The sequence below is a fragment of the Lissotriton helveticus genome, chromosome 6 (assembly GCF_964261635.1).
Source record: "Lissotriton helveticus chromosome 6, aLisHel1.1, whole genome shotgun sequence".
NCBI classification, from domain to species: Eukaryota; Metazoa; Chordata; class Amphibia; order Caudata; family Salamandridae; genus Lissotriton; species Lissotriton helveticus.
Window position 1 is genome coordinate 1203424145 of NC_136067.1, and position 576716 is coordinate 1204000860.

General features: G+C 44.5%; 1 protein-coding gene and 1 non-coding gene across 2 annotated transcripts; both read right to left on the reverse strand.

Annotated features, from left to right (window-relative positions):
• Window positions 1–6415: 6415 nt before the first annotated feature.
• RSPO3 (R-spondin 3) lies at window positions 6416–461142 on the reverse strand. Its single transcript, XM_078648925.1, has 5 exons — window positions 459832–461142; window positions 193644–193835; window positions 180220–180366; window positions 165989–166186; window positions 6416–8512 (listed from the first exon to the last, which is right to left on the reverse strand). The coding sequence occupies exons 1-5, from the start codon at window positions 459926–459928 to the stop codon at window positions 8319–8321; spliced, it is 828 nt and encodes a 275-aa protein (XP_078505051.1). The 5' UTR covers window positions 459929–461142; the 3' UTR covers window positions 6416–8318.
• On the reverse strand, window positions 424550–424631 carry TRNAL-CAA (transfer RNA leucine (anticodon CAA)). Its single transcript has one exon. It is a non-coding gene; the product is annotated as a tRNA-Leu (tRNA).
• Window positions 461143–576716: the final 115574 nt, after the last annotated feature.

Sequence of the window (576716 nt, forward strand, 5' to 3'; positions counted from 1 at the left end):
GGCAACCACATATGGTTGTGCTTCCGGGGGCAAATTTATAGACGGCAATTGACAAGAGACTGCCTTAGGCAAAACAGACCTCACTAGTGATGGTATACTAGTTGTTCCCAAATTTTTACCCTCCTTAGGATGTGGTCTAGGTTTGCCAGTTGGGGCCCCTGTAGACAAAGAGGTATGACCTAGTGTATTAGAGGTTGGAGCGGGGGATGGTACAGGGTTTACTGGCTTAGAGGTAGTTGTTGGAATCCCTAGATTTTTGTTCAACGCTACTGGGATATTAGTCTTGACTGCCTCAGGACAAGGGGCCTTTGAGGACGCACCACCAGATGTAGAGGGTGCTAGCTTACCATGGGGATTTGACTGCGTTGTCCCTACCAGCCTATTGTTTAAAATGGAGGCTATTCTATCCAGTTTCAACACCAGAGGTTTAATGTGGGAAGCAATAGTTTGCTCCAGGCTTGCCTGAAGATCAGCCACCATGTTGGTGACCCAACATGGTATTCCTGGAGATGGATGCAGGGTGTTATCAGACGGGGTCACCAAGTTATGGTTGGCCTGCTTCTTTCTACCCGTATTTTTTGGGAAGTTATCTTTTTTCATCCTAGTGCCTGGCTTACCAGGTTTTGGAGTTGCCACAGGGGGGGGAGAAGTCAGAATAGAAAAGGGGTCCTCTTCGTTTATAGGGGACTCTACTGGAACCTGCACTATTTCAACATCAACTTGGGTCTCAGCTGGCATCTGTGCGCAGGGCAACTCAGCATAAGTAGATGTTAGATAAGAGTCCAAGACCGTAGGGTCAGTTGGAAAAATTGAACAGTCCCCGCCGTGGTCTTGGAAGCATACTGTGGGTGGGAAGGATAGTCTTCTTTCTGTATTTACAATAGCATTAACCACAACCCCTATAGTTTGTTGTAACATTTTATCAATAGCTGTCAATGTTGGTAGGGGCTGTGGCAATGTTGCCTGAAGTCTAGTATTTGGGCGAGATACTGATGGTTTTAATTTCCTACCCTGATTACTCATTTTGCCAAAGAAAAATTAACAACAATGTACCAGAGGAAATATGTGAAAAAAGTCCCGCACAAACCAAATGTGGCACCCTCAGTCCTGTAGAAACCCAATGTATCAAGAAATAATGGCTAGGAGGATATATGTCCAAGTAGCAGTACCTTTGCAATAAACGCCAGTTCCTTGTATGTTTGGACGTCACTGTTAAGGGAGGAGGCCCGTCCCGTCCCCTGAAGTCCCCGGACGGCCACAGACGGCCCACCCTCTGCCCGGGCACAGCCCGGCGTCGCCCGCGCGCGTCCCGCGACACGGGAGGGGCGGCTCGTCCTTATGTGCCTACGGGCGCGGGAAACTGATGCTGCAGGCGGCGTCCCCGAGTCCAGGCAGCGGACGCTGGGAGATGTAGGCAGTATCCAAATGCACGCTCCCCACTCTCGGCACCCGCGGTGATAAGTGCAGCGGCGGAGGAGAGCATAGCAAGAGAGCGTAGTGTCCAGGGGTCCGCACCGGTAAGTAGTGCACCCGCAATGCCCGCAGCAAAGTTACAGCCCCGCTCCCCGGCAGGGGCGGCTCGTCCTTATGCGCCTCCGGGCGCGGGAAACTGACGCTGCAGGCGGCGTCCCCGAGTCCAGGCAGGGGACGCTGGGAGATGTAGGCAGCACCCAAATGCACGCTCCCCCTCTCTGCGACCGCGGTGATAAGTGCGGCGGCAGAGGAGAGCGTAGCAAGAGAGCGTAGTGTCCAGGGGTCCGCACCGGTAAGTAGTGCACCCGCAATGCCCCCAGGAAAGTTACAGCCCCGCCTTAATCAATGCACCTATTCCCCAGCGATGTGCCACCTCTCCCCTGTGCTTTTCAAAGTGAGCATGGGCCACAGCCTTCAGTCTGACCCTTGTGAACTCCTACATTATACTACTGCCGTATGCAGCCATAACTAAACATAAGATCTGGCAAGCAATGGGGCTCGCTGCTTCATTGTCTGCTGCCAAGGAATCCTACATCCCTTTGCAGTCATTACTGGCCATTAGGGGATAGGAGTTGCAACTTATTGGAAAACACATCCCCTCCACCTTGTTTGCAGCTACGTTTCGGTTGCGGTAGTATTTTAAATGTGCACACACATTATGGGGTGAGTCTCCTTGTAGATGCAGAAATATATTTAGCCAGAGTAGCTGAGTAGTCAATGTCATGTGTTTTTTAAAATCACTATAAAAATAACACAACACCAATCCAGAATAATTATTTTACTTTTTAACATGGAGACACCTATCCATTTTTTCTCATTTAGAAGGTTGCAATGGCATACAATCCATTTAAACTATGTTTAGCGTTTGGTTTTAGAACAGTTTATAATTACCCACTAAACCCATGCTGGTGAGACTCAAATCCGTTGTCTAACACAAACTTCGTTACATTTTAGTATTGTGCTGTTAACTTGTTTTTTTAAATGATCACTCCACTGCAAAAAGTAAGTAAAAAATATAGAACCGTACACATTTTGCCATAGACACAAATGGGTAAAACACTTTGATACATCTGGCACATAGTCATTTCCAACTGATTGCATTGCAGATGCTTGTCAGCCTGTGTCACTGGAGTGAGGCCTACCGGTACACTCAACTTTTTAAAGTTTTGCTCCTGTGTGCTTAACTCGCCCTTGGCATACATCAGGTATGTTGCGGAGTGCTTTAGTGTGTTCCTGTGATGGGTATAACTCAATGATAGAGCAGTGCATGTGTGGTTAGGTCATTTACTAGTTGTAGGTCTGCCAAGAGTAATACATTACACGAGACGTAGTGCTGTGCAAGGCATGTGTGCTTGTGTGGAGTCAATATGAAGGGTGAAATGTTCTGCAGCGTGCACCTAGTAATTGTGTGTGCTGGGAAGGTGTATGTTTGTAAAAAGTACATCCTGGTTAAATATAGAAAATGTTCAATGTTGAACAGTGGGGACTGACTGAGGGTGTGTTTTGGATGCATGGGTACATGTACAGGTACAATACATGGATGAACAGTTGTGGACTGAATGTGTGATATGGAAGTACATGGAGTGTGCCTGCAATGGTAAATTGTATAGAGGACCCTGGGATGCATTTTGGGATGCCCAGGCCTGCTTGGTAAAGATGTGAGGTGCAAAATAATCCCCCAGACTTATTTTTTGTACTGCTCCATTCCTGTGAGCTGGATGGGGACAGACTGGATGGAAAAGGAAGAGGTTCCCTTTACATTTCAAAAGACTGGTCTTCGATTTATTGATAGATCACAAGGAAGGATCCTGGACACATCTCAGGAAGGGAGCTGGGGCTGAAAAGAGAAGCATAAAGAGTGGGTCTGGTGGTCTGGGGTTTACCTTTTGATGCACATATCACTGTGGCTGATATCCAGGTGTGAACTCTGGCCTATCCCATGAATTATGTTGTGAATAATCAGCTTCGGAGTCAGGGTCCATTGAGGCAGACCTCTTTCATGATGAAAGATGAAAAGGAGAAGTGCCCACCTCAAAAGAAACAGAACCTCAACATAAAACATTTATAGACCTAGACCCTAAATTACATATGGTGTCTCGAGAAGGACTATAAGAAAAGGAGGATGAATTTCCAAAAATTGTTCATCTGTCAAGCAGCCAGATGGGATGTGTGAGAAGTGGAAGCTCTGCAAGACTTCTGCCTGTGACCACGACTGGGGGCCAAGGTCCTTTAGTCTTCCTACTTGGTGAGGGGGGCATCACCCAGCAAAACCAAGACCACCTGTCTTACCAAAACCAGTGTACCCTGTGAGGAAGAGTAGAGCATTGGAGGGAGCAAGATCCAGTGGGGACTCCTACCAGAGGGACTCCTTGGTGAGGTGTGAGGATTCGACGGTGCACTGATTGGGCTATGGACTGAGTGCAAGACTATTTTTGGGGACACCTGTATGCCAGGAAAGGGTTGCCATAGACATTGGCAGTAATAGAGTGCTGTGTGAAGGGCACCAAGCCCACATGGCCTTGTTGCGGTGTTCTGCATGCCAGAGGGGGCCACCAGTGAAGAAGTTAAGTGACCAGCATGTCATTTCTCATGAACGCCTGAGCAGTGATTCCATATGCCAAGAAGGGCTGCAGTGGTGTGAGTTTCTTCTAGAAAGTGCTCCAGCAACACAGTAGGTCGAGGGGGGCTGCTGGGATCAAATAAAAAAAAATGTGGCCCGCCCACAGGACTGAAGTGAGGGTATGACCAGCGGGACTAGCCGCACCGAAGGATCTGCCCTTAGTGTCCGCCGTGGACCAGGAGGACGCAGATGAGGACAAAGCGCCCTTGTGGGACCCCAATTGGGAGCTGAAGGACTGAATTCCCCCACCAGGGAGACCATGACTTGCTGCATCAATGTGGGCTGTATGCTGCTTTGACTGCTGGGGAGAACAGCTGTGCCACTCCGGAGAGTAAGATTGTACCTGCTTGAAACTGCTGCATATACCGCAAGCAGCCTGACTTCTCCGAGCAGAATCAAATGTCATGAGTGCCCATACTGAGGGCAACCGCTGTAATGCTGAACACTCCTGTGCCACAAGGGCGGGTAAGACTTGAACAAGGGCCTTTGGGGCCCTGGGGATTTACTGATTAAGGTGCTGCGGCACCATGGACACTTTTGTGTGACACCCTAAACTTTGCAGGGTTCCCCAAAGTCAGTCCTGGAGGGCCGGATCCATGCCAGATTTTTTGCATATCCCCATTTAGATAAATGTAGTTATCTTAAAAATCTGGCATGGATCTGGCCCTCCAGGACCGACTTTGGGGAACCCTGCATCAAAAGGGAACAGTCTAATAGTTTGCCTTCCCTGATGCGTCCACCAGTAAATGGTGAACAAACCGGAACACATTACACGAAGGAGAGTGACACAGGGATTCACCTGATCACCACTAGAGCCCCGACCTTAAGGAGGACGGTGTTGCATCTCTTTGTATGTGTAGAGTTAGAAATAAAATACTACTTTTTATATAGAAGCAAGTATTATGCTGGACATTGGTTTATTGATCGTACTGTTTGTATTTTGAGTTATGAGTTGTGTTCACTCACCTGTATCACCACTGAGAGACTTGTGCAGAAGGGGTATTTGGCACATTGAGTTGGATCCACAATAGGTCGGGCAGCGGATCTTCAGAAGTAAAAGGCCTCAACCACCACAGTTGTGCCCAGTAGCCCCTGCGCCCCGTGGACCCCTGAAGGGGTTCTGACAGTGAGGACATTGCAGAAGTCAGGGGTGAGAGAGGAGGGACCCAGGGAGGGTGTGAGAGTCAGAAAGAGTTATGTCAGCGAGAAAGAGGTTGATGTGTAAAGGAAAGGAAGTGTGACAATGTAGAGGCTATGATACATTGGGCAGTAAAAAGAGAGGGGGTGTAGGGTACAAATTAAGACGAGAATAAGAATGGAAACTCAGTGAGATAAGAGAGGGAGAAGAGGCTGAGAAGAGTGAGAAAGGAGGATGAGGGAGAAGAACAAAATGGTAAAGAAGGTGATAGTGAGACTGTAAGTACAAATGTAGAAATGATGAAATTAGTGTGAGAGACAGCAGTGAGTCAGAGGAGGATGTGAAGCTGAGACTACTGTCGGAAGAGGTCAACAGGGCAGGAGGAGGGTATACATGGAGTGAAGTATGGTAAGTGCTGAGTAGTTTAGAGATGAGGATGAGAAGGAAGAAGAGAGAAAGTGAAGACAGGGAGGAGCTGCTATTCAACAGCAAAGAATGATAAGTCTGAAAGGATGGCTAGTAAAAAAGAGAGGATGAAAAGAGTTTGAGAGAACAGGGAGAATAAAGAAAAAAATGTAAGATGATGTAAAAAGGAGATGTGTTCATTTAGGCTGCTAGTTGCAGATGGAGGCCAACAGCACTCTCATTTGAGGACGAGCACTTATTTTTCCTCATCAGACTTTGACCGAGAGTTAGAGAGAAAAAGCACAAAAGGGTAAAGAATATAGGAAGAGAAGGACGAAAAACACTTTCAAAGGGAGACACCTAGGATGAAAAAGAGCCTGCAAGAGTGAGCAAAGGGGCAGTGTGTGTATGGAAGTGGATGAAAGAGGCATGGGGTGGAATCAAGGCAAGCAGCTTGGGTACATGCCAGCACGTCATTCAGTTGTGCCTGCTGTGGCCTTCTGAACAAGGCTCGGGCCCTGGCATTCATTCTTTTACAAAATAAGCATTCTGGGTAAGACAGAGGGAGGAGCAAGAAACAAGCATTGAGGGAGTGCTACATGATTTATCAAAGGCAAGTGATTCTCCAAGCAAAAGAGGGGCTCATTCTAGCACTTTGCTTTGCTTTAAATTTCTCTTGAAAATGACCATGGTCTATATGAATTTGAAACAAATACGAAATGGTCAGAGAAGTCAATTAATTTGTTTTGCACACTGTAATAGACAACAACTTAGAAAGCTTTATCAACAAATATATTTATTGCATTAACTTCTCTCTTGAACAGATGCATACAATTAAAGTAGTAGTATCCCTTTTCCTACATAATCTTCATAAAGCAGATTATTTAAAAATTTTCTTTTTGCCAAGAGGGATGCAGGTCTGTGCAGTAAATGAGGCATTATCATGATCCTCGAGCTCTGCATTTTCAACAGCGTCTGGTGAGTATGATTTGCATGTGATCATTTAAAATACCACAATTCTGAAAAGCTTGAGGCATTCCCATAATCCCATGAGTCTTTTATTCTGTCATTACCTTGGACATGTTAATGATGGGGAAACTTTGTATCACCAGAATCCAATGAGCGTGAATCACCCCAAGGTACTCCCATAATACAGCACACCTACCTTCTTCTTATCTTCACTCCCATCCAGCCCATCCAATGTTCTATAGCTGGGCAACATATCAGGCACTGGATCTCCCAAAATATAAACCTATCCATGCTCCAATTTTTTCAACAAAAAACAAAGCACTGAATGCTAATTTATAGGATCAAACATTTGGCACTAAAACCAAAATAGATGCACAAGCTCTCCTGCCATCAAAACAGCCTGTCATTTTTTTTTATTTTCGGAGACATATAAGCCTTAACAGGTGCATCAATAATAGTCCACAAATCTAACGCAGATCATGAATCCTTATAACTTACCAAATCATGGAGAGAGCTATGTTTATTCAATCAGTGTAAACCTTGATTTTCCATCTGGGGACTACTAAAGCTGGACTTGGACTACTGGTCTCTCAGTGAACTAAGGGAACCTACCAACTCATGGCATGCTTCGTAAACAAATTATCTAGTTTATTTCATGGAAACATTTCTCTCCCCCCCCCCCCCACTCCCCCCCCCCTCCTTGGTCTAATCAAGGATATTTTCGGTGTTCTAATATGATTTAGCTCTCATGGGACCCATTAAAAGATGTGACCTTGAAGTATTCAGCCAGAAGTAGAGATGAGTTGTTGAGCCTCAATTAAATCTGTCCTGTGCAACTTGCAGAAGGGCCTTCAATTTCTTTTGTGCTGCATCACAACTTGTCGCTTTGGGTGAAATTTGCCAAGTGGAGCACACGGATTAAGGGTTTGTGGCTTGCCCTTGGATGCGTACGGTTTGATGTCCAGCTTTGTCAGGACCTGTAGAACCACTAGATTGGTTTGTTCCATTTCTGGCTCGCTGCCAGTATGATTATTGACACTGATCCATATAAAAACCGACTACACACTTTGAGTCATTTCTGATTGAAATCCATGAGTGTGGTGCACATTCTGATTAGCCTAGACCCTCCGGAGAATAATCCAGCCACTGCCACTTCATGTAAGTCTTAAAAACAATCAGACTAGAGGGATAGTTTTTCAAACTCTTGTGACTTTCTGGGCACAGAACGTCCACTTCCCAATGTATGACCATCCCACTTGTCCATTATTTAAAGATATATAGTTGCACAGTTATGTAGGAAAGGAGTCTTTCAGTTAAACGTATATCTTGCTTTTTTTCTTTTACAATACTTTGAAAAATATCTTTCAAAAGGGAAAAAAACTGCTCATCCAGATGTCTTTCAGTATATTGCTTAAAACCCTATAAATTATATACAAAATGTTTTTCTTACGTTTTTTACAGATGCATAAAAGCATATACGTTAACAGTTTGAAAGTTCTCCCCTTCGTAAACGCTCACTTTACTTTGTTCTTGGCTCGCACAAGTCCCTTATAAGAACTACAGGTGCTTGGTGGGTATAGATGCGGCTTGGAATGTTTGTGTACAAATGGTGTGGATGTAGATATTCCATCATGGCTCCAGTGGTGAGGGTGTCTCCTAGAGGGGCTTGGATTGAGATAGCAGCATTATGAATCAAATACATTCATACAGCCTTTAGAGACCGGTGCTGATGGCTGCAGGTTTTGGATGCTTGTTCTGGGATCGTCTTTTCTTTTGCTCTGTCTTCTCTTGGTGTTCCGAATCTTCTCGGCTCTCTTGACGGCTCCTTCTCTCTTTGTTTTCCCGCCCTGTCTCCAGCCTTCCATCTATGCTGAGCTTCTTCTTTTTCCTCTCTCGACCTCGCCTTCCTTCAATGAAAAATTGCATATTTAGGGTTAGGCAAATAAGAATTGTATGACATTCTATATCTCCCAGCCCCAGTACAGATGCACATTATTGTCGATAATCTAGACCCGATGAACAGGAAGAACATTGGCGTGACATTTGATATAAATTTTCTGTTTAAAAATAAATAAAAGATACACTGTGAAATTCCAGAAGAAACTATGCCTTTGTTGACCTTATCTTAGTTTATGCATTGTAGTAGGAGAAAGAGGACACGCTTATTAAACCCAATGTAAACTGTGCAACAGTGGAACACAGGATCAAAAAACGTTTCTACGTTGGGAGATTTACCTCCTTTACCAGTTTCTGATCAAGCTCAATTTTAAAGAAAAATTTAACTGGACATAGCAGGTTATGTGACCCAAAATTAAATTTAGGATACCTCTTTCTAAAACTGAAAACTTCCGAGAGCTCCTCCCTCCCAGAGAGGGGGCTGTAGCCCGCATTGCGACTAGGTTCACAATGCAAGGAGATTACTCTATGATGAAGCATGTCACTCTTGGGCGAGTGAGGGAAACCACCAGCATGCCTCCATTTTTTGTTAGACCCAGGGGCTTTTTTGTGGTTTTGGTTTCTGTAAAGGGGGTCATTCCCTGCTGGTCTTTAAGTCTCCTTAGGCCCTCCTATGTGTTATTTAGTAACACACGCAGCATATAACACATTGTGCAGTGGCCAGGGGCTGGCTTTTGCACTGGTGGTGCCCTATGCGACAATATTTGTTGGCGCCCCCCACGAAATCCTCACTACCACTCTTTTACAGTGCCCCCTAAAGTCCCCATAACAATTCTATCGCTATCAGATATATTTGGTTAGTTATATAGCGCCACCTATACCAGTTTAAGGAGCACTTACATCACACACACATTACACAGAGACAATCAATCATTTGTGTGTAAATCAGTGTAAAGGAAATGTTACATAAGCCAGAAGGCTACAAGGTGAGTCACATGTCATCCATACTGATAGGCAGTACAGTTTAAGAGTGCCTGGTCTGGAGAAGCACAGACTCAGAATTTAAAAAATAACCCCATGGTTGGCGGTTACATTAAATAATAAGGATTTTGTTACCGAAATTAACCCTTTTTGAAATATTAGAATAATGAAAGGTGGAGGAAAAAAATGATAATGCTCTAATCTATACCTTGCAGTTTCCATGCAGCTCTTTGATGACAGGTATTAGTTCACTGTTCCATGTTAGGATTTTAACATGTATACTGCTAGTAACAAAATGATCTCTCTGACAAAAGCACTGATCTATTTAAACTATATGTACAATGTGATCTGCTTGGTACACATTCTTTGCAGCAGGCATATTCACCCTCTGTGCTACCATAAAATGAGTTAAACTTCCACTAGACAAAACTGCTTCTCTCTCCAGGAAGAACATTAATCACTGGAGTTATATTTACGTTGTTATTGTTATATGAAAATTGCTGGAGGCCAGCAATGCAGCAGCACCTGCTTTTAAAATCATAAAATACTTTAAAATATGGCGCCCCCTCGCAAAGTCAGCACCTGGTGCGGTGGCACCGGTCGCACTGCCCTAGACCCGGCCATGGCAGTGGCGTTCGATGCAGGCTGATGGTTGGTCTGGTTTCTGTCTCCCGAACGAGTTGTCCACAAGAGACCCTCTCAGTTATAAGGGTCAAAACATCGACATACATCTCCTTTGGTTCTTTGATTATTGTTGATCTGCATTATGCTATGCTGAGTGCACATACATATCTGTAAAACATGGAATACCAACCAATGATTATTGGTTGTGCCTTTTTGTATATATTTTAATGCTTACACACACACACACACCTAAGCACTCTGTCATCTGCATTTATTCTAAAGACACACGAATATTTACATCTGTAGTTGAGAAGAATATACCACATCAACAAAAATTCCAGTCTGTTTTCTCAACACAAATGAGTACCTTCCATTAGGTTGCCTAATTACACATTTGTTGAAGGTTTCCCCTGATTTATACAAAGAGGATTCCAGTAAATTTCAAAGAGTCCCACTGTGGACTTTGTTGAGATAACACTCCTACTTCTAAACAGAACTTCTTTTCCCAACTTACTCTGGATTACATCACATGCATTAGGTGACATCTTCCTGCACATAGACAATCAATGGCAATTTGCTGTTTCTATCTGTGCAGCACAATTCAGCACACATGGAAACAGCAAAAATGAGGAAAAAATAAAGCATTACTTCTTGTTTTGCCTGTATAAGATCAGGTTTTCCCCAGTCTTAATTTTGGCACTGCCTCCTATTGACTCCACCCTTGTAAATAGGGGGCAGTGTCAAAATCTATGGGTGTTGCGGTGTAACTCCCACCGCAACACCCATTGCCCTTCCCTTTCATGCTAAGTATAGTGTGAAAGGGTGGCTTACTTACAAGGCAGCGTTAAGCCTTGTAAATTAGGCGAAGCTGTAAATCTGTTGTTGTCAGTGAATAACGATTTTTCTTCCAGAAACACATTGCTAGTTAAAAGTTGAAAAGCGAATTCTTTCAAAATTTCAAACTTGAGCTGAATCTCCCACCAACATAGAAAGAACGGGGGCTTAATAACTGGAGAATGAAAGAAAGCTACATCTATCGCCATCTCAGTAACTTGAGCCAGTAACAGAAGAGGAGTGGTACAGGGTCATCTTAGACAATGAAATGCATCAATTTTTCCTTAGGACCTCTCCTAAATTCTGACCTACGAACCACCCTTCAAAAGTAGAAACTAACATTAGAAAATGACAACTCACAGTGTCATCAAAACGCATCATCAAATGGTTTTGGCAACAATGGCCAAAATAAAATGAGTCTTTCTTTTAGAGAACAATGTCTGAGTTCTCAACTTCCGACATAACAAAATTCTTCCAATATGTTCACTCCCAACAGTATACACTTACACTGCACAGAAGCTATCAGGCCTTTCCAATGAGAAAAATAATGCAGCGTCTTATTTCATATTCAACATGCTCTACGTGTGCACTCAAATAGTGCCTTGAACACGGTATAAGAGAAGCAGGCAGTGAAAAGGCATTGGGGATGCAAGTGGTGCAAACAGATGGGTGTCTCAGTCTCTGCTTGAAGTGAGAGAAGCAGGCAGGATGTGAGGCGGGAGAAGCAGGAAAAAACAGAATGGGAGAAGAGAGTTTCTGAGGTGGAAGGAGCAGGAAAGTGTGCATACAATGGTGGACAAGACAGTTAGATTTGAGAAGCAGGGTGGTGCGAGCGTTTACTAGCAGGCACAGTAAAAAGATGGGAGAAACAGGGACGAGGAGCAGGTGGGACTGTGCACGAGATGGGGAGTTTGTAAATGCGGGATGTTGAAGATGCAGAGAGTGCAACAAAGGGGAAAAATAGTGTGCCATTTGTGACGATCAGTGTGCGAAAGATGGAAACACCCACGAATGTATAAAGATGTATACTTCTCAGGAGCCATCAGGCACTTAACACAGTGAGTACCTGCACTTCTATAGTTTCAAGTAAAAAACTGGGAATAGGAGGTGGATCAGATGGATGTCACAAAAGCATGTTTGAGAGTGGGATGTAGGGCGTCCAAGTTGCTATTAGTAAAAGAACAAATAGAGCACCAATTTGCGCTAACTATACGAATATTCCATTAACATGCTCATTTTATTCCTACTTTAGATGTTTTGGGTCCAATTTACAAATGCAATCAACAGCATGTAAATGAGCGCTACGGGAGTATTACAGGAGCATTACTTTAAGAAGTGCAAAATGGCTTTGAGAATTGACCGCAGGGTCTTTAAAGAGATGGCGAATATCGTGCAACTGGTAGAGTTAGGAATTGCATGAGAAGATGGAAGTTCAGCAACAGTCTGCTGCCGAGAGAAGCAGGCGTTTCAGGGGTGGGGTGGAATGGAGGAGGCAGTTATGTGTGGTACCACCAGATGCCAACTTTACCTAAGGCCTTACGTGTGTGCGTCAGGCATCGCAGTCTTCCACGCTCCTCATGCACGTCTGTTTCTCGACGTGCCTAGCTCTAGTCTTGGAGAGCCTGCTTCACCCATCAAGTACACGTGCCCCGGTTGCCCTCAGAGCCCCTGTCTTCTTTAAGGTCCCCGAGAGTCTGCTCCATGTCTCGGGTCTCCCACTGCTGCTCCATGTGCCTGTGCGCTGACTTTTCCTCCTTTCCGGGGACTACTCTTTCCTTGCCTGAGCCACTCTTTTCCAGGTCCCCAGGCTCTGTTGCCTGCGGCTGTTTGGCACGGGACCGCCTCCGGTTGGTAGGAGGGGCAGCCTGTGCAACTAAGAAATGAATCAACAAACCGGCACGAGCCGGCGATGCTCGAGCGCACACCTGAACACACAGCCCAAAGCTGGCCTTCAGTGGACCGGTGCATGCAAATGAAGTGATCCACAATAGGGAGGATTGAAGAGCTGGGCTGGAAAGGGAGACAAGACAAAGGAAGGCTCTTGGGCGGGGTGAGTGCAGACGCTCTATGGCAGGAGTGATGAGGGAAGAGAGGCAGATATGTTTGATGGCAAGAGATGCTGAGGATGTTCACATGAACAGGAAGGCATTACAAGTGCAGCCGTGCTGATGCGAAAAGCACGAAAGTGAAAGATAATAAGACTGCTATCTGTTTCCAATTAACGCAACCGCGAGACAGGCAAATGGAAACAAGCGCGGGCGTGATAATTGGAAACAGATGGTGCCGCTGCTCGCTCCGGCAAGGTGTATGCCGTACATGCACGAGCGGTCATTGGAAACGGTGCAGTACATGCACGAGTTTTCCAAAAAGTACAGACCAATTCCAAGGGGTCACTCCTAAGCAGCGCTTATGCGCTGATTAGGCTCAACCTAAAAAGGACAGTTGAAAGTTAGTTGGAAGTGGGTTGGTGTGCTCCACAGCTCGGAGCTGACTTCAATAAAAGTTACTTGAATCAATCCTTCGTCTCCCGCTGATTTATGGAGAAGCCACAACATCTTTCTTGCGAAGAGTGAACTGCTGCTGGGGACCTGCATGCACCTGATAACATTCCAGGAGGTGTCCACTCCACACGATCAACAGGCAAACGCTGTGGTGGATCTGGAATCTGCTTTGCCTACCCAAGACTTTGAGGACTCCTAGCACTGAAAGCCAGCACATTCAGCTGTTTGGTGTTACCCACCCATTGTGTGTACTGTGTCAACTGCTTCTTTTTTTAGCTGAAGTGCTTTGAATTTCAGTGTTGTCGTAGGTGTGGAACACACATCATGCAATGGTGGGAGAAGTTGGGAATTAGCATTTCATCACTGATGCGAGCGTGCAACGCACATATATGCATGGAGAAGCATGAATCATTGTGAACACGTCTGCATGCATAGAGTTGTGCCCCGTACATCCTATCACATCCGTGATATCAGGGAGAATAACAATGTGCACATTAACATACAACACCACTAAGTGTACATAAAAGGGTATTTCGAGTTCATGCGAATACATTCAACAGCGCATTAATTTCTGGTAAGACAAATATGTTACAATTCTACCAGGAAGATCTTGATGGTTATGTGCACACAAACGCTATTACCTAAGTGAATTGACATTAGCACCTCATTTGTCTGAATATGCTGATGTGCACACCAAGTGTATAATGCTGCAAAAAGAACATATATAGCTTATTTAATGCACAGCGATTATAATAGTGTGGATGGGCTATCTATAATATTGTGTTGAAAACTACAAATCAAAATATACTTTGACATTGATAGTAGTATCAGGACTTAACTATGCAAGCAGTCAATCCACCATCTCACTTTTATGCAAACACTAGGTGATCCCCTTATCGCCTGGAAACAATGGTTTGAAGCTTTCAAGACTTATTTGGGTAGCTTAGGTGCACTACTTTTAAAGGAGAGAGAAAAATAATCATGTTGCTTCACTCTCTTTAGTTGGAGGTAGGTGGAGAAGTGTGGCTCAATGGTGGAGAAGTGTGGCTCAATGGTTAGAGCGGCAGACCCTGATGCAGAGGTCTAACCTGGGACCAGGGTTCAATTCCCCGCCTCGGCGGGTCTTGGGCTCAAAATTCCACGGACCTGATAATTCTCGCCTCGGTGCCTATTCCAATCATGGAGTCCCACTCAGCAACTCTGGGCAATAGCTTGCTTAATCTCCACAACGGCCCCCACAATGCTAAGGATGCCTGGCCTCCACCTTGGGGGTGCCCAGGAGTGGACACCTCACAGGGAAAGCCAGGATGGGTTCCACAACGGTATTCGTACAAGCGCCTTGAGACCCTTGCGGGTGAGTAGTGCGCTATACAAGTATCAATTTACAATTATTTTTTTTAGTTTGATGTTAGAGCTATTCTGAAACAGCTGCCTAGTTTACTGATTGGAGAGGTAAAATATTTGATCAATATTAGGAAACTGGGAAAAGACTTGAAAATAGATTTAAAGTTTAGCCAATTCTGGTGGTTCCTCAACATACATGTTTTAATAGAATACAAAGACCTGGAGAAGATGTTGACTCTTACATCGCTTCCTTAAGGAAATTGGTTGCACACTGTCACTTTGAGAATTTTGCAGATTAGTTGGTAAAATAGCAATGTATCTGTCAGTATAATGATAAGTCAATCAGGCAGATTGTTGTCTATGGGTAATCCATTATCTGGGATGAACATTAAAATAGCTAAATGTTTTGAGCCTTCACAAATTTTTGCTAAAGAGTTGGATAACAAACAATTAGATCTTGCTGGAGTTGTAAAACTTAATACTGAAAAAGTTCTCAAAGGTAGTAAAACAGTGTTTAAAAACACTAAGCGATTTTTTTCACAACACATTTTCACGTGTGGCAATACTTCACAAAGTAAGGGGATGGCAATGTTTAGTAAAGAATGTGATTTGTAGAGTGTGTAAATTTGCTTTGGTAAAATCTATCAAGGTATGAAAGGAAAAAACACTCTTACCAGAAACTGACATTTGAAAATAATATTTATATAGGATATCTTGGAATGTAAAGGAAGGGAGATAGCAGGGAAGATCTATGTAGTGTTTAAAGCCTTAAACACACTAGGATGGTTTCATCAAAGTGTGGCTGGCATGCTGCTCAAGCTGGGTACCAAAGAATAAGTATTAGCAATGTTTTGTAGCAAGGGGATAGAAGAGATAATGAATAGCTATCCTCATATATGTTCTGGTGAGTTGGGTAAGATGAAGCACTTCTCACATGAATCAAGGTCAAGGAGAATGCTCAGCCAGTAACGCACAAGATGACGGGTGTCCCATTTCGCATTCTGAAAGAATTGGAAAATAATTGAATTAATTGACTAAACAAGGAATAATTGAACCTGTAGAATATTCCTTGTGACTTATCTCTTTTGGTGGTTCACACAAGCAGAATGACTCCCCTAATCCAATCACAACACTGTAATGCAGCATTGTGATTGCTCTGACTGCCGTGGTTTGGCGCTCAGCCAGAGAATGGGAGACTGGGCATGTTCTCCACGCAGGCTGCTATGCAGCCTGCGTGGAGAACATGCAAAGGGAGCATGGCGGTTTGGCCACCCCGAGGGGGCTGCCAAAATATTCATGCGCACTTGGAGTGGACAAACCACTCCTCCCCCTGCTCCAATGTCATCGGAGCTGTCCCGTCCAGCCTGCAAACCTGCCACAGCAGGAAAACATAAAATGATAATAAACTCGAGTTATTATCATTTTATGTTTCCTTTATTTCACTGCTGCAAAGCAGGGGGGTGAAGTGCCTCCGCCTTAGAGGAGGAGCCGCTGATGTACATAGTCTGGTTCTTAGGGTTACTTGGTTGACTCCATTAGTTGATAACAATTTATTTGGGTGGCCACACCACATGGGTGGTAGACAGAAGGCTAAGCTCGTTTTAGGCTTGAGGATCAAAGAGATCATTAAGTGGAGCTAGAGCAAGGTGTCTCGCTTGAGCTTGGCTCAAGCCTTCAGTGGCTTACACACCTCTATCACATAATTACAATAAAGATGACAAAGTCAAAGTAAGGATGTGATATGACTATCATCAAACAAGCTAGTGATGCAGTAGTTCCAACACCACAGTGCAAGGCTTTCTCTCTACACAATATTTTAGAGACTGGATGTTCTCGTCCCCTGGGTAAAATAAAGCGAATGTTTGGTTACAGCCCTACTTTCTTATTACATTCTCACTACCAGTGTTTAGTTTGAGTTAATTTTTTCCTATGTCTTTTTAAAAAAGAAGGAGCAGAGAAACATGTTGAGAAAGAGATTACCAAAGAACGCAATATTTGCCACAAGGGGACGCTGAAAGTGAGTAAAAAATATGTCTTCTTGATTCTATAGATTCTATCTTGCTCATTACACAACAACTGAAAGGTAAGTGGCTCTGATGCTGAGGCTCAGGGACTACTCTCACATTGAACCTGCCAAATATCTAGAGGTGGAGTTTGGCTGTTTGAGTCTCTCTACCACAATGAATTGCGCAACTTGAGGGGTCTTTGTCATAAATACTTAATAGCGCTTGCTACCTCAAAAGAGCCTGTTTCTAAGCACTTCTAATGTTTACAGAAAAGAGACTAAAAACATAAGGAGATTGCAAGGCGTATATTCTATTTTATTCATATCCAATAATCAAGTCACTTCTTTGGTGCACTTGACTCGCTAAAGGTAGCGCTACCGAAAAGCAGAGAAAGCTCACCCAGTGTGCCATGGAGGGACAGAGTCTCAAATACAACGTAGAACAATATTGCTATATCAATGAATCTTCTAGAAACTTGTCATTTAAATTAAAGGGCAGCATGGAATGAAGCCCTCAAAATAATTCCACAAATCATTGTCTAAACCATGTGCATGCTTCTCTTTCCCTATCTTCACCTTGCACCACTTTGCCTTCGGGTTTCTACAGTGCTGGCATCAATGTGGCCCTTGGTCACAGCACAGATCATGCTTTTTGGCCCCTGGAAAAATGTTTGCCAGTATCCATGCTCTATGCTGATGCATGTGCAAACTCTGTGCCTCATTACAATGATTGACGCTCCCTGCGTCAAAATTTCTAGCGCTACATCAAGACATGTCATGATGCCATTTATGCATCATATTTAGAATCCAAGGCATGTAAGGCTCCAAGGATGTGTCAAAAATTCTGGTGCATAAGTGGGAAGGCTGCCTCAATGCATCAGCCTAAAAGTGGTGCATTGCAGAAGTTGGCCTTATAACCAATGCACCTTCAGTAATGCATCACAAAACAGAGGCGATGCAAAAGTTCTAACTGGCATAAGTAGCCTAATGTGTGGGGACCAATGTAATGGACTATAAAATGGTGGAAATGTCACATTGTACACCATTACCTAGGTCCTGGATGGAATGCAGATAATTATGAAATATGACAGTGTCACATTAGAGTGGACATAGTCTACTTATGTGTATGTAGAGGCCTAAGTAGGTGTGACATACTGATTTACACTTGAACGTGAGTGGGTACAAGTATATGTTGTAATATAAAGGGGCAAATTGTGCGTTACCTACCTTATGTGTGTACTTACCTGTTGTGCTTTGGAGTATGCTTGGCTGGACTTAGGGACTCATTCCTCCATGGAGATGTGACAATCCTCGACTGTCCCTTACATGAAGTACACAACGCCACAATGCCATGCTGCAGTGGATGATGATATCATAGATGCCATGGTTCAAGGTTGTACAAAAGGGGGTGGTGATGGACGGAGCATCTGAACCAATCAAACACTCACACCCAGTCAAGAGATCTGGGTTTAATCCATCACCGTTCTTTAGCCCACTCTGCCACCCCAGTTCAGACATGGCAATATGCAAATCAGTCTGACCCTGTGCCTCATGGGAACAGTCCAGTCCGAACTACCAAGCCATGCCTTCCCTGGACCGGATTCAAGCTTCCTAGGACCGGTTTCTGGCATTACAGCCGTCTTCAGCCAGGCTTGCTTGAATCCAGTGGCAAAGTAAGCAAGGGACTCACGTCTGAGCATACCCTGCCAACTTATGGCGAATAAAGCGGTTCAAAAGGGGGTGGTGATGGACGGAGCATCTGAACAAATCAAACACTCACACCCAGTCAAGAGATCTGGGTTTTGTCCAAGGTTGGTCAAGGGTCTTACAACATGATTGTCACATGTGTAGACCTACTACTAGTAGAAGGGATGCAATTTAATAACTTGTTCCAGTGTGTAAAGTGACTTTAGTTGGTGAGATTCCAATTGAAAAGTTAATGCGTCAATTCCTATGTCTGGGTTGAAGAGTGTTGGAATTTTTACACATTACAGGAGTAGTTTGACGCATCTCGAAGATGCATCACACATTGAAAAACTTCTAAATATCACTGCATCAGTTCGAGGTGTTTTTTTTCCGAGGGAAAGCCTACCCTGCATACATTATAAACTTTGTGGCGCAGCTGGTTACAGCGTAGGTATGTCTTGATGCTGACCTATAAAAGCTGATGCATTGGGCCTAATGTGTCACATTGTAAATATGGGCCAACATGGAGCAGAGAATATGCAGCCGATGCACCAAAGAAAATGATGCAATAGCAGCGCTTCCTCCTTGTAAATGAGGCCCTTTGTTTGAAATATGGAGGCATGGATCTGCTCAACCGGAAGTTCCTCCTTCTAAAATCCATCAACTTTCTAAATGGGTTAAATCAAAGAGCAGAGATGGAAGACAATAGCCAAGGGCTACAATAAGTAAAATGCAAGAAATTGAAATGAAAACCGTGAGAAAAAGAAGCAAAGCTGCACTCCTATAGAAAACAAAAATTGGAAGCATAAATCATAAAAGAATAAAGAAAAGCTCATGAAAAAAATCCATTTGACAAAGATTTGCTTACATTTGCCTATTCTGTGGCTCTGCGAACATTTTTCTTTGTGTTTTTAGGTCATGGGCTAAAAAACAAACTGGCTACTGTTCTTCTGCATGCCTCAATCTGCCATGGCGAGATTGTAGGACACTGTTGATAAATGGAATATTTATACTATCATAATTGATTATTGAAAGAATTCCATGCAAAGACTACCCATAAGGCTTTAGTGCTTTATATGTATGATGATAGCCTATTTTTGAATCTTGGCTCGTCCACACAAAGTGTGTATTGGAAGTGCTAACTTAAGAAAGATCTGTGACACAGTTTTGGGATGACTGGTATATTAAACTAGTCTAGAGTAGTGATATTAAAGGGCACAACAGAATACAAACCAAAATAAGAAATCAAGACACACTCAACAAGGTACAACACAACAAAATAGTCCAAACAGAATGCAGCACAACAACTGCAGTACAACACAACAATAACACAATGCAATAATTTCGCACAAAACATAAAAAACCAAAACACAACATATATATCAACATCACAACAAAATGCAACACAACAAATATGTAGAATGACTCTTGTCTCTCATTAGAATGTCCACAAGTTTGCTTTCATAGTATTATGGTAAACGACAAGTGTTTGTACCAGTCACAGCCTTTGCGCTCGACCAAGGACATGTAATAGCACCAAATGTATGATGTTATACGCGATCATTTAGATATAGGTATGTTACATCACGGTTATTACAACGCAAGTCATTACAACGACTTGTGCTAGAGGCACTGGACTTAGAAATAGTATGATTTACTATTCTAACTCCAGTGCGTGGAACAGTAGGGAAGGTGTTGGAATTGTAAATCATACTATTCCTTAGTGCAGAGCGCCATCCAGTGCAAGTCGTTGTATCGACTTGCGTTGTAATGACCGCAATGTAAATGTATTGTGGTGTAACGACTGTGTTGTAAAGGTCATTCTCCAATGGCACCAGTTAAAACTGTTTTGTGATCTAGCATATTGTTTGCTACACTGAAATATTAATTTAGAAAAATGTCACATGGTAAACCGGGTGGAAGGGTAACCACTGTAAATGTCTATCTTGCTATCCCACCAACCCCGACCGCTCCTCAAATTCTCCCCCACTCTTACCCCCGGCATTCTTCTTTTTTATTAATATTTATTTCTTTTATGGAGTCCGTGGTGTCTGCAATTTGCTTCTACACCGCTCCTTACTCCGTGATGCACTTTCATGCATATTTTTTTGATTTACCACCATTTAGGAAAAGAAAATTAAAAGTTAAAAAAAATTTCGCCGCATTATGCAAATGTACATTGCAGCTCAGGAGCACGTGCCTGAACTCCATGCCACTCTCTAGAGAAGATCCTTTTCCTAATCTTTGTGATGGGGCACAAGAAGAAAGAAATAGTGTTGCCCATATTTATGTGTAATTTGTAATGGTGCTTGGACCATTCATGGTAAACATATAGCATTCAATATCCAGTCTATATACCAAGAAAAGGGGTTTAGGTGAGCCTTCTTTAGCTATTAGTGTATTTGGCCCAGGACACTTCAAACCTTAGCTAGCAACATTATAGATCACACCTAGGATCACTTGGTCTCACAGGCATACTTGACTGTTAAAGTGTTCTTTTTCACCTTCACTGGGATGCCTGAGGAACTAATTTACATATGAAAAGTATACTCAATAAAGTCAATCACACACTCAATTATTTGTCTCATATAGGCAGTGCATATAGAATTACCTGCTGTGCAAAAGATAAATGGAGTGCATGCTTTTAAGTTACTGGACTGCTCTTCCTTAGTGATTCGTGCAAGGCTTGTTTTGGATAGATTTTGAAGGGAAGACATGCTTTTTTCCCATTTCCAACCTGGACAATATACATCCTGCCTTCCATCAGTGGAAGGGCTCTTGTGAACAAGCCCTGATGAAGCTGCCTTTCATTGGCATATTATCCCCATACTGAGCCTCTGTTATTGTCCCACACTTTTACAATCCTGCAATGTTGTTGAGGGCAAGACTACATTTTATGGACTTTTTACATAGCGATGTTATCATTCTAAATCCACCAGACTTTAATATTCTACTTCCATTTGTCGATGGATTCTTGTGACAACTACCTTGAAATCCAGTCTCCGTTTTGTTGACTATCTGAAGTGGAAAAGATACTCTGTCTTTGGAATGGCATCCAAGTTTCAGGGAAATGGGAGACCCTGGTGACTGGAAGCATTACAATTGATTTCACACACTTGTGAAGAACACATTATCTCCTATCAGACAAGAAAAAAATGAAAACAATTACCACCACCCGAAAAACCACCACCAAAGCCATTACCGCAACCAGCTGCACATTATCACCACCATTGTAACCACCACCTTTACCACTACCACAGTTACCACCACTTTTACAAACCCCTTCCCACCACAACCACCTACACCACCATTGCAATTACCATGTGGACATTGTCACCATCACCAATACCATCCCTACCACTACCACCACCACCATCACCACACTCCTCAACCCAACCACTATAACCAATGTCAACACTATCTTCATTGTTGTCACCACTTCCACCATCACTGCCACTATCAACATTGCTTCTCCATTAGCACTACTAACAACTGACCTATCACAACCATCACCCCCAATGGTACTACTATTTTCACCACTACCAACATTACCTCCATCACCACTTTCACTATTACTAGTACTACCACTAATGTCACCATCACCAGTATTATCACTAACACTAGAAGTACCACCAACACTGCTATGACCATCACTATAACATCACAATCAATATTAAGATATCACCACCATTCTTAACATATTGCCACCACTCATACAACATTTTCCACTACTATCACCATATCTACTATTGTCCCCAACACCATCACTACTGACACTACCACCACTCCTACCACAAGAATCATCATCACTACGATCACTACTACCACTACTTTTGTTTGTGTATGTGAGAACATTGTGTATTTCTCAGTGATGTGTGTGTGTAATAGAAACTTTGAGTGTATGCTGTTAGTGATTAAAAAAGGTCAGAGCTATTTTCTTTGCCAGTGCTTAATAGTTGTATTTTCCCCTTGCAGAAGAATTTTTAATGTTTTGGTCAGAACACAAGTGACAACACCTCAAGTGCACCTCGAACTCTATATTAATGAATGGACTTTAGCCCAATTGCTCAAACCATAAACTATTGAAAGAATTTCGACATCATACTTCGTCAGGAAACCCTAGATTCTGTAACTCTAATAAGATTTAGCAAATTCCATAATCCCGTAAGAACAGTCAAAGTTAAGGGACGTACAGAGGGTAGACTGTTGATCTACATTGCATTAGATACTAAGGCCACAGCGATCATGCTAAACTTACATTTTCAATGGATATTGGGCATAATACTTGATAAATGGCGTGCTAAAATCACCCACCCATTGATTTTATTTTTACCAATCTGGCAAACAGTGAGAAAGGAGACATTGCAAACCAGCTGCAGCCACTTTTGGCGTATCTGAAGACCTGTTATAACTATGTTAAATTAATTCTTGCTAGGGAGTTTAAAATGAATCTCCTAGCCCATTTCACAGATCGAGACCAGTTCGATTCGCAAGACCTGATATGGCAGGTCTTCCCAAAGAACCCACGGAAAGCAACCAATCCCAACAAATTGGGTGAGAGGATCCTGATCGCATGAGTGGCCTTTGTTCGAAGGATCTTAAATGGTTGCTTTTTTACAGGCTTTCCCCTGGCAAACACTCACATTATGGCTAATACGTGCTTGACCATCGGCTTTACCTTGGTCAACTTGAGTGTTCAAAATTAATAAAACATCCTTCAGAATAGACCTGCGCCCTGAAAATGACCACTGTCCTCTTGTAGCATTGTTGTACACAACTTTACAAGAAGCCTAGGGGCATATTACCGAGAAGTGCGTTAGTAAACGCACAACGCACATCCCCATATCGCCGGCTATTGCCGGATTACATCGCCTTTTTATCGCGCAATTATCAATGCGCATCACGTAGGCGAATTGAAATCCGGCGATAGTCGGCGATATGGCACATTAGCGCATGAAAACAAACGTTGTTTTCACGCGCTAATGTGTTCCTTGATAATATGGGGGGGTGGATTCAGCTTTATGATCCACTCCCCCATGTTATCAATGCCCTAACACCTGGTCAGAGCAGGCGTTGGGAGACCTGCAATAAACGAGTTTATCGCAGGTCTCCATCTCCCAACGCATGCCTAGGTAATAGGATGTTCCCACGTCCAACCACATTTTACATGTGGTTGGACGTGGGAACGCCCACTTTGCATGTCATTAGCGACATGCAAAGTGGGCTTGCGCCAGGCTTTAAAATGCCCTTGTTAATCGGGCTCTAGCAGTATCGCTGCTTTCTCGGCACAATTCGCCGAAAAAGCGCCAATACTTGCCCTTGGTAATATGCCCCCTAGTTCCCTGCCAACATCAACCACCATCTAAAATCTTCAAAAAATAAAGTGAAAAGGCCACCTGTCACCTGAGATAAAACAGCAGCGTGAAAGTCTACTCAAGCAGGCCCTGAACACCTCAATAATCGCAGTGGCCATTTGGAAACATTTCACCAAAATCTTGATCTGAACACTGAAGGTTGCAAAGGGTACTCAACAACAAAGAAACCCAGGTACTTTCTGGGAGAGCACCAGCTGGAGCTTTGATCGTTAAAATAAGAGAAAATCAGCATTGAAGATCTTTGAGAAAAAAACAGCAGATCTGGCTATTCAAAGAAAAGTTCAGGTCCATTAGATGCAAATATAAGAAACCGATCTGGACTACAAAGTTGAAGGCATACAATGAGCACTGGGCAAAACTGATCCACGCAGCAGGGCAAAGAATTCCAAGGATTTATGGAAGATAGTCAACACCTTGGAAAGCGGTGCTATTAATGTCATTAACAACTGTATCAGTAAACAAGCAGAGACAGCACATTTTGAGGCGGAAGTCAGAGTACCTGAGGAGCCGACAAGCGGTAAATCCATATTTCCCCTCTTCAGTTCAGCCCTCAGTAGGGCAATTAAATTGTGAAACAATTCTGTTTTCTGAACTGCATCAAATGATCAAAAAGAACAAAACGGGAGGTTATTTGGGTTCTAACAGGCTGCCACAATGTCTCTTTAAGATGGACCCAACTTACTGGGTGGCTGCCATTTCAATGTTCAACTACATTACAACCCAAAACAGGATTCCTGAGTCATGGAGAAGGGCGATCCTGCATCGCATCTTCAAAGGCGATTTCAAATCTGAGCCCTCAAACTATCGGATAATCGCTCTGTTGAACTATAAGGCAAAGTACTATGCCAGCCTCCTATTTCAAGATCTGTGAATTTGGGCAGATGCCCAACACATTATCCTAATTAATCAGATTGGTTTCCGCACTGGCAAGGGCAGATTGACATATCTAGAAGCCCTTGTTATAGTGGTTAAAAAAGCTCACAAAACAAAGTAAACTCTGCATGCCTCCTTTGTTGACTTCAAGGCAGTCTTTGATAGGGTGGACATGTCTCTGCTCTAGCAGAAGTTAGCAAAATGGGTTTGACTAATGACAGGGATGTATGTCACTACAAAGCACACTTTTACAACGCATACCTTTACAACGCACTTTTTACAACGCTACATCCATTACAACGCATTCCATTACAACGCATGCCATTACAACGAAAATTAAAAAACTACATTTACAATGCATTCCATTACAACGCATAATACCTTTACAACGCATACCATTACAACGCATAACATTAAATTGCATGTTTGGTAAGTATTGGATAGTGTAGGGATAAAAATTACTATTCTAACTCCAGGGGGTGCAACAGTAGGGTAAGTGTCAGATAGTGTAGGGGTTAAAATTACTATTCTAACTCCAGGGGGTGCAACAGTAGGGTAAGTGTTGGATAGTGTAGGGGTTAAAATTACTACTCTAACTCCAGGGGGTGCAACAGTAGGGTAAGTGTTAGATCGTAATGTTATGCGTTGTAATGGTATGTGTTGTAATGACTGCGTTGTAAAGACATGCGTTGTAGTGGTGTGCGTTGTAGTGTCATGCGTTGTAATGGTTGCGTTGTAATGGCATGCGTTGTAATGGATGTTGCGTTGTAAAAGTTTCATGGTAATGCGTTGTAAAATTTGCGTTGTAAAGGTTGTTTCCCAATGACAGCAATCCAAATGCTTTGCACAGACTCTTGGACTGGGATCAAACTAGACGGCTGCAATAACATATCCAGGAATGAGAACACAAACATCGGCTTGAAACAAGGCTGCGCGATCGCCCATGCTTTGTTTAATATCTTCATCTCCGATCTCCTGACCACATTTTGGGGTAGATGTACAATCCTCTATCGCCGCGGGAACGTCACTTTTTAGTACATTCCTGTGGCAATAGTGGCTTTACCTTATTTACAAGGCAGTGTTAAGCCACTTAACGTGGCGTAAGGCTGCCTTGTAAATAAGGCCCTCTTTACCACCATGCTTAGCATGAAAGGGGTGGGCAGTGGATAAACCTGTGGGCGTTCCACCGCAACACCCATTGATTTTGACACTGACCCCATTTACAAGGGTGGCGTAAATAGGAGGCAGCTCCAAAATTAAGACCAGGAAAAACTTGGTTGTAAACAGGCGAAACGAGGAGAAATGCTTTATTTCTCCTAGTTTGTGCAGCACATATGGAAATGGCAAAACACCTTTGATTGTTTATGTGTAGGAAGGTATGCCTTCCTGCACATAAACAATTTTAAAAAAAAATACATTTTGTAACTTTCATGTGCGCTTCATTAAGCAGCACACATAGAAATGAAAAAACGGCATTTAAAGATTGTTTAATTGCATGAAGGGACACCTTCCTACATATGAACAATCTTCCCCCAGGGGCGTAAGCTCAAGGGGGCCCCCTCAGCACTGCACTTCGGCCTGAGAGCTCCTTATAGAGTCCAGAGGGGGCACCTCCACGTACCTGGCAGGGGGGCCCCCTCAATTATCGTTACGCCACTGTCTTCCCCTGCACGCTGACACCCTTGAACTATGGTGCAAGGGTGCCTGTATTGGTGGTCGGTCGCTAAGTGTAGCACCAGCACGGAGGAAACGCGAGGCTGCACCATATTTTTGTAAATATCGTGCAGCCTTGCGTTTCTGAAGTGGCAGAGTGTGGCGTTAAGCCATGACGGCTAACTCCTCCCTCCGTCATTTCTTTGTACATATGCCCCTTAATCTGGTTAACGCTCATTCCCAAAACTATTGAGTGAGTCCTTTCCCAGCATACTCTACACAGATGACATTATACTGCTGGATCAGACCAAAGTCAGTTTGCAAAGACTACGGAACACTCAGGGCATTTACACTGCAAACAAATGTACTCAAATCAACTTAAACAAGCATTTGCAATGTAATAGGTCTCGCATTTAAGCGAGTTTGAGCTACTGACATTGCAAATGACAATGCCTTTTATTTTTGTTTTTAAAACATAAATAGAAAGGCATTGTCATTTACAATGCCAATAGAGTAAACGTGCGTAAATGCGAGACCTATTGCATTGCAAATGCTTCTTTCCCTTGTTTGTATCTCTTTGTCAACAGACATGAAAACCAAGGGTGGCTTCTTACTGGCAGCTTTCTTTACATTACAAAAGGGATTGTGGGGCAAGTCAATGATGCCACAGCTGCAAGTGTTGAAGGCCAAACTGTAGCCACATCTCCCATGGGTGCAGCAGTGTGGCGAGAACTTTGGAGTCACTAAATCTCAGGACCTTACAGGCAGTTCTTTTGTTTGCCCCAATGCCTCTCCTGCACACATGTGATTCCAGTTCGGCCTTGTAAACCAATGGCATGGGAGGCAATGTGCAATCGCAAAATTTTGCTTTAAATTAAAAATTGCCAGGTCTTCCTCACTGGACCACCTGATTTGACAAGAAATAATGAATCCAGACCGAAAATCTATTTTTAGAGACTTTCCTACTAATAACTTGAAAGCACTCCAAGTACAACATATTTGGGAGCTGCCTCTCTCTTTCTCAGTGTTTCGAAAACAAATTAAAAACTGCTCGTGCCAGTTATCTGCCTTGGAAGATAAAAACATGTCTGCCAGGAGCCGTCCTGCTTGGACTACGATAAACAGCTATGGGCAGTTCGGTGGGCAATCCATCCTGGACAGTTGCTGCTCAAAACCCACCAGGACTCATCTCTTGACCCAGCTTATGGGGGTTTTTCCAACTTTTGACTACCGGCCAAGGTGTTTCCGAAGACTCCATTGACGTAACATGCAGATGGTGCCGCCATGCACAAGAACCAATACTTCACGTCATTGTTATTTGCATGTGCCTGCACTGTCCTCTGAGAGCAAACTATCAATGTTTCATTTCAATTTAGTGGGAGTGGGCGGTTGCAGACAAGCCGTAACAGAGTATTATAAGGGCACTCACCTGAGGTATAATTCTCAACTGATTACATTTCTAGATTTTGTGGTTAAAAGACTCCCGCCTCCACCGGAGTAGTCAGAAATGAACTGGCCTGTCAGCCGAATGGGGAGGTTTACACTTTGGCACTTTAAGTAGATTTGCACACGGTTTAAATAGCATCAGCAGTTTGTTACTTTGAGTAGAAACTTATGTCTTAAATTAATTCTGTTTTTAACAAACTTTTGTCTCTTTTTACCCCAAATTGGCAGTACATTTTTAAACTTATAATGTGTCATGTTTTCAAAGTTACTGTGAACTCGTTTTTACAAAGGTTTTAATTAACTAAAAAAAATACATTTCACTTTAGGCCAACTAATATGGCCATCTCAATCGCCTGGGTCCTTGCAGCTCTGCACTTTTCTAAGAACTATATCAACTATATTAGACTGCAATAGCAGAAAGATTTTCTGCTGCAGGAAAATACACCTTTAAAACTCTTCTCTAACATTTGTATTTCCCCCAATTGCTTGAAAACTATTCATGCAATTCAACGGTATAGTATTCTACGGCACAAAATGGACACCATTCATATACCACAAATGAGGAGCATTAGTCCTTTGTCACTTTCAGCAGTCCCTACAACACACTAAGGCCAGGCTCTGTCTAAGCAGTAGTTCTTCGTTAGCTTTATGGTTGGCTCAGCTCAGATTTTGCCAGATTCCTACATGTTCAAGATAGCCTCTAGTGAGCTTGTAAATTGAAATTGCCTATCGTTCCAGTCCCCCTGAAAGGAACATAGACTGAGAGCTTAGCAGGATCTGGACGACCTACCTGAAATGCCCTGTTGCACCGGATCACCCTTGGTTAACCCCTTCCACGCTCATGACGAGCTCAGCTCAGCTCATGCTCATGAGGTACGCTCATGAGGTACGCCTGTCGTACGCTCATGACGAGCTGAGCTCGTCATGTAATGCGGTAATTGCGAATCTTCAGCGCAGCGCGGTAAAACGCTTAGCGCGGAAGGTGTTAAGCAGTGCACTGTTCCTGGTCCATTTCCTTTGTCATGATTGCAACTCCATCAATCTCTGGGAAGGTCCATCCTGCTGCCTGAACACAAAGCTTTACAGCTGAATTATCCCCTCTCGTCCCTCTACAGTGAAAACATACCTACAAATATCACCAGTTGTTGGGAGGTCTGACCAAGAGCTGGTGAGGAACACATTTTGCCTTTTGGGGATAATTTTCAAATGCAGACATATATATTAACAGCAACCTGTACAATAACTTCTCAAACAGAATAATTAATGTTCAAGAGTTCTTATTTAATCTACCTGGTAAAAAATTATTCACTTACATAATGTGGGAGTTTAGTTGTAATGTTTTCGCTGTCTTTTAGCAAACTAATTTTAGTCTCATCATGTGATGAGCAGTGGGTAATACATTTGTCATTGTTCAAAGAGGAATTCTGTCTAAGTCTAGTGTCCAGGTTATGACTGCACAGTGCTCGAACTGTGCTTATGAAATTTCTTGTAAACAATAAAAAATAATCTTAAAACGAGTTTTGTGCTGGCCCATTACTTACCATTTCTTACCACTGGTTTGCTCCCATTTCACTCTTGAATTCCCTGCTTCTGATTGGTTAGTGCCTCCTGCTCCTTCCTGCTTCATCATGGTCTCTGATGTGGAGCATGGACCAAGAACAGCTTCCTGTGATCAGTGTACTTTTACTGGCCACAGGCTCCTGCAGGTACTTTATTTTCACTTTTGGATGTCTCTGAATTGCTTGTCCCATCTTCCTCTAGCTCCTGCGCTGTTTTCTCCGCACCATCCACCCTCCTCCCCCTGTCCTCGGTTGATGCTTCCTCTCATCTCTCCCCTACCGCTGTTTGTTGTTGCTCCCCATACCTCCCTCATGTTCATTATTTCTCTCAGTGTTCATTCTTGCTGCACCCGTCCCTCTTCCTGTGCACCTGCCTCATTGGTCTTTGTTTAGTACTCTCTCTGCCCCCCAGCCCATTGCAAAAAAAGCAACCTTTGCCAATGCTTGTTTTTTAATAAAAGGGATTCCATATTGGTCGGGTGCAGACGGTGAGCTGTGCAGCAACTCTCTTATCTCAGCGTGGTGCACTGTAGCTCCATTCCTAGGCATTTACGAGGGGAAATATCCTTTACAACGAAACTTTTACAACGCAGTGCTTTTACAACGCAGGTTTTACAATGAAAACCATTACAACGCATTGCGCTGGGGGCGCTGTAGGATAGGGAATAGATTTAATTTACTATCCAACACCTTCCCTAGTGTCCGCGGGGACTGGAGTTGGAATAGTAAATTAAACTATTCACTATCCAGCACCACAAAGCGCTATGCGTTGTAAAGGTTTGCGTTGTAAAAACTGCGTTGTAACAGCATGCGTGATAAAAGCATGCGTTGTAACGTCATGCATCAATTTACGAGGTACACATGGACTGTACCTGCGCCAGCATACCTTGCAGTACAATGTCTGCGAGACACTGAGGTTACACCCCAATTAATGTCTCAGGGGCTTCATTGAGCAGGTGTACGACAGGGGCAAATGTAGCTTCCTATGTGATAAAGGAGCATGATTGTGTCTGGGAAGTGTGTACAACCCCCAGGATTAGTGAGAAGAAGATTTAAACATAGGAACGAGGAAGTTGCAGACTCTGTGTGGGTGCAGTTTAACAGATCTTCTTTCAAGCTATTATGTATTGTAGAGCCGGATCAGTGTCTTGTCTCTCTTACTAACTATCAGTGTTTTCTGCTTGAAGCAGCAGCCAGAAAAATGTATTTGACTATTGATTTTGATGCTGTAGATTATGCTGTCAAGCAGGCGTTCCCACAACCAGTAGCAGCAATGCTTTCGGCTTTAATAATATTAAGGTAATATGTTGTTAAGTTAATAACATTGAGTTCACAACAATGATTTTAGGTCATATTTCTTTTGAGAAGCCAAGCCTCCGCCTAAAAGCTTTTAAGAAAAGTTTTCTAATTAATGTCACAGCTTCGTCAGATTTGCTTCTTTTAGCCCAGTTATTGCTTTATTGTATTAACCATTACAAGCTGTTGTTCGCAGTTACACAACACCCTAGCCTTAAACATTAGCTATTTGGTTTTGTTTGCTTTTTTAAAGGTGATGCACAGCTACGGAGGCTGCTGTGCAACATGGCTTAAAGTAAACAAAAAGTGCTATGATGCAGTCAACGTTGGTTGCACCATACCACTTTGATTTTATTTACTTTAAGCCACGTTGCCCATCAGCCTGCACTGCGACGCCTTAAAAGCACATTAATAACACCAACAGGTTTTGAAAAGACGAAATATATTGGCTTTACCAATGCTTATTTGCTTCTCTGTTGATACTGCTACCAAGTGACAATACTATAACACAACAAACTATGTGCTCATCCATTATTTCCCTTCACCGTACCCTGCCTTTTCTCCCACACTGCGCCTTCACAGGACCCTTCCACATTGCATCCACTTATGCACTCACCAAGCATTCATTCATTATAAATCTTTATTCCATTTATAAAATCACCATAAAAGATTACAAACAACTTCATTATAAAAACAATTACCGAAATTTAATATTAAAATGGTAATAGTTAATAAAACAGAAAAACACATCTTCTGTAGACACTACATCTATTAGTCAAGTTTCAATCTCCTGGACACCATAGCAGCTCGCAAAAATGTTGAAACAGTAAAAGTAACACATTCACTGAGAAGCATCTGAAGACAAAACAAGGCTGCCCTAACTTTGTTAAAGTTCAGAGACTTCAACAAGGGAAGCTTCCTCTGTCAACTAAAATAAGAGCAACACATTACAAAATGCACTGTCCTGCAGAGACTTATTGTTGTAGCCCACCTAAATGGGGATGACAAAAGATGATGAAGTTGGTTAAACATAAACCTAGCCAATAAAAACCTATCTTTCTGTGAATGGACCTTGGCTAGTTATGGCTCCAACCCCTGCACGGTTCTCAACAGCATATGACCCCGCCCTGATGGTTTCTGTAGCAACAGATGCTCTCTCTCCAAACAGGAATGGTCCAAGAACAACTTTTTAACACACCCCAGCTCACTCATGGACAGGGAAGTCTGACCTACCTAGAGAAGCAAAAGCTGCCTTAACAAAGGCTATCCACAGTATTTTATGTGCCCAGTCAAGGGCCAAACAGTCTGCAAGGATCAACCGAATTAGCTTTAATTTCCCCCTGCTCAAAATCTTAAGCTCTGTACTGGGGTGAATGTATGACATTGTTCTGTATTCTGTCCATCAATTGTTTTTGCATTTGTCACCCCTAATGGGACAGGTATGCCCAGACATGGGTCCCGTGTTCTCCATGCCTCTGGAGTCAAGCTATCCTGGCTGATGAGGGGTGAAATCCCGAAACCGGTCCTAGGTTGCTTGTTTCCAGTGCAGGAAAAACCTGGGTTGGCAGTTCGAGCTGGACTGTTCCCATTGGGGGCAGGGTCAAGACTGATTTGCATATGGCTGGGTTCAAACTGGAATCGCATGGTGAGCAAAACCACTATGGATTTAGTCCCAGCTGTCTGTGCTGGTGTAAATGTATAACATTGTTGTGCATTCTGTCCATCAATTGTTGTTTTTGCATTTGTCACCCTGAGTGGGACGGGTGTGCCCAGACATGGGTCCTGTGTTCTCCATGCCACTGGAGTCAAGCTATCCTGGCTGATGAGGGGTGAAACCCCAAAACCAGTCCTATGATGCTTGTCTCCAGTCCGGGAGTACCTAGCCTGGCATTTCGGGCTGGACTGTTTCCATTGGGTGCAGGGTCAAGGATGATTTGCATATGGCTGGGTTCAAACTGGAATGGCATGAGGTGCAAAAGAATGATGGATTAAGGCCCCGATCTCTGTACTGCGATGAATGTATGACATTGTTCTGCATTCTGTCCACCTGGAGTGGGACCAGTATGCCCAGACGTGGGTCCCGTGATCTCCATGCCACTGGAGTCAAGCTATCCTGGCTGATGAGGGGTAAAAACCTAAAACGGGTCCTAGGATGCTTGTTTCCAGTCCAGGGAGGACCTGGCCTCACAGTTCAGGCCGGATTGTTCCCTTTGTGGCAGGGTGCAGACTGATTTGCATATGGCTGGGATCAAACTGGAATGGCATATGGAGCAAAAAACGATGAATTTAGGCCCATATCTCTGTACTGGGGTGAATGCATGGCATTGTTATGCATTCTGTCCATCAACTGTTGTTTTTGTAAAATTTTAATTCGGCACAATAAGGGGTTTAGTAATGTCAGATCCATCACATGTCCAAGGCCAAGCTCCGCCTGCACTGAAAATGCTGGGGTAGAATGTGGAACCTGTACCATTTGGCACAAAAATGTATTCTCAGCTGATTGAGACCTATCCAATTTTGCAAAACCTCAGACCTCGCTGCTATATCAGAATTGGGATATGTATTTAGTCTAGTAAGTTTTTAAAAGGTCCCTTGGAACATGAGAGCATAACCTGTGAGCAACCTGTAGATCGTTCCCATGGTTTTAATAAGCTTGGATCTTTTGGCCTTCAATTAATGTCTTCCAACAATTTTTGGCCTTAATTAAGACACGCAAGTAAGGGAACACCATGACTTTACCCAGAGGGGAGTTAGCTACCTTAAAGAGCTTGCTGCTTGTAGATTTTGGGACCACTACCAATACATATGACTTTGAAAAATTGACCGACAAATCAAGGTTACCCATAAATGACACATACTTGGCCAAGAGTCAATCCAACCCATGAGCGGTGCATGCCATAAGGACTGCATCATCCACATGAAGGGATTTATCTCCAACCTTGGGGCAATCCGTCAAAACTGATAATAATCCGTCAAAACTGATAATAAAGTAGACTTGAGCCCATTTAAATATAGGGTACAGAAAAAAGGGGTAAGAATGCACTTTTGACAAGTTCCATAGCTGATAGGGAATGAAAAACACTCACCAATCAATATAGCCATCCACTGATCCGCTCATTCACTCATCCATGGATTGATCCATTAATGCTCTCAATCACTTGGTCATGCATGCTTTCCTTATTATATCTATTCACCTGAATTCACCACAGAAATAACAAACTTTTTGCATTTGCCACTGCTTGGGGACTTTCATTTCTGTTTTCGTAGCTGAAGAGGCAAACTATAAAGAAGATATTTAGCCACCCTTCAACGCAAAAACAATGTGTCAGTGGTAAGGCTCTCGCATTTTTTTTAACAGTATGGGCGCCTTTTAAATGTGTACCCTCCATGTTGGTAATGCTATTACCATCAATGTTGAACATCGACAATGTTAAGTGACACATGGAAAGAGTTAGCAACGTAAGCTCAGAGGCATATCTAGGAATACAGGGGCATATTATCAAGGACGGGCGATACATTATCGCCGCTTTTATCGGCAGGAAACTGCCGATAAAACGGCGATAATGGGCTTTATAATATGCTCTATTGAATTCCTATCGAAGCCCATGTTAGATGTCTTCACATCGAACATGGGCTTCGATAGGAATTCCATAGAGCATATTATCAAGCGTATTATCGCCGTTTTATCGGCAGTTTCCTGCCGATAAAAGCGGCGATAATGTATCGCCCGTCCTTGATAATATGCCCCACAAATACATGTCACAATATCACCAGACTATGTGAAATCCTTACATCAATTAATTTGTTAAAAGTCATTGCTTTTTGAGAGCAATTACGATAAAATTTCACTAGGAGGAACAATTAAGACAAGTTACTGACATTTTACTGCCTATAACGTGAATAAATAAATGCTTGCACTTTTTTTAAATGAATCCAGTAGAAGTCTACTGTATAAACATGTAAGCTATTTTGTTTTAATGGCAAAAAAATATTTGCTGTCCTAACTGTAACGCTGCGCAGCCTGAGGAACAGAGGCCTGGCGAGGAGCTGAAAGAAACGGCACCACTACGTTATACACTCGTGGCTGAAGAACCTCGAGCGGTCTCCCTCTTTTTTTCTAATCCCTCGGGGCGGTCCCCGAGGAGTGTTTGCATGTCGATACAAATTATATGAGAGCCCGGATGGCTCTCTACACTAACTGTAATGTTCAAGTACATTGTAACTTTATGTAGACAATTTTTTAGGTTTAAAAACAAATCCACATTTTCAGTTCCTAATTGGTGGCGGTATTTAGAATGATCTGACAACTTCGTGTGGAAGTTGAGGGGTTATCCTTCAGTCTAACTCTTGAAAAAGTCAGCTCAGTGATCACTAAACCTAGCCTAACCTACCCTAAAAAAATATATTTACCTGCCCTGCGACTGAAGGATATCAAGGCCAAAGAATAAAGTTACATGTTGTTGTGTCCATAGTCTGGTGGACAAGGGTAGCTGAACCTATCTAGCACATGCTACAGCAGTTGATCACTTTTACAATCACTGCCTGGATCTCAGCAGTGGCATGGAGTGACCACTGCTGTTGAACAGATACCTTCAGCAAAAGTCTTGATTTCACAAAATTTCACTAAGTCAGACTATTTTTCTAATATACATTTCTGTATCCTGAATAGTCCAAGTCGTTTGATTATACTTTTTTAGTTTTTTCTGTTGTTATTATCTGTTTACTAACATGCATCCTATTTGTACAGCGCTCTGATACCTGAACGGGTCATGTTCAGGCTATAAAAAACTCCTTAACCCCTCCGCTGCGCCTAACGATCCGCGCTGGTGCGGAACGTTCTATTGCGCGGGCGGGGCCGGAACGTTCAGCGGACGTGAGCAGCACTACCGAGGTAGTGCATGCGACGTCCGCTGAACGTGCGCCGCACGGAAGGGGTTATATAAAATGTAGCCCCTTTATTTTATCCTCGGGCTGTGCCCCGCCCTCGGAGTGCATGTAGCAACAAAGTATACTAGAGGCTGGGTGGCACCCTACACGTGTTGAATATATCAATCTACCGCATTGCTCACTCAACACTGTAGCAGTAACAGTGTAAGGTAGGACAAATAGCCAACATGTTTTTCAAATAGGCGTTCACTTTCCAGCACCTCTGACAATCAATGTAGCCATCCATTGGTACACTCGTTCACACATTCATCTAATCAGTCATTCATGCCCTCAATCCAGGGGAATAGCTTGGTCAGTTAGATTAAGGTGGTGTGGTTCAGAGATTTACCAACAATCACTGCCATTAAAATGACAAAATAGATGAAAATAGTCTTATACCTAAAAGTCTTTTCTGTACCACATAATAGCCATCCATTTATTTCTTTATTCTTGGCGCATGTTGTGTCAGAGGGAAGAGCAGGGGTTGGTGTTTGTAATCTCTTCAAAGTTACATAGAGATGGGTGTCTGTGCTATGAGGGCAGCTAATCTGAGTGGAAACCTGACTACAGACATTGCCAGCCCGACTGGGGGCACCAGGACGCAACTAGACCCACCAGAATCCATTTATTAGGAGGGTATCACACCTCACATGATGCCCTGGAGCTGCGCCCTGCCTAGGTTACTTGTTCTTACATGCTCTCGTATTTGTATCATTCTCTACATTTTCTCATCTTTCAATGTCTCAAGGGTTAAATATGTGTGATGAAGATTAGAATACTGGATGTGTTAACAATGGGTTGTAGGACCTGGACCATGAATTTATCCTTGCTGGTCTAAAATCAAGACCAGATACTGATATCATTGAACAGCCTGATCTTCAATTCACAGAAGGGGTACATTATTATTTAGCAGATCAGTGATTTTTACATTTTATATAATAGTTTGCTCATCTTAGTATATTGTAACCAAAATAAAAAATATGAACATGTGGGGGAACAACGGATAACTAATATTCCATAAAGGGGCCTGAGTTTCCAAAGTTTTATTCAAAAATTGTTCAGTAAAAAAGCAGAATAGCAATTTAGAGAGTAAGACCACTTTCTAAATGAATACCCTTATCTTGTAAATCTTCCCCCATTAATTCAACTAGATCAATGTAACTACACTATATTGTATTTAATTCTGAAAAGTGTCCATGCCTTCAATCTCTGATTAAGATTTTTTTTATTATGGACATTAGCCCTACATACGATGCAAATACCTTTAATTGCTGTTTTTAATACAGATTGTCCAGTAACATTTTGAATATAAATTTGGAAACTAAGAACACTTTCTGTATTACTAATCCTAACTTGTACATCATTGCCAATCAATTCAGCAAGATCATTGTAATCAGACATGATTGTCTTTAATTCCAAAACGTGCCAGTGCCTTCCATTTCTGGTTGAGATATGTTTTTTGATTAAGGACTCTAGCCTTCAAAAGTTGTTTGCAATGTTAAAAGGAGTTTGTAAATTAGCAAAGCTTATGAATAGCCCTACAGCAGACCAACAAAGAAATAGATACCTCAGATTCCATAGAGGCATACAATTAGAAAAACCTTAAATATTTACTTTGTTAGTAAATTCTCACAAACTGAGAGCAAAGCCCAGCATAATCCTCGGTTTTCTCTCTTCTAAAGAATTTGAGATGCCAAAATGTGAACAGAATATATACATCCTTAAAAAATAACCTATGAAAATCAGTTGCCCATATAAAGATGGCAAAGTCAAGTCTTTTGGTATTCACATAGGGCATTTACGAGAAGTAAATGCCCTTTGTGGATACTGAAAGTCGTAAAGTTAGACTATTTTCTCAGTTTACCTTTGTGAATCGGGCCCATAATGTCTGAATTAATTGTGTATATGTTCTAATTGCAAATGCAGCCCGATAAAAAGTTGTAAATCCGAGCATTCATTCCCTCTTGTGAGGTCAGAGACATAAACCCTTTATGGATTGACATGCCTTTTTTCGTAACCTAAACAAGCAATGCAAGAAGCAAAATTAGTTGGAACTCTATAATTACTTTGCCTCACCCTCTTTTTTCTTTCGTCCCTTACCTCCCTCATCTCCATTCTCCACATCCTCTATTCCCCATATCTTCTCCAATGATTGAGTTCAGAGTTAGGCCCCAGACAGGGTCTGTGATTTAAAAATGTTGAGCAGGCAGCCTCTAAAATAACTCAATAAGTGAATGGCCGACAGAGCCTTCTCCCAAATCTAGGTCCCAGTGTCACTGCACCAGCTGCACCACTAATAGCTATTGCCCTGGTAACTGAATATGTTGCGTTACAACACCTCATATTACATCACTGTAGCTAACAATGCTGACGTTACATCGTCCGGGTTGTTACCACGCATAGCATTACAACGCAAGTCGTTTCTACGACTTGCACTAGATGGCCGCTGGTCTTAGGAATAGTATAAATTATTATTCCTACTCCAGTTAGCGCAATAGCAGGGAATGTGTTGGACTTAAAATCTAACACATTCCCTGGTGTGCAACGCCATCTAGCGCAAGTCGTTGAAACGACTTGCGATGTAATGCCTTGCGTGGTAACAATACGGACGATGTAACGTCCGCGTTGTTACCAACGTGTGTGGTACTGGCAGCGTTGTAAACGCTGTCTCCCCTGGTAACTCGCCAGGTGTGGATCCCTATGAAATCACTGATGTGACACAGGCACATAGGGGCATATTTACAAAAAAGTCACACAGCATAGCAAGGTGTGTGACAGGCAAAGGTCAGGATTGCACTGTATGTATGAGAATTCAATGTATTCCTGTCCTTGTCCTTGCACAGTCGCCATTTTGGGTGCCTAGTGCCAATGCAGGCACACATGCACCATGGTGCAAGGGTACCTGTGTTGCATGCAGGATTATGTTTGCGCAGGAATGGTCACTTTCCTGCACAAAACCAATCCTGAGAGGCATATTCCTCTTTCTATGCACCAGAGGAAGTAACAAGAACATATAAAGGTATTTCTCTTTGTTACACCTCCTCTGGGAAGATATATCTTTTTGGCACATTCCCAGGTTTGTCAGTTCTGGTAGATCTGGGAATGCTTCAAATACTAAGGGAGTTGCATGGGAACACCCACACAATGCCCATGGAACATCCCAGGGCAGATTAACGCAACACAGTCAGTTGTGTAGCGTTACTCCAGATTTATGAAACTACTAAGTGCCACACAAGGTGGCATTGTGTGGTTTCATAAATCTCGTTTTGGACATGTGTTGTGTTTGCATCACATTGTGTGGTGCAAGAGCAATGCAACTCTTGTCATAAATATGCCCCATAAAATGAACTGCACAGAAAGTCCTCTCAATTGCACTGAACAATATTCTTAAATGTTAAGATTTTGTACTTATTGCTATCGTGCTTTACAAAACCACGATGACCAAGTGAGTGACTCACAATCCTCTAAACCATGCCAAATGTAGATTCTTAGAACACTGCTTTTTTAGAAACTAAAGCTTATTGTTTATTTTACCATCTCAAGCATGTCTTTGGAAAAAAGTAAGTGACAGTCCTAAATCAACTCTCATATATTTATAGAATTAGCAGTTTCGACATAAATGTTTAATTTCATGTCAAGTTGACCAATTTAGAGCTGGCAAATTAGTGACTTGAAAATAAGCAAAAGTCATTCGAGGAATTAGATGTAATAAGCAGAAAAAGGAAGGCTCTGCTGGCAGATGGCAGTAGTGCCTCACTGTAACAGTTCTTGTGTTTTTACCCTTTACCTTGTGTGCCTTCTTCTATTCTATAAAACCATACCACATTTTGCTTGCAGCGAAGCGCGTTGGTAGCAGCCAGGGTTGGATTATGGATCCTGAGCAACTGGGTCAAGTACCCTTTCAGCACTTAACTCTCAGGAGTAAGTAGTCCAAGAAGGCCGAATCTCGGGGGTGGGATAGAAACGGAATGAACAATGGCTCACAACCCAAAATATGTGCAGCAGCAGCATACATTTTTGTTTAGCATGTATCATTATAAAAGTTATGTAATCAATTGGGAGGTATTTGGGGTGTGTCTGGGTGTGGTCAATACAGTCTGTGACGCAGTGCGTTCAGGTAAAGGTTGCAGAAGAATAAAGACTTGTATTCCATTGGCATGCTCGAGTGCTGGGGTGGATGCTACAACTGTGGAGGAGTAGGGGATACATACCACGAAAAAAAAGACTGCTTTCACTGAGTTTGCCGAGGTCCATCCAACTGCATGTGCATGCCACGTGCACCCCAAGATGCAAGCTACAGTTGGCGTATGTGGAGTCAAAGCACGTTCCTAGCTGGCACAAGGCCCATGAAGAAGGTGAAGGCCCTACAGAGGAGCACCGTCAGAAAGCCAGCCAGAAGTCTACTGGTAAGGCCAAAAGAAGAGATAATGCACCATAGCATATCACAGAGCCATTGCCCATACAAAGCAGAAACACTTAAGGCAGCAACAACGAAGTACAAATCTAAAATCAGTAACCAATAAGTATGAGAGATGAAACCATCAGATACCATAAAAAAGAATATGGTGCCTTATGACTTCTGAGCAAGCGTGAGGACCCAAGTACAAGCACATGGCCAGTGATCGCAGGAGGAACCAGCCTGAAAGAACATCTGTCATCACCCGAACAGCATATACTATTGATGCCGATAAGTCCCAACACAAGATATGGTGCAGCTGTATTCCTGAAACCACCACCGCCATTCGATACAGCATATTGGTGCCAGATGGACTGCATGGATGGAAACGTTTGATGACTTCATAGATGCTCTAGAAGAAGTAGATGACAAAAAGATCATCAAATACTCAAAGAATCTTGCAGGTGATGGAGTGAAAGAAGTGAAAAAGAAAGAAACCAAAAGAAAGATTACTGAATCGAATCGAAAAAGAAAATATCCCAAGCTGATGAAATATTGCACCCTCAAGTGAAAGAAAAGTTAGAAGCCAAGTTCAATTTGGTGACAAATGTCAACTATGAAAGGTACATTTTCAATCAGGCATGACAGGTAGTTGGTGAAATGATGGAAGTGTTTTTTGATAGACTTGACAACCTCGTCAAACACTGCAAGTTGAGTGAATTCAATGGTGAAGAAGCCACACATCTCCAAGTCATCAATTGGTGCCTCTCCGACTGATTCAGAAAAGGAATGCTGAAAGGAATAATCAGTATAGAAAAAGTACTCATGGCTGCGAGAGCTGAGGAATGTGTAGATAGACAGGCTGCTGATACGGAAGCTGGAACAACCCAGAACGAATTGCCATTAATCATGAAAAGTAAATAGAAACACAAAGTGGAGGCCTAGAAGATGATGTCTCAAAAGAAAAAGAAATTGTGTTTCCGATGTGAATTCTTCTTCCCACTCAAACTTAATTGTCCCGCCATTGAGCAGATTTGCAAAGGCTGTGGAAAAGAAAACCATTTCATAACCGTCTGCAAGGTGAAAGAGAAACTAAGTGCGTCATGACAAGAAGTTCAAATGGGCACCAGCAAGTTTCAGAAGCATTCTAGCCACACCTACAAGGCCAAAGGCAACATCAACTGCAGCAATTAGAGATTAAACAAAGCCAATTGTCATCAAATTCATCTTCCAAAAGCTCTTCAGTCTCATCATCAAACAACAGTGAAGAAGATGATGTGCAAGGGTGATGTCAACTGCAGAGTGAAATGCACATGTAGGATTGGCTGCTTGAGGGAGATCACCATTTGGCCATTGCCCCATGATCACGCTAAAGGTAAATAGCTGCCCTACAACTTTCATTGAAGACAGTGATGCATTGATCAATATCATGCCAGCAGAATAATACAACAAACTGTCTCCAGTACCACGTCTAATGCCATAGAAACAACAGTATGTATATATGGACTGCTTTAATGCCATTTCAAAGTCAAGGGTCATTTGTAGTGACTATGAGGCATAAGGAAACCATAGTACCGATTCATGTTCTCCAAGGTACGTCATTCAGTGCATGTCTACTCATTTTCAGCTCTATTGCTGACTTGGTACTGATATCCATCAACTACAGCCTCAATGCACATTCTGAAATAGTGAGTCAACTACTGTCATTTCTTGGACTAGGGAAACTCAAGGCAATGAAGGTGCAAATTCACATTAATGAGGACATTTGTCCTGTTGTTCAGCTACACCATTTAATTGCTTTTCACTTACAGGAGGCAGTGGAGAAAGAACTAGAAGCATTATTAAGGCATAAAATTATTAAGCGCTCTACTTGTCCAACGCTATGGGTCTTGCCCATAGTGGTAGTGCACAAAAGGACAGTTTTGGTACAGTGTGCATTTGTGTTGATATGCGCCAGGCCAACAAAGCAATTGAGAGAGAATTACTACTAGGTTCACTCATAGAAGGCATGAAAACACAGCTGAATGGTGTCAAAGTCTCCCATCTGGATTTGAATAAAGGATACCATCAACTTGAGCTGGAAGAGAACTGCAGGTACATCACTACCTTTTCAACTTATGTTGATTTGTTCAGAAACAAAAGACTCAGTTTTGCTGTGTTGTCGACGGCAGAAATCTTTCAGGATGTCATTTGCTGGGAAATCCAACCTGCCTCACATACTTTTAACTAAAAGGGATGATATATTAGTGTTTGTGGACACATGAAAGGAACATGACAAAGCTCTTACACAAGTGTGCCATTAGCTCCCCAATGCAGGTCTCACATTAAATGGAGAAAAATTTGAGTTTCACAAAACCAAACTCAAATTCTTTGGACATATCTTCTCTGAAGGGGGAATGACTCATGACCCTGAAAAAGTACAAGCATTGTACCTCACCTGTCCCCCACACAATGTAATCATGCTTCGATCCTTCTTAGGCATGGCCAGCTATTGTTCCATGGACATTTGTGACTTGGCCATGGTGAGTTTTCTGTTAAGAGTGTTGACAAAGAAGAATGTTCCCATTCAATGGCCCTCTGAATGTGATTGAATTTTCAAACAAATTCAAACACGCAATTGAAAATGCAACTGAAATGGCTTACTTTGATCCAAAGTTATATACTGATATTGTTGTGCTCAGAGACACATTGTGGATTATGCCAGCAGTTATCTATCTCCCACTGAACATGCCTATTTTCAGCCAGATAAAGAGAGCCTGGCTGTAGTGTGGGCTTGTAAACATTTTTTGTGTTTCTGTATGGAAAGCATTTCTCACTTGTTACTGACAACCTGGCGTTGCTCACCATTTTCGGAATTCTGAAAGCCAAGATGATCCCTCGCGTTGGAAGGTGGGGGTTGAGATTGCTAGAGTATGACTACATTGTTCTGCATAAGCCTGGAAGGATCAGAACCCCACAGATTAGTTCTCACGAGTGCTGTTACAGGGTCATTGTGCAACGTCTATAGCAGATGAAGCATACACCAATTTTATAGTAAATTCTGGCACCCCCGCAGCTCTGTCCATTGAGCAGATCAATGATGCTACCAACACAGACCGAGACATGCTCACACTCAAAGATATCATTGCGACACAATCATGGAGAAAGCTTACTTGATCTCCCACCGATGATGTTGAATATCAAAAATTCAAATATGTACAGGGAGAACTTTTAGGCATTGAATTAGGATTGTCATACCTGAGAGTTTGAGATAATGAGTCATTGAACTGGCCCAAGAAGGACATCAAGGGATTGTAGCCACCAATAGAGCCCTCGGAGAGTGAGTGTGGTTTCCTCACCTAAACGAACAATTAAAGAAGGAACTGATGGCATGTCACCTATTTAACTGCTATCTTCCAAAACCACACAGCATCCACTAAGTATGTTGGACCTTCAACAAGCGTGGGAGAGAATTGCGATTGATTTCTCTGAACTCATACACAATGGTCATCATTTAATTGTAGTTATTGATGAGTACTCATGTTTTCCCTTAGTGGAAGATTTATCATCGACCATGCATGACAAAATCATCAAGAACCTGCGTGATATTTTCGCAGCTTGGGGTGTTCTGTCCATTCTTAAGTCTGACAACAGTCCACACTGTAACAGCAAAGAATTGAAGGACTTCCTTAGTTTCTTGAATGTAAAAGTAACAGAAAATGTACACCACTCTGGCCACAGGCAAATGGCATTGTTGAATGATTTATGAGCACCCTGAAGAAAGAGTTTCAACGCACTGTGCTAGAAGGAATTAATCTCTGGTCGGTCTTTTGCCCAGCCCTATGTGCCTATCGATCAACTGGCCATTTCACAAGAGGTGCAAGCCCTGCCACCTTGCTGTTTGGGAGAGCCATTGGGACAAAGCTACCACAATGGACCATAAGCCGAGCAATAGACACTGATAATATTCTTGACACTGACACTTCTCGTAAAAGCAAGATGAAGGTCTATGCAGATAGATGCTGATGCACTTGGGACTCGGTTTTTGAGGAAGGAGACCGGGTCCTAGTCAATAGAAAATGGAAACGCTTAAATTATCGTCATTTTGATGTTGAACCATTGAGAGTTGGGACAAGTAAAGGACATATGGTGACCACTCAATGTCCAGGAAAGTCGATTACAAGCGACTCGCCACATTTCAAGCATCTGCTCTAATTTCTGCTGGCTCCAGACCTTACAAGTGAGACAAGTCCACCTGAGTGCCCAAGTCAAGCATCTGATTCCACACCTGTGATGCCAGATGATAGTGCAACTCCTTCACCTCGTACAACTCGATCTGGAAGATTGGTCGGAGCACCTGGACAACTCATTGAGGAACTATAATGTATTAATGCTGTCCATATTTTTTATTTAACAAAGAGTTAGATGTAATGTTGTGTGATTATGTGAAGTAGGACCCTTGTGGTTCTACGTGGACTCTTTACAAAGTTATCTAATCAGTTGGGAGGTTTTTGGGGTATGTCTGGGTGTATTTGATAAAGCCAATGATGCAGTGTGTTCAGTTAACAGTTGCATGCTGAAGAATAAAGACATGTAATCCAGAGCTCTGTATGTTGTGTAGTCATTGGCGTGCTCCAGAACTGGGGTGGATGCTACACAGCCAAAAACTAATTTTTATGAAAAAAGAAAAGTATTTTATTTTTGTACAGCTATTAACACAAAGGTAAATACGACACTTTCAAACAACTACAGAACCCCCCTGAGGTTGGGTTTCCAGTGTTTTATAGGCAGTTGCCTATGCCCCACTCACTCTAGCGTGGTGATTATTCCTTATTCACTTTATACCAGGGCACGCTTGGCAGTCCTCGTGTTCCTCACACGCAAACATGCAACTGCAGCAAGTGTAGGTTCTTTGTGACTCCTCCTTTGCTGGGTAAGTCTTTTGTCTACGGTGGATGGAAAGTAGTGCGAAGGTCCTGATGTTGACTCCGCTTCCCGGTATAGGTGTGTAGGGGTCCCCCTGGCAGCCTCACTCTTCCAGCGACGCGCCTGATCAGGTCACACTCCTTGTTGGTCCCGGTGACCCCCCTGTCATACGGGGTCACAGTATCTCTACTGCACATCGCCTCCGACCCATTTGGCACAGCAGATTCCTTCCTGGTGGCTCCTCCTCGCAAATTTGGTCACCTGCCCTCCACAATGCAAGGGTTATTGCCCTCTCCGCATGGCAATCTGTCCAAGGCAGCCTCTCCTAGAATATGTGGTCGTTGATCCTTCACTGCCTAAGGACTCTGGCCCGATAAGCACAGTGATGACCACACTTCCAGTCCTTTGCAGCCACCGATTCCTCATTGTGCTTGGGTGATGACCAGCTCAGCACAGCAATATCCATAGCTCACTTTATGCCAGCCGTCCTCTGGCATATGAGGGCTGCTGACTTTTTCTTGCACACGGGCAAGGATGCCATCAGTGCAACAGCCTTCTCTTCACATTTTGCAAAGGGAGTCCACTCGATAGGATTCCACGCTGGACCTTGCTTCATCCAATTCTCTCCTCTGCCTCACAGGACACAGTGGTCTTTAGAAGCAGGAATGCGCTGGTGCTCCTTGACAACTGTTCTTGGATTCCCTGAGTGATGTCCCCTCATCCAGCTGGGCACTAGCACGACTTGGCCTCAGTCCTAGTCACAGTCAGAAGTCTGGCTGCTTGACAGTTGACAATTTTTTAGATCTCAAGCTCCCCTTCTTATAGTCCATTTCAAGACACAAAATGCGATTTAGAGTCTGAGTTTTGAACTTTATGTTGGGGTCTGCTTCCTTTTGAAGTGCCCACTCCTCTGCCCTCTATTCATCTAGAAAGACGTCTGTCACAGCAGGAGTTTATCCAAACTGATAGCTTATGATTCTCTTATCAGATCCATACCTTTCCTTAAATGCACCCAAGCCCCTTCTCTGTGACCTCTCTCTAAATCAAACAGCACGTTTTGAAGGGGGAGCTTGGCACTCCCTTCTCCATTGTGTCCCACACAGCTCACTGGAATGCTGCAATGCATATATCTGTCTGAGACGATTCCTATACCTTCTCTCCTCATGTTTTATGATGCATCCCTGTGCCCACCAATATGGAACTCAGAGTCAGTCATGTATTGTATCCTTTACAAGCACACATACACCCACTGCACAACACTGTATTCTTCATTTATTGTGCCACTCACAGGCACACACACACCCATACATTTAACATGCCCGCACTGCACAGCACTACTGCCTTCATGTACTGTACCATCACAGGCACACATACACCCAGAAAATGCATGCAACATACATGCACACCACAGAACTTCATTATCCCTATATTGTACCCTTCCCAAGCTCACATACACCTAGCGCAGGTACACAACTCTTGTGCAGTGCAGCACAGCACTTCACACCAAACCAGTAGGCCAAGGGTGAGATAAGCACTCAGCAGCAGAACCTTAATTAGTTAGCATGTAGGCCTCACTTGAGTAACACAGGTATAAAGGGCCTGTTCACTCTTACTGATCACTACACAATATGCTGCCACCTCTGCACTCGTGCTGCTTAACTTCTGGTAAAGAACCCTCTGAGGATAGTGTTTTGGGTGCTCCTTGTGGTCCAACAAGACAGCAGTCTGTGAGACACGCCTATGTCATGGTGCACACATATGATCCTTGTTAGCCTATGACAACAAGAATCAGCATTACGATACAGATTTCAGTACAGTTGTGCAGTTAGGGCATGGGTGCACGTCCGTTATCATGCGGAAGACTTTTCCGTCCCAAGAGTCATTCTAGATTTTTGTCACCAACTGCCCTGAATGAGATTATCTCCAGAGTGTTTAAAGGAGCTCTGTCTCAGTTACTTATAATTTGGAGATAGGAAATAGATTTGACCGTTTTTTCTTCATTTACTTTACCCAGTTGTCAAATATGTATTTAAAGGACTCCTTCCTCATTGTGGTGGTTCATGTCCCCTCTGCCACCCTCGTCCACTGGCAGAGATCCTATCAATTTCTGAAATGAGAACCAGAAAACATAAAACCAAACCTTACCTTTTCTTTTTGAGGTCAGTATGCTTCTCTTATTGGTGCCATGTTTGTATTAACTATAATATTTTTAGATGGACTACAGATTTTTCTCTGGCCTTTGATGAAAACTGCAAGCAGGGCCCATGATTCTACGTATATAAATGTGTCCTCATGGGAAAGGGAAAACACGGCATCTACTGCATGTGACAGGTTCTCTTTGTGTTAGCTGCCTCAATAATAATAAAACAAAAATGTCAGACTTGAGTTGAGTCCTGCAGAAGCCTAGGGCATAAGGCCCTTTTGCATCCCTCTCTCCCTTGTGACAGCCATGTCAACTGGAATTTAACAATGTGGGTAAAGAAAATTTATAGCAGGACTGAACCCAGAACCCAAAGAAACCCTGGCAATTGTGTCAGACTGGCCTTGGGGGTCAGGGTTGGTGGGGTTTGGGGGTAGGGTTTTTTTGAATGAATGAATAAATGAAGGAACATTTATAGAGCGCATGGTTACCCAGGAGAATCCCAGCGCTATCAAGCATAAAGCGCTGCTGTTTTTGTTACCAGGGGCTGTTATTGTAGCATTGCTGCAAAACCAGTCCCCAGTAACAAAACAGGCCCCCACCGCTTCAAAACCAGCCCCCACCCTACCAGCCTGCCGGACAAACGTCTGATGTCCACTAGGGCCAGTCCAGCCCTGATTGATAGTCGCATAGGCTGGAATCAGATCAGTTTCTCCAGAAGGTATAGAGTATGTAAGGTAATGGGCTTATGGATTATTAGGTATTCCAAGGAAATGTTTTTTTCCCCTTTTTTGCAGCTTATTTTTAATAGTGAAAACTTGGTCCAAGGGAATTACAACGATTTAACAGAACCAGACTACCTTAAGCATTTCTTTTTAGACACAGTGAGATTAAGTGATTGACCCAGAATCACAGGATGCTGAGCAAAGGCCAGGATTCGAAACAGGGTCACTAAGTCACATCTCCTCCTCTTTTTTTAATTTATTCAACATTGTTGAAATCTTCCCAACCCATTGGTTGATCTAAGTGGACGCTTGGTTGAAACGATTCTTAATGAGGTCGCCCCTCAGTGGAGTTGAGGCATGAGCGACATTCCGAATGCTGGATCATTCATCTCACATTCTTATTCAGTGTGGATGTGTTATTAATTGTATTAAAAAGAAATGCAAAAACAAGCATTTACAATGCAATGGTTTCGCCTTTGGAAAAGTTAGAGCTATTGGCATTGTAAATGACAAAATTTGTATTTATGTGTTGGTTTTGAAAACAGATAAATAAATGGCATTGTCATTTACATTGCCATTAGCTTAATCTCTCGCAAATGTGAGACCTATTGTACCCTACGAACGAGCTCAGAAGACAGCAATTACTACCACACACACACACACAGAGCCACACACACACATACCCAGAGCCACACACACACACCCAGAGCCAGCCACACACACCCAGAGCCAGCCACACACACACACCCAGAGCCACACACACACACACACACACAGAGCCACACACACACACACACCCAGAGCCACACACACACACACACACACCCAGAGCTACACACACACACCCAGAGCCACACACACACACACACACACTCAGAGCCACACACACACACACCCAGAGCCACACACACACACACACACACCCAGAGCCACACACACACACACACACACACACCCGGAGCCACACACACACACACACACACACACACCCAGAGCCACACACACACACACACCCAGAGCCACACACACCCACCCAGAGCCACACACACCCACCCAGAGCCACACACACACTCAGGAGAGCAAGCACAGTGAAGGGGCAGGGAAGCAAGCACAGCGAGGGGGCAGGGAAGCAAGCACAGCGAGGGGGCAGGGAAGGAAGCACAGCGAGGGGGCAGGGAAGCAAGCACAGCGAGGGGGCAGGGAAGCAAGCACAGCGAGGGGGCAGGGAAGCAAGCACAGCGAGGGGGCAAGGAAGCAAGCACAGCCAGGTGGCAGGGAAGCAAGCACAGCCGGGTTGCAGGGGAGCAAGCACAGCCAGGGGAAGGGGAACCAGGGGGCGGGGGAGCAAGCACAGCCAGGGGCGGGGAAGCAAGCACAGCCAGGGGGCAGGGAAGCAAGCACGGGCAGGGAAGCAAGCACAGCCAGGGGGCAGGGAAGCAAGCACAGCCAGGGGGCAGGGAAGCAAGCACAGCCAGGGGGCAGGGAAGCAAGCACAGCCATGTTTCCAGTGCTTGGCTATTCTGAACAAAACATTGGATCCGGCCTGCCACTCAAACGAAAACAACTCCCAGAATACCTTAAATAGCTAAATGAAACCTCAGAAGTAGAAACATTATGTCCTGACTACACGAGAGAGGCTGCAAATGTAACTGCGAGGGACAAATACCACTGAACTGGGAAGAAGACGGCGTACAACTATAGTGGAGGAATAACAACCTCATACACTACTGCATACCACTGTGCTTTGGATCCAGGAACACCACAGGCCCAGGTTTGGACGCTACTTCAGAAATGCCACAGCACAGAAAGAATAACATTACCTAATGTACTTGTGTAATGTAGTTGGTGTTCATGTAAAGCACTCCAATACCTACTTTCGCGTTATTTAAAACTGCCCAAAAATAGAAGCGGGGTTGAAGTCCTGGCAACGTGTTACAAATGCAGTTCATTAAAAAACGTTTTTTCTTGTTATTGAGGCCACAGAAACAGCCAGCCTCGAGGAGCAGCTTCAAGCATGGGGAGTAACTGTGACGGTGAGTAAGCTGTTTTCTGGGCTAGTTCTTTAGATGCTTACCGTGCCGCGAGAGACCATAAAGACTCTGCAATGGACAGAGGCTGGTAATCTATAAGAGCAGCATACGTGGCATTGTGTGAGGAGTTGGGCACGAGGTGACTGACTCGGTGAAGTCCGTGAAGGGAGCAGGACTTTGTGGCCATTTGAGGATCGGAAAATCGAACGCCATAAGTGGACTGCCTGGGGTTGTAATAGAAAGCTTTCGGCGCTACAAAGGGGAACCTACTCAGCGGGGCATTGGGTTAAGGAGAAGTGGACTGTTCTATGAAGAAAGCGGGGTTGGGGAGTAGGTGAGACGAGGTTTTCAGGATGTGGGCTCCCTGGGGCAATTGTTTGACATTATCGTTAGCGAGAGCGGGATGGAGAAGAGCTGCGGGGAGGAGAGCTGCAGGCAGAGGGAAGGGGGGCCACGCACGACAACAAACCGAGACCACAGGACACCCAGATGACAAAAACAAAGACAACAGACACGAAGAACAGTACACAGAGACGACAGGACACGGACAGGACCTACAAAGTAAACAACCAGAAAACAAAGACAAGCCACGGACGTACAAAATGCCGCTTACCTGCTAGCAAATCAAGGAAACTGAAATCGCGCAACCCACCCCTGCAAAACACACGTCCAAAATGGCCAAAACATGGCGAGAAAAAAAAAAATATCCGCCCACTGCCGCATGACGTTCTAAAAGGGGCGGAATGAGAAAAAATCTACGGAACGCCCGCGAATCTGCTCGGAGAATAACGGACAGATCTCTCTTCCAATGGCTAGCCTCCATTTATGGAGCTAGCCAATGGAAGAGACAGGCGGGACAAAGCCCCGTACTGCTAAACAAAAGATTTCGCCTGCGCGAACACTGCTGCGCAGTGGACGCCAGGCGAAACCTAACAAGGAGTCAAGATGAAAAAGACCAGACCTCTCGAGGTTGCGGTGAGTCCTAGTTTGTTCCTTTGCATTTTAGGTCTTGTAGTCCTGCTTATCCCACTGTAAAATTCTCGAATTGCAGAGTGCACTGAAAACCACTGGACTAGATATACCACGATTCATGGACTAGGAAAATGTGAGAGCTCTGGCACACTGGTCATGCACAGAAACAATGCTAGATGTAACTAGTCTTTCTTTCATAATAGTTTTTACCCTTTCTATGTATTGTAAATAGTAGTTTGTTACTAGTAGACGATTTGGTAATACTGTTCTTATTGACGCAGAAGGATGAAAGGTTCAGTTGCCTTTGCTAGGATTCATCCTCTTGACCTGGTGACTTTACTAAAATGTCAGCAGTGAGCGCTTAACTCGCTGAGCCATCTTGAAAACCAGACCATTCTACCAGTGTTAACATTTAGGTTATGTTGATAACACAACTGTTCCCATTTTTTACTGAAACTGTACAAGCATATGCCCCTCATTTATGTTGATATTTTATCACCATATTGATGAGACTACATGCACCCAAACATTGGTTTTTCAGCTAAAACTGGTAATACAAGGTGGTCAAATTGTGCAAAGAATTACAGTTATCATTGCAGCAAGGAAGATTAGGTAGTTCACTGACTATTTGTTTTCGTCCCCCATGACATTATGTGCCCTAAGCTTTCATCTCGACATTCCAGTTGACCAAACTGTGTAATCGTGAGAACCGTATTTCCTCTTCCTGTACCTCAATTCCTACAGGTGCTTGAGCACGGAGTATGAAACTCTTTAAGCGATATAGAAGATGATTATGTATTTGTGTCGATCAGAATTACGCTTTCTCCTAAGTAACATAATTCTGTAGTTATTAGCCTTATTATCAGAGTTCCTGAGGAGCTATATTAGAAAAATCGGGAGTATTGGCGAAAGACTCAAAGCAGGGTTGGGTGGAAAATTAGAACTCTGCTTTTATGTTACAGGTTTGCAACATTCTGAGGCCCAGATTTTCTAATATTTTGTATAGCAGCTATGACGCAACAGATGTAAGTGAAACAAAGTGGTGCAAATGACATCAAGATTTGCTATCAAGTTTTGCGTAGAAAAAATTTTTTGCACTGAAAGCTGACATAAGCACAGTACTGAAACAGGCATTGCATCTCATTGTGCGAAACCACTCATTATTTATGCAAAGTGGGCGCAATGGTCCGAAAATAGAACAAAAAGCTCTAAGGTTTCCCACTCAAAATCAGGTTAACTAAAGATGGTGCAAAGAATGGGCAAATGGTAACTTGTGTGCTATTTCTAAGTGTAATATATGTCATTTTTGCAAAATTACATATGTAACGAGATTTACTCTTGTGCTATTTTCTGCTCAGTGATATTTATGCTGTATGTGTGCCTCGAGTACAAAAGTCAGACACAGACGCCGCTTACTTGCCTTTGAGCCATGGTACAACACTGAAGTGAATTTAGTGTCACACAAAACATTTTAGTACAACAGTGACTGATGTACATGTAGGTCTATACAGGGTTGTATATAGACCCAACCTTCTGGGGTCAGCAACAGGAGTAGTCTCAATGCCCAAAAAAGGGCCTAAGTTAATCCAGCTAGCATGTAAAGCGCTCTGATACCCTACACTGGGTCATGTTCGCGCTATAGAAAACATTTAATAAATACATAAATACATCTAGTAAATGGTGCTCTTCAAAATGCTTAGAAAGCCGAAGAGACATAACTTCTTACCAGTTTTAGTGACTGATGGAAAAATAAAGATGATCCTATTGTTAACCGTACCCTGTGGTCCATGACTAACTTTTTCAAAAGGAGTTTGACCCCTTCCTTTCCTCCACTATTGAAAGTGGCAGATGAAAACAGGTGTTAAGATTATGGTAAAAGCAGGTGTAACAATTGCCAATAAATATTTTAGACTGGAGCTACATCATCTAGGCAATTAGAGCCTACAAATCCACCCCAAATAGAAAAATGGGCAAACTAGGAGTGTTGGGTGGCCCCAAACAGAGACTAATATATTGCAAGCCATGTGCCTTTTTTATATAATCAGGGTTTGGACTGCAAGTCCAAGGTACACTGTTATGCACAATTCGGGTGATATTAAATGTATGTGGTAATTGATGCTACCCTATTTGGGTGATTGCATGGGTAACATAATTAACTTTGTATGAGCTCCCCATCTCATGATGAAGCCCTACATGAGAAATTGCTGTTTGCCAAACTGATTATGACATGTTTTGCATTTATGTTTTAGCATTTTACACAGAAAGATTTCCTGAGGCTTTTTTTGGTGAAATCTGTCAGGGGATGATTGGTAACTGATGAACAACTCAGAATTCTGATCTTTGAGCATGCGTCCATTTGTGCATGGATCGGAATTTAAAACACAACTTTCAATCAAGATCTAAAAAGTCAGAACATTTATAAAAGAGAGGGATCGGATATGTAAATAGAAATGTGCCCAGCTCTGTATTGCCAGTAGTTTGGCATTACAGTGTTGCAAAGTTTGAATATGTTGCCTTGTAGTTGTATTTATACAGTGTTTCATTTAGCTTGCAACTTTGAGGAGTGCCTTAGCTAAAACAGTGTGTTTTTGTCCTACGGCTTATATGGGGAGTTTTCTTTTATGTCATACATCACGGCTAGAGTTACACACTTATTAATTTATGTTGCTATGTTTCTGCATATATTTGAAGAGAACATGAATGAGAGATAGCTTTCTTTTTCAACCATTTAATTTTAATAGCTAGACGGAAGTGTGTGAGTGAAGTGTGGCCTATGATTGAAGTATTTCAGAGTGGGGGTACGGCTGAAACTAGTGAAACTGTGTCATAAATAAACATATAGCTGTGCTCACTCATAGATGTAGGAAAGAACTGTGGGGATGGGATACACACAGCTGCGTGGTCTGTGCATATACAGGTCAAATTACATAGAATACGGGGCTAAGAAAGTACACAGAAAGGAAGCTACCCTTAGGGGATACAAACGCAGAGAGAAGGGTAATGATGGTGCCCAAGAGTGCGTCCAATCAACCCATAACAGGTCTTGTAAAAGGAAAAATCCAGATGAGCGTGACAGAACAATAGAGCCTACAGCACCCACAATATACAAGACAACTACCTGGGTCTGGGAAAGCGGACAGCATTTTGTCGGGCAGGATCATTAATTAGAATCATTGCTAAAAACCTGATGACAGACTACATAATTTCCCCTTTAGGCTTTGCTTATATAATGTCTGATGTTAATAATGGGTTCAAAGTATTAAGAAAATAAAACAGCGCAATGTTTCTGCTAGATATGCACTTTGTGCCTTCTAAGAGTTGGTAAGTGCTACACAAATGACAGTAAAATATAATATCACTTCTCTCTATCACCCTCTGCACTTTTCATCCTCTGTCTTTCGTCAAAGTTACAGTGTGATGAAGTACTCTAGCTGTGTCTTTCTAGATGTGGTTGGATGAGAGAACAGGCCCTTTTATACTTATTGATCAATCTGTTGGCCCTGTGGTCAGCCCACTGTGGCCCCACATACAAGTCACTACGGGGCATATTAACAAGGGCTGTATCTCCGCTTTTTTGTCTTTAAAAGCCAAAGAAGCGGAGATAAAAATATTGCTATCAACAACAGGGTGCTAACATGCAAAATCGCATGTTAGCACCCTTTTTCACTACCCTTCCCTTTACATCTCTGATGAGATGCAAAGTGGGCGTTCCAGGGCAAAATAATAGGAGAAATGTCGCTAAGTGACATTTCTCCTATTATCAAGCTTCACGCTAACCCTGTTAGAGACAAAAAAGCAGTGCTAACCATGGTTAATGCTACTTTTTTACGTCTGCTAATTTTCAGACTTACCGCCTGATTCATCAAGCTAAATTGCAACTGCAAAGGGCAAGATTCTCAGAATCTTGCCTTTTGCGAGTGCAATTTTTGCATTTGGGATTCATCATCCCAAATGCAAAATTCGCTATTTAAGAATTCGCACATTTGCGAAGAATTGAATTTAAGGAATCTCTATTTGAGATTCCTTAAGTGCAATTCATGAAGCATTTTAAAATTGCGAAAATGCAATTTTGGGCCGCTATTTACCGAGAGGTCAGACCTCTCGGTAAATAGCAAAAACTTAGAAAAATGCTTTTAAAAGCTTTTTTCTAAGTTGCATGTTGCACACACACATGTCCTTTGGACATGTGTGTGCGAAACACCTGTTTCAATTTGCATTTAAGGGGTGCTACAGGGGGTCCTTTGGACACCCCTGGCACCCTTTAAATCGCTATCTTATTTGCGATTAGCTAATTGCTAATCGCAAATAAGAATACTCCCGATTCATTCCTATGGGCCTTTTGGCCCATAGGAATGAATGGGGAGTTATTCCTTATTTGCGATTAGCAATTTGCTACTCGCAAATAAGGAATGTGAAGGAATCGCTATTTATTTAGCAATTCCTACATGAATACCGTTTTGCGAGTCCTTAATAGCGATTCGCTATGAATCGCTATTAGGGGCTCGCAAAACGGCCCGTTGATGAATAAGGCTGTATGCCATGTAATCCAATGGGAGTGGATTACATGGCTAAATCCTCCATGGGCTATCAACAAGGATATCCCTATCCTTGTAGTTTTATTGCTGCATTACTAACAATAACCTCCCAAAATGCCGCTATCGCTGGATTTTTTATCGCCCAGGCGATATTATCCCGCGATTGTGGGTGTTAAAAAAATTAACGCTAAGCGCCCTTAGCATTCATTTTCCCTGTTCCTTGTTAAAATGCCCCACAGTGCCTGCATGGTGCGAACTCTGCACCTGTAATTACCAGTACTTTACAGTAAAAACACATCAGTACTGTGTAATTACATGTTAAACCCCACAGAAGGTGGAATTACTGTGCGAAACCAGATTTACCAGGTGGTGTCCCCTTTCCCATTTGGTTCAACACACACTTTACCACCTGCTCTTGGCTGTGGTAAAAGTTTGGAGGGGTTCGTTTTATGCCAGAATTGGAAGGAGGGGGAGAGGTAGGTGAAAGAAGGAGAGGAAAATGTTGGCTGGCAGTAGGGAGCGTGTCATTCTCCCTACCATGCCTTGTCTGAGGCTTGAGCAGGGGTCATGATTTTGGGTTCAGGCTACAATGTAGCCTTTTCCAAAAGTGATCATATCTGCTGGATTTTCCAGTTAATAAATTCGGGTTTGGTCTTCCCACAACTAGTAAATCGGGGTGCAGGACCACTGGACTGCTTATAGTTGGGTGAAACAGAATGTCACACTATAATTCTACTCTGTACAGTTTCCAATCAGGAGGCCTTTTTAAGGGCCCCTCCCATGAGGCATGAAATACAATGAAAAAAAACAATGACTCCTCTCTCTGTAAATGGCTTTTGTATGATCTCAGCGGTTGAAGTGTGTGAGGTCTATTAACCACCTTCCAAATCATTTTACAATAACAGTTCCCATACTTTGTATTGAAAAACTGGGATAATGCAGACATTTGGGTGCCTCTGGGTGAAGAGAAAGGGCTCCTATTCTTTGATGCTGAGGGAGTGGCATTGCTGCCTGAAAGAAATATATGTGTGCAATTGGTTAATTAGCAAATGCTAGGGCTGCAGTATATGGCTTTAATTCATGGAGTCATTTGAGGCTTCATGGTGACTAAAATGTATTCCTTTTGCGAAATAATGTAATGGTTTTATCAGCTGAGCTCTGGAATGTGTTCCGTCTTTTAAAGGAAACATTTAAAAAGAGATTTACACTAGGTACAATATGACTGTTTATTACCAAAATTATATAAATATATATAAGCAATAAATCTCTTTGTGTATTTTGTTGGAGCCTTATACTGTGCCTTATACAATTTTAAAATAATGACTTACATATTCACAGTGCTTTCAGTATTAGCCTGGGATCTCGCTGCACTATAAATGCACATACTTTTTTACCAGTGCACCAGCCAGGATTCTGTTTTGTGACTTGCTACACATGCGTAGACATCAAAGTGAGTATATTTACCAACTGGATTTTTTCATGACATAAAATAATGCATTTCTCACCATTTACTTTAATTTACATGTATCATTCTATTAGTGTATTTACCTGAAGGAGAAATGCCAAGGAAATAGTTGTAGACAATTTTGCTCTTTTTTAGCCAAATCTCTGGCCCCGTTCCCACAGTTCCATTATGCTTTTTATTAGGTCTCGCGACCTATCAATGCGCGCAAGCGCATTGAGCGGAGCGAGAATTCAAGTGCTCGAAATCCTCGTCAAACCAAGGGCTTCTTGGTGCGGTTTTCATTAAGTTCACGTGAATCACGTGACCAAACAAGCACGCGCATTCACGGCCGCACAGCACATCAAAGGGCTTCGCCCAGCGTGCGCTCTGCTGCTTCTCCTCCCCTAACTAATTAATCCTGGCTGGCCGGCCGGCCGTACTTTCAGTTTCCCGGCCGCTCTGCATTATCAGGTACGTGTTGGTGACGCATTATTTCACTTTGTCTCCGTGCGCCGCTCATCTTCTCTGCCATGTGTTGCTGTCTCCTTCGTGTACTTCTTCCTGTGTTGCTGTCTCCCTCGTGCTTTTCCCCCATCACTCGTGTTGCTCTCTCCCTTGTTCAAAGGGTCGTGCTTTATTTACACACATCCTCCAACCCAACACCCTTTTTTAAAATGTCTTGTTTTTTGCTGTGTCTAGTATCGATTATAAGCATGCCCCAGTGCAGAGCTTTTTGAAATACACACATCGAGGCCGACCAAACTTAGCCCCACAACTCGTGCCTATGCCGCCACTGTTGGGTGTTGTCGTCTTGCCATGCTCAAACCGCAATGCACTTTCTTTCCATGCCACCACACATCGAGGCCGACCAAACTTAGCCCCACAACTCGTGCCTATGCCGCCACTGTTGGGTGTTGTCGTCTTGCCGCCATGCTCAAACCGTAATGCGCTTTCTTTCCATGCCACCACCATCAATGTGAAAAAAAGTTTCGAAAAGCATAGCGTAATCGGACAGATATTTGTATAACAATCCCTCCTGCTACTGGCATTCTCACTTCTTTTGTACGGCCATTAACACTTACAAGTCACAAGATGCTCCAAGTGTGCTGTCTCTACTGCCAGTCCTCCGATGATACCCTTTTGGCTTTTAGGACGCCATTATCTAGCTGTGGTTGCAGTTCACATGACCGCCATCTCGAGCTCACGTTGTACGTCCTACACCGAGTGGTAGGACTCATGATGAACACTCTACGTCTATAAACAATGTTCGCCATATTGGAAAGATCGCATTTACTAGATACGAGTAAGGAAACGTGTGCACAAACTCGTGGCGATATTGTTCTATTGGCTCAAAAGTTCATTGAAATCCCGAAATACATGGAGTTTAAACAAATACTGAAAAAAAGGGATTTTTATCTTATTACATGAATCGGCCAAAAATAAAAATATGTTGCATTTTCATTGCACATGTGCGCGCTATTCCATTCTAGTTTAGAGTCAGAATATCGGGTCCTATATCATTTTGCTTGCTTACCAAAGATTATTCATTCAAATGAAAGGTTGTACCAACCTCAGAGTTTATTGCCATTCTATATATTCTAAAAGGCTGCATGTATCAAAAAATAGGAACAAATACTTTTCAGTCTATCTCAGGAGTTGTTTCTTCCATGATATTCAGTCCCAATTGCTTTTTTATGTTCAGTTAATACATGTCAGTGCTCACGGGGTATTAATCTATATTAGAACCAACCCCCACCATCATGCTTGATTTAAGAAGCATGGTAATAGAGACCTAATACATGTATTCCGGGGTGCAAGTAATCACTAGACATTATCTTCTCAGAATGCCCTGTAGTAGGAACCAATGAATGCGTGCGCTTTCCTAGTAGCTATCAATTCAACGCTCATACATTTAAAGAAGACAAACAGGTGAAGAAGAGTTGCTCTATTTTCCTATGATTATAGCTATGTCATTCGTGATGCGAAAGCTGCATGGTTGCAGTGGTACCAGCCATTTAGTCCGTTTTAAGACATGTTCCAATTATATAGTTTGGTGCTGATAATTTTACACATTATAGTTAGTTTTTATGATACATGCAGCCTCACTCAGCCTCACATCCTCACCCTCACACACTCTCACCCTCACACCCCCTCACTCACCCTCACACACTCACACACCCACTTACCCTCACCCTCACACCCCCTCACCCTCACACCCTCACACCACTCAGTGCTACAACACATATGTGTGTGTAGGTGCAAATGCAATGTTCTTGGATTTTCGTCACAATAAAATACACTGAACATCATCTTCACAAAATTTATTTACAAACGTTTAAGCTATTGCCATTATAAATCACAATAACTTTTATTTAAGTATTAATTATTTACAAAATTAAAAGCCATTGTTATTTGTAATATCAATACATCTAAGTCACGTAAATACAACACACATTGCATTACAAATGCTATAGGTGTCACATTTGCGAAAGTTAAAACTATTGACATTGTAACTGACAAAGCTATTAATTTTGCTATTTTCTAAACCAACACATAAATTAAAAAAGTGTCGTTTACAGTCTCATTTACAATACAATACAATACAATACAATAGGTGTCACATTTGCGAAAAGTTAAAACTATTTACATTGTAACTGACAAAGCTATTAATTTTGCTATTTTCAAAACCAACACATAAATTAAAAAAGTGTCATTTACAATACAATACAATACAATACAATACAATACAATAAGAATCGCTCAAACTTTCCTAATGGGAAAAGTTAAAAGTATGGGCATTGTAAATCACAAAACAAAAAAATAAAATGTCATTTTGAAAACCAATAGCTCAAACTTTCCTACTGCGAGACCTATTGGCAACGCCAGTGCTTGTTCACTTAGCCTATGGATGGCCTGTACGAGGCAGTCAGTGAGGCCCCATCTCCAGTACAGCACAGCACTGCACACATCAGCTGAAGTATTGTGTGTCCTGGATGCTGCAGCAGCTGGGCTAAGACACACGATGGGGAGGCGGAAGCTATTTTAACCCAATGGGCATTAAGTTCCTGGGCATGCACGGCAGAGTAAATATGCTGCTGCTCAACATTTTGCATCATACAAATTAAGGAAAATCTAGGCCTAAAACTAATATCACAAAATGAGATTTTTGTAAACTCCCATGGGCCTATTCATAAACAGCATTTTGTAATATGTTAGTAGTACTACAATAGTACTACTCACATACTAAAAAATGCTACTCACCAAGATCCATGCAGAGATCTATGCCTCCACATCGTCTGTTTTTTATGTGCCGAGATCTCCAGTCCAACTGCAGAGATCACGGCACACATATGCCTGTGTTTTCGTAATGGATGTGGAAGAGGTGGTGGGAGTTGCTGTAAAAATTGAGAATACTTGCTACTAAATAGGAGAACTTTATGGAGGAGTAAGAAATGGTTTAGAGAGGAATAGAGAGTGTTCTGGGGACTGACATTAATTTACCCACACATGAATAAACCCAATCCGATCCCCTAACTGCACTTCTAAGACTACTTACTGCTAAAAAGGACCCAAACCACTAGTAAATGTACTCCAGCTCAAACCTGCCGTAAGTCCAGCACCAGACATGGCCACCCACTGGCACTGCAACACACAGAAAATAATGGAGGCAGGGACTTCAAATAAAACCACAGAGGAAATAATGTCATATTACTGTCATATATTACAACTTTTTAAAAATATTTACACATTTAATTTATTGTTAAAAAGTATATAAAATGAATATATTTTATTTTAAAATATTTGAATACACTTTTTAATTAAAAAAAGAATGAATTGTATACATAATATTCAATAATATTTACTACCGAATACTGAAACATTTTACACTAGCAATTTTAATTTTAATTGGTATGTTTAAATGAATTATTTAATAAAAAATTAAGTTAATAGTGCAGTAGCATTTCATTAATGTTCTAAATTTAAAAAATACATAACATTAATTTACATTAATATTTAACATATAAATACTTTTACAATTTCCTTTAAGTTTAATAAACGTTATGTATTTTTTCTATACTTTACTAGAGGGAGATCTTGGCCCTAGTGGCAGAGATCTCCTAAGTATGAAAACTTACGAGTGGTAACTTTATACTTACAAATTTGTCTCCAACCTCTGGTTTCAGAGGGCGGGGACATGTAAGTGTGCACTTTTGAGTAACTTTGCACTTGTAAATGGTGAATATAGTAAAGTTACTAAAAAGTGTAAGGGTAAATGTAGTCGTACTTAAGCAACACGTGTAAAATTACTTTTGTGTGAGTAGGCCCCCGAGTCGACTCAGCAATTATTGTAGTGGATAGTTCTTTGCAAGAAAAAGAAAAAATCTTTAAGCAAACATAAACTTATAATTTTCTCCTATTCTTTCTTCATTTTTTCCTTAGAACTTTCTACCCTGTCTCAAAAAGGCGGTTCTTGGCGTTGAGACCGCTATAGAGCACTCCAAGGCTGAGATTAAGGAGATAGAGGAGTTGGAGAAAGAACTCTTAGGTGGTGACGGTGTAGTGGAAGCCAAGTCACTACTTGAGAAACTTAATAAAACCATAGAAGAATTCAACGTGTTTGAGCTAAAAAAGAAAGCAGACAAGGTCACAAAGGACATTAAGAATTATAGTAAAGAGAGAGCTTTTCCCTACTTAAAGGAGGATTATTTTACCACTTTTCCTAATCAAAATAGACAAAACACTTGGGGTCGATTTAAAAAGAATCAGCCAGTTACATTCTCAGAATCATCAGGTGGCTCCAGTGACTCTGACGGTCAACCAGGCCCAAGTAACTTTAACCATCAAGGCCAACCTTTTTTAGACAGAGGGGGCAAAACCAAGAAAAGAGTCTGGCACCAATACTCAGGCGAACGCCAAACGAGAAACAAGTATTATCAATGGGGACCCCAGCCATATTAGATTCAGTAGATAATATGGAAACAATACCGATTTTTAATTTGTCCAAACACGTGTTGTCATCTTCTGAAACTTCCTTACTAAGTAGAGGTTTGTCATTTGTGCTTACTGAAAAACCAAATTATTTCAATCTAAAATCTGAGCTTTTTCAGTTTTTTAGGAAAATTCGTTTGAAACTCTTTTTTAAAGATCGCGAATTCAACATACAAGAGTCAGTGACAGGGTTAAAATTACCATCAACTTTTTACCCTACTAATAGCATGATGCCCCCTGAATTACTTACGTTTGAAAAAATCGTTCTAGACGAAGTAGACAAGTGGAGAACAAGCAAACAGTTTATACCATACAATATCACTCTCTCAGAACGACAGGCACTCAACAGTTTAAAAACGGATACCTCCATTATATTGAAACCCGCAGACAAGGGTGGGGGAATTGTTATTCAGGAAAGGACTGATTATGATGCTGAGATTAAAAAACAAATCTCAGAGGACAAGCATTATAAAAAACTTGCCCGCAATCCCTTGTGTGAAATCAGAAAGGAGATTGCTTCTATCACCAAGGAAGGACTAGAGGAAGGTTTTCTCACGAAAAAAGAATTTGATTTTTTGAATTCATCTAACCCTAGAACTCCGGTTCTATACACCCTCCCCAAAGTCCATAAAAGTATAACACATCCCCCAGGCAGACCAATCTTGTCTGGTTGTGGTTCTATCTTGGAACCGATTGGTAAATATATTGACTTTTTTATAAGAGACTTTGTTCCCCTTCAACAGAGCTATGTGCGTGACACCATGCACATGATTAATTTAGTTGAAGGTTTATCATACAATAAAGATACTGATTGGCTGGCTACTTTGGACATATCGTCTTTATATACGAACATCCCACAAAAAGATAGTATCTACTGTATAAAAGAGCTTCTTGATACCAGGCCCAGACCCTGGAATGTGCCAACTTCATTTATAATCTCATTATTGGAAGTAGCACTCCAGAGAAATTATTTTGTATCTAATGGACAATTCTATGAACAGTGCTGTGGGACCAGTATGGGCGCAATTTTTGCCCCAAATCTGGCGAATATCTATATGAACCATGTGGAAGGACTATATGTCTTGAACGATCAGAATCCATACTATGCCAGCATTAATGGCTGGCATAGGTATATAGATGATATTTTCCTTATTTGGAGGGGGAATGAAGAAGACTTCACTGGATTTATTCTGTATCTTAATACGGTTCAAACCCATCTCACCTTCACATCTACTTTACATAAAGAGACCATTCCTTTTTTGGATCTGAATATTCTTAATATAGATGGTAAACTAATTACATCTCTTCATAGAAAGCCCACGGAGAAAAATACATTATTATCATATAAGAGCCAACACCCAAGAGCCCTAAGGGATGGATTGCCTTTTGGGCAATTCTTGAGGATTCGTCGTAATTGTGCACGACGAGAAGATTATATGAAGGAGTCAGAAGTCCTAAGAAATAAACTACTAATGAGAGGTTATCCCAACAAATTAGTTAAAAAATCACTAAAACGTGCCTGGTACTGTCCCCGAGAGGAACTATTGGTCATTAGACCAAAAAAAGTAATGGAAAAAATTGTATGTGTCACTACATTTGGAGTCCATACTAATAAGATTCGGAAAACCATCACGAAAAATTGGAACATCATTAGGAGTATTGACCCAGAAATTGAGGTACCCCTATTTGCATATAAGAGAGCTAAAAATCTAAAAGATCATTTAGTCAGATCGTCTACTGAAACAACTGCCCAGAAAAGTGGTACGTTGGAAGCCACTTGGAATCTGCCTCCCATTCTTGGGCATCACCCGTGTGGAAATTGCGTGATTTGCCCATTAACATGCAAAACATCAAATTTTACACATGGCAACTTTGATTATAAACTTGATTTCTTTTCAAATTGCAACACACGGAATGTCGTGTACTGCATTTGGTGTCCTTGCGGCTTACCCTATATTGGACAAACGCAACAACTGGTAAAAGCCAGAATAGGGCAGCATCGTAGTCGCATAAGGAAATCTGTTTTGACTGCACCTCTCGTTGCCCATTTTAAAGAATTGAACCATTCTGCAGACGAAATGAGGTGGCAAGTGGTAGATATTGCAACACTACCAGAAAGGGGTGGCGATATTGCTCAAATATTCAGCGCCGTGAGTGTCACTGGATTGATAAAATCAATTCAATAAATGAAGGGCTCAACACCGCTGATGAATGGAGGGGCTTTGTATCCAATATGACTTAAAACATGTGTTAGACTTCTGTAAATATTGAATATGTCGGCTCGATTTTGTGAATACTGGAATGGCTATATCATGCATTGTATTGAAAATACCATCTGTCTGCACTTTGTGGTAACTGTGTTTTTTATAAAAAACTTTTTTAAAAAAAATGTATATATGTCGGTGAAGGCTTGTAAAAAGACAGGGATACATTATGTTTCTATCGTGGTTGGAATATATGCAATTGAACATCTTGATTATAATTCACTGGGTCTAGATATGTGGTATTCATATAATGTACCTGGTCTTCAGTGATGGTGAAACTGTTGTCCGTAATATGGCTAATACTTCGGACCTGGTAGCGTTATGTCTAAACAACAGACTATAACAAGCACAAACAGGCATTCTGACGATGCTTCTATTTGCAGCCACTTTAGAGTCATTTGCATGGTTTGTCATTATAGAATATTACGAGGACTGACACTCTGTAAACATCCTTTAGTCCTCTTTCTATGCCTATACACGCCGTCTATCACGTTATAATAGTGATGACGTCGCATTGCGCGACACAACCTCGTACCAGACGAATGATCGGAGACAGCCATTGAGCAGCACGACATAAACGCTAAGGTATGGAAAAAGCCTTAAAAAGCTTTAAACACCCACTGAATGTAGCGAAACATTTTCGCCTTACAAGAGCGTTTTTTATATTTTAGACTATCTGTGATACTTGGCGTAGGAACGGCATTGACCGCGAACACTATAAATAGGACACGCTACCAGCTGTGTATACAGTGGTAAGTTGCATGGACACTTTTGTCTCGCTGTTGATGCCTTGGTCGTCATTCGCATGCATTTTATTGACTCATGTTTTTTCCCAATTTCCGACAGTGCCCGGCTGGGTTCACTGTAAGTAAATTTATTTTACATTCTCACGTATGGGCCATCAACACCCTGGTGCAAGGTAAATCCTTTGTGACCCACTACATGAATACTAATTATTCATGGCGACTGCAAATAGGTACAAAAAATCCTTTAATTATTTTTTATTTTTTATAGATGTCCCTCACTGCCCAGTCCTGACGAGACCTTTATTCTAAGGGTCGAAACGCCGTCGACGCACTAGGAAACGAACCAGACCAATACAGTTCCTATAATTATATAGTAGCTGGATAATCATTAGTTGGAATAACTTGTTTAGAGTCCAGTTTCCTGTTTTGTAAATATTCACAGCTGAAACTTGTATAGTTCACCTGTTTATACACGTTTTTGTTTCGCTCACTATTCACTTGGGATACACTGCACTTTGTATAATATTTGTATGTCGCAATTGAACCATATGCATTTCTTGTTATCCAATTTAAATATAAGGTAATATCCTTTATGGTACAGTTGTGTGTCTCTTTTTTTCTGCCACCCTCCCTCTAATGTTTAAATTGCCATTGAGCCTGTTATAATTATTAAGTTTTATAAAAGTAATATGCCATAGGAACCATTGTTTTTCTATATAAACTGTCTCAAAAAGGAGCACGGTCTATTGTATGGTAAAGGTTTTTCTGGCTCATTATGACTTTAAGTGGCAAGAGCGTTCAAAGGAATCAATACTGAGGATCAAGTTTCAAAATGAGGTTTGAATGTCAATTACCATCGCTCAACTGTTGTTTACCATATGCAACAAGCGTCTGCTCAGGGATCATTCCTATCCTATGTACATTTACAATCCAATAGTATGTCTATCATTAACTGAAGGCAGAATATGTTCTCATCGGTCAATAAATGGTCAGCATTAATCAGAAAATAATTGTCCAGAACATCATTACGACAAATCAGGTTGCCTCAGTGTGCCCAATGTCCTTGAGTTTGAATGAATTTGGACATCTGGATACCTGGATCTGGTAGTAGTTAACACTTGACCATTAAATAGTCAATAATCAGGGCAAAACCTGTGCTCTAAGTGGGCATAGGCAAGCCAAGGCAGAACCGTGGGAAAACAAAATAATGGAACATTGAGCTAGGGCCTGTCTGCCTGTCACACACCAGAAATCCATTTGTGACACAGGGATGAAGTGGCACAGTAGGTACAGTTGTTTACCTTTGGTATCCAGGGGAACAGGCTAAAATACCATATCTTGCAATTGAAAAATCTTTTTTTTTTTTGTTGCAGAGTTTTATATAGCGCGAACTAGAACCGAACCGAATCAGTTATCAGAGCGCTTTACATAGCACCAGTTACGTTACATGAGGACACTTTCATTTTTAGGCACGTGTACACATGACTCTCTAAGGCAGGAAGTATTCAAGGCGCCACTTTCATATTTTTTCTTGGTACTTTTTTTTATTGCTTATGGCCCCTAATAATTGTGCTACATAAACTGTTACGTATCCTGTCGCTTGCCGATTTTGAGTTTTCTGTGTTTAATAATTTATCAAGCTCAGGATTCTATAAAGGCAGTTACTCTGCAATGGCAGAGGAGCGTCGCCCAACTGCCTGTCTCAGAGCCAGGAAATGTAAAATAAAACAATGTTCTTGCATCGTAATATTTTACATTTGCCGGCTCTTAACCAGCACTGTAGGGAGGGACGGGCCTAGGCATGAGAGGGGGAAGGAGGAGTGCTACGTGAACTCCACTCCCTAAGTGCTCATGTGTGTTTGGCCGGCCATCTCAGGCCGACCAAAACACACCACATGCACACTTAGGTTTTCTCCAGCCCTGGAGAAACCCCCAGACTCCGTGGTCTGAGCAGGGCATCTTTTGAGCTGGGTAGAGGGCAGAGGCATAGGCCAGCACACGTCCACCATCTCAGGATCTCTTGGGGAGCTGTCAAGGCACCACCAAACAGCCTCGCCTCCTCACCCCTCGTTGTTCTCCAAGCTATTCACTCCACAAACTTGCAACCAGAGCCAGTTGGTGATATTATTACCTGAATCAATGCTAATATTTTCATCAATCTCAAAAGAATTTAAATCTGATTGAATATAGTTTCAGGCCTCTGGTTAAATGATATCGTATAAGCATGCTGTAACATCCTCAGACACTGGGAAAGAATTCTTCGAAGCAGATAGTACCTGAAAATGTGTCAGCCATTCAGGAATGAGTACAACACATAATGACGTAACCGTTTTATGATAAATGATGTCTTAACACTATATTTGTAAATTAATCGGCACCTAGAAGCTGGTTTCTTGTTATGGTGCCAAACAAGATTTCAGATGTCATAATTTAGGCACTACCTACATCAAATACTACACATTTTAAAATGTCAGACATATTAATTGATATTGAAAATATTTGCTGAAATTAACAATGCTTGTCAGAAAGCATGTGCCTATTAATGACCAGAGGGGGTTGTGATGTATAGAAGCTCTGAAACCAGATCTGCAAAGGATTTTAGAGTCCGCGTACGTTCCTAACACCAAATAGCACTGGTATGTATGAATGTTTTGCAACCAGAATGCGGTCTCAAAACATTCATATTTTACCAACTCTGTAAAGGAGGCAGTAACCCATTCACAAACAGGAAGGGGTTCCCACAGGACACCTTCCCTTAGTGAATGTGAGTAAAAACATGTTTAAAAAGCAGGCACTCTTAAAACAATTAAAAGAAATATTTCCTTTTGTTGTAATGCAGCCCACTTTTTGAGGAAAATGGGTTGCATCTGCATTACAAAAACAAATATTGCTTTATTTAAAAAGCAATCACACACAAGACTGCTGACTCCAGCAGGTCACCCTGTGATCGTAGCCATTCTCAATGGGTCACAAATTGCGACTTGCCTCCTGAATATTGATGAGGTAGGTCCATTTGTGACCCTTTGGGAAACGCAAACCATGTCAAGGACACTGTTATACATAGCTGTTTGCGATTTCCTAATTGTGAATCGCAAAAATTCACAATTAGGAAATCGCAAACTGACTTTTTTGTACATCTGGCCCATAGTGATTAGGAAACCTTGCTCCAAATCGCTAAATGAGTTTAGAAATACTCATCGATTAGATATTTGCAAAGTGTATATTTTGAGCATTCCTTCCACATTTTGATTCAATATGCAATGTATCAATGTTTTGCAATCCATTCTCCAAACACTGAAAAGTTACTCACTCTCTCGTTGTAGTAAATCATTTCCAAACAAGAAAGCTAAAAAGGTTTGTTGGGGGCTATGCATTGTCCAAAGGACAACTGCCAACTCGCAAACTCACTTAAAAGTATATTTTTGAACCGAACCTTTTTAACTGACTACATGTAAATTAAAATCTAATTACAGGTGATCACAAACAAGGTGGTCTACTGACCCTAGCAGGCCATAAACCCAGTGATGGCCTCCAATCTAAGTGAGATTTGTGACCTACCATATTAATAGACATGATGTATGATTAAACTACAGTGTAAATGTAATGTAATGTAAATTGATACTTGTATAGCACACTGCTCACCCACAAGGGTCTCAAGGCGCTTGTACGAACACCGCTGTGGAACCCATCCTGGCTTTTCCTGTGAGGTGTCCACTCCCAGGCACCCCCAAGGTGGAGTCCAGGCATCCTTAGCGTTGTGGGGGCCGTTGTGGAGATTAAGCAAGCTAATACCCAGTGGGACTCTATGATTGGAATAGGCACCGAGGCGAGAATTATCAGGTCCGTGGAATTTTTGAGCTCAAGACCCGCCGAGGCGGGGAATTGAACTCTGGTCCCGGGCTAGACCTCTGCATCAGGGTCTGCCGCTCTAACCATTGAGCCACACTTCTCCACAGTGGTGTAGCTAGGCCTTATGCCACCCGGGGTGACCCCTGTGCATGCACGCCGCAGCGGGTGTATGAAAGAGCGGGGGAAGGGGCTGCCAATTCTGGCGACGCCACCCCCAAAACTCATGTCACCCGGGGTGGGCCACCACCCCATTGCTACGCCACTGCTAAACTGCAAACTCCTGCCAATCAGATTTATGAACTGCTCTATTATTACATAGGTCGATTCACAAATTTCTTCACTCCTTGCAAAAAGCCGGTCTCAAATGTCAATTCGATTTTTGCGACCAGTAAATGGTGCATCTGGCCCATGGACCCGTTAGTAGGGTGACCAGAATTTTAAAGCCAAAAACCGGGACATTTCACAAAAATAGAAGAAGGACTACAATTTTACTTCAAGCTGATGAGATTGCTCCTCAGCAGAGAATTACAGAACAGGCAGTAAGAACATACATAAAATGTAATTTTTAAACCCATTAGCTTGCCTGCTAATTACATTGCTTTCTAGAAACAACTGCTAACTATCCCTGCTTTGTAAAACATAAAAAACACCTTGCACCGTTTTCAGTCGACCCTCTCTAAAAACCGGGACCTGAGCAATATTTCTTGGAATTTGCTGGGACAGCAGGTTAAAAACAGGCACCGTCCTGGCCGCAAAATTTCAAAGCTTTTAGATGCTTGAAAATGATGAACGATTCGAGGGCGCTGTCGGGAAAACGGCGCTTGCCACTGATGGTGTGAAGTTGTCCGCTGATGCGGTTTAGGAATGTGACTCGAACTTTGAGATGGCTTGTAGTGCACTCCGCGGATCAAGTGACCGAGTGCTCCACATTAGCCTCTCAGGGGGCTCCAGCGGGTGCCCTTTTCAGAGACGTGTCCCAGCTGATGCGAACTTTTAAAAGCACCAGAAACTGAAGAAAAAAAATGCGATGCTGCATTATGTCAGAGCCTTATGTTTAGTCTGCCGCTTGAGAAATAATCAAGAAAAGTTATACGTGATATGAAACAGATGCTGCCTCCTCGGTATACATTTCTCGTATTATTTTTCCTTTGACAAACGTTAAAATGGTTAAGGAGAATTTAAAATAACCAACTCCGCTGTCGTGACCTCCAGATCAAGAAAGGTGATATTGCAGAATGTGTTGCTAGAAAGAACATCTACAGTTTTTGCTTAGATCAATGTATAGATTTCCACACTGATGTTTCATGGGAGAAGAATATTCCAGAGCAACAAAAAGGTGAACAGAATGCACAGATGTGTTGCAGCAGTGTGGATTCTCTAATGCCCTATTCTGGAAACGCTCTTCCTATCACGCTTTTCTGTCAGTGACTATTGCTCCTTTTCGATATCACTGTCAACACAGGGCGTTTACCTCCTCCTTCATTAGATGGTTCCTTAGTCACAGCCACGCAAGGACCACGTGCTAGGAGTCAGAGCACATGGTTTTAAGCTCTCCTATATCACTTCACATGCAGCAGCATCAGTGTTTATGCTGTCTTCTTATGGAGACTGGTGCCTTCATTGCTAGTTGTCTGGAATCTCCACTACTCCGAATATTACAATAATATCGCTTTCCACAAGTTATTCCCCATTCCATATGGGTTTATAGAGGGATAATTGAAATCCCCTTACCAATATCCCTGTTATGGCTAATGCTTGGGTCGCATGAGGGTTGTGGGATAGGACACACACTGTGGAGGATGAGGGAACTAGGATGTGGTATATCATCAAAAGCAGAATTCATTGAAAAAACAAGGGTAAACTGAAGTTGTGGGTTTTTGGTTTTAATTTGTTTAGCTTCGTTTTTTAAAGTGAATTTCATTGTTTGGTTTTAGATATACGCCAAGTATATTTAAAACCAAACAATGAGATTCACTCAAAAAAATTAAGTTAAACAAATTAAAACCAAACACCCATTGAAAGCCGCAAATTATAGTAAATTTAGTGATCTATCACCGGTACAACAGCCTCGCAAACAATAACTTGCACGCTAAGGGCAAACCTCGTTATCTATTACCAAAGACATAAACTATATGACAGATTAGATTACATATCTCTTTAGCATTTTTTTAGGTCTCGCCTAGCAATCCCATTAGGGATGCTGGCGAGATTATAGTAAGGCTTTCAAAAGTGTACCCAAACTGCGGATCGGGTACAGTTCATGTGAGCCGGGCGCGTGCACATCGCACGCCATTTGGGAGCCTGTGCGCCTCGGCATCAGACTTCCTCTCAGTTCCTCATCAGAACTGATGCAGTGTAACACAACTTGACGAGGGACCTCACACTGCAGCCATCACAGACCCTGCATAGCTTCTCAGAACCAACACAGTGTGACGTAAATCTATGCAGGACCTGCCATAGCTCCTCAGAACCTACGCTGCATGATGCAACACCTTGCATCACGAACATAAGGTACAATTCTCAGAGGAACTAATCTAGTCCTGGTTTCTGGCCAGCGGTCCATTGCAGCCAGTCTGAAATTATAACTTTTTCCCAGTCTGGCATGACCAGATAACCACAGTTGGCATGTTGTGCCTTTAGGAATTATTTTAAATCTAAATCTTCAAACGTACATAACTCAGGTTCTACTATTGGATTTGTGTTGCTTCAATGTCAAATAACGTATTAAATGTTACTCTATTTTTCTAAATTGCTGTGGGTTTTTTCTTGTGTTGTGTTTTCTGCATATATATTTTACACATTGCCTCTAAGTTAAGCTTCACTGGTTTTGTACCAAGCTACCAGAGGGTTAAGCACAGGTTCATTTAATCAAATTGTTTAAGTTCAGCCTGGCAAGGATTGTGGCTGTTGCTTGAGTAGGTTTTCACCCCACTTAACCAACAACCCAATTTTGCACAGGGACCTACCCTGCAGCACCCCTACAAACTCATTTAATATATCGTGTCCCTTTACTTTGAATCACATACAAGGTACAGAAATACGTATAGTTTCTTATCTGTAGCTGTAGTTTTGCTGCTTGAAGAATTTTCTGGATTCACATGCTGTGCATTATTCTGCCATCTGTGGTTCTGAAAATTCTGGACTCGTGTAATCATTCTGGACTCGAGAATTAAACTTCGTCGAAACATGACGAATTTGGTATCAAAAGACCGAGAATGACGAGTACACTATGTACAAACATTTCCAGCATATTCGAGTGACGATTTCACCCCGAGATGGCCATTATCGTCTCCCTGCCCTGGCTTCCGTTTTGTATATGGCAGCCATTTTGTGTGTTGCCCTTTACATAGGCCTTAATCCAGCTAGATTCGATCCCAAAAGGACACGTACACCTTCATCGACTTTTCTATGACCTGTGCAAGTTGAAACCATTGCCCCAGGCCGACCTCGTTAGGTCAGTTCCCCTCCCAGTGGCCGAACAAGATAGCATCAAGGCTCAACAAGCCATAAAACCATTTTCAGCGCACACACCTGCCGTATCTTGCTCGCATCTGTCTCTGCTCTTTTTGCTTCACTTGCTTTATGATGGGGAGGTGCCCGTTTTTATTAGGGGTCCACCGATATCTGATGAAATGTTGGGCCATACCGCGTGATTTGTTAAAGGCAGCACAAAGTGAAATATGGACATGTCATCATGACTCTGCCTTTTCTTTGTACTAGAAATATGTCAATGATCTACTGTAAAACCAAGAATGTTTGCCTGAAGCTTAAAATTCTGTATAAGAAGAGAAGCCTGACTTTGTAAATTGAAGCAGTCTCCTGAGAATATACTTCCCGTGTGTTGTACTTCTAGGACACTTGTTACCTTGGTTGCAGCCAATAAAATCGATCCTTGACTTCACCTAGAAGACTCTGAGTTTCTGTGGTCTGAATCAGGAAGAACCCGAGGTCTCTGGGTGTACCCTGACACCGCTGGGTTGCCGGTTCTGTGCCGGTTCTTAAAAACCCAGTACCTCAGCTGGCGCCCAACGTTTGGGGCGATTCCAGTGGTACCAGCCCAGCCAGAGGTTCGTGAGGAGCTTCGTGTGAAAATTCCGGAGGACGGCCAACCACCTCATCGACCCCTGCATGTCGACGTGGTCCGAAGGTCTTTGCTGCGAGGTTCCCCGCTTCCCAACGGCTACAGAGGACTGCTGCCCTGGCTCTCGCCCTGATTTGGACCCTTGAAGTTTGGTTGAGCGAAACACTAAGACGAGTCTTCTGGTGAGGGCATCGATATCTCAGTTAAGTATAAGTGGAGCGTCTCCCAGTCCTTAGTTGGCTTTGATTTGGAGCTTGCAAGCGCCAAAGCCGAAGGACTCGTGTATTCACGAGAAATATCGTAATCGATAATACTTTGAAGTTTGGAGCTAGACTAGAGAGCGAAGATGCCTAGTCTTAGACTTGGAAATTTGTTTTGTCTTGGTTGTAATAATAGGGACTCCCGATTGGAGGACTCATGTCCGGTTCCTCCGGTTGGGACTCCAACTTACGAGTTATATGTGAAACATGGGGTAGGCCCCATCACATACAATGAAGTGTGGATCAGATACACCAGAAAAGATGGTGTTTTAAAATGGCCCCAATATGGTAGCTTTGATACCGAAATCTTAGACAATCTTGAAACTAAACTGTTCAAAAAGAAAGCCCGGCCGGCAATGTTTGACTCTTTCCGCCTATGGCGTAAGGAGGCCAAACAGAAGGAAATCAAATTAGCTAAGAAAAATAAGAGAGAAGGGGGACTTTCAGTAATGCAAGCTGCTATGCAGTTTCAAGAAAATGAAGAAGAGCAGATGAGTGAGCAGTCGCACAGGCAACGTAAAATGGCAATGGATAAATGCTATCCAGTTTTGCCGTCTCTTCAGCAAGAGGCAGCAAAAGAGCGTGAAAAAGATCCATTAATGTCGCATTTATTAAATTAGTCACCCCCCTATGCGCAAAATGCCACGCCACCTCCGCAACCTTTAGTTGTGCAACCTGTGCCTCCTGTTCCTCCGCAGCACCTACCAGCTGTTCTCCAGCTGACTCCTGTCTCTATGGTGCAGCCTCCTCCAGGCCCACCGATCACATCTGCTTCACCTGTGCTTTCTACGATTTTGCCTAGTGTACTTTCTACTTCTCCTAATGCTCCCTCTACGATTTTGCCTAGTGCTCCTTCTATTTCTCCTGATGCCTCCTCTGCTATTGTCTCTGCCCCTGCCCTATCTCACCCCGTTTTTCCACCTGTTCTTCCTTCAGTTTCACCTTCCGTTCGGCAGAAAATGGCCAGCACTGTTACTAACCTTTTCTCACCTCTTTTCGGGTCGCCTACTACGACCCCTAACATGGGACGCAGACTGTTGCGAAGTCGACTGCCTGACTATCAAGAGAGAGATTCACTGAATCGCTTAGCGCGTAAATGGGTCATGGATACTGTAAAGTATGATGTAGAGTCTGTCATGGAAGTCTTCCATCAATGGGAAGCACCGACGCAGAGATATGTTTTTGAACAGATGTGTATTTTCCTTTGTGAGGATTTGGAAGACAATGATCTGGAATGCAACCTGCAAGAGTTGTGTCGTGTACGGTTCAAGTTTGGAGAGGGCATGATTGTAGGTCCCGATGTGGAGAAAGCGGTTGAAATATTGCTATCATATCGGAGTAAGGGGAGCAGTTCTGGGTCACAATCTGAGCCTGGTGCATCTAGTAGGAAAAAGGCGCGACAATACCCCATGAGAGAAGTTCCCCCACAATGGAGAGAGGGCGACACAACTGTTGACCCCCCTATTCTGCCACACTTTCAGCGTGTATGGGTACATGTCCCATGGAAGCGAGCTGAAGTTTTAGCACTCAAACAGACATTACCTGATCCCCGTAAAAATCCTGCAGGGTATTACAAAGAGTTGTCACAAACTGCTGGATCATGTATAATTAATTTAGCCGATATCGATATGTTATTTGGGAATGTTGTTCCACAGCCTTTATGGGGTAAAATGTGTCATACAGATCATGATCAGGAGTTAGGTGACTCATGGGCTAATATTGCTGCTGCAGATGCCCGACAAGTTGGTGGTGCTAAACCTGAGCCTTTGATAGCAGAACTCCCTGGTAAAATAGTTGATTACATGAAAACGATAATGCCTGCAATACGTGTAAATTGGGATAAGTTGTCTGCATGCAAGCAGAAGAAAGAAGAAACTGTCTCAGATTTCTTCACCAGGTTTGAAGAAACATTTGTCGACCACAGCGGTCAAGATATGACCACAGAAGGTGGTCAGAGATTGTTCGTCGATAAATTCGTGCACAATCTACTTCCAGAATTGTGTAAAAAGTTAAAGGATTCAGAAAGTTCTTGGGCTGTGTCATCTTCAGCCCAGATATTGGCTACTGCACAATATTACAAAAATAGAGACAAGGACGAGAAAGACAGAGCAGAAAAGAAAACTAAGGAGTTGAAAACTAAGGTTTTGTTACAGCAAGCATATCCGCCACGTAGTGGTGGTGGTCAAAACAATGGTGGTCAGAATAACTATCAGAATAATTTTCAGCAGCCTCAACAGTATCAGAGGAACTCGCAAAGAGTCGAGTACACTCAGCCACGTGTCCCTGTAGGCCCCAACCAGTGTTCGTATTGCAGGGAAGAGGGTCATTTCAAGTATAGTTGTCCTATTTTGTTACAGCGTGCAAATGGTGCTTCTGGTGTAAGATGTTGTGGTGTTCAGCAAGCGCCTAGAGGTAGAGGACGTGGAAACGTCCCCCAGATCGCACGTCCCCTTCCACCCCAAAATTCTCTAAATAGGTTCGATCAGCAGAACAACGCATCTGACAGGACAGCACAATACTATGTTGATGATTACTATACAGAAGATGAGTATTTGGAGGGTAATGATTGCTAGGACAGCCATAGACAAAGAGAGGGAGTTGTTTCAGTTCCAGTAGATCAGAGTGGACCTTACGTTGAGGTGATTACATCAGGTGTGTCAGAGCCTTTTCTGTTGGATACTGGTGCTACAAAGAGTTCTATTATGCACTCCAAACTCCCTGGCGCACCTTTGTCTGGCGAAATGAACGTTTCTGTAGGTTTTTCTGGCGCCCCAGTTAGAAATCCGATTTCTGACCCTTTGTCTCTTTCTGTTGGTCCTTGCGAATTCGAAGCACCCCTTATTCTGACAACAGGTTGTGGCGAAAACTTGCTAGGATTGGATTTGTTAAAAAGATTGTATGCGACTTTGTACTGTTCTCCTTCAGGAGTACAGCTTACTTTAGGTAAAAAGGTGGTTTCTCCCATGTATTTGTCGAGGGATAAACTTCCAGCAGAATTGTCGTTTCTTCCAGATATCCTCTGGGCCGCTGGTCCTAATGATGTGGGTCTTTTAGAAATACCACCATATGTTGTAACATTAAAAGCCAATGTTCAAATGCCACGAAATCCCCAATATAGGATATCTAGTGAAGGTGAAAAAGCTTTGCTAGCGATCGTTTACGAATTGATTGAAAAAGATGTGATTGAAGAAACACGAGGCAACGTTTGCAATAGTCCTGTTCTGCCTGTTTTTAAACAAACTGATCCCTCTCAGCCTCCTGTGTACAGATTTGTGATTGATCTTAGAGAGGTGAATAAAATAGTTGTGCCACAATTCCCAGTTGTCCCCGACATTACCACATTATTGACTATGATTCCAGCTTCTGCCACTTGGTTTTCGGTGATTGACCTGAAGAATGCTTTCTTCAGCATTCCGATTGCTGAAGAAAGCAGGGATATTTTTTCCTTCAGTTTAGGAGGTCGCAGCTTCCGCTTTAAACGCGCTCCTCAGGGCTACTGTGAAAGTCCGTCAATATATAGTCAAGCTCTAAAAACACAGCTTGATACGATTATTCTACCTGAAGGTGCTGCCCTTATTCAGTATGTGGATGATTTGCTCATTGCTGCAGACACTGAGGAAATTTGTAAAAAGGCCACGCTGTCATTATTGCGTCATCTGTGTGATTTTCATCACAAGGTGTCACTTTCCAAACTGCAATATTGCCGACAAGAAGTGACCTACTTAGGTCACCTCTTATCGAAGGAGGGAAGGAAACTGACCCCAGAAAGAATTCAGGCAATAGCGAAATTGAGTGTGCGAAGAACACAGAGAGAAGTGCGTGCTTTCTTGGGCATTACATCGTACTGTAGACAGTGGATTCCAAATTTTTCGTTATTGGCCAAACCTTTGGTGGCATTAACATGTAGAGCCACACCCAATCCCATTCCATGGTCTGAAGAGTGTCAGAAAAGTTTTTCTGAATTGCGCACAGCATTATGTTCGGCTCCTGTGTTAGGTACCCCCAACTACAGTAAGCCTTTCACATTGTATGTCCACGAGAAAGAGGGCTGTGCATTGTCAGTGTTGACTCAGTTGTTTGGAGGTAGGCAGCGTCCATGTGCCTATTTTTCGTCGACTTTGGATCTGGTAGCTAGAGCATTGCCAAGTTGTTTAAGAGCCACAGCAGCAGCAGCTGTTTCAATTCGACAGTCTGCTGGTCTAGTAATGAACAATACACTAGTCGTGATGGTCCCACATGCAGTAGACACGTTGTTAAATAGAACCAAGACACAGCACTTAACTAGTGCTCGATTGTCAGGTTACGAATTAACATTGTTAGCGAGTCATGTGCACATAAAAAGGTGCAATACTTTAAACCTAGCCACATTGTTGCCAATTACAGAGGAATCAGGTGTTTCAGAACAGCACAATTGTTTTCTTAGAACAGAGGAAGAGACGAAAGGGAGAGTAGATCTATCCGATACTCCTCTTGCTGAGTGTGATGGTACATTGTGGGTGGATGGTTCATGCTTCAAGCTCCCGAATGGTGACACGACTGCAGCATATGCTGTTACGACTTTGCATACAATTGTTGAGTCTGCACGTGTGCCACATAATTCAGCTCAAGCAGCAGAATTAATTGCACTCACGAGAGCATGTGTGTTGTCTAAAGGAATGAAAGTGACTATCTACATTGATAGTCAGTATGCATTTGGAGTGGCTCATAGTTTTGGACGATTGTGGAGAGAACGTGGGTTCCTGACTTCGCATGGAGCTAAGATTCAGCATGGTCAGTTGGTGAATGAGCTTCTTAAATCACTGACCTTGCCTCTGCAAATGGCGATTGTGAAATGTAGTGCTCACAAGAAGGTGACTGATGATGTTGGTCGTGGAAATGCATTTGCTGATGAGATTGCGAAAGAAACGGCAAGGAATGTAATGAGCCGAATGTATGTTGCAGGCCCTGCAAGATGGACTGGTGATGTTGGAATGTGTGAAGACACGATAGAGAGTGTGAAGTCCATCCAAGCTGAGGCCACAGTGAAAGAGTTGAGCACGTGGAGAGAAAGTACGGGTAGAATGGATGCAAATGGTTGTTGGATTGAATTATCAGAGCATCAGAGATGGTTGTTACCCGATGCATATGTGCTTGCAGTGCTTACAATGGCTCATGGAATGGCTCATATCAGCGTAAAAGGGATTTGCGAGTTGTTGGCTCCAGTATGGCAAAATTCAGGAATTCCCAAGTGTGCAGAGAATGTCGTCAAGAATTGCATGGTATGTCTGAAGCACAATCCTGGTAGGGGAACCCCAACTCCAGCTGGTCATTTTGCACCTCCCACGTATCCGTTCGAAGTTTTGCAGCTAGATTTCATTCACATGGAGAGGTGCAACAATTTAAAATACGTACTTGTTGTTGTTTGTGCCTTCTCAAGATGGGTAGAAGCCTATCCCCTAAAAGACAACACTGCCTTGTCCACAGCAAAAGCCCTTGTGAAAGAGTACTTCCCCAGGTTTGGAATGCCTAGAATGGTCTGGTCTGATAATGGAAGTGAATTTGTGGGTCGTGTGATGAAGAGAGTGTGTGAAGGCCTAGGTATTCGGCAGAAGTTCCACGCTGCAAATCACCCCCAATCAGCTGGATTAGTAGAATGCTACAACGGCACTTTAAAACTTAAACTGGCCAAAATCTAAGCGAGCACAGGTCTTAAATGGCCTGATGCTCTACCCTTAGCACTCCTGTCCACCAGAATGACTGTGCATTCGCGAGTGAAACTTAGCCCTTATGAGATCGTTTTTGGCCGGCCAGCCAACATATGGGGAGTGCCTAGACCCACTAAGTTCAGCGAGCTTGAACACCCTGTTTTGCTTGATTATCTATATGAATTGACGGCTAAATTGCGTGTTTTGCATCAACAGGTTCACGACACCCTGCCTCCGGTCTCTGAGACTCCGGGACATCAGTTTGACCCTGGATCCTGGGTCTTGGTCAAGAATTTTCAGAGAACTAAAAACGACCAGCCCAGGTGGACCAGACCGCACCTCGTCCTTCTTTCCACAAGATCAGCCGTTCGGGTGGAGGGGAAGGCCAACTAGGTCCACGGGATCCATTGTAAAAGAATCCCTTTTCCTCTGCCTTATGACCAGTGGGTCCAGAAGGGTGTCGCTGACCCAGAACCTGAAACCGTGCCCCGTGTCGTATCCTTCAGTGATGCACGAGTAAAAGGAACATTGACTGAACAAGAGAACGATAAACTTTTGGAACCAACTGTATCACCGTCAATTCCATTGGACACTGCAGAACTGAACTCTTGTTCCAAGATAACACTATACCAGGAAAACAACGGTACAATTTGAGACCGAGACCTATGGACTAATAAAATCTTTTTTTTCCTTCCAAGTACTATTTTTTTAAGTGCAGCTCTCCCATCTGAAGAAAACGTGCCTATTTTTGTTTTTCGAACCGCCATCCGGGTTCCGCTGCTAGGGCCGCGATTGCTTAAAGTCTTTTGAGTGCAGCTGACGACATTAGGTCGGCAGTTCTGGTTGGTCTAAGGGAGTTGCCCTGGACTGACAGAAGCATTCCTTAGCAGAATCAACCTCCCGTCGCGGGCAGCACTTTAGAGAGGATGGAGTTTTCCGAGATGGAGAGACCTGCCAAACCAACGAACTTTAAACGCAAATTATGTAAAGTGATGACAAAGAAAAGCTTTTTAATATTGTGCATTTGTGTGTTATTCAGTATGATGATATTTTTAATAAGTTACGCTTTATTCTCTTTTCGTGTAACATTTGCACCCATTACATCACCCATACCTCCTCCTACTGTTTCCTCTCACTCTTTCCACCCTCTTCCTGATCATGAATCCAATAGGAGATTGGAGTTCATTAATAACTCCTTTGTTCAGCTCTTGCACCAACACCAATTTATAATGAACACAACTAACTGTTGGGTGTGCGGTCTTATGCCTCACACAACGGATAAAGGTATCCCTTATCTGGTCCTGCCATTCAGTCACAATGGTTCTGTATGGGCATATAGGACAATGTTCATACATGCACACGAAATCTACCCCCTACGTTCTGTAACAGACAATCCTAGAAAAAGTGCTCTAGTCAAGGGTATAGTAGACATGATTAAGGAAGGTATTTCTTATGAGACTATCCCGAGAGATGAGACACTAGTATACATAGGATGGAACATGACTGGATATGGAGCTACTCTGAGTGAGAAACAGCAAGCTAAGAGATCTTCCCCGATTTGGATTGTACCCCATCAGGGTCATCTGTGTCTGCAAGGTAATGGCACGAATCCCAGGGCTCAGTTAGGGAAGAGTATCTGCACTAAAACGTATGTTTTTGCAGCCCAGACTTCCCCCGCGTTTTTAGCAGCTAAGGGTACTTATTTCATCTGCCATGACAGAGCCTGTACATGGTTGCCCCCTGACTTTTCGGGATCATGTTTTGTTTAATTTCTGTTGCCCCCCACCTACACAGCAGCGGCAGATTACCACAGGACAAGGATAGTTAGGGGTGTCTTGAGTACAGAAGACACTGCAGTTCAAGAATTTGGGGACTTTGCAAAGGGTTTTCTGCCGTTCTGGGGATCCATGACTAACAGCAGGAACATAAGGCAATTGACAAGGGTAGTTGAGTCCACCGTGATTGAAACTGCTGGTGCCCTTAGTAACTTGACTGCTGAGCTCCAGTCGGATCGACTAAAGACCCTTCAGAACAGGGTCGCGTTAGATGTCATACTTGCAGACCGAGGTGGGGTATACAGATTGATCTAATCGAGTTGCTGTGTTTTCATCCCAGATAACGCTCCAACGGTATACCAGGCCATCACCAAACTACATAAGATTTCCGAATCTATTCATGTGGATAAAGGAGATTGGTCGTTAATGGGATGGTTCGGGGAACTGATATCCGCCTGGGGATGGAAAATTCTGATGGTCATTGGGATGGTCTTAGCCATTCTTTTCCTGTTCTGTCTATGCGTGCAGTGTGCTCCTGCAATATGTGGCCTTTGTGTCACATCATGTGTAAGGAAGCCTGTATCAAGAGATGAACTGAGTACTAGAATGATGTTACAGCAACATCTCAATGACTTTAAGAATATAGATCTGGACTCAGATTAACATGAGGATAGATTAATTGCCTATGTAAGGGCAAAAGGAGGGTTTGTGGTTCTGAAAATTCTGGACTCATGTAATCATTCTGGACTCGAGAATTAAACTTCGTCGAAACATGACGAATTTGGTATCAAAAGACCGAGAATGACGAGTACACTATGTACAAACATTTCCAGCATATTCGAGTGACGATTTCACCCCGAAATGGCCATTATCGTCTTCCTGCCCTGGCTTCCATTTTGTATATGGCAGCCATTTTGTGTGTTGCCCTTTACATAGGCATTAATCCAGCTAGATTTGATCCCAAAAGGACACGTACACCTTCATCGACTTTCCTATGACCTGTGCAAGTTGAAACCATTGCCCCAGGCCGAACTCGTTAGGTCAGTTCCCCTCCCAGTGGCCGAACAAGATAGCATCAAGGCTCAACAAGCCATAAAACCATTTTCAGCGCACACACCTGCCGTATCTTGCTCGCATCTGTCTCTGCTCTTTTTGCTTCACTTGCTTTATGATGGGGAGGTGCCCGTTTTTATTAGGGGTCCACCGATATCTGATGAAATGTTGGGCCTTACCGGGTGATTTGTTGTGGGCAACACAAAGTGAAATATGGACATGTCATCATGACTCTGCCTTTTCTTTGTACTAGAAATATGTTAATGATCTACTGTAAAACCAAGAATGTTTGCCTGAAGCTTAAAATTCTGTATAAGAAGAGAAGCCTGACTTTGTAAATTGAAGCAGTCTCCTGAGAATATACTTCCCGTGTGTTGTACTTCTAGGACACTTGTTACCTTGGTTGCAGCCAATAAAATCGATCCTTGACTTCACCTAGAAGACTCTGAGTTTCTGTGGTCTGAATCAGGAAGAACCCGAGGTCTCTGGGTGTACCCTGACACCGCTGGGTTGCCGGTTCTGTGCCGGTTCTTAAAAACCCAGTACCTCACATCTATTGATTAGGTTTGGAATTCTCTCAATTTTTACAGTGCAGTCCTTCTTCTATTTTGTTGTTGCTGGTGTGCGTCGATGGACCCCCCCCACCCAATTTGGTGTCCCTTGTGACTTTGTACTGTTTCCTCCGGATGCTCCCACCTATGGTCGCCACCATAAATTATTATTTTTTGGGATGACTTATTCCTTCCTTCCATCTTCTTGGTAGATATGGGTGGGTCGCTTGTGAACCCAGAACATTCTTCAAGCTGCAAAACTACATCCACAGGTAAGAAACTTTACATTTGGTAGTGTGAATCTTTTCTGTATTGACTTGCTGTGCATAGATTTTATAGCAGTGTGTTAACCTTGTGGTGGTTGAGTTGAAGCTGAGCATTGATTTTTAAACAGATGTTGTAAGACCTTTTGTCCCGTTTGTACTTCCTTGTTCATTTGAATGTCTATACAAAAGTGTTTTGTGAATGTGTGTACAGATGACCACAATGCTGCTATACAAATATCCTGTGGGTGTATTTGCCACAAACGCAATGATTTCTTCCTTCTTCCTTGTAGAATGTGCTCTAGGTGTTACACTCTGTCTTTCTCATATCCATCTTGCAATTGTGTTCTTAGTTCCTGGTCTTCCCAGAAAACTGATTGCAAATTAGACAAATAGTTAGTTTGTCTTTCTGTTTGGTTTTGTCTTTTCGATAAAATACATTACAGTGCATCTTGTGTTCAATGTGTGTAACATTCTTTCTGCGTCTGTTTTGGGGTTTTGGAAAAAACTTGGTATTTGTATAGTTTGATTCATGTGAAAATGTGAGATTACCTTTGGCAAGACCTGTGAGACTGTCCTCATGACAATTCTGTCCTTTTGAACCTGAAATTATAGTTCTTGAGGTGTGAGTGCCTGATATTCACTCACCCTGCTTAGAAATGTAATGGCCATAGAAATACTGTTTTTTAGGATGTGCATTTGTAACAATGTCTTGTGCAATGGTTCGTATTGTGCGTTCATTACTGTGTGAATACCACTTTAGATTCTATGTGGGTATGTTTTCTGGTGGTGCAATTCTCTTTGCCCGTTCTAAGAATCTTTTAATTACTGGGGTTGTGAAGAAACTTCTTTCCATGTGACCTCTTGTGTAGGCCACTACAGCTGCCAAATGTACATTTAATGAGGCATATGTCAACTTACAGTCTATGAGGTGTGTTAGATATCTTAACACTGTTGCTTCTTTTGTCTTCTTCCTTAAAAATCTATTTTTAAGACAACATATGGAGTATCTTTTCCCTTTTGCCATAAAGCACTGTCTTGTAGTAGGCTTTCTTGCTCATCTTAGAATAGTCATTTTGTTTCCTGTTCATAAAGTGGATAGGTTATGTGCCTTCAAAGATCACTTCAATCTCCGGGTTTAAAAGAAATCCCAAAATTCAAGTTTGTGTCATGGAGACATGAGTTGACACGGTCTGTTATTAAAATGTGCACAAAAGAATTATTCGGTTATTCCAATCTTGTCTTTTTTATTTATTCTTTCCTGAGAATGCAAGTAAGAACACAAACAGCCAACATGTGTTAGTCAAGGCTTTTTCAAGGCACACTGGTCATAGTAGATGGTTCATGCTAATTGTCAAAATATTTAGTCCCAGGATAGAATCAGCATCCCTCGACGGGATGTCATGCAAATCATAATGCGGTCTGACACGAGCATGTTTTGTTTCCTGGCAGCTTCAAATGTCCGAATCCTAGGTCTGCAGGAGCCAGGCTGCCAGGCTCAAAGACTCTGGTTCTGGGTGAAGTACCCTTCCTTCTTTCATTGCTAGTAGGTCTTGTAGATCTGTTGTATTGGCATTCTTTGCATGTTTCCCTGTGCCATTTCTATCGGTTCAGAGAACTACGTTTGTCTTGCCCACTGTGGGGAAATTAGTATATGAGTGTCATTTTGCTCTGTCTGCATTTGCTGTTGATTCTGATTATCAGTGGTATCAGGGAAAAAGCATGAGCAAATGTCCCTGACCAGTTTGTAGACAGTGCATTCCCCAGGGATTGGTGGTATGGCTGTCTTGAAGCAAAGCTTTAGCATTTGGCATTCATTGATGTTGCAAATAGATTTATCATTGGGATTTCCACTTCCCAAAGATCTTGTTGAGTACTATCTGATTCAGTCACATTCATGTTAGCATGATGCCTGTCTGCTCAGCCTGTCTACTCAGCCTGTCTGCTCAGCCTGTATGCTTCTGTATTGTCCATTCCCGGGAGATGAACTGCTGTTAGTTCCATCTTCCTCTGTAAGGCCCATGTCCACAGTTCTTGGGCTAATTTTGATACTGCAAGGGATTATGTTCCTCCTTGCTTGTTGATGTAAAACATACTAGTTGTGTTGTCTGTTTGGAACAATATTGATTTTCCTAACAACTCTCTCAAAGGCTTTTAATCCTAAGAACACTGTTTTTTAGCTCCAGGATATTGATGTGTTGTACTGCATCTTGTTTTTTCCAGTCTAATCGCACCTTGAGTGAACCCATGTTGTGAGCTCCCCAGCCAAGATGTGAGGGATCTGTTGTAGTTGTCCCTGTTTGAGTTGGTTGTGTAAAGTTCCTCCCATGTATTATATGTGATCTGTTTCACAATGGCATCTCCTCTTGTACTTTCGGAATGACAACCACTAGACCTTCCCAACTCCCTGTTGCTTGTGACATTGGTTTTTAAGCTATTCCTGGATTGGGCTCATGTGCAGTCTCTCAAATGGGATCAGAGGTATGCATGATAAAATCATCCATAAGGGTTTCCGCACTGTTCTCACTGTCAGAGCTTGCCTCATCTGGTATAGGGTAGTTTCCATCTGTATTTTCTTGTCGCTGGGATACACCTTGTCTTGGATTGAGTTTATCCTTGCTCAAAGAAATATTTTTTCTTGCTCTGGTGTTGATGATGACTTCTCTATGTTTATTGAGAATCACAGAGCAAATAAAGTTCTCATTACTTGTTGAATATGTTCTCTGCACTTGTTGTGCGAGGTTGCTCCTACTAGCCAGTCGTCTTGGCAGCGATAGATATGAATGGCTTGTCATCTTAGGTGTGCTGCTTTTTTTGTGAGACCTTATGTAAACACTGTTGGTGCTGATTTTATCCCAAATACTAGTACTGCGAACTGGTAGTGAGTCTTGTCTACCACAAAAGTGAGATATCTTTTGTCCTTTGTATTCATTGGGCTGTGCAAGAAGGTGTCTTTTAAGTCTATAGTTGCCATGTAATCCCCTTTTTGCAATTGTGGTATGACCTTCTGCAATGTTGTAATTTTTAATATTTGAGTGTTTATAACCTTGTTTATAATTCCGATGTCTATAATTGGTTGTAGAGATCCATCTACCTTTGGAATTAGGAAATATGTTGAGTAATTTTCCTTGTTGATTTCTGCTTTTGGCACTGTCTGAATTTCTTTTTTCTCACACAGTTCCTCTACCTCCTTGAACAGGTGAGATGTTTCTTCTTTTGAATGACCTTCTTCTTTGGTCCCCTTGTTGGAGATTTCTTGAATAATTCTATGCAATATCCATATTGTATTACGTTTAGAATCCATTTACCTGATTTTATCTTCCTCCACTCATGAAGGAAGTTTTTTATTCTGCCGGCCACTGGTGTTGTGTGTAGGAGTTTGAGATTTTTCTGTTTGCCTTTCACTGATGTTGTTTGTGGTAGGTTGTGGACTGTTGGTGGGAGTTGACCCTCCCCTATGCGGCTGTCCTGTGCCCTGTATTCTTCTATGAAAACACTGTTGTCCTTTCTGCTGGTACTCCCAACTCTGCTGGGTTGTAGATGATTGATTGCTTCCCTAGAATGTTTGGTGGGATGTTCCCCACTGGAAGCTGCCTCCACCTGTGGGGCTGCATGGTGGTACCGTTCCCCTTTGCATGCCTCCTCAAAACTGAAATGCTTCCATTGATTTTGCGGTTTCATTATCTTTCTTGAGCTGGTTCAAGATGTCATCCACCGAGCTCCCAAAAAATTGTTCCCTGTTGAAAGAGGTATTCAATATGTTCACCTGTGCTTCAGGCTTGAATGCTGAAAATATCAGACGTGAGTGGTGTCATAGGTTCATCATTTGGCAGCTGGATGTGTCTGCTGCATCCAATACTGACTTGAGGAATGTGTTGGTGATGTTTTTGCCTTTCTCTGCCAGATGTGCAGCTCTCTTCCTGTATTGTTCAGGCAGGCGCTTCATTTATTTGGCTATCAGCTCCCAATGCTGGTAGGCATGACAATTTAGAAAGATATTTGGATTTGCGATGCGTCACTGGTTTGCTGCATTGCGTTTGAATGTTTGGCCCATTAGGTCCATCTTCTTGCTCTCCTTGTCTAGATTTGAGCCAGATGTAGATGGGATGTTGGCCATCTTTCGTGCTGTTGAGGTGATAATCAAATCAGCCGACACCTCACCCTTCATGTAGGATGGGTCCTTGGTTGAGTGCTTGTATTTTTTCTCTGCCTTGGGAGTCACGACTCTACAAGCGGGTTCTTATAAGGCTTCTCTTACCCGGTCTAGTACACTAGGGAGCATTGGCAGGAATTGCCACAGCCTTGTCATTCATCTGGTTATAGACACCAATGTCTTATGGGGATGATGGTCTTGATGGATAGCTGTCAACCCCTCCTCCAGGGAGCCTGTCTCCATGTCTTGCCACCAGGATTCTGTGAAGTCTGATTCCTCAGAGCCTTGGTTCAATCCTACCAGCTGCTCGTCTTCTTCTTCATAAAAGAGAAGAAGAGTTACTCTTCCTGTGGCTCGAGTTAGAGGAGGCTTCATCTCCTTGACTTCTTTTTCACCCTGTTCCTTTGGCGCCAAAGTCTTTGGTGTAATTCGAAAATCCTTTAGACTTTCATTGAAATCCTTCTTCTTTTGTAGGAGGGTGGCCATTTTGGCTTCAAGATGCCTCTTCTAATTATCGATTTTTGCCAACCGTTTTTCAGCATAAAGGTTCGCTGTTGTCTAGAAAGACTTAGAAGAGTCATTCAAAGACGTCTTGGTCATCGAGCTTTGATGTTCTTCTCAAGACCTCCCTTTTTTTTCAACATCGAAACGTCTTTTCCTTCTATGTCCTTAGATGACTGGATTTATATCTGGAGATCTTCCTCCTCCGGTGTCACTTTTGAGGGATACAAAGGCTGCTTTTTGGGGGGCGTGTCTGTGGTTCGCAAGTGTTTCAATGCCAAGGATCTCTTTGCTGGCCTTTAGTCCTACTTTTTGAGACTCAGGTATTTTCTTAAAGGTCGATGACTCTCTTACCGCATGTCTCTTCATCTTCTTGGCTGCCTGGGCTTCGACATCGATGATCTGCTAGTTGGCGCCCGAAGTTTCTTCCTCTGCACATTCGGTGTCATTTTCCTCCTTGTTGTTTGAGAGACCCAGGTCACTTAAGGATGGAGTCGTCTGCTGTCTCTGCATGGTATGATGGGCTTGCCTCTTTCTCTGTCTCTCTAACCTCAGCGTCTTCGATGTGAACAGGAACCCGGCATTGCAGTCATTGCTTCAATTTTCTACGGGCAGAGGTTGCAGACCTGGTGCTTATCCTTCTGCAAGAATTTGAGGAGGCAATTCGAGCAGAACTGGAAAGAGCCTTCTCCACTAGGCCACACAGGAAGTCCCCTGCACAGGCATTCTCAAGACAACATTAAGGAAATTCTTCTCCTTCTCTCTCAGTTCTCCTCTGGTACCTCTTCATTTGTGTTCTTTTCTGAATTTGGTGCACTTTCAGCCAACTTCTCCCGAACATTTCTCAAACCTTCTACCTCGTGTTGGAGAGCATTCAGCCTAGCATCCAGACCAAACTGCAGAAAAAAGAATCTGAAGATGGCGACCAAAGGTGGGAGGTTCCACAGGAAGCAGTACGATGTCAAAAGGGACACCAAATGGAGGGTCCCTCGACGCCCACCACCAACAACAACAATAAAAGATAAAGCACTACAAAAATTGGAAGAAGTCCAGACCCAGCTACAAAATGGCAGGATAATGCACAGCATGTGAATCCAGAAAAGATTCAAGCTGCACAATTCATGAAATTGACCTGCCTGTAAAACGCTAACTGGAGGAAAATTACAAAATATAGGCTACACTCTGCACCCTAAGACACCCTAAATGTCAGTTGTCAGATCCTGTTTAATCGGCCTCAGCGCAAAAAAGGTCTGTGGGCCCTGAAGATGGCGGATCAGAATGTTTGCACTGGTGTCCTGGGGTCTGTCCTACTATGGCTCTGTAGCAGGTCCAAGTAAACCATTTGCACACTTTGCTCTCAGGGTAGCAAATGCGAGCAGTTATAGGTTTCTAAAGAGGTACTGCATGGGGGAGCAAGAGTTTAGAACTCAACACTCAACTAACAGATACAATATAAGTGTTGTCCAGTCCAGTGCTTATCTTAGTGAAAAGAAAGAACTTTATTACAACACTGAAAATGTATATAACACAATGCAATGGGGCTCAATTGCCAGGTCATGAAATCAACTACAATGCCCAGTTGAGTAACCTACATGCTTTTGTGCCCTTACCCCATTCTAAGAGTGACTATCCTGTCTTTAGATCTCATACTCTAACATAGGCATACACATAATCAGGCACAGGTGATGTTCACTAGGTCTCTTCTCACTCGGGATAGGTTTCAGTAAATTTCAATAGTTGGTACAGAAATTAAAGGGATCTCTTAGGCAATAGTGTCTGTTCCCGCTGCTCTCCATGGTGTTCATGACTAGTTCAGCCTTTTGCATGAGGTCCCTTTACCTGCTCATGCTGTTGCAGTTGGATGATGCCCGAAAGGTTCCTCTGTCTCCGACTCTCAGTGGCGAAGGCCCACTTTGTTTCTCCCTTGGTTGTACCTATTAGTAGTTGCAGGCTGCCTTTGCATTTTACAGCCACATATAATACATTTGTTTTGGTGACATGATATTATTTTAGAAATAAGCTGTACATAATATTTGTTATTCAGTGACTTTACTTGGGATTCAGTTTGAACAATCATACAAGGTCGAACAACATGGTGTACTGTTTTCTTGTGCCAGGTCAGCAACATCCCCTAACATTTCTAGACACAACACAGTAGCACAGCTGCAGGTTTATAACACAATAGTTCTCATCATATAAACCGAGTCTCGCCCCTTGGAGAGCAAAGGGGAGAATTCCAGCAGAGAGACTAGTCTTGGAACTGAGGCACAAACCTTTTGTAGAACACATGTTCTTGGTCAAGAAGAACTTCTAACTGGAACAAAGTAATGTAGTTTGGATCCCATTTTTATAGACACTTTCCACACAAGTGATGCAAGCCGCTGCCTAAGGTTTCAGAACCCACGTGGTTTGGTTCCCTTTCAAATGTTACTTCCTAGCTGCTGCTCAGACACACATTTATGCAAGATGTTACCTTTCCTAGCAGTTAGAAGTGGATCTGGATCCAAGGAGGAGTATGTAAAACAAGGACACAATGAACTGTGAGATCTCTGCTCTTGGCTGTCATAGATCAACTGTTAGAGATCATGAACAGTATTCAGTGACATCTAAAGGAAAGGCCATGCCTGGAAACATCCTCCTTTTGAACAACAGAAACTGCAGTATCGTCCCTCGCCACTAGCATCTATGAAATGGTAAAGCTTAAGAAGAATTAATCAGCATTCTTTTGCTAACACATAAAAATGCTAAGGGGAGCCCTGACTCCATCCTCCCTTATTTCATTGTCTCTACCCTGAAGCTACAGAAATGCAGTCTATGCACTTCCACTGTTTGGAGAAGCTTTCCTAGTCCTCCATCTAATTACATGCTAACCCAGAGGTATCCAAATGGATACAACTGGTCACAGAACTTACATTTATCCCACACAGAGTCACTACCATACATGTGCTACACGCTAACAGCACATACATGCACACAACACATGCATGGAATGTAAGTTCAATGTTCTCAGTTTTACATAACAATAGAACTTTACATACACCGCACTCTATCTGACACAGAGGAAAAGGTCTGATCACTCTAAAGCCTCAAGAAATGCAGGACTCTGCCACTACAACTTTATTTGGGCAGTAGTCCATTTCCCACTATGAGGGCTGGCTTGTTGTGTCACTCAAGGTCACAGAAGAGGTTCTGGTTTACTCGTATTACGAGAGATGGACCATGGACTACCACATACACAAGATTAGTGCGCTGCCAGGACAAATGTTAAAAGTCCGGATTTAAGTTGTGCAAGCAGATTGGCACTTTTGACAATGGTACATGCCTTTTTTCTCTGCAGGGGATATTCTTGTTCTGATGCATGTGCTTAATTAGAACTTTGCTACACACTATAATGCTACAGATTGCAATTACTTCACAAGGGCCATTTAACAAATATCAAACTAGCATCTCTTATAAGTACACTCCTCTAAATAATGCACTGAGCACAAGAGGGCTTTGCACCACACACGAGGCAGCATTACATGAATTGTGACCGCTGCTCAAATGGCGTGCCCTATGCAAAAGAGGGAATTCCTTTGCCTCTGCGCCCACACCGTATTACCAACATGGACAGGGAGGCAAAGAAGCTCTCAGGGGGTGCACTCACAGTGCATTCACCGTAATAGGGTGCACTTTCATTGTTTGCGCCAGGAGCATCTTTTAAAAGGTGTGCCTGGCACAAAAAAAGAAAATGCAAATTACGGCACCTGGTGTGTTTTTAAAGTGAACAACCCAAAACAGTGAAAGGTTGCACTGTAGCAATTAAAGAAAAACATAATAGTATTAAACCATTTACCCGAGTAAGGCTCCTGAACCCTGTAGTTTCTAAAGGGGAAACTCTACAGCCTTCACTGGCTTAAACCTTTGCCAAAAATATCTATCAAGGAGCCTTTTTCATGCTATTCGCAAGCCTATTAATTTCGTGATACAAATGAAAATAGATCATCAGTCAGTCTCCTGCAGTCTTGATAAAGCATGTGTGCTCCTGCAACTTTTTTGCAGAAGGGCAAGAAGGAGACAGCTGTGTTTCAGTTCATATTCCCCCAGATTCATCAGTCATGTTTTGCGAGTCCTTAATTACGAATTTTAAGGATTCGCTATTAAAGACTCGCAAAACGGGATGCATGTAGAAATCGCAATATTTTTAGCGATTTCTACTGCTTCCTTATTTGCAATTCGCTAATTGCGAATCGCAAATAAGGAATGGCTTCCCATTCATTCCTATGGGCCTAAAGGCCCATAGGAATGAATGGGGAGTCATTCCTTTTTTGCGATTAGCAATTAGCGAAACGCAAATAAGGAAGCAATTTCAAGGGCGCCAGGGTGTCCAAAGGACACCCTGTTGCACCCCTGAAATGGTAATGTACACTGGTGTAGCGCACACACATGTACCAAGGACATGTGTGTGTGTAACATACAACTTAGAAAAATGCACTTAAGTGCATTTTTCTGAGTATTTGCTATTTACCACGTAGTTAGACTTCGCGGTAAATAGCGGCCCCAGATTGCGAATTCGCAATTTTAAAATGGTTCATGAATTGCATTTAAGGAATCTCAAATTGAGACTCCTTAAATGCAATTAATCGCAATTTAGCGATTTCTAGAATAGCGATTTTTGCATTTGGGATGATGAATCCCCAATGCAAAAATAGCGCTCGCAAAGGGTCTGGCCCTTTGCGAGCCGATTTTAGTTTGATGAATCTGGCTGATTGTTGTTATTCCTCCTAAGTGTTGATTCTAACTTTATTATTTGTAGGTTCAATGACTGCTGAACGTTTCTTTGCATCTGTTTTTTCAACAACAAAAAAACCTTTCTCGTTAATAAAATGAAACAGGTCTTGTTCAGCTATATACATCTGCCATGTGTTAATATTAATTACAAATGGCCATTTACTGTTGCGATCCAAGCTTTGTAGCTGGTCTCTTTCCATATCTGGTCTCCACAGAGTTTGTATAAAATGTATTATACTCTATTCGGTTAAGCCAGCAATAAGTGCAGTTTTTAGAGGATAACATTTCGGCCAGACACTTAAGGAATGAGCATTCGAACATGGAAAAAACACTGCCCTGAGGGGAGGTTTGAAAAGGCGGCCATGACTTTGCATGTTTACATTTCTGATGTAAAGGTGGGCTGATAACAAGGAGAGGCCTTGTTCAGAACCGTTGTGCCATCCGTAAAACATTACTGTAAATTAAAGGTTGCTTCAATGAAAGGTTGTGGGTTTCATGTTCCAGGAATGTTGTAGTGTTTCATGTCAAAACCCTTTTTTTTTCTTTTCTGCTAAGTTTTGTCGATGACTAATGGGAACGAGCATTTTAGAGAGCAAATGTGCAAAGTACATGGAAGCTGAGGAACAAAGCAGAAACATAAATGTGGCAGTAAATCTTCATGAGCTACTGTTTGCAACTTCGACTTTATTTTTTCACTCACTTGGAAGCTTGGCATAAACCCTTTCAAAGCGGTTTACAAGGGCTTCTGTGCTCACTAAAGAAAGGGCAGCTTCACTCCAGGCCTTGCACGCGCTTAAGGTCTGGATAGCAACAGTGAAAACGAGGAAATCAAAAAAATTATTAACGACCAGGCGGTAGGTGTTATGTATTTAAAGTTGTATAAATGTGTGGGTATTTGCAGGGCAGCAGTTTAAGAAATCAGTGACTTGTTTTTTACTTGTACTAAGATTTCCGTTTGGTATAAAAGAAATTAAATACTATAATTTCCTGTAGATGCTAAGTATCACTTATATTCCCTTCATAAATAGATCTCTGTTTGACAATGCCTTTTATGGTAAAATCCACATTTTCTAACAAAAATAGATTTGCGTCCAGTTCGTACACAATGTGGCAGCTAGAAAGATGGATCTGGGTCCTTTTTTTAGAAGCAGCAGTCTTACACTATCCATCTCTAACTTCTCTGGCATCCGCACTGCCATCCAAGTTACCACATGACAAGATGACATGTTACCATTGCCATCAGAAATTCCTATTTAGGAGTTGCACTGATACTGATATCTGCAGAGCCGCATTAGCTGTGAAAGATTAGAATAATTATGTAAAGTGTTCACTGTCATTACCATGTTAATATTTGAAACCCAAAAATGATGATACAAGAGGTCTTTTAGCCCACATGTCTTTATCTTTCTTTGACTTTAATTAATACTGTTGAAAGGATAAACCTTGTCAAAAGCTAACGCGTGTGAACTGGTTGTATGCCTGTAATTAGTACAGCAGCCAAAATAGAAAACCTAGAGAAATCGTTTGGGGGTAGCTGAAAACTGGTTTTGCATAGAGAGTTTGAGGCGAAGACACAATCGAGGAAAGGTAATAGGTATGCTACCAGGGGTACGAAAATAATGGCACAGTGTGACTACGTGAAGAGTATTGTAAACTCATCATTAGTTCTTAGGAAGTAAGAACATGTCAGCGCTCCTTGCACATTGGGAACTTGTTTTACAGATTTTAGGTACTTGAAACAAAATTAGTTTTGGTCGTTGGCGCAGAAAGCAATTCATACTTGATGAATCACTCCAAAACCAGTAGGTCCCACCCTTTAAACGCGACAGGCGAGCTGTGGGCTTTGCCACTGCTTGTTTCCATCACCATGGCCAACATGGGAAAAAAAATTAACATGCCTGGCAGGTCACAATACATATACATGCAAAGGCAGGCACATGTAAATGCTTTTCTCATAAAAAAGCATTAAAAGATAGTTATGAGCTCCCATGGATTATTAAAAGACAAATAATAAAATAGTTTCCTGTTGTCAGCAGTGAAAGGACTCAGGTCATCCAGTAAAAATGGTGATAGAGAAACTATACTCCAGGGCAGGACAAAAACGAGAATATGGATAAAAGTCTTTGAATCACAAGCATAGAAGTGAGATAGACAATAAAGCCACCCAAACATGAGCAACGGGCTGATGTACAGGCCCACTTACTGTATTATTCTCTTGTAAACAGTAGGTCTTCGACCACCCGCAGCTTAAGATGTTTATAGTTAAGACCTAAAAAGCACATGGCATTTTGCTGTTTAAATGTTGGTTTGATCCTAACTGGAATCTGTTTAACACAGCATATGGGGCAGCATATGGGACAAGTGATGCTCCGTATACTGTGCAAGTATCTCATATATGAAGAACCTCAATCGCTAAGTGGTAGAGTCAATGGGCTTGCTATTACCTTTCTAAAGTTGATGCCATATATTAGACCATCCTGGCTTGATTCTTGTATTTGCATGGGGAATTTGTCAGTGGCATGGAGAGGAAGAATTACATGTAGTTGCATGAGAGATATGCCAATGGCATTGAATGGAATTGTGACAGAGGTCTCATATCAATAAAAACGAAGGGAAGAGTAGCTTAATTGCTGAAGATGGTGGATGCCAGAGAGCAGAGCTCCACATGGCAATGTGAGCAATCTCCATTAATCCTGCATGAAATTGGTGACATCAGCTGCTCTCCACCATCCAGCAGCAAAGATTGATCAACTGAGGGCAAACGAGAGGCAGAAATTCGACATTAGACAGACTCTGGAAGCTGGCCAGGCACAACGGGTCCCTTCCCCATCAGCCACAGCACGGCCTCAGCGGTCTGGGTGATTGTTACACCAGTGCCCCAGAGCCAGGAATCGGGTGAAGATAGGCCTACTATTTCACCCACATGACTCCCTTGCTGCTCCCAGGGATCTCAAGACATGGCCCGCTGGGCGAGACAGTCCACCCCTGAGGTACGGGATGTCCCTTCTGGCAAGCGACCTCCTAGTTAGGTGAGGCCCAGAAGGCGCGAAGTTCAACCTGGCCGGATGTGCCCTCCTCACAGTGCCCCAACTGCACCAAAGAGGCCCTGAAACTGGGGCTGCTGAGCTGCGCAACACAGACCGGTGAATCGGAGTGGCCCCTCTGACCAGCAGCCTCTTGATCAAGCAGGGTTCAAGGGCTGTGGTACTTGAGTGCGGCACTGGCATCCCTCCAGCAGCTGGGAGGCCTTCCCCACAATGTATGCGGGAGGCCTACGTGAAGCTGGGGGGGAACTCTATGACTACCCAGGCAGTACAGCTAGGACTCCATACACAAGATTTGAGGGGGGCAGGGCATGCATTTCTCCCCCCCACCAAAACGCCCTCTTAGTGCTCCTACATGCGCCGAACACAGGGCCCCAATCACTAGAAGTGCACAAGGTGATCCTTGCTGAAATAGAGGCAACAAGACGACCCAGAATTGACGAGAGCAGACTCCAGTGCCAAAATAGGCCCTGAGAGGCCCCATCAGAGCCTGTAATAATTGCACTCCATCAGGAAGAAGCCCTGTAAGCCCAGACGTTCTCCCTATATTGCCGCCACTACCACGAGGCACCTGACAGCTGGTTATAGAATGGTCTATGTAGTGTGCTAGCAATCTTTGAATGCCCAACTGGCAGAGAGGCACTAAGTATGTCACCAGTTCCCCTTAATAAGTTGCACCAGACGCCTGGGTGAGACACTGTGGGGTGCCCATAAACTCACCCCACGGCAGCTCAGCAGAGCGCATGCCCTGAGGCCCGCAGGAAACAGAGCCCAATAATCTGCAGGCTCACCTAGGCAAAGGCCGACCTACAAGCTCCCCCTCGTGAAGTTCCACGATCACTTAGACAGGCCCTGCTCCACAGAGGGACACAACGCAGCCCCTGTCTGGCGTGCAGGTTAATGCAGGGGCCCTGAATTAACTCTGATCACCTGGCCCTAAAATTGGTCGAAGTCTATAACGAGGCCATCAATACTGGTACCCTCCCTCCAAGAGTCCCTAATTGCCTCGATACTAAAACCAGACAGGAAACACGCTCACCTAGCTTCCTAAAGGCCCATAGCCTTTCTCGGGGTAGATTATAAAATCCTGACCAAGATACTCACAGATCGATACATTTGGCTACTCCCCAAATCGATTCACCCATATCAATATTGATTAGTTCCAGGCCGCAATACATCTAGCAACATCAGAGTGCCTCTTTCATATCATGGACAAAGGGTTGTTACGCAACCCTCGAGCAGTGGGCCTTTTATTAGATCTTGAATTGACCTTTGACAACCTCTCCTGGGAATACCTATGTGGAGAGGTTGGAATAGGCCAACAATTATTGGCTTATACAAAACTCCTATATATTGTCAAAACTCTCGGATGCGAGTGGGATGCCTAATCTTGGCCTCTTTTACAACAGGCCGGTGTACGCGCTAGGGCCCCTGTTAGAAATAGGGGTCTCTAGTTGGCAAGGTTTTGCACCTTTGTCAAAATAAGGACCCCTCCTTGTAGTCAGGATAAGGGAATTACACTCCTGCTCACCCCTTGGTAGATTGGCAAGAGCAGTCAGGCTTATCTTAGAGGCCAGGTGTAAAGCATTTGCACATAAACAACAGTAATACAGTGAAAACACTACAAAAGGACACCACACCTATTTTATAAAAATGATCCAATATTGTATATGCTTAAAACAAGACCAAAACGATAGAAATCCACCATACAGTACTTAATAAGGAACACTTGGCAAGAATACTTGAAAAAGACAGTTTGTACAAGTCAGTAGCTCCATCCAGGCTACCACAATGCTGAAAACAACAGAGCCTAACAGTTCCAGCCAACCCAGTCGGTACGGGCCAGCGTGAACAGACTTGTTAACATTACCTTTCTTATTGCGGCTGACACAGTGGTGCGAGCCGGTCACGGCAAATGTCGCGGTTGCGTTAAAAAATAAAAGTGGTGCAGGATGCCGTGTCCTCTCGATGCAGTGCAGGCAGCGGCTCGGTGACGATCATCCAGATGGCGTAGGTGAGACCGAGGCTTACAGTGCTGGGTGAGACAGTGCTCGATTAAGTAAGCAGCAGTGACGGTGTTGGTGAGACCAGGCAGGCAAAGTGAAGCGAGGCGATGCAGAGTGAGGTGCCTACAGGTCATAGTGCACGCAGCGGCTCGGTGGTGGCGGCGTCAGTTGTCGCCATTGGTGAAACCAGGGTTACGGTGCAAGATGAGGGTGGTGCGGTCTGCGGTGCCGTCAGGACCAGCGACGGAGTCGGTGATGCAGTCGGTTTTGTTTCCCTTCTCTGTGGCAGCTGAAACAGAGGGTCCAGAAGCGGTACCCAGAGGTTGGTGAAGTCTTTGTAGTGCCTGAGACTTCAGAACAGGAGGCAAGCTCGGTTTCATGCCCATGAGATGCTTAATAAAGAAGTTGCAGAAGGTTCAGTCCAGTCCTTTCACTGCCCAAGACAGAAGAAGCCACTGCAGGCCAACACAGCAAAGCACTCAGCAAAGTGGTAGTTCCTCCTCACAGCTTCTCCAGCTCTTCTTCTTGGCAGTCTTCTTGGTCCAAAAGAGTTCTAAAGTTCTGGGGATAAGCTTTGGGGAAATGTTGACATTCCCTACCAAGAGCTTTGATGCAATTTTTTGTTATTTCTTGTCATTTCTCACCTAGGTGGTATCCTGGAGCGGCTAATATCTAACTAGTTGTTGCAGTTAGACTGCAGGGTACATTGTTACCGTGCTCACCCGGACACCCACTGAGGGTTTTAACCCTTGATTCACTTATCACCCGCACCACACTTTACTTAAATTATTTTCCTGGTCCTGAAGAAGCGCCACGGATCTGTTTGGACCACACAGGCGCGAAACATGTCGACCACTTTAGTTACCTAGGGCCCATTAAGCCTACATAGGTAAACGCTTGACCTACGGGTTTTTTAGTCTGCCAAGGGTGCCCCTCTTCATTAAAAATGTCACTTTGGGTAACCCTTAGACAGTTTTAGACTCACTTTGCATGCACCAATGCACCCTTTTAGAGGACCCACACGACACACCTGCATGCACCATACGGCGTTTTGTCTCAAAAGATCTCCGCTAAAGTGACCCTTCGGGGGACCCGTAGGGCATTGCAGCGCCGGCCCGACGAGGAGCAAAACGCCCAATGATGAAGCAAGACATCCTTCGGGGTGTGAGAGGGCATTAGGAGATAAGACTTGCTCTTTCCTCTCAACCGTGGGGCTCATAAAGCCTAAGACCACCTCTTCCTCTATCTTACTCTTTATCGAGTTGGTGACTATGTGTACCCCTCACCTGGAACAGTGCCCCCTGTTTTGATTAATACGGTTTACCTTAGGAGCACGGGCACTGGACCTTAACTGGCTCCTGGTCCCCCCTCTCTTTGTATAGATACATCACACATGCAGTGCCACTTTTTGCCGCCGATGTCCTCTTATATGTGCGCGACGCTTAGGCAGTCATTGCTGGTCTCTAAGTGAACTGTAGTAAATCCTGTCTTCCCACTTCACCAAAATAAACCTCCACAGGATATCAATCTTGGTGATTTACCACTTGAGTGAAGGGTGGCCACAGACTGCTACCATGGCATCAGGCTCTATCATTCCCAACAGGACATGTTTCAAGGTAATCTTCAGTGGGCATTTCCAGCCCTTAGATTCAAAATGAAATTTTGACAGTGGTTCCCCCTTGCCCTTATGGGCAGAGTCACCCTTTCCAAAAGGACTGTCCTTCCTCGAGTATTGTACTATTTCACTAACGTCCCAGGCTTCCATTTACGGGACCTGAAACAGATGTTGGGAGACCTACTCTGGAGTGTAGGGAAATCACAAGTATCTCACAATAAACTCTAACTACCGACGGATCGGGGAGGCCTTGGAGCATCATCACTTGAGGCCTACTATCTGGTGGCATAACTACAATGGGTGCCCCGAGGGCTGGCACGTAAGAATTCCTACGAGACAAGCACAGGGGAGGGCCCTCTTCCTTATCACATACTACACCTGATCCTCCATCCCAATTTTATACAGCATCGTTCCTGGTCTCTCCATGTTTGGTTTGCTAGAAAGTGTCTGGCCTAACTCAACTGACAAAACATATAACTCCCTACTCTTTCGTGATCCTCCTGCAGGGCCTTCCAGTACCCTTTGGAACCGTCACTGACAGCCAATTGACAATTTGGCATGAACACTGCCTGGATATGGTAGGGGATTTCTTCAAAATGGCTAACTCCCCACATTTGACCAACTGCAACACAACTACAATGTTCCCCCATGTCATTTCCTTCTACATGGTCAATTAGAGGCAACATTCCAGTCACTATGGGGCCTGATAGATACCGAACCATTCACTCATGCAGCAATTCATACCTTGTACACCATGGTGGAAGGACACCACCTAATAACATGGCTCTACAAAGTCATAGGGAAGAACAATAGACATTCACTAATGCAGCTTCGACAACTTTGGGAGGAGGATTTTGACAGGCCCTTGCACAACACAGAATGGTTCAAAGTCCTAGTGTCCCCCCATACATTTCTTGAAATGAATGCTTCAAAAACATTCTACTCATGATATTACAAAGTGCTTACCTTACACCTTCCCATCTGAACTGAATATTCCCAACGGCCAACCTTGCATGCCCCAGATGCCAGACTGAGACAGCTTACCTACAACATTGGCTATTGTCATGTCCTGCTATGATCAGGTACTGGCAATTTGTACACAACTCCCTCAACAAAGTCACTGAATTAACAACTTTAAGCAACTGGGAGGCATCAACTTTATGTCTCTTTCAACAACAAAAGGCCCTGGCCGGCTTTGTCAACCTTGGTCTTTTACTAGCTAAATGCCTGTTAACCTTGCATTAGAGGGTCCAGGAATTCCCGACTCTACCACAATGGCACAGAGAGCTGCTGCATCGGGGTGAGGCGGATAGTTCAACATTGCAATGGGAAGAAGCCCGGCGAATCCGCAAGCTCCCTATTGCAGAGGCCTGGGACACCATTCTTACACAATTTAAGAACCACACCAAAGCTGATGCCTCCCTCTTTCTCCGATCCCAAAGACTCAAGACTACCCAGTGCAGGAGGCACTAGCGAATCCTAGGCACATACCCAGAGATACCCTTTCTACATACCAATGTATTTTGTGTCTTTTTTTCCTGCCATCCACATATCTCCTCCAACCCCTTGAGGGATACCAGCAAAAGATGAGATAACCTGGTGACCATCACCACCCCCTATCATGCCTTTGTCCCCACTGTGCACTCCTGCCCTCGCTGCAGCGCCCTTGTCTGAGGTCCATTGAATGCTTCTGCCTATGCTACTTATCTTCCCTCTGTTATCTCCTTTTCACCACACCTTCTCCCAGTTATATGTTCTCCCCCACGGACATCAGGAGGTTCCCCCTACCCCCTTTGTATTGCTCTATCCTGTCCTAGTGGGACCCTTGAGATATCCATACTCCATTGGGTTATTAGTTCACAACATATGCTGACACATTCATCTGCATGCAGCTTGAGCCGAGCTATGGCTACTTCCGAAAATGTATGTAGGTTGAACTTATATCCTGTTTTTTTCAGTCATAATTCCTTCAGCTTTTATGAATGATTTTCACTGTTATCAGATACAAGACCAACAACTACAAAGGGAATTTCAATGACTGTTTGACTCTCTGTTTTATTTGCTCACCTTTCTACCCGCACGTTATGTAATTCATAAAACCTCAATAAAAATTATTGGAACAAAAAAATCAATAACAACTATGATACAGTCCACCCTTTTTTCAGAAGGTTAATCTCAGTGAGGGTAGAGACGAGTATGGCCAGGGCCAAAGATCAATATTTCATGCTCATTTAGACCACAAATGCACTTTTGCTTATGCAAGTGTGTAATTTATAATATTTTGGTACTGGCAAAAGAGGATAATGATTTAGCTCCAGTGCTAAAGGGTATTACATTTGTCATTAAGTATTACGTATAATAAGTGTATCACGGTTTTATGGAGGGTGATGTCCAGTTTAGTCGCTGCTGGTGGAGTTAAGCGAGTGGAGGGTGCGGGGGAGGGTGGGTAAAGTCGACAGACAATGACAAGGGAAATAAAGAAAACCACTTCACTTTCATAAATATATTTACCTTTGTCGTCGTCTGTCGACTTCATCCTCCATATCTCTCGCCCCGCCCCATGGCTCCTACCTCTTACCTGCACCGGCTGCGACTGGTACTGTTGTACATTTGTGCAGTGTCCTAACTGATTGCTCCAACTGGCATCTGTGATATAACTAAGCTGCCCAATTATTGGTTTGTCTGATTAGTCGACATTACGAGTCTTCAAGTTCAAACCCTAATAAAATCACCCCTTACCATTGCCATTCATTATCAAAGAAAGTGCTAATAACTTAGTTTTGTATGCTTCTTAGAACAATGCCTTTCCCCTAATAAGCAATCAATTTAGTGACCTCAGCAGGAGGAAAGGCTGAGCTGGCCACGACAGGATTCAAACTCATGAAATGCAGGACAGAACTGTTGTCAGCAGTGCGCATTTTCTTTACCATCCCATTTCGCCGCCCTGACATATTCCATTTCCGAGTGTAGCTTTCTTTGATCGCTTCAAGGCTGGTAAACCCTTTCAGGCACATGCATCATTATTGCATTTTGCGATTCCTTAATTGCGAAAAATAAGGAATCGCAATTAAGGAATTGCAAAATGCAATGCATCAAGAAATTGCTACAAAATTTGCGATTTCTTATTATTCCTTAATTGCGACTCGCAATTTGCGAGTCGCAATTAAGGAATACCTCCCCATTCATTCCTATGGGCCTAGAGGCCCATAGGAACGAATGGGAAGAAATTCTCAATTTGCGATTAGCAATTAGCGAATCGCAAATTGAAAATGCGATTTCAAGGGTGCAGGGGTGTCCCTGTTACACCCCTGAAATCAATCTGTGCACATATGTTGTGCCCACACATGCCCTTAGGGCATGTGTGGGCACAACATGAAACTTTGAAAAATACACAAAAGTGCATTTTTCAAAGTTTTCGCAAATTACCATGAGGTTCAACCTCATGGTAATTTGCTCCCCTTAATTGCGAAATCGCAATTTTTTAATGTTTCATGCATTGCATTTAAGGAATCGCAAAATGCGATTCCTTAAATGCAATCGCAATTTGAGAATTCGCAAATATTTGCGAATTCTTAAATTGCGAGGGCCTTGACCCTTCATGCATTCCAAAAGAGGATTTTGCGATCGCAAGCGGCCGATTTTTGCGATTCGCACCGTTTGCGATCGCAAAATCCTTTGATGCATGTGCCTGTTTATTACTGTTGTGGAAGAAACCAGGAGGCCGGAGCTCTGAACAGTCATGCAATAGTTTGCAAACGAAAATATGCTTTCACTCTTCATGACAGGTTAATCAACACTGATAGCAAGTGTCTAGAAGACCACAATGTTCAGGGCATTATATAAAGCAAAATGACAAAACAATGAATCTTTTGGCAGGACCGAGCAGCCTGTAAACAAAAAGACAGATTCCAAAATTGTCGCAGGCAGGATATGTGAGAGGTCAAGTTGAGGCTCAGAAAGCCCATGTTAAATGTAAACATCAGCGTACAGTAATTAGTCTCGATTAAATTCTGGAGGCACAGGAGCTTAGTTCATGAACACAAATCCAGGTCATTAACCACAAGTGGTGTCTTTCACACGAACCACACGCCAGTCTGGCGCACTGGGAAAAGCATTGTCTTGCCAGCATGTTTAGTACACTCCCCGTGACCTCGCTCAACACTTTGAAAACACCATTTGGGAAGCCTTTTCTTTGTTGGTAATGAAAATCATCTTCCTGTGCGGTTCATAATCGAGTTCAAAAAGCTGCCTTCTTCCAAATAGTGGGCTCCTCTTCTCACCTACATAATTCGAATATGCCTGCAATATGATTGGTCCAATATTCGGTTTTGTGTGCAAATTCCTCCTTGAAGCACAAACGGAATCAGGAGTGGGACACAGATTGGCTGGGTGGGTCATGGCAGTCTGCAAAATCTGCCACTATTTTGATTTATTCATGTGACTTGCAGAGCGCCCGAATCACCCCCATCTGGGTACTCCTCGCTGAGACTGCTCCTGACCAGACGAGGGGAAGATTCAGAACAGTGACGTTTTCCGAAGTTTTCTGAAGGCCAGGAAGTTGGTATATAAGCGCAACTGGATGGAGAGTTGGTTCCAGTAGCGAGGGGCAAGATGGGAGAAGACTTTGCCACCCTGCGGGCTAATTTGAAGCGAGGTATGTGGAGGAGCACTAGGTGACTCGACCGCAGGGGCCTGAACGGTGTGTATCTGACCAGCTTTTCTGTCAGATAGCTAGTGGCCCATTTTTTTGAGGGATTTGTACACCATACAACAGACTTTAAACATGCTTCTTTTTTTACTGGAAGCCAGTGAAGTTTCCAAAGTAGCGGAGGAGATGTGGTTCTGGGGGGGGCATTGCTCACCAAGCGGGCTGCGGTGTTCTGGACTATTTGAAGTTTTTTAAGGGACGTTTCCTTTGCAGAAATCAGCAGGGCATTGCCATAGTCCAGGCAGGAGGGGAAGACCCTTCGGATCAGGCCAAGTGTGTGAAAGCATGTCCCGGCAGTAATGTTCACTTGCTCTTTTAATGTTAATTCCTGGTCTACTCACATTCCTAGATTATACACCACCTGCTTAGGGGAAGGGGCTGATCCTAATTCCTCGGGCCACCAGCTGGGGGACCATCTCACTTTTGCTTCTCCGAACAACATAGTTTCAGATTTTTCAGTATTCAGTTGAAGGAAGTTTTCTCTCATCCAATGCGCGATGCCTTTCATCCCTTCCGAGAAGGTGGCTTGTATGTTAGGGTCTGTTTTATCAAAGGAGAGGAGAAGTTGCGTGTCATTGGCGTAAGAGAGGGGAATGAAGGCCAAGTTCTTCAATAGCCCTGCCAAGGGTGTAAGATAGATGTTAAAAAATGTAGGGCTCAGACAAGAGCACATGAGCTGTTTGCACACTTCAGAATGGGGAATAACAGATGCAATTTACCTGTTGCCCTTCATTACTGAGTGAACAAAGCTTAAATGTGCAAATTGCATGACTCCAAATAGTACCCCCTCTGCTAATGCAAATTAGTAGGCGTTTAACTAGCAAACAATTTCCCATCATAATCAAGCACTTGATTGTGTCAAGTGAGATTTGCAGTCCTTGACAAACAACCAAATTTACCAGAACTCCACTTCATATGACGTAATAAAAATAAAACAAGGCCTTAGGAAAATATTCATTCACATATTAAAAGCTGTATGACACAGGTGGCACAAACAAAACAATTGTGTGCGGTGCCTGTGAGATCAATGCGCCCATGAAAACAGGAAGGAGTGACTGCAGCACATGTTTCTGTAGGCAGCAGATTCAGCGTAGCTGTGAGTGAGCTCCTCAAGAATCAAAGTATGATGTTGCCTTTGTCACCAATATTTGTGGGTCTTGTATTAGTGCTGTGGGGACATAGTACGATCACGCCAGCACGCATGATCCTGTTTGAGAGGAATCTTTGAAAAATACAGTAAAAAATGGACTGCTATTAAAACGTGTGTGCCGACTATCCTTCTAAAATGGAATTCTCGTACTAGTAAAAACATATTGATTTTGCTAAAATGACATAAAATGCTTCCTTAAATGGTCTTTCAGCAGACATTTTCATCCATTGGTCTGTTATCGTCATTCATATGTGTTCTTCCTATCATTACATGCAGCACACAACTTGGGTCAATGGTCAGCCCGTTTCTGCCATTGGACAACTTCATTGCGACAGCCTTTTCACATGGAACACATCCATGTACAAAGAAGTTCCCTTCAGTGCCAAGGACTACTGAGGCAATGTGAGCTTTTTGAGGCCCTAAAACTATTTTTACCTTTAGCGGGGTATGCTTTTTTCGGTGTTTATTCTCGGCGAATTACAGGTGGTATTTTTCAGTGTTTTAAAAAATTATGAAAATCAGTGGATATCAGTGTTTATACTTTACGACACCTCAAAAGGTTTCTGGATACAGTTTTTTTCTGTATTTACAAAATAACACCTTTTAATTCAGCGCTTTCCCTGGAGTTACTCTTTCTTCATGGCATCTTCTACTGGTTTCTCCATGAGGCCCCTTTTCTTAGAAATGTAATTTTTCAGAGTCATGGACCTGATGTTGTTCTACTCGCTTAGGCACAAACACTAATAGCCGGGTGCATTGGCCGTCAGAAACTGAGGCAAGGTGGGGGAGATCATTTTCACTGGAAATTATTCCTGTGTCACAATAGAGTAGGGCCACAGAATCAACACTCATCCACATAACTATTCTGGTGCTTGCAATTGAATGTCCTGCCTTGTTGTCACACCGTTGCATTTCCAATAGAAAAGTTTTGTTCATAAATATCTTGCCAATTTTACAAGCAATGGTACCTGTTTCTCACATTTACCTCTACTATTAAACAATGTATCTCCTAGTGTTACTTTAGTGAGAATCTTTCTCTGAAATAATAAATATCAATTTACACTTTTTTATGTGTTTTACTTTTAGTGCACTGTTGTAGTTCAGACAAGAGCAATCATATTCTTCGAATTCTGAACATTCAGCTTTGAAACTAGCCTGAAAAAACGACAGTATACGATTTTATATTTGGTTGGTACATTTATCCTAGTATTTCCTGTTCTCTGGTTACAGATTTGTTCTAGAAATCTGCAGAAATCTGAGCCTGAAAAGATGTTAGCCTCAGAAGGGGAAAAACACCAGGGGCAGATTTATGAAGGCCTTGCGCCGCCGGTGCGTCACTTTTTCCCATGTTAAAAATGACGCACCGGCGGCGCAAGGCCTTCATAAATCTGCCCCCAGCTATTTAATGGACGTTTGCTGAGCATGTGTGCCTAGCAGGGCAGCTGTGATCATTCTGAGTGACAGTCCTTTGACCAGCAGTGCTGCGGCAGGGAATTAGTGTCAGGGGCCTCTTGAACTATCACAGCTAACATCATTCTACATCTCAGAGGTCTCCATGGGGCAGGACGTGCAGGTATCGTATACAGTGGCTGCACTAAAATTTTTTTTTATTTTATTTCTCAATTTTGACATGTAATAGTTTTTTAAACAATAAAAACAATTCCTTCCAAGTAAACGCATGATACAATAGCCTGCAGTGATTTGCCTAGGGGCAAATTATTTTCGGGTCAAATGGGGACGGGGAGACTTGAACCTTAATTCATTGTCTGTTTTTTGTCTGCTCTCACAGACAACAGATTAGCCAGAAAGCCAAATGCTGAGCTCCCATTTAAAGCACACAAAAGGCCAAACGGAACTTAGAATGAACATTTTCCTGACATTTCTCTATGGTGACTATCTGCCAGTAACGTGCTAGAGAATACGTATTTCCTCCCAATCACATCATCCAAGGACTCCCTTGAAGGACAATCACTATTCCTGTATGAGCAGGGAGCAGATGTTTGACGTCAAAAGGAGCACAGCAACCAGCTGTGCTACATGATAGCAACCGAAAAGTGGCAGCCAGAAACACAACTACCCTTTCCATAATGTATCATTATGAGATCTATGGTCAGAAACATAATGCAGCACCTGTGCTGATGGGAGAGGTTTCTATTGTCGGTTCAGCCCAGTAATATGCCACAATGTAGTCAGGCGATTCAGTTGAGGATGGTGACAGAGTAACTGACTCTCCGGAGGCAAGACACCCCGGATTTATAATGTCCTTAAAATATATTTAACGAATGATCGTGCATTCCAAAATATCACCTCTAAGCCAATGTATTCAATGTTAAAGCAGGCAGCCCCACAAGATACTATGAGGCCTATTAGGATGGCGGACGGACCTGAGTCCGTCCGCCACCCCCGAGGTGGCGGGACCGTCCGCAGGGGCAGCGGCGGTCCCTCCGTTGCAATTAGGATGTGACCGCCACCCTGGGGGTCACATCCCGTATCTTTAACCTTGCGGCGGGTGCTGCTTGAAGCAGCACCCGCGCAAGGTTAAAAATGCATGATTTGCATTTACATGCACAACGCAGCAGGCACCGCGCGGTGCCTGCCGTTTTGTGCATGTAAATGTAGGGGGGTACCATAGATACCCCCCATGTGCACCCCCACCCCCTTCACCCTGGAGGCGCGCAAGGGGCCCCCAGAAGCAAAGTTTCACATGCTTTTCCACAGCGGAAAAGCCGCAGCGGAAAATCATGTTTTACCACACATCCTAATTTGGCCTACAGTGTCTTGCAGACAGCGCCACCAAATAGTGCTCATCATCCCGCGGATCAGCGGCGGACGGACCTGCCGTCCGCCGCTGTTCCCAACGCCATCCCAACGCCATCCTGATCTGGCAGTGGGTGTTTTCTGTCACCGCGGCGGTGAATCCGCATCCTCCGGGCCGGCGGTGGCTTCCACCGGCCCAGGGGATGCCGATTCACCGCCATCATAATCGACCCCTAAGTTTTAATGCAGGTGCATCAATGTTGTTTAACTTAAATCCAGTTATACGGATAATATGCAATCATTTAATTGCATGGTGCTCGAGGATTTGCTTGAGGATATATAAGGGGTGCCTGCACCTGCAGTGTCTTGACTCCCTCAAGTATCAAAGTACTGCAACTGCAGGCAACTGAAAAATCAGTGCATATTGGTTAAAACAGAATTGGAAATCTTTAAACAGTAGATTCCTATCTGCCTTTTTCAGTTAAAACCGAATTCCAGACACACTACCTTTGGCCAAAGTTGTTTTAGATTGATGAGGGTCCAGCAGCTTTACCATGACAATACAAACAGGCAGTAACAAAGCAAAAAGTTTGGCAGCCAATGGCAACACTATTGACTTTGCCAGTGCTTGTTTTCTATCACAGCAAGAAGCAGATATTAGTCATGGCCATTTAGAGTCAGACAGGATGGGGAGATATCCCAGGCAATCTTTCAAATAGATGCTGATACAGTCGGATTTCGTGAATATACCCTTTGCTCCCTCGTATTGTGTGTTATCATGCAATGGCCAGAGCTCCAAAAATGCTGGGAAGAAATATATCCGAAAGTGACACATCAAGATTAGAATGGACGCTAATGTTGCTGGAGACAATACAATGCAATGCCAAATAGATTATAATCTTAAATGCTGAATTCTCCTCATATTCACCCGCTCGTGCACATAAAGGTAACTACAAGGGCTGCGGGTCTTTGGAAACAGCAATATCACTGCTGCAAATTAACGAAGATAACGTTGCATTGCTGGTGATGCTAGTCCAAGCCATGCACTTAGAGCAACCAGTCCTTGCATATCTAGAGGTAGTATTTAAGAATGGATTTTTTCATTTCGCCTTGAGTCTTCACAGCAGCCGCATAGATAATTAAAATAATTATATGGAAGCAGTATGGCCGATTGCACATGTGCTCTATTGAGTGTCTTATGAAGTTATAATTGTACATGATCCCGCAAACCATTTAGGGCCAGATGTAGGTAATTCTAATTTACCGATTCTTAAATACCGAATTTTACCGATTCGGTATTTATGAATCGGTAAATTAGAAGGTGGGAGATATAGGTAAATTCTAAATTTGATTTACCGAATCGGAAACAATCGGTATTTACCGATTCGGTAAATACCGAATCGGTATTGCCCATTGATTTCTATGGGCTGTGAAGCCCATAGGAATCAATGGGAAATACCGATTCGGTATTTACCGAATCGGTAAATACTGAATCCTGCAAGGGTGCAGGGGGTGTCACTTTGACACCCTCTAGCACCCCAAATACAGGCATGTGTGACATGTGGCACACATACATGCCCTAAGGGCATGTCTGTGTGTCACATGGCACAGGTGTGCATGCACAGATGTGCATGCACACCTGAATTCAGTATTTTACCACCCAATAGGATTGGGTGGTAAAATACCGACTCTTAAGGGCCTGTGGCACTCTTTGAAGTGCCACCTAGAATCGGTAAATTTACTGATTCGGTATTTTACCGATTCTGTATATTTACCGAATCGGTAAATTTACCGATTCTGTAAATGACATGCCCCCTACATGCCGATTCCTGAATACCGGTCGGTAACGGCCGAAATCGGCCGTTACCGACCGGTATTTTGGCTCCTACATTTGGCTCCTACATCTGGCCCTTAAAGCCTTAGTGAAGTAGTGTGGCTCACTGGTTAGAGGCGGCAGACCCGAGAGCAGAGGACGGCCCGGGACCAGGGTTCGATTCCCGGCGCGGCAGGTTTCTGGACCAGGGTCAGCGGACTCGATAATTCTCTCGCCTCGGTGCCCACTCTGATCAGCGATCACACTCGGCAACTCTGGGCATTAGCTTGCCTCATCTTCACTATCGGCCCCACCAGACCGCCGGGGATGCCTGGTCTCACCCTGGAGATACCCATTAAGGGACCATCTCTCAGGGAAGCCAGGAAGGGTTTCGCAGCGGTCGAAGCGCCTTGGGACCCTACGGGTAAGTAGTGCGCTATATAAATGCCTATACATACATACATACATTAGTGCGTAGCTCTTTCATACAAAAGAGCGAGCAGCATGTTTGCAAACATGAAGAAAGAAAATAAAACCTCTAGTGCAAAATTAAACACATAAAAAAACCTGTTAGATATTTGTTATAAACAGATATTAGAAACAGTTCAATACAAGTCAATTGAAAAAAAAGCTGAAGTAGCTCAGAATGTACAGAAACATTCAGAAGAATTCTAGCTTTTAACTAAGGAGGGCACAAAAGAAACATATTCTTTCTGTTTGTCATAGTAAGCTTTTAAAATAGATCAGAAGAAAGAACAAGTTCAGTTTATTGCTTTTAACAGCTGCTTTAATTGTGCTCCCTGGCCTAGCTGGCATTGTGATGTCAGAATTCGACTGCAATGGCCTTATAAGAGTCGAGTGGTGCGTCACAAGTCGCAGATTATAAACAAATAGTTACTGCTGTTGATACAGGGATTACAGAATCCCATGCATTATAGTGACACAACCATTTGGGGTTGGTCAATGTCTTTAGAAGGAACTAAATTATTAAACAGCAGTAACTATTTGTTGATAATCTGCGACTTGTGACGCACCACTCGACTCTTATAAGGCCATTGCAGTCGAATTCTGACATCACAATGCCAGCTAGGCCAGGGAGCACAATTAAAGCAGCTGCTAAAAGCAATAAACTGAACTTGTTCTTTCTTCTGATCTATTTTAATAGCTTACTCATATACTCATAGAGCGCATCAACAACACCAATGGCATTCTTAATGTCTCCATCTTACTTGTGGGCATGTGGTTTTAATTGTTCATGCTGCTGTAATCCCAGTCCACCCTACATTGGAATAATGTGAAGGTCTTAAGAGTTTTCGTACACACAACATATTGCAGCCCCAAACATGTGCAATAATGAAGTACTGTAGCAAGGTTCATGTTATATGAAAGGGAGATTACTGAGACTAGGTAGAGGAAATTGTAAGCAAGGGGTATAACTAGGCACATCAAGGCCAAATGAAGGATGTATGATGTTACAACGCATACTTTTACAACGCCTACCTCTACATCGCAAGTTTTACAACGCATACCATTACAACGCATAATGCTTTTGGGCGCTGGATAGTGAATAGTTTAATTTACTATTCCAACTCCAGTCCCCGTGGATAGTAGGGAAGGTGTTGGATAGTACATTAAACCTATTCCCTATCCTAGAGCGCCCCCCAGCGCTATGCGTTGTAATAGTTTGCGTTGTAAAAGTTGCGTTGTAATGGTAGTTCGTTGTAAAAGTTTAGTTGTAAAGGCTGTATACCCCAAATGAATTATAAATATATTCCAAATTGTGAGCATGCGATCATAATGCAGACAAAAGACCCAAATCCGTACATATTAATTAGCGTTTCCAAAATGTATAAGAATTCCTTTATTCCTTGGCCCTTATCACATAGAATACATGCTACATGACTCCAAGCATGCCAATAGTGCTAATAATTGTCACTGTTTTATATGGTTTGTGTAAACAATGTTCATTTGAAACATTCTGTTGCTTGCCGTGCAGGCTGAACTAGAATGAATGCTGCAGGACAGGAACAGTGGCTTTATCTATGGATTACTATTTGAAGCAGCATAGCGTTGCACAGCAGCAACGCCGATTTCAGACTAAGCATCTGCTCCTCACTGTAGTCCTACAACACACAGCTTAATTTGTGAATAAAAAGTGCAGGACCCAATCGTTTTAGTTATGGGTCTATTGTGACTACTGAATGCAGTGGTTACTTAATACTAAGTCTACCTAGCCTTGATTCTACCTCTTGAACTCCCTATACTCCCTGTATCTTTATCTTACTCTTTAATAACCTGTAAACACCAGCACAAATTAAGCATTACCTTCCTGGCAACAGTGTTGGAAGAGAACAGAATCTTGATGAATATCTAGTACGGCATGGTAAATGTGCATTATCTCCACTTGTCTGCTTAAAGTACTTTGGAAATCGTTTATTTAGAATGCGGAAAATGGGTCCTGCTGGTGGGAGGAGTGGCAGGCTTTAAGAAGATTCCCTTAATGGAAATATTAACAAATAGTACAAGTCCATCCATCTCACAATTATATCCTCTTTGTAAGACGGGGTCCCGGACAACCTGGACAAGCATGAAGCAAAGTGGCAGGGGAGACTGAGCTGTTGGACTCTGGCCAACAGTGGTCAATTTGGGGGGGGGGGGGGTCAATTTTGTGTTCACCAAAATTAGAAGCATTATAAAACATTATTCGACCTATGTATAACAACAGCAAAAGTTGCCAAATTAGGTGGGGATGTGAGGACCTAATATTTTAGATGCCAGGCTTCCGCTGCAGATCTGGTCCACATGTTTTCCACCTGCCCTAGCCTAGAATCGGTGGCCACGAAATAGCAGGTTTTTTTGGGCGATGCACTTAAAGATAGCATATCCCTGTCACCTCAGCTTATCTTATTGGGGAGAGGCGAACCAGACAACCGGGATGGGGAATGTTTTAATTTTTATTGCTATGTCGGTTTTTTAGGTTATGTGTAGCTTCAGCATGGCTTGACCCCCTACCTCTCTCCTTTCAGAAATGGAAGGGGCGTTTTTTGCATATCTATAATCTACAGATAGCACTCTGTGAACGAAAAGGCAAAAGGGATATGGCTAAAGGGAAAAAGATCTGGGGGGCATTTGCGACCTGGGTATCCTGGTTCAAATAATCCGCTAGGTCTGGGGGGGAATGAATGTGTGGCTGTCTTTTTTTTTTCATTTGATGTCGATCTTTTGAATATGTGTATTTATGTATAACTAAGGACATTTGCCCTCTGTAATGTATTCATGCAACCTGCTGCTACAATTTTACTTTATCATTAAAAGACAAGGAAAATTGGTCCTGCTGTAGTATGGCACTCAGGGGTATATTCACAAGAATGTGTGCTAAACATCACCAAAAAAAGCTAACGCACCTTTTACACATCGCAGCCGATAGTGGGAAAATAACCCAGTGTTAACGTGGAATTCACAACAAGGCGGTAGCATGCGACAGTCTCCCGAAACAGCAGCCAATGTCCGCGATACAACCACCTTGACAGCGATAAAAACACAAACTTCAACACAAAAATATATGCGATGGGCCAAAGCGTGATGAGGAAATGAGCTATAAGCAGCGCCAGGCCTGCAATACACACATGGCAGGTGGGAAAAATCACTGTAAGTGTATATATACTGTAGGAAAAACACCCAAACACAAACCGACCAACACCCAAGCACCATGGAGAGAGCCGGATCAGGCGCAGAGGACAAGCGCAACCCCACAAGCACCCCTGATGACCAGGCTGGGACCTCGGGGACAGGGAAGGGCAAGGACAAGAAGAAGAGGAAAACGAAGTTTAGTCCGCAGGAAAACAAGATCCTGATTACGGAGGTGATGAAACCCCATCAACAACTGTTCGTCACCTCCAACGTGTCATTGGAAACCAAAAATGAAATATGGCGGAACATTGTGGACAAGGTGAATACCGTCAGAGAGCACAGGAGGTCAATGGATGAGGCCAAGAGGCGATGGATTGACATCAAGTGAAAGACCAAGGAGAAACTCGCAGCCAACCAGAAGGCAGCAATGCAGACTCGAGGTGGGAGCCCAGCGCCACAGCTCATGCTGGATAACATGGAGGAGCTGGTGTCGACATTCATCAGTGTGGGGACTGTGGCCGGAGTCGGGGGACTAGACACTGCTCAACAGGACACAACACAAACACAACAAGGTGAGTGACCACCAGGTACTGGGGGGACGGATGGAGAGGCTGTGACTGGTGTCGGGGGGCCCAGACACTGCTCAACAGGACACAACACAACCACAACAAGGTGAGTGACCACCAGGTACTAGGGGAACGGGTGGAGAGGGCCACATTGGCACACATGCACAAACAAGCAGAGCATAGTGCACACCCACAATGACTCTGGGTCATGGCCCTGATCCACACACCGTCACCATGTACAATGCCATGCTGTCTGAATGTCAACATGTACCACAGAGCTACATACATGTGGACACATTATAACACACCATCTCACCTTAACATTGCATGGGCACCGTCAACACCCCTTGAAGAGCAGTCCCAGCCACTCTTCACTGAGGACGAGGAGGACACTGCCAGCATCGACACCCAAACCGTCCAAAACATCATGGACACCATCCGCAACTCACCTCCAGGATCAGGGCAGCCCAGCTACATTGAGGAGACCCCACCCACTACCCAAAGCACCCAGCAGGAGGCACTCACAGCGCCGGAACTCTCCCAAGACCCCCAAGAACAAACTATGTCCTGCCAGCGCCATGTGCTGGAGGGCCAGAGGGAGATATATATAAAATAATGTATATATATATATATATTCACTGAAAAAACCATAGGTTTCACACCAGTTATAGTCAGCTGGAAATTGTACTCGCATAAAACCATTGAAATTCCCACGTTATAGTTAGTTGGACTCACTATAACTTGCGCGTGCAATGCACTGCTGATGACGTCACATATTACATCACTCATGACATGGTCAGTGACATCACTCATGACATCACTGATGACACCATCCAGTGAATGTGTGTCTTTTAAAAAAATAAATATGTGTTATATATGAAAATGTAAAAGTTGATGGAAGAATAAATGTTGAAATAAGTGTTTACATGGATGTTTTTTTATTAAAAAAAAATGATTGGTTAACTGGTTTATTAAGTGTATCTTAGTGAATACATATATTAGAGAGTAATGTTTAAATATTTAAATATATGTATTAGTGTTTCAATTTGTGTATAAGTGGCTGCATGCTTTGGAGAGTACCTACATGTGTATGTATATGGGTTATTAGATGTTTTTCTTAGTATCAGTATGAGTGTTTGTATGGCTTGGTGGGGGTATTACTTAGCACATAGATGCATGAATGACTGACTCTCTCTTTGTATGTGTTTTGAAGACAGCATATGTGCAGGACTGTATGGGTGGATGAGTGTGTATATGTGTTTGTTAGTGAGTGAATGACTGTCTCACTAGTGTATTTATCAGTAACTAAATATGTTTTAATGTAGTATATGTGAATATTGATGTATATAAGTAAGTATATGTGAGAGTGACTTTTGGGTGACCGACGGTGTGTAACAGGATGTATAGGTGTCTCACTACATATGATGAGTGAGTATATGTGTGAGTGAGTTTATTGAACTGTTGGTGAATGAGTGCATGAGTATATAGGTGGTGGAATAATTGAATTGGTTGTTGTAACTGGTATGGCTATCTCCATTTTTTTGAAAATGTTAGTTTTTATTTTTGAATATGTGTTTCAAGGGTTACATTTCAGTGAAAGGAGGTCTGTCACTTTGTCACAAGGATGGTGTCATCAATGATGTCATGAGTGATGTCACTGACCATGTCATGAGTGATGTAATATGAGACGTCATCAGCAGTGCATTGCACGCGCAAGTTATAGTGAGTCCAACTAACTATAACGTGGGAGTTTCAATGATTTTATGCAAGTAAAATTTCCAGCTGACTATAACTGGTGTGAAACCTATGGTTTTTTCAGTGAATTTAATAGGTTTTTTAAATGCTAATTCCTAACTATAACTGGTGTGAAACCTATGGTTTTTTCAGTGAACTTCATAGGTTTTTTAATAGCAAATTTCTTTTGCTATCAAATATAATATTTTTTTTAATGAATCCTATATTGTATATTTATGTAATACTATTTTTTATATGTATATTCTTCATTTTTTTTTTTCCCGGTGCGCTCCCAGGGCACGTACCGGGGAGCGCCCCGGTCAGCGCAATTTTGCGGCGCGCCCCGGTGCGCGTACCGGGGAGCGTCCCGGTAGCGCTATTGCCGCCAACGAAAACATCATCGTAACGTATCACGTAGCCGCGTCCGTGTGATACGCACGGCGTAAGCGCGCCCGGAAGCACCCACGCACATACGAACGCCCTACGTAAGCGCCCCGGGGCGCGCCCCGGGTCGCGTAGCGTAAGCGCGTCGAGTCATGTGACCTGAAAATAACACTTTTCATTGGTTCAGGACAGTTTTGTTTTCCAAATAATGAAAGCCCCACCTATTTTCCTCATTCTCACTTTGTACTTTGAGTGAAGAAGACCTGTTGAAAGACCCCTCTGTATCTTTTTGGACTAAAAATGGCTTCAGTAGCAGCAGCAGCAGGAGCATCCCAACCACCACCACCACCACCACCACCACCACCACAAGGACCACCACAACACCAAAGTGGTGGAGATGAAGAAGAGGAGGAGGAGGAGGAGGAAGAGGAGAGGAGTAGGTTCCTGCCTGAACAAACTACCCCATATAAGCCAAAGGAGCACATTATCTGGGAGTTTTTTTCCATCCCAAAGGACCAGAAGAAAGTCAATGCGCCAAAGGTGACTTGTTTAATCTGTGGCACTCAACTTTCAAGGGGGAACCCTAACAAAAAATACTCTTTTGGCAACAACACCATGATTCGCCACATGCAACGCCGGCACCCTAACAACTATGCTAGGGCAGAGGTCAGGGAACAGGCCAGAAACCTTCCCCAATCATCTCCCAGCACCTCCCAAAGTAAACATCCCACTCCATCGGGTCCAGAGGCAAGGGAGATGATCCCAAGCATTCAACCCAAGTTTGCCGAATTTAAAATCGTTTGCATATTTTGTGGATGGACAATTAGCTATGGTGAGCAAAGCATTAAACTTATAAACCGTGCTGGTGACAACCACAAGTGCCCCAAAAAACCTTAATTTTTTCCTGTATTTTTTTTGCTCCAGTTGAGCCATTTACAGTTCCCTGTTTTTTGTTTGTCCCCATAAAAAATACAAAAAAAATATAAAACTGTTCATAAAAGCCAAAAAAAGTAAAAAATGTTCAAAAAAACAAAAAAAATATAAAACAACAAAAAGAATATAAAAAACAGTTCTTTTTAGAACTACCTCCAATTTATAAAAAAATGCTAAATTTTTAAAAAACTGTCATTCTTTTTTCCCCATGGTACACTCCCGGTACGCTCCCCGGTGCGCGTACCGGACGCTCCCCCCGCGAAAATCGAAAAAAAAATTACATTTTTTTTGCCCCGCGGGGCCCTTTTATGGCCCCCACATCAAACCTACGGGGTCAGGGGGGGTCTACCCTGCCCCCTTTTGATCATTTCCACCTTTGTTTTTGCCACCTCTTGTGTCTCGATCCTACCGAGACACAAGATGGCGGCCGCTCCAGACTGTTTGGAATGTAGACAGACACCCGAGAGCCAATCAGCTTTCCGCTCGCGTACTCGCGTTGCGCGCTGGTACGCGCCCCGGTGCGCGTACCGGGGCGCGCTTATAGATATATATATTTTTTTGAACCTAAATTACTCAAAATCCACTGGAGCACATATCTTGAGACATAGCAAAGGCACATCGGGCTACCAGTCCCTACAATTTTGCCAAGTTTGGTGGAAATCCATTCAGCCGTTCGGGCTAAAAGTGAGTCCAACCACCCTATGGAAATTAACAGGGGGAAAACACGTTTTGGGACCCCCCTTTTATCTCGGCCCCTGCTTGACGAATCCCCCCCAAAGTTTCAGGGAAGGAGCAGAGCGGAGCGGGCCATTTAATTTGAGAAATTCGCAAAAATTCGTCCACCGGCGCCAAAGTTATTCCCAATAGAATGTTGCGGATTTCCTATGGAAACTAGGTCCTAACTATAACTACCTACTGGCGACCGCCAGTAGGTAATATATATATATAATACATATATATACATACATATATATAATATATATATATATATATATATATATCCAATGTGATCTTGTGATTGGTGCTAAATGCGCCAAGATGCCACAACTCAAATTTAGGAAAGCCAAATCAATGAGGGAAGAATTGGTGAACAACGCACCAACCTTGACACCCAAATCAGATTGGCTTAAAGCGCAAGCAGGGTTTTTCAAATGCACAAAGTGCAAAGCTTGCAAGCATGCAGAAAATACCCGCTTCATAACATCAACTCTCAGAAAAAGTCCCCTGAAAATAAAAGGCCACTTCACCTGCAAAACAGACTATGCAGTATATGTTTTGCGCTGCACCTGCAACAAAATCTATGTGGGCAGCACATTACACCCGGTACACGTAAGAGTCTTACAACACCTCAGAGCGATCGCTAATGATGACCCGGCCTACCCGGTAGCGAGACACATAAACAGAGACCATCATGGAAGAGCAGGGGACCTAAGCTATTTGGTAATAGACAGTGTCCTAAAACCCCAGAGGGGGGAAACAGATTATTAACACTGAGGAGACTGGAGTCGAAGTACATAATTCTGCTAAACAGCAGAGCCCCACATGGGCTCAATGCAGACGAAGCTCTTAATGTACATCTCTGACAACTCCCCTTTACTCATTAACACATCAGTCTGACTAAGCATTCATTATCCCGCATTCTGCCAATCCCCCTCCGCCATAACATCTGAAACTCACCACCTTTGTAAATACCCGCACAGCACATGGCAAACACAACCACAAACACCGTAAGTACAGGCACCTAACATGATAGACACTCTTTTTACTAAGTGCTAGACCTCGACTATATACCAGAATTCCGAGCCAACAACTCACAGTTGCCGCTCATCGTGCGCAGTCAATGACAGGCAGAAATCCCACACGCACACATGAGAACGCGAACCACATAGGCGAACTCACGCGGACCCCGGTCTTCCAGCGCTATAAATCCACTAGGAAAGCGACATGCGTAAAGCCCGAGCGAGCTCCCATGTGAGGTGACCAAACAACATTATGCCTTCACTCATGCACACCAGTGCCCCCTGCACATCACGTATAACCTAACCAACACCTTACCTCAAGCACGGCCTCAAACCGTGTCAAGCGCCAAGCGAGTTCACTGCAACACGCGCAGCTCACACATGGGCCGATGCAATCTGAGGTTGAAGTTACAGACTGCGCGCGCAAGCGAGTGTTATTATCCATGAGTTGTCTAAATGCTCGCAATTTCCATCACTCTCTGAATGTACCTTTACACACGGCAATCGGAATAGTATGCTTATCTACCCAATACAATATACAATGCAACATGGAAATAGGGAAAATACACTGTGTGAATTTGTTTCCAATATGAAATGTTATTTTTACCATGACTTGCGTTTTTTGCCGTTTCAACTCACCATGCCTATCGTTAAAGTGCCTGTAACCATGACAATCAAAGGTCTGTTTTCTTATTATTTTCACCTACTAGGAAATCTTTTTTCACTTTAATTGATCACATGGTAATATGTGGCTTGTATAAAACACGTATGCACTTGGAGAGTAGTAGATGTAGTGACCAAGGCGGCTGGGTCCGTCGAAACGCATCTACGGTATGGAAAAAAGAAATAATCCTTGATACTTACCTCACGGTGTCGGTGCCTACTTTGTATGCTGTGGAGAAGGAGTGAAAGAATATATATATATATATATATATATACACATATATTTGTGAGAGTGCGTGAGTGTCTCAGTGGATGTGTGAATTGGTGTGTCAGTGTCTGAGTGGGTAAGGGAGTGGCAGTATAACAGTCTCACTTGGGGGCGTGACTACAGCGCATTGTGAGATGGCTGCCTGCTGAAGGAGCTCCGCAGGCCAGGCTGCAACATCTGGCAAAGACCATTCTTAAAACTCATCTTGCACTTGAGGAAAACATCTGCCCTGATTGCTGGACCTACTCTGCTCAAGAAGTTGCACTTTGCGAAATTGAAACCGATGGAGAGATCCCAAACTGAGCGGTGGCGCAGATCGGCGGAGTTGCCGAGAAAATGGCCGCCGCCATCTGAGCTGACAAGACTGCCTCCAAAAATTTTACTTTGTCACCGCCTCACAGTGATGCTGACTGATACCCAAATCACAATGGTGCCCATTAGGTGTGCTGAGATATTTTACCACCTTGGTTGTTTTGTTCTTGGTTTTAATCTGGATCGTAAAGAGTGATGTCGGGACATGACCAAGGCACGGTATTGTGAGAACTTCATTCATTTTGGTATGACTCTAAGCATCATGGAAGGGATGTTCCATTGTTTGTTATCATATCTGGGTTCCTCGAGAGGGATGATCACACTGTCAATGAAGTCCGGCCACCTTGCAGATCGGTGGGTGTTCGCTGCCGTTCCTCCCCCCTAGAGTGTGATCCCCTATTTGGTTGTTATTCTCAATATAGTTCAGGAAATCATTGGGATGAGGAGTGGTTTGTTTTCTTGGCCTAATTGGGAGGTTGCAGTGGGAGGGGGGTGGGTAGGGGGGCACGGTGTGTTTGAAACTAGCCAATATACCTATGCAGCCTTGACAAAGGAAGTTTTTCGTCATTGTATTGACACCATGCTTGTATCATGTACTGCTTATTCAGTACACGATGACATTCAGATAATCAATGTATATGTGTATTGTACTACCACAAGGACCTATGGGTGAGAACTACAAACTAATAAAGTGGAACATTAGAGGGCTAAACTCCCCGAAGAAATCCTGGCAGGTGCTTGCGTATTTAAATTGCCATGGCACCCAAATCGCAATCTTACAAGAAACACACCTGACCAGGGTCTCAACTGAAAAACTTTGCACGTAATTGGGCAGGGTTCATGTTAGCCTCCTCATAGTCATACACCGGGGGGGTTAGCATACTGATCAAGAAAGGTGTCCCGTTTACGCCTCACCTAACCCACATCGACGAGGAAGGCAGATGCACGATGGTAAGCTGGGAGAATCATTAATTACTCTCATAACCATGTATGGTCCCATAGCAGATGAACCGGAGGTATTCCACCGTATGTACAGCAAACTCAGAAAGCAGCCCGAGGCAGCTATAGTGTGGGGGGGACCTCAACACATACCTGGACCCTGCACTGGATAAGTCCAATCCACAGAGCAACCGCATCCCTAGAGTTTCTTGGAGTGTTAACCAGGCTATGTTGGAATTTGGACTGGTGGATGTCTGGAGACTGCGTAACGCTATAACCAGGGAGGGCACACACGCCACGCCTGCGCACAACAGTTGGTCCAGACTGGACTACTGGCTGGTCAGCGAGAGCGCAGCGGAGTGTGTGACGGAGGTCATCTACCATCCACGAAGGCTTTCTGACCACAATCCTGTACAGCTCACCCTACATATTCCCACTCCCATCCGTCGCCCATTCACATGGCGCTTGCGATCAGAGGCACTCCTTGATCCACTGTATAATGATACCGTCCGCAAGGCAATAGAAAGCTACTTTCTCGAGAACAAGGGCACTGTTGATAGCGCCGCCACATTATGGGAAGTGTTCAAAGTAACGATTTGGGGTGTCTGCATGAGCACTACCACCGGTATATTGGAACTAAGAACACAACTTGACAAGCTAGAAGCCACCCTAAAAAGCCTCAAGAGAGCTTATACAGATAACCCCTCCCTAGATACGTTGTCACGCATCCAAACACTGATTCATAAATACGATACGGCTGCAGACATGAAAATACGATACATTAACTGTAGACACGTGACCAGGCGCTATGGGGAGAGTGGGAGTCCGGGCCACATATTAGCTGGGAAAATCAGAACGCACGAAGACCACTACCATATCAATAAAATAGTTGACTCTCAGGGTAGGGAGCACTACACTCCACTGGACATATTAGAATAGTTTAGAGAGTATTAGGCTGGTATATACACGTCTCGTGGGACAGGACCAGACACCGCATCCGAGGAGTATCTGGAAAATATTGCTTGTGAATGGCTGACTGACCGTCACCGAGAGTATTTGAGCCAACCGATAGACGTAGCGATATGTGCTCTACCGAATGCAAAAGCTCTGGGTCCTGACAGTCTGACCGTGGAATTTTACAAAGCCTACGTGGTCCTCCTGGCTCCATATTTACTAAAGATGTATGCTGAGGTGCCTGATGCCGGTGTGATGCCTCCGTCCCTCCGGCAGGCTCTTATCATTACTCTTCTAAAGAAAGATAAGGCTCCCAATGCCTGTAAATCTTATTGGACTCTCCCTTTGATCAATATTGATGCAAAAATACTAGCTAAGATTCTGGCCACAAAACTTCAGCCATTAATGCCGTGCTTGGTCCTGCCAGACCATTCGGGATTTATACCGGAACGCTCTACTTCTGACATCCTGCAGACTATTTTCGCTATGATGCACGTTCTTGACCCTAACCTGCGCGCTGCGGCTGTCATGCTTGACACAGCCAAGGCGTTTAATTCTATAGAATGGAACTACATGTTTCGCCTACTACAACGTATGGTTTTCCCGCCACTGTTTCTGGGGTGGATCAGGATCATATATGCAGATCAGTCGGCTAGAATACAAATTGGGAGGTTAACATCTGAGGCTTTTTCTATCGAGAGGGGCACCCGCCACGGTTGGCCCCTGTCACCATTGCTTTTTGCCATCGCCATCGCCATCGAGCCACTGGCGTGTGCATTCCGGCAGAGACACAGAGAGACTGCCCTAAATTTCAATCATCTGCCGGTCGGCATTTAGTTCTATGCTGATGATATGGTTTTATTTCGGAGGGAACCCAAGCGATATCTGGCGCAGGTGCTACGGGAGAATACTAGATTCGGATTGATCCCAGACCTTACCTCAATTGGGATAAGTCAATCATCATTCCCCTGACAGCAGTCACCTCAGCACCTCCTATGGAATGCCCAATAATATGGACCATAGATCCAGTTAAGTATTTGGGAATCTGTGTCCACCGTCAACCTGAGATGGTGGTGAGGCAAAACTATGGGCGGGCCTGCACCACGCTGGATCACCATATAGATACATGGATAGCACTGCCGTTGTCCCGGGCGGATCGTATTGCTATCATCAAAATGGTGGTTCTGCCCCGCTTCCTGTATCTTTTCTCTAACATTCCAATAAAATTAACACAGGGTTTTTCACTACGCTACAAACTTCTATTCTTTGGCTGATCTGGGGAGGCAAGAAGGCCCGAGTGGCCTGGGACATTATCACTCTAGACTATGCCAAGGGAGGTTTTGGTGTGCCGGACCCATATATATACTATCTAAGTGTGCAGGCGCAATATGCGTACTATTGGGTACACACACATGACTTCATACCTCATGTGGCAGTTGAGGACGGGGACGCCTCACTGGTCCCTCTCCGCAGCATTATCACTCATACAAGGCGTGACACCCCAAAAACGGAAATAAACACGAGTGACACTATGATGGAAGCTTGGGAAGCTTTAAAAAAACTAAGGCTCTATGCTCCTGCAATGACAATAGAATATCACACGGCACTCTCTGTGACGCAGGAAACTGGCCCTATGCTTTTGCTCAGGGAGGCAGGACTAACTACTATGCAAGACCTCTACCTGGGCGGTACCTTCCTAGCCCATACAGATCTACAGTACATTATTAATCCCAGCTGCTCTTTCGATTTGCCATACACTGCCTGTGGCATGCTATCAGAACGCACTACCCCACATACCCGGCTGAACCACCGACACTCCAATCCCTTCAAATGCTACTGACCACCCCCACATGTAAGAAGTTAATCAAAGGGCTGTACAGGGCAATAAGGGACGAGAAAGTCAGTAAGCCAGAGAGAGAGAGAGTCAGGGAGTTTATCAAGGTGGATGCTGTACTGCCCACACCTCCGACGCTGAAAAACTGGGAGCATGTGTGTAGTCTCACTAGCAAACTCTCCCCTAACGGGAACATCGACATCATAGATTTTAAATATTTACACCAGGCATACCACACACCCCTTCGCCTATACAAATTTGGTTTGAGGGATGATAGCAGATGTAAATGCTGTGGGCAGATGGAAGCTGACTTTATGCATCTCGCCTGGGAGTGTGGGGGGGTGGCTTGCTACTGGGAGCGAGTGGTGCAACATATAAAAGAAATGTCTGGTTTGGATGTGCAGTGTACTTCTCTAGTTTGTCTTCTGAGTACATCCCTCATGTAAAAGGAGTCCTGGGGAAATTCGTACGTATTGCCCTGATCTTGGCTAAGCAGAGAGTTGCCATACAGTACAGGAGCACCAAGCGTTGCGAAATGGATTAGAGACATGGTTAATTGTAAAGAGACGCTGGAACTTTATGCAGAGGAACTGCCGCTTTCCTCTAAGCCCATGGACATTTGGGAGCCACTACGTATGTATCTGCAAGGACAAACCAGTGCAGACACACAGAGTGCAGCGAACTGAACCTCCTGTATACAAGTGTCTTGTCCGACTTGTGGAACATTGATTGTAGAAATCCGATTTGTCATATCTCTTTATTGCGGTGTTGATTAAACATGTGTCCTACTTGGCTGTTTTGATGCAAACGCTAGCTTGTAACAAAGTATTGGTGTTTATTATTTTTGAAATGCAAATAAAAAGATTTTTTATAAAAAGTGTCTCACTTGGTGATTGAGTAGTGTGCGAGTGTCTGAGTGGGTACCTGAATCGATGAGTGAGTCTCTGAGAGGGTATATGAGTGGGTTTCAGAGTGTCTGAGTGAGTGAGTGCTTGAGTGTCTGGGTGGTTCTGTGAGTGTGTGTGTGTGAGTTTCTGAGTGGGTCTGTGAGTGGGTGTGCCATTCTCTGAGTGGGTCTGTAAGCGAGTACATGAGTCTGTGAGTGAGTCTGTGAGTGGATGCATGAGTCTGTGAGTGGGTGCATGAGTGTCTCAGTTGGTCTGTGAGTGACTCTCTGAGTAGGTCTGTGGGTGGTTGTGTGAGTGTTTAGAGTGCCCTCTGTTTTGCCCTCTTCTGCTGTGTTTTGTCTTTTCTGCTTATTTTTCTACCCTCCGTTTTGCCTTTTTTGCCTGTTTTTCTGCTCTCTTTTTGGCTTTTGCTGCTACTTTTTCTGCCCTCTGTTTTGCCTTTCCTGCTTGTTTTTCTGCCATCAGTTTTTCCTGTTCTGCTAGATTTTCTGGCCCCTTTTTCACTCTCTTTTGCAAAGGGGAAGGGAAGCTGTGCCATCCCCTCCCTGGGCCGATTTAGGCGCCAGGTACCCCATCCCCTGGGTCCCAGCTATAATTCAATGGGGGAAAGGGGTGAAGTTCCCCCTTCTCTGGCCAATTTTGGCCAGGGTTCCCCAGTCCCCGGGTCTCGGTCATGTCTTCAAGGGTGCCCTTGGCCTTCTGTTGGAGCTCCAGCATGCAGGGAGCTGCTAAATATGCAGTTCCCAGCAAGCAGGAGCATTCTTTTTATCAGTTTGCCTGCCTGCATTACAGCGGGCATGGAAACAGATGAAAACTCTGTTTCCAGCACATGGGAGCAGTTTCACAGCTCCTGCTTGTTGGAAGCAGAGTTATGTTTGCTTTCACTTTGCGTGAGCTATCACAGTGTCCCCAAGCGAGCGAAAACAGCCATGTCCTAGGGGTGGGCACCCAGGGACATAGGGAGTTGGCACTGAGCGGCAGTGGTCCCCAGGCCCATTTATGGCTCTAGGACGGGGTTCACATGGGTCCTATCTATCTGTTTTCCTCAGGTCAGCCCTGGAAAGAAGGTGGTTCCTCTATCAGTATGTGGTCCGTGAGGAGGTCTTGCAGCCCAATCCCATTTTCTCAGTTCTTGGGCACCCAGGGAAGGTGGCAGCCCCCCTCTTCTTTAATTAAAAAGCCCTGAGGAGGTGGTGGTCCCCAGGGCCATTAAAGACCTAAGGAGGGGGCAATGTGCCCCCTCCTATTATTAATGTTACACCCGGGAAGGTGGCGGTGAATTTGTATTGTTTTGTGTGGGTAAACTAGGAACCTAGGGCCAGATGTAGGTAGCCAAATACCGGTCGGTAACGGCCGATTTCGGCCGTTACCGACCGGTATTTGGCTTTTGAGATGTAGCGGGACAGAAACAGGCTCTTTCGGTATTTTTACCGAATCTGTAAATATACCGGTCGGTAAATTTACCGATCGGTATTTTTACAGATTCGGTAAAATTGAGATGTAGGTGGGACTCTTCTGAGTCCCACAAGCCTTACAGAATCTGTATTTTACGATCAAATTCAATTTGATGGTAAAATACCGATTCCGGTGTGCATGCACATGTGTGCATGCACACCTATGCCATATGACAGGCAGACCTGCCCTTAGGGCAGGTATGCCTGCCAGATGGCACCCGAGCCTCTTTTGGGGGTGCCAGAGGGTGTCAAAGTGACACCCCCTGCACCCTTGTTAAATTCGGTATTTACCGATTCTGTAATTACACAGCCCATAGGAATCAATAGGAAATACCGATTCAGTATTTCCAGATTCCGTAAATTCCGAATCTTAACGATTCGGTATTTCCACATCTGGAAATACCTACATCTCCCCCCTTCATATTTACCACTTCTTAAATACCGAATCGGTAAAATTCGGTATTTAAGAAGTGGTACATCAATCCTACCTACATCTGGCCCTTAATGAATAGTTTCTTACCTGTCTGTGTAGTTTTGCAGCTTGAAGATCTTTCTGGATTCACTATGCTGTGCATTATTCTGCGGTCTAGTGGTTGGGTCCGGAATCATAGTCTTTTCTCTCTTTTTTCTTCTTAGCCCAGGTGGTCGTCAATGTCCCACCTTTTGGTGTCCTTCCTGTGACATCGGCACGCTTCCTGTGGAAGCTCCCACCTTTTGGCACCATCTTCGGATTATTTTTTCTTGTTTTTGTGTTGTGTTTTTGAATCCTTTGGCAATGTTTTCAACTTTTCCCTTAAAGTAAATGAATTTCCACATTGTCTCTTAAGGTGTATATTGTCCTTGTGTTTCCACCTTCTTCTCCTACCTCATCTTTCTGGCGGAGGTGGGTGGGTTCGCTAGTGAATCCAGAAAGATCTTCAAGCTGCAAAACTACACCGACAGGTAAGAAACTATTCATTTTGCAGCGTGAATCTTTCTGGATTCACTATGCTTTCTATAGACTTTGTAGCGGTTTGTTATGTTTGTGGTGGATGGGTGGAAGATGAGCGTTGGTTGTTGAATATATGTTGAAGCACTTTTTGTCCTACTTGTGCTTACTTGTTCATTTGAATGTCAACGCAGTAGTGCTTAGTGAACGTGTGCACTGAAGCCCTTGTCGCCGCCAGGCATTAGTCTTGAATGGGTGTGTTAGCCAGGAAGGCTATTGTTGCTCCTTTTTTACTGGTAGAGTGGGCTTGTGCCCCCTCTGTTAGTTCTTGACCTGCCTGTTTGTGGCAGAATTGTATAATTTGTGCGATCCATCGTGCGATGGTGCCCTTTGTTACTGGTCTTCCCAGGAAGCTGCTTGCGAAGGACACAAAGAACTGCTTTGTTTTCCTGTGCTCTTTTGTTGTATAGCGTTTTAGGACCCTAGTGTAATTTTCCTGATTCATGCCCTTATATAGGTATAATTCACATTACCCTTATATAGGCATAGAAATCATACCCATATTTAGACATATCCCATGCAGTCCAAATACAGGCATGGCTACTTCCACCAGTTCCAAACAGCCGCAACGATTTCTTGGAAAACTCGGCTTCAGCAGTCAGGGACATCCCCTTTCTTGAATATTGATTTGTCCTAGAAATCATGGCATTTTCAAAGAACTACTATTCCCTTGGGGTTCTATGGTGACGTTATTATGTATGACTTCACGTCAAACCAGGCACCTTCAAGGTATAAATATGCCAACACTTGCCCTAGCAAACACACGGTGGTTTGGAGCAGTTCGACTATCTACTTGCCCGACGCAGCTCGCTACAGTAAGTGCCGAAGGAAGCCGACCCTACAGTGACGCACTGACAGAGAAGCGTTCTTTCTCTCGCTGAGAATCCAGCTCCAGTGTTTCCAAGCTCCCCTTGTGAGGTGTTGGGAAATCGAGTCCCGAGGCAGAGATACCAGACCTCCTTCATTCTAAACCAAGGTATGGAGCTGATTAGACCCTATGAGAAATCTTGGATAGATTCTTGGCAAAGAAACTAAACCTATGCTACACCACACTTACTTCTTCCCTCGTACTAGACTTAGTTTAGGTACATCGGGGTAGGCATATTTTAGAAGCACCAGTTGAGTACTTTTAGTCTTGGCCATTTATGTATTTATTTTATGGCTTAGAAACCATACCATGCTTTTACAGTATTATTTTATAATACTCTTCTTACTGTACGCATTATACTTTGCAGCCAGTATTACGATTGTAGGAGTTCATTTCTTCTGCATGAGAAAGAAGACTGTATAATAAATACTTTTATTGAAAACGCCCGTCTCTCTATTTCTCTGCACCTCTGACGGAACCAAGCATGCATGATTGTCTGAGTGAAATATCTATCTATTGTTTCCACGACTCTGAAGATACGTTTTATCTTAGGGAAACAAAGTTGTCATGTTTATGCGGTTGTCAGAAACGAATCCCTTCTTATGTATTCAAGAAAGTTTCTAGTGACCTCTGAGCTAGCTGGCACTCACAATTAAGTCTAATATATTCGATAGAGACCTAGTCGACCTAAGTCCTACGTCACATCTATAGGATATATTATTCCAATGCGCAGAGTCTATTGAGAATATAGGAACTACACTACACTTTAGTTCTTTCCATCTAATGCATTACTGCCCTTCTAGCGTCCAGAGTGTGCAGTGCCCTCTCTGCGCTTGTGGATGGTTTCTGAAAGAAGCTTGGTATCTGTATTGTCTGGTTCATGTGAAACCTTGACACCACCTTTGGCATGAAGTGTGGGTCCGTTCTCATCACCACCCTGTCATTGTGTATTTAGATGTAAGGTTTTTATAGCGTTACTGCTTGCGGTTCGCTTACCCTGCGTAGCGAGGCAATTGCCACTAGAAAGACTGTCTTCATTGTGAGCATTTGTAGTGAGGCTTTATGGATGGGTTCAAAAGGCTCCTTCATAAGCTCTGTTAGGACTAAATTAAGGTTCCATGCTGGTGGCGGCATACTCTTTGGTGGTGCGATCCTTTTAGCCCCTTGCAGGAATCTTTTTACTACTTGTGATGTAAAGAAGCTCTTTCCTGTCTATCCTCTTGTGTAGGCTACTATCGCTGCTAAGTGTACTCTCAGCGAGGTAGAACTTAGATTTGATGCAGGTGTGTTGATTATTTTAGCACCGTTGATTCCTTTGTCATCTTTTTGTGTAGTTTTACCTTGATGCACCATTGTGTGAATCTTTACCATTTTGCCACATAGCACCTTCGTGTGGTAGGTCTCCTTGCCTCCTGTAGCACCCGCAGTTCACTCTCCGGCAGTTTCAGGTGTGCAAACTTAGGGGCCGATTATGATGGTGGACGGACCTGAGTCCGTCCGCCACCATAGAGTAGGGAGGAACGTCCGCATGGGCAGCGGCGTTCCCCCCATGAAGATTAGGATGTGACCGCCAGGGTGGCGGTCACATCCTCTATCCTTAACATTGCGGCGGGTGCAGCTTCAAGCTGTACCCGCCGCAATGTAAAAAATGCATACTTTGCATTTGTATGCAGAAAGCGGCAGGCACCGTGCGGTGCCTGCCGATCTCTGCATACAAATGCAGGGGGGTACCATAGGTACCCCCCATGTGCACCCCCCACCCCCCCTTCACCTAGGGGGCCCGCAACGGGCCCCTGCAGTGAAGTTCCACATGCTTTTCCACGGCGGAAAATCCGCCGCGGAAAAGCATCTTTTCAAGCATTTCCTAATATGGTGGACGGTGTCTGAGAGACACCGCCACCATATTAGAGCTTTTCCGCCGCGGTTGTAAGCCAACCGCGGCGGAATAGCTGCGGACGGAAACCAGGACCCACCAGCCATCCTAATGTGGCGGTGGGTCTCTGGTGGGTCCACTGCGGTTTTTCCGCATCCTCTGGGCCGGCGGTGGCTTCCGCCGGCCCGGAGGATGCGGAAAAACCGCAATCCTAATAGGCCCCTATATGTCTTCAGGAGCCATGCCACTAGGCAGAGGTTCTCTGGCTCTGGGTGGAGTACCTCTCCATTTTGCATTAACAGTAAGTCCTTCTTTTTCCCAAACTTGTGAGATGGTCCCTGCATCAGTTCCACTATTTGTGAGAACCATGACTGTCTGGCCCACGGTGGTGCAACCAGAATCAGCGTCATGTTGCTGGTCCTGCATTTGCTGAGTACCCTGTGCATCAGTGGTATCAGTGGAAAAGCGTAGGCACATTTTTTCGACCAGCTTATCCATAGGGCATTCCCCTGGGATTGCTCCCCTGGTTCCCTGGATGCAAAGTATCGTCATTTTGCTTTCTGGTGTGTTGCAAATAGGTCTATAGTTGGTGTCCCCCACATCTTGAATAGCCTTTGTGTTTCTTGTGCATTGAACTCCCACTCTTGGGATGCTGATGTCTGTCTGCTGAGCCTGTCTGCCTCCACATTGTCCTTTCTTGGTAGGTGTATAGCTAGGTCTATCTTGAGTGGGATGGCCCATCTCCATATGTCCTGTGCTAGGTTGGTTAGTGCGACTGATTGTGTTCATCCCTGTTTGTTGATGTAGAACATCGTTGTGGTGTTGTCGGTTTGTATCAGCACTCTTTGCCCGTACAGTTGTTTCTGGAAGGCTTTTAGTGCGAGGAACACAGTCTTCAGTTACAGGTAGTTGATGTGTTTGATCGCATCTGCTGGGGTCCACAGGCCCGCACCTTGAGTTGGTTCATGTGTGCTCCCCATCCCTTCTGGGATGAGTCTGGGTGATGGTCACTGTTGGGTTTCTGAGGCTTCCCCTTTGTTATGTTCTCCTTGTTCCACCACGCTATCTCCCCCTGCACTGTGTGCGTTACAACCACTAGATCTTCCCAACTCCCTGTAGCTTGTGACCATTGTTGTTGCAGCCATTCCTGGAATGGTCTCATGTGGAGCTGTATATTGGGGATGGAGATGCCATCATCCCCATGAGCTTGCTCTCTGTCTTCACTGTCAGAGCTCGCCTCTTCTGGTACTGAAGTGCATCCTTCAGCAGGGCAAGTGTTCTCTTCTTGCTGGGGAACACTTTGCTCTGTATGGTGTTGATCTGTGTGCCTAGGAAGATCTTCACTTGTTCTGGTTCCATTGAGGATTTCCCCCAGTGTATTGAGAATCCCAGTTCTGTTAGTGTGTCTGTGACCCACTGTGCATGTTCTTTGCAATGTTTGGAGGAACTTGCTTTTATTAGCCAGTTGTCAAGGTAGGGGTATACATGAATCCCTTTTCTCCTTAGGTGCGCTGCCACGGCTGCGGGCACTTGGTGAAGACCCGTAGTGCAGGTTTTAGTCCGAAGGCCAGGGCAGTGAACTGGTAGTGTGCTTTGTCGATGGCAAATCTCAGTAGATGTTTGTGCTGCCTGGTCATGGGAATGTGTAGGTAGGCATCTTTTAGGTCTATGGACATAAAGTCTCCATCTCTTATCTGAGGGATGACTTCTTGAAGAGATGTCATTTTGAATTTTTGTGTTTTTATGTATTGGTTCAGGAATTGTAGGTCCAGGATGGGTCTTAATGTTTTGTCCACCTTTGGTACGAGGAAGTAGTTCGAGTACACTCCTTTGTTTCTTTCTTTGAATGGTACTGTTTCTATGGCCTCTTTGTGGAGGAGTTCTTGTGCTTCCTCTTTGAGTAGCGCTAGTTCTTTTTCTGAGCACGCTTTCTTTTTTGGTTTCCTGTTTGGTGTTTTCTTTTCCAGTTCTATGCAGTATCCGAACTGTATGATGTTCAGTATCCATTTGTCTGTTGTTATTTTCTTCCATTCCTGGAAGAAGTGTTTTAGTCTGCCTCCTACTGGTGTTACATGTTCGTTGATCTTTAGCCCGTGTAACCCTTTTTTCTTGACTTTGTTGTGCCCCTCCCATAGAGGTGTCGTGGGGGTGGCCACGCTTGGTGGTTTCGGAGTCACTTTGAGGTGGGTTGCTGGCCCCCTCTTCTTGTTTACACTCGTCCATTCGCCCTACCGCGAAAGGACTGGCCCTGAGGCTGGTATTGCCAGGTTTGTTTTTACAGGCCCTGCTGTGCTTGACTGTCGCCCTGGTAGTTCTGCTGGAATGTCTGATGGGACATTTCCGGCTGGTCCCCCTCTCTCCCGTTTGGCCTCTGTGCCTCTTTTCATTCCTCTGAATTGCAAGGCCCCCATCGACCTTGCAGTTTCATTTTCTTTTTTCAGTTGGGTGAGCTTCTCATCCACTGGTGCTCCGAACAGGGTTTCTCCATTGAAGGGGGTGTTCAGAATGTTATTCTATACTTCCGGCTTGAAGCCTGAAATCCTCAGCCAGGCATGCCTTCTTTCTGTGACCCCGATCATCATGAGCCTGCTGGATGTGTCTGCCACATCCAGGGCTGATTTTAGGCATGAGTTAGCTATATTCTTACCTTCCTCCACCAGGTGCATTGCTCTTTGTTGGTATTGCTCCGGGAGGTGTTTGAGCAGCTGACCGACCTCGTCCCAATGCTGGTACGTATGTCTGTTGAGTAGGGCATTAGAGTTGGCAATGCGCCAGTGTACTGCTGCAATCCTCTCTATTTTCTTTCCAGTGAGGTCTATCCTCTTACTTTCTTTGTCTGGTGGTGGGCCTGAGTTTGTGGGAACATTGGCCCTCCTTCTGGCTGTTGCTGCAATGATGGAGTCGGCCGTGACGGATCCCTGGATGTAGGGAGGGTCCTTAGAGGAGTGTTTGTATTTCATCTCTGTCCTAGGTGTGACAGACCTGCAGCTTGTTGGTTCCTTGAATGCCTCCCTCCCCTGGTCCAGGATACTTGGTAGCATGGGGAGGAATTGACTCCTGGTTTGACTGGGGAGCAGGGTCTCTAAAAGGAAGCAGACTTTTGATTTTCTTCCTCCAGTTTCACTCCATTAGCTGTTGCCGCGTTCCTGATGACCATGTTGTAGATCCCAATGTCATCTTACGACTAAGGTCCAGAAGGATACGTTTCCACAGGCCTCTTCAGGGCTTTCGGCGTCGAGTTCCTAATGAGGCCTAATGAGGTCAGTTTTTCTCCCAAAACCCACTGAAGGGACACAAGCAAGAAAATGAAATGGATGCAAATAAGGCAGAACCCACAGGAGGGAGAAAAAAAACTAGTGGGAACTTGAAGTTCCAGCATGCCTTTTCAGAATGCACCTGAGCAAACCCACCAGGGGGCCAGAAAAGGCAATTCAAATTAACTGACTGCTCCTGCTCGTGATCCCTGCCTCATTTGTGTGCCAGCCCGTGAACTAGAAGCAATGTGGCTTCGAAATGCGTTGGGGGTTGTAATGGGACTCCTGAAATGCTGACCTGCTGAAATAAAGGAACCTGTTACAATACACAGAAGTCCGGCCTGTCATTGAGTGCGTTCCAAGCAAGTGGCAGCCCTTTTCATTCATATCCATACTAATATAATAAAGAGAGAGCCCAAACCTTTGAGGTGGCTAATCTCAGGAACCACAGCACCAATCACAACACCCAATACAGCGTTGGAAAGGGCAGTTGCAGCAGAAGGACATAGTCTATGCAGACGCCCACCATATACATTTAAAAGGTAAAAGAACCGTGCCAGCAAAGTAGTCCCTTGTGGGCGTGTCTGCGTTGTGGGCGTGTGCTGGGGGCGTGACAAACATTGGGGGCGTGTGGTACGTTCCGCCCTTCATGCCATGTCTCATATCGTGTGCTAAACCCACCCTGCTCCCTTTAAATACCCCTGCACTCCCTTTAAATACCCCTGCACCCCATAATCATAACCCACACTTACTCCTTAAAATACCCCAACACCCTTAAACACTAACCCATCTTAACCCTATAAATATACCCTGTACCCCAAAACCCAAACCTATCCCTAAACCCTAAAAATACCCCTGTACCTCAAAACCCAAACCTACCCCTGAACCCTAAAAATACCCCTGTACCCCAAACCTAGCCCTGAACCCTAAAAATACCCCTGTACCCGACAACCCAAACCTACCACTGAACCCTAAAAATACCCCTGTACCCCAAAACCCAAACCTAGCCCTGAACCCTAAAAATACCCCTGTATCCCAAAACTAAAACCTAGCCCCGAACTCTAAAATACCCCTGTACCCCAAAACCCAAACCTAGCCCTGAACCCTAAAAATACCCCTGTACCCCAAAACCCAAACCTAGCCCTGAACCCTTAAAATACCACTGTACCCCAAAACCCAAACCTACCCCTGAACCCTAAAAATACCCCTGTACCCCAAAACCCAAACCTAGCCATGAACCCTTAAAATACTCCTGTACCCCAAAACCCATACCTATCCCTAAACCCTAAAACTACCCCTGTACCCCATAACCCAAAACTATATCTGAACCCTTAAAATACCCAAACACCCCAAAACATATACCTCAGTACCCCAAAACATATACCCCTATACCCATACTTACCCTATCCAAACATTAAAAAAACATGCTTTTACCATTCATGCATTTACAACGAATTAAAAGTATGCATTGTAAAAGCATATAAAATGTAATGCCATGCGTTAGGATGTATGACATTACAACGCATGCTTTTACCACGCATGCCTTTACAACGCAGTATTTTCAACGCATGCCTTTACAACGCATAGCGCTTTGGGGTGCTGGATAGTGAATAGTTTAATTTACTATTCCAACTCCAGTCCCTGTGGATAGTAGGGAAGGTGTTGGATAGTAAATTAAATCTATTCCCTATCCTAGAGCGCCCCCCAGCGCAATGCGTTGTAATGGTTTGCGTTGTAAAAGTTGCGTCGTAAAGACACTGCGTGGTAAAAGTTGCGTTGTAAAGGATGTTTCCCCATGCGTTATAATGCGGAGTCATGGTACTTTCGTAATGAAAGTATGCGGAGTGATGGTATGCGGAAAGAAAGTTGCGGAGTAATGGGTGTTTACCCTCCCCCGGTAAGTACATTGGTGGCACGGCGGCCCACATCTCCAGCACCATACTCATATTTTTTCACCACCGATTTGAAAAATGCACAGGTCTCTCTCATTGATGGCCAGCACCGACATGCACTTTTAGACACATCTCCCGCCACAAGTTCTAGAATTGCGAACTTTAGAGCTGGGGAGCTACGTTCGAATCTCGGCATCAGCTCAACATCCTGTGATTCCAGGCAAATCACTTTGTCTCCCCGTGCCTACCACAAATTAATGTGTTCTTCTGTAATGTAAATTGTGCTCATGCCATGCTGTTGAGTTAGCGCTGTATAATATTGCAAGGAATGATAAAGTAGGGAAACTCGAGTTCACACACTACTGAACGCACACTCTTAAGTGCATCAGCAGTGCACTGTGAATCAGAGCGTTTCACAGGCCTGTCACAGACAAGAAATGCTATCAAAACGAAATCCTACAAAACAATATACTACTGGCCGGCAGCAATTCATAACCGGACGACGTCGGGACGGGCTGCTAGTATATATATATATATATATTCACTGAAAAAACCATAGGTTATAGACCATATATAGTTAGGAATTAGCATTTACAAAACCTTGAAAATTCACTGAAAAAACCATAGGTTATAGACCATATATAGTTAGGAATTCGCATTTAAAAAACCTTATTTTACTCACACAAAACCATTGAAATTCCATATATAGTTAGTTGCACTAACTATATATCGCGCACCTGCAATCCACTGCTGATCATGTCACATATTACATCATTCATGACATGGTCAGTGACATCACTGATGACATCACTGATGACATCTCAAATGACATCACTGATGACATCACTGATGACAACATCCAGTGACTGTATGTTTCTGTAAAGTTAAAATATGTCTTACATATTGAAGAATGAGTGGATGTATAAGTGTCTGGATGAAGGATTTAGTAGGTGCGTGACTGACTGTATGAGTGAGTGATTAAATGTGTCTCACTGAATGCATGGGTTAGTGACTAAACTGTCTTAATTTGTGCATCATTATGTCTGTTGTTCTGTAAACTGCTGCATGTGTTGATCATTAGCTATACGAGAGGCTATATGTGTTATTAATTGGTTGCCCAAGTATTTCTATGGGAGATTGAGTTTGTGTGGGGGTGGCTGGAAGGTGTGTGACTCTATGCATAGATGTGTGAACAGTTTATTCACTAGGTGTATGAGTTCAAGAGTGCATGTGGAAACAGCTACATGGGCAGTTGACTGTGTGCATGAGTGTATTGATGAGTGAATGGATATCTCAATGCTACATGTCATAGTAAGTACATATGTAAAACACAGTACATGTGAGAGTTGGCATATATAAATAACTGTGCATGAGAGCCACCGAATGAGTGAGTGGTTGTATCGATCATTGTGAACTTGTATCAGGGATTGTATAAGAGAGTAAATATGTGTTAGTATATGTTTCAATAAGTAAGGTGTGTTTAACTGTATAGTTGAAGAAATGGAGATGAGATTGTTTCTTTGCATGACTGACTGGGTGTGTGAGTAACTCCATGGATGAGTGGCAGTGTGTGAGTGTCTGTATACACTGAGTGTATCTAAGGTTATATTAGAGTCTGAAGAGGTTTATCGTATTAGCACAAGAATGATGTCAAATGAGATGTCATCAGTGATGTCATCAGTGATGTCATTTGAGATGTCATCAGTGATGTCATCAGTGATGTCACTGACCATGTCATGAATGATGTAATATGTGACATGATCAGCAGTGGATTGCAGGTGCGCGATATATAGTTAGTGCAACTAACTATATATGGAATTTCAATGGTTTTGTGTGAGTAAAATAAGGTTTTTTAAATGCTAATTCCTAACTATATATGGTCTATAACCTATGGTTTTTTCAGTGAATTTTCAAGGTTTTGTAAATGCTAATTCCTAACTATATATGGTCTATAACCTATGGTTTTTTCAGTGAATTTCAATGGTTTTTTAATAGCAAATATCATAAGCTGTCGAATGTCAAGTACGTGGTAAGTGAAAACATTTTCGTGTTTATGCACACTGATCTGCTTTGAATGGTGCCCCCCCCCCCTCATTTCTATTAGGAGTACTCTCTCTTTGCAGATAGTGAAAGGTAGTTAACGCAGGTCTTTGCCCCCATTGTAATCCGTCGTGCCTGCTTCTCTCTCCATTTGATTGATTGTTATCCAAGTATTTACTGTTTTAGAATTAGTTCTCTTTGGTTCATTCTCTATTTACAAACAAACACAGAGTCGCAATACTCTGTTTAGTCTTTGCAGATAACGAAAAATCGTGTAAAAAAAAAAGAAAAGGAATCGAGCAAAATCAGTAGGCCACTAATGGGATCTCTTTTTGACCTCGCTAAAATAGAAACATTAGGAACAACCCCTCATGACAAATACAAAACTAGTGAGATGAACTGAACTCCACACAATGATGGCTGCAAAACAGCTCGGCTCCGCCACCCACCCCGCCCAAAATAACGATAAAGAACGGCTGCCATGATTGGTTGCGGAATGACCACGACGGAGCTACGAAATGGTGCTGCTCTCATGCTAACCCCAGCTTCAGTCTGAAACATCCAGAAACACTGTAGACTACCAATTCGATCAGTTCCGGTAGCGCCCCAATGTAACCCGGTAGAGAAGAACTAGCTCTTCCCTCTTTGACTGATGGTTCTTGTTGCCTGTCCCTTCTGTTGTCATTTAACAGAACTATTTAGCCTGCTGAAAGGGGTTGTGTTCCGACCGCTGGTTGGTGGAGACATTTTGACTATATTCTGTACCTGCGTTGTCGCGTAATGCGTCATATGACGCGCCGCGTTAGCGCATCCGGAAGTCATCCGGGGCGCGCAGCGCGTAACGTAAGCATAACAAGTCATGTGACTTGTTAATAAAACTTTTCATTGGTTCATTTTACTTTTCTTATTGTAATGATGAAAGGCTTGGTCATATGACCTAAAAATTACGCTTTTCATTACTTCCGAACATTATTTTTTCTTAAATATATGTTATAATGTTCCAGGCTAATGTACTTTCCCGGAAATTTTACAACTGTCCTGCAAGTAAAATATATTCTTTTTTCGAGAAAAAGAGCGTTTCTTCGTCCCATGACGGAGCCGTTGAGCAAAAGAGGGTCGACCTGCTGTCTTAGTCGCCGATACGCCTGAATATGAGATTCTTATCGATCACTTTATGTTGCAGGAATAGAAAACACAACAGCCCTTGACCATTTATCTTTACTGCGTTCCTTCGTATTATACCTTTTACCCTTCATGTAATTGGTCTGCTTTATTTCACTTGCCTTTTAATGATTCTAAAACAGTCACTATTATTAAAAACTTTACCAATGTATATACTACTACCATGTTTTCTTTTAAAAACCTTTATTGTGAAAATTTCATTATACAAATACGAGCCTATAACCACGTGGGCCTGCCACAGAGCAAACTGTAATCGTATATGATGAATAGACATTTACACTGTAGAGGAACGTAACGGGCGGGCCATTAGGTTGCAAGAACTAAGGTGTCTAACAGTTACGGAATCGGTGGACGTACATTTTATAATTAAAATACGACAGGGCCAGTTACAATAAAATTATCTAGATATACATTTGCGGGCAAGTACCATGGGTGACGTTAATTCGAACTTTCAACAGTACAGTAATCAATAACACATCAGAACTTAATATCAATAGGGATGTCGAAATATTCAATCAATTCTCGTCCCCGCCCGCCATGTGCTTCAAAACTGCATACGTATCTCGTGATTTCAAGGTTCTGCAACCAGTACACAACAAGGAGTTACGAGTCCCATTTATTCCGGCGCCATTTTGGGCGAGGACGGGCAGGTCCAGGATATAGTCAAAATGTCTCTACCAACCATCGACTATGATGATGTTCATATGCTGTATTTATTAGAGTAACACTCATCTGTCCACATGAAATTAATTTGCCACAATCTAAACATGTCATTTTAATCTTTCCAAAGTTCTTCTAAATATTTGGGACCGTTTCCCTTGCCTCTGAAGCTCTCAGTGCCACTTCTTTGATGAATGTACTAGCAGGTCAGGGGTTCTCCTCCAAATCTCTCTTTTATGCAGCACTATAATTAATTGGTGCCACCTCTCCATATGACGATGCATGGTATAGTTACCACAACTATATTTTTTTTCGGTTCCTCTGGAGAGTTCATCGTGGCAGATGAAGCGTGTAACGTACCGGGCATTTACCTTTTTTTGCATGTACAGGAAAGGAAAAAAAAATCGAGCGTCCGAGTTCTAAGGTGTCCCAGGGCCATTTTGGTGGACCAGGCCCAAATCCAAAGAACAGCCATCTCACAGGCTAATGGGGCGACCCACGCCGAGTTTCAGCATTGTAGGATGACCACACAAGTACAGCAACTTGCTAGACATCACCTCGGTGCCATCCGGATCTCGGCGCCCCACTGCAGATGAAGTGCCTCTCAACTATGAAACCACCACGGTGCCATCCGGATCTTGGCGCGTTGTGCTGCCTTCGGCCTATTCGCACATCGGTCCGCTACTGACGCCATCTCACAGGCTAATGGGGCGACCCACGCCGAGTTTCAGCATTGTAGGATGACCACACCAGTACAGCAACTTGCTAGACATCACCTCGGTGCCATCCGGATCTCGGCGCACCACTGCAGATGAAGTGCCTCTCAACTATGAAACCACCACGGTGACATCCGGATCTTGGCGCGTTGTGCTGCCTTCGGCCTATTCGCACATCGGTCCGCTACTGACGCCATCTCACAGGCTAATGGGGCGACCCACGCCGAGTTTCAGCATTGTAGGATGACCACACCAACTTGCTAGACATCACCTCAGTGCCATCCGAATCTTGGCATCTCAACGCCTAGTGGTATCTTCCATACAAAAAATATTGTTACGCTGCCTTTGGCCCCATTCGCACATCAGTCCGCAACTTAGACATCACCTCGGTGCCATCCGGATCTTGGCATCTCAGCGCCTTGTGGTGTCAGTCAGAAAATATTGTTGCGCTGCCTTTGGCCCCATTCGCACATCGGTCCGCTACTGACGCCATCTCACAGGCCAACGGGGCGCCCCACGCCGACTTTCAACATTGTAGGATGGCCACAGAAGTGCGACAACTTACTAGACACCACCTCGGTGCCATCCGGATCTTGGCGCGTTGTGCTGCCTTCGGCCTATTCGCACATCGGTCCGCTACTGACGCAAACTCACAGGCCAACGGGGCGCCCCACGCCGACTTTCAGCATTGTAGGATGGCCACACCAGTGCTGCAACTTGCTGGACACCACCTCGGTGCCATCCGGATCTTGGCGCGTTGTATTGCCTTCGGCCTATTCGCACATTGGTCCGCTACTGACGCCGCCTCACGTGCCAACGTATTTTCTCCGCATTTTATACCCTATGCCGCATAACAGGTCATGTGACTTGTTTATAAAACTTTTCATTGGTTCATTTTACTTTTGGTTTCCGAATGATGGAAGGCTTGATCATATGACCTAAAAACAACACTTTTCATTGGATGAAAACTTTTTTTTTCCCCCAAACGATGAAAGCCCCACCTTGTTTCTGGATGTTTCAGACTAAACTGGCGTCAGCATGAGAGCACCACCATCTCGTAGCTCCGTCGTGGTCATTCCGCGAGCAATCATGGCAGCCGCTCCCCACCAGAAGCCTGCAGGAGTCGGGGCCCCCAAAACTTTTGATGAATTCTCAAGGCGGAGGGGACGCTTTCGAGAATGGGGTCCAAGACCTAGCAGACAAGCGTCCGATTTCCAAGGTGTCCCAGGGCCATTTCAGTGGACCACGCCCAAAAAGGAAAGAGCCTGCCGCCATTTTGAGAGTCCTGTGGCAGCCGCCTATCGCTGCACCGCAAGAGTGGGCGCAACTCAGCTGAATGGCGGATTTTGACACAGTGGACCAAAAGCGGACGGAATGGCAACTGAAACGGTAAAGGGGCGCCCCACTAAAACAGATGAGACTCCACCTGGAGAGGCCCGTTCACGCCGCCTCCCCCGGGGCGCTCCACGCCGTTATTCGGAGCAGCATTGTAGGATACCAAAACCAGTGCGGCAACTTACTGGACATCACCTTGGTGCCATCGTTCTGCTGCCTTGGAACTATTCGCACAACAGTTTGCTACTGATGACCCACCCCCCGCGACGCCCCACGCCGTTATTTGCTGGGTGGCAACTTACTAGACATCACTTTCGTGTCATCTAGATTTCGGCGCGTTCTGCTGCCTTGGAACTATTCGCACAACAGTTTGCTACTGATGACCCACCCCCCGCGACGCCCCACGCCGGAAATCTGGACGTTGTGCTGCGTTGGGACTATTCGCACAGCCGACCGCTACTTCGTTGTTTTTCCCTAAAAATGTTTATATGTTATTACTATTTTTGTTTTCTTGTATATATTTATAAATTATTAAAGTTTTATAATCTTACTACTTTGTCGGAGTGCTATATATTTTTAATGTGACACATAATTGTAAAAACTTTGATGTACAAAGAGTCATCCCTGGAATCTTCCGCTTCACGCTCGGTCCCCTCCCCAATCACAATACAGGATGGTTTTCAGATAATAGCAACGCTTCTACTGTGACGGATCTCATCGAGTGTGGGCCTTGATCTACTATAACTCCTTTGAAGAGGGGTGATTCTTTACAGCTGTGGCCATAAACTACATCTGCAGGGCTAGCTGATAGCCTAGGACCGGCCTGGACAATCGGACAACGAGGAAAAGGAGTGTCAGAGGGTGCGGTAGTGAATAGGGCGAAAGGGAGGTGTCGGGCGGGCACAGGGTGTGATTCTCAGGGAAGAGCAGCGCAGATGGGGGGAGGTTTATTACCCATGCATAAGACAGAGAGCGGGGGTGACCACTGCCTGGGTGAGATGCTTGCGAGGGTGGGGAGCCATGCTAAGGATCGACAGCGTGCACAGAGTGGGTCTGGTCAAGGCATCTAAAATGGCTGCCGTGCACGACAAAAGTGTGGCATTTGAAAAAAGACAAGATGGCGCACACAATGTTTTTCAACAATTCCTGATTTCCTTCGAATCGAACGTTAACAGACGTTGGGGCATATTACCAAAGTTAAGCGATATTTATCCCTAACGATGCATTGCAAAGATTTTTTTACCGTCAGAAATTATCGCAGATAAACCTTGCTATTATCAAGGTTTATCGCAAATACGATAAAAAACGAGCGCAATGCATTAATATCCCTGAAAACTCCGCGATATTCATGCATTACCGAGCTAATGCTCTTAGCCATGTTATCCACCTCCCATTGGATAACATGGCTAAGAACTGCTCAGGGCAGCTGTTACTTTTTGGAGATATTCGCGCTTATCTCGAATATTTCCAAAAGTTGATAATAGGAGATAGCGATGTGAGCGACTGTTTCCAGTCGCTAACATCTTGGCATGCCCACTTTGCATGTCATTAGTGATAAATATCACTCACATGCAAAGTGGGACCCAAGATGGTCGCTATCTCCTACTAGCCGTCGCTAACTGGCGTTAGCAACAGCTAGGTAATACAGATATAATTTTATCTCCGCGAAGCGGAGCGCTGTTACAGATATATATCTTGTTTTTGAACGTTAATTTCTCAAAATGCACTGAAGCACATATATTGAGACATAGCAAAGGCACATCGGGCTACCAGTCCCTAATATTTTACCAAGTTTCGTGCAAATCCATTCAGCCGTTCGATTATTATTATTATTTTTTTTTTTTGCCCCGCGGGGCCCTTTTAAAACCTCCACATCAAACCTAGGGGGTCAGCGAGGATCTACTATGCCCCCTTATGGTCATTTGCCCCTTCGCTTTGGCCTCCTCTTGTCTCTCGATCCTACCGAGAGACAAGATGGCGGCCGCTACGTACTGTTTGGAATGTTTACAGACACCGGAGAGCCAATCAGCTTCGCTTCGCAAAGCTCCGTAACGCGAAAAGTACGCGAAGCGGTGCGCTGTTACAGATATATATCTTTTTTTGAACGTTAATTTCTCAAAATCCACTGAAGCACATATATTGAGACCTAGCAAAGGCACATCGGGCTACCAGTCCCTACAATTTTGCCAAGTTTCGTGCAAATCCATTCAGCCGTTCGATTATTATTATTATTATTTTTTTTTGCCCCGCGGGGCCCTTTTAAAACCTCCACATCAAACCTAGGGGGTCAGCGAGGATCTACTATGCCCCCTTATAGTTATTTCCCCCTTTGTTTTGACCTCCTCTTGTCTCTCGATCCTACCGAGAGACAAGATGGCGGCCGCTACGGACTGTTTGGAATGTTGACAGACGCCGGAGAACCAATCAGCTTCGCTTCACAAAGCTCCGTTGCGCGAAAAGTCCGCGAACCAGAGCGCTGCCCGGTCCGCTGTTACAGATATATATCTTTTTTTAAACGTTAATTTCTCAAAATCCACTGGAGCACATATATTGAGACCTACAAAAGGCACATCGGGCTACCAGTCCCTACAATTTTGCCAAGTTTCGTGCAAATCCATTCAGCCGTTCGGGCTAAAAGTGAGGCCAACCGCCCTATGGAAAACTCAATGTTAAAAACACGTTTTGGGACCCCCCTTTTTTCTCGGCCCCCACTGGACGAACCCCCCCCCAAATTTTCAAGGGCTGCTCAGAAACAAAATGTGCCATTTTCCTGAAAATTTCAGCCAATTCCGTCCACAAACGCCAAAGTTATTAGACATAGAATTTTCAAAAAACCCATAGAGAAAAAATCCTAACTATATATACCTACTGGCGACCGCCAGTAGGTAATATATATTACCTACTGGCGGTCGCCAGTAGGTATATATAGTTAGGATTTTTTTCCTATGGGATTTTTGAAAATTCTATGTCTAATAACTTTGGCGTTTGTGGACGGAATTGGCTGAAATTTTCAGGAAAATTGAACATTCTGTTTCTGAGCAGCCACTGAAAATTGGGGGGGGGTTCGTCAAGGGGGGCCGAGAAAAAAGGGGGGTCCCAAAACGCGTTTTTCCCATGTTAATTTCCATAGGGCGGTTGGCCTCACTTTTAGCCCGAACGGCTGAATGGATTTGCACGAAACTTGGCAAAATTGTAGGGACTGTTAGCCCGATGTGCCTTTGCTAGGTCTCAATATATGTGCTCCAGTGGATTTTGAGAAATTAAGGTTCAAAAAAATATATATATCTGTAACAGCGCTCCGGGCAGCGCCCCGGTTCGCGTACTCGACGCGTAACGGAACTTCGCGAAGAGAAGCTGATTGGCTCTCCGGTGTCTGTCAACATTCTAAACAGTCCGGAGCGGCCGCCATCTTGTCTCTCGGTAGGATCGAGAGACAAGAGGAGGCCAAAACAAAGGGGGAAATGACCATAAGGGGGCATAGTAGATCCTCCCTGACCCCCTAGGTTTGATGTGGAGGCTTTAAAAGGGCCCCGCGGGGCAAAAAAAGAAATACATTTTTTTTTGTTTTTTTTGCGTGGGGAGCGCCCGGTTCGCGAACCGGGAAGCGGCCCGGGGAGCGTACTATAAGGAAAAAAGAATGATAGACTTTTCAAATATTGTATGTTAATTGATTGTTTGTTTTGGGCCTTAAAAAACGCTTTTATGTGTCTTAGGCCATTGTAAGTCATTTCCCCTTGAATGTAGATATATCATTGATTTAGATGATGTGTTTAAAAACGATTTTTGAAATCAATTAGTTTACTTGATATGTAGTGCTAGAGTTTCATAGGTTGCTTGGGGTATATTTAAAAGGCATTTGAGTCTCTCTGATGTTATTTTTCTCATTTTAATTAAAGACCTTTCCCCGTGGTGCAAGGTCCTTGTAAATACGCCCCCATCTGTGCTTGGCAAATTTAGATTTTAATTCTTTGACTAACATAGCCATGTTAAAAGTGACCCAAAAATGGTGCAAGGACCTTAAAAAAACGCTTTCATGTGTCTTAGGCCATTTTAAGTCATTTCCCCTTGAATGTAGGTATATCATTGATTTAGATGATGTGTTTAAAAACGATTTCTGAAATCAATTAGGTTTCTTGATATGTACTGCTAGAGTTTCATAGGTTGCTTGTGGTACATTTAAAAGGCATTTTAGTCCCTTTGATGTTATTTCTCCCATTTTAATTAAAGACATTTCCTCGTGGTGGAAGGTCCTTGTAAATACACACCCATGTGTGCTTGGCAAATTTAGATTTTGATTATTTAACTTACATAGCCATGTATGCCTCTTTTGCATCACTGTGCGTCACTTTTGTGACGCAGCGGCGGTGCAAAAGATTTGCTATGTGGCGACATATTTAAAAATTGATGCATCTAGGCAGATGTGTCATGCTGTAAAGTCCCGTGCCACATGAAACCGATGCAGCAGTGATGGAAAAGATGCACCATGTTGCAAGACAGGCCTCATTTCATCTCCAACAAGATAAGAAGCTGAATCTTCTGTAAATGTCAAAATTGTTGTATACAGTGCTCAACTTCTGTGTACTCTTTGATATGCTAGAGTCCATCTGCACTATGAGATACCTAAGCAAAGGAAACACAGGTGATGTGATTGTGAAATGAGGAAAAGAAACTCCACATTTTTCAATTACATCACCTGTGTTTCCTAAGTTTACGAATGACATTGTGCAGATGAGGTTTAGGTCTGTCCACGGACACAGAAGAGGTCTGGCCTTTGTTCAAGAGTGAAGTGGACATGACTTACTTCATTGGTAGGTCTTCACATGTATTATCTCCTCTATACTCTTCAACAAGCGTAAATTTAATCTGCAACCCTGAGTAGGCCTCACCTTAAACAAACCTCTGGATAGGCCACACCTTATCGTCATCCTGAATCAATCATTTAAAATGTTAGGGACAGATTTATGATAGGTGTGTGCCTCTTTTGCATCACTGTGCGTCACTTTTGTGACGCAGCGGCGGTGCAAAAGATTTGCTATGTGGCGACATATTTACAACTTGATGCATCTAGGCAGATGTGTTATGCTGTAAAGTCCCGTACCACATGAAACCGATGCAGCAGTGATGCAAAACATGCACCATGTTGCAAGACAGGCCTCATTTAATCTCCAACAAGATAAGAAGCTGAATCTTCTGTAAATGTCAAAATTGTTGTATACACTGCTCAACTTATGTGTACTCTTTCATATGCTAGAGTCCATCTGCACTATGAGATACCTAAGCAAAGGAAACACAGGTGATGTGATTGTGAAATGAGGAAAAGAAACTCCACATTTTTCAATTACATCACCTGTGTTTCCTAAGTTTATGAATGACATTGTGCAGATGAGGTTTAGGTCTGTCCACGGACACAGAAGAGGTCTGGCCTTTGTTCAAGAGTGAAGTGGACATGACTTACTTCATTGGTAGGTCTTCACATGTATTATCTCCTCTATACTCTTCAACAAGCGTAAATTTAATCTGCAACCCTGAGTAGGCCTCACCTTAAACAAACCTCTGGATAGGCCACACCTTATCGTCATCCTGAATCAATCATTTAACATGTTAGGGACAGATTTATGATAGGTGTGTGCCTCTTTTGCGCCGCTGTGCGTCACTTTTGTGACGCAGCGGCGGTGCAAAAGATTTGCTATGTGGCGACATATTTACAACTTGATGCATCTAGGCAGATGTGTCATGCTGTAAAGTCCCGTGCCACATGAAACCGATGCAGCAGCAGGCCCTGACTGGCCGTTGCAGGCACCGGGCAATCCCCCGGTCGGCCGCATGGGTGGGGGCCGGTTTTGGGCCCCAGAGGGCCGTTTTTGTTACAGGGCCGGTTTTTGCAGCATAGCTGCAAAAACGGCCCTGTAACAAAATCGGCCAAAAACCGGCCCTGGCAAAGAGTGCGGTCGCACCCCCAGGGTAGAGGGGGGGGGCCGGCTGAGCACTTTGCCAGGGCCGATTTCGGATCCCAGTCCGGCCCTGTGCAGCAGTGATGGAAAAGATGCACCATGTTGCAAGACAGGCCTCATTTCATCTCCAACAAGATAAGAAGCTGAATCTTCTGTAAATGTCAAAATTGTTGTATACAGTGCTCAACTTCTGTGTACTCTTTGATATGCTAGAGTCCATCTGCACTATGAGATACCTAAGCAAAGGAAACACAGGTGATGTGATTGTGAAATGAGGAAAAGAAACTCCACATTTTTCAATTACATCACCTGTGTTTCCTAAGTTTACGAATGACATTGTGCAGATGAGGTTTAGGTCTGTCCACGGACACAGAAGAGGTCTGGCCTTTGTTCAAGAGTGAAGTGGATATGACTTACTTCATTGGTAGGCCTTCACATGTATTATCTCCTCTGTACTCTTTAACAAGCGTAAATTTCATCTGCAACCCTGAGTAGGCCTCACCTCAAACAAACCTCTGGATAGGCCACACTTTATCGTAATCTTGAATCCATCATTTAAAATGTTAGGGTCAGCTTTATGATAGGTGTATGTCTCTTTTGCGTCACTGTGCGTCACTTTTGTGACGCAGCGGCGGTGCAAAAGATTTGCTATGTGGCGACATATTTACAACTTGATGCATCTAGGCAGATGTGTCATGCTGTAAAGTCCTGTGCCACATGAAACCTGCGTCAGTTTTCATATAGGTGTTTTGTTGCAAGGTATGCATTAATTTACATGAAAGCCCTGTAAAACTAACATAGTGAAATTTAGAAGATTTCACTGAGTCAGCTTTATAGCATTGCTGAATCAAATCCTTACGCCTGTTTGAAACAGGCATAAGAAGTGATGCACCATGCAATGTGAGGGTTCCTCCTGTGCATTGCAGTAGACATGTCGCGCTTATGATGTGATTCCTGCAATGTGCTGCTTTTGCGGCACAGATGCGTGACGCATCTGTGCTGTTTTTGCTCAATGGTGCTCCACATTGTAAATGCGGCACACTATGGGTGGCAGAGCAGTGGTGCACATTAACTGGTGCATCCGTGGGGATGCGCCACTTAGCATAAATCTGCCCCTGTACATTTAAGTATGAGCAGGGGACACAGAGTCGGTGAGGCTTATCCAAGGTTAAGAAGAGATGAGTCCTGTTCACTGAAAACTTGGACATAGGCCTCACCTCCTCAGCATCGCTGGACATGGCTAAATAATAGCTGCAAAATGTTACTCTTGTTAAACAATTTTACTATTATAATCCCTGAGATTTGTCTCTTATTCTGCAACATCTCATTGTTGTTCTCTTTCTTTAAAGATAACGACAACATCAACCATGAGTGACAATCAGCAATCAGTTGATTTCGACCTTATCATTGAACTTGTAATTGAAACGTCAGTGGAAGTAGATCCCTTGGATGATTTAAATCCTGAGGATGATGAAGAACATGATGAGGATGCCGATTTGTCAGAATTGTATGACATAGGGTGGGAAGCTGACCTGCTTGAGCCTATGGAACTATAAACATTTATTTTTAAAATTTACAATAAATGAAAAGTAAAAATGTAAACCGTTTCATTTAAAATTAAACACACCTTCAAAAACAGGTTATGTGTAGTGTCTTCAATAAAATATTAAAATATGCTCATAAAATTAGATCAGATTCACATATACAACAGCACAGGTAAAATGAAGAAGAATTCCATTTCTTTTCTGCTATTTGTGTATTCTAAATTTGCCAAAGCACTAAAAAATATTCTATGTAAAAATGTCAAGTAGTGTGTTAAGTTTTTGATGACTGTTATTGTTTTACTGTTTGGTAATAGTGGTTAATAAATTTTTTTATTATATTTTACCACAGATTCAACTGCAGATCATTTCAAAATTTGAGGATGCCAACTAAGGATAGAATTAGAAAGGCTGCAAAACGTCAAAGACAGCAGGTCCATCAAATAATGCAGCAGTCCTCTACAAAAAAAACTTGTCAAGTCACCAAGAAAGCACCGGGTAAGACCACGAAAACATTCATAAGAAACATTTGTAGAAAAAAAAGTAGTAGTACAGAAAATGTTTTAGTCCAGAAAAAGAGAAGCAATTTAAACGGAAAGGAAAGGCCAATCAAAAATGTTACTGCTAGAGCAAGAGATAACTCTGTGCATGATAGTAGACGGAAACAACAGTTTAGGGACATTCGTAGACGAATGTTCCGCAACAGGATAATTGGCAATTTGTTAAAAAATATTAAGAAAGGTCAACAGAAAGTGGTTTTTTATAAGAGAAAAAAAAAGTTGAGAAAGTTATTGATCAGGCATTTGAAATAAAGCGAAAGTTATTTATTTTGATAATCAATAGAATTAGGAAGCTAAACAAGGCAATTTATGATTTCAAAAGAAATAGTAGATGGAAGAGAATAGTTAATCGTAGTAATTTTTGTGAAGTTTTTTCCGGAGAATGGATGCATAGTTCAAGTTGTGAGGCATTTTTCAATGAGGAGAGTTATTTCCAGGATAATGATTTGGTGCATGCAGTTGACACCAGTGGTCGAGCTTATGAGGTGAAAGATGGTTGTCCAGTTGAAAAAGAAAAACTTGTGACAACAGAGACAGAAGAGGTGTTAGGTAATGAGGTTTTAGGAAGACGTCCTAAGGGTCCTGTGTACACCTGGAAGTGTAGTAGTATTTGCAGTGTACGACAGGATTCCATCAATTTGCTTTGTGATTTTGTACGGACATTTAATAAGAAAAGTTTGAAGCAGAAAATGATGTTGTTGCAAGAATTAGATCCTTGCAGAGTGAGAGAAGTGACAGGTTTGCATGGTCATTCACTGGCTTGTCTTTCCAGGAGAGTATGCCAGAGTGTTTTTCATCATTTCAGGATGCTAGCAGTGCATCATAATAAAGTGAGGAAATTAGTTAGAATGTTGTATTATGCTAAGAGTCCAGCAATTATGCTTAAACAATTATGCGCTGCTCTTTTGCATGGTTCTGAAATAGATGTGAAGAATATTTGTGAAGAAATTGAGTTTTGTTACTTTGGAAGTAAAGAGGAGAATGTTGAAATTGACCCAGAAGAAGAGGGTAATGTGGAAGACAGTGTACAGGTTTCCAGTACAGATAATTTTCTTAAGGAAATTGCCACGTTTCAGGTTAAATCAAGTGAGAGGCCTAATTTCACTTGTGTGTGTTGTCGACGCACTTATTATAAGAATCAGACTAAGTTAGTGGATTTATATGCAAAAAGTGAAAGGGAAAATAATAGTGAATGGAAGGATTTCGCAACATACTTGATGGTAGAAAATTGTTTTTATTTGGGATCGGATCAACGTGTGTGTACTTATTGTTGTAACAAATTAAATCAAAACCAGATGCCTGCTAGAGCGGTTCATAATAATCTGGAATTGGTTGAGATTCCTTCTGAATTGAAGGATTTAAATACTTATGAATCTATTTTGATTCAAAGTATCCATCCCTTTCAGGCTATTGTAAGAATGGAGCCAAAGACAGGGAAATTGCCTCCATCAGATTTACAGAGAGGATTAAAGGGAAGACTTGTTTATTTGCCTCTAGATTTGAAGAAAAACATTAATACAATTGGAGTAGAAAAAGTGGAAGAGGAACCTCTGGTTATCTTAGTTAATGGGGTTCCGACAAAGAATAAGAAAATATGGCAAGATTTAGTGGATGTTAGGAAAGTCAAAAAGGCAACATTGTATTTGAAAAAAAATAATAAGTACTATAAGAATGTATATGTTGCAGAAGAGGAAGTAAGTGAGGAAGAGGATAGCGATTTGTGTGCTGGTCAAATTGAGAAAGTAGAACCCTCTAAAAGTGAAGAAATATATGAACATTATAGTGTTCATCCTTTGCATTCCAAGGAAGTCATGGGGAATGCTATTGAGTTGTTTCAAATGAAACAAGCCAAAGGGAGTCCCATTAGTGTTTGGGAGGAAAGCTTGGAAGCTCGGTGTTTCCCACAGCTATTTCCAACAGGTCAGGGAGGAAGATATGATGAGCGACCTCATCAAATTCCTGCTTCTGAATACCGGACTTTACGATTGTATGCAGAAGATGCTAGGTTTCGACAATGTATTCCCTATTTGTTTCATCTCCTGTTTGAAAGCGATCTGTCTGGACTGTCATATGCAGTGAACCACATCTTGAAAAGTGGTATACACATGCAAAACATCTCGGCAAGTGACTTTATGGATAAAGTCAATGTCCAAGACAGTATTTTGGATTGTCACCTGATTAATCTCATGGCGTGTCAGCGTGGTACTAATGAGTACTGGTACCGTCGTCATGGTGATTTAAAATGTATGCTGAGGAACTTAGGAACTCCCACATGGTTCCTCACTCTGAGCTGTGCCGAGTATGGCTGGGAAGACTTACTTGAATTTCTACGAGAGGCAAATGGAAACATTGAAAACATCGAATTCAAGACACCCGGAGAACTGTGCTCTTTGGATCCAGTCAATGTATGCAGGTACTTGAATCATAGATTTGAAGCTATGATGTCTTTCATCATGAACAAGAGAAATCCACCTCTTGGAGAGGTGTTGGATTTCTTCTGGAGAAAGGAGTACCAAGCAAGAGGTGCTCCTCATATACATATGCTGCTGTGGATCAAGGATGCACCTAAATTTGGAACGGATCCAGAAGACTTAGTGATGAGTTTCATACAACAGTATTCTACGTGTGCTGTTCCAAACGCAAAGGAGAAGAAAAGCCTAAGAGAAAAAGTTCTACGTTTCCAAAGCCATCGTTGTGGAAAGTACTGTCGTCGTAAATTCAGAAACAAGGACAAGTTCTACACCAAATGTCGTTTCGGCTTTCCACGACCGGTGATTTCTAAAGGAAGAGTAAACAGTTTGATGTCTTCGCTGCGACATAATGTGATGAAGAAATCACCTAAAAACACATACAATTTGAAGAGGAACGAAGAGTCCAAGTACATCAACGACTACAACCCAGTGATTTTGTCCATGTGGAATGCTAACATGGATATACAGTTTGTGGCTGATAACTGTATGGCTGTGGCTCGGTATGTGACATCTTACATCACCAAAAAAGAAAAGACAGAATTGAAGGATATGTGGGAGGACATTTCCCATGAAAAGAGCCTCAGTAAGAAGTTGTACAGTTTCAGTCTGAAGATGTTGTCACATCGAGAAATCGGAGCTTACGAATGTTCTGACCGGTTGTCTTCAGCAACTCTCTATGCCAAATCCAGGAGTATCGTTTGGGCGAGTCTTGGTCTTGCTGCAACGCGTAATCGAGTTCTGAAACCTGTGCGGGAAATTGAGTATTTGGCGGAAAAGGAGCCAAACAGTACCGATATTTTGAAGACCAACATGTTGGATACATATTATCCAAATCGAAGCAGTCACCTCGAGAATGTTTGTCTGTATGAGGTTCTACAAAATTACATATTCAAGAGGAACATCAAAGAAGATATTGAGAAAGGAGTGTATGCTGTAATTGGAAGTGAGGGATGTCTGGTCAAGCAAAGAAAATGCCACTTGGTAAACCATCGAAAATTGAGTGGCGAATCTCCTGAAAAAAAGGAGTTTTTCTATTTAGCACTTTTGCAACTTTTCAAGCCTTGGCGTGCAGAAGAGGAACTGCTTGGAGATTTCCTCTGTTACAAAGACTCTTTCACTGCCGCCAAGGAGACCATAAAATGTCCTGCTTTTCCCAAATATCTAGAAATGTTGAATGCGGAAATCGAGCAGGAAGCAACGATTGCAGCCGAGATTGCCAGAGACAGTTCTCAGGACAGTCAGAGTTCTGTTTCATTGAGTCAGGATCCACTAGGAGGACCTGTTATCGAAAATGAAGCTGCCACTGCCATGAATGAAGTGGAAAGAGCTATGGCACATGCTCAGGAGGATGCGGTTAACTTAGAAGACTCGGAAAGACAACTCAACGTTGAGCAGAGGAAAATATATGAAGAAGTTACCAAGCAAATTGATCATGGATTAAGTCATGAGAAGAAAGAGTGCTCATGTACGTCGTTGAAGCCTGTTCGACTGTACATGAGTGGAGAAGCGGGAACTGGAAAAAGTTTCCTCATTAAAGCAATTTCATGTTATTTGCAGGAAAGGACTGAGTCATGGCTGTCTTGTGTTGTCACCGCTCCAACTGGACTGGCAGCACATAACATTAAAGGTATTACTTTGCATCGTCTACTGATGCTGCCAGTGGAGCATGACAACAAATTACAATACCACAAGTTATCTGGAGATGCTTGTTGTGAAGTTTCAAGAGTCTTGAGGAAAATGAAACTTCTTATCATTGACGAAGTAAGCATGGTTTCCAATGTCATGCTTGCCTTTGTGCATTTGAGAATGCAAGAAGTTCTCAAAACAGAATATGATGTGTTATTTGGTGGCAAACACATCATTGTTTTCGGAGATCTTCTGCAGCTGACACCAGTGAAAGGACAACCTGTGTTCAAAATGCTCACGCATGAAGATACCAGGAAGTGCCTAGGGAGCATTGGCAACGTCAATATATGGTTAAACTTCAATTATGCTGAACTGCATGAAAATATGCGTCAGGCGAAGGATGAAGATTACAAGAATATTCTACAAGATGTTAGAATTGGAAAAGTGACCAAGCATGGGAAAGAAGCTTTACATGCACGATTACTGTCAAATTTATATCCAGAACAAGATGTTGTGCCTGAGAATATTTTTCAGAAAATTACCGAGAAGACATCTGGAATATGTTTGATGCCAACTCTTGCAGAATGTGCCATCTTCAACAACAAAATGTTGCATTTAGAAAACCAAGAGATTGTGAAACTGGAAGCTATTGACAGAGTAGAGCATATGGGATTAACAATTATTTTGTCTGAGAATTTGAAAACAAAATTGGATTCATTAGAGAAGACTATATCTAAAACTGCAGGTTTTGAAAAGACTCTGAATGTGTGCTTAAACTGCCGTATAATTTTAAGAAGAAATTTACATGTTGCAAGAGGTCTGGTAAATGGATCAATGGGTAATGTTGTTGATTTTGTGAAATACAGAAATAGAGATGGAATTGAATTTTTAAAAATTAAATTTGATGGCATTGAGGAAGTACAGCTAATTGGTCGTTGTTCTGCTAGATTTTTGCTTGTAAAAGACTTATATGTTCGCCGTAAGCAGTTTCCTGTTTGCTTGGCATATGCGGTAACAATCCATAAATCGCAAGGTTTAAGTGTAGACAGTGCATTGGTGAATATTGGCAGTTCTGTGTTCAAGGAGGGTATGGCATATGTGGCATTGTCACGAGTTAGAACTTTATCGGGATTGTACTTGATTGAGTGTGATGTCACAAACATTTGTGCGGATCTAGATTGTGTTAAGGAATACAATAGGTTAAGAAGAGAGTATGCGCCACATTTGCCTCAATATCCTTTGTTTGAGAAACGTGTGGTAGGCCGGAAACGAAGAAATGTGACCAATACTAGGGAGTTTGTAGCAAAAAGACGAAAAGTCGATGAACCTGAAATTATAAGCAGAAACAAAAAGGATTCTGTTGAAGATGTTGTTGGTTTTCAATTTGAAAACAGTTCTGGTGTCAACTGCTATGCTAATGTTGTGGTTAATGTTTTGTTTTCTCTAGAAAATGTAAAAGAAGAGATTGTGGTCAATTCTGATCAAAGATTTTGCAGTTTGTTAAATTCTGTGTTAGAGAAATGTAGCACTGATAGAACAAAAATAGAAAGTGTGTCTGAAATTCGAAATCTGTTAGACAGATGTTCAGGTCAAACACAATTCTCTCAAAATATTCAGCAAGATTGTCAGGAGTTTTTAATGTATATGCTTGATGTATTGCATGCTGAAGGTGTAGATGTAGATCACCTGTTTGGGCTTTCTTATCAATGGCAGCATGACTGCGAGAACTGTAGGGTATCAAGTACTACTAGTGTAGACTCAGAAAGATTTATATATTTAACTTTGCCAGACAGTAAATCAGTCTCCTTTAATAAGCTAGTAAAAGCAGCTGATCACAACATGGAGTGTAGCCAATGTAAATCTGAAATGATGTCAACATTATTTATACAAACATATGGCCAGTATGTCATTTTAATGTTCCAACGATGTAGGCCTGATGGAACAAAATTGACAACTTTAATTAAAAATGTTGTTGCTTCGCAGTTGTCAATATCAGGAAGGACTTTTGTAACTGCAGCAATTATATATCATGATGGTCCTTCAATAACATCAGGACATTACACAGCTTATTTAAAGTCTAGAAATGGCTGGTCATTCTGCAACGATTCTGTTTTAATTTTCAAAAAATAATTACCTTTTGACCTTGAAAATTCTTACCTGGTGTTTTTAAAACCAAAATTTTAGAGAAGGAATCTCGGGATTTGCTCTGAGGAATTTCAAGAGGTTCTAATGGCTCCTACACGATTTGGCCTTGAGGATAAGTGTAGTACAGAGTCAAAAGTTATTTTTGAGTTTTAAATAGTTCCTGGAAAAAAAGAAGATTTTCTTATAGAAAGTGTTGGGCAGAGATTAGTTGAAGGACAACAGAGTATTTCCCAAAGCAAACGGTGTTCTTACCATAACACTTGACGTCATGGAAAAATAACTGCACTTTGAATGAGTTCAGAAAAACTGTTTCTTTTTATAAGCTAATTCAAGCAGCCAATCAAGACATGGAGTAGAGGGAATGTAAGTCTGCAATGCTGTCTAGATTATTTGTCCAAACTTTTGATTATAATGTCATTTTAAAAATCCAACTATATAAACCTGATGAAAGTAAGTCTTCAACTTTAATTACAAATGTTGTGGCTACACAGTCGTTGATTTTAGGAAGAACATTTGTAACTGCAGCTATTATATGGCATGATGGTCATTTGACAAGATCCGCTTATCACACAGCTTATTGAAAATGTAAAAAAAGTTGCTGTTTCGGAAATTATTGCCATTTGACTACGATACAATGTTGCCTTTTTACTTAAAAATATTCTTACTTTCTGTTTTCAGAAAAGAGAATTTAGGGTAGGTAACTGTTTCTTTTTATAAGCTAATTGAAGCAGCCAATCAAAACATGGAGTAGAGGGAATGTAAGTCTGCAATGCTGTCTACTGTTTTATATTGCTTTGTGATTAAAAGTGATGTAGAGAATTAAATAATTGTAGTAGTCATAGAGGTAGTGTAAGTCTGCTTCATAGTAAGCAGTATCAGTGTTATAGGAAATGTAGAACATGAGTGAGCAAGAAGGGTAAGATATTACTAGTCCAGGATTGTGAAAGTGATCTTGAACGTTTTCTTTCTGAAAGTTGCGGAAATAGAAAATGACGGGATTTGCTTACAAGAATTCCAAGAGTTATATATGGCTCTTACATGATTTGGCCTTGTGGAAACGTGTGGTAGAGAGCGAGAAGTCATTTATTGTATGTAACATATTTTTCAAAACGATGGAGGTTTTCTTTCAGAAAGTGGCGGGCTGAAAATAAAAACAGCACAACCGAGTGTAAGCTGTTCATAGGACATCCTTCGACGTCATGGAAAGTAAGTTACTTTTGAGGAGTTCTGATTTCTGATTGGTTATGTTATATGGGTTTTTTAAACACAATCATTTTGATTGTGTTTTTTTTTCCCCGCTGTTATATGATGAATACCTTCAAGTCACTGTTTTTAGTGAAATTTGATACATTCTGAGAACAGCAAAAATAAACCATTTAACTTGATAATTAATTCTGTACTGTTTGTATTTATGATGTACATTTAGAACTGTGTAGGAGGCATGGAGAAGGTGAGGCTTCTGTAAGTGTCAAAGTTGTTGCATACAGTGCTCACATTCTACGTAGTCTTTCATATGATAGACTACATTTCCACAATGAGATACCTAAGCAAAGGAAACACAGGTGATGTGATTGTCGAATAAGCAAAAAAATTGCACGTTTTTCAATTATATTACCTGTGTTTCCTAACATTACACATCACATTGTGTAGATGAGGTTTAGGCCTGTTCCAGGAGACAGAGGAGGTCTGACATTTGTTCAAGAGTGCAGTGGACATGACTCACTTCGTTAGTAGGCCTGCACATGTATTATCTCCTCTATACTCAACAAGCCTAAATTTCATCTGCAACCCTTAGTAGGACTTACCTGAAACAAATCTGTGGATAGGTTACACCTTATCAGCATCTAGAAACAATTATTTAAAATGTTAAGGGCAGTTTTATGAAGGCTGTGTGCCTCTTTTACGCCGCTGTTCCATCACTTTTGTGTAAAAGATGCACCATGTTGCAAGATAGGCCTCAGTTCATTTCCAGCAAGATACCGTCAGTTTAAAATGTATATAATTAGGACTGTGTAGGGGGTATGGAGAAGCTGAGGCTTCAGTAAGTGTCAAAGTTGTTGCATGCAGTGCGTACTCTTTCATATGCTGGACTACATCTGCACAATGAGATACCTAACCAAAGGAAACACAGTGATGTCATTGTGAAATGAGCAAAAGAAATTGCACGTTTTTGAAATACATTACCTGTGTTTCCTAACATTACGAATCACATTGTGCAGATGAAGTTTAGGCCTGTCCAGGGAAACAGAGGAAGTCTGAACTTTATTGGTTGGCCTGCACATGTATTATCTCCTCTGTACTCTTGAACAAGCCTAAATTTGATCTGCAACCCTGAGTAGGCCTCACCTGAAACAAACGTCTGGATAGGACACACCTTATTGCCATCCTGAAACAATCATTTAAAATGTTAGGAACAGTTTTATGATGATTGTGCACCTCTTTTGCGCTGCCATTGCGTCACTTTTGTGAGACAACAGCAGTGCAAAAGATGCACCATGTTCCAAGATAGGCCTTACTTCATCTGCATCAAGATACTGTTAGTTTAAAATGTATATCTTTAGGACTGTGTAGGGGGCCTGGAGAAGCAGAAGCTTCTGTAAGTGTCAAAGTTGTTGAAAAACTGTTTGTCCTTCAATCTTTTCCCTTGTCTTTTCTAATTTTTAAATATATGTTTTAATATTTTTCAAATGCTTGTTATCTCTTTCACAGATTGAAAGTATAAAAATAACAAGTGACTAAGTTAACGACAATTATAAGGTAAATGTTTTGTACTCTTTTCGTTTCATTTCTATCTCATTTAACTACTATTAGTTCCACTGCTTCATTTCTTTAACCCTCACTTTCTTGCCTTTGCTACTTCCCTCATTCCTTTCTCTATTATTTACTTACTCTACTCCTTCCACTCCTTTTCTCAGTCTTTCTCTTCTCATAGTTCCTCACTCTTGTTCACTCACTCCGTCTCTATTACTCTTAGTGTCTCTGACTGATCACTGTTTCACTACTTGCTCATTATGCTTTCTCTGTGTAGTTGAAGCACACTAAGGGGCATATTATGAACACAGACAATAAAATTATTGCTGTTTTTATCGGCAGAAAACTGCTGCAAAAGCGGTTTTAGCGGCAGTTTTCTGCCGCAAAAGCAGCTTTAGCGACACATTTTTGCCGATAAAAGCTGCAAAACTTTTATTGCCTATGTTGATAATATGCCCCTATGTTATTTAGATTTCTTTGCTGTTTCAATTATTCTTTTTCTCTTACTTCTTCTTTTCTGCTTTCTGTTTTTTCTCTCTGTTATTCCACATGTTTTAATCTTATTTTGAACATTCACTCATATTCTCTAAGAAACTCTTCTTTGTTATTCTTCTACTGTCCTTTTTTTCTTTCACTTCCTTATCTATTTTGTTTTTCACAATTATACCCTCTTCCATCTTTTCGTCGGTAAATACATCTATTAAACAGTATCTCTGGTTTACTCCCTATAGCTGTCTTTCTTTTAACATTACTCTCTGTTTACTTCCCTTATACTTACTCTTCTTTTAAAAAAAAAAAAAATGTTGGGTTCGCTCCCGGTTCGCGTACCGGGGAGCGAACGGGGAAGCTAACCAAAAGAAATAGAGGTTGCCAGAGTGCTAAACATTCTAGCAATTTTTTTATAAAGGGGAGGTAGTTCTGAAAAGAACTTTTTTTTAATGTTTTTGTTGTTTTATATATATTTTTTTTTTTCTGAACATTTTTTGTTTTTTTTGTATTTTTTGAACAATTTTATGTTTTTTTTTGTTTTTTTGGGGGGGAAACAACAAAAAACAGGCATTGGAAAGGGCTCAAAAGGAGCACATTTTTTTTATTTTTTGGGGCGTTTAGAGCACTTGTGGTTTTCAAATGCTCTGTTTATTAAATTAACACTCATATTGCCACATGAGAGTAAGGTACCGCAATATATACAGACTATTTTCATGTGGACAAAGTTTTCCTGAATGTTTGGCACTGTTTCCCGTGCCTCAGGCCCCGACAGAGATACCTGTGCCGATCTCCTGGCCACAGGAGTTGGTGGGTTGTCCTGGAGGTCACGCATCTCTGCCCGGCTGTAATTTAGTGGATGCCACCTCTGCATGTGACGGTGCATAGTATAGTTGCCGTAACTATACTTCTTATCTGTGCCTCTAGATAAGTCCTCTTTACATATGAGGCACGTCACATACCGAGCATTTACTTTTTTCTGTCCTTCAGGAAAAGAAAAAAACTGCCAAATGAAACTATTTTTATTATGAGATACCCGGGGCTCCTCTTGTAAAAAATGTGTTGCCTGTATTTCCTCTTCCTCTTCTTGATCCTCTTCCTCCTCTGTGTTGGGAAGGAACTGTGGAGGTGGTCCTCTCTTACTATGAGGAGGTGGTGGTGGTGGTGGGGGTCCACCAGCTGCAGCTACTAGTGAAGCCATTTTCCACTCAGCAAAATAGGTCTTCCTTTCACAAAGTTGAAAGTCAGAGTGAGAAAAAAGGTGGGGGCTTTCATCATTTTGGAAAAAAAATAGTTCTAAACCAATGAAAAGTGTTATTTTTAGGTCACCTGACCTAGCCTTACATCATTAGGAAACCAAAAGTGAAATGAACCAATGAAAAGTTTTATTAACAAGTCACATGACCTGTTACGCTTATGTTACGCGCTGCGGAACGCGGCCCGGATCGCTTCCGGTTCGCGCTCCGGAGCACTTCCGGGTGCGCTAACACGGCGCGTCATAAGACGCATTACGCGGCAACGCGATACGTCGCGCTTTCGCGACGCGCCCCGGATCGCTTCCGGGGAGCTGCGCTTCGCGTCTCAGTTCGCGTACCGGAGCACTTCCGGGTGCGCTAACGCGGCGCGTCATAAGACGCATTACGCGACAACGTGATACGTCGCGCTTCCGCGACGCGTCACGATGTTAATTTCTAACGCGGCAGTTGCGCAAACGGAATGTTTATCGGTTCGCGGACAGGGTCGCGGCACCAAATTGAGCTAACGGGAAGCTTCCCGGTTCGCGAACCGGGAGCGAACAAAAAAAATAATAATAAAAAAAATTATTAATAAACATATAAAATATATTTTTTGATTTAAAGAAGAATACATTTTACAGCTTTTGATATTTGCTATTAAAAAACCATTGAAATTCACTGAAAAAACCATAGGTTATAGACCATATATAGTTAGGAATTAGCATTTACAAAACCTTGAAAATTCACTGAAAAAACCATAGGTTATAGACCATATATAGTTAGGAATTAGCATTTACAAAACCTTATTTTACTCACACAAAACCATTGAAATTCCATATATAGTTAGTTGCACTAACTATATATCGCGCACCCGCAATCCACTGCTGATGATGTCACATATTACATCATTCATGACATGGTCAGAGACATCACTGATGACATCACTGATGACATCTCAAATGACATCACTGATGACATCACTGATGACATCTCAAATGACATCACTAATGACATCACTGATGACATCTCAAATGACATCACTGATAACATCTCAAATGACATCACTGATGACATCACTGATGACATCTCAAATGACATCACTAATGACATCACTGATGACATCTCATTTGACATCAATGGTCACATCACTGATGATATCATTCATGTGACAATACAATGCATCTCCTCACACTTTAATATAACCTCTGTTACACCCAGTGTTAAATACAGGATATAATTTTTTAAACCATTGACACACCAATACTAGTTACTACATACGCACTCACTGATTCCTAAGTCTACACACACATTCTCTCATTCACCCATACAATCATTCATACATACAATCACTCATCTTTACAACACTATCATATGCACTCATACACCTATACAGACACTCACACTCTGCCACTCATCCATGGAGTTACTCACACACCTAGTAAGTCCTGTAAAGAATCAATCACACTTCCATTTTCTTGTCTATACAGTTAAACATAGAGCACCTTACATTTTCAAACATATACTAACACATACTTACTCTCTTATACAATCATTGATACAAGAACACATTGATCTGCACAGAGTCACACATCTCCCAGCCAGCCACACACACACTCAGTCTCCCATACAAATACTTGGACAATCAATCAATAACCCATATAGTTACTCATATACCTACTGATCAACACATGCAGCAGTTTACAGAACAACAGACATAATGATGCACAAATTAAGACAGTTTAGTCACTAACCCATGCATTCAGTGAGACACATTTAATCACTCACTCATACAGTCAGTCACGCACCTACTAAATCCTTCATCCAGACACTTCTACATCTACTCATTCTTCAATATGTAAAACATATTTAAACTTTACAGAAACACACAGTCACTGGATGATGTCATCAGTGATGTCATCAGTGATGTCATTTGAGATGTCATCAGTGATGTAATCAGTGATGTCACTGACCATGTCATGAATGATGTAATATGTGACATCATCAGCAGTGGATTGCGGGTGCGCGATATATAGTTAGTGCAACTAACTATATATGGAATTTCAATGGTTTTGTGTGAGTAAAATAAGGTTTTGTAAATGCTAATTCCTAACTATATATGGTCTATAACCTATGGTTTTTTCAGTGAATTTTCAAGGTTTTGTAAATGCTAATTCCTAACTTTATATGGTCTATAACCTATGGTTTTTTCAGTGAATATATATATATATATATATTGCGCTCCAATTCTTACGAAATGTTGAAGAATTACCCACACTCACGGGGTTGCCGTTTTATATAGATATATATAGATAGATATATATAGATCCAAACACAAAGTTTAGCCCCGAAAGGAAGAAGCCAAAAGATCGGTATTTTTTGGATCCATTTTTTTATGAGAGCAGCAGCCAGCAGGAGATGCAGACAAGATTTCACCATCAGAGTTAACAGCCAGACCGGTTTCGGGATTACGATCCCTTCTTCAATGGCATCCTTTTTTTACTGATGATGTAGAGTGCACGCAGTTTTAAAAGAGACTGCCTCAGTGGGCATGGTCGCAAAGTGGCCTTCTGGGTCTTGTAGTGCACGCAAATTAATAATCTCAAGTGAGTTCATCAATAACAAAAAGTAATGAAAAACAAAATTCAAACCCATGTGGGCCGGTGAAAAGTTGCACTGTAATGTCCTGTTGTCATCATTCTGCTGCTTCTGGACAGCCGGTCTCCCGCAGCACGATGACGCCATTTCGGCGCCATCACACGGTCCGCAAAAGCGGCAGGCTTTGCTTCCGCGGCTGGGCTTAGCCGCTCAAAATCCAAACACAAAGTTTAGCCCCGAAAGGAAGAAGCCACAAGATCGGTATTTTTTGGATCCATTTCTTTAGGAGATGCAGACAAGATTTTACCATCAGAGTTAACAGCCAGACCGGCTAGATAGATAGATAGATTGATAGATAGATAGATAGATAGATAGATAGATAGATAGATAGATAGATAGATAGATAGATAGATAGATAGATAGATAGATAGATAGATAGATAGATAGATAGATAGATAGATAGATAGATAATTATAAATAAAGGGGAGGGGGCATGCAGGTTCTCCCCTCTCATGCTTAGAAAGACCCTGGGAACCCCATCATCTGGGGCCAAAATGGGAGTATGGGGAGGGGGGTGCGGACCCCATCCTGAGCCTAAAACAGCCCCAGGACCCCATCCCCAGGAGGAAAAGCATAATTATAGGGGAGGGGTACACAGCACCCTTACCTGAGACCAGCAAAGACCCCAGGAACCCCATCCCCCTGGGCCCTGCTCAATCACTGTGTCCCGGGGACTCACTCCTGGGACACTGTTTCCCTACCAGGAAGAGTGTGTGTAGCTAACACTTGTCTGCTGTCACCTGACAGTAGCTGCAAAAATGCTCCAGCTGGTTGGCAGCACAAATTCAATTCCCTGCCTGTTCTCTTGTGGGCATGGCAACAGAGACTGCTCCCACCTTGTGGGTGGGAGCAATTTCAGCTCCAGCTGCACCCTTAGATGGGGCTCCCCGCGTCCCCCAGTGTTGTGTATTGAGGGCACCAGGAATGAGCACATGGGCACCCACATTAGGCCCAATGGGATGTAAATGCTCAGGGAGGGGGGCCTTGTTCACCTCATCTTTTGAAAAGAAAATACTGCCCTAGAGGATGGGGTCACTGGGCCAGTAAAGGCTATGGGAGAGGTGCACCATGTTACCCTTCCCTTATTAAATGAACACCTTTCCAGAGGATGGAGTCCCTGGGGCCTGTAAAGGCTCAGGGAGAGGGGCTGCATTCCTCCCTCACCAATAATGAAGAAAAGCGTTTTTTTTTTTTAATCATGAATAATAACTGAGGAACTGCTATGTATTGTATTAATGAGTCGAAGAATGCCATCATGACTCCACTGAACTCATTGTCAGAGACCGACTCCTATGGTAGTAGTGATTTTGCTGTGGTATCCCTTGTATTCTTTTGTTTCTGGGGAATTCTGTGCCTTCCTCTGTATTCTTGCTCCTAAAAATATATTTTCCTTTTCCAGTATTGGTGATGATTTTACTATGGTTAGAGATAAACCTAGTCTGTCAAATTTTTCCTCCCCCGTTTTGATGCTGCTTGCACACCTAGAGAATGAATTTGTGTTTACGTGCCAATTGTCTAGGTAGGGGTACCTGTGTATCCCCTTTCTCCTCAAATATGCGGCTGGCAGCTACATATTCTGAAAACACCCAGGGTGCTGATTTTAAAACAATGGGTAGACTCTGAATTGGCAATGTGTTCTGTGCACTGACCACTTTGTGTCAGTGGTTCTAGGGGATGTGCAAGTAAGCATCTTTTAGGTCCATAAGTGCACTGTAATCTCGTTTCTTGCATGACTAGTTACAGCATTGTTATTTTTTATTTTTGTGTCTTTATTAATTTTTTTAGGAAACAGAGATTTAGTATTGGGTGCAGAGACTTGTCTAGCTTAGGCACTAGGAAGTATGTTGAGTATTTGAAGGATTCATTTCTTTTTGTAGTACCCTTTGTGTTGCCTGTTTGTACTACAGCTCTTTAACCACCTGTTGCAGATATGACCTTTCTTCTTTCATATGTAGTCTTTCCTTTGGTCCCCATCCTGGGGGGATTCTTACCAGTGCCTTAAAATATCTATGTTGGATGATGTTGAGAATCCATTTGTCTGACATGATCTCTCTACACTCCTGTAAAAAGCCCATATTCTTCCCCACACTGGTGTTAAGTGGAGGGGTGTCTGTACTGGGGAGCCACTATTTTGAGGGGTCCAATACTCTGGACGTTGCCCCTTACCTTTCGCTCCCTCGCAAAGGGACTGGTTTGTGGTGCATTTTATTGCCATTGCTGTGTTGTTCCTTACAGTTGACTTGTTGGAAATGTTGTTGCAAACAGTTGGATGGAAGTTTCCCCTTCCTGTTGTTGTGGAAGCAGCCCTTCTCCTTTCTTGGCGCCCAAACTGCAAAGCTCTCCTTGACTTCGCTGTGTTTTTGTTCTTTTTTGTATTGTTACAGTGTGTAGTCAACTGCACTGCTAAAGAGCTGCTCTCCATTGAAGGAGGTGTTGGTTATGTTCACCTGAACCTCATTTTCAAAACCTGACACCTGCACCCAAGCACGTTCTCCTAATGCTGTTTCCTTCATCAGTTGCCTGCTTGTTGGCTTTACTCTTGCCCTCACCTATGAACAAATTTGTCCTCTTTTGGTTCTGTTCTGTGGCAGGCGTTACAGTAATCTTCCCACCTCTTCACATTGCTGGTGGGCATACCTATTTAGCAGGGCACTTGAGTTGGCAATGCACCATTGTGTCCTATCTCCTCTTTCAAACTTTTGCCCAACCATCGTCATCATCATCCTTTCGCTATCTTTTTTTTAGGAGGTGACTCCTATGATGTAGTACATTGGTCCTTTTCTTGAAGTGGTCACAGTGATTGAGTCAGCTGACACATTACCTCATATGTAGGCAGGGTGTTTGGAAAAGTGTTTATTTTTCTTTTCCACTCTTAGTGTTACTAGTTTGCATGGCAATGGTTCCATGAACATCTCTTTTCCATGGTCCTAAATTCTATGTGCACTGTTATGTAATGGCATTTGCTTTGTGAAGGAAAGAGGGTTTCGAGGACGAAACATGTTTGTGTCTTTTCCTCCTCCAGCTGGACCACATATTTGTCTGCTGCTCTTTTCAGCATGGCAATGCCATCCAGAGGGGAAGGCGTCAATGGATAGTAGTTGACTCTTCTGAATAGGCAGTATCGAGATCCTGCCACCAATCTTTCATGTCATCATCTTCATGGAATAGCCCCGTAGACTCAGGGTCTTCTTCATCGTAAAACATTTTGTGTTCTTCTTCCTCTTGGGTTCTTGATACTATTGGTGGCCCCAGGTTGGCCGTCTCCACCACCTCATAGCCTTTTCCCATTGAGGAATTTGACGGAATTCCCAAACGGAGGCATTGAAACCTTTCTTCTTATGGAGAATTGCTTCTATCTCAGCCTCGATCTGTCTCTTTTTCCGCTCAACCCTGAGTACTCTCTCTTCAATGTTGGCCTTTTCTTCAGTGATGGTGTTTTGACTGCCAGCTTATTTGTCCACTCCTGCTCCCAGTCTTCCACTGATGCCAGTGGCTTTTGGGCGGGAGTTACTTCCTGCTGTGTCTTCGCTATGGGACATGAGTTTTTTTTTTCTTCTTTGACTTGCTTTAGGTCAATGATTACTTAGGTGCCTAGAGAGTCTTTGAGGGTTTGAGTCTGAAGACCTCGGCTCAATTAAGCCATGTTTTTATGCATTACCTGGCAGCATTTCTCTTTGTGTTTTTTCTGCATCCGTTATCATTCTACACCGATAGTCCAGACCTCAGCCTTCTCCTTTGGCAACGTTATCCTGTTCTTCGCTCAACAGATCGAGGTCCCTCAGTGATGAGCTGCTCTTCTGAGCCTGCATGCCAAGTCTGCCTGTCTCTGCATCTCCCTGGCTCTAAGCATCTTCTGTTTGAATTTGGTGCACACTTCGCAGACCTTGGCACTGCGGTCCCTGTGTAAGTAAGGTTGTCTCTCTGCAAACTTGTGGTGACATTCTGGGCAAAAGTTAAAGGATGTGTTCCCCATACCCCCCTGTGAATGTGGCCCACTGACTGCACATTTCTGACCTCCTCATTGGACACCCAAGTTCCCTTACCAACTTCTTTGGTGTTTTCTCAATAGATTTTATGGTGGATATAAGTTATCCTCCTCTCATTTGCTAATGTTGATTATAGGTTGATTTACAATCTGCCATTTTAACCCTTCTTCTTTCAACATTCAAAGAGTCTTTGGCTGCAGATTCCAGACCCAAAGGCAGAAAAAAGAATCTGAAGATGGCAACCAGGCAAAGGTGCTTCCAGGGTGGGAGTCTAAGGCCAGGAGAGGGATGCACAAGGCACCAAATGGACAGATGACGACCAACAAAAACAAAAAGAATAAAAAGATAAAGAGGACAACAAGAGGAGAATTCCTGCCCTAACCACTAGATGGCAGAATAATGCACAGCATGTTTATCCAGAAAAGATTCACTCTGCAAAACATGCACAAACTGTAGGCACTGACCTAGAAAAGTGACGCCACCAATATGGACATTCTCTCACCGCATATTATGGCTTATATAATAAATTGATTAATAACAACTGAAATGGCAAACTGAAATGGCAGTCAAAAGCTTCATAGGCTAGGTCAGGCACCGGCCCATGCAGTTTCTCTGTGATAGATTGGTTGTCACTCTACTGATTAGGAAAAATAATAGACTGGAAGACCTTACCTTTCTCCCCTTTCTGGCAGTTCTTCCTTTGCACTATACACCTTCTCGTCTCTCTTGTGGGTGGGCATGGTTTGCCATGTTGTGTTGGATGCTGTAGAATTTCTCTGACTCTTGTCTCATTGCCTCGCTTAAAACCACACGTTTTCCCCCTTTTTGAGCAGGGGCTCCATGGACTCCACTCATCAACTGTACAGTGCACTGTAGAAACCAAAGAGCAGCAGAGTGACTGGTCAAGAGCCGTGACAGACACACAATGCTTGAGCAGATATGGCAAAATAGAAATGCAGTGGATGTGTTAAATGTAATATTTAGCAGCAGATCATTATCACTAAAAAGTAACATCACTGCCAATATGACATCTTTAAAAGTTGTTTTATTTTATTATTGCTGAAGAATTTAATAATTTAATTGAATACTTTATTCTGAATACAAGAATCTGCTGAACTGGGATCTTTACATTTCTTTAACCATTTTATTTTTAATAGTATACGAACAATAAAAGGAGATAAATAAACATTTGTGGGGGATAGGAGCTATCAGCCTAAATGACATTTGAAAAAAGAAGTTCAGGAGACAAGGTTACACAATTCGCAATGAGATTGTAATTTAAGTGCACCCGATTAAGAGGTACATTTGTCCATTTTAATGAGAAATGCAACACCTAACAGTGACATTCTATTTTGCCATTCAATGCTAGTAGTTATGAATTAGCATCACCAGTGTCTGATTGGCACATCTCACAGATGCTAGAACTGCGTAATGGGGTGCCAGCCAATTTTTTTAAAATTTATACATGAGGTCGTGGACCAGTGCTGATCATTTCTCCATGGTGTAAAGTGACCATACTCGTCCCCACCGCATATTAATAGAGGGTGTATCTTGGAGTGTCCATTACTGGGCTATGCGGATCTGGACAGCTAGAAGGAAATGACAGATCAACATTCATACTGGAAAAGTCATAGGGTAGAATTCATGGTCTCCAAGGTGACCCAGAATGACTATCAGGGGATGGCAGGGGAGTGTGATATTCATTGTAATCTGTATTTGGTTAAAGCCCCAGTGCCAGAAGGTTTGGATGTGTGAACAAGACCACCATGTAGGAAGTAAGGTGCCCAACAGGTGTATGAACTGCCAAACATGGCACTCTAGCATGTGGTGGTAATGTACCATCTTGTTAGTATCTTGTAGGCACTAGTTCTAAGTTGTATGTGTATGAAGGTCCATGCTGCCCTGCTCTAAATCACCCTCCAAGCTTAATCTGGGATTTCTTCGCCCAGATCGTTTTCCCATTGTGAGACAGGTATGTTTTGCTTGGCGATCGAGGTCAAGGATGTACTTGTATAGTAGGGAAATACTCTTCCTTCATAAATTGTTATGCTATGAGTGAATCTATCTGTGTATCATCTCTGCATATCTTGTCATAATAAATGTTCCCTCCTACCCAATGTAGCACTTCTGTGAGGCAAAAGGCATCCTTTCTGTTTAAGAAACACTTCTTTATTAGGAATTGGCGTGGTAGATTATAGTGTTTTGTGAATTAGAAATGATGGATCCCCTTTGGCTCCAAATAAACTCCATAGAACTGTGACGTAAGTGCCAGAGTTAGAATGCATTGATGACTGGTTTAAAATGTTGAGTTCGCAGTTACATGTAGACAAATAAAGACATATAATACTTAGTTCCATGTGTTGCATAGTCATTGGGTTGGTACTCAGGCCAGGAGGGACTCTATAATTGGTGACAAGTTAGGGGATAAGTAACCCGAAGATCAAAATTGCTCTCCCAGAGAGATTGCTGTGGCCCGTGCATGCCACTTGTGTTGCAGTTGAAGTATGGAACTGACATTTAATGCATATGGAGTCAAAGCACATCTCCAGCCGCTATAAAGAAGGTGAAAACAATCAAAGCAGTGCAAATAAATCTACTTATCGGTGACCCAGAACCTGCTAGCCACCAACACTGCTATGCAACATACAGTCCCACGAAATATGGAGTTATAACATTAAAGGCAGATGCAACCGAGTTTTGAAAGAGCAGCAGCCAAGTAGCGACAGCGAATTACAAGATAACATTACAAGCAGAAGCCCTGCCTGGTAGAGATCAACCAGGAATCAGGCAGTTGAAAGAGACACCTAAAAACAAAGCAAATCAAATACAAGAAATTGTGTTCTGCTTACCTGAAATAGATTATACCATGCCCTCGGCCAAACCCTGGTGCTCTGCCATTTTCTATGTACAACTTTAGCACCCACCTCTAGGAATATCTATTTCGCAGCTAGATTGAGTGGATACAGATCAGCCCACCCCAGTCGGGACTATACCTGCAGGTGGTTGTGTGGAGGAGCTTGATCCCATACCAAGTAGATTTTCTTTAAATGGACCCCAAATATTCTTTGGCTGGGAGGTTAGGGGTTGCGTCATGGCATAGAGTTAGCTATTTGTATTACAAAAAGTAAGGCTGGACAGCCAAGCATTTACAGTATGGGAGATCCTGCTACCTCATTTAAGTGATATTTAGGAGGGCTATAGCGATAAATCTTCGCAACTCCTTTGTAATGTTATAAACGTATCCCAGCAGCACAACCTCTAGTAGGATCTATTTCCAAGTGTGTCATCTGAGATACCATTATTTAATATATTTAGCAATAATTTTTATTTAAATAAAAAAATCGATATTTTGTACATATGTATTTTTTACATAGATATTTTTTTTTCGATATTTTTGTACTTACAATTTTAAAATATAGGATGTCGATATTTTTTACATCGATATTCTATCAGTGAAACCGATCTAAAGACTCCACCACATCGCCATCCAAGGGGATGTGCTCAGATGGATAACATCCTTCCTCACTTGAAGAACCCAGATAATCCACCTCCCACCTTTCACCTCTGAACCCAAGGATTTTACCTGTGGTGTTCCCTAGGACTCATCCCTCAGCCCCATGCTCTTTAACGCATATCCAACCCCATTGGCCAACATCGTCAGATCCCACGGTCTCAACATAATTTCCTACGCAGACGACACCCAACTCATCCTCTCACTCACCGATGCCCACACCACCACCAGATCCAACTTCCACAGATGCATGACAAACGTCTCCAACTAGATGAAGAACAACTGCCTGCAGCTGAACACAGACAAGATGGAAGTACTGATCTTTGGCAACAACAGCAACACATGGAAAGACTCCTGGTGGACATTAGATCTAGGACCCACACCCACTCACTCCTACCACACCAGAAACCTGGGACTCTTCATTGACAATAAACTCATCATGAAATCACAGATCAATGCCATCTCTTACGCCTGCTTCCTCACTGTGTGCATGCTATGTAAGCTCTTCAAGAGCCTACCCCTACACACAAGATGCATGTGACACGTCCTCATCACCAGCCGACTAGACTACAGCAACACCCACTACGTAGGAATCACTGCACACCTCCTACAGAGACTTCAGACCATACAGAACGGTGCAGCCAGACTCATCCTCAGCCTTCCCTGCTGAACCCATGGCCTTCCTCGATGAACTCACATCACACACCACCTTAGGCAATTGCACTGGCTCCCCGTACAGAAAATATATCAATTCAAGCTGCATACCCACATACACAAGACTCTACACAACCAAGGACCTGCCTATAGTAACCACTGCCTCAGCTTTCACCAACAGTCGAGAAGACTAGGATCCGCCTCCGTCCCACTTGCCTATACTCCCTGCATATACCGAAGCAGAAGTGGAGGACACTTCTTCTCCCGGATCGTAGCAAAGACCTGGAACAGCATCCCCATACACATAAGGACCATCACCTCATTTATACAATTCCTAATGGCCCTCAATACCAGGCTGTTTAAATAAGCCTCCTGGACCTGCAAGCGCCTGGATACCCTATCAGGTGATTAGCCACACTTTATAAATCCTCATTGATTTAATACATGATAGAAGGAGCTTTTGTAGCGTATAAAGTAAGTGGGGCATGAAGTTCATTTAATTACCCTTCCCAACCAGGAGATCTCAAGCTTACCTCACTGGTAAAGAGATTTAAAATAAGATCTGGAGGAGGGGAGGAATGTTACAATCATGCAGTAGGAAGGTATTTGCCAGGAGATCGAAACCCAGATATTTGATGGATGTCCTAGTCCATTAAAATCCTTCCCTCTGGACAGTCTCTCATAACTCCTCATGAGGATTTGTCACATTCATTCACTGGGATTTAGAGTAGTTTATATTAAGCCTCAAACATTTGCTTAGCAGTTAAACTCGGCTTGCAAAACCAGGAGCAATCGATCTTGGGGGCCTATTAGGATGGCGGTGAATCCGGCCTGGAGGATGGGGATTCACCGCCTTGGACTGCGAAAACACCACCAGCCACATTAGGATGGCGGTGGGATCAGCGGCGGATGGCAAGTCCGTCCGCCGCTGATCCGCAGTGTGTGTACCCAAATATGGTGGCGATGTCTGCAAGACACCGCCAGCCATATTATGATGCAGGCGGAAACATGAAGCCGCCGTGGAAAAGAATGTGGTCTTTTGTGTTTGGGGGCCCGTTGCGAGCCCCCAGGGTGTTGGGGGGCGCACATGGGGGTTACCTATGGTACCCCCCTGCTTTGGCATGCTCAAGGTGGCAGGCACCACGCGGTGCCTGCCAAGTTGTGCATGCCAAAGTTAAACATGCATATTTTACATTGCGGTGGGTGCTGCTCAAGGCAGCACCCGCCGCAATGTAAGATATACGGGATGTGAACGCCATGGTGGGGGTCACATCCTAATTGCTACGGAGGGACCGCCGCTGCCCCTGCGGTTGGTCCCTTCACCTCGGGGGTGGCGGACGGACGCAAGTCCGTCCGCCATCCTAATCGACCACTTGGTTAGTTATGAAGCAAAGGATATCGTCAACAAATAGAGCTAGCTTGTGTTCTGTCCTTCCCACTTTCATTCCTCTTATATTTTGTTTAGATTGTTAGTTATGAGTGGTTCCATGTAAAGAGCAAAGTTTAAAGGCCCCCTTGCCTCGTACTCCATGAGATTGTTATCTCGGAGGAGTATTCGCCTTTGATCTTGATCTTTGGTGAAAGGTTTTATAGTTCACCTGAATGAAGGTTCTCCTTATGGGTCACAGCAGGCCCTTATCAAATAACTTTGTAAAGTAGGGCCAGTCATCCCTATTGAAGGTCTGCTCCTCATCGAGCAAGAGAAATACGATCAACTGTTGTGCCTCACAGCTACCTCTATCAGAGTCACTGCTAATGGGGTGTTGTCAGTTGCTTGCCTATTTTTAATAAAGCCTGACTGCTGGGGGAGATTAATGGCAGTCAAATGTATTGTAGTCTATGCACCAGTATGGAGGTGAATAGTTTTACACCATTGTTGAGTAGCGCAGTTGGACGTTATGAGGTGCAGAGCAGATGGTTTTTATCTGGCTTAAGCAAGGTAAGGTGGAGCCCAGAATAGAATCTGTGACTGTTCGTTAGGTCAGGAAATAGTTCAATAATTTTGTAAGAGGCTTGTTAAGTATTGATATGCAGGCCTTATAAAAGAAGGCCAGGAATCTATCTGAGCCTGGAGTTTACAGAGTGGTAGATTATTTCTCCAACTGCCTCTGTAGTAATGTCCTCTTCTAGGAAGACAAACTCTCTTTTGAGTTTTGAGGGGTAGTAGTTCAGATATTTATCTTGGGATGCATTGTTATGGTGCTGGTGAGTGAACAGGAATGAATAATATCTATGAAAGATATACAGAATCTCAGATTTTCCGATGTAACGTGGGTTTGGTCATGTTTGTTGTCTGAAATATGATTCCTCTTGGTAGACTGCAGCAATTAAAAAGCCAATATGCTATCGCTTTGTCCTCTTCTCATAGGAGGTTTGTTTGCTGTATAAAATATTTTTTTCCACATCTTTCATCAGCAGCTGTTCTAGTTCACCCCTAATTTTGCGAAGCTCCTGCAGCATGACAGCATGTGGCATGTCTTAGCCTTTGACAGCCTATTCTCTAGATCTGTCCCTTTTTGTTTAGTGAGACATTCAAATGTGGCCATATATGAAATGGGTTTGCCTACAATAACAGCTTTAGTGGCTTTCCAAAGGACAGATGCAGAGACTTCTCTAGTATAATTTTCTTTAAAATAATATTCTATGGCTTCTCTTATATGGTCTCACAGACATAAGCCCCTCAAGACCCCTCATTATTCAGCCACGGGTGGGGGAATGCTCCTGGGGAGGGAGGGAGAGAGGGAGGGAGGCTGTGAGCTCAAAACAGGGCATGGCCCAACACAGATCGCACATCTATAGATGAGTCTACTAGCTGGGGCAGTAGAGTTGTAGTTACTATGAAATGATCCAATCTAGAGTAAGTCTTGAGCATATTTGAATAGAATGTATAGTCCCTTTCAGAGGGGTGATGATGATGCCAGATGTCCACTAGGTTCAGGTCATCAACCCCCTGTAACAATGAGGGTGGTGGAGGCAAGTTGCCGTGTTGTGAGTGGGATAGGCCTATGGGAGGGATGAGAAGAATATTAAACCACCTATACTTATCTCCTCCCTCAGCCAAGCAAGCTGTAGACTGAAATTGTAGTCAGGTGGAGTGAGCCCAGCCACCTTGGATCCCCACTGCTTGGCCAACCGTGCCCCGCAGTGTCTCATCTATGTGGAAGATGAGGCCTCTCATTAAAAGGAGTACCACTCCCCTGGTTTTCATATTTAAGATGTGTGAAATTATACAGGATGCTAATAGGAACGTAGTCTCATAAAGTCGGTGTGCAATAGGTGGGTCTCCTGAAGCAGGGCTATATCCATCTCCATGAGTTTTATCCATTGGAACAAGCCCAACGCTTCATTGGAAAATTAAGGCCTTGAACATTGTATGAGACTATTCTTATTGGTGGCATCTGTGTGATAGCATTGCATAGCTAATCTCCCAGCTCATCATTGCCTGTTTTTGGGGACGTGAATGAGTGGTGGTGAATGCCGGTATGGCGTCCAAGGAAGGGTGCGCCGCATCATGTACCTTTAAACTAGGCAACTCGGGGTAGCATAAGAAGAAAACCAAAAGAGTAGGTATGTGGTGACTCTTTGTCCTGGTGAGAGATTTGGATCATAGGAGTAGCATGAGACAAATTAACTAGTAAACGGCAGGGGAAAATATCAGGGGATCCCGACAAGGGTGCAGGCTCCCAGGTTGACATCGCTAAGCCCATCCCCATCCTCCAGCAGAACAGAAGCTGTTTACCAGAACATCATGGGTGTAAGTCTTAGAGTTCAGCGTGTGGGTTGGAGCCGTGGAACTGGAGCATTGGTAGTTCAGGTTAAGCTGCTTTACATGGAAGCAATAGACTTGGGTCAGGACATCCAGGAGTAGAATTAATTGTTGTTAAATAGCAGAATAGACCTTATGGGTGCAGTCTAGGTGCACAGGTGCATCACCTGGGAGATAAGGAGGTGTCTAAATAGGGCCTGGATGAATTATTCAAGTTCTGCTGTGGCCAGCATTAATGCTCTGCCTCCAATTCAGATATTGTTGGGGTGTGAGGGGTGTGATCTAGTTTCAAGATCATCTAGCTTGTCCTGTCTAGACTGTTGCCAGAGCTCAATCACTTCCAGGTGATTGTATGATCATTCTTCTCGGGTATATTGTCTGCCAAATCCATCTCCACTTGGTCCAGTCTCATACATGGCCTTGTGAAAGTTCTGTCTCATTGATGTGATGTCCATCCAAAATGCCATCATGAGAGGCTGAATATCTTTTTCGGAGGCCGGTGCCTGGAATCTGATATGTCATATGCCCTGAGCAGGTGACTTGTGTGGTGGGGCATCTGCTTTTTGGACTAACTTCTTTATAGTGGAGGATTTGGAGGAGTTGATTCTATTGCCACTATGAGTGGAAGGGAAACCTCCTTTACAACGCAACTTTTACCACGCAGTGCCTTTACGACGCAACTTTTACAACGCAAACCATTACAAAGCATTGCGCTGGGGGGCTCTAGGATAGGGAATAGATTTAATTTACTATCCAACACCTTCCCTACTATCCACGGGGACTGGAGTTGGAATATTAAATTAAACTATTCACTATCCAGCACCCCAAAGCGCTATGCGTTGTAATGGTATGCGTTGTAATAACTGCGATGTAAAAGCATGCGATGTAAAAGCATGCATTGTATTGTCATACATCCTGAGTGGAAAGGTGAATTCTGCTCCAGGAAGTGTCCTCCCTCACAGTGCTCACACTGCACCTGTTGACCGCTGATTCCCCCAGCATGGGGTGGAAGCACCAGGCAGAAGTGAGGAGGTCTCCCAGTGAGTTTTCAGGTGCTTGTCATACATCGGAAAGATAGATGGGAAGGCAGTGTGTGAATACACACTGCAGCCAATCTCAAAATCCTGCCTTATGTAATTGTCCTCCATTTTGTGTTAATTCCTCCAGGAACATTCAATCTAAGGGTGCTCAGGAGGCTTGTCTGGATGAGTGCAGCCCGCCCATCCGCTGGGTGGTGCATTGTGCTTTTCTTATCTCAATGCCAGCCAGAGCTGCCTGTACCAGGGCAAGTGCCTTTGTGAGAGGACCAAGCAGGGCCTGCAAGGGGTGCTCAAGTGGACGGTCCCCAAGGGGCCTCACTTCACAAGGCCTGAGCGGCAACTCTTTTGGTCGTACGTGGCCGGATGCACCCCCGGCTCCTCACCTCATTGCGCTGTGATATGAGCTGGTAGTCTTTTGAGCTCACAAGGGTCGCACTCGCCTCCGCAATCCCAGTCAGAGTTGGGCCAGTGGTTCTTCCCTGTACTCTAAAGTTCTAGGGTGTATTTTCTATGGTTGACTCCAGCGATAGTTGTAGTGGCCAGCTTTAAAGTAGCTTATAAAGAACCAGTCATTTGTTCAATTTCCAGAGGAGAAGTGTTGTATCCATCCAAATCCTGCTTTGCTTTAGACATTTTCATATATATTGATGTACACCATGTTGGCTGGTTTTGTCATCACTAAGGAGGTCAAACAGGGCTCAGTTCTCGGAGCTCAGGGAGTGACATCCGTACTTGCCACGCCCCAGCCACACATCCCTGCCTTGTACATATTTGAACTGATGTTTTTTTATATACTTTAAAACCTGCCCTATCAACCCATCCCTGCAAAGAACAAGCATTGGCATAGCCAATAGGTCTCGCTTGTGGGACCTTATAAGTATTTTGTTTTGCAGCACAATATCCTTGTAACTAAATACTTATAAGGTCCCACAAGCGAGACCTATTGGCTATGCCAATGCTTGTTTTTCTGGAAGCAGGTGAAAAAGAAAATGGTGAACTCCATGAGAAAATCAGGGCCAAGGAATACAAAAAGAGCCCCGATGATGTCTGCCAAGAAGAAGAAAGATTTTGTTGTATCTATCATATTGAAAAACCCGGATGACCCTTGGACCCTTTGGATAATTAGAGCCTAGCAGAGAATAATCCCTTGAGTTTTAAAGATTCAAAGTTTGGACAGTAGATTGGTTGAATCACAGCTGCCTAGGCCCTAGCACTGAACAAGATCAACGATTAGCTGCACACAAATAAGCGTGAGAGCAGTTTATATGAACGTGTTGTGCCTATCCACTGCCTAAACCTTGGGCGAACCAATTAATCAATCACTGGCTATCGCTAACTCAGCACAAGATGCGTTAGGTAAATACTGAGGAGTGTGCATATTTACAACAAGGTGAAGTGATCTCTGTGGCAATGTACTGGTGCATCTGACAGCAGTGCTTGTCTCTACCTGCCGTGCTCTTCAGACGGAAGCTCTCTCCTTGCCACTGCCTGCTGCCCCTGCTCTAGGGCTAGCGCACCGCAATGTTTGTATTGGAAAGACACACACTTATAAGGTATTCAATCGTTCAGCAAGCTCCTCATTAGCCAACACTCAGTCAGTGCAATATGGTGCGCTGGCCTTTACATAGGTGCACGGCGGCTGGCTGTGGGCGCCATTATTGACTGTTTGCCCGGGTGCCTCGCTGAAACCTAAAGTGTGGCTCCCGGGGTTGGAAGGGGGCTGCGGGCGCCAGTGTTGACAGTGCGCTACTGCTGTTAATTTACAAGGAAGAAAATGCAGAGGTCTGCATATATTTGCATTGCGCTTCGCGGTCGAATAAACAAATTAAACAAACGCGGCATGAGCTGAAACAGATGGCAGACTGCACGCAGGTAAAACAAGTGCAAGCGGGCGGACGAAAAATGTTGCCATTGAGCTAAAAGTGTGCTCTTGTGCATGCACGTGTTTCTCTGTGACGTGCATGTCTTGTAGAGGGGGAGGGGGGAGGAGAAATGCTTGTAAAAAAAAAAATGCGTGCGCCGGGAAAGGAAGGCAGAAGGCAGAGAAGGGGAGGGGGGAGGAGAAATGCGAGACGGCGGGCAGGGGAGCGGCGAAAATGACTAATTAGGGGAGGAGAAGCCGCAGAGCGCACGCTGGGTGAAGCCCTTTGATGTGCTGTGCGGCAAATGGAGGGAGGCTGATGCGCGTTCATGTTTGAACACGTGGTTCACATGAACTGCATGAAAATGCCAGCAAAAAGCTGGTGGTTTCATGATGTTTTTCGCCACTTGAATTCTCGCTCCGCTCGATGCGCATGCGCGCATCGATAGGTCGCGAGACCTAAAAATCCCATGCTTCTACAATAAGAACATTTTGGTTGTTCCTGCCAAAGTGTGAATTTATAAGGAATGAAGTGGTATTGTCAACATTGGCATAATATTTTTTTTAATTTAAAGCAAATTGATGTTATGGCAAGACTAGTAAACCTTGTGTAAAATTATATGCGGATTTCTTTTACCAAAAGAGTCAAAGGCAGGAAGAGAAATCAGTATCTATTGGAGAAGATAATTTTGGGGATATTGATGCCCTACCAGCTGCCTTTGATGTGACAGCTCTAAGGTGGATCAAATTAATTCTTCTTCGCACATGAGAATAATTATGATACATTTTTTCAAGTTATCCAATTTAACCAACCAACCATTATATGTCAGCCATTTTTCAAGTGGGTTCAGGAAACTGATGCATTATTCCTGGTCAAAGTTAAATGCTGAGGGTCCACTTAAAAATAAGGAATTAGTGGTAAAATTAGGAATTTCAGTTCAGTAGATCAGTATTCCCTAAGAGCCAGCTCTTTTCCCTGTTCTGCTTATAAATTAAAACACCTACCTTCTGTTTATAATCCACACATATGAATAGTGTTAAACTACTAACATCTATGTCCTAATCACTCTAAATCTTCTATATATACATAAAATGTAAATGTTTGTTTGTTCAAAATCACAAATCTCCGAAAGTTCTTCACCGATTGTTTTGAAATTTTGACACAACGTTGGATTCGAATAGGGGGGTGTTTTTATATACACAACGTTGGATTCCAATATGCGCGTGCCGAATATGCACGTGGTTTTCATCGAAAGCCCGAACAGACACATAAAAATGTCAATGTTCCTTTATTCAAAATCTTAAATCTCCGAAAGTTCTTCACTGATTGATTTGAAATTTTGACACAACGTTGGATTCGATTAAGCGCGTGTTTATATATACACACCGTGTGTGTCTAATACACGCGTGTTTTTAATCGAAAGGCCGAACAGACCCTATCGATTTGGTTGCTGCACAAAAACTACAAGGGACGCACAGAGACAATAGTCTACATATATTAGGATGACAATTGGTGTCAGGATGGCAGACCGGGAAGTGGGTGGAGGGAGGGGGAAGAGTTGGTTCACTTTGCAACATTAGCGCGTGTTTATATATACACAACGTTGGATTTGAATACTCGCGTGTCCAAAACACGCGTGTTTTTAATCGAAAGGCCGAACAGACCCTATCAATTTGGTTGCTGCACAACAACTACAAGGGATGCATAGAGACAATAGTCTACATATATTAGGATGGACAGTTGGTGTCAGGATGGCAGACCGGGAAGTGAGTGGAGGGAGGAGGGAGAAGTTGGTTAACTTTGTAACATTAAGAAAGGACACATAGAGACAATAGTCTACATATATTAGGACGAACAGTTGGTGTCAGGATGGCAGACCATGAAGTGGGTGCAGGGAGCGGGGAGGAGTTGGTTCACTTAGCAACATTATCGCGTGTTTATATATAAACAACGTGACAATAGTCACAAAAACATATTGTGTGCCCACAAGCATTGTGAAATTAAACATATAAGAAACGTGCGTTTATTCTTTTCTTTCCCTTCCATTTAACCAGACTGAGCCAGAGCAACGCGTGGCAGGGTACAGCTAGTAGTATAAAAAATCCAATCTATGTGTCGGTACTCTATCAATAGAAGTAAAACATATGAGTGAGTTCAAAGCAGCAGAAGTGTCAGAGAAGCATCTGGAACATACATGCAAGAAGACAGATTTCCGTAAAGACTTTGACTATTCACCGAAATATGGTTATTGAGTGGAGAGAAACATTTCACTACGAACCTAGTGATGCTTTTTGCTTTACTGGTATTGTAAAACTATTATAAATTCCTAACCCTGGTATCGCAAGATTGCTCACTTAGCTGTCTTGACCCTACCAATGTCTGCTCATTTTATAAGCAAATAACTATACGTTGTTACTGTTCAATTCACAAACAAATCATTGTTCATTCCATGGAAAACTCAACAAATCACTGAGAAAGGCAGAACCACTTTAAGCTCACATAGAAATTCGGCTCTAGTTAATGCATTTCAAATCAGCTCCAAAGACCTGAGTAGGAAGATGCAGGGAGGACCTGGTCTGACAGTACGGGCTGGACTGTTCCCATGGGGAGCAACGTCAAGACTGATTTGCATATGGCTGGGTCCAAACTGGGGTGGTATGGTGAGCAAACAAATAAATGGATATAACCCAGATCTGTGACGAGGGGTGGATGTTTGATTTGTTCAGCTTTTTGTCCATTATCTGTTCTTTTTGCATTTATCACCATAGGTGGGAAGGGTACACCCAGACGTGGGTGCCGTGCTCACTATGCCACTGGATTCAAACTAGCCTGGCTGATGATGGGTGATACCCAGAAACCAGTCCAAGGATGCTTGTTGTCCTGTTCAGGGTGGACCTGGCCCATCAGTTCGGGCTGGACCATTCCCCTGGGGTCAGGGACAAGAATGATTTGCATATGGCTGGGTCCAAACTGGCGTGGTCAGGTGAGAAAATAAAATTATGAATTTAACCCAGATCTTTGACTGGAGTGAATGTTTGATTTGTTCAGCATTGCATCCATCAACTGATCCGTTTTGCTCTAATTATTTTCTGCAAAAGGATGTACTAGGCAGGAAGCCTTCTTGACATTGTTGCACCTCGTCATATAAAATAGCTTTAACTGGAATGTAGGCTTAGAATCATAGTGATTGCTTACAGTTATGTGATTGTACTGCCATTGAGGCAGCTTGAAGGGCCTTCTTGAAAGCATCTACATGAACAGTTTTGTTTTATGCTTGCTTTGTATAAGCATGGTTAAAATTGTGCCGATGATCCCATGTATTATTATGATGCCTGGGTCATTTCAATATTTATTAAGGGAGTCACATTAGTAACAGCGGGTATGGTAAAGTCTCAGGGTGGTTTTGCACTGTTTTAAATGTTTGGTTTCAAATTCAATCTAAAGATTATATGCAAGTGTAAGGGGTTTGGTTTGCAGGGAGCATAGTGTCAAGAGAGGGCAGGAAAATGATCAGTGGGTACTTCACAGAGTTCCACAGTTTGCATTGTGCTGAAAATATTGCAGGAAAGACGAAAGAACGCTTGGCCTTTCTTACCCCAAACATCTGGTTTTATATTAATGCAAAAATGGGTCCAGGAGCAAATTATAAGCTATGATACCTTTCTTCTGAGACAAGTTGAACCATTTCAGCGTCCAAGAAGCTGCAGGTCCAGATGACTAACTAAAGTCCAAAATGGCTGCCGTCAATGAGAATGAATCCCTTGTCAGCTAGAATAAAATGGTTTTATCAAATAATGATTTGAAATTAAGCAACTTGGCTTTTCAAAAGTAAGATTCAGTCCTTTCTTAGCCCACCCCTTTTGAACCTTGATTCATTTAAGCACATTCAGTGGGGAGAAAATTCAAATGGCAACAGACCCAGTGCACCAAGGCTTTTAAGTTTTAAAAATATTCCTGCTGGTTCTAAACACGAGGACTCTATTCAACTTTGACCTCCCTTCAGCTTGTTTCAACTTCTCTCATTTCCGAATCTGCCTAGTTATGTCTAGAGTTAGTGAGCCACTGCTTACCTATATTGCTGCATTCCATGGAGTGATTATCGCGTTCAAAGCCCACCGGGCATCTCTCAAGGCACTTCCCACTGTGCAAGTAAAACCCACTTTTACACTTGGTGCAGAAGTTTTTGTTGAAGCAGGTCTCACAGTCGGCTTTGCATTCTGAAAAAAATATCACAGGAAACGTCATCTCAAGAAGGATATAGTTCTTCCTCAATTCTTTCTACATCAATATTTGTATCACTTAAATTATGCTTAAACCCCATTTATAATCATTGGGCTGTATGAAATACATCACCTCTTCTCCATACCTTATTTGTTTCTTTTTATGTATTTTATTTTTGCAATTTTATTTAGCACAGACATGGCCCGAAGGCATCATGGTGCTTTACAACAGTAGCATCATACAAGGGTACAACAAGTAACAGTTACAAAAATTACGTTCAGACATATTGCAGCGGCAGCTGCGACTAGGACAAAAGCAGCCATTGGACAGGGATCTATATGGTCTAAGCATTGGTTACGGGGGTTTGGGACACACAATGAAGGTTGTTTGTCTTCCGGATAAAGTACTTAGGTATGGTCGAGGGTGATTAACCCAGGTGTCTGTCAAATAGGAGGAGCTTGAAGTCCTTTTTAGGTATCGCCTATTCTATCCCGCAGGGATAAATAGGCGAGATTATAGTAAGCGGAAGAAAAGGTCTACCTAGCTGCGGATCGCGTACAGTTCATGTGAGCTATGCGCGTGCACATCATCGCCGCCACATCACACACCACCATTTGTCTGTGCCTCTGCATCAGACTTCAAAGGCTGCCGCTCCCCCACCCCCGCATCAGACTTGAAAGTAATGCTACCCAGCCTTTGCTTGCTGGCTACAAACTTGAGTGCACGTGTACGTGCGTGCTCGCGCCTCCATCTGCTTTGCTTTTCCTTTGTTGTCGCGCCTCTCACAACAGCCCCTGCCCCTCCCCCTCCCCCACCACAGAGCACGTCTCATGGCCGCGCTTTCACTTTCAAGGCCGCGCTGTAATCTCCGTGTGCTGTGACATCCGACCGCCACCTTCCGCCCGTCACTGCTTGCTATTAGTTGTATTTAACTGTACCATGTTTATTTTATTTCACGAGTGCTGCAGCCTTAGCACTTCGAGAGCTTCTTTTTAAAGCGCCTCGTCATTATATATGAGGAATGTTAAAAAAAATCCGCCAGTTTTCCCGAAGAAGATTGACAAAAAAATCGGCTCTTCAGGTTACTTGTTCATTTTCGGGAAAGGGTCAGTTCCGTTTAGCTGTCTCCGAGTCTCGTGACCCCTTCCATCGCTCCCTTCCATATTCATATCTGTACCCTCCATCTGTTTCTTAAAGATAACACCACGGACCCCCACCCCTGAGCTACACACCCCTCCACCCCTTTCTTCCTTACCTGTGTACTTCTTTTGCTCTTCCTGCGTCTTTCGCATGGATTCCAAGCAACATGACGACAGAGTCAAGTGACTGTCAATAACCATATTGTGGCCCCGCCTTTTCCGGTCAGCACCCTGACAGAAGGCGGAGCTCTTGCTGTCAATCAACAAGTAGCAGGCTACTATTTCTGACGAAGGGAGTTGCATTTGCACTATGTTCTATATCCAGAAACCGCGGTATGTTTTGAGTCAAGTAGCTTGGCTAGGGTGATCATATGTCTGTTATTTTACAAGGATAGACCGTTGTCCGTGATTTATAATATAACGGATAGCATTTGCTGTGCTTGCATTGTCCGTGACTTATAACGGATAACATTTGCTGTGCTAGCTTTGCTTTGAGGCAGACATTTAAGTCAGCATTTTTTTATACCCTTTAAAGCTCTTTAGTGATCTTCGGCCAAGTTCAGCATACACATGCAACCCATACTTTGTGTGTTTTTGCAGCTTTATATAGCACAAACATGGCCCGGCGGCATTTAAGCAGTTTACAAGAGAAGCAGAAGTTGTACACTTGAAGCATACATTTTTTAATTTTTTTATGGCACGAGGAGAATAAGTGATTTGCCCAGAATCACAGGAAGTTGATACGACACTGGAATTCGACCTCTCCATGCCAGTATTTAATTTTTGCTGGTGGTTTCTTTCCGGTTATCTGCATGGCACCGGTCAACACTGGCACTCATGGAAATCTGGCTCATGCTTTACTTCATTCTCTCTGGCTGGCTCACGCTTTACTTCATTCTCTATGGCTGGCTCACGCTTTACTTTATTCTATCTCAGTCTGTTCCTTTATTATCTCTCTCCACTCTTTCTTCGGATTGTGCATTTTTATCCCCCACTCTTCGGCTCGTGCTCCCCCCACTCTTTCTCAGTGCATTTTTTCCCTACTCTTTCTTAGTGCTTTTTTCCCCTCACCCTCCTCCACCCCCTCACCCTCACACACCCCCTCACCCTCACACACCCCCTCACCCTCACACTCCCTCTCACCCTCACTCACCCTCTCACTCACCCTCTTACCCACCTATACCCCCACACACCCTCTCACCCTCACATACCCTCTCACTCTCACACACCCTCACCCTCTCACCCTCACACACCCTCTCCCCCACCCTCACACCCCCTCACCCTCACACACCCTCACTCTCAAACCCCCCCACCCTCACACCCCCTCACCCCCTCACACCCCCACACACCCTCACCCTCACACCCTCACACCCACTCACTCTCACACCCCCTCACCCTCACACACCCTCACCCTCACACACCCTCACCCTCTTACACCCCCTCACCCTCATACACCCCTCACCCTCACACCCCCTCACCCTCACCCTCACACACACTCACAACCACACACACCCTCACCCTCACACACCCTCTCACCCTCACGCAACCTCACTCACACACCCTCACCCTCACACCCCTCTCACCCTGCCCTCACCCTCACACCCTCACCCTCACCCCCCCTCCCCCTCACACACCCTCACTCACCCTCACTCACCCTCAGCCTCACACACCCTCACCCTCACACCCTCACACACACTCACTCACCCTCACACCCTCACCCTCACATCCCCTCACCCTCCCAACCCTCTCACCCTCACACAACCTCACCCTCACACCCTCACACCCCCTCACCCTGACACACCCTCACTCACCCTCACTCACCCTCACCAGCAAACCATAACAAAACATAGCATAGCATAACAAAGCACAGCCTAGCATAACAAAAAAACATAGGAGAGCAAAAGATAGCATAGCATAACATAACAAAGCATAGGATAGCAAAACAAAACATAGCGTAGCATAACAAAACAAAACATAGCGTAGCATAACAAAACAAAACATAGCATAGCAAAACACAACAAAGCATAGCATAACAAAACACAACAAAACATAGCATGGCATAACAAAACAAAGCATAGCAAAACAAAACAGCATAGTATAACAAAACATAGCATAGCATAACAAAACACAACGAAACATAGCATAGCATAACAAAACATAGCATAGCATAAGAAAGCATAGCATAGCAAAACACAACAAAACATATCACAGCTTAACAAAACACAACAAAACATAGCATAGCATAACAAAACAAAGTATAGGATAGCAAAACTAAACATAGCATAACAAAACAAAGCATAGGATAGCAAAACAAAACATAGCATAGCATAACAAAACATAGCATAACAAAATACAACAACACATAGCATAACAAAACACAACAACACATAGCATAACAAAACATAGCAAAACACAACAAAACATAGCATAGCTTAACAAAACACAACAAAACATAGCATAGCAAAACAAAACATATAATAGCATAGCAAAACATAGCATAGCATACCAAACACAACTAAACATAGCATAGCATAGCATAACAAAACATAGCATAGCAAAGCAAAGCATAGCATAAAAAAACACAACAAAACATAGCAAAGCATAACAAAACATAGCATAGCATAACAAAACAAAACATAGGATAGCAAAACAAAACATAGCATAGCACACAGCATCACTCAGCACCACCACAGCATCACTCAAGGGCACCACAACATCACTATGCGCTACCACAGCATTACTGAACGCCACAGCATCACTCGTTCGCCACCACAACATCACTCAGCGCCACCACTGCATCAGTCTGTACAACCATTCAACAACAACTGGTTCAAATATGTTCTCTGAATGTTTCAAGCTTTATTACAAATGTAACAAAAGATGTTAATATTTCACTTCTGTTCTTGGATTTTCGTCACAATAAAATACACTGAACATAATCTTCACAAAAGTTATTTACAAAAGTTTAAGCTATTGCCATTATAAATTACAATAACTTTTATTTAAGTATTAATTATTTTAAAAAAATTAAAAGCCATTGTTATTTGTAATATCAATACATGTAAGTCACGTAAATACAACACATATTGCATTACAAATGCTATAGGTGTCACATTTGCAAAAGTTATAACTATTGGCATTGTAAAGGACAAAGCTATTAATTTCGCTATTTTCAAAAACATAAATAAAAAATTTGCCATTTACAATACCAATAGCTCAAACTTTCCTAATTTGAGACCTATTGCATTGCAAATGCTTGTTGAAGGTGGCTATGCATGTTGTTAGGCGGAGGGAGGGAGGTGAGGAGTCCCAGATCCTTGTGTAACTACCAGAAAATGACTGACTCATGTACCATTCTTGATTGAGAACTCAGACACTGTCTGAGACTGCTCATTGCTTGGCAAACTCTTGGCCTCACTGGAGATGCCCACTACTGACTCAAAGAAAGGCTATATGCTTCTAAGTCTGGTCTGAGTGGGTCTCAATTTCCGATAATTATCATGAACTAAGAGCGGTGGTCCTATCCACGTTCATTCTCCTTTGGAAACAGAAAGAGGAAGATGAAGGGATTGTAGACATTTGGTCTCAAATCCTCTCTGTAGAGCAAGACAACTGTTAAATTAAAACGTATGTCACTTCTAATAAATGCACGTCTAAGGCTCAAACCTGGGAGCTGCCTTTTCTTAATTGGATTGTCATTTGAGTTTTTGTCCCATTACCTACTTACCTCTTCCCGGGCTTGCTTCTTGCGACCCCTGACAATGCCTTTGTGACCAGTGGCCTCAGAGATTACAAAGGCAGCAGTTGGAGCAGAAGGACAATGGGAATCGCTTAACCCCTGTATACTTTCGGTTGTTCAAGCAGAACTGGGACATTTTAATTCATTAGAGTTTATTTCTCATTTCAGGACGTTTTTATCTTTCAAATAAATAACATACTGAAGTGCGTTTGTTTCTCATTTCAGAATCTTCTTATTTTGCAAATAGATAACATTCTGAAGTGTGCGTAATGTACAATTAAATGATAAAAATGTTGCTTTCCTGCAAGTCTTATAACAAAAGGCTTATTTAATGTCAGGGTTATCAGCTGCCGAACTTTGCATGTATCTTTTCAGGACCTTCTCCTCCAGGAGATGAGAGAAGAAACCAAACCCTAAGTGTCATCTGGGAGTATATACCTGCATCACATTGACTTATAGTCAGCCATTTAGCTTACTGTCTCTGTTCTGCTGCTGCCCATGCAATACATACTTGGTGTGTGATGGACAATTGAAATAATAGATGAGCCTTTCATTTGAGGCTGTGTGGAAGAACTGAAGTCTGTGACTTGGCACTGGGTGATCTGTTTGTTCCTTGACTGGGAGAGTTGATAACAGTGCATTGTTCTAGAAAGCATGGATGTTAAAACGTCAGTGGTGGTGGAAGTGACATCATCTATCTAGTCAGCTGCTGATGACATCACAGGAAGTGGCATCACATGGCCTTTTGACCCTGATAATGTTAGGGTATGTTGGTCTATGCATATGTATGTGAGGATGTGTCAATGCTGGATGACACACCAGGAGTATATTGGGAAGGCCAGTTATGGCAAACTTTCAAATGAGAAATCATAGTGGTCCCTTGAATCTGGCGAGATGACTGCTACCAACCTTAAGTATCAAAGCAGTACTCTGGCATATAATGGCGGCACTAATAGCATATCATAGCACTACATGAATTAATGTATATGTGTGATTTAAGAATAGATTTGCAACTGCATTAGAACTTTTTGCTTTATTTTTGTGATATTACATTTAATATTTTTCTTTTGTTTATTTGTATTATTTTCAGTTTGTGGTGGCACTACCTTAGTCCACTGAACTGAAATGCCAGTCAGTTAAATGCAGATTGTGAAAGAGAAGGAGAAGTATTATCAGAGTTTGGCGTGGAAAGTTAAACTCAGTGAGCAGGCATTACCCCCAGGTCCCTTATGTCCTCGTCCCATTCATATACATATTGGAAATAACCATCTCCCGACAGAAAAAAAGAGCAGAGGCATGCTGGGACCCTAATACTGCCCCTCCCACCGGGAGTACATAAGCAGTACTTACCCAGCATCCCGTCTGTTCTTTTTTCTGTCTGTCGACAGACTTGTAGGTAGAGGTGCTGCTCCTGCTGGGCTTGAGTGGCTTCTGTTCCTGTTTTACCCCATCCGGCTGCCTGGCTGTGCGGTTGGGGTATCTGGTTCCCTGCCTCCCGGCCTGCTGGGCTTGCTGGGTGGCTTGGTTTCTCGGCTGGCTCTTTGGTTCCCATGTGTGTGGTTTCTGGCGGCCCTCTGCGGCTGGTGAGCCAGCCTCCCAGGTCCTTCCGGGTTACTGGAGGCTTGTCTTCCTGGGGCTTGGCCGAGTGGATTTCGAGCCGGTTCCTGTGCTGGAGCTCTGCTGCCTTTGGTGTCTGACAGCGGCTTCCTGGCTCCTGGATGGTTCTAGGGGGGGTGTGGCTTGTGGCTGTTGGCGCCCCCCCGGGTAAGTCCCGCTTTGCGGTGTTTCTCTTTTTCCTCGGAGGAGCATGACTGTTTTTTTGTTCTACGTATGCTGCTGTTTGCAGCAGGCTCCCCGGCCTTTGCAGGGTGCTCTCTGTCCTGTCTTGGGCGTGAGTTTTATGTGTTGAAGGATGCTATGTGAATGGTTGAAGTTATTCCTTTACTGTACATCGAAGAGCTCACTCTCCTGATGGTCGGTTGGAGGGGGGCCTTGCTTCTAGGGTTGGCCCCCGCTCCAGGTGGGTGATGCTTGCAGGTTTCCATTCATGTCGACGGCCCGGCTCTGGGCCTCTACCTGCCCCCTGCTCCCTGGCTGCCTCGGACAACTGAGGGTGGGGGGCTCGTCAGCATTATCAGTGGGATGGCTCGGTGAGTTCAACACTGGCAACTGTGTTATGTGCTGATCTTCTGGTCCTGAGTTCGATTCTCATTAAGGCTGCTGTATTGTCCCATGCTTGGATATGCCGATTTCCCTACCTGTTTCGCTTCTGTTCCCCGCCACCTGTGCACTGCGGTGCTTTTGCACTGTTGGTGTGTTTGGCTACAGCTGGTGGTGGAGGCCTGGTTGCTTGGTGGCCCCCGCTTCTGCTTAGCGTTGTGGGTTGTCGCTCCCTGCTTGCTGCCGGTGGGTTGGCTTTGGTCTGCCTGCGCTGCCCGTTTTCCTTTTTTTGTCCTGTGGGGCAGGTGGCCATCTCTGGTCGGTGCCCCAGCTGCTGCAGCTGTTCTTTCTTTTTCTTCGAGTTGTTGTGCTGCGGAGGCTCCTGGGGATGCTGGGCTTTGAACCAGGGACCTCATGCTTCCGTTGCATGCGCTCTGCCTCTGAGCTACATCCCTGTTGGCACTCCTGGCTTCCCTGTGTGCTGGCGCTGTGCTGCTGCTTTTGTCTTCCCTTGGGCTGCCCTGCTCTGGTGGTATTGGGGTGTGCAGCTCCTTGCGGTGCCTTCTGCCAGTTTGACTGCTGTGTGTCCAGGTCCTTCTCCTGCTGCCGGGGTTTGCGCCTACGGTAGTGGGGAGCTCCTTCAGGCTGCTGCCTCTGCTGGTTTGTTCAGGGTGTGGTTGCCACCTTGCTGCTTGGCTGCCTGTTTTGTCCCTGGGTTTCCGGGTTGGGGCCTGGACTCGGTTTTCTGTGCCTTCGGCTGGCTCCGCTTGGGGAGCGTCCTGCTGGGGCTGGTTGGTTGAGCCTTGGGGCTGTGCTTCTGTGGGTGCGTGTTCTGCTTCCACCGCTCCTCTTGGGAGGCGTCCTGTTGGGGCTACTCTTCTCCTACATCTTGGTTCGCATGCTGAAGGCTCTTTCCCTCGCGCTGCTCTGGGCTTGCTCTGCCTGATTCAGGTGCGCCGTTGGTTGGGGCTGTGATCCTCTGTGTCTGCGGTTGCTCCAGGCTCCGGCCTCTGCCCCCCGCCAGTGGTGTGTGGTCTGAGGGGGGGTGGTCGCGGTTTTGCCTGGTTGCTGGTGCCCTCGGTCGGGTGGCTTGCGTTGTGTGGCCCGCCGCTGCCTCGTCCTCGGCTCCACTTTTCTGTTTCCGCCTCGGGTTACTGCCTTCGGGTGATGACCCAGCTCCTGGCTGCGCATGCTTCTGCGTTCCCTTTCGGGCCTTGTTGGTGGGTTCTCTGCTCCATTGGGCTCATTTGCTGGTGCTCTGGGCTGTTCGCATTCGATCTTCTGTTTGGTGGCCTGCCTCGGTTTGGCATGGGTTCCTGTCGCCTCTAAGGTGGCTGGTTCCTTTTTTTGCTGGCTGTCTGGTCTTGCTCCTGGGGTTCCCTGTGTTGCTGGGGTCTCCCTACCTGCTTGCTTGTGCCTTCTCATAGGCTGCTCTTGTGTCGGTGTTGCCGTTCGCTTCCTCAGCGGTGGCCCGTTGGGGTGCACTTTTGGTCCCCTCTCCTTTGGGTTCCTCCGTGGCTCCTTGCCCCTGGTGTGTGGTGGATTGGTTTTCCTGCTCCTTGGGTGGCTGCAGGGGGGGCGTCCTGTTGGTTCCCCTGGGTTCCTGTTGGTCCTCCCTGGGGTTTGCCGGCTTTTCTTGCTGCCCTGCTTTCAGGGTACCGCGAGTGCACGTGGCCTTGGGTGCGTTGGATCAGTCTGTCCGCTGCTTTTTGGGTGGCCTTGCCTCTGCTGCGGGCTGGCTGTTGTGTGTGGTCTCTGCTCCGCTTTGGGGTCTGGGTGTTCGCCTTTGCTTCCTGGCTTCTGCGTGGTTGGTTGGGGTTTGGCACGTGTAGACTCCTGGTTCCTGGCTTTGTTCCTCCCATTCCTTGGGTTGCGCCTGGTTCCTCTTGTGGCTTCCTGGTGTTGTGCCTGGGGCTCTCTGGGGCTCTCTGCCTCCCCTGCCTGCGCCCGGGTGGCTCGTGCTGCCGTGTGTTGGCTGTCTCTCTTTTTGTTTGGTCCTGCCCTGGCTCTCCCTGTGCTTGCCTTTGGCTTGCATCTGGTGTTGCCTGCCCGCCCCGCCTGGTGCCTGTTTTTTTCCTGGTTGTGGCTGGGGGTGCCTGGCGGGGGCATCTCAGTCTGGTGTGGTTCGGTGCCTACTCTTCCTTTCCTTGGCTTCCCCCCCAGGTTGTTTTTCCGGTGGCGGTTCGCCTTTTTGTTTGTTTGCCTCTACTGTTTGGACCTGGCTGTCTTTTGCTCTTGGTCCCTCTGCGCTCTGGTGCGTTTGCTGCCGGGAAGGTTTTGGTCTCCTCTGGTTCCTTGGTGGGAGCCTGACTGGGTGTCTGCTGAGGCTTTCCGCTCCTGCAGGGTTTTGGGTGGCATTTGGTCGCCTTTTTTGGGCTCTGCGTCCTTGCCTGGGTTCTCTTTTGTGTCATGGCAGGGCTTTGTGTGGTTGTGGCAGCATCCTGTTTGCTCGTTCGGGTCTTCACCTGCTGGCAGTTCTCTTCCCGGGCTTGTTTCACCTATGTTGGGCCTGTGTGGGGTCCTGTGTCTCCGGGTTTGCCGGCTTCCTGCTGGTTCGGGTGGCCTCGGGCTGTGCCTCCTTGGCTTTGCGGCTGTGCTGTCATTTTCAGCCTGCTCTGGGGATATTTTGCTGGGCCTTCCTGGTTCTTTCCTGGTTCTGGTGTCCGGGCTCGCTTCTCCCTTGCTTCCCCGGGCTTTGTTCCCAGTGTGTGTCTGTTTGAGTGCCCTCCCGCCTCACTCTGGTTTGGGAGCGGTTCTGTGGTGCTCTTGCCCCTGTGGGGTCCTCCCTCCTTGCTGTGGGTTGTCTGGGGTTTTCCTGCTGCTTGCTCATCCGCCTTCTTTGCGGCTTCCGCTTTGGCAGTTTCCTCTGTTTCCTTTTCCGGCCTTTTTGTGTGGTCCAGTGGTGGGTGCTGGGGGTTCTCTGTTCCTCCCTGCCCTTTGCTTTGGCCTTTGTGCTGAGTGGGCTCCTTCCGGGGTTTGGTTGGGTCTGTGGGTCCTCCTGTGTCATCGGGTTGCCTGGCCTTGGCTTCTTTTGGCTTTGTTGCCCTGGTTTGCGCTGTTTTCTTGGCTCCTCTCCAGTGTTGCTGGGGTTGGGCCTTGTGGCCTTTTGGGCTGGGTGCTGTGCGCCCTGGGGCCGTTTCTTTTTTCGGCTGCTGCTGGCCTTTCTGCGTGCTTGGCATGGGTGTGGGTTGCTGTGGGGTCCTGTTCGCACCTGTTTTTGTCTACCCTCTGTGGTTCGTGGGTTCCTGCCTGGTTGTTTCCTGGTGTGTGGGCTGCTGGGTGTTCCCGGTTGCTCTGGCCTTCATACGTGCCCTGTTCTCCCTCCCTTTTGGGGTTGGGGTTTTTTCTGGGGTTTTTGGCTGTTGGCTCTGTCCCTGCCCTTGTTGGGCTTGTTCGTTGTGGGTTTCTGGGCTTGTTGGCCTCTCCTTGCTGGTCGGCTGTCGGCTGGTTCTTCTGGGGGTGTCTCTGGCCTGTGGTCTTTGGGTTGGCCTCCTCTTCCATGCTATTCTGGGTTTGGTGGCCTTCCTCTTGGGCTAGTGGCGTCTTTTCCGGTCTGTGGCTTTGTGGCTGGCGTTTCCTGTGTACCTTCCCATTGGTTCTAGGCTGGGCGGCCTTGTCCGGTGGATTACTTGGCCGTGTCCTTTGGGTTTTGATCCCGGTTGCCCTGTCTCCTGTGTCTCTGGTTGGCGGCCTCCTTGTTAGGGCCCTGGCCTTCTGTTTTTTTTTGGGTTGGCTCCGGTCCCTGTTTTGCGCCCCGCTGTCCTGTTCTGGGTTGCGGGTCGATTGTTTCCTGCAGTTCCCTTTCCTCCTTCTCGGTGCTCCCTTGGGTTGCTGCTTTTGTGGTGGTTTCCTGGGTGTGCTTCTGGGTGAGGAAGGCCGGATTTCTGCTTTGGTATTCTCCAATATGTAAATGAATGGGACAAGAACATAAGGGACCTGGGGGTAATGTTCTATTACTTACCGGTAATCTTCATTACCCCAGGTCCCGTTGTCCTTGTCCCATTCATGAGCCCCTCCCTCCCTCCCGGTCGACCGGCCTTCCTGTCTGGGATTAGTTGTTCAGACGGGATGCTGGGTAAGTACTGCTTATGTATCCCCGGTGGGAGGGACAGTATTAGGGTCCCAGCATGCCTCTGCTCTTTTTTTCTGTCGGGAGATGGTTCTCTCCAATATGTAAATGAATGGGACGAGGACAACGAGACCTGGGGTAATGAAGATTACCGGTAAGTAATAGAACATTACCCACGAACGCTTTGTGGATCACAACTAACGGTTACTATCAGCATTGTTGGAAACACTATTCGAAGGAGTCATTACAAACAACAGCTCCTGAAGAAGGGAGAGCATCCTGAAATGTATTGGGCAATAACGTTTTGTAATGATTGCAGAATCCTAGAATTCATGATTCACAATTTGGGTTCATAGATTTTTGTATGTAATCAATGTAAAAAGAAGGTAGACCACAGGAGTGATCTATGTATTAGCAAAAATATAAGTTTTATCTCGAGGTTTGAGATTGTAAAAACAAAAACAATACACATCGATGTTAAAGCATTGAATATGTTTGCACATTATTTATGATATATTCTTTTCGCAATGCATTCAGGGCCAAAAGATTCAAAGTCTTTGGCAAATTTTTGAAGCACTACCTTAATGCCATTAAGTAAATGGTCATGTGACAGAACATTCCCTAACATTTTCAGGGTCAAATGGTCATGTGATGCCACTTCCTGTGATGTCATCAGCAGCTGACTAGTTAGATGATGTCACTTCCGCCACCACTGACATTTTAACATCCATGCTCTCTAGAACAATAAACTTTTATCAACTCTCCCAAGGGGAAAGTCACTGATATTCGAAATATATAGTTTGTACGGCACTGGGGGTACCTCCTTCTCAAAGTATTAACAGGACTGACAGCTATCCAGCTAAATATGGGTGATAAATGGAAGCCCACAAAAACAGAGAGCTCACCTTACAATAATTACAATAATTTAGGAATGATATTTTTTTTATAAATCACATAAGCAATCGAGAATATTTAAATTGTGTCACCAGTTATTTATAACAATCATTCCTATGCTCATAATCCGTCACATCATTGACTGGTGTTTAGATTGGCGATGGTTTCCATGAACAATAGCCTTCTTCCCTTCTGTCCATTTTTTTCTTAAACATCAGTGAGAAGCTAGTAGTTGGAAATGTTCATTTTGAATGCGATTATGCTGTAGATGGAATACTATTTTCAGTCAGACATCTCATGGTATTTTGGTGCTTTTTTTCTCTTGGGAAATAATTTATTTGCACTTTATTGGTGCTTTAAAAGGTTGAGTTCAACAGAAGCATGAACAAGTTACATTTCAAAAACACCTCCCTCCTTATAAAAGGGGCAATCGTATTCCGACAGTTGCAACCAAGTCATTTACGTGTTTCACTTTCTAAAAGTTTTAGCATTGTAGGAGGATCGCGAATCAATCTTATTGCATTTAGAAATATTTCAAATACTATAACACAACATACAACTTAAAACATGTATACAAGTTTTATCATAGGTCGAAAACATTTTCTATAGAAAATTACCACTTTACATGTCCCAAAGTATGCCTGAATTCCACTCTGCTTTAGAAAGTCAGATTATACAAGAAAGGTCAGCTAGATACTGTGGGGAATGTTATAGAAGTAAAGGGTAACTGAAGGAAAAGTAGTTATGTCTCATCCACCCACAATGGCCTACTCTTTTTCTTGTTTTAATACATATTTCACTTGCTCTTACAAAATCAACAGTCTAAGCCATACTTAGGTAAGTGAGAGAGGTTCATTGCCAATCCTAGGCAAGTGTTCTATTCTACATCTACGCCCTCACTATATCTACCAGTGGGACATTGAAATATGTCATGACTATTTACTTGTTCAGGTGGAAGATAACCACGGGTAACGATGATGGCATGAACATTCATCACGGTTCCCTAAAACAAAGAATATATGCTCATAAATTAAAAACGTTTTTCTGATGACCTGCTATCAGTCAACTGTGTACTCTCCATCAGTCTCCTCTCCAGGCATTCCTTTCAGCTTTCTTTACATGGTAACTTTAAAGTCGGAATGTGCATAGAAGTATGCAAACTCCCTGGCAACACTCCCAAAAGCTGTGATTTTCTGAGCTAAGGATAAGAATTTGAGTTAAATATATATTTAAAAAATGTGCAACTAAATAATCATTCTTTCAGATACATACTTGTACAATTATTTATTCCTGGAGTTCTTGTCCCGTAATATCCGCTTGGACATGATGGGAGGCAGATTCCAATCTGTCTCATGCCAATCCTCTGCAGAACAAAAAAGAGCCGGGGTTTGCAGGAGTTGCATCCATTGGAATCAGAGCACGTTTCACAGCCTCCAGGACAGCCATGACCCACATAAGGAAGCACTGAAGACACAAGGAAAAAGAGGAAGGATTAGAGGTTGACATACTTAATGCATTACGTCTAAACATTGTGTTAGTTTGATATGGTCTGCCTTCACTGCCCAGCTGTAGCCAGACAATTATGTGAGAATCACCAGGAAAGGGGCTTTGGCTCCACCCACATGTTGGGAGACTGGAGTGCATGTTTTGATTGGGCAGAAAATGTGTGCTTGCACAAAAAAGTGCTTGCTTTCCACACAGCTATGATTTTCTTTATTGATAATGCTGCTTAAACTTGAACTCTCAGAGGCACACACATGCTATTAAAGTGGCTTAGAAAACTGGGTCATTTCTGTTGTATTTCTCAACAGCAGCAAGATGGGAGAAGGGCATTCATTAACCTACATGGATTTTATATTTGGCTTGACAGTCCAAATGTCACCTGACCTTTTAATTTACGAATTTTATTCCACAGTTTTTTTTATTTCACATAAATACATATCCGTTTCATGCAATTTGCTTGAAATGCTTCACATTAACATACAACATTCCTAAAAAACCCAGACCTATTGCCTTAGCCAATGCTGGTAGGTTTTATTTGTAGGATGATTACATGTAAAATTGTCCTTAGTTTGTAATGTCTTAGCTTTTCATTAAGAATTTATTGAAGATGTTCAGAGTTTAATTCGGCATTTCAATGTATCAATTAATTTAATTGCAGAGATCGGCATGTACATTTTGCTCGGATTGACAGCAATGGTATTAAAGAAACTCTTCTAAGGAAGACTTTGATCACAACTGCTTTTTGTGTGATTGTCTAATCAGCCTCTAGCATCTCTTAAACACATACAGCCAAGGCTCACATGAATAGGAATTGTATAAAAGCAGAACTTAAACAAATTAATGATATTAAAGGAATAAAGTATTGCTATAGTCATCACACAGAAGACCAGGTTTACAAAACGTTGATTCAACACAACACAGCAAGTCAGTTCTTCCTTTGGTAAACTTTATATGAACACACTCTAAATTTTCTGTGACCCACGGGAGTAATATTTGAAAGTTCCTTTGACTTTGCTCCATTCGGGTCAAGTTCTTGCAATACCAATTGATAGTTTCCCTCACGTGGCACTACTATGCCAAAAACAAACGTTTGTCAGCACGCATTATAAATATATAAAAATCATATCTTTTGAGTAAGTATTGAAGCAAACCACACTGCTATTGAATAGAATTGCACGTTTATGATATACAAACTGATAGACACATTTTAACCGTTTTACCTTTCCAAGCACTTGAGAAAATTGCCACTTGGCATATAAAATCTTAAATGTAAGCTAGCAGCCTTCTAGTTGGATATCAGAGATGTAGTGTTCAAAGCAATAGTATCTCAACAGCCCTACTAGATATGTAGGAGCAATTGTTTTCATTGAAATATAAGGGACAGCCAGCCTTCCTCAATATTGGACCTCTTGAGTTTGGTAGCCGGGTCCATCAACTATTAATGCACAGTGATGGCGATAACTGGGTTAGCATTCAGTGTGATTTCCTTGTTTACATTGTTAAGCAACTGTACGAATCATGTAAGAACCCTCGCTCTCAGTCACCAGGGTTAGGGGTCTGTAAATCAGTATTGAGTAGCACTCAGCAGCATGTAATTTTTTAAGGCAGATGGGGTCATTATGCACCAGGTCCCTATCTTTTCACGGTTCCACAACACTTCAGCAAAAGTTATGAAAGCATGTCTGCAGTCTTAATTAACAAAAAAGGCAGCTAACATGGCTATAATATTAAATATTGCAGATCGCATGGCCCACATTTACTAATACATTTCCCTTGATTTGTGTTATTTTTGTAATGCAAACCAAGAGCGAAGCATTGTGGTGGTATTTACTTTCTATTAGAACATTGGAATGTTGGAAGCTCCATTGAAAAGAATGGAGTGCTCTGGGCTTATAATGGCTGGTATAAGCCTGGAGCTCCAACATTCCAATGCTTCTTTGTTCACAGCTCTGGCTGTGAACAGAGGCTTCAAGGACCCTGAGGGGATTGCTTCCAAAAGGCTTTGTTTTTGTTAGAACATTCTGCCCTCTAGTGACAGAATGTTCTAATAGCCTTATAGCCCTTCGTAGACCGCTATTAAAGTCCCTCTCCCTTATTAAAGGCCCTCCCCTTCGGCTCGGGGCCTTTAACGCTGGAGATGGCCTTTAATAGCCGGTATAGCCCTCTACGGCGGGCTATAAGGCTATATTGCAAATCAGTATTTGAGTTGGAAAGGTGGCCAATGCACTAGTATTACTTTGTGTTACATTGTGTCAAGGAGGGTGTTCCGTGGGTACATCAGCATTCCCATACAACTACCCATGGGTTTTGACACAAATCCCTAGCAGCCATCAACTATAGACTAGAATTAGTGCTTAAAACGTATGCCTCCTCAAGGCAAGGGTAACGGAGGAGAAATGTTTTATAATCTTTACTCTCCTTCAAACTTTGCATGCGTATTACATTGTACAGTACACATACAAAGTGGGAAATGTATTAAGCATAGATTTGCAAAGAAATGCACTCGAACAAAATCTCTGCTTGACAGAACGCACTCACCCTTGCACTATGCTGCAGGAATGTGTTTATTGGCGCACACAGCCTAAAGTGCTTCAGCGCTGGCGGAGAGAAAAGCAGCGTCATATCTTAGTAGATATGGAGCTGTTTTACTCTCTCCTTTCGTCCCAACGTAGCACAGCAATTTAGGATGCAGTGCTGCATTGCTTCAAAGGTTTGTACATTTCCCGCCATATTTTCTCTATCCCTGAAATTATTTTTTAATACTTAGAAAGAAACAGATGCCTCTGGCACCAGCCAAAAATGGAAGAATTATGGGGCCGATTAGGATGGCGGTGAATCCGCATCCTCCGGGCCAGCGGATTCACCGCTGCGGACATTTGAAACACCAACCACCACATTAGGATGGCGGTGGGATCAGCGGCGGATGGCAAGTCCGTCGCCGCTGATCCGCGGTGTATGCAGGCAAATATGGCAAGACACCCCCAGCCATATTAGGATGCAGGCTGAAACATGCTTTTCCACGGCGGCTTTTCCGCCATGGAAAAGCATGTGGTCTTTTGTGTTTGGGGGCCCGTTGTGGGCCCCCAGGGTGTCGGGGGGGTGGGGGGTGCGTATGGGGGGTACCTATGGTACCCCCAGCATTTACATGCACAAAGCGGCAGGCACCGCGCGGTGCCTGCCGCTTTGTGCATGTAAATGCAATCCATGCATTTTTAACATTGCGGCGGGTGCCGCTTGAAGAAGCACCTGCCACAATGTTAAAGATACAGGATGTGACCGCCAGGGTGGCGGTCACATCCTAATTGGCATGGAGGGAACGCCGCTGCCCTTGCGGACGGTCCCTCCACCTCGGCGGTGGAGGTCGGACGCAAGTCCATCCGCCATCCTAATCGACCACTATGTTTTTGGCATTCTGAATTTTTTTCAGAAGCCTGCCCATCACTGTATATAAAATAAATACCAAACTTTATTTATTGACTAACAAGGAGCTTTTGGAGCATATTTGATCAAAGTTTTGCGTTTCCCTTATGCCTTGCAAAGTAATGCAAGGGCGATGAAAAATCTAGATGAGATTTATCAAGCCACGCAAGGCCGCCTTGCTTGGCCCTGCAGTGCTTGGTAAATATGGAGTAACGCAAGGCAGAGTAAGTTGCTGCATTACGTTACTCTGCTTTGGGACGACATTCCATGGGTGGAACAACAGTGTTCCATGTACCTACTCATGGATTATGGCACATTCCCAGATATATGATGACTGGTAGACCAGGGAATGGTGTTTTTGCTGCAGCCGCACCAGCCGCCGACCAGAGCAAGCGAGCGAGTGAGTGGAGGAGGATGCTCCGGATGACGCTCCGAAGACGCCGGCAGTGCCGGCAGCCCTGCAGTCTCGAGGCTCTCAGCGGTTTGCACACACTGCTGTTTTCTACGCAGATTAGGCCCGCAGGGCCCCAACTGGGGGTCTACTGAGGCGTGTAGAGCACGGACCACGGACTGCGGAGGTCCGGTGCGCAAGTCCGGAGCATAGGCGGCTGCCGTGAAATCTCAGCGCCCTACCTCACACCTGCGGAGTCGGCTTGGAGTCCTCGGGCTGTACAGGTGGCCGTAGGAGATCCTTTACACGGGTGAGTCGACGCACTGGGATCGACGGAGAATCTGCAGAGTGGTGAAGCAGAGACTTTTGGGTCTGTGGACACTTTTACTGCGCTGCGAATTGTGCAGTCTAAGGCAGGCAGAACCGCCTTGTGTGGAGACTGGAGGAGTTGCACCACGGTTGCGGACGCGTCTTTGGCTTACACTGCCACAGGGGTGTAGCAGCAGTGGCAAGCTGTGGCAGCAGTAGCAGCAGTAACCCCCCTCAGCTGTGGTGACCGTGGCAGTGCAGCTGGGCAGAAGGCGTGAGGAGTAGTGCCAGGAGTAGTGCCAGATTTCCCGGTGAATTAGCGCCCCGAAAAAGGCACACCAGTGATCTGTGGCTCATGGTCAGCGTGGTGGCCGGAGGTTGTAGCTGAATCAGAGAGTCAGAGGAGAAAGCACAGAGTGCGAGCCGCAGCCGGAGCTGAGAGCCGGGAGCTGATCGATCACCAACGTCTGCCCATAGCAGCAGACTGCTCAGCTGGCGAAAGGCGGAACGTGCGGCTGGATCTCCACACTAACTGCGGGTACGAACTGAGGAGCTGTAATTGGAGACTGCACAGCGACGGTGGTGAATAATACTGCTGAGTCTGAGTCTTGCCAGTAACTCGGGGATTGTTGACCCTTGTTCATTTTGCCCGAAAGAACTTCGAACCGTGGTGGGTGAGGGACGGCAAGTCCCAGGCGGCAGTGCGCACTGGAGACCGAGCGCACCTGGGACTCTTCCCGCCCCCCTCCTCCCTGGCCCCATATCACGGTTCGCAGTGCCGCTCGTAAGCCGTAATTGGAGACTGCATAGCGACGGTGGTGAGTAATACTGCTGAGTCTTGCTAGTAACTCTGGGATTGTTGACCCTTGTCATTTTGCCCGAGAGAACTTCGAAACGAGGTGGGTGCGGGACTGCGAGTCCCAGGCAGCAGTGCGCACCAGAGACCGAGCGCACCTGGGACTCTTCCCGCCCCCTCCTACCCGGCTTATAAAAACACGCCCTACATACGCGCCTTGCGGTAAGCGCGCGGGACGAGCGCGGGCGAAGCCCGGGCAAAGGGCGGGCCATCTTAGGCCCTCAGAGGCTGAAGTAGGCTGGGCTGGGCCTATTCTTTTTCAAAAAGTGTCTGTTTTATTTACTTTTGTATTCTGTAGTATTTCCGCAATTGCGAAAGAAATATTTCTTTGTTTAGTTGTCAGTTTTAGTCAAGCCTTTGAACTCTAGCATAGGAGCTAAATCCGATATCGGATTGTTTTAATATTTATTTTAATATTCGCTTGAGTTTTTTGTGCCTTTTTACTATCTTATTTCTGGAATGACTGCAAAAAAATTAAGGTCGGGGAGACTGTTGGTGGGAAGAACTTGCTCTAAGACCAAATCGAATCCTTTACGGAACAAGGACGGTCATGACATGCAGTTAAAAGGAAACTGTCAGCTATTCAGCCTATGGGAAAGAGGAAAGAATAAAATTACCATAGTAGGGTCTAAATCCGATGACACTGCCGAAAGAGGCGATGTTATTAAGGACCACACCACAATGAGGGGGCCCAGAAATTCTATTGGTGTAATTGAACAAGGTAATAAGGAAGAGGATGTTAAATCCCATATTAAAGAGAGAGAAGGTCTATCTAATTCTTTGGACATGTTGGCGCCCTCTCCGCTAGCTCATGGTGATAAAAACACATATGCTGCCCAACCACCCTATGGTCCATCAGAATCCAGTAACAATATAGTGGGTGTTACAGTGCATAATCTGCCTTCTAATCCCAGTGAATTTCTTTTAAAAGACGCTTTGGGCTCATCTTTACCGAGGGAAGTGCAAAGTAATGATTCTATTTCTTCAGACTTAGATATGGAGCTCTGTAGGAGGTATATTGTTGAAGAATCTAGTAAGATTATTGATCCTTTAAAGACCCCGGCAGTACTTGTTCCATCTGGACTTCAACTATATAGCAGCACTCCATCTAATAAATCCCTATTTAATATTTCTCAGTCAAATACTTCTATGAGCCCTGATCTTAACATAATGGGTATTGATCCTATTCAATCAATTAGACTAGATAAACCTGTCTCTGATTCTCTATCTTCTATAGAACATTTACTCTCTTCAATTTTAAAACTATTGGAAAAATCTGTTGGTGGTTCAGATTGTGTTCTGGAAACAGTAACTCAAATATTGAAGGTTCTAGTGAACAATAAGCAGGGGAAGGAATCTAGTCCAAACTTGGGATCTAGTTCTCCAGGGCCCAAAGTGAAGAAACATATGTTGATAGAGAATGAGTCCTCGAAAGCGCTACAAGTTCCAGTCCGAGTAGGACTGGATGAAGATCTTTACTGTACCGATAGAAAGAAGTTGGAATCCCCTCTGAGAGTCCCCGTATCTAATTGTGTAGCAGAGCTTGATCAAGTAATAGAAATTACGGATGATCCCGACACAAGGGTAGATATAGATTTATTCCCCATTTTTAAACTGCAGAGAAATGATGAAGATGAGGGTGTACCGGACCCTGAAGAAAAGAGAAAAAAGGGCCAAAAAGGGAACTCTAAAAAGAACGGGGGAAAAAAGAGGAAACCAATACGGAGATTTGGAAAAAAGAGGCGGAGTAAAATCCACTTTGATGAGCAGTTGGAAATCTCTACTATAAAAGTGTCTTGTCAAGCATCTCTAATTAAATCTCCCCAAGATGAGATTCAGGAAGTAAAATTAGCTCAAGAGTCATTAACATCCACAGATCAAGAGGTAGTCCCTACATCGACTCAAATCGATTGTCTCACTAATATTATTCCTCTCTCATCTGGTGTCCCTAATATCCAAACAGGGGGGCTCTCTTAATTATATCCCCCCAGGGGAACAGAGGAAACCAGTCGGCCTCGCTTTAACAGCTCTTAACCCTCTAGCTAAATCATTCTCGGATACGCTGGGAAGAGATGGGGCTCCAAGGAGACCCGCTGAGATTCTTAAAGAGGAAAATACTGACACACTTATTTTAGATTTTTTTCCCCTTGTTTGATTTAGATTGTACATTAAATAGATCCCGGCTTCTTAAATGCTTTCAGGAGACCGTAGGTTTGAAATTAATACAAACCTCCGATATAGATACAGTAACGATCTTGAAAACAGAGGTTGGGACTCTAACAAGGGTAAAGTTTTACTCTAAACTTATTGTAATCCACATCCTTCAGTGGTCTGAAGGTATTCAAAGTAAAGGGATTGATGTCATGCCTTTTTTGGAGAATTTCCGCCTTGGCAGATTTGATGATAAGTCTTCACTCCTCCAGGCAGCCCCTGGTGGTATTGTCCGGCCAGGCGGTTATGATGATCTAAAAATCTGCATTTCTAAAGACACCCGTCATGTGACACATATTAATACCCATCTTTCTTCTCTTAAAAGAAACGCGGCTGAAGAAAGTCTCCAGTGGAATTGGTTGCCTGGAGTGCTTTCGAGGAAACCTATAAAAAATTCTGAGTTATATCCCCGTCTTTAGCAATGACCTAAAAATATTATCTTGGAATGCCGCTGGTATGAAGAATAATACTGAAAATTACAATTCCTTCACACATTAGAGGCCAGTGTGATCTGTCTCCAAGAGACGTGGTGCACTGAGAAAATTTTGGTAGGAAGGGACTACTTCGTACTGGAGGGTAGAGCCTCTCCCTCTAGGAGAGGTCGTGCTAGAGGGGGTATAGCATGTTTATTGTCTAATCGGATAAATTGGAATTTTTCCCATTATTTAGATCCTAGCAATCTTTTTCAGGCAGTAACGCTGTTTAAATCTGATATTGCTGACGTTTGTAAACCTATTGTCTTGATAAATGCCTATATTCCTCCAGATGCTTGTTTTAATTCAATTTTAAAGAAGGTCTTTTCTTATGTAAAGAAAATTGCCGAGAAGGTACCTGCTCCCCATATAATCCTTGTAGGGGATTTTAATTGTAAAATCTCTAATTTTAGTTTGTCTTTGTTTAGAAACAGGCATAGGGAGGAATCTTTGCAGATTCCCCAAGCCCTTTTTCCTGGGAATATCAAGACAAATAGGAGAGGGAAAATGCTCCTTGAAGAATTGGCTGAAATGGATGGAATTATTGTGAACGGAAGGCTTCCTTCTGATTCACCAGCGAACTATACACATAAAGCTAATCAGAGTGAATCAATTTTGGATTATGTAATGGTGGAAAATTCTGCCTTTTCCCTACTGAAAGATCTTAAGGTCTCCCACACACTTTATAGTGACCATAAGGTTTTAGCTTTTACTATAAATATAAATCCACCTAAAATCGATTGTTGGTCTCTGAATAGTGATTCGGTCAGTTTTGAGACAAATCAGGGAGATGCTATTGGAATGCTAGGACCGTGAGGGGTCTGGAGAGTATCCTTGATGCTACAGTAAATGACTTGGTAAACTGGAAAGGATTTGAAATAGAGTGTTTTTTAGACTTTATGAAGGTGGTGATTTCTGTTGCTAAAAAATCTAATTGGAAAAGAAATACTACAATATTTCCCCGTTCACTCCGATTACTAAACATAGAAATAAATAAGCTAGTAAGAGAACAATATTTGAATAATTCTCCTGAAAGATCTCGTAGAATAGTTTTATTAAAAAGGAGGAGAAGATTAAAGGCTAAAATGAAAAAAGATAGGGAGGATTCTTTTTGGATTAAACTAAGGGAGGCTGCTTCTAGAGGCCAAGCAAGACTATTTTGGTCACTCATAGTGGAGGGATGTGGTGTAAGGTTAAGTTCACTTCCAATTCCCATTGAAGAACAAACCTGGGTGGATTACATCACAAATTTATATGCAAGTAATGGAACGGTGGTACCTGCAAGAAGAATTAATGAGGATAATCATGCTTCAGGTCTTCCTTCTGAAAAAGCTATTGAACTGGCTATTAGGGAACTGCGTTCCTCTGGGGCAATGGGACCGGATGAGCTTCCTATCTCGGTCCTAAAGCAAAATAGCCTAATGTGGAGCAAAATTCTTCACCCGGTGTTTAAACTTTGTTTTTTGAGTAGAACTGTTCTCCCCTCTTGGAAGGGGAGTATATTGATTCCCCTTTTTAAGAAGGGAGACCGGATGACCTCACAAAATTATCGCCAAATTGCCCTTTTGGACGCAATTGGAAAAGTCTTTGCAAAGTGTCTCCTGAAGTTAATTCAGGATTGGGTGGATAAGAATAATGTACTACCCTTTGAGCAGATGGGTTTTCGCAAAGGGCATGGCACGATGGACAACTTAACGACCCTTCAAGTAATATCTGATAAATACATCAAGGTCCGAGGTGGGAGAGTTTATGCAGCCTTTATAGATTTCTCCACAGCTTTTGACAAAGTCGATCGTCCGTTGCTGTGGAGGAAACTATCGGACCTTGGCATGCCATCTCTGTTACTGGATTTAGTCCAGGATCTTTATTCTGACACCTGGTGTAGAGTTCTTCAGGGAGGGGAAAGAGGCCTATCTCAAGTCATTCCTTCCGCCAATGGACTAAAACAAGGTTGTTTATTGGCTCCATTACTATTTTCCCTATATGTATCTGATCTTCCCCAGTCCTTATCCTTAAGTGAAGGTATTGCCCTGGTTTTGGGGGATAAACCAATTATATGTTTGTTGTATGCAGACGACATATTAATAGTGGACCTAACTCCAAAAGGATTAAATAGCCGTCTGCAGGCACTTCACATATATGCAGAGACTCACCACATGCAGATAAATATTTCAAAAAGTAAAGTCATGTGTATGACAGGAAAGAAAAAACAGATATATGGGAATTTTATGTGATCGGTAGGTGGACATAAGTTAGAAGTTGTAAAATCATATGTCTTTCTAGGGAAAATAGTTTCTGCTAATTTGAGTGATAAAGCCCATATAGATTATAACATTCGGAAGGCAATGGCACAAGGCAAGGGTTTAAGTGCGCTCTATAAATCCACAGGCAAAAGTTCAAGTTCAAGTTCAAGTTCGGAAATTTGTATAGCGCACTACTCACCCAGAGGGTCCCAAGGCGCTTGGGGGAGGGGGGGTACATTACTTATCGAATATCCAAGTTTTTAGTTGCTTTCTGAAGGAGAGGTGGTTCTGTGTAAGGCGGAGGTGGGTGGGGAGAGAGTTCCAGGTTTTGGCCGCTAAGTAGGAGAAGGATCTTCCCCCAATGGTGGATCTATGGATGCGTGGAATTGCGGCGAGGGCTTGATTGGACGATCGTAGTTGGCGGGTGGGGGTGTAGAAGGACAGTCGCGTGTTGAGGCATTCGGGTCCTAGGTCGTAGAGGGCTTTGTGTGCGTGGGTGAGGAGACGGAACATTATTCTCTTGTTGACGGGGAGCCAGTGAAGGTCTTTCAGGTGACCGGAAATGTGAGCTTGACGGGGGATGTCTAGTATGAGTCTGGCTGAGGCGTTTTGGATGCGTTGGAGTTTTTTCTGTAGTTTGGCTGTGGTTCCGGTGTAAAGGGTGTAAAAAAGACATTTTGATTATTTGTTAGAGGCCTTCCGCGCTAAAATCTCGGCCTCTTTACTTTATGGTGCCGAACTACTTGAACTAGGGCAATGGGATTTCTTACATACTACTGAGGGCAGACTCTTACGGTACTTAACTTCGGTTAACAATGGCTGTACTGTGGCTACCCTTAGGTTAGAATTTGGTATGCGTAGTAGCTGGGTTCAGGGCCTTGCTGGGATAGTACGATGGGTTTCATGTCTGGCGAAGGGAAAACCGGATACTCTAAGACACCTTATACAAAAAGAACTATTGGGATCCCTAAGAGTATTCTCTAATTGTAAAAAACTTTAGAAGGGCGGTTGCTCTATTGCAATTGAATGAATCAACTCTGTTTACTCTAACTACACACCAGTTGAAGTCCACTCTAAGACTGGCTACATGGAATCTAAGTTTTGGGATGGATAAGGATACCCGTATCCTAAAGAAAGGTGTCTCTTTGGTCATCGGATCCTACTTATTTAGAAACATGCAACCTTATGCCTCTTGGAACCTTCCTCATGGTATACGGCGCTTTTGGTTCCTTTTGAGACAGGACCTTCTCCCTTTCAACAATTTATTATCCAGATGGTATGGTTCCTCAGCAATGTGCAACCAGTGTAATAATTTGATCCAGGACATCGTTCATGTTCTTTTTGTATGCCCGGCTCTTTTGTTAAACCGACGAAAGTGGTTAAGACCAATTTGTTTACAATTAAGTATTTCGACTGGCAGCTCTTTAATGGATGCCATTTACAATCCCCCTAATGAAATGTTTTGCTATAGAATTTTTAACTTTTTTAAATGTTTTCTAGACTTATATTAATGGATATGCAATTGTTTTTTTGCTTCTCCAACGTATTTGTATTTGAATGTAATTGTAATTTTCTCTTACGTTGCTCTTTTATGTGGATCTCATATGAGTTTCAAAATCATAAATAAATAAATTGAATTGAGTCAAATTGTTACGCCTTCCCAAGGGAGGCGTAACAAGAAGAAATATCTTTATTTCTCCTTGTTTTATTCCTCTTTCTATGTGTGCTGTCTTTTTAAAGCACACATAGAAAGAGGAAAAAGCCTAAAAGGATTGTTTTGGTGCAGCAAGCTATCCCTTCCTGCACAAAAAACAATCCTGCCTGCAACCCAGGCACCCTCGTACCATGGTGCAAGGGTGCCTGCATTGGCTCTACGCAGACAAAATTGAGCCAGCACAAGGAGAGAGCAGAATGTGCAATTTCTTGAATGATATGGTGCACTGGGGTGGCAGAGTGGGCTAAAGAACAGTGATGGATTAAACCCAGATCTTTTGACTGGGTGTGAGTGTTTGATTGATTCAGATGCTCCATCCATCACCACCCCCTTTTGTACCTCTCTCCCTTTCATGCAACACAGCAAGGTGTATTGCTGCACTGCATTGCATGAAACAATGATAAATATGGCCCTTTGTTTTCAGGGAACTGAAATGAATCTCTGCTTAAAAGAAATATTTTCAGAATGAGATTTAATTTCATGCCTAAACTATATTTAAAGTATTTGATCCGTTGAAAAACTCACACCATGACATTGCCTGTTCTGCACACAGAAACACGATCAAGCCAGACAATTAAGTCAGATAATCTCTACTATAGCATCCATATAAAATATATCTATCATTCATAACGACCTGTGCAAAGCACAGATCCTAGGGATCTCTGCATCCTCTTTAAACCACCCTTCTATATACCTTTTCACAATGCATAATTATGTTCCTTCTCCTGCCAGCACATGAAAATACATTATCTCAAGGTCAGCATTAAACAAATTGGCTACTAAATCATATATGGTTACGTGTGGCTAGGCATTTTCCTGTACATCTAAATATGAGTATCATACATCACAAACAGTTCTGCGTTACAATAAGACACCCTACTATCTTTCTGTGCAGATAGACAGATTGACAAAAACCTGCTTAGAAAATTGAAATTCTACTTTTGTAACATTCACCTACATTTAGAGTAAAGTTCTAACTACTAGAAATGTTATTTACAGAATCCAAAATATTATTGAAAATCTATGAAAGATGTAGATTTACAGTTGCAATCCAACGTGCAAAATTATTTCCTGTGGAATTTCCACCTGGTAGAATACTGATGGAACTGAGGATGAAATGGGTAGTATCACAATTGTAACTTCTTTATTTCTCAACAGGTTGTATTATTTCTCTCCACAGGGAAAGACCGTATACCCGCAATGATAATGGATGTTTCTGTACATCTAGTGGTACCTATTGGGCAAAAAAGCGGGTGAGGTGAGCACCAGTGTATATTATTTTCAGATGTGCTCAGCAAAAACCGAAAAAAGAGACTCTTGCTCTTAAAGGTGATTGTTTATGCAGTATGATACCTTATATACAAAAGCATAATTTTTTAAAGAAAAAAGAATTGTGATTATATTAATAATCCAAAACCTAAATTTGTGGCTGTTAAACGGTGGTCCATTGTCTGTTTTCACTCCTATGGGGATTCCCCATGCTGCGAATGTTTCGTCAATGACGGGAATGACAGCCGTCGCTTTCGTGGAGGACACCTGATGCGCGATGGGGAAGCGGGAGTATTCATCCATGATGACGATGATGTACTTGCCTGATTTTAATGGCCCGAAGAAATCAATGGCCACTTGTTGCCACACCTCATCAGGTAGTTCAGACATCTGCAGAAGGGCTGGTGATTCATCTCGACGGACTAGCTGACAAGAAGCACAGTCCTTGAGTGTGGCCTCCACCATTTGATCGAGGGATGGAAACCAGATGCGTTCTCGGAGTGCTTTCTTGGTGGCTACAACTCCTCTGTGCCCTTCCTGAGCTAAGTTGATGATCCCTTGGCGAAGTCGCCGAGGAATGACTATCCTCCCTCCTCTCAGCAATAACCCATCCTTGCTGATCGATAGTTCTGCTTGGATATGTTTGAACGCCACCAGTTCTTGAGTGTCCACAGTCGCATCCTGGCGGTAGGTGTCCAGATGTCTCCATGAGTTGGCGCGTATCCGAACCATGATGGCCTGAACAGTGGGATCTTGAGCTGATGGTTCCCAAATGGCTTCTAGGGGCACTGCTGGGGGACATGCATTGTCAATGACGAAATTAATGTATTCCTCTGCTACAGAGCAACGTTCACGCGTGTGATATTGTGGGTGTCTTTACATGTAGTCTGCTGGATTTTCTGCTTTGCCAGGCTTAGGAACGATGGTGTGGATGCAGTCTTGCAGACGGAGGCCCCATCTTTCTATTCGTGGAGGCATCTTCGCTCGCGGATTGCCAAAGATGGTGGTAAGCGCTTGGTGGTCCGTGATGAGCCTGAAATGCTTTTTGTATACGAACAGATGAAAATGTTCGCAGGCCCAGACGACAGCGAGACTTTCCTTCTCGGGCTGTGAGTAAGCCTTCTCTGTATCAGTAAGACTACGACTGGCATAGGCAACCACATGACGTTGGTCTGCTTCATTGTTGTATTGTGCCAGGATGGCACCCAGACCCACAGGACTAGCGTCTACAGTGATTTCGGTCTTCATTTTGGTGTCGAAATACGCACAGTTGATGGCAGTGCTCACGGCCTTCTTGATTTTGTTGAACGCATGTTCACAAGCAGGTGACCAGAAAAATGGTTGGCCTTGTCGGGTGAGTTCTCTGAGTGGATAGCTGATGGTAGCATATTCCTTAATGTAGCGGGCACAATAGCTCGCCATTCCCAGGAAGGAGCGGAGGTCACTGATGTCCTGTGGTTGTGGAGTGTCCGCGAGGGCAGACACTTTCTGAGGGTCTGGTTTCTTGCCATCTTTGGAAAAGATGTGCCCATAAAACTTTAGCGTGGACTTGTGGAATTCACACTTATCCGGGTTAAGTGTGAGGTTGGTGTTGAGTAAGGCGTGGCACACCCGGTCCAAGGCTTTATCATGCTCCACTTGGTTTTCCCCAAATACTAGGATGCCGTCGCTGTAGTTGAAATCATTTGGGATACCCTGGATCACCCGCCGAATGGCTTCTTGAAAGATCTCCGCGGTGGAAGATATTCCGAAATGTAAGCAGTTGTATCGGAATAGACCTTGATGGGTGGTGAAAGTGGTGATATAGCGGGATTTCTCATGTAGTTCCAGTTGGCGTACTTTGTTGTCTTGCCCTTTCTTGGCCACTACCACCACAGGTGATACCCACGGAGTGGATCCTGTGGATCTTTCAATGATGTCTGTCCTCAGCAGGTCTTGTAGCTCGTCATCCACTGCCTGTTGTAGGTGAAATGGCACCTTCCTGTGGTGTTGTGCTATGGTGACACCTGCTCATTACTTTGTAACTTGACCTTGAATTGGTTGAGTTTTCCGAGGCCCTTGAATAAGCATGGGCGGATTTTGCGAATTGGCAATCTGCGAAATTGCGTATTTACGGATTCGCAATCCGCAAAATCGGCGAACTCTCGCGAATTTTGCGGATTCCTTTTTTTTGTGTTCGCAAGTATTTCTGCAATTTCGCAAGGGTTTTTTACCAGTTCGCAAACGCAAACTTACTTGTCGGGTAGCAACGGTCGCGAACATGTTGTTTCTACGTCTGTTTCATCACTGCCACCCTCTGTTTCATCACTGCCACCCTCTGTTTCACCACTGCCACCCTCTGGCTCACCCATGCCACCCTCTGGCTCACCCATGCCACCCTCTAATTCATCACTGTAGATTATGGGGGGAAAAGCACACTTGCCCTGCCTCAACTGACATGAATGAATTAGGGGCTGATTAATGTGTCACTGAATTTGAACTTCCAGGCTGGCACCTGCTTCCTGTAATTGCTTTCTGTTGCAGTGTAATTTTTTTAACAGGACCTTTGTTGTATACTTGTAGCTATTCTCTGAGCCTGCTGTGAGGGTCAGAGCAGGGTCATAGAATAGTTGCAAGTAGGCAACTGAACTCTGAAGGGGCCCCTCAGGAAGCAATACAGGGAATGGTTACTAATGCTAAGATTGAACTTTTGCACCTGCTGAGTGCTTTCAGTTTTGCAAAAATCCAAATATCCAGCAGCATCCACAAAAAGTAATCCTTCCAGGTCAAGATCCAAATCAAAGTGACCAGCACATGAAGAAAGCACTGGGAGGAGCCTGCTGGACAGGAACAGGAAGTTGGAGACTGTGGGGCACTTCCTTCCTCCCACCCCCCCAAAATGGACTCCTTGCAAAAACAAAAGTGCAGGCAAATGTCAACCTGAGGAGTTATTCTGATAAAAATCATAATTATCAAGGTTTATGCTGCCTGCTGGTGGATTTCTTGTACGAAATTGCAAATTTTGCAATCTCGCAATTGCGAGATTGTCGCTGCCCGCCGCTTCTACGTGTTCGCAAGTGTTTACTCCCGCAAAATTGTATAGTATTCTAGTTGGCAAGTGCGACCAAGCAAAAAATCCACTTCGCACGGATTTACGAATTTTCGGCAAGTTCGCGGATAGCGAATTTGCCGAAAATCCGCAAAATCCGTGAGCGGAACGGATTTTACGCCCATGCTTACCCTTGAAAAGGTTTGGGAATTTGTTGACGATGTCCGGGGAGTCATCCACGGTGTATAAAAGTTCAACAAGTCTGAGGCGCTCTGCTGTCGGCAGACTGAGGAGGCAATCTGCCACGTCAGGACCCTCAATCACATGGATGTGTGTTTGGATCTGTCGGTCCTTGTAAGTCAGAGTCGTGCGGAACTGTCCCAGACAAGGTAGGGGCTTCCTGGACATCCAAGTGTAGACTCGAACTGCGGCTGGTTCTAGTTTTGGCTGAGGTTTCATGCTGTGATATTCCATGGCACATATGTAGTTTAGGGACGCTGCTGAGTCTAATACAAACTTGGCAGGATGACTTCCTATTTGAATATTCAGCCGTGGGTATTTTTTAATCTGTCAGGGGCTGACACCATACACACGTATTCGTCACTAATCTGTGGCACAGGCGTGGGAGAGGGCGATTCCCGGGATGTTGACCTCTGAGATCTATATGAGTTGGCTGAGTGAATACTTGACCTTGATGAGCTAGAAGAGCGACTTTTCCTTCCTCTTACTGCCCTTGCGTGGTGGTGGGTTTCTGAATTTGACTTGGCTGTCTTTGTTTCTGACCGTCGCGTTTGACAGGCTACTTCGAAGTGATTTTATTTCCCACATCGGTGACACTGCTGTCCTATGGCAGGACATTGTCCTGAATGTGGATAATCTTGTTTGCATCTGTAACATTTTGAGGCTGGCCTGCTTGTCCGACATCTTCGGGCTCCATTGCGCGACGAGGTCGCTCGGAGGGTCTGTGTCGGTCTTCCTGATTTGTGGCGGTCAGGGTGACGCTTCAAGTCCGTGCGCCACAGCATTCGGAAAGCTTGCTCTTTTTTTTCAGACTTCCATTTTCTTAGCATGGTCCGCGGCTTGATCATTGATGCGAGTGAGTTCTTCAATTTCTTCAAGCGTGTAATGTTTCTTCAGCAACCGGCGGCGCAATGATTCTGACTGGCACTCCTCAATGATGCGCAGTCGTAGGGCATCTTCGGTGTTGAACGCGTCAAACTCGCAGTACCGGGCTTGGCGCAGAATGCGAGCGATAAAGTCACACATCGACACATCTTTTTCTTGACAAGCAAGGTTGAACGTGTATTGCTCGTAGTCTAGATTTTGCTTATGGAGGAACTTCCGATCCAGAGCTCCCTTTACGTCTTCATATGAGGTGGCGTTGGAAGCAGGCAATTCTTTGATAATTTGCGCAATGTCCTTTCCTATCAGATTTTGCAGAGCTATCAGTTTTTGCTTAGAATCTTGCACCTGGGACCCTGTCATAAAGTCCTCAAAGTCTTCTGCCCAGCTCTTCCATTTGGGCCCCATGCTGTTCCCAGACGTCAACTCGAGAGGCTCTGGCGGGCGTAGGTATGATACTCCTAGCAGCATTGGAGGCGGTTGCGGGGCCTGCGGGGTGGACCCTGTGGCCTCTGGGCGTGAGGTGTCAGGTTGGACTGAAATCTTGGATGCAGATATGGGCTCAGCTGGCTGTAAAAGTCTTTAGTTGCAGGAATTTACAGGTTTTGTGATGTTTCCCTGCACTTGCCTGACCTCAAAATGGCCACTGTGCTAGGAGCTGATGGTATCCTATGCACGCTGCCTGACTTCAAAATGGCCGCCAACTGGGACACAGGTCCTTTTATGCAGGCAAGGTATATGAGGCTTTTTTACTGCTTCACTTCAGTTTCCTTTGTATGAGGGTAGTCACTCACCCCTTCTATGTGGCTCCAATCTCCTGGTATAGCGCTCGAGCCGCGCGCCCCTCAATGCGCGATTTTGATCGCGTTTTCCCGCACTTTTTTGGGGGGCGCTCAGGAAGACCGTTTCTCAGCTGCGCTTTCCGTTTTCTGATGCCGCAGCAAAGGGGCAGAAGCGGTGGGTCACGAGGATCCCGCCCTCATCGCCAGTGAACTGTATTGCCCCCGAAGAAGAGACGCACACCGAGAGCCTTGGGGTGAGCACAGCTTTATTCTCTATAGCTGTCCCCGAACTGCCGTTACTTTCCCCTGCCCCTCCCCTTCCTCTTCCACCTGCCCTGTCGCAGACAAGGTCAGGCGGACGACATGACACTGGCCTGCTCTGCAAAGCAATCCAACAAGCTTCACTTGTCTTCCCCATTCATTAGAACAGAACAACTAACAAATAAACACATCGCTTCATCTTCGAAAGGTTGACAGATGTAGAGAAAATTGTACAATTCATGGTCTGCTGGCCATTTGAGGAGCAGACAATGGAATGCTTGCATTGGGTCAGTCGCTGGCTATTCGAGCTCATGAGAAATTCGACTCAACTTTTCAGACCAAACGTTTCAGACGGTGCCTGGGAACCTTTGCAAGTGCTTGTCCTTAGCTGGTGAGTGAGTGGTGCGTTAGAACTGGGTGGTTGAGAAATCCCCTCTCACATCCAAAGATGCCAAACCACAGCATATTAAAGCCAGTTTGAAAAATATGGAGCTTAATCATACGTTAATTATCACAAACAGCCTCTAGCTTGTTAACAATGCCTCAATGAACAACCAGAGAAAGACATACATTTACTGATTATTTTGTTACATAAAGTACTGAAAAGACCTACATTTATTTCGTAGGAGCTCTACACCGGCGTTGACCTATGCTGGGTTTCTCGAATTTCAGCATTGCCTAGTCTTGATTATTTATCATGCCTCCTTCCTCCATCACACAAGCCTTCCAGCCCACTCTTCTTTAGCATCACTCTTGCATGTTGTTCCTACCTGCTTCCTCTCTTATTTACTGTTTTCCCAACCTTCTCTTCCGCCTTTTTTTATACCTTTGTTGATTTTCTTTTTTTCTTGGGCAAAGTCTGATGGTGAAAATAAGGCAAGGGGTCGTATAATATAAAGCAAGCTTTGGGAGCACTAAGTTTAGACTCAAACTCTGTCACAGTTTTGTGCTGGCAGATTTCATAAGTACTTAAACAGCAGGAGTAGCACTCTTTCACCACCTAAGGTGGTGGTAAATGGCTGCTTGCCATGGATCTTTGATGTAATGTGCTGCTTTAGACTGGATATGTAGCAGCTTTGTTGACATATAAAAAGTAAGCAACAGAACACAACACAATAATATACACAAAGTAGCATAACTGCACAAAACATAACAAAGAACATCACAACAAAGCAGCCAAACAGGAAGCAGCATAACAACTGCAGTACAATAAACCATAATCATATTGCATTAACAGTGGACAAAAATGCAGCTGCACAAAAAACAACAGACTACATCACCACCACAACAAAATACCATACAACAAATAAGCACAAATATTCTTGTCACGCATTTCCCATTCCATAATCAGGTTTTCTAATACGGTGGTAAAATGACTTTGGAGCACACACTGCTCTAACTTACCACCAAGGATATGAAATAGTGCCAGACAAAATTGTTTTGTGATCTGGCACAAGGATTCTGAAAATGACGGCTCGTGTCTACCACCTACAACCCCTGAATCAGAGCAGGTAGCCCATTGAAATAGCAATAAACTCTCTAGAATTGTGGAAAACCTATGCAAACAGACCTAGTAATTCTATGTTTGCCATTGTATTTCCCATTCCAGGAAGTTTATATCATGATCCTGTAAACTCACGGGAATATACAAGTCAGAATCTTTAATTTCAGCCTCGGTATCTCCTCATGCAGAATTCTAAGTAACTTTAACTAGTGGTCCAATAATTCTGATTTGTCCCTTTAACCGTCCATGTCCTGCTGAAATCTCAGGTAAAAAACTAGGAAATAACATGTAGGGATCACATCAGAAACACTAATTTCCGCAGGTTCTTTCCAAAACACTGGGGCTACCATGACCCCTCTGGATATATACCATTCACAAACACAATCCAACAGAATAAAATATACTTGTTTACATGATGGTCGTATTAGGAGATGGTTTCCTGCAAGACAGGATCCACCTTGTTATCAATGTGGCTAGCACAGGATTTTCAAGTAGTGGCATATGTAGAAAAAGATATCTGTTGTAGAAAAGAGGCTGTATTAATTTGTATTTTATCTCTATTACCATGGGCTTTGCCATATAGCTCAGTGGAAAGAACCAAAATTCGAAAGGAACAAACAACAGATCTGTAATTACCAGAGCCAGACACTCTTCTTCCTTATGTATGAAAACTCACCATACACCCAATGATTCAAGCTTTCTGTAGCATTTATACGTTCTTATGCAGAGGCTAACATTTGCCAGTATGTTTGCTTTCATTATTATGAGCTGGAAAAGATGGGCAACATTTTTAGAGGGTATAACTAAGACAAACAAAAAATTTAAAAAAATGCACTATGAGTGCACCCATCTTTTATGTCTATATCCTTTGCTACTGGTAGGATCATCGGGCCTAGGAGTCTATTTTAATAAGGACAGTCATTTTCAAATGCAGGGCAGCTATAATATTTAGACCAGTTGCGCCCGGTGCAGGAAAGCGCATTGAGGGCTTGGGAGAAGTCGACTGATAACGGAATAGGTTTTATTCATCTATTTAATTTTGCCTATTCCGTCATCTGTCGACTTCCACCCTCCCATCCTGCCCTAACTCACTACGCTTACCTGCACTGGCCGCCGCTGATTCAGACTTATTTTGTTGATTTAGATGGATTTCAGTTCATTTCAGAGCTGCATCTCTCCACTAGCTAGAACTCTAGAGAGCAATCAAGAAACAAGGCACAATGTGGTATAGCTATTCCATATTTTATTGTGGGTATGCTCTCTGTACATTTGTGTTTAATGCTTAGCTGATCTTAGCTCTTTTCATAAGTTTGCATATCTGTTCTCGATTGCAAGACTAAGATTTATTCTGCAGTTGCATATTCTGGCAATTCATCTATTATACAAATAAATGAAATAATGACAGACTGATGGAAGCATTGGTATATATGATGTTGAAAATTATTTAAACTTGTCATTTAGCTACTACTTTAATGAATTTTTTCATCATCTTCACCCAAGTCTCCATGTTAGACTACCTCAAAATTTACTATGTGTCCTCTACCTCTTTCTCGCCTATCATGAAATTTCCTGGCTCATTTTTGGCATATAATAATTTCTGCTATGTAGTTACCTGTCAATTCAATTTCCCTATTGCCTTACAGAGCATATAGTCTCCAGAGAAAAGTTCTACAAATTAGTTTGTGAAATATTTGGTGTCTTTCCTTCTTTTCAAGTTACTGACATCATCTGGCCAATATATGTTAAAACATTTTTACTAGTGTTAGGTCTCACCTGAAACAAGGCATGAATTGTCACTTCAGAAGCTCTTCTGTTACTTAATAAAAAAGTAAAAGGGCTTTGTGCCCACCCATTACTTACCACCTGTTGGCTTTAATGTCACTCTTATTTTGTTGCTTCTCTTGGGTGAGTCGGTGAGCATGTGTCGGCTTTGAGTTTTCTCCTTGTATTTGTTTTTTTCCCTGCATCATGGACCATGGAATGATTGATTACTTGATAAGTGTTCTTCTGTGCTGCTTACATTTGGATTGTGGTCTTTTTAGCTCGAGCCTAGGCAGCGCATGTGCTGCTCTGCAAGGCATGCTCTATTCAGGTAGGGACTTGAAGCTCCGCCCACTCTCAGCCCAAATTTTTCATCAGCTTGTGCCATTGTCCACTGTAAACTGTGGCTATTGATTAGTCACTAGGCTTAGTAGTCTCTTCTTAGTACCGCCTTGTCTCAATTTGCAGCCTCCCACGGTGATACTCCCATGTGTGTTGTTACTTGGTAGGCTTTAATTAAAGCCTTCAAGCACTATTTTCTCAAATAGCTTTGTCCTGCCTGCTGTTGCAGGTAGGACACACTCTCTCCTAACACTTTATAAAATGTATGTATCTTTATAGCACGGGGACCAAACGCATTTGCAATGCAATAGGTCACGCATTTGCGAGAGTTTAAGCTATTGGCATTGTAAATGACAATGTCTTTTATTTATCTGTTTTAAAAGCAACACATAAATAAAAGGTATTGTCATTTACAATGCCTATAGGTCAAACTCTCATAAATGCACGACCTCTTGCATTGCAAATGCTTGTTTGCTTTGCTTGAAAGACAACTTGATTCTTTTTAATTTTTTGCTTTCAAGACAACTTGATTGTAGGTTGATGAGAATGAATAGTTTCTTACCTGTCGGTGTAGTTTTGCAGCTTGAAGACTTTCTGGCTTCACTATGGTGTGCATTATTCCGCGGCCTAGTGGTTGGGTCCGGAATTGTAGTCTTTTTTTTTTCGTGGCCCAGGTGGGCGTCAACATCCTACCATTTGGTGTGCTCCTGTGACGTCGGCGAACCATCTTCAGATTTTTTTTCTCGTTTTGTGTTACTTTTGTCTCTTTTTTAACTTTGTAAAGTCTTTTCTTCATCTTTAATCCCCTTTTCCTCCAGTCTGATCTTTCTGGCGGAGGACGGTGGGTTCGCTAGTGAATCCAGAAAGTCATCATGCTGCAAAACTACACCAACAGGTAAGAAACTATTCGTTTTGCAGCATGAAACTTTCTGGATTCACTATGCTGTGCATAGACTTTGTAGTGGTTTGCTATGCTTGTGGCGGCTGGGTGGAAGATGAACGTTGGTTGTGTAATATATGTTGAAGCACTTTTTGTCCTACTTGTGCTTCCTTGTTCATCTGTATATCCACGCAGTAGTGCTTAGTGAACGTGTGCACTGAAGCCCATGTTGCCGCTAGGCAAATGTCTTGGGTGGGTGTATTTGCTAGGAAAGCTATTGTTGCTCCCTTCTTTCTGGTAGAGTGAGCTTGTACTGCTCCTTGTAATTCTTGACATGCCTGCTTATGGCAGAATTGGATTGTTTGTGCGATCCATCGTGCAATGGTGTTCTTAGTTACTGGTCTTCCCTAAAAACTGCTGGCGAAAGACACAAAGAATTGCTTTGTTTTCCTACAATCTTTGGTCTTTTCAATGTAATGCATCACTGCTCTTCTAGCGTCCAGAGTGTGCAGTGCCCTCTCTGCGCTTGTGGATGGTTTCTGGAAGAAACTTGGTATCTGGATTGTCTGGCTTATGTGTAACTTTGACACCACCTTTGGCATGAAATGTGGGTCTGTTCTCATTACCACCCTGTCATTGTGAATTTGATGTAAGGTTCTTGTAATGTTAGCGCTTGCAACTCGCTCAACCTGCGTATCCAGGTGATTGACACCAGAAAAACTGTCTTTAGGGTGAGCATATGTAGAGAAGCCTTGTGAATGGGTTTGAAAGGTGCCTTCATGAGTTACATTAAGGTTCCATGCCGGCGGTGGCATCCGTTTGAGGGGGGGGGGGGGCGATTCTTTTGTCCCCTTACAGGAATCTTTCTACCACCTGGGATGTAAATAAACTTTTCCCTGTTTCTCCTCTTGTATATGCTACCATTGCTGCTAGGTGTACTTCTAGCGAGATGTACCTTAGGTTACTCTTTAGCAAGTGTGTTAAATACTTTAGCACCGTTGATTCCCTGGTGATTTTCTTTTGGAGCTTTTCCCTGATGCACTACTGGTTGACACTTTTCCATTTTGCTACATAACACTTCCGTGTGGTGGGCCTCCTTGCCGCCAGTGTGCTCTCCGTGAGTTTTAGGTGCACAAACTTTAAGTCTTCAGGAGCCAAGCTGCTAGGCTGAGGCTCTCTGGTTCTGGGTGGAGCACCCTTCCTTTTTGCATTGAGAGCAGATCTCTTCTGTTTTTGAACGTGTGTGGTGGCCCCTGTGCCATTTCCACTATTTGTGAGAACCAGGACTTCCTGGCCCACTGTGGTGCTACTAGTATCAGTGTCATGTTGCTGGTTCTGTACTTGCTGAGCACCTTGTGCATCAGCGGTATCGGGGTAAAAGCATAGGCAAATTTCTTTGACCAGCTTATCCATAGGGCATTCCCTTGTGATTGCTGCCCTGGCTGTCTGAATGCAAAGTATTGGCATTTTGCTTTCTGGTGTGTTGCAAACAGGTCTATTTGTGGGGTCTCCCACATCTTGACCAGCTTTTGCATTTCCTGTGGATTGAGCTCCCCCTCGTGGTTGCTGATGTCTGTCTGCTTCCACATTGTCTTTCCCTGGTAGATGTATCGCCAGGTGGTCTGTTTGTAGTGGGATGGCCCATCTCCATATCTCCTGCGCTAGCCCTAATAGCGCCACTGATTGTGTTCCTCCCTGCTTATTGATGTAGAACATCGTCGTGGTGTTGTATGTTTGTATTAACAGCCTGTGCCCGTACAGCTGCCTCTGGAAGGCTTTCAAGGCTAGGAACACAGTCTTCAGTTCTAGGTAGTTGATGTGTTTGACCGCATCTGTTTGTGTCCACAAACTCCTCGCTTTGAGCTGGTTCATGTGTGCTCCCCACCCCATTTGGGATGCGTCTGTTGTGATGGTCACTGTTGGAGTTGGTGGTGTAAACGGCTTCCCCTTTGTTATGTTCTCTTTCTTCCACCACGCTATCTCCTCTTGCACTGTGTGCGTCACAACCACTAGATCTTTCCAACTCCCAGTTGCCTGTTACCATTGCAGTTGGAGCCATTCCTGGAATGGTCTCATGTGAAGTCGAATATTGGGGACCAGGTGTATGCAGGATGCCATCATCCCCATGAGTTTTCTCACTGTCCTCACTGTCAGAGCTTGCCCCATCCGGTATTGACGTGTCTCCCTCAGAAGGGCGAAGGTTCTCCTCTCGCTGGGGAACACCCTGCCCTGAATGGTGTTGATCTGTGCGCCCAGAAAAATCTTCACCTGTTCTGGTTCTATAGAGGACTTTCCCCAATGTACCAAAAAACCTAGCTATGTCAGTGTGTGTGTGTGACCCGCTGAGCATGTAGTTTGTATTGGTTATAGGAGTTCGCCTTTACCAACCAGTCGTCGAGGTAGGGATATACATGTATTCCCTGCCTCCGTAGGTGCGCCGCTACAGCAGCTAGGCATTTTGTGAAGACCCTTGGTGCGGATTTTAATCCAAAGGCTAACGCTGTGAACTGGTAGTGTGCTTTGTTGATGGAAAATCTCAGTAGATGTTTGTGTATTTTGGTTCATGAGAATGTGTAGGTAGGCATCTTTGAGGTCTATAGTGGACATGAAACACCATCCCTTATTTGTGGTATAACTTCCTGTAGGGACGTCATTTTGAATTTTTGAGTTTTTATGTATTTATTTAAGAACCGTAGGTCTAGGATGGGTCTTGACATTTCGTCCACTTTTGGTACAAGGAAGTAGTTGGAGTACATTCCCTTGTTTCTTTCTTTGTATGGCACTGTTTCTATTGCCTCCATATGAAGGAGTTCTGGTGCCTCTTGCAGAAGGAGCGAGAGCTCTTTTGGCGAGTGTGTTTTGTTGGGTCGACCTCCTGGTTGGATGTGTTTTTTCCAGTACTATACGGTCGCCGAACTGTATGATGTTGAGTATCCATTTGTCCGTTGTTATCTTCTTCCACTCCTGGAAGAAGTGTTTTAGGCTGCCTCCTACCGGTGTTACGTGTTCGAGGATCTTTTCTTTGTGTGTATCTAATTGTTTGGGTCTTTTGCTGTGCCGCCCCTCTAGAAATGTTGTCTGGGTGGGCACGTTTGGTACAGCGGAGTCACTTTGAGGTGGGTTGCTGTCTCCCTCTTCTTGTTTGTCCTTGTCTGTTCGAGCGCCCTCGAAAGGACTGTCCTCTTGTTTGGTACTGCCAGCTTTGCTGGTGCTGACCCTGCTGTTGCGTCTGGTTGCCTCCTTGATAAGTCTGTTGGAAGGACTGGTACGATGTTCCCGGTTGGCTTCCTCCTCTGCTGCCCGGTCTCCTTGAGGGTGTGCCCCTCATCATCCCTCGGAACTGCAGTACTCCCATGGATCTTGCTGTTTAATTATCCTTTTTGAGTTGTGACAGCTTCTCGTCAACTGGGATCCCAAACAGTTGTTCCCCTTTGAAAGGCATGTTCAGAATATTGTTCTGTACTTCCGGGTTGAAACATGAGATCCTCAGCCAGGCATGCCTTCTCTCCGTCACTCCAATCATCATAAGCCTGCTGGATGTGTCTGCTGCATCCAGGGCTGACTTTAGGCAGGTGTTGGCCATGTTTTTGCCTTCCTCCACCAGATGGGTTGTCCTCTGCTGGTATTATTCCAGGAGATGTTTGAGTAGCTGCCCTATCTCCTCCCAGTGTTGGTACCCATGCCTGTTTATTAGGGCATTGGAGTTCGCAATGTGCCAGTGAATCGTCGCATTCCTCTCTACTTTCCTCTCCATGAGGTCTATTCTCTTACTTTCTTTGTCTGGAGGTGGCCCTGAGTTTGTGGGAATGTTGGCCCTCTTCCTGGCTGTTGACGTATAATGGAGTCAGCTGGCACGGATCCCTGGATATATGCTGGCCTTCGAGGAATGCTTGTACTTTTTCTCTGTTCTCAGTTCCAGGGGTGACAGATCTGCATGTTGCTGGCTCCTTGAAAGCTTCCCTGCCCTGGCCCAGCAAACTTGGAAGCATGGGTAGGAATTGGCTCCTAGTTTGAGTGGGGAACAGAGTCTCCAAGAGAAAACAAGTCTTTGGTTTCTTTTCCTCTAATTTAACCCCATACATTTCTGCAGCGTTCTTGAAGACCATTTTGAAGATGCCAATGTCACCTGACAGTGAAGGCCTTGACCAATATGACTCTATGCCCTGCTCTGGGCTTTCGGCGTCGAGGTCCTGCCATTCCAGGTCCTGCACCTCTGAGGATGTCGAGCCCAAGTATGTCCGCTGATCGTCCTCACCTTCTCCCTCGTAATAGTACAGATCCTCTTCGCCCTGTTGCTCTGCTGGTTCAGGAGATTTCGGCGGCTCGCCGACGTCGAACTCCTCCTTGACTTCTGTTTCGACTACAGTCGTGGGCTTCGGAGGGATGTGTATCTGCTCATCCGTTCATCGAAGTCCTGTTTCCTCTGGTGGATGCTGTTCATTTTGGCCTCAAGCCTTCTCTTCTTCCTCTCCATTTCGACCGCTTGTTCGGCGTCAAGAGTTTTGGCGCTTCTCTTTGAGGTCGTCGATGTTGACGTCGAAGTCGCCTTCAGCTCTTTTGCCTTTTCGGGGCCGGACTTCGAGGACCTTGGCTTTTCTAGAGCTTTCGCCGGCTGGTAGTCATTTTCGAAGGATCCGCTGGGCTGTTTGTCTGTGGACGCAGCTGTGGTCGTTGAGTGTTTCGACACCACTGCTCCTTTCGAGGACTTTAACTCAGTTTTTCGAGAGTCTTTCGGGGATTTAAGGGTCGACGTCTCTCTTACCTCCTTTGCGACCATGTAGTCCTCTGGTCCCTCGGCGGTGTTGTCCTCTTCTCCGCTGGAGAGGGACAAGTCCCGGAGCGACGGGGGTTGTCCTTGCCCCTGCATGGTGTGGTTCGTTATCCTCTGTCTCTCCCTGACTCTGAGTGTCTTGGGGGTGAATGCCGAGCAGGAGTTGAACTACTTGCTTTGGTGATCGAGTGGAAAGGAGAGGTTGCAGGCTGGGTGCTGGTCCTTCTGCATGTACTTGTGGTGGCAATCACGGTAAAATTTGAATGGGTTTTGTCCATTCCTGCGCTCAGGGGGCCCCCTGTGTGCACATTCTCCATTGGATGTCGAAGTTCTTTTTCTTCCTCACCCTCTTCGTCGTCCTGGCTCTGTACTCTTGATCGGTGTGTTGAAAACTCCAACTTTTGGTGTTTCTGCTTGATTTTCTTATTTTCTCCTCCAGAAACTCTGGAACTCCTCGGTGACGATCCAGACTCAACGGCGGAAAAAATAATCTAAAGATGGCGCCCAAAGCTGGGAGTTTCCGGAGGAAGCGCACCGACGTCACTGGAGGACACCAAATGGTGGGACGTCGACGCCCACCAGGGCCACGAAAAAAAGAAAAACAAAACCAAAGAGAAAAAAGACTACGATTCCGGACCCAACCACTAGACAGCGGAATAATGCACAGCATAGTGAATCCAGAAAGATTCATGTTGCAAAACTTTGTGACATAACCCTTATCACTCTTTATCTCTACCAGCACATGAACCATAAAAGCACCCTTACCTCCCTTTACCTCTACTCACCCCAAACCTTTAAATCATCCTTATCGCCCTTCACCTCTATCCACACCCACACCCTAAAATCACTCTTAACTTTCTCTTTCTCTACCCACCCAAAAACCCTAAAATCACCCTTACCTCCCTTTACCTCTACTCACCCCCAAACTCTTAAATCATCCTTATCGCCCTTCACCTCTACCCACACCCAAACCCAAAAATTCCTCTCAACTCTCTCTTTCTCTCTCCACCCACAAACCCTAAAATCACTCTTACCTCCCATTATCTCTGCCCAACCCTGAATCCTAAACTCACCCTTTTCTCCCTTTACCTCTAAGGACCCAGGAACCCTAAAATCACCCTTACCTCTCTCTACCTCTGCCCACTTCGGAACAACAAAATAACCCCTCTTTACCTCTACCCACTCCTCAATCCTAAAACCACCTTTACCTCCCTTTACCTCTACCCACCCCTGAACCCTAAATTCACCCATACTTTTCTTTACCTCTACCTACACCTGAACCATAAAACCACCCTTACCTCCTTTTACCTCTACCCATCCCTGAATCCTAAAATCACCCTTACCTTCCTTTAACTCTATCCAAACTCTGAACCCCAAATTAATTCTCCCCTCCCTTTCATCAACCCACACCTGAACTCCAAAATCAGCATTTCCTCCCTTTACATCTAAGGAAGCTTGAACCCTAAATCCCCCATTCCTAAACCCTAAAGTCAACCTTACCTCTGCTTACCTCGACCATGACTAGGCCTATAATTAGTTTTTAAGTAACTTAAATGTATGTTATTAAAAAAATAGCTAGCTTTGTGGTAAAGTTGTCAATGGTAAAAGTACAAATACTTACCTGAGTGGTACTTACTTGCGTGATAAAGACTTACAATAAAGAGCCTGTCTTCTAAAGGCTTCGTGACACAGAATGTTTCCCTTCAGACACAGCATTTTCCTGCTCCCAAAGACACTCCTTCCTTCATCTTAGTGCCCATAAATGTTTTGGGGGCACTGCATGTTGTTTTATGTCCTTTAAAATTTCTGGAATCACCTTCGCCTATTTGACATTTTTAACCCCGACTCCTTGCCCAGATGCTATACCTTAGGTTTTGCCTCACACAGCACATACGTTGTCACTTGCAAAACATTTTATTTACTTACAAGTGGTTTAGATCCTGCCCATTGATTGATATTGGCCAACTTCATCCTCACTTTCTTTGCTTTGCTTATTTTCGGTCAGCGAATTCTGTCTTAACTTCCCTTCATGTGTCTGCCCCTTCCCTGGAGCAAGGCCCAAGTACTGCTTCGCTTGTCCAATGTACTTCCATTGCTTGCCGCTTACAGGAGTATTTTTTTTCCTTTTGTTTACACCCTCTTCATCCTTCCCTCCTGCCTCATTTTTTCTTTCCCCACTCGCTCAACACCCCTCATGCATTGTTGCTTGTCGGGTGCACCCTTGCCTCCTCAACCATTGTTGCTTGTCTTGTTCACCACACTCCCCTTCCTCCTCCACCTTCATTGCTTACCCCCTACCATCATGCAAGAAAAAAAGTGCCCATATGTTGCAAGATTCTTCAGAAACCCAAACAGCACTGCCTTTTTTGGGAGCCCAACAAGGCAAACTTCAGCTCAGAGGTAAGATAATTAAACAAGTGAGTTTTTTTCAACTTTGAATGCCTTTTATGTATTTGTGCGTTTCAGATGTCACAGCCATGCCATGATTCTTCTCGCTTTTGAGAACTTCAGCTGTCTTTAAGTAGATTGCATCCCTTGCACCTGTTTATGGATGGTGGTTAGTATTTATTTTTGGTATTATTGCTTAATTTGTGTTTTGCACAGCGCCCTCAGCCTTTGTGCCACATTTACTGCCCACAATAAAAATAGATTGGTGCATAAATGTGTATTCTAATTTCTTGTTGGTTTATGTTTGCTCACAAGCTTGTTTTGGCATTTGTCCCCAAAACCCTTTTATGTGAAGGCAGGGAATAATCCGATAATAAGAAAATGAATCACTATCCCTCTGTCCACTGCTGATGATGTCATAGTGCTTTTCTTCTAACTATCAACCATGCTGCATAGCAGCAGCACTCCTGCACAACATGTTTTAAAACACACTGAGAAAGCCAATAACTGTCACATAGGTTAGACCTATTGATTTTGACAGTCCTTTTTATCATTGACAATACTACTTCCAGGATTAACAATTGTAGATTTTGCCATTTTAACTTCATAAGAAATGTTTGCCAACTACAAAAAGAAGGGAAGGTTTTGCACCACAGGCATGATCTACAGGCCTCCGTCAGTAAATTGCTGGGTTATCTGAAGTGCAAAGGCATCTCTTGATATTGGGTGCAATCGATTCTCATCCTTTCCTGTGTAAATGTATTGGAAGTATGTTGTGTAGAAGAGAACACAAATACAAAATCCTTCGTATTGTGTCCAGCAGACATTTGGAGTCACTTAGACCCTGGTGGCTGGTCTGCAGGTCCAACAAGGCGATAGAGAGAATGGCCTTGGTCACCCTAGTGAAGGAGTGCCAGTTTCATTTAAAGATCCCTGCCTACCTGGCTGGGATTTCTGTGCTAAGAGCAGAAATACTTTGGGGGCAGCTCTCCTCACAGCACCAAAGGTTTGCTGAAGGGGCACCATGTTTAAAGCTTGGAAATCTCTTTGTGAATTGAGAAAATAAACTCCTAAATTGGAATTTTGTTTTCTTAATACAAACCCAAATGTAGTATTCTCCCTTAACGTGGGAGCCAGGTGGTATTTTACCTGCCTGCGTCTGCTCTGGCAGACATGGGTAGGGAGAATATGTATAGTGGTGGTGCCACCCTCAATAGGGTGGAACTATGATTATTGTGTTCTGGTGGTCCCTTGGCTGAAAGGTTGCCAAGTCAAAGGTTTACACTGCAGGGGTCGTTAATTCTCAACCAGTGCTAACTCAGCATTTCACCTGATTCTAAATAGAGTGGGATAACCAAGAATATGGTGTGGCGAGAGCATGACCAATTTATTGAAGTGTACCAGCTCCAACAAATCAAATGTTAAATACGGGTTTTCGTATTTTTGATGAGTTTAAATAATGTTTACATTTAATGAGCCCGATACAAAAACTGTTCTAATCCACAAAACCTGAAATTTCCTACCAGATAACCGCAAGAAAGACAAAGCCTCACCTCTGAAACTTTAATTTAACCAGACACTGCAGACACACAAATATTGGACCGTCCATGAAGATCCAACAGGAAGACAAAGATATATAGGCACCTGGCAAGCATTCTGAAGGGTGACATTTATTGTCACTGCATTCCATCTGAAATTTCCACTTGTGCACCCTACTCTTATCCCCTATATTGACTCTCCAGAAATATCCAACCATGGCTTTCATTGCGAGTCAGTTGTAAATATTGCTTAGTAAATTCTTGTTTTTTGGAAGAAACTGGAATTATATGTTTCTATGGTAATTTTATCCAACATAACCACCTTCCCAAAGCAGGTGGATATTTGGTCTAAATGTGTCTGGAAATTGGAAAGAACATGCAGTAATCAACCCAATAATACTAATTTCCATACATTATTTCACATGGGCCTGCAGGGAGATAACTTACAGAGTCTTGAAGTTACCTCTAATACTGATAATATCGGGTCCTCTGTTACCACCCAGAGTTCAGGGCAAACTTGAAATGCGGTCCTGTGTGATCAATATTGACACTAATCAATGTGCCTCCCTTATGTATTCTCACAACAATGGGCCTGATTCATAAAGTGCATTTTGTTGTACGTAAAAAAGTGGTACTCTCATACTATTAAATGCAGTTCACACACCTCTGCCTTTCCTGTTTTTCTCTGTTCAGTGCTCTCTGCCACTTGTGCAAAGATCTCCGCAAATGTAAGTATATGCTTTTGTAGTAAATATGGAAAGGGAAAGGGGGAGTGTCCGAAAAATAGGGAAAATAATTCTATATGGGAGAGGTTTATGGAAATTTATGGAGAGAGTTGGGAGAGACTCATCAATAAAAGACATACAACTACATCCGAGTAAAACAAATGCTATTCTCAAAATAAGATTTCCAATGGTACTACAGCCCTTAAGATATCAAAAAAGACAGGTGTAAATGTACTCCTGCCCAGGCTTACTGTAAATCAAGTACCACATATGACCAACCACTGGTCATGAAAAACACTCCCATTAAAAACAAGGATGGCAAGGATTCAAAATACAACATCAGTTGTAATGTTAAATTAATTAAATTAGTTTGATTTTTAAAACATATATATTCTGAAAATATATTATACTTCTAAAAGCCATGTAAACAGTTTTAAAATTAATTAAAAACATAATGTTGGACAAAGTTTACTGAAGATTAAATACAAATAAAATATTAGTAAGGATGAGTAATTTTGAAATAGTCTTAAAAAATCAATTGTTGGGATGTGAAAGTGCTTTGCATGGTGATAATCAGCATCCCTGCCCTGAGTGCCTCAACTGTAACAATGTCCAGATCCCTAATGTTGAGTTTTGTTGTCATGGACGAACACAGATCTTGCTTGTGCACCATCACATTGGCTGGCTCACGGATTGTCGTCTTTTTGGACCAGGATAGGCTCCCAAAGTGCTTCCCTCATTGTAGTGAAAGGCTACTGCCTTTTGCAGGAGTTAAGCAGCACGAGCGGTGTGGTGGCAGCATACCGTGTAATGATCAGTAGGAGTGAACAGGTCCACTCATTTAAAGTTCCAAATGCTTTGTGCTTAAGTCATCCTTGGCAACATCGGTTTGGTGTGTAGTGCTGCACAGTGTGTGTGTGTGTGATACATGTTCTAGGTTTATGTGTAACTGTAAATGCTATAATACATGAAAGATGTAGTGTTGTGAAGCTTGTGAATGCTATATGCATGTGCTGGATGTTTGTGTGCCTGTGAATGGTGCAGTACATGGAAGACTCTGGGTTCTATATTGGAAGGCCAGGGCTGACTGAAGGAACATGAGGAGAGGAGGTTGAGGAATCTCCCCAGACAGATGTGTGTATTGCTGCATTCTGTGATGTAATGTAATGTAAATCGGTACTTATAAAGCTCACGGCTACTCCAGAGTGTCCCGGAGCTAAAGGACCATGAGACAGGCACCAGCACTATAACAGAAAGAGAAGCAAAAGACTATTGCTGGAAAAGCCACGTTTTTAGCTGTTGCCTGAAAGTAAGCAGATCATGCACCTGCCTAAGAGACACTGGCAGATAATTCCATAAATGGGAGGCCAGCACTTAAACGAGTGGCCGCCCAGACGGGAGCGGGAAAACTGCGGATGGTCGTCAAAAGCTGCAGTGCAGACCTCAGGGCTCTTTGCAGCGCATAGTGATGAATCCTATTTCTAATATAGAAGGCACCAGTATCATGGAGGGCCCTGAAAGCCAGGACCAGAGCTTTAAATTGAATCCTCTTACGGACCAGCAGCCAGTGCAGGGACTTCAGATGGCTGGACATTCGTGCTCTGGACAATACCATGAGAATTGCTCTAGCCGTCGCATTCTGGACTACCTGCAGGTGGTTTAATAAGTACTCCGGTACGCCCAGGTACAAGAGATTAACGTAGTCCAGCCTTGACACAATCAGGGCTTGGACTACCATCTTCATGTACGTAACCGGCAGCAGGGGAAGAAAGTTTTTTAACATTTTTAACAGGCCAAAGCAGGCACCGGCGGCTGTTTGGAAGTGAGCATTTATAATTAATTTGGCATCTAACTTGACCTCTAGGTTCTTCACAGTGTTTACTGAGGCTAGAGGGGGGACATACCCAGAGGCCACCACTGGCGCCACACTTCGCATGGTGAGGGACCAAAGAAAATGATCTCAGATTTCTCCGGGTTACACTTTAATTGGTTACGCCTTAGCCAGTGAATCCCTATAGTGAGATGTGAGGCAACATTTGCTCCACCAAAAGGATTATTGTCGGTGTGCAGGGAAAGGTCTGCATGCCAGAGGAGGACTTCCGTAAAGTGAGCTGTGACCGTTACTGCACCAAACTGATCATCGCCTATGTGTTGTCCCAAATCGGATACCACGTATGTCAGGTGAGGCTGCAGTTAGGACTGCTGCTGTGCCAATCTGGCCATAGCCCATGTGCAGTATTAAGTCACTGACCCCATATGTCAGATGGGGCTGCCATAAAGATTACTCCTGTGCCGCTGTGCGCAGAGGAGGAGAAGTGACCCCATATGGGGGAACTGGGACAAAGCAAGAAGCGATCAGCCTTATTCATCAATGGGCCGTTTTGCGAGCCCCTAATAGCGATTCATAGCGAATCGCTATTAAGGACTCGCAAAACGGTATTCATGTAGGAATTGCTAAATAAATAGCGATTCCTACACATTCCTTATTTGCGAGTAGCAAATTGCTAATCGCAAATAAGGAATAACTCCCCATTCATTCCTATGGGCCAAAAGGCCCATAGGAATGAATGGGGAGTATTCCTTATTTGCGATTAGCAATTCGCTAATCGCAAATAAGATAGCGATTTAAAGGGTGCCAGGGGTGTCCAAAGGACACCCTGTAGCACCCCTTAAATGCAAATTGAAACAGGTGTTGCGCACACACATGTCCTTTGGAGACATGTGTGTGTGCAACATGCAACTTAGAAAAATGCTTTTAAAGGCATTTTTCTAAGTTTTTGCTATTTACCGAGAGGTCTGACCTCTTGGTAAATAGCGGCCCGAAATTGCGAATTAGCAATTTAAAAATGGTTGATGAATTGCATTTAAGGAATCTCAAATAGAGATTCCTTAAATGTAATTCCTCGCAATTTAGCGAATTAGCAATTACCGAATTTTGCATTTGGGATGATGAATCCCAAATGCAAAAATTGCGCTCGCAATGGGCCAGATTCTCAGAATCTGGCCCTTTGCGAGCGCAATTCGGCTTGATGAATCAGGCTGATAGTCTCTTCAAGACTGTCGATGAAGGAAGAAGGCTGACATGGAGACCAAAGTGGGCCAAAGCCATGACTGGGGACCAGCACCAGGATTGATGTACCATTAGGAAGTTTTCCCTTAAGATCACTTCAAATCATTGGATGGTGTCGGGGAGCCAGAGAGAGGTATTATCAAATCGCCAAGCAGCACAGGTTAAGAAGTCAACGTTGTTGGTATGGCTTTGAGGGCTTACAAGTTATATCTCTTTAGGTCTGTCTTTATTAAAAGCCATTGTACTTCTACAGAAGTGATAGTGTTCAATGTCTGAAATGAACACAGTGTGTGAAACTGAGGACACCAGAAAGACAGACTGGCCCTATTTGGTAGATGGCATTTGATTTGTTGAAAGATGGGCCATGCTAACCTTTTAACTTAGGAGCCAGAAAACAGGAAATCAATGAAAGAATGAATATACGCGCTTTGTTATTCAACTTAGAGAAGGAATCAAAAGTTATTGGACTGAACTGCTAAAGGTACAATGAGGAGTATTAGTAATTATTATTAATTACCTGCAAACACAGAGAATGGGACAGGCAGTATTGGGCTTGGGGAAAATAAGATCTATGAAGTAAAGCTTACTGCACTGGAGAATGTATTGATGCTGCAGAGGTGCATGTGCGTTGTTCTGCATAGGAAACATACGTTTCCAACATAGGTTCCTATGCCAAGAGAAACTCTGCAATGCCACACACTGGATATGTGCAGAGCACCGCAACACAATAATCCAATGAACACACTTTCCCTTCTTGACACACCCTTCTAAGTAGATACTAGTTCTCGATCCAAAGGCCCGGCTATTGTAATGATTAGGGCTTTGTGTCTGTGCTCGGCTGCCACGTTTATGCCCACTTAGTGCAAAGCAGCACAAGGCACAGCACATCGGTTTTCACACTGAAGAAAGGGCACCTTCCCAACACAAAACACCTTCCACCCTGGAAAGTAAATACCATGCTCTGAATTTCAACACTTTGTGCTGACACAAAGTCTTATTAAATTTGTGCCATAAAGTACATGTGGACCTGAGAGCGCAGTTTTAAAAAACTGAAGATGCAGCTCTCTTCTACATCACTTATGCACATATGATTGCACCCGAAATTCAGTTAATGCCACCCTAACACTATAGATGAAAGTTCCCTACGGTTTTTATCTAATCCTTGGTTAAATGACAAAGCATGAGCATGGGTTGTATCAGAATAGGGAACATCTAACATTCCTAAACAAAGAGATTGAAATGCATTTTGCTGTTCATATTTTCTAAAGTGTTAGTCTCACCATTAAAACTAACCAATCACAATTAAACTGGTATGCATTCCCAGAAAGCAAACAGCGATATCGAATATGAAAAGTGTATTTTGCACTTCTTTCACCTACGGCCATTTTGGCACTTTTCTCCAGGCGCTTGAAAGATAATTACAATCGGTTTTCTCTCAAAATATTTTACATTTAAGGCTTAAGCACAGCTCTTCAGTTCGAAACTCAAGTGACATTTAGGAATGTACTTGAACTGTCAGTTGAACACAGTCCCATGCTACACTGTTTACAACACGGTGCTACACTGGTTACAAAGCTTGTGAATGCAATTTTGGAGAAAAGCGTCTTTAAATGCACAAAATCACCGTTGCTGCCTGCACATGGGTTGGATTGCCCCCGCTGAAGGCAGCCTGCTGTTTTACGCCCGCCGCAGGTGCACACACAGCTTAAATTACATGTTTTTGACCCTCTTGCATGATCTAGTAAAGACAACATATAAACCAAAACTGATCAATTGTTTGAGCGGCAAAGACACGGTTCATTTACAGTCCCGGCGCTGCAAGCTTCGAAGCACATGAAAGCTTTGAGTTGCCAGCAGTTTTTCAACCGTGTCATTCATAACAAAAGTCATGGGGGATACCTTCTGGTGTTGCACGCTCAATGTTTGTAACTGGGAGTGATATACATCGCGGCATTGTTGGTTTTCTCTTCCTACCGTCACCATAGCTCTGACCCACAGATATTTGGTGGCCGATAGTGTTCACAAGTTACCTTTGGAGAGGGCACGGGTGACTTCTCTTGTAGACACAAGGGATTCCGATTTCAAGGTCAGAGGAGACTTTCACAATGGGGAGCTCTTCGATTCAGGTTTAAATGCAGAGAAAGCAAGCAGTGAATGCAGCCACCAGTCAACGCTTCCGGGCTAGACTAAAGAATTGGGGCCATATTTATAATGAAAGTGACTCACTGCATGCATCAAGCCATTTGGCAATTTCAAAACACAGGGATGCAAAATATTTGCAACAATATGTCGCATCCCTGTACTTTCCCCTGTGCTGGCGCACAATGGGCAGCTATGCGCCAGCGCATGCACCCTTGCACCATGATGCAAGTATGCCTGCGTCGTGGGAAGATTGTTTTGTGCAGGAAGGGGCACCTTCCTGCACAAAAGCAATCCATTTAGGTGATTTCCTCTTTCCATCCATACCGTAGAATGCAGCACGCATTGAGAGAAAAAAACGAGGAGAAATGTAAACATTTCTCTTCCTTGCGCCTAGCTACGCCACCTAGTGTGGTCTAGTATTCTGACGCATTTCCAGGCTTACGATTTCTCGTAAATCTGGAAATGCATCAGAATACATGAGTGTTGTGTGGTAACACCCACAGCAACACCCATGTCTCGCTCCTTACACACAAAGGGCCAGATGTAGGTAGGCAAATACCGGTCGGTAACGGCCGATTTCGGCCATTACCGACCGGTATTTGGAGTTTGAAATGTAGGGGCCTTAAAAATTACCGATTTGTTAAATTTACCGATTCGGTAAATTACCGAATAGGTAAATTTACCGAATCTGTGATTTGAGACATAGGTGGCACTGTAAACAGTGCCACAGGGCCTTAAGGATTCGTTATTTGCCACCAACTATTAGTTGGTGGTAAATAACGAATACCTGTGTATATGCAAATCTGTGCATGTACACCTGTGCCATGTGGCACACATACGTGCCCTAAGGGCATGTATGTGTCTCACATGGCACACAAGCACTAATCAGGGATGCAACAGGGTGTCAAAGTGACACCCTGCCACCCTTGACTATTCGGTAATTACCGAATCTTAACGATTCGGTAAGTTTTTACTGAATATTTACCTACATAGCATTTACCGATTTGTAAATACCAAATCGGGAAAATTCGGTATTTACGAATCTGTAAATACCATTTACCTACATCTAGCCCTAAGTGTTGCCTGAGAAGGGGCAATATTTACAAGGACGCGTAAAGCCACGCAGAGTTGCTTTAGGTGTCCTTGTAAAAATCGAGCAGCAGATTGCACGGCCGGTGCGTCACACAAAGTGACGTACCGGCAGCGCAAGGGGCTTGTAAGTAAGCCCCTTCGTTTTTTAATTGCTGTAATACGCTGCTCAACAAGTCATAGACGGGAAGCATCAGTGGTGTAGTTACAGGTACTGACATGGGGCAGGTTAGACCACACTAGCTTATGGCTGCATTTCGGTTGAACAGAAAGAGAGATAAGGTTCCTCTGCTATTCCCTAATAGATGGGCGATTTTTCAGTTCCTACGTTTTTCGATGTGGACATTTTTTGATATGCATCTGTCTTGCCCCTGGCAAACCAAGAAGTCTGTATCAGTCAGATCAAGTATGTATATGGAACATCAACCTGGCAGATGTACCCTCGCAGTGGGCCAAGAATATACACCAGCCAGAGAGTGGTAGAAATGATACGTCTCCCACATCCTCCCAGGATAGTCTTTGTGGAGAGCAGGCAAGGCCCAAAAGACCTCCATGGATTCACCTCACAGGGTGAAATCGTTAAAGGCACTGCTCGAAGAGCCAGGTAGGGTTCCTTGGCACAGAACCAGGCAGCGTGAGTGTCCTGGTGTTGAGCGGGCCGAGTCTCCATCCGGGAAGGGCATAACATAGGCCTCAGCAGCCCCTAAAGTGCAGGTTGGCCCCCTACCGATCAAGTGCCTCCATCTTTGAGCACGACAGTCAATTACAATTCATCATCAGACTATGTCCCAGTGGAGGATGGATGACAGCAGAAAAGGAAGACAGGAGGAAGAGAAATGTGGTAAAGCAGTGACAGAGGGAGAAAGCACACACATACAAGTAATGACAAAAACAAGAGGCCTGGGTTTATAGTGTTAATGGATGTAGCATTAGTATATTAAAGAGAGACATGGCGGAGGGAGCCGGCAGGAGCAAATACCCAAGGCTTTAGCTGTAAAGTGGTCCTTCATGGCCAAACATCCAACAGCATTAGGTATGAGATGACTACTCCACTATTGACAAAGTCTTAAGCCAATGGTTGATAGAAGCCGGTTGAATAAAGCAATGGTTGAAAGGGTGGATACAACATCCACCCTATGTGTATTGTAAGCCAAAGGTTTGTTTCACAGTTGAACTTCAAAAATCAGACCTAAAAATAACCTCAGGAATACGATAAAAAGAGAGGCTGGATCACAAAACGTTGACAGCTGCTTTTTTAAGTCTTCAGTCATAAGATAATTTAGTGTTAGGTGCAAACACAGTTTAGTACATGTTGCATTATTGCAAGGTGATAATGGTGTTGTTCTACTGTTGTGGGGTTGCATTCTGTTTTTAATTGTGTTATATTAGACTCTGTTATGTTTTAACTGTGTCGTTAGGTTGTTTTGTGTTTGTTATTGTGTATGTTCCTTTGCTTCGTTTATATATGTCAACAGATGCAGCTGTATTTTGAGCCACAATTATCAGATGCTTCAAAACTCCAGTGACAAGCAACTATTTACCACTGTCTCACCACTGACAAGTGACGGAGGCAGGAATGTCACTACTCTCCCCATCCTTAATACTGTGCTCACCATTCACGGCAGTGCCAACAGCATTCAGCGGACTGAGACCCAATGGAGTGGATGGGGGTACACAACTTGTTACCATGGCCACATTCTCCCTACTGCATCCCCTGCTGCAGTTTGAGGCAGAACGCATGCATTGGTGCTCTATGCTGTGCCGGGATTTTCAGCCTTCTACTTAGGGTGGGAAGTACTGGGCTGGGGAGGCTTCCTTCTGTGGCAGAATATTCTCTCTTTGCTGCCACGGCCAGACTGGGAACATAAACCAGCCCTGGCACATCCTATTGACTGGCCCAGGGCGGGTGGTGCTACTGTGCTACTAAGAAGCACAACTGCTGCTTTTGTTACAGGGGGGCTGATTTTGCAGCAATCATCCCCAGTAACAAAACCGGCACCCACAGGTCAAAAACAGGCCCCGGCCCATCCAGCCCACTGGAAATAGCCCGGTGCCCGCTCCGGCAAGTTTGCCGCACACTGCAAGGTAGAGTGACAGAGGGAGAGAGAGGACACCTCTTATGCCCTACTCTTCAGGAGCTTATTTCAGATAACCTAGAAGTTTAGGGGGGGTAACCAATGGAAAACACAAGGCAATGGTCTATAAGACCCGTGCAATCTATGTGTTTGCTGAGGCTTCCTCTGTGACCTCAGGCCTCTTAAAGAAAACTGAAGGAATAAAAAAAGTGAGTCAATGGTGTTGCATCGTATTAACTCACCACACAGTCATGACCATGGATAACTTATTGCAAAATGTTGGTGGCATTGCAACCTCCACTGTACATTCTAACTATGATCATTATTAATCTTTGAAAGCAATAATGCAGCAATTTCTTCTACTGAATAATATGTTCCAGTATACTGGAAGACACTGGGATTTCCATAAATATTTCCCTAATTGAAGCAACATCATTGCAGGTTTCAGCAATTAATATTTGGCTCTTAAAAACGGTCATGCATCTTTCTTGTTTTTAAAGAACAGGCATGCGAGCACATTATTTATATGTTGCATATGGATTAAATAATAAATGACAAATGGAGCCGCGCAAAATCCCAATTGGCAGCATCAAGTGGATGAAGTGGTTCTCCCCACTAACTTAACGGGCCTGCGAGTGTCTGGGGGGAAAACATGTGAGTTCAATGAGTTGTTCCCTGTACAAAAAGAGTAGGACAGACTGGGAGTAACATACATCTGTAGCTGGAGCATAGACAATTGCATTACCAACAATTGGAAACAGGAGGGAACACCATTTTTATGATCAATCCATTGCGAGGAACTTGACAGAACAGATTTATTGAGATGGGCAGTTATTTTTATGTTACAAGACATTTCCGTTTTTAGCGTTGAGTTTGAGCTGCGAGACACTGTTGTTAACAAAGAAAGGATTGGCGCCTGAGTTTTGCTTACTATTTGTTGGCTTGCGTGACACTCTTCTTTACAGCCTCATAATTCGTCAAGGCAGGCCTAACATCAAAGACAGAAATAACATAATTTCCGTCCTCTCTGTGGAGAAGGGACTAAGCACGAATTGCCTGTCCCCTGCTTCCAACATGATCGAGGTACTATTTTGTTATGTTTAACTTTTAGTGCCCTGCAAAAAGAAGATGAGTGACTGGCAAAAACATGACCAGCAGGACAAACAAAATTGCAAACATGTATTATAACTTTTTTTATTTTGCCAAGACTTCTTTACTCACTTTCCAGTGATGTTTTTTTCTTTTTTTTGTTGCATGTGGGAGTTATTCTCAAAAGATGAGGATTATATTGTTACATTGTTTCTTTTTTGTGTGTAATTTCTGAAATTATGATTTCACACATAATTGTGCAGTACAGACCAAACCACTCCAAACCAAGCTGCCCCACCCCAGTCCACACCAATCCACCCCAACTCACCCGCTACCAATCCGCCCCACTCAATCCAATCCAGCCCAATCCAATCCAGACCACTCACCCCAAGCCAATACACTCCAATCCACCACATTTCAATCCTCCCAACCCAATCCACCCTACTCCAATCTGTCCCTCTCCAATCTTCCACACTCCAATCTGCCCCACTCCAATCCAAAACAATCTGCTCCACTCCAATCCAAAACAATCTGCCCCACTCTAATCTAAAACAATCTGCCTCACTCCAATCCATAACAATGTGCCATACTCCAATCCAAAACAATCTGCCCCATTTCATCCAAAACAGTCTGCCCCACTCCAAGCCGCCCCAATATAATCCAAAACAATCTGCCCACTCCAAGATGCCCTACTCCAACAATCTGCCCCAACTCAATCTGCCCCACTCCAATACAAAACAATCTGCCCACTCCAATCTTCCCCACTCCAATACAAAACAATCTATCCCACTCATTCCAAAACAATCAGTCCCACTCCAACCTGCCCTAATCCAAACCACCTTACTCCAATCTGCCTACTCCAGTCCAACCATTCTGCTCCACTCCAATCTGCCCTAGTACAAAACAATTTGCCCACCCCAATCTGCCCCACTCTAACTTGCCCCAATCCAATCCATATTAATCTGTCCCATTCTAATCCAAAACAATCTGCTCCACTCCAATCCAAAACAATCTGCCCCACTTTAATCAAAAATAACCTGCACCACTTCAATCTTCCCACTCCAATCTGCCCCATTCCAATCCAAACAAATCTGTCCCACTCCAGTCCAAATCATTCTGCCCCATTCCAACCCAAAACAATCAGACCCACTCAAATCTGCCCCACTCAAATCCAAAACAATCTGCCCTACTCCAATATGCCCCATTCCAATTCAATTCAAAATAATCTGCTCACTACAATCTGCCCCACTCCTGTCCAAAACAATCTGCCCGGCACCAATCCAAAACAATTTGCCCTACTGCAATCACCAAATCCAAAATGCCCCATTCCAATCCAATCCACCCAACCCCACTTCCATCCACCCCACCCCACCCCAAATTAGTTCACCCCACTCAATCCAAACCACCCTAATTGAATCCAGGGGCGGCTCTTCCGCTCTGGCGGAGGAGCGACTCCACGGCTTTCTCACAGTGTGAGAAACCAAACATAAAATGGTAATAACTTAGTTATTACCATTTTCTGTTTGCTTTGTGGGTGGGTGGGTGGGTCTGCTTTGTCCCCGAGCAGGGTAGGGGAGGAGAGGTTTGCCCACTCCTGAGTGCACAACACTGTTTGGCCAGCCCTCTCGGGCAGCACAAACCAGTCATGCACACTTTGCCCTTCTCCATATAGGCTGCATTGCAGCATGGATGGAGTACATGCACACCCGTCTAGCCCCTGGCTGAGCGTCATGTCACGGCACGGCACTCCAGTCCAATCAAAACTCTGCATGTAGCATTGTGATTGGCTAAGGGGAGAGAGCCTGGCTGCCTTCTTCCTGTTCCTGTCAGAGGTAGGAGAGCAGGAGCAGTAAAGACCCAGAACCCAGCGGAAAGGTAGGTTTTTAATTTTCTTTTTAAATTATGACCTCTGCGTGACACCCCCCTCCCCGCATGACCCAACGCTGCCCGCCCCCCACCCTGAGCCATGCCTGCCGCTACTGATTGAATCCACCCAATCAATCCAATCCATTCCACCCCACTTAATCAATTCCACCCTACTCAATTTCCAGTCAACCCCACTGCAATCCATTCTACTTCATCTACCCCATACCAATCCAATTCACACCCCTCCATTTCACCCCATTCCAATTCACCCCACTCCACTCCATTCCACTCCACTCCATTCCAACACACTCCAGTCCAACCCACTCCTGTCCACTCCACTCCAGCCCACTCTAATCCATACCACTCCAGACCACCCCACCTCAAACTATTCCACCTCACCCCACCCCATTTAAATCCACCCCACTCTAATCTAGTTAGTCCCCATAAAATCCACCTCACCCCACTCCTATCCCACTCCACCTCAATCCAATCCAATCCACCCCACTCAATCCAATCAATCCAGCTCACCTTACTCCAATCCACCCCACTCACATCCAATCCAATCTATCTCACACAAGTCCAATCCAACCCATCCCACTCCAAACCAATCTACCCCATCCACCCCACTCCAATTCAATCCACCCCTCTAGTATAGACCAATCTACCCCCTCCACTCTATATCACCCCACTGCAAACCACCCTACTCTAATACAATCCACCCCACCCCACCCCAATCCACCTCACCCCAAACAAATCTAATCCACCCCACTCCAATCCACCCCAGTTGAATCCACCTCACCCCATTCCAATCCAGCCCACAACTATCCCCCCATCCAGTCCAGCAACTCCAATCCACCCCACTCCACTCAATTCAACTCACTCCACCCAACCAAATGCACCCCAATCTACTCTAATCAAATCCACTCCACTACCTAAATCCACTCCTACCCACTCCACCCCATTCCACCCCACTCCACTCTATGCCACTCCACTCTAAGCCACTCCACTTTATAACACTGCACTCTATGATCCCCCACATCCAACGAACAACCTCCGGCGGCAGATTCTTCTCCTACCTCACTGCCAAGACCTGAAACACCCTCCCTACCCACATACGGCAGACCCAAGACCTACTCGCCTTCAGAAAACTCCTCAAGACCTGGCTCTTCGAGCAGTAGCAGCAATAGGCAATAGGTCTTGCATAGGCAAGACCTATTGACTTTGCAAATACTTGTTAATTTATGTTCTTTATGGGTGTCTGCTGGCATTTTAGCAAACATGCTCATAAGAGTAACTATCCCCACAGAAGGGCAGCAAGCAGACAGTTCAATTAAAGTGCCGCCCAGCCTCCGTTCCTACTCCAGCGTCTGGATACCCTCACAATGATATGCTGCGCCATATGAATCGACATAAAATAACATAACATAACAATAATGTGGTAGAACAAAGATTGATCGACTTGACTGTGGGCAGATAAAAATCTGAAATCTTTTTGGCTTTGGTACTTGCCAGATATTTTATTCCATGATGTTTCCAGAACCAAAGGTTTCTTAGAAAATGGTAATGAATCAAAACTGACTGCTAGAAGGAAAACTACACAGTCTATTTAGTTTATCATGATTTATAGGTACTTTAATCTTGATATTGGGGTATATAAATGTTTTACTTTTTGCTTTCTCACTCTGTAAATGGTGCCTCTGGAGAGGATCATTTTAGTTTTTCTAGGAACTGAACACAAGGAGAACAAATTACAGCAGTTAGAAAGCAACTTAAAATGAGTTTCTGTTTTTAAATTAGCCAACTTGATGTCCATAGAATGTAATGTTAACAGCTAGAAGCAATGAGGTGGCGTGTATTTTGCTGTAACTAGTTTGTGTTCCCAAGTGGTCAGAAGCCAACAGTGCTTAATTTGTAAAAAACAAAAAAAGAAAGAAATGCTAGTGCGGGGACCCAACATATTTCATATGAGCTCTGCCGAAAGCAGGAACCGAATTGCCAAGCTGCCAAGTCTTGATTCCACCTCGTGCCACTATCTTTCACCAGCCTGCACTCCCTGTCTCTATATTTCATTCTAGCACATCTTTGTCATCTCTGATTTCTACATTTTCCTCTTTCATGTCTTTCTTTTCCTCTTTTTTTGCCTTTCCCACTCTCGCTCAGGGTCAGTGTCTGCTATTATCAAATATGCCATGAGTCCCAATAATAATTGCTGATGTCCACCACTTGCAACCACCAGCACCAAAGAAGCATTACTGAGAGTTCTCTTCTTTGTCTTGATTATTTTGTAGTAGCTTATGTGATATAGTGAACCATCCAGGCTGTTCTTTACATTGTATCCCTTTACACCCGGAAGGCCAGGCTCGGCCTGAGGGATTGGGTAAAGGTGCTGAGGTCACTCGTGGCCAGAGGACCTAGTCACCACATATGTGTGCTGTGTCTTTTATTATGGACTGTTCCCATGGAGGGCAGGGTCAAGGCTGATTTGCATATGGTTGGTCCCACATTGGAATGGCATAACGAGGGGAAAAACTATGGATTTAACCCAGATCTGTGACTGGAGGTTAATGTTTTATTTGTTCAGCATTCTGTCCATCATCACTTCTTTTTGCATTTGTCGCCCTAAGTGGAAAAGGTATGCCCGGACATGGGTCTCATGCTCACCTGGCTGATATGGGGTAATCCCCCGAAACCGGTCACAAGATGCTTGTTTCTGGTCCAAGGAGGACTTGGCCTGGCAATTCAGTCTGGACTGCTTCCATGGAGAGCATGGACAAAGGCTGATTTGAATATGGCTGGGTTAAAACTGGAATGGTATGGCAAGTAAAACTTAATGGATTTAATCCTGATCCGTGACGTGCAGTGAATGTTTTATTTGTTCAGCATTCCGGCCATCATCTGTTCATTTTTGCTTTTATTGGTGGGGCCCATAGGGAGGTGCATACCATTTGCCATGGGCGCCCACCACACCGTACTAAATTGGTGATGAGGGCGCAATGCACAACAGCTTCCTCTGATTCTCTGGCGCTGCATACCTGACAAAGAAGAGTCCGTTGGAGTGGTGCGGCCTGTAGTGATGCATAAGGCCTAGCCTAGCCTGACCCTGAAGTTCCTGTGTGTGTGTTGTGCCCCCCCCCCTCCAAGTTCCTGGCCACTCAGGCATGGAGCAGGCCACTTACTGAGCAGTGTGTGATCATCTGGCAGCAGCGTAATTTCACGTACAAGCGTGCACGCTGTCTGGTTGGCATGGACAGCCCCGCTGAGTTGGCTGAGCTGTGCATGTGGAGTGGAGTGCAGTCAGCAGCCTGTGCAGCCTCCCGTGGGAGTGTGGACATTACCGGTGGAAAAGGCTAGGAGCTGGAGCTTGAAGGCTACATGTCCCCTGAAGCGGCCTCAGGCTTGGCGGACTGACCGCAATGGGCACAAGAGGCCCGAATCCAAGATGAAAGGAGAGGAAGTGTGAGAGGGCTCTCTGCATCGCCAACACTATAGGATACAAGCACAGGCAAAACAAAGCATCAAAGAGTGTTTACTCAATGTCAAATGAGTGAGCAGTGACACACATGCTATAGTAAGGCGAGAACTTTACCATAAAGTGCGATAGGGGAGTGCTGTACAGAAGAGGTGTGGTTCAAAATCACTCTGTGATACATTTATGTTAAGCATACCCCAAGATGTCGTCCTTGACCCTGAATGAGGCTGTTAGACCAGCGCTTCCATATTGTTCCCATATGCCAGTGACCACGCTGTCCCCATTCAGCCAACTAGCAGATCTTACAGCAGCAGCACCACACTGGAGCCAAATGATTGGTTGCAGCACTACTTTTGTGCGACCTACAAGGTGGATCAAGCTGAAAAGTGGTCCATGCTGTTGCATATGGGAGAGGAGAAGCTGTATTAACTTTTTGAGAGCTTACCCAATATGGAAGCAGATGATAACTTCGACGCAGATGTTAATGCCGTTAATAGACACTTTGAACAACAGTTGAATCCCGATTATGACCGCTTCAACTTACGACAAGCACGGTGAGAGGAGGGTAAGTCTGTCTATGTCTTCTTTGCAAGACTGCGTAAATTGGAATGCACCTACACAGGGACTGACAAGCTGGATGAGATTCGAACACAGTTGATATACGGATGTAGGTCTTCTACCCTTAGAAAGCTGATCCTGAGACAACCTGGAATCACGTTGGATGACATTTTAATCCTGGTCTCAGGAGCTCACAGACTCAAGGATCAGCATAATGGAGTCAGCCCTACATCGCAGCACTTTGTTCACTCCTTTGTCCAGTGCAGTGAAGATCAAGGAGGAACAGGTGGAGGCAATAGAGGAGCAGCCTGAGCGTTCCCATGATTCTAGAGATGTGAGACCCTCTGAGAAGACCTGTGAAAACTGTGGCCTATTCAACCACACACCGAGAGGCTGCCCAGCTCAGGGCAAGCCATGTTTGAAGTGCGGACGCCCAAATAATTTAGCAAACGTGTGTTGCAGTTCCAGTGGAAAGCTGAGCTGGAGTGCCAGATGCTACAAGTTTGCCAACATTTATCAGATATTCTTAGGAGAGGGAGGAAGTAGCCAAACACCTGCAATCAGTGCTCAGGTGAGCAGTTTTGAAGAGGAGGATGAGGAGGTGTTCATGATATTGTTTGCAGGGCGCTACAATCAAAGTAAAAGGCCCCCTCCTATGTGCCAAGTAGACATTAGCGGAACTCCCATCGACATAGGGGTATCAGTGAGTGTCATTGACTGTGAGAAGTTCCTTAAAGTAAACCCAGGCCTGACGCCACCTGGACAAGGCAATATTCTATGCATGAGGGGGAACAGACCCTATTCCTCTACAAGGAGTCATAGAGTTGGCGGTGGCTCAAGGGCCCAACAAATTTAGACAACACAGGGACCCTGTTGGGTTGTTATACAGCTGAGGATGTGGGCCTGGTGTTTTTTTACCAAGCAAATACATCTATCTCATGCAGAAAATATTCTAGCACAGTTCACCATACTGTTGGGATGCCTAGAAGGGGTCCAGGTTAAACTGCACATTGACACTTCTGTCCGACCAGTGATGCTGCACCACTGATGGGTACCATTTCATCTCTGTCCACTGATGGTAAAAGAACTAGAGGGTCCGGAGTAGGCTGATGTCAATGAAAAGGTCACAGGTCCCACACCATGGGTATCACCACTGGTCATGGCGCCGAAACCCAAACAACCTGGCGCCATATGACTAAGAGTGGATATGAGACTGCCTAATAAGGCTATCCCTGATAACCCATTCTCCGCCAACATCGTTCTATGGCAACGTTACATAGACGATGTTCTGATGATATGGAAAGGTGAAGAGGCCACACTACTCCCTTTTTTCACCTGTATCAACACCTGTGATCCTCATTTAAGGTTTACCCACGAATACGCCAGAGAGAGTATCACCTTTCTCGACGTAATGATCAACAAACAGGACCATCTGATCCAAACAAAAACATATCATAAACCAACATCTAAAAATAATTTGTTGCTTTTTTCCAGCTTTCATCCTCGCCCCCTAAGGGAGAATCTCCCTTATGGGCAGTACCTCCGCATCAGGCAAAACTGCAGCGAAATGGTCGATTTCAAAAGACAAGCTGATGAATTGACGGACAAGCAGGAGAAACGTGGCTACCCTAAGAGGATCCTCCACAAGAGTCGGAAGAGAGCCATCAACCAAAATAGAGATGCTCTTTTGGAGTCTTATCCTAAGGATACATCACGGGAGGTTCCACTAACATGTGTAACCACATTCAATCCTCTGTCCAATGTGGTGAGCCGCAGTATACAAAAGAATTGGAAAATCGTGACGAGCAATCGTTTCGAATGGGAAAAACCTCTTTTTTCCTACAAGAGAGCAACAAGTCTAAAAGACTCTCTAGTCCATACCCGTCCGGCCAAAAAACAGAAAAGTCAAGAACCAACAGTGCTGAATGCTTGGGGGCTCCCAGCAGTGACGGGCCATTTCCCATGAGGGGACTGCAGTGTTTGCCATCTAACTGCCCATACAAAATTCCAAAATATCGAACCTGGCAAACAGTGGGGACAACGCAGTCACACCAATTGCAACACTAGTAATGTTGTATATTTAATAACCTGTACATGTGCTTTGAGCTACGTGGGTATGACCACCAGACGTGTAAAACTCAGGATTTGTGAACATCGGAGCAGCATCCGATGTAAACGAAATGCAACTAAACTAACCAACCATTTCATTGAGAAAAACCACACACCTAATGACATGCGTTGGACGATCCTTGAACATGTTATGGGTGACGAAAGAATCCTCTTTGAGAAAGAACAGCGATGGATTCACGTTTGTCTAGTCATCGAATAGGGCTGAACGATGAGATCCCTTGGGGTTCTGTACTGAGACGCTAACACACCCAAGCTATATTCAGCTGGAAGTAAATTCGGTCCTTCACATCACCAGTCTGTATTAGGCTGTGCACTGACCGCGTTTTTCCAGTTTTTTCTAAGGGGTTTTAATTTCTACCTGAAGTGAAAAATGTCAGCGTTGACTTAAACATGAATGCTAGAAAAACTAGGGTTAAACACTTTAAACATATGAGGGGATAGAGATTGCTCTTAGTTACTAATAAAGTTGGGCGCATTTGTATTGATAGCAAAAGTACACGTCCCCTTTAACAATAAGCGGAAGAAGCATCGAACAGAGAGTCACGTGTCCATGTCACATGACTATGATGCGACGCTATCTCCAACTACCGGGCCCGGGTGCAGCGTTCATTTGGGCCACGGTGGTGACAAGCTAGGTAGCCTGCGGGGAGCCGTCAGTGTAACAGTAAGTGGGAACCTAATCTAGCAGTATATCGGGCGGGTTAACAGACCGAGAAACTAAAGATTTTTCACGTTTGGGCACTCGTGACAAAGACATTGATTTTGTCCTTATTTTTCAAACAACTGCAGATAACGCGGCGTGAAGACAACCCCCTGCCGTGCCCGCCCATGCAGTGCGGTGATAAACGCCTCTTGTGAGTTAGTTGAGAAGCCTGCTTTATCTTCCATGTTTTTAAATACTTAACGGAGTCCAATGGAGGTTCCGTTTTTTATTAGTGCAATTTGCTTTAATACTTAATAATTTTTCATTTTCAAGTTGGGTAATAGTTCGGGTTAAATAAAATAAACTGAACCTCATCCCATTCACCAGATAACCACTTTGGTGGAACGTGATAATTGCGCCTGCTACATGCCAGCAGGCTTATGAGACAGATATTGCTACACGTTGCTTAAAAATAGAAAAAGAATGTGCTTGGCATGCATAGCACTACACACACCTGTTCCTTAATTTAGATCACAGGTACTGGTGTAACTTGGTGAAGGGAGTAATATGATATTGTTTTGACAAATGGATCCCCAAAGGTTTAATCATTATCATAGAAATGATTTATCCTTTGCCTCTGCCTAATACATTTTCTCTTTGCAGGTAATTGGCCCCAGCAAATAGTTGAGTGTGCCTAAACGGCGACAGCCGTGAGTATATGTAATAGTTTTACCTTTTTCACACTGATATCCTCACGGTCGGGTGCACCTTAGCGCGTGCATACCGCCGGAGGATCACACTACTGGTCCTGAAGAATGCTGAGCGACTCGGGCTCTCTAAGCAGAAACATGTCGACCAAATTTGATTAAATTGATTGAGGACTAGGGGTCTCCAATTAATGAGACCAATCCTATGAGTCCACTCACCACCTGTTTTTAACTAGTGCTGGTTGGACTATTAATAAAATAGTTGACAGTCAAAACTATGCATTTTTAATTCACCCTTTTTTTGCACTCACTTAGCACAATTGGGTTATTTCCACCACTTCAACACACACAAGAACCAGCTCCGCTGTAATCAGGCGTTGCAGCACACTGGAAGGACGCTAGGCCCTTCCAGTGGGAACCCGATGATGAAGCATGTCACCACTAGGTTGGTGAGTGAGGGTTCTTCAAACAACTATTTTGTGTGTTTTCTTCAGCAACTTTTTAGTCTGTCCCTCATATGATCCTTTGAGGTGTTTTAGCGTTGTTTCACTCTTTTGTTGTTTATTAATATTCATACAGAGAGACATATCACCCCAACAATGGAAAATATTGCGGCTGACCTGAACAGAGCCAAATGGTTCTCCAAGTTCAATCTCAAATCTGGATATCACCGATTGATGCTGGAAGAGTTCAGCCAGTACACGCACATAGGGTTGCGAAGGTTCAAGCACCTACGTTTTGGGGTTTTGTTTGTAGTGGAAGTATTCCAGGACACTATTCGAGAGGCACTCGAGAGAACACCACTACAGATTGGGGGCACCCTGCGGCAACTGGGGAAATGAGCGCTGACTCTGCACTGCCAGAAAAGTTCCTTCTATTCTAATGAGGTGGAATTCTGCAGGTACTGCTTCTCCAAGGATGGCTTGCAGGTGGATTTGCAGAAGATAGAGGCCATCAGAACTGCAGCAGTTCCCCCAAATCCCTCAGAGGTATGCAGTTATTGGGATGGATAACTACTGCAGGAGATTCATTCAAAATTTGACTACCCTTTCCGAACCTCTGCGGGCCCTGATGTGGAAAGATGTCTTCTGGAACAAAAAAACAGCACAGAACTTTAGCGACATCAAAAAGGTACTCCTTTATGATGCCACAATGGCATACTTCAGGCCCACAAGGAAGACAGCACTAGCTGTTGGGACCAGCCCAGTAGGGCTTGGTGCCACGCTCATGCAACTGAAGGACACTGAGGAGTGGGTACCTATTGCGTATGCCAGCTGCACCCTCACCGCTGTTGAGACCCGGTATGCCCAAATAGAGAGAGAGAGGCCTTGGCAATCAGGTGGGCCTGCAAACACTTCCACTTTATCTTCGTGGCCACCAGTTTCAAGTAATTACTGATCAAAAACCTTTAGTACCATTGTTTGGAGGCTTGCATGGAACGGTCCTCCAAGGATTAAAAGATGAGTGGTCCAGTTGCAGCAATCCTCTTTTGATGTAGTTTCTGACCACGGATCAACAATCCAGCTAATTGCCCATCACTGCATCCCCTGGCTATGGCGACCTGGATGCAGCAGGAAGATGACCCAGTTGCTGAGTTTTTCATCAGGATGATCACAGGGTGGGCCTGTCCTAGGGCACCATCATTGGAAGAAAATTTGTTGAGCCCACCAAAGACCACACATGCATCGCAAGAGCCAAAGAAGCACACTGAGAAAAACACTGACGTAATTTCCTGAACGGCCTCCATGTTCTCACAGAAGATGAACAGACACTGAGCCAACAGCTGCGGAGGTATCGCAGTGATGTAAGTAAACGTGAAGAAGGGCTCTTGTTCCAAGGGCATTTAATCCTCATGTCTTGGAGGTTGTGAACCCGCACAGTGGAGTTGGCACACCAGGGCCATCAAGGAGTGGCCAAAACAAATGCCAGCCTCCAAAGCAAGGAGTGGTTCTCAGGGATGGACTGACTTGCGGAAGAAAATGTAAAGAACTGTCACTCTTGTCTGATTATGAGCAGCGATCCTCCTGCCACCTCAGTGCTCACAGACAGTCAATGCACGAGGCCGTGGTCAGCCGAAACCACAGACTTCAGAATTTTTAGATAACCAAGTGGCACTGGTGCTTATGGACAGTTACATGTTATGTTATGTTATGTTATGTTAATAACTTTTATTAGGCGCACAGCTGCCCCAGCAAAGGGGCGTCCTGGCGCCAGATCAAGTACCACAACACAACAGATCGATGCTGGAAAGACAGGGGATCAATCAATAGTAACAAACAGATGAGTTTTTATGGCGCGTCTGTAAAGAGTCAGGCTGTTCAGGGCACGAATATGGACAGGAAGAGAGTTCCACAATCCTGCCGCCAGAACTCGAAAAGAGCGACCACCCATCCTACTCAGTCTAAAGCTGGTCTTAGTTGCCAGATATAAAGATTCCGACCTGAGCGCCCGCGCGGGAACATAGGGGGAAACAAGACCCACAAGGGCTGGAGGAGAGGAGAATTTCAAGATCTTAAATGTTAGACAGAGGGCCTTGAATTTAATTCTCTGTCTAACCGGCAGCCAGTGAAGAGAAGTCAAGACTGCGGAGACAGAACAACGTCTCGGAAGGCCAACAATGGCCCGCGCTGCGGCATTCTGCACCCTTTGCAGCCAAGTAGCCTCCGCCTGATTCACTCCAAGCAGCAGTGCACTCCCATAGTCCAGCCGAGAGAGAATGGAGGCTTGGACCACCAGTTGCCGAGTAGGGGGGTCGAAGAATTTGAGGACTGGTCTCAGTCCTCGCAGAATACCATAACAGGTAGCTGCAATCTTCTTTGTGTGGCTGGTAAAGGAGAGTGTAGGATCCAGCCAAACCCCCAAGTTCTTAACTTCGGCAGCTGGGATGGGAGTCTTCCCCAGTTCAGGAGGCCACCACTGATCTCCCCAGAGTTCCGCCTGCTTCCCTAAAATCAGGACCTCGGTCTTTTTGGCATTAAGCTGTAAACAGTTAATGCGCATCCAGTTAGCCACGGCTATAAGTCCTGCAGGAATCCGGGAGCAGTCACCTCAGGGTCCCCACTGAGTGTCACCGCCAGCTGCGTGTCGTCGGCATACGATGTCATGGTTAAGCCACTCTGTCTAACGACTGCAGCCAGCGGTTTCACATATAAGTTGAACAAAGTGGGGCTCAACGCAGAGCCCTGAGGGACTCCCAGTCCCAAAGAATAAAAGGAGGACTGACCAGGTGGAATGGCCACTTTAAAAGACCGGTCCGAAAGGAAGGAGTGAAACCATTGGAGAGCCGTCCCCTCAATTCCCACTTCCTCCAGACGCCGCATCAGAATGTCATGAGACACCGTGTCAAACGCGGCGCTCAGGTCTAACAAAAGGAGCGCCGCTGTCTGCCCCGCATCCAGCACCGAACGCAGATGCTCAATCATGAAGAGCAGAGCGGTTTCGGTGCTGTGTTGTGCTCGAAAACCATTCTGACTCTCGTCTAGAATATTATTACGGGAGAGGTGGGCAGACAAGATGGAATTCACGTGTGCCTCAGTGACCTTGGCGGTCCAGGGCAGGAGGGAGATGGGACGATAATTCTCAGGTAGCAGGGGATCAAGATTAGGCTTTTTCAGAATGGGACTGACCACTGCTTGCTTCCAAGGGGAAGGAACCACGCCCTCAGTGAGTGAGAGATTAATCAATTCCAATATAGGCTCACGACAAAGGGGCGGGAGAAGAGTGAATAGCTCTGGCTTCAGCGGATCTAAGGGAGAGCCAGATTTGATTTTGAGGCTGAGAGTGTCAAAGACCTCGACAGACATAGCAGGCAAAGAGGAGAGAGTTTCGTGGACCGTAGCCGTCACACCACTAGGCTCAGCCCCGGGCACAGATGACATAAATCCTCTGTAGATTATCTGCACCTTCTCCACGAAAAAGGATGCCAAACTTTCACAGTGAGAGTCTGTGCAGATTTCTAGCGAGGTTGCCCGTTTTCCCATCAGGTCTTTGAGAACCTTAAAAATTAATTTAGATGGGTTAGGGCTACTGAGAAATTCAGAAGCATCAAACATCAAACCCGCACTGGAGAAAACCTTTGCATTGTTCAGCTTGCTTGATGAACTACAGAAGGATAATGGGCCCCCATTTCAAGGTCTAGAATTCAAGGAATATCTCAGTCACCTCAATGTTCGACATCGATGGAAAACCGCCCAGTGCCTTTGGCTAAAGGGGAGGTATGAAGATTCATGAGCATGCTCAACAAGGCAATGCAAATCGGGTTAGAGCAAGGGGAGGAGCTTGAGTGCTGTCTTGCATCAATTTCTGAAGGTGTACTGCCATATTCAACTTCTCTTCTCTTTTTACGATTTGAAGTACTAGTACTATACATCGAATTCTGGATTCATAGCTCCAAGATACCCTAATTAGCGGGTATGCTACACTCTATAAAATACAGCTACTAGTTGTCGGAGTCTCAATATAATTATGACACATAGCCCACCTTTCCACCTTTACAGTTTCCATGGGGATGAACTGAACACCGGACATTCCACTAAACTAAACCTATGAGAAGAAAACGAAAGTCTGCAGGACTGTTAAAGTTATGCATAGCCCATCGTGGCTTCCGAACACCAGAGTCTGCCCTGGCAATCACACAACACTCAAATAAAGTGACCAAAGTTAACCCCTTATACACATTTTAGGCTATAGGTGATTGCTCCCACAAACTTCGTCAGTTCACGTGCTAAGTACACATCCATATTTACCCAGCTAGGATGCTTTGGTTTGGTACCAGAAATCTACCACTAATTACTTCTGGCTCCTTTGCTCTAAGATTGTTTAGGACGTAGGGGACCCCTATATAAGAATACACTAGCTATACATAGGGACAAATATCTGGTTTGAAAAGGTCTACAACTAGAGAATGAACCTAAATGGATAGATACATCTATATCTTATAACTAGGCTTTCCTGTTTTCAGTTTCTATTTTTGGTAAATTCTGGTGAGGTTTTTTCAGTGTTTTCAATATCTTAAAAAACAGTTGTTATCAGTGGTTACACATTTTTGCGCCACTAAAAACAACAGAAAAAGTGTTTTTCCTGTGTTTTTGGAACGTTTTGCTATTATTAGTGCTTGTTTTCTGCACTTATAGAACATGATATATAGACAATATGCGTATAGTGTATATGAGGTCCAAATAGAGTTTTGCAAATTAAACTTATTGTAATACACCATACAATACTTCTTCAGTGAGTCTTTGGTCATGTGCGCTCGCCCTTCCTTCCCATGTAAACTTCTGTGAAAAGACCCTCTCAACATTGGCACTTGAGACGGGCAACTCCAAAACAGCCAGTACACAATTTGTTAACTCTGACCTAGCTTTCCTTGCCAATACTGGTTGCTGTGCCAAAGTCACTAAAGGTGTCGCCCAGCCTACTCTCAAGGAGAGGTTTCACATCTACACCAATTATGCTGAACACTTGGCCGACAAGGCTTTTTTCAAGCTCTAGTTTCTTTTATTATGTCCACTACAGAAGTTATGTTTTCCTGTAAAAATCTAATAATGCAGTAGAGTACACTTTTTTCACATCACTATGTTTATGCGACCAAAGATCCTCACATTTCTTGCCTTTGGCACCATCAGTCAGCAAACATTCGGTAAATGGTTGCCACATGGAAAATATAGCATTCATAACCCCTTAGAGTGAGAACCATCAGCTAAGGGAGACAGTTGCGATGGCTCTTTCTTTCATGCCACACAAAGCACAACATTATAAATATTTGCGTTTTAGTTCCTGTGCATGTAATGTAAATGTAAATGTAATTTGTACTTGTAAAGCGCACTAATACCCATGGGTGTCCTGGTGCTGTAACGCATCCCGCTGTGGAACTCTTCCCTGTGAAATGCCCACTCTTGTGCACCCCCAAGGTGAAGCCAGGCATCCCAGTGCTGTTGGGGCGATTAAGCAAGCTATTGCCCAGAGTTGCAGAGTGGGACCAATGATTAGAATATGCACCGAGGCAAGAATTATCAGGTCCGAGGAAATTGAGCCCAAGACCCGTCAAGGCAGGAATTGAACCCTGGTCCCGGGCCAGACCTCAAAATGTGAGAGAAGTTCCTTCAATGGCCATATACATCAATAATGTGTATGCATCACTAAATATCCAAGTAGAGTGACAGTGACAAGTTTATGAACACTGATTATTCAAAAATTATGTTTATTTTTCTTTTTTTATATACATGTAAATTCATATCAATACTGTTTTAAATCAAAAAATTACATAGAAAATCCATCAAATAATTACAAAAGTCACAAGTCATACATTGCAATCATATAAATAGACAAAAAATAACAATACCCCTCGGTAACAGTCAACCACACAACTTACTCACGTGCTACCAGTCATACTACAACCATACCACATACTAAGATGAGAAGAAGGAACTGGATTCCAATTAGCTAGATAACAGTGCTAATACTATACAAGGGCCACAAGATGTAACAGTCGGCCCTTGTAGCAGGTCTACGCGCGTTTCGGTGGTTCAAGCCACCTTCCTCAGGACCTTATACATCATCAAGTGCAGATACCAGGGGATCAGAACAGAAAAAAAGATTTACCTAAGGAAAAGAGAAGAAAACAAGTCTGTCACTCCAAAATACACAAAAATTGTATATACAAACAAACATTAAACATTCACTGTTAGGCAAGACTCTGGGAGCTCATCAACGTGACCATAGAAGAGAAATCCTATATCTCACAAGATGTATATCTATAAATCTAACTCTTGGCAAGAGATGAGACATTGATTTGCCAAAACTATTGCAGAAAGAGAAAGATTTTTTCAAGTCAGTGGTATTAAATCGTTCTCAGACCCTATTAGTGATCCATACATAAGCCAGGATAAGAATTACAGCCATAAATTTTACTATATCTAAAGAGAGGTAGGCAACAAAGCATAACCTAAACTAGTTCGAAAAAGATTTAAGCTCATATTGACACATCATGGCATGTGATGACATACTTACAATACAGTATAAAAGTGTCTTTTCAAAGGGAATATAATCAGTAAAATCAAGAGCAGGATGAAATCCGGTGCACAGCTTCTACATAAGATTAAAAAAGACTTTTTAGAATAAAGTGTGCTCAAGGGACTAACTAAGATTAATGTGTATTCCGCAATTGGAAAGCTTACCAATAGTCCCACTCACGATGGAAGCAGGGGACAGAGAAGCTAAAACGCTTCATATAATGGATTGAATAGTCAAACTGTTCCGTGTTGCTGGCTGCAGAGAAAACATACAGAGCCAGAAAGTCATCCTTGGTGTAAAACATATACGGGAAGCACCAAGATTTATATACATGCCTCCCTTCATTTAATGCTGTTAATAGTCAAATACACCAATTGACATACCCAAATAGTCGCAGGATGTCCGTGCTAATGGGGGTTCTCAATATGCCCATATATTTGGAATTTATCAAAACGAGGATCTCAATTAAGTACGGACGGCGAGGGAGCTAAGTTCTGTTGCTTCTGAATCTATCAAAGGGTGAGAAATATATAGAAAAGTCCTCTTAGTATCGATACCGGTACACAGTTTGAAGATTTCTAAACCTTAGCAACAAATAAATAAGCTTACTTCTGTGTATGGTGAATAAGCCATCCATGGGTAAGGTATAGTTTCCAACACCAGCGACCCTACAAGTTAAAAAAGGTACGAGCGTTATATGCATGCATGCAGCATACAGCAAAGGTCTACTGTGGAAGAGTATGCGCTATTCATAGCAAAAAATAATATCCACCAGAAACCCATACTAAAGCTTATGGCGGTCCATGCCACGGAGAAGAGTAGTGACTTCAATCTCCGCATCTTACAAAACCCCCGCGTGCGTGCATATCTTACAAAAAAGGAAGGAGAGCCCGTCAGTAGCGAGTAGCTCATTTATCAACAACCGGGCATATTAGCAGCTTAGGCAGGTCTCAACCCGTATCGCAGATGTAAAAGCGATAGTCCTACATCCAAGAATATCACTCTAATTCACTTACTTAATGATTAGCATGTTGGCCTATAGGAGGAACAGAAATCTGAGGGATATGCTGGTTCATGCCAGACCCCCCTCGAGAAATTCTCAATTGAACAACCAGCTTTCTATTACTGGACTTCCTGCAATAATGGGTAATCACAGATGTGGCTCGTGTCACGCTTGTGATTCAGCGATCACATCTGACACAGTGACCTACAATGAAAAAAAGATCAAGCTGCGTTTTCTCACTAACTGTCGCAGTAGTAACATCGTGTACATACTATTCTGTGATTGTGGTCTGGCTTATGTTGGTGAGACGGGTCGTGAGTTTCGCGTCCGCTTCAGCGAACATAAGTCCGCTATTAGGACCAATAAGTTGTCGGCCCCATTAGTTCAACATTGCATTGAGAAATCTCATGGAGAGCATGAGATCAAATGGTCTATCCTTGAAAAGGTTATAACCAAAATGGGACAATCAAGCGAAATCACGCGTAAAAAACGTGAAACGTTTTGGATTTACCATTTGGATAGCGTCAAGCGAGGGTTAAATGAAGAGTTATCTTGGTATGTGACCAAGTAATGTACCGTTGCCTTGAACTGATCAAGTACCATCCGGGGAATCTGATATGGAAAACTGAGGGTACATAGCTTGCCCCCGTATTTTGGGAGTCTTCACTGTAGCAAAAGGTTCAGTAGGGAGTGTGTCATACAGGAATTCTGTCTCCCTTTCTTTAGTGAATTTGATTGCTGATATGCGTCGATTTATCTATGATACACGTTATCTACCTGATTCATGAAATTTATTTCAATCTTTTCCATTTCATATATATGGTGAAATGACTCCATCTCCTGTGACTCCGTATTGGATAGATGGATGATACTTAGGAGTCTTTTTTCTGTTTTGTTTAGTATGTTGTCCCTGTCCAGGATGGGAGACCCTTCTAAACTACTACGTATTCTGCATTCTTTTTGAACTATATATTTAGTGATAAAAAATTTTTTAGTATTCTTTACATATTTAGCATCTTCACTTTAATTGTTGTTCGTGTTGACCTTGCATTTTGGCATGCTTATCATTGTGGCTTGATCGGCCCTTATTGTGAGGCATTAGTAAGATGGACGCTACTCCGTAGTCCTCTTTCTATGCCCGGGATGGTAGACGCTGCTACGCCTCTTTGGAAACTTCCCGCGTGATCTTAGGACCTATCGCGGCAGTTATAAAACAGAACGGGCTTTTGCGATCTTCCGCTGAGGGTTTCTTCCGACGGAGAGGGATCACGCCGCACCACTGCTAATCATTAAGTAAGTGAATTAGAGTGATATTCTTGGATGTAGGACTATCGCTTTTACATCTGCGATACGGGTTGAGACCTGCCTAAGCTGCTAATATGCCCGGTTGTTGATAAATGAGCTACTCGCTACTGACGGGCTCTCCTTCCTTTTTTGTAAGATATGCACGCACGCGGGGGTTTTGTAAGATGCGGAGATTGAAGTCACTACTCTTCTCCGTGGCATGGACCGCCATAAGCTTTAGTATGGGTTTCTGGTGGATATTATTTTTTGCTATGAATAGCGCATACTCTTCCACAGTAGACCTTTGCTGTATGCTGCATGCATGCATATAACGCTCGTACCTTTTTTAACTTGTAGGGTCGCTGGTGTTGGAAACTATACCTTACCCATGGATGGCTTATTCACCATACACAGAAGTAAGCTTATTTATTTGTTGCTAAGGTTTAGAAATCTTCAAACTGTGTACCGGTATCGATACTAAGAGGACTTTTCTATATATTTCTCACCCTTTGATAGATTCAGAAGCAACAGAACTTAGCTCCCTCGCCGTCCGTACTTAATTGAGATCCTCGTTTTGATAAATTCCAAATATATGGGCATATTGAGAACCCCCATTAGCACGGACATCCTGCGACTATTTGGGTATGTCAATTGGTGTATTTGACTATTAACAGCATTAAATGAAGGGAGGCATGTATATAAATCTTGGTGCTTCCCGTATATGTTTTACACCAAGGATGACTTTCTGGCTCTGTATGTTTTCTCTGCAGCCAGCAACACGGAACAGTTTGACTATTCAATCCATTATATGAAGCGTTTTAGCTTCTCTGTCCCCTGCTTCCATCGTGAGTGGGACTATTGGTAAGCTTTCCAATTGCGGAATACACATTAATCTTAGTTAGTCCCTTGAGCACACTTTATTCTAAAAAGTCTTTTTTAATCTTATGTAGAAGCTGTGCACCGGATTTCATCCTGCTCTTGATTTTACTGATTATATTCCCTTTGAAAAGACACTTTTATACTGTATTGTAAGTATGTCATCACATGCCATGATGTGTCAATATGAGCTTAAATCTTTTTCGAACTAGTTTAGGTTATGCTTTGTTGCCTACCTCTCTTTAGATATAGTAAAATTTATGGCTGTAATTCTTATCCTGGCTTATGTATGGATCACTAATAGGGTCTGAGAACGATTTAATACCACTGACTTGAAAAAATCTTTCTCTTTCTGCAATAGTTTTGGCAAATCAATGTCTCATCTCTTGCCAAGAGTTAGATTTATAGATATACATCTTGTGAGATATAGGATTTCTCTTCTATGGTCACGTTGATGAGCTCCCAGAGTCTTGCCTAACAGTGAATGTTTAATGTTTGTTTGTATATACAATTTTTGTGTATTTTGGAGTGACAGACTTGTTTTCTTCTCTTTTCCTTAGGTAAATCTTTTTTTCTGTTCTGATCCCCTGGTATCTGCACTTGATGATGTATAAGGTCCTGAGGAAGGTGGCTTGAACCACCGAAACGCGCGTAGACCTGCTACAAGGGCCGACTGTTACATCTTGTGGCCCTTGTATAGTATTAGCACTGTTATCTAGCTAATTGGAATCCAGTTCCTTCTTCTCATCTTAGTATGTGGTATGGTTGTAGTATGACTGGTAGCACGTGAGTAAGTTGTGTGGTTGACTGTTACCGAGGGGTATTGTTATTTTTTGTCTATTTATATGATTGCAATGTATGACTTGTGACTTTTGTAATTATTTGATGGATTTTCTATGTAATTTTTTGATTTAAAACAGTATTGATATGAATTTACATGTATATAAAAAAAGAAAAATAAACATAATTTTTGAATAATCAGTGTTCATAAACTTGTCACTGTCACTCTACTTGGATATTTAGTGATGCATACACATTATTGATGTATATGGCCATTGAAGGAACTTCTCTCACATTTTGTGTATTTCTTTTCCCCTCTGTTCCTTGGCCACAAATTGTTCATTTGAGGGGGTCCCATTATACATGTTGCCTACATTCGCGGTTTTTCAACCGTGGGATTTTTTGTTTAGAGTTTTGTAATTAATTTTGTTGCCTTTTTATGAATTATTTCACTGTTTGGTCTGCTCTGGGTTGTTCTCACGTGATTATAGTTTTTTGCTAAACACTATCTCTCCCCTTTTTCTGCCATACAAGGGGTATATTTCTCTTGATATATCTGCTCTTTTGATAGAAATAAGTGTTTGATTACTTCTTTTCACGCACCTATTTTGTCTCCTCCTAAATATGGATACTTTTCAGACGTTTGGTTTCACGGACGATGACTTCAATACCTTGATGGGGAAACTAGCAGGAGATAATGGCCCCACCCCTCCTCAACAATTAGGAAATAGTGAGTGGCAAAATCTCTTGAATATGCGCAAAAGACTCAAACGCATAGAATCTCACGCCTTTTATATGTTCGAATACCTTAAAGTGGGCGTTATCCCCTCAGGCTTGAGAGTACGCAATGCCCCTGCGCTCTTTGTTGACATCAAAAAGTTCCTGGAGCGGTGGTCACTTATTTCTAACCGCTGCTCCAGGGACTGGATGATGTTAATCATTGAAACTGCAAAAGATGTGGCATCCACACTCTTGCAGGAAATAAACGATCTGGAGGAAAAATTAAGTGCATCAACTGCAGTAGAAGACGGAAAGATCTGTCTTGAAAAAATCAGAACGGAGATGAAGGATTTTGAAACATACCTCACTAATAAAAAAATGGATAAACTAAAAAAAGATGTGAGGTGGTTTAGTAAAGAGAAGATTTATCCTTATCTGACCCCTAGCTACTATCAGGAGGCATCTCAAGGCAACTACAATTCCAACTATAATGGCTATCAAGGGAGAAAATACACCAATTTCTCTGACACAGGGTCCTCGGGCTCAGATGGAGATAATTACCAGGATACGAATTATGGCCAATCTAATCCTGGTTCTTTTAGGGGTCGGCCGAATCAACGTCCATTCAATGGGAGGGGTTTTTTACCCCGGGGCCAATACAGGGGAAGGAATGTCCGCTGGCAAGATCAAGCGGCCCATGCCCAAATGAACCCTCAACCTCCACAACAATACGTAAGGACTCGCAACCAACAGTATTGGTGGTAGAAGATGTAGAGATTTCTACATCTACTAATGACTTACCCGTTTACAACTTGTCCTCTATGAACCTTACATCTGAAGATACGAAAGTACTTAGTAGGGGCTTGTCATTTGTTCCGAGTATTCATCTTAATAAATTCAAACTACATGAAGACCTCTTTGCTTTTTTCCGCAAAGTCAGGTTAAACAGATTCTTCACTGATCGTCCACCCGGTGAGGAAGCGATTAACCTGTCGGGCTGTAAATCAGCATCGACCTTCACACCGACTTTGGACATGGTAGGTACAGAGGTACGCATTTTTGAACAGAATGTCCTTCAAGATATTGCGAGGGTCATAAAAAACACCTATACCCCTCAACCTAACCTCTCTCATTCAGAAATAATTTCTCTGAATGAATTGAAGAATAATCCCTCCATTATTATCAAGCCTTGTGATAAAGGCGGGGGTATTACTGTATTTGATAAAGCAAATTATGATGACAAAATGTTGGAAATGCTAGCTGTAACAGACCACTATAGACCTGCCCAGCGGAAGGAACTGGACCGCCTGACTAGACACATCCAAGAAATAACCCAGGTGGCCTTTTCAGATGGTTATATTTGTGAAGATGAGTATGTATTTCTCAACAGAACAACTCCTATCACTTCTGTTCTGTATGGTCTCCCTAAGACCCACAAGTCAGAAATCAATCCACCAATGCGACCTATTATTTCGACCATTGGTTCTTGTACTGAACCACTGTCAAAGTATGTGGACAGATTCTTGTGCCCATTAACTCAGAAATATGCCTCTTACATCCGTGACACCGGGGATATAATTAACAAAATAGAGGGTTTGCCATTCAATCCTGACACGGACATCCTGGTGACGCTCGACATTGAGGCGCTATATACCAATATCCCTCAATGTCGGGCGTTACAGTCGGTGTCTAACCTTCTTTTGAGATACCCTTCCGATCGCCCTGATGCTTTTATCCTCCAATGTTTGGAGATTGTACTTATGAATAACTTTTTTGAATACAATGGGAAGATCTTTAAGCAAATTCAGGGTACATCTATGGGGGCTTCCTGTGCCCCGAGTGTGGCTAATTCATTCATGGGGGAATGGGAGCTAATTAATATTTACAACGAACTGGCCCCATTTTTTGAGAATATTTCTGTTTGGAAGCGTTTTATTGATGATATTTTTTTTATTTGGAAAGGACCAGAAGAACAACTACAAGCTTTTTTCCTTTGGCTCAATGCAAGTGACACCAACTTGAGGTTCACTATGAACCATAGTAGTCTAAAAGTTGACTTTTTAGACATTAGCATTGTAGGTACCAATGGACACCTCACAGTCAGTCTATTTAGGAAAAGTACCGCCAAAAACACCATTTTGGAATTTGGCAGTTACCATCCGACCTGCCAAAGGGAATCGATACCTTTCGGCGAATTCTTACGAATTCGCCGTAATTGTACTGATATTGGCTCATTCCATCAACATGGAGATGCACTTAAAGAAAGATTAATCAAACGGGGATATCCACATCGTCTTGTGCGTCAAGCCTATAAAAGGGCCAAATATTATGATAGATCTGCACTTCTGCGAGGTAATTCCCGAACCAAACAGGATCGAATCACATGTGTGATAAATCATTCCACATTGAACCACAAGGTTCGTAATATTATCAATAAAAATTGGAGAATTTTGAACTCGGATGAGAACGGTTCTCCACTTCCTCTCCCCATGTTGGCCTATAGGAGGAACAGAAATCTGAGGGATATGCTGGTTCATGCCAGACCCCCCTCGAGAAATTCTCAATTGAACAACCAGCTTTCTATTACTGGACTTCCTGCAATAATGGGTAATCACAGATGTGGCTCGTGTCACGCTTGTGATTCAGCGATCACATCTGACACAGTGACCTACAATGAAAAAAAGATCAAGCTGCGTTTTCTCACTAACTGTCGCAGTAGTAACATCGTGTACATACTATTCTGTGATTGTGGTCTGGCTTATGTTGGTGAGACGGGTCGTGAGTTTCGCGTCCGCTTCAGCGAACATAAGTCCGCTATTAGGACCAATAAGTTGTCGGCCCCATTAGTTCAACATTGCATTGAGAAATCTCATGGAGAGCATGAGATCAAATGGTCTATCCTTGAAAAGGTTATAACCAAAATGGGACAATCAAGCGAAATCACGCGTAAAAAACGTGAAACGTTTTGGATTTACCATTTGGATAGCGTCAAGCGAGGGTTAAATGAAGAGTTATCTTGGTATGTGACCAAGTAATGTACCGTTGCCTTGAACTGATCAAGTACCATCTGGGGAATCTGATATGGAAAACTGAGGGTACATAGCTTGCCCCCGTATTTTGGGAGTCTTCACTGTAGCAAAAGGTTCAGTAGGGAGTGTGTCATACAGGAATTCTGTCTCCCTTTCTTTAGTGAATTTGATTGCTGATATGCGTCGATTTATCTATGATACACGTTATCTACCTGATTCATGAAATTTATTTCAATCTTTTCCATTTCATATATATGGTGAAATGACTCCATCTCCTGTGACTCCGTATTGGATAGATGGATGATACTTAGGAGTCTTTTTTCTGTTTTGTTTAGTATGTTGTCCCTGTCCAGGATGGGAGACCCTTCTAAACTACTACGTATTCTGCATTCTTTTTGAACTATATATTTAGTGATAAAAATTTTTTTAGTATTCTTTACATATTTAGCATCTTCACTTTAATTGTTGTTCGTGTTGACCTTGCATTTTGGCATGCTTATCATTGTGGCTTGATCGGCCCTTATTGTGAGGCATTAGTAAGATGGACGCTACTCCGTAGTCCTCTTTCTATGCCCGGGATGGTAGACGCTGCTACGCCTCTTTGGAAACTTCCCGCGTGATCTTAGGACCTATCGCGGCAGTTATAAAACAGAACGGGCTTTTGCGATCTTCCGCTGAGGGTTTCTTCCGACGGAGAGGGATCACGCCGCACCACTGCTAATCATTAAGTAAGTGAATTAGAGTGATATTCTTGGATGTAGGACTATCGCTTTTACATCTGCGATACGGGTTGAGACCTGCCTAAGCTGCTAATATGCCCGGTTGTTGATAAATGAGCTACTCGCTACTGACGGGCTCTCCTTCCTTTTTTGTAAGATATGCACGCACGCGGGGGTTTTGTAAGATGCGGAGATTGAAGTCACTACTCTTCTCCGTGGCATGGACCGCCATAAGCTTTAGTATGGGTTTCTGGTGGATATTATTTTTTGCTATGAATAGCGCATACTCTTCCACAGTAGACCTTTGCTGTATGCTGCATGCATGCATATAACGCTCGTACCTTTTTTAACTTGTAGGGTCGCTGGTGTTGGAAACTATACCTTACCCATGGATGGCTTATTCACCATACACAGAAGTAAGCTTATTTATTTGTTGCTAAGGTTTAGAAATCTTCAAACTGTGTACCGGTATCGATACTAAGAGGACTTTTCTATATATTTCTCACCCTTTGATAGATTCAGAAGCAACAGAACTTAGCTCCCTCGCCGTCCGTACTTAATTGAGATCCTCGTTTTGATAAATTCCAAATATATGGGCATATTGAGAACCCCCATTAGCACGGACATCCTGCGACTATTTGGGTATGTCAATTGGTGTATTTGACTATTAACAGCATTAAATGAAGGGAGGCATGTATATAAATCTTGGTGCTTCCCGTATATGTTTTACACCAAGGATGACTTTCTGGCTCTGTATGTTTTCTCTGCAGCCAGCAACACGGAACAGTTTGACTATTCAATCCATTATATGAAGCGTTTTAGCTTCTCTGTCCCCTGCTTCCATCGTGAGTGGGACTATTGGTAAGCTTTCCAATTGCGGAATACACATTAATCTTAGTTAGTCCCTTGAGCACACTTTATTCTAAAAAGTCTTTTTTAATCTTATGTAGAAGCTGTGCACCGGATTTCATCCTGCTCTTGATTTTACTGATTATATTCCCTTTGAAAAGACACTTTTATACTGTATTGTAAGTATGTCATCACATGCCATGATGTGTCAATATGAGCTTAAATCTTTTTCGAACTAGTTTAGGTTATGCTTTGTTGCCTACCTCTCTTTAGATATAGTAAAATTTATGGCTGTAATTCTTATCCTGGCTTATGTATGGATCACTAATAGGGTCTGAGAACGATTTAATACCACTGACTTGAAAAAATCTTTCTCTTTCTGCAATAGTTTTGGCAAATCAATGTCTCATCTCTTGCCAAGAGTTAGATTTATAGATATACATCTTGTGAGATATAGGATTTCTCTTCTATGGTCACGTTGATGAGCTCCCAGAGTCTTGCCTAACAGTGAATGTTTAATGTTTGTTTGTATATACAATTTTTGTGTATTTTGGAGTGACAGACTTGTTTTCTTCTCTTTTCCTTAGGTAAATCTTTTTTTCTGTTCTGATCCCCTGGTATCTGCACTTGATGATGTATAAGGTCCTGAGGAAGGTGGCTTGAACCACCGAAACGCGCGTAGACCTGCTACAAGGGCCGACTGTTACATCTTGTGGCCCTTGTATAGTATTAGCACTGTTATCTAGCTAATTGGAATCCAGTTCCTTCTTCTCATCTTAGTATGTGGTATGGTTGTAGTATGACTGGTAGCACGTGAGTAAGTTGTGTGGTTGACTGTTACCGAGGGGTATTGTTATTTTTTGTCTATTTATATGATTGCAATGTATGACTTGTGACTTTTGTAATTATTTGATGGATTTTCTATGTAATTTTTTGATTTAAAACAGTATTGATATGAATTTACATGTATATAAAAAAAGAAAAATAAACATAATTTTTGAATAATCAGTGTTCATAAACTTGTCACTGTCACTCTACTTGGATATTTAGTGATGCATACACATTATTGATGTATATGGCCATTGAAGGAACTTCTCTCACATTTTGTGTATTTCTTTTCCCCTCTGTTCCTTGGCCACAAATTGTTCATTTGAGGGGGTCCCATTATACATGTTGCCCGGGCCAGACCTCTGCATCAGGGTCTGCCGCTCTAACCATTGAGCCACACTTCTCCACTCCTTTGCATAAGGAAACAGTGCACCAGAATGGACTAAAAAGTCAATAGCATCCCTCAATAACTCTGAAGATGGCAAAGTTTCTTTCAGCATACCATCTAACAAGTGGCAAGGATCTCCTACAGGGAGTCACTTAAGCTCAGGTATCAATTTTGACAGGTCATCACACAACTTTTTTATATATGTAGCTGAATCACTGCAAATACAAACAATATCACCCCAATCTTTGTTGAACTTGGAAAGAACATTGTTTGCAGAGAATTCCAAATGACACTGCGTTCCATGTTTTCCAAAAGTCTGTTGTCACGTTTTCATCAATATCCTTGATGCTTGGTGATTGCACTCTTTATACATATACTTGTCAATGTATCTTGCATCAAATGTTTAAATTCTGAGGTGTTGGCAATTCACCTACTGTTAATACTGACCCAATAGAAACTGGGCTTATGTATTAAGGGTTTTTACCCATTCTCAGTGGGTATATGTGATTACATTTCATGAAAGCTTCTTATGAAACAAGCCATTTTGCCTAACAGTGAAAGAATCAAAAGCTGCCAAAATATCAAATATGATATTGATATTTCCTGATTATCTACAGTTAATAAAATAATTTAACGAGACCTAAAACATGCTTCTGAACCCTGCATCTGTAGGCCAAAGACCACAAAACTGAAAAAAGCAAAAGGAAGAAGAAACATTATTTTGGGGCATCCCTAAACAACATAACTCAAGCAGAACAATGTTAGCCCAGGCTTTGTTACTGCTAGCTTGTATAACAACGTTACATTGTATTGGCCCCGTCAGGAAGAAAATAAATCACTCTTTCACTCTCTTTTTCCTTTCTTTGAATGGCATTTAGTTTGTGGTTGTGCAGGTGTTTTTTCAGTGTTTATATGTTTCAGTGGGGTTTTATCAGTTATTATAGGTTTAAACCTAAAACCCCACAGCCTACTTATAACCCACTACATACAGACATGTCACCAACTACATAAGTGCGTTTTTTCAATTTTATTATTCAAATATATATATTTTTTGTTGTTCTTTTTTGTTTTTTTGGGGGGGGGGATAAATATATATTTTATGGATACATTCCAATATATTTAATACTATGAAATATATTGGAAAGTATCCATAAAATGTATATTTATCCTCCCCCCCAAAAAAAAAAACAAAAGGAAATATATATATATATTTGAATAATAAAATTGAAAAAACACACTTATGTAGTTGGTGACATGTCTGTATGGAGTGGGTTATAAGATATAGATGTATCTATCCATTTAGGTTCATTCTCTAGTTATAGTCCTTTGCTCTAAGATCACACCAATCATGCTGAGAAAAGACTCATGCAAATGACACAACACTGCACAATGTTACTCTATAGTGCTCCTGCCATTCTGCGGTGAATGCTACTCGTGCCTATGCGGACTCGTGCTCCGGTTTATCTGACGAAAATGAGATCTTACCGCAACTAGAAACCCTGAAAGGCTTTATTTCGGAAGGAGATATTAGATAATAAAGAAGGTTCAGTCGCTCATGTTCACTCTGATATACATATATGTATTTTATAAGTAATTCGAGGCAGTAGAATATGTTACTTTTTCGTTTCGTTTTAATCCCAATTTGCAAAATCATTGGACACTTAAAGCTTGAAACCCTGAGAGCATCAGTTCCTGATTGAATTATAAAAAAAAATTACCATCACATCACACGCTATTTATTTTTGTGGACGCTTTAGGTCCAATTTACCATAGTTTTGCATCACCCTTGCAGGGCGACGCAAAACCTAGATTCAGATTTACCAGGCTATGCAGGGCCACCTTGTGTGGCCCTGCGTGGCTTGGTAAATCTGGTGTAATGGAAGGCAGTACAAGTCGCTGCCATACATTACACTGCATAGTGGGAGCGTTACATGGGTGGAGCGTGGATGTGCCTATGCATCCACTCGTGTTTTCTGACTCGTTTTCAGATTTCTCAACACTGGTAGACCTGGGAATGCCTCAGAATTGTACACCTTCCGAGCAGCGGTGCAGTGAGGAGAAATGTCTTTATTTCTCCTTGTTGTTTCCTCTAAGTGTGGTGTCTTCTGCACACACATAGAAAAAGGAAAATGCCTCTGAGGATTGTTTCATGCAGGAAACTGCACCTTCCTGCTCAAAAACAATACTGCCTGCATGCAGGCACCCTTGCATCACAGCGTAAGGGTGCCTGCATTGGCGCACTGCAGCACTATCCCTCCATTATCCTTCTCAATCCAAATAACTGACAAACATAGCCACCACTCGAAAATACTTGCATATTTTCACTATACTAATTAATCACTAATCATGTATGGGTTCTGAATTAGTGTGCTACTCTCCGCACTTTAAAAGCACTTTAACACCCCATAAAGGTAGCAAGCGCTATATAAATGCAAACCTATTTTCCTCTTCCATCTCTCCACTATCCTTCTCAATCCAAATGACTGACTAACATATCCACCACTCAAATTACTTTCATATTTTCACTATACTAATTTACTACTAATCCTGTATGGGTTCTAGAGCAGCGTGCTACTTGCTGAAGAAGTGCTTTAACACATCGTCAGGATTAGTAAGTGCTATATAAATGTAATTACAATACAATACATTATGCACCAGAACTGAGAGAGAGCAGGAACATGAACTATGATGTTGAATATGGTACATTCCTGTGCTCACCCTTTCAGGTAGTGCAGCGTAGCATGGTGTCTTGCTACATTGCTTGAAAGTAAGATAAATCTGGCCCTTTGACATTATTAAACCTAATGAGATTTATTTAGACATCAAAATGAGTCACAAATAGATGATGGCAATGATGAAGTTACACATTGTAGCACACCACCTCCTATGCAGAACTTAACAGGAATTTAAAATAACTGTCAGGCCCTCATTGTTAATAGCCACTTAGCTCTGATGGGTCTGGTTATAGCGATTACCAGATCCTTCAGAAATATGATATGGGTGGGAATACTTCAGAGCTGTTCAATTTACACCAAGCAAAAGCCTGAGCCAAAATGAGAAATTACACAAAGAATTGCTTTCTAGGTCTCGTCTGAGCCAACATGCATGCGCTGCTCTGCAAGACTTTAAGTAAGAGTTTTTAAACTCCAAACACATGCTCGTGCGTGTGCTTTTTATTTTTTCACCCGCTATTGGCCTTTGCATGCGTCTTTCTAAGAAAGACAGCACGTAATTGGCCCAAGGCGGGTGCATGTCCTACCTTCTGTCTACTGTGGCCTATGTGGGAGAGGTGTGGCGCCGCGGCCAGGGCGACTGACGCTGGAATCTGGGGACCACGGTTCGATCCCCGGCTCCGGCGGAGGGTTAGCCCAGCACCATGTGACTCTGGGCAATAGCTCGCTTAATCTTCCCGACGGCCCCCAGCGCCTAGAGACCCTTACGGGTGTTTGTGCGCTTTACAAATGTGGACTTTACTTTTTACTTTTACGGTGCTCGGGAGTGAGCATGAGCGCCATCTGTTTCCAATTATCGCGCCTGTTAATTAGAAACAGACGGTGGTCTTCTCCTGCAGCTGCGGGCACAAGCGTGCTCGCGCGCGCACCACTTTTGAGCTTAATAAATAGTTCTTTGAACCCCACGCTTAGGAGGTAAACAATGTTCAACTGACCACACCTCCACTGTGCTGCTGTTGGCTACAGTCCACATTTTAACACAGCCCGCTCCTAATTGGCCAATTGTGATTTATGTTTCTTGTCCCTTTTAAAGCCACCCACCCACTTCATAGAAACAGAAATGGGGTTAACTGGAATGCAAACGTCCAAGGACCCATCTCTGCGCATCCGACCACACTACAGTCTGAAGAGCAATGTTTAACCTCTGTAACAGTCTTATAAATGTACCTACGTTTCAATATTACTTTACATATGATTGACGAAAAATATAGTGCAAGCATCCGAGCTTTTTGTTCATATAAAAGAGAGTAGCACTTAAAAGATACAGTATCATATAAAATGCTTTAACAAGCTTTTGTTCCAAAAATTACTTTTAAATAATTATTGTTTCTTGTCTGACTCGCTTCTGGACCCCTGCGTTATTCCCAAGATGGCTACCTTGTAGATCAACAAATGGAACCTTTAGCTTGTATTCCATTGTTTATTTCTGCTCGGTCCCACTCTCAAACCACAAGATATCTATGCTCTTTTGTTAGCATTTACGTGTCACAAGAGGTCAGACTAGAGCGCTCCCGGGGGAGGGAGAGTGAGAGGGGAGTGGGGGAGGAGCGTCACCGCAACCTGGGCAGCTTCTGCTGCCTCTTTCGGTGCATTGTGGGAGGGCGGCGGACTCCACCGGAGGCTCGAGCCTGGTCGTCCCCCTCCTTCCCCAGCAGGTTCAAGCTGGCAGCGATGGCAACGCAGGGCCCCGTGGAGGAAGACACCTGCTCAGGCTCTTTGCCAGATTTTGCAGTGGTCTGCTCATTCCTAAAGCGGTATGGGACGCTGCTGGAGCTGCCTGAATTTACCTTCCGGCAGCTGGAGCGAGTGTTGTGGGATACCGGCCCAGGTTAGCGGTAAGGGGGCGGATGCTGATTCTTATTGCGAGTGGCTACCTGCCAGTAGGTGCATGAAAAAACATTGAATGAATGGTGGTCCATGAGAAGCTGTATAAAACTTGGGCTAGTCCCGCAGGGGCGTGTCTGGTGCAGGGGGCGTAGAGCTCAGCACGGGGCTACCCTGTAAACGTTTTTGCAACCTGTACAGGCGCTCCTCTCTACCCATTGATGCGGAGCCTTCCTCTGCGGGTGCTCACATCCTACCTCTGCTGGACCCTGGTATCAGAAATGTTTTAGATACTCAATGCGAACTGTGTATACTTCACCGATGCACCCCACTATAGACTGGGTACAAAGAGGTGCTACACATTTAGCCAAACCCCAGAGTTCTATAAATGGCGGTAGATCAGTGAGCTGAGCTTGTGCCATAGACAAGGGTGTCTCCTGCAGGTTACGTCTCCCAATTCAAATACGGCAGCTCAGGGTGTCGAGCACTGCGTCTGCTGATCTGTTAGTAACCTGCGGGTAGGTAGATCTGTGTCTTATACATGATTCCTTTCCCTCTGGGTTGCCACAGTTACTCCTTCTTTGGGGACCCTGGCTAGAGTTTGGAAAGTGTTTCTGAAGGCAGTGGCGTAGCTAGGTGGGGCGGACTGTCCCAGGCAACACAGCTTTGGGGGTGACGGCCGTCCCCTACAGCCCCGTTCTTACCTGTAGCCGCCACGGCCGCATAAATTAGCCAGCACCAACTTCCCCCCTAGCTAGGCCCCCAGTGCTGCTTCGACTTCAAGCGAGGACCTTTATTTATTTATACAAGAAGCCGCTTTCACTTTAAATTTAAGAAGAAGCTGAGGTGAGCGTTGTGCTTCAACAAATACTTTTGTTACTGCATGACGCCAGCGCCGTGCAACTCCTCCCCTGTTGTTGGTTGCTTTCTCTGCACCAGAGTTTGCAAGCAGGCTGCAGTGGGCTCCTTATCTCTCGATCCACGTTGGATGCTTGCAGGGCAGTTGTTAGCTGTAAGTGTGCTGCATGGCTAAACACTTTTAAGGTCCCTAAGGCGCGACCTATTGGCTATGCCAATGCTTGTTCTTTTGTATTGTCACATTTCTTTGTGGACCCTGAGGTTCCAGCTTATACTTGGCTGTCCTCCCAATATGGTAAATTTTGTGGGTGGGAATACACCAGTCCATTTCCAGGGCCATGTGTAATGAAGGCCTTAGTAGAGATAATTGCGGATATCCATTTCAATTATACATGAGTTACACACTATTGACAGTTTAAAGTATGAGCATTTAGCACTTCAGTTATAGTTTTTATTGTGCTCAAACAGCACAACTGTTAGAAATTGGGCTTCTGTTTGACAGTGATATGCACCCTGTCCAAGCCGGAACTGCTGTCTTATTCACGGTAAGTCAACAGAACTAAATTAAACTGTGCTCACCCTCAGGTAGCTTGGCACAAAGAAGTCAGGCTTGACTTAAGAGGCAAGGTGTAAGGTGTTTGTGCAACACTTTAAACACTAATACAGAGGAAAAAAACGCAAAAGACTTATCACCAAGTTAGAAAAATACAAGTCTATTTTATAAATAGAACGAAACCAAAACAACAAAAATTCAATGAGTAGAACTTGACATATTGATTTTTAAATAATAAATGTGAAAATAGCACTTCGAAGCAAAAGGCGCCTATTTGGGAAATATGGAGAAAAAAAGGGAAGTTCTAGCAGGATAAATATAATACATTTTAAAGAGAGGCAAATGTGTTATTTGTGGCCTCATTGGGACTAAAATCGCCCTTTAAGAATGGATCCTATTAGTCAATTGAAAGATACAATCCTAATTAGAGGCATGGCTGTGCTCCAACTAGGAAAGGCAATGACACGATACTTACATTCACAAGTTATCTAATGTATTACTATTATACACCGAAGGCAAAAAATATCAAAGACAAACATTTAAATGAAGGTGATCATTAGGACTGCGATGACGGACAATACACCACTATTGAAAGGCACAGAGAATTGCTGTCTCTAGGTAAAGACACCAAATAATAATAGACAAGCACAAGTAGTGTACAAATCAATTGCACACATCTATAACTCAAGCGTAGCTCTACAACCAATTTTTAATTATCTGTTGTTTCTTCTTGCTTGCCATGGATCCTGCAAGGTGTGGGTCAATGCACTTCAGCCTTATTATTGGTGACCTCTTTAGGACTAAGCAGAACAAATGTCCTACCAGAAATCAGTCAGAAAAATGCCATTGGCACTCTTAAGGAGGAGCTGTTAAAACCCTTGCTTGCCATCAATACTGTCCTTACTTTGAATTACACAGCAATGTTAGAGAGAGTATTGCAGAAGGCAAGCCAACTAAAGAGACTGCCTGAATGGAACTGTATTTCTAAATCAGTTGACATAGTGTCAGGAGTGGTCGCTCATGAGTTTGGATCATGAATGAGGTCCCCAAAACTGGCGCATGGCAGAGCTTATTGCGCCATTCTATTTGGGATATCTGATCAGGCTGGACTGGGATAAAGTCAACAGTTTAAACAAACTGCGATGGAGTGCAGGTTGGATACAGGGACAGATTTGGCCTACTGCAAAAGAGGCGATGAGTCATCAATGGTCCACACTGTGACAGCAATGCATCGATTTCCTCCATGCAGTGGCAGAGATGCGTCGGTTCCGAGGACAATCTACTGGTTCCACAGGAAATGTGTTGCCTCTTCTTTGGCAGTTGAAGATGTGTCAGTTCTGAGGGTGATGCACTGGTTCTGAGATGTGATGCGTCGTGTTTTTACAAGCAACAGTGGTGATGTGTCAGTACTGAAGACAATGCGCTGGTTCCGAAAGCAATGTGTCAGTCTAGTTCCTACAACAGCAGCGATACATCAATTCTGCTCTCACAGCAGAGGATATGTCTGTGCTGAAGCAGGAAGCAGAACACATTACACCCACTTCTAATGGTCCTAGTTGTAGGATCAGGGCTGGTTTGAAGTCTGTTATGTCCCTGAGACTTTGGACCAGGAGACTAGGTAGCTAGCCCTTGGAGTCACTCTTGGTCCTGAGGACCAGAGAGGCAGTTCCAGTTATTCTCTCCCAGGAAGAGAGAGCAGTAGGCATAAGGTCAGCACAGCATAAAGCAGTTCTTCCAGAATAGCAGTCCAGAAGTGTGTCAGTTCTTCAGCACAGCAGTCATTCTTCTTGCCAGGATATCCTCATGCAAGTAGTGTACTGCAGTGGTAAGGTCAGAAGTCCAGTTCTTATACACAGTGGTGTATTTGAAGTGAGGGAGACTTCAAAGACGGGCTTTGAAGTGCACAGAGGTCCTACCTTCCTTCCGGGCTCCAGATTCACTACAGAGCATTATGCAGCCCTTTGTGTGTGACAGGATGAAGCCTATTTATGTATAAGTGTGAGACTGTGCCCAGCTCCTCCCTCCCATCCTCCCAGGAAGACCATTCAAGTCACACCTAAGTTCCCTTTGTGTGTGGCTTTCTAGAGAGATGCACAAAGTCCAGCTGCCCCCCCCAAACGTGTATTGGAGACAGGCGGCAGGCACAAAATGCCATCTTTCTAAAAGTAAAAAGTGCCATTTTTAAAAGTGCAGTGATAAATTTGACTTTACAAGTAAAGAGGAATTATAGTTACTACTCCAGAGGTATTAAAATTGGTAGAACTGCCCCCTCTCTATCAGAAATTACAGACTATTAAGTGCAATAAGGAATCCCCAATGTTATCCTATGAGAGGGGTAGGCCTCACAGTAGTGAAAAACAAATGTGGATGTTTTTCACTTCCAAGATATACATGTCCTACCTTTTGATTACACAGCACCCTGTCCTATGGCCCACCTTAAGGGTGACATAAAATTAAATGGGAGTTTAAGGCCTGGCAAGTGGTTTTAAATGCCAAGTTGACATGGCACTGTAAACTGCACACATAGGCTCTGCAGTGGTAGGCCTGAGACATGTTTAAAGGGCTACTTGAACGATTGGCACAATCAGTGCTGCAGGCCCACTAGTATCATTTAATTTACAGGCCCTGGACATAGGTAGTGAACTCTACTAGAGACTGATAGATAAATTAAATATGCCAATTGTGAATAAGTCAATGAAACCATATTTAGGAGAGTGAGCACAAGCACTTTAGCACTGATTAGAAGTGATAACGTGCACAGAGTCATATGGCCAACAAAAAGAATTCAGCAAAACTGGATGCAAGCAGGGAAAACATTTGGGGGGAAGGCCACTAACAACGTTGACAGTTTCCATGATGCCTGGTCAGTGGATTGCGACCACATTCCATTGTGGCTATTAAGAAAACCTGTTTCTGTTATATACAGGTAGAATATAATAGCCTGTTTCTATTAATTCCATATAAAACACTACCCGTTAGGATATCATGGCCAATTTCCTATAGGTATAGCTATCAGTTCCTCATGCTTCGATGGGATATCTTGACCAGTTAGATTATGCAGACAGTATAGCATGATCAGTTCCCATTTACCCATATTAGAACATCATTACTACTTCCATTAGGTATGGTTAGTAATTTAATCAAAGTTTTCATAAAGTCCCATTTAGTACATCATGAACATTTTAATTTATACTTGCTTACCACAGCATGACCAGCTTCCACTTGGCCTAATTGGCACACCATGACCAGTCTCCACTATGAACATTTAACGCATCACTAATACTCATATGCATGTTCAGTTGGAACATTTTGGGATACGCCTATTACATCCAGTTGTAATACACAGACCGAACATGACAGTTTCCATTATGGCATCCAACACATAATGAACGGTATCCATCACATCTGTTTTACTTATCAATGTTACTTCCTGCCATATTCAACAAAAATATCACTGCTGTAGTCTAACATTCCCTGTTTCCACATAATACAGTTAAGACTTTTGCACATCATGAGAAATAAAAATTATACCCAACTAACCACCCTTTAATAATTTCCAGTATGTCCTGCCAACAGATAATGATGTTGTTATGACATTCAGCTACCTATTTACAGATGTTCAATCCGTTGGGTGAAACACCTCAGTGTGTGGGCATTTTACCAAATTAAAGCATACAAATTAGTAATGTGGACAAGGGCTTATCTGATAATTAATACAGTAGAAATCCTTTGTGAGGAAATTGGCACTCTCCAGTTTTTAACCTATTGGCCAATCTAGTGATGAAAATGTAGCCTTTGGCATGAGTATATTTATGGGACTTTTTCTTTGGAATACATGGTATTGCCCACTGTGAACATACAGGTCTTCTCAATCTGATTTCTAAGTCAATTCAAATCCTAGCAGCTACTGTGTACTTTCCTCAGGTCAAATGCCTCAGGCATACTTTTACTCTTTTTAGGTCGATCCTAGCGGCAGCAGGCATGTGCTGTTCACTCTGTGAGACTGCTTAGTAGATTATGGGAGAGAAGCTGCGCCCACTCTCCTCTTATACTTTTCATTGGCTTGTGTCATTGTCTTTCATGGGTGCTGCCTTTGGATTAATTAATAGGCTTGTTCGTCCATCCTTAGTAAGGCATTGTCTTCATTTGTACTCTCCCATGGCGACTGGCCCTTTTACTTCAGTTGTTACACAGGACCTGTTATTTAGTCTCCAAGCACTATTTACTTTATTGAGTTTCTCTTACTGCAGGCCGGACATGAGCTGCTTAAGCTGAAACCGCTTATGTTTTTATAAGTGGCACAGCTGTCCCCGTAACTTGGGCGCCTGCTTTCAATCACTTTAACCAGGCATTATCGTGTCTGTTTCAAACCCTCAAGTATAATGGATTTAGAAATGATTAGCGAATTAAGTTATGTGAATTACAGGTAGCATATAATTTTGTGCTAATGGGCTGAAGCTGACAACAGCACATCTGTGTTACATGTCATCTGTACTAAAGCACCTGATGGGTTATTTTCAAAAGCCTGTTTTATTAACAACAACACCAACACCACCACTAATACCACCACCAATACCACAACCACCACTAATACCACCACCATTAATACCACCACCTCCCCAATACCACCACTAATATGACCACCAATACCACCACCACTGCCAATACCATCACCAATACCACCACCACTGCCAACACCACCACCACCACCAATACCACCACCACCAGTACCAATACCACCACCACCAATACCACAATCAATACCACCACCTCCACCACCACAATACCACCACCAATACCACCAACACCACCACCAATACCACCACCAGTACCACCACCACCAATACCACCACCACCAATACCATCACCAATACCACCACCACAACCACCAATACCAACACCACCAATGCCACCACCAATACCACCACCAATACCACCACCCCCACCAATACCACCACCACCACCAATACCACCAACATTAATAGCACCACCACCACCACCACCAATTCCACCATCAATACCACCACCACTGCCAACACCGCCAACACGACCAATACCACCACCAATACCACTACCACCACCACCAACAGCACCACCACCACCAATACCACCAACATCAATAACACCACCAAGACCACCACCAATACCACCACCACCAATACATCCCCCACCACCAATACCACCATCACTAATACCATCAATACCACCAATACCACCACCACCAATACCACCAGTACCAATACCACCACCAATACCAATACCACCACCAATACCACCACCCAATTCCCCCAACACCAATACCACCACCAGCCAATACATCACCACTAACACCAATACCACCATCACCAATACCAGTACCACCACCACTAATACCAATACCACCACCACCAATACCAATAGCGCTATCACCAATACCATCACCAATACCACCACCAACAATACTCCCAATGCCACCACCACCAAAACCAGCACCATCAATACCACCATCATCCATACCACCACCACCAATACCAGCAATAAGAATAGCACCACCACCAATACCACCCATACCACCACCACCAATACCAACACCACTACCAATACCACCACCTCAGTGTCTCGCTCACTAGTAATAGAAGGGGCACTGTATGAGGCCAGAGCTGCAGCTGAGACGTATCGCAGGCCGTCCTGCACCAGGTGGTGAAGTCAGTGCCCTACTACAGCTGGAGTGTTTTTTATTAGGCCAAATATAGCAATGACATACAGCAATGCCACACTGCACACTCAAATCACGGAAGGGTTAGGAAAAAGCCCCCCTCCCGCTCTTCCTCCTCAGCCACGACAGTGTAATCACAGAGCGAAAGGTGTTGGAGCGCTTTGTAAGTGTTTATAGCTTAGATCATATGTAACTCTCACTTCACACTTTGTGACTGTGTAATTTACAACACTTACGCATCTTCTTCACTGCACTATTTATCCCTATTTTGAATACATCGCAGACCGGTCTCTTCCTCTCATATTTACAATCTAACAACCGGTCGAGAAGGCCCTTTATTACAATACAATAGTTTGCGAGAGTTTAAACTATTAGCATTGTAAATGACAATGCCTTTGATTTATGTTTTAAAACCCGAAACATAAATAAAAGGCATTGTCATTTACAATGCCAATAGCTCAAACTTGCGTGCATGCGAGGCCTATTGCATTGCAAATGCTTGTTATAAAAGGCAAAAGTGCCTCAACACAAACAAATCTCTTAAAACTGGTGCCCAGCTGTCTTAAATGAGCACAACCGTCAGAACATGGATTTACAAGCACTACGTTTAATTGTGCCTTCATTCAGCCCAGCCAACAAAGGACTGGGAAGGGTAAAAAGAATCTCTATGCTTGACCTCGAACCTAAGCACTCGTTGATTCACAGCAGAATAAGTCATTGTGAGGGAGGCCCCGGACGTAAGGATCAACCACGTGAGACAAGTACGACCTGGGTTTCTTACCGTTGCCGGGATGAGGACCTCACGGGACTCGCATAGTTTACAGTAGACTCTTCCCTCCTCCCACAGACTGCTGGAAATGACCCGGATGTCGTATGTCATGAAGAACCGGGTTTTTCAAGTACCCAGCGGCGTCAGGGACACGCCCAGAGTCCTCTAGGTTCCCTTGCCTTGGTATACAGAGACACGGAATACTTCTAGGTGGCGTCAGAGATCAAATTTATTAGCTGCAGCTAGTAGCAGAAATCCCAGTAATACAGCACGATGTACAACTCAAGAAACTGCTCAATTTTACTAAGGTGAGACATCCCTATTTATACACAAAAAGGTACATTTAAAATGCACGCCCCTGCACCAAAATTCAACCAATAGAAAATACATGACATCCACATTTTTCATCCCCTCACTACAGCATACAGCATGGGTTAATGGGTCGGCCCACTTCAACAATTCCCTTACTTCACTTTGAGTGACAGCATTCTGTTCTATCACAAGGACCACGCCCTATGTCTTTCTTTTAATGCCATGGTCTACTATGTCAATAAATGTTTTTAGAGACCAAAAATATTTTTCTTTTTAGTTAGCTATTTTTTTAATATATGCACGGACAAGACAGCTCCCGGAACACTGCTACCAGCAACTCGTGTGTCATGTGCTTACATTCAAATGTCAAAAACAAAAAAAACAAGCACTGGCAAATTCAAAGGTTGGGCAGCCAACACCCCAACTATTGGCTTTGCCAATGCTTGTTTTCATTAACTTCAGTCCGGACATTATTACTTTTTTGTTTAATATAATTAACCTCTCCATAGTTGTCTGTAAAATTTCACAGTATGTAACAATGTGGAGAACTTTGACTATTTCCGGGGGCTTTTCCGTCCCTGACTGACGAACATAGGAATTAAGAACATGCAGCAAGCCGATGGCCTGCATCCATGGGTCAGTCAGTGGCGAACGCAGAAGTCTGGGTGAAGCAACACGCAGCCGCGATTTAATTTACAGCCGCGGACACTAGCTTAACACTGGGGCTCATTGTGTTCATGTGCTTTAAGGAGATTTTGCGGTCAGGAGAATAGAGCAAGAAGGCGGGATGAAAACAAACAGATGAAATGTGTGCCGTTTGATATGGTCTGATTCCATGGGGGTTTGCATCTCTGTGATTCGAGAACTACTTGCTTCACAGGCAATGCCAGTAATAAAATAAACTGCAGTTTCCTTAAAACAAACTCTGCATTGTTAGACTATGAAACGCTCAGCTCGTCATGTCTCATAGGATCTTAATGCAGCGTGTCTGCTGGATGAAATCTCCATGTAAGCAAACAGATCTTGGATGATTTGTTGATTTTTGCCACTCTGTATTTATGCAGGCCAAGAATGACCAGAGTTGCAAAAGACCAAAAATAGAAGGTGGCCTGATAATTTCCATCCTTCAAGCCTGTGGAGAGCGGCCGCCTTTCTTGTGACACGAAAAGTAAGCACTGTTGTTGCAGAAAGTGACACATTTGCGTGCTATTAAATAGCGCCGTGATGTTTTGCAGTTATAAACCAGACTGATTATCTGTGGTGAAACACAATGAACCTGATTCACAAACTTTTTTGCCCAAGTATAAATCACGTGCATGAGAAAAAGGGAAAATCTCTGATTCACAGAATTAGCATTGGAGGACACTACCTCCCTTGGATCCGATTTGCTCCTGTGGACCATCCACCAGTTATGTGGGGAAATATGACTGCCCGACAGAGTGAATCACTTTCCAATCTAAAACGCTATCCACGGAAACCATGCTGCTAATAGAACACTCCCAGTGCCAAGCACTCCACCACAGTGTGGCAAGCAACCAAGCAGATAATGTTCCTCGGTGACTCATAAGGTGCATCAAGCACTATAAAAATGCAATACAATTACCAGGGGTTGGACAAGTGGTGTCCCAGTACTTAGGGCCTCATTTATGAAAGCCTTGCGCGACCGGTGCGTCACTTTTTCCCATGTTAAAAGTGACGCACCGGCGGCGCAAGTCCTTCATAAATAAGGCCCTTAGTACTTACTTATACCTACTACCCCTCCTGGTGTACAGACCGTCAACCACGACTTTTCGGCCATCTTTGTCTTGGGCTTTTCTTTCAGTCTGACTCCAGGTGTAATCAGTTTCCTTGCAGTCAGCCTTTTGAAGCCTTCGAGCCAGGTGTTTTTTGGCCTTCCTCTTTTCCTGTCCCCGTGAGGGTTTCAGGTCAGGGCTTTGTGTTTGATACTGGTTTGCAGAGAATGTGACCAATCTAAGGCCCAGGGCCTTTTCAGGATTTCCTCATGGGCAGGGAGTTGGGAAAACTGCTGCCATAGGTCATTGTTGCTGATGGTGTTTGGCCAACGAGTTTGGAGGATAGACTCATGAAAAAATTGAACACCACCTTCAAAGTCATATGCTTATTTTTAATCACAACTGTTAGATCCGTTTATGTTTTTGAAAGAGGGGTCTTACATTTCTTTCCTGCGTGGGAAATTTTAGGCTGCACCCCAATATTTCATGAGGATATACAAGAAGGGATTTCTCCAATGAAAAAAACTTTCAGAGTGTAGGGAAATATTTAAAAAATGTATTTTGCACATTCCCACACTTTGCATGCCAACATAATTTCCACCATGCTTAAAATCTTCTCTTGTATGCATTGTGGACCATTCGTATCACTGAAAATCAATGATTTACATGAATTTCTATGGGTCTCTCATTGGAATTCTTTAAATAATTTTTAAAAAGTGTAATTCTAAGCAAAATGCAAGCAGAAATCTGCGATGCACAGATTTATGTCTTGTCTTTGCATCAGCCCCAAAGTGCACAAAAGTGAAAATTTGCATGAAGTTTTCAAACCAATTTACAAAAAAGTTGCATCTGTGAGGGATTAGACCAGGGCCCGTTTTGGGAATCTGGAAGAAGGTCTCTGGAGAACTACAGTCAATGGTTGAGAACCGCTGTCAGTCATGCGTCATCTCTCTGCAACTTTTGACACCAAGGGTAAAAGCATATTTTTGGCAAACTGATCACAGAGATGGAGCGTCCACAACCACTATTTCTCCTTCACTCCTTCCTTTGTTAGTGGCCCTAAAGAGTCAGTTGTGGACACTGTATATCTAACCCTGTCAAAGTAACTCGTCTCAGTTATGCTTATTAATTTCCTGGCTCCCTTCTTCTCCCTAATAGGGAGCTTCTCATATCTCTGTCAGTCTTATGATCAGGACGCTCAGCTACTCATTCAGAGTAAATGCTGAGCTTGAGTCATTGTTTGAGAGAATGATTGATATTGTTGCTTTGAATGTGTCTTCACAGTGTTGAAAATGGACTTGGTTAGTTTGCTTCAGCAATGTGTTTCTTCAAAGGCTGCCCTGCACACATTGCTTGCAGGGTGGCCTCGTGTTTAGGACAATTACTTATTTCCAGAAGCCAAGCTCCGCAGGGACTTACAGGATTTTCAGGGTCATTTATATGGGCTTGGCATTCTCCACTTTCATTTTCTTGGATTCTAGCACCTGCTGCAAGGCATTGAGTTTTAGCATTTAAGAAAGGTAAGTAAAGGGTATGCTAAATTGTTCCCCTGAAAACAAGAGGGATACCCTACATTCTGTAGGTTGTGAGAGGAACGCGAGCCCTTGACAAGTGTCTTTGCTTGAAGCAGTTGTAGCACTAAACTCTAGACAGCCCTTACGCAAGCCAGTTACAAAATGAGAGGGCCCTCTAGAATTGAACTATGAGATGGGAGAAGCAGTAGTCTACATCAATAAGGTGAGTTCACCATGCCAATGATAGCAATGGTGTCAACATGCAGAGAAATCTCCTCGTTGGCAGAATTCCCATCATTACAGGATGGTAAAAATGCTGAAATCATTGTGGGTAGATTAGGACTAGTGCATGAGGCCTCTGAATTATGCCACTTTTTCTTTGTTATTTCATCTAACAAATAGAATCTCAGCCTCCTTGATGATGGAATTTACCTTCTCATAGGATTTGTCTGGGTCTAGAAATGTCAAGGTCAGTGTTCAGGAATAAATGTGCCTATAGTGCAACATGTGAAGTGACACCATGGCCCAATGGTGTGAGGGTCCCTATTGACCCTGTAGCTGTCTTTTACTATCTAACTAGTTGGTGGGGTCATTCTCCTTGCAGCTGGCTTACCCAGGTCCCCTGGTGTTGTCTTTCTTGAGGTGGGTGCTTAACCCCTTGCCTGCTGATGATGAGCCCAGCTCGTCATGAGGCACAGTGGAGCTGTGCTCATGGCGAGCTGGGCTCGTCATAACGGCCGCGCCACTCCCCCGCGCGGTGAATTCCACACCTGTGCGGACATTCTACAGGAGTGGGTGGAGTCATGACGAGCCCAACTTGGCATGAGCACAGCTGCACTCTTCCTCATGACGAGCTGGGCTCTTCATCAGCGCCGCGGTGCCGCGCGTGGCCCCCCTCCCCCACGTACAGGAGGGGAATTACCCCCGCGGTTAAGGGGTTAATGAGCGACAGAGAAACAGACTGCAATCAGGGACCTGAAGGTGCTTTTAGTGTTTCACTTAGACCAACTTTTCTGCTCAAACTACTCCTGCTCATGCCACTCCTTCTCTGTGAGGGCCGCAGTACTCTCACAAGGCTAAGCAAAATCAGGGAGGAAATAACTGTAGAGCGAAATTAGGGGCAATGGCTAAAAAGAGAAACAAGATGCAGCCACAACAAAATCATTGGAAAGGGAAAAGATATCCCCTGTAAATGCCACACAGGAGTTTTCGGCTTACTAAACAAAGCCACAATCAGCCACAATCAAGAGATTCCGGCAAAATTGTGCATCAAGTGCTGAGCAGTAGCTGCATCAGAGATAGCACCGAAAGCCCAATTTTCCTAATATGATGAGCAAGTGTGTGCAATCGTATGCAATTATGGGCAATTGTATGTGCACGAAGACAATACACAGGCTTAGGCACAGACACGTGCACTGAAACCAGCACAGGGACTCACTAGCATCTCAAATTACTCCACAGCCACATGGCTACAAGGCTAATCAGAGTTGTCATCAATATTGGCATAACCAGTATGGCTGGAGCCCATCATTGTCTGTTCTGGAACCCCTCATCAGTCAGATAAGCAAGAGACAGAAACGACCATTGAATCCAGGGCCAAGTTACCTGGTCTCGACTGACTAAGGAGCAAGATACCAGTAGAAAAGCTTGATTGGGAATAGGCAGATGCAGGAAGTAAGGGAGGAGCCAGCTGTACCGTTGGTACAGGTGCTATTTAACCTCCTCCATGAGCTGCTTCAGTCTCTCTGGAAGAAACTGACCACGACTCATGCATCCAGAATGCTCGATCCACCACTCTTTTACCTGGATATGATGTTTTCATCTCTGCTAACCGTGGCTGCCACACTGATGAAAGGACGGTAATTGGGAGTATGCAGGGCTCTTGCGACCCTTTGCCTCCACTGACTTGCATGGGTTTTTTTCCCAACATATCCTTCCCACCCAGGTGGATTACTGCCTTCCAACTTCACTGACCCATTGCTGACAGTGTATGTCGCCAAGACTACTGTGAAGAAGTGTTTGAAGACAGAGACACACCCTGATGGGAGCATGGGAGAAGTTGGAAAAGCATTATTCTGCTCGAGGGTAACAACCAAAAAGGTCACTACCAGACACAAGGCCCTATGCAATCATATTGTTGGGCAGCTAAGTGAGGGAGTGGGGACCTTCTCATTCCATGAGACTCTGGACTAGATTGCAGTGGAACTGGTCCGCTGGACTCCTCTCCCATGCACCACCGCCCCCATTGCCGTAGACTGAAACAGGCACCATATGGGGAGATAGGTGCATGCCCCTCTCCTTCAAGGACACAGGGAAGAATCAAAGTTTATTAAGAAGCACCATTTTGGTTCCCCATCTAGCTACCCAAAAAAGAGGGCCCACCATGTCTTCCTTCCAGGGAGTTAATTATAAAAACAAGACCTATGCCTTTGAAAAACTCTTACCAGCACAAGCTAAGAAATACAATCGACACTGCCACCGAACAGTACAAAAGCAAGGTCTGCCCTGCATGAAAAAAAGACCATCACCAATAAACTTAAATAAATATGGCCCTCAGTACCTGCATGACAATTTAATCAAAAGAAAATGTATCCCAAGTTGCTTTCCTGATCTAAAGAAAAGAGATGACACATCTTTAAGCCTATCTTGCTGTCTTAGGGTAGTATAAGGATGCAAAGCACTATTTTGGCACATAGGATGTACTTACTAATCTCATCATAGCCTGACCCTACTACCCTAAAGTATGATTAGATGAATGCGAAAGTCCTCTATATTTAACAACTTGGATCTTCTCCAAACTGAAAGATTTGGTCTCAAACTCGACACCTTTGTGTGACTACAGACTTATTTGCTGCTGTTGAGGCACCACACATTCTGCTTTATATTGGACACATTGTCTTATGCTTCCACAAACCCATACACCTACCAGCTCAAGATCGTCCGCTTTGAACTTTATATTTGAATTCTCCTAATGCAGATTTATTTGAATTACTGGCCCTTTGCACTTTGATTTCCTCGTGCACCTCAACGTTTCTTCTTCCTCCCAGCGTACCTAGCCCAAAGAGAGCACTCACTCCTAGGGAATCACCTACTACCATAACATATCCAAAATTACTGCGAAAACCCGAACCACAGAATCCTCCCAAAACACCAAAAGACCCTCATCGCCTCTGCAACAAGGATGCAAAATTTGAAACCGGACTCCTATTTTTCTGCTGTAATACAAACACCTGATCCTAAGTACTGTCAAAGACCCGACATATTTCACTAATTTCTAGATTTTAAAAACTTAGAAGATAGGAATCTACTCTCTCTTTTCCCACCACCTTTAATGATGCCTTATTGACTTACAAAACAAGCATTGAAAATGCAATAGGTCTCGCAATAGAAGAGTTTGACCTTTTTCGTTTTGCAAATGGATGAGTGGCGTTGCGTGGATGAGTGGCGTTGCGTGGATGAGTGGCGTTGCGTGGATGAGTGGCGTTGCGTGGATGAGTGGCGTTGCGTGGATGAGTGGCGTGTGTGAGTGGCGTTGCGTGTGTGAGTGGCGTTGCGTGTGTGAGTGCCGTTGCGTGTGTGAGTGGCGTTGCGTGTGTGAGTGGCGTTGCGTGTGTGAGTGGCGTTGCGTCGATGAGTGGCGTTGCGTCGATGAGTGGCGTTGCATGTGTGAGTGGCGTTGCGTGTGTGAGTGGCGTTGCGTGTGTGAGTGGCGTTGCGTGTGTGAGTGGGGTTGCGTGGATGAGTTGCGTGTGTGAGTGGCGTTGCGTGTGTGAGTGGCGTTGCGTGTGTGAGTGGCATTGGGTGTGTGACTGTGCTGCCTGTGGCGAGTGCAAACTACAATCAATTGGCACAGATTAAAATAATATTTTTAAAACATGAGTTTATTATGCCAGTTTCAAAACAACTAGTAGTTTCACTTAAACTGCATTAACAGTAGCACTTGGAATATAGGTATTTAAACTCTTTGATGTCGCACATACGGCATTGAGTTGGGAGATCAACAGCTGAGCTGTACATTTTCAGTTTTGCGTGTAATTGTGTTATATCTAGGGAGACGGACGGACGTGAAAGTGATCGGGGGAGGAGGGGGGTGGGGAGCACGTGAGTGGTGTATGTATGTGCCTAAGCGAGGTGCTTGGGAGAGTGAGGCTGTCCAGGAGGGAGGGGGAAAAGGGAGGGGTTATGGCAAGCAGGGGGCCTGATTATGGCCACAGCTTGAAGTCTTTGAAGTCTCCGCATGCTGGCAAATGGTGATGAGGCAGAGAGTCTTTGATTCAGAGTTGTACTTCTGGATTGCTTTACTTAGGGAGGAGCCAGACAAGCATGAGGGCCTTTGAAAGTCGGTAGTATAGACGGTATGTGAATGGCGACTTTGGGTGATGTTATCATACATGGTTCATGGCCCTGCACTGCAGAGCCGGCATAGGGGAAACGCTTTATTATTTACTGTCAACGAGAACTGAAAGCGAGGGTGCTAGGCAAAATGCAAATCTGTCGGGCGAGACAGTGCAGTGGCCCGAAGATGGGGGGTTGGGTAGTGTGGGGTAAACAAGAGCCACCCAGCAGCACGTGAGCGGGAGGCACCACTTGTAGGGGGTGGATGTGAAGAGGACTCGTCCCTGTGCACGCGAAAGTGAAAGCAGCGGCCGCATCAAAAGTGTGCAAATTTAAAATACAAACTGCAACGAAGTAGAGCATCAAAAAGAACCCGCTGTAGACTTACTGCAATTTGAGAGATGCTGTCGCATGAAGGGACAAACTGAGTGTGTTACTGCAGTAGAAAGTGAAGAAAGGCAAACCAAGATGAAAAAAAAGTTAAAACAAGAATAAGACCAAAAGAGACAAGACGGAGGGAAGGCAGAGAAGGGGAGGGGGGAGGAGAAATGCGACACGGCGGGCAGGGGAGGGGGCGGAGCGGGGAGAGGGTGTGAAAGCAGCAGGGGCCTGGCGTGCGGCTGAGGGAACTGAAGAAATGCGACACGGCAGGCAGGGGAGGGGGCGGAGCGGGGGTGTGGGAGGAGTGCGCCTGAGGGAAAATACATGCAAGGCAGGCGGCTGGGGGCATGTGCACGCGCTTTTAAGCTCAATGCGCATGCGCATTGAGCTTGAATTTCACGGGCACTGCAAGGAATCGCCACGATTCCTTGCAAGTTGGTTAAAGACTGTTTAAGCCCCCATAGTCTCGCAAGCTCGATGCGCATGCACATCGACAGGCGAGACCTAAAAACCTCTTACCAGAACTGTGAGCCCCCTATAGCACAATAGTGCGTCCGCCCTACTAATGAACTTGTCCATTGCTCACCAACAGGGCTAACTACACACATGCACATCCATTCAAATTCATGCTAATAACTACTGGCTCATCTATAAATCATCTATACCTTCTTCCCCTATCCTCGTCACATAGCAACCCACCACCCTCCGCTGTTTGTAGCCTTATCATCCCCCACAACAAACTACCTGCAAATCCACTGATTAAGTGCTCCTCCATCCTCAGAGCTCCCCACATAACAGTCAATGCAACATTCTGAACCCCCTTCCCCTTACCCGTTTCATGCACAGAAATACTCATTAGGCATCCATACCCACCAGCAAATTATTTCTCATTGGCTGGACAAAAATCTCTGGGCTTTAACCTGGACATGCAGCCCATGCAAGCCCACATACATGTTCATTCAAGAAGAGCCAAACCCCAATTCAGACTCCTGTTTACATCTTACATCTCAGAATCTGACTTCAAAGTGGTGGAGTAAACCATAGTTCTATCCAGATTCAATGGTCAGGTTTCTTTATTTTTAGGGACTTCAACCTCACCGTGCATCATAGAAAGTAGTGCTAAATTCTGCAGCCATATTAGCTCCAGGAAGTATACTTTTTATAACACATTATCTTGGTAACTAATCAAACTCCAATGATGTTCCATCACACAATCACACCCAAATACTTGCCACGAAAAAATACAAGCACCCTCTAAAATTTGCCGATCACTCAGGAGTATAGAATCACTATCCTTGAAACCCCCCTCCCTAAAATACAGCCTTCATAGGAGATGCTGTGAAGATTTAAGACTCCAATCCATCCGACTTCATGACAATACCAGGACATGATATCATAAATAAGAAATTGAAACCTCATATTCTTCTGATTCTGTCCAATATCAACAAATCTTTCAGTCTTTCAAAATGGAGATCTGGAAAGTTTTGGAACTCAACTCCAGAGAACCTGTCGAACCTTGTCTGCGACTTGTCTACGAAATGAAAAAGAAACTCATTCCTTTGACAATGACTGTTGTAAAATAATGGGCTCCTTTCACACACAACCAATTTTCTCAATTTGCCAGCCTCCTAGAAGCCACCAATGAAATATGAATTCATTTTTAGGTCGAGCCTGAGACACTGCGCCTGTGCTGCTCTACGAGGCTTTTTGTGTTTACTCCGTGTGGGTCTGACTCCTCCCACATATAGGATTTGCATTTGCGTGTGTCTTTCAATAATGAAAGCACGCAAATGGCTACAGGCGGGCACATGTCCCACCTCTTTTTTAATGTTCACTCCCACAGTGTTTTGCTCTCAGAAGCGAGAAGCGGCACGCAGGGTAACAGCTGTATTCCTCGTGGGTCAGGTTACACACAACATGCCGTACTTTCGCTTTTGCTTGTTTTATGGGTGTGTTCAATGAGCGTAGCGTGTTTATCTTGATACCTATGCTTGATGTTTGGTTTTCGTAGCTCTGAACCGACCCTTGTTTAATTAGTTGCATCTTTATCATATATCAGCACTTGCGCTACATATCTCAGCAAGGGACCGGTTCGGGAGACCTTGTCCCTTTCTATCTATTGCATGCATGTTAACAATGAGTGCAGCGTGTTTATCTTGATAACCATGCTTGATGTTTCAGCTCACTTGTTATATTAGCCGATTATCAGCGTAGCCATCGTGCTTCATCTTTCAGCATTCCTTCCAGTTGGCTTCTTAGGAATTCACCTTCAGTGTGCCCGCCCCCAACCTCCCACTCCAAAGGCTCCCTCTGGTTTGTTCCCTACGAGTTTCATCTCGTTGCTCCCTACCATATAGGACGCCTACCACTACTCCGGGGTTGTGGAACTCTCGATCCACAGCAGAGACTATGAGCGGCGATTAAATGTTAGAAATACACCAGCCTTGAAATACTGATGTGATGTTTTGCTGGTGAAAAATTAAGCATTCATCTTCGAAGCTCGGAAGGCGTGACTTTTAGCTAATCTTACTATAGATAATGCCAGGACAGTGCTCTTGTCATGAGCATTGTAGATTTAGAAATGTTTCAGTGTGGCCAGACGCTTCCTCGAATAGAAAGCCATAGAAAGCTGAGACAGTTCTGTTCTATTCCTTTCTTCCTCTCTATCGTTTCAAAGATCTGATTCACACTGTCAGGCAGCCTTGTTTCCTTTCAAGTTGTGACATCATGTAGGGACACCAACCTTAGGTGGTCGGCTCACAGGTGGAGAACATGGTGGAAGCGGCTGCAGCGGTAGGGGTAATGGTGCCTCAGCACAGCTTTTTTTCTATCATTGCTGCAAGAGAGAGGTCAGCTTAAAGCTGCCAGTAGGAATACATGGAGAGGAATTCTTACAATTGTCTTAGTTAGAACGCTCTACCTTTGGAATGGTTAACAACTGCCCACTTCCGTCCTGTCAGTCAGTTTCATATAAGGTGATAGGGTGGAATCACTCAAGAGTGAAGAGTGTGAGACTTGTTTAGCTATCAGCACTGAAGGGCTTGGTCTGTGGACAAACAGGTCGATCTCATGACAGACTGACAGCCCTGAAGGGTCAGTAGGGATGCTACAGAGTCAGTATCATGCCACTAACTCCATACCAGCCAGTTTTGCCTCTCAAGGTCGTTCAGTTGTACATAATGCTTTCTTGCTTTATGTCAGGTAACAAAAATGCTTAGAACACTTTTTTATAATAACTTTTTAACATGCTGCACAGCAGCCACAATGTTCTACAACAGAGCTTAAAGACATTGACAACGCCATTAGCTTTGGCTAAACACTTTTAAGGTCCCACAGGCAAGACCTATTGTTGTTGTAAAATATGGTTCCTACATACTGGCTTTTGTGACTTAGGGCCTGAGTTAGAGTTTGGAGGACGGGTTCTCCTACGAAAAAACTTGACGGATATCCCATTCTCCTTCCTACAAGTGCATTATACCCAAAGCACTTGTAACAAGATGAAAGGGATATTCATCACATTTTTAATGGAGAATCTCTGTATCAAACTCTAAATCAGTCTCTAAGATATTTGTTTTTTCTATAGCAATGGAACTTCTGACACCCATGTTGTATTGTTCAAGCTACATGAAACAGTTACTAACTGTTAACTAAATATTCACTTTTGAGTACAACCTCTTACAACTATCTGACAAATTAGCTCTCTATTTCATGCTTCATTTATTTGTGAAAAAATGTATGGCGTGAACCTAGTCACAGGGGCAATTGATTGCTTTGCTGTCAGCTGTCACAAAAATAGACCTAATGATACACAATGAAAACTAAAGTATATGAAATGTGAAAAATAGTCTGAGAGGCTTATTCTGAAAAAGTACGTTTTCAAAAGTATTGACTGAAAAAAAAAGATCCCAGCTGAGCATGATAAACTCAAGGATAGAATGCTGTGCTCATCTGGGGTATAGACAAGGAAAGGCGTTGTTTCAAGTCTCTTAATTTTGTTAAGTGAGGCGCCCACTGTATGAACTGTAACCCAGTGACTGTTGTTCTCTAAGCCTGTTTGTGATTGCTGACTGTTGAACTGCCCTTGGGGTACAGATCAAGCTAGAAACCTTTTAAATAAACAGATGTGAAGAATTTTCACAGCTTTCGCTTCATATTCTAATCTGGTTAGATCCGGTGTGGTAAGCGAGTGGGACAGCCCTAACAAAATATGTTCAGCCTTGTTTTTAGCCATAGTGCTGTTTTAACTAAAAAATATTGTACATTTATTTTTCATTGTTTTTGCTTGGTGAAGGAAATTAGGTTACTGGTTGAAGGGGGTGGAACCCTACTCAAGCAGCAACCCCAATTTCTGTCAGGGTGAAGTCACAAACAAACCCAAAATTAACTTGTGCGTTACCCTCTGGCAGTTTGGCACAAAACGGGCAGGCTTAACTTAGAGGCAATGTATAAATTATTTATGCAGCGCTTCAAACAGTGATAACGTGATAACACAACACAAGAAAACTCCTACATCAATTTAGAAAAAACAGGAGTGGGACTTAGAAAATAAGAGCACCCTATTGATGCATAAGGAAACTTTCCAGAATAGATATGATCACATCCAAATGTCACTTAGGGCCATATGTATCATGCCCAAATGTGTTCGCAAATGCCGAAATTCGCAGATTTTCGGCGTTTGCGAACGCATTTTTCGCAAAATGGTATGTATCACCCAAATCTGCATGCAAAATAAGGAATTGGACAATTTGCAATTCCTTATTTTGCGATTGCATTTAAGGAATCGCAAATTTTGCGATTCCTTAAATGCAATGTAAGAAGCCAAAACAATTTGCTAAATGGCCTTAAAGGAATCGCAAATACCACCAACTTTTAGTTAGTGGTAAGTTGCGAATTCCTTGAAAAATGCACATTTTTGCATTTTTCAAAGTGCCATGTGGCGCACATACATGCCCTTAGGGCATGTATGTGCGATACATGTGCACCCATGCATATTTCAGGGGTGCAACAGGGTGTCCTTTGGACACCCCGGCACCCTTGAAATTATTCTCATTTTGCGATTAGCAAATTGCGAATCGCAAATTGAGACTAACTTCTCATTCATTCCAATGGGCCTCCTGGCCCATAGAAATGAATGGGAAAGTATTCCTTAATTGCGAATTTGCAATTTGTGAATTCGCAATTAAGGAATATCAAGAAATCGCTAAAAAATTGCAATTTTCTCAATACATACCAATTAGCGATTCTAAAATAGCGATTTCCTAAAAATCGCTATTACAGAATTGCTAATTGGTACCTTGATACATATGGCCCTTAATCCTCATCAAAATCACAGGAGCCATGAGCAGCCTTTACCCCGTGGAGCTAACATTGCTTTCATGTACCTGCTGCCAACATCTATGAATCCTGTTTTATCATTGAGTATAAACCGTAACTTCTCACCTTCAGTTGCAAACCAGAATCCTTAGTGTACAACAAAAGCTTACAGAGAGGGCCACAGGGGGGTGGAATGCAGGAACTATTGACAGAGACTATACCCAAGAGAATGTTTTCTTCTCTGTGCAACCTTGTTGGCAGAATCACTTGTTAGTGATAGCCTAGATCACAGTTCTGAACACCGATGACAAGTAATGCCCCCCCTACCATCACATTCTGGACCAAATAATACTTGACCTTAAGACCTTGCTGGTTTTGACAGAAATGGTGGCCGGCGCACTTAAGCACTGTTATCTCAGTCAGGATGTTAGGCCCCAGATCAAATCTTCATCTACAGATTCAGACACAATGTGGCTATAATTTAAAGAATTGTGCCACTAGTGAGGGTACAGGGCGATATGTCACACCCCTATGAATATGTATACCCAGCCTAGGTGCTTCCAATCACTCAATCAAACATTGTGGCTGTAGAATGTCCACGTACTGGAATGTACATGCATAAGAGACAAAATTGTGCTCGCTAGGTAGAAACTGCACAATGAGTGTGATTGTCATCCTTAAGCAAACCATACAAATTCAGCTTCCTGGATCACACCCGTTCTTAAACCACCATTGGTAAGTCTCCCTCAGACTGTGCCATCAGCTTTGCCCTAAATTGCTAACACTCCCAGATGCTAGAGACTCCACCAGCTTGTATAAGTATTAAATATGACAAGGCACTTTTTGTTTGTCTTATCGTCATTCCAAACAGAAAAACGTGAACTGTGTATGTTTATGAATCTATGTGTGCATAACTATAGCTGTGTGCTACCATTCTAAGGGCCAGATGTAGGAGGCCATTTACCGACCGGTAACGGCCGATTTCGGCCGTTACCAACCGGTAAATGGGTATTTGTGATGTAGGGGGCCTATTTTACCGATTCGGTAAATTTACCGAATGGGTAAATTTACCGAATCAGTAAAATACAGAATCCGTATTTTTACCGATTCAGTAACGGCCAGATGTAGGTGGGACTCTTCAGAGTCCCTAAGGCCTTAAAGATTCATTATTTTACCACCCAATCCAATTGGGTGGTAAAATACCGAATCCAGGTGTGCATGCACATGTGTGCATGCACACCTATGCCATGTGACAGACAGACATGCCCTTAGGGCATGTCTGTGTGCCACATGGCACACATGCCTGTATTTGGGGTGCTAGAGGGTGTCAAAGTGACACCCCCTGCACCCTTGCTGGAATCGGTATTTACCAAATCGGTAAATACCGATTCGGTATTGCCCATTGATTCCTATGGGCTTCAAGGCCCATAGGAATCAATGGGCATTACCGAATCGGTATTTACAGAATCGGTAAATACCGAATCTTAACGATTCGGTATTTACCGATTCTGAAATACCTACATCCCCCCCCCCCCCTATTTTACCTCTTCTTAAATACCGAATCGGTAAGATTCGGTATTTAAGAAGTGGTAAAATAGAATTACCTACATCTGGCCCTAAGTGCCATCATCAGTGTAGCGTGGCACGCTGCTGCAGAACGTAGCGTGCCTAAAACGCTAACATGGACACACACACTGGTTTACTGCTCTGGGTGTAAGACCCCAAGCGGCCCTCGCCCCCTTTATGTATCCCCTTTGGAGGCGTTACAAGCTGAAGGGCAGCTTCCGAGGTCATTACAATCAGCATGGCCAGAAACTGGTGGCCATTTGCATTATTGAATTAAATGGAACGTGGGCTATTTTACAAGGAGGGCATGGCAATTACGTTACATTTTTTCCAATTTCAATTTAGAAGAAAGCTTTATGAGTTTGCAAACTTCTCTATTGAAACTGTTCCCGCCACAGATGTGCGTTCTAAAGTGTTCATTTTATAAACTCCGCGCCGCACATGGACTTCATGCTAAACAAACAGATGATGTTGTGGTGATGACAATGTGCCTTTCCACATGGGGCTCCAGTTCGCGCTTTGAGCTGCGGCAACTGCAATTATGGTTTCTAATGGTAGCCAATGGAGGCTCGCGTTACCTTCCTTTCCGACGTCTGTCTTCTGTCACGCTGGCTGCCTTGGCTCATGCGTCATGTTAGAGCGTGCTACTACTCCCGACAGAAGTGGGTTGAGAGGCCTGTTGCCGTGAGCATTAATTCGACCTATCACTTACGAACAGTTACTTACACTTTGTTTAATCTGTAGTGGAAAGGAACACTCTAAATATTTACACTGGACAGTTGCAGAGACAATGCTGGAACATTCTGGCCCTCTCCCAAGAGGGGAAAAATCTCTTCCTTTCAGAGAGCCTCTTAATGTCTTCGAGGCGGCCATTCTCTGCAACGTAAGCTACGAAGTACGTGGGGAAAGAAGGCGCTCTGCAGGAGGGTTTGCAGCATAAAGTGCATGATGGAAATATAGGTTTACATTTTATGGACCACAACACCTTGAGAAAGACAGAGTTTTCCTACATTGTGATAGTGTAAGGCAGTGACATGGGGGATTGTGAAGTCTTAATGCATTCTGATCATTTAAATGTCCCACTGTTAATAGAGACACAGATAAAGGCAAGTGTAAATACTAATGAATGTGATGCCTATAAATAAAAAAGTTAATTAAAAATGGAAGAGACTAGACAAAGAAGTTTTTATTAAAGACCTTTTCATTAACAATCAGCCCGAAATCGCTAAATTGCTAAGGTCCTTCGGGCTCATAGAAATCCTGCAAAATTCATACAAGTCCACACCATCCTCAATAATTTCATGGCAGCTGGCAGACCCATTGGGAGCGGCTACAATCACAGGGATGGTGCCTGCTGGTGTCAGCAGACCACCATGTCTGTGACTGCTTTTTAAATGAATCAATATTTTGCTTGTTTGTAAAAAATAAAAATGAAAAGTTTTGTTTTAATTTTTTAGGATCAGGCTGTGGTCCCTTGGGAACCCCTCCTGTTAGTGAATGGTTTTCTGTCTCCACTATGGAGTCGATAAGGTATGAGTGTATTGCAACCGCATTCTGGTTGCAAAACATTCATGCATACCAGTGCTATTTGGTATTAGGAAGGGATGCCCTTAACACACCCCTTCCTAATACTGAATCGCAAAAGCAAAATGTGTTTCGGTAACAAGTTATCGAGTCTCATTTAGACAGCCATAGATGGTCTAATAATGCCTGCTCCAAAGCCACAGGTCACTAAAGCTAGCACTTGCCAAATGCCCATGAGACAAAGCAGGTGTAGGCCTGGCTAGGAAGACATACAAAGGAGAAATTACCATAAGGAAAGTGGAACTAAGAAAGTAGGCCTGACAAGATCTTAGGGCAGCAAGCACGGTGAAAGACTCCCGAGCTTTTTGACAGTTTATTACCTCACAGGTTTATTGGGAGATGAAATACCTAGAATGGAGTCACTGATACCACCTAGTGATTGGATGGTGTATTTTTCAAAAATCTTTGTATCAGGGGCCCTGCCTCTCAATGCTCTGCCAGAAACAGTGGTACCCTGTAATTTGAATGATGATAATGCCTTAACCAGAACAACTGATGTTCCAGATGTCACCCTGGTCATTGAATGTGGATCTCTGGGAAATGCAACTGGGCCAGAGAGAATCCCTTTAGATGTTTATATATCACCACCACAATTCTGGGGAAACCTTTAATTACAAGTGTCATTAGAAGCGCCATCCTAGGACTCCTAGTGAAAACCTGGCAGGAGGACATTATGGTCCCCATTTTTAACAAGCATTGGCATAGCCAATAGGTCTCGCCTTTGAGACCTTATAAGTGTTTAGCCATGCAACAGTTGATGTTGTTGCACCAAGGATATTGTGCTGGATAACTAAACACTTATAGGGTCCCATAGGAGAGACCTAATGGCTCCCAAATATCCCTCCCGCCCAGTCTGGCATTTGTCTAAAGAAAAGGCTAGATCAAAGGGTGAGCCGTGTATCCAGCGATTAGTGGTCACCAAGTGTGACGACCAATAGTAGATGCGTAGGTTAGGTAGAGCAATGCCCCCATCATACCAGCTCTTCGTGAGCTTGTGGAGGGCAATTCGAGCCGCCCCTCCGTCCCACAACAAAAGCCGTAGGTCCCCCTCCCCAGCATTAAAGTAGGAGTCTGCGACTAGAAAGGGACAGTTTTGCAAGGCATATAAAAAACGTGGGAGCGCTAGCATTTTAAATAGGGCCGCTCTACCAGGGAGAGAAAGTGGCAGCGTTCGCCAGTGAGTTATGTCGCTATGTAACCTACGTAGCGGGCCAAGCAGGTTACGATCGTAGAACAACGTTGAATCTGTGGTGACAAAAATGCCTAAATATTTAAAGCCGTCATGGGCGGTCGTAATGGTAAAACCTCGGGGCATTGGGGGTGGGGGACCATGCAACATGTATAATACAGATTTGGACCAGTTGATGGAATATCCTGAGTATTTCCCAAAGTTGATGAGTACATGAAAGAGGCTGTTAATAGAGGATCGAGGGGAGGTCACATAAACCAAGATATCATCGGTGTAAAGGGAAATCTTGTCAGTAATCTCGTCAGTCCAGTGGAGGCCCTTAATGGAGACGTCAGTTCGGATCCAGTGGGCCAGAGGCTCCAAGGTCAGGGCAAACAACAAAGGTGACAGGGGACAACCCTGCGTGTTCCCCTATGGAGCCTAAACCGCAGAGACGTGTGGTTATTGACGCGGACTTGGCCCAACAGGTCAGTATATAATAGTCGTACCCATTGGATGTACTTGGGTCCGAAGCCGAACCTAAGCAGGACCTCGGAAAGATAAGACCATTCGATCGAATCAAACGCCATCGTAGCATCAAGGGATAGAATGGCTGCGTCTTTCTGAATGTACGGTTGCCTACTCAGAACGTTATTGACTCTGCGTAGGTTTAGAGCCGTATTGCTCTCAGGGAGGAAACCCGATTGATCGTCGTGAATCAGGGAAGGAAGTACGGCTATTAGCCGATTTGCCAGGAGCTTCGCCAAGATCTTGGCTTCCGCACCAATCAGAGAGATTGGTCTGTAAGAACGGCATTCATTGGGGGGCTTATTCGGTTTAAGAATAACTGCTATGGTGGCCAACCTTTGGTCCAATGGTAAGGTGCCACTATCGCGACTATCCTCAAACATATTTTTGAGGTGTGGGATCACGCCGGATGCCATGCCCTTCAGAAATTCAATGGGGACTCCGTTGGGGCCCATAGCTTTTCCGGACTTGATGGCGAAAAGAGCCGTACGTAGCTCATCTGTCGTAATGTCGGCGTCTAAGGTCTCTTTTTCCTCTTCCGATAGAGTAGGCAAGCATATTTCTTCAAGGAGTTGTCTGGATTCCTCTGAAGTGTAGTACGCCCCGGCGGTGTAAATTTGCTCCAGGTGGTCTGCGAAGGTATCGGCCTCCTCCTGCAAGTCCGTGGTCACTGATCCATCCAGCCGTGTAAGTGAAGACACCCATCTAGCCCCTTGTTCACGGCGTTCTAGCCACGCCAACATTTTTCCGGCACGGTCACCGAATTCATACACTCGATGGCACGTGCGGAGTAGTCTGGCCTGAGTCTTTTCTAGTACTAGTGCTTTATAGTCAAGTTGACGAGCCCGGGGGCGGCTGGCCATCTCTGCAGTAGGGGCTTCATTATGGGTTGTCTCAAGGTGTAGGAGGTCAGATTCGGCCTGGAGGATCTGTTTGTTGTGTTTCCGCTGATACCCAAGCTTGAGCGCTAGCGCTCTGCCTTTAATAACCGCTAGATAAGCCTCCCAGATCGTAACTGCAGAGCTCACTGAACCTACATTCTCCGCAAAATAAAAATCAGTGTGTTCTATCAAACTATCTTTAATGTTTGGAATTTGCAACAGCCATGGGTTAATAATTATCGGTCCCTTGGTAAAGCGGTGGTGATATGTCAATTCCACACTAAGTGGAGAGTGGTCAGAGATGCCGCAGGGGAGACCCTTTAGGTGCTGGGAAAAACCAATGTCCGCTGTTGGACAGAAGAAATAGTCAATGCGGGACATGCTATCATGTGCGTTAGAGTAGTGCGTAAAATGTGGGGTATCAGGATAATACGTCCTCCATACGTCCTCTAGGCCCATAGCTTGTGCAAATCCTGATAAGTCCGAACCAGGCCTATGCGAGCATCGCTTGGGCTGTCTGTCAAGGTCGTCATTCATCGTCATGTTAAAGTTTCCCCCAATGAGGAGTGTGCCTGCCGAGAGGTCAACCAGTCGGGCACTCAAGTCCCGGAGGGAATCGCGGCCCAAGGCTGGTGGGAGGTATACCGATACGATGTTCAGTGGTCGTCGTTCCCAGGTGGCCTCCACGATCGCGAAGCGACCCAGGGGGTCAGCCCATGTCATTGTGTGGGTGATTGCTACATTCTTTTTAACTAGAATGCCCGTACCTCGGGACCCGGAGGTGAATCCTGCATGTGTCAATAGTTTGTAACCTCCTCTCTGGAGTGCCTCGCATGTATTGCCTACCAAGTGCGTCTCCTGCAGGAGTACTATGTCGGGAGATTGGCGTCTAAGATATTGGAAGACTATCCCTCGCTTTATCTTGTGTCTCAACCCATTGACGTTCCACGTCATTATCGTGAGTGTCTTAGAGAAGGATTGTGGCATAGCGTTGGAAATCATAAGATAGGTGTAGGTGTATCACAAGGGGAAAGGCGCTGCCTATCCGGATTGCGTTGGCCATATGGATTGTGAGACACGAGGACAACCGGGCCCTTGATAGAGTCGCCATTACCAGGTGTGTCTGAGCAGTAGGGGCTGGACCTCGTCGAAAAGAAGTGGTGCAACAAGGAAAAACTCTGCATTGAACAAAACATAGAGTAACCAAGAACAAACCCATACCCTTCCATCCCCCCTCCCATAAACCCTCCCTGCCCCCCTGCCCGCGGACTTAGAACTATCCACACCCCAACTTGGCAGAGTGCCTATCGCCCTCCCAGTCATGTAAGGGGTACTTGGTGAGCCTGACGTGCCGCTCGCCACATATCATCATGGTATAACAATGAACGAGATTTATCTTTATGCAAACCAGCCTGTGCGCATGAATGGGTCACACAGTAAGAGGCACAAAACAAATGTATAAGATGGTCACCCTTCGTTATGGACAAAAGGCTACAAACAGTTTAGAGCGGAAGGAGCCAACAGTCAAACTTTTGCGGCGGGATCAAGGTCTTCAGCCGCTGTGTCTGGACTGTCCCCTTCGTAGCTATCTCAGCCAGCCAGCCTCCGTGGAAAGTATCATTGTTCCTCAGTCTCATTTTCTGTCAGCAGGTCCTGCCGCTCCGCAGGATGATTACGCCGTTCACTCCCACGATTATTCCGGGGCTTCCCGACTTGGCGCCAGCCCTCCAGCCATTCCCACGCCTCCTCTGGCGACGTGAAAAACAAGGTCTTGCCCTCCGACTCGACGCGAAGCTTCGCTGGGAAGAGCATGGAGTATTTGATGTCTTTGTCATGCATGGCTCGCTTGACCTCTAGGAAACTGCACCTGCGCGCCTGCACTTTCATGGTGAAGTCTGGGAAAAACATGATCTGGGCCTCGTCCAGGCGTATAGGGGCCCCTGTTTGGGCCGTTTGAAGGATAACGTCCCTATAGCGGAAATTAAAAACTCTCGCTATAATGGGGCGTGGGGGGGCACCTGGTTTCGGCCGGCCACCCGGGACTTTGTGGGCCCGTTCGATGGAAAAATAGCTAGAGAGATGCTTAGGCTTGAGGTGTTTTAGGACGAGGTCTTCAATAAATAAGTCCGTTGCTTGCCCCTCCATCTGTTCCGGGACACCCAGGACGCGGATGTTATTTCTTCGCGCCCTACCTTCGCAATCGTCCAGGAGTTCGCCCATTTGGAGCTGTTGTTTTTGCAGGAGGGCCACTTGCTGTTGGAGGGTCGACGTGTCGTCAATTAGGGCTGCAGTTTTAACCTCAACGTCTTTGACCTTGGAGTCTATCTTGCGGAGGTCCGCTCGTAGTAGGGTGACCTCGATGTTCACTGAGTCAATGCAGGTTTCTAGGGAGGTTCTTACTCCTGCAATAGCCTCCATGACGTCTTCTAGTGTTAGGGACTTCATTGCAGGTGAAGAGGGCGACCCTTTAGGTGCTCCTTCAGAGGTCTGCTCCTTTCCATCGCCCTTAGAGGCCCAAGTAAATTTGGTGATCTGCTTTGGGGTAGCGGGTCTATTCCCCCTGTTGCCCGCCATCTGGAGGTCTGTCGTGTTGGGGAGGGTCTATCAATACACCAGGGTGCTGACCACGATGAGATATTGAGCTCTGCACAGGTGGCCAGGTCACAGGCACCCCAGCCGACACAGTCAGATAGGCAGTGGATGGCGCTGCAGTTTGAGGTAGCCCAGCTGGTTAGTAGAGTCTCGGGGTTCGAGAGCACCCCTGGCCAGAGGAGCAGCCCCAGGGGCCCCTCGAGAAGGAGAGCAGTGACCAGGGAGAGGCAGCGTTGGTACCCACCAGAGCAGTTCCACCAGCACACACAGTCTCAATAGTCGGGATTGACACAGTAGGCCCAAGCAGGAGTGCAGCCTTAGGCCTTGCAGGCCTTCACAAAGATGGGAGCCTATCTCCAGTATGCGCCGACTAAGTGTGGCCGAGGTGGTGTCTCAGAGGGCCGGATCACGGTGTGTGGCCCTCCCCGAGAGTCACTGGAGGTGGGGAGGTCGGGCTGTTAGGCAGTGCAGCAAGCGGCGGCCAGCGCGGGAACCCGTAGAGCTCCTGGATAGTCTTAGGCGGTTCCCGGCGGTAGGCCCAAAGCCTGGGACTCGCGTGATGACTGCCCTCGATACCAGGGGGTGTTGCTGCTGGAGCCGCCACTCACTTGATGTCAGCAGGGCGGGGTCCACTCTTGGCTGTAGGCATCCGTCCCCCGCTGCTCCGTCGTGCTGGAATTGCTTCCGGAGTGCCGCCCGGACTCTGGTCGCCGTCCCGGAGTCAGGCACCACAGCGGTCGGCGGTCGCGGCCGCCATCTTTGCAGCGCAGGGTCTGCGGAGCCTCGGGGATCGTATCACGGCTACAGGTCTTCACGATGTGCAGGTCGCTCACGCACAGGTGGTCAGCAGGGAATTTCCCCCGAAAACAGGTGGGAATAGGTGCACAAATATCGGAGTAGTGTCGGATATTTCGGCGAGGGCCGAGGAGCCACTTCAGAACGCGGCCATTCCTCTCGGCTGCAGACCACGCCCCCTCCGCTCAAAACGTTTTTGTGCATAAAATATGTTGTCTTTGTTGTTAATGGATAATACATTTTTGTTATATTGAGTGCTTGAGGCTAGACAAAATGTTTTCTACCTCTTACATTAATTGTTATCAATGATTGAAATGACTGATAGGAAACATTGTCTATTAATTGAGTCCTTTTTTTGTACATAAGCCTCCTTGAAGCAAGCGTAAAAAAAGGAAGATAGGTTTATTTTTCAAACACACCCACCCATCACATGTATGTTGCATGGCACATTACAGATCCAGTGCATGGGATCCTTCTGTGTTTGACTGGATCTAGGAATTTGGAGTGGGAGACCATGCTTCCCGTCCATTCTATGCTAGACAGCACACACACACACACCTTTGCACCATGGTTCAAGGATGTGCAATGCATAAGGCAACCTGTTTATGGACCAGCAGAGCAGATGACATCAGCAGCAGGTCAAACCTAGTAGCTGTGGCTCTGCACTGTGTCTTCCCACTCGTGCAATTCAATGTAGCAAATTTGATTGCTGCATTGCGTGAAAAATGAATAAGCCTGGTCCTACATGTGTACACTTCTCAAAATAAAATGTGCCTAATTTATTTGGTACTTTCCACTCATGCTCTAAAGCTTGTCTTCAGTTAGGCTTACTTTGTGTTCAGACAACAAAGCCATCTGGAAGCATCTCTCACCAACAAGAAATGGTCCTGGAAAACATATAGTACATTATATATTTACTACATATGTATCACAGTAAGAGGTATGTTAAAGTTCAAAATATCAGACTTTAAAAAGAGTTGAAATAGGTTTGTGATTCTTCTTTAGTTTAAATGTCCTCTTGAAAAAAAGAGTGTTTGAGAACATTGACTGTGATCTAAACATTCACTTGTAAGAAGTGAAGCAAATCTGTATCATGATAAAGAAGAACTGGGTTTTTCTACCTTGTTTAAATTGCGTTTAGGCAATCAAAAGTTGTAAGATGACCTTCCAACATTTATAAAGTCTCAGGTACCCTGTTGCACCAAGTGTACATCAATTTTAAAAATGTTTGTTCTGTGTGAGCCACAAATAACGTTTTTTGTAAAAAATTATACATTATATTGTGGGTTCTATAGCAATTATATATTTACCCTAAAAAAGCTGCTGCCACTCACTGCACCATAGTGAACCTAAGTCATTTCTTTTGATGTTTGCTTATTGGATAAAGGAGGCTCACATGTGTTTAAACAGGACTATGTGATTTAAACCATAAGTAGTATTTTTAGGTTTCACCCATTGTTTTTAATCTATTGTTTTTAATAAAAACTTAAAAGGGACTTACACCCCAGCCCCTCTCTTTCCTCGCTTCTCATTGATTCCTGTGAGAGCCACTAACCTTTCCTCCATTTCTGTTGGCTGCAGCATATTTTCCTGCATTTACCAATGCTTATTCATCATCTGCTTCGCTTATCACTTTCCCACCGCCGAAATACTGTTAACATCCTCTTTGGTGGTACAATATTTAAAGTTGTGTCTTTTACTCTTGCAGCATACTTAATTAACAATTTATCACCTGGAGAGATTAAGTGATTTGCTTAGAATCACAGGATGCTGTGCAGCGGCGCCGAAACTCCAACCGGGAATGCCCAGCTCTTGAGTTAGCAGCTCTGACTGCTGCACCACGTCCTCTCCACTCCTGTGTTATCTGTCAGGGAGCTCTTTCCTTCTCCCAGATGATGACTGATAAAAAACGATGCATTACCAATGCCTGTTGTAAATATTATTGTCACATTTCACTAGAATTGTATTTCCATTTGGACCTTAGCATCTTTGCAATGTATGTATGTACGTACATAGGTACATATGTATGCATTTTTTCCAACATTTCTTATGATTTTCTAATTGTCTGTGAAAGGCTATAGATTCTAGCTGTAATAAAAGTGAGGTAAAATATCCACAAGCCCCGGGCATTTGCTATGATGCAGTTTAAACAGTCTGTTCACGAGGTCTTATATCTGGTTTGTTCAGCAGCGGTGCGTCCATTGGGGCGTAGGGGCGTAGCCCCACTAAGCCTGTGGACGCACCTGCTGCGGCACAACGAGCTCCTAAATAAATATTAATAGAAGCGCTTCCAGCGGGGGTTCCGGCCGGGACACACCCGCTGGAATAGGGAGTGCGCAGGGGGTGGGGCCGGGTTGGCTGGCTGGCATTTAAACGACGTAAACAAACGAGTTTCCGAGTTTCCGAGTCGGAGTTGCGCATTATGGGCAGAAACTTGCCCGAGCATGCGCGTCAGCGTCATGTAGACGCTGAGACAGAACGAAGGGGCCAGGGGGTGCGGCTTTAGCCGGCCCCATCGTTTAGAAGGCGCACTGGACCAGCCAATCCTGGCTTATGCAGCGCCAGGCTTGGCTGGTCCAGTGCGCCAAGGACAGGCAATCCATCATTGGATGCCGCGCGTGGGTGGCTCAGGCAGGCCGCTCAGCACTATATCCTGCTGGCCAATCACTGTGACTTCAGCATATGAAGCCATTCAGTGATTGGCCATGAGCGCCTTTAGTGTTACTTGTGTTCTGGAATCATCCCTGGCCTCTGACTGTGAGACACGAGACGAGAGTCGCACTCGCAGATGAAGAGAAGAGATCGTCGATTCCCTGTTCGTCAGTTCGTGCCGGTATTAAAGTAGGTACGTACCAGATACTGATTTAATAAAGTGACCCCAGAAAACCTGTCAAACTCGCGGCTTCCCCGTTTTAATGGTGTGATCTTAGGCCAATATTTAATTTCACATTTAATAAAGTACTTCTCAGTGCAGTACTATAAAGTGGCGTATTTGTCAAAGCTTCCACATGATAAAGAGATAAACTTTTTTAATTTGGAGAACTGTTATAATTTACTGTGATCTGTGATGTGAAGGACTTCGGCTCAGACAACTACCTGGATTTTAGGAAAAAAATAAAAAAACGCATCTGTTCCCTAAAGCCTGAGCTATCACCTAGGGACCCTCTCTCAGAACCCCTCACTTAGGATGTGACCACTCACCCTCCTCGGGCCTCTCACTCTCCAGCAGGGCCGTCATCTCGGCCTCGTCGTCGGAGGCCACCATGTCGTCCACATCCACCACAGTGGAGGCCGAGGCCTTGCCGTCGCCGTCCAGAGTCACCTGCGTGCCCCGCGCCCTCGCAGCCTTGGGCGTGCCCGGTGCCCATACGGGAACCGGGCCTCTTTACTGGAGGCCCGGACGAGGCTCGGCGGCCCGGCCCTCTTTGGATGGGGGCTCTCTGGGCCTCCGCTGGGACTCCCTGGTGGGGCTCCGGGACCGCTTGTCCATGTTGCTGGGGCAGTGGGCGCTCGCTGGCATGCAGTGGCCAGGAGGGCAGTTGGGTGTCCAATTGAGGCCGTCCTCATGGTAGCACAGAAGCGAAACATAAATTAACAAAAGCAAACCGCTGTGGTGATTCATCGCCTGTGTGGCGCATAGATTGGGGGCTCGTTTTTGCTCTCATAAGTAGACTTTATTCTGGCACCTCTCAGACTTCTCAGAGGAGATGAGCCAAGAACGATGACCAGGGCGGATGCCTGCTTTTCATCTCAGCAGGGACAGTGAGCCAGCACACTGCCCACCAGGCTCTCCTGCAGCAGTTTATTTTCTAAACATGTGCCTGGAGGCATCCAGAGTGACACCTTGGGTCAGTCCTAGCTTTTTAAGACAGGGCAGTTATTTAGCCGGGCTCCAGGTAACTAGAATTTTCTCTAATATTTAACTACCCGGGGTGACACAGAAGGAGTGAGTGACACAGAAGGAGGGGGTGACACAGAGGGAGGGAGTGACACAGAGGGGGAGTGACACAGAAGGAGTGAGTGACACAGAAGGAGGGGGTGACACAGAGGGAGGGGTGAAACAGAGGGAGGTAGTGACACAGAAGGAGGGGGTGACACAGAGGGAGGGGTGACACAGAGGGAGGGAGTGACACAGAGGGAGGGAGTGACACAGAAGGAGTGAGTGACACAGAGGGAGGGGTGACACATAGGGAGGTAGTGACACAGAAGGAGGGGGTGACACAGAGGAAGGGGTGACACAGAGGGAGGGAGTGACACAGAGGGAGGGAGTGACACAGAGGGGGGAGTGACACAGAAGGAGGGGGTGACACAGGGAGGGGTGACACAGAGGGAGGGAGTGACACAGAAGGAGGGGGTGACACAGAAGGAGGGGGTGACACAGAGGGAAGGAGTGACACAGAAGGAGGGGGTGACAGAGAAGGAGGGGGTGACACAGAGAAGGAGGGGGTGACACAGAGGAAGGGAGTGACACAGACGGAGGGGGTGACACAGAGGGAGGGAGGGAGTGACACAGAAGGAGGGGGTGACACAGAGGGAAGGGGTGACAGAGAAGGAGGGAGTGACACAGAAGGAAGGGGTGACACAGAGGGATGGAGTGACATCGAGGGAGGAGTGACACAGAGGGAGGGAGTGACACAGCGGGAGGGACTGACACAGAAGGAGGGGGTGACACCGAGGGAGGGTGTGACACAGAAGGAGGGGGTGACACAGAGGGAGGGGGTGACACACAGGGATGGACTGACACATAGGGAGGGAGAGAGGGATGGAGTGACACAGGGGAGGGAGAGGCAGTTGTTGCAACGCCAATACGTTGATTGCTATTGGGCAGTACTTAACTTCGCAGACCACGAAATCGCACACCCCGACAACGCGTTTTGTTTTTTGTACCCCTCTGTTTCATGTGTGAACTGCTCTTTTATCCTACTGAAATGAAATTGTTGTAAAAAAGACAAGAATACATATCCCATATCGGTCCGTATTTAGCCAGCCACGCATTTCCCAGAGTGTGCTTGCTGCCCGTCCTATAAGGCACCTGGACGCCACCCAAAGCGTTATGAAGCGCTATGTAAATATCATTACTGTTGGGGATAGTCTGGTCCGCTGTGCATGAATTGTGATTGGCGTTAAAATCTGTTCCCTAAAGTGCAATTTATATCGGTGCATATTTCGTCAGCCACGCATTTCGCAGATTGCGCTTGCTACCCGTTCGATAAGGCACCTGTACGCCACTCAAAGCGGTACGAAGCGCTATGTAAATACCAAGAGTGTTCGGGATAGTCTGGTTCGCTGTGCAAAAAATGTGATCAGCTTTATAATCTGATTTCTAACGTGCATTTTTCTTTTCTGCTGTGTACGTTTCTTTCGCTTGCAATTACATTTTTGAGGCACAGTGTTTTCTATGGGAACGCAAACTGGCACTGACTGTACATGATTTACGACCTGATTCTTTAAACATGGCTAGTTTTCTTTTTAAACCTAGTTCATGTACGTAATGGAACGACAGAGGTATTTGTGAATACATTTATTGCAGCTCGCTCCTCCCGTCTACAAAAGGCCCTGAAATGATTATGCCTGCAATTCCATCCATCCACCCTGTACAGACTTACATGAAGCAATTATTAAGTATTTGTTTGCGAACTATCCACCCATTCATCCATCCACCCACCCTTTGATCCATCCACATACTCATCCAGCCATCCTTCACCCATCCACCCTTTGAAACATCCATTCATCCATGCACCATTTCATCTAGCCATCCACCAATCCTTCACGCACCCACCCTTTCATCCGTCCATGCATCCAGCCACCCTTTCATTCAGCCAGCAAGCCATCCATCATCCACCCACCCTTTCATCCATCCAGCCAGCCTTTCACCAGTCCTACCATACACCCTTCATCCATCCACCCACCCTCTCCCCATCAATCCACCCATCGCATTAACAAAGGAATGATGATATTGACATTGCGCACAATCTACGTTATTTGTAGCTTTGTTGAGCGTTTGCAGTATTAATGAATGCATTACAAACAATTCAGTCAACTGGCATTAAGTATATGACCGTTATTAAGTATATGAGCGTTATTAATACGCGCGTCAATAAGCTAAGGTGACATAGCCGCTGTTTAAAATAACCATGTCTTCAGCTTTTTCTGAAATTAAAGAAATGAGGTACACTTTCTCAGAGACTCAGGAACAGCGGTCCACAATTTGACTTTGACAAGGATGTTTTTAGGTCTTGTGGTAGCCAAGACATTTTGATTTTCCTAAAATTGTATACAATATACTTACCTATTGGGGCTTTCAGCCAACCGAATTGGTCTGTTGTTGACCCATGTGCACCCTTGACTTGTGCCTGATTTCAAAGCCATGTACTTCAACATCGCTAATGTCCCTCTCGTTGGCCATGTTTAGGTCACCAAATACTTCATAAGTACCTGAGTATGAGAGACAGTGGAGGATGTGGGGCTATTTAATACATGTCCTGGGGCCCAGTTCCACTTTTCAGGTATTGGGTGACCTGGGAACTGAGAGGTTAAATCACAGGAGGGGATGGGAAAGATTGGAAATCATGGGAAGGAAGGCGCATTTATCATGTGGAGGACAAAAGAAAAGTAACTGAGACCTCGAAACAATAAGGGAGTGGAAGGATGAAAAATAATGAAACAGGAAAAAAAAAAGAAAAACAAGCAGTGGCTCTGTGTTGAGTAATGTAGTCTTTTTAAACCATACTGCTCACGGTTCACAGGATATAAGCAATACACCGTGATACTGGTCCCCCCAGGGATCTGTAGTGGTGCTTAAAGTTTCAGTAAAAAACACTCTTGATTTCTGAATAATAAGTATAAAAGTGTTAAGGTAGCCATGTTGTTCTACTTACATTTCATATGCTTTACTTAATCTTGCATCCATATGAGGGTTTGCTTTTTCCAGGAAGGTACTTTTTTTCCAGGCAGCATATCACTCTTGTGCATAATTTAAATTGAGCCGCATCCAGGTATATGTAGCAGGGCACAACTGGGTTGTAGCTGAAGACAGTGTGGGTGTCTCAGTGGGATAGTATGGTGTTCATTGGGGGATGTGGCACTACGCCAGAGCTGCCGAATTTCGTTCTGGGGAACCAGGTTCAGCCTTCATGAACAGTCCACCAGACCACTCTCCTGGATTCCTGGAGTGCCTCTGACTTCGTTCTGTTTCTTTACTTTCTGTGACTGTTGGTCCTGCTGGGAAACATTTTCAATTTATGTTGTCTTGTTTACTGGGAGCATTGCTTTTATTTTCCTTTAGTGTAATAGTCTGGCTGGTGAAGTGCACTTCCCATAGTGTGCAGTCACTTCAATTTGCCTTTAGGTGACTACCTGGCTTGATGGTGGTTTTCTATTTGATTTCATGTAACTCCTTGTCTTGATGAGTGCATTGGTTTTAGTTTGTTTGAGGTAACTGCTTCACATGCTGGTTTCATCACACAGCTAACACCCACCCTGAGAAAGCCAGAGCTGCCCTGTTATTGGTATCAACACCAGTGCGCTTAGGTTCCTTACAGCTCCTTCACTTGAAGTGGGTTACCACCTACTCGTTTACTTTTTGTATCCTGCTCGTACCAAGTCAGATCCAGACCCAGACCAGTCATTTTTCTTTCATTAAACTGTTTGACTTGCTTGGTGCTTTTATGTTGGTGCCTGCATGCTGAGGTGTACTCTTCTTCAGTTTAAATGTATGTGACTGGCCTGTTGACTAGCACCCTGCTTTCAAAGTGAAGGTTCACAGGTTCACACTTGCTTTAGTTTACTTTTGTATGGTTGACTGCATGCACTGTTTTGCTGGATGCATTGCTTTAAGTTACTACTTGATGCATTGCTTTCAGTTTGCTTTCAAGTAATTGCCTCTCATTTTCCTAATGCTTTGTGAAGGCTGTTTCCCAACTGCTGTGCAACTTCTTCTACTCTTAGAGCTGAGATTTTCATGAAAGTCTTATAGTCTGAATTCAGCACCTGAGCGTAATAGGAGGGAATGAATGAAGCTTTGTGGTTATACTGAATAAGCAGCTACCTATGTTATGCCATCTATTAATGTAATAACTGCACTTTCACAATTGCTTTATTAACCTTCCTGCTTTCTCAAATTTGCTTGAAAATGCACGATTTTTCTTCTTTTTTTTCAAAATTTTCTTGGGGGGGGGGGGTAATCCCCCCAAACCAAGCTTTTGGGGTTTGGACTCGCTCGCTGCGCTCGCTCGCTGCGGTGCTGTATGCAAATCACTTGGCGCCCCACCACTTTCAAATGTCACCCACCGCCCCTGGGTTTGTTATACTAGAGACAGATGTCACAAAACCCTGTTCTAGCAGTATCTCTTAATAATGCTAAAGGTGGTATGAGTCATTGAAAAAGATAGATGTCAAACAAGAATTCTGCGTGTAACGCTAATAAATACATCAGTACTTGTTAGCCAGTCGATTCAACAGATCAAATAATATAAATGTATGAAGGAACAGCAATACAAGGGGAAACGCATCAGACCTGATCAGGTGTAGAAAAACAACGGGAGGAAGATACATAGGAGCTGTGCTGGGTTGAAGCAATATGAGACAGAAGAAAATGTATGGCTTCGGTTCTGCTGGAAGCATGAGAAATAGAGTTTTGTATGGTAAAACAAAACAGAAGGACACATCCAGATCTAAAACACCATAATTGTTCAACAAAAATGCTTTTTGAGGAGATTCCACAAAGCTGTCAAGAAACTGAATCCAGCTTTATGTGATATCAAATGAATGGTATTTTTAAGAGAGCAGTCATTATGGGAGGCAAGTTGATGAGTATCACTCACCTCCACCTCAAGACAATTTCAAAACATTTCTTTGAATGTGTTGCTTTTATATGCGTTTAAATGAGAGAAAAAATGAGACGTTGCGGACACTGCCACCTCACTGTAGATTTCTATTCATTAGTGAATAAAAAGGTACAAGTGCCTTTCTAATTTTGGAGCAAACTTTGGGCACTTAATTTCATTATTGAATACCACAGTGTATATTTCATACTATTATAGGATCAACTGTGTACTTTTCTCCCATTAACACTTGCAGAACTTTGACCTAGCCCCTCATCCCTACAAGTCTGGACTATGGCAATGCATTCTATGATGCAATCAACACTCAACTGACCAGAAGACTTCAGACAATAAAAAACGGAGCAGGTAGTCACACTATCAATCTCCCATCCCCCCAAATCACATTACCCCACACCTCAACCAGCTTCACTTCCTCTCAATCTACGACGGAGCACTCTTCAAAATCCTCACACAAACATACAAGTCGGGCGTGGCCAGCTAACATGGCCTATCGGACATAATCCCGATCAGCTCCGTCCTAGGCCCATGGTTCATAATGCACAAGGTGACTTATCAAACACCCCGAACACTCGAAGCCATAAGTGAAGAGATAGAGGGGGACCGCCTCGAAGCCCTGCGACCCTCCTGCTGGGAGACTCTGATGCCCCATGGGGACCGACGATGCAGAGGAGAAAATGGCGCCCCTACCCCAGACGAGCTCCGAGATAGATCGGTAATGAATAAGCTTTTATAAACTCTTTGCTCATGTTTGCTGTCTGGGCATAGTGATCACCATAATCAGCGTGGCTTACCAGCTGGACAAGAGGACTCTCTGCCTCTGAGGGTCTCCCGGTGGTGACGAGCTGAGCCCCAGCCTCAGAGTTGCAACTACGCAAGATGGCGGAGGACCCGGCCAGACCTACCGCGACGCGTACTGGAGGGAGGACGGACACTTGCTGATCTCACGCTCCTACCCTGCAGGGAAAAGACTGAGGAGGTACGCTAACCTGCTATAGCAGAGTGCAGACTGGGGATCCCGCCTGACAGCGTAGAACTTGACCATTGGAGCTGCGGGCACCCGACGCGAGCGTGGTGGTTCTAAGGGGCCGCTTCATATCAAAGAGGCTCAACTAAGAAGAGTTCTCCATGCCACCTGCAGAGCAGGGCCTCGTGGCAGTGGTGGGACTACAAAGGAGCATCGGAAGGCCCCGAGTTGCAAGTGGAGAGTACTGATGCCTGACCCTAAGAAGGTCACCATAGCCGATTTCAGTTAGAATGAAAGCCTAACGCATAATACCCAGGTGGAGGGGCAGGCACCGGTGAAGTGGTGCAATGCAAGGAGCTTAGACAACGAGCAGTACGCAGTCAGTTGCACTGCCCAGAAATCCGCTTTGCATGCTGCTTAGGAGTCACGTGCTCTGAGCTGCAGCCGACAGCTCCTCAAACCACTGTGCTCGGAGTCAGGAGGGCCTCCTGAGAAGGCAAAGAGAAGAATGTGGGAATCTGCGCACTTACAGTGAGCGTACTTTGGGTCTGCACGAAAGGGGGGGCGGCCGGAGGCTGACCAAGCAGCGACTCTCCCTATGCCACCCAAAAAGGCCCCCAACAACAAGGTCTCCCAATACTTTGCTGCGGCAGTGGTGGGGACGACCGGAGAGGAGGTGACGCCACCGGCAACAGCAATGGCGCTTACTAGAGAAGACCTCATGTCTTCCCTTCCAGAGTTCGGGCAAGATCTGCGAAAGGACATTAAAGCTGATATGGAGGCGCAGAGGTGCGAGAGAAGATGGTGTCCATACAAGCGGATGTTGACTCTGTGGGTACATGTGCTCTTGACCTCGAAGTAAAATATCAGAAATTAACCGACAGGATCAATCTCCTGGAAGAAGGCTCTTAAGAACAGCACAGCCAGCTGCATGCGACCTCACTCAAATGCGAAGATTTAGAAAATCGCTCACTCCGCGACAACATTCCAGTCTGAGGATTGGAGGAGGACTGTGAGAGCCTGGACTTGGAGGAATTCATGGTGGACCTTTTCTTCTCAGCTCTGGGAGAGGATGGCCTGGAAGTCCGACTAGAGAGAGTCCACAGAGTGGGGCCACGACTGCCAGGAGAGAACCAATGAACTCGCGACATTCTGGCAAAGTTCAGCTTTTTCAAGGTGAAGGAACTGGTCCTACAAAAGGCAGGAGTCGCTGACAAGATCACCTTTCAGAATGTCACATGCACGCTTTACCAAGATGTGGCCCAGGCCACGCTCCTGCGACGCCAGCAGTTCTGCCCGGTCATGGATTTCCTAAGAGAAAAAAAAATTAGATACCGGTGGACATACCCCTTTGGGATTACTTTCCAATGGATCAACAAGCATCACCATTGTGGGGAGTTGTCAGAGGGGGCAGACCTTCTAGGTATGGAGCTTGCAGCATCTGCAAGGGACTTTGGGGTGAATGACAGCTGGACCGTCATGGAGGAGGCCAGTGGCGACGAATGGGAAAACAGAACATGAAAACTCCGGTCTGAATCCTGTGTTCAATAGTTCCCAAAGGACGATGGTATTCATCTCGGAGGGCTTGTGGCATAGCTGGAGTGCTGGATGGAGCAGAAGACTTGCATTCATGCGAGACATAGGGGGTTTTATGACCTGCTTATTTTTCCTCTAGATGGCCCTGAGTCAGCTACCTACGTCTTTGAGAACCAAGAGTCATGGTGGTTAAGGGTCTACATAGAGTGACTCAGGGCCCTACAGTGTTGCGGTAAGGAGAGCATACCGGGAGGGTGGATGTAGCGGACGACTTGCACGCACCTGGACACTTATGGAGTCGCCAGAACTGATGGATTTATGTAACTAAGTCCAGGGTGCTCAGAATTGTGACAGTTACTGGGAGGTTATATAATTTTTCTACGCAGATGCCTTAACATTTGATGGTTTAGGGGCTGGGGGAACAGAAATGGTTACGTTTCTTGAGTGCGTTCTAATACAGAGGCTTCCCTCTATGTTGGGGATCCTCTACACTCATTCTTGTTGTTTCTTTTGTTTTGTTAAGTTAGTTTGATGTCATGGTGCTTTTTTAACATGCTTTGTTGGAGGGTTGGGAGGAGGGGACGCATGGGGACACAGAAAGCCCGTGGGTGGGGGTAGAGTCACACACAAATACACATGGCAGTCAGAGCTCTAACATGGAACGTCCGGGTCCTCAACTCCCCTAATAAGCGCCAACGTCTCTGGAAATGTTTATTTGATCACAACGTCCAAGTGGCGGCCCTTCAAGAGACGCACCTCAAAAAAGCTGAGGAACACCGTCTGAAGGGCGTACCCTCTCATCTCTAGATCCTCCCACGCTTCCAAACAGAATGGGGTGGCACTGCTTTTTCATTCGGGGGTTCCATTTCAGGTGCAGGACACCAAAGCTGACAAAAAAGGGAGGTACATCATGGTCAAAGGGGAACTGACGGGCCGGTTAAGCACATTTGCAGTCATTTATGCACACAACATGGGACAACAGGATTTTATACTCTCCTTTCTTATGACCTTGGTGAACTTTGCAAGGGGAGACATCCTTATCTTGGGAGATTTTAACCTCATATGGGATATGGGACTGGACACGTCTAACCCACATAGGGGAACTTTTCGCAAGGCACTTAGAGTGCAGCTTCAACTCTTGTGTCTGGTAGACGCGTGGAGGGCCAGTAATCCCACAGAACGTGACTACTCCTTCTCCAACTCCCATAGAACATACTCCCACATTGATTACTTATTCATAAGCCAATCCCTACTCCCCATGATTCTACAGACACACTTGCATCCGATCTATCTGTCCAATCAAGCCCCTCACCTTGCCGAACCCATGCCCCAAACATGCACGTTGGTACTTCCCCAACGTTTTATGCAGGGATTGACTGTTGCGTGACAAACTTAGGCAAACCATCAAGAATTTTTTTTAGCAGAATGACCCCGAGCTTACCTCTCATGCCACCACCTGGGACGCTTTCAAAGCTATAGTCCGGGGCAAATGCATCGAATTGGCTACTACCCTGAAAACTCAGCAACGGGAAGAGCTTCTCACAATAGAAAGGAAACTGCAATCGGCAGAACTTGCACACAAGACCAGCCCATCGGTTCTGGCGTTGAAGAAAGTTACGGCCCTTAAAGGGAAACTACAGGCCATTTACACCAACAGGGCAGAAAAAAAAATTCTACGTTTACAGGCCAGGGGCTATGAGGGAGGAAACAAAGTGGGGTCCCTTCTTGCACGCCAACTGTGGGCCAAACAGGAAAGGAAATACATAAAACTTAGTGTAGATGATGTGGGCATCTCACACAAAACAGAAGAGGGGAAAGTGTATGCCTTTGAAAACTTCTATCATAATCTCTACACCTCTGAACACCCAAGGGCGCAGGAGCAAACAAGTTACCTGGACTCTTTAGCTCTCCCCCGGGTCCCGGAGTCCGTTAATGAGGATCTGGCCCAATCCATTACCCAAAGGCGATCGACGCTCTTAAATTACAGAAAGCACCGCGGCCAGATGAGTTCACAGCACATTTTTATCATACCTTTGTGCCGGAACTTGCCCCCTTTTTAACTACCTTATTTAATGTCATCGCTTCTACACAACAGGTCACCCCCTCTATGAAAGAGGCGATTGTTGCAGTGATTCCCAAACCAGGCTCCTTTTGTGTGGGGAGGCATTTGTTCACTCTACTTGCTAGCAGAATCATTAGATTGGCCCAGTAGGGGGGACAAACTTCTGGCATCTGATTGTGAGCAGAGCTAGAGAAATATGACATTTCTTGCACACTCAGTCCAATTACAGTAATTCACCACAAATGAGACTCGTTTAATGAGACTCACCCACAGTAAAAATCCAAAAACCGGGTGATCAAAAGCGAAAAATCCTAGTGGACTAAATGGGTGGAACCCATATGCAATAAGCATTCTTTAAATAAATTATGTTTTCAGTTTTGTTATTTTTATTTTGCTAGTAATCTGCATATATTGTAAACAATGTAAAGTAAAAATTGATACACATCTTAAACAGATAGTTAGAGGAGGACTCACATGTTTCTCGTAATTTCATGCAGAATTTATTTCCCATTCTAATAAGTTTCTATGTTTTTGTGACTGCTTAGGGAGTTGAAATTACTTCAGGTCTTTTTCACTTTTTAGAAAGATTTGAGGTATTCAGATGAACCTCAGAGAGTTTGGTCAAATACGTAGCAGGGAGACTCCGTGGGGTGTCTGCAATCATATTATTTTACTATTTCACTGTAGTGGGAGGCTGCAATAATGCAAAACACATGCACAGTCTATAGTAGACTGAATCAAATTGAATGAGGGCTTTGTTTATTTTTACTATTAATGATGGGCCCCATTGTTCTACTTTGTGCCAGAGCACACCCAGACATTTAAGGGGGCGTAGTCCTTTAGTAAAAACAAGCATTTGCAGTGCAATTGGTCTCACATTTGTGAAAATTAGAGCTATTGGTTTTGTAGATTATATGATTTATTTTTATTTATTTTTGTAGTGGAGTGGATGTATCTTATCTGTAGTGGAATTATGTGGTTTGAATTGGAATTGTTGGTTGTGGAATTGTGTGGGGTGGAATTGTGTGGTGTGTAGTATATATATGTGTAGTAGAGTTATGTAGTATGGTGAATCTATAGTGGTGAGAGTTGTATAAAATAGATCGAGAGTAAGATTAGGAGGAATAGGTAGTTCGAGTATGAAGTGGTGATGAAGTGTAAATAGAGTGCCATAGTGTGTAAGAAAGAGAGAAGGAAGGGGATAGAAGGTTGTAGATGTATAAGTGTCTGTGTTAGTGTACGCAGAAGAGGCCGAAACAAGAGGAGTAGAGTGTGTGTTGGCGGTTTAGACTTCTTTTTTAAATGTTATGGTAAAGAAACTGTGCTGAAAGACCTGAAGTGAACTGATATGATAAATGCTGGATTAGTGCAAGAGAGAGCAAGAGAGTGGTGTGAGAGAGAGTATGAGAGAACGTATAGTTTCTTACCTGTCGGTGTAGTTTTGCAGCTTGAAGACTTTCTGGATTCACTATGCTGTGCACTATTCTGCCATCTAGTGGTTGGGTCCGGAATTGTAGTCTTTTGTCTCTTTTTATTTTTTTCGTGGCCCAGGTGGGCGTTGACATACCTCCATTTGGAGTCCTTTGTGACGTCGACGTGCATCCTCCGAAAGCACCCACCTTTTGCCGCCATCCTCAGATTCTTTTTTCCGCCGTTGGGTCTGGATCATTACCGAAGACTTCCAGAATTTTGGAGAAAGAATCGACGAAAATTGGGAAAATTCGACAAAATCACAGTTTTTCATCACACCCGACTACAGGTCAGGTAGCCGGGACTACGAAGGAGAAGAATTTCTCACGAGATCTCGACGTTCACCCGACAATGCACACACAGGGGGCTCCCTGAGCGCAGAAATGGACAAAACACCTTTCAAGTTTTACGAGAGAAATAGAGAGAGAGGGGGGGAGAGAGAGGGACATTTGGGGGCTAGAGACTTCCCTATAAAGGGTAGTCTCATAGATGTTGCCTGACTACCTGTACTACTTGGGCCCAGTTTATTTATATGTAGGTTTGTTTACAAGCATGAATGAGCAGCATGGAAAATATGAAACATCAATAAATGACAGGAATTGTGCCTCTCACCTATAAAGTGCAACTGTATGTACAAAATTCATTTATGTGCAATTATGGAACAGTTCTAATCTCAGAACAAATCACTGTTTTCTAGTGAAGTGTGGTTTAGGTTATTACGCTGCAGAACAGTTAGGCAAGAACAGAAGTGAGTAACACACAGAATTTCAGCCAATGATATCTCATATATTCAGAAACAGACTGGCCACTGTGCCATAATGTATCAGGAGCAGCTCCAACCATGGGTCCAGCTGAGACCAGATTACAAATATTGTTATCCTCCATCACAACCCATGAATCACTGTGTTGGAACAATCAGCGCTTTGTGTTGGGGCCACACGCAGATGAAATATTGTGTAAACTCAGTTGACTTTCCAGCTCTCAGAGCACACCCACACAAACACAAAACAATGTTTTAAGGCATTGGGAGGAAGCTAAGGTGTGTTCTCATTGAAGAGATAAGATGTCACTGATGCCAAACATGCGTCCGCATGTGAAATCCCATCAGGTCACTCACAGGAAATGTTTCCTTGTGAGTAGAAAGGTAATGAGAAAAGTGCCCAAAGTGTTAATCTACTGCACCTTTATAACACAAACAGGCTGCTCTTCCTTCTCCGACTCGACAAAGTTCTCGCCCCAGGGCCAGGCAACAACAGTGGCCCCAATGAATAATGTAGACATGCAGAGAATCCCTCCACACCACAAAGGCACATGGATATGGATATCTGATTTGGCTCCGGCCCGGGCACGGAACAGTTCACAGAGAACACGGGAGCCCAGAAGGAGGTCCCTGCTTATAACCCGGGGAAAAGGTGGAGTGTGCGCTCAATCGGAGCGTGAAACTGACCCAGGCATTCTGAGCAGCGGAACAGAATAGAAAACTGCCTTAAGTGGCAATAAGTTAGATTTGAAGGGACTCATGCAGAAGCTTCACAATAGGCTAATTGGGATGGTATTATAGCGCACAGGCTGCATGAAAGAAAGCTACATAAACAAGCATTTGCAATGCAATAGGTCTCGCATTCGAAAAGTTTGAGCTATTGGTATTGTAAATGAATTTTTTTTTATTTATGTGTTGGTTTTGAAAATAGCGAAATTAATAGCGTTGTCATTTACAATGCCAATAGTTTTAACTTTCGCAAACCTGACACCTGTAGCATTTGTAATGCAATATGTGTTGTATTTACATGACTTAGATGTATTAATATTACAAATAACAATGGCTTTTATTTTTTTAATAATTAATATTTAAATAAAAGTTATTGTAATTTATAATGGCAATAGCTTAAACTTTTGTAAATAACTTTTGGGAAGATTATGTTCAGTGTATTTTATTGTAATGAAAATCCAAGAACAGAAGTGAAATATTAACATCTTTTTGTGACATTTGTAATAAAGCTTGAAACATTGAGAGAACATATTAGAACCAGTAGTTGTTTAATTGTTGCACTGAGTGATGCTGTGGCGTTCAGTGGTGCTGAGTGATGCTGTGGCCTTCATTGGTGCTGAGTGATGCTGTGGCCTTCAGTGGTGCTGAGTGATGCTGTGGATCAGTGGTGCTGAGTGATGCTGTGGCATTCAGTGGTGCTGTGGCATTGAGTGGTGCTGTGGCATTGAGTGATGCTGTGGTGTTGAGTGATGCTGTGGCGTTGAGTGATGCTATGGCATTGAGTGGTGCTGTGGCGTTGAGTGGTGCTGTGGCATTGAGTGGGGCTGCGGCGTTGAGTGGTGCTGTAGCATTCAGTGGTACTGAGTGATGCTGTGGCGTTGAGTGATGCTGTGGCGTTGAGTGATGCTGTGGCATTGAGTGGTGCTGTGACGTTGAGTGGTTCTGTGGCGTTGAGTGGTGCTGTGGCATTGAGTGGTGCTGAGTGATGCTGTGGCATTGAGTGATGCTGTGGCGTTGAGTAATGCTGTGGTGTTGAGTGATGCTGTGGCGTTGAGGGATGCTGTGCGCTGAGTGGTGCTGTTGCATTGAGTGGTGCTGTGGCGTTGAGTGGAGCTGTGGCGTTGAGGGGTGCTGTGGCGTTAAGGGGTGCTGTGGCATTCAGTGGTGCCGAGTGATTCTGTGGCGCTGAGTGATGCTGTGGCGTTGAGTGATGCTGTTGCATTGCGTGATGCTGTGGCGTTGAGTGATGCTGTGGTGTTGAGTGGTGCTGGGGTGTTCCGTGGTTCTGTGGCGTTGAGTGGTGCTGTGGCGTTGAGTGGTGCTGAGTGATGCTGTGGCGTTGAGTGATGCTGTGGCATTGAGTGGTGCTGTGGTGTTGAGTGGTGCTGTGGTGTTGAGTGATTCTGTGGCGTTGAGTGGTGCTGTGGCGTTAAGTGGTGCTGTGGCATTGAGTGATGCTGTGGCATTGAGTGGTGCTGTCGTGTTGAGTGGTGCTGTGGTGTTGAATGGTTCTGTGGCATTGAGTGGTGCTGTGGCTTTGAGTGGTGCTGTTGCGTTGAGTGGTGCTGTAGCATTCAGTGGTACTGAGTGTTGCTGTGGCGTTGAGTGATGTTGAGTGGTGCTGTGGCGTTGAATGGTGCTGTGGCATTCAGTGGTACTGAGTGATGCTGTGCCGTTGAGTGATGCTGTGGCGGTGAGTGGTGCTGAGTGGTGCTGTTTACGGTGTGAAGTATTGTGAGTCCAACGAATGGTCACAGAGTTATTGGTTGGGAAAACAAAGCCGGCGTCAAGGATAACGGGCGTCCAGCAACTACAATTAAGGAAGTAAAAAACAACCGGTGAGCAATGTGAACGCTTGTACCGTTCGGGTTTTAAGGAGAAGATATGCAAAGGCGAGCTGCCAATTACAGAGGCTCAAACAGTTCAATTAATTGAACACTTTTGCTTGCATAAAGCCAGCACTGCAGGGGCCGGCGGACAATTAAGTATGCACAGAATATAACATCAAAAGGGCGAATAAGTAAGGCATTCACCCTTACTACAAAATTAAACAACCTCAAGAGACTGTGGGGCCTGGCCGACAATTTTAAGTGCTGGAGGGAATGAATAAAGCGAGAGCATGAGGCGTTTGCGTGCATTAACACATGGCAGCGGGAGGGGGTGATTCAAGGGATTGAATAAAGCTAGCGTGCAAGGCGTTTGCGTTAGTAGACGGGGTGATACAAGGGATTGAATAAAGCGAGCGTGCAAGGTGATAACGTTAGTAGACATATGGCAGTGTATGTTAACACATATCAGCGGGACATACTGTCCGTAGGGTCAGGACGGGTGGATGTTTTGCCTTAAGCGGCTGGAACACGTATCAATAGCAGTAACGGCGTGTGTCTGTGCAGCTCAGTGCCACCCGGAAAACGCTCGAGGGGGTGAAAGACCGACCAACTTTACTGCTGGTCGAGTGTGGCGTTTCTCCAGCTGCCATGCCTTCCCCAAAGATGCCTTTGAGGTGAATGTTTGTGCTCCTTGGAGGAGCAGGCTGGTCGTCTGTAGAGCTAGGTGCTGCTGCCGCTAGCCTGAACTGCAGAAGAGCCCATAGATGTGCATGCACCAAGCACACATCAACTGGACAAATGTACAGCTGTGCCTGTATTGGTGTGAATATGGGGAAGCACAACAGCAAACAATCCAGGATCCACTTTGAATCCTTGTCCCCGACTAAGATAAATGACCAGATCTCCCGACCCCCGGCCCTGGTAATGACTGTAGTCATTCGGGATAGGAGAGACCATAAGAATTAGACCTTTTGAGCCTTGCTGGTTGACATAAAACACAGCCTGATAGACTTGATGGATGAAGAAACGTGCACATACACATAAGATAGAGCGGAGTGTGTCAGACACAGAAGACTACGCACATGTGTGTGTCAAGAAGCTGCTGCTGCACATGAAAGATACTGTGAAACAGTAAAGTAATGGTCACAGTAACAACAATTCAAGAAAACAAAATTAAAACTGAAGCAGCATTCACAGTACCACGTTAGAGATTGGCAATGAATGCAATTTATTACAAATGTAAATATGCAATTTAAATGTGGCAACTCAGTTGCTCTTTCATCACCAAATGATTCTAATATTTAGAAAAAAGGTGCTCAAAAATCTGAAAGGGTAATAAAGGACAGAAAGGTTATGCGTCTGGAGATACTCTGGCGCGATCTTTGGAAGATAAATCTGTGAAATAATTCTACATTGGGAACATGTCTCAGCATGTGAAGCTGGAATGAGCAAACCGTGCATAGTTCAACATAAATGATCTGCATATGTTGTCGAGTAAGTAGGGTGAAAGGCACAGTGCCTTGGGGCTAATGGCCACTGATATCCCTCAAGTTAACAGAAAATAAATAAAATGACCTGCATGGTTGCACTCATTGTATATAATGCATGGTGTGGTAGAAAACTTGTACTGGTGATGAAAACTGGTCCGTGTATTAACAAGATTGCATGGAAAAGAGTAACACGTAAACAATCCATTGTGGCTATCGTAAAAAGAAATTATCTGCTCATGGTGCGAGTTTGAAAATCAGCTTTGTAAAGGGAACAAACACTAATCATGCTGTTGCGACCTCACCTTTGGGATGCTACCACACAGCTCTATTTCTGCTGCCAGAATGAGCTTGCGTTCAACGTCACGTATATAAGCGCGGGTTGGAGCATTCACGATGAGTGCAGCCACTTGATGCCTCCTGTAGTGTAACGTGGGGGGGAAAGACCTGACTGCGGAAACGGAGAGAATGATTTCTCAAGTGCTAGTGTTCAACACTGTTCCTAATCCTATGTGCTGTTAAAAAGCCGGATGGTTTGAACTGTTGGAACAATTTAGCCGTTATTACTGAGGGTACAGTATGTAGCAACAAATGCCAGGATGGTTATATTAATCTTGGATGACGCGTCCATATCAGGAAATCTGCCTGTTGGATATTAATGACATGTAACATTGCGATACCGTGAATTGTAGATAATAAACATTTGCTATAGATGTTTCAATGTTACATAAAACAAGCATTGGCCATGAAAGAGACACGGCCTCGCGGCCGTGAAAGTGAAAGCACGGCCGTGGGCAGCAACGGCAGGGGTGAATTAGGGGGGGCAGGGAGAAGGGGAGCGGCGTTCCTTTGAAATCGGTGGGAGGGAACGAGCATATGGGGTGTGAGGAGAAGTGAGGCTGAGCGCTGGCTGGGCAAGCTTCACGCTTCAAGAGCCTGGTGGGGGGGCGGGGGAGCGAGCGAGTGGGAGGGAACGAGCATGTGGGGATAAGGTGTGAGTGAGGCAAAGCGCGCGCCTGGCGAAGCGTCACGCTTCAGTAGACAACATGCATTGGGAGGAATCCGCTTGGTCAGAGAGTTTGTTTGAACTACATTACTCTCGTCTATTTATCCCTGCGGGATAGAATAGTCGAGACCTAAAAAGGAACATTTTAAGAAATAGTGCATGCTTTAGTATATCATACAAAGAAAGTCACCCAAAAACAATGTCTCAAGTGCCCACATTTCACAGATGATGGGCTCTGTAGGGAAAGAGGGACTGGTAATGTAGTCTCTCAACCATCATAATCATCTGCAATGTAGGATGCCTCTATGTAAAAAGTGTCCATGTACCCTGCCCACATGCTTCTGGAAGAAGTCCAGAGAACATGAAGCTGCAGTTTTCCTACCACTTACGTTTATATTCAGGAAATCTAGACCCTTGAGAGGAGCTTGAAGACCCACATAAGCTAGAGTGCTGCCACATATTGAACCAACCCTTCATTGGGTTCCTTCAATGCCTCCTTGGGGTTGTGATGCTGTGTAACCTCTACACAGAATATAACAGTGTTGCCCTGTCACACTATCAGAGTTTGGGCATGAACAAAGTAGCATAATATTGGAAGGGGACTTCAGGGTCTATTGCGAGTTTTAGTCTGTGGCTGTGACTTCACCCTGTTGTAAGGTGGATGCTGGACGGGATCCAGGAGAGCTCCTGTTTTCTTTTAAAGGCACATTTAGCACATCTCATAAAAAGGTTGCTAATGTAAATGGCCCAATGGATTCCTTCATTTTCATAAGGGCAAGCCACCTCACAAATTAAGCAATGCCTCATTATACGGGTGCTATCTATGCCGATCTGCATTGCTATTAGAGAAGCAGGCACTTGAGCAGCTGCATCCACAAATATAATTCAAAACATTGCGGCAAATTGGTGACAATGATACAATTTCATCGAACAGTTTTGTTTTCAGAAGTTGATGAAACAGACTTACAGGGATATTCTAACCAACCTTGCAACATCATTTAAATCAGACAGTTTCATGTTCTGCACTCCTAAACATAGCTATAGGTTCATTTCCGCCGATAAATTCCGATATGTCCAGTACCTTCGGTTATTGCACATATTGGAATTATTTATTTAGCAATAAAAATGCATCCCCTCATAAATGCAGATTTTAGTGTGGGAAATCCCAAAGTCTGCATGTTATGCCTCCATTTAGGGTATGAGCTCATAAGAAGTGCAATTTTTCACACATGATAAATGACATACCTTATAGTATCATTATTTATCAGTAACACCAGTCCATTTGAAATGAGGAGCTCAGACTTTAATTAAGATTGCAGTCCATCTAATATAGAAAATACTTTCCACTGTACAGGATAAGGCTACTTTGTTACTTAGCTTGTCTCCATTTCATTTCCTATCATAATTATTTATTCATTAACAGATTAAATCAAGGGCGCATTCTATTTCTTTACATTACTTAATAAATAATTATAGTCTATGAATGCAATGATCTAGCATTGTGGTTGGCTTACTGGGATCCTTGGTGTGCTTCTTGTGGCCGAGCAAGGGAGGACTACGGAGGAGAGTCGCGGCGAGGAAGCGGCGAGAAGGTACTTTAAAAAAATGTTATTTAAGTTTTTTATAGCCGCTTCCCACATGTCCTCCCCCTCCAGCGTCCTTCCCCCACCTCCTGTCCCCTACCTCCAATCCATACCGGCCGACGCTGCATCCTGCATGTCTTTTCTGATCATGTACAAGCTGGAAATTGCATTAATGGTTGTAAGAGTGTATGATTGAATGATAAACTCGATGGAAAGAGCCAGAAGTAGTGGTTAAGGTTCCAAGGGAGCTCAGAGTAATGTGCATGGATATACAGATTAGGTGTGCTTGTGTTGATAAGAGAGTGAGGAGGCCAGAAATCAAACTCACAGGGCCAGGGTTACCGCTAGAGGCCCCAGGTGTGTCAGTCTTTGTTTGTGCTCCAATATTACCTCCTTCTCTGTGGGCTCTCTTATTACAACCCCCTATGGTGGCCCTCATCCCTTCAAATCCCCCTTCTATATATTTTTATGGCATTGACCATCTCAGTTTAGGGTGTTAGATTGCTTTACATCACAGACACAAATTATATAGAGAAATAACATGTATAGGAAATGAGGGCTACTAAGTGTAGGAGTTACATATCAGTATACAGTCAGGCACTGAATGTTAAATGTGCTTGGTCTGGAGAAGCACAGAGACAGAGTTTAACAAGCATTGGCATTGCCAATAGGTCTCACTTGTGGGACCTTATAAGTATTTAGTTTTGCAGCACAATATCCTTGTTGCATAATCGGATATTGTGCTGCAAAACTAAATACTTATAAGGTCCCACAAGCGAGACCTATTGGCAATGCCAATGCTTGTTTAGAACTACTACTTAAAGATGGAAAATCATAACACCTTTCAACATTTAAAGGCTTTTATTTTACAACCGTGGACCACGCTACTTTCATTACCCTAGGGAGACAGAGACTTGGGATTTGGGAACGCTGAGATCCTGAAGATCCCGAACAGTAGACCACGGAAGAAAGAGTTCAAGGGAGAGGGGGAGGTTAAGAAAGATGCGACGGCGCTGGAGAAGCCAGAGTAGAGAGAGGGTGAACGGAGGAGACATGGACACGAAAGAGCAGTGACAGGAGGCTAGACGTTGACAGCTGTTGAAAGGGAGAATAGATTTGATTTATTTTTTTATTTACTTTATGCGTTTTTATATAGCGCGGACTTTACCCGAAGGTGTCAAAGCGTTTCACAATGGGAACAGTAGCGTTACATGAGGAGAAAATTACAAGTGGACGTGTTACAAAAGCAAACGTTACATTGCATGAGGCAAAGATGACAATTGTGCATGTGCCAAAAGCAAACAAAATACAAGAGGTAGCAAGCGATACGTTACAGGAAAATTCATGCCTTTTATTTCGGGCTCAGATAATGAGTGTGTACGTGAGGCCGCCTCTGCTCGGCCGCCTCTGCTCGGCCTGTAGGCATCTGTAGCCCTGGCGGCGGGAGTGGGTGAGGTGAGTGGAGGTGGCAGAGGGGTGTGTGGACTCTGTGGAGTGAGAACCAGGTGTACCTGGAGGGCAGGACGGAATTGGGAAGGAGAGGCTAAGAGCACAAGGGGTGGGGGGCGGGGGGGCAGAGATAGAGATGCAAAGGCAGGGAAGTGCGGAGTTCGGAGCGACACAGTGTGAGGCCAGATAAAGGGAGGAGCGTTGAAGGGCGGGAAGAGGTGAGGAGACAGATGCTGGAGTCCCGAAGAGGGAGACCCACCAACAGGGGCAAGCGTGGAGTTGTTATTCAGAGAGGGAGACAGAGACTTGGGATTTGGGAACGCTGAGATCCTGAAGATCCCGAACAGTAGACCACGGAAGAAAGAGTTCAAGCGAGAGGGGGAGGTTAAGAAAGATGCAACGGCGCTGGAGAAGCCAGAGTAGAGAGAGGGTGAACGGAGGAGACATGGACACGAAAGAGCAGTGACAGGAGGCTAGACGTTGACAGCTGTTGAAAGGGAGAATAGATTTGATTTATTTTTTTATTTACTTTATGCGTTTTTATATAGCGAAGGTATACTTTACCCGAAGGTGTCAAAGGCAGGAGCTGTACGAGGTTGTTCTAAAAAAACAAATCTTCTGGTCGTGACGTGCGATCATTGGAGGGGGTGCAAGGGATGAGGGAACACGGCCTGGGGGAAGCTGGCTGGGGAGGGGGAGGAGAAATGCAAGGAAGTTAGGGGAGGAGAAGCCGAGAAGCCGCAGAGCGCACGCTGGGCGAAGCCCTTTGATGTGCTGTGCGGCAAATGGAGGGAGGCTGATGCGCGTTCATGTTTGAACACGTGGTTCACGTGAACTGCATGAAAACGCCAGCAAAAAGCTAGTGGTTTCATGATGTTTTCGCTACTTGAATTCTCGCTCCGCTCGATGCGCATGCGCGCATCGATAGGTCGCGAGACCTAAAAATGAATTGCAGTGATTGGGGTTGTCTGCACTAATTTAAAAATAATATTTCCCAAAGGAATTCCTTCCTGCAAACTTAGAATATTAAAAGATTGATGGGAAGACAATAAGGCTTTATACCAATGCCTTGAAGTTTGAATGCAACTATTTGATGCTGGTTCATAACTTTCTGTGCTTTTTTAGAGGGACTGTAATTTATGCAAGTAACAAAAGAATCTCTCTTTTTTTTTAAATCTGTTTATTGGCATTTAGCAATACAGGAGCAAAACAATAGCAACATATTTCAATCCATGCATTGCAAGCACCCCAGATTAGGATAACCAACAATAAGGCAGCAAGTATTTTACCAACCCGTAATGGCTGTCTTATACTTGCTGCTCAGTCAGTGTGAGTGTAGTGTGGAATGTCGGTGTTTGATGATGCTGTGGAATGTTGGATGAGTGAGGGTGGCAGTTGGTGTATGGGCTGAGCAGCAGGAATGCTACTCCTGGTGGGGCTCTCTGTACTTTAACTCATGATCTTACCATCTTAATAAATACTACCTAAGCTCCCCAGGAGTTGGATCCTCGTTTGATTACAAGAGGCTGACTGATCAGGTATTCGGTGACAAAGGGGAGGGGGTATATCCACTGTGTAGAGATATATGGCCCCAAAGGAATACCAGTAATCTATACACACCAATCATATGGGTGGTCAAAATATAGGGGGACTATTTCTGAGCTAGCAAGTTGTGAGGGGGAAAACGGAGGAGGGGGGAGTAGAGGCCCCACAGCACCGAGTACTGTCAGCTGGTGAGCAGGGGTGTGGCGACATAGGAAGTGCTAAAAGGAGTAGGGAGGAGTATCAGGGACTATTAGGGGCACAGTAGAGGGAGCCAATGCCATTATCATAGGGTCAGATGTTCAGCCAGAAACCTAGGATGTGGAATCACTAGCATTTGAGGCATCAAGTAGTCTAGAAAGCAATAACTCCCAATCATGGGCAATGGGGTGGTGTTATAAGCTTCTTGCCTCTTCCCTTGGCAGGGACCTGGCCTCAGCTTTCTTCCAGTGAGAGAGTGCGTGGAACCAGGACTCAATAGATGGGGCACCGCAAGCTTTTACTTTGTACTTAACAGTCCTTTTGGCAAAGATAAGGGCAATAGCAAACAAGTTGTGCTGCAGCTAGTTTTTCGCCTGTGGGATCATCTATTGATGCCCAGAGCCCCTACCTCCCAAGAACCAGACCTCAGTATGCTTGTGAACTCCTTGAGTCTCAACAGCACCATCTCTTAGAAGAGGCATAACTGGGGACAATCGCACAGGACATTTTTCAAATCTGCTGCCAAAGTGCTGCATTTAGTGTGGCGCAGGAGTCCGGGGAGCCTAGGAAGATCTTAGTGACTCAGAACAGAGGAAAGTAGGCTCTGTGATGTATGTAGGACATTTTAATCAGACATTCCTCAAGACCTTCCTTGGGTATGCCAATGATTTCTCCCACTCTTTGTGACAGAGGGATCTGCCAAGGTCGGTCTCCCACGTTTTTCTCAAGGGTTGTAGAGAGGAGTGTGTTTGGGCCACTAGGGTGCTAGTGAGCCAACTGATCAGTCTGCAAACGCTGGCCATAGTGTGGCGAGTTTGTATAAGCTGGTGGGTAACCAGACCTGTGTCTCAAACAGCCCAAATATCTCTGAGGGCCCCTTCAGAGAAAGATAAAGGAGAAATTGATCCTCATATATAACATATTGTTTCGTCAGGGTCCCAGATGTGTAGCTCCTACCCCGTCTGGTACCCAGTCCTCACTGTGTCCGAAGACTGTGCAGAGGTATAGTGGGTGTGTAGGAAGCTCATGATATTTATCACACAGAAAAGCAAGAAAAGGCCACGCGGAGAAAGAGGGAATGACCTTGTAGGGGTCCAATCCTCAGAGCTGTCAGCGATAGAAATTCAATTAAAATAATTGGGGGCCCATCACACACATCTCCTCAAGAGAGTGATCTGACAGCAAGAGGGAAAGCCATCGTAAATAGCCTCCATGATCTAGTGGAAGCTTGTAATTTTGAGAGAGCTAGCCATCTATGAGAATCTCACATAAGATTGTGTTGCACGGCACCCCAAAAAGGTTTTGGGAAAGGACGATGGGAAGGTTTGCAAAAAAGTAGAAGAGACAGGGGAGCATCAGTATTTTGGAAACAGCAATACGCTGACAAAGGGAGAAACTGTTCAAATGACACCTGTAATTGGAGCGATGCCAAAGATGCTGTCAGATTCCCATCTAGCAGGTTTTGGATAGTATAGTATATACGGATACCCAGTTTCGAAGTAGACTGTCTCCCAGTGAACTGGGCCCTCACCCAAATCCAGGGGCACTGGACTCATGCCAGGGACCAAAGAAAAAATGCAGGATAAAGATCAGCTCACCGAGAGTCCTAAAGCTGTACCGTAGTCCACCAGAAGTATTGCTATGGAAGAGCGATCTATTGATAACTCCCTTAAAAAAGAGGATATTATTCGCATACAACAAAATTGTATGAATTCTATCTGATAAAGAATGCCCACTTTCTACTACATTGTCTTGCCTGAGTCAAAAATGGTTCCATTGCCAAGGCAAAAAAAGCGGTGAGAGGTTTTAGCCTTGCCTTGTACCCCTAACTATATATATGGCCTGGGAGAGAATGGTCTCCTGTAATGGACCAGGGCTGTTGGGCCTGTGTAGAGTAGGTGGACTAATCCAGTAATGCGACCTCCAAAAGTGAAGGCTGACTGCACATTCAATATATATAATCCCAGCTGAGTGTATTGAATGCTTTTTGCAAGTCCACCGGACATATTCAATGATCCAGTTAAAACCGCCTGATATCTGTGAGGTGTATCTGCCTGGAATTAACCTGTTTTGGTCTGCATACACAAGGTGGCTAGGATCTTACTGAGCAGTTTATAATCCATGTTTTGTTTAGCTGTACTATAGATATGCGGTGATATGAGGTAAGATTCGTTGGGTCTTTTCCCGGCTTCAATAGTGAGATTAGTGAGGCTTCGTGTAGTGTGGCCGGTAGTCATTCGGCATCCAGGGCCCCCTCCTGCAGTCAAGTCAGTCATAGAGCCAGAAAGCATGCACACGTATAATAGAACTCGGCTGGGAAACTGCCCATCCTGGGAGATTTGACATTTGACATTTGATTGCTCAGTTATGGCCACCTTCACATCTTAAACCATAATCGAGAACTTCATGTTCCTTTGGAGTGAATCTGGGGGGAGGAGCCACTGCTAGGAAGTTCCCTATCTTGTCAGGCGGAGCCCTGAGACCATATGGATGCAAGTACCTCAGAAAACCACCTTGAAGGCCTCTCATTTAACAGACTTGGAGGAAGATGTGCTGTCATTATGCTCACATTATGCAGTGATTTGAGTGGAATTCTGCAGGTACCAGATGGGGATGGGCGAGGGGAATTCAGCCTAGTCTAAACTCAGTATTAGACAGATACGATAAGACAGTTCCCTACCAAGGTCGTTAGGAGAGGGGATGGAAGCTGAGCGAAGAGGAAGAAACTATTCTGTCCAGGCGTACATAGTAGGAGTAAAACTGATCCAGGGTGCTGAATGGCATCAGGCATCTGACAAAGACCAATGTTGGGAACATGCAACCAGACTCTATGCATTTGAAACTGAAGGGGCACTAAGAAGTGGGGGCATAAGTGATCAATCAACAGGTCTATTACACAATTAAAATCCCCTCCCAGCACCCAAGGCTATGTGCCCAATAAACAAGGTGGGAATCACAATGGATTGAGGAATGTTCGTTGATCAGTATTAGTGGCATACAGGCAGCCTATGAGAAAGAGAAAGCCATCTAATTAGGCTTCTGTGAGACTATATCACAAGAAAGGACAAATAAACATAGCCCTGGCATAGGCTGAGTAATTGGTTGTGTAAATCTGACCTCTCCATTTCTTCTGGAAATGTAACCCCTTCAAGTTGTGTAAAAAGGGATTCCTGAATTAAGGCAATTCGCACCCCTTTATGTTTAAAATTGGGATGAATTCTGTAATATTTCGATGGGTCTACATTCTCTGAATATTCCAGGAAATAATTTTAAACATCTGAATGCTCGTCATCTGGTACTGTCGCCCCAATTTTTCCCATGTGGAGGGGACACTCCAAAGCCCCAGGGTAGTCAGAGGAGACCCATGGAGTCAGTATTAGGAAAAGTGAAGAATACTAACTTGCGAAACTTAAACAACAGTGATGGAAATTACAAAACAATGAGCAGGGAGGAAAAGAATACTATGGGTGGAAGGCCAGCTGCCAGCTGTCAAAAGCAAGTGAACAACTGTCCACAAAGGGACATGGGCTTGGGAGGATGTTATAGTGGTCTGTGTGGCAAGGTTCAAAACATTGGGCCATAGGGGCTAGGCGGAGGTCCATGGGGAGTCATCCAGTGACCACTCCTGCCACCCCGGTCCCTTCTAGGCAAGTGCCACCAGGGCATTCGGTAAGATACAGGATTTCGTCTGTTGTTTGGGGAGGGTCCACAGACGGGAGCACTGATCAGGGTGGAAGGGTGCGGTGGAGTCTCTGTCCTTTGAATCTTCTGAAGTAGCTTTCAAAATATCCCACAAAAGGTCCCGGAAAGCTGCCATTGCATCCAGGGCTGACCAACGTCCGCTCTGGACCTTATCTGGTGATGGGGAGATTGCCGTGGAATAAGATTTGCTGGACTGTTTCCTTGAGCGGTGACCACGTGGCCCCGGGGCCACTCACCAGAGAGTGCAACCGTGTTTCCTGAAGATGCATGCCTCTATGTCCTGTCCCAGGCACCTGAAGGTTCTGAAAAAAAGTAGGCTTTATTGCCCAGGTAAGCTTTTATTTTTGCAGGAAAGAGAAGAGCATACTTGGTCCTCATCTCCTGCAACTTGCGCTTGACATCTTAGAATGAGGATCTCTGGCATTGGCCTGTTGATGTATAGTCAAGAAAAATTACGATTCACTGATTGTCTCTGAATAGCAGGTGTGACTGCCTTGCTTTCCTGAGGACTGCATGCCAGTCTTCCAAATGGATGATTGTGGCTACTATTGGCCTCGGGAAAACCCCACAAGGGGATGCTGATTGGGAACTTAATGGGCACTCTTAAAGGAGAAGAATGGTGTGAGGTGCTGTGGGGCCAAGAGTTTCTTAAACTATGCTTCTAGGTAGTTCAGCATATCGGGCCCTTGCTTCCCTCAGGAAGGCCCACAATGTGTATGTTGCTGTGTCTGGCTCGTCCTTCCATAGTATCCACTCTGTCCTCCAGGAAGTGAATCCGTTCAGTTAGGACCCATGGAGGATTTCAAAGGTCTGTTGCGTGGGGCTACTACATCAACATTTGCTAAAGGCATACTTAGTAGGCCTCAATAGCCTGGAGAATGGTGTGCAGTTTATCCGGAGTTCTTGAGCAAGTGCTGGATGGGGGCGGCTGATGAATAGCGATGAGGGCTGAGAGCCCGCCTTTAGAGACTTTGTACACCCCATTGTGATGCCCACTGTGGAGGGGAGGATGAGGCCAACAAACTAGGGATGGGCCACTTACCACAGGTTTGGTGGGTAAGGCAGCATGAACAGCCTGGCCTCACTAGTCTCTTCATAATACTTGAGTATTCCCAGTAGGTCTGTTGTCAAAGGATGGCCACTGTGGTTTAGAGGCACCCAAAAACGTCCACCATGGGTTATCTTGAGAGGTTTGGTGCAGCCTGGATGACACTTGAGGGGCCCTCAGCTGAAGGAAATAGTGGGCTGGCAGTCCAACAGGTGGGAGAATGCCACAGGAACCATATGGAGAGACACTGTGCACCCTGATCCAACATTGTGAACCAGGAGGATGACTGGCCCCTGGGCAGGGCGCAGTATCCCCCCAGCTAGGGGTGTGGCCTAGGGGTCCCTGGAACCCCTCCAAGCGGTACATGATGGGGTCACCCTGCAGTAGGAGGACCCGAGGCCTAGCACACCACCAAGAACCCGTGAGGGTTTGGATCACTCACCCTCCTCCATGGAATCGGCCGGGCTGCCAGAAACTTGAACCCAGGGCTGCGTCAGCTATATGGCATACTCCTTGCAGCGCGGCAGACCTCTGCCAGGTAGACTGCACTTCTATGACCGTGATGTTGAGGAGGCTTCTACCTCACCCCCTTCAGTTACCACACACCACCAGTGATCTCCTGACTGCCTCCTACCGCAATGAGAGAGGCGAGTCACCCAATACTGGAGGATTGAGCAGGACAGGTGAGCCACAAACTGAGAGCACTCAGATTAGGTGTCAGCCATGACTGCAGTATTAGCCACGCCTCCTCTGCATAGTAATATGATCTCTTTAACAAAAGCATGATACAACCTGTGGTTTGCATGTTATTATAATTTATATGTTACAGGTTAAGCTTTACAGAAAACAGAGTAAAAACGTCCACAAGACAAACCTATCCAGGATTTTTAAGCACAGTGAAGTTAAGTAATTTGCCCAGAATCACAGGATGTTGAGATAGTGCCTACTCTCAAACCTGGTTCCCCAGGTCCAAAGTCGACAGCTCTGCCCGTTACAACACATCCTTTGCCCAGAGTTTCAATTTCTATTGTTTAAGCACACTGCAGCTATGAGGTTAAACACTAAATATTACAAAAATAGTTTTACTCATCATATATCTGCTATACATGTTTAGCAGATATTAGTGACATGATTTATAAATCTGAGAATGTGATACATATGGGACAGATGTAACAATGCCATCTTTGGCCCTGAATGTGAGTTATTGCATAGTGGTAATTACCACATGCCAGGGTAAATATTGCATGACTTTAACAAATTGTCTCGTCAGGAGTTGAAATCCTCATGTGATATTTAGCACACAAGCTAAATTCTGCAAGCCTGTGGTCCACATGTTCTATTTACTGCATAGGCTGGTTACCTCATGGCGTATGGAAAAACATATCTCATGTGGTAAATAACGCCCTATTACAATTATGAGAGGTCATTAAAACTGTTGAAATGGCACCTTAAAATACCTCCTGTCGAAAGCAGGTGGTAAAAATGTGTGAAAGTTTAGTGAATGCAAGACAAGCTGTAAAGCAATACAAAACAACTAAGGCCAATAAAAACAAAATGCAAAAAACACACGTTTGAGCTGAAACAAAATACCATTACACACACACACTCCCACCTGCACACAGGGTCAGACCAACATAAACAACCAGGGACATGTGAAGCTCTCACATGTTGAATGCAGCAGCTCACAAATCCATTCTGCTTCACATTTCCATGGATACAGTCCTATAAGCCACTATGTTAGTTATACCGATCCATGTTCTACTACAACAAACCATGCAGCATGAGGATGGAAACCAGCCCACCAATCAATGACCGCAAAAGGTGCAACAATGCAGGATGAGTGCCAGAACTAACCAAGTAAGGCTGGAATAAAAAATATGAGTCTGCTTGAGATCCTGAGGATACACAGGCTCGATATGGGCATTGCACAAAACATATTTTCATCATTATAGATCCCCTGGAGCCCAACGTTGGGATCCACTGTCATCCTCCCTTCCTGTTAATGCTTGCAGTGCTCAAATTATTTGCAATAGCCACCACACCACAGACATTGGTTCATTGTATTTCTCAGTTAATCTTTAGAAAAATACTCTGCTAAGTTATGGATGCTTTGCAGAAAGTGACTGAGCAGCATACAGTTCTACTTGACACCCAAAGAGCTCATTCCAGTAAAGCAAACATCTATGCTAAAGCAGTATTTCCTGACATCCTAGGGGCAATTGACTGCACACATGTACATCTGGTGACCTCACATAGACCAGAACAAGAGTGCTGAAGTGATCAAATGAGGCAGACTGTTTATATGCAAATTCTGTTTGTTTTGGATCTGTGTAACTGCTGTGTTATGTGATCTGTACAAAACCACAATCTCATATCCTGATGAGAAGCAACTTTAGTTATACTGTGGTAACACGTCACATTTAAGGTACTGTGCAGACAAGTCAACCCGTAATTATCAAGATCAAAATTAATTATGATTGTTGTAGTCCAATCTCAATATATGCCAGCAGTACCAGTAGAGAGTTGTTAGCCCCTATAACATCACATACATGTATCATGTGAATACGTGTAAGAAATTACATCTGTCACCCTTCCCAGTGATCATGATTCTCAACCAAGTCAACTTTTAAACAACTTCATGCACATCCACTACAATACTAATGCCTCTTATCTTGGATTCCTCCAACTTCCCTTAAGTACTGAGAATTTCAAGGTTTGGAACCTGCTTACACTGTTCTCAACACCATGTGGATATAATGATTCAGTGCTGATTTTGTCCATTATTGTTTTTCACATGCATGCTTTTGTATGTTTTTGGTGAGATCTTCATAATCAGATGACACATTGGATGATCACGGTGTCTTACTACCACCTTGTCCAGGACCTCCAGCTCCAGATCTGTGAGCATTTACTTCTTTTCCTTGCCTGGGATCATGATGGAAACATCTGGCAGGTTTTGTCTTGAGATGTGTGAGTGATATCAGATGATGGCTTTGGATTCTATTTGCCCTGTTTAACCCGTTGCGTGCTCGTGACGGAACAGTTCCGTCACGAGCCTCGGGTGGGCTGTGCTGGTGACGGAACGGTTCCGACACGGCCCGCTCGCCGCGCCTGCGTGGCGCGAATTCCGCGCCTGCGCTGAGCATTCTGATGAGCGGGTGGGACCGTGACGGAACCGTTCCGTCACAAGCACAGCCCACCCGAGGCTCGTGACGGAGCGGTTCAGTCACGAGTACGGGAGCGCCGCGCGGCCCCGCCTCCCCCTTAGCGCTGCAGCGGAATAGCCGCCGCAGCTAAGGGGTTAAAGTACTTTGCCACATTCACTGAAAGAAGTTTTTGTTATGCTTTTGGAGTGTGTGTCGGACCTTTTGTGTGTTACCCTGGCTGTTTCTGTTCTCTGGGGATTTGTTTTCTCACTGCAGGAGCTTCCAGTGTTTGACTATGGACACCTCCTGATGTATTGTGTATGTACTATTTCTCCATGGCTGTATTTACCACATGCGCCCATAACACACATTCGATATTTACCACGTGAGGTAAATAACTATTCCGCAAAAAACAGGAAAAAACACATAATCAGTGTTATTTAACATGTTGTTATTTACCGAATGCAGTTGAATCGGAATTAACCCTATGTGCATGTTTGGTGGGTTTTACCACCAAACTCATATTCGAGGCCTAAGTCTAAAAGTGCAAGATTAGCACTTAACATGTAAGTATTCATGTATTGGTACTCAAAAAATGTAATCATGGCTTGGGAGCAGTGAACTCTGTATATCAAGGAACACATGGGGACAATTGTACAGTATTAAGGAAGTGACAGGGAGGATGTGTCTGGCTTGTGCCGTCGCACAGCAGCCCCTTATCGGTTGTCCATGTAATTCTCCTTGTAGAGATGCATCTTCAGCTCTTTCCTGAACTCCAGCCACAATGGGAGTAAGATTTAAGTACCTTTGCAAAGGCAATGTTTTGCACTCCTTAAACTAAACTTTGACCCAGTTGAAAAATATTCCCTTAAAATTCCAGCAACATAACCCACAAGTGTAAAAACCTATGGCGCTATAGCCGTTATGAACTATATAGACACAAGGTATTATCTACGTAGCCTAGAAGGAGACTCTAAAATGCTGATAATCATCTAGCAGTACTGAATCTTTCTGTGATACAGTTAATAATTCAAGTTAATTACCAAGGTGCCTTGTTAGGCAAAATATTAATAGATAAGTGCATAGTGATTTTCATTTAAGGGCTCGTAAAGATGTTGAATATGTTGAAGTTGGATTCCAGTTCTTGCCTTTCTATTACAATGACACTACATTAAAATGTCCATTGCCACTCATGCTGTTTCTAATTGCATAAGAAGTCCTATTCAAAGCCAAAAAATGCAATAAACCTTTACAATAAACCCCACAAATTGAAATATCAGTCTAACTTCACGTCTCCTGCTCTGCTACAGAAACAGAATGAAAGTAGTGTTGTGAATATCTGAGAGTGCATTAGTATAATGCTTTAACCAACTCATACCTGAATAAACAGTGTGACTTGTGAAGATTGGACTGTTTCAGTGACTCTTTGGGAAATCAGGAAACCATTCCTCTAGCCACCTTGATCTCACTCTGGTTAGTAGTCTGGAATCACAATCTTGCCACATTGTGCTAAGGTCTGTGTGGGTCAACCCCCCCCCCCCCCGACCATCCTACAAGCGTGGTCCCGCAGCCCAGCCCCTCTCCCTCACGCCCTATGTGTTGGCTCACACATATCTTTATACGTTGAATTTTTCAGTAAGCAAAAGCTATCACACTCATGTGGCTCTTTGATCAACTTCTGTGGTGACTGCCATCATTATATTTCAATTAGTCCATATAGGGCTTATAGTACAAATAAGCCTCGTAAGTGATCGCCTGGTGCCAGAAAATGACGATGTTTATGAAGGAAAGGCCAATTGAGCACATCATAAGTATGCACAGACCTCTCATTCACAAAGTGGCCTCATGATAGCTCATGAGATCTACAAAATATATATGCATATAAAAAGGAACTCTGCCACAGCACGCTTGCAATTCACATAGAACTTACACATCTTTCAACGTTTGTGTGTTATTTAAGTCTGTTTGAGTCACATAACTCCCAAACTCACTGAATCTCTGACCCCAGGGTTATTTAGGTATATCTATAGATGTATTCTTAAGTGTAGGAAAGTTATTTCAAATGTTTGTGAAAACACACCATTTTATGGCTTTGTGGTGTAAAGATGTTCATCTCATTTGCATTGCATTTTCATGCAATATCTCCACATGCTAAACTGAACTGATGTCCCTAGGACGGGGCCTGATGAAGCCTTTGCCCCAGCACCTTTTGTCCTACCCACCTTCCCCCGTCCTGTACCCCACAACCTCACCTGTTGTATGTGCCAAGAGGAAAAACAGTAAACAATCAAATAGTGCACTTGCCATCACATAAGCTTGTCCAACTACTTTTGAATGTAAAAGCAGCATTTGTTTGGTTAACATGCACCACCACCATTCACTGCTCATGACCTCACATAATACATAACCGATGACATGTAAAATGGCATCATTGATGACATCTCTATTGACATCTTAAATTACATCAATGATGGCATAACTGAAGGCCTCACAGAATCATTGTGACACCGTCCTATAGTTGTTTTGGATTTTAAGTAATTTAACACACTACACATGTGGTCACTTTTCTATTCACATTAATAGGGTTACCCTATTAAACACTTCAGGGGAACGGCAATTTTAGATCAAGAGGCTGACACATACACTTGCCTCCAAGGTTTAAACAATTTCCATGCGATCGACCCACACATGTACACTCACTAATCCTATGCTATTTATGACTATGGTGTTATCACTAATGTCCCCTGTTGTGTCATTTTAGATGTCATCAATGATGTCATTCAACATGTCATGAGTGATGTAATATGTTGGATCACAAACAGTGCACGGTGGGAGTGTTATTTATAGTTACCTCTGTAAACTATAACTGGTGAATTTCAGAGTGTTTTCCACATGTAACTATGACATCACTTTAACCTTTGTTTTTTCAGTAAAAAACATTAGCTAAGAACTTCTTAGCACACTTAACTATAAAGTAACTTTAACATTTGTTTTTTTTTGGTGGATGTATATATACCTTTGGTGGATGTATATATACCGGCATCAGGTGGGACCTGATACTGAGCAACGGATGCAGAGGAAGCAGAAGTAAGGGCAATGTGTGCTGGATGGGGATGGCACACTCTTTGCCAAACCACCCTTGATTAGTGGAGTAATAGCAAATCGAGTTGAAAATAAATGGCTGGGAACTTGCACACACGCTAAAGTGTACCTTCAATGCAGCTCAGGAGGAGTGAGGCTGAGCCCGAAAGAGTCAGGTTCGAAGACGCCTCCCAGATAGACGTCTCCCTGAGGTAAGGAGCTTGGCATTGCGTTCAAAATAAATAAAAGGATACAATATTGTTACAGTCTAGCATGAGCAAATACAGTTTTACGCACGTTGACTCAGAATCCTTAGCAACACTGTTGCACCATTGTTAGGAAGCTGAGAATAACAATTGCCGCCACTGTGATCCTAGGCAAGAGGAACTTCTTTACTAAGCTGAAACTGAATGGAGGAGTGGCACTCCAGGCAGGAAAAACATGGAAGCAAGGCCAGCAAAAAGGTTACAGAAAGCAGAAGTGTTCATAAAAAAAGCAGCGAGACCAATTAGGGAAAAACAGATGTTGGTTCTAAAACAACTCAGGGAGATTGCTCAATCAAGGAACTACATATCCATTTGGATAAATTCCTAAAGAAAGAAATAACAAAGAATTGGGATGTAATAATTTTGGAAGAATATGTTGAAGTAGAGAGAATACCAAGAGGACCGAGTATCTTTGCCCTACCCAACTACCTGGACACAAAACCAGATATGTTGAAGGAATGGGGCGTAAACAGCATGCAATGCTCCAAGATCATGATTCTTATTTTTTTGTTTAATTTTTTCATTTTTTACTATTATGATTTTTAAAATGTTTCATAACAACCAATATGCATGTTATACACAACAGCTTAGAGAATATTGCTGTACAGGTCAATACATTTGTGGCATATTACATCATGGTCGATGGTACTAAATTTGTAACCCAGTATACAATTAAATGATGGAATGACTTGGGGCCTCATTTATGAGGCCGTGCGTCACTTTTACGCCGTCCGCACCAGCAGCGTAAAAAATTTGCCTTGTTGCACCAAATTTACAAAGTGACGCATCTAGGTAGATGCGTCACTTTGTAAACCCCTGCGCTACATTATACCTCGCCAGGTATAATGTATGCAGGGGGCGTTCTGACGCAAGAAAAGGTCATAGGAGTGACGCTGTGAAATCTTTAACATTTCACTGCGCCACTTCTAGGACTCAAATGCGTCAATTTCTTACACCTGCCTCACAGCAGACGTAAGACTGACGCAGGCCCTTTCACATGGGGCTTGCCCCATGTGAAAGGACACATTGCTGGAGTTGCATCACTTTTGTGACACACCCCAGCAATGCGTCACTTTTGCGCCTACAGATACGTCAGAAATACTGACGTATCTGTAACTCCTTGCACAATGATGATTCATACTGTAAATATGACGCATCATTGGTGTCACAAGGGGAGCGCAGTGAAAAGTGACGCATCGCTGTTTTCACGCAGCGATGCGTTACTTTTCATAAATGAGGCCCCTGGTGTTTAAAACTTTATTACAATCAACAGAACAACAATGTTGAATAGCTTTTACTCCATCTATCACTAATCATTTATGTTATACATGTACATCCTCTCAACCAGCACGTCAAGCACCGCTGCACGCCCTTGTGCTGCCACAGCTGCCCACTCTAGCGCATGTGGTGCGCGCTTTGAGTTCCAATGTCTGTCAGTGTTCAAATTTGCTGTTGATCCGCCCTTTAAGGCTTAATCATGCGTTGTCTGTACTGCTGCCTGTTCGCCATCGCTTAAGTTGCGTCTGCTGGTACCTCCAAGCATCCCTGCCAGGCTATTCGGAAATCTGATAGTATTACATCCCATGACGGTGCCAGTGGCTGCCTCCGCAGCATCTTCCCGGCGGAGCGTTACACTTTCCACTTGTGTCCAGCACAGCAAGAATTGACACCAGGCTTTTGCAGCTGGGGGAGTGACGGACTTCAAATGGGACATGAGCAATCGTTTAGCACTATGAGACCCAGTTCTATATATCTGAACGTCATCTTGTATTTTTTGGACCTATGATAGAGTCCCAGTATACACACTTCCCATGTCCAGTCTAGTGTTCACTCTGTACACTGGGCCAAGCACCGAGTAACCACCTCCCAATATGCTTGAATAGTTGTGCATGACCACAGCATGTGTAAGAGATCTGCCCCTGCCTCATTACATCTCGCCCATTTGACGTCTGTATGGACAAAATATTTGTTTATTTTTTCTGGTGTTAGGTAGGCACTGTGTATTATATAATATTGGATGAACCAGAACCTTGCATTACAAGATCATGATTCTCATTATAATAAAATAAGCAAAAAAGCACATTGATGAAATTCACGAACAAATTAAAGAGGTTGAGACACAAATCCAATCTATTGAACAGGTAGATGAAAGCAAGAAACTAAGAAAGAATTTGAAAATAAAACTGGACAAACATGAAGCAGAAGTAGAAGGAAGAAAGATAAGAACGTTTTTAAGGGATGAACAAGACTACATAAACGGAATGATAATATTCAAATTTGCCAAGAGGTTCGACCTACTCAAACAGAAGTTCCCTACAGGAAGAGTAACCATCAGTCAATCGCCAGATGACACTGTGTGAATCTGATACTGAAGTCAAAGAAGGGACATCCAAAATACCCACTAAGACCTCTTTTTAGACTAAACTAGACGTATGTATAAAGACCAAAGAACACAGAGGAGTAGAGGGAGAGGAAGAGGCAAGACAATGGGAGAGGCCACCCAGAAGGCCAATCAGATGCTAGAAAACCAGTAGTGGGGCTGAAAGAAAAAAGAAATGATAAAGTCTGCCATAGACAGAAGGAAAAATAATGGAAACAGAGAGTGAAGAAGAGAACTTGGTATTTAACCTCTCTGGATATCATCTGAAGGAGGAAGAGGAAAACTCTTGAACAAAGGGCTCACAATCTGCCCTGAAAAACATTTTGAGTTTGTTGTAACCAAAACTGACATTTACACGTGTGTGCACAAATTGAAGTTGTCCAAATATTTTGCAAAGATTGAGGTAAAAGGGAAACTTAAATTAGGGCAACACGGCCAAGAGACTGGTCTAACAATTAAATAAAAACCTGATATAAAAATTGGGTTTGACCTGATGTACAAAATAGAACACAAAAGAAGAGTATCTCTATATAAACAAGCATTAGAAATGCAATAGGTCTCGGATTTATTTGAGTTAGAGGTAATGGCATTGTAAATGGCAATGTCTTTTATCCATGTGTTATGGAGTGTATGCATGTGGTGTGTAGTAGAAATATGTGGGTTGGATTGGAATTGTATCAATGGTGGCATGCTGCGCTTTAGATGAATTTGTTTAAAAGTGAAGTGCACCATACTGCGATTGCTACAATAGTTTATTGTGGATGCGTTAACAATTGATGTGTGCACTGATGGCTGTTGGTGTGTGTGCCTGTAGAAATTGTTCACTGATGGATGGTGGTGTGTGTGCTTGGTGGAAGCGTGCACTGCTGGCTGGAGGTGTGTGTGTCTGGTGGAAGCGTGCACTGACGGCTGGTGGTGTGTGTGCCTGGTAAACGTGTGTACAGATGGCTGGTGGTGTGTGTGCCTGGTGAAAGCGTGCACTGATGGCTGGTGGTGAGTGCGCCTAGTAAAAGCGTGCACTGACGGCTGGTGGTGAGTGCGCCTGGTAAAAGCGTGCACTGACGGCTGGTGTTTGTGTGCCTGGTGAAAGTGTGCACTGATGGCTGGTGGTGTGTGTGTGTGTGTTTGGTGAAAGCGTGCACTGACGTTTGGTGTTGTGTGCCTGGTGGAAGCCTGCACTGACGCCTGGTGGTGTTTGTGCCCGGTGAAAGCGTGCACTGATGGCTGTTGGTGTTTGTGCCTGGTGAAAGCGTGCACTGACGGCTGGTGGTGTGTGGTTGTGTGTGTGGTGGTGAGTGGTGGTGAGTGTGTGGTGGTGAGAGTGTGGTGTGTGTGTGGGGTCTTATGTGTGTGGTCTTATATATGTGTGTGTGGTGGACTTAGTTTGAGTGTTCGTATCCTGCACACTTACACACTGCCCCTACACACTCACACACTGCTCACCCTGCACACTCACCACCCTGCACACTCACACTGTTCAACCTGCACACTCACACACTGTTCACCCTGCACACTCACACTGTTCACCCTGCACACTCCCACACTGCAGTCACTGTCACTCTGCTGTCACTGTCACTCTGCAGTCACACTCAATACCCTCGCAGTCACTCTGCACTCACTCTGCACCTGCACTCACTCTACACTCACTCTGCATCTGCACTCACACTCGCTCTGTACTCACACTCGCTCTGCACTCACTCTGCACTCACTCTGCACTCACTCACACTCTGCACTCACTCACACTCTGCACTCACTCACACTCTACACTCACTCACACTCTGCACTCACTCTGCACTTCTACTCGCTCTGCACTGACTCTGCAATCACTCACTCTGCACGCACTCACTCATTCTGCACTCACTCACACTGCACTCACTCTCTGCACTCACTCACACTCTGCACTCACTCACACTCTGCACTCACTCTGCACTTGCACTCACTCTGCACTCACTACAGCAATCTCTCCCATCTGCCCCGCAGGACTACTAGTGGGCTATGCACCATTGTAGCCAGGGCTCTGCAGAGCCATGTCACCAGATGTCTATTCAAAAGGCAGTTTTGAGGGAACAGATTTAATCTTAAATCAGAACAAATTATAACTCTGCTTCTGGATAATCCGGTGTAAACTGTATGAACTTGTTTTCAGACAGACGTAAAGAGAGCTGCACTGTTCACAGTGGGGGCCTACATGGGAACAGGAACATGTTATGGGTGTTGGGGGCTCAAAGTATTATTCGGGGGTATTCGGAACAACTAATAATATAGGACCCAATTCCAGCTCTTTCATGGCCTTATCACAGACAGTGCAAAGGCACAATTGTCCAAATTCTAACGGCGTTTTTATTTAATATTCATGGATAGTGAGGTACGTTTTCAATATTTTAAGACAGCAGGAGCTCACACATATTACTGAAAATATTCTCTGTGACACCCTCTGACTTCTCATATGTGAGGTGTTTTGGGGATCCAAAAGACTTTTTATGTATGTTGGATGAAAAACATTTGTCTGTAATAGACTCTCACACATCGCCCACATTAAAAGTGCATCAACGGAAAACTATCTGTTTAAGGATTACAAGGTCGTCAGGGCAAGATTGCAGAACAGGGTCGGATCTATCAGGGCCCCTGAAAAGATGGGACCCTGCGCAAGCGCCAACTAAGAGACGGTAATCGGGAAATCCTGAACTTGTTATGATTCGTCATGTGTTATCAAATACGTCCAATGTAAACCTATGAACGGAACTCACATTGCCGGTTATTATGGAGCCTTTCGTCATAGAAGACTTGCTGGTTCTTTTAGAAAGAACTGCGTAATATAAAACCTATCGAAATCCAGGAAACGCACCAGGAAGAGCGATGTTGCCACCTGAATATCCACCAACCTGCCTTACAATAGGCGATCCATGGATTGAAGCTGTCCTTTGGAAGTCAGTACGCATGCGCACACTAAACCCAGCCGGCACTTCCCAGGCGTATTTGAATCAAGTGGAATGAAAACAAGCCGGTCACCGGAGGGAGAGGCTCTGCAGTGCAGAGCCCGAGTTCCGGCCTTCCTGGGTTCTCTAAGGGGTACATGCTACAGAAACATCGGCATATTTACCTCGGCTAGGCGTCGGCGGCTGCAGCAGCCAGCTAAGCCGGGGGGTGGGCAGGAATAAGAGGTACAGCGTTGAAGATGCTTCTCAAAACGAGACGCTAAGTCCGTGACCTAAAGTGTCTAATGCAGCTGCGAGAGAAGAGCATGGACAGTGCACCGCAGACATAGCAAGGTAGAAACCAAGAAACACGTTGCTGCAATCCTCCCCATACGGCATCCTGGGGACCGACAGCAGCGTGAGCTAAGAAACCGCATGACAGATCCATGTGCTGGTGCTGCACTGAAAGCAAAAAAAAGCCCGCTCCCAAAAAAAAACAAGGAAGCTGCGCGCTGAGCGCTGCAGAATTGTGAACGCGCCCGGCCATCTGGATTCACTAACGGAGGCACCCTGACAGCTCCTAATTATAATTTATGTACTTCTTTGCGCGAGCACGAACGAAATATGCCCAAAATGGCGGAACAAAACTACATTTACCCTATCACTTCAAGCCTATTAAAACGAAAACACAAGGAAGACGAATCACTGGCCAGATGACAGAAAACGCTAAGGAATGTGTGGAATTCCTCTCCCAGGGCCCTAGGAGATACTTCTTTTTTTTCTCCTTTAACATTAGTTCTCGAAACTCCTCCCAGTTTCACTGGGGAGGAGTCCGAGCCCTAAAAAGAAGTGTGTAAAGTAAAAGAATAAATACACAAAAAAGATATGAGTGAACAAAACACACTGTATAAAGAATGTTTTTTGATTTGTTAAGGTTTCAGGATTTAAATGATATATATAGAAAACTGAGTTGATTTACTTTTGAAGAATTGTGTCAGGTCAGATAGGTAATTGATAAACCTAGTTTGAATAAGGATTTGTATTAATTGGTTCCATAGCATCGTTTTTGTTATTGAAACAAAATAGAGGATGAAGCGCTAATTGAAACACAGATACTGACCAACTTGGAATTGAAACAGTCAACGATGTGGAGACAAATATCAAAGCAAAATCTCATTTCTGTCCAGCCTTATCTCCGGAAAATAAGATAGATACATTGTATGAGTTGGTGATCACTGATTTGGACAAAATATAAAATGTTAAACACAAGAACAAGAATGAGAATTTAATGAAAAAAGAATGGGATGCCTTACAACTATTGATGAATGATACACTGGAAATCAAACCAGCAGAAAAGGGTGGGAACATGGTCATCCTAAATAAACAGGGTTACTTAGAAGTAGCATATCGTCAACTTAATGACACCACCAATTACAAGAAACTGGAGCAAAATCCTATAAATTATCCAACAATAGAGCTGAATAAAAAAATTAAGCTGTGGTACAACGATGCCATGCTGAGTGATGATGAATTGCTTTTTCTGATCAATGACAGCACTACTATCCCCACAATCTATTTCTTGCTGTAAGTGAATACAACTCTCAACAAACCACCAGGAAGACCAATTATATCTAGGTTTAGGGCACTGTATGAAAACATCTAAGCATATGTGAATTACTTCCTGTCCCCCATAGTATCAAGCTTGAGTTCATATATAAAGGACACAGGGGATTTCCTTAGGATTCTAGCAAACACATGCTGGCAAGAAGGGTAACTGTTAGTAACAACTGACAGGGAAACTTTATATATGTCAATCAATCATAATTTAAAAATTGAAAGCAACTGAGCACTTTCATAAACAGATAAAGATCAAAGAATTGAAAAACTCTGAGATGTTGCTCAGCATGATCGACATGTGCTTCCAGAATAATGTGTTTCTTTTCAACCACCAGTGGTACACACACATTCAGGTGACAGCGATGGGAGTCTCCTTCTCTAAAACTGCATCAACCTGACCATGAGTTGATGGGAGAAGAATATAGCTTGGATAGAGAAGAATGAGACCTACACTGAGAAATTAAACTGTGGTTGAGATTCATCGATGCTCTCTTCCTCATTTTGAACAGAACCAAATCTAAATTCTACACATATTTTGATATACTTAATAACAATGGATAGGGGTTGTGGTTCAGCTGCAATGTGAGCACTGAAGAAGTGGAATTCCTGAATCTTAAAGTATATATCGAAGAGAGCTCTGTACAAATGACCTTGTACCTTAAGCCTACGGCCACTTACAGTATCCTACACAGATCAAGCTTCCATCCCAAATCCCTAAAGAAAAGAATACTGCATGGGAAGTTCATAAGGATCAGACGGATTTGCTCCAATGAAAAGGAGATGGAGGATCAATTCAAAACAACTAAACACAAATTCTGGAAAAGGGGATATCCAATGAAGTACATGAAACAAGTAAAGAAACATGCTAAAACAATAACTCACACACAAACATTGGTGAGTAAAGGGAAGGAAACAAATATGGGAAGCAGAGATGAAAACAATAGGGTGATTATTACATTTAGTAAGCAGAATAAACAAATGTACAGTATTCTAAGTAAATACTGGAATCTACTAAGTAAGGATCCCGACATTGGCCATAAAGTAGGTGAACAACACAATTTAAAGTACAAGAAAGTGCCATTGATAAAAGACAAGCTACTGAGGAGTCACTTCACCATAATAAAGCCAAAAACATGGCTGGATAAAAAAAGAATGGCTTCACTAGGTGTGAAAAGTGTAAAACATGTCAAATTGGGAAGAATATGAAGCAATTTCAGGATCAAAGAAGGAAAGTAAGTTACTATTAGCCATAGAATTACTTGTGAAATCAACTATATGGTGAATGTGATTGAGTGCATTTGTGGATTAAAGTACGTGGGAAGTACGATATGTCCACTCAAAAAGTGCATCTTAGAACATATCAGAGTAATAGTAAACAAAGACCATAATTACGCCCTGGCAAAACTTTGGAAGTACATTCAGATCAGGACTGGAAGAGTCTGCAATACTATGGAGTAGTAAGTGTGCCTAAAGACAAGAGAGGAGGACATAGAGTCCTGAAACTCAGATGCTTGGAATCACACTTGATATTTAGATTAAAAACCAAGGTCCCACTTTGCCTGAATACGGACGGAGAACTCCATACACATCTGTAACATGCAAATGCCTTATTAAGCATGTATATATCTGTTGATGGCGATTTAACATTGTTAAAAAAATATCAGTTGATGTAATGACTAAGGGTTCCCCTGTGGGAGGTGAGCAGTAGATAGGCATATAAAGAATACATGAAACAAAAAATTGTAGTGACCAAACAACCAAGGTACTTAGCCAGGAATAGAACTCAACAACAACAATACGCTACCAACAACAGATAGGCCCCACATAGAAATTAGGACTCACTTGGGCACTTATCCATTAGAAGGAGGAAGGTATAGGCACTTAGATGGAAAGGTTAAGGGATATGAAACATGGATGAGAACCTCAGAAAATTTACCCTGAATGGGAGTGAAAGGAATAGAGAGAACTCAGCCAGCAGTGGTACAAACATCCACTCATTCACCCACACAGTCACTCATACATGCAGTCACTTATCAATACAGTACTATCATTTGCACTCCTACACCGACACTCACACATTGCCACTCATCCATCGAGTTACTCACACATCTAGTCAATCATGCAAAGATTCATTCACACTCCCATTTACTCATGTATACAGTTATACACACACCACCTCACTTATTGATACAGATACTAACATATACTTTCTCTCTTATGCAATCACTGATAAAAGTACACACTCATCCATACAGCCACTCTCACAATCACTAACTCTCACATATAGTGATTTATATACTTCAACACTCATATATTCTGCCTTTCAATATGTAGTTACTCACACATGTACCACTGAGACAGCCATTCACTCACCAACACATCCATACACACACTCACCCACCCTTACAGCACTTCACAGATACACTCTTGAACCCATACACCCAGTGAATTACCCACTCACACATCTATGCAGAGTCACCCCCCACCCACACAGATACTCAGGCATCCATACAGATACTCAGACAACCAATCAATAACCCATATAGACACTCATGTAGCTACTCACCAACCCATGCAGCTACTTACACACCAACTGACAGACTGTTACTGACATTTACACAGTTTGCTCACTAACCCATGCATTCAGTAAGACATGTTTAATCACTCAATTATACAGCCAGCCTACTAAATCATCTATTCAGACACTCATATACCCACTCATTCTCCAATACACCTTGGCATATATATATCTATCAATATCTATATCTATATATCTATCTACCTATTGTCATTTTTTGTTTTTTTATATATTAACTGGTCTAATATGATTTTTCTAGCTTTTATGTCTCATCCAGCGTTATACTGTGTATTTTTAGTAGCAATGTTTGCAAGTCTGTTATTTATTTCTATCACTTTAGGTGCGTGTCAATTTCCTTTCCTATTTTTCTGTTTACTATAAATTCGCAATGCACTCTGGGGCGCATCCTGTGACCAAGCTCCTTAGTGGAGCGAAATGCGTCATGGATGGACATTAGTCTCGACATTCTTCGTGAATACATTTTCACTCTGCTCATTCTTTGAAAACTGTCTACCGTGTCCTGATTGCTGCGATTGTGCGGAGGCTGCTTTGAGGTCTGCACCTGACTTTCCTCGCCGTGTACTGGCGACCAGGAACATTTCACGATCTATCCATCTATATATATGTGGGCAACCATTTCACTATATTACCTACTGGCGGTCGCCAGTAGGTATATATAGTTAGGATTTTTTCTCTATGGGTTTTTTGAAAATTCTATGTCTAATAACTTTGGCGTTTGTGGACGGAATCGGCTGAAATTTTCAGGAAAATGGCACATTTTGTTTCTGAGCAGCCCTTGAAAATTTGGGGGGGGTTCGTCCAGTGGGGGCCGAGAAAAAAGGGGGGTCCCAAAACGTGTTTTTAACATTGAGTTTTCCATAGGGCGGTTGGCCTCACTTTTAGCCCGAACGGCTGAATGGATTTGCACGAAACTTGGCAAAATTGTAGGGACTGGTAGCCCGATGTGCCTTTTGTAGGTCTCAATATATGTGCTCCAGTGGATTTTGAGAAATTAACGTTTAAAAAAAGATATATATCTGTAACAGCGGACCGGTTAGCGCTCTGGTTCGCGGACTTTTCGCGCAACGGAGCTTTGTGAAGCGAAGCTGATTGGTTCTCCGGCGTCTGTCAACATTCCAAACAGTCCGTAGCGGCCGCCATCTTGTCTCTCGGTAGGATCGAGAGACAAGAGGAGGTCAAAACAAAGGGGGAAATAACTATAAGGGGGCATAGTAGATCCTCGCTGACCCCCTAGGTTTGATGTGGAGGTTTTAAAAGGGCCCCGCGGGGCAAAAAAAAACCAAAATAATAATAATCGAACGGCTGAATGGATTTGCACGAAACTTGGCAAAATATTAGGGACTGGTAGCCCGATGTGCCTTTGCTAGGTCTCAATATATGTGCTCCAGTGGATTTTGAGAAATTAACGTTGAAAAAAAGATATATATCTGTAACAGCGCTCCGCTTCGCGTACTTTTCGCGTTACGGAGCTTTGCGAAGCTGATTGGTTCTCCGGCGTCTGTCAACATTCCAAACAGTCCGTAGCGGCCGCCATCTTGTCCCTCGGTAGGATTGAGAGACAAGAGGAGGCCAAAGCGAAGGGGGAAATGACCATAAGGGGGCATAGTAGATCCTTCCTGACCTCTTAGGTTTGATGTACCATTTTGCCAAGTTTGGTGTAATTCCGTTCAGCCATTCAGGCTGTAGACGTATGTAAATGTCCTATGGAAAATTGCATGGGGAAAACACATTTGAAAGTGTTGCAATTTAGAACCAATTAAAATGTTACTTTGGTTTTGTATTTGTGTGTGATGAAAGTTAATTGGTTATGTATATATGTCAAATGAGAGGAAACCACAGCCATTTTGTGATACTACTGTCTGAGGTACATTTGTGAGGAATTTTTGGTGGTGAATTTCTGGTGTTTGATTTACACAGTACTAACACTTCTGCTACTTTTAAAAAGGTGAGTTGTTAATTTGTAAGGGGAACTATGTTGTACACTTGAAGATAATTTGAAAAATGTTTTCTGTTATTTATTTGCTGTCCTTCTGTTATACTAAATACTTGATGAAGTTAGTTTTATATTATGTATTACTAAAAACGATAAATGAAAGTGATTATTTTTTTCTGCAATTTACAGCAAGCAATTTCAAAATAAAATGGCTCACAATGAAGAGACCGTGGCAATTTCTTTTGAATTGTCCACTACATTGATTGAAATTGAGAGCACCAATAATGAAATATTGTCACAAGGAGGACATGACTTGTATGATTCCATTAGATTGATTGAAATGGACAGCACCAAGAATGAAATATTGTCACAAGGAGATGACTTGAATGATTCCACTACATTGATTGAAATTGAGAGCACCAATAATGAAATATTGTCACAAGGAGGAGATGGCTTGTATGATTCCATTAGATTGATTGAAATGGACAGCACCAATAATGAAATATTGTCACAAGGAGGAGATGACTTGAATGATTCCACTACATTGATTGAAATTGAGAGCACCAATAATGAAATATTGTCACGAGGAGATGACTTGAATGATTCCACTACATTGATTGAAATTGACAGCACCAATAATGAAATATTGTCAGAAGGAGGAGATGACTTGAATGATTTTTTTGATCAATCTCTTGATGGCGAATTTATCGAGTGTTTGGAGACCATAGAGTTACAAGAATCATCATTGCAGACTTTTAATGAGGAGATTCCAGATGAGATGATTGAAGAGGAAATTACTGATGAGGACATGTTAGTAGTTGTTTCAAATTTAGAAAATTCTGAAGAATAAATTTATATTTAGAAATCAAAAATTGTTTGAGACATTATTTATTTTTATTTTTAATTTATGAGGTTGTAGCGAAGTGATTGTAGTATAAAATGAGACTTATAGTATAGAGTGCAACATTTTTATGTTACATGGTAAGTTTACTCATATTTACTTCCCTTCTGCCACTATATTATCTCCAATGTGTATTTGACATGTCTTCTTCATCTCCGGCCTCCTTTCTCTCACTGTGTGTCTCCGATGCATCTTATCGCTGGTATTTTGTGTAATTACAGAAGAGAGTAAAATAAAATAGTTCGGAACGTGAAAAGGGGGCAAAGTAGAGTACTCCTCACCCCCTAGGCCTTTTTAGGCGGTCCCAAAAGGATCAGTTTCTGCTTTCCTGAGAGATTATGGTATGAGTTCCATATACCACAATAACTTGCATTACAACATGCAAGATATCTATCTCCTATTACCAACTTTTGGAGATATTCGCGCTAAGCGCGAATATCTCCAAAAAGTAACACCTGCCCTGAGCAGTTCTTAGCCATGTTATCCAATGGGAGGTGGATAACATGGCTAAGAGCATTAGCTCGGTAATGCATGAATATCGCTGAGTTTTTAGCGATATTCATGCATTGCGGCCGTTTATTATCGCATTTGCGATAAACCTTGATAATAGTAAGGTTTATCTTCGATAATTTCTGACGATGCTTAGTGGTAAAAAATTGGTTGGTAAGCATCGTTAGCGATAAATATCGCTTAACTTTGGTAATATGCCCCAACGTCTGTTAACGTTCGATTCGAAGGAAATGAGGAAGTGTTGAAAAACATTGTCTGCGCCATCTTGCCTTTTTTGAAATGCCACACTTTTGTCGTGCACGGCAGCCATTTTAGATGTCTTGACCAGACCCACTCTCTGCACGCTGTCGATTCGTAGCATGGCTCCTCACCCTCGTAAGCATCTCCCCCAGGCACTGGTCACCACCGCTCTCTGTCTTATGCATGGGCAATAAACCTTCCCCCATCTGCGCTGCTCTTCCCTGAGAATCACACTCTGTGCCCGCCCGACACCTCCCTTTCGCCCTATTCACTACCGCACCCTCTGACACTCCTCTTCCTCTGTGTCCGAATGTCCAGGCCGGTCCTAGGCTATCAGCTAGCCCTGCAGATGTAGTTTATGGCCCCAGCTGTAAAGAATCACCCCTCTTCAAAGGAGTTATAGTAGATCAAGGCCCACACCCGATGTGATCCGTCACAGCACACGCGTTCCTACTATCTGAAAACCATCCTGTATTGTGATTGGGGAGAGGACCGAGCCTGAAGCGGAAGATTCCAGGAATGACTCTTTGTACATCAAAGTTTTTACAATTATGTGTCACATTAAAAATATATAGCACTCCAACAAAGTAGTAGGAATATAAAACTTTAATAACATATAAATATATACAACAAAACAAAAACAGTAAAAACATTTAAACAACGAAGAGACCGTGGCAATTTCTTTTTAATTATCCAATAGATTTATTGAAATTGACAGCACCAATAATGAAATATTCTTGTCAGTAGCGGTCTGTTGTGCGAATAGTTCCAAGGCAGCAGAACGCGCTGAAATCTAGATGGCACGAAAGTGATGTCTAGCAAGTTGCCGCCCAGCAAATAACGGCGTGGGGCGCCGCGGGGGTGAGTGAGTCCAGTAGGCACCACAGCTATTCTTACCGGCATTGCAGAATTACTGCTGGGGACAATGCCTGTGCTGTAGCAGGGTCACAGCAGAAACAAAAAGGATTCTGTTGAAGATGTTGTTGGTTTTCAATTTGAAAACAGTTCTGGTGTCAACTGCTATGCTAATGTAGTGGTTAATGTTTTGTTTTCTCTAGAAAATGTAAAAGAGGGGGAGGCAGTCCAAAGTTCCGTTAAAAGGGCAAAGGAAAGGATCGGTGGTTTGAACTATCAGTCAAAAAGGGGAGGGGGTGCAATAATTTTTCCTACCGGGTCACACTGTGCTTTCACCGGAAGTGAGGTCTGCAGGATTGTAGTAATTCAAAGTGAGGCTGGCGCCAGCATGGGAGCGCCGACGTCCCGCGGATACAGTTTCGTCACTCCACGGGCGATCATGGCAGTCATTCCCCATCGGGGGTCGGAGACTCCCGCGGCTCCTCTAGAATCTTCAAGGTCGTGGAGGACTACGGTGGTGGAGTCAACCAGTGACCGGGCCATTTCTTTATGTTGGGCCCGCTCTTGCCAGGTCGACCGCCATTTTGAGAGTTCGGCAGCTACCGGCGATCGCGGGGTCACATGAGCGGACGGGCTCCACCCTGCCGGGCGAGACGTTGCAGCATGGCCACAGTGGAAGAACCGTTATCTAGGTCGTTCCGAAACTGTGCAGCACTGGAGTTGTTAGGATGCCACCGCCTGGAGCGCTGAGGGTGCAGCTGGGAAGCCTCCACCTGGGGAGGCGGGAGAGGCCTGTTCGCACCGTCTCTCCCTCCCAGTGCACCCCACGGCGTCTCGCTTGAGATTTGTTATGGCCGGACCAGGCGATGAGGACGAGGGGGGGTCGGAGGCATGTGCAAGACATCCCCCTCCAGTGTTGTCGCAGACATTATAAAAGAAAGAAGTGTCCCGTCCGTCTTCGGGCCGGGCTTCCGGTGGATGTCGGCCGGACGCCCCTGGCTCTGGCCCCATGAACGGGTTTCTTGGTTTATCGGCTGCAGCCGGATCCCGTCGGCCTCGGCCCCCCGACCGTTGGTGGTCGGACCGGAAGAGCATGTGGCGGGACTACCTGCAACTCTCAAGGGCCACCGCGGCCGGACTGGGAGAGAGAGGGGAGGGTCGAGGAGACATTCCCCCCCCCTGCAACTGTTCAGCGTTGTAAAGGCAATCCCCTGGCCGGGTCCCGCTGGTCTCGGCCTCTCCTCCGGCTACACCCTACGTTAGGATCTCCTGGCCGAGGCGTGGCAGCAGAACCTGCCTTATATGGGCTGCTCCCGGCTGGGCGTAGCCGGAACCCTGCCCCACCTTGGAAGTTTCCAGAGTGGGGGTGGATGTTCTACTGACTTGCATTTTCCCTAGTCTATCGATTTTTTTGGCGTGGCAGGCGGTGGGACAGCGAGGGGTGATTTGGTTTCTCTTACTGTTTTTCTGGTCTCTCACCACTGGCATATTTTAACGTTTTCTTGTTTCTAGGACATTAATAGGTTTTATCATTACGTTATGTTATCGTTTCTTTGTTCGTTGTTTAATAAAAGTTCATGTTCATCAGTGGCCTACTGATTTTCGTTTTCCTATTTTTTTCTTTCCAGGTTGTTTCATGGTAAAGTTTCTGTTAACAGGATACAGTGATCACTTCGTTATTATTGCATATGTCCTTTTCACTAGGGGTGCTCTCTGGTCGGGCCAGATGACGTATCTCTAGTAAATGGTCCGGGTGAAAAAGGTGCATCAATCAGTGGGGAGTAGATAGGCATGACAGATTACAACGGGGGAGAACGGTCCGCATTACGTACCCTTTCACTACTTGCAAAGATTTTCCTACGTTTATTTGCAAACAGGGAATACCTCCAAAAAGAACTAATTCCCAAACAGTCAATGTTCGGACAATCAATCAATCAATGAGGAATGAAATAGGTACGACGTGTTAAAGGCTTGCGTTACCTACCCTTCACTATCTGCAAAGGGAGATAGAATATTCCTATTCTTCCTCGTTTGCAGGTAGAGAAGATCGTTAAGAGAATTAACTTCGAACAATTCAATGCTCGATTGAAACAATCAACAAGGGGTACTGTGAACACAAATGAACGCCGCTTATATACATACGCATTGCTATTTTCAACAGGTTGTTCCTAATGTTTCTATTTTAGCGAGGTCAAAAGAGATCCCATTAGTGGCCTACTGATTTTGCTCGATTCCTTTTGTTTTTTTACACGATTTTTCGCTATCTGCAAAGACTAAACAGAGTATTGCGACTCTGTGCTTGTTTGTAAATAGAGAATGAACCAAAGAGAACAATCAATCAAATGGAGAGAGAAGCAGGCACGACGGATTACAAAGGGGGAAAGGGCTGCATTAACTACCCTTCACTATCTGCAAAGAGAGAGTACTCCTAATAGAAATGAGGGGTGGGGGGCAGCAATCAAAGCAGATCAGTGTGCATAAACACGAAAAAAAAAATTCTTACCACGTACTTGACATTCGACAGCTTATGATATTTGCTATTAAAAAACCATTGAAATTCACTGAAAAAACCATAGGTTATAGACCATATATAGTTAGGAATTAGCATTTACAAAACCTTGAAAATTCACTGAAAAAACCATAGGTTATAGACCATATATAGTTAGGAATTAGCATTTAAAAAACCTTATTTTACTCACACAAAACCATTGAAATTCCATATATAGTTAGTTGCACTAACTATATATTGCGCACCCGCAATCCACTGCTGATGATGTCACATATTACATCATTCATGACATGGTCAGTGACATCACTGATGACATCACTGATGACATCTCAAATGACATCACTGATGACATCACTGATGACATCTCATTTGACATCAATGACCACATCACTGATGATATCATTCATGTGACAATACAATGCATCTCCTCACATTTTAATATAACCTCTGTTTCACCCAGTGTTAAAAACAGAGTATAATTTTTGAAACCATTGACACACCAATACTAGTTACTACATACGTACTCACTGATTCCTACGTCTACACACACATTCACTCATTCACCCATACAATCATTCATACATACAATCACTCATGTTTACAACACAATCATATGCACTCATACACCTATACAGACACTCACACTCTGCCACTCATCCATGGAGTTACTCACACACCTAGTCAGTCCTGTAAAGAATCAATCACACTTCCATTTTCTACTCTATACAGTTAAACATAGAGCACCTTACGTTTTCAACCATATACTAACACATACTTACTCTCTTATACAATCATTGATACAAGTACACATTGATCTGTACAGAGTCACACACCTCCCATCCAGCCACACACACACTCAGTCTCCCATGCAAATACTTGGGCAATCAATCAATAACCCATATAGTTACTCATATAGCTACTGATCAACACATGCAGCAGTTTACAGAACAACAGACATAATGATGCACAAATTAAGACAGTTTAGTCACTAACCCATGCACTCAGTGAGACACATTTAATCACTCACTCATACATTCAGTCATGCACCTACTAAATCCTTCGTCCAGACACTTATACATCCACTCATTCTTCAATATGTAAGACATATTTTAACTTTACAGAAACATAGTCACTGGATGTTGTCATCAGTGATGTCATCAGTGATGTCATTTGAGATGTCATCAGTGATGTCATCAGTGATGTCACTGACCATGTCATGAATGATGTAATATGTGACATCATCAGCAGTGGATTGCGGGTGCGCAATATATAGTTAGTGCAACTAACTATATATGGAATTTCAATGGTTTTGTGTGAGTAAAATAAGGTTTTTTAAATGCTAATTCCTAACTATATATGGTCTATAACCTATGGTTTTTTCAGTGAATATATATATACATATATATATATATATATAGATACAGATATATAAAACATATTTAAACTGTACAGAAACACAAAGTCACTGGCTGATGTCATCAGTGATGATATTTGAGATGTCATCGGTAATGTCACTGACCATGCATGAGTGATGTAATATGTAACGGCATCAGCAGTGCATTGCAGAGGCGCAAGTTATAGTTAGCTCAACTAACTATAACAGCCGAATTTCTCTGGTTTTGTACGAGTGAAATGTCCAACTAATTATAACGTTCCTGAAGCCTATGGTTTTTAAGTGAAAAAAAAAAAATAAAAAAAAATAAAAAAAAATATATATATATATATATATATATATATATATATATATATATTACCTACTGGCGGTCGCCAGTAGGTATATATAGTTAGGATTTTTTCTCTATGGGTTTTTTGAAAATTCTATGTCTAATAACTTTGGCGTTTGTGGACGGAATTGGCTGAAATTTTCAGGAATATGGCACATTTTGTTTCTGAGCAGCCCCTGGAAATTTGGGGGGGGGGGGTTCGTCAAGGGGGGGCCGAGAAAAAAGGGGGGTCCCAAAACGTGTTTTTAACATTGAGTTTTCCATAGGGCGGTTGGCCTCACTTTTAGGCCGAACGGCTGAATGGATTTCCACGAAACTTGGCAAAATTGTAGGGACTGGTAGCCCGATGTGCCTTTGCTAGGTCTCAATATATGTGCTTCAGTGGATTTTGAGAAATTAACGTTAAAAAAAAGATATATATCTGTAACAGCGGACCGGGCAGCGCTCCGGTTCGCGGACTTTACGCGTTACGGAGCTTTGTGAAGCGAAGCTGATTGGTTCTCCGGCATCTGTGAACATTCCAAACAGTCCGTAGCGGCCGCCATCTTGTCTCTCGGTAGGATCGAGAGACAAGAGGAGGCCAAAGCGAAGGGGCAAATGACCATAAGGGGGCATAGTAGATCCTCCCTGACCCTCTAGGTTTGATGTGGAGGTTTTAAAAGGGCCCCGCGGGGCAAAAAATAAATAAATAATAATAATCGAACGGCTGAATGGATTTGCACGAAACTTGGCAAAATTGTAGGGACTGGTAGCCCGATGTGCCTTTGCTAGGTCTCAATATATGTGCTTCAGTGGATTTTGAGAAATTAACGTTCAAAAAAATATATATATCTGTAACAGCGCTCCGCTTCGCATACTTTTCGCGTTACGGAGCTTTGCGAAGCTGATTGGTTCTCCGGCGTCTGTAAACATTGCAAACAGTCCGTAGCGGCCGCCATCTTGTCTCTCGGTAGGATCGAGAGACAAGAGGAGGCCAAAGCGAAGGGGCAAATGACCATAAGGGGGCATAGTAGATCCTCCTTGACCTCTTAGGTTTGATGTGGAGGTTTTAAAAGGGCCCCGCGGGGCAAAAAATAAATAAATAATAATAATCGAACGGCTGAATGGATTTGCACGAAACTTGCCAAAATTGTAGGGACTGGTAGCTCGATGTGCCTTTGCTAGGTCTCAATATATGTGCTTCAGTGGATTTTGAGAAATTAACGTTCAAAAAAAGATATATATCTGTAACAGCGCTCCGCTTCGCGGGGATAAAATTATCTCTGTATTACCTAGCTGTTGCTAACACCAGTTAGCGACCGCTAGTAGGAGATAGCGACCATCTTGGGCCCCACTTTGCATGTGAGTGATATTTATCACTAATGACATGCAAAGTGGGCATGCCAAGATGTTAGCGACTGGAAACAGTCGCTAACATCGCTATCTCCTATTACCAACTTTTGGAAATATTCGCGATAAGCGCGAATATCTCCAAAAGCTACCACCTGCCCTGAGCAGTTCTTAGCCATGTTATCCAATGGGAGGTGGATAACATGGCTAAGAGCATTAGCTCGGTAATGCATGAATATCGCTGAGTTTTCAGCGATATTAATGCATTGCGGTCGCTTTTATCGTATTTGCGATAAACCTTGATAATAGCAAGGTTTATCTGCGATAATTTCTGACGATGCTTAGCGGTAAAAAATTCGTTGCTAAGCATCGTTAGGGATAAATATCGCTTAACTTTGGTAATATGCCCCAACGTCTGTTAACGTTCGATTCGAAGGAAATCAGGAAGTGTTGAAAAACATTGTCTGCGCCATCTTGCCTTTTTTCAAATGCCACACTTTTGTCGTGCACGGCAGTCATTTTAGATGCCTTGACCAGACCCACTCTCTGCACGCTGTCGATCCTTAGCATGGCTCCCCACCCTCGCAAGCATCTCCCCCAGGCAGTGGTCACCCCCGCTCTCTGTCTTATGCATGGGTAATAAACCTCCCCCCATCTGCGCTGCTCTTCCCTGAGAATCACACCCTGTGCCCGCCCGACACCTCCCTTTCGCCCTATTCACTACCGCACCCTCTGACACTTCTTTTCCTCTGTGTCCGATTGTCCAGGCCGGTCCTAGGCTATCAGCTAGCTCTGCAGATGTAGTTTATGGCCCCAGCTGTAAAGAATCACCCCTCTTCAAAGGAGTTATAGTAGATCAAGGCCCACACTCGATGAGATCCGTCACAGCAGACGCGTTCCTATTATCTGAAAACCATCCTGTATTGTGATTGGGGAGGGGACCGAGCCTGAAGCGGAAGATTCCAGGGATGACTCTTTGTACATCAAAGTTTTTATAATTATGTGTCACATTAAAAATATATAGCACTCCAACAAAGTAGTAAGATTATAAAACTTTAATAACTTATAAATATATACAACAAAACAAAAACAGTAATAACATATAAACATTTTTAGGGAAAAACAACGAAGTAGCGGTCGGCTGTGCGAATAGTCCCAACGCAGCACAACGTCCAGATTTCTGGACGGCACCCAGGTGATGTTGCCTGGGTGCCGCACTGATTTCGGCATCCGGCGTGGGGCGTCGCGGGGGGTGGGTCATCAGTAGCAAACTGTTGTGCGAATAGTTCCAAGGCAGCAGAACGATGGCACCAAGGTGATGTCCAGTAAGTTGCCGCACTGGTTTTGGTATCCTACAATGCTGCTCCGAATAACGGCGTGGGGCGCCCCGGGGGGGGGGGGGAGGCGGTGTGAACGGGCCTCTCCAGGTGGAGTCTCGTCTGTTGTAGTGGGGCGCCCCTTTACCGTTTCAGTTGCCATTCCGTCCGCTTTTGGTCCACTGTGTCAAAAGCCGCAATTCAGCTGAGTTGCGCCCACTCTTGCGGTGCAGCGATAGGCGGCTGTCACAGGACTCTCAAAATGGCAGCAGGCTGTTTCCTTTTTGGGCCTGGTCCACTGAAATGGCCCTGGGACACCTTGGAAATCGGACGCTTGTCTGCTAGGTCTTGGACCCCATTCTCGAAAGCGTCCCCTCCGCCTTGAGGATTCATCAAAAGTTTTGGGGGCCCCCGACTCCTGCAGGCTTCTGGTGGGGAGCGGCTGCCATGATTGCTCGCGGAATTACCACGACGGAGCCACGAGATGGTGGTGCTTTCATGGTGACTCCAGCTTCAGTCTGAAACATCCAGAAACAAGGTGGGGCTTTCATCGTTTGGGAAAAAAAAAAAGTTTTCATCCAATGAAAAGTGTTATTTTTAGGTCATATGATCAAGCCTTCCATCATTAGGAAACCAAAAGTAAAATGAACCAATGAAAAGTTTTATAAACAAGTCACATGACCTGTTATGCGGCATAGGGTATAAAATGCGGAGAAAATACGTTGGCACGTGAGGCGGCGTCAGTAGCGGACCGATGTGCGAATAGGCCGAAGGCAACACAACGCGCCAAGATCCGGATGGCACCGAGGTGGTGTCCAGCAAGTTGCAGCACTGGTGTGGCCATCCTACAATGCTGAAAGTCGGCGTGGGGCGCCCCGTTGGCCTGTGAGTTCGCGTCAGTAGCGGACCGATGTGCGAATAGGCCGAAGGCAGCACAACGCGCCAAGATCCGGATGGCACTGAGGTGGTGTCTAGTAAGTTGCCGCACTGGTGTGGCCATCCTACAATGTTGAAAGTCGGCGTGGGGCGCCCCGTTGGCCTGTGAGATGGCGTCAGTAGCGGACCGATGTGCGAATGGGGCCAAAGGCAGCGCAACAATATTTTCTGAATAGAAGACACCACAAGGCGCTGAGATGCCAAGATCCGGATGGCACCGAGGTGGTGTCTAGCAAGTTGTGGCACTGGTGTGGCCATCCTACAATGGTAAAAGTCGGCGTGGGGCACTCTGTTGGCCTGTGAGATGGTGTCAGTAGCGGACCGATGTGCGAATGGGGCCAAAGGCAGCGCAACAATATTTTCTGACTAGAAGACACCACAAGGCGCTGAGATGCCAAGATCCGGATGGCACCGAGGTGGTGTCTAGTAAGGTGCACTGGTGTGGCCATCCTACAATGCTGAAAGTCGGCGTGGGGCGCCCCGTTGGCCTGTGAGATGGCGGCAGTAGCGGACCGATGTGCGAATGGGGCCAAAGGCAGCGCAACAATATTTTTGGAATAGAAGACACCACAAGGCGCTGAGATTCGGTTAGCACCGAGGTGGTGTCTAACAAGCTATGCAGCTGAGTTGCGTGCGCACTTGCGGCGAATAGGTCGAAGGCAGCACAACAATGTTTTCTGAATAGAAGACACCACAAGGCGCTGAGATTCGGTTACCACCGAGGTGATGTCTAGCAAGTTGCCGCACTGGTGTGGCCATCCTACAATACTGCTCCGAATAACGGCGTGGGGTGCCCGAAGGGGGGGGGAGGCGGCGTGAACGGGCCTTCCTAGGTGGAGGCTCGTCTGCTGTAGTGGGGCGCCCCTTTACCGTTTCAGTTGCCATTCAGCTGAGTTTCGGCTGCTCTTGATGCTACAGCGACAGGCGGCTGCAAGAGGACTCTCAAAATGGCGGCCTGTTCTTTGGATTTGGGCCTGGTCCACTAAAATGGCCCTGGGACACCTTAGAACTCGGACGCTCGATTTTTTTTTCCTTTCCTGTACATGCAAAAAAAGGTAAATGCCCGGTACGTTACATGCTTCATCTGCCACGATGTACTCTCCAGAGGAACCGAAAAAAAATATAGTTATGGTAACTATACCATGCATCGTCATATGGAGAGGTGGCACCAATTAATTATAGTGCTGCATAAAAGAGAGATTTGGAGGAGAACCCCCGACCTGCCAGTACATTCATCAAAGAAGTGGCACTGACAGCATCAGAGGCAAGGGAAACGGTCCCAAATATTTAGAAGAACTTTGGAAAGATTAAAATGACATGTTTAGATTGTAGCAAATTAATTTCATGTGGACAGATGAGTGTTACTCTAATAAATACAGCATATGAACATCATCATAGTCGATGGTTGCTAGAGACATTTTGACTATATCCTGGACCTGCCCGTCCTCGCCCAAAATGGCGCCGGAATAAATGGGACTCGTAACTCCTTGTTGTGTACTGGTTGCAGAACCTTGAAATCACGAGATACGTATGCAGTTTTGAAGCACATGGCGGGCGGGGACGAGAATTGATTGAATATTTCGACATCCCTATTGATATTAAGTTCTGATGTGTTATTGATTACTGTACTATTGAAAGTTCGAATTAACGTCACCCATGGTACTTGCCCGCAAATGTATATCTAGATAATTTTATTGTAACTGGCCCTGTCGTATTTTAATTATAAAATGTACGTCCACCAATTCCGCAACTGTTAGACACCTTAGTTCTTGCAACCTAATGGCCCGCCCGTTACGTTCCTCTACAGTGTAAATGTCTACTCATCATATACGATTACAGTTTGCTCCGTGGCCGGCCCACGTGGTTATAGGCTCGTATTTGTATAATGAAATTTTCACAATAAAGGTTTTTAAAAGAAAACATGGTAGTAGTATATACATTGGTAAAGTTTTTAATAATAGTCACTGTTTTAGAATCATTAAAAGGCAAGTGAAATAAAGCAGACCAATTACATGAAGGGTAAAAGGTATAATACGCAGGAACGCAGTAAAGATAAATGGTCAAGGGCTGTTGTGTTTTCTACTCCTGCAACATAAAGTGATCGATAAGAATCTCATATTCAGGCGTATCGGCGACTAAGACAGCAGGTCGACCCTCTTTTGCTCAACGGCTCCGTCATGGGAAGAAGAAACGCTCTTTTTCTCGAAAAAAGAATATATTTTACTTGCAGGACAGTTGTAAATTTTCCGGGAAAGTACATTAGCCTGGAACATTATAACATATATTTAAGAAAAAATAATGTTCGGAAGTAATAAAAAGCGTAATTTTTAGGTCATATGACCAAGCCTTTCATCATTAGAATAAGAAAAGTAAAATGAACCAATGAAAAGTTTTATTAACAAGTCACATGACTTGTTATGCTTACGTTACGCGCTGCGCGTCGCGCCCCGGATGACTTCCGGATGTGCTAACGCGGCGCATCATATGACGCATTACGCGACAACGCAGGTCCAGAATATAGTCAAAATGTCTCCACCAACCAGCGGACGGAACACAACCCCTTTCAGCAGGCTAAATAGTTCAGTTAAATGACAACAGAAGGGACAGGCAACAAGAACCATCAGTCAAAGAGGGGAGGGCTAGTTCTTCTCTACCGGGTAACATTGGGGCGCTACCGGAACTGATCGAATTGGTAGTCTACAGTGTTTCTGGATGTTTCAGACTGAAGCTGGGGTTAGCATGAGAGCACCACCATTTCGTAGCTCCGTCGTGGCCATTCCGCAACCAATCATGGCAGCCGCTCTTTATCGTTATTTTGGGCGGGGTGGGTGGCGGAGCCGAGCTGTTTTGCAGCCATCATTGTGTGGAGTTCAGTTCATCTCACTAGTTTCGTATTTGTCATGAGGGGTTGTTCCTAATGTTTCTATTTTAGCGAGGTCAAAAAGAGATCCCATTAGTGGCCTACTGATTTTGCTCGATTCCTTTTGTTTTTTTACACGATTTTTCGTTATCTGCAAAGACTAAACAGAGTATTGCGACTCTGTGTTTGTTTGTAAATAGAGAATGAACCAAAGAGAACCAATTCTAAAACAGTAAATGCTTGGATAACAATCAATCAAATGGAGAGAGAAGCAGGCACGACGTATTACAACGGGGGCAAAGGCCTGCGTTAACTACCTTTCACTATCTGCAAAGAGAGAGTACTCCTAATAGAAATGAGGGGGGGGGGGGCAGCATTCAAAGCAGATCAGTGTGCATAAACACGAAAATGTTTTTACTTACCACGTACTTGACATTCGACAGCTTATGATATTTGCTATTAAAAAACCATTGAAATTCACTGAAAAAACCATAGGTTATAGACCATATATAGTTAGGAATTAGCATTTACAAAACCTTGAAAATTCACTGAAAACACCATAGGTTATAGACCATATATAGTTAGGAATTAGCATTTACAAAACCTTGAAAATTCACTGAAAAAACCATAGGTTATAGACCATATATCGTTAGGAATTAGCATTTACAAAACCTTATTTTACTCACACAAAACCATTGAAATTCCATATATAGTTAGTTGCACTAACTATATATCGCGCACCCGCAATCCACTGCTGATGATGTCACATATTACATCATTCATGACATGGTCAGTGACATCACTGATGACATCACTGATGACATCTCAAATGACATCACTAATGACATCACTGATGACATCTCATTTGACATCAATGACCACATCACTGATGATATAATTCATGTGACAATACAATGCATCTCCTCACATTTTAATATAACCTCTGTTTCACCCAGTGTTAAATACAGAGTATAATTTTTGAAACCATTGACACACCAATACTAGTTACTACATATGCACTCACTGATTCCTACGTCTACACACACCTTCACTCATTCACACATACATTCATTCATACATACAATCACTCATCTTTACAACACTATCATATGCACTCATACACCTATACAGACACTCACAGTCTGCCACTCATCCATGGAGTTACTCACTCACCTAGTCAGTCATGTAAAGAATCAATGACACTTCCATTTTCTTGTCTATACAGTTAAACATAGAGCACCTTACATTTTCAAACATATAGTAACACATACTTACCTTCTTATACAATCATTGATACAAGTACACATTGATCTGCACAGAGTCACACACCTCCCAGCCAGCCACACACACACTCAGTCTCCCATACACATACTTGGGCAATCAATCAATAACCCATATAGTTACTCATACAGCTACTGATCAACACATGCAGCAGTTTACAGAACAACAGACATAATGATGCACAAATTAAGACAGTTTAGTCACTAACCCATGCACTCAGTGAGACACATTTAATCACTCACTCATACAGTTAGTCATGCACCTACTAAATTCTTCGTCCAGACACTTACACATCCACTCAATCTTCAATATGTAAGACATATTTAAACTTTACAGAAACAAAAAATCACTGGATGTTGTTATCAGTGATGTCATCAGTGATGTCATTTGAGATGTCATCAGTGATGTCATCAGTGATGTCACTGACCATGTCATGAATGATGTAATATGTGACATCATCAGCAGTGGATTGCGGGTGCGCGATATATAGTTAGTGCAACTAACTATATATGGAATTTCAATGGTTTTGTGTGAGTAAAATAAGGTTTTGTAAATGCTAATTCCTAACGATATATGGTCTATAACCTATGGTTTTTTCAGTGAATTTTCAAGGTTTTGTAAATGCTAATTCCTAACTATATATGGTCTATAACCTATGGTTTTTTCAGTGAATTTTCAAGGTTTTGTAAATGCTAATTCCTAACTATATATGGTCTATAACCTATGGTTTTTTCAGTGAATATATATATATATATATATATATATATATATATATATATATATATATATATATATATATATAAAGCACCTCAGTACTGACATTTCCGTCCTACAGCTGGGAAACAGTCAACTGGGGACCATGAAGAAATTCAGAATCACTGTAGAATACAGCCAACAGCATTATCAGCTCCAGTCAAACGTTAAGCGCAAATAGCCCATGGTATTAAGTGATCCCATCATTGGACAGAGTCTACCGTTTCGACCATCTATTACATACAGTAGGGGCCTATCCATGAGGGATGTGTTGGTTAAAACAAGCCCCGAGGTCATTGAGACTACAAACTGGTTACAAACACACAAAGGGTTCTTTAAGTGCAAAACCTGTAAGGTGTGCCAACAAGGGTAAAACAGGATAACATACACAACACCATTCAGTGCCAGAAACATAAAAATAACCAAACTTCTGACATGTAAGACAGGATACGCTGTATATGTTTTAACCTGCCCTTGCAACCGACAATACGTAGGCAGCACCAAATTACAGGTGCACAAAAGGATTTTGCAACATATCCGGGCGATTAATAATCAAGACAATACCTATCCTGTGGGACACCATTTTAAAAGTAGTCATGAATCATAAAGTCTAGACCTCAGATACTTTGTGATAGACTCTGTACCACCCAGTAGAAGAGGAGGCAATAGAGAACAAAGATTGCGCCAATTGGAAACAAGACACATTTTAGAGCTGAATTCCATACAATAAGCAGGGCTGAATGTAACAGAGGACCTTTTTACATGTCTGTGATTTTATAAAGCAATATTTAGACACTGGTATTTTACATCGATGGATCAATTTTATATTATGTAATTTTAGCTAATGTCTTATTCAGTATTTTTTGACAATTTTATTGTGTACCAATATGTTTTAAGTCTAGTATTTTATATATTTAGATCATGAATATTTGACATCTGTATGCATTGATATTTGTCAGTAACTTATGGAACCTATATCAAAAAAGGGGCTCTGTTCCAAGAGTCAGGTGTGAGTTATCACCTACTCATCAAGGAGAGAGAGAAAGAGTGGGAAGGAGAGATGTAAAAAGAGAGAAGGAGGAGAGAGAGCGAGGCATATGTTCATCCCCCGTCTCAAGGAACTAGTCCCGAAGGGGAGGGTCAGGTCTTGCCTCTTTTGTTAGCCCTTTAGCCCTCACACTTCCCGAAGGGAGTCATGTTTCATCACTGGGCTTATGCTCCTCGTCGGGCCGGCGCTGCAATGCCTGACGGGACACCTAATCGCAGCGAAATTTGGGGTACTTTTTCTCATGTAAGAATTTCTACGAGTCAAGACTCCAACCATCTGATCACTAATTGCAGCCACATGGTTGTTACTAGAGTACCTACACTTTCATTGGGTTACCTTCTTCTCTGGGAACCCTTCCACACACGTGCACCATTACATCTTATGCCAGGTCCTGAAGAAACGCCATTGATCCTACAGTGGACACACCAGGCGTGAAACATGTCGACCTTGTAACAGATACTTAACAGTAACAGTGAAGTACGTGCTGTGAAGATAAGGGAAAACATTTATTAAAATACCTAAGGGTATCCACTTGGGGACTTTAATGGCATGGTACCTTTGGTAGGATAAAAAAGCAAACGGGTTAGTGGGTTACTGTGGGGCTTAATGTGCCCAAGTAACATTTTGGCACTAAATTATTGATACGCAAGCCTAAAAACAGGACAAAAAAAGATTGGTGGACAAGACACATACAAAATGTTAACTGCTAAATATCAATTTGAGAGGTTGCAATCATGTTGAACAATTGTATTTCATTAGGTATTACAATGACATTCACAATGATTTGCATGAATGTTAAACAATATGTTCCAGTACCAAAGAAGCTACAAATTAAATTTTTCCATGTCTGTTGCGTAGTTTGCACACCTGGTGTTAACCATGCTCATACTAGTCACTTTAAATAACCAATGGTAATGCAGAACTATTGTCATGGGATCAAGGCTCCTGCGAGAGCTGAAATGCGGTTTACCGACTTGCACGAATAAAAATTAAACTGCACCGATTACCATGGTCCGGACCCATTTGTTGGAAGCATTCAGAGACGAAAACGGTGATGCGTGGATGTATATACATATATATATATATATATATACACGCACGCACTTGACAATAGCTCATTGTAGATGGACCCAATAGTTTTATCTATGGACACAACATGTGCCCCTCCTATAAGTCACTTCTAAAAACCCCACTCATAACTGATATGGTTAATCACCTGCCACTTTTGCAAGAAGTGTTTCAAAATAAGGTTGTATCCTAGGACAAAAAAACACCTATTAGCTTTTGGACCATTGACTTTTGATTCTGTTATTCAATAGTTTCTACTTTCATGCTTCATGCAGATGGTAAAAAACATTGAACTTCTCCGGTACTTAGGGGCCCAATAGGATGTAGGGCAGATCGACCGGGCAGAAAAGGGTTTCATATGGTGGCGGTGTCTGCTAGACACCACTATCCATATCAGGATGTAGGCGAGAGGCAGCCTTTCGGTGGCGGCGTTGCCGCCACAGAAAGGCATGCGGTTTTCGAGGATGGGGGCCCGTTGCGGGCCCCCAGGAAGTTGGGGGGTGGAGGGGGCACCTATATGTGCATGCACAACATGGCAGGCACCGCGCGGTGCCTGCCACGTTGTGCATGCACATGCACTACATGCATTTTTGGCATTACGGCAGGTGCTGCTGAGAGCACCTCCTGCCGCAATGTCAAAAATGCAGGATGCGCCAGCCAGTGTGACGGGCACATCCTTATGTCACCCACGGGACCCTCGCACATATGCAGGGCAGTCCCTTTTACCGAATGATACCCAAAGTGTTTTTTAGATAGTAATACAGTGCCCGATCAATGTGAACATTTTTGATCACGTTATATTTTTCTACTGCATAAAGTAGAATTGAGGGGCCTTATTTATGAAGGCCTTGCTCCACCGGTGTGTCACTCTTAAAATGGGAAAAAGTGACGCACTGGTGGCGCAAGGCCTTCATAAATAAGGCCCGAGGCGCGTTGAAATTAAATAAAAGGTAACAGCCTTGATTTGTAATAAAATAAATCATGATGAATTTATTTTGTATTTAGCACATTCATTGTAATATATGGTGCTACGTGACATCAAATGGGAGTTGGAGTCTAAAGCACAAAAATCATAGAATCATAAAAGATCTGATTGTATTAAACATTAAAGTCAAGAGCCATACAAAAGGTTTAATGGAATTTTGGAAATGTGGGTTGAGGCACAAATAGCTGGAGTTAAATAAAGTTCCAGCAAAAGACATTATGGTAAACGAAATAGAAAACAGAAAAGTGAAAATAAAAATAGAATGATCATATATTCTACACAAATAAAAGGATTCACATGATCTTGCCGATTTTCAGTCACTTGAGGTAAAAGCAAAAAAGGTCTGGTTAAAAAAACATAAGAATGGACCCTAATGTGCACTCAGCAGTTTAAAATACACCATTTTGGAACCTACGCCAACATGAAAGGAAATATGAAAACAATTCCTGTGAGTTCAGTAGTCTGCAAAATTAACTCGTTTTTACGAATTATTCTTTTGTAGCCAAAAGAAATATTATTCAGCATAAATGTTCAAAATCTTCTTTTCTGTCAAAAGTACTGCACCTTACTTGACAACAAATGATGTTGCGATTATAATAAGACAATGAGATTGGCTAAAACAGGAATACTGCTCAAACAAACTCCCACAGTGGACAGTGGACATGGGACATGCTTCCTTTGGTGCCGGCCAATATCAATAGAAAGTTGAATAAACCGGCTAATACGTAATATGCAGAAAAGTAACATAAAGTGGTAGACACACCTTTCTGGCGGTTTCTCTAAAAGTAATCCAAACCAGTCTTTTATTTATTGGAACTGGCAGGATATTTATGTGGGCGAGGTGGTGATCGTCTTGTCTGCCTCTCCCTCGGATGAAATGTACTGCATGCATTCTAACACGATGGTGACTGTGATTGAACAATATAATGTAATTCTAATATAATCCTGAAAGTATGCGTCCCTTATTTCATTTTACCTTGTGACATTCAACTACATACTGCTGTGATTGATTGCGTGTTTCTGTGCTACAAAACCTCTCAGATGCAAATCACGTGAGCCTGTTTGCTGGGATCTGGAATCCATGCATGGGAATTTATGGTTTTCGGCTATATTTCTGGCGTACACCTGTTTTTCCTACCCTAGCAGTGTTTAGTCTCCACATTTTGGAGATTACACACGCAGGGACATATAGGAATAAAAGGAAAGATGAGAGGAATTGTGGAACTATCTTTAAATTAGGGTTTTCCTGTTTTTCCATGAAGACTGCTACGACTGTATGGATATTCAACTCAGCTGAATTGATCTTACTCTACCAATCCTCTGTCCCTCACCTCGGGACACCCATTCCTTTGCCTTTAGGTGTTGTTTACTCCTGCAGGAGTTCCACATTCTTCCAGTGGATTGTAAGGGATGTGTAGAGTCAGGCTCTTTAAAAGGGGTGGCGCAAGGAGCATATCTAAGAAACTTCCACATGAGGCCTGGCCTACATTACTACCGGTGCAGAGTAATAAATGTGAAATATATTCCTGAACTGAAAAATTTAAATTTTAGAAAAAAAATGACACAAGCAACAAGGCAACAAAGTATTTAGTAAACACAGTGTATATAGGACCAATATCCTTGGCTATTGGAAATAAAACATTTGAAAAGGTAAAGTTAAAACTAACCCGCACCTTGATTGCTAGCTATTTTTACCCATAGAGAGGCAGGTATACAAAGGGACAATTGGAATGAATTCTTGTATCTTAGGCTGGGGGTTATCAATGGCAACCAACACTATCTTCTGTGTCGCTTCAATCTATGTCAAAAAGGGGGCTTCTAATGATATTTTGTAAAATAGCATTACGCGGCAAGCAGACAGGTACAGTTTTTTTCTTCATGCAGCATATGACAGAACAAGCATAGCAAAGCCAATAGCTCTGGTGCTGGCTGCCAGGCTTTTAGCTCTCTCACTGCTTGTTTGGTTTTGCCATAAGATTTGTACGTTCTTGTTGGATGAGCCGTAAGGCCCTCTTCAATATAGAAAAAAAACATTGGTTAGGAGCAAAACAAGCACACATTGGCATACAGGTCCATGGTACTGAAGTAAACTATTTTGTGTGTCAATGTACTCCTTGTGACAGCAAATTGTCATGACATACAGGGCAGTTAGCCAATACCTAAAGTAGGCTGACCTATTACCCGATTCTCAATGCGTTAGTGGGTGGAAGCAAAATGTGAATGAAAAAAAAAAACGACCATTAGACGAACTGGGTTGGCTGATACCCACCACAGGTAAATATATCACACATATAATTTTAGTAAAATGAAATGGACTTGGTTAATTCCAGACAAAAACAATCACTGGCAAAGTCAATAGGTCTTGCTTTTGGGACCAATTGGCTTTGCCAATGGTTGTTAATGCTACTCTACAGAATCCCTAATGTTGTGCAACATGGCTACAGAGGAGCGAACAAAGTCTATGACACTGTTGGCCGCATCATTATGCAGGTGTGCACGCTTAGAAAATGATGAAGGTGCATTTTTTTTGTTTTACTGATCCAAATTGGATAGGTGAATATAAAGGGAAAAAGGTAGGCCCAAAGCTTTTGCTTTTTTTAAAGCAGATGGGGAAGCAAAGAGGATGGAGGCAGAAGCAAGGGTTTCTGAAGCACCACAGATGGTGCAGATGGGAGATAACAACACGAAGGGCACAGGCGGGGAGAAGCATCATGAAGGGTAGTGGAAGACACCTAGAGGATGGGAGAGTAGCACACGAAAAGGTGAAATACCAGTGTGGACCCCATGGGAGCAGAGAAGCAAATGAGTGAGAGAGGAACATGGATCTGAAGGAAGTAGCACATGGGTGGAAAAGCAATGCAGGGAAGAAGCACATGAGGGCAAGCTCATCACAGATCGGGTGAGGAGACGCTCACAGACAAGAGAGAGCAATGTGGAGCATGAAGGCAAGGAGAAGAGAAGTACACGAGGGAGGTAGCTGGAAAATACAGGCACTGTCATGGAGTGTTTAACTAAAAAGAAGGGCCTGAAAGGTAAGCAGTGGAAGGACACTGATAAGGAGGCCATGGCCCAGGAGAGAGACAAACCCAAGACGAAGCAGTAAAGCCCACACAGGCTATCAAATAAAAAGCAATGTATATAAGAGTAACAATAAAATCCAACCAATTGTAAGCTATGGGTGGAGAGTAAACCCACAGTAAGCTTACAAGAGGTCTTTTTGCAAAAGGAAACCCTGTTATGCCTGGTAGGAGAGACATACAAAGGTTCATTAGAGCCCTGTTTCAATGTCTTATTTTTGCATTGTCAAGACTCAGCCTTAGTCAGCCCTAGCCCATGCAGAGCACTCCACCTATCTTACATAATGTTTGTATTTGTAACTCACACCTCAACACACAAAACTTGCTTTGTGAATTATATCTATACCTTGAAAACACTTTGTGAATAAGTTCTCATATATATTTTATGTTGAGTTACAAGAAGGTTTCTAGCATCACCCTTCTATTATTCTTGAAAAATGATATGGCTCGAGAAAGCCATTAACCAACAGCTCATCGAATACCTGGAAGAAAACCATCTCCTTGACGCCTCTCTGTGAGGATTTTGTGTCAACCACAGAAATGAGACCCCGCTGATTGCTGTCTCAGATGACATCACGACTCTCCTCGACCATGGAGAAACTGTGGCCCTAATCCTCCTCTACCTCTCTGCTGCTTTCGACACTGTCTCCCACCACACCCTCATCGATAGACTTTACAACATTAGCATACAGCAAAAGGCCCTCAAGTGGAACTGCTCCTTCCTTACAGGAAGCACACAGAGAATCTGTCTGCCTTTCTTCACCCCCGCACCCGAGGACACTATATGCAATGTACCACAAGGATCATCCCTCAGCCTCACTCTGTTTAACATTTACATGACCTGCCTTGCGGATGTCGTCAGAAGCCAAAGACTCACATAATCTATTACGCAGACAATACTCAACTAATTCTCTCGCTCATCGAGGACCCCTCCCATGTCATTTAGCTCCTATAAACCTATATAGGATCTGCGTGTTTAGACAACATACACTGCGGGTTTGGTGTCCAGGCTGTTTTTAGACACCCCCACCGGGTATGTCAGCCTGTATACCAGCTAGCTCACTGTGCAACTAGAGACCCCTCTTACCAAGGAGAGAACAGTTCTTGACAACTTTGGAACATGACAACCCTGATCTCTCAGGACCGTGGAAACAGTGCAATACTTTTCGCTCAGTAACTCGTGCTCACTTTATCTCGTCTTAGAGAGAGACACAGAATAAACTATATGGATGTTTTTCAATGAGCATTTATTGAACAGTCGTCATTCTAGTGTAAAATAGGTGTGCTGAAACAACCACTAGACAGAAACAGATATAAATAATTAAAAGCATTAGGAAAGTAAAAGGACGGTATATTTCTCCCATTGTGCTAAAACCATGAATACAGGCAGGTATATAAAATACATGACAATAAAGCGCGTACTTCTACGATGCAATCCTAACTAGATTTACCTAAGTGTACCTAGCATGTGTGTAGGTGTTAAGCCAAGAATACCTCTAGGATAAAGTCAACCCTATTACCTGAAGTGAGAGACTGTGGGACCCAGTCTTGGTCTCAAGGTGGACACCCCGCCAGGGATGTCAGACCACTGCGAGCTGGAGTATCTGCATGCAGGAGCCTCAGCGTCTTGCGTCAGTGTGTCGGCATGGAAGTCCTAGTTCTCCACTTCCTATCTGAGCAAGATGTGATGTTTATATACCCAAAGGTGTCCCCAGTGGATCTACCTTGCTGTGCCATTGTCGGACTTAGGATGACGTTGGGAATTAACTTTATACATAGTTATTATGCAGGAGATGGTAGTCCCGCTGAGGTTCCAAGAATCCTCATGCATAATGCATGAGGCTTTTACCAGGGAAAATCCTGTGTTCTGTGTGCAGTGTCAGATCTAGGTAAAAGTTTAGTCCCCAAGAACCGTTTCTTGTGTAGTGTAGTTGAGAATATAGGTGAAAGGTTAGGGTGTTACCTGAGCCTAAATTTGGGAACCTATATGGAATATAACACCAGTGCCAAAACCAACTTCTGCAATGCCATGTCCAAAGTAGCTAAATGGATGAGAGACAACTACCTCAAATTCACACCAACAAAATAGAAGAACAACTCTGCATGGAACCACAACTGGTGGCCAGCAGAACTCAGACCCACACTGACACAACCACACACGCAACCTCAGCATCATCAACAGTCAACTGACCATGAAACGACAAGTCAACTCAGTGGCCTCCTCCTGCTTCGCCACCCTTCGCATGTTCTGCAGAATCTTCAGATGGACCCCAATCAACATCAGAATAACCGCGACGTGGATCCTCGTCCCCAGCTACCAAGATAACGGCAAATCTCTCTACGCTGGAAACTCCACCCAACTCCTCAGAAGAATCCAGACCACAGTGAACGCTGCAGCCGGGCTAATCCTAGACCTGCCCAAACTGACCCACATCACCCCTCTCATCAGATACCTTCACTGGATGCAGAAAAGATGCAAGTTTAAGATCTTCACACACAACTACAAAGCTCTTCATGACCATGGACCATACAAAATTAACCAACGACTAAACTTCCATCTATCCTCAAGAAAACTGCGCTCATCCTCACTCACCCTTGTGTACCCCCCCCCACATTTGCTGCAGGCATGACGGGCTACTCCTTCTCCTGCATCTATATGCCAAGACCTGGAACAACCTGCTGCCCCTCCACCTCTGAACCGCACCCCACAGCGGACTTCAGAAAGACACTCAAGACCTGACTTTTCGACTGAGACTCGGCACCCTCAGTGCCCAGATACCCTTAGGGGTGTCCTTTTTGTGCTTTACAAATGAATGATTGGTTATTTGAAACTCTTGCTTTTGTATGCACTACTGGTGAAATATAAATGTGCTAATCAGAACAAAAGTTATCGGGAACCACTTTCTTTGAATTGATTTTTTTTGTATTGGGAGACATCGAGCTCAAGTATTGTTAACTGCAGTTATATCACATTTTAAGATGCAATAAAATATAAAACATTTCTTCCTGCATTGTTTTTGTTTCTAAGAACTATACATTACAGGATGTACCTCATTTAACAGCACTATTAAGTGCACATTTGGTAAATAAAGATGGAGTACTACTAAAGTGTCATGCAGTGCTATCATGGGGTAGCCGACATGCATCAGAATACGGTTTACCAATATAGAAATAGAAGCTCCTAAAAAAAGTGAGCATTGTCCCACAATAGTGTACCCTTGAATTTTGTCTAGTGATGTCATGGGAGTCAATTCACCAAAATGGCAGGGGTAACAGAAGTGGCATTATATGACACTTGGCCCTGATTTTTTTTGTCAGGAAGGTGTTGCTCGAATATGAATTTACATTAAAAAAATTAAAGACAAGAGCAAAACAGAAACAGTTCGTTTAATTAAGCGCAGTGGCTGGGAGAACAGGCAACAGAATCGGAAGACTGTCTAAAAGCACATTGGTTTCGGTCATCGTTTTAAACATTACATGAAGCATCATAAAATAATTTGAACATTCTTTTGAAGACAGAGAGTTGGGCCTAGTCACGGGCCAATAAATCTGGCAGTTTGATAAGGAGCGCAGGTGGGTCTCGACCAGACAGTGAGTTTTTAGTCTACATTTAAATTAAATAAATAATATGCATTATTATTTCACATGGAAAGGCTATTTCTTTTTTTTCAGTTAAATACACTTTTTTTTACTTTTGCCTAGTCTTTAACATCGGATAATCCACAGTCAGCGTGGAGATCTCCGTATTTTAACATATAGGAAGGATGAACAGTCTATTCACCTTTATATGAAATACTAAAATATTTTTATGTAAATATTCCATTCAATTAATTGGCATATTTATGGTAAATAAAGAAAAAAAATACAAATTGTATAGCACTATTAACTTGATTTTGAATTAAACCCTTAAATACTTATCTACATTAAGAAAATAAACATATTTTTCTGAAGTCGCAATTAAAAAAATAAATTCCCCCAAAGGAAAAAAAGACACTTATTTTAATATGCATGATTATGATTTAATGTGTTGTAGAGAATTAATTAAAATAATGTAATTATGTTTTATAACAAAATAATCCATTCATTTATAAATTAAATAGGGTTGCTAAACTTTTTACATCGGTAATTAATAAATACCCTTTTTTTAATTAGATTTTTCAATAGAAAAACATGGTCTGTGTATTCTGCCAATAGGCCAGGCTATCTCAATTTTTTTGTCCCTGCCATTCCTAGCCTCAGTGGAAGGGCTGCAGGGGGTTTGGTAATTTGGACCAGAAGCTCTGGAAAGTGTACTGTCCATCAACTCCAAATTGATTCCCCAAATATATTGGGCATCCAACTGGTCATTGGTAGCCACATGCTGGTAACCATTCTTAATATCTATGTAAGGGCGCAAAAATGGAACAGTTTCAAGCACTCTACAAGCCCTTGAACGTGCTCTTGATTCACTACCCCAACAGTATTTCCTCATCATAGGGGGTAATTTTAGTCTTACATTCGAGCCATTGGACAACCAAGAAGTGTATATAACAGAGGATGAGGATGCCGCTTGGGCAGTTCCTCTCCTAGAAATTGAACCTATTCATATGTGGGCTTGTCTGCAGTGCATCTAAAAGTATTTACTATTGAGCATGGCTTGAGGGCATCCAATGGTTGCACTAAATCTGATACCAAGGGTGCCTATGCCTATAACAAGCCCTCCCACACAAGTTGTATAGACTATATCTTAGTTATGGCCAATAGTCATTGATATGACAGTGCTAGAAAGAATTGATAGTGACCATAATCCCCTGTCTGCAACCTTTATCATTTGCGAGTTCATTCACTCAGACTCCTATCCACATGCTTATACCAGGGAGGATGCCCTGACAGGAAATAAACTTCACCTGAAATGGCCCCACATTGTTGCACACCCAGAAATCTTGGCCGCAGTTCTTGCAGATTGACAGGGCCCAAGTTAGTGCTTCTGACCAATTGGTCCTGAGTTGTGAGCTATTCTTTGAACATGTTTTATCTTTTTTTACCATCTCTAATGTAACTCCCAGGAAGAACAAAAGTAAACAACATTCATGGTATAACAAAGAATGTCGAGTAACAAGCTGCTTATTACTCACGGCTATAAAAACAAAAGATATGGCTGTATACCCCCTCCAAGGAAAGCTTATGAAAAGGTTATTTTGCACTCCAAAAAAGATTGGGATTAACAGAAGTGGGGGCCCTTTTGAACACGTTCTACTGATGATTCGTCCAAATTCTGGGCTATGGTGGCAAAGGATCGCTCCAGAGCTGCACAGAATCTAGTCACTAATGTGGACGCTTCTGATCGAGTAGAATATTTTGGTAATCTATACTCGGGCAATGCTGCTGACCGCGTAGTGTCAACAGATTTTTTAGTTCCCCAGAAAAAACACCAGTTCCAGACAGATGTTTGAAATAGCTGACATTTTATAGTCCCTGAACGCTGCCTCACGTTGGTGAGTGCCTGGTCCCGATGGTATTCCAGCAGATATTTTTCTAGCCAATATATATTGGCTAGATATTTTTCTAGTCATTACATCCTAGCCTTGGCCAATGCATTTGCAACAGAGGCTCCCATCCCTGATTCGTGGAAAGGTGCCGCAGTCTTACCTATATACAAAAAAGACGACTGATTATTACCATCCAACTACAGGTCAATACGCCTTATAGATTGTATCCAGAAAGTTTTTGGTCGTAGCCTACGCTACAAAATACAAAACTGGACTGAGGAGAGCAATATTCTCAGCTCTTTTCAAACAGGCTTTAGCTCTAGGGTCTCATAATAATCTATTGGAGAACTTTTCTGATTAGTGGAGGCAGTCTTTATGTTGCCTTTGTCAACCTAAAATCAGCTTTTGATTTGATTCCAAGATTTAAACTCTGGAGTGTTCTGGCAGACTTAGGAATGCCCCTTGTCATCTCGCCACCTTTAATTTGTTTGCACAGAGATAGATATGTGTGCATATGCTGGGGAGGGGATCAGATCCAGTTGACGGAAAGGGTACCAGTGTGCAAAGGTGTTAGCTAGGGCTGTGTCTTGGTTCCCACCCTGTTTGCACACCCAGAAATCTTGGCCGCAGTTCTTGCAGATTGACAGGGCCCAAGTTAGTGCTTCTGACCAATTGGTCCTGAGTTGTGAGCTATTCTTTGAACATGTTTTATCTTTTTTTACCATCTCTAATGTAACTCCCAGGAAGAACAAAAGTAAACAACATTCATGGTATAACAAAGAATGTCGAGTAACAAGCTGCTTATTACTCACGGCTATAAAAACAAAAGATATGGCTGTATACCCCCTCCAAGGAAAGCTTATGAAAAGGTTATTTTGCACTCCAAAAAAGATTGGGATTAACAGAAGTGGGGGCCCTTTTGAACACGTTCTACTGATGATTCGTCCAAATTCTGGGCTATGGTGGCAAAGGATCGCTCCAGAGCTGCACAGAATCTAGTCACTAATGTGGACGCTTCTGATCGAGTAGAATATTTTGGTAATCTATACTCGGGCAATGCTGCTGACCGCGTAGTGTCAACAGATTTTTTAGTTCCCCAGAAAAACACCAGTTCCAGACAGATGTTTGAAATAGCTGACATTTTATAGTCCCTGAACGCTGCCTCACGTTGGTGAGTGCCTGGTCCCGATGGTATTCCAGCAGATATTTTTCTAGCCAATATATATTGGCTAGATATTTTTCTAGTCATTACATCCTAGCCTTGGCCAATGCATTTGCAACAGAGGCTCCCATCCCTGATTCGTGGAAAGGTGCCGCAGTCTTACCTATATACAAAAAAGACGACTGATTATTACCATCCAACTACAGGTCAATACGCCTTATAGATTGTATCCAGAAAGTTTTTGGTCGTAGCCTACGCTACAAAATACAAAACTGGACTGAGGAGAGCAATATTCTCAGCTCTTTTCAAACAGGCTTTAGCTCTAGGGTCTCATAATAATCTATTGGAGAACTTTTCTGATTAGTGGAGGCAGTCTTTATGTTGCCTTTGTCAACCTAAAATCAGCTTTTGATTTGATTCCAAGATTTAAACTCTGGAGTGTTCTGGCAGACTTAGGAATGCCCCTTGTCATCTCGCCACCTTTAATTTGTTTGCACAGAGATAGATATGTGTGCATATGCTGGGGAGGGGATCAGATCCAGTTGACGGAAAGGGTACCAGTGTGCAAAGGTGTTAGCTAGGGCTGTGTCTTGGTTCCCACCCTGTTTTCACTTTTTTATTAACAATATTGTTTGCTTTTTGTCCCAAGTGGAAGTAGACACTCCATCTTAGGCTGGCCTCAAAACCCTGATTCTTTTATTTGCAAATGACACCTTGTTGATTTGCAAGACTCCGTCAGACCTCCAAAAACTCTTGATCCATTTTAATGGGTTTGCAAGGATCAGGGCTTGAAAATCAACTCTTCTAAAACTGAGGTGATGTTTTTTAAACAGCATAGATCTTTTATGGATAATCTCTAGTCTAGAAAAGGTTGATTCCTTTGCATATTTTGGGTCACTTTTGCAAAGGGCATGTCTTGGCATCTCCATATCAACAAGGCCACTATTAAGCTTAAGCAGATCTCAGGTGTAATACTTAAGACATTTTCAACATCATACTCTAAACCCATCTCTCCTACTCTCAAGATCTAAGAGGCCAAGGGCCTGAGGTCACCCCTGTATGGGACCGAACTGTGGGGGTTTTCAAAACAAGATGACATAATAAAACTAAGAACAAATTCCTCAGGAACATTGCATCTCTTCCAGTTAGCACCTCACTATATCCCTTGTTTAGTTACTTAGGTGTCACTATGGCCTCGGATAAAATTCACCTGCGGCCCTTACTGTATTGAAGATGCATGTGGACCACTGCTGAACTTGGCCTTAATGCTGATTTTCTAAAAGATGTCATGAAGGTCGACCAATTTCATAAAATCTCATGGCTCAAAAACATGAAGTCAGTTTTGTACTGGGTGCTCCATGACCTGTAGAGTCATCCGGACATACCTGTTTTCCCACCTAAGGCTGTGATGAAAAAGAAATACTGGTCCCTTGTGGCGGCCAAGGAGTCTTGGAAGGCAGCCATTGCCAAGTTAACCAGTGATTTCATGGATATTAGGTCTATTCGGGGGCTGGAGTCATTTTGGGATGTAGTGTCCATTCCGCTACATAGAAAACTTTACTTTCAGTTCCGTATAGGCACTTTACCACTCAGAGTGTTTACATCAGGCTTGTCTGGCAAAGGAGGTTCCTCTTGCCCTATCTGTGACTACCTGAGAGAAAGTGTCTCCCATGTCTTGTTCGTGAGCCCAGGGTATTTATCCCCTCAGCATATCTGGCTTGCACCCATTTGTAGGTTAATAAGTGTACGGAAACATCAGGAAGCCCTCCAGATTCTTAGGTCAGATTCTCGCCCAGTAATGGCCGTGTCCATAGCTAAATTTCTGGGGGTAATGTGGGTACTCCTTAGTAAAGACCGTTGCTGCCCTTCTATATGATGTCTTTTTATTCAAGCGCACTGAACATCCTATTTTATTGATACTCCTCATTCTGACTGTGTACATTTTTATATGCTTATATCTTCATGTAATAATTGACTTTTTTTTTAATATGATCTATGTTGTGATGGACTTTTGCCTATGTCTCAATCTGTATTTATTGTAAATGGATTGTACCTTTATGGCCCTGGTGGCTGAAATAAAGTTGTTTGAAATTAAATAAAAATAGAAATTACATTTATTTATTTCTAACTATTTGAAATAATTTATTGTAATTTACCATGTTTCCTATGATGTTTCGTTTTAAGTACCTGCCTCAATTATTTTCTAAGGAAAGGAGATGCAGCATTAGTGGTTGGATATGTGTGTAGCTGAACTTAGTACTGTATCTTTTTGGCAGTAGCAACTTATACTTTTAAATTTGGCACCGCCCCTTTGTCATGTGGTGAAGTTGTGAACGTCCACACTTTTGAATAACTTTGCATCTTGCTTTTGTGACTAACCAAAAGTAGTAAAATTACTCAAAAGTATAAGAGTGAATTACAAGTGTAAGTTAACTTTATGGGTAGCCTTGATTGTGGGACATAGGCCCCTTTGTCGAGCTGATTCTAGGGGTCAGAGCAGCAAGACATAAAAGGGTACAAACACAGAGATGTACAAAGATGTGTGATCTGGACCGATGGTGTAAGAAACCAGGGGTAGGAAGGGTATGAAATCAAGGGCACAAGGACAGCAGTGAAAATGAGAAGACTTCTGCTGTAGTCACTATTAGTATTCCTGCCACTGGGCTGCCATATGGGGTTAAATAATAATGGTGTAATATTAGAAGCGTCACTTGATTGAGGTGATATAATCATAGGGCTGCAATGTGAATTATATCTCTTTAAACTCAATTCCACGTGAAAGTGAATAAATGGTTTAAAAATGCAGGGTTCTGAGAAATAGTATGCACCTATAATTTAAAACATATAGAGTTGCCAACATAACTTTTGCCCTATACTCTTCCCCTGTGTCTGACTCCATGACACCCTGAAGTCTCCTGTTAAAAGATGGTGGGCCTGGTCTGCCCTACCTCCTTCCCTTCAACTGTGCCCGCATCAGGTGTATCTCAGCAAAGCGAGTTCCTCGGCAGTTGAATGTTTTAATGTTGTCACGTTTTGCATTTTTTTATATATGAATTCTTGCTCATTGGTCTATTCTGCCCTAGACGAAAGCCTTTAGTTTTATTTTGATTTGTGGCCGCCGACTTAAGAGTTAGACTGTTCCTAGTGGTTGTAGAGCATCAGATTTTGCAACTTATTATTCAAAACATTTGCATTTTAAAAGCATATATCTGTACAAGATTTCGTGCAAACCACTGGACACCATCGGACAAGAATTCTGCAGACTCATTTTTAGACTCAGTCCTATTTGAGAACAAATACCTCTGTTTAAATTAAAAATGACAGTTTTACTGCTTAGACTTCCAAAATGTGTCTCTCTGGATTCTATCAACAGATGTTTGTGAGTGAAAGGTGCAGAGGTATAAAAGACACTTTTTAAATAGTTGTCATTGTGTAGCTATTTTTCTCTACCTTACCAATCCATTGCCTGAAGTCTGATTCACTGGAAAATTCAGGCACTTTCTTTTAACCATGCTTTGATGCATCTAAAAAGGAGTTATCTGCATATCTTAGCCATTTAATATCATGTCTTCCTTAACCTTTGTGTGCCGCATTTGGGTTGCTATACTATTGTCACAGTTTGTTGTATTTTACTTAGAAATTGGAATGGCCCCTGATTCCTGCATGGTTACTGGTGCACATCTATATTCGGAAACTAGATTTGCATCACTTAAAATAACAGGTAGCTCAAATGTAGCTTTTTGAGCTCCAGTAGACTGTTATAAACACCATACGATTTCCTGCTCTGTTTTGCCCGTGACACTTCTTTTACTTTACAATGGATAGAAGTTACAAATGCCTCCTACCTGTATCCTTGTGGTCAGTGAGTTTAAGGAACTATTAGATATATAGAATATAGAAAGTAATGCCCTATAGCATTGGAACAAGAGCCACAGTATTCTATGTTGCTAACTTCTGAAAATGTTTTCTTATTATACATTTTCAATCTAAACTGAACCTCTAAAGGCACCACTTAGGGAGATAAATTATTGAATCGCCGGCATCTGTTAGTGGGAGTAGATAACTGCATCAAGCACCCAGAAAGTGAGGTTCTCAGCAGATGATGTGATACCAAAAATAAAGAAAATACTTGCCTCCTATGGACTTCCAAAGAGATACCAACTGACAGTGGTCTTCCCATCCAAGGGCAAAATTGTTCTTGCCTCAAGTCTCTACCCATTTCTCATCCGAAAATAATGCAAAGGTGAGAGGGTTCATGGGCATGCCCAACAAGGTGATTCAAATAGTGAAAATGGAAATGTAGAATGAATGGCCAATCTACAAAGTCTTAAGAGAATACCAGAACATACTGCATTTTGCTGCCCGAAATATCGCACCAGCAGTATTGTTTGGGCATGTGCCAACAGACACGGCCTCACATCACCCACAATGGGATCTGGCTTTCTGTGACATGAACGCAGAAGTGAAGATAGGCAAATAGACAGATAAGCAGAGGGGTATAATCTCAACAAAGAAAGTTGGTTGTGGGGGGGATCAGATACTGCTGCAGGATCACAGTCACAGAAGTTAGTTAAAACTGACATTTAAACCTCAACTATGGACTTTAACAGTGATTAAACATACTATGATATCTGTCCAGTGTGGCAAATCCACCATCACAAGGGTGAGAAGATTCCAGTGATAGAATGTGCTGCTACTACTTCTTCTCATTAGGCTTCATCGGCCAGTTTAAGAGAGATGTTGGGTTATCCTGCGAGGGATGCGTCCACACTATTCCTTCGTCTCCCCTTCAGGATGCAGGACATAGTGCAGACCTGCTGAAGGATGTTTAACTGCCTCACCAGGAACCTCTCAACAATGGCAAGTAGTATTCTAGTAAGAACTTGAGGTTAGTCCTACTCATCAAAGGATTCGAAACTTGGAAATTAAAAGTTGATTGGCCTTCAAGTTTTCAATACATGTGTTTTCAGTGTCAGAGTTTTTCTTTGTACAATGTGTCTTTTTTCTTTTCAGTGTTTTGGGAGGATTGTTATGTAGCAGGGGGGTTACCCTTTGATATATAACGACTCTTCTTTTAATTTACTTGAGGCTGGTACATGCTTATGATGCAGCCGCGGCCCATGCAGGTAAAAGCGGTGTGGTGGTGGGGCCAGTGGTGGGGGATTTCGACAGACGACAGCAAGGGAAAATTAATTATTTATTCAATTTCCCCTCTTGGTCGTCTGTCGAATCCCCCCCCCCCCCCCCCCCCAAACCTGCACAGGCCTCGACTATTATGATGTGTGGATAGATTATAAATGAGTGGGCCCCAAATGCTGCAGAGTTATGTGCTTGGGATACTCAGTATTGAGGGACTATGGCCTCTGTGAATACTGGTCTATCTGGCCCCATAGGCCTTATCCCTGCCATGCTTGGTTAGTGAGCCTTCATAAACAATAGAAAAGAGGGTACCTCACCCCATCAGACAGCAAGTGGGAGTGGTTGAACTAATATATTTTATAATTCTCCACTGTAAAATGTAGCAGGTTTTTTTGTTCAGGAAATCATTTGTAGTTAGGGAAGTGCTGGTGGCAGTTTGGTGGTCCTAGCTTGTAGGTTTCCCTTATTGAACTAGACCCAGGTGTGCAACGCTCATTGGGCTCAAAGGGCTTCAGCCCCCCCACCCCCCAGTCTTGTGTGTCAGCCCGGCTGAGACAGCTTCCCGGACACAGAGTACTTCTCAGGTCTTTAAGAAGACCATTTGCTTGTTAGTGAGGCTTTGTTGTTTCTTCTTAGAGCCCCTGCATCTTCACCCAGCCTATTGCTGAAAGAATTAGCCCCCCCCCCCCGAAAAAATTTCTTAGCCCCTCCCCCCCTTAAATTTGGCTCCAGTTGCACCCCTGACTAGACCACAAATTCAATTACTAGGCATACTTGAATACAACAGTTATGTGGGTTTGTTGTAATGTGATGCAATGTATTCAAATGCAAGTATTTGTATATTGTCCATGTAGAGACTCCGTAGTCACTGTATGCATTCTATGGAATGAGAATTCTACGATTTACAATGGAATGTAAAGATCGAGAGAAGAAGCTGTGCAAGCAGATCGCTCCTTGACGTGCTGGAGCCTGTAGTGATGATAAAGCTACTTCTAACCACACATTTTCACTACGCAAATAGGAGGGAAACACTTGTGATCTTACTAAAGAGTTAACTTTGTACAAACAGTAACCTATGTCTTGCGTTTGAATAGCCCTTTTTGGGTGTCCACTATTTCATGAACTTTTAAAGTTTATATTTCTCACAAAATATTTCTATTTTTGGATCAAAATAATTAGTAGGAAAACAAGTTTCGTTACTAATCACGCACTATTAGCCAACACGACTGCGACTGCATAGTAGCATGTAAAACAATCAGATGACTAATTACATACACAAATTACTTCTTTGCTAATTCCAATCAAAAAACTTGCTTTTTTGGCATAATCCAGAGTTGAAGAACTGCGACCCCAGCCCTGTCCTAGTGTGGGTCAGAGAGAGCTGTTTAATTTTTCAGTCAGAGAGTTGTGTAAAACAAGAGTACGTCAGATGAAATATAATTGTCAAAAAAGAGGAGCACTTTATTTTTTTACAAGTTAAGTCCAAGAAACAGTTCAGCGAAGTTACATCAATCGATCCTAAATGCTAAATCACCCTGCTATTCGATGTCATCAATCAATCTATCAGGGGAATTGTAAGCACGCTACTCACTCGCGAGGGTCTGAAGCCGCTGGGGAGGGGTCCAGCAGATCCATTCAGTCGAAAAGCCAGGTCTTCAGTGCCTTCCGAAGGAGTTCAGGGAGGGGGCACATATGATATCGGTAGGGAGCTCGTTCCAGGTCTTGGCCGCAATGCAGGAGAAGGATCTTCCCCCTGCTCTGGCTCTGTGGATGCGTGGGGTTTCGCTGAGGAAGAGATTGGCAGAGCGGAGGTTTCTTCTCGGTATGTGGAGGGTGACTCTGTCATTGAGGTATTGGGGCCAGTGTTATGTAGGCACTTGTAGGCATGGGTAAGTATCTTGAAGGTGATCTTTTTCTCGATGGGGAGCCAGTGGAGCTTGCATAGGTGTTGGCTGATGTGTTTGTGTCGAGGGATACCGAGGACGAGTCTGACGGCAGTGTTCTGTATCATCTGGAGTTTGTGGAGTAAGGACTTGTTGATAACGGCGTAGAGGGCAGTGTACAAAACCACTGAACTCTCCAGGCGGCAAGGGAAGGAGAAAGAGAAGACATATGTGTGCTGCAAGGACCCGTACACAGTAAGCTGTAGGCCTAATATTTAAGGTTTGCAAATCTTGTACTGAGTTTATCATGGTTCCTAGTACTGTATCCAGCAACTGAGAATGATGGTGAACATTTGATGTTACAACATTTTGTGCATAAAACTTATGCTACAAATGCTACAATTGCATGTTTTTACACATCTGTGTATTTATTCTTCCATAAAAAGAGAAAAGCACTGGCCACGCCAATATGTCTTGCCTTCGAGACCTATTGGTGTTGTCATTGATTTATTAACATGTGGTACAACCTCGATAAAAAAAGCCTTTGAATTGGCCAGCTGCAACATTTTGTAGGCATATGCACAGTGCTAAATTATGTCTATAATATAATGCATCCACTTATTTATTTTTTTATTTACCCCTCCAAATTGGATCAGCAAATACAAATAAAAACATGCATGAAAGCGAGTTTTTTTTATCGTGGGTGGGTGGAGGAACATGGAGAACACAAATGCAGAAGAAACACAGAGGGAGCAGGTGGGGGTGATCAACTGGGAGGTGGAGAGGAGAAGCTACGCAACAGAGAAGGAGAACATGAGGAGGGAGAACAATATGGAGGGCAGGGATGGGGAGAAGCAATGGTGAGATAGAAATCTGGAGTGGTTGAGGGAGCAGCACACAGGTGAGAGTGCAGCTGGGGAAGAGGCAGAAGATTAAGCACTACATGGAAGGAGGCGGAGAGAAGCACTCCATTGACAGTGAGCCACACGGTACTCAGTGAAAGAGGAGTACACAAGAGAAACTGCTGGACAAAAACATGGACTGCCATGGAGTGCTTACCAAAAAGTAAAAAAGTAGTGCTGGAGATGCAAGTGGTGAAAGTTTAGAAGACAGTCATTCAAAAGAGATGTTGAAGAGGCTATGCTGCATAAGAGGGAGAAACACAAGATTGACAAGCTGGGCAATAATAATAAGAAGGAGGCACATTAGAGTGACAGGAAGGTCAACCAATGGTAAGAATTGGGTGGGCTCCAATCCCCTGTGTGTTCTTGGTAAGCCCACAACATGACTTTCTGAACCAGACAGAGGTGCTGTCTTGTTGGCTTGGTCAAAAAAAAAAAAAAAACACAACACCGGAACAGATTGCAATAGAAAGAAATATTGGCTTTTCTTTTTAAACATTATTTTTCCAATGTAACTGACAAAAATGCTCAAAACGTCTACTAAGCTAACTTGCAGAACAAATATTTGCTATTAGGATAACTGATTAAACATATTGCAAAAATGTATGAAATGCAAAATTCTAACTACAGCAAAATTCCACTGGTTGAATTAAAATTTGTTACATCTCGACTTTCTTTTTTCTGAATCGTGGGATAGCTCAGAAGAGGTTTGCTGTGGGTGTAGAATCACCAAATGTTAGTTATTTATATGTTGTTGATAATTTCTCCTAAGTGCTTTGGGGAATTGAAAATGATGAAATAGTCACAGGAAAATATAGAAATACTGTCAGAACGAATATGCATGGTCTAACCAGTACATCTTCTGATGTTTCTCAAACATGGCAGTTGAGGGTGAGAACTGTACATGCATGTTAAGATCATTTAATAATACTGCAGCCAACTAAGCAAAAGATTGCAAACTGGAAGATGCACCCGGGGGTCAAGGAACATAAAGCAAACCAAGATCAGCTGTGTAAAGTGTCCAATACGTTGTGGTTCTTGAATATCAAATCAAGGATATCGTTGCATCTTAATATCATAGACAAAATCTTAGAAAATAAAATATTGACAGGTAAGGATGTATATATTTTCTATATCTAATTCCACATGTATGTATCTTGATTATAAATATATCGTCAAGGAATGTAGGTGTAGAGTTAAGAATAGTAAAGTTATATTTCCCTACATGCACTTCCCTTTTGATGTTTTGGCCCTCAATACTTTTGCTATGCTATTAAAGTATCAAAATATACCCTTCTTAATATTACCGACTACAAATTTCGAATAGGGCACATAACAGGAAGAGAGCGAGATGAGAATGAATACACTTAAAAACAAAACCAAGAAGATTGAAATTAAAACTAAGGGGTCCATTAGGGTCCGCCATCCTGTCGGGGGCAGGTACCGTCCGCCACAAGTGCGGAGGCACCATGCCCCCAATTAGGATGCACCCGCCACAGTTGCGGGTGCATCCCGCAATGTGAAAAAAGCATGTTGTGCGTTTCACAGCTCAACATGACAGGCACCGGGCGGTGCCTGCCATGTTGTGCTGTGAAACGCAGGGGGGTCCCATAGGTACCCCCCATGTGCACCCCCCACCCCCCCCCTTCACCCTGGGGGCCCACAACAGGCCCCCAAAGCAGGAACCGTATGCCTTTTAATGACGGCATTGCCGCCACGGAAAGGCATTCCCCTCAGGCCATCCTAATATGGCTGGCGGTGTCTGATAGACACCGCCAACATATCAGGCCTTTTCCGCCGCGGTCGCAAGGCGACCGTGGCGGAAAACCGTCCGTCGGCCTTCCCGTCCGCTACGGTCCCCCCCGCCATTGTAATATGGCGGGGGGGGAAAAAAGGTGGCGGACGGGCAAGGATGGCGGACGGATCGCCACCGATCCGTACGCCATCCTAATGGACCCCTAAGTTATTGAAAGCCAGCTTAACTGATAAAGAATGAGAAGTCTATGTGAAGAATAGAAGATCCCAAATACCAGTTCAGCAAATTAGTTTTACATATTTTAAAAAGGGCTGGAGATCCTCAGGGCAGACAGAGGGTACTTGGCTAAAATATAAAATCAGGGTTATTTTGCCACAGGTGTCCTAGACTTACTCGGAGAAGTGCTGTGGGCTATCGACTCAGAAATAAGCAACACAACATACAACACTTAGGGGCAGATGTATCAAAATACCTATTTGCGATTCTCAAATAGTGATTTTTGAGAATTGCTATTTGAGAATTGCAAAATGGTATGTATATAAAAATCGCAATTTTTTAGCGATTTCTTAAAATTCCTTTCTATGGGCAAGGAGGCCCATAGGAATGAATGTGAAGTTATTCTCAATTTGCGATTCTCAATTTGAGAATCGCAAATTGAGAATAATTTCAAGGGTGTAAGGGTGTCATAAGGACACCCTGATGCACCCCTGAAATTTACATGTGTGCGCATATGGCGCACATACATGCCCTAAGGGCATGTATGTGCACCATATGGCACCTTCACAAATGCCAAAAAGTGCATTTGTGAAAGAAATCGCAAATTACCACCAACTTGAAGTTGGTGGTAATTTGCGATTTCTTAAGGAGAAATCACAATAATTGAATGCTTGATGCATAGCAATCAAGGAATCGCAATTTGCGATTCCTTAAATGCTTACGCAAAATTAAGGAATCGCTAATTTTGCGATTCCTTAATTTTGCTATGCAATTTCCTTCATACATACCGTTTAGCGATTTTTTTGTCACAAGCGCTGCTTTTTTGTGAATCACAGCGTTTGCAACTAAAAATTGCTTTGATACATCTGCCCCTTAATGATTTACTGTCCAGCTAGTGGTTTTACTTTTTGTTTTTTAGATGATTTACAAACAGTAATAAATACAAGGCACACATTAATAATTATCTACAAGAAAAGTAGATGGAAATGCCAGTGGGGACATCCTCTAAATGACCTGACAAACAACAGGGGGCATACACTAAACAGAGGTCGCACTGGTCAGAGGAATCTTTAACTGCCTGATCTCCAGCAAGCCCTGAAACCTAAAAACATACTACCCCAGGGTTTCACCAGAACAATAAAATGTAAGGAATAGAGTCAAACAATGCAGATACATATAGGAACACTTCACAATTATACCATTTTTCAATTACTTAAAACAACATGTTGCAGAGCCTTATTGGGTGTTCACTCTCAGCTGTTAGGGGCCACAGAGTTGCCCTTATGCAGCTGTATGCTATATATATATTCATGTTTGTTTCCTTTTGTTTTAGAAAAAAAGGAATTGTGCTTTCTGGTTCTTTCCATACCTCATGTGCCCCTGACCCCTGGCACCTGCTTAGTACACTTGTAATTGCGAGAGAGGAGCCAGCTCTTCTCATTCCTCCAACCTGTCTGCTGCAGTGTGTTTGGCGGTGCCATCAGTCTCACTCCTCTGCTTCCCTTTGACTAGGGTAGCAGATAGTGGGGTCTCTCGGAACATGGATCCCCCAAAAAACCCAAGCCCTTCCCAGGTAAAATAAGTGATGCGTTTTTTCATATAATAATATCCCTTGGCCACTTGCCTTCCCTAAGGTTGAAAGGCAGTAACGTGAGCACCATAATAAAGTAATACCCCATGGCACTGCTGTCTCCCATCCAGGTGAGATCAGCACGAAATTGCTGGTCACTGTAAAGGTTTTCCAGGCCCAGCAGCATTAGGGACTATGTACCAATGTTAGTATTGATAGAGCGCTTACATCATTCTAAATTGTATGGGTGCATTATACTCATGGTGCAAACGCACCTACATATATTTTTGTTGTTTGCAGTGTTTCATGATTATTAAAATGCATTTATTCAAGTCACATAAGCATTTGTAATGTAGTACGCACATTTAAGTAGGACTTTGTATATATTAAAAACGTTTATTATTCCTGTATATATAATGTGCAGGATGAAATTATACTTGTACAATATAGCTGTGAGTAGTTTAAGTTGCCTGCACTGTAGGCCCAAACTGCAGGTTCTTTTGAGTTTCATAAAAAAATCCTTTTTGTATTCGAAGACAGTATGTTGTGATCCTACTGCAGGTATAGGAATTTAACCTCGTTATTCTTAGATGTAAGGAGATACCCGGAATGTCTTTGAAGAAGACTGGAAGGCGAAAAGGGCCTTTCATGTCTGGCCTATCTGGGAACCAAGGCCACTGGAGAGAAGCTGAAAAATTAAGGCTCCTGTGGAAACACACTGAAAATTTTGCAAATTAAAAAGATCATCATGTGACGTATTGTGGGTTGAACATTGTCTTTTTGTATGATGCGCAGGGACAGATTCGGAGAGATTCTGCTTTTTCGGAGGATAAGGAGCATTTTAGAGCGAGCTCCATAGCCTTAAGCTATCAGACCCATTTGACGTGAGTACTTCTTAGTAAGTCAATACGTGCTGACACCTTTGGGGTATGATATAAAGGAGATAGGCAGGACCCTCATTTAGAGCAGAGTAGGGAAAAATACTTTTTGTTTACTTCTCAATGAAAAGAGAATTGGACTCATCTTCTATTCTGTGTTGCATGTTGATTTTGAAATTCATCGCATTATGCCTTTTGTTATTGTTATTGTTATTGTTAATGTGGTTTTGTATCGCGCCTAATCACTTGCAGGTCTCTAAGCGCTTGGAAAAAGATGGTAACAGACAATAACTTAACAAGGTGGAAGCAGAGGCCGAAGCTAGATTATACTATACTCAAGCTTCTACTGAACAGTAGCGTTTTTAAGCTCTTTCTAAATCGTAGCAGATTTCCTTCCCCACGCAGCACCCCAGGCAGGCTATTCCATAGCTGGGGGACTAACACTGAAAAGGCTCTCCCTCCTTTAGTCACTAACCTGTAGCGAGGACAGACCAGTAGCTGGGAGTCTGAGGACCGAAGTGTTCTCATAGGGCAATACAGCTGCAAACGATCTTTAATGTAGGCTGGGGCTTTGACTTAAATTGCCCTATGGGCCGTACATAAGTTCTTAAATTCCACTCTTTCTTTATTGGGGAGCCAATGCAAGCTATGTAGTAGGGGAGTAGCTTTAGATCTCCTCGGGAGTCTGAAAATCAACCGAGCAGCGTCATTCATTATGACCTGAAGCCTACTGGTCAGAGTTTTGGGTAAGCCAAGGTAAAGGGCATTACCATAGTCAATTCTGGAGATGACAGTGGCTGCTACTATGGATCGCATCATGGATTGTGAGAGGACAGGAGCTAGCTTCCGCAGTTGCCGAAGGATGTTTGTGCAACTGCCCACAACCGACGAGATCTGGGGGGCCATTGACAGGTCACCATCCAGCTTGATCCCCAAGCTTTTTACAGACGGGCTTGGTTTTGGAGCAGGGCCTAACTCCATAGGCCAATAGAGGTCACACCAAGGTGAGGTAGTGGATGAAATCACTAATACCTCAGTCTTGTCTGGGTTGATTTTTAACAGGTTATCCGTCATCCATTGCACTGTGAACCTCAAGATGTTCTGAGCTTGGAGTTGTGCGGCCATAGTGTCATCGACACTTAACAGCAGTTGCGTGTCATCCGCGTAGTTAAAGACTTTACAGCCCATGGTGGCCAAAGAAACAATCAGCGGTTGCAAATAGAGGTTAAATAGAAGCGGGGACAGGGCAGACCCCTGTGGTACCCCGCACTCTAAAATCCCCATCTCAGATGTTTCATCCCCCAGTTGTATCTTTTGGGTCCTTCCTGTAAGGAAAGATTGCAACCATTGAAAGGCCAAGCCCTTAATCCCAAAATCCTTCAGTCTTTCCAAGAGCAAGGCATGGCTGACAGTATCGAACGCCGCTGATAGATCCAGCAAAATCAGGGCGCTCGATTTCTTACAGTCAGCCATGCCTCTTAGTTCGTCCAGCACCGAGAGCATCACCAACTCGGTGCTGTGATGACCTCGGAAGCCTGCCTGTCGCTCATGGAGTAGATGATAGGATTCCAGATAGAGGGTCAGGGATTTTAGCACATGCTGCTCAAGGATTTTTGAGAGAAAAGGCAGCTGGGAAATAGGTTTGTGCCAAATGAATTATATTTGTAGACTTGGCTCTGTATTGATTTTTATGTACTTCTATAGTCTGACATTGAGGTGTGTTTATATTCAATTATTTTTGGCCTTATTATAAATCCACAAACTAAAGTTCGGAGTCTGTGGTCTTTTAAAAGCATGACTACATTGAAAGTATAACCTTGAATTGTTTTCTACCACTTTTAGCAGGCAAATAAAAGACCATCGGTATGGAATTCAGTAGGGAAGGCAAGAAGTACATTTAGAGCAATCAGTATGAATAGGCCAAACAAACACCATTTTCCCTGCCCCTATCGAGCCAAGCAGAACAGGGTTTAGTGTGTGTGCGCCTGGTGGCAGACCTCCTGATCTATGCAATTTTTTCAGAGTTCATTGGTAAAGTCTTTAGACTGCTACTTGTCGATTGAGAAAAGGCTTTGAGCCTCCCTCTTGCCCCTAGCACTCAGCTCCCTCGTTCTAGCAGCAGGGAACTGCACATAACCCAGGATCTTGTCTTTTGAATGGGCTTCTGGTGTTCTCATTGGTTTAGTATTGAAATATCGAGGGACAAAATATCGAATTATCAAAATATCAACGCCAAAATATCGAGGGACAGAATATAGAATGCCTATCTACATACAGGTAAGTACTAAAATATCGATTCCAAAATATAGAATGTTAAAATATAGTTAACTAAAATATCGAATTTTTTAAATGTATTAAAAATACTAGCAATGTAATGAAATAATGAACATAATTAAATAAAACATAATTAAAATAATGTAAAAAAGCTTACAATGTAAAAATAATAAATGAAATGTAAATAAATTGTAATATACATTTACTTAATAATATTATAAAATAATTATTAATCTTAATTATAAAATATTTAGAACATTAATCAAATATATTGACATAAATATATAAACATATTATATAAACATAAAGACAAATAAAATATAATATTTAAAATAATTAAAATAACATATTTTATGGTAATTAATAATGAGTGTAACAGTAGTGAAAACGATGGATAGCGTAGGGGTAAAAATTACTATTCCCACTCCAGAGAGTGCAACAGTAGGGAAAGCATTGGAAAGAGGGTGGGGGGGGGGTAAAAATTACTATTCCCACTCGAGAGAGTGTTGGATAGCATAGGGGTAACAATTACTATTCCCACTCCAGAGAGTGCAACAGTAGGGAAAACGTTGGATAGCGTAGGGGTAAAAATTATTATTCCCACACCAGAGAGTACAACAGTAGGAAAAGCGTTGGATAGCGTAGGGGTAAAAATTACTATTCCCACTAAGAGAGTGCAACAGTAGGGAAAACGTTGGATAGCGTAGGCGTAAAAATTACTATTCCCACTCCAGAGAGTGCAACAGTAGGGAAAGCGTTGGATAGCGGGGGTGTAAAAATTGCGCTGGATAGCGTAGGGGTAAAAATTACTATTCCCACTCCAGACAGTGCAACAGTAGGGAAAATGTTGGATAGCGTAGGGGTAAAAATTACTATTCCCACTCCAGAGAGTGCAACAGTAGGGAAAGCATTGGATAGAGGGTGGGGGGGGGGGGTTGGTAAAAATTACTATTCCCACTCCAGAGAGTGTTGGATAGCATTGTGGTAAAAATTACTATTCCCACTCCAGAGAGTGCAACAGTAGGGAAAACGTTGGATAGCGTAGGGGTAAAAATTATTATTCCCACACCAGAGAGTACAAAAGTAGGGAAAGCGTTGGATAGCGTAGGGGTAAAAATTACTATTCCCACTAAGAGAGTGCAACAGTAGGGAAAACGTTGGATAGCGTAGGCGTAAAAATTACTATTCCCACTCCAGAGAGTGCAACAGTAGGGAAAGCGTTGGATAGCGGGGGTGTAAAAATTGCGCTGGATAGCGTAGGGGTAGAAATTACTATTCCCACTCCAGAGAGTGCAACAGTAGGGAAAGAAATGATTTAATATTAAAATAAGATTAAATTAATTATCAATACCAATAAAAAATTATTACAAATAATGACCAATTAATAACAATTAATTACCAATTTAAAAAAATTACCAATTAATAAATTAAATACCAATAAATAATTAAATGTCTATTAATTATCAATACATATAAGAACAAATAAATATTAACTTTATTACAATTAAATTACTTCCCACCCAATTCCCTTATAAACCCACAACCCGCTCCTAATAATAAAAAATACAATTAACATAATTATCAATTCATCAATTAATAAAATTGAATTTCCAATTTATAGAAATTAATTACAATTAAAAAACATTAATTACCAATTAATAATTAATAATCGATTAATTAATTATCAATACATATAAATAAAATGTAATATTTCATTTACTATTTTTAAATTACTTACCACCCTATTCCCCTATAAACCCACAACCCGCTCATAATAATAAAAAATACAATTAACAGAATTAGCAATTAATCAATTAATAAAAATTCATTACCAAATAATAAAATGTACTTACCAATTAATAAATAATTATCAATCAATTAATTATCAACACATATAAATAAAAATTATTATTTAATATAATTAAATTACTTCCCACCCTATTCCCCTATAAACCCACAACCCGCTCCGAAATTAAATTACACAAAAATTACATTACATAACATTCATTACTTAAAAAAAAATAAACATACATTAGAAAAATAATACATCATTTTAACACATATACTACCATACATAACACTAAAAAAAAATTCGCTATTATGGGAATCTATATCATAAATTTCGATATTGTTGAATTCGATATTTCCTACCCCAATTTTGATATTCTGTCCTATCTATATTTTGACAATTCGATATTCTGTCTATTCTATATTTTTGATTCGATATTCTGACCATTCGTTATTTTGGAATCGATATTTAGGGTGTTCACCGTTCTCATTGGCCTGGGGTCTTCATTCAAAGGCACCCCATGGTCATCAAAGCAAATTTCATTGTTTACCTGCATTCCCCAGGCTCAGTGGTCTTCTGGCCACTTACAGGGAACCTGTGTCCAGCAGGAGTCAGGATATCTTCATCCAGGGTACCCATCACATGACCAGTCCACAGAGGTCAAAGAGATTTCTCTACTTCGGGGTCCCCAGCAAGTCCACCCTGTACTGTCCCCTAGAGATATTGAGGAGGCCAGTGCAATTGGCCCTGTAGATCAAATTCCAAGAGAGTCCTTAAAAGTTCAGACCTAGAGTCCTTTCTTGGCACTGTTATATGAGCAAGCTGGTCTGTCTTCCTTCCTTTGCAGTTCCCAGTTCTTCTCAGAGTTTGTTCCTTTTGCATAGGTTTAAAAGTGGAGTTGGACAGATCTAAAAGATAGTCACTGGCCAGCCCAAAGATTCCACATCATCCCTCAACCCCTACTTCAGCCCCCTCCACAGCATCATGAGATTTTCGAAGTTGGTGAATTCAAGCTTTGGTCAATCACAGCTTTCTCAGAGCCTGTAACTCTACCCTAACTAACACAGCAAATTGGTCCCTCTCCCAAATCTTAAAAGGCATCCCCTTACTTTAGTGGTGCCAGTGAGAGCAAGGGTGTGCCTAGGCTTGTCAGTAAGTGTGAGTTAATTGGCCCATACAACTTCCTCCCCACCCCCTTTCTCTCCCAATAGGGTCTACTGTTTTGGGGAACCTTTATTTTTCCTAGTGACCAGCGGAATAATAATTTGGCCCAACACTGTGGCTCAAAGCATAGATCACATTAAGGGCTGACTCAGAAAATAATCCAAAATTCAAAGTGTTTGTAGGAGAGCATAAGGTCAAATGTCTATAATATTTGCACTCAGGGCCTGTTCCATGACAGTAAATGAAGTCTCTGTGGGTCTGTGCATTTTATGAGAAGGTGAGTGAAGGCAAAGCTGGGCAGTGCTCATATTTTGCCATTGAAGGCAGTGAGCTAAAACCTATTTTTAAGAATTGAAGTCTGTTGCGAGTGATTGGACTCCCACCATAAAGAAAGCTAGTGCCTGTTGGTACTGTTTATACATGGCCTATGCAAGCGTTTAACCTAGTGTGTCAAATTCCACTTTTACCTCTAGTAACAACAATAACACTAAGACGGCATCCTAACCTGATACTGTGCAAAGACATTTTTGATCAACACTCCAACAATGACTGTTACATTATAGAAGGCACTGGTACTTAACGAAAGGATATTTAAGGTCACCAAGACTTTTGTTCATACAGCTGCTTTATGAGCCACATCTCAGTGTCTTTGAATTACAAAGTCCTTCAGGGTCCTGGCTCGATTACTTAGAAATTGGAGGAACACAAGCTTGTTTATATTTTTTATGGTGAACTAACTATGCGCTGGAACTAATGGATGGTGGGGGTTTTGACCACCCTCCCCTATACCCCTCCACGCCAAGACATGTGCCATTGCCTAGATATCCCTTTTAATTGAGTGGGGTAAAAATTTAATAATTATGTGTTGCAAGAAGAATATATTTAGGAAATAAGTTGAGTAGAGACAGCAGTTTTTAAATATGGCACCAATGCTCAAGAAATGTGTTAATTTTCTAAAGCAATGACACAGATAGAGAATTTCTGTAGATAAGTGCTCCTACTATACTGACTTAACAGGTCGTCTCAGGTAAGGACTTTGCTAGCGTATTGTTATGTCTGGTACTAGGTTGATTATTATATCATGAAGGTACACCTAAATTTAGTTGAATCCTAATGGAAATTGACATATCTTAAACCAGGTTCCACGGATTAAAGATTGGTCACTAAACACTCAACTATCACCTTTCGCAGAAAAACTACACTCCAAAATATTTTGAGCACAATATACTACATTAGTGAAATGCTGTACTTTTGAACAGGATCACAAAAGAAAGCTTTTTTTGTATTTTTTTTATGTGGCACATGCGCAATGCGTGGAGTTGCTATGGACATATGTGAGATGCACCAGTATGATAAAACATGCACTTTATCAAAGATTGCATTGTCTGTGCCACTCACTGTGTAGTATATGTGATTGAATGTGGCTGTGGTAAGATCTACATTGGGAGTACTATCAGACCATCACGTGAAATGATAGCTGAACACAGAAGACCAATCGGCCACAATGAGGAGCTTTTCCATTGGCAACACACTTTGCAGAATCTCTGAGCACAGAAATGGATCGCCAAAAATGTAAGAGGAGGTGACAAGGAGCTGTGGCTTCCGAGGTCTGAAGTATATAGAATTATAAGCCACAGAGCAGTAGAGAGAAAGGGTTCATAAAGATCACATGTGCCAATACTTCTAGGAAACTGAGATGTTTTAATTGTATGTTCTAAAAATAATTGTCATTCAGGCGAATTTTGTCAGGGATGTCTGCTGAATAAGATAATCTATACGACACCATTTATGAGCATCATGCGAACCCATATTACCACTGTTTCATGAGGGAAATTTTGAGATCCAGAATATATGTTGTTATTACTCATGGATGCAGAAGACATGCTTTATGTATGTAGTTTAATGTTCGCATCAGTGAGGATTTTGTGGTAATGATGTTCAACATTGGTAATAAACAAAGTAGAATCCACTCAGAGTGGCGGTGATCCCTAAAATACTGGGGAACACACAGTGTTGTTTAAATGCCCCTCACACACCAACAGGCCCCTTGGTGTCATGCTTCATCAACGGGGCCTTCGCACCCCTCTACGGGATGCGGCGTGCTACGACTCGCGACTGCGCAGGTGCACTAAATCGTGAACTATGTGAGGGGGTGTGTTACTAAGGAGTGAGTGAAGTGAGGTGAAAAAGTGAATAGTTAAAAAATACCTGGCACGTAGGTGAAAAATAAATTTATTAAATCCCCGGCTGGTATTATTAAAAAAGAAGTGCAAGATGGGGTTGTAGGAATACGTATTAGGGTATTACAACCACCACAAGAGTGTCAACATGTTTCGGAGCACGAAGGCTCCTTCTTCAGGACAAGGATAAGCACATACCCTCACCTTACTCACATGAAAATATAAAAGTGTTAAAAAATATTTACAACAATGTGTAATGTACCTAATAGTGTTATATATGTAGGTAGATGCAGTTGCGCCCAATTGGCGTTAGATGAAAACCTGTGGAAAGAAGACACAATAAACACACTGGTCTACAGTGCACAGACCAAGGAGAGAAGAAAAATGCTTCTCTTAGTACAACAAGGTAAACCCAAAAATAAGGGAACCCTGTGAAGAAAAACGAAAAAATGAAAAAATATATATACATATGGACAAACACACCACATACAGACATACATTCACAATGTGGAAATACTCTATACCCAGATGGAAAAAGAGAGGGAGAGATAACAGGTAATATAAGGCTTACTTATAGTTCTCAAATGCAAAACCTCATGAGCCTATGCGTGTTATTGGGGGATCCTTCCTTACTGCTCAGTAAAGTAACCTAAAAGACATTGATATATGGGATTTAGTTTGTTACAGGCACCAACAACCTATAGCGCCAGAATAATGCTCTAAGTCATGACCCAACTCACGGTTACTGCAATGGCTAGTTGCCTGCCTTCCCTCAACGCGGCTCCGATGAAGTGAGCGTTGATCGCGTCGGTAACTCATTTATACCCTCCCGACAGACAATTAGTCGAGGTAGATTGAATAATGAGGCCCGGGGAATGCCCAAATACGGAGTCTGTAATGCCAGGGAATCCGGAGCTGCGCGACCAGCTCGCGTTACACATAGCGCATGCGTACCCCTGTCTGTGTCACAGTATTGAATCCGCATGCGTGGAAGGAAATTACAACCGCGCATGCGCGAAGCAATGGCACTTGTAAAGGGCAAGACCTACGCCGCAATGCTGAATGCGCGAGGGGGAAAATGCGCGAAACAGTGGCATTGGAAATGTAAACACGCATATTGGGTGCAGGGGCACTGAAATAGGACTAATACACCCGAGAATCAGGTAGCGCTGTCAAAAATGAACAGCTGGTGTAGTAAATCACGTAGGAATTGTATCCTCCCTATCTTGGCCAAAGAGGTACTAGAAATAAATAAACAGTGAGCCTGATGGCAGTATAGTAAAAAACTGATACAGTGGAGACACATCATGGGGGACAGTATATCTTAATGGGACATCCATGATATTTTGATAATTCTTAATAGCCCCATTAACTATGACCTTCCCTTAACAGGCAGAGATGCAGAGTTCAGTACGGGAGGGTCTAGTACAGCTTATCTTAGTAAATTCCAAGGAATGGAGTCATTGAGCCCGGTGGTATCAGTTCCAAGACGGAACACCCACCGCTGTTCTTTTTCCAGGGGATGACAACGAGACCAGTGAGAGTGAGACTCAATGAGCACAAGAGCAATATCAGGTGCAAAAAACTTACAACAAAAAATGTCAGCCCACTTTATTGAACATCAACACTGTGTCAACGAGTTACAGTGGACAATAATTGAACAACTGCCCTCGGAAGTAGGTCTTCTGGAAAAAGAACAGCGGTGGGTGTTCCGTCTTGGAACTGATACCACCGGGCTCAATGACTCCATTCCTTGGAATTTACTAAGATAAGCTGTACTAGACCCTCCCGTACTGAACTCTGCATCTCTGCCTGTTAAGGGAAGGTCATAGTTAATGGGGCTATTAAGAATTATCAAAATATCATGGATGTCCCATTAAGATATACTGCCCCCCATGATGTGTCTCCACTGTATCAGTTTTTTACTATACTGCCATCAGGCTCACTGTTTATTTATTTCTAGTACCTCTTTGGCCAAGATAGGGAGGATACAATTCCTACGTGATTTACTACACCAGCTGTTCATTTTTGACAGCGCTACCTGATTCTCGGGTGTATTAGTCCTATTTCAGTGCCCCTGCACCCAATATGCGTGTTTACATTTCCAATGCCACCGTTTCGCGCATTTTCCCCCTCGCGCATGCGCATTCAGCATTGCGGCGTAGGTCACGCCCTTTACAAGTGCCATTGCTTCGCGCATGTGCGGTTGTATTTTCCTTCCGCGCATGCGGATTCAATACTGTGACACAGACAGGGGTACGCATGCGCTATGTGTAACGCGAGCTGGTCGCGCAGCTCCGGATTCCCTGGCATTACAGACTCCGTATTTGGGCATTCCCCGGGCCTCATTACTCAATCTACCTCGACTAATTGTCTGTCGGGAGGGTATAAATGAGTTACCGACGCGATCAACGCTCACTTCATCGGAGCCGCGTTGAGGGAAGGCAGGCAACTAGCCATTGCAGTAACCGTGAGTTGGGTCATGACTTAGAGCATTATTCTGGCGCTATAGGTTGTTGGTGCATGTAACAAACTAAATCCCATATATCAATGTCTTTTAGGTTACTTTACTGAGCAGTAAGGAAGGATCCCCCAATAACTCGCATAGGCTCATGAGGTTTTGCATTTGAGAACTATAAGTAAGCCTTATATTACCTGTTATCTCTCCCTCTCTTTTTCCATCTGGGTAGAGAGTATTTCCACATTGTGAATGTATGTCTGTATGTGGTGTGTTTGTCCATATGTATATATATTTTTTCATTTTTTCGTTTTTCTTCACAGGGTTCCCTTATTTTTGGGTTTACCTTGTTGTACTAAGAGAAACATTTTTTTTCTCTCCTTGGTCTGTGCACTGTAGACCAGTGTGTTTATTGTGTCTTCTTTCCACAGGTTTTCATCTAACGCCAATTGGGCGCAACTGCATCTACCTACATATATAACACTATTAGGTACATTACACATTGTTGTAAATATTTTTTAACACTTTTATATTTTCATGTGAGTAAGGTGAGGGTATGTGCTTATCCTTGTCCTGAAGAAGGAGCCTTCGTGCTCCGAAACATGTTGACACTCTTGTGGTGGTTGTAATACCCTAATACGTATTCCTACAACCCCATCTTGCACTTCTTTTTTAATAATACCAGCCGGGGATTTAATAAATTTATTTTTCACCTACGTGCCAGGTATTTTTTAACTATTCACTTTTTCACCTCACTTCACTCACTCCTTAGTAACACACCCCCTCACATAGTTCACGATTTAGTGCTCCTGCGCAGTCGCGAGTCGTAGCACACCGCATCCCGTAGAGGGGTGCGAAGGCCCCGATGATGAAGCATGACACCAAGGGGCCTGTTGGTGTGTGAGGGGCATTTAAACAACACTGTGTGTTCCCCATCATTTTAGGGATCACCGCCACTCTGAGTGGATTCTACTTTGTTTATTCGCATGACTAGGGAGACTGAATCCACTGACTCTCTCTCTCCCCCCTTTGTTTGAAACTTTGTTCAACATTGGTACCCATTGAATCCTTATTCATTAATTATTTTGGAATACTCAACACTTCTTAAATCACTAAATCACTGTGCGGCTGCGCTTTGACTTGTTGAGTCTTCACGTCCCGCTGTTGCAGACTATTTACCTAATGGAAATAGCCGCCTGGTTAGCCCAACCTTGGCGCCAGGCATAGGTTGCTTCCATTCCGCTTGCCCCGATGAAGACTAGTGAGCGGAGGTCCTAAACAACCCTCTTCGCATAAGTCGGGTCGAAACGTCGATGCCCACCTCCTCCAAGAACCTGTACCTAAATATACCTCCCTGTCCCTATTTTCTGATGGTGCATTATTGCACATAGATATAAAAGAATGTATACATGATCTACTCTATATAAATATGGACAGGTCTGATTGCACTGGGTGGTGTTGTTAAAATAAATTAAGACCCAGTACCAACATTGAACAGATAACTAAGTTGCGTATCTACAATCTCTTCCTTTCCCCTCCATCTGACCTTCTCAAATGACACGAGCACTACTTTCCTCTCCTACACCCTTTTCTATTTACAACCTATTCTTTATTATGGATAACATGTGGTAATGCTTTTACCTAAAGTTAACGCATTATGATTAACAAAGTAAAGAAAGTTTGAACCTTACTGTACAGGTGTGGTTTTCCTTAATTTTCAAGGGTGCTAATTGATTGATCTCATATATAAAGATGTATTGATGACTTTTTTTTTTGTGCCGTTTTATATAGCTCAAACTAGACCCGAACCGAATCAGGTATCAGAGCGCTTTTCATAGCACAAGTTACGTTTTTTTTTTTACAGGAGGACACATGACTTGCTGTTGACCTCTGAGCCCTGGTGGTGGTTAGGGTGGTTGTGGTGGTTAGGGTGTGGGTAGGGTAGTGTTGGTGGTAGATTGGTTGTGGAAGGGTAATGGTAGGACGGTGGTGGTGGAAGTAAGTTGGTAGGATGGTGGTCATGTAGTTAGGGTGGTAGTGGTGGTTAATGTGGAGGTTAAGGTGGTGGTTAAGGCGGTTGTGGTGGTGAATAGAGTTGTGGTGGTAGTAAGAGTGATGGTAGGGTGGTGGGTGTGGTATTGGTGGGGGTGGTAGAGTGGTGGGGTAGTGTGGTGGTGATGGCAGGATGGTTGTGGCAAGAAGGTGTAAGGCTGGTGGTGGTTATAGGGTGGTAGTAGTGAAAGGGTGGTAGGAAGCTGGTTAGGGTGGTGGTGGTTACGGTTGTGGTTTGGGTGATGGTAGGATAGTAGGCATTGTAGTGATGGGGTGGTGGTAGCAAGGTTGTGGTGGTAGGCTGGTGTTATAGTGGTGGTGATGGAAGGATAGTTGGTAGTGGTAAGGTGGTGTTTGTAGAGTGGTGGGGTAGTGGTATGGTGGTGGTAGCATGGTGTGGTGGCAGTAGGGTGGTGCTCTGGTGGTGGTGCTCTGGTGGTGGTAAAAAGTTGATTGTAGGGTGGTTCTGGTACGGTGGTGGTGGTAGGGTAGTGATGGTTTAGTGCTGGTATGGTGGTAAGTTAGTGGTGGAATGGTTGTTGTGATAGTAGGGTGGTAGAGTGGTGGCAGGAAAATGATGGACATTTGGTGGTGTGTGTAGCTGATGTTTACATTTGGGATGCTGACATGTCTCTCAGCTGGCTTGTGTCAATCAATCAATCAGACTTTATAAAGCGAGGCTAATCACCAGATAGAGTACCCATGCACTTGCAGGCCTCTGAGGCCTATTCGAACAACCAGGTCTTGAGGGCCATTCAAAATTTCCGAAGTGAGATGCGTGGGGAGGCTCTTCCAGGTCTTTGCTGCGATGAAGGAGTCAGAGCGTCCCCGCCCCTTCTGCTTCGGTAGCTGTGAGGAGTATGGGCAACTGAAAGGGGCACAGAACATAGTCTTCTCTATGGTTTCTGGAAATTCAGTTGGTGGTTAATGCAGGCGGGTCCTTGGTTGTTTAGAGCCTTGTGTGCCTGGATGAGCAGCTTGAATTGGCATCTCCTCTGTACAGGTAGCCAGTGAAGTTTCCAGAGTTGGGTTCTCTTTGGTCTGAAGTCTTTGTAGAAGGTGTACAATGATTCCTACATAGAGGGCATTGCCGCGGTCCATTCGGCTGGTTGTTAAGGGTTGTGTCACCAAAAGATTCATGCTCCTTATCCACTTCCTGGATGCCAGGGAGCGTTTATCTCATAGCATATTTGCCTCTCCAACCCAACCCCCAGCATGCATCAGCCTACTTGCAATGTCCATCAGCAGCACATTGCAGTTTGGGACTGGTAGTCTCACTTGTACATTTGAAATGATCAACTCCACATTTGTGGAGACAGAGTGCTGCTTATTAAAAAATACAGTTCTGTCTCAGTGATGCACACATGTTATGGCCCCACTTGTCAGCTACAAGCAGGGGTACATTAATGTCTTGGAGGTTGTGAAAATGTACCTATGGATTAGTAGGTGTGGAGCCAGTGGGCTAATTCAGGGCATTAGAGGTGCCTCTGGGACACACAGTCACTGTAAATGTCCCTCTTCTGTCTAACCCTAACAATGACATAGCTACATTATGTGCACGCTTAGTTGCCACCAGCCTCAAATGATGTGCTTGCTTTACGTATGATGGGATTAGCCTCACTAGGGTCAACTCCATGGCTTTTGCCCATAACCCTTTTTATACAACACAGAGAGGGACAGGACAGTGGAAGGGGGCATGCAACAACATGGTGTGGGTCGACAGGAGGAGTCGGCCTCAAGAAAAGAACACATGCTGCGGAGGTTTTTGCCTCTCTTGTCCGAGGAGCATAGGAGGCTGACGGTGCAGGCTCTGATAGGCTCCAGGTTGGATTATGCCAACATTCTTTACCTGGGCCTGCCAGAGTATCTGCTGCAAAGGCTTCAAGTTGTACAGAACGCGGCGGCCAGGGCCATCTTTGGCCTAAGTAGACGCACCAGCGCCTGTGGGTTGTTGGCGACGTTACACTGGCTACCCATCCGCAAACGGATCGCCTTTAAGGCTCTGACCTTGGCCTATAAAGCGCTCCATGCTGTGGGAGCTAAACATCTCCAAAAGAGACTGACCTTCTACCATCCGACTCGTTCGTTGAGGTCAGAATCTCTACTTCTGGCGGCTGTTCCGCGTGTGAAGAGGGCCCGCCTCGGGGGCCGCTCTTTCAGTCTGTTGGCCCCACAGATGTGGAATTCATTACCGCTCCCTTTGCGGGGGGCGTCTACTCTCCTTGATTTTAGAAGAGGTCTCAAAACCTGGCTGTTTTCCCAACAGGCCTGCCAGTAGTTTCGCTTTCTTTCTGCTTATTTTTTAACCTCTTTTAGCTGTGTTGTGTTATTCTGAAATCTGTTCTCCTTACCTAAAGCGCCGGGACACTCTTTTTGAGTAACCGTTGCGCTATACAAAAAAATAAATAACATAACATAACATAACATAACATGTACTCTTATGGAGTACTGCAAATAAAAGAAAAAATACCGCTGAAAGCTTGCGACACTGGGCACCAAAAGGAAGCAGTACTTAAGCCAAGAATGCAGGAAGGGACAAACACCTGAATAGGAAGTGAAACTGGCTCATGCTGACCACAGAGAAGCAAGGAAATGAGAGTGATGATGAAGACAACCAATGGTAATCAATTGGCAAGCTCAAAGCCCCTTGTAAATAAACAAAATGTCTCACAAGCGACAGGCACTGTTCCAGGCGAGACCTAAAAATAGAACCAATATCACTAAATGTTTTAAATCACTCTGTATTGTATCCTGCTCACCTCAGGGGAGCAGTATCCTCTCGATGATTCTCTCACTCTTCTCGTGAGAGAAGGGCATTCGCAATCACCACTATTACAAAGGAATTTGCAGTAAACATTGGTGAAAATAAGCTGATGCCATTCTCAACAAAAAATCAAGGACCCATATTGAAGTGATTGAATTTAATACTGAGGTCAATGGTAATTAACCCCTTCACCGCAGCACACATTTTGCTGCGGGGGTGTGGGGGGTGAGCGCGGCGCTTCCGTGTTCGTGACGGAACCACGCCATCATGAGTCATGGGCGGCGTGTGCTCATGACAGCATGGTTCCGCCTCGGCCCCGCCCCCTCATTAATTCGCCGGCACAGGCGGGAAATTAATGCCGCGTGGGCGGAGCAGCAGCCGCATGATGGAACCACGGCATCATGAGCACACTCTGCCCGTGGCTCATGACGGCGTGGTTCTGTCATGCGCACACTAATAAAACGTACTAATGATCAGCAAACTATAGAGGCAACGGCTGTTAAGAAATAAAAAGAACAGTGGGAAAACAAATGCATTTGAAGTTACACATAAGGCTGCAGTATTTAAATGGTTTAATTGAAGCTCAGGCCAATAGTGATTGGATGAGCATAGTTATGATCGGTTAAACATGTACTGAATTAATTTTTACTTCATTTACTCTTCTTTGTCAGCATAATGTCTGTAAGTAGGTAGGTCCCTGAAACCTACATATTTGTCATTAAAAATATTTCCAATTGTATTCTTTATTCTTGAGAAAAGATCTCCCTTCACTTAAATCAAGTTTCAACTTCGAATTCTATGACTGCTCATCCGCAGAAAGAAATCTGTCTACTACCTGTCGGAACAATGTGCACAGATGGGCACTAGGAACCTGCACAGACCAGATGGGGAGGGGGTCTGGACACTGGACACCACTTCCGGGAAGGGAGAGGGGACATAAGCACTTGCAGGAAACCACGAGGGGAGTAGGTACCTGTGTGCATCGTGTTGACCACCCAGAATAAAGAAGAGTTTGGCACACCCTTACCAGCCTCCTTGTATCTTCCTTAGGGGCTGGGGCATAGGTGACACCACACCTGGTGACAGAAGGTGATGAGCTGGACCGTGACACAAATAGCAGTGCACCATGACACATAGCATTAAAAAATATCACCAGTAGCCCACCCTGGTCCGCCATACCACCACAACATCAGGTGCCCTACCCGAATGCGCTACAACACAGGGTGCTCACAGCGACGTCAGGAGCCCACCCCGGTTATACACCTTCCTGTGACGAAGGACGAAGTCAGCAACATGCCTACACGCAAGCAGTAAGCACCGCCATGTCCTTTGCAGCTGTTTGAGCCTCCCGCATTGATCTCTGGTACACATGAGATCTCACGAGAATATGGCCATCTTAAAGTCAGGTGCATCAGCCAATAGGCAGTGAGGAAGCACCAGCAGACATTTTAAAGTCAGGCACACCTGCACATGGGCAGCAAGAGAGCAAAGCGGCCATTTTGAAGTCAGGCAATCAAACTGACTGAGCATTGAGGTGGCTGTTTTAAAGCCAGGCACCCTCCAGGAAAGCAGATACAGCAAATGCACCCTATACAAAAGGAAAGATAACACTACAAACTGCAATTGGGGAAGCCCAAGGGGCAAACACATTCCCTTCTAAGCACATAACACAGCCAAAAAAGGGTTTGCGGCCAGTTTGCCATAGCCATGACTGAAGAATGCAATAAGGGCGCAATTCCAGGAGTGATCTTACGATGCCCTCTGCCTTTTGACCTCTATGACTCTCAAACGAAGGGTGTCGCTGGGAGAAATGGATCAGGCACTTTGAACCCTATGTGCCCTTTACCTGCAAAAAACACATGGGTGAACAGGCCAGAGACCTTTTCCTAAACCAGGTTGGTGATGATGTTGAAGATCTGCTTGTGATTTTACAGTCCGACTCAATTACCAGGCACAAAGGCCTGATAACATTTCTCACGGTCAGCTTCGACCACCAGCGAAATGTCAATTTCGAATGTTACACGTTCAACACGGCATGCCAACGAGCAGAGGAGTCCCTCGACGATTTTATGACTCGGCTGTGCAAACTAGTCACCTACTGTGAGTTTGACAAATTTGACAATGAGGCAGCAATAAGGGTGCGCATCATCGACGAATGTCACTCAACTGGGTCCCGCACAAGAATACTGATGGAAAACCTACACACTGAACAAAGTACTGACCATGGGGTGAACAGAAGCCAGGGCCCCATCGCATGCTATTCACTTGGGAGTACGCGGGCAATTTAACAGGCTAATTGCATGGCTGGGAGCAGCAGCAGACATGAGAAGTCATTGCCGCTACTAAAGTAGAAACATGAAAGGCCATGCTATCGCGCAGTTGGAATACCCGCATGATGATGCCTTCCTGGACTTGGGACACAAATGTCAGAAATTCAACCTTGACAATCACTTTGCAAGTGTTTGCATGAGTGGACACATCAAGTCAGAGAGAAGGTGGCCTGCCAGATCAGGAATGACCTCGAGTCAACATGCACGGCATCAGGAAGCACGCAATCACAGATCATTCACTGACTCTGATGCATCTAATGCATGAAAGACCACTTAACGTTTAGACCTGATGTCGCACATCCCAGCACAATAATGCGTATCTGAACATGTCCAGCTCACTGACAAATTACAAATAGAGATGACAGCGACAGTGGAACTTCAAGTCGGAAATCACACAATGCAATTTGTACTTGATAGCAGAGCCACGTGCAACATCATGTGCTTGTCGGAGTATGAAAAAATTAACCACAAACCTCAGTTGTCGCCCTCCACTGTCGAATTCTTCACATGGGGTACAAAGCAACATGTTGTGAGCATAGGGAAATTGGTGGAAACACTCACATACAATTAAACATCCATACAAGAAGCTGTGCAAGTCCTACGGGAAGACATCCTAGCGCTGTGTTTGCTCAGCAACATCACTACTCAGGTGATGGCCTCCTAGTCATAACATATCACATGTCTGAGCATCACAACATCCTGAGAGAACATCCTGCGATCTTCAAAGGACTTGGGAAGCTGAAAGACATGCAAATGACCCTTAAAATCAATGAAGCAGGCAAACCAGTGGCTCAAAATCACTGCAGAGTTCCTGTGCACCTCCAACCACAGGTGGAGGAAGAACTAAAGAGCTTGCTAGCACAGGATATCATTGTGCCTGCAGATGGATCAACTCCATGGATGTCCCACATTGTGGACGTGCTGAAGAAAAACAAGAAAAAAATATGCATCTGTGTCGACATGCATCTACTGAACATGGCCATCACTTGAATAGCATGATCAGTTGTCTTTCTGTAGCCCGTGTATTCTCAAAACTATTCTTTTTCAAAGGCTATCACCAGCTGGATCTGGACTGGCAGTCCGGCTACATTGCCACATTCTCCACCCACCTGGGGCTATTTCTCTACAAGTGATTAAGCTTTGGGGTGTCTTTGGCAGCTGAAATATTTCAGGAGATGGTGCAGCGAGTGATTAGGGTTGTAAAAAACTACAACAGTGATAGCCTAGTATTTGGTTGCACAAATAAGGAGCACGACAAGGCACTGAGGGAGGTACACAATCAGTTGAAAATTGCTGGCCTGGCACTGAATAAGGGCAAATGCAAGCTGGGAAAAGGAGAACTTGTTTTCTTAAGGCACATTTTTTCCCAAAAAGGAATGCGGTCATTCCCCAGCAAAGTTTAAGCGCTCAACAAAACACGGCCCCCAGTGGACATAGCAGAGGTGAAGTCATTTCTTGGTTTGGCGAGTTACTGTGCTCGCTACATCAAAGACTTTGCCAAATGAGCACCCCACTTCGTGAACTGACTAGACAAAGGAAGCCATTCCTCTGGACCTCAGAGTGTGAGAAGGCATTTGAGGACATTCGGCATGCGGTCACAGCCATACTGTACACCACCTAACCTACTTTGATGCCTCCCTGTGCACTGAGCTCTTCATAGATGCCACCCTGGTGGGGTTAGGATCCATTCACACACAACATAAGCCAGGAATAGACTCACCAAGGCACATTGTTATGTATGCAAGGAGGAGCCTGCCAGACATAGAAAGGGCTACTCTCAACCAGAAAAAGAGAGTCCAACTGTAGCATGACAGACCACCAAGCACTGGTCACGATACACAACACAGTGCATCAAAAGGTGGGGGATACCTTTGAGGGACTACAACTTCAAAATAGTGCACAAACACGGAAAGAGTACAACCCTGTCGACTACATGTCGCGGCATCCGATACCCTGTGCAACAGAGACATCCTCCATGGCTGAGGAATACCTCAATTGTGTGCTGTGACAAAACACACCTAACCCTGTCACTATAGAGGAACTGGTGCAGGAAACAATGAACAATGTCACATTCCAAGCGGTCAAAAAACTCATATAGCAGAGGTGGAGACATGTGAACAATGGCAGCCCAGTAAGTGAAGGGGTCAGAAGACAGGATATACTCACCTTCAAACAAGTACAGAAACAGCTGTCTGAACAGAGCGAGGAATACTTCTTCATGGCACCAGGAAAGTCATACAGAAGACCCTTCAGTAGCAGATGGTCAGCCTTGCACATGAGTCTCATAGAGGCATAGTGGCAACAAAAAAAATGCTGAGAGAAAAAATATGGTTCCCGGGACATGAACATGAACTGCTATCTCTGTCAGATGACAGGAAGACCACCCAAGCCAGAGCAACTGTACATTTCTGACCACCCTAAGGATATGTGGACACCACTAGCCGCAGATTTTTTTGAGTCATTGGACACCAGTGGCTACTCGATGGTCGTCAACGATGAATACTCTCGCTTCCGCCATAGTGAGCCAAGTGTCATCAACATCAGCAACTGCCACCCTACCAATTCTGAATGATATCTTTGCAGCCTGGGGCACCCCCTTGACACTTAAGACAATGGACCACCATTCTCAGGAGAAGAATTTCACAAGTTCATGGTCTATCTGAGAGGCCACCATAGGAAAATAACACCTCTGTGGCCACAAGGAAATAGCATGGTGGAAAGGTTCATGGGCAACATAAAGAAAGACGTCCAACAGGAAAAACTGATGCAGAATGTTGTGGGCCAAGTACTGTGCCAAATACTTTGGGATTACTGCAACACCCCACACAGCACCCCATGGTGGTGCCCCGCATAACTGGGAAGAGCAAGCAGGACCCGCCTGCTTCAACTGAAAGTCAACGTCCCGCCTGAGCACAGTGACATTGCCGCACGTGGCCAAGAGGAAGATGAAACAACAAGCTGACACAAGGCGTCATACCACAGCATCTGGACTAAAGCAGGGAGATCTAGTCCTTATGCGCCAAAGGCAAACACACAAATCAAACAGTCCTTTTTCGAGCAAGCAACTGAAGATAAACGTCAAAGGGCCCATGATCACAGCAGCGACAGCAGCGACAGGATCCTACTCCATCACTAGAAACAGCTCTCACTTCAAAGAGTTCAGAACAACAGATGATGATGAAGGAGAGGCAAGGTCATTGTAGATATGACACATTCCTTGATTTGGAACTAACGCAGCGTGGCTTGCGGCACCGCACTGCGTTTATTCCTTGTAAATGAGGCCCTCAACATTTTGTAAAACAATTTTTTAGACCTTTAAAAAAGATGTTTGTGTAATTGTGGTTTTGTCTGCATTTGCATGTAAAGATCCCAAGTGAAATTGTACAATCACCTCGCAATACCTGAATTAAAGAACCTGTACCCAACAATTTACTACAGAATGCTTTTATTAGGGGGATGTATAATCCTAAACACCGCCCCTCCCCTCCCCTCGCTGAAGCTAAGTCCCTGAGCTTTGCAATGACAAACCTGTAAACGTTTATTTTCCCTGAACCTGTGCTTGCACGAGGGGATGAGTAAAGTGGAAGTGGATGAGCCCTGACAGTGCACCGCAACAAATGTTTACGTTATTTTCCCTCAATAATGTCCCTCACTAAGACACAAGATTATGTTATTTTTAATAGATAGGGATCAGGCTACCAATTTATTCATAGATTTGTGCTGCTTCATGACATTTTAAATGGTGCAGACATAAATGTACAATGCTGTTTTATATTCTATGTGGCTTAGCCCCTCGTTATGAGTGGTCTGAAATAATTCCTCTTTCTTCACCTCAAATTTAACCTAGGACATCCCGGTAATGCCTGGGTGGGCAATTTAGCTAATGGGAATTATGAGCTTTTAAGCAATAACAAAGGGGTATTAAAGTCCACATTTGTAAAGCGCACAATCACCCGTAAGGGTCTCCAGGCGCTGGGGGGCCGTCGGGAAGATTAAGCGAGCTATTGCCCAGAGTCACATGGTTCTGGGCTAACCTGCCGCCGGAGCCGGGGATCGAACCTGGTCCCCAGATTCCAGCGTCAGTCGCCCTGGCCGCGGCGCCATACCTCTTCCACCGTATTGCACTTACAGTGCTGAATTCCATGTGTTTCCTTGATATTCCCCGGGAGACTTCGCCTGCTTGCAGAGTATTGAGGCCAAACCATAGGTTTCAGTTTGTACTTCTTGCAGAAGTATCTGTGGTCAGTTTCAATGAAAAATGTGTTGATCTTGACACTCTGACTCCCTCCCAGGCGGGATTTCAACATGGAGTAAGCAAGATCGAATGTCACGTTTAGACGCAAAGGGGGAGATTTACTCCTTTTTCACATAGCGCACTACAGCGCTGCACTGCGCAAAAAGGAAAAAGGAGGAGAGTGCCAAATTTACTGAAATTAGGCACTCTCCTCCCTTCTTCCTAGCATCGGCACTGAAATCAACTGCTGTGCGCCATCGAGACACCTTCGCACCAGGGTGCAAGGGTGTCTCTGTGAGTCTAGCATAGGTTTTGTATTGGAAGGGTACCCTTCCAGTACAAAATACTATGCTGAGACTCCCTTCAAACCTTTCCCTCTTTGTATGTGTGCTGTACAGTAAAGCACACATGCAAAGTCGGAAAAGGAAGAAGAAATGAAAACATTTCTCCTTCCTTTCACCTACTTTGAAAGGGTGCAGTTTTCTGATAGTAAAACCAGTCTACTTTGTTTAGTAAATTGGGTTTAGCATCAGAAACCATGGGTGGTTGCATGGGAACGCCCATGCTCCACCCATGGTACGCCATAGTGGCGCTACGTAATACAAAGCAGCACTATGCGCCGCTTTGCATTACTTTCGCGTTATTTCCAGCACTAATCAAGTTTAGCGCTGGCAAGTAAATTGTGAATAAAAAATGTTGCACTTTGTGTCAATTTTGCGACGCAAGCATGGCGTAAAATCCAAGTAAATCTCCTTCAAAGTGTTCATAATAAAGTACTTTCAAATAATAAAAGTACTGCTATGTGTGGCATTGACCAACTTGAAATCAGATTTTGATATTGTGACAAGCAGAAATCTTTGGAAGGTCCTAAAAGATTCGGAATGCCATCTTACTCGTCCAAACATCAATCCATAAGAGCAACTTTGCTCGAGTGAAATGAGGCCCCACGGGTGAAACCAAAGGTGCTTTTCTGAAGTGCAGAGGGATGTGATATGGTGCCCACTAGTGCCAATTTTGTTTTGTGTTATTTTCTAGTGCAGTTATCAATACCTGCAAACTAGGAAATGTATCATCATATATACTGCTTTTTACAGAGACGACGTGCTTCTTTATAAATGTCCCACGGGTCGGACTTAGGGTCTGAATTGGAGTTTTGGTTACAGGGTACTCTGCCACAAGCAAAGTGATATGCCTTGTCTGCCAAACTGACAGTCCACCCCCTCTATTTACAGTTGGGCAGACTGCCACATTTCCCACCGTAATGCCCCGGGCTCTGCAGGCAGAAAATCTACATCGAGATAGTGATGGAGCAAGGTTTTGCTCGTAAAGAGACTTGTTTGGATTCAATCCTCTCGAAATGAAACGTAATGCACTAATAAACATGTTTTGTATTACTAATAATGCACCACACAACATTTCTAGCATCTGGAGGAAGCTTGTCAATGTGCTTTTAACTAACCATAACTCGAGTGTCCTAAAATGGTCGTCGCAATGTCGGAATTTTTCTGCGCATGCATCTGTCACACTCACGTGACATGACGTATTCTCTGCTTTGGTGGGAAATCTTTGCTTCTGCGCACTAGAACTAAAGATGGCTGCTCTATGTTTTCACATGCTAACGCTTGCATTGCTGCTAATGGGAATAGAGTAGAGATAAGTGGCATACAGTGCATTCCTTTATTCTTTGTTCGAAAACTGTTTTCCTTTGACTTTATTATTAGCTCGTATTTGGGCCTGATGTAAACTTGCTGCACTCCATCTTGCAATCCTGCGACTGCGCAGAAGAGCTCAAGAGTCCTCAAGTCATGGAATTGAACCTGTACCAGTGACGGTCTTGCCTGAAGATGCGCCTGGGAATCTCACCCTTCGACCTCTCGAGAGGAAGCTAAATTGAACATTTTACATACAATGTATTTGTTATTGAAACATACATTGTCGGGTGGAATAAAAAGTGCATGGGAAAATAAAATGATGGGAGGGAAAATTAATTCGAATATATGAATTAAGTGACCTCATAACTGGTGGTGTGATGACCCCCCCCTATTTTTGACCAATCAAATTGAGGGAATACACACATTTACAACATTCGGGGGTGGTACACTGCCCTGGAAAATGGTATAACTAAGGTAGGCTTCGCTAGTTAGATTGTCTGACTTGTCCGAATAGCTGACCTGTCACTGACCCAACGCACTCAATAGGCGATCGAGAGCAGAGGTGCTGGCGGAGCACTCTGTCAGAAGAATCGATAACCCAATCGGGGTTCTGGGAAGGAGTTCGATAACCCAATCGGGGTTCTGGGAAGGAGTTCAATGACCCAATCGGGGTCCGACTGTTAGCTACAGAGAGGGTTGCGACGCTGGCATTGCACTTTAGCTGTGGGTGCCGTTCCTGACCTGCGGTGGTCCTGTCTTGATCCAATTTGGTCCGTACTTGTCCTCATTCTGGCCTGTACCTGTCTTATTCTGTTGGCACCTGAACTATCGGGGGTCCAGTCCTTATCCCAGCCCGTGGCCAGGGTTGGTCTTCACACCATTCTAGGTAACTATAAAATAATGTGGGTATGTCTTTGTATCGTTTCCCTTTTCTTACCCTTCCTATGTTTCAATGCTTAGAGAAAGTCTCATAATATTTTCACATCATCTTGCCTTGATCGTATGTTTTCTAATTGAATGCGCTTTAATCGAATTGGTATGGACTCTAACATTTAAGAATTGACATAGATAAAGTGTTTAAACCTATCCCGAGTCTGTGGTTATTTTAAAAATGCAAATGTTTATTTACTGCCTATTATGCTAACACCCTTGATCCCTTAGGACTCTAGGTACCGGTGCCTAGGATTGGTAAGTCAATTGATATAGGTCCTAAATGATTAATTAAAAATTTCTGAATAGCGTAGGTTTACTGGTTCAAACTGTGTATGGGCCTAGGTGAGTATGGTAAAAGCGAGCAGGTGAACCCGCGCTCTATTAATAGCCTGATGGAGTTTCCTTTCCATTGGATACTATAAAAGCTCTCTAGCATCGACTCATTGAGGCGGGACCATGAAGAGATGAAACTTCTGCTTTGACTGCAGTACCATTTCAGCAACACTGTAGGTTTACCAAGCCATAGCTAAGGACAACAGTCTTACCTCCTCAGCTCCTTATATACCAACCAAGTCTACATGTGTTGCTTACACTTATTCATAAAAGATGGCACACTATCATTTGGCTTCGTAATAATTTAAAAAAAATTCTTTTACTTAACTTTATGGATGACATTTTGTATATTTTTCAAGTTTATGTACCTATACATATTTGTAGAGTGCAAACATAGCTTGAGAGTGCCATGTGCAGAAAGGCGGGAAAACTGAGTTATCATTTAGGATTGTTTACAATAGAGAATGTTGCTGATGGTCATGAATCCAATTGTGTAGAGATTTAGTGATCTCCAAAGAGGTTGGTCTGCGGCCCCATTTTAATTGCAGTAGGATTTGGGTAGGTATTATTTTGATGGAGTTGTTGTTCTTGATCAGAGGAGTATAGCTGGAGATGGCTTGTCTTCTGGTTTTCTCATAGCTAAAAAAATTAGTTTCCAGTCTGATGATGTCCTTTCTTCTAGTATGGAGTTGTCGTCCCGAGGTAGTCTATTTATTTTCCAAGGATGGAAGGGTGCCTGTTCTGGTGGCCTTGTACATGATGATTTATGAGTTCTAGACCGAGGATGATGTGGGCTAGGAGGTTGGAGCCATCAGGGGTGGAGTGCTAATCTGCAACTTGTTAGGGCATTTAAAAAAACAAGCTGTGATACCCTGCAACTACTTTGAGCCTTTGAAGAGACATGCTGATACATATAGGATGCCCTTCAGGGACGCCAGTGGTGTCATGAAGATTACAGATAAGGTCATTGCCTTGTCTAAGTGTCCTCAATTTTGACCGGCACCTGTAATACAGCCCTAGCCAGGATTGTTTGCAGAACTACTGAGCATGTGAACAAAACATCTAAAGACCAATGTTTTGGGACATTTTATTAGGATATCTAAGTGACTTTGGAGCTTGTAAAGTTTAAACATATCCTCATCTTAGCATAATATTCCAAGTTAGAGGATAACTCATGTTTAATAAAATGGGTTACCACAGAAGAACTGAACATAGCCCTAGCTGCTTGGCCATAACACATGAATGTATAAAAGACCCATGGGCTCATGTTTTTACATGTGTTCAATAGAGTCAAAATATGCAAGTGAATTGTGCAACTAATTCATATTTCTAAATCTCACTCCCCTTGCTTCACCAAACACTTTGGGGCCCATTAGGATGTCAGGCGGATCGCCACCGCCATGCGGGCAGTGGCAATCCACCCGACATCCTTGTCCACCCGCCACCCGTTTCCCCCCGCCATATTACTATGGCGGGGGGACCGCGGTAGACGGAAACACCGTCCGCCACTTTTCCGCCCTGGTTCCCTTGCGGCCAGGGTGAAAAAGGGTGTATATGGTGGTGCTGTCTATCAGACACCGCCAGCCATATTAGCATGGGCTTTAGGGGATGCCTTTCCGTGAAAGGCAGGCGGTCTTCATTTTGGGGGCCCCCTGTGGGCCCCCATGGTGAAGGCGAGGTTGGGGGTGCACATGGGGGGTACCTGTGGTACCCCCCTGCATTTGCATACACAATGCGGCAGGCAACGCGCGGCGCCTGCCGCTTTGTGTATGCAAATGCATGCCATGCATTTATAGCATTGCGGTAGGTGCTGGTGTGAAAACCGCCCGCCGCAATGTTATAAATGCATGATGCGCCCGCCACTGTGGTGGGCGCATCATAATATGCAAGGCGGGACTGCTGCTCAGTTCGCGGGTGGTCCCATTTTCCTAATGGGGGCCTAAGTATCTTTATCATTGCACACTTAGACTTACTGAATCACTGGAAGCCATTCACTTTAACACGGAAGCGAATCTTACAATGGATTAAAGGGGATAATTACTCATTATGTGTAACTATTTCAATATGCTATCCAATTGTAAGCTTATTGTCTCTCATGGAAACCACCATTCTCCTTCTGCTTTGGTTCAAAGTATTGACATTTTGTCAGAGTGGTCCGCTTTCCTCTTGCATGTAAATGCACTTCTTTTACCTGCGAGCTTGCTGGCACTCATTTAGTTGTATTCCTGAGGAAATTCTGAAAACAATGTGGTCAAATTGTGCCTTTCCTACCTCACGGGTGAGTGCTTCAACTCACTAATAACACGCTATCCGGGAAGCCGGGAAGTATAAGGCCTCCATATATATTTCTCTGGTCTTGACGAAGGCTACCTGAAGGGTCTGTTCCAGGCCGAAACATGTCCACCTGCCCAATAGGTGTCATGGACCAGTGGCTCATCCACTAAACACTGCTTTGTTTTTAGACTTATCCCTAGCCTACTCTTTTCCCCCATAAAGATTCACCAAAAGGATAGGAGATCAATTTAATCCATTCACCACTGTCAACATCCAGACAGCCTCCCTCCCAGTAGAGGTTTTAATGTCACATGGAGAATGGGACACTCAAGTGACAAGACTCGATGATGACACTATCCACTGACCCACACTAAGCGGAGATTACATACACAGCAGTCTGTGAATGTGTGGTTGAGGGTCTCTGAGACCAAAAGTTTTGAGACTCTGGTATTGAGACTTATGCGGTTCATTCCCTACTTTCTGATAGATAACCAATACCTCTTAGAAGCGGAATTAACCTCTTCTTCCTCCCTCCACTTTTTTGATCTGTACTTAATATAAACTCACCAAATGACCAGATGATCCTTTCATTCTTATTTTTGTAATACGTTCTCGAGATCAATGTTATGCAAGAACAGTTTGCATATGTTGGTGCCTTTTTGCTGCCAACAGTCTATAAGTAGAACTTATTATCAAATGAAAAAACTGATTGATATATACTTAGATGGAACAATCACAGGGGGAACATACTTTTCTCCTGAAAGTTCATATTTTCCAATATTGTTTGACTGCAATTCTTCTTTCATCATCATCATCAGAAAACTTTATTATGATCACCAGGTTCCAAAAAAGTACACACAGCACAGGTATAAAAACAGTATATACATTTTAGGAAATGTAAAAAAAAATGTTTAAAACAGTTCATATAGATAGTGTTAGAAATGGAATTTCTGGTTGGCCGAGGTTTGCACCAAAGCCAGGCAGAAACCACCACTCTAGTCAGGATAAGGGAGTTACACTGCTAAAATAACCCCTTCTCACCCCCTTGGTAGATTGGCACGAGCAGTCAGGCTTATCTTAGAGGCCGTGTGTAAAGCATTTGCACATAACCAACAGTAATACAGTGTAATCACTACAAACGGACACACACCAGTTTAGAAAAATACCCAATATTTTTATATACTTAAACAAGAACAAATACGATAACAACCCACAGTACAGTACTTTAAAATTAGTTGTGTTGCAAAATGTCTTTAAATTGTCAAGTTACGTTGAAAAACACAGCTCGTACGAGTCGGTAGTTCGGTCCGAGCCTACCGTGATGCTGAAAACATCAGAGTTTCACAGTTCCAACTGACCGCATCGGTACGAGCCAGCAACAGCAGGACAGGTTCATTCACAGTACCTTTCTTAGTGCGGCTCACATGGGGGTGCAAGTCGGTCTTGGCATCCGTCGCGGTTGCGAGGCGAAGTGGAAGTGGTGCACAGTGCGGTGCCTCTCGATACAGTGCAAGCAGCGGCTCAGTGACGATCGTCCAGATGGCGTCGGTGAGACCAAGGCTTACAGTGCAGGGCGAGACGGTGCTCGATGCGGTGCTGGCAGGTCATTGTGCAGGTGACAGAGCAGGTCATGGCGCCCTTCGCGGTTACGGTGCAAAGTGGATGCAGTGCACGGTGTGGTGTCCCTAGATGCGGTGCAGGCAGCTGCTCGGTGACGATCGTCCAGACGGCGTCGGTGAGACCAAGGCGTGCGGTGCAGGGTGAGATGGTGCTCGATGCGGTGCTGGCAAGTTGGGATGCGAGCAACAGAACTGGTTGGCGGGAATTGGTGCTGGCCAAGCCAGACAGCTGTGAGTGAGGAGGCGTTCACGGGTGTCGAGCCAGCAGCGACTGTGTCGGTGAGCCCAGGCCAGCGAAGTGAAGCGAGGTGATGCAGGTTGCGGTGCCTCTCGATGCGGTGCAGGCAGCGGCTCGGTGATGCAGGTTGCGGTGCCTCTCGATGCGGTGCAGGCAGCGGCTCGGTGACAATCGCGCAGACGGCGTCGGTGAGACCAAGGTGTGCGGTGCAGGGCGAGATGGTGCTTTGATGCGGTGCCTTCAGGACACAAGGCCGGCAACGGAGTCGGGTGATGGAGTCGGTCGCAGTTCCCTCTTCTCTGTGGCAACTGAAACAACTGTTCCAGGAGCGGTACCCGAAGGTTGGTGAAGTCTTTGCAGTCCATGAGACTTCTTAAAAGGAAGCCAGCTCGGTGTCAGGCCCTTGGAGATACTCAGCTCAAGTAGAGAAACTGCAGTCCAGTCCTTTCACTGCCCAAGGCAGAAGGAGCAGCTGCAGGCCAACCCAACAAGGCAACAACACAGCAAAGGAGCAGTACTTCGCATCAGACTAAATTGTGCCAACATGAATGATTTCCATCATCATGGCGACGCTCTTAAGAAAAGACTTCTTAGCCGTGGTTATCCACATCGCCTGGTACGTCAAGCTTTTAAACAGGAAAAATATTATGACAGAGAGGCATTATTACAGGGTACCAAGTGAGAACAACGTGACCAAATCACTTGTGTCATTAACCATTCAACACTTAATTTTAAGATCAAAAATGCTATTAATAAGAATTGGAGAATTCTTAATACAGACGACAATGACACTCAACTTCCACTACCATTGGTGGCCTATTGAAGAAATCGAAACCTTAGAGATATGTTGGTTCATACCAGGAACAAACCCAGAAATGTTGAAACTCAAATGACTATCACAGGACTTCCTGTGATACTGGGAAACCACAGATGTGGCTCCTGCCATGCCTGTGAGGCAGCACTAGTGACTAACTCCTTCAACTACAATAACATGAACATAAAGCTGCAACATCTTACAAACTGTAGGAGTAGTAACATAATCTATATATTGTTCTGCCCTTGTGGACTAGCCTAGGTGGGGGAGACTGGTCGCGAATTTCGGCTGAGATTCAGCGAACATAAGTCCGCCATTAGGACAAAAAAAGTTAATGCACCTTTGGTACAACATTTCATTGATAAACAACACCAAGAAACAGAACTGAAATGGTGTATAATTGTAAAAATCCAAAGTAAAACAGGCCAACTAGTTGAAACTACACGGAAAAAATGAGAGACCTTTTGGATCTTTCATTTAGATTGTATCCAGAAAGGGTTAAATGATGATATAGCCTGGTATGTAACTAAATCGCATTAAAATGTGCTATGTCATATCTGTTCTGCCCATAGCTTACATAGATTAAATAGGACTTCCTACCATCGAATTCAGTGTCGGAGTCTCTCTTTTTTATCATCTCCATTCAAATATGAATTGCTGTTAAAATAATAATATGCATTAAATAGACACCCTTTTTTTTGGAATGTTGCATGGTCAATTATCAACATATGAATATCTGTTTTTGACTCTCCGTGGGGGTCATTACTCATAAATTGCACAACACTGTTCTTTGTGAACTGAATTTTCTTTCTAATTCATCTGGATTTATTATTTAACCACTTCAGCGCTAATGACAAGGGTAACTCGTCATGGACTTTCCATTGATTTCAATGGAAAGTCAATGGAAGCTCATCAGGTGCCTTAGCAGCCAAGTGGTTAAGTTTAATTGATAAAGGAGATTTGATGTTATAGATACTGGGGCATTTATTGCCTTTTAGAACCATGATGAATCGCTTGTTCTATCGATAAACTTACACTCGAGAATCCCAGGATGGTGCCTATCTATCACGTAAAGATGTCAGTCCGTTTTCTATCGATAATGTTATTTATGAGAATTCTAAGATGGCGCACATCATCACGCGGTAAAGATGTCAGTCCGTTTTCTATCGATGATCTTACCTCTGAGAATTCTAAGATGGCGCCCATCCACCACGCGGTATTGTTAGTCCGCTTTTTACGCATATGATCTTTGCCCCATGTGATGTAGTTGCGTTAGGCGGTTCTGGCCCTTTTGGAACTATTTAAAAGGAGCATTCGAATAAGTCTCCTTTGTTGTGGTAGAGATTCGGAGCAGCAATTTATATGATCCCGGTATCACGCTTAGAAGGTAAGAGATTGTGTGAGGTCAGCAGCTTGTAAAGACCCTTAATATGTATTTTTATGTACCCATCTCAGCATAGTTAATGGGGTCCTCCATTTGGTGAGGATTAGTATATTCGTAACTGTTTGTTCTAATTGGTTGGACCAGTAAAGACTGAGTACCAATAGTGATAACGGGACATATAGGAATGGGAACCAAAATCAGATATCGAGATCTCAGTGAATTAGTTGCCGTCGGGTCACAGAAAGTATTTTATTCAAATTGGGCTCCACGCTTGATATTCTTAGTGGTTCTATAACACATCTCCCGATTTTTAAGAGAGAGAGAGATGATCCTATAGTAAAGTCAATGGAGCCAGAAGCTGTTGTGACGAGTGTTCTGCTCCATTTCTTTTTCACATCTGAAATATATTATTCTCTTGACTTTCCGCAGGATTGTAAAACAACAATGAAGCGTGAGCGGTAGAGCCCTCCTTTTTTAAACGAGAATGAAGTATGATCAACAAGCATTAGATGATTTATCACTTTGAGGTTAGTACTGTACATGATGGCTCTTTGTAGAGTTGGATGTAGAAATCCGGCCATGCACACCCACATCTCATTGGTAAAGTCTTCTATTTTGTTATTTTACAGACAGACTAGTAAAACGCTCGTCCTCCATCTAATACCTTACATGCTGGTACATGAATCTTTCATGAGGAACTCCGGAAATACGATATGTAATAACTACGAAAATTAAGGGTAAGAACGGGCTATCTTTTAAAGAGCGGTATGTAATAGTGAGCACTGGGTCCACATCAGCCTTGCTAGTGGAACGTTCTTTATACAGGATCAATAGAGGTAATCGGAACTGGTAATCAGGCTGAACTTCAGAATATTTTTTATATACATCCTTCTCAATTTCTATGGTCTGCCGATATAAAGCATTATCCTCGTAAGTGGTAGAAAATAATGACATTGAGACCATGACTCTTCGGCCTCTGTTCAATTGAAAATGGAAAAAAAAATGTTTTTCTTATTTCTTCTTGAATTCATTCCTTTTATCTTTCTTATTCTCTTTCTTCTCTCTTTTTTTCTTAGGGTCTCCCTTAAAATTCCGAACTGCTCCTGTACACTTATTGGTGCTTTGGTACATGTTTAGGTGAAAGTGTTGACCATCTTTCAACTTTTCTTACACTGGTCTATGGCTCGCTATTCTGTAGTGGGACTTTATAGACATCTGTCAAATAGGTTAAATTTCCTTAAAAGAGTCTTGCAAATGTTAAAGGTGTACATTCCTTAGGTACGGCATGCTGGGTTTAGGGTGGGTCCAATGGTCCTTCTTTTATAGGTAGTTTGTGAAAGAAATTTTGTTTTTTTGTTTAGATACAACAGTACCTTTTTTTGTATTCATAGATTCCCTGGTCTTCGAAAGTTGGGAGTGGATATCTGGATTGGTCCTGAGGAAGGTGGTTTTGACATCTTTTATCCCACGAAACGCGCATCGACCTTGGGTGGAACCCTGTATTCTTTACTGTGGTTTCCTATTGTGGCAGGAATCTTCCTGACCACAAGTCCTACTGAACTGTGTAAAGATTTGGTGTGTTTGTGTATGGTATGAAAGTGGTGGAATGAATGTAAGATGGATGTTTTTTTGTAATTTGAACCAGGGTATTGTGTATTTTGTTTTTACAAATAATTATATTGCAATGCCACTGTATGTATTTGAGAAAAATAATTGTCTTTGATCGAAGTTCTTACTAATGAATATGGATTTATAACCAAGATGAAAGAAATAGGAAATGTGTATATGTAATGTATTTTTGAAGTAAACATTTTTATATAAAAAAAATATACTTTTGATAAAATAAAAAAGAATAATGAGATGACTGTATGTGTCACTGTTGTATTCTGATGAGAGTTGAAAGAAATACAAACTATGTTTAAATGAAAGTATTTATAGGCTATGAGGGAAATATTTAATGTGGTATAGTTTGTAATTCCCCTCCTTTCCCTAGCCTTAAGCATCATGAGAGGGGGTCCCCCATTTCTTGCATTAGCGAAGTGGAAGTGATGCACAGTGCGGTGCCTCTCGATACAGTGCAAGCAGCGGCTCAGTGACGATCGTCCAGACGGCGTCGGTGAGACAAAGGCTTACGGTGCAGGGCGAGACGGTGCTTGATGCGGTGCTTGCAGGTCATGGTGCAGGTGACAGAGCAGGTTGTGGCGTCTGTCGCGGTTATGGTGCAAAGTGGAAGCAGTGCACGGTGCGGTGTTCCTCGATGCGCTGCAGGCAGCTGCTCGGTGACGATCGTCCAAACGGCGTCGGTGAGACTAAGGTGTGCGGTGCAGGGCGGGACGGTACTTTGATGAGGTGCCTTCAGGACACAAGGCCGGCAACGGAGTCGGGTGATGCAGTCGATCGCAGTTCCCTCTTCTCTGTGGCAACTGAAATAACTGTTCCAGGAGCGGTACCCAGAGGTTGGTGAAGTCTTTGCAGACCATGAGACTTCTTAACAGGAGGCCAGCTCGGTTTCATGCCCTTAGAGATACTCAGCTCAAGTAGAGAAAGTGCAGTCCAGTCCTTTCACTGCTCAAGGCAGAAGGAGCAGTTGCAGGCCAACCCAACAAAGCAACAACACAGCAAAGGAGCAGTACTCCTCCTGGCAGCTCTTCCAACTCTTCTTCTTGGAAGGTTCCTTGATTCCAGTGAGATCTAAAGTCTTGGGGTCTGGGTCCCAATATTTATACCAGCAATTTCTTTGTCCTCTGAAGATTGAGGGGCCTGGACCTAGTTCAAACCAGTTTGGGGTGAATTCTGCCAGGGTGCACCATCTCTCTTTGTCAGTGTGGGCCAGGGTCCTCAGACACACCACAGGAGGTGTAGCCAGCATTGGGGAAGGCGAGCCCAGCCCTATTCAGACCCAGGTGCAACTCCTCCCACCCATCTATGTGTAGATGAGCCCATTTAGCCCTGCTGACTCACCCTGTCTCCCCCAGTCCCTGTCACTCACAAACCTGATAGCTAATACACAAGCTAGCAGAGGCAGACTGGATGATTAGGTCAGAAAATACCTACTTTCTATAAGTGGTATTTTCATAAACAGAATGTTAAAACCAACTTCACTTTAAGATGTATTTTATCATTTTGAGTTCAGGCATACTAAGCTCGAATTCACACCATGTTCCCTGAGTCAGTTAAGATCATGTAATGACCTTTACTAGGGACTGACACATAAATCAAAGATGCCAATCATAGAAATACCAATCCATAACACATTTTATACAGGAGCACTTGCACTTTACCACTTCACAGCAGTGAGGAAAGTGTGCAGAATCATTACACCAGCAAAAACAGACTCCGGGAGGTCAGAGAGCAAAAAGTCAGGGGAAACACACCAATAGATGCCAAGTCTAACAGATAGATATACCAAATAAGAGTTACGACAATTATTAGCAAAGGAAAAATGCAGCATATTGGTTTCTCTCTAAAAATATTTAAAAGCAATTTCATTTGGGAAATGTGCAAAAGGGCAAAGTACAGTAATTCTTAACAAGAAATTGCTTCATACAGGTATCTTCCCACGCCTGATCCACAGTGCAAAACAAACTCTAGAAAGACCAAAAACTATTTGTCTTCGGGTATCAGTGCACAATATTCTTAATACGTCGAGATAGTGGCCCGAACCAACAAGTCTACACAAAGGGAGTATCCATTTTTTCCTCAGTGATAAATAATGTGGACAGAAGAAAAGTAAATGGACAATCGATTCTGGGCAGGCCTTATATGCAGGGCACAGGTCATCCTGTGAAGCACTACAACACCACTTAGTGCTAAATATTCTTGTGGGCAAGGTCTTGTAGCGGAACTAGAGGAACAGTTTATGTGTCAAGTGTGGGGTAATTTCATCAATAGTTGGCTCGAATAGTGGAGCAGATTTAAAAGTCAAAAAGTCTTTTGTAAAACCTATCGAGGATTCTGCCAAGTCCCTAGTCCCTTGTAAGCATTTTTTCCTAATATAGGGACTGATTAGGATTGCGGTGAATCCGCATCCTCCGGGCCGGCGGAAGCCACCACCGGCCTGGAGGATGCGGATTCACCGCCTTGGTGAGGGAAAACACCAACCGCCACATTACGATGGCGTTGGGCTCAGCGGCGAACGGCAATTCCGTCTGCCGCTGATGCGCGGTGGGTGTACGCAAATATGGTGGCGGTGTCTGCAAGACACCGCCAGCGATATTACGATGCAGGCGGAAACATGCTTTTCCACTGCGGCTTTTTCGACGTGGAAAAGCATGTGGTCTTTTGTTTTTGGGGGCCTGTTGCGAGTCCCAGTGTGTTGGGGGGTGGGGGGTACCTATGGTACCCCCCTGCATTTGCATGCACAATGCAGCAGGCACAGCGCGGTGCCTGCCGCTTTGTGCATGCAAATGCACAGCATGCATATTTGACTTTGCGGAGGGTGCTGCTTAAAGCAGCACCCGCCGCAATGTCAAATATACGGGATGTGACCGCCAGGGTGGCGGTCACATCCTAATTCAGACGGAGGGACCGCCGCTGCCCCTGCGGACGGTCCCTCCACCTCGGGGGTGGCGGACGGACACAGGTCCGTCCGCCATCCTAATAGACCTCATAGTTCTTTCAGCTTCATCCTCGATATTTGCAACATGTTTTCTGGGTTGGACCAGAAGGACTCCATTCACAATCTCCCCAATAGTTTGTGTAGACAGATAAACCACCTGATCGATGTTGCCTGGGGACATTTCAGGAGATCCTTCAAAGCTTCTCGATAGGACTCCAACTCTTCCACTGTCCATAACCTGAACCAGAACATTAATAATTTACAGTTCAGCTTGTGCTTTGGCTGCCTGTGGGTAAAATCTAAGTGAGGGGTTTTAAGGGGCAGCTAGCAGGAAGATCGACCAGTGATCTTAGGAAGCGGTTTTCTACAATAGTTTGGGGAGATTGATTGCCCGTGCCCCATAGTTCGGCACCATTAAGTACCCCTTCCAAAACCTTGGTATTAAAAATTTCAAGTGCAGGTGCAATTGGTCGAGAAACCGTCTTCCTCTGTATTTTACTGATATGGGCACCTTGGTGAATTTGTTGTAGCTTTGCCTTTTCCATTTGTGGGCCCCAGTTGATAGATGGGGACAGGCGAATGCCCAAGTAGTCGAAAACTTTAACTTGCTCCAAATTCATGCTACCAGCCCACACAGATCTAGTTAAGGTGTTAGGTGTTTTTCTTCCTTTGTTAAAAATCATGTACTTGGTCTTTGTCTCATTAAGAATCAGACCCCTATCATTGCAGAACTTTATACAATCATTTAGGACTCAAGCCAATTTTCGAAGCAGCACAGCCATCCCTATCTAGGAAGTCAATAACTTCATTTATAAAAAGGGTAAAAAGGGTGGGTGCCAACACACATCCCAGTCTCACTCTACGTTGGACAGGGAAGGTTTCTGTTACTTGGCTGTTCGCACCCCACCTAACCTGTGCTGTGTTATCTGAGTGTAGTTGAATTAAACTATTTATAAATCTGAGTGTAGTTGAATTAAACTATATATATAAGATTAGTAGGTAGGCCCATCTCTTTTAGCACCCCCATAGTCTGGCACGTGGGACAAGAACAAATGCAGTGCGCAGATCAACAAAGGCCACTTATAATTTGCCCCCCTTAACAACTACTTCCTTCCAGTAGGTACAAGTAAAGCAGAAAACCTGATCCAAAGTGCTTACTTTGGTACGAAAACCCGCTTGGAAGCCACTCAGTACTTGGTACTCCATCATCCAATCCTGTAGGACCTGTTTACAAAAGATTTTATGGAGAGAGTCAATAAGGCTAATCGGCCTATAACTCATTGGCTTTGATCTGTCCACTTTTTTGTAGATGGGCACTATTTCTGTGATGTGCCAAGATGGTGGGATGGGAGCACCAGACAGAATAAAGTTTGTGATCAAATTTATATACGAGCCGCATAGCATTTTGTCCTCTCTATACAGGTCATTGGGAATTCTATCTGGGCCTGGGGCGCGTGCTGGTACACAGGATGTGATTGCTATCTGTGTTTCCTCTAGTGCGAGCACCTGACCACCTCTCTTCATCCACTTTACCTGTGGAAGGTCTAGAGGGGGTATTGACCACTCACGATCCCAATCCTCAGTGAGATCTGGCGGGTGGAAGCAAGGGGTTCAAAAGTACAATTGAAATCCCCTGCACCAATACAGGGGCACTATCGAGATATTTGGCTAGAGTGTTATCTTGTATTTGGATAGTGTTTGTTTCCTCTGAGGCACGGTCAACTCTATTATAGAGGTTAAAAATTCTGACTCTCCATCCGCCAAAAAGAGTCAGTTCCATGGCCAGGATATCCTGAGAGTCGACTTGGAGGAGCTTAACTTTGGACCCCAGTGTATTTCTTACCCAGACTGCGAGGCCCCCTGAGGGTCTACCCTGATCTTTCCTAATCACTTCAATAGCGTAAGCGGAAAAAACGCTTCTATAAGGGGTGACAAGACTCCAAGTTTCCTGAAACATCGAATGTGTCTACAAAACTACACCAGTCTGGGTCTGATTGCAATTTTAAAATCCCGGCCACATTCCATACTAGGATCCTTAGGTCAGAGATGGAATGTATTCCACCTTCTGTCGTTAGGCTAGGGGCTAGACCACCAATTTCGCAAACAGTCATGGGATCATCAACATCTCTTTAACATCTCTTCTTTCTTCATGGGAAATATTTTCATAAAGAGTAACCACATCACATATAAAACAAGCATAGGCATAGCCAATAAATCTCGCCTTTGGGACCTTATAAGTATTTAGTTATGCAGCAGATCCCAAAGGCGAGACCTATTGGCTATGCCAATGCTTGTTTTAAAAGACGTCTGGTGGACGGGGCAATGCAAAGAAAGGGAGAGACAGATGTGGATGGAGGGAGAGGACAATGGAGAATGGGCAGGAAGGGCTGGGGAATACACAGGCAAGGGAGGGTGGGAGGGCTTGGGGCATGCACACGGACATTAGAGGGTGGACGGGAGGGGTGAGGGTAAGCACATGGACATCAGAGGATGGACGGGACAGGTGGGGCATGCACACATACATCAGAGGATGGACGGGAGTGGTGGGGGCAAGTACATGGACAATGAAGGATAGGCTTGGGGCAAGCACATGTACAATAGAGAGTGGGTGGGAGAGGCTGGTACAAGCAAGCAGACAATAAAAAGGGAGTGGAAGGAGTGGGCGAGCGAGCGGTTGGGAGCTGGGGGTAGCAGGCAGACCATAGAGGATGGGCTGGAGTGGCTGCGTTAAGCAAACTAACAAGTACATGGACAATGCAGAGTGGGTGGGAGGGATGATGAGGAAAACAGAGGGGGAAGAAATACACTATGGAGACAGCTGAAAAACGCCCACATTCTTGTAAAGACGGTAAAGAAAAAAAGCAGTGCCTTGAAAGAGTTAGCAGTGGAAGAACACATGAAGAATTTCACAAACAGATGAGGAGGAAGGAAGCCTATGGAAACTGGCAAAGAAGAAGCAAGCATAGGACAGTGACACTAAAACCGACTAATGGTAATCAAAGGGCGGCATCCAAGTCCACTAGAAGATAACAAAGGGTCTGTCTTGTGAAATCTAAAAAAGTATGGCAATTAGGGTACTATTCAATTTTACTTCTGCCTATTGGTTTAGGTTCAGACACAAAACAATAGTGTTTCAAGTCACTTTAATTCAAGCCAGATAATCACAAGTAAAATGCTAGTGATAAAAAGCAACGCAGGCGCGGAGAATATACCAGCAGTGCGATTGTTGCCATAAGTCACATGCTTCCAGCCAATAATTAAATACAATAATTTGCAGTCCACTAATACACCTAGTATACATCACTCAAAGTCTGTTGCAGAGCATAGATGCTGTTCGGTAATCCCGTCAACCTCACTTTTATCCCTCATCTCCCTTTATAGCGGCTTAGTAAAAGAGCCTGTTAAAGCAGTCAAAAACAGTTCAATTGCCTGAACAGGCCCGCTTCATAACAATTGCAGTTATTTGCATCTGTTAGTGACCCCGGAAGTAGACAAGATTAGCCACTAACAGTTCAGCAGCACCCTGAGCCCACCCGCTCCCTCAAATACGTCCTTGTGTGGAAATTGTCTGAATGTTTTAATCTGAATTGTATAATTGCCCTTTATCTCCATGAACTAAAGATTTACTCAGATGAACTGAACCATGTTCATACAAAAGTGAGTCCTGCTGCGAGCAGGATTTGAACCTGCATGGGAAAACCCCGTTGGATTTTGAGTCCAACTCCTTAACCACTCAGTCATCGCAGCGCTTTGAGAACAGCATCACTGTTGTTATATACGTGCTCAGAGACACAGTGATATCCCGTATTGCTGTATATGTTCATTGACCTGAAGTCTGGCACATCATGCTATACACTGCACATGTGACAGTAGGATCTCACGTACACAGACACACAACGCCGTAAGGCAAATAGACACAGTACGTGGTAGCCGCAGAAGCAAAAGTTTACAAACACTGCATGCTGTTACCCTAATAGTCTGTATTTATGTGGTGAACATTGTAATCAGCAGCCCACTGGGGCCAGTAACTGCCAGATTACAACCACATGTACTGCATAGCACACACAGCACTGTGACTGCAACAGCCCCAGGTATACATTTAACTCTAACTATATCCTAACAGCCTCTACTTATACATTTGTGATCGAGAGAGGAGGAGGCAAAAGAGAGAACACGGGGTGGGAGCAAAGAAACATAGAAAATGGAACATAAGGGAGAGAAAGTGAGGGGGAGCAAAGAAGAAAGAAAAAAGATGGAGAAAAAGGGTGAGAGAACGTGAGGGAAGAGGGAAATTCTGGTGACAGGAGGGTAGAGAGCGAGGTTAAGAACCAAGAGCGGGGGGGGAGAAAAAGGGAGGGGGAGGCACAGAAAGGATGCATGTGGGGGAGAAGGACACAGAGAGGAGCCGCGGCAGGGGAGGAGTACTGCAATCATGTGTTTGCTGGCCCGGAAGTGGTGTGTGCGTGCTTGCGTGCGCAGTCTGCTCTTTTTCGAAGCACATACTTGTACTTGTGTCGCGCCCCTGCTTGCTCCCGCAAGGTGAATGCTGCCAGAAGCACAAATATGTGCTTCGAAAAAGGGCAGAACGACGGCTAAAGGTTCTCCTATGCAGCGCATGCCCGCTGCGTAGGCAAGACCTAAAAACGTATGTGACTTGTTTCACACTGTTCTTTCCAAAGCCTCATGAATACATCTGTTGTAGCGCAAATTATTGTGGGTACATATGTTAAATGTTGTTTGGGGCGCACATCCATCTATTTTGGGACAACATTTGATTCTTGTTTTGCTACTATTGGGGGTAATGGTGGATTCGTACTATCCATTTCTATTGTTGGTCCCCCATAAAGCATTAAAGTTAATCATCAGTTTGCAATGAAAATCTAATTTCATTTTTGTTAGTTAACTCTGATTCCACAACTGAACTTACCGATTTTTCAACTTTCTTAATCTGCTATTTTGGAACTGTTTGCACCCCTTTCACTGCAACCCCCCCCCTCCAAATCTGAAGGTGATCAATGCTCCTTCCCTCCCTGGAAAGGAATTTACACCAGACTCTAACTGGAGTAAAATTATGGCACTTTCTAGGGCGGAAACGGGAAGGAAAGGAGTTTGTGAGTGCTGACACATGTTTAATTGTGTTGGCTCTTACAAACTTACATGGCTAGCTATCCTTGGAATACTTACTTCCCACTGCTTAAGTGGAATTCATGGGTGCAGAGAACTCTACACTCGTGATGGACATGTCTGACATGTAAATACGATTATACCTGCCAGGAAACCCTTTATGAATTTCAGGCAGGTGAAAATATGGTACATGTAGTCTTAAATATAAATCTAGGACCAGATTCACTTTTGTGAATAGGTCTCTTGCTGCTCAATTAAGTCATGTGTTAAATCCCACTGGGTATGTTGTTTAATATGCCAAATGATGTGACTGACTGGATATCTGTAAAATGGTCACGGGTACCTAGGGTAAACTTTGACTATGCACTAATTGGTGATGTCATTGTGTAGCATACCAAGCGGTGATAGGCTGAGAATTTCAGAAAAGGCTTCATTACAGTGTGGGAAGCAGTGTTAAAAAGTTGGGGGATCGCATGGTTCCCGGTTCGAGGAGCCAATTCTGTGCCGGATCTGGGATCTGGCCAACCCTGGTGTCGTGTTTTGGCAGCTCCTGAGTTAGCGTTTAGCACAGCTACACGGTCTTTTCTGTTAACTTGACCAAAACGAACGGGGGCCATTTTGAATCCCTCTGACTTCCGTTTCCTATGAACACGCTGCCTCGTGGTCAGTGTGCCCTTTCGTCCTTTCTCGATACCCATGGTCACTAGTCTGCTCGGCAACAGGCTATTTTTAGTACTGGTCAAGCGCACATGCGCATTACGCACCAATTGGTCACTCTTTAGGAATGTTCACACTAACTGACCAGCGCTGTTGAAGCTCCTCCCACACGTTGGCTGTGTTCCAAAAATGACCTTATATGTACCTAAAATGTGTAACTTGTAACCGCCTATCTTTTTTATTACTATTAAACCATATAAAAGAGGTCGCGCACCAATGTTCGGTGTGCTACTTCTTACATTGCCGAAGGGTGCTGTAGGAATGTATCACCACCCCATGGGGTCTTAATAAACGTGTCTTTTACCTTTTCCAGTGTCCGTGCCAACTTCTATACTAAGGTGTTCGAGAGTTTAGCAGAGTATGTAGGCCTGATTTGAACCCAACACCACAATTGGCGACCACGAAGGGACTCATCGGCGACTTGGATGCCCGAAGGAGAGGTCGTGACGAAGGTTAGGAAACTCGCCATGGACGCGATCGCTGCCATTGAGTGACCCGAGTCCCGGCACCCACGGTGTGCTTTCCCTTCCTTCCGATCTGACCTTCCAGGTGGCGCCGGTCCTCGACTGAGATTCTGATCTTGGATTGTCGTGATGTGCCGTTTTGGCTGATTTGACCACAGAACTTGGCAGTTGGACTTTGGACGTTTGAAAATATTTGGTAAGCTTTTGAGTGGTGAAGTAGTCTACTGACACTTACTGTGGCTTTTTGAAACTTTGAATTTGAATTTGAATTTGTTAGCTAACGTTTTTGAATCTTTGAATTTGAATTTGAATATGTGAAGTGCACCTCACATAGGCAGGCATGTAGGGATATTTCTCTGATTTATTTGATTTGAACAGTGCACCGTGTTAGGTGGCATTTTTGTAGTATCACGTTTTCGTGGTACTTTTTGAAACATGCCTGTTTTTAGCACACTCCGTAGGATGTGCTGTTCTGAAAATGGTACCAATTATCGATTAAGTGCAAAACAGCCGGCTCCCCCAGAGGGGACTCCAAATCGTGAAATGTATGTCAAATTCGGTATTCCACCAATAATGTATAGTACATTATGGCATAAGTATACTAAAACTGATCGTGAATTACAGTGGCCACTATATGGGTCGTTTGACCTTCGAAAGGTACAGTATGTAGAGCAGTGTTTGTTTCAGCGAAGGTCTAGACAAGATATGTTTGATTGTGTGCGTATGTGGGAGAAAGAGGTGCGTGAACGAGTGAAGCGTGAGGAAGCCTTGGCGGAGAAAGTGCAGCGGAAGGCTGCACATGACAAAGCTTTACAGCTACAGGAGAAGGAATTACAGGAAAAGAAAGAGAGGGAGAGACGAGAACGTAATTTACAGGTTAATGGTCAATTCCCTATCAGGCGTCCTCTCTATCCAGTCCTTACTAATGAAACGGATGATTTTTCATTACTAGATCGTTGTCCGCCTCCGTACGTCGCACCCACGGCTCCGAGCGAGGGATCAGACGAGGATAGTGATCGAACACAGCGTACCAGGTTACATGCGGAACGAACTGCGGAATTACGTTCGTTGGCACGAAAGCTAAATATTAATACTGTTACTGTTTCTGACATTGCTGTAAAAATGGAACAGTGGCCTGATAAGGAACGACTGTATTTTTTAGATCATTTTGGAGATGAAGTTGTTGAGCGGTATAGAAAATATTCTCTCGAGTTAGAACCCAAGGAGATATCCGAGGGCCGTGAGAATTTTCGTAAAGGTCTTTTTGTTCTTTCAGATGCGGACGATTTCTTCAAGCGTTTGATTCAACTACGAAATGAGGCGATACGACTACGGGAGTTGGGAACGTCGAAGAATTCGTCTGCGTCCGGAGCGACGGGGATATCCAAAGAATGCCCTATTTTTGAAACAGATAAGATCGCTGCGATTAATGTTAGACCCATGCGAGAAGCTGCGCCTTTATATGTCCCTCATAAAGGGGATGGCACAGATGATGATAAAAGTTCTAAAGATGCGAAAGGGTATTTTGTATATAATTGGGTTTATACGCCTTGGAATAGAGCAGATGTCATGGCGCTTAAGAATGCTTTACCTGATCCCCGTAAAAACCCTGCGGCTTTTTATGAAAATGTTGAAAGTGCAATTTCTTCATGTATCATGACGTTAGTTGATATTGATCTATTTTTCGGGTTGATATTGCCCCCTGATATGTGGAGAGTGATTCGTAGGTTTGATGACCTCACGACCCTCGGGGCCACTTGGAAAGATCTTGTTCAGGCTGATTTAGATAGAGAACCAGCATGTAAGCCGTGTCAATTAATATTAGACCTTCCAGGGGCCATACTAACAAAATTAAAGACTCTTGCTCCCGCTAAAAAGATTGATTGGACTATATTAGCCTCTTGTAAGCAGAAAACGGATGAATCAGTTTCCGATTTTTTCTCTCGCTTCGAGGAAGCGTTCCATGATTACAGTGGTCAATTATTGACAGAAGATACTGGCAGGCATTTATTCGTTGATAAGTATGTGGCTAATCTCCTACCGGAGATTGCGAAACGATTAAAAGCGAGTGAAAGTTCATGGACCACAGCAACCCCTGCTTCTTTATTGACTATGGCTCAATATTATGAAAGACAGGAATTGGAGGCGAAAGAAAGTAGTGAAAAGAAGGCGAAGGAATTGAAAACGAAGGTAATGTTAGCTCAGGTTCAGGCTACGAGAGGGAACAATAGAGGGGGACGAGGATCGTACAGTAATACTCCTCCCCCTCGTTCTGACATTTCTGTGAATCAATGTGCATACTGCAAACAGTTTGGGCATTGGATTGCAGACTGTCCGGTGTTTCGAGAACAGCGTAATTTGAGGGGACGAGGAAGTGGAAGGTCTAGAAGTTATTATGGAGGGACAAGAGGAGGTTATGGCACGAATGATCGTGGAGGATATGGAGCAAGGGGTCGTGGTCAGTCAGATTATAATACGTTTGATAACCGCAATCAATATCAGATAAATGAGGGTGGTCCTGCTGAAGCACGGGATGAGCATTACGCATAGGATTGCGTAGGATGGGGTGTGGAATCGATTGAGGTACCAGTTGATCAGAGGGGTCCATACATAGAAGCACATGTTTTGGGTTCTACTGATCAATTTCTGGTCGATACAGGAGCTACTCGTAGCGCTTTGTCCAAACACTTGGTTCCAAGGGCTCCCCTGTCTGGCGAGGTAATTACAGCTATAGGGTTCGATGGAACGCCTACTTCTAGCCCATTGTCTCAACCAGTTACATTCCATGTCGATAAATTTGCTGCCCCATGTCCTTTTTTGTTGTCTCCAAATACACCAGATAATATTATGGGACTCGACATGTTAAAACACTTTCGAGCTACTATTCGCTGTGCCCCAGAAGGAGTGCGAGTTGTGTTGAATGAGAATTACCCAGACTTTGAGCGAGTGTGTTTTCTCCATGAATCTGAAGTATTGGCCTCCTTACCAAAAACGTTGTGGGCCACTTCTGACACGGATGTAGGACGAATGATAATTCCTCCAGTGCGTATTACTGTAAAGGAGGGAGTATCTCTACCACGTGTCCCGCAATATAAGATTTCTAGAGAAGGTGAACTTGCTTTAATACACATTGTAAATGATTTGATTTCGGCAGGAGTAGTCGAGGAAGTTCCTTACAATGTTTGCAATAGTCCAATTTTACCGATCCTTAAGAGAGATACAGATGCTAAGGTTTACCGTTTCATTATTGATTTGAGGGAAATAAACAAGATAGTAGTGCCTCAGTATCCAGTGGTATCTGACATCACCACATTGCTTACGTTGGTTCCACCGACGGCAACTACTTTTACAGTCATTGATTTGAAGAACGCCTTCTTTTCGATCCCTGTACATCCTGACAGTCGATATCTATTCGGTTTTACATTAAATAATAAATCGTACAGATTCTGTCGAGTTCCTCAAGGCTATACTGAAAGTCCTAGCATTTATAGTCAGGCATTAAAAAGACAGCTTGATTCCTTTGACTTACAAGAGGGAGTGGTTCTCATTCAATATGTAGACGATATCTTACTTGCTGCAGACACACCAGAACAATGTGAGAAGAGTACCTTTTCCTTGCTTTCCTTCCTGGCTAAGCATAATCATAAAGTCTCGAAGAAAAAACTACAATATTGTAGACCAAAGGTGACCTACCTCGGTCATCTTTTGTCTAAGGAGGGCCGTGCATTGACACCAGATCGAATTCAAGCAATCCTAGATACTCCAGTCCCTCGCACTCAGAAGGATGTTCGCGCCTTTATAGGTTTGACGTCTTTTTGTAGGCAATGGATATTGGGTTTTTCACATATCGTTAAACCATTGTTAGCATTGTTGTCTAAAGATACACCGATTCCCATTGAATGGACGGATGAATGTCAGAATGCTTTTGAACAATTGAGACAAGCTCTTTGTTCTGCACCAGTGTTAGGTACACCTGATTACACGAAGATCTTTACATTATATGTACACGAGAAAGATGGGTGCGCATTGTCAATGTTAGTGCAGACACACGGAGACAAACAGAGACCTTGTGCATACTTCTCGGCGGTACTCGACCCTGTGGCTCGAGGATTGCCTGGATGTTTTCGAGCAGTTGCAGCAACAGCAGTAGCGATACGACAAAGTGAGGGAATAGTTTTGTCACACAAATTGTTGGTGCTAGTTCCCCATGCAGTAGATGCGTTACTGAATCAAACGAAAACACAGCATCTAACTAGTGCCCGTCTGACAGGATATGAGCTAACGTTGTTGGCGCCGCACATCACACTAAAACGATGTGCAAAACTAAATCCTGCTACTTTATTGCCGGATCCTGTTGCTGAGACCCAGAAGGAAGAACAACATGATTGTGTTTTTCTGACTGAGGAACAGACAAAGGGTCGTATCGATTTACAGGATGCGCCATTTCCAGATGTAGATGGGGAACTGTGGGTTGATGGGTCATGTGTGAGGTTACCAGATGGTACGACTTCCGCAGCCTATGCGATCACGACACTTAAGACTGTGGTAGAAGCAGCACGGATACCCCAAAAATCAGCTCAAGCGGCTGAGTTGATAGCCTTAACGAAGGCATGTGAGTTAAGTGCTGGACTGTGTGTGAACATTTACACGGATAGTCGTTACGCTTTTGGAGTAGTGCATGATTTTGGCCTACTTTGGAAGGAACGAGGATTCCTGACTTCACACGGAGTACACATCATGCATGGAGAATTGGTACGCGATCTCCTGAATGCACTGTTATGCCCAAAGAAAGTTGCAATAGTCAAGTGCAGTGCACATAAAAAGGTGACGGACAAAATAGGACAGGGCAATGCTTTTGCAGACCGCATTGCGAGAGAGACCGCTATGCTGCAAAATAATTTCCCCATGTATGTGGTGAAGTCACAAGCTGAGCGGTGGCATGATGCTAGAGAAGAAATACTCGATATACAGAAGTCAGCATCAGAGGCAGAACTTGTGAAATGGGCCACCGAGGGAGTATTGGATGATGAGGGTTGCTGGCGTAGTAAAGATATGGAGAGATGGAAACTACCCATGGCCTATTTACAAACAATGGTGCAAATGACACATGGACTGGCACACATTGGAGCTCTCGCAATTACTAAATTGCTTACACGAGTTTGGGACAATGCTGACATTGCTAGCACGGCTAAGAGAGTAGTGCAGACCTGTCTGATATGTTTGCAGCACAATCCTGGACAAGGGACTCATACTCCTAAAGGTGGGTTTGTTCCACCTACTGCACCATTCGAAGTATTGCAAATGGATTACATCCAGCTGGAACGCTGTAATAATCTCAAGTATGTCCTAGTGGTGGTGTGTGCCTTCAGCAAATGGATTGAGGCTTACCCTACGAAAGACAATACAGCATTGACAACAGCTAAGGTGCTACTCAAGGAGTACTTCCCGCGCTATGGTGTTTGTAAACTTATGTGGAGTGATAATGGCCCTCATTTCATTGGAAAAGTAGTGGAATATGTCCTGAAAGGATTGGGAATCAAACAAAGATTCCATGCTGTCTTTCATCCGCAATCGGCAGGTTTAGTAGAGAGATACAATGCAACTCTGAAGCTGAAGCTAGCAAAGATAGTGGCATCGACATCTCTGAAATGGCTGGACGCTTTGCCTCTGGCATTGCTGTCCATTAGATCAGTGCCCCATTCTCGGTCTGGCCTCACACCCTATGAAGTGGTGTTTGGAAGGCCTATGAATATCTGGGGAGTTCCGAAACCTCGTTTGATACATGATATGCCTTGTATAATGATGAACGATTATCTGGCACGATTAACAAATGATTTGCTTTCTATTCATCAACAGGTTCGAGAGGCGCTCCCTGATAACTCCACTGGTGAGGCTCACGATCTCCGCCCTGGGGACCACGTGATGGTCAAAGTCTTTGAGCGATCCAGCAGTTTGGAACCGAGATGGCATGGCCCTGAGCAAGTGCTGCTGGCTACGCGAACTGCTGTGAGAGTCACCAACAAGAAGCGGTGGATACATTCTACGCACTGCCGACGTGTCTCTCCGGATCTGGTGAGCCCTGTGGTGCTATCCGACTACAGAAAGATTTTGGATACAGAAAAGAGCCCAGCTGTCACGCCTGATGAATTGGAGGGAGCCTTCCCGGACCACGTTGTTTCTGATAAAGTGAAATATAATCTACGCCCCAGGAAATAAGATTTCTTTTGTGCTCTTTTTGAAACTGGTTGGTGACCGCTCTGAGGTTTGTGAAACGGAAGCCGGGAATATCAAGGGGGGGGGATCAGTTCTGCCCAGTGTAGCGACACCCGTCTTGAATCCCGGAGAACAAATCAACGGCAGCCTCGGTTCAGAACCATCGTTTTTATTTTTCCCGCTTAGTGTTGTTTTTAAAGAGTATTGTTTTATGAACTATGGCATCTCCTTCGACACGAAAGAGGAGAATTCTTGGTGTTGTTTTGTTTGTCTTGACCATAGTGGTGATCGCAGTATTAGCTTGGACTATAGAACTGTTGTTTCCTGTACGAGAACATTTACTGCCCACCACTCCAAGTCCGTCTGAACATTTTCATTTCACTCTGCCTTTTCACGAAGAAAGGCATAGGCAGACTTATTTGAATAACAGTTTTATTAAAATTTTGCATCATACTCATAACATGACCAATACGTCCAATTGTTGGGTATGTGGAATGTTGCCCGGACACCAGAAGAAGGGAGGAAGACCACTCATTCCTCTCCCGTTTTCTCATAATGGTTCTTGTCATGCTTGGTACACTCTTCTTTTTACTCTGCGATGGCCGACGAAAGGTGGATTACTTTTTCGGTTGAATAAAATATGCTATAACGATAAAGATGGCTATCCACACGCTGAAGGAACTAAATTCGAATGGGAAGAATATCGTCCGGACAATGTTTCTACACCTCGTGTATATACGAATCAAAGACTTATAAATGTGACGAACTCGCATATAATAACCGTTATCGATACAAAAGCAGATTTGTGTATTAGAAATAAAGGTACAATCCCTGTAGGCCGCAGTGAATGTAATATTACACTTACCTTTGATACACCGACTGGAATTGCATTTGTAGCTTCACATAACACATATTTCGTTTGTGGAAATAAGGGATACCATCGTCTACCATTGGGATGGTTGGGAACGTGTTATATAGCGTTTGTATTACCACCTGTGTTTATTGCTCCTCCCATGTATCACAATGATTATGTTTTGTACCATGATTTCATATTGAATAGAGTGAAACGAGCACTAGATCTTGATGAAATAGACCAGACTGATACCACTTTACAACAATATGTAGATTTTAATTTGGGGTTATTTTCATTTGTAGGAGCTGCACTGAATAGCAGGAAGATAAGGCGGCTTACACGTGTAGTGGAAGCCGTCGCTAACGAAACTGCCTCTGCTTTAGGGAATATTACTGAGGAATTACAAATTACCAGAATTGTAGCGCTCCAGAATCGAATGGTTCTAGATGTGATACTAGCTGATAGGGGTGGAGCATGCCGCGTCATCGGAAGTAGTTGTTGCGTGTACGTACCAGATAACTCACCTTCTGTATATGATTCAATTACAAAATTACATAAGATAGCTGCTGAGATCCACCCAGAAAATGGAACATGGACCTTTTCTGGTTGGTTCTGGACCCTGCTTAGTACTTGGGGTTGGAAATTATTAACGATTCTCTGTGTTTTTATTGGAATACTATTTTTTCTTTGTCTATGTATTCAATGTGGCCCTACATTATGTTCTGTATGTATCACAGCCTGTATTCCGTCCAAACGAGCTATTGTTAAGCAAGAGAAACTGATCAATGATGAAGTATTGAAAATAATGGCTATTAACATTGAGGATGAACATTCTGACTATGTCCACTATGAGGTAGCTTTTGCTAAACGCTAAAAGGGCCGTCTGTCGTGTTTTGGCAGCTCCTGAGTTAGCGTTTAGCACAGCTACACGGTCTTTTCTGTTAACTTGACCAAAACGAACGGGGGCCATTTTGAATCCCTCTGACTTCCGTTTCCTATGAACACGCTGCCTCGTGGTCAGTGTGCCCTTTCGTCCTTTCTCGATACCCATGGTCACTAGTCTGCTCGGCAACAGGCTATTTTTAGTACTGGTCAAGCGCACATGCGCATTACGCACCAATTGGTCACTCTTTAGGAATGTTCACACTAACTGACCAGCGCTGTTGAAGCTCCTCCCACACGTTGGCTGTGTTCCAAAAATGACCTTATATGTACCTAAAATGTGTAACTTGTAACCGCCTATCTTTTTTATTACTATTAAACCATATAAAAGAGGTCGCGCACCAATGTTCGGTGTGCTACTTCTTACATTGCCGAAGGGTGCTGTAGGAATGTATCACCACCCCATGGGGTCTTAATAAACGTGTCTTTTACCTTTTCCAGTGTCCGTGCCAACTTCTATACTAAGGTGTTCGAGAGTTTAGCAGAGTATGTAGGCCTGATTTGAACCCAACACCACACTGGGAAATAAGCTGAATTTGTTCCGGTGTTATTTTCCCCCGCTGGGACATAATTCAGCAGCACCTGCACATTGTTTGCATTCCGTTCGGTCCACTAACTGGCAGGAAGTGAGAGTCTTTTATATTCTTACTTTCAGTCTGGCACAAACAAAGGCCTGATTGCAAAGTAACATCAACTCTTCTTTTGTTTATGTATCATCCTGGCTAGGATCCACCTAGCGCCTAACACCTAGATGCCATTAAAGTGGAAGGAAACGAAGGCACATAGCTTATAATTTCACAAGTACTTTCGAGAAACTATGACTGGGAGGTAGGTTTTTAACTTTGTTCAATCCCCCTCTGTGAAAGATGTGTGTGCCCTATAAGAATACAACACTTATCTGTGTGTATGAGTAGTTGCACTTATAATATTTTAAATTACACCTATTAATTTATTTTTTACTTAGTTATTTTATAGTGCTACTCCTCCAAATGTGAAGTGTCAGAGAACTTTACATTACACACAGAGACACAATAAATCATACATTGTTTAAATCAAACTACAAAAAATGTTACTTAAGACACTGGGATTGTAAGGTGTAGAAATCACATATCTTCCATACTTGTAAACATTATATGTTAAGAGTGAACGGTTGGGAGAATACAAAGTCTGGATATAAAATGTAATGCAGTGATTAGGGTTGCCTCTACTGACAAGACTCTATCAATTCCCAGAGAAGTCCTTCTTTGCAATCTTAGATTAACACAAGATTGAGAAAAATACAATAAGGAACTAAACCTATGACTTACAGTTTGCATGCAGCTCCTTGATACCGGTAAAGAGTCACTGTGGAAAAATTAGGACTACAACTTATGAAATGGAAGTAACAAAATGATATCAATGTTGGGGTTGGTGAAATCTTTGCCAGAAACTACCTGCCATTGTGGTGTGGCTGCTAATGGTCGGAGGGGACCGCTACGATTTTCCCTATTCCTCACTGCACAAGTGCTGCTCTTTCCACCAGACGCCCCGAACTACAATTCCTGGCGTTCCCTGAGTGACGCGTCTTCCCAACGTCACAGGGAAGCGTCAGGAGGCAGCTTTTAACCGCGCAAGGGCTCCCGCAGCGGGGGTTGTTGAAATATTTGCCAGATCCTACCTGCCATTGCGGTGTGGCTGCTGACGGTCGGAGGGGACTGCTACGATTTTTCCTGTTCCATGCTGCACGAGTGCTGCTCTTGTCACCAGACGCCCCAAATTACATTTCCCGGCGTTCCCTGCGTGGCGCATCTTCCCAGCGTCACAGGGAAGCATCAGGAGACAGCTTTTAAACACGCAAGGGCTCCCGCAGCATTGGACGCGCGCGGGCAATGCCAGGGGGAAAAGCCCGGGCCAAGGGCGGGCCCGTCCCCACCAGTCAGTGTCCGGAAGAGGCTGGGTTGGGCCACCCCTCTAACATCTCCAGAACTCTGAATGACTGCCTTGTTGCACGGCTACTTACTTGCCGCTTACTGGAAGAGGAGGTGAGGACAAGGCAAAGGTGTCTAATTGCTGTCCCTTGTCTTATTATCGTTTGGTGTTGACCATAGGTCTGTTCGGACATTTTTAGACCCGGGAAAATTCAGAGGGCCTGGGACAGAATTCACCCAGTTTCTTTTAAGGCTCTGGACTGTCCCCTTTCTATTAGGTCAGCCAAATCAGTTATCTGGTGGGATGAGTAAGCGGAAGACGAAGATTCCATGGTGGGGAAGTGTAAAGGGGACCCTTGATGCCTTCTTATTGAGGGCAGAGTCTCTATTAGTGCATGAGATCCAGTTGGCCGAGAAGATACTCTCATTGGACTCAATTGTGTCGCAGAAGAGGTCGTCAGAATAGAATAGAATAGAATAATCTTTATTCGGATGTGCATTATCCATAAAAGTACAAACATTACACATAATCTCAAACATAGACCATCATCATTAAAAATAGAGCTCGGCGTTAAAAATTCAGTTAAAAATATGCCAAATTATCTGTATCTTTGATATCGTCAGCGGTGTTAAAGTGACAATGTGCAAAGTGCAAAGTTTCACAGAAGAGCAGTTGCAAATGAGCAGATCATTAAATCCCAGATAGGTTACAATTAGCAGCATTAAATAAAAGTGCTAATGTGCATAATACAAAGTATAAATGCAAGCAATACGAAAACCAATAAATGCTTATGGTACAACCTAATCCAGCAATCATCTTTTCATGGAAGAGCGTGAGCGGATGGCCATTTTCAAGAAAGTACACGCACGATATATTATATCATCATCGTTGAGCTGGAGAATAATGTTATAGGCAACCATATAATCCGTTATGCCCTTTGCCCTAAAAAACGGTATCAAAAGGTGCATACTGTATTTTTTATAAAAGGAACAGAAAAACAGGAAATGTAACATAGACTGTTTCCCTCGGTTACCACATGGACAGTCCAAATTCTCAATATTAGGTTGGTAACCTATAGGAAAGCTCAACAAATACTTTATTGATCCCGATCTAAGACGGAAAAGAAGGCTTCGCTCCCAGCATGTAATATCTTTTAAGAGGTAACTAATGAGTGAACACAACAAAGGTCCGCCCTCGCCTGTCATTAAAATATATAATTTCACGGATGTTTTGGCTGATTCCTGGGCATGTCTTACATCCCCATAGTCAGACCCCCCAGGATATAGCGGCATGGATTAGCAAATTTAGCGGCACAAAAATGGAAATTTAGCGGCACAAACATGGAAATTTAGCGGCAATTTTGCGGCATTTTTATGTGTCCATTTTTCCTACAACAAACAGATATCTTAGTTTTTTTGTTATTTAACAACATGAAGCTATGTATATTTGGTTTCTTTACAATGTAGACACTTTGGGGCAGATTTATGAAGGCCTTGCGCCGCCGGTGCGTCACTTTTTCCCATGTTAAAAATGACGCACCGGCGACGCAAGGCCTTCATAAATCTGCCCCTTTGTTTCCCTCGAGCGTGTGCTTCACAATTCCGAACATCTACAAAACCCACCTGCATACAGCAGATAAGATTGAGGGATGGAGATAAATTCAAGAAAAGATTCTGGAAACGGAAATTCCATGTAAGATATCCGTGCATTCTGGAAGTTATAGTTGTGTGTAAGGGAAGCCCAGGACTGCAGAGGTTGTGCGCTAGTGCCATAGAGCCAGCCATCTAGTACCCCTACTCAGTAGGGGTTCACACTAGGTAAGGCCTGTTGTGTTACCAGATGGGTGTATCAATAACATAAGAGCCTTTTACTAGCAAAAAAAACATGCACTAAAAATAATGACTCCTGCTTTAATTTGAAAGTTTTACCAAGAAACCTGCATTTCTCTCTATTTTCTAAAGTGTTCAGTTGAATGCTCCTCAGTAAGTGTGTGATCTGCAGTCGTGGACGGCATACCAGATGGAAAGCGTAAGCTGTCAGCAGTGAGCCTTGATCAGAAGCGCGGAGCAGTAATTGCTGCTGACACCTGCATTGCACCGGCCGCCTCCCGGGGTGCTCCCACCCGGCTCCCCCTCGTCCCCCTCCCTGAGGTGTCCTGGACGCCCTTGCAGTGTCGGCCTTTATCACTGCTCCATGCACCTGTGTGCGGCGGCGAGCCCTCCGAGGAACCGAGGCCTTTCTTGTGTTGCGCCGTCAGGGGGCGCCCGCGCACCTCTGAATGTTTTCCATAGCACAGCTAATGAGATGCGCAGCAGCGTGCTGCAACATGTTTTATTTATTTATTATTAAGTCTTTATTTTTTCCGTTTTATATAGGCCCTACTCTTACCTACAGGCTTTGGGGTGCCTCTCAAGGGAGAAGGAAGTACGTTCTGAAGGGAGCATGTAAGTCCGAATCATGACGTTTGACGCATCCTTTGGGCACTGCCTGGCTGCACAACAAATATGGAGAAGTCCGAGCAAGCGGTTGTGATTTAGATCGTTTTCTGCTTGCAGACCCCCCAGGAGACCAGGATATAGCGGCAGCGGCTTTTGTAAAAATGCCGCGATTTCTACAGAAGTGCCGATTTCGCGGGCACTTTCGTAAAAATCGCGGCATTTTTACAAAAGTGCCGATTTCGCGGCAAATCGCGAAATCGCGAAATCGCGATATCCTGGAGGGTCTGCATAGTGTTTATACAGAATTTTGCGGATAGTCTTTCCATCAATTCCATCTAATTGCTCTGGATTATTGAAGATATGGCCAAGATTGACCGCAATCAAATTTGCCCGTACTTGGGCCAACCATGGGATGTCACCGCCCTTATCGCATTTTAGGCAATCAGTCAAAATTTCCCTCGTCAATGTGGCTGCTGGGTTTTTCCATACCTTTAGCCAAAACAGGACAGGGCGGGACCTAATAAAATCCTCCAAATAAAACATTCTCAGCTCATTATGGCATACAAAGGTGGACGATGAAATTGGTAGACCCAAAAGCCTCCTACAAAATCTATTCTCTTCGATCTGAATGCTTTTCAAGTTTATATTGCCCCAAATTTCAGCCCCATAAGTCATGACTGGTACGCATTGTGTCCTGTAGATTTTAAGCAGGGACAGTACCACCTCAATTCTTTTTGGTTGGGGGAGGTTTAATACTGAATATATGGCTCTCGAGAATTTAGCCCATCCATAGGCCAGATGTGGTGTCCAAGACCCGTTATCAGAGAATTGTAAGCCCAAATAAGGGAAAGTGCGAGTGCATATCAAAGAATCTTGGCTCAAGATAATCGAGTTGATAGAGCATTTCTTAGGGCCACAGCACATTAAAAAATATATTTTTTAATTTGTGCAAAGATCCAAACTGTTCATAAAGTCTTCAAATCCCCTTAACTAAAATTCTCAGCGCATTTGGTGTTCGAACCATTAAAACAGCATCATCTGCATATAGTAAGGCGGGCAGTTTGTTACCATGGATTATAGGAACGTCGGTGGTTTGGTTAGACAAAACATTATGAAGTTCATTAATGTATAAAATAAATAAAAGTGGGGCAAGAACGCACCCTTGTCTGACACCTCTACCGACCACTATATCTCCTGACACTGCCCCCTCCATGCTTATCCTTACCCGGGCCTTTAAATCAATATGCAGGTATGCTAAAAAATACACCAAATCTTTATCTAGTCTATAATCTAAAAGGAGTTGCAAAAGCCTTGATCTATTAACAAAATCAAGAACGGACGAGAGGTCCATAAATGCCAGGTAGAAAGGACTGTGTCGGGCGATTGTATATTTCCCTATAATTAGATTGAGATTCAAACATTGTTCCACAGTGCCAAGATGGCTGCGAAAACCCAACTGGCATTTGAATTGAATTGAAATGAAAATTCCATTTATATAGCGCATAACCACCCGGAGGCCTCGCAGCGCTTATTTAATATATTTTCGTCCTCTGCCCAGGTCCTGATCTTGTTAAATAGAACTCTCCCTAGTATTTTAAGAGTGTTATCGATTAGGGAAATAGGCCTATAGCAGCTTGGATCAGATCTATCTCCTTTTTTAAAAATGGGGATAATTACAGAAGTTGACCTTGTTTCGGGGATTTTTGTTGTGATTAGGTTATTAAAAACATTCAATAACAAAGGAGCCATTTAATAAGATCGATGGGCAGCCCATCCGAGCCTGGGGCTTTATTTCCCGCACTCTGGAGTATTGCATCCTCAACCTCACTCAAAGACATTTGAATTTGGGTGGGCATACGATTTTCCAAAATGTCTTCACATTGGGGCAGGGAAGCATATATTTTCGAGAAATGGGCAACCCACACTTTGCTAGTAATGTTAAAGCTTAGGGGGGTGGATGTGTTCCCAAAGGCTCGTAGGGACTTAGTGGCAGTCCAAAAATTGTTTGTATTATTAAGTTTAGTGGCGCAGGTCAAGTTATTCCAATGTTCTTTTAAGACCGTGTCTCGCCTTAATTTTATTACGCTTTTATAATTGTGCCTTAAGGTTCTAATAAGGGTAGGCCTTAAAGTTCTAATAAAGGTAGGATCTCTAGGGGAAGCTGATAAAGCTGCTCTGAAAGTCCTATTAGCCCTGGAGCAGATGTTGTCAAACCACCTAGGATCAGATTTATGTGGGGCTACCGGTCTGGAAATCAGTTCTTTAATGCCAGCGCATAATAGAATGAAGGCAGAAACAGCCTCTGGGTTGGGGTCTGCCAAGGTAAGACAAGTCTCACAAAGAGATGGGTACGTTTTTACCAACTTCGAGAAGGTCTCCCTACAATCCATGCCCTTCCATTTAAATCTTAAGCTGTCAGTTGAGAGTTCTAAATTTTCCGCTCCCAGTTCCCTTCTGATATTAGTACGCGGGGCTACCCCTAGCGAGACCACAATAGGGTTATGGTCTCCGAAAGTAGGTGCCCTGACCTCTGCCTCAAGTAAATAGTCTTGTAAGGATGGGGATATGAAGGCATAATCTATGGTTGAGGCACGTCCTACCCCTTTATAGGTGGGAAGAGGGTTAACATTAGTATTTATAGCTGCAATATCCATCACATTTAAAAAACTGCAGTTTGATAGATTGCCTAATAGCTCAGAACCTCTCTAGCAAGGGTTGTGTGGAATAGGCTGGTAAGGACTTCCCAGTAATTCCTTCTCTTATCTTCGCGTTAAAGTCACCCCCCAGGCATATCCCTGTACTTTCCAAAGGAGTTATCCGTGTCCTGAACAAAGTTAAAAAGATGTATGAAATTAACATTTGGTGTGGTTAAAAAATCATTATTATAAAAGTTAATGAAACAGATGGAGGCCCCCCGTGTGTAGATCAAAACTTGGAAGTTGACATTCCCGGTTGGGATTGATTTGACTCCTGAGGCGATACTGACCCATATTGATAAGCCCCCCCCCCCGAGGGTCTACCATATTTAGGAATAGGGGGAATGATATTAAAACACTCATACCCTTCGAAATATAGCTCTTTAGTTGCCCAGGTTTCTTGGAGCATAAGAATGTCAAATTTATTTATCATATTTACCCAATCTTCTATATTTAATTTTGAGGCCAAACCTGCCACATTCCAACTCAACACCTTCAACGTTGAGTCAGAACAGTTTATTGGTTGGGTCTGTTTCACCCCAGGGCTTTTGATAGGAGTCTCCTCAACTACCGTATGAACCAATCCAGTAGAGTGGGTTTTGGATACGGGTCAATCAAGGGTGTCTAGATCAGAGATAGCAGAAAATATATTTACCCACTGGTGGGAAGGGCTAAAAAGTGGACGCTGTGTGGGTAGTGGTTTATTTAAGAAACCAAGGAGTAAAGCACAGATGTTTGTAGAAGAAAGGCTGTTGGTCTCTTTAACTGCTAATATGGATCCAACAGTCCTAGGCCGAGAGAAATTAATAACAATGCAATCACCCCTAATAGTTTTAACTGCAGGCCCCACCCAACTCACCCTTCGCACCATTAAGATTTCATGCATATCAGACCTCCTGTGCCCTTTATGCTTAGCCATCCAGTCTACACATTTGTTCCGCAGTTGTTCCCAGGACTCTGATTTATTTTTCTCTAGTGGGGGTACCCCTGCGAGAGTTAACACGTATGGGCAGGATGCAGGGGGTAGATTTAAAACATCCTTACTTGGTTCAACATTCCCCCCGATGCCAATGTCAGCAGTAATCGAGCTAACTTTCGGACCGCCTTGTACATCAACAGGGTTTACATTTTGGATGATGCCGGGTCGCATTATTTTATTAGAGTCAAGGGAAACAGGCAACGGCTTTACAGATTGGGGCACTTGTTGTACCGGTTGCACATTATGTCGGGAATTTCCCGAGATGCTAGCCTGTCGATTGGCCTCATTGTGTTCCCTACAAGGTGGTGTTGCCTTGGTAGTTAGTGGAATCACTTTGGGTGTCCACATCGAATAAGTTAATTGGTTCACAGCTAGGAATTGGATCTACAGGAATCATAGAGCCCTTAATCCACATGTTTAGTGTTGTACGTTGTGAGTTCGAACGTGCAGGCTGTCTCCGTTTAGGTTCGTGGCAGGGTGGTTTCAGCACCTTCCTCTTCTTTCTTGTTCCACATACTTCTGGGTTAGGGGATAAATCCGGATTGACTGTGGTTAAAGATTCGGTTAAACTACACCCAATTTCAAGGTCAGCAGTTATTCCTGTTGAGCCATGACCTTCCATGCCCAGCAAGTTCTCTCCAGTGGAAATTTGTGGCGAATGTACAATCACTCTATGATTCACTGCCTGTTTGTCACTTATATCCATAGTATCAGTTTGAGCTATGCACTGAGATTTTGAGGGGCCCAAGGACAGTCTTCTCTTCGTTAGCTTAATCTCACTGCTAACCAAATTCAATGCCTGTTCCAGCATAGTGTCTATAGATGTAATTTTGCCAGCTGGGGTAGTGGCGCTGAGTTTGCCCATAATGTCACAACCCCCCAAATTACAAAAAGAACCAAGAATAAGAAGTGCCACTCACCACTGCAGGGAGCAATTAAGATTTAGCTCAAGTTGTTAGGGGACTGGCCCAGCCCAGCCCCGAACAGTCCCGGACGGCCACAGACGGCCCGCCCTTTGCCCGGGCTTAGCCCGGCGCCGCCCGCACGCGTCCCGCGTGGCAGGAAAGGCCGAGCTGCAGAAAAAAACCCCGGTGTCAAGGGGGGGCTGTGGGTCCGTCGTTCGCCCTGCGGGATTCTGGGGCGTGCAGTCCTCTGCACCTGCACCCGCTGATCTCTCCCCTTGGAAGCCAAACAATGAAGCGTCTCCCCAGAAGAGATCGTCAATGGGGGGTTTAGCCACAGCTAGGTCACCTAATGTCAGAAACCCAGCAGTTCAAGATAAAGCAAAAAGCGGACACACTGTAATTAGCTTGATTCCTGCGGCTTCATCACCACAGGTGGCGGGATCGCTAATTCAAATACCCGAGTTATCAGAGGATGATATGTGCCTGACAGAGATTGTTGTAGAAGAGAGTGAGGAGGGCTGTGATCCATATCCGGTACTAGCATGTGGGACAGGCCAGGCAGAGGGAGTCTCCGCACCGGCCATGGCCCCGAACAGGTGCGAAATCGCCCTGAGGGAAGGCGGGGAGGTGGTTACCCGGTCCAAAAGGGCTTTACTAGATAGAAGCGATACAAGCAGGGCCGTCACCCCTTCAGCTGGACCCACGGCGATAGCAAAGCGAACCCGGGGGTGGGGCGTCATATTGTTAACAGTAAATCCAAGCAGAAGGGTGCACCAAAATTGGCTAGGTCTAAAGATACAGATGGTCCCGCAGTGAGACATCAGTGCCCAAATTGCGGAGAGGCGGAAAAGGTTGGGGGGCGGACTTGGAATTGTGGTCTAGGCTGGAAAAAATGTTAACTACTCACCTGGGGCCCATACACGAGAAAATCAAATTGATAGAAGGGAAAGTGTCCCTGTTGATTGCTCAGAATAGCACCCAGACAAATGTGGTCACGGGGCACATAACCAATTGCCTGGGGGTATCAGAGGTTCCCATCCCGTCAAGGGTTGCCTTGCCCCTAGAGAGAATAGAGGGTGGGACGCATGTATGTGAACACTTGGAGGGAACAAAGGAGGGTGTAGATAAAAAGCAAATGGTGGGTTCCAGGGACAGAAATGCCCGAGATTTAGAGTTACTGGGGGTGATACGAGGGGGGGAACCGTAGTACAGAATTTGAGCCCTAACTTAGGCCCCAATAATATAGGGGGCATAGCGGGTAGAGCACTTGCACCACAGGAAATTGCGCCCACCTCAGGTGACTTTGTTAGGTGTACTGCGGGCTTGCCGGTTCTAGATCTACCATCGGCATCTTGCCCATACACAATAGTCTTGACAGCGGTTCCGGCCCTCAGTGAAATAGAGAAGAAACCCTGCGAATGTTGATTAATAAGGTGGCCCACTGGTTGAACAGAAATTTACATTTTAACATCGCAAACCACAGGCACATACTAATGGCGAGAAGGGTGTCCTGGATTGGAGGCAGCAGGAAGAGCTTTCCGGGAGACACTGTGATTTGAAATCTTAGGTTTCCAGGGCTGGTACATGATCTCCTCACCCAGTGTAAGGGGTCCTTCCAGGAGGGGCACGGATCGACTATTAAAATGTTAACACTGGTTTTTTTTTATAGGGACACGATGGGAGCAAATATTCATGAGAATCAGAGGAGAGATCCAGTAGGACTTGCTCGAGGGGGTCCCCCGGTCCAGCTTACTAACCAGTATACCCCTCTTGTTAACGTTTCGGCCCTAGATGATAGAGATTGACGTGACAGGGAGACACTGTGATTTGCCACAGATTGGAGTGTGTGCCGCTCAATGCAGGCATGGGAGGGATACTCATGTCAAAGGCCAAGGAGTTTATTTCTCCATCTTTTTCAGGAGACCTTAGCGTGCCCACCACTGAAGGGAATACCCAAGTAACTACTGTACCTCCCAGGCCCATTAGCTGCCCGACATTAGACAGCCCAGATGTCTTTAGACAGGGTAGTACTGAGATAATCTCATGGAATATAGCTGGGCTCTCATCCAAAATATTTAACACCGAATAGCTAGCTTATATAAAGAAATTCCAGGTTATCTGCCTCCAGGAAACATGGGAGATGGATAGTAGCGCATTCTCTCTTGAGGGTTACAAAATGTATTTTGTACCAGCACGCAAGGGAGCTGCGGGAAGAGCAAGGGGACGCCTGATTACATATGTGGATCTAAGGCTTCAGGGGAGGTGGGACGATTTGGGTTGAGACTTGGATTTTATGCAGGGGATTAGACTGTGTATTAAGGGTTATAAATTAATTTTTATTAATTTCTATAATGCTGTTTTAACGGGTCAGCCCACAATAAGATTGAACGAATTGGAGAGCAGGTTGGCAGGCATACAAGATCACGGGGAACTGGTGTCCCAGTTGGTGTAACTTGGTGACTTCAACTGCCACCTGTGCCCAAATGTGAAATTCAGAAGGGGGATTGGCCTTCCTGCCCACTGGAAGAGGGTAGGCATTTAGAGCACACAAGAGAGGGAAAGGAGTTAAATAAGATGTTAGGCCCTCATGTCCTCACACACACCATGGACCTGATTAAAGTAGGGGAGGATGGCTTGGTCCACCCAACCTTTAAAGGTAGAGGCAGTGACTCTTTTATTGACTTTATTTTTGTTTCCAACACGTTAAAACAGTGGATTTTAGGTTTTGAGATACATCTAAGTATCTTTAGTCATCATAACCCTCTGGTCATGTTGTTCAGGGACCCAAATTTAATTAAGCACTCTGTCCGACTGGGGGAGAGTGGCGCGATAAACGCCACTGATCAAGGGAGGATGCTTAGATGGTCTCAGGTGGTTGGTGAAGCCTTTTATAGAGCCTTAAAGGTGGACAAACAACAGTATGTGTGGAAGTACCTAAACCCAACAGTGGACGGGGCAGAACTGGTTAAAACCTTTGAGGGTGTCACCAAGCACATTGAAGGTCTACTTAGGACTAAATCTCACAAAAAGGGAAAGGAGGACCATAGGTGGTTTGACCACAACTGCTCCCTTGCTTCGAAGGAGCTGAAGCTAGCACTAAAAGCAGTCCCTAAGGACAAGACAAGGGTGTCCACATGTAGGGCTCTCTACAGACAGGCAGTAAAGCGAAGCAAAACCTCCTTGCAACAGCAGGCATGGGAGAATCTGAGGGAAGCGGTCGAGTCTAAGAACATGACTGCCTTCTGGAAGGGTATTAATGACCCCTGCTTCCAAGATGCTAATAAACCAAGGATAGCTAATCACATCTTGCCAGTATCTTGGTATGGGCACTTTAGCAGCCTATACAATCACGGCATGTCAGAGGACCCACCAGTAGTTGAGGAAGGGGGCGAAATTGCGGGCAATTTAACATTTTCTTTGGGCGAGATAAAGGCGGGAATTGAGGGTCTGACAAGGAATAAGGACCCAGGGCCTGATGAGGTTCCCCCTGACCTTTTCCTGAGTCAGGTAGAACTTTGGGCGCCTATATTGACCAGGGTTATTAATGCTGCAGTAGATTCGGGTAGCCTGCATCCTGGCCACAGCTACAATTGACCCCATTTTCAAAAAGGGAAACAGGGACAGCCCACTGTGTTACCGTCCCATTTCTCTCATTAACGTGACAGTGAAAGTTTTAGGTAGGGTTATCCTCAACCGAATATTGGATTGGGCAGAGGAACACCATATAATCACTGATACGCAGTATGGGTTTAGGTCAGGGCGATCAACTGCTGATCAATGCCTCAATTTATATCTATTGGTAGCCAAGTACACTATTGCTAGCCAAGAGACTGTGGGCCCGATTCACAGAATTATCTTAAGACAATATCCTAAACTTCCTAATTTTGATATTCACAGACTGCACTTACTACTTTTGGTATTCACAGAATGGATTTACGACTACTAACTTTACGTCTGCACTCGGGCCGGAAATTCCGGCCTGTGGGCGGAGCTTCCAGCTTAGAAGCGGAGCTTCCGTCCTGGAGGCGGAGCTTCCGGCTTGGAGACAGAGCTTGTAGCCCGGAGGTAGAGCTTCCGGCTTGGAGGTGGAGCTTCCGGCACGGAGGTGGGGATTTAGCCATGGCTGAAATCTCCACCTCTGGGCCGGAAACTCCGCCTCTGGGCCGGAAGCTCCGCCTCCAAGTCACAAGCTCCGCCTCCAAGCCACAAGCTCCCCCTCCGGGCCGGAATTTCTGGCCCGAGTGCAGACGTAAAGTTAGTAGTCGTAAATCCATTCTGTGAATACCAAAAGTAGTAAGTGCATTCTGTGAATACCAAAAGTAGTAAGTTTAGGATTTTGTTTTAAGTTAGTTCTGTGATTCAAGCCCTGTGTACTTGGCTTTCATGGACTTGATGGCAGCTTTCGACCGGGTGAACCGCAAGAAATTGTGGGAACTCATGGGGGCTCTTGGCGTGGACCCTGGTTTAGTAAATATTTTAAGAGCACTACATTGGAATACTTCCGACCAGGTCAGATATAATGAGGAGTGGAGCACTACTGATCAATTTCCTTGCTCAAGGGGGGTAAGACAGGGTTGCATTTTGGCGCCTTTTTTATTCACTCTGTATATAAATGGCCTGGAGCAGGGGTTAGATGCTCTTGGGGTAGACTCACCGAGGATAGGAACAAGAGAGACCCCGTTCTGCTTTACGCAGACGACGCAGTGCTTCTCGCGCGGACCCCTTGGGGCCTACAATGCCTGATAGATGGCTTTGTCCGTTTCATGGAGAGTCTAGACCTGTCTGCTAACCTTTCAAAATCATATATCATGGAGGTGGGGAAAACCCTGATAAGGAAATACTTTTTAAACACGTGATTATTTATTTGTGTATCTTGTTAAGAGCCTGTTTTTTACATGTGTTACCACTTTATTAATTTGCGTTGGATCTTTTGTAACCAGGATATTTAATAATGACCTGCATACGTTTATAGAGGAGAAGGGGCTCTATTAGCGAACGCCTTGCATATGTATTTTTGGGCTCGGTCTTTATTGTGATATTTGATTGTTTTTAAAATTGTACTTGTATGGTATTGTATTTTATGCTGAATAAAGTATATATTGATTGATTGGTTGATTGATATCAATGTTAAAACCAGTAGCCCACTTACCTATTTGGATAAAACAATCTGTGATCTGCATATTGTGCGATGTGCTTTGCAGGATGCCTATTAACCCTCTATCCTACTTTGAGTCAAAACTTGAATGGAAAAAAACACATAACTCTCCAAGAACTGCATTGACCACCGAGTTATCATATCACTCTTGTAATCCTCTCAAACTTGCTGGGCACACAAGGATCTCTGCAGGAAGGTGTCTCAACCATGTAAGAAATTTTAAATGCATCATCTTTGTGACCAATTAAGAAAACTAGAACTGATTTTCTGTCACATTTGTCCTTGCTGCCAATGTATTTGAAGCAGATTTTTTTTAATTGTCCTCTCCATTAGAATTATATCTGAAATAATCATTACCGCTTGCAATGGTGCGGGCCCTATGCCCCCAGACATAAATAGAAACAACACAGACACAGGTAGGTGGTTGGTAGAACTGGCCCAGGGAACTTGCGCCCAGCCACTTTTATTGTCAGGGTTTCATGTCCTGTGTCGCTTGTGCTGGATGGGTGTTCGGTGAGGTGTAAGCCAGCCCTCACGGAGTGGCTGGCGACAGACCAACTAGAACAGTGACCAGCAGGTCACTACACCGCTCAGAGGGCCACAGACGGAGTGCAGCCATGCCCGGAAATGCTGTCAGCTCGTGGGCGTGTTAAATTTGGCAATGCATAAAGATGTTCAGTATCGAAAGAGAAGGTAATATTGTATCTTAAATCACAAATACCCCATCAAATTGACTAACACAATATATTAGCTTTTTTTATACACTATAATATTATTATAGGGAAAAGCGTGCTTTATTCATATATGTTTGCATTGTTTCTCAGAGAAAAAACCTGGAGTTCTCTGAACAAACGTAACACGCGCCACTCATTCTCATCCGTGCTGGAATTAGCTTTCAATAGGAGGAATTTATCACCTGTGTATTTTATAAGTACTCCACAAGTTTATCTCCATTGTTGATCTCGTTATTGGAGCACGGGTGCATCTAGTTACACCGCCACGCTTTTAAAACAAGTAGAAATATCAAGTAGACTTCAGTGTTTTTATGTACTCTGGAGAAGATATTCCGCGAAGCATTCTCTGACGCACCTATCAAGCAGGAGTGGGTGTTTATATATAGATTGACCACAAGGGGGCAGAGCCGTCCCGGTAACAAAGCCCGTGGCGTGACAAGGAGGCGAGGTGCGGATAAGTAAGGGACCGTCTCACTTCAGCACAACAGCGTCTCTGCCGCCGCAGAAATAACGTTTTTACATACTTACGTTCTCATTGTATAATTAATGACCAACATTGATTAAGGATATAAAGTATATTTTAATACAACATTTGCAGACAAACGACAAAATGACAGTCTGGACCTGATTTAAAGTTAAGTAGCAATCGGATATTCTACGATTTGAGGCTGAAGGCTTAAAACCCGGGACAGTAGCCACTGATAACATTTTCTGTGTCTCACTAAGCACAGAATGTAGGAAATTCCTCTGATAGATTCTCCAGTGGGTTTAGCACTTCCCAGACAAGTCAGAGAATGTTCCAATAACTACAACATTTGTGTAAATCACACCGTACGTGACCAACCCCACAGCAAGCAAAACGTTTCTTACAAAACAGAGAGCCTTAAGCTCTGCGCCCCCGCTAGACTTCACAAATTACTTAGGTAGCAGTAAGAATTAAAGGGCAGATTTACAAGCCCCTTGCGCCACTTTTGCGTCAATTTTAACATGGGAAAATTGACGCAAAAGTGGCGCAAGGGGCTTGTAAATCTGCCCCTAAATGTTTGCCTCACTCAAGTTTCCAGCAGTTTTGGGGTATTAAAGGCAAGATGCCGCCTCAGGAAGAGGCTCATTCAGACTTTTGGGTAAAGTATTTTTCCAGAACGAGTGGCATCTCCGAATGGCTCGTGGCTCTGTTTAGACTAGTCTGTACTGAAGGTTAACCTATAAGAAGGTTCTTGCAAGTGTGCGATTAATGCTGTGCTAGCAAGGTACGCTTTCTCCCTCACCCCTGATTAACCAAAGTTGTCTGTAGTGCTTAAATTGCAACAACAACAAAAAGAACAGGCCCGGGCTTAAATGTTTGTTCCTAGAACATGGTGCAATTATCTATCAATAGTGGAGCACTTGCACAGAGGCCCTCTGGGCACTGGAGGGCACCCTTGCATTTCAATTATGGATGTATTTTACTGCCCAACTGGTGACTGGCATGCGTAGGCAATTTACTTGCTGGCTTTAGGATACACGGCTCCCTTGCTAGATCACTGCTTTGGAATCCCGAGGCTTCCTCAAATGGATTCCATCTCATCTCTCTTCTACCACTCAACACTTGCTGCCTGTTTAACCCACTCTGTAAGGTTTTTTTTATTTCCTGCTTTCTCCCGGTGTCACTGTTTTCCTATCTTTCTACTTCTTTCGATCGTTTCTGCTTTTCGTTTTTGTGCTCTGTGCCAAAGCTTGATGGTGAAAAGTGAGTCCCTGTCCGCAAAAATGAGTGACGGTGCACACAACATGCAACCACCAGCACGAATTAGGCAACTGTTTCTCCATTGCTAAGAGTGTCCAATGCCCTCATGCAGCGATCCAACAGGGATTGTAGTCAGACTCCAGGAGGAAAGGAAGATACCGGGACAAGACATTAGCAAAGACTACAACACTGTCTGTCGCCTTATCCAGGGCTTTAAGTGGGCCGGGTCCAGCCGGAGCACAGCACCGGCAGTTCTAAAAAGCAGTGCTGCGACGGGTCTCTATTGGGCTCTCCATTTCATGCCATCAACCTCAGGTTGAAAAAAAAATGTTAACTGCGGAACTGCCACCATTCACTGTTTTTGATATAATTTCAAAAAGACTCGTTTTAGTTCTTTCACAGTATCATCATGTCAGCAGTTTCAATAGTGTCAACAAGGAAGCCGTGGTTGCTGCTTATTCGTCATATGCAACTAACAACCATTGACAAAGCCAATAGTCCTGGCTTGTTGTAGGTGTAATGTTACTTGTTGTTTTATGTATTTTATATAACTGGGTGCAATGACAAATCAGCAACATTCCAGTCGGGCGGCACACTATGCTAAGGACAGATTTTTAGCTCACGTGTTGCTAAGCAACGCCCTTAATTAAATCGGCCACTCCCCTTTGTAGAGACCCTCCCCCGTTTTTTTCATCCCTCTCACAGCCACGACCTTCTTAGCTTTCTGCAGTTTTGTCCCAACAAGCCAGAGTGAATGGGGGGGGGGGGGCGCAGATTGGACCACTGGAACGCCTTATTGCCAGGTGCAAAAGAGGAGCGCTTGAGTGCATTGCATGACCTGATGTGGTCATCTTCTTGGGCGATTACAACATTCAGGCATTGCTGGGCATCACAAGAGTTGAGAGATCATTGTCTTCTGGTTAGCATCTGACTAAAATGTAAACTCTTAGGCCTCATTAGAAGGTATGGGATGTATGACATTACAACAAATGCTTTTACCACGCATGCCTTTACAACGCGGTATTTACAACGCATGCCTTTACAACGCATAGCGCTTTGGGGTGCTGGATAGTGAATAGTTTAATTTACTATTCCAACTCCAGTCCCGTGGATAATAGGGAAGGTGTTGGATAGTAAATTAAATCTATTCCCTATCCTAGAGCGCCCCCCAGCGCAATGCGTTGTAATGGTTTGCGTTGTAAAAGTTGCGTCGTAAAGGCACTGCGTGGTAAAAGTTGCGTTGTAAAGGATGTTTCCCGAAGGTTTGAGTAAGTCCTGACAGCTCAGGGCATGATATAACCACAAGAATCTGAGAATGACCCCATTGATGGGCGTTTACACCCTACCAGCAGCATGCTTCTCCTAACTGTGAACTGTTTTCTGAAGACATATTTAGCTAGGGTTTACATGGCGCAATGTGTCCTTGGGAAAGCCAGGGGTGCGGGATGACCACAGATCTCCATAGTCTGGTTTGGGTGAGAACTCTCATTTCTGCTCAACTCACGGCTATCAAGATACTCATATCGAGGCACTTAATAAGTATGCACAAAGCTGTTTATGGTAAGGTGCTTAAATATCCGACAAATTATATAGTCTTATTGTTCCCCATCAAAGATAGGTTGAACAAAAAGAAACTCTGCTTAAAATACTGCAGGCCTGCCAGTGCAAAGTCAATGAAAGAGCACGTATTTCTCTCGCTTAAATTCCTGGTGCAAACTTCCACACAACCTCAAAATCCTTAATAGGATTTAGAAAAGCACTACTTATGATTGGAATTTGTAGCACTATACAGCTCGATGATGATGCTGGTGATCAAATAGAACCCTCATCTGACTATCTTCAACAGGGGACGTGGAGCAAAACCAAGGCCCAAGTGATTGGTTCTTTCCGAAATAATAGTGATGAGGTAAAACGATAGCATGGAATGCACTGCTAGTGATTAGGGGCCATATGTATCACCAACCTGATTTGCGATGCTCAAATATAGATTTTTAAGAAATCGCTATTTGAGAATCGCAAATAGGTATGTATGTCCTAAATCGCATTTTTTTTGCGATTTCTTAAAATTCCTTAATTGCGATTAACAAATTGCAAATCACAATTAAGGAATACTTTACCATTCATTCCTATGGGCCAGGAGGCCCATAGGAATGAATGGGAAGTTATTCTCAATTTGCGATTCGCAATTTGCTAATCGCAAATTGAGAATAATTTCAAGGGTGCCGGGGTGTCCAAAGGACACCCTGTTGCACCCCTGAAATATGCATGGGTGCACATGTGGCGCACATACATGCCCTAAGGGCATGTATGTGCGTCACATGGCACTTTGAAAAATGCAAAAATTTGCATTTTTCAAGGAATTCACAACTTACCACCAACTAGAAGCTGATGGTAATTTGCGATTCCTTAAGGATATTTAGCAATTTTTTTTTGCTTCATACATTGCATTTAAGGAATCGCAAAATTTGTGATTCCTTAAATGCAATTGCAAAATAAGGAATCACAAATTTTGCGATTCCTTGTTTTGCACCAGATTTTGCTTTATACATACCATTTAGCAAATCCGCATTCGCAAAGGCCGAAATTCTGCGAATTTCGGCCTTTGCGAATGCTAATTTGCTTGATACATATGGCCCTTAGAGTAATTCAAGCATTTCCACGTGTCACTTTTATTCTCTCGCAGGAATGTGCTGCCATCATTCTCACCTATGATCCCATGACATGTTAGACAGGGGTGTAAGAGCTCATATGTTGAGTAGTTCTTTTCCAATATGCATTGCTGTAAGTGTATGCATGCTTGTGCTCACATCAATAAAGAAGGGAGAAATTCGAATATATTTGTAAATGAATCCACCTGCTCTGGCCACTCCCCACTCCTCTCCCATCGTGCATTGTTGTGGTGGGCAAGAGGGTTTAGTGTTTAACTAACAGGTGAAAACTTGGCAGCAGACGCCATAAGAGTCAAAGTATATGCAATGCCCCCATGACTCTCCAGACGCATTCTGGGACTGCATACCCTTGCCCCACCGACTCGGGCAACCTCATAGACAGTGGCCATTATTAACATTACTGTTTGCCAGAAATATCAAGACCAAATGATCATTTATAAAGGAATTGTCCAATGGGAGTTAGAATCTCTACTGTTAACTACAATGGGTCGATTTGTTTTGTAAACCATATTTAGGACAAAATATATCTGCCATACAATAATTTGGCTATGTTATCCCGGTACCATACCTTTAGGATGTTGAGCTTTACAACTAGTGGACTCAATTCCCCAAAAATGTTCAGAGAGCATGTGTGTCTTAATTTAGGCTTCACTGTGAATTATGCAGGAAACTCCAGCAGTAAGACTTGCTTACAGTTTCCATGAGTATACTAGCCTTACCTTGCTGTCTAGCCTAGGGTCATAGGACCATTACATCCTCTAGCCCTATTATATTATTTTTCACCTTCCCTCCTACTCCACTAATAGAAGATACTTTAGGAGTGGGGGAGGAATGTTACCTTTAACGTTACGTCCCCATACACCAAATCTTCACAAGTGCTCCCTGAAAGATGGTTGAGCCCACCCGACTTCTAGGAGTTGAGGTGAGCCTGATGATGAAGCATGTAACTATTACAGTGATGTATTTATTTATTTATTACATTTATATGGCGCAACAGCTACCCTGAGGGTTTCCAGGCACCTTGGATCCGAATTTTACCAGGTGGAATGGAATTTATTGGTTGAAAAGCCATGCCTTAATGCCTTTCCGGTATTTGATGTAACTTGGTTCAAGACGCAGTTTCAGCTGGAGCGAATTCCACAGAACCGGCGCCAGGTAGGCGAAAGAGCATCCGCCCAATCATACCCGTTTAAACCTAGGGACAACAAATTTTGCCTGATGAAGTGATCGAAGGTTTCGAGAGGGTGTGTATTTATGTACCAGCTTACATAAGTGAGTGAGGGCTATATTAAGAAAAGAGTCTCTTTCCCTTCCAACCATCGATAGTGGGTCGGCAAAAGACTTTCGTAGAAACTCTTGGTACCGTGTCATCTAAAAAAAACTTATTTTTATCTGGAAGGAACCACCCTGGTTCCAGACAGGATACTAAGTTGTTTTGGGGTATACTAGCTTTACTCTTGCAAACTAAGCACAGAAAATGTTCTAGAAATCAGACCTATGTATTCGAGAATAATTCACATATAGGACAGGAGTAAGTAAGACACAACTAATCATAGAAAAATCTTTGTGAATAGGACTAACTATCTCAAGCACAGAGAAGTGCGCTATTGCAAAAGAAAGGCGCTGCTAACCAGAAACTCACGCATTTTGGATCACTGGATCATTTTTCAGCATCCACATTTTTTCCGTTACTCTTCGAGTGCTATCACTTAATGTAAAACGAGAGGGGACAGACAGCTCCTGGTTTCTCATCCCTTAAATGGGAGCAGCTGGTTCCCTAGACCCTGGAGACCCCCAGTCCTGATACCCGCCTCCGACCCAACCAATGAACCACTAGCCATCACTCACATAGTTTTTGCTGTAGATAAGCAAGGTCATGTTAATTTCTTACGACAAATCATAAACATACCATTCTTAAGACGCAATGAAACTGCAAATAATTCCACAAAGGGAACAAAATTGACACCTTACAATCCTGGTCGTTCATATTCAACAAATCAAACCTAGCTAAAGAAGATTGTCTGATTAATCATTATTGATCTATACATGTATTTACATTGAGGCATTCCTGGGATATGGCTTAACACTTGGGTCTGAATTCACTTTATCCTACTGGGACCTCACAAGTGGAACCACCTGTATCAATGAGGGGTGGTCCCAAACCTCTGTACAACTTGCCACATGAAAGGACCCCCCCGCACACACACACACACAACAGGCTGCCAAAATGACCACATGATGTAAGACCAGTGGCTACAGCCCCATGCCATAAGCCGGTAAACTGTGGGCCTAGGCCCCCAACTCGGTGTGAAGGTCCTTGCAGAATAAGGCTTGCCGCCCATCGCCTCAGTGCTGTCCTGAAAAGTAAGGGATGGAGAACAAAGCTGTCATTGACATCATTTAATGTTTTGTACGGGAATGTGAACTGCCTATTCACTGACGGACATAGACCAGTCAAATGCAGAGCTTCCAGGGTTAGTTTGAAAACATTGTGTAAACTGGGATATAGGTTACTCCGCCCACTCCTGAAATAATTGTGGAATTTGTAGATCACAGGTTCAAAGTCAAGCAGGGCTGGCTCCGCCTGTCGCCCATTTCAGGTGGATAAGATGCCATTTCCAAGTGGGAATTATAAAAGTGTACAACACTTTCTCATCCTAAATTATGATGTATAATCCCTCGCTGCTCATTTTTAGTACTTGCTCGCTTCCCAAATAAAGGAAACCTATTAGTATCCCAAATAGGTCACGCCCATCTTACCCCCATCCTAATGAGGGCTCGCCTTAAATCTACTAATTAGGGCGAGCCCCACTTCGACATTTAACCCCAATAGTGTCGAGAGCGACCCTCTCTGCCCCAATGCTCACAACTCTTACACTTCTCGAATAAGTGAGGACTTAAGCCACACCCTGTCCAACTATGAGGACATCCTTGATCCCATTTTAGAGAATACGTATTTCCAACAGAGGGGCTGGCCTTGCTCCCACAAACAGCTGGTTCCCAACTTCCCACCCCCTTCGGAAGAAAGACATCTTCCCTCACTAGGGATCGTCCTAAAGATCAAAGCCTCAACCCCAGACCTAATTAAAGGATTGTTCCTCCTACTTCCAGTGAGAAAAATCACACTTCCTCGACAGGTGGTCCAAGCCTCTACTTAACCAGTCTCACACCCTCCCCTCACCACCAGGGCCTGCCTTAGGGCACTGGGCGCCCAGCTGGGGAGGGGAGGTGTGGCGACGTGTTTTACAATAACTTGGGATTTAAAAACACGTGGCAGAGTTCCTTTTGCGTCCAGTTTTCATGCAACATTAAAAATATCGATTTAACTCTTGTGATTAATATTCCTGCAAGAGAGAGAGGGAGATCAGAGTTTTGTTTAGGGGCAGTTTTCACTTGTTGTAAAGTAGCGCAGAGGGTTAATATGCCTGCTGCAAAGAACTGGTACCATGGAGATCACGGTTCTATATTTTATGTGGACAGGATAGCGGAGTGGATCACTGTTTTAGTCACAGGGATCTTTTTGTTAAGGCAGTTCATAAGGTACACCCATAATATAGAACAGTGACTTTTTACGAACTGTCATCAAAGAGCTCGATGAAAACGGCATAAAATAGGTTAGGATGTTATGTTTGTTTTTCCCAGTCTTTCATTCTCAATTCCTAATGTTGCTGAAAAGGGTTTGTTTGGGTGTATATATACATTCTTATTAGTAAAGTCTGCCTTTTCCAGGGATGTAAAACAAATTAAATGTAGGTTAGAGAGTGGCTATGAAGAGATGAGAGGCACGTTTGTCCAGTGGTCATGAGGGAATACAAGGAGAAGGGGGGGGCACCAGCGCTTAAACCGGCCCGAAGGGGGGGGGGGCTACCGTTGTGTGAGTGAGAAGTGTCCCCTGTCAACTTCTGACTCCTCTGCTTCCGCCCTCACCAGTGAGGAGATCCCTCCATCCCAAAAGTTAGTGTGACCAAACCTTAGTTATTGCTTCCCGCTGCTGCGCTAAGGAGCTTTATACTTGCTCTCCGGGATTATACTCCGCATTTTGTAGCAAACAAGGTATGAATTCACTCCTCCACATTGGAAACTCCGCTGTTCCCTCTATTCCTCTCTTTCTCTGATTTCTTTTCGCGCACGTAAATGCATTACCTTCCACCACCCATCTCTACACGTCCTCTTGTGTATCCTAATCTCCTTGTCACACACATTTTTAAATATATATCCTCCCACTCTCATCTTTCTTCTAATACGATGGTTACTCAAACCAGTCTCACCCCAACCCACATCTCTCATACCCTTTCCCCCATTAAAAAATGTCGCACTCTTCCCTCGCTTTCTCAGACCCCATCCCCTTATACCGACCAAACGTCTTCTCCTCTTGCCCCAGCTTTGCCCACTAAATTCTACCGTTCATGCTGTCTCTCAACATGTCTATCGCTCGCCACTTGTCCCGCGCTCGGCGCCCCAGCCCTCTCGGCCGTCGTCACTACTCCTCTCTCTCTACGCCCCCCCCCCCCCCCCCCAAGGGCTGGGTAGTCTCTTGTTGCTGCGCGTCCAACCGAGATGCGCTTTTCTCGTAACAGAGTGGCCGAACTGGCGCAACGCACCTCAGTCTTCTGAGGGAAACACCTCTTCCCTGTCCCATCCCACAGACAGACAGACAAGACACACGTCCCCTATCTCACGTGGCCCCGGAGTCCAGAGGCGCGTCTGGACTGTCTAGCTACTGCGCCGCCTGTCTCCTCAGCAAATAAACCCTCCACAGACTGGCATTAGACCGAAGCTTAGTAGCAACTTTTCCCAAGAAACACATAGACCTCAACCAATGTTAGCCTGCGCGTGGCAGCTTGTAAGAAGGGGGCTACTGTGCCGACATCGAAGTATAGAGTGGAGGACCCTCTGTTAAAGACAAATTATCACTTCAACATTGCGGTTTTTTTTGTATTGCCGATTTATGTAGGGCGAACTCGACCCGAAGGTATCGAGGCGCTTTACATGAGCACCAGCTACCTTACACAATTTCAGTTGCGCACCGATGGCAGAAACACCAAAGAGCATGTTCGCCTCTCTTGCATGCAGCTCTCACACTTTTGTTACCCCGCACACTGGCATGTGCTGCAGAATATCTCGGGCACCCTCCCATATTGACGAGGGCACAATATTATCAAAAGGTACAAACAAAAAACACATTCCATTCTTAAGAAACCGCTTGTTTTTTACAGTACAAAGTAAAGTGACAATTGCAGGTATTAGGCAAAGAAAAGTACCCGGTATCGCCTTCCTTCACAACACCCCCTCAAGAAAGCCCTTGGAGTCGTTGGATTCCCGTAGTGTAATCCCCCAAAGGTAACACCCGTTGGGGAGCAGAAACTCTCCCAATGGCTGCGGGAAGGGCAGGCAAAGCAGGCAGGTGGCATGGGTTGTACTTACTTCTTCGTTGTCGCTGTCCCTTGAGGGGCTGCCCGCTGCAGAAATATTCCAAGCAGTTCAAAATAATAAAAACCCAAGGAACGAGTCGCACTTGCATAGTAACCCTGTGCTTGGATCTCCCTCCAGTGCGCGGTAAGGCGGCGCAGGTCCCCCCTGCCGTGTGCACCCCCGGCCCCCTCGGCGGGTCTGGTTGAGTCCAGCAGGGTTCCTGTCCTTTCACCAGCAGGGGCGAGGCAAGGGAGCCCCGGGAGTGCCGGCGCGCACCATGCTGCTCTGACCTCAGGGGGGTCCGGGGCACGGGGTGCGGGTCCGGCGCGGTTCTGTGTCCTCGGACCCGGCGACCATCTGAACTGGGGTGGGGCGGGGGCGAGCAAGACTCCAGGGAACCCCCGCTCGGTCTGTCCCCTCAAACGCCGACTCCACAGATAGCCACGCAATCCACTTTCCCAGAGACTGGAGGCTGGTAGGACCGAGGGGCGCCCCTCGGGCTGAGGGCAGCAGGCGCAAGGGGGAGGGGGCAACGAGGTGGCTGCAAGGGGCGCTCAAGGGGAGGTATGGCCAACACTACCGAGGGGCTCTGCTGTCCAGGAGAGCATCTTTCAGAGAGTAAAACTCGCGAGCAAGGCTCCCTCCGAGAGGGCAATGTGCCCAGAGGGTGATAAACTTTACAGATCTGTTAAAAGGTGGGATCCGAGAAGGGGGGGGGGGCAGTCCCCCGGCGTCTCTCTGACAGTGCTGGTGGCGAGAAGGAGCTGTGCTTCAAAGCTTCGGTCAGGCACTTTTTGTGATGGGGAGGGGGGCGTGTTCCACAAGGACCCCGTGCTTCTCCATAGTAGTGTTGGGGGTCAGCCGGGTTGCACCTCTGCCAGTATGGGAGGTGAAGTAAAGCTGTGCCCCAGTGCCTCGTCGGGAAACACGAGCGAGAGCGAGAGATATGCCCCAGTGCTTCGTGCCGCCAATGTTGGAGGTGAGAGGGACTGTATCTCTACCACTCCTCGGCAAATCCAGGCGTGGGTGGTACCTCACTCTGAAGAGTGAAGTGTCGCACTGTGTTGGTCCTGTCGACTGCTTCGCACTGATTTATTTTCAGAAAGCAATTCACAGCTAAACGCTCCAGTGCGAATCTTCTATTTTAGCTGTCTCCAGTCAATTGCTTTTTTTTTTCGTTTGCAAACGTTTTAGCTCCCGTAACTGTATACGCTGGCTTCTCCCCTCTTTCCCACTCTCTCTCTCTGAGGAGGTGCGCAGAAAGTTTGAAAGTCTCAGTCTCCCATAAGCTTCCTTGCTGCTGCTGCGAGACGAGGGTCTGGTGCAGGGCACGCGTTTCCTCCGAGACCTCCTCTCGTCTCCGCAAAAAAAAAAACACTAAAAAAAGATTACGTGAGGGACATCAACTCCAATAGGTTGAGGTTAGTTGGGAAGAGAAACCTTAATTCGCCAGCTGGCTGGTTGGATTTAGGAAGAGTGTTGTTTATGGGGGTGGGGGGACCCAACTTTTTTTTTTTTGAATGCGCACTGATAATTTTCAGAGAAAAACTGAAACGCCACATGTTAAACTATCTGTAATCATGACAACATCAGCCAAGGTTGGCTAGTACACTGTAACAGTAAAGTGAATGTACCTGTATGAAAAACTCATTAAAATACTTTGAAATAAAAAAAATACAATAATATTTCATGTGAAACACGCACGTGTATTGATTGACGCCTTTCATAACAGTTTAAATAAATAAATATATATATTTTCGGAGATAGTTTTGGTAATGTTTTAGGCATTAATAGATCTGGGTAGGAAAGGGAAAGGACATTGAGTGGCTGCTTGCTCTGACTCGCGCTCTGACATTGTCTGAGGCGTCGGTGCAGTCTCCAACTGACAGAAAGAAGCGTTCGTGCGCGTTGTCCCCACTGAACACTTCGGTTCGTCAGCATCTCCCTCAGCAACTGCAGGCTCCTTGCATTCAGGTTTCCGTCTTCATGGCCTCTCCCACTTCATCATCCCACAGTCCTCCTCCTTGTAAAGTTGGGCCCTAGGCCCACATGCTAGGAATGATTGGTGAATAAGGTGACACAGACACAGTGGGGTACTGGGTGAACTGGCCATGAGCAGGTGTGCTCAGCCCTCTTTATTGAGCAAGGTCATCTGACCGATGACGCCTGTGGTGGGTGGGTGTTCAGTGTGTGGTAATATGCTGAACACTAGAGCGCTGACTCTAGGTCATTACATCCCTCCCAAACTTGGTGAAAAAAACAAACCAACGGAAAAAGTCAGAAAACCTGTGGGATAAGAATGTACCAAAACATAACATGTGACTCATGACTTCAAACGAGTCTCTTTGGCTGCCACTAGCCGCGGGCAACATAGTCAGTGAGGCCAAGGCCAACAGTTCCCTGTGGCATGGTTCGCAGGTGTTTGGCGAGTTCGGTCTTCTGTCTGCGTCGCCTGAACGTTGTTCTCAAACTTGCTTCGCTCAACTGGTGACGATGAGTAGTTGGGGAGAAGGGTGGATGATATGGGTGCTGTCTGTCTTCTAGCTTCCCCTACACAGTCTTGGTCTTTGGTGATGTCTCCGGGCAGACTTCAAGTGTCTCTTGGCAGGTGAAAAGAGTAGGTGCACACATCCTTCTCACTAGGATGCCCCTCTCGCCGGTGTTCTTCTCTCACAAGATGTCCGGGAGGCCCTCTTTGCGAGGCTTCCACTGGACTAGTGCTTTCGGTCGTATTGCTCCACCATAGCCTTCGGGCCGTGAGCGGGACGCTCCACGAGCCTCACCGTTGTGTCCTTAGTTCCACCTGAAGGTTAATTTGTTGACTCCTTTCCTTGCACACAAGGCTTTCATCCTCGTGGGTCCTGCAGACGTGCAGCTGTGGATCTGTCTCCCGTGCGGGACTTGCTGCCACCAGAGTCCCTTGAGGCCTCTGCTTCTTGGGTTGCCACGGGCTGGTGTGGAGTGGTCAGTTCCTCAGCTTCCGGATGCCTGAGCACTCTCGCCATCCAATCTTCCGCTCAACCCCAAAGGTAGATGTCGCCAACAGTTTTGAAAAGTTGTAACTTACAACTTTTCAAAACTGTTTCCCTAACCCTGAAGCCCAAGAGGTCCAGAGCTTCGAGTGTGTCTCCACCCACCAACAAACCACACTTATTCAAGTGTTGTCTAAAGCGTTGAAATCCTTGGGCCTTTGCTACCTTATCTACAGATGTCGCCAACAGTCCAGCTTTTTCTCTTCTGCGATCGCCATGTGGATGGATGGCTCGTAGGTAGACGTCCATGATCTGTGCTGCCGGTGCTCTTGTCAGGCCTTGTCCTCCAATGCACTCAGATGTTCCAGTGCCTGTCACCTTCTTTCTTTTCGCAGTGGCGGCGTGCCACTCCGACTTCTTCTTCCTTCTTTTCGCAGTGGCATTGTGCCACTCTGATTTCTTCTTCCTTCTTTTCGCAGTGGCGGTGTGACACTCTGATTTCTTCTTCCTTCTTTTCACAGAGGCAGCATGCCACTCTGATTTTCTTCTTCCTTCTCCTCTCAGTGGCGGCGTGCCACTCTGGTTTCTTCTTCCTTCTTTTCTCGACGTAACCTGGACCGATCTCCTTTCATCTTCTCTGGCCAGGCTTCCCCGTGCAGCGCACGCCCTCTGCACGTGTCTTCCTGGTCTTGTCCTAGTCCTAGGACACTGTCTTGTTTTCACTCTACTGCCAGAGTTAGCGTTGCAACCTTCACTTCCTCTGTAGTTCTACTCTGCTAACTTGTGGTGTTGAAGTTCGTTGGTCCATGTTCGCGGACCACGCCTTGGTCGAACTTCTTGGACCTCTTGCCGGTCCACTCTGCCGAATCCCTGGCAGGTAGGCTTCTTGGTGTGACCATCTGGCTGGCTGATCGACTTCTTGGTGCGACCATCTGGCTGGTCGGCTTCTTCTTTCCCCGGGCGACCATCCAACTGGTCAGCTTCTACTTTTCCCGGGCGACCATTGGACTGGTCGGCTTCTTCTTTTCCCGGGCGACCATCCAACTGGTCGGCTTCTTCTTTTCCTGGGCGACCATCCGACTGGTCGGCTTTACCCTTTGCGACCAGACTGGGTGGTCAGATTCCTCTTGTGAGTCTTCATGCTTCTGGTTGTCTGCGCAACCATTTTCCTTTCGTCGCAGTTCGATTGCTTTGGCGCGAATTCTGGATGTGCTCTTTGGTTGTTTCCGTGACTTGCTGCTTTGGGCTAGTTCCATCTGCACTGCTGCGCATTTGCGTCATGCGCCTTCGCACTTTCCTGTTGCCAAGTTTCGGAATTACCGTTGGTTCATGTCATGGTGCTCCTGTCTTCGCCATACTGCTGCAGCGATGGCCTGTGGCCACCAGGCATCGCTGCACTCCATCCCGGCGTGGCTTCAGTGCTTCTGGAGGGTTGTGTCACCACTCCGTCGACCTTCTCCTGGTCACTCCATTTCGCGCACTGATGGCTGCGCTCTTTGTTTGCTTTTCTCAGGCACACTTGCTGCACGTTCTCTTGAATGTTCTTTGTGGAGTTCTTGCACTCCTGGCGCGTTTCTCGCGCTTCTGGCGCGTTCCTGTGCCATCCTCTGGCATATTCCTTGAGTTCCTGGCGCGTTCCTGCGTCGTCCCCTTATCACTAAGGGCTGTGTGGAGACTTGGCGTCATTCGGGTGTGGCAGTCTTCTTGTGGGCAGCGGTGCCGCTGGCTTCTGGGCTGTTCCGGTAAGACTTGCGTATATTTTCTGCTATGGTCTCCCAGGTCTCTGCGTCAGCATTTGGCACTTTCTGCCTCTGTTGTGTTGCTGTGCTTTCCTCAGTGGCTTTAAACACATGCTGTTCTTCCATTTGTGTGCACTATGTGGCATCAGGGTGGCCCTGCGCTACAGTCAGTCACTGTGTGGCAGCTGTCTTCTAGCTGCTGCGTGTTTCCCTTTTGTGCCTACACCTGTCACTCTTGCCAGGCCTTGTCCTCCAATGCACTCAGATGTTCCAGTGCCTGTCACCTTCTTTCTTTTCGCAGTGGCGGCGTGCCACTCCGACTTCTTCCTCCTTCTTTTCGCAGTGGCGTTGTGCCACTCTGATTTCTTCTTCCTTCTTTTCGCAGTGGCGGTGTTCCACTCTGATTTCTTCTTCCTTCTTTTCGCAGTGGCAGTGTGACACTCTGATTTTCTTCTTCCTTCTCCTCTCAGTGGCGGTGTGCCACTCTGATTTCTTCTTCCTTCTTTTCACAGTGGCAGCATGCCACTCTGATTTTCTTCTTCCTTCTCCTCTCAGTGGCGGTGTGCCACTCTGGTTTCTTCTTCCTTCTTTTCTCGACGTAACCTGGACCGATCTCCTTTCATCTTCTCTGGCCAGGTTTCCCCGTGCAGCGCGCGCCCTCTGCACGTGTCTTCCTGGTCTTGTCCTAGTCCTAGGACACTGTCTTGTTTTCACTCTACTGCCAGAGTTAGCGTTGCGACCTTCATTTCCTATGCAGTTCTACTCTGCTAACTTGTGGTGTTGAAGTTCGTTGGTCCATGTTCGCGGACCACGCCTTGGTCGAACTTCTTGGACCTCTTGCCGGTCCACTCTGCCGATCCCTGGCAGGTAGGCTTCTTGGTTCGAACATCTGGCTGGCTGATCGACTTCTTGGTGCAACCATCTGGCTGGTCGGCTTCTTTTTTCCCCGGGCGACCATCCGACTGGTCAGCTTCTACTTTTCCTGGGCGACCATCCGACTGGTCGGCTTCTTCTTTTCCCGGGCGACCGTCCAACTGGTCGGCTTCTTCTTTTCCTGGGCGACCATCCGACTGGTCGGCTTTACCCTTTGCGACCAGACTGGGTGGTCAGATTCCTCTTGTGAGTCTTCATGCTTCTGGTTGTCTGCGCCACCATTTTCCTTCCGTCGCAGTTCGATTGCTTTGGCGCGAATTCTGGATGTGCTCTTCGGTTGTTTCCGTGACTTGCTGCTTTGGGCTAGTTTCATCTGCACTGCTGCGCATTTGCGTCATGCGCCTTCGCACTTTCCTGTTGCCAAGTTTCGGAACTACCATCGGTTCGTGTAATGGTGCTCCTGTCTTCGCCATACTGCTGCTGCGATGGCCTGTGGCCACCAGGCAACTCTGCACTCCATCCCGGCGTGGCTTCAGTGCTTCTGGAGGGTTGTGTCACCACTCCGTCGACCTTCTCCTGGTCACTCCATTTCGCGCACTGATGGCTGCGCTCTTTGTTTGCTTTTCTCAGGCACACTTGCTGCACATTCTCTTGAATGTTCTTTGTGGAGTTCTTGCACTCCTGGGGCGTTGCTCGCGCTTCTGGCGCGTTCCTGTGCCATCCCCTGGCATATTCCTTGAGTTCCTGGCACGTTCCTGCGTCGTCCCCTTATCACTAAGGGCTGTGTGGAGACTTGGCGTCATTCGGGCGTGGCAGTCTTCTTGTGGGCAGCGGTGCCGCTGGCTTCTGAGCTGTTCCGGTAAGACTTGCGTATATTTTCTGCTATGGTCTCCAAGGTGTCTGCGTCAGCATTTGGCACTTTCTGCCTCTGTTGTGTTGCTGTGCTTTCCTCAGTGGCTTTAAACACATGCTGTTCTTCCATTTGTGAGCACTATGTGGCATCAGGGTGGCCCTGCGCTACAGTCAGTCACTGTGTGGCAGCTGTCTTCTAGCTGCTGCGTGTTTCTCTTTTGTGCCTACACCTGTCACTCTTGCCAGGCCTTGTCCTCCAATGCACTCAGATGTTCCAGTGCCTGTCACCTTCTTTCTTTTCGCAGTGGCGGCGTGCCACTCCGACTTCTTCCTCCTTCTTTTCGCAGTGGCGTTGTGCCACTCTGATTTCTTCTTCCTTCTTTTCGCAGTGGCATCGTGCCACTCTGATTTTCTTCTTCCTTCTCCTATCAGTGGTGGCGAGCCACTCTGGTTTCTTCTTCCTTCTTTTCACGACGTAACCTGGACCGATCTCCTTTCATCTTCTCTGGCTAGGCTTCCCCGTGCAGCGCGCGCTCTCTGCACGTGTCTTCCTGGTCTTGTCCTAGTCCTAGGACACTGTCTTGTTTTCACTCTACTGCCAGAGTTAGCGTCGCGAACTTCACTTCCTCTTCAGTTACTCAGCTAACTTGTGGTGTTGAAGTTCGTTGGTCCATGTTCGCGGACCACGCCTTGGTCGAACTTCTTGGACCTCTTGCCGGTCCACTCTGCTGATCCCTGGCAGGTAGGCTTCTTGGTTCGAACATCTGGCTGGCTGATCGACTTCTTGGTGCAACCATCTGGCTGGTCGGCTTCTTCTTTCCCCGGGCGACCATCCGACTGGTCAGCTTCTACTTTTCCTGGGCGACCATCCGACTGGTCGGCTTCTTCTTTTCCCGGGCGACCGTCCAACTGGTCGGCTTCTTCTTTTCCTGGGCGACCATCCGACTGGTCGGCTTTACCCTTTGCGACCAGACTGGGTGGTCAGATTCCTCTTGTGAGTCTTCATGCTTCTGGTTGTCTGCGCCACCATTTTCCTTCCGTCGCAGTTCGATTGCTTTGGCGCGAATTCTGGATGTGCTCTTCGGTTGTTTCCGTGACTTGCTGCTTTGGGCTAGTTTCATCTGCACTGCTGCGCATTTGCGTCATGCGCCTTCGCACTTTCCTGTTGCCAAGTTTCGGAACTACCATCGGTTCGTGTAATGGTGCTCCTGTCTTCGCCATACTGCTGCTGCGATGGCCTGTGGCCACCAGGCAACTCTGCACTCCATCCCGGCGTGGCTTCAGTGCTTCTGGAGGGTTGTGTCACCACTCCGTCGACCTTCTCCTGGTCACTCCATTTCGCGCACTGATGGCTGCGCTCTTTGTTTGCTTTTCTCAGGCACACTTGCTGCACATTCTCTTGAATGTTCTTTGTGGAGTTCTTGCACTCCTGGGGCGTTGCTCGCGCTTCTGGCGCGTTCCTGTGCCATCCCCTGGCATATTCCTTGAGTTCCTGGCACGTTCCTGCGTCGTCCCCTTATCACTAAGGGCTGTGTGGAGACTTGGCGTCATTCGGGCGTGGCAGTCTTCTTGTGGGCAGCGGTGCCGCTGGCTTCTGAGCTGTTCCGGTAAGACTTGCGTATATTTTCTGCTATGGTCTCCAAGGTGTCTGCGTCAGCATTTGGCACTTTCTGCCTCTGTTGTGTTGCTGTGCTTTCCTCAGTGGCTTTAAACACATGCTGTTCTTCCATTTGTGAGCACTATGTGGCATCAGGGTGGCCCTGCGCTACAGTCAGTCACTGTGTGGCAGCTGTCTTCTAGCTGCTGCGTGTTTCTCTTTTGTGCCTACACCTGTCACTCTTGCCAGGCCTTGTCCTCCAATGCACTCAGATGTTCCAGTGCCTGTCACCTTCTTTCTTTTCGCAGTGGCGGCGTGCCACTCCGACTTCTTCCTCCTTCTTTTCGCAGTGGCGTTGTGCCACTCTGATTTCTTCTTCCTTCTTTTCGCAGTGGCATCGTGCCACTCTGATTTTCTTCTTCCTTCTCCTATCAGTGGTGGCGAGCCACTCTGGTTTCTTCTTCCTTCTTTTCACGACGTAACCTGGACCGATCTCCTTTCATCTTCTCTGGCCAGGCTTCCCCGTGCAGCGCGCGCCCTCTGCACGTGTCTTCCTGGTCTTGTCCTAGTCCTAGGACACTGTCTTGTTTTCACTCTACTGCCAGAGTTAGCGTCGCGAACTTCACTTCCTCTTCAGTTACTCAGCTAACTTGTGGTGTTGAAGTTCTTTGGTCCATGTTCGCGGACCACGCCTTGGTCGAACTTCTTGGACCTCTTGCCGGTCCACTCTGCCGATCCCTGGCAGGTAGGCTTCTTGGTGCGACCATCTGGCTGATCGACTTCTTGGTGCGACCATCTGGCTGGTCGGCTTCTTCTTTCCCCGGGCAACCATCCGACTGGTCAGCTTCTACTTTTCCCAGGCGACCATCCGACTGGTCGGCTTCTTCTTTTCCCGGGCGACCATCCGACTGGTCGGCTTCTTCTTTTCCTGGGCGACCATCCGACTGATCAGCTTTACCCTTTGCGACCAGACTGGGAGGTCAGATTCCTCTTGTGAGTCTTCATGCTTCTGGTTGTCTGCGCAACCATTTTCCTTCCATCGCAGTTCGATTGCTTTGGCGCGAATTCTGGATGTGCTCTTCGGTTGTTTCCGTGACTTGCTGCTTTGGGCTAGTTCCATCTGCACTGCTGCGCATTTGCATCATGCACCTTCGCACTTTCCTGTTGCCAAGTTTCGGCACTACCGTCGGTTCGTGTAATGGTGCACCTGTCTTCGCCATACTGCTGCAGCGATGGTCTGTGGCCACCAGGCATCGCTGTACTCCATCCCGGCGTGGCTTCAGTGCTTCTGGAGGGTTGCGTCAACGCTCTGTCGACCTTCTCCTGGTCACTCCATTTCGCGCACTGATGGCTGCACTCTTTGTTTGCTTTTCTCGGGCGCACTTGCTGCACGTTCTCTTGAATGTTCTTTGTGGAGTTCTTGCACTCCTGGCGCGTTCCTCGTGCTTCTGGCACGTTCCGGTGCCGTCCCCTGGCATATTCCTGTGAAGAACCGGGTTTTAGAACCCAGCGGCGCCAGGGACACGCCCAAAGTCTTTGGGTTCTCCTGTCTTGGCAAACACAGACACGGAATACTTCTAGGTGGCGTCAGAGATCAAATTTATTAGCTGCAGCTAGTAACAGTAATCTCAGCAATACAACACGGTGTACAACTCAAGAAACTGTTCAATTTCATAGAGCAAGACATCAGTATTTATACACAATATTCTCATTATAAATTCACACCCACTGCGCAAAATTCTGACCAATAGGACACATTTTCTAACTGAGTATCACATTAACAAAAACCCAATTTACAGTAACCCAACCCAAAAGTTAATTATTAGGAATGTCCCAAATTCAATTTCCACAAGCCGGACAAACCCATAATTGAAAGCACTACCCATGTAATGAAAAGTCATAAGGAAAGAAACAATTCAGATACTGATTAGGATAACAAATGTGCAAGGAAACTAAAAGTTAACGAGGTTCTGAGCATTGATTGGCAATCTCAGACAAGAATCAAACCAAGGGAAATTGGCTTCGTGAAGGGTCAGTTTCAGGTGAAGAGGTCAGCGTCCTGCAGTTCACTCACAAGTCAGAAAAGGGCCTGCATACATGAAAAATGAGGCCCATGCAACTTTGTTCGTTCGGTTACCTCCACGGCCTACGTGAGGGCAACACAAAATGGCGTCTCGAGCAACGCAAACAAAATGGAGTCCGGTTCGAAATCACGGAACCTCGAACCCTCCTTTTGCCATTACGTAGGCAATGACCTAAACTCACGTCAATCTGAATCCAGGTCTATATCTATTCTCATCAGGTCATCAAGGTGTTGCTGTAACATCATCTTATTATCCTTCGCTTCTCTAGGGAACTGGTCTTCTCACACAGATTGTAGCATAAAGACTACAAATGGCGGGACCACACTGGATGCATAAGTAACACGAGAAAAGGATCGCTAAAGCCATACCAAGGAACATCAGAATCTTCCATCCCCATTTGGACAGCATTTCCCAAAACCATCCTATCAACGACCAGTTCCCTTCGTCTACATGTATAGACTCAGCGGACTTATGTAACCTCAAGATGGCTTGGTACACTGTCGGGGCGTTATCTGGTATGAAAACGCAGCAACTAGACCCGATCAATTTACATACTCCACCTCTATCTGCAAGTATAATGTCTAAAGCAAAGCGGTTCTGTAATGTCATAAGGCGATCCGCTTGAAGCTCGGCTGTAATATTGCTAAGGGCACCTGCCATCTCATTTATAGTGGCCTCGACCACTCTCGTAAGCTGACGAATATTCCTACCATTAGCCATAGGACCCCAAAAGGGCAAGAAACCCTTAAAGAAGTCTCCAACTTCTTGTGCAGCAGTGTCTTTCACATCGATAACACCTCTACCATAGCTTGTCTTATGGTAGTCAAAAACAGCTGTGTATGTAGGGGGAAGCAAAAATGCCACAAAACATGTGCCTGAAAAGTCAGAAGGCAACCATGTATATGCTCTGTCATAACAAACAAAATACGTGCCTTTAGCTGGCATAAACGGTGGAGATTTCTGGGACGTATAGACATAGGTGTGAACACACACACTCTTACCAAGCTGAGCTCTCGGATTCTGACCGTTACCTTGCAGACAAAAATGACCTCGATGGGGTACGATCCAAATCGGGTGAGACCTTTTCTGTCTCTCTTTCTCTGTCAGACTAATGCTATATCTCGTCTTGTTCCAACCAACATATGCTCGTACCTCATCTTTAGGGATAGCATTATATGCATCAATATCTCTGACCATATCTGCTATTCCCTGTATTAAAGCATTATTATTCGCATTATCTTTGACAGAACGTACAGGAGATGCTTCATTCGCATAGATAAACACTGACTGGAGTGCCCATACTGACCCATTAGGCGAAAAAGGCAAAACCAAATATGGCATTCCCTTATCAGTCGTATGCGGCATAAGACCACACACCCAACAATTTGTGGTATTTATAACTAGCTGATGCTGATGTAACATCTGTATAAACGAATTGTTCACAAATTCTGATCTTCGTGTCTGTTCATGTTCAGGCAACGTATGAAACTCATGTGGGAAAACAGTAGGAAAAGAAAGAGTAGGTTGGGAGGTAGATGCAAGCGTCTGTTGTGTGACATAGAAAACCCAACCCACACAAGCTATCGTAATATTCAAAAGCATTAGAAAATACATTATCAAAAAACATTTGTTACGAACCAATATACACATTTTTGCTCTGAAATCAAATCTTTTAACACCCTTGTTGAACTCAAAAGACTCCATCCTCTAACGTGCTGCTCACGGCAATTTTCCCTCTTCACTTAAGTGTGCGCCAAGATCGCACTAACGACCCTGAACCGCAGACCTTGCGTCAATATGCGGCTCACCCCTTAAGAACTTATACCGTGACCCTGCAGCTGAGTCCGGATGGTGACTCGAAAAAGAAAAAGTAAAAAAAGTCTCTTGATCTGACAAGGTGTAATTCACTACATACAAAAATGTAGATTTATTTGTCCATTTCAAACGTCCTTTTTTCGATCTCAGATTGTAGCGCTCTTTGCCAGGCACAGTATGGTCCTTAAAAAGGAGCTCCGGATTCGTCGTGTCGAGTCTCAGAGACGGAGGCACAGCAGCTTGCAGAACATCATCATCCTCGCGTTCTGACTGAGTCCATGTCAAATGAGCATCACTAAAAGGCACGAATCTAGGGACTTTCTCATAATCTGTGTCAGCTATTCCATCCCTCACCCACTGATCATACGGTAAAGGCAAAGGAACTTTCTTAGTATGGGTGGCATGCACCCAATTCTTTTTACCAGCTACTCTAACAGCAGTTCTAGTGACCAGCAATACCAAATAGGGACCAGTCCATCTCGGCTCCAAATTCTTGGATCGCTGAAAATTCTTGATGAGAACTGAATCACCAGGTCGGATCGCGTGGCCTGGATCTGTAGTAGCTGTCGGCAAACTGTCATAGACCTGTTGGTGGAGAAAACGTAATTTAGCAGTCAAGTTATGTAAGTAATCCACCAACATAGGGTACTCAATACTGCTGTATTCTTTTGGACGAGGCACACCCCAAACATTCGCTGGATGACAAAACACTATTTCGTATGGGCTAAGTCCCACACGAGAATGCACTGTCATCATTGTTGACAAAAGAGCCAACGGCAAGGCATCCGGCCATGTAAGACCAGTGCTCGCTTGTACCTTAGCTAATTTCAGCTTCAAGGTACCATTGTAACATTCAACAAGTCCAGCAGACTGGGGGTGATTCGCTGCATGGAACTTCTGATTGATACCCAATCCCGCACACACTTTCTTCATGACTCGGCCCACAAATTCACTCCCATTGTCCGACCATACAATTCTCAGCAAACCAAATCTGGGGAAATACTCTTTGAGCAAAACCTTGGCTGTAGACAAGGCAGTATTATCCTTTAGGGGGTAGGCCTCTATCCATCTGGAAAAGGCGCAAACAACCACAAGGACATACTTCAGATTATTGCATCTCTGCATGTCAATGTAATCTAGCTGTATCACTTCAAATGGATACGTCGGAGGAGCAAAATGACCAGCTGGAGTTGTAGTTCCCTTGCCAGGATTATACTTCAGACAAATCATGCAATGCTTCACAACATTCTCAGCACATTTCGGAATTCCAGCATTCTGCCATAGTGGAGCCAACAATTTACATATCCCTTTCGAACTGATGTGAGCCATTCCATGCGCCATAGTAACCACTGGGAGCACATACGCATCAGGCAACAACCATCGCTGGTGTTCTGACAACTCAACCCAACAACCCGTCGGATCCAACAAAGCCGTAGTCTTTCTCCACGTACTCACTTCTTTCTCTGTAGCTTCAGCCTGAATCATCTTCACACTTTCTATTGTGTCTACACACATTCCACTTTCCACAACCCATCTTGCAGGACCTGCCACATACATACGGCTCATCATGTCTCTCGCCGTTTCCTTCGCAACTTCATCCGCAAACGCATTCCCTCGACCTACATCGCCCACAACTTTCTTATGCGCACTACACTTCACAATTGCAATCTGCTTTGGGAGAGTAAGAGATTCCAAAAGTTCATTCACTAACTGCCCATGCTGAATCTTTGTACCATGGGGAGTCAGGAATCCTCTCTCTCTCCACAAACGTCCAAAACTATGGGCAACACCAAACGCATACTGGCTATCAGTATAAACATTCACTCGCTTTCCCTCTGACAATACACACGCTCGTGTCAATGCAATCAAATCTGCTGCTTGCGCAGAATTCTGTGCTATGCGTGCTGTCTCAACAACTGTATGTAAAGTTGTGACGGCATATGCTGCAGTCGTTTCACCATTCGGAAGCTTCAAACACGAACCATCTACCCATAGGGTACCATCAACATTCTCAAGAGGAGTATCCTTCAGATCAACTCTAGCTTTCTTTTCTTCCTCTGTACGAAGAAAACAATCATGCTGTTCTTAAGCATCCGTCTCTGTAGAGATCGGCAACAACGTAGCTGGATTCAACACATTACATCTTTTAATGTGAACATGGCTAGCCAAAAGAGTCAACTCATAACCTGACAGACGTGCACTAGTAAGGTGCTGTGTCTTGGTCCTGTTCAATAAGGTATCCACTGCATGTGGGACCATCACAATCAACGTATTATCCAATACCAAACCAGCAGACTGTCAGATAGAAACAGCCGCTGCCGCTGTAGCTCTCAAACAGCTGGGTAACGCCTTAGCAACTGGGTCTAACGTAGCTGAAAAATACGCACATGGACGCTGCTTATCTCCGAACTGTGAAGTCAACACTGACAATGCACAACCTTCTCTCTCGTGAACGTACAACGTGAAAGGTTTACTGTAGTCCGGAGTACCCAATACCGGAGCCGAACATAATGCATCACGTAATTCAGAAAAACTTTTCTGACACTCATCAGACCAAGGGAGAGGATGCGGAGTATCTTTAAGAGTCAGCACCAACAGAGGTTTCGCTAGCAGGGAAAATTTAGGGATCCATTGTCTACAATACGAGGTGATACCTAAGAAAGCACGCACTTCTCTATGTGTGGATGGCACACTCATTTGCGCAATCGTTTGAATTCGTTCTGGGGTCAACCTTATTCCCTCCTTCGACAAGAGATGACCTAAGTAGGTTACTTCTTGTCAGCAATACTGTAACTTGGAAGGTGACACTTTATGATGAAGGTCAGACAAATACCGCAACAGAGAAAGAGTAGCCTCTTTACAAATCTTTTCGTCATCAGCAGTAATAAACAAATCATCAACGTACTGAATAAAAGTAGCACCAGTAGGCAACACAAAGCTATCAAGCTGAGTTTTCAACGCCTGACTATAGATGGAGGGACTTTCACAATAACCTTGGGGAGCTCTCTTAAACCGGAAGCTTCGGCCTCCTAAAGAGAAGCCGAAAATATCTCTACTCTCCTCAGCAATTGGAATGCTAAAGAAAGCATTCTTTAGGTCGATAACAGAAAACCAGGCTGCTGAAGCAGGAATCAGAGTCAACAAAGCAGTGATATCTGGAACAACAGGAAACTGTGGCACCACAATCTTGTTTACCTCTCGAAGGTCAATCACAAACCGATACACAGGTGGCTTAGAAGCATCCGTACGCTTAAGGACAGGCAAAACAGGACTGTTACACACATTACCTCTCGTTTCTTCAACCACACCCTTCTCAACCAAATCATAGACGATCGCTAGAAGAGCTCTCTTGCCATCGCTAGAGATTTTATATTGGGGAATACGAGGTAGCCTAGCATTCGATTTGAGGGTGACAACATAAGGTGGAATCTGCAAAAGACCAACATCATTAGGACCTGTAGCCCAAAGTGTATCAGGAAGAGAACGCAATTCCAGTGGAAGACAATCTTTAGACAAATACATCAGAGAAATCACTTTCTTACCTAGGGTAAGATGTACTCCCGAAGGAGAACAATGTAATGTTGCATACAATCTTTTCAGCAAGTCCAAACCCAACAGATTCTCATTACAACCAGTCGTCAAAATAAGAGGAGCTTCCAATTCACAAGGGCCAATAGAAAGGGGCAAAGGATTAGAAATCGGGTTACAAACTGGGGCGCCTGAAAATCCAACGGAAACATTGGTCAAGCCAGACAAAGGTGCGCCAGGAAGTTTAGAGTGAATAATAGAACTCTTCGTCGCACCAGTATCCAAAAGAAAAGGTTGTACCACACCTGATGTAGTCACTTCAACATACGGTCCACTCTGATCTACTGGAACTGACACTACTCCCTCTCTTTGCCCATGGCTGTCCTAACTATCATTATAACTAGCACTCTCACTATCGACATAATAATCATCAACATAGTACTGTGCAGACTGACCAGTCGGAACATTCTTTCTGTCAAAGTAATTCGCAGAATTCTGTAGGGAAGAGGAACGCTCATTCTAGGGTAACACACCACGTCCCCTACCCCTAGGAGCTTGCTGAAAACCACCACGACCTCTCTGACCAGACATACCATTCACACGCTGTAACAAAGCCGGGCAACTATTCTTGAAATGACCTTCCTCTCTGCAATAAGCACACTGATTAGGACCAGGAAAGAATCGCTGAGCATAAAGCTCATGCTTCTGTAACAGCCTCTGAAACTGTGGAGGTTGCTGAAATTGTGGCTTATTCTGACGAGGCGGATAAGCTTGCTGCAAAAGAACCTTCGTCTTTAAATCTTTAGTTTTCTTCTCTGCTTTATCCTTCTCATCTTTATCCCTATTCTCATAATATTGTGCAGTAGCCAATATCTGGGCCGACAAAAAACAGCCCATGAACTCTCAGAATCTTTTAACTTATTGGAGAGCTCGGGAAGCAAATTAAAGACAAATTTGTCCACGAACAACCTTTGACCACCTTCCGTACTCATGTCCTGACCACTATGATCGATAAACGTTTCTTCAAACCTTGTGAAGAAATCGGACACACTTTCGTCTTTCTTTTGTTTGCATGCTACTAACTTGTCCCAATTCACTCGTAAATCAGGCATCATAGTTTTCATTAGATTAATAATCCTACCAGGTAATTCTGCAACTAAAGGTTCAGGTTTAGCACCTACTACCTGTCGACCAACTGCAGCAACAATATTAGCCCACGTATCGCCTAATTCTTGCGCAGGATTCTCATGACGAATCTTCGCCCACAAAGGTTGAGGAACTAAATTACCCATTAACATGTCTATGTCAGCTAAATTCATAATACACGCTTCAACTGTCTGGGACAACTCCTTTTAATAACCAGCAGGATTCTTACGGGGGTCAGGTAAGGTCTGCTTAAGAGCCAAGACCTCTGCTCTCTTCCAAGGGACATGTACCCACACTCGCTGAAAATGGGCTTCTGCAGCCTGAATACCCTGATTAACATCAGCCTGAACTGCCTATCTCCGGACAGGGAGAACCTCTCTCATAGGATACTGCTTCACTTTCCTCCTAACAGATGGATCAGGTTCATACAACAGCTGAGGCGGAGTCTAGTTCTGAAGGCAAGTATCGTCTCTACAGCATCAGTAACATCAGATTCCACTATCGTCCCTTTAGCAAATTCTGACTGAACATCAAGCACTTCCTGCGGAATCGGACCCAACTCATTATCTTCCCATTCCTGCCGCAGAAAAGCACACATTAGATCAAAAACATACCTTTGCTTAGGCGGCTCCCACTGAAAGAAAATATCCATAACTGCTGGCAAATTATACCTGGAAGCATTTAAAATCCATCTACGAGCCAACAAATCCAACACTGCTCGCTTTTCGGAACTAGGAAGCTGACTACGACTCTGCTTACGTTCCGAAACAGGGGTCATACTCAGTGGCCCAAACAATGGAGACAACAGATTAACGACAGTTTCTGTCATTCGTTTTTGAGCAGAAGGAGAAGAAGTAGGCGTAAAAACAGGAAAGTTAAAATCTTGAGACAAAGTAGGAACAAGAGCAGTAGGAGTCTGAGATGCAGAAGCAGAAGGCAAAGGAGTTTGAGACAAAGCTGGAAGCAAAGCTTGCGACCCTAGATTGGGTTGCGCAATAGGAGGCAAAACCATCTGTGGAGCACCGGGTGGCTGAACAACAGCAAGAGGTTGAACAACAAAGGGTAGAAGAACCAGGGGTAATGGAGGCGCAGTAGCACCCTGCACATAAGGGGGTGGTAATCTCAGTAAATGAGACATCAAAGGATCTTTTTCAAGGTCTTCCGTCACTTTCGGAGGAGAAGATGGCAAGGCCGGATAACATTTATCTATGGCCATGCAACGCTGTCTATCTAAAACTTCACACACTCGATCTTTCTCATCTGACTTAAACTGCCTAGCAGCTTGTAGTACTGACATATTCTTATCTTTCCTATCTCTCTTTGCTAGCTTAATTTCTCGCTGTTTGGCTTCCTTTCGCCAAAGACGGAAAGAGTCAAACATTGCCGGCCGGGCTTTCTTCTTAAATAGCGCAACTTCCAGATAATCTAAAATATTTACTTCAAAACTACCATGTTGGGGCCATCGTAAGACACCATCCTTCCTAGTGTAGCGGACCCATACTTCATTATAAGTAATAGGACCCACTCCGTGTTTTGAATAGAGCTCATAAGTCGGAGTTCCAACCGGAGGTATTGGACACGAATCCTCCAATCGGGATTCCCTGTTGCAACCACAACTAAACCATTTCCTAATTTTGCTAAGACCAGGCATCTTATATCTCACTAATCTAGCTTCAAACTTCAAGGGGTTATCAACTATCGATACACTTGTAAATATATGAGCCCCTCGGCTTCGATTTTTGCAAAAATCAAATCAAAACCAAGAACCAAAACAAAGTCGTGGGAGCGACCCACTTATACTTAACCAAATATCTGTCACGCCACCAGAAGACCGTCTATCGTCTCGCTCTACAAAGGATCAATCAAGGGTCCAAGACAGGGCGACAGTCAGGGCAGCAGTCCTTCGTAGCAGTTGGAAAGCGGGAAGCCTCGCAGAAAAGACCTTCGGTCCACGTCGACATGCAGGGGTCAATGAAGTGGCGGCCTTCCTCCAGAATTTCCTCACGTGGCTCCTCACGATCCTTGGGCTTGGACCGGTACCGCTGAAGTCGCCCCACCGAGAAGAACCGGGTTTGAGAACCCAGCGGCGCCAGGGACACGCCCAAAGTCTTCGGGTTCTCCTGTCTTGGCAAACAGAGACACGAATACTTCTAGGTGGCGTCAGCGATCAAATTTATTAGCTGCAGCTAGTAACAGTAATCTCAGCAATACAACACGGTGTACAACTCAAGAAACTGTTCAATTTCATAGAGCAAGACATCAGTATTTATACACAATATTCTCATTATAAATGCACACCCACTGCGCAAAATTCTGACCAATAGGACACATTTTCTAACTGAGTATCACATTAACAAAAACCCAATTTACAGTAACCCAACCCAAAAGTTAATTATTAGGAATGTCCCAAATTCAATTTCCACAAGCCGGACAAACCCATAATTGAAAGCACTACCCATGTAATGAAAAACAATTCAGATACTGATTAGGATAAGATATGTGCAAGGAAACTAAAAGATAACAAGGTCCTGAACATTGATTGGCAATCTCAGACAAGAATCAAACCAAGGGAAATTGGCTTCGTGAAGGGTCAGTTTCAGGTGAAGAGGTCTGCGTCCTGCAGTTCACTCACAAGTCAGAAAAGGGCCTGCATACATGAAAAATGAGGCCCATGCAACTTTGTTCGTTCGGTTACCTCCACGGCCTACGTGAGGGCAACACAAAATGGCGTCTCGAGCAACGCAAACAAAATGGAGTCCGGTTCGAAATCACGGAACCTCACCTTGAGTTCCTGGCGCGTTCCTGCGTCGTCCCCTTATCACTAAGGGCTGTGGGGAGACTTGGCGTCATTCGGGCGTGGCAGTCTTCTTGTGGGCAGCGGTGCCGCTGGCTTCTGGGCTGTTCCGGTAAGACTTGAGTATATTTTCTGCTATGGTCTCCCAGGTGTCTGTGTCAGCATTTGGCACTTTCTGCCTCTGTTGTGTTGCTGTGCTTTCCTCACTAGCTTTAAACAAATGCTGTTCTTCCATTTGTGTGCACTATGTGGCATCAGGGTGGCCCTGCGCTACAGTCAGTCACTGTGGGGCAGCTGTCTTCTAGCTGCTGCGTGTTTCCCTTTTGTGCCTACACCTGTCACTCTTCTGAGGAGAGTCCTTGGCTGTAATTGCTGGGTCCCTGAATATAGGCCCCAACAGTGAGACCTTCTTTTTCTGCCGGTCTGTCCTTGTCACGTATTGCTAGCATTCCAGGAGTGCAGTACTGCTACCGGCAACTAGAGGGCACTGCCGGACTACTTGATGCCTGCTTCGTCCGTTTTCTTTCGTTTCTTGGAGTCTCACTCGATCCCTTGGAGCTACTATTCATTCTCCGCACTCAGGCTTCCTTGGGGCAACGTACACGGAGGGCAATTCTTGATAGGTGCTGCCTTCACTGTGCTGTGAGGCGTGGGGTGCCAGCACTGTGGAGATCTAGGGCTCTCTTTGCAGGACTGCTCGCAGTGCCTCTTTACCTGATCTGACGCCTGCCCCATGCTACCGCCGGTGAGTGGGTCTTTACTTTCCTGGGCTGCACAGGGGGGGAAGTGTTGGCGCAGCTCACAGCGTCTACAGGCAGCACGCTTTCTTTCTTCTGTTCCTCGCTCTCCCCACCTGCAGCAGCCTCTCAAACTCACGCGTTTCGGGGAGGCGTGTGGGGGTGGAGAGAATCAGCGCTGCTGCTGGGGCCTGCCTGCTCCGTCTTGGTCAGTCTCGGATCCTGCAGGACGGCGTAGCGGGCCTCGGGGCAAACTCTATTCCCCCTCCTGCATCTCCTCACTTCTCTCATCCCAGCAGTCCTCTGTTCACCACGGGATGCGCAGCAGGGTGCTGGTGCCGCTCTGGTCAGCCGAGGGCCAGACGTTGTCTTCTCCTTCTTGCTCTCCCCGCCCGCAGCAGCCTCTCATTTCACACGCTGCGCGGAGCGGGGGAGAGGTCAGCGCGTCTACTGGAGACTGCTGACCTCTTTCCGGGCAGTGTTTATGGTTCTTCGCGGGTGGGCTCCGCTTGTGTAGGGGCTCTGCACATGCCCCTAGACTGTCGGGGCATACAGCGCTTCGTCGCGGGGCTTAAGGAGCGGGTGGGCACCCGCTGTCTTCGCATCTCTGGGGGGGGTCGCTTCTGGTATCGCGCAGCCCCCCGTCCTCACTCACTGGCTCACCTCCGGCCAGCGGGCCTCGTCGTCCACGTGGGTGGGCTCCGCATGGATTATTTCACTTGCGGCCGCCCTCAGTCACGGCCGATGCGGGAGGGCGCTGCTCGGCGAGCACTTTTCTCCCGGGGCACGTCCATGCAGGGGGCGGCTCACGCTGGGCTTATGAGGTGTGGGGTAGGCTCCCGGTCACCTTCTTTCTCGTGGCAGGCCCGGGGCTCGGCATATGCCCTGCAGGTCTCTCGGCGGCCGGTGGCGGTCACAGGGGGTGTGCCCTCGATGCAGGCAGCTCCTTCCCCTTTTTCCCCATGACGTTTTTCCAGCTGTGGCACGCGTGGAACAGCTTCCTCCTCGTCGCCAGTGTAAAGTTGGGCCCTAGGCCCACATGCTAGGAATGATTGGTGAATAAGGTGACACAGACACAGTGGGGTACTCAGTGAACTGGCCATGAGGACGTGTGCTCAGCCCTCTTTATTGAGCAGGGTCATCTGACCGATGACGCCTGTGGTGAGTGGGTGTTCAGTGTGTGGTAACATGCTGAACACTAGAGCGCTGACTCTAGGTCATTACATCCCTCCCAAACTTGGTGAAAAAAACAAACCAACGGAAAAAGTCAGAAAACCTGTGGGATAAGAATGTACCAAAACATAACATGTGACTCATGACTTCAAATGAGTCTCTTTGGCTGCCACTAGCCGCGGGCAACATAGTCAGTGAGGCCAAGGCCAACAGTTCCCTGTGGCATGGTTCGCAGGTGTTTGGCGAGTTCGGTCTTCTGTCTGCGTCGCCTGAACGTTGTTCTCAAACTTGCTTCGCTCAACTGGTGACGATGAGTAGTTGGGGAGAAGGGTGGATGATATGGGTGCTGTCTGTCTTCTAGCTTCCCCTACACAGTCTTGGTCTTTGGTGATGTCTCCGGGCAGACTTCAAGTGTCTCTTGGCAGGTGAAAAGAGTAGGTGCACACATCCTTCTCACTAGGATGCCCCTCTCGCCGGTGTTCTTCTCTCACAAGATGTCCGGGAGGCCCTCTTTGCGAGGCTTCCACTGGACTAGTGCTTTCGGTCGTATTGCTCCACCATAGCCTTCGGGCCGTGAGCGGGACGCTCCACGAGCCTCACCGTTGTGTCCTTAGTTCCACCTGAAGGTTAATTTGTTGACTCCTTTCCTTGCACACAAGGCTTTCATCCTCGTGGGTCCTGCAGACGTGCAGCTGTGGATCTGTCTCCCGTGCGGGACTTGCTGCCACCAGAGTCCCTTGAGGCCTCTGCTTCTTGGGTTGCCACGGGCTGGTGTGGAGTGGTCAGTTCCTCAGCTTCCGGATGCCTGAGCACTCTCGCCATCCAATCTTCCGCTCAACCCCAAAGGTAGATGTCGCCAACAGTCCAGCTTTTTCTCTTCTGCGATCGCCATGTGGATGGATGGCTCGTAGGTAGACGTCCATGATCTGTGCTGCCGGTGCTCTTGTCAGGCCTTGTCCTCCAATGCACTCAGATGTTCCAGTGCCTGTCACCTTCTTTCTTTTCGCAGTGGCGGCGTGCCACTCCGACTTCTTCTTCCTTCTTTTCGCAGTGGCATTGTGCCACTCTGATTTCTGCTTCCTTCTTTTCGCAGTGGCGGTGTGACACTCTGATTTCTTCTTCCTTCTTTTCACAGTGGCAGCATGCCACTCTGATTTTCTTCTTCCTTCTCCTCTCAGTGGCGGCGTGCCACTCTGGTTTCTTCTTCCTTCTTTTCTCGACGTAACCTGGACCGATCTCCTTTCATCTTCTCTGGCCAGGCTTCACCGTGCAGCGCGCGCCCTCTGCACGTGTCTTCCTGGTCTTGTCCTAGTCCTAGGACACTGTCTTGTTTTCACTCTACTGCCAGAGTTAGCGTTGCAACCTTCACTTCCTCTGTAGTTCTACTCTGCTAACTTGTGCTGTTGAAGTTCGTTGGTCCATGTTCGCGGACCACGCCTTGGTCGAACTTCTTGGACCTCTTGCCGGTCCACTCTGCCGAATCCCTGGCAGGTAGGCTTCTTGGTGTGACCATCTGGCTGGCTGATCGACTTCTTGGTGCGACCATCTGGCTGGTCGGCTTCTTCTTTCCCCGGGCGACCATCCAACTGGTCAGCTTCTACTTTTCCCGGGCGACCATTGGACTGGTCGGCTTCTTCTTTTCCCGGGCGACCATCCAACTGGTCGGCTTCTTCTTTTCCTGGGCGACCATCCGACTGGTCGGCTTTACCCTTTGCGACCAGACTGGGTGGTCAGATTCCTCTTGTGAGTCTTCATGCTTCTGGTTGTCTGCGCAACCATTTTCCTTTCGTCGCAGTTCGATTGCTTTGGCGCGAATTCTGGATGTGCTCTTTGGTTGTTTCCGTGACTTGCTGCTTTGGGCTAGTTCCATCTGCACTGCTGCGCATTTGCGTCATGCGCCTTCGCACTTTCCTGTTGCCAAGTTTCGGAATTACCGTTGGTTCATGTCATGGTGCTCCTGTCTTCGCCATACTGCTGCAGCAATGGCCTATGGCCACCAGGCATCGCTGCACTCCATCCCGGCGTGGCTTCAGTGCTTCTGGAGGGTTGTGTCACCACTCCGTCGACCTTCTCCTGGTCACTCCATTTCGCGCACTGATGGCTGCGCTCTTTGTTTGCTTTTCTCAGGCACACTTGCTGCACGTTCTCTTGAATGTTCTTTGTGGAGTTCTTGCACTCCTGGCGCATTTCTCGCGCTTCTGGCGCGTTCCTGTGCCATCCTCTGGCATATTCCTTGAGTTCCTGGTGCGTTCCTGCGTCGTCCCCTTATCACTAAGGGCTGTGTGGAGACTTGGCGTCATTCGGGTGTGGCAGTCTTCTTGTGGGCAGCGGTGCCGCTGGCTTCTGGGCTGTTCCGGTAAGACTTGCGTATATTTTCTGCTATGGTCTCCCAGGTCTCTGCGTCAGCATTTGGCACTTTCTGCCTCTGTTGTGTTGCTGTGCTTTCCACAGTGGCTTTAAACACATGCTGTTCTTCCATTTGTGTGCACTATGTGGCATCAGGGTGGCCCTGCGCTACAGTCAGTCACTGTGTGGCAGCTGTCTTCTAGCTGCTGCGTGTTTCCCTTTTGTGCCTACACCTGTCACTCTTGCCAGGCCTTGTCCTCCAATGCACTCAGATGTTCCAGTTAATTTGTTGACTCCTTTCCTTGCACACAAGGCTTTCATCCTCGTGGGTCCTGCAGACGTGCAGCTGTGGATCTGTCTCCCGTGCGGGACTTGCTGCCACCAGAGTGCCTTGAGGCCTCTGCTTCTTGGGTTGCCACGGGCTGGTGTGGAGTGGTCAGTTCCTCAGCTTCCGGATGCCTGAGCACTCTCGCCATCCAATCTTCCGCTCAACCCCAAAGGTAGATGTCGCCAACAGTCCAGCTTTTTCTCTTCTGCGATCGCCATGTGGATGGATGGCTCGTAGGTAGACGTCCATGATCTGTGCTGCCGGTGCTCTTGTCAGGCCTTGTCCTCCAATGCACTCAGATGTTCCAGTGCCTGTCACCTTCTTTCTTTTCGCAGTGGCGGCGTGCCACTCCGACTTCTTCTTCCTTCTTTTTGCAGTGGCGTTGTGCCACTCTGATTTCTTCTTCCTTCTTTTCGCAGTGGCGGTGTGCCACTCTGATTTCTTCATCCTTCTTTTCGCAGTGGCAGTGTGACACTCTGATTTTCTTCTTCCTTCTCCTCTCAGTGGCGGTGTGCCACTCTGATTTCTTCTTCCTTCTTTTCACAGTGGCAGCATGCCACTCTGATTTTCTTCTTCCTTCTCCTCTCAGTGGCGGTGTGCCACTCTGGTTTCTTCTTCCTTCTTTTCTCGACGTAACCTGGACCGATCTCCTTTCATTTTCTCTGGCCAGGTTTCCCCATGCAGCGCGCGCCCTCTGCACGTGTCTTCCTGGTCTTGTCCTAGTCCTAGGACACTGTCTTGTTTTCACTCTACTGCCAGAGTTAGCGTTGCGACCTTCATTTCCTATGCAGTTCTACTCTGCTAACTTGTGGTGTTGAAGTTCGTTGGTCCATGTTCGCGGACCACGCCTTGGTCGAACTTCTTGGACCTCTTGCCGGTCCACTCTGCCGATCCCTGGCAGGTAGGCTTCTTGGTTCGACCATCTGGCTGGCTGATCGACTTCTTGGTGCAACCATCTGGCTGGTCGGCTTCTTCTTTCCCCGGGCGACCATCCGACTGGTCAGCTTCTACTTTTCCTGGGCGACCATCCGACTGGTCGGCTTCTTCTTTTCCCGGGCGACCGTCCAACTGGTCGGCTTCTTCTTTTCCTGGGCGACCATCCGACTGGTCGGCTTTACCCTTTGCGACCAGACTGGGTGGTCAGATTCCTCTTGTGAGTCTTCATGCTTCTGGTTGTCTGCGCCACCATTTTCCTTCCGTCGCAGTTCGATTGCTTTGGCGCGAATTCTGGATGTGCTCTTCGGTTGTTTCCGTGACTTGCTGCTTTGGGCTAGTTTCATCTGCACTGCTGCGCATTTGCGTCATGCGCCTTCGCACTTTCCTGTTGCCAAGTTTCGGAACTACCATCGGTTCGTGTAATGGTGCTCCTGTCTTCGCCATACTGCTGCTGCGATGGCCTGTGGCCACCAGGCAACTCTGCACTCCATCCCGGCGTGGCTTCAGTGCTTCTGGAGGGTTGTGTCACCACTCCGTCGACCTTCTCCTGGTCACTCCATTTCGCACACTGATGGCTGCGCTCTTTGTTTGCTTTTCTCAGGCACATTTGCTGCACATTCTCTTGAATGTTCTTTGTGGAGTTCTTGCACTCCTGGGGCGTTGCTTGCGCTTCTGGCGCGTTCCTGTGCCATCCCCTGGCATATTCCTTGAGTTCCTGGCACGTTCCTGCGTCGTCCCCTTATCACTAAGGGCTGTGTGGAGACTTGGCGTCATTCGGGCGTGGCAGTCTTCTTGTGGGCAGCGGTGCCGCTGGCTTCTGAGCTGTTCCGGTAAGACTTGCGTATATTTTCTGCTATGGTCTCCAAGGTGTCTGCGTCAGCATTTGGCACTTTCTGCCTCTGTTGTGTTGCTGTGCTTTCCTCAGTGGCTTTAAACACATGCTGTTCTTCCATTTGTGTGCACTATGTGGCATCAGGGTGGCCCTGCGCTACAGTCAGTCACTGTGGGGCAGCTGTCTTCTAGCTGCTGCGTGTTTCCCTTTTGTGCCTACACCTGTCACTCTTCTGAGGAGAGTCCTTGGCTGTAATTGCTGGGTCCCTGAATATAGGCCCCAACAGTGAGACCTTCTTTTTCTGCCGGTCTGTCCTTGTCACGTATTGCTAGCATTCCAGGAGTGCAGTACTGCTACCGGCAACTAGAGGGCACTGCCGGACTACTTGATGCCTGCTTCGTCCGTTTTCTTTCGTTTCTTGGAGTCTCACTCGATCCCTTGGAGCTACTATTCATTCTCCGCACTCAGGCTTCCTTGGGGCAACGTACACGGAGGGCAATTCTTGATAGGTGCTGCCTTCACTGTGCTGTGAGGCGTGGGGTGCCAGCACTGTGGAGATCTAGGGCTCTCTTTGCAGGACTGCTCGCAGTGCCTCTTTACCTGATCTGACGCCTGCCCCATGCTACCGCCGGTGAGTGGGTCTTTACTTTCCTGGGCTGCACAGGGGGGGAAGTGTTGGCGCAGCTCACAGCGTCTACAGGCAGCACGCTTTCTTTCTTCTGTTCCTCGCTCTCCCCACCTGCAGCAGCCTCTCAAACTCACGCGTTTCGGGGAGGCGTGTGGGGGTGGAGAGAATCAGCGCTGCTGCTGGGGCCTGCCTGCTCCGTCTTGGTCAGTCTCGGATCCTGCAGGACGGCGTAGCGGGCCTCGGGGCAAACTCTATTCCCCCTCCTGCATCTCCTCACTTCTCTCATCCCAGCAGTCCTCTGTTCACCACGGGATGCGCAGCAGGGTGCTGGTGCCGCTCTGGTCAGCCGAGGGCCAGACGTTGTCTTCTCCTTCTTGCTCTCCCCGCCCGCAGCAGCCTCTCATTTCACACGCTGCGCGGAGCGGGGGAGAGGTCAGCGCGTCTACTGGAGACTGCTGACCTCTTTCCGGGCAGTGTTTATAGTTCTTCGCGGGTGGGCTCCGCTTGTGTAGGGGCTCTGCACATGCCCCTAGACTGTCGGGGCATACAGCGCTTCGTCGCGGGGCTTAAGGAGCGGGTGGGCACCCGCTGTCTTCGCATCTCTGGGGGGGTCGCTTCTGGTATCGCGCAGCCCCCCGTCCTCACTCACTGGCTCACCTCCGGCCAGCGGGCCTCGTCGTCCACGTGGGTGGGCTCCGCATGGATTATTTCACTTGCGGCCGCCCTCAGTCACGGCCGATGCGGGAGGGCGCTGCTCGGCGAGCACTTTTCTCCCGGGGCACGTCCATGCAGGGGGCGGCTCACGCTGGGCTTATGAGGTGTGGGGTAGGCTCCCGGTCACCTTCTTTCTCGTGGCAGGCCCGGGGCTCGGCATATGCCCTGCAGGTCTCTCGGCGGCCGGTGGCGGTCACAGGGGGTGTGCCCTCGATGCAGGCAGCTCCTTCCCCTTTTTCCCCATGACGTTTTTCCAGCTGTGGCACGCGTGGAACAGCTTCCTCCTCGTCGCCAGTGTAAAGTTGGGCCCTAGGCCCACATGCTAGGAATGATTGGTGAATAAGGTGACACAGACACAGTGGGGTACTCAGTGAACTGGCCATGAGGACGTGTGCTCAGCCCTCTTTATTGAGCAGGGTCATCTGACCGATGACGCCTGTGGTGAGTGGGTGTTCAGTGTGTGGTAACATGCTGAACACTAGAACGCTGACTCTAGGTCATTACATCCCTGACACCCTCCCCTTCCACGCTAAACTACGCTACTATAAATTATTTGTTATGTAGACTTCCCCTCAGAAACAATTTTCGGTTATTAAATTGGCTTCTATTAGATTTTGCAGTCAACCTTACAGACTGTATACAATTCGATAGGCTCTGATAAAGTCGAAGTATGCATACAAAGAGCTTCGAATTTCTAAAACAAGTGCAGTATACTATTACAGTTTTTCTTTTCCAGTCTTTCATGAGCTAAACTCATCACTCGTCTGTTTGTAATTTTTATATGGTTAAGCACAGCAGCAGACAGACCACATGCATATTTAATTTTAACATATCCATGTAGTCACCAAAAATATAGTCCGCAGACTTCATATGGTGTCCACATAGGGGACTGTGTGGCAATAATTCGGAATCTTGCCCAGGCAGTATTTATGTCAAGGAAAGGCAGAGAACCAGGCAAACATCAGCAATGATAGTCACTTGGGTTCACAATCCTTGTTTGCATCTTGAATTCCACAAGAAGCTGAAGATCTGTTTTCGGGCAATAAGCACATCCTCAGGCCAACATGGGGTAAATGCCGCTTCACTGGACAGGTAAGCATTTTCATGTAATACGTATATGCAAATCAGGCCTCACTCATACATATTCAATTCTATCACCCCCACCCTTAATCAGTTTCCCACAACAAACTTCCCCAACATAGGCGCCTATTAGGATGGCGGACGGACCTGCGTCCGTCCACCACCCCGAGGTGGAGGGACCGTCCGCAGGAGCAGCGGCGGTCCCTCTGTTGCAATTAGGATGTGACCGCCACCCTGGCGGTCACATCCCATATCTTTAACCTTGCGGCGGATGCTGCTTCAAGCAGCACCCGCCGCAAGGGTAAAAATGTTTGATTTGCATTTACGTGCACAAAGCGGCAGGCACCGCGCGGTGCCTTCCCCTTTGTGCATGTAAATGCAGGGGGGTACCATAGGTACCCCCCATGTGCACCCCCACCCCCCTTCACCCTGGGGGCCCGCAAGGGCCCCCCAGAAGCACAGTTCCACATGCTTTTCCACGGCAGAAAAGCAGCCGCGGAAAAACATGTTTCAACACACATCCTAATTTGGCTGACGGTGTCTTGCAGACACCGCCACCAAATAGCGCCCAACACCCCGTGGATCAGCGGCGGACGGACCTGCCATCCGCCGCTGTTCCCACCGCCATCCTAATCTGGCGGTGGGTGTTTCCTGTGACCGCGGCGGTGAATCTGCATCCTCCGGGCCGGCGGTGGCTTCCACCGGCCCAGAGGATGCAGATTCACCGCCATCATAATCGACCCCATAGTTCTGACTAATCCTCCTCCCAACCCCTATCTACTTCTCCTGCATACCTCTTGCCTCATCCCTTGCTCCTCTGTTTCCCTCTGTCCGAAGCTATTCAGCATGCCCCCAACCCTTCCTGCCTGTCTTGATCTCCGCCAATTCTGCCACCTGTCCAAGTGACATACCGACCGAAATTCACTAACTTACAAAGTTAATGCTTACTGAATATTATATCCTCAAGGGGTGGGTGGGCGGGACCAAAAGAGTGACACCTACCCTAAGCCGCACTCCTCAAGTGATTGCGCACTTGTGAATTTGCGCCCCTGCAGCTCGCGATAGGCGTCAACCAATCAGGACTGCCTCCATTTCCTGGACTGCGCCATTGCCTGAAGCTGCCCCGGGGTGGGCATTCCGGGAGTGCCACCCCAGGAGCCCTCATCGGGCAATAAGCACATCCTCAGGCCAACAAGGGTAAAAGGCTGCTTTATTAGCCAGGTAAGCATTTTCATGTAATACATATATGCAAATCAGGCCTCACTAATACATATTCAATTCTATCACCCCCGCCCGTAAACAGTTCCCCACAACAAACTTCCCCAACATTGTTCTGACTATTCCTCCTCCCCAACCCCTATCTACGTCTCCTGCCTACCTCTTGCCTCATTCCTCGCTCCCCTGTTCCCCTCTGTCTGAAGCTATTAAGAATGCCCCAGACCCTTCCTGCCTGTCTTGATCTCCTCCAATTATGTCACCAGGAAAAACCCTGACCCAGGAATTTTTCCTGTCCGCCCTTATGCTTGAAAACCAAAGCTTTCTTTGTTCTGACACGATTTTGTTATGTAAAACACACACACTGTCACCAAACAGGTGAAATACTTTATTACATTTAGATAGATAAATTATTCACAACATTTGCCTAATAAGGCAAATACCAGGTGAAGAACTTGGAACCAAGAACATTTTTGCTTGCATAGTGAGGAGTGATGGTGGGGGGTGTGAGTATTGGGGGGAGAAAGGAATGACAAAATGGAAAAAAGGTGGGGAGGGATGATGGGAGATAAGAGAAGTTGACTACCCAAATAATAAATAAGCTGTCGCCTGACAGATTATCGTTAACACCAGGCTTATAATTGCAAGATTTTTGTAATCATTTCTTTTATATTCAGAATATAAATCTCGTTGCCAATAAAAGAAAGATGCACCCCATCGTGACGAAAAAATTGATAGTACTCTTTAGTACTATCACTATGGGCTAACCAATAAAAGCCATTAATTGAACAAAAGGGGTGTAATTCCCTGTTCACTTTTCTCCTTGCCTGTTCTACTGCAGTGAATATCTTCACCCCCTCTAGACTCTGTGTGATATCAGCCCTGTCATGCTTATTTTTGAGTTTGCCCATATTTTTGCTAACAATTTCAGATCAACTTTTATTTCTATGAGCAACCCCAGCCCTGATAGCTGCACCAAATAATTTTCCACCAGGTGAATCAATATAATTTCAGGTTCATACTTAAGAGACATTTCGCTCATCAAAGGCATTAATTGACCCCACTTCATGCCACTTTTCCCCAACCAAACACCAGAAACTTCATCTGAACGAAAACCCACATTTTTCCCAAAATGTCTCTTCTCTGCTTGCTTTGCAGCCCACTTAACGAATGAATGTCCAACTATCCATACGTGTTTTTGCGACAATGTGAAAGCAGGCGCCAAACCTGAAAAGAAATAACAATTAATATGCTTGGTCATGTACTTCAATATCTAAATCTCTAAAGTATCTTAGGCAATAGTCTGAAGACCAAGGCCCCAGCTTCTTTACATTGCTGAGTGAAAACCCTCACCTAGCGGCTCCTGAAGCCGCACCATTTCTAAATGAATAAGTACCAAAGTTGAACAGGTTTTCGCCTAAAGTCTTTCTCAGAATTGACAGCAATTGAGGAGCCTAGAGAGGGGAGTCATCTTGATGCCTAAATACAAATTGAAAAGCAGCCTCCCACCTCTAGAAATTCCAACCAAGCTTTAATAGGGCTTAATGGTCCTTTTATTCCTTGCAAAACTATTTTGGAACCCTTACCAACTTGATCCATTTTGGAACTTTCGAGAAAAATACCTATAGAATTTTAACAATAGAAACATTTTTAACTTTGAGGTCATCATTTTTAGCTCTCGCCTAGGATTTCAGTGCGCATGCGCTGCTTGCTTTGCAAGGCATGCAGTATACACTATAGCGGGGCACCTTTGTTTAAGCCCCGCCCACTCTCTGCCCATCTTTTTGATTGGTTTACATCCTAAATGTTGCATTCTGATTGGTTTTCAGCTTGTTAATCCCTCCTCCTGACCACCATGTCGTCATTTGTGTCCTTCCATGGCTATTGGCTCCTTTACTTTAAAAAGTATTTTGCTCCCCTGCCTCCCCATTCCCTCCTGCAGTCTGTGACTTCTTGGCACAACACCACCCCCCCACTCCCATTCATGCCTTTTTGGATGCCCACACTTCCATTTCGAATGCAATAGGTCTTGCGTAAATACGAGTCCTATTGAATTTTAAATGCTTGTTTATCCTGTGATTTGATGGCCGAATTCGCACTCCTTTTTACTTCTCGCCTAGTGTTGCAGAGCATGCGCTACTGGCTTTGCTTGTCTTGCGAGCTAAGACGGGGAGCAGCACAAATCAGTGGCGGAGCCGGCCGCAGTGCAGGGGGCCATGAAACACAGCTTGCCTGACCTCTCCCCGGTGTGCAACTCCAAAGCGCGGAACAACTTCTGCAATGGTAAGGTATGGCATGTGCCTGCTGCCTTTCCGAGCCAGGGGACATCCTGTGTTGTGTAGCATAGTGTTCGGCTCTCAAACCATATACATCCTACATTGACCCGGCTGCCTCCAGCGTTACATGCTAAATTGGCACATTAAAAATAAACACTCGAGAGACACAAAAGGTATGCCGCAGCCTCTGCAGCGGGAAGGATTAGTCCCAAACAGAGGTATGAACAGAAATGGACAGCAGAGCTACCTCTCAAGCTTTAGACCTCACGGAGTACTTATTTAACCTCTGCTTCGCCCTCTAATTATAAAATGCTATCAAGCAAAACATAAATCTTGAACATACTTTCTGGGTGGAATTTAAGGGTTGCAACAACACATCCCACGCTTAATTTGCACTGTTGTTTCCTGGTTTTAAAGTAAATGTGATTTGTGCTTGACAAAACAAATACATTCACTAGATATTCCCTCAGAGTCATCAATAAAATGTCAACACAGCTCTGCAGAAGCATAACAAGTATGTGTTTGCGAGGCGACTGTTGCGGCGGGCTTGTCGGGGCAGTTCGGATCAATGGGCGAGTTTGGGGGTTCATGGAGGTTGGTCTATAGCGCAGCATGTTGTATGCATGGAGGGGGTCGGATGTTTTCAGGCTCCTGCAATCCCAGGTCAGAGATGCTGGCAGATGTCCTTGTGCAAATATTTGGTGGGCATTCTCTCTTCATTGCAGACGGAAATGGAGCTGAGAGAACTTCAGTCTGCAGGAATAGACACGTGGGCGTTGTGTATTTATGGTGGCAGGGTGGGCTGGGTACAGAGTACCAAGGACAAGCCTCGCATCCAGGCAGCAGAGCTCCGGGCTTGCACACAGATGGGCAGGGTACCTTGAGTGGGTAGCTTTGTCTGCAAGAGGAGTGTATGCTCCTCCCATGAGGTCTATGGAGCTACACGTACCCTGCACCTAAAGTTCCTCCACATACGTGCCAGCTTCTTATTCTGAAAGCGATTATGCCCTGTAACACTGCCTATAGATGAAACGAGAACTTATGCGCTTCTGATCTTTGGTCTCTCTGCTGAAATTGATAACTTGTGTTTATGTTTACTTAGTATAAGATCAAAAAACTCATCCTATATTGCAATGATATGTGATAATGTGCTGCATCACTAAATACTTACAAGGTCTTAAAGGCGAGACTGATTGCATTGCAAATGCTTGTTTGCTTTTCCTAACAATTTGGATATTCTGAAAGCTCCAAAAAAGAGCCAGATCATACATAACTTGAATAAATGATATTCAAAATCTAGAAAACAGATCAATCTCAAACCCTTTGTTATGTGATATAAAAGTTTCAGAGAGATTGTCTCTCACTTAAATTGTCCTCTCTTTTTTATTTTTGCACAAACTTGAAGTATTCTTCTACCCATTTCCCCTGCGGATGATTCGTATCCCCAAAAGAACTTCCCAAAAAAGGACACGCCTGCTAATTTCCCTGCTACTGTTGTTGAAGAAATATTATTTTCTACGTTGTGCATAATTAATTTAATTATGTCATCCCTATGTTTCTGCCACCCTTCCATGGTGTTATTTCTATAAGAGACGCCTGAAGCAAGGAACTCTAACCATACTCTCCTGTAGGCCAATTTGGTTCTTGTTGCTAGAGAGTTTTAAATAAGTTGCTGAGCTTTTAATTAGCTAAATCCCATACCTCGTTGTGCACCTGAGTCTTCTGCAGATCTGTTCCTGGTTTCAAACCACAAAATCTCTGCCACTGAAAATGAGATAGCACACCTGCAATGTTAATGTCAGATCCAGATATGTGTCTTACCTTGAATACTATGTTAAACATTAAGCAGCCTAACATGAAACTTTGTAAACACTTCAATAACTGTTTGTCTTTGGCCCTCTGACCATTTACCAAATCCACTACTGTTCTGTTATCTACATGAAACAGCACTGGCCTGTTCACTAGATTCTTCCCCCAATCTGCCAATGCAAATATTATTGGAAAAAACTCAAGGAATGCCATGCTTTCTTTTCAGAAACCCATTTAGCTGATCAATGTTCCGCGCACCATTTTCCGTCCCAAAACAAACCAAATCCATTTGCGCCAGAAGCATCTGAAAATAGTTGCATCTGCCAGACAAAACCTTCTTCTAATGACCAGATTGTAACGCCATTAAATGCTCGTAAGAACATTAACCGCACTTCGAAGTCGGCTCTCATGTTAGCAGATATCCTGATTCTGTGATGTGGCAGCTTAACACCTGACATGGAAAAACCAAGTCGTCTACAAAAGGTTCTACCTGCCTTCACTACTCGGCAAGCAAAATTTAGGTGACCAAATAAGCATTGAACCTCAGACAGTGTCAACTTATGAGACTTTCTTGCGGGCATATTTGTCATCTCAAGTATTTTCTTGTTTGGTAGTCTAGCTTCCATTTTTATCATATCTATCTCAATGCCCAGATATGTTAAGCAACAGTTAGGGCGTTCGTTTTTTTCTTTTGCTAGTAGCACCCCAACTCCTTCGCCACCAATTCAAATTCTCTTAATGCCTTTTCACACTGTTGGGAGCTTGCTGTTCCCATAAATAAAAACTCATCTAAGTAATGTGCCACATCTATGTGTCCAGTTCGGAATGAAAAGCACCACTGTAAAAAAGTGCTAAAAGTCTTGAATAATTAGCAAGAAATTGGCCAGCCCATGGGGAGCGCTTTATCCATGAAAAAATTACCTTAAAATAGATACCTAGCAGAGAGAAGTCTGATGGATGCACTGGTAATAGCTGAAAGGCAGATTTGATGTCACATTTTGCAAGCTCCGTGTTGGCACCCGTTTTTCTTATCATGCCCAAAGCTGTGTCAAAGGAAGCAAATTTGACCTTGGGATCCTCTTTGGCGATAACATCATTGACAGAGAGGCCTTGAGGCCATGATAAATGTTGTATCATTCTCAATTCTCCTTCTGTTTTCTTGGGAATTACTCCTAATGGAGAAACAATTAGGTCTGGTAATGGCCATGAATCAAAAGGACCTGACATCCTTCCTTCTTTCACTTCCATCAAAAGCTACTTTCTTATCAGTTGAGGGAACTTGTTTACAGATTTTAGATTCCTATCGAATCTGCAGCATCTAGGCCCTTGATAACCTAGCCTAAACCCTTCCCTGAAACCCCATTCCAAAACTGTTGCTTCGTTTTCCTCAGGATAACATTGTAACCAGTGGCATACCGCTTCCACATTAATTGGTATATAAGCCCTTGTTCCCAGGTTGAAATGCACAGCCTCTCCCTCTATTCTGTTTAAAACCTTCCTAACTGGACTTGTCTCCAAAGCATTGCAAAATGGCATGTTTCCCGTTGCACCTGAAGCACTCGTGTTTATATTTGCAAGGGTTTTTCTGAGAGTAGCCCCTGTTAAAGTTCCAGCAGGTGCCAGACACCAAAGTTCGAGATTTATTCCAACTCCCCACCCCTCCCGAGGTGGGTCTGTTTTGAAAAGGCCGATTAGGGACCACCAAGCCACTTGCGGTGTGCATAGAAGGTGGAGGCCTCTGAGGGGACAGCCATTGAACCCAGAGTTCGTTATCCACCTCCCCCCATGGTTTTTCAGGAATTCAAACTAATCTATCCCGGAAATCCTCATCGTAGTGGAGCCAAGCGTACCCTCCAAATTCAGAATAAGCTTTCCCTATTGTGTTTAAATATTTGAATATAGCCACTGATCTGTCAGGGAACTTTTCACAATATACACTGGCAAAAATGATGAAGGCCGATGTCCATTAATCAATATTAGTTGGTACCCTTGGCCTCTTTTCCAAATCCCACGCTTCTTCCCTTGAACCTTCTTTTGACTGTATTTCTCTATGAAGGAGTTTAAAAACATCTAGAAATTCTCCCTTCCAAATTTTTTCTTTAGTAATCTTATTTAAATGCAAACCTAAAGGCATTGATAACCCCATGCACGGTAAACATTTAAAACTTAATGAACCTGTTTTTTCACTTTCAATTTTGTTAAACTTTTATTAGTTTTCTTCAACATTATCTTTAGCATCGTTAGACTCACCTTCTTTTACTGCCTGCTTAGCTGTAATCTTAGAATGTTTATTTGTATTTCTTTGTTCGGTTACCACATTTTTATCCACACATAATGTTTTATTAGTAATCCCCTTCTGAAACTCACCTGGTTCAATAGAAGCGTCCCCCTCGAATGACTGTCTTTTATTCTTCTCCCAATTTTGATGCCTTACGAATATTTTGCCATGCAACCCTTCGCTTTCTTTATCCTGTGAAAAATAATCTTTTGCGACGTTTTTAGTACTCCCCCTGAACCCAGGACAAATCTTGTGGTGCTTTAAAATGTTCCCCATCGTCCTCAATTGCTCCTTCTTCTAAATACTCAAAATCATCATCACCCCATACCTACCACCCCCCTACCCTGCTCCCTTTCCCCCCTCCGCTTCCACCTGGAAATTCCCCATCCCAACCCCTCCATCAAATATTTTCCAGTTTATAGCTTTAGCATAGTGCGTTGCTCTCTTTGAATCCATCGGTGTGGGAAAATTATCCTGAAAATTCTCCCCATCCTTGTTATTTTTGTTGCAGGACACTTGAGACCTGTCAAAAACGTATTTACTGCCTTTTATTTTGCTTGGCAGCATCCCCCGATGGATTGCAAAACGCCTGAAGATGCAGCCTCAGGAACTCTTCTTCTCTTCAAACTAGCTAGTCTTCCTTCATTGTTAATTTCTTTAGGGATCCAAATCCAATTCCATTCAGATTCTGACTCACTCTCTGTATTAACGGTAAATGCTCTTTTACATTTACATTTCTTAACTAAAAGTTCTTTGTCCATCTCTAAATCCCCTGGCCCTGAACTGTAAGCTGGCATGAAGACACTCTGTTTAACAGTTTTAATATTTTTTCGCTAATTTAGTTGTTGTAAGTCATGTCTGCAATATTCTGTCACCAGCCGCGCTAAACACCATTGGGGACAAGCTTCTATCTGTTGACAGAGAAACATAAAATTTCGTTGCATTTTGTTGTTTCCTGCCAAAAATGTGAATATCTTTCTTTACCTCACTGAGGGCCAGATGTAGGTAATCCAGAAATATCCTTAATAGCGAATTTTACTGATTCGTCATTAAGAACTCGGTATTCCAGATGTACGTAATGATTCGGTAAAAATTACCGATTCGTTAAAAATTGCTAAAAAATAGCGATTCGGAATGAATCGGTAAAAAAAAACAAAAAACGAATCCCCATTACTGATTCGTTATCACGAATCATCAATACTGAATCGGCAAATACCGATTCAGTAATTTAAAAAATCGTAATTGTGGAATCATCCAATCCTGTGCATCCTCATTACCTCGCAAAACAGGAAGTGGCCACACCCATGCAGCTGCACTGAACCTGGAGCTGACTGTGAGGCAGGGATCAGAGCAGAGAAGCCAGGAGCAAACCAACTGATTTTTGCAACCAATACTCAGCAGAATGGCCAACCAGGAGAGGGAGAAGGAGGCTGCTGAAAGAAAAAGGAAACACAAATTTAGTGAGAGGGAGTTGGAGGTCCTCATTGAGGATGTGACCAAGGACCACTAGAAATTATTCGGAAAACAGTCCCTGCACGTGCCAAAGTCACAGAAAAGGCAGATCTGGCTTTCCATACAGAAAAAAATAAATGCCATCGGAGTTACCCAGCGCTCCATTTAGGACCTGAAAAAAAGATGGTATGACCTAAGGAAGACAGCTAAGGTGAGGATGGCAGAGAGGCAGAAGCAGGCCGCTCCTACAGGTGGGGGGAGGAACACAGCACCTGTACCAACTGCTCTAGAACTCCTGGTTGAGTCCATCCTCCAGCCCGAGAGTATGAGTGGGATTGGCGATGCAGACAGCTCAGCCATAGCCGCCAGCAAACAAGGTAAGATACATTCACAGCATGCTGTGGCCCCCACTCCCTACCCCCAATCCCCAAAGAGGCATAGGGTGTCCGACTCCAGTACATGTTTTACTTAAAACCTGCAATGCATTATGGGAGATGTGGTCAGGAGTAACACATGTCAGTCAGTCCACTGAACTCAAAGGCATGTGACACCAATTAGCAAATAGCAAGCAGAAGACAGTCAGTGTGACTGGCAGGCATGACATTTATTACAATGCAAATGCTGCCAGATAAGTGAGCATATGTACATTCTGTTTTCACAGGCGAGCCATCTTGCAGGGCAGCTGAGGTGAGCAAAGCAAAGGCACCCAGGACAGAGAGGAGACAGGAGGAGGAGGTCCAGTCGCCTGCTGGGCACACTACCCCACCACCACCACCATCACCATCACCACCACCACCACCACCATCACCACTACCACCATCACTATCACCACCCCCATCATCCATGCCACCAGCACCGAGAGGCAGGAGGCATCCAGTGGCCACCCTCCAGCAGATGGAGGTGTCCGAGGAGGACAGCACAGGAGGACAACAGTCCCAGGTGGCTGAGGATGCCAACAGGGCAGGGTCACAGTCCCCCACAGAGTGCGTCCACACAAGTTCCAGATGCCGCAGGGCAAGGGGAGACAGTCCTCATTCTCAGGGCAAAGATGAAAGTGTGTTCGCTGAGCTGAAAGGGAACATGTTGAAGGTCCAGCACCTGCAAGGAAGAGCAATTAGGTCAGTGCAGCGGGAGATGGCACACATTTATTTATTTATTTATTTATTTATTTATTTATTTATTTATTTATTTATTTATTTATTTATTTAATGCCATTTATAAAGCGCGTGCAATTACCCTTAGGCGTCTCGGCGCTGAAACATGAATGCCCACATGCACCGTATTGAGAAGGGCATCAGTTCCATCAACACTACCATGGCTGAGGGCATGCGGGTCGTGTCCGATGCTGTGAGGCTGCTGTGCAGCAAATTAGATGAGGAATATCTGTCAAGGCGCAGGGAAATGCAAAAACAACAGTTGATGTACAGAATGCAGAACAATGTCATACATTCACCCCAGGCGCAGGGAGAGGCAGAAACTTGATAATTACACCTAGGCGGTGAACTGCCTCTCCACTGCCACCTCTCTGCTGTGCAGGCGCTCGGTGGCCATGCAGGAGGAGATGGCACACTGCAGCCGTGATGTGGCAAGGGAGCTGGTCACAGTGACCAGTGAACTTGAAGTACTACAAACTGACAAGGTGGCCACTATAGGTGATGGGGGTGAAAGTGAAGAGGCTACTAGCCGCAGTAGCATCACTCCCCCTCCCACAGAGTCCAGGAGGCGCATCGAATGCCACAGTGCTACCACTGGACAGACTGGCAGTGCGGACAGTGGTAAGAAGGAACGTGGCAGTGCAGCGCAGGGGCGCAGGAAGTAGAGCCAGCCACAACATGGTTTTACTCAATTGGGTGATGTAACCCATTTTTTGTTAGGACACTGCATTTAATTTAGGCATAGTATGTGACATACTTCAAGTTGTGGTGGTGTGCTATGACCATTAAACACCATCACTCTCATATAGTAACTGGCTATGTCTCCTTACTCAGAAATAGTTGCATGTTATCTCAGCCCGTCTGTGTCTCCCATCCAGTGCTGCTGCCACACCTGCTGCGCTGTGCTCTGGCTGTGGACAGTCCTCACCCTCGTCCTCAGAGTCAATGAATTCCACAGCTTTTCCTTTCTTTGTGGCAAGGTTATGCAGCATTGCACATGTTGCTAATATTTTGCTGCAGATGATGGGGCTGTACTGACGTGCACCTCTACTTTTGTGGAAGCATCAGAACCTGCTTTTTAGTAGTCCAAAGGTGCGCTCCACAACGTTGCGCATGCTTTTATATTCCACATTGTATCTCCTCTCACTTGGGGTGGAAGGTTTGAGGTATGGATTTAGGATAAATGACCGCACGGCATATGTACTGCCACCTAAATGGGAAATAAATCATCAGGGTGTGTCACATCGATTTACCTAGCAGGTATCCTTCTCCGAATTCACCACCAGCCAGACGTGTGTAGATCCCACTGTTCTGGAATATGTAGGAGTCATGGGTACTCCCTGGAAATTTGGCCACAATGTCAGTAATGATGAAGTCTGCATCACATATCACCTGCACGTTGATGGAATGCATGGATTTGCGGTTGCGGTATATGTATTATGTAGCAGTAGGTGGGAAGATTAGTATGTGTGTCCCATCAATGCACCCTATTACATGTGGGAACTGTGCCTTTTGATAGAAATCCAGCTTTGTCTTCTGCAGTTCCGCCTGTGTGCTGTGGAAGCGTATGTAGTGATGCATTCTCTGCATCATGGCATCCAAGAAGGAGTTGAAGAAACAGGACAAGCAACTCTGTGATACACCACCTGCCACAGCTATCACACCCTGGTAACTTCCTGATGCAAGTAGGTGCAGGCTACAGAGCACCTGCACATGTGTTGTTATGGCGTGCACCCTTGGTGTCTGATGCTCCAGGTATGGGTGCAGGTCCCGTATCAGGTCTAGGATTGTTTGTGGGTATGGCCTGTACCTCTCATGTATTTCTGCCTCAGTAATTTGGAACAGTGTGACACGTAGTCTGTACACACGCTCATCTCGTCTCCAAACCCTCAGTCCTGCTGCTCGCAAATGTAGCCGCCTTGCTCTATCTTGGAGACCTCACGGTGAGTTGTGCGCTATACAAGAATGTTTGACATATAACGTAGGGGGCCGCCATTGTGTTCACACTGTTGCATTTTGGGTCTGTGTTTATGCAGTGCACCTGATTACCACCTGCTTTGAGTCAGTGGTAATTCCTTATTCTTAAACACCGATTTTAAGCAAATTCGGTATTACCGATTTTAGGTACATCTCATTTGCAATTTGTTACCGATTTCTTATTTACCGATTCAGTAGTTTGGCGTTTCGGTGTCTGCCGATCGGTAAATAAGGAATCGGTAACTGGTTTCCCTTATTTTTACCAATTCCTAATTACCGATGGCATTCGGTAATACCTACATCGCACATGGCTAAATACCGGTCGGTAACGCTGAAATTTACCGAATTTCGGCGTTAGCGGCCGGTATTGGCCTGGAAGATCTTTACCTAAAAAAACTAATATGTCACAGATGCGGGTCTAGATCACATATTAGTAACTCTCCTAATTGCCCAGCTATTGGCAAGAAGTGCACTTCAATCAAAAAATGTGGTCATTTTCAGGCTGTGTGCAGAAGTACCAGAAGACCAATGAAAAGGAACAGTGTTGACTTCTCTGATGAACTACGTGTTGCTTCAGAAAAACTCAGTAATGTTGTATTGAAAATTGAATGTAATTTGATTAGTGCGACAGGTGCAGCTACAGGTCCTTGGTGTGATGTTTTGATTGCAGATGTTCCATTCAAAGTCATGGATGATTCTGGGTCACCCATCACAATTGTCTCGGACATTTCATTCCAAAATGTGTGGCATGGTTCTATATCACTTACTCCCACACATGTCAACCCTAAGGCATTTGGGGAAACTGAAATTGAAATGTATATGCTCGGTTATTTCAAATCTAAATTGATGTGCCTAGGACGTTATGTCTTTACAAAAATTTACGTTGCATTCAAGGGTAGAAACATTATTGGCTGGCAGGACCTTGCTAAAATGGCAATTTATTTAAAACCTGGTTCTGTTGTTCTTGCTGACTTACCAAAAGGGAACATTACTAATAATGCATACAATGTAGACATGTTATCTATTATTAAATCTTCTCTTTCAGATCTTTCTTCTGATGTCAAGGACATTGTCAACAAATTTCCCATGGTTCTTAATAATAAGGTTGGCCCTGTTTTGGGTTTCGAACACCAGATCTTACTCAAATCAAATGCTTAACCTGTTGTGCACAAGGTTCTCCCATACCCCTTGTGCCAGAGATGATCTGAAGAAAGTTCTGGACAACCTTTGCTCTGAGGGGATCATTGTTCCTTGTGATTCTTCTCCATGGGTTTCTCCCATTGTCGTAGTTTGGAAAAAATCTGGTGAGCTGAGACTCTGTACTGACTGGCACTCCTTGAACAAGAACATTATTATAGACTGTCACCCCTTCCCAAAATCCCTGACCTTCTGGCTGGTTTAGGTGTGCCCAAAAGTTTTTCCCTCATCTCTCTACGCTCTGCATACCACCAAATTCCCCTTTGCATTGACTCTCAAGAGCTTACCACTTTTGTCATGCCTGTTGGGTCATTCAAATATCTTAGACTTCTGTGTGGCTTGGCTTCCACTGCTAGCGTGTTCCAGAAATTAATGGACACACTTTTTATAAATATCCCTTGAATCTAGGCTTACTGATACGATATTATGGTTCATGCTAGGAGTCGTTAGCACATAATTGCACTTTATCCAAGGTTCTGTCCACTTCTGGGATGACCATTAGACATGAAAAAAGAAAATTTGGTGTTCAGACCCATGATTACTTAGGTCACACACTTTCTCCAGAGGGAATCAAACCTAAATTGTCTTTGATCAAAGCTGTATGTGATGCATCACCCCCCAAGGACAAAGATTCTTTACGCTCTTTCATTGGTTTATCCGAGTACTATGAAAAAAACGTTCATGGCTATGCTCAGATTGTGGAACCTCTTCGAGCTTTGCTTAGAAAAGGTGCAAATTGTTGTGAGATGATGAATTGCAAGATACCTTTAACCAAGTCAAGGTTATCATTGAACGGGCCCCTGCTTTACAACCCTTTCAAGATGATTGCCAATGTTTTTTAAATGTGGATGCCAGTTTATCTGATTTGGGCCCTGTGCTTGGTCATTGGGTGGGAAATAAGGAGCACACGATTGCGTTCGCTTCCAGAATATTGCAACCTGCAGGAACACATTATAGTACAATCGAATGGGAAACACTTGTGTGTGTTTGGGCTAATCAGAAATGTAGATCCTACATTTGGGGGCGTGAATTTGAAAGTTTTACTGACCACAAACCATTGGTGTACATTCTCACTGGTTCAGGCCCTAACAAGGCTTCTGCAAGACTGGTACGCCTCCTTTCCACCTTAAAAGAGTATCATTTTGTAATCAAACACCTACCTGGTGGTAAAAATTTCAGAGCCAACTGTCTTTCTCAAATGTCTTTGGAATGTGAAGAGAATGAGAATGATATTGGTATTTCTGAGTGTGTGGTGGCGGCTATAGATGCTGTTAAAGAATGTTCTCCCATTTCTGAGAACACATGGAAAGAAGAACACACTAAGGACCACAATCTTAGCAAGGTCAAAGAATTCATCATAAAAGAATGGCCAGAAAGCAGATCACTTTCTGGTGAGATGAAGAAATTTGCTTTTGTATCCGATGAGTTGTCAATTGCTGATGAGATTGTCATGCGTCATGATTTCTTCAATCCCCCAGAGAATTTACGCATGAAAATTATTCAGATAGCTCATCATGGTCACCTTGGAATTTCTAAAACTTGTCAACGCATTAAGGAATTTTTTTGGTGGCCTTCCATGGAGGTTCAGGTTAGGTCAACTATTGAAACTTGTGCAGAATGTCTTCTCTCCGACAAGAGATGCAAAACGTTACAAACCCCACTACATCCTGTACCTTTTCCTAGTGGTCCTTGGGACAAAGTTGGTATAGACTTCTGGTCCCTATGAGTTGTTGCCTACCCACAACAAATTCTTAATCCTTATGGTGGATTACTTTTCAAAGTGGATGTTCTACTGGTTTTGTGACGGTCCCACTACTGATAATGTTATTACGTTTTTAGAACACATCTTCAAATTTGAGGGCGCTCCCAAATCACTTGTCGCCGAAAATGGCACACATTTTGTCTCTCAACGCATGTGCAAATGTTTAGAACATTATGAAACTCAACATTTCAAAGTGGCTCTCTATTCCCCCTCCTCCAATGGACTTGTGGAGAGTGGCAACAGATTGATCAAAGAGGGTGCTCAAACTGCAATTTCATCAGGCTTAAATGTAGGAGACTACTTGAAGGATATGATTTGGTCTTACAACACCACTCCCCATTGCACCACTGGAGTTGCACCTTTCACCTTATTTAGAGGAAGGATGGTGCATTCTACTTTGTGTCCCTCATGGTTATCCAGCAGGTCTGCTCACAAAATTGAATCTTTGGATATCATTAAGGCTTGGGTCAAAACTAGTTAAGATGCTATAAAATGTAATTTTGACTCTAACAAATGTTTTAGTGGTGAATCCTTAAAACCTGTTAATTGGGTTTTAAAATAAAATCCTAAGAAAGGGTTGAAAGGCATTTCAAGGTTTTCTTCAACTGTGCAAGTCAGTCGGGTGAGTAAAGGTTCAGCTCTTTTAGTTAACAGAGGATGGTGGAGTAAACAGAATTTGGTTCTTCTCTCCAGTACAAAAGCTGACATCATTATGAATCATCCTGTTTCAGATACAGATCATTTACAGTCTTACAGTTGATTACAAGATACATTGTCACCCATGTCTCTGGTGAATTCCACTTTGCCTGTACCTGTTCTTCATTCCTCACGTGGGTCACACTCACCAGTTGCTTCTACAAGCTGAATGACGTGTGACAAAAGTGAAGTGACTTGTTGCAAGAGTAACGTTCGCCTGAGAAGATTGCCTAACAAACTTAAGGATTATGTGTTGGACTACCTTGTTTCTTTCTTCCCTTTACAGGACATTGCTTTTGTGTGTATATACTTTTTGCCTTTTTATGTTTTAATTTAGATTGTTGCTTTGCTTGCTTTATTTTCTCTCATCTGTTGAGAAGGGAGATGTTGTGGTATTACTCTTATTGTGATTCACGAGGTGGACGCATGTAGCCTTCCATTGTGGGCGCATGCGACCTCCTTGTGTACAAACATGTTGATGTTTGACTTTGTTCCACGCTCCATGCCGGTTCACTGTTGCTGATCCCTGAGAAACATTTATTTCGCGTGAGGATCTGCAGAAGTTGGACTCCGTGGTCCTGGGTCTTATTCTCTTCTTGAATAAAACCCTACTTCAACTCACCATCGCCTACATCGCTTCATTGAACAGCCGTACAGGCAGTTCAAAAAGTGCCTTTTTCTACTGCGACTTGTGCTGTGGCCCAGGAAAAGAGCCACAGCACAAGCTTCAGTAGTAAAATGCACCGTGTACCATGCACCCCACCATGTGGTGCCTGGCACTGTAGTGTAGCTCCTATTTTCCCAATAGGCTCTGCGCATTGGAATAGTACCTACAGCAGTAAAGGCCTAGGCCAGACGTTAACTAGGTCTACTACTGTCGATACTAGACTTAATTTTTGGGTTTGCCAGCTAAGCTCAGAGTTCGCTAGAAACTTTCTCGAATGTTCAAGGAAGGATTAACTCCCCTGATTAGACAAGAAGGGATTTAGTTTCTGACAACCATAGAACATGACAACTTTGCTCTCCCCTAATCAAGAGTCAATCTCGAGAGTCGTGTGAGCACAAGGCAATTATTTTACTCAGTCAGTACGTGCATTCTTAGTCTCATCAGAATGTAGAGAAAAGGAAGAGACGGGCGTGTTCAATAAAAGATGTTATTTATTGATCAGTCTCTTTTCTCGTACAAGAGAAATGGATCGATATTATTGCAATACTTATAGTTAAGTAAAGTGCATACATTAGAAGCAATAGTATAAAATAATACTGTAAAAACATTGATATGGTTTCTGAGCCATATGATGTTTAAAATGATTAAAATATATTTACATACACATATACATTTTGACTAAACGTACTCAACTGGTGTTTCTAAATACGCCTACCCCGTGTACCTGACCTAAGTCTAATGTGTGGGCGGGAATAGAAAGTTATAGTTTAAGTTAAGTTTGTTTTTGCCAAGTGAATAACTAAAGAATTCTCTAGGAGGGGTTATTCAGTTCTGTACCTGGAATTTAGGATGAATGAGGAATGGTATCTCTTTCTCTGCTCTCGATATTCCAGGCTGCCTGCGAGGGCTGCCCAGAAGCGCCGGTGCTGGGTCTCTCGGCTTGAGATAGCAGCGCGTCTCTCAGCGCGTCAGGAAGGCGGGGCTGCTGCCTGCGGGGTCTGCTTCTGCTCTCGGCTTCGGCAAGTATGGCTGCTCCGTCTTGTCACCACGCGTGTGTTTGCATAGGGCAAGGTCGGCAATATTTATACCTTAAAGGTGCCGAGATTGACGTAAGGATGGACATAGGTACGTCAATAAAGATGTCATACGACTTGCTCGTTAGCACATTCTTTACTAAAGTTCTCTGTGAAATCAAAACAATGGCCGCACGGATTATCCAGGTTGTCATAGGTTTGATTTGTTATGAGAACGTCGTATGCCTTATCAGGGGCTGGAGGAATGTCGCTTGTCTAATTAGATCTCAAGCGTTATGACCTAATCAGATAACACGTTCCTGTGCCGTAGTGTGACTGCGTCAGATAACGGTATCTGCATCATGGGGGTTTTCTTGCCTCATGGGCTGACTGTTAGTTAACTAGCTAGTAAGTTTAACCAGAATAGGGTCAGGAATAGGGGGATCGAATCAGAACCTATAGAAATACACGACACCCACTCCACGCTAACTATGGTCATATCTACTAATCTATGCATAGTATAACATAGTACAACATACTATAGAGTATAGTGTATACCTTACCACCCCAAAATACATAAATGCATTTCGAAATTTTCAAATATACTGAAAAATTGCAGTCATATATATTGTATGCACTTAAGCTATGAATTAAATGCAAAAGTAAACACGCATTGTTAGGCATTATTGCTTGTTGGTATATGAGAAATACACATGAAATGGCTCTTAATATGGCTATACAGAAAAAAAGTCGAAACCATTTCATCACATAAAATCTATTGCGAACATACCAGCGGGCAGCTAAAGTCTATAAAGTCTATAAAGTATCTAAAATAGAAATCTTAGTTCTCTAGGAATAGTCTCTTACTTTAAGCAGAAAATCAGTGTCCCGGGAAAAAATATATAGAAAAATATTTTAGGGGCTTGCTGAAAAAAGTTGCTGTCCGTGAACTGGATTGTAATTGTTCATGTGACTTTATTTTTAAAGTTGAAGGCCGAATTCAGGGAACGCCGTGTGCGAGTTTACTCAAAAGTCTCTATTTCTGTTCCGGAGAGAACATCATATCATTCAGGCTTTCGAAAAAACTGTCAACAGCTTCATGGGAAAGTTCCTCTAAGTCGGAAATAGGGGTAACCATGCATTCATGTGCATGATTGTCTCCATTGACATTCTGATTTGCATTGCTGACAGAAGGTCGTACCTGTTCGATGCTGCTTTCATCTTGAACTTCACTACTCTTCAATCGCAGTGGTGAAGATTCCAGGAATGCCGTCATCAGAATTGGCAGCCTTTGAGGGCAGCACAGTGCGTGAACCTTGGTAGGAACCAACAGTGTATCTGCATCCACCGGCGCATCCGATTGTAGCGTCAGACAGGTGTCTAACACGCATTCTTCTCCGCATAGCAGACACCTTAGTACAGGTAAAACACACCTTTGCCACATTGGTCGAAATGATAGAAACCAAGTCATGTTTAGGTCTCTAAGCCGGGATAGTCCCAGGATTTTTGATATCCGGTCCCGGTATCCAATGGCTAGGATCGTATCTTCCATTGTCGCGAGAGTTTGATCTGTGACATGGGTTGCCATAACGAAAAATAAGGACTAGGAATAGGATTCCTGCAATTAGTCCCAGGATCAAGGGAAGTCCGCCAAAAATCGAATGGACGAAATCTGGAAAAATACCCAGTATGGCTTTGAATGGTGTTAATGCCATCGAAAATACTGTCTTAAATACCTTTGAGACCCCAGTGGTATCAGAAATATTTAAGATTTCGCTCAGGATTTCCGCGAAATGTACGGGGGAATTAGTTGATAATAATGTATGTATCTCTGCAGTCGTCCTTGCGACTTGTAGATCATACGTTTCTTTAGATGACGTGAGCCTTGTAGGCGTCTGAAGAAGCACTGTTTTCATTCTGCTTAAAGTGTCTATTCGAATAGAAGTAATTTTCAAACCGGGCCATGCCCTTGCCTCCCTGTCTGGAAAGGAGCTGGGAAACAAAGAACGTCCACAGCACTTGACCTTCGCCGTCGTAGTGACGAGATAAGGAGTCCCGGGCATAAGACTACAGCATCTGCGGTCTACAATAAGAATGTAACTCCCATTATAGAGTCTTTGAAAGAATGGTTCTATTTCAGTTGCAGGTGCGCCTTGCTGGTGACATGAAAGGTTGTATGAATTCCCTTCACAGGCTCCGTGCAAACTAATACCGTTACACAGAAGCGTGCCGCTTAGTGACATAGCACAATTGTTGCCACTAAGAAACACTTTCTGTCCTTTGTTACTGACACATGCATGTGAATAGGGCAGGTTCCATGTTGTTTTAAGGTACCCCTTTCCCAATTTCTCGTACATGCCAGCCTGTATATATTTTTGGCAGTATTGAAACCTGAAGGTTGAGATTGGAATATTTATGATTCCGTGGATTATCCATTCACTGACAGGTCGTTCTGACATTGTCAACGGTAATCTTTCTAGTTTTTCAATGCTCAAGATTGTATAATCAGCACCCTTCTGCGCCATACCGATTTGTCTATCAGTAAGGTTAAAGATTTGGAATAGTGACGTTGTGTTGATTAAACGCCAAGGCACATAGCCTGAACGTAGATTTTGTAACGTCCAGCCAAGCTGTACAATAGAACGCAATTGTGACTGACCATGTTGTAATAACAGTAAGTCTTGCGATAATATATCGATTGCTGAAGACACAATGCTGTCCAATGAAAAAATTCTGGAGGACAGAGTCATTAACCCATTGTCCACTACAGAAAGTGATTTTTCCAAATTAATACGGTCAATTTCCCGTATTCTCTCTGCTGTCTCAATTTGAGTAACCTTCCAGGCCTCATTGTATGCTGCATATACAGAGGCTGCTATGAAACGCTTTTGACGCTGTTTGCGTGGTCCCATTATGAAATCACGCAAGTCAGCACCATCAGTAAGTAAAGTTAGGTGTTGCTTAATTTCAGGCAGTGTGGAAGTTTGTAGCCATTGAAGGCATAATTTGCCCACACTGTAGGTTGTTATTATCCCTGGGTGATGTCTTTGAGGATATCTAGGGTCTGGCCTGGTCATTTTGAAACCCTGTGTTTTATTCAGGAATCTATCTTGACAGTTATTTGTATCTGTGGGCCAGATCAACCATTGTTTCCAATCAGGATGTGTTCTGTTTTGGTTAAGTATATGGTTTATGTCTATTTCTTCATCTGTTTCAGAGTTATTGCTAAACATTATTGGCTTTGGAATAGACAGGTTATTTAAATCTTTGATTTTGGCTAAGCCAAGACAGGTGGTTTGTTGAACGGTGTCATTTAAAAATATCATTTGTTCTGGGATCATGCAGGCTCTAAACAAAGCTTCTATACCCTGTACTTGCCATTCTTTTGTACCCCAAACACTTTTCAAATCAACATGTTTGTCCCAATAATCAAATCCAAAAGTATTCATTTTTTCAAAGAAAGAATCTGAATATATCAATTTTGTGTTGGTTATCATGGTTTTCATCCCTGTCTTGTTTGACAATTTGTAATAAAATGTTTCAGCATTAGTTATGTTAAAACCTGAAAAATATGAATATTTGCCATACACGGTTCTAGAGCTCCCTTTTGGAGGTGTAGCACAATGTTCCCATTGATTAAAATTTAAAACATTTCTAGGTTGTGCAGATTTATGCAAGAAATGGTTACCATAATGGTTATAGCAGTACATGCTGTCATAATTTGTAGAACCCTGCAAATAATCATGTTTTGTAAATTTAGCAGACATTACTAAGTCAGACATCATATTGTTTATACTTTCAAAGTCCCAATCATCAGCAAATGAGTTTGGTTTTGCAAAGTCACTCAAGGAGATCTTGATTTGGTGTGGATATTTCAGGATCTCGACCGGACCATAAATTTCATAGTCAGTGTTGTCCCAGGCTACCCCACCAGATATTGGAATTGCTGTGAAGTTGGCTGAAGAAAGTTCTGAAGAAAGTTCTCTTTTCTCGACGTGTGAAGATGTGTGTGGTTTGAGGACCAAGTTGATGTTCTGACTTGCTGTGTCCATTTTAGCATATTTTCCCTCAATGAAGCGTCCCAAGGTAAATACCATGATGAGCCAAAGTATGAGGATAAATGCACCAAAACCCACCCAAAATTCAATCCATGGAGAAACTAGATATGTTTCTTTCAGTTGTTTCAAAAGTTCCTTAGCTTTGTCTTTAAAGGATTTTGATGATGGCTGTGTCTTTTGTTCGCTGAAGCCTTCAGAGGAATCATCGAAGTTGATGAAGTAACCGGATGCAGTTCTGTCAATTGTTCCAATTGGTTCAGGATTTTTGTTTCTCGCATTTTCACTTGGTACTTCTGTATAGATTGGTGTGTCTCTGCTAAATGTCTTTATTTGGGTTTTCAGAGGTCTAAGTTCTATTGCATTGTTGCATAGTCCTTGTTGTTCTTCTGTAGGCGTTTCGAATGTGATGAGCCTCTTTGATAGGACCTCTGTACTGGTAGCAAACCTTGGTGTTCTGCTACTTATTGGGAGTCCACTTGGCCTACTGTTGGTTATCGGCCACATGTTGTGGTTTTACCAGGTCGTTGGATACAACTCGGTTCTCCTTTTTTCCAGCAAGTGGCGGTAGTACAACTGATCTTGTCCCGTTGACAGACAATACAGGAACTGCTTTTCTGTAAGAAGGCCCAAATTCCTTCTTTACCGCGATCTTCTCCCTGACTAGATCCCCGACTTTTGGAATCCAGACAGGTCTTGCTGGGACAGGTGGTGATTCTTCAGTGGTCGTTGGCTGTTCTTTCAACTGTATGTTGCTCAGGTCTTTTCTTGTTTTGTTTAAGTCCTGCAAAATAGCCAAACGGTCTTTGACATCAAAGCTTTTTTCTGTTACCACTGAAGTCTGACTATCAAGGTCAGAGATCAACATCCTAGTTCCGAATAATAATTCGTACGGACTGAATCCCTTCAGAGAATTTCTTGGCAAGTTATTTAGACTACGTTGGACACTTATTAGATGTTTGACCCACCCAGCTCCCGAACCTAATATCCTTTCTATTATAGATTGCTTTCTGTCTTGGTTTTTTCTTTACACCATCCCATACCCTCAGGAAGGAAGTGAGAAGATTCCCGCTGGGCTGTGCTCATTTGGCCATTCTTTCCCCCCCCAGGCTGGATTGCCTGAGAAAAGGAAAAAAAAAATGGTCGAACGTAGCATGCTCTTAGCGTATATGCCAATTAGACTCGCAAATCTTGTATAACAGTCCGGACGTCAGCCGAGTGCTGTGGATCTACATTATAAGTGGGAACTAGCCTGTATATGTTAATCGCAAGCCATTCTTTTTAGTGGTGATGTTATCTGCCTTGATACGACGAGGTATTAAACTGCTTCTCTCCCCACTGCGATCTCTGTTGCAGTTTGGGCAGTTTTTTACAAACATAGTGTAGTGCAGGCTCATGCCTGGCCACCAGTACCGTGATTGTAATTCTTCCAGAGAATCTTTTAATTTAAGGTGTCTGAGACCCTCGCCCATGTGTGCGTCTGCGATTAACAAGTTTCTCCTGTCCATGTTTGGAATCACTCTATCCCCCACTCCAGGGATTCGAGCAAAAGGAATGGAGTTTGCATCTATGATGTATGTGTAATTGAGTGGATAGTTGATCGGTAACGCCGAGCAGTCGCCTTTTGATGACGTTTTTACTGCCAGCAATGTTTCGCCGTCAATGTATTTTAATGTACGCTTTTTTCGATCTACGGGAGCCGGTTTACTGGCTGCCGCTGCGGCTGTTTCAGCCAATGAATTCCCTACAACGTGAACGCCATCACGCTGATGACTCAGTGAGTGTGTCACGTGAGTCTTTGGTAGTTCTTTTTTCAAAAGAGCTACCTGTTCCCAGAGCAATCTCTGCTTTATTGGTGCATCTGTGTCATCTTTGTAACCGTTCTGAATCCATGTCTGCAAATCCTTGTTATATGCTTTGACGCAGAAATATGAATCTGACACTATAAGTGTCGGGAATTCGCGATCCGCATTATCTAGCGCCATTTTCAAAGCTATTATTTCAGTTTGTAGTTCTGAATTAGTTTCTACTGAGTGTGATTTTGTTAATAGAGGTCTTAGTTTACCTCCGTGCCACACTTCTTTTGTAATCTCACATGTGGGATTGTATGCATGTTCTCCCCAAACGGAGGGTTGAGCATGTCCGTCTGTATAGATTACACAGGCGTAATGTCGTAGAGGCAGAATGTCGATTGGCAGAGGATACGTTTTTTCATATTTTAGATTTTTTAATTCTTCTAGTTTCTTAAAAGACTGTTAACCAGGCAATACTTGATAATTCATATCCTCCGTACTGGATTTTCAGATGGGCAATTCTGGACTTTTTGAAGTTGAATTTGTAACCCTCTGCAGCGAAACCAAGTATTATGGTGTTCACTCTTTTCAAGTGAGTCTCCAAGTCATCATCTGTTAAGTAAATGTCATCGACATAAGATAATGCTTCATCATCATATAGTTGTAGTAATTCTGTTACTCTCGCTGAGAATACCCCCGGGCTATTCTTGTACCCCTGGGCTAACCGACAGAATTGTTTTTGAGTGCCATTTACTGAGAAAGCTGTTAAATATCTGCTCTCTGGTGCTATGTTTTGACAAAAGAATCCGTTGGAGATGTCCAAGGTAGTTTTGTATTTTTTGCGCACTATGTTATTCATTAGTGCAGCACTGTGTGAGTTTTGCACTGCAAAAGTTTTGCAACATGTGTTAAGGTGTCGGTAATCCAAAACTAGACGATATGAATTGTCTGGTTTGGAGACCGGAAACAAAGGATTGTTCATTTGTGAGGTGCAAGTTTCAATCACCCCTTGGTATTCTAGCTGATCTAGTATTTCATTTACTTGTTTTTTAGCTTCTTGCTTAATTGGGTACTGCCTTTGTGCAGTAGGTTGTGATTTTAACTGGACTTTGTGAGGAGGAGAATCCTCATCCCATCCTACATGATTTTTATATAAAGCAGGTGCTAAGGCCACTGCCCACTTTCTAGCAAGTGTATATTTTTTATGAATCGGTATTTGATTCGAGAAGGCAGGCATAATTACTTCTTCGCCATGAGGGCACTCCCTGACAAACTCCGGTGGCCAGTCTTTTTCAGCTAGAAGGATGTCATAGCCCTTGGATAGGTTATCCCAAAATAGTCCCCTTATTTTCCTAGTCTTATCTCCCTCTATACGTAATGTTATCTCGTATATTTTGTGGGGCTTGCTAACTCTGGTATCTGCAGTTTCCACTTGAAGGTATTCATTCGTGTCCACTGTCTCCAGATGATTCATAAGGACTTTGCGAGCTATGCTCACCTCTGCTGCGCTGTCTAGCATTGTCTGAGCCCATTCTCCGTTTTTCAGTTGTGTCCTCAGTATTCTCGGCATTGTTAACTACCTTGATACTGGCTACCTTCTTTTTTGGAAATTGTGATTTCTTTTTCAGTTGAGCAGGTTCCTTGTCTTTGGACTTGGCGTGCTCTTCTGATCGTCCTCTTCTTTCCGATTTCTGCGAGGAATTCTGAAAAGATTGAGAGGGACGTGTATCAATGTCTTGATATCTATCAGGTTTTTTAATATTATCCCTATTTCTAAGGTTATATCTATTCCCAGAGGGTTCACTCTGAGGTGACCTTTGTCTCGGGTTTGGAGATTTCTCTCTTCGCCTAGGAGACCTTCCTCTGGACTGGAATTTCTTTTCTTTAGGATTGGATTGTTTGTTCCCATCCCAGTTCTTTTTTGGTGAATTATTATTAAAAAATATTTTTTCTGGACTTGTAGTCAGTTGCGGTTTTACTGGTATTCCACCTAGACTATCTCTGCCTAGTTCTTCATAGGATTTTTCTATGATTCTGGCAATTTCAGCTGGTTGGTCTGCTATATCTGTCTCTTTTAACCTCTGGCGGATCGCCACGTTTGCTGCTTCACCTTTTATGTTGGCTAGTAATATAGCCGAGACTTGCTTGAAGTCTTTCAGTAATTTCATACCAAGAGTTAAAGCAGGTTCTGGACCGTATTCATCTTGAATTTGTTTTAGCACATCTGGTATTACCGAAATGGATGGAACACCGTGCGTTTTTGTATAGATGGAAGCAAAGACTGTACCCCAAGTGTCACAGTCCTCAATGTGTGGTGCGATTCCCATTGGGAGACATATAGTCAGAATCCTGTGTTTTTCCAGCGGGGTGGTGTCAGGAAACACCGCCTCTATTTGGGTAATTTTCTGTGCCAACCAGAATGGTATTTGTTCCCGTTTAGCTGGAACTTTACCTAGGCAGGATTGGATGTTCTGTGGTGTAATTTTATTTGTGTTCCCCTGGTGAGGGGTCAGCTGTGGAAGTTTAATCGCTGGCTGAATTGTTGAAGTCCGCATTACATACTGAACTAATTGTCTGTGAATTTTTAGTAGTTGTTTTAGCTGTATTAACAGCTCTGCTGCAGGCATTCTTTCGATGTCTGGATGTGGTGTGTATCCGGCTAGGACCGGCCACGTTGCTCCTGGTCTTCCTAAAGGACCGAGCCTTGTAATGTGATTGTTATGTATTAGGGCGCCATCAAATAAGAGCAAATGCTCTTGGAATTTGAGTGGTACTTCCACCTCCTCGAAAGGAGTGTACGTTTCAGGAGGTTCCTCTACTTTGTAATAGTGGAAGTACTTTGTTACAGCATTTGCTGCTGGAAAATGTATCCATGTATAGTATACCTCTGTCTGCCGATATTCGTGTGCCTCAATTACGAATATGACTGTGCCACCTCTAGGTGTCAGTCCATTTTCTATAAGTTTTAAGGTTATAGATCTCCTTTTAATGACCGGAATAAGTATTATATCCGCGTCTGCTGCTTGCATGGTAGCATCAGCATCTGCTATTTCAGTAGCTAATCTAATTGCCTCTCTTTCTCCATCGCTGTCTCCCATTTTACTGACAGGATGGTATTATTTTTGTTTGCAGATCAGGTTTCTTTATGGAAACAGAGATTAGGTGCACAATATTCTGGAACTGTTTTATCCTTCAACGTTGACTAGACCAAGAACCATACATAGGAGTTCCCTCCTGCGAGGTTTTGGAGGATATTATAACCTTTCACCCACTCCAGACGTCTTTGGAGTATTATGGGAAAAGGGGTCTGAGTGAGAAAGCACGACTGAGTTACTCTAAATGTCTTACGTTAGTTTTATCGCCCTTTCCAAACGCGTTGGGCGCCATGTAGTGTAGCTCCTATTTTCCCAATAGGCTCTGCGCATTGGAATAGTACCTACAGCAGTAAAGGCCTAGGCCAGACGTTAACTAGGTCTACTACTGTCGATACTAGACTTAATTTTTGGGTTTGCCAGCTAAGCTCAGAGTTCGCTAGAAACTTTCTCGAATGTTCAAGGAAGGATTAACTCCCCTGATTAGACAAGAAGGGATTTAGTTTCTGACAACCATAGAACATGACAACTTTGCTCTCCCCTAATCAAGAGTCAATCTCGAGAGTCGTGTGAGCACAAGGCAATTATTTTACTCAGTCAGTACGTGCATTCTTAGTCTCATCAGAATGTAGAGAAAAGGAAGAGACGGGCGTGTTCAATAAAAGATGTTATTTATTGATCAGTCTCTTTTCTCGTACAAGAGAAATGGATCGATATTATTGCAATACTTATAGTTAAGTAAAGTGCATACATTAGAAGCAATAGTATAAAATAATACTGTAAAAACATTGATATGGTTTCTGAGCCATATGATGTTTAAAATGATTAAAATATATTTACATACACATATACATTTTGACTAAACGTACTCAACTGGTGTTTCTAAATACGCCTACCCCGTGTACCTGACCTAAGTCTAATGCGTGGGCGGGAATAGAAAGTTATAGTTTAAGTTAAGTTTGTTTTTGCCAAGTGAATAACTAAAGAATTCTCTAGGAGGGGTTATTCAGTTCTGTACCTGGAATTTAGGATGAATGAGGAATGGTATCTCTTTCTCTGCTCTCGATATTCCAGGCTGCCTGCGAGGGCTGCCCAGAAGCGCCGGTGCTGGGTCTCTCGGCTTGAGATAGCAGCGCGTCTCTCAGCGCGTCAGGAAGGCGGGGCTGCTGCCTGCGGGGTCTGCTTCTGCTCTCGGCTTCGGCAAGTATGGCTGCTCCGTCTTGTCACCACGCGTGTGTTTGCATAGGGCAAGGTCGGCAATATTTATACCTTAAAGGTGCCGAGATTGACGTAAGGATGGACATAGGTACGTCAATAAAGATGTCATACGACTTGCTCGTTAGCACATTCTTTACTAAAGTTCTCTGTGAAATCAAAACAATGGCCGCACGGATTATCCAGGTTGTCATAGGTTTGATTTGTTATGAGAACGTCGTATGCCTTATCAGGGGCTGGAGGAATGTCGCTTGTCTAATTAGATCTCAAGCGTTATGACCTAATCAGATAACACGTTCCTGTGCCGTAGTGTGACTGCGTCAGATAACGGTATCTGCATCATGGGGGTTTTCTTGCCTCATGGGCTGACTGTTAGTTAACTAGCTAGTAAGTTTAACCAGAATAGGGTCAGGAATAGGGGGATCGAATCAGAACCTATAGAAATACACGACAGCACACGGTGCATGGATGTATGGGCTGCCCATTTATCAGTGGCCCACAGGAGACAGGGGAACTGCTTGCGGCCCCCAAAGTCCCTTTCCGGCTGCCTTTCCATTGCGGTGGGACCGCAATGAAAAGGCAGTCGGAAAGGAACATCCTAATCTCTACGGCGGTGCCTGCATGAGGCACTGCCCTCATGGTAGAGATAGGAGTCTGACCGCTACACAGGCAGGATACTTAATCCTGTCAGAGGTGTCAGTCTGTAACCCAGACCGTTGTGGTCCGACCAGCCGCATCATCATGCGGCAGTTGGATCGATGGCCTGGATGTCAGTGGGACTAGACAGCTGTTGATAAGGGAACAGTTAGGATCAAAAGAGGTCACAGCTCCTTGACGAGTGTGTGACTACAGGATGTGCCCCCCTCAACAGACCGTGATGCAAGTAGCTACAAAAATATAGATACCTTGGACAGAGGTAGCCCCTGTCTATCTTTGGCTCTATGTGTATAGTGTAATAATTTGACTATCACCACCCTCACTGATTGTAATGGAATAAAAAATAAGTGCATAACTGAGGAACCAGAATTTGATCCGGGCCCCAGTTAAACGTATAACTGGACTTTGATAATTAGTGTGGTGTAGCTGTCTTACGACTATAGTTATCTAATATTAGTTCATGCACATATAATTGCTTAAACATGACCATGTATTCCCATAACCCGGTCTGTCTATTAACACGCAGATATTACTTGGCTAGACCAGCGCCATTTTGTGGCCTAGTTTGCCTTCAGCACTGACACAAACCCTCTTCGTCTTCTCTTTAGACGTGTTCCCCTGTGAAATAGTACAACTGTAGCAATCAGCTGCTTCTGCACGTTAGGCCTGTCAAGGTTATAGGTGGGGGTAGCGTAGGCAAGCACATTCATGGGGAACGCTGCACAGGCTCCACTGAAGTTAGCAGAAGGGAGTCACCCTCTTGACCTTGCTATAATGAGCAGAACTATACTGAGGAGGGATTGTGTTCCATATATGGTCTTTCCTTTTGCACCAACCTGTACCAGCTTGTATTTTTCCATCTTAGGTAGCGGTTTTCGGATGGTAACAGTATATATGTGTGTTGCTGATAATGTGCCAGCAGTCTTCTTGGCGGACCTCGTGGGGTTAGGTCGCAAGGAGCTCCTCTGGCAGAGTTTTGTTTGTCATAATAAACGATTGGACCTTCTACACTGCCGACTGACTCATCATTGGTAATTGGTATAAGGGGTTATCTGTAAGTATGATATAAGTTGGGTGGTGATAATATTTTCGGTACTTCATAACCCTGATGAATTCCCTGGACCGAGCAGACTATTAAATAGGGCAGAAACATGTTGGCAAAAAAATCGGGATCACAGGGATCATAAAAATCCCAAGCTATACCTGTAGATTACTTTACGGTAATCAAGTTTTCATTTTGTATTCATACCCGAGGTATCACATAAATAAAAGGATACTTGGTGGTATTCCTTGAGGTACTTTTAGTTTAGGAACTGGACCATTGCTATCCAGAGTAGAAAAATATCTAAGAACTCCCTCGAGACAGTCCAACCTGAAGCAAGTCCGCCCTGGTGGTATCATGCTACCAGGGTGGAACGAGGTGGCCTATGATGAAGCATGTCACATTACATCTCTGCGCAAAATTTTTTATTTGCAAAAATTATTAAAATCATTGCATAACAAATAAGATAATAAAAAACAATGATACTAAACCACAAAAACTCCAATTGCTTTCATGTCCAATTAAAGGGTTTTTGGATAATCGTTATGGCAGACCCTTCCATCAAAGTTCAAGAGGGGTAGGGTAATTTCAGGTAAAGCCCAGGAAGGGGCATGTTTCCCAGGCCGACCCATGCAAACAATATCCCCAGACTTCAATCTCTTTAGTTCTCCAGCTCTGTAGCCCTTACCTTTCTGCAGCATGTGATTAGCCCAAGGGCCAATCCTCCAGTAAGGTGCATGCACTCTGTGCGGTAGCCTAATGCTTATAGTTCGTGTTAGTAACTTCCATTTTCCAGTAGGTAAGGTCCCAATGAATCAATCTTGTCAGCGTACTGTTAGCTCCGTCCATGGCATGGCTAAGATGGAATAAGGATGTGTTCTCATGATTTTACATTTGAAGTAGTCCAGTATCAACTTTTTCACTTTGTGTGGGCTTTGAGGAATACCAAGACAAGGCTGAAAAGCATCTCTGAGGGTTTGTTCGAATCAGGTAAGGGTTGAGGGGACCTTTTGAGTAAGGCATAAGGCTGTGGCCTCTAATCAGGTACTCACTCCTTCTCTTAAGTATATTTCCTTAAGGAGAACTCTCCTTGCTTGGGCTATGGCGGGACAGCAGCATAAGAGATGTAGCCAAGATTCATGATGGTAATTATAGAGTCTACAAGCTCCTCCAGGTGTATATTTGGCCCAGAACCGGTTAAAATCTGCAATCGGTAGAGCCAACAGTCGCATGTACATTACCTCTCTTCTGACGTTAGGGTTGAGAGCAGCTGAGAAGTAAGGTTGCAGTTTGGATACCAGATATGAAGCATTTAATGGTGCCAAGTACGTTTTTAATGAGGCCTGATCTTGTTGGAAGGAGGCTGATTGCACCTGTCTATAAATTATCTTTTTTCCAGGTTGCATAGGAAATACAGGGCAAGACAAGTGCAGATTGATTAATTTCCAGAGTGACAAGTGCATTCTTAAGCTGAGTGTTCCACGGGGAGCTGATTTTTTCAAATACAAGTCTGAGGCGGTTCTTTAAAGATTTCTCAGGTGACTTCAACATTTGGATGTATTATTTAAGGAAGTCAGCCTCGATTGTAAGGGCTTGTATGGCCAGTCCAAATTCCAGTCTAATTCTGGCCTTAAGCACATGTTTTGGTAGCCTGAAAATCATTTTACAGAACACACACAGAGCCTGTTCCAGACAGTTAGCGCTGGCACCCAGGAATGCTTGATATCCGTAAGAGAGTGCCGGGAGAAGGGATGCTTGGATAACTTTCCTTATTCCTTCAGCTGACAGACTTTGTAGCTTGTTGTTAAGTTTGATTAAACTGTAGGTGATGGCCGTAGCTTTCTTCTCTAAGTCATTTCTTTGGACAGTAGCTTTCTCGGATTCTGTGACTTAGACCCCCAGGTATTTGTACTTTGAGGCAGATGAGATGAACGAGGTGCTCATTGAGAATTCGCCTTGTTTTTTATGCATGTGCCTACCGAATACAACAATTTTGGTTTTGTTGGGATTGAGGGTAAGAACATTTACACTGTAGTTGTGTAGGCTGGTCAAGGCACATTGGAGTCCCACTTTCGTGTGGTCCATGATGAGTATGTCATCTGCGTATTGAAGAATGTGCAGAGGGCTACGGCCTAATGGGGGGGGGGGGACAGACAGCTGTTCGCCAGAGCTTTCCCCAAATCAGCTGTACACAGATTAAAAAGAAGAGGTGCCGACATGAAGCCCTGTTTTAAACCCTCGTTAGTGCGAATTATTGCAGATAGAGATGTAGGGCCTGTTTTCACATACACCCAGGTGTCAGAGTAGAGCGAAAAAATGGCTGTCAGGAGAGATGAAGGGATTTCCCAGCTTGCCGGTTTCTTCCAAAGGGTGTGTCTGTTGACCTTGTTGAATGCCTCAGTAAAAATCAATGAAACTGCAAAACAGCGTGGTTGATTTTGTTGGGTTGTATGATGGCATAGAGCGGATAATGCAATTAAATTGTCAGTGGTTGCAGCTCTTGCACGAAAAGCAGTCTGAAAAAAAGGGAGTAACTCCTGTTCCTCTGCCCAACTTTCCAGTTTTTCAGTAAAGTCTCGGCAAATGCTTTAGCTTCCAGATCTAGTAATGACGTTAGCTGCTCAGTTTTAGGGGGTCTCCTTTCTTAAAAATTGGACACAATATTGATACCACCAGGCTTCCGGGGTTTTGCCCAAAATGTAGGCGGTATTGAGAAGAGGTGTTAATAACCCTGCCCAATCTTCTGGGGCATATTGGAAGATCCCAGCCGGGAGGCTGTTTGGGCCTGGAACTCCACTAGCCCTCTTTGCCTTTATTAGCGTTGCAATTTTTGTAGGCGAGGTCAAGTCTTGATCTTCTTCTACATTCAGCAGATAGGAGTGCTTAGGGTACGTGTGCTTGTTTGGTGAGAAACAGTCTGCTGAAATAATTCTCCCTGTCCAATGCTGAAACCCCATTTGCCCTTGATGTCCCAAGTGATTTTAGATTATTCACGTACCTCCAAAAATTAGCTAGCAATCGTTCTTTGAGCATAGTGAAGATGTTTTTCCATTCCTCTGCCTGTTGGGCTGATTTCAAAACCCAGATGGCCTTTTTGTGGGATTTCCGTGCTTTTTTAAAGATTTCTAGATTGCTAGATGTCAGATTGAGCTTCCACTGGTAAGTGCAACTCCTTAGAATCTTCCCTGTGGGTTTGATGTTCCGTTGAGGTAGGAGTTTCTTTCCCTGGTGTGGTGTCTGCAATGAGCGCTTATGGAAATCCTTTCACCCCTGAAGTGATTCTCTCAAAGGCTCTAGTTAGTTTGTAAATAAGAGTTACCATAGTCTCCCTTTGCAGAGCCATTTGCCCACCTGAGGCGAAAGTAAAGGTTCCCACTTAATTCTCCTGACCAGAGTATGGGTTTCAGCTCCAGTCGAGAGACCCAGTTCCTGGCCGTTGTCAGCAGTCAGATGATTTAGGTCCAAACTTATGACTAAAGGGTTCTGATCACTCTCTTCACGATTTATGGTCTATAGTGTTGGAAAGGTCAGTGCGAAAGACCTGGTCTTCCAATAGCTGTGGCCATAGTCGCCATGTAGGAACTGGCGTGGGAATCCTGCCCCACGTAATTGTAGTTTCCAATGAATTATGGTCCGATAGTGTCTTTGGAAGGTAAATGGAATCAAGTATCTGCATGGCTATTCTACCAGAACAGAGAAGTTTATCTATCCTCGTATGCAGATTGTGTACTGTGGAATAATATGAGTATTCCCTATGCGTGGGGTGACGCATTCTCCATACATCATGTAAGTCCCAGCCCGCCATCCATTGTAAAAGTGCCTCAGCCTGTTTCATCACGTTTGTACCCTGTAGCAATGGGTGTGACCTATCCAATGGTGCATCCAGTATCACATTACAATCCCCACCCAGTATCCAGGGATAGGCCTCCCACCCCGCCAATGCCCCACTCAGTGTGGTCCAGTGCTGATCCTGTTCATAATTAGGGGCGTAAAAGGTACCCAGTATTACCAACTGACCATCCAGGAGGCCCTTAACAAAAACATATCTGCCCATTGTATCAACTCGCTGCTCTTGGGCAACCAATGGCACCCCATGTCTGATCCATATCGTGGCACTTCTAGCATAGTTAGAATATATAGTGAAAAAAACTTGACCCCTCCATTTCTTCTGCAATTTCCCAACTTCGCTCTCTATCAGATGTGATTCCTGCAAGTAAACTATTTGCGCCTTGCGTCTCTGCAGTTGGGCATGTATCCTGTGTCGTTTATGCATCGTACCCATTCCCCTTATATTCCACGTTATGATCTTATATTTACCCTGTGTATGCATTTGTCCATCAAACAGTGTCTGTGGTGTCCTAACAGGACATATCTACACATTTGTAAGGCAACCATAATAAACACTATAAGACCGTACCTTAACCCACCTCCAAAAATACTAGGGCCAACCCGAAAAAAGGTGTTGGACCAAAACTCCCAAAAGCTGTTCTGAACTACAGATCTTGGTCTCAAGGAGACAAGGGAATCGTGACAACATAATCAGAACAATAAAAAAAGGGAAGGGTCTTCGCCATTTGGGGGTTAGCGCCTGCGCCTCACACATACTAGCACACGGACAAATATAAACAAACCGAGCTACTACGGTATAAGAGCTCTAGTCTATGATGCCAATTTAGCATGAGCACAGTGCTAGAGAGAGAGGGGACCAACTCAGTCCGGATAGAAAAAGCAAATAGAAAGTCTACAATACTTGTGTGCGTCCGTCACCCAAAGAGGTTTGCAATCAGTTGCGGGTTTGCAGATAGAAATAAGGCCACACTGCCCTCCGAGTCCGATTCGTGAGAGGCCTCTTCTTCTTTAGAGGATTCATGTACCGGTCTCGGTGCATTTATGAAGGACGCCGTGGCCAACGCCGCCTGCTGCTTAGTCTGTTGCACCTGCTGTGGAGAGGCCCGGCCTGTGGCGTTTCGAATTCGACGGGTTCTGCGTCTGGCCGATGAAGCCATCTTGGATTTTTGTCTCTGCCCCGCAACCAGCTCCTTATCCTCCGCATTAGTGAGCTCCATTACCTCAAGCCAGTCCACAACATCTCCAGGGCTGTCCAAAAAAAAGATTTTTGTTCGTGGATGATCTTGAGACGTGCCGGGAATAATAGCGCATATTGCAAGTGGAGTTCACGAAGTCGACGCTTCACCGTCATGAAGGAGGCTCTCTGTTTTTGGACCAACGTCGTATAGTCAGGAAACAGCGATATCCTCGTATTTTCAAAATTGAGTGGGGCCGCCTGTCTGGCTTTCTGTAACAAGACATCTCGGTCGCGGAAGTTTAAAAATGTGACTATCAAGGGTCTCAGGGAGCTCCTGGTTTTGGTCTGCCAGTTGGTATTCTGGGTGCCCTTTATATGCAATACTGTGCAGAGAGGCCCTCTGTGGTGACATTATCCTTGAACCATTGCTCCATATATCCCACCGCATCCGGCTCCTCGCATTTCTCCGGCAAGCCAATCGCTCTGATGTTATTTCTCCTAGCCCTTCCTACCGCATCCTCCACCCTGTCCATCAAGGTAGCCACCTGGGTCTGCAATTGGCGTATATCAGCGTCCGTTTGTTTTTGCTTAGGTAGGCGCTCCGCCAGTGTCGTACCCTGCTCCTTGACTGTTTCAGCCGTCTTTGCATGATCTGCTCTGAGCAGGTTCAACCCAGTGGACAGGGACCCTATTTGGAACTCCAACGCCTTCCTCGTATCACGCACCTCCTGCAAGATCAGGTCCAACTTGTCTTCTGTGGTGGATTCCCCAGTCGGGGGGATATATCCTGAGCTCATCGCCTCCTCTGTATCCCTTATATCATCCAGCGCATGGCTCGCATCGCGTCCCTCCAGCGGCTTCGTCTTAGGGTGATCCACCTTACCCATGGTTCACAGATGGCGGGAGTATCGTGGGCACAGTGCAGATGTTGTAACCTGCCCCTCTCAATGGCAGTGCACTATCTGAATCTCCGGGTCTCAGCCAGTACTTATTCCGTTCCCCACGCACACTAGCAGATCTGGGGTCAATATTCAGCGCTGCCGTGGTGTCATCGTATCTTCGTCAGCACGCCATGGGATACATGTTGTGCGGGGGCCAAGGAGAATCGTGCGAAGGACACCATCCAATCTCAGCCACCAAACAGGTATGGACAAAAGGGTCTGGGGCGCGTTTCCCACAATACTTGCAACCGCACTCCAAGTTTGACCTCCTACCGAAGTGCGGGGATCATAGTGAGGACGAGGGGCAAACCAGAGCACATGGTGGTTCGCGTACACACCCCTGTACTCACAGCGAAACTGCGTGTCGTCCACGTGTTGTCGGGATGGAGACTGCCACCACCGTCTCATAAGTTATCAAATCCGGACTTCGCAGATTTTTCCCCCCTCACAGGTCCGTACTCCACGCACTGGTCTCATGGCCCACGACAGGGAAACAACCAAAAGCGCCATCTGTAGCGGGGCGTATCTCCTCCCAAGACACTTCCAGGAAAGGGAAGGCCTCACCGCAACCCCGGTGTTTCCTAGATACTTTGCTGGCGTTGCATCACAGGGCCCGACCTCGTATCCCGAGTGAGCTTGATCTCGCTTCCAAGGGCTTCCGGTGCCTGCACTGCGCTCATGGGAGAGTGCCCCCACCGTCTCCGCCACCTCCTTCACCCCACAGCGTCTCACCACAGTGATAGTAGCGACGGGGCACCTTTTCTCAGCACCGCCCGACCTCCGCAGTCGGACCCGGACATCGCCAATCCCAGTTCCCCGTAGCACCTCCGCTCCGGAAATACCGCTCCCAATACATGGGCACGATCGCCCAATCCGTCACCGCATCAACAGGAGCGCAGTCCACATAAATTGGGCATATATTTACAGGATTATTGAGCTCGGGTCCGGAGCTCGGCTAATATGCGGCCGCCATGTTCGGCTGCTGGCCACGCCCCCCATGTGAGCGGGATTCGTGTGAGGTTATTTTCAACTATGCCTCTGGGGTTGTGTCTTCTAGCTCTGTGTGAGTCGACAGGGATAGATTGGAGAAAGGTGCCCATATGTAAATTATCTGGGTGCACAGAGTTGTGTTGAGATGTTAAGCAATTTTTCTTCCTGATTGGGTGAGATAAGGCTTAGGGTATGGCGCTGTATTCCATCTTGGGGGCTTGAGATTTTGAACGTTTACGTGTAAATGGGGTGCGATATTTTGACATTTTGACGTTGCGGGGAGAGCGGGCAAAATGTCAAAACTTTCGCAAACTGCCGCGGAATGGATGTTTTTTCTTGTTCGCTCTATAAAAATGCGTTCTTGCGCGTGCTGTAGTGACTTACCGGGTCCCTGCGTTCGCCAACGAGTTTTCCTATCTGTTCGCCTGCGCCACGAGATGTTGGATTGTTCGTAACCGCTCGCGCTATCCCTCGTGACTTTGCGATCGCGAACAGGTCATTCGACCCGAAAGAGGAAATAAGCATCGCGAGCAAGATGGCCTCGCCCATTAGTGACCGCATGGGCAAGTTAGAGGTACATTTCCGTGCGAGCACGCAAAAACACATCGCTAACGGGCGGGAAAAGCAATCTCCGCATCTTTGAGAAAGTTCTGCATGCTCGCGGAGATTTCGCGCAATTTTGCGATAGTTTGCGAAAGTGAATTTCGCAAATTCCACCCACCTCTAACGATTAGATTTTGAGTTGTGTGGGTATGTTCTGGCATCATGCTTAGGGCGCGGGAGCTTGGATTGCTGTAGAATCAGGTCATATAGGGATTGGATGTCAGCTTTGACCTGATGCAGTGATGATAGTATCTCGTCAAGTCTGGGGTCTGTGGTAAGCATTGCCTTATTTGATGTGTGGATTGTGGGTGGAGGCGGAGTAGTTGTGCCTTGTGAGAAGCTTGAGGGGGAGTCATATTCAGGATCCTTGAATTAAGTTCTTTCTGTGAGTATGTCAGAGAGTGGTAGTGTAGAGATTGGGTGTGGTGGTGTCTGGATGTGGGTTATGTAGGGGACTGTGTTGATATAAGTAGGGAGAGAGGGAGCAGGTGAGATGTCAAGCTGATGGGAGGAGGGGATGTCGATGGAGAGTGGGAGTTGGGTGTGGAGGGGACTGAATGTGGGTTTTTTAGGGGATTATGTTGGTGTAATTTGGGACAGAGGGAACAGTTGGGATGTCGGGCTGATGGGAGGAGGGGGTTATATGTGTGGTTGGGATTATGTGACTAGTCGTGTTGTTGGGTGAGGGGTATGAATAGGTGAGCTGAGAGACGGGTTGGCTGAGAGGTGTGTACTGGGTGCTGGTAGTAAAAGTGGGGGTGGGGGTGGTAGTGTGGGGTGGGTGTTGATAGTGTGTGTAATGGTAGTGTTAGTGGGGGAAAGGGGTATGAGGTGGTATGTGTTGATAGCCTGGGTGTCGGTTGGGGCAGGGGTGGGTGTATGCGTAGAAGGGAACAGCTGGGTATCATGAATTATTTGTGAGTCAGCTTGGGAATTGGAAATTAAGTTGTAGCTGTATGGTGAGCGGGGGTGTGTTCTTATAGCTTTATCTTTGATGAGCGGAAAGATATTTTCTAGAAGGCTTAGGTTGCGGTCAGATGCTTGCATGAGGAGGATCCTATTATGATAGATAGCCATTGTAGCTGCTCCATCATAGAATGGAGATGGGAGGATAGATAATGTGTATCTGTGCACTGTTTTCCTTATGTTGGCGACCTTAAAAAGAGCAAGAAAGGCTTTTCTCCATTGCGCTCTTCTCTTGGTATAGAATATGATGTCAGTAGTAATGATCCCTTTGTTCATTGAATAGTAGGGATCAGAGATTGGGAGTTCCGGATGAGATTTTAGAATGTTGTGTTGAAATTCTTTAGCTGCTTTTTTTGTAAGGTTGGGGGGTAGTCAATGGAGTAGATGTGATTGCCCGTGCGCTCAATAGTAAGGGAAAGTGTTTGTAATCGGGGGGCAACCAGGGTGGTGTGCATGTCGTGGGCTGCCCTATAGGGGAGTGGTGGTGCTAGGTCTGATGTGCGGTGCCCTCACCTATCACATGTTTGGTTGAGGATGAAGCTGTTGACATTTCTTTGGATGCTCATCCATTATGGATGTATCAGTCCAAGATAGCCGCTCTATTTTACTGTTGAGATCTGTATTTGCATTGTAGTCCTCTTTCTGTTTACATTAGGGGATCTCTTGTGTTGAGGACCTTTTTCTCTATTAGTCAATAAGGTGGGGCTTAGTCCTTTATTTAATTCCAAGTAGTTAATACTCTGGAGGACTCCTATTTTTCTTTCACTTCAGTCCATGAGTAACATCCCTTATCCCTGTTCATGGTTATTTTGTCCCTTTTGCGAATTTTGTAGAGACACCTGATGTATTTCTGCCGATATGAGTGTATGAAGTTCTAGAATGGATTACTTGTCCCTTGCTCATCACATTATGGAAAACTCAGTATATCCTCTGTGTCAACCGTACCTTTATGTGCCCCAGTGATTGGTTACAATTGGTGTAGGTGTTGCAATGTGGCAAGTGTATATAGACTGAATATCATTTGGCATGTACTGTGGTTCTCAATTATAGGGACGAGGGGTCCAGTATTTGCCACTTAATCAATACCGCCCTACACCTGATCCATGTGGTATGTGCATAGCTAAAAAGCCTTTTTGTATTTATATTGGGTACTTTGACTAACCTTAGATAGTGGGTTCTGCAGTGACCTCGATCGCTGTGCTCATGGGTTAACCAGTGCCTTCATTCCCTGCATGTTTTTTGGTTATGCTAATTTGTTAGAGGGGTGGTGGAGGTGCCCAATCTGTGCTTTCCGAGATCTTCCGGTGCCCCTGTTTTAAACACGTAAGCGAGGGAAAGCTGCTCTGCGCCGTCCGTAATTGCTCTTTATTCACTTCCCTGGTTCACACGATGTTCGCGGGGGGGTCGGGATCAGGAAACCAGCCCAGAATTTATAGCTCGGGCCGCCTGCTTCCCCAATCCGATGTCCGCATCCAGAACCTTTCAATCGCCTAGCTCTCCTCTCCTGCGGAAGGCGATCCGGTATTCGGTATGTTTCCTGTGATCCCGCATGACCGAACTGCTCATTACCTGTCAACCGCTCTACTCATTCTCAGCTAGCTAAATATAATTTAATTATTTGAGTAGGAAACATATTAGTTTTTAAATCTTAGCTTAACTATTAATTTAAGAATAGTAATTTACTTACATTTTTGAAGAGTGCAATAGCTTTGGCTCTTTGCTTATGGTAGAAATTAGGCAGAGTTTCGGCTTCCTTATTGTTTTTGGTTTAAGCTGTAAAATAAGAGTAAGGGGTCTATTAGGATGGCGGTCAGAAAATCACCCTGACTGCCATGGTAGCGGGAATCGACGGCCAGCATGTCCAGAGGCAAAACAGGCTGTCGATTAGGATCAACCCCAAAGAAAATCCGACCACGGCGTTACTAGGCCACCAAATACCGCCTGTAACGAGCAGATCAGGTGAAAATTTGTCTGTGGCGGTCAGATTCGCGGTAGAAACACACCAAATCGCCACCAAGCCAGTGGAGAGACCGCATGGAGAATTAGCATTCCCCCGCTGTGACAGCATGATGTTCCGCTGTTTCCGACCGCCGCGGTCGCAAACAGTTATAAATGGGAGAGCCGCGGAAGGGCTGTTGCAAAGCCACCACCACGGACGCTCCGTGACAAATATGGCAGTCGTCCAAAAAAACACACAACAAGGCCAGCAAGTGTACACAGCCCTGCCCCAAAACATACATAACCCATCCCAATGACACATCCCTATTGCAACTTCAAAAATACAAATCCCAGGACAACCCACACACCACGCCTGACAGCAAACTCCATTTTGACACACCCACATAGCTGAGTATAAAACCAGCCCCTTCCCTGACCAGAATCGTTTGCACTACTCCAGCACTGAAGGAACCAAAGCCTGCAGTACATTGGATAGGCAAAACACCACACATCTCACCTGCACAACTGCATACATACACATCCCACCTACACCGCCCCAACCACCCTCACAACTGCACCTCAATACATTAGCACATCACACACCATGCCACCACAGAAAATGCCCAAATTCACAGAGTGAGTTGTGACGTCCAATCTATAAGACAAATTACGATTACAATCTCACACTCAGAAACAGCTAACAAAGAGGGCAACCAGTACTGGAGATCTCTAAACTCACAACAAGGAGCAGTATGAATACAAATCCATAAAAACCCTAAGGCGTTGCAGGACTGCAAAATCTGTTCCTGGAACATGAATGGCCTAGCCTCAAAAATAGAGGATATTGATTTTGCTGACTTCATCCTACAGTACGATATACTGCTATTACAAGAAACCTGGCAGACAACACATACCCCAATTGTAGGTTACAAAGAACACTTTATCCCAGCTAAAAAGGAGTCAGCACACGGAAGAGCCAAAGGCGGCCTATCAATCTACATTTCAACAGATATTTTATGGGAATAAGAAAACATCGATTTAGACTCCTGTTGGATGCAATCTATCAAACTTACAGTCTCCAATTCCTGCACCTTGTTGATTTTGAACATCTACATACACCCAGCTTATAAGCATAAGGGGAGAGATATCCAACAATTGGTAGCTGCCATTGAAACCTTAAAGCTAATCTATCCACATTCCAATACAATACTCTCTGGGGATTTTAACATGAACTTGATGCAAGCTCAAGAAAAAAACCTACCCACCAATATAAAGGCCAGGAATGACAATACAACTAGACGTGCCACTTCGGGGAAGAAATGCGCTGCACTATTGGATACACAATCATTGTACACTTTAAATGGACGAGGCCCACAAGATAGCCCGGCAGCTTTTACAAGAGTGACGGCAAAATCAGGAGCGACCATCGACTTCACTCTAGTAGACCCAGACCTATTTCCCTTCATTACAAACTTTCAAATAATAGAAAGAGTAGATAGTGACCACTATCCTCAATGTTTTAGATTAACCAACATTCGAGAAAAGCCCCGGGCAACCAGTGCCTTCACACAACTCACCCAACTGCACAATTTAAACCGATTAACATGGAACGATAACACTGTAGATGCAATCATGGAGCTTTGCTCAGATTTACTGACCGCCAGTGATGCAAAACCATTAGGGATAGAGGCCTTGGAGTCTTCCATCAACAGCCTGAACAGAAAGTTTTCACACAGGTCTAGAAACCAAAAATCCGTCAGGACTAGCGGGTCAGTATGGTACACTCACGCCCTAAGGATAAAAAAAGACAAGTAAAAAAGCTCTAAGACAAATGCGATCTCAAGGCCAACAACCATCTCAGGTGGCCCTGACCATAATCAAACAAATGAAAAGCAACCTAAAAAAAGAGATTCGTGCAGCAAAATGCACATACAACGAGCAGTTTTGGACAAAAATGCTTCATGTCAGTCGACAACAATGGAGTTTTGGGCCCAAATCAACGTCTTATCAAACAGTAAAAATCGGCATTACAACTCCGACATAACCGAGCACGCATGGAGAGCTCATATAGAAGCTACATATAACCCTCAGAAATCCTCAAGGCTTACCACAAAAAATGACACACCGAAGGCGAGACAGTTCGGCGCCAGTACCTCCAGAGACACCCCAATTAGAGAGCATTGGATGGCTGAGACTACAAAACCAATCGCTCAGGCCCTAGATTTCACGAGTTGCAAACCTGAATCCAAAAGACCACAGTAATCTACAAGCCAAACAAACTGAAGTTAAACCAGGGTCAGATAAATCAAGCAATGATATACAGATCACACAGAAACAAGTATTGAACATCATAAAAAAACAGAGGTCTGATGGGGTGCAGGGACCAAAAGGCCTACCCAACGCCATATTTAAAAAAGACTCCGCATTCTGGTCTAATCATTTATCAATACTGTTCACTTACATTTTGGAATCTCACACGATTCCAGATTCTTGGCGAGGCAGCATATTACACCCAATATTTAAATCAGGGGCTCGTTCAAATCCCTCAAATTATAGGCTAATAGCCCTCATTGATGTTGAGGCAAAAATCTATGCTGCAAACTTGCTGAAAGAACTAGAGGACTGGCTTTCGAGCTGGAATGGGCACTTTAACAAATATATCTACCGTCACGCTTCTGGCCAACCAAGCCATTGCCAACTCAAAAGTTCTGTACGCATGTTTCATTGACCTCAAGGCAACCTTCGATAAGGTCCCCAGACGAGCACTGTGGGGAAAAATGGAATCCTGGGGAATCCCCACAAACCTATTGAACGCAAGAATTAACCTCTACTCAAAAACATGGGTTCAAATAAAAATGGGACACGGTAGAACTTTAACAAACAAAACCATCACCACCAATGGCTTAAAACAGGGGTGCGTTTTAGCCCCCTGTCTATTTAATATATATACAGCCGACCTGGACAATAACTTACACTCGACATTAGGGGACCCCTCAAAACTGGGGAATGCGAGAATAGCAAGTCTGCAATAGGCCGACGACATCATGGTATTATCTCAAACGCCCCGTGGTCTCCAACGATTGATAAACAAATTAGCAGAATACACAGCTTCAAATCAATTACACATACATTTAAAAAAAACAAAGGTTATGTGTTTCTCGAGCCCACACAAAAACAAACTAAAGTTCACATGGACGATCAACAGCAATTGCCTGGACCAGGAGGGAAAATATAAATATATGGGAGTAACTTTGGATCGCCACCTTAATTATAAGCAACACCTAGAGCACCGGAAAACACAAGCCAAACAGCTATTATTTGCTTTTAAAAACTTGCAAAAACATCTCAGTGACTGTTCGATGACCCACTTATTAAAGGTCGTGGCAGCAACATTTTTACCTTCAGTCACTTACGGATCAGAACTCCTAAACACAAAAGATGCAATAACCCTGAACATCGCCCAAACCAGTCTCTTTAAAAATCTGTTTAAAATTCCACGCCATATTTCTCAAACCCGGATTAGACTAGAATTTGGGTTAAAAAGCCATCTTTCCAGGTTGTGCTGTTTGGGGGTGGGAGTCCTGCAATACTACTCCCACCATGCCCCCTTATTCCCCAGCTGAGCAAGATGGAAAACTCCCCACCCACCCAGATGCATGTGGCAGCCATTGCATTCTTCACCCTCATTTAACAGGTAGGTAGCCATCTTCCCAGGTTGTGCTGTTTGGGGGTGGGAGGCCTGCAATTCGACTCCCACCATGCCCCCTTGTTCCCCAGCTAAGCAAGATGGAACAGTCCACACCCACCCAGAAGCATGTGGCAGCGATTGCATTGTTTACCCTCATCTAACAGGTAGGTAGCCATCTTCCTAGGTTGTGCTGTTTGGGAGTGTCAGGCCTGCAATACTACTCACACCATGCCCCGTTGTTCCTTAGCTGAGCAAGATGGAGCACTCCCCACCCACATAGAAGCATGTGGCAGCCATTGCATTGTTCAGATTCACCTAACAGGTAGGGAGCCATCTTCCCAGGGATGGGTGTGTGTGTGTTGGAGGCCTGTACTACAACTCCCAACAGTACCCCTTGTCCCACCCCTGAGCAGGATGGAGCACTCCCTCCCTTCCAGAAGCATGTGTCAACCATTGCGTTGTTCACCTTCACCTTCACCTAAGAGGTAGGTAACCATTTTCACAAGGAGGGTTGTTTGGAGGTGAATGGCCTGCACTACAACTCGCACCAGGCACCCCTGTCACACCCCTGAGCAGGATGGTACACTCCTTCCCCCCAGAAGCATGTGGCATCCATTGCATTGTTCCCTTCAAACTAACAGGTAGGTAGCCATCGTATGCTCCCTTGTCCCACCCCTGAGCAGGATGGAGCACACACCCTGAGAAATGTGTCACAAATTCCGCCCAAATGTGACAACTGAACAGGTAAGTAAACAGTGCATGCACCCCACCATTCCTCTCAAAAAGCATGGAGCCAAATGGCAACACTAGCCTTCACATCCCACCATAATTTACACAGATACAATTGCCACTTACAGTGTGCAGACAGCTAAGCATATGTAACTGTCATAGAAACAGAAGTGTGACTCAACAAATCCCATCTCCTCAAGAAATCTGCAGCAGACCCCACGGACCTGAAAAACTACAGGCCTATCTCTCTCCTCCCTTTTGCTGCCAAAGTCACAAAGAAACTCGTTAATGTTCAGCTGACCGCTTTCATTGAAGAAAACTCCATCTTAGATGCCTTCCAGTCTGGATTCCGGAGCAACCAAAGCACCGAGACTGCCCTCCTTGCCGCCACTGATGACATCCGCATACTACTCGACCAAGGACACACTGCGGCCCTCATCCTGCTAGACCTCTCCGCAGCCTTCAACATGTCTCACATCGCATGCTCTTAGCCAGACTTCACGACGCAGGGATACAAGGAGCCGCCCTTGACTGGATCCAATCCTTCCTTTCCAGCAGAACCCATAGGATTCGACACCCTCCCTTCCTCTCTGAACCCACAGAAACCAACTGCGGAGTTCCCCAGGGATCTCCACTCAGCCCCACGCTCTTCAACATCTACATGGTCCCCCTCGCCAACATCATCAGACAGCATGGGCTCAGCATCGTATCCTACGCCGACGACACCCAGTTCATCCTCTCACTCATGAAGCCTCCTGAAGACACCAGAATCGGATTTGAATTTCACGCTCGGAACCTCAGCATCATCCTGGACTCCTCCTCTCCATGAACCGACAGATCAACGCCGTTGCTTCCACTAGTTTCAACTGCCTTCGGATCCTCCATAAGACCTTCAAATGGAGCCCCCCAGAGTGTAGAAGGACTGTCACCCACACACTCATAACCAGCAGACTGGACTACGGTAACGCCCTCAACGCCAGAATCAACAGAACACTTCTACACAAACTCCAAGCCATCCAGAACGCTGCAGCCAGACTGGTCCTCGGTACACTGCATCAGGAACACATGACCTAACACCTATGAGCCCTCCACTGGCTCCCCATCGAGAAGATGGTCACCTTCAAACTCCTCACCCATGCCTACAAATTCCTTAACAACATCAGACCCAAATACCTCAACGAGAGAGTATCCTTCTACGTACCCAAAAGGAACTTCCGCTCCGCTGACCTCGCCCTGGCAGAGGTCCCCTGCATCTGCAGGAACAGAGCTGACGGGAGAACTTTCTCCTACATCGCAGCCAAGACCTGGAATGAGCAACCTGTGAAAACAGATGCTCCTCGACCCTGCACAAGGAAGGAACTGAAGACCTGGTTCTTTGACTGATCCGGAGCAGCTCCCCCCCCCCAAGTGCCTTGAGACCCTCACGGGTTAGTAGCACATTTTATAAAACCCCTGATTGATGATTGAAAGCAAATCAGGGCAAAACATGAACAGCACTGAATGCTATCTGTAAGTTACATGGGGGCTGAGCTTAAAGGACCATATGAAAACAAACCAAGCATGGTCTGTCGAACCAATAAATCTAAGCCCAGGAAAATACAAAGGTATGCATGAAATGACAATGCCTAGTACATGCGCAAATGTAAAGCCTGCCGGGCAGAGTAATCAGCAAAGATGCCTCACATCAAGTTGTATTGCCACCAGTTGTCAAATGACAACATGTCCTCGTAATCACAGAATCTACATGTGGGGCATGGTATCCATCAACATGTCACACCATGGAAATTTAATGTATGCACATCCAAATCATGTCATGATGCACATCACTGTGCAGACATCCGATGTGTGACATAGTTAACTGTGTGTTGCATAACCAGTAAATGAGATACATCGACCACAAAGATTTAGGGGTGTACGTCAATGACCATTTTCCCTTTGCCCCACAGGTGACCAATAACTGACTGCAGAGGATGACAACATCAACCCCTGGAACTTGAACTCTGGGATGAGAACTTCCTGGGTTTCTAGGATGTGGAGCTCAAAGCCGGCCCATCTGGTGTGCCAGGGAACAACAGGTCCCAGGACCCCACTGTTCCCACCAACACCTCAGCAGCACCAACAACAACTACGCTTAACCCTGCTGGATCGACTTGTACGGCCTACACCACCACAACCATTTGAGGAGGGCATGGAGGTGGCTGCCTACAGTGGTGAGGCAACAGGTCTGTGACAGCAGGGCAGGTGGGAGGGCAAGGGTGAGTCGAAGCCAACAGGACACTGGGACCGAAGCCCTGGACAACATCAACAGAGTCCTTGGTGCCTATGAAAGGCCCCAGGGATGAACGGGCCAGGCTGAGGAAGATTCACCTGAGTTCTACCTGCTGCGGAGGTCCATCGACACCGGCATGAGCCAAATTGTGGACCTCTTGGGCCAGCTAGTGGCGGATCTGAGGGACAGGCCTGTGGCACAACTAACACCTCTACCTCTCTCCGTTGTCCCGCAGGATGACAGTTCCACATCCTCCCCTGGGGGCACAGAGAGGGCGGACTCCTCAGACCACACTGGCCTGCAGCTGAGGCTCCCCTACAAAACGACGAAGGGGTCAGCCAAAGAAATCTGAGGGAGGAACCTATGGCAAAGCACCTGCCAAATTTCAGTCAAGGAGCCATCCATGATGGCAACCCTCTTCACCATTGCATTGACTTTGTTAACTGTCCTTCCCCACACTGCCTTGTTAATGGCATCTGTCTGTTGGACTGGGTCACCACATCAATGTGGTGACTACTCGATTGTCTCATCTACAATCACTGACAACTCATTGCTTCACTATTCACCTTTTCTTAAATATTCACTCCCCTGTAGCATGTATCCATTTTAAATAAACACTTCTTACACACACGTCGGTGTGTCTGCTCCATGTTTACAACAGGATGTGCAGTCTTCACCATGATTACAATGTACCTGGAGTACGGATTGTTCGCAGGCAAAGAGAGGCTGAAGGGACCTAGGAGAATACAACAGAACAATATTTACTAGTCAGGTGGTGGCATCACTGCCATCACACAACACTTGTCACCAGGGTACTCTAATCTGCACACATTACAATGAGCAACAGTACCGACCTGAACATCCTGTATCTGTGCCAAACTACCCTCTACCAGGAATATTGGTACCCAGCACTGAGTAACCAACAGGCGGCAGTCACATAGCTCACTTACACCTTTCCACCAACAACGACATCAGCAGACAATGGCTCCCTTGTACATTGTTACTCACCTTCAAGTGAAGTAGCGGTTGATGAGCTGTTGACGCAGGTCGACACCTTCCTCCTCTCCACTATCCTCATCACTGGGCATGGGTTGGTTAGCAGGCGCGGGCCTTGCCTGCTCATCAGCATCCAGGAGCAGGGGGATCTCCTTGCGCAAGGCCAGGTTGTAGAGCATACAACATGCATTACAATCTGACACCTTTTTGAACGAGTACATCAGTGCACCCCCGGTCTTGTCCAGGCATCGGAAAAGTGACTTCAGGAGATCGAAAGTGCGCTCCACCACATGACGTCTCCTCCCATGGGCATCATTGTAGCAGACTTTACCTGGGGTCCTGGAATTCCGCAGTGGGCTCAGCAACCTAGGACAGTTGGGATATGCAGAATCACCTAGGTGGGAGACACGCAGACCACCTTTGTAATATGACTGTGGCAGAGGTAAGCATGTCTCACACAGCACGCTACCTGACGCTTCATACTCATGCACAATCCATGCACGCTCTGGAAGCATATTATCCATCAGCTGTGGCACAATGCTGTTACACATGATGTACAAGTCATGGGCAGAGCCAGGGAATTTGGCACAGATGTGTGAGATGATCATATCCGCAGGGAACACCACTTGCACATTGATGGAATTGAAATGCTTCATGTTCCTGTAGATGTGCTCACTTGCCTGTGGTAGAACCAGGCCAACATGTGTGCAGTCAATGGCACCAACAACATTGGGGATGTGCCAAGGTGCATAGAAATTTCCCTTCGCAGCCGCCAATTGATGCCTACTTGGAAATGGATTTATCTTTCCTTGCACATCATTTTAGCGGACAGGACATCATGTAGCACCATGCTGAACAAAGGTTGCAACATCTTACCTGCGCTGGACACCGTATACTGGAATGATCCAGAAGCAAAAAAATGCAGGGCCGCCATCACCTTAGATGTTGGTGTGAAAGCACTCAGATGTGTCCTGCAAGGCTGCAGGTGATGTGCCAACATAGCACATAGGTCTTGTAGGGTGGGTGAATCCAGATGGAATTTCTGTATGACCGCCTCATACTCCATGTCTGCCAGCACTGTGTAGGGACGATGCACATTTGGTTTCCTACTAGGTGAGATGAAAGGGGACACATGTCAGTGCAATCCACCAGGAGGTGTGTCCGACATCTTACATTTTGACTGACACAATGCCAACAATGACTGTCCCCACAGTTAAGATCACAGCCCAACTTATATTTAGGGACACCTTCAGCTACACCATCCATACACCTGTCCACTTTTCACACAGCTAGCACCTCCCAAACAATATCTGACTATGTGAATGCCCAAAGGGATATGTCCACATCTTTGCATGTGCAGCCCTGAGAGTAGTTTGGACAGCATATGTGTGAAACAGCAACACTACTGCCTTACACCAAGTTGCTGTACCTGCCACACCTTCTTGCGTAAGTCGAAAATGGCACACATCAACAACACAATGAGCCCAGTCTGTGTGTAAACAACAAGTTTGTGCATGGGCCACAAAAAGTAGATAGTCAAATAGGCACATTGGGTAGTCAGACATTCATCACTGTGAATGTCTCTGCCTTTTCACACATTAGCATGTGTCCCATTGGAAAGTCAATCACAACACTGCTCTGTGTACATGCCCAACAATATCATAAGTGACATGTGAGGGAGTACATGCCAATGTTTAACATCATATGCACAAACATTGCATGTGTAGTCAGCAGTGGGGTAAATGTTACATTGGTATTGTGTGCACAATCATGTGCCATTAATCATGTAGCCACTGTGCACTGTTGAGAACTGCCCATTGGCCATTGACACAGCATGATGTGTCCATAGGTGCTGTACAAGTGCTCCGACACCCAAATCACGGTCATGCTTAGCAATGTATGGCACCCATATCCCTGTAGCTACTGTCTGGCCCCAGCGGTGTTATGTTGTTATGTTATCTTTATTTTTAGCGCGCGCAGATACTCACGAGTGTCCTGGCGCGAAGCCTGCAAGGAGGGTGAGAAAGTCTATTTAAGCGAAATGATGTGTTTTAAAAAGTTTTTCTTAAATACAGCTAGATCTTGCAAGTTACGAAGGGCAAGGCGCAGCGCATTACAGGCAACAGCGGCCATTCTTGCCAGCGAACTGCCACCTAGCCTCTGATATTTGAATCGGGGGACCTGAACAAGGCGATGGGATGAAGAGCGCAGTTGCCTAGCTGGAACATAAAAAGAGAACGGTTTTTGTAGGTAAGGTGGACTGAGGCCATGCAGAGTTCGATGGGCCAAAATCAATGTTTTAAACTTCACCTGAGCCACTATAGGCAGCCAATGCAAGGATCGCAGGTGATGTCGCAAACTGCTCCTGGTGGACACATCCAGAAGAAGTCTGGCTGCCGCATTCTGGACCACCTGGAGCTTTTTTAATAGATATCCTGGGATGCCTATGTAAAGAGCATTGGCATAATCAAGCTGGGATAAGATGAGTGCACAAGAGACCGTTTCTCTTGCTGCTTGGGGAAGAAGAGGAAAAAACTTCCTCAGGGTCTTGAGAAGGCCAAAACAATTGCCAACCAACTTCTTAATATGACATGAAAAGGAGAGGCTCTCAACCAACCACACCCCTAAGTTCTTGGCCGGCTTCCCAGAAGAGGTGGGCAGGGGAGACTCTGGAGGCCAAAGAGATTCTCAAAAGTTCGGTGGGAATTTTCCGAAAAGGAGAATCTCTGACTTCTCTCATTACATTCTAATTGCGCAGCCACCAACCATTTAAAAATGGAAGAAAGACTGTGGTGGACCGAGGCAACTGACTCATCGCTATCTTCCCACGTAAAAAGCAGCTGAGTGTTGTCAGCATAAGCCATCACCTTAGCCCCCAAACTCTCGGCCAAATAGACTAACGGAGTTCATATAAATGTTAAAGAGAACCCTGGAGAACTCCTGTGGTCACAGGCTGTAAAGAGGAGGAGGAAGGAGGGATCCAGATCTGCTGAGCCCGCCCTTCTAAGAAAGATCTAAGCCAGATCCAGGCCCTCCCTGATACACCAATCCCGGAAAGTCGTGAGAGAAGAGGAGAATGTGGGACCATGTCAAATGCCGCTGAGAGGTCGAGCAAAATCAATGCTGGTTTCCCCCGGCGTCCAGACACCCCCGAATAGCCTCAACGACTACCACTGGGACCGATTCGGTACTATGGGCGGCCCGGAACCCAGACTGTGCTGGCTGCAGAACACCCCACCTCTCAGCGAATGCCGTAAGTTGTCTGTTGACGACCTTCTCGCACACCTTGGCCAAGCCAGGCAGAAGAAAGATAGGCCGGTAGTTCCCTGGATTAAGAGGGTCTAATGATGTTTTTTTTAAAAGTGGCAGAACCTTAGCCTGTTTCCACACTACTGGGACACTGCTTGTCTGGAGGGACAAGTTAATAATGCTGTTCACCTCTGCATTAATCGTTACCGCAGCTGCTGCTAGCAGTCTAGCAGAACACGGATCCGTGGTGAACCAGATTTTAAACTCTTAAGAGTCAAATAAGTGCACCGGCTTGAAAACATCCAAACAATGTTCAACACCAGCCAGTGGGGGCAAACCACTTGCCTCAGAACAATTGCCACCCGAGGAAAAAGTCGCCTGAATAGTGCGAATCTTATCCAAGAAGAAATTCGACAGGGTATCGCACCAGGAGACAGAGGTAGGTGAGAAGCTAGCTTTAGCCAAGGGAGAAGTAAAGCTCTGAACAATCGCAAAGATTTCTTTAGCGTTGTTATTAGCAGAGTCAATCCGGTTTGAAAAAAACTGCCTTTTTGCTGATTTTATGGCCCCATAATAGACCTTCTGCTTGGTTCTGAGCTTCAGCTTGACTGTGGTGCAGTAGTCACTGCGACGCCACTCTCGCTCAAGAATCTTACATTGATTTTTAAGTTTTTTAAGTTACTGGCTAAACCAGGGTTTAGACGGGGATTTCCTAGACAACCTAGGAGAGCCCTGTGGAGCCAGTGCATCAACTGCATTAGCAACGCAATTGGTGAAGCCATCAAGCCGATCCTCCAGGTCGCCCGAGAGGATAGGTCTAGATGTTTCCAAGACTTGATTGAGCACACCAGTGTCAATTCGGCCAAAGACCGGTTTGCAGAATGAACGAGTCACAGGCTCGGCATTTGACACGTCCCAAGAAAAGTGTGTCATAAAATGGTCAGACCAGGATACTGGACATGGGTCACCGATCGAGATAGAAAAATTAGAGCAGATTGGGTCCAGTATATGGCCAGCCTGATGGGTAGGGGAAGTAACCCGTTGGTCCAGCTGGGCCACATGGAGAATGTCCAGGAAGTCACATGTGTCCTTAGCCTCAACCTGGTCAAGATGGATATTGAGATCCCCTAAAACAATGTACTGAGAGAATCTCAACACCCTGGAGGCTATGTTATCCCACACGCCTGTGTGTCACTGCCAATGCCAAAGCCACACTCGCGGTTCTGATTATGATATGTGTATTGCCAAATGGCGGTTGGCATGCTCTGCCACCCAAATCACAGTCATTGGCTCAAATGTATGGCACCCATATCGTGGTAGCTACCGCCTGGCCCCAGCGGTGTGTCACTGCTAATGTCAAAGCCACACACGCAGTAGTGAGAGGCATATACCCATGGTCAAATGGCTGGTGGCATGCTCTGCCACACAAATCACGGTCACTGGCTCAAATGTATGGCACCCATATCGCGGTAGCTAGCGCCTGGCCCCAGCGGTGTGTCACTGCTAATATAGAAATAACAAAAGAGGAGTATCACCACTCTAATCATGCCTTTTAATGCACACGTTCAGCTCACGACAATGCTTGTGAGTCTTGATAGTCACCCAGCCAATAATTGGAGTGCGAGTGATTTGTTTAATATATGATTACTGCCACCATACACACCATTATTGATCAGTGTGTCCGAGTGAGCCTAAGATGGCTACAATATACCACCATTGAGCATTTCATATATGACGAACCAGCACCATATTACCAGAATACAAGCATGTATTCACTTGAGGCACTATATTTGTCTGTTGTCTGTTCGGAATGGGATTCGCATAAAGCATGCAGACACGGGACAGTCGACACTACGTTACAGGCACGTAATTTGTTTGTTTGTGACTGTTTTTTCCTTTTTCTCCCCCCACAGGTCTCCCCTTTTTTCCTTCCTCACCTATTTTAGGTTTGAGGCATTGCCTACTGCCGATTTTTGCAGCTAGGCCACAGGAATTCAGGCCTGGATGCACGTTAGTGTGTGTCGACCATCCATTTTCCTCTTTCTGGTCCTGACGAAAACCTGGGATTCACCTTTTATAGGTTGAAACATGTAGACCATTCACATAGATACTCATGGTCAATATCACCCATCAGTATCTTCTCACTGTTTTTAATATTGTCCAGTAGCTTATCAATAAAGTTTTCTCAAAAAAGTCATACCAGGAAAATTTTTAACACCACTTTTTGCACTATTCACTCAAAAAACCAGCTACACTGTAGTTCAGGTGTCGCAGCACACCCTGATGGCATTCGGCCGTCAGGGTGGAACCCCAAGAATACAGAGACAACCTGACACAACAGAAAGTCCAGAAGTTTCATAAGGACTTAAAACGCTTCTCATTTGTAAAAGCTTACCCGTACTCCGATCCGGATTACAGTACTCCAGCAAAACCTGACTCTGATTCTGATGCATCAAGCAACACCTCAAATAGTAGCAACGGATCCAGCACAGGTAACTTGAGACAAAAACAAAGAGGTGGATATAGAACCCAAAATCACTGGCCACAGTTCAATCAACCTATGTTTCAGGGACCCTTCAATCAACATCAACATTTCCTGATGTATGGATGGCAACCGCCCTTTCAACCACTGCCTTTTCAGCAGAATCCATTCCGACCTCCTTTTTAGGCAGGGGCAGACGTGGGAGAGGAAGAAAAAAAACAATGAATCAAGTACACTGGGAGGAAGACGACCCAGTCGGCAGCTAAACCCAGGGCAAAGCGGGAACGAGCAGCACAAAAACCTAGTGACCAATCTATCCACCAGACCTCTCTCTGAAACTGAAGAAACAGTCCTGAATAAAGGACTGGGCTTTGTCCCTACTGCACGCTTAGACAAGTACCAATTACATTGTGAGCTGGCCAGCAGCATTTTTAAGGGGAAACTACCACCACTGAAAATCCTAATGAAACTGGACTTAGGGTAAAATCGACTTTTGTACCACCCCCACACACAATCCCAGTGAAGGTGATAGCCTTTGAACAAGCTGTATACAACGACGTTGAAAAAATGACCGTCACATCACAATTTCAAAACATGAGCAGAGCAGAAAACAAGGCCTGTCTGAACTCAGATCCTGTGACACCATTATAATAAAACCCGCCGACAAAGGCGGCGGTTTGGTTGTGATGGACAAGACCACATACCGCGATGAATGTTTAAGACTCCTGAATGACACCAGGAACTACAAAATCTTACAATCTGACCCTACATTTGAGCTGCAAGCCGAAATCAAACAACTAGTAGAAACAGCAGAAATGTCTGGAAGAATCTCCAAACAAGAGGCAGACTACCTTTGCAACTCAGAAGGGAAAATCCCTTACTTTTACATCCTACCCAAGATGCACAAAGGCAAGATCCCCCCTCCAGGTAGACCCATCGTCTCAGGGGTTGGCTCCCTTCTGGAACCTTTGTCCAGATTTTGCGATTTTTTTTCTGAAAACAATTGTCCAATCAACGTCAACATATTTACAGGACACTAAGAGTCTATTAAGACTCTTACAAGACGCCACGGTAGATGAAAATAGCATTCTACTTAGCTTTGACATTGAAAGCTTATACACAAGCGTACCGCAGGATGACACCATAACAGTACTAGAACACATTCTGAACAATAGCTCCTGGACTTTCAACACACCAAAGGCATTTATATTGGAGTGCGCCAAACTGGCGCTCAAACGGAATTACTTTGAATTTGAAGGCTCCCTCTACCTGCAAACAGGTGGAACATCCATGGGCAGTATTTTTGCCCCTAGTGTGGCTGGTCTTTATGTTTTTGACTTTGAACAAAAATGTTTTATCAGTGACCAAAACCCTTTTTTGAACCACCTAAGCTTCTGGAAACGTTACATAGACGACGTCCTTGCCATCTGGCAAGGACCCTTTGATACCTTACAGGAATTCATTACTTGGATCAACACATGTGACCAAAATCTTAGGTTCACCAACTGTTTTGATAAAGACAAGATGGTCTTTTTAGACATCATTATCACCAAGGATAACAATCGCCTGGAAACAAAAACATACTATAAGCCTACTGCCAAAAACAACCTGCTTAGATTTGAAAATTTTCACACGCGCCCTCTAAGGGAAAACCTCCCTTATGGACAATACCTAAGACTCCGCCGCAACTGCAGCAAGGTCACTGACTACCGCAGACAAGCAGCCGACCTGACCGAGAAGTTGGTGGCTAGAGGCTATCCAACCAGAATTGTCAATAAATGCCTAAAGAGAGCAAGAAATCAGCCAAGAGAAGCACTTTTGGAAAACAAAACGACCACTGACAATACCATACCCCTGACTTGTATAACGACTTTCAATGCAATTTCAAACCAAATGAGTAGGAGTGTGAACAAACATTGGGCCATACTAAACACAGGAAACGTACATTGGGAAAAAACATTATTCTCCTTTAAAAAATCTCACAGCCTGAAAGATACGTTGGTTAACACTAGACCAAAGGCAACGAAACAGAGTGAGGACCAGTCAATCACTAGAGCCTGGGGACTACCAGAGCTCATGGGACACTTTCGATATGGAAATAGTAGTGTCTGTCATTTAACTAATAATACCAAAACCCTAGATCTGGAGGAAGGAAAAGTCTGGAAACAGCTGTCACACACCAATTGCAACAGAAGCAATGTAATTTACTTAATCAAATGCACCTGTGCAAAATCATACATCGGGATGACAACAAGGAAGGTGAAACAGCGAATCTGCGAACATCGCAGCACCATTCGCTGCAAAAAAAGTGCCTCAAGACTCACAGATCACTTCCTTGAAGTACATCATACCCCCAATGATATGATGTGGACTGTAATTGAATAGGTGAAAGCAGGACCAAACTTACAAAAACACCTGTTTGAGAAGGAACAGAGCTAGATCTATAGGTTATCCACGCATATATCAGGACTCAATGAAAACATACCCTGGGCCTTTGTACTGTAAATTTGAGTGGCCCGCCCTTCCGCCATTGAGACCATCCTTATTAGCACTGGTACTGCCCATTCAGAAACGTTAAACACTGTATAATACCCTCTAGCCATTATCACAGTAGTTAATTTCCCAGCACCATCCACCACGGGCTGGGCGCTTATACACTTTGATCTCTGCCTGCTAATATACTAAGAGCCAACATTCTGCCCTCTATAATTCCTCAGGCAGTTTTCTCTTCCCTGCCTCCTCTTTTAATACACCCAATGGAGGCCCCTGCTGATCATGCCGTTTTAATGCACACGTCGGCGGTACACTGACCGTCCGAATGTTTATCATTGCTCGTCTATTCTATCTCTATACTGAGAACCAGCATTCTGCCCTCAATAATTCCTCAGGCAGTTCTTCCCCGCCTCCTCTTTTATGGAGTATCACGCTAATCATGCCTTTTAATGCACACGTCGGCGGTACCCTGACCGTCCTAACACTTATCATTGCGCGTCCGTTCTATCTCTATTTCTTCCAAGCTACCGAATTGTACAAACCACCTTGGTCTCTTGCGTCCGCTCGCATTTACTTCACAGCGAACGGAACGCTTTTTGTCCCTGTGAGGCCGCCGTCCTGGCGTCTCATACTAATGCCTAGCAATTGGTCGTCACGTGCCTTACGCAGCCCCGCCCACTCCCGGAAGCCACGGCCTGTATAACCGTGTGCCGGCTCCGTGGCATTGTAGCGGGGACAGCAGAGAGGCGCGTAGGTAGACCGACCTTGAAACTCAGCGAAACTGTAAGTAATACCAATCCAGTTACTTCACGCTCGCTTTCAACACTAGCGAGTCGCCTGGACTCACGTCGCTGCTCCATGCACCAGCCCAGCCTCTGGCAACTTTACTTTACTTGTTGTTATACCGGTCGACATTTTGTCTGACTCTCTGTTTATATACCACAGAGTATGTTTCTTCGCTGAACAAGCCTTCCCTCTGCCCCCTCAAAGCCTTTTAGACCCGCAATAGGAGTAAGATCTCTCCCCGTGACATTGTGTGTTTTGTTTTTTGTCATAATTCTAAATGCATGCATTTACGTTCAGCTCACGACAATGCTTGTGAGTCTTGATAGTCACCCAGCCAATAATTGGAGTGCGAGTGACTTGTTTAATATATGATTACTGCCACCATACACACCATTATTGATCAGTGTGTCTGAGTGAGCCTAAGATGGCTACAATATAGCAGCATTGAGCATTTCATATACGACGAACCAGAACCATATTACCAGAATACAAGCATGTATTCACTTGAGGCACTATATTTGTCTGTTGTCTGTTCGGAATGGGATTCGCATGAAGCATGCAGACACGTGAGAGTCGACACTACGTTACAGGCACGTAATTTGTTTGTTTGTGACTGTTTTTTCCTTTTTTTCCTCCCACAGGTCTCCCCTTTTTTCCCGCCTATTTTAGGTTTGAGGCATTGCTTACTGCCGATTTTTGCAGCTAGGCCACAGGAAGGCACGTTAGTGTGCGTAGACCATCCATTTTCCTCTTCCTGGTCCTTACGAAAACCTGGGATTCACCTTTTATAGGTTGAAACATGTAGACCATTCACATAGATACTCACGGTCATTATTACCCATCAGTATCTTCTCACTGTTTTTAATATTGTCCAGTAGCTTATCAATAAAGTTTTCTCAAAAAAGTCATACCAGGACAATTTTTATTTTTCAAAAACAGATTTTATTGACCTTTTCAAATATGGATTGCGAAAACATGCACAGCGCTCCAGACACTGGAGAGGCCGTATGCAAAGAACCAAGAATCACAATGGCAGCAATCTGCAGTTAACCTACATAGGATGAATGGCTTTTAACCTCCCGGATCCCTCCCTCCAACACCCCAACAACCCCCCACCCGGTTCCCACCCCTGTCCCGTTCACGATGGTCACCAGTAACTAATAGAACATGAGCTGTACAGAAGCATGTGTTCACTCTCCCTCCCGCCCCGGTACACATGGCTGTTGGTCCACTAATGTGTCCTGCTGCAGTGGCGGCTCCAGCCACAGTCCCCTATATTCTGCCCATCTCTTCCATATTTTATAATGTTTTCTGGGGTAGCCCCGGGCCTCAAAGACGGGGCGTTCCAGTCCCATACAATAGTCCAAGCCCCGTTTCCAGACTCCAATCGGGGGCGCCCCCGGATTCTTCCAGGCGCGGGCCACATCCCGCTTAGCAACTGTAAGGCCCAAAAGCAAGAGGTGCCGCTTATAGATGTTGCCGCCCACCTGCTCCAAGACATGTAGAAGGCCCAGCTGCGCCTTGCGCGGGAGCTGCCAGCCCAGGACCTCATCCAAGCAGTCCCAAACACGCTTCCAATAGCGGGCAAGAACCCCACCGGACCATACTGTGTGCAAAAACGTGCCCGTCTCCCTTCCACACCTCAAACAGTCAGGGGAGGCAATCAATCCAGCCCGCCACAGCCTCTCTCTCGTGTAATATGCTCTGTGTAAGTATTTAAATTGGATAAAACGCAGCCGCACCGCGACAGCCGCCTCCCTCGGGGCCGCAAGAGCCTCCCTCCACCCGTCCTCATCAATCTCACCAACATCACTCTCCCATTTAGACCGCAGGCCATCTAAGGAGGACGCACAGTGCGTGACTAGGGACTGGTATATGCTCGATATCTTCTTGTCCGTCAATTCACCCATGAACAGTTTAGCTTCTATAGGACTAAATTCCGGGAGGGAGTCCAACCCCTCCAACGCGGGGGAGATAGCATGACGGAACTGCAGATATCGGAAGAACTGGGTGCTCGGCATTTCAAATTCATCTCTCAGTTCCTGGAAGGACTTCAGGGTCGTGCCCTTCATAACGTGTCCCAACGCCGAGATGCCTATCAGGTCCCAGCCTCGAAACCCTGATAGGGTCGACAAGGCCGGCAGGCGGCCATTCTGCCACAGCGGGGTCTCCCCCGTCAGCTTATTCCACCACCCCATACGACCAAGCGCTCGACGCCAGACCTGAAAGACAGTTTGCGTAACTACCGGGAGCTTCTTCCTTTTTCCGGCTGAGTAGAGGAGCGTGTGTAGGGTGTCGGGTTCCAATAAGTACCTCTCCAGAGCGTATGTCGGGTCGCCTCGATCCCCATACCACCATTCATTAAGTATCAGGAGATGGGATGCCTGATAGTAGGATAAAATGTCCGACGACGCCAGGCCACCGCAGTACGTGGACAAGAAGCAGGTGCGTAGGGCCACGCGCACCGCTCCTCCAGCCCAGAGGAAGCGGCCCAGGGCCGAATTGACCTGTGGCGAAATAGGATATGGGTGGTTCTGTAATTGATAGAGTAAGTGTGGGAGGGCGACCATCTTAAAGATGGCCGACCGGCCATAGAGATTCAAGGCCATACGGGACCACGTCTTCATGTCCGATCGGACTCGGTCCCAGACCGGAACAATATTACGCTCCCATGATACCCCAGGGATGTCGGTCAGGAACACCCCTAGGTATTTAAGGCCTCCCGTAGCTATCTGTAGAGCCGAGGCCCAGGCACCGGGAGCTATCCCTCCGCCCAGGGTCCACAGAACAGACTTCCTCACATTGAGATGCAGCCCTGACACCTCACCAAACACTCTCATGATCTCCAGGACTCTGGGGCCCGATCTGTCGAGGTCTGTAAGAAAAAACAGGACATCGTCCGCGTATAACGCGATGCGGTCCGACGGTCCTGCTTCCCACTCGAATCCTCTCATTTGCGCATCGATTCTCACCCATGCCGCAAGGGGTTCCATTGCGAGAGCAAATAAGTATGGCGAGAGCGGGCAGCCCTGCCGATGGCGAATGCGTCGGAAATTGCGCCTGCCACCCGCACAGACGCCGTCAGATCCGTATATAGTAGTCGCACATACGAAAGGAAGTGAGGGCCAAGATTCAATCGAGGCAGGAGCGCTTGCAGGTACGACCAGCTCAGGGAATCAAAGGCCCTATCTATGTCGGCTAAGAGGAGCGCCCCCTGGGAGCCAGTGGCTTTCATCATTTCCAGAGCGACTTGGGCCCGACTGATGTTGTGCCTAGTGGCCCTGTGGGGCATGAAACCAGCCTGGTCTGGGTGGACCAGAGTGGTAATGAGAGGCAGGAGACGATTGGCCAGTGCCTTCGCCAGGATCTTCGCCTCGATATTCAGAAGAGAAATAGGGCGATAAGAGTCGTGTCTATCCGGCGGCCTCCCCGGCTTACAAAACACCACTATCTCGGCATGTCTCCAATCCTGCGGCATCCGACCTCGCTCCCTTGCTTCATCCAACGCCTTCTTGAAGCGGGGCCCTAACTGGAGGTGGTATTTCCTTACAAACTCGCACGGGAAACCATTCGGCCCAGGGGCCTTTCCGGCATTCAGCTAGCCCAATGCCTTACCCAGTTCTTCCGCGGACAGAGGGAGCTCCAGATCCACCCGCTCCTCATCGGAGACCCCCCGCGGCGGGAGATCCGCCAGAAATTTGTCTACCTCCGCCGCCAAAAGGGAATCCCCGGGGGCGTACTGCGCCTCATAATAACGCGCAAAACTGTCAGCCATGGCCCCAGGGTCGGTGATAGGGGTCCCGGCGTCATCCATCAGTGCAGGCAGTGTGTGAGCCTGGAGCGCCCCCTGGCACAGCCTGTACAGCATAGAGCTGGATTTATCCCCCGACTGGTATATTCTACTCTGCGTGGCTAGCCATATATTGCGCGACTCCTCAAGTAACATAGAGGCAGCATCATTCTGCGCCTGCAGGAGCCGTCGCGTATCCTCCTCCGCCCCGTCTCTGTAGACCGCACCTCCAGAGTGCGGACGCGATCCTCTGCCTTCTCCAAGTCTGCCTTCTGAGTCTTACGGGCCCTCGCGCACCAGGCTATGTCCACGCCTCTGAGCGTTGGCTTCATAGCTTCCCACAGGGTCACCGCATCCGTGTCGGGACCCTCATTCTCCTCCCAGCAGTGAGCTATAGCTTCACACATGTGGGATTGATAATCATCCCGTTGTAAATGCCAGGTGGATAGGCGCCATCGAAACGGCTGGCGCCGCCTGTCAAGAAGAATGTCAACCGTAATCGGGGAGTGGTCCGAAAGCCCCCTGGGCTGAATAGCAGTCGACGCCACCCTACCCATGACGGCGCACGGGACAAACAGATAATCCAGCCGCGAGAACGAGCGATGTACAGCCGACACGTATGTGAATTCTCTACTGTGCGGGTGTTGGCAGCGCCAGGCATCCATCCATCCCATACCTCCGACCATATCACTCAGTTTCGTAGGTGCAGCCGCCAGCGGTCCGCCATCAGGCCTAAAGCGATCCACAGAGCCATCCATGACATCATTCCAGTCTCCGCCAATCACCGACAATACGTCCGGCACCTCAGCCCAGACCGTAAACAGCTTCTCCACTAGTGACCATTGCAATGGGGGGGGAGCATACACACTACCAAACACCACTTGTTCCTCACCGATCATACCCTTAATGATGACATACCTCCCTTGGGCGTCAATCCATTGCGAGGAATGGGTATAAGCAACCCTACGATGGACCAAGACCGCCACCCCCCGGGACCCCCCGGACAAACCCTGCGTGGTACACCTGGTGATACCCATAACGTTGCAGACTCAGCGTCTTTGTACCTAGCAAATGGGTTTCCTGTAGTAAGAGGACATCCGCTTTTTCCCGTTTCCCCTGACGTAGCACAGCCCCACGCTTGATTTTGTCGAGCATGCCCCATTACATTCCAACTTACAACTTTCAACGCAGCCCTGGGGGGCTTCAAAGTATGACCTCTAGCCGCCATGAAAAGCATCTGGGCGCAGCCGCCCGGGCATAGGAGAGCGCACCTGCTCATATGACAAGAATCGAACCTGGCGAACCATCGTGTGTGAACTAGTTACCCCTGCGGACCCAAACATTGTGCATCCCCCCTCCCCCAGCCCCCAGACCCAACCCCAACTCAACATCCCGCACCCCAACCACCCCCCCACCCCTATACCTCAACAGCATTGAAGTACCTGTCGCGGTGCAGGAGCGCCCCAACCCCCAACGGGAGGTCAGCGGCCACCCACTCCAATGGATCCCCATAAGTCTCTTCCCCAACAGTCCCAACTACCCACCCAACTAATCGACTCCCCTCCCCAGCATCTCCCACTTAAGTAGGAGGCAAGGCCCCTATAGAAGAGCTAACCGAACCCCCCCTACCCCCAACACCGTCACACAACTGTTAGGATATCTAGCAAGCAGCAATGACACAGTTCTAGCAGCAAGCCGCTGTCCAAACAGACCTAGGAAAGTCCTACTCCCAACGGGAGTTTGTAATCAGCACACGTTGAGTCAGTCCCCTGAGGTACCACCGTCCTTGCCAGAGTGGTCTGAGTCTGCAGGCGCGCCTTCTCGCCTCCCACCCCTTGAAGGGGAGCGTTTACGTGACCTTGACCTTCTATTTCTTCTGCCTTTGACGACGGGATCCTCTCGCTCCGGCGACGGGCCCCTCGAGTGGCCCGGTTTCAATCCCGGCTGGTCGTGGGGCCTGACCCTTACTTTCTCATCCGTCCATTTAAAGACGTCCTCCAGGGAGTCAAAGAAGTGAGTTCGTGACTGGAATATTACCCGCAGGCGGGCCGGATAAAGAAGAGAGTACTGGATCTTCAGGCCTCGCAGCTTTGCCTTGGCTGCGATAAACGAGTGGCGCTGTTGTTGCACCATCCTGGTATAATCCGGGAAGATCATTATCTTCTGATTTTCATATAAAAGCGAGTCTTTGGACCGTGCTTCCCGTAGGATAGTGTCCCTGTCGTGGAAGTTTAGAATCCTTGCGATCACTGGTCTGGGCCGCTCCCCCGCCGGCGGTTTCTGCGTCAGGGCCCTATGTGCCCGCTCAATCACAAAGCATCGTGACAGCACCTCAGGGGGAAGCCAGGACTCCAACCATTGGGACAAGAAGTGCTCCATGTTGCCCTTCTCGCAACCTTCCGGGAATCCCACGAAGCGCAGGTTGTTTCTGCGCGCCCGTCCTTCCGCGTCCTCCACGCGGAGCGCAAGGCCTCGCTGAACGTTTTCCATCACCGCCATTTTCCGCTTCAGGGTCACGACGTCGTCTTCCACCTCCGTTATTCGGGATTCGGCTTCAGTGATGCGCACCACGGCGTTCCTCAAATCCTGACGCAGGAGGGTCACATCCGCGCCAACCGCCCCGATCTTGGCGTCCAGCATGTCTCTGGACTGGGTAATTGCCGCCATCAGAGCCGCGTTGTCAGGGCCCGAGCCATGGCCCCCGCCCGAGGCACCCGATGCGCCACTCGTCCCGGTAAATTTATCCAGGGTCCCTTGCTTAGCGGATCCGCTGCCGCCCCCGCCTCTGGTCATGGCCACAGCACCCCTGGGTCCGGCCAGCGTCCGAGCAGCCGCGACCAGTCTCTGGGCCTACCTCAGTACCCCGGACCAAAGGCACGCACTCACCGCAGGATGGACTCCTGGCCCACAAGTCCTCAAGCACCGTCCGCCACCAGGGGGGGAATAAAGGGCCGGGGGCTTTCTTCTTATCGTCGCCCACGCTCCACTAGATCGTCCGGAGGGAATATGTGCACTGCAGTGCACCGGCCGGGCCCAGTCTCTGCTCCGCCTAACCCCACCGGCACTCCAGGCACAAGCAGGGGGTCCCGTGGGGCCACTCCCGGCCACACTGCAATCCACCACCTGTAGTCAGTCGGGGAGCCCCCCCGCTCTGTCGGCCACCTAACTCGGGCACTCACCGGAGGTTCCCAGGCCCAACCAGGATACTGTCCAGCCAGGCACCCCCACCGGTCTTCTCAGGATCGCCCCTGCTGTTGCTCCAGCCGGCCTCGCCGCCTCCGCACTGCCTCTGCGGTCGTTGTTGGAGACCCCGAAAATCGAGGTCCCGGTCTCTCGGCCCCGATGTAGGCCGCGTCGCTCTCCAGCTGCCTCCTGACGCCAGGACGAAGCACCCACCACTGCTGAAGGATCCGTCCAGCAGCGCTGCGTTCCGCCAGTTAGGAGAGCCCCGCCAGCCCCGAGGAAGCGGATGTCAGCCGGCCGGCGCGAAGACCCCCCGGCCGGGGAGCGCCAAACTCGAGGTCCCGGCTTTCCCTCGGGGACAAGGCCGCAGACTGCTGCCGCTGCTGTCGGCTCCGCCAATGATCCGGGAGCACCGAAAGGCACACCGGACTACACCTCCTGCCCTCTGCAACTCTCGCTGGCGGTGTGGGTGATTAAACGGGTCCGGAAGCCAGGATAATTAATCGGATAAAGAACGGGCCGGTGGGAGCTCTAACTAGCTGCGACCACCATCTTCGCCCGCATAGCCACGCCTACCCCAGGACAATTTTTAACACCACTTTTTTCACTATTCACTCAAAAAACCAACTCCACGGTAGTTCAGGTATCGCAGCACACCCTGATGGCATTCGGCCGTCAGGGTGGAACCCCAATGATGAAGCATGTCACCAACCAGGTTGGTGAGTGAGTTTTTTTTTAACAAAAGTATAATATCCCTTTTGTTCTCTGACATCCCATTCAGAACCTTTTTTAAGGTCCTTTTGGTGATACTCCTCTTTTGTTATTTCTATATTTAAGTCCTGGGGACTGGGAGTACTTTCCATTCACATATGTGAAAAATCTCTCACTCTCTCCTTTTGTTTATACGTGTCACTGCTAATGCCAAAGCAACACTTGTGGTAGTGAGAGGCATATACTAATGGTCAAATGGCGGTTGGCATGCTCCGCCACACAAATCACGGTCACTGACTCAAATGTATGGCACCCATATCACGGTAGCTACCGCCTAGCCCAAACGGTGTGTCACTACCAATGCGAAAGCCACACTTGTGGTATCGAGAGGCATATACCCATGGTCAAATGGCGGTTGGCATGCTCCGCCACCCAAATTATGCTTTTTCTTAGCAATTTATGACACCCATATCGCGGTAGCTACTGCCTGGCCCCTGCGGTGTGTCACTGCCAATGCCAAAGCCCTAACAGCCAATGGGAACCACAATCATGGTAGACTAATGCAATTTTGAAAATAGCAGTAGGCATGCTCCGCCACCACGGGGCTGGTCATTTAATGCAATTGAAAAATGCACGATCGCAGTAGCGACCACCTGCCCCTGCGGTGTGTCACCGCCAATGCCCAAGCCCTTACAGTGACTCGCTCTCAGCTCTCGAGCCGAGTGGTCGCTCCCCAGTGTGTGGTATCGTTGTTATTATTGCCTGCAATCTGCCTTCTGCCCTCGCTTGCCGCTTTGTGCTCTGCTTGATTTAATTCAGCCGCTTTAGCTCTGTTTGCATTGTAATTATTATCTGCCAGTGTAACTTTGTGTTTGCGCGTTATCCCCCAGCGCTCCGCTGCCATTTTGATTGTTGTTGTGCTCATAGTGAACCCGCCCCGCCTCCCAGCTGAGCCGCCCTCCCACAGACTACTTCCAGCGCTCCATCACCTCTAAGCGCTGTGACTCGCTCTCAGCTCTCGAGCCGAGTGGTCGCTCCCCAGTGTGTGGTATCGTTGTTATTATTGCCTGCAATCTGCCTTCTGCCCTCGCTTGCCGCTTTGTGCTCTGCTTGATTTAATTCAGCCGCTTTAGCTCTGTTTGCATTGTAATTATTATCTGCCAGTGTAACTTTGTGTTTGCGCGTTATCCCCCAGCGCTCCGCTGCCATTTTGATTGTTGTTGTGCTCATAGTGAACCCGCCCCGCCTCCCAGCTGAGCCGCCCTCCCACAGACTACTTCCAGCGCTCCATCACCTCTAAGCGCTGTGACTCGCTCTCAGCTCTCGAGCCGAGTGGTCGCTCCCCAGTGTGTGGTATCGTTGTTATTATTGCCTGCAATCTGCCTTCTGCCCTCGCTTGCCACTTTGTGCTCTGCTTGATTTAATTCAGCCGCTTTAGCTCTGTTTGCATTGTAATTATTATCTGCCAGTGTAACTTTGTGTTTGCGCGTTATCCCCCAGCGCTCCGCTGCCATTTTGATTGTTGTTGTGCTCATAGTGAACCCGCCCCGCCTCCCAGCTGAGCCGCCCTCGCCCCTCCCCCTCCACCATCCATATATGACAGTAGTTCCCGCACGCTGCGTCCACGCGCAGCGACCGCGCCCAATCCGCGCCGAAGGTGCGCCAAAGGTAAGCCCGTCTACGCCCGTCCGCGCCTGGACCGCGCCCAGCGCCAGACCCCCTGCTCCTCGCGCTGCCCAGCCCTCCCGCATTACCTACGATGCCGCCACCCTCCTAGCCCTCAACCCCGGCCGTTCCCCCGACTGCGTCCAAGCCGCTCCTGGACACACCCATGGACCTTTCTCATGCCACTCCTGCAAATTCATCGGTACCGTCACCAACTCCGCTACGATCACACCTCAGATTCCCGACACCAACCACTTACAATGCATCCTCCTCAACACCCGATCGGTCCACAGGCACGCCATTGACCTATGGAATCTACTAGACACCATCTCTCCAGACGTCGCCTTCCTAACAGAAACATGGATGAACGCTTCCTCCGCACCAGACATCACCATTGCCATCCCTGAAGAATATAAGATCACACGCAAGGACCGTACCGGCCACACAGGAGGAGGAATCGCTATCGTCCATAAAAAATCAATCCACATCTCTACCAGCTCTGACGTCAATCTCGCCAACTCTGAACACCTTCACTTCCAGATCCACATCGACCCCAAGACCACACTCAGAGGCACCCTCCTCTACAGACCACCAGGACCCCGCGCAAAATTCAGTGAAGACATCACGGACTTCATCACTCCACACGCGCTCCCCTCTAAAGATTACATCCTTCTGGGAGACCTCAACTTTCACCTGGAAAAGAACAACGACCGCAACACCACCACCCTCTTGGACAACCTAGCCAACCTCGGACTTAAACAACTGGTCACTTCCCCCACCCACATCGCAGGTCACACACTCGACCCTATCTTCACCTCCAGCAATCATGTCTCCTTCAGACACACCACGGACCTCCTCTGGACTGACCACAGCTGCGTTCACTTTACCTACAACAAGCCGAAACCCATCAACCACCCCCAACCAACTCTGCAAAGAAACTGGAACAAAATCACCATCGACCAGATCTCCTCATCGCTCCTTCTAAACACCCCAGCCCACTCTTCGAACCCAGACCAAGCCGCCACCAACTTCTCCCTATGGTTATCCAACACCGCCGACATCCTAGCACCACTGAAAAAACGTCAAAGCAAACCTGGCAGCAAGAAGGCCTCATGGTTCAACGATGATCTTAAGAAGTCCAAGAAACTCTGCCGCTCCCTTGAAAAGGCCTGGAAAAAAGACCCAACCACTAGCACCAAGGAGGCCTTCAAAAACGCCACCCGCACACACCACCAATTAATCCGAAAGGCCAAGAAAACAGCATTCAAGGATCGACTAGACCACAACGCCCACAACAGCAAGGAACTCTTCAACATCGTCAAGGAATTCACCAATCCCTCGGCCAACTCCAACGACATCACCCCCTCTCAAGCCCTCTGCGACTCCCTGGCTTTATTCTTCCACAACAAAATTGCAGACATCCACAACAGCTTCGACAACCAACCCGGAGACCAACCCACCCAACCTTATGCTGAACACTCTCCCCCCTTGAACACCCTTAACGACTGGAACCCAATCTCCACTGAGGACACCATCCGCCTGATGAACTCCATCCACTCAGGATCCCCCACAGACCCATGTCCCCACCACATCTTCAACAAAGCAGAATCCGTCATAGCACCGCACCTCCGAGATGTCATCAACTGCTCCTTCAACTCCGCCACCTTCCCGGAAAGCTGGAAACACGCTGAACTCACCGCCCTTCTGAAAAAACCCACGGCAGACCCCACCGAACTCAAAAATTACCGCCCCATCTCGCTCCTTCCTTTCCCGGCCAAAGTCATCGAGAAAGCTGTCAACAACCAGCTCGCCGCCTTCCTCGAATCCAACAAATCCCTCGACTCCTCACAGTCTGGCTTCCGAGCAAAACACAGCACTGAGACCGCCCTCATCGCAGCAACAGACGACATTCGAACTCTACTGGACAATGGAGACACAGTCGCCCTCATCCTCCTCGACCTCTCGGCAGCCTTCGACACAGTCTGCCACAGCACCCTTTTACAACGCCTCAGAAACATCGGAATACAAGGAAAAGCACTCGAATGGATCACCTCGTTCCTCACCGGAAGAACCCAGAGAGTTCGCCTTCCACCATTCAAGTCCGAGGCCACTGAAGTCATCTGTGGCGTACCACAAGGATCCTCACTCAGTCCCACCCTCTTCAACGTATACATGAGCCCCCTTGCGGCCATTGCCCGCCAACACAACCTCAACATCATCTCTTACGCAGATGACACTCAACTGATCCTTTCTCTCACCAATGACCCCAGCACCGCCAAAAATAACCTACACGAAGGAATGAAAGAAGTTGCCGAATGGATGAAACACAGCCGTCTGAAACTGAACTCAGATAAAACAGAGGTCCTCATCCTAGGTACATCCCCCTCTGCATGGGACGACTCTTGGTGGCCGGAAGCCCTTGGAAAAGCACCCACCCCGACAGACCACGCACGGAACCTAGGCGTTATCCTGGATTCTTCACTTTCAATGAACAGACAAGTCAGCGCCGTCTCCTCATCCTGCTTCAACATTCTTCGCATGCTCAAAAAAACATTTTGCTGGATCCCCACCGAAACCAGAAAAACAGTCACCCATGCTCTGGTCACGAGCCGACTAGACTACGGAAACACCCTCTACGCAGGTACTACCGCTAAACTCCAGAAAAAACTCCAACGAATCCAAAACGCCTCAGCCAGGATCATATTAGACATCCCACGTAACAAACACATCTCTGATCACCTGAAAAACCTCCACTGGCTACCCGTCAATAAGAGGATCACTTTCCGACTGCTAACCCACGCACACAAATCACTCTACGACATCGGACCAGAATGCCTCAACTCACGACTGTCCTTCTACACCCCCTCCCGTCAACTACGCTCTTCCAGCCAAGCCCTCGCCACTGTACCTCGCATCAACAAGACCACCATGGGAGGCAGATCCTTCTCATACCTGGCAGCTAAAACATGGAACTCTCTCCCCACTTACCTTCGCCTTACCCAGAACCACCTAGCGTTCAGAAAGCAACTTAAAACGTGGATATTTGACAAGTAATCCTCCTCCCCTCCCTAAGCGCCTTGAGACCCTCTGGGTATGTAGTGCGCTATATAAATTCTTTGACTTGACTTGACTTGACTTACAGCCAATGGAAACCGCAATCACGGTAGACTAATGCAATTTTGATAATAGCGGTAGGCATGCTCCGCCAACGCAGAGCTGTTCATTTAATACTATTGAAAAATACACGATCACGGTAGCAATCACCTGGCCCCTGCGGTGTGTCACCCCAATGCCCAAGCCCTAACAGCCAATGGTAACCGGGGTAGGCGTACTCTGCCACTGTGGAGCCGGTCATTGGATGCATTTGAAAAAGGCTGACCTGGAACAGTCACTGCCCAATCTGACAAGGACACATCACTGAATGTACAGAGTGAAACATGTGTGTTGTTTGCTAGACTATCCATCAAAGACCCACCTCAGCCCTGTAGATTGCACATGACAGGCCTTGTGAGAGGGTGTGAGATTGTAAGGTCATGTCCCTCAATGTGACCTCCATGACACAGTGAACCATTCACAGGGCAAGGACATTGATGACTGCACAGTTTTGGACACAGTGAGTCTGCCCCGAAACATATTTTCCAATGTAATGTATGTCTTGCTCACCCACAACTGAATAGTAGATGTGGGCAGTCTACACATTGCTTTCTGTGCTGGCATCCTGCATGTGTATGAGATGGGCAGGTACGGTGTCCACCCCCATACCTGCATGCATTTTCATATGATTCTCCCATGCTAATGTACTATGTAAGATGCTGTATTGTCTCTGCTAGACATATCTGTGAAGTAGTGCTGAGTTAGTATCATGCTCCTGTAATGAGAGATAGTGGTACATAACCCAGTGTCACTGATTTCCTCCCTCTTGTCTCCCATGCCTGCAGGTCAAAGTACACCCGCGTAAGGCCGTGTGGAGGGCCATTGCACGCAAGGTGCGGGCTCTTGGTGTCTCCAACCGACAGCGCACACACTGTCACGAGAGGTGGGATGACATCTGCCAGCTGAGCAAAAACATGGCAGAGATGATGCTGGGACTGCTCCCTCGGACTGGCAGGTTGGCATGCAGGAGCATGACAACAATGGCATGCATCTTAGCTGTGACACAGCCTGAGCTGGATGCACGTTTGAAGGAACATCAGCAGCAAGCTGGAGGTGAGCATTCTGGGAAGGGCGACTTTTGTTGTGAGTGGCTGCATGTGTGCATAGCCTGGGCCAGCACTGGGCTCTGTGATGTAATGGCTTGTAAGTGGCCTCTGTGTTGACTGCAACTGTCATGCATTTTCCCTTCCTGAACTTTCTCATGTCATTGGAGTAATGGACCTTGACATTGCATTCTGAGTCATGGCCTTCTGGCATCGTCTGCATTGGGGTAGTCAGGAACATCCCATGGAAGGGAACAGCAGTGTGCATCATTTGAGTGTGCTTTTATCAATGTGTGCATTGTATGATTTCAGAATTGTGAGGACTACACATCTGGCACCAATGTGCAACTGCAGTTGTGCCCCAAAGTACGACATCGTGGATGGCATGAGCTCATGACCATTTTGGACTGTTATCTTGGAGTCTGTATCTGTGTTGTCCACTTCTGCTGCCCCCAGATGTGACAGAGTCAACATCTTGGGAGGTACATCTTCCCCCCGAGGGGGAAAGGCAGGGCCAGGCCAAGCGTACCGCTGGATCCAGCATGTCCCCAGAGGAAGGGCCACCGGCTGCACCTGATGCAGCTTTGGTGGAGAGTGTGCCTGTTGTGTCCGCTCCACCTCCCACTCCTACCAATACAGGAAAGCCATTTAGACTCCCCAAGAAGTGGAAAGGCACCCCTCCACATTCTCCCACCCACCCTGTATCTCATGGCAGCAGGTCTCTGCCTTCACGTGCCACCTCACCAACTGGTCCAAGCAGTCCTCCAGCTCCCAAATCCACTGATGCCTCTACCTCAGCTGGTCCTATCTCTCCCAGGTCCAGTGTTCCAACTGGCCCGACACTCAGCCACCTCCCAGTCTAACTGACAGCCAAGTCTGAGTCAAAGTTGCCCTCACACACCTGTCTCTCCCACAATGGTGCCTGGGCTGCCCATTGTTATCCCCCTAACTTTGTTGCTGACCATGGCAGTATACAGTTTCAGCCATTCCCTGTGCAGCCTCTCATGCACACACATGCCTACTCTGCACTTTGTACTGGCCACTGGCCTTGATGTTCATTGCTGTTTGTCCATTCCCTGTGCAGCCGCTCATGTACCTACTCAGTACTTTGTACTGGCCACTGGCCTTGCTCTTCAGTGCTGTGTTGGACCGTTCTCTGTGCAGGATCTCATGTACCTACTCTGCACGTTGGACTGGTCACTGGCCTTGATGTTCACTGCTGTTTTTGCCCATTTCCTGTGCAGTCTCTCATGCACACATTTACCTACTCTGCAGTTTTGTACTGGCCACTGGCCTTGATGTTCATTACTGTTTGCCCATTCCCTGTGCAGGATCTCATGTACCTACTCTGCACTTTGGACTGGCCAACAGCCTTGATGTTCACTGCTGTGTTTTCTCATTCCCTATGCAGCCTCTCATGCACACATGTGCCAACTCTGCCCTTTGTACTGGCCATTGGCCTTGATGTTCATTGCTGTTTGCCCATTCCCTGTGCAGGATCTCATGTACCTACTCTGCACCTTGGACTGGACACTACCCTTGATGTTCAGTGCTGTTTGCCCATTCCCTGTGCAGCTTCTCGTGTACCTACTCTGCACTTTGTACTGGCCACTGGCATTGCTGTTCACTGCTGTTTGTCCATTCTCTGTGCAGGATATCATGTACATACTCTGCACTTTGTACAGGCCATTGGCCTTGCTATTCACTGCTGTTTGCCCATTCCCTGTGCAGGATCTCATGTACCTACTCTGCACTTTATATTGGCCACTGGCATTGCTGTTTGCCCATTGCCTGTGCAGCTTCTTATGTACTTACTCTGTACCTTGGACTGGCCACTGGCCTTGATGTTCACTGCTGTTTCCCCATTCCCTGTGCAGCTTCTCATGTACCTACTCTGCACTTTGTACTGTTCACTGATGTTTGCCCGTTCCCTGTGCAGGATCTCATGTACCTACTCCATACATTGTACTGGCCACTGGCCTTGCTGTTCCCTGCTGTTTGCCCATTCCCTGTGCAGGATCTCATGTACCTACTCTGCACCTTGTACTGGCCACTGGCCTTGCTGTTTGCCCATTCCCTATGCAACCTCTCATGTACCTACTCTGCACTTTGTACTGGCCACTGGCATTGCTGTTCACTTCTGTTAGCCCATTCCCTGTGCAGGATCCCATGTATCTACTCTGCACTTTGTACTGGCACCTGGCCTTGCTGTTCACTGCTGTTTGCCCATTCCCTGCGCAGGATCTCATGCACCTACTCTACACCTTGGACTGGCCACTGGCCTTGATGTTCACTGATGTTTGCCCATTCTCTGTGCAGCTGCTCATGTACCTACTCTGTACTTTGTACTGGCCACTTGCCTTGCTCTTGTCTACTTTTGGTGCCTATCTGTGTAATATGTGAATAAAGATAGTTACTCCTGTTGTCTGCTTTGTCAGAGTCCTCTCTAAATAAAGGGTTTTATGTGTGGGTACGGTTTAATGTGACACATGATCTGTATGCCACTTCAACATTTTCAATGGCTTGTTCCACTCTTTCAGGATTTTACAGAGGTGACAGGCACTTCAGTTCGTTTTGACTCTGAGGCTTGGGGGTGTAATGATGGTAGTTTGTGATGGACTACAGTTATCATAATCATTGTTTGGTCAGGTTAGCTAAATAGTACACACGTCATGTTTGGATGAACTGTCAGCACAACGTGGGATTCTATCCACAGGATTGCAGGCAGGCTGGCCAGGGCCATCATGTCTGTGTGATCTTTCTTGATGTGTGAACAGCAGTGTTGGTGTATGGTCATTTTGTTATGGCCAGTCATCCTAGTCACATGGGTAAATTTCAATGTGTTCAATTGGGTGGTCAAGAAGTGTGCAGTCTGAAGGGGGTGACTTTGTCAGTAGTGTTGACGTGTATGTGCCCCTGCAATGGCAACTGCACACATGTCACCCAGGAGTTGAGTGCCTGTTAGTTTGATTAGTCAGCCCTGAGCTTGTGATTGGGTGCACATGTGGGAATTGTAGCTTGTGCACTGTGAACTGTGGTGGTGTGTCCTTGCACTACTGGGGGACACCTACTTGTTGGTGGCAATTGTGAGTATGCAGAGTGAATGACTGGCAAGTGAGTGTTATGTTTTGTTGATTAGTATGTGTCTTGATACTGTTTGTTCTCACTCTGCAGACCTGCTCAGCCACACTGACATTGTGGGTGTGTTTTCTCATGCATTTCTGTCACTTGAGGCTTTTTTGGCTCCAGTATGGCATGTGGGGTGTGGAGTCATAACATCCCCTATCTGTGCTTCTGATGCCTACCTATTGTGAGTGTGCACTCCATCTATTTGTGTATGGGGCACTCCAGACATGTCCACTACTGACGTACACCACACTTCATTCTTGTGTCCGCTGTCCCCTTGGTTTGCCAGTGTTTGTGCCTCCCCACCACTTTATTTGTTAAACTTTGCTTTGTGGTGCTGATCTGTGCACAGGACCAATGTGCCACTCAGGACAGTTTCACAATTGGTTATATGTGATGTTCTTGTACTGTTGTGCAGTCATGGTTCTCATATGCAGTGCAACTGTTTGTGCTGCACAGTCCTCTGGTCATGTTGTTTTCACCTGGGTGTCCCAGACTTGTGCATCTGTGGGTGATAGGTGAGCTGAATGTGTGTTTGCTGAGTTACTTCTTCCCTTTCTGAGTGTGATGTTGTATGTGCTCTGCTGATTTGTGTTGTGGGAGTACATGGTATGGTACTGAGATGTGTGTGCTACTGATTTGGTTGGTGTGCACACACTGCTTGTCGTGTATGCAGTGCTGTGAGTGCATGTTGCCTCGTAATTGCCTGGTGTGCATCCCCTGATGTCCAGCTGTATTTGCAATGTGATGGATTGGCATGTTCATCTGTTGTGTGTTTGATGTGGATGTGTGCAGTGTTTGGCCTGTGTTGTCTGTTGCAGTTGACAGATGCTCTGTGTGTGATGTTCTATTTGCATGTCAGTGTGTGTGATTTGTTTGTGCGTTGTGATTCATTCAGATGTGTGTTGCAAGTGTAGTGTACATTACTTATGTGTCTGTCACATGCACTTAGGGCTATTCTTGTTCCTGGGTTTGTTATGAGTGCATCCTTAAGGGTTTCTCCTCTTATATTTGACCTGTTACTTGTCAGGATTGTGCATGTGGAAGCATGTGGTACAGTATGATAACATGTTGACTTGATGGGTGGTGTGGTATGTCTGTCTGTGTTATGGTATTGGCCCATTGCTCCCAGTTTTTGTCCATGATTGCTATGAGATGATGCACTTCTTGTCTGTGTTGGGGTATGTTGTCTGTGCATTGTTCCTGAGTGATGATGTTGTGTACTCCTGTTCTGTCTGGGCTCACAATGCCTTTCCCCAGTTTTACTGCACAGGTATGTGCTTGTTGTAATTCTATGTATGTTGTTAGTGAGTTTTGTGTTTGGCTGTTGTTTTTGTGTCAGCATTGGCTCAGGTATTCATGAGTGTGTGTGTGATGTTTGTGGATGTCCCCCAGGGAGTGTGATTGTTTGTCAGTGTATTGACTAGACATTATTGGCACCATTCTGTATGTTTGACACTGATAATGAGTGTTGCAGGTGTGAGGTTGGTGGGGGTATATGGGAAGGATTCAACTTGTGTTTGTCAGTCATGGAGTGTAACAATGGGCCCTGTGTGTTGTGCTGCTGATATACACCTAACAACTAGTTGGATACAGATGTGTGGTTGAACACTGTTTGACTTCAGAGACTTCCTTTCATCCCTGTGCCTATGCATGGGTTGTCTTGCTGTCTCCCTGAGTTGTTGCACAGAGGTGACTGTGGTTTCATTTCACTCACTGTGCCAGCCATGTATGATTTGATGGGCTAAGGGTGTTGTTATATGTTCCTTCTCTTGCATGTGATGCGCACGTGCATAGTGGCTAGCTCCTTGGCCTTCCATTTGTGTCCACCTCACTGTAGCTTTCCCATTTCTTGTCTTCCATTGCTGCTGACATCTGGTCTGTGTATGTGTCAGTATGTCAGTGCGGGTGTGTCTAGTTGAGTGATTGTTCCTATTCATTGTGATTGTTAATTTTGCGATTGAACTCAGTTTGCTTGACATGAGTGTAGTGTGGATGTGGTGTGAGTGTTGCCCTAGCCCTGAGTTTATGTGCTCTGTGTTCCTGTGCAGCACCACCTGCTGTGACTGTCTCCCTGGTTGTTTGGTGTGTGGTACAGAGTGTGGGTTCACCTGGCTGGTTATTTTGAATGGTGGTGCACAGGAGGGGCACATTGCATGTCCCTTGATGGGTGTGGGGTCCTAGTGTGTGGAGGGTGGAGGGGTGGCCCTAATATCTTTGTGCAATGCCCATGCCTGGCGCTGGCCCTGCCTTCTACATTGTGCGCAATTTTTCCTGCGTCTTCACCGCTGCGGTGATGTGACCGGGACATTGATATCGCGGTTCATGGGTGACCTGGATGCGGAGGGATGATTTAGTGATAGGTAGGACATGTGTGGGTACAATTGTGGATGTGTTCCTGTCCCCACCAGGGTTTCTGTGTGGACAGTAATGGTATGTCAGCCCATGAGTTGTGTGTTGGGCTTGTGTGCGGAATTGTGTGTTTCCGTACCTGCGTCGTCGTCACAACGGTGCATAACTTGCTGGTAGTGTATCAGGTACAGCACCGGGAAGATGTGTAGAGCTGGATCCATTGCAGTCCGGACCAGGTGGTGCGGACCGGGAATCTGGTTTTGCACTCCGCAGTCGTGCTTCCGCTACCTCTGGTTGGGCGGTTTTTCCGCTGCGCTGTGACTGGCTGTTTGGGGCATCATGATTTGTACAGCGGACGGGACGTCATTCCACATGGTGGTGGGTCTCCATCGGCTCCCACCGCCGCGGTGGTAGGCGCATTTTGATGGCGGTTCGCGTCGCACCGCAGCTGATGGGATATGTTTGTCCATACTAATATGGCGGGCGTCAGGACCGCTGCTTGCGTGCGGAAAATGACATTTTCCGCCACCGCCAGCACCACGGTGGTGCCTCCACCTGCCATCATAATGGGCCCCTAACTTTTCTTCATATAGTGTTTATTTAATTGTTTGTTTGATCTCATTGGTTTATTTTATTAATGTGTATTTTTATTGGTTACTTTTTATTGTCTTAATTGTTTTGGTAGTTGTTTTCTTTATATGGAAAACACTAATTAAGAGTCAGTTACTTTTTTTCCCCACACATGTTAGATTATTTTGCCTCGGACCTGGGGATCTGGGTTCGAGTCTCGGTAACAACGCCAAACATCCTGGGCAAATCACTTAATCTCCCCGTGCCTCACAAAAATGAATGTGTGTCCTCATGGAATGTAACTGGTGCTATGTAAAGCGCTCTGATACCTGATTCAGTTCGGGTCAAGTTTGCGCTATATAAAACTCTGGAAAAAAAAAATATGATGCAAGTTTACATTTAAAATTGCTATTAATAGTGTGTTTATTATCTAATGTTTTAATTATGGTTTAATACATTCCAACATTATTTATTTAGTTTTATTTTATATGCAATGTATGTTTACGTATTTAATTATATTTATGATGTTTAATTTTGTGTGTTTTCTTTATTTTTGAGTTGTCGATATTTTGTAAAAAATGATAATATTGCTGTCTGTATTTTTGTTATCGATATTTTAGACATGTATCTTTTAAAAGTATGTTCGATAATTTATATAACGATAATAATGTGTTTGATATTTGTGTCATCAATAATTTTATATGAAGATATTGTGGTGTCGATAAAGTGTATTTTTTTAATTTAGTATATAGTATCGATATTATGGTTGCTGATATTTTTGTGTTGATATAAATGTAGGTTGATAATTTGTCTGTTGATATTACCTCAGTGATTCGCGTCAGGTCTTGGTGCGGATGCGACACGCTACTTCGTGATTGCGTCGTGCTTTCAGCTCCCAGCGACAAACAGTCTCTAGAGGTTCTAAACAGCTGCAGAAACCTCTCTGTAGGTTAGAATTCCCAGCAAGAAAATTCAGGGGAGCTGGTGGTGAAACCTTTGTGTCCCTTAGACTTCAGACAGGAGGCAAGCTCAGTGCAAGCCCTTGGAGATCTTCCTCAAGATGGCTAAGCAAACAGCAAAGTCCTTTTCTCTTTTCCTTGCAACAAGTAACCACTGCCGGCCAACCCCAAACAGCAAACAGCACAGGGGCAGTAATCCTCCTTCAGCTTCTCCATTTTTTTCTCCTTGGCAGAGGTTCCTCTTGATTTCCCAGAAGTGATCTAAAGTTCTGGGGTCTTGGTCCCCCTTTTTTTTTATCTACACAAATCCTTTGTCTCTGAAGGCAGAGGGTGTCTGTAGCCAGCCAAAATCAGTTCTGTCCTCTCTGGTAGAGCTTTCTGGCAGGAGGTGGCAACAGCATTGTTGAAAGCAGACAGGGGCCAGGTACCTGAAAGGAAATCTCCCCCCCCTCCCCTCTATTCTATGATGGCTCGGGCGAGTGAAAGGAAATCTCCTCCCCCTATACTCTATTCAATGCAGGTCCTATTCTGCCCAGCCCTGACCCATCAGATTGCTGGAGCCAAGGCCCTCTCTAGCCCCTGTCACTCACAAACCAGACATGGAATACACAAACATAGCAGAGGCACACTGGATAGTTAGGTAAGAAAATACCTACTTTCTAAAAGTGGTATTTTCAAACACAGAATGTTAAAATCACCCACACTAATAGATGTACTTTAATATTCTGAATTAAGGCATTCTAAATTTTATTTTCCTATCTTGTTCCCTGGGTCAGGTATATTTATAATATGTTATAAATTAGCTGCCCATTCTGGCATATGAGAACAGATAGCCTTGCAATATTGAAAAACTAAATTGACAGTAATTCACTATCAGGACATTCTACACACATCAGAGCATGTCCTACCGTTCACCTACAATGCACCCTGCCCATCAGGTGTACCTTGGGCCTACCTTAGGGGTGACTAACATGTAGAAAAGGGAAGGTTTAGGGACTGGCAAGTCTGTGCACTTGCCAAGTCGACATGGCAGTCCCTGACTGCCACAGGCTCTGCAATGGCAGGCCTGAGTCACATTTTACAAGCTGCTTCTGTGGGTGGCACAATCAGTGCTGCAAGCCCACAGCAGTATTTTATTTACAGGCCCTGGGCACACATGGTGCACTGTACTAGTGTCTGACAAGTAAATCAAATAACCAATCATGGAATCACTAATCCATTACATCACTTTACAATAGGGAGCAATTGCACTTTGGCAGTGAACAGCAGTGGCAAAGTGCCCAAAGCATCTAGACCAACAAAAACAGATGAGGCAACAGCAAAAAAGTGGAAGGGAGACTCACGCCAAAGGTGCCAAGCCTAACATGATCAATAAGTTTAATTTTTTAATTTTTTTATTTAGTCTAGCTAAACGTATTGGTCTCAAAAGAACGTATTGATGATGGACTGAGTTGAACTGAAGGTCAACCAAGTAAAGGTAAATAACTATCCCAGTGACACAAGGCAATTATCACCAAAACCTTAAATATCAAGTTTAGATTACCGGACCCTCCCACCCAACACATGAATAATCATCATTTAGAATTAATTGGTGCAAGTTATATCTTCCAAGTGTGGTGTCTTTTTACCCATGTGTCTCTCTTTACCATGGAAGTGATTCACAACAAAGTTCATTCTCTTCACTGGCAGACCAACATGGGAATAAAACAAAGGATGGAACTGGGAAGTATTTTCTTGTTCTTTTATGAAATGGTGGCAATTCAAGTCAATTAATCTTCATACATGTAGAGGAGTATCCACAAAAGTTCAAACATACACAATAAAACATAGGATATATGTGTAGTAAAACATAGAAATATTTAAAACATTTTGTTAAAGAACCAAAGCCATAGCAGCCATGCATGAGATGATAGCATACTTATAAATTCAAACATATTCAGTATTCAATACCGGCTTGCATGGCTATTCTCGGAAAAGCACATACATGGGCAATTGTCTCTTCTTCATTAAGTTGAAGCAGCATAATAAATGCTTCTCTAAAGTCTGAGATGTGGTGTCTCTTTATTAGAGGGAGCAAAATGTGCTTTGTATACATCGAATAAAAGCCACAAAAGAATAAAAAGTGCAGTGCAGATTGGCCTGAGCTCCAATCACATGGGCAGGGCAAACAGTCGAGATTTGCTTGAAAGCCAGAAGGGAAGCATAGCAAATACTTGCTGGTACCAGCAGAACAGTAAGCTGCGCTCCCAACAACCCAATGGTTTAGTGAAGTACCCTGCAATTTGGATGTCTGTTTTAATATTCAAGTATACTGCCACACTCATCATCCCAGACTCTGTGACTCTGTTCATCACAGGAAATATTTTACAAGGCTTGCTGTAACTACTTTTTGCTAATAGTGTTGTTGCCCTCGGGGTTCTAAAAAAATTCTAATAACCAATCTTTCGCAAACAAGATTCCACCCCTGCTATCCATGGTATTTCCAAGCCCTAATCACAACTAAGGCAGTCAATGATAATCTCTCCAGTGAGGTACTCCTCCTTGTTTTCCCACACTGCTAACAAGGGCAGTCTTCTATATTGGGTAAACTTCAGTTTAATATGAAAAATAAAGTGAGAAGAAGATATGGGGGCCACCAGAACATTTCAGCAGAACTTATTTTCTTCACAATAAGAGATACCATATACCTCTGGCATATATGTTGCCATTGGGCTGCTTTGCTTTTAACTATGTTTAGGATAGGCATAATAGCTCCCCCTTCTGGGTTGAGGCAGGCTGAACAATGAGTCAGTAGCTTTGGATACTCTATTCTACAGTGTGCAATTTGTGCAGTATGTGGTCCGTTAGCAGCAAAGACTAAACCCAAGTATGAGAAAGTGCTAGTGCATTTTAAGCTATAATTTCCAACAATAAGAGTGGACAATTTGTGCTTCCTAGGACCGCAGGCCATAATGTAAGATTTTGTGAAAAAATTCGTTTGTAGGTTTAGCGTGACCATAAAATCTCCACAAATCCTTGTACGAGAAGATGCAGGGCTCTTGGTGTACATGCCATCGACACAGCATCATATGCGTACAGCAGGGAGGGTAAAAAAGGCCCTTTGACTTTTAGAACTTCTAGAGTGATAGTTATTGAAAAAATGTGAAGATTATTAATATATAAAATAAATAAAGTGTAGCTAAAACACACACTTATTATATCTATAGAGACCTCCCACTGAATGTTTATTCTAATTCTGGTCTTCAAGTCCCTGTGCAATTAAGCTAAAAACTGCACCAGTACTTCTTCCATCCCATATGCTAAAAGGTTTGAGCATAGATTTGAGAAGATAGCGCAGTCAAAGTCTGAGGTCAAATCCCTGAAAGTCAACTATATAGGGGACTGTTGGGCTACAGTATATTTCCCGATGATCATATTTAGATTCAAGCACTGTTCAACTGTGCAGACCCTGTTCCTTGGTCCATATTGACATGGGTACAGAATGGACTTCTCCGCTCCCCATTCCTTGATAATATTATATAGGACCCTTCCCATGATTTGTAGTGTGGTATCAAGTAAGGAAATGGTCCTATAGAAGCCTTTTTGCGATTGATCACCCTTTTTAAAAATGGGAACTATAATGGAGGTTGACTATGTGTTTGGTAAAGGAGGATAGGCCAAACTGTTAAAAACATTCAATAATACCAGTGCCCAGAATTCAGGCTTGTACTCAATAGAATCTATTGGTATCTTGTCTAGGCCAGGGAGCTTGCCTCCAATGCTCTGGCCAAAGGCATCTTTAACCTCCCTCAAGGTTAACAGCACTCCATCACAGACAGAAGCCATAGGGGGTTCACTTTCTGCTGATATGGCAGCATCAATATTAGTGAAGTGCGCGTTCCAAGCCTCACTGGTAATATTACAGCTGATTGGGGTTGATAACTGGTTCATTTTCCTCATATTTTTCACTGCTGCCCAAAACGTTTGCTATTCTTTTTATTTGCCATTGAGACCAATGATCTCCATTGTTGGTCTAATACTTCTTTCCTCTCATGGTGGAGACCTTGTTATACTTCTTATATAAAGATACCACCTCCAGAGTGTCCCTAGGGTTAGCAGTAAGGGCCCTATGTAGTTGACGATTGGCGACAGAACATTCGTGATTACAACCAAAAAGTGTTCATTGTCATTCTCAGATAAACAAGCAGTGACCAGATCTAGGTTCCCCTTAATCACTTTGTGGAACAAGTGAGCAGGTTCACCTGTTCTCCATTTTAATCGTTAAATTGGATTTCTGGGGCGTGGGCAAGATGGCGGTGGAGTAGCATCATTTTATTGGGGTTCCGCTCGCCAAGGCAGATGCAAGGCATCCACTGGCAGTTTCGGGACCCGAGAGGGGGCAAAAAGTGATCCCAGGCTGCGCTGCTGATGGTCCCTTGCTCACTGCTCCATCAGGATTCAAGCAAGCCGGGCCGACGAGGCTGAAATGCCAGAAACCGGTCCCCGGTAGCTTGTATCCTTTCTGGTGAAGAATTGGCTTGGTAGTTTGGTCTGCCCTGTTCCCATGATGCACTGGGCCAGGGACAGACTAATTTGCATATAGCCAGGTTCTGAGCTGGGATGGGGCAGTGAGCTAAATAACGGTGATGGATCAAGCCCTGATCTTTGGACTGGGTAAGAGTGGTCTGCTTAATTCAGACACTCTGTTCATCACCACCCCCTTTTCTGAATCGTTTTTGGCCACTATAGGTGTGGCAGGGTATACTCAGACATGAGTCCCTTGCTCACTGCTCCATCAGGATTCAAGCAAGCCGGGCCGACGAGGCTGAAATGCCAGAAACCGCTCCCCGGTAGCTTGTATCCTTTCTGGTGAAGAATTGGCTTGGTAGTTTGGTCTGCCCTGTTCCCATGATGCACTGGGCCAGGGACAGACTAATTTGCATATAGCCAGGTTCTGAGCTGGGATGGGGCAGTGAGCTAAATAACGGTGATGGATCACGCCCTGATCTTTGGACTGGGTAAGAGTGGTCTGCTTAATTCAGACACTCTGTTCATCACCACCCCCTTTTCTGAATCGTTTTTGGCCACTATAGGTGTGGCAGGGTATACTCAGACATGAGTCCCTTGCTCACTGCTCCATCAGGATTCAAGCAAGCCGGGCCGACGAGGCTGAAATGCCAGAAACCGCTCCCCGGTAGCTTGTATCCTTTCTGGTGAAGAATTGGCTTGGTAGTTTGGTCTGCCCTGTTCCTGTCATGTATTCCTATAGGTTCTGAATCGATCCCCCTATTCCTGACCCTATTCTAGTTAAACAAACCAACAAGTTAACTAGCAGTCAGCCCATGAGGCAGAAAACCCCCATGATGCAGATACCGTTATCTGACGCAGTCACACTACGGCACAGGAACGTGTTATCTGATTAGGTCATAACGCTTACGATCTAATTAGACAAGCGATATTCCTCCAGCCCCTGATAAGGCATACGGAGTTCTCATAACAAATCAAACCTATGACAACCTGGGCAAAACCCTGCGGCCATTGTTTTGATTTCACCGAGAACTTTAGTAAAAGAATGTGCTAACGAGCAAATCGTATGACATCTTTATTGACGTATCTATGTCCATCCTTACGTCAATCTCGGCACCTTAAAGGTATAAATATTACCGATCTTGCCATATGCAAACACACGCGTGGTGACGAGACGGAGCAGCCATACTTGCCGAAGCCAAGAGCAGAGCAGACCCCCCTGGCAGCAGCCCCGCCTTCCTGACGCGCTGAGAGAAGCTGCTTTCTCCTGCCGAGAATCCAGCACCGGCGTTTCCGGGTAGCCCTCGCAGGCAGCCTGGAATATCGAGACCAGAGAGAGAGATACCATTCCTCATTCATCCTAACTTCCAGGTACAGAACTGAATAACCCCTCACAGAGAATTCTTTAGTTATTCACTTGGCAAAAACAAACTTAACTTAAACTGTAACTATCTATTCCCGCCCTCGTATTAGACTTAGGTCAGGTACACGGGGTAGGCGTATCTAGAAACACCAGTTGAGTACGTTTAGTCAAATGTATATGTGTATGTAATATATTTTATTCATTTTAAACATCTTATGGCTTAGAAACCATATAAATGTTTTTACAGTATTATTTTATACTGCTGCTCTTAATGTATGCACTTTACTTAACTATAAGTATTGCAATAATATCGATCCATTTCTCTTGTATGAGAAAAGAGACTGATCAATAAATAACACCTTTTTATTGAACACGCCCGTCTCTTCCTTTTCTCTACATTCTGATGAGACTAAGAATGCACGTACTGACTGAGTAAAATAATTTGCCTTTTGTTCACACGACTCTCGAGATTGACTCTTGATTAGGGGAGAGCAAAGTTGTCATGTTCTATGGTTGTCAGAAACTAAATCCCTTCTTGTCTAATCAGGGAAGTTAAGTCCTCCTTGAACATTCGAGAAAGTTTCTAGTGAACTCTGAGCTAAGCTGGCAAACCCAAAACTTTAAGTCTAGTATCGACTGTAGTAGTAGACCTAGTTAACGTCTGGCCTAGGCCTTTACTGCTGTAGGTATTATTCCAATGCGCAGAGCCTATTGGGAAGATAGGAACTCCACTACATGGCGCCCAACGCGTTTGGAAAGGGCGATAAAACTAACGTAAGACATTTAGAGTAACTCAGTCGTGCTTTCTCACTCAGACCCCTTTTCCCATAATACTCCAAAGACGTCTGGAGTGGGTGAAAGGTTATATCCGCCAGACCTCGCAGGAGGGAACTCCTATGTATGGTTCTTGGTACAGTCAACGTTGAAGGATAAACAGTTCCAAAATATTGTGCATCTAATCTTTGTTCCCATAAGAAACCTGATCTGCAAACAAACAAAATAACCATCCTGTCGGTAAAATGGCAGACAGTGATGAAGAAAGAGAGGCAGTTAGATTAGCAGCTGACATAGCAGAAGCTGATACTGCACTACAAAATGCAGACCCGGAGATAATACTCATCCCGGTCATTAAAAGAAAATCTATAACCTTAAAACTTATAGAAAATGGACTGACACCTAGAGGTGGTACAGTCATATTCGTAATTGAGGCACACGAATATCGGCAGACAGAGGTATACTATTCATGGATACATTTTCCAGCAGCAAATGCTGTAACAAAGTACTTCCACTATTACAAAATAGAGGAACCTCCTAATGAGTACACTCCTTTCGAGGAGGTGGAAGTACCACTCAAATTCCAAGAGCATTTGCTCTTATTTGATGGCGCCCTAAAACATAATAATCACATCACCAGGCTCGGTCCTTTAGGTAGACCAGGAGCAACGTGGCCGGTCCTAGCCGGATACACACCACATCCAGACATCGATGGGATGTCTGCACCAAACCTTTTAACACAGCTAAAACAATTAATAAAAATTCATAGACAATTAGTTCAGTATGTGATGCGGACTTCAACAATTCAGCCAGCGATTAAACTTCCACAGCTGACCCCTCACCAGGGGAACACAAATAAAATTACACCACAGAACATCCAATCCTGCCTAGGTAAAGTACCGGCTAAACGGGAACAAATACCATTCTGGTTGGCACAGAAAATTACCCAAATAGAGGCGGTGTTTCCTGACACCACCCCGCTAGAAAAACACAGGATTCTGACTATCTGTCTCCCAATGGGAATCGCACCACACATAGAGGACTGTGACACTTGGGGTACAGTCTTTGCTTCCATCTACACAAAAACGCACGGTGTTCCATCCATTTTGGTGATACCAGATGTGCTAAAACAAATTCAAGACGAATACGGTCCAGAACCTGCTTTAACTCTTGGTATGAAATTACTGAAAGACTTCAAACAGGTCTCGGCTATATTATTAGCGAACATAAAAGGTGAAGCAGCAAACGTGGCGATCCGCCAGAGGTTAAAAGAGACAGATATAGCAGACCAACCAGCTGAAATTGCCAGAATCATAGAAAAATCCTATGAGGAACTAGGTAGAGATAGTTTAGGTGGAATACCAGTAAAACCGCAACTGACTGAAAGTCCAGAAAAAATATTTTTTAATAATAATTCACCAAAAAAGAACTGGGATGGAAAAAAACAATCCAATCCTAAAGAAAAGAAATTCCAGTCCAGAGGAAGGTCTCCTAGGCGAAGAGAGAAATCTCCGAACCAAAGACACAGGTCACCCCAGAGTGACCCCTCTGGGAAAAGATATAACCTTAGAAATAGGGATAATATAAAAAAGCCTGATAGATATCAAGACATTGATACACGTCCCTCTCAATCTTTTCAGACTTCCTCGCAGAAATCGGAAAGAAGAGGACGATCAGAACAAAGAGAAGAGCACGCCAAGTCCAAAGACAAGGAACCTGCTCAACTAAAAAAGAAATTACAATTTCCAAAAAAGAAGGTAGCCAGTATCAAGGTAGTTAACAATGCCGAGAATACTGAGGACACAACTGAAAAACGGAGAGTGGGCTCAGACAATGCTAGACAGCGCAGCAGAAGTGAGCATAGCTCGCAAAGTCCTTATGAATCATCTGGAGACAGTGGACACGAATGAATATCTTCAAGTGGAAACTGCAGACACCAGGGTTAGCAAACCTCACAAGATATACGAGATAACATTACGTATAGAGGGAGATAAGACTAGGAAAATAAGGGGACTATTTTGGGATAACCTCTCCAAGGGTTATGACATCCTTCTAGCTGAAAAAGACTGGCCACCAGAGTTTGTCAGGGAGTGCCCTCATGGCGAAGAAGTAATTATGCCTGCCTTCTCAAATCAAATTCCAATTCATAAAAAATACACACTTGCCAGAAAGTGGGCAGTGGCTCTAGCACCTGCTTTATATAAAAATCATGTAGGATGGGATGAGGACTCCCCTCCTCACAAAATCCAGTTAAAATCACAACCTACTGCACAAAGGCAGTACCCAATTAAGCAAGAAGCTAAAAAACAGGTAAATGAAATACTAGATCAGCTAGAATACCAGGGGGTGATTGAAACTTGCACTTCACAAATGAACAACCCTTTGTTTCCGGTCTCCAAACCAGACAATTCATATCGTCTAGTTTTGGATTACCGACACCTTAACACATGTTGCAAAACTTTTGCAGTGCAAAACTCACACAGTGCTGCACTAATGAATAACATAGTGCGCAAAAAATACAAAACAACCTTAGACATCTCCAATGGATTCTTTTGTCAAAACATAGCACCAGAGAGCAGATATTTAACTGCATTCTCAGTAAATGGCACTCAAAAACAATTCTGTCGGTTAGCCCAGGGGTACAAGAACAGCCCGGGGGTATTCTCAGCGAGAGTAACAGAATTACTTCATCTATATGATGATGAAGCATTATCTTATGTCGATGACATTTACTTAACAGATGATGACTTGGAGACTCACTTGAAAACAGTGAACACCATAATACTTGGGTTCGCTGCAGAGGGTTACAAATTCAATTTTAAAAAATCCAGAATTGCCCATCTGACAGTCCTATTCTTAGGATATGAGTTATCAAGTGAAGGCAAAAGCATGGCTGATAATTTCCTAGAGAAATGTGCCGTACTCCAAGCACCTAGAACACTAAAAAACTTACAGTCGATTCTAGGCTTCCTAAATTTCGGAAGAACATACGTTGCAAATTACGCAGAAAGGGTAAAACCCCTTTATGATCTAATTAAACCAGATTTTAAAAGATCCAATTGGACTGAAATACACACAGAAATTTTGAGATCCTTACAAACAGACATGCTAATTAAAACAAAATTAGAAACACGTGATAACACACGCAATCTTGTGATTCGAGTCATCCCAGGGAGATGTGGATTCACATACCTGACCTCTAATGAGGGAGAAAAGGTACCAATTGCATTCAAATCACACTTGTACACAGAAGCTGAACAGAAATTCAGCAACAAAGAAAAAATTGTTCATGCAGTTCAAACCGCAATAGCTAGAGAAAAAAGATCAAGCAGACGGTAGACATATCACAGTCAGAACAGCTGAATCGGCCTTTGAGGCATTAACAACACCGTGTAATTTACCAACAACAACATTGGATCCAGAATGGTTACAATGGGTGAATTCAATCACAACGGACAAAGTATACTACTACTTTGATCCAGAACTAGAAGAATTGAAAAATCTAGTATATGAAGAAACATATCCTCTGCCAATCGACATTCTGCCTTTACGACATTACGCCTGTGTAATCTATACAGACGGACATGCTCAACCGTCCGTTTGGGGAGAACAAGCATACAACCCCACATGTGAGATTACAAAAGAAGTGTGGCGTGGAGGTAAACTAAAACCTCTATTAACAAAGACACACTCAGTAGAAACTAATTCAGAACAACAAACTGAAATATTAGCTTTGAAAATGGCGCTAGATAATGCGGATCGCGAATTCCCGACACTTATAGTGTCAGATTCATATTACTGCGTCAAATCATATAACAGCGATTTGCAGACATGGATTCAAAATGGTTACAAAGATGACACAGATGCACCAATAAAGCAGAAACTGCTCTGGGAACAAATAGCTCTTTTACAAAAAGAACTACCAAAGACTCACGTGACTCACTCACTGAGTCATCAGCGTGATGGCGTTCACGTTGTAGGGAATTCATTGGCTGAAACAGCTGCAGCGGCAGCCACTAAATCGGCTCCCGTAGTTCGAAAAAAGCGTACATTAAAATACATTGACGGTGAAACAGTGCTGGCAGTGAAAACGTCATCAAAAGGCGACTGCTCAGCGTTACCGATCAACTATCCACTCAATTATACATACATAATCGATGCAAACTCTGTCCCTTTTGCTCGAATCCCTGGAGTGGGGGATAGAGTGATTCCAAACATGGACAGGAGAAACTTGTTAATCGCAGACGCACATATGGGCGAGGGTCTCAGACACCTCAAACTAAAAAATTCTCTGGAAGAATTACAATCACGGTACTGGTGGCCAGGCATGGGCCTGCGTCATACCATGTTTGTAAAAAACTGCCCAAACTGCAACAGAGATCGCAGTGGGGAGAGAAACAGTTGAATACCTCGTCGTTCTACTCCAGGAAAAATCAGGAGTAAAAAGGAAGGGTTGCGATTAACATATACAGGCTAGTTCCACTTATAATGTAGATCACCAGCACTCGGCTGACGTCCGGACTGTTATACAAAGATTTGCGGGTCTAAATGGCATATACGCTAAGCGCATGCTACGTTTGACTATTGTTTTCACTCAAGCCCTCCAGCCTGGGGGGAAACACGGCCAAATGAGCATAGTCCAGCGGGAATCTTCTCACTTCCTTCCTGAGGGTAAGGGACGGTGTAAAGAAAAAACCAAGGCATAAAGCAATCTATAACGGAAAGGATATTAGGTTCGGGAGCTGGGTGGGTCAAACATCTAATAAGTGTCCAACGTAGTCTCAATAACTTGCCAAGAAATTCTCTGAAGGGATTCAGTGCGTACAAATTATTTTTTGGAACTAGGATGATGATCTCTGACATTGATAGTCAGACTTCAGTGGTGAAAGAAAAAACCTTTGATATCAAAGACCGTTTGGCTATTTTGCAGGACTTAAACAAAACAAGAAAAGACCTGAGCAACATAAAGTTGAAACAACAGCCAACAACCACTGAAGAACCACCACCTGTCCCAGCAAGACC

What these genes read in the sequence shown, in the direction of transcription:
- RSPO3 (XM_078648925.1), bottom strand. Translation starts at nt 459,928, where the DNA reads ATGCAAGTGCGACTCGTTCCTTGGGTTTTTATTATTTTGAACTGCTTG. An exon ending in AGGAATAAATAATTGTACAA is followed by an intron (nt 180,367 to 193,643) that starts GTATGTATCTGA and finishes TATTTTTTTCAG; the next exon opens with AATGCAAAGCCGACTGTGAG. An exon ending in CATGGAATGCAGCAATATAG is followed by an intron (nt 166,187 to 180,219) that starts GTAAGCAGTGGC and finishes TGGTTTCTACAG; the next exon opens with TGCACTGTACAGTTGATGAG.